Raw genomic sequence first — 501,744 nt, forward strand, 5'->3', positions numbered from 1 at the left:
AGCAGATGCACACAGGACTCAATTACAAATTAATTAATATTAAATGTTCCTTGTTCCTTGTTCTTGATCTATTTCCTTGTGTCTGTCATACTTTTTCTCACATTTAATTTGTTACCTGCTTTAACATTTTTTAACATTATAAAAAATTTCACGTTCATTTTGTGATTGTTTTAATTGAATTATGGCTCTCTAATTGAGAGATGCATAAGCATTTTGGCACTTAACACTACACATAGAGCAACAAGATTAGCCAGTAAAATCTTCACATTTATTAAATGATTATAATTTAACAACGTACAGGTCCAATAATTTTTCTAGTGGCACACTCCTTTCTTCAGACGCTTCATAATGAACTTTGGGACTTGAAGAGTTATTCTCATCCTGACTGAATACGGATTGTTCTAAATAAGAAATAAGAAATAATAATCAGAACAGAACAGCTTTAATGCAAGTAAAGAATAAATAAAATAATTTAAACAATAAATACTCTTATGTACAGTAAGGCAATATGATGCATAGCATCTAACAGAGAAGTTAGGTACAGAGCCATTTTGACCTAAACAGAAATTATGTTGCTACTAATGTTCTGCCTTGTACCACATTCAGCTACTGTATACAGCACAGTCAATATAAACTGTTTTAAAACTGTTTATTTTTGAGTTAGGTACACTTTATTATTTTTGAAGTTATTTTTTTGGGCCTTTAATGACAGGGGGAAAGGGGGAGAGAGAAGGGAACGATATACAGCAAATGGCCACGGGTGGGACTTGAACGCCAGGCCGCTGTGGCAAGGACTCAGCATACATGGGTTGCCTGCTCTACCAGGTGAGGTACCAAGGCTCTCCTGTTAGGTACACTCTTAGTCTCCATTTTTAAAAATATGCTTGTGCAATGTCTTATCCATAGTCAGGTGAGGAGATTGATAGCAAATAGTATCTCTATAGGGTGCTTCTCATTTGCCTTATTTTCATGTCTCACTCCTCTGTCCTCAGGTGACCTGAAATGGATCTGGTCTGTCATCATGAAGGACGTCTCAATTTCCTTATTTCTGTTCGGAAGAGCAAGGAGGCTGCTGGGAGGAGACTTGAGCGACACTAGAAATCACTTAGTGATGGAATGCTGCAGCTGATCAGACTGCTCTGATACTGCATTATTGTAGTTTACCGGGGAAAATAACACATTCAACTCAAGTGTAATCTCGTTACCAAATTTAGTATTTCTTTGTGTTTCTTATATATATATTCTTATTCTTAATAATTGTTGGATCCATACTAACTGTCAGTCTGATTAATAAAGGAAGCATAAAACAACTTTCATCATCAGACATATTTTTCCTTTCATTCATTTCCCATTGTCTCTCAACAGTAAAAACTGTTTAATTTCAATATTGGTTTCTATGAGGCTGAAAATCCCTGCGTCAGGCATAAAGTGTATTTTGATGTGAGATATATAAACATAATTTCCCCATAATTTCCCCTTTCCCTAACACATAAGATACTTATATATTTCTACAATTTACAAGACATCTTCATCATAACATGGATTATTACCTAATGAATTGACAAATAGAATATCAACAAATGCAGACACAAATAATTAATAAATAATTAAAGTGTTGCTGGCTTTCAGTTGACAGAGCTGTTCACATTAATACAGATAACCTGTTTTAAATGTGAAACTCGTCACCCGTCAGTAAGTCTCAGGCTGTCTCTTGTGATTGTATCTTGCCAGCTAAACAGCTTGTTTAAATGTGCTTAGTATTACTCTATAGGCTAATAAAATGAGCTGCTCCTAACCAGTACAACCTTTATTTCCTTTCATAAAAACACAAGTTGGTGTAATTGAAATCCAATGTGAGATTGTGTGCAGGTTTGGCTGGAAGCATTATGCAGATGATCCCCAATAATAAAACTGAGAAACGTTGGAGGGCTTTCAGTGAGTTGAGTAGCGTGGGGAAGAACCAATTGTAGTAATAAAAATATGTGGAGGTGCTTTGTAATCTGTGGAAACACACTCTTCAGAGATACATGCTGCTTATACACCAAGTACAATGCTTCACTGGGATATTTTTAGACTAGTTTTAATGCAGCTGAACACAAAAATCTATGTGTATGAATACAGTCTTAGAGCACTTGCATGTACAAAAAATAAATATTCTACCATATGATAATTGATGATATTGCAAACTTTTCCAATATTTAGTGTCCAATTCTTATTTTTTAGTAAGACATGGAAGGACTAGAAACTGAAACTGCTTTTCATGCTGAGCTATATGTGGTCCACTCAGGTTTCTAAAAGTCTCATTAACATGTGCAGTGCAGAGGGGTGGGACATTGTGATATAGTGTTGCATATATTACTTTTAAATGTAATCACTATGTGTATAACCGGCCCAGTAACAACGTTTGTGTGTGGTGTGCCATGAAACTGATAACTGCACAAAATGTTATTACTGCAGACACTGAAAACTAATGAATACAAATGTAAAACACATAACATAAGAACTTGTTGCATATAATGTAAGAAGTTAATGTATTTTATGATTATTATTACTTTCTAATTTTAGGGGCAAGTTTCTTTCAGTTTATGAATAATGTAATAACATATATTCATTTGTTTCATGGATACATTTTTTGATTAGCATTTCATCTGTGTGTTGAAGCAAATACAAACACTACCACAAAGATGGGTTTGTACACCTGAAACTGGGAAATATTACTGTGGTGCCCCACCACTGCAGGGACCTGCTCAGCAACACAACATGTTGGTGCATGTGAGTCCAGTGAGCGATGATATCCAGTTTTTGCTCACAAAATGCACTTAATCATTTATTTTGGCTTACTATTCAAATATACAGTACTGTATGTTAAGTTCTTACATAAAAGAAATGCTACTGCAATTATAATGTAAAAATATAATGCTATTAGCTACATAATATGCAAAAGGTTACTATGCTCAGCATTTTGTTATATTATCAGTTTGAACCATTAACCATTAATCATACTTTAAGTGTAGTTTAATTGTCATAACCATGATCTCTCCCTAACCTTGGCCATAGTGTGGGTGCCATGCGCAGATGTTATAATAAAAAAACCATTTATTAAATAGTGGCATTAGACACTAAAATATGTTGTCAACGCAATCTGGGGTTTAACTGAATCAACTTTCTAGCAATAACTGTTTTTTTATTCCAATTAAAAACAGTATGGAGTTTATAGTATCTTAATTACAGCCATTATCAATTTATGTTCCATTTCACATTGTGTCAAGTAATGTTAGTGGTGATAAATGCCACAGTCTTAATGGCTTCTTTGCAAATCTACTTCTGAAACTAATCTGTAGTAGTTGGATTAGATGTGACCATATTATATGTAATTTGCTCTATAACAGTGACAAACAAACACTAAAATAAATATATGATATTGATTCTCCACACTTATTTTGTTTTAACTACATGGTTGTGAGTGGTATCATATCACACCTGATCTGAAAATAGTCCATGTGCTGAAAAGCTGTGACTGAGTGATGCCTGGCTCATGACTATATTTGTGATGGCATCCAACAATGGAGTGTTGACAGAGATGTAAACAAGCTGACAGTATGTTATGATCTAATCTGCAATGCTGCATTTAGAAAGCCATTGGGGTCATGTAAAGCTTTATGAATGTCATCCACTAAAATAAACAAAGCAAAATGCTTTTGTATTTCTAAACTTAAACTCTGTGTGTGTGTGTGTGTGTGTGTGTGTGTGTGTGTGTGTGTGTGTGTGTGTGTGTGTGTGTGTGTGTGTGTGTGTGTGTGTGTGTGTGTGTGTGTGACACTGTTAGAGACATTGCAAGATTGGCAACTGTTGCTTTCATAATGACTTTTCCTTGACCAGATAGTGTTATCGAGCTGCCCTGGAAGGAAAGGTAGAGTTGTATCACATGGTGAAAGGAAGTTTTGGTCTTATGAAGACCATTGTATTTACAAAAAAAACAGAACAATTTACAGTATATAAACTTCTAAGTTCTTATTAGCATGTCTTCACATCATAGTATTTGGTCTTTAAACTGGTTAAACTGAGTTTTTGGTGATTTGAGGCTGTGAATGACATTTTGTCTGGATCTTGTTTTAATAGAGGCTTTGCAGTGGTTTTACAACTATCCAGAAATTACATTTTGCTCCATCATTGAGGTTTACTGGATAACCGGCTTTTGGCAAATAATGGACAAGTATTATAGGCTATAAAACAAATAAGACAACTAATTCCACAATACTGTGGATTGGATGTATAATGATGTACAAGTCAGTAATGGACAAGCTAAAAGTGAATGGTCTGATAAAGTAGACTTGTTTTTTTAGACACTGGAATTACTGTGACCTGAAAACATTATTGAGTTTATGGCTTTGTTACACGCTAAGCACAAGAATAAAATGTAAATATTCAATTGTCTTACCATACTTACGTGCAGATTTTTGTAGCTGATGAATTACATTACAAACCATATGTAAATCCCTCAAACATCTTCTACTTAAAAGCCATTTTAATATTAATTTCATTAAATTTAATATAAAGACAACCTTTTTGTTGCTATTATATTTTAAGTTGGGCTGTCATTGGGTTGTTCCATTGCAACACAAAAAAGACAAGATTTGTTTTTTCCAGGCACAAGCGGCAGGTCAAATAAAAGGGACTTACTTTTGCCAAGTGTGATTTCAATTAAATTGAAAATCAATATTGTTGCCTTTAAATTTTCACTATGGAATTCTGCATATATAAAGAGTAATGTTTTGAATGAATAATTAATTAAGTTGAACAAGTTAATATTGTGTTGCCTTGCAAGCTAATGTTGCTGAATTGATACTATTGCCAAAAATGTCTGCATGCAGTTAGCCTCTTGTAACACTATCTTCTACCTGAGTACCAGCTAATGTGTATGCTACATAGCTGGTAAGGTACTATGATTTTCTGCCTAACAGAAAATAGATTACTGGTGAAATCAACAACACTCAGTCAAAAAGAAAAAAAAGTTATAAATTGGCCATTCTGAATTCTAGTGAGTTAGTTAGCTGAGAAATGTGATCAACTACTCAGAGCTGAAGACCTCCAACATGGCCTTCAATAGGCTGAATGAAGGACACAAAATATAGTCCATTATGGACTGGAATAGTACTGACAGTTTCCTCCTCTGTGCTTATACAAGTGGCATTTAAACAAACCTTCCACTGCTCCAAGCTGGGGGCACACATCCAGATAGCCTGCTGGTGCTATTAGTATAGGGAAGGCCATCCTTTTGAGTATCCTATCTGAGGCCCACGCCTCAGACCACATGAACCAGGGTTTAGTCACCCACTATAGAGACCAGGACTCGCAGTATCCTGCTATTTCACTCAAAAAACTTTTCTGAGTTGGAGATAGACATTCTTCTTTGCAGTCAGCTCACACAGCTGCAGTTGGCCGCCGAGAGCCATTTGATTGTCTGCCAGGTAGTCTGTTTGTCCATGAAAGACACAGTCTCATACCGGGTAGGCCGACAGCAGGGGTGACTGCTGACCTTCTTCCCGGAGATGCTCCCATTTTCCATCAGAGCCTTTAGGGCCAGGTCATAGTTCTTGCGGGAGCTATGGCATGTCCCAACACAGTACTTAAAGAGGATTATCTCGTCCGAGTCGTAGCCGAGACCAAAATCCCTCACCCGCATCTCCTTTCTCTCCAAGTGGCAGTCGCGACTGCTCTTGGTCTTCTTGCGGTTCCTCCTTGATATTTTGGGCAAATTTGGGTTACGAGGGGAGCGCCGCCATCTACTCTGCTGGATTTCCTCTTCCTGCATCAGTGGCCACTCTTCTACAAGAAAAAAGGAGACACAGACGGAACACATGGGTTGTCAATTGTTTGATTCCCAACATGCAAATGTGGGAAAAGTACTGTGGTAGTAAAAAATACATTGTGACCAGATTTTCTGAATTTAAGAGCAGTAATATAATTTAGTACACCAATGGGTTTTTCAGTAATGGAGTGATATGCAGTTTGATTTGATAGAGCTGGAAGAAAGGCAGAATTGTACAAAAATGTGTAATGACTTTATTTGTTGCCTTTTTGGTTACAACTTATATCTAGTGCAACATGTGGTCAATACTGAAGTAACAGTTTTCAAGTTCATATAATCATTTCATGGGATATTTTTGGGACAGTTTATACCAAAACTACCCGTGTTTATAAAGCAGTAACATTTGGCCACTTAGGGGCAGTAGGCCTTATGAGGTTGATATGCCAAACCTGGTGGCAAACAGTTGCCTTTTCACACATCCAGCAGACAAAAAACAACATTAGCATTCATTTGAAGTCGGGTTCTGTCCATATTATAGATGCAATTCTTTGGTTTCTACGAACTCCTGAAAACACATCTGTCTCTTCACCAGCTAGTCCCTAACTGTGTTTGCTGCTAACTGTGTTTTGCTGCTGAGCAGGTAGAGTACAGTGGCATCAAGATTCTTGTGTGTATACGTGTGTGTGTGGATGCAACTGTAGAGGCAAAAGGGGGAGAAGTAAAAAAAATAAAATATATATATATACATATATATATATTTATAAAACGGACATGTCAAATCAAGCAATCTGATTGGTTCTTAGCCGTGATATAATGAGCGTATATCACGGGTAGAATTGTAGTTACTTTTCACAACAAGTCAGTATCCCTCCACGTCTGAGAAAAAGCTACACCGTTACAGCTGTTAAATTACGTCCGTTAGTTAATTGATTAAGTACAATTACACACCTAGTACAACCTTACAGACTTGGTACACTGTTCTAAACAAGTCACCACGTAATACAAGTGTTGATTTACATACCGTCTTGCTTCAATCAGCTGTATGTGTATTCGCTCAGAACAAAGGCGCTGTTTCGCGGGCTTCTGGGAGGGCCGTAAGTGAAGTTACCGTAATGAATCGATATATGATGTAAAGCGCAGAGTCTCAGCTTTCAGAAACCGTTGAAATCTTTTCGATTGCGCAAACTATGATATAATTACGGTAATCCAAAGTTTTGCTTGCAATCGTCAACACATTCGGTGTTAAAGGGAAACAAATGTCGTGAGCTATTGCTTAAATATATATATATATATAACCAATTATTATATATATATATATATATATATATATATATATATATATATATATATATATATATATATATATATATATATATATATATATATATATATATATAACCAATTATTAGCTTACAAGAGTTGGGAGGCATTGAGTGGGTTGATGATTGTGATGAGTGTGATGATTATTTTGTTAGCTTTTCCCCAGGCCGTCAGAGTTGAAACGATTAACTGTATTTTTTAAAAGGTTTTTTTATTGATTGGGGTAGAAATATTAGGTCTGTTATTGAGATATATTTGCATTAGAAAAGTCTATCTATGTGTTATCTGTTTGGGTTGTTGAATCCATTTGATTAGGTATTGTAGCTGATTTGCCAGGAAGTAGTGTGGGACATTTGGTGCTTGTAAGCTATGGAGCCAGGCCAAAAGTTTTGATCATTTGAAAAAAACAAAAATTAGTGTCAGAGATGTTTTTTCAGGTTGAATATTATTTTGATTCAGTTCTGTAATTCTTTGGAAGAAATTATTTATTTTTATTTTTCACTTAAGATAAAAAAAAATAAAAAAGATAAAAAATAAGATCTGAATCTGAAAACATAAAATCTGCAAATGACAAAAACAAGAACTCATATATCAATATATATATATATATATATATATATATATATATATATATATATATATATATATATAAATATATCTTATTTTTTATAGTTCCAGATTGTCCTTTTTCACTTTTAGACTTTTGGCCCTGATCTGGCGTGGGGGGCCTGGACTTTAACTGAGAGGTACGTAGAAATGTGTTTTTTTTATTGATTGGGGTAGAAATATTAGGTCTGTTATTGAGATATATTTGCATTAGAAAAAGTCTATCTATGTGTTATCTGTTTGGGTTGTTGAATCCATTTGATTAGGTATTGTAGCTGATTTGCCAGCAAAACAAGGAAGATTGAGCAACTTTCTCAACCATGTTGCCTTCATGAAACGTAGGTTCTGCGAGAAGTATGATGCAACAATTTCTATACACCATATTTTCATGATTGGCAGTAAAAAAAAACTGATGCCAATGACAAAGTAATACGTTTTTTTCAGATTAAAGAAACTGAGGAGGGATCCCTCTCCCAGGATGCACAGACGTGCAATAGAGTATGTGTGTACAGGATAAACAACATAGACAATCCATGTGACAGAAATGATGATGTGATCATATGAAAAACGATGGATCCTTTATCAAAAAAATCCCCCAGAAGTCTAAGCCTATAGCAGCATAACTAGGGGCTGGTCGAAGGCAAGCCTGAGCCAGCCCTAACTGTAAGCTTTATCAAAGAGAAAAGTCTTTAGCCTGCTCTTAAATTTGGAGAGGGTGTCTGGAGGGGGTGCTGTCCGAGGTCCGTGCGACGGGGGGGGGGGGGGGGAGGTTGTCCATGCGACTCCTCTCCTTTCCTCCGCTTTGTCTCTGACTGTAGGTGTGTGCGCACGGGTGTTTGTGTCGGGAGCGAAGCCCCGCCCTTCGCGAAACAGAGCTCAAAATTGTCTGCGTTGTCTAGGTTCCCGACCCCTGGGTTATAAGGTATTATGAGATATTTAAGATAAGATGGTGCCTGACCATTAATGGATTTGTAGGTCAGGAGAAGGATTTCTATTTTGGATTTTACCGGCAGCCAGTGCAGAGCATCTAATACAGGAGTAATATGATCTTGTTTCCTCGTTCTTGTCAATACACATCCTGCAGCATTTTGGATCAACTGAAGAGTCTGAAGGGACCTTTTGGGACAACCTGATAATAATGAGTTGCAGTAATCCAACCTTGAAGGAACAAATGCATGGACTAGTTTTTCTGCATCGTTTTGAGACAGGATGTGTCTTATTTTTGTTACTTAGATGAAAGAAGGCAGTCCTTGAGATTTGTTTTATGTGGGAGTTAAAGGACAAATCCTGATCAAATATAATGCTGACATTCTTTACGGTGGTGCTGGAGGCCAAATTAATGCCATCATGGGGGGTCTAATTGTCACAGTCTTGCACTACTGTTTCCTGTTTTATTTTGAAATGTTCACTCCCCATTGTGTCATGTCTAGCTGTACTTCCTCTCTGTGTGTTTTCCCTCCCTTCCTGATTGTTAATGTGTTCCTCCTGTGTCTATTTACCCTGGCCTTGTGTCTTTGTCTTTCTCCCCAGCTGTGCCTCCTCGTGTCTGCCCCGTGGTTGGTTTGTGTGTTTCAGTTTCATTTGCCACTTTGTATTTTTGATTCAGCTTTGTTTTATTAAAGGCTCGCTTTTTGTTATACTCCTAGTCTGTTTTCTGCATTTGGGTCCTCCCCTGTCCTGAACCGTGACACTAATAGATAATTGAATCGTACTATAATGACAGACGTATGTACAGTGTGTGTGTGTGTCTTTTATTTCCTTCTGTAGAGGCATGATGTCTATTTTTTTGTCAATACTGAAGAGGATACTGACCACGATTTCCGTTGTCCTCAGCAGTCGCGCCGAGACTAAAAAGTGGCTGATGGTATGCCGCTTATGGTTCAACGGCTTATGCCGATCTCTTGAATGGTATGCCGCTGGTGTTCCACCGTCATATACCGGTTCCGCTTGAAAGTGGTATGCCAGTCTGACTAATCGATAACATAAATAGAGCCAACTAACTAAACAATACTTGTATTATGTTGCCATGTTTCAAAGTAGAATACATATAAATGTCAGAGAACATTCATTTGTGTAACATATTTTGTATTATTCACCATACTTTGAATGAGTATGTACCTGTTGCTATCATTGTGGCATTAGCTGTTTTGAACAACAGCATACCACTCCTGCTCCAGCGGCATAATGCGTTTTATACCGGCATTTGACTATTAAACATAATAAAAGTAATACAAGTATTATTAAATTAGTTGGCTCTAAATTTATTTATTATTGATTAGTCAGACTGGCTATGGTGGCTAGGCTAACAACACCCATGTTAGACCAGAGAAACTTATTTACGCTGCTATTTTGCGCAACATTGTCAATATAAACAGAAAAAACATTACGTTACATGTCATTTAGCAGATGCTTTTATCCATACATTTATGGAAAATATATCAGTGGACGGTACTGGTGTGACAGTCTTTCAGTGGTAGCCTATACCACTTTCAAGCCGCACCTGTCGTTAGGAAGCGCTATACTGTATGCCAGTGGAACACCTGCCACTCCAGGGATCGGCATATGCACAGATAGGCACTCCCAGATCGACTGTATCGGTGGATGAGCCTATTCTTTAGTTTATTTGGGTTGTTCAAGCCTTGATGCGTGGTGTCAGATTCCATATTTGCATATCCGTTGAAATAATGATCGATGAAAGCTTAAAGGTCCGTTATTTCTTCCACCATGGTATTGATCTGACCCGCGTTTATGTTAGTAGTTGGTATATATGTGTTTCTGTTGGAAAAATATTCTTAATAACGCCACAAAGTCAGGATCCAAATCAAATAAAGGGTTTCATCAATATTCTTGCAAGGAGCCGAGTTTTGTACATACAAAGGATGATCAAACTCACACACATACAGATTGTAAGACTGTCATGTGTTGCTCAGCGAGGCAACGGTCCCCGCTTCCGTATTTCTACCTCATTCAAAGGACAGGAAGTCATGAAGAGCTTCCAGGTCAGTCTTCATTTGTTCACCGAAGATGGGGGTTTACTGCTGAGTTTATTGCAGAGATCAAAGGTACGAACTTACAGAGATCAAAAGGACTAAACCTATTCAGATCAGGTCGTCCTTGGTTTATTACTTGCCCTTTGCTGTGTTAATCACTTAGTTACTGGATTTTTCCCATCATAACCCTCCTATTTATAAAAAAAGATTACACCAATACATCACATCTAGTAATTAAAATCTAAAATGTTCTTGACACAGACGCTGTCTTTATCCAGCTTCCTTTGTACAGCCCCTTCATCACAATGCCATTTCTTTAGGGTTTTCAACATCGGAATCTTTATGCTTTTACAGTTCAGTGTCTTTGATTTCTTCTTTAAATAAGTCCCCCATACTGTCCTCGTATGGGAGTGAATCGTCTTCTTCCTCATTCTTAGATGATGTCGTGTCTCCTTTTCATATCGTACACTCCAATCTGTATGAAGAGGGGCTGATACTCATGTCTCATTTGTTTTGTTATTGCGGATTCAATCAATTTTGTCATACGGCTTCTAATTCATGTTTTAAAACAATATCTACAAACAGTAAGTATTAATATATCTATTAATGCTGAAGATACCAGTAACATGATGAAAACCTCCATTTCCCGAACCATCTTTCCATAGCATCACCAAAATAATTCTATATTCCTGAATTCTCTGCTAATTCTTTATCTAATGTTGTCAATCCTTGTAAGGCTCTGGTGACTGATGTCTCTGGTGCAGTATTTATATAATATCAGTGTGCACCAGGATGAGCCAAACATGGCACACACACCTCCTTTCTCAGCTAGGAGCCTGTCTAAAGCCATTCTGTTCTGTCCTGTCATTAAGCCTGAAGCTGCTTGTTGTTCAGCTTGTCCCTAAACTGCATCCCTTGTATTAATTAATAAATCTCTGTTAAATACAATAAATGTAATTAATCCAATCCACATTCTTGTTGGTAGTTGCCTACCAGAAAAACAATGATTCAAAACCTGCTCCAATTTGACTTTTGCCTTGAATTCATCTGGCACTCCTCTGGGCTGCTCCTATTTCATCTTTGTATGCTTTGGAGCTGAAGCTCCTCCCAGGTGCTGTGCTCCTCTTCCTACAGAGTTCAAGCTTGCAATACATGGAATCGCAGTTTCGGGCTTCCGGTGGAATCGCAATGCATTCTGGGGTGGCAAGACTAGAAAAGTGAGCACCAACTCCACAAGCGCCTCCATATTGGATTTATTCTCTACTTGTTTACATTTTACTTAGCTTATTCTTCAAGCGTTTTTACATTGTATTTGGCTAGTTTTTAGTGTGTAAGCATCGCTCTTCTAGTTATGGGATTTGGACACCGGAATTGTGTGGTGAAAGGATGTTTGAGCAGTGGGAAAAAGCTAACTAAATGGGCAGAATCTCATTGTGAGCTTCACGATTGCAAAAATTGTGCTGCAAGCTTATTCTTCAAGCGTGTTGTAAACAAACCTACTACTCTACAATGAGTTCTGAACTCCTTTCTTATGATGAGGTTCAGATGTGGAAAGTCGAAGCTTTGAAAGTATTTTGCCGCAAGCGGAATTTAAAGGTTTCAGGAACAAAACTCGAGCTTATTGCCAGGGTGTTTGCTGCATCAGAGATGGGCATTGAGGAGCAACCCACAGCTAACGAAAGACTTTCAATCACAGAAAAAGAAAAGATTAAGCTTTTGGTTATTCTGTGGCGTTTCAGTGCCTGATCCCTTGACATTGCAGGATGGCTGGGTCAATGAAAACAGCATGACTTCTTGGCCGCCGATATACCTCAGCGATATAAAATAATTTTTAATGTCTGACCACCCAGGGAACGATGTCGAGTTTCATAAACGAACTTTGAACGAATACAAAGAAGGCAAAGCATTTAGACTGTTTGACTCTGGCTGGTTGAAACAAATATATTTCAATCCTCTCGCAGATTCTGAGTATTGCTTTTTTAAAGCAAAATGTACTCATTCAATGAAAGTTTCCCATACGCCACATTCGGCATGGATCTGCGCAGTCAAGAAAACTGGCGATATCATAAGTGCTTATTGCAGTTGTGTTGCAGGGTAAGCTATTATAAATATATACCTAACTTGTGTTTGTTAATTATTATACAACTAAGTACATTTGTCAATGTATATAAATCAAGTAGATAGACTACATACCCCAGGTCGAGTTCAGGAACAGGGAATTCATTTGTCATTTCATGCTCACTGCAAATCCGCGAAGATTTCTTGGGCTTCCAAGACTTCCCATTGTAATCCTGTCTCTTTACAGCTTTGGTCCATGCTAGCCTTCTATCATTGTTCTTTAGTGTGGTTGGAAATGGAAATAGTTCGAACGGGGTCTTGCAGTCGCAATTTTTGCAATCGTGAAGCTCACAATGAGATTCTGCCCATTTATTTAGCTTTTTCCCACTGCTCGAACATACTTTCACCACACAATTCCGGTGTCCAAATCCCATAACTAGAAGAGCGATGATTACACACTAAAAACTAGCCAAATACAATGTAAAAACGCATGAAGAATAAGCAGTAAGTAAAATGTAAACACGTAGAGAATAAATCTAATATGGCGGCGCTTGTGGAGTTGATGCTCACTTTTCTAGTCTTGCCACCCCAGAATGCATTGCGATTCCACTGGAAGCCCGAAACTGCGATTCCATGTATAGTTTTAGCTGTTATGGGCAGAGCATAGAAATGCTCGACCAGTGTCACCAATGCACATATTTCTGTCTTGTGCTATGGTTCTGTGAGCTGAATATCTCTTATGGAGATATTTGCAAATTGGACTGGGTGGTTCCGTTACTCTATGCATCATTATTAACAGACATTTAAACTTGGTGCTGTTTCTCCAAATAGAATGGGACTGTGCTTAAAGCAAAGAGGGGCCTGGCTGGTGCACACACAATACAATTCAATATGTTTACTGAGCTGCAACTTCCAGTCAAGCTACATATTCTCCTCTACATATCCTGTCTCCATGCTACTCTATTTCTAACTGTAGAAACTTCTAATTCCTTTCCCTACTGACTCTGCTTTGAGATTGCAGTTTTCTTGTCCTCAACCTTTATCCTAAATGTCCTTGTGGACCTGCTCCTAAAACCTCAGCTGCTAAAACAAACACTCTCTAATCTCTAGGATATGATGAAATGATGGTGAGGAATAATGGATTATAATCATTTGCTTTCTTACATGTCACTCCTCTTACTCCTTTGAGCAAATTGTTCAATTTCTATTCAGTAAACCTGATGTATCTTGTACAGTATTGCCTCATCCGTCTTTGGATGTTGACCATACTGCCTTACTCCAGCTTCCATTCCAGGGGAACTGAGTGTTTTCCTCTCCTCTGATCTGTTTTGCATATTGTTGGAGAGGGACAGGTTATTACGTCACAGAAATCAAATTTAATGTGGTTGTGTAGTCTGTGATGTTCTTTTAGGTTCCTTGTTTTTCACCAGATGAGTGGGAACACCATCGCAACATGATCTGTTTTGATTTTGATGATCTAATGATATTGACTGGTTGTTTCTGAGTCTCAGGTGTACAGGGCTATACTCACCCTCCTGTTGTGACTCTGACCTCCGTTTCACAGTCCCCTTCTAAAACTTTGGGTCGGTTGATTCTTCACTGGGGTTGAGACACGTGACCCTAGGGGTTTCACATTCCTTTGTAGCCAGACTTCACCACGAAGAGGTCCAGTTTCTGCTTTTATGGAGTTAGTATCTTTCACAGATGTGGGTGGAATATTTACCATTCGTCACAGTCTTGATTTTTGCATATCCTGTTTTATTTTGAAGTGTTCACTCCCCCTTATGTCATGTCTAGTACTTCCTGTCTGTGTGTTTTCCCTCTGTGATTGTTGATTGGTTCCTCCTGTGTCCATTTACTCTGCCCTTGTGTTTCTGCCTTTCTCCCCAGCTGTTTCTTGTTCCCTTGTTTGGTGTGTGTGTATTTAGCCCTGTCTGCCCCAGTGTGTTTTGTGGGATTGTCATTGATGTTAGGTGTTTGTTCTGCTTCTGCTGGTGCTCTGCTGGTGCTCTGCTGGTGCTCTGCTGGTGCTCTGCTGGTGCTCTGCTGGTGCTCTGCTCGTGCTCTGCTCTACCCCGGATTGGTTTTTGTTTTGGTTACTTTGTTTTGTTGTATTCTAGATTCGGCTTTGTTTAAATAAAGTTCACTTTTGGTTAAATCCTCGTCCTGCATTCTGCTTTTGGGTAATCACCTTTACCACACCGTGACAATCCCACCAAAGATGGACCCAGCAGTGCTTGACGACGAGGATTATCTAAATCTTATGTTCCCTAGCTGCCCCTCGAGATCCCAGCTGTTCCCCAGCTGCCCCTCGAGGCCCCAGCTGTTCCCCAGCTGCCCCTGGAGGCCCTAGTCCCTGTTCCTGCTGTTGGGCCGCAACAACCCTCCATTCCTGCTGCCAGGTCGCGTCAGCCTCCTGTTCCTGCTGCCGGACCGCAACAGCCCCCTGTTTCCACTGTTGGGCCGCAACAGCCTCTCGTTTCTGCTGTTGGGCCGCGACAACCCTCCGTTCCTGCTGCCAGGTTGCGACAGCCTCCTGTTTCTGCTGCCGGACCGCAACAGCCCCCTGTTTCCGCTGTTGGGCCGCGACAGCCTCCTGTTTCTGCTGCCGGACCGCAACAGCCTCCTGTTTCCGCTGTTGGGTCACGACAGCCTCCTGTTTCTGCTGTTGGGCCGCGACAACCCTCCGTTCCTGCTGCCAGGTCGCGACAGCCCCCTGTTTCCACTGTTGGGCCGCAACAGCCTCCCGTTTCTGCTGTTGGGCCGCGACAACCCTCCGTTCCTGCTGCCAGGTTGCGACAGCCTCCTGTTTCTCCTGCCGGACTGCAACAGCCCCCTGTTTCCGCTGTTGGGCCGCAACAGTCTCCTGTTTCCGCTGCCGGGCCGCAACAGACTTCAGTTCCCGCTGCCGGACCTCCGCAGACTTCAGTTCCCGCTGCCGGACCTCCGCAGACTTCAGTTCCCGCTGCCGGACCTCCGCAGACTTCAGTTCCCGCTGCCGGACCCTGTCTGCCCCCGTGTGTTTTGTGGGATTGTCATTGATGTTAGGTGTTTGTTCTGCTCGTGTTCTGCTCTGCTCGTGTTCTGCTCTACCCCGGATTGGTTTGTGTTTTCGTTACTTTGTTTTGTATTCTAGATTTGGCTTTGTTTTAATAAAGCTCGCTTTTGGTTAAATCCTTGTCCTGCATTCTGCTTTTGGGTCCTCACCTTTACCACACCGTGACACCATTTTACAGTGTGTCAGGTCTATGTCTAATTCTAGATGTGATTGTTTGTCCATAAGTTCTCTCATAGCTGGAATATAATAAGGCATAAAACAACTCAAATGGCGATAAGCCTCTTGAAAAATGTGTATTATTAATATTCCTGGTGCTAAGCACTTTAACTTCCATTATACCATTTCATACTATTATTAATGCTCTTTCACATTCATTTACATCAACACTGGGATTATTGTACCGCAAATGGTCTTATTCTGTCAAATATTTATGTTTTTGCAGTGAAGTACCTTGGGCTGCAATTCTTATATAAAGATTATTATTAATCAAATCAAATTTATTTGTATAGCCCAATATCACAAATTATACATTTGTCTCAGTGTGCTTTACAGACTGTACAGGTTACGACATCCTCTGTCCTTAGACCCTCGCATCGCACAAGGAAAAACTTCCTAAAAGAAACCCCAAAATTAAAGGGGGAAAAATGGAAGAAACCTCAGGGAGAGCAATTATTATTATCCTTTTACTAACATTACCTTATTTTACAGTTAATTTAGCTGTAAACACTTTAGCTACTGTCATAACGTCTACTGCATGTGTTGAAACTACGCCAACCCAATTTATATGTCTATTATTGCTAAACAATATTCTTTCCTTCATATTTATTCAGTTCAATAAAACCATGCATATGTGCTGAAATGGATATTCTTGAGTCGGCATTCGGCCTCTTTGGGGACGAAAGTTGTCCTTTGTACATGTTGAACAATTTTTTTTTTTTATGTAGTTTGTAAAGCCAAATGCTATGAATATACCTTCTATCAATGTAACCTTCCCCCCTGTTGAGGCATGGTTACTTACCATGGCTCAAAAAATACGTACACATTGATATAAACGTCTTGCTCGTACTAATTTCTTCTCTGGTCAAGTACAGTTCCAAATGTCATCTTTGTCCTGTATGCAATTATTCTTAGTCCAAATAGCTTTTCTTTACTTTGTAGCTGCATTCTGCATATATTTCAAAATCTCTCTGTGTATGTGTTCTGTTGCGTCTGTCTTCTCATTTACATATTCTACTTAACTTCACTTCTGTGATTGTGCTGCCTTCTTGGCTTCCTCGTCTGCTTTTCTGTTGCCTACTGAAACTGGATCAGTTCCTGTCATATGTGCGTGCATTTACATACAGAAATAGAAAATGCATAGTTACTACCTGTATAAACTTTGTCAACAAACATTTCTATCTCTGATTCCTCTTAGGGAGTGTCGGTCAAGTCTGGTCTTGGTACAGTCTTCTGGTCCGTCTCTGTCACACAGTCATGTGGTTCTCCGTCTTCAGCTGTTGGCCAAATTTAGCTATATTAACTGCTATATGTCTGTGAAAATATAGTAGGTGCTGTCACAATATTCTTATGGGATTCTTGTGTAACTGTACTTCTTTCCCTCATATTGGAACGCAAACTAAAGTGACTTTCTTTTTTCCACTGGAATGGAAAATAATGCGTTTGCTAAGTCAGTTCATTTCACTAAAAATAATTTGCTCTCTGGAGCCATGTCATTTAAAAATGTGAATGTATCTGGGACTGTGGATGCTCTTGGTACTACAGCCTTATTTACTGCCTGTAAATCTTGTACCATTCTCCATCCTATAGATAGCGCTGTTTTCCCTACTGGAAATAATATTGCAAGGTAAGTCAGGACATTAAATTATTACTCCTGACTCAATTACAGCCTATTGGTCTAATTTCCTCAGACACTTCTTATTTAATCGGATACCGTCTCTAATATGGTCCGATGCTAATGTCTTCTTACAATTTTCTCTAAACTTATTCTCTCGTTTTATTTTACACTCATTATTTTGATTAGTCTATGGTATGTATCTACTCTATTCACTGTTCTACAGGCTCTGGAATCACACAAAAGGTATACATATCTGTCATCCACACACATTGAACCATGGTGTCTCTTCAAATAGGGTACACTCACTACCCTACACTTTTCAGTTCTAACATTGCTGCCTCTTTAAATTGGCTCTAGGATAGTGTGTGTGAATGCAGATATATACGACCTAATTCCGGAGGAGTGGGCCGTCATGATGAGGAGTTCTCGTTCTCGTAGCTCCTCCCTCGACTATGAGTCTCCTCTCCGTCATTCCTCCGACGTCTGGATCTGCAGTCTCTCGTCCAATGTCCTGGTTTACTACAGTTATGACACACTCCCTCTCTGCCTGTTCTGTCCTAAAAACATCCCCCTCTGCTTCTGTCCTTCTACTCTTATCCTGGCTTCTTCTGGGGTTTCGGTAATAAGCTCCACATTCTTCTTTGCTTTCTTCACCAAATGTCTCTGCTGCGGGGTGTTGCCTCCTAGGGGCTCCCTATTTCCTTTTTTTTAAACACTCCTGTAGCATGTATTAAGTGAGCTTTTACATCTTGCAGAGGGGCTGTCTGTCACCCAAGCAAATGTTTTTTAACATGAGTTGACACGGGGAGTGGAACTCCATTTAACAGAGCCATTTTCAACAATTGCATATAAAGGCCTTGTTGATCTTGGACACAGTGGCATCAACTATGCCTCTGTGTCCAAGATCAACAACTGTCAAATATGATCTTGAGTCTGGCAAGAAATCTTACCACAGACTCATCTGTCTCAGGCTGTGCATTCATTTATCTTTATCCAATCTGCTCTAGCCATATGCTGATATTTAATTCTTCCCATAAATCCATCTAGCTGAGCATCAAATGCACCGGTCCCATGTGCCAGGTGTATATTATTGGCATCAAAAGGATTCCAATCACCTCTTACATTACCGAAAGTGTATGCCATTATTCTTCTCACACATGATTCTAATTCTACTGCATTTTGGCGATAACTATTTGCTAAACCTCTTATGCTATTCTCAAACTCCCTCAAATCTTGCTGTGGAGTAGATATGCCTTCAGTAGCAGCCTTAATATGCTGTTGATTCCATGCTCTATAGACATGTATAGTATCTGGCTGTACAACTCCACCGTTCTCCTCCCCCGCTCTAGGATTTGACACTCCTATTAGAGGGAACTGTTGTGCACTACCAGATTGGTACTTAATATCACTACTGATTTCTGATGATTTATAAATTTCTTCTGTGTTCGTCAAACTTGTCCTTAGGCTGTTTATCTTGTATACCCTGATAAAGATCGCTTGATCTCTGTCTGAGAGTCGTAAAACTCTGCATTGGAGGAAGGGGGGTTTCACACCCCATATCTCCTCTTTCATCTATTCTGCCTCTCACATGCTCGTCACCACCTTGATAGGGTGGGGAGGGTAATGTCCTCCGGCAACAACAGCTGCCACTGCCCCCGCTGGGTCTTGTGGTCTTGTCACCTTTAAGACTATGAATTCCTCCTCTTTGTTCCCAAAATGCATCAATTCAAAATTACTTCTGGGCACTGATGGATACAACTTATTTATCTTTACTTCATTATTCTCCTGTTCTACTAATTTTTTCTTCTCTTCTCTTAACTTCTCTATTTCTCTTAAAGGCTTCACTTGCCTTTTCGTAATTTAATTTTTTCTTTCTCTCCTTCTCTCGTCATCCTGTCTTTTCTTAGCCTCTATTCGTTGTCAAATCCCCATAGTGACTGTGTCTGCCCCACGACCACTGAAATTAATCAAATCTATGGTTACAGAAGAGGAGTTATACATGAAAACCTAATTAAAATAAACACCACCGCTGCAAAAGTGCAACTAAATCGAAAAATTAAATGTGGGCTTTTAAACATCAGATCTTTATCAACGAAAGCTGGATTGGTAAATGATTTAATATCAGATAATAAGATTGATTGATTTTGTCTCACTGAAACCTGGCTGGGACATGAAGAATATGTCAGTCTAAATGAATCCACTCTATCTGGTCATATTAATACTCACATTCCTCGATGTACTGGCCGAGGAGGTGGAGTTGCGGCCATATTTGACTCAAACCTCTTGATCAATCCTAAGCCTAAACTAAACTATAACTCTTTTGAAAGCCTTGTTCTTACGCTCTCAAACCCAACATGGAAAACAATGAAGCCAGTTTTATTTGTTACTGTGTACCGCCCTCCTGGTCCGTATTCTGAATTTCTATCTGAATTCTCAGAATTTTTATCAAGTTTAGTCCTTAAAACAGATAAAGTAATTATTGTAGGTGACTTTAATATTCATGTGGATGTTGATAGTGACAGCCTTAATAATGCATTTATCTCAATATTAGATTAAATTGGATTTAGTCAAATTGTACATGAACCAACTCACTGTTTAAACCACACTCTGGACCTTGTTCTGGGATATGGTGTTGAAATTGAAAGTTTATCAGTGTGTCCACATAATCCTCTTTTATCAGACAATTTTTTAATAACTTTTGAAGTCCTGTTACTGGACTACAAGCCAGTAGGCAAAATATCCTTACGCTCGATGTTTATCTGAAAGTGCTGTGACTAAATTTAAGGAAGTGATTCCATCAGCACTTAATTCAATACCAGGACTCAATATCAATATAATGGAGGACTCCAATGCTAACTTTAGTCCCTCCCAAATTAATCATCTTGTTGTTAGTGCTGTAGCCTCACTGCGAATAACACTCGACTCTGTCGCTCCTCTAAAGAAGAAGATCATAAAACAGAAAAAGAAAGCTCCATGGCTTAATTTACAAATCCGCAAACTAAAACAAAAGTCGAGAAATCTTGAAAGTAAATGGCGTTCCACTAAATTGGAAGAATCTCGTTTAGTCTGGTTAGATCATCTTAAAATGTATAAGAAGGCTCTCCGTAATGCCAGAGCAGCTTATTACTCTTCCTTAATAGAAGAAAATAAGAACAACCCCAGGTTTCTTTTCAGCACTGTAGCCAGGCTGATAGAGAGCCACAGCTCTACAGTGCCTTCTATTCCTATATCTCTCAGTAGTGACGACTTCATGAGCTTCTTTAACCATAAAATTATAATTATTAGAGACAAAATTAATCTCCTCCTTACCTCAATTGGTAATGACTTAACTTCAACCTCTGGAATTTTAAAAACATATACATATAAATATATCTAGACTGTATATCAACCTTAACCAACTAACTTCAACAAACTCATCGTCTAAGCCATCAACATGTCTTTTAGACCCGATTCCAACTAAACTGTTTAAAGAAGTTTTACCCTTAATTAACACCTCGTTATTAAATATGATCAACCTGTCTCTATTATTATTATTATTATTATTATTATTATTATTATTATTACGTACCACAATCCTTTAAAGTAGCTGTAATAAAACCACTTCTTAAAAAGCCTTGTCTTGATCCAGAGGTTTTAGCCAACTATAGGCCGATATCTAACCTTCCCTTTCTCGCTAAGATCCTTGAGAAAGCAGTTATTTTTATTTTTTTAGTTATTTTTTACATAATAATAGTTTATTTGAGGTTTTTCAATCTGGATTTAGAGTTCATCATAGTTCATCATAGCACAGACTGGTGAAAGTTACCAATGACCTTCTATTGGCATCAGACAAAGGACTTGTCTCTGTTCTTGTCCTCAGTGCTGCTTTCGACACTGTTGATCATGACATTCTACTACAGAGACTGGAACATTGTGTTGGCATAAAAGGAACCGCACTAAGAAGGGTTAAGGCACTAAGAATATAAAATCCCTGGAAATATCTCGTCTAAAAAAATGAAATTAGAACAACACTTTGAAACATGCACCTGTCAATGAAAGTAACCTATTATTGCACAGCAATGATTTATGATCTGTGACTCAGTGAAAAAACAGTTTACAACGCTTGATGAACTTCTATCTCAGATGTCTGTAGGAAATATTCTTCAAACCAAAAATACTCTACAATGATCCATGTTTTTAAAATGTACATTGTAATTGTATTGAATACTTTTAATTTTCTTACAATGTTTTAGTTTAATTTTTTTTATTCTGATTGAACTAAGTCAAATTATAATTTATTTTAACATAATGTTCAATTTAATCAAATCTCAAATTTAAAGTAATTGAACTAATTTGGACTTTAAATGTTTTAGTATAATTTAATCTAATTTAATATAGTTCATTTTCACACTCCTATGGTCCTCCTGATGAATATTGTATTTCATATTCTCTGGCACCCGTCAATCAATCAATGTAGAAATAGTGAGGAAATTAATTCAGAGACATGATCAGTCACAGTAACAGAGTAATCCTTTCTCTTAGCTCAGTAGTTCTCAATACCTGTACTGTAAAAGTTGCTTTATGCAGCTTTGTAATTAGCTCTTCAGAGGATATGTTTGCAAGGGACCTTTAGCAGCATTCCTCCTGAAGTCTCCAGAAGTCTGCTTTGGCCTTTAGAGACTGAAAGGTGAAAAACTTCACACTTTAGTTTATGTTTTGGATTAGTTTGATGAGCTATCAGAGAAGAGCATTGAAAACAGACATGGGCGTTGAAACTGGGACTCTGATTATCAGCTGAGAGCTGCAAAATGTACTACTGTCACTATGCAGGGTCATTACCAGCAGGGGAGTGGAGCTGCTGGCTGAACTCCAGCAGGAGCTGAAGTTGTTTTCTCAGATGCCAGGAACATTTCAAACAAACTCATCAAACGTTCCTTCTCCGTAGGGCAGCCTGGGTGTTTGACTGATTTCTACTTCCTGACCTGGGGATAGTTTTGCCCGGCACTTTTCCTAAATGTCTCCATGCAGTATTTTCGCCTTTGGGAAAAGTTACTACCACTGTAGAATCCTCAATTACAGCTGCATATAGGTTCTTGTCAGTTCATGCCTTCATGTTTACGAAAAGAAAACTTGTAATCACGAGAAAAAAAAGAACAGAAAAATGCATCGAAATATTCCCCAGGCAAAGAGCACAGGACTTCTCAGGTACATATTTATCCATGCTTAAACATGCCACATGGGTTTGCAATATTTCATGTAATTACACAACTATGTCATGTTTTTCAAGTGAATTGGGCAATGTTCAGGCAATCAAGTTTAACTGTGCTAAACATTACTATTGTATTTAGTGACAGCAAGGCCACAAGAAAATGTGTCAGTGTAATATTTTTCATCACTTTCATGAATATAACTTTAGACGTAGAAACAAAACGGTTTGCACGACAGCACATGTCATAGCACATAATAGACATGTGCAGTAATTGCTTCAATCACCATTCTTTCAGTTCATATAGGCTGGGGGGAGAAGGCATGTCCCATAAGACATATCAGGAGTAAAAATGCTATCCTCCTCAGTAAACATAATACAAATACCCTAAGAAATCTTATTATAAACATGACTAACAAATCTTCTTGTATTTTACATAGTTTTAGATAAACATATTTTGACTGTCTCACCCATGAGTGAACTTTTTTTTTTTACATCCATTATTATTCATTCTTGTCCATTGCTATTTTTGCCATTCAAACCTTTTAATTAATGTATTATTATTATTATTATTATTTATTTTGTTTAAATAATAACAAAGACTAAGATTATTAATGAAAAAACCCACTAGATCAGATTGATGCTTGAAGTATCAATCTACCATACCTTTAACCTGATTCAATAATAATTCAGTTAACGGCATGTCAGTGGGTAGCTTACTTGGAACCGTCTGTCTGCCTGCCTGCCTGCCTGCCTGCCTGCATGCCTGTCTGTCTGTCTGTCTGTCTGTCCACAGCTAATCTCACATAATACTGTACCTGTCAGCCTAATATTTGTTTGTGTTATTAGTTATGCATAAGTTATGCATGTTCAAGGACCTGAAGAGAGCTGCAAAGATTACAATCTGTTGCGTGAGACATGCGAGTGAAAAAGCGCTGCTTTGCATTCATTCAAACATACATGTTTGAATGACATGCTGGTTGTGGACATACCTGGCGGAGATCTGCACTTTATTGAGTGAACCTTTCTAGTTTCAATTTTTTATTTATTATACGCATTATTAGATAGGTATTATTTATCATAAAGAGTTCTGCTGTGGCTACTAACCAAACTGACTTGTAGAATAAACAGACATCTGCTAGCTGTGAAGAAAGGACTATGATGCATGCAGAAACCTGCACATTGAATTGATTATTTTCACCATGTTGGGGTCCTTGCTCAGTTGACCGGGGCTATACTCAGTGTTGAAAACTACCAGGCACATTTCCAGAGGCTACATTAGTCATCTAGGAGTGACACGCTGCTATTTTATGGCCTCCATCTCAGATTTATGAAGTTACAATGTTACAATGAAGGATGGAAATGAAGAGTGCCTTTCCAAACATTATAAAAGCCTCGCAGTGGATACCTGCAGGCAGCCAATGTAATATGGCCCCTACGCAGAAGACTCTTTATGTGTTCCCACTGGGCATGTTTTATAAAGTTTCCCAACATACTAAAAAATACTAATTGTTTCTTACTATTTTTGTAAGGGCTAGTTTATGCATCTCAAGTTCTATGATAATTTTAGAAACAATTCAAATTACATATACATGTATATAAATACATAAAATTACATTTTGAGGCAGTGATAGACAAGGTGAGGTTTCTCTACCAAAGAAGATCACATCTCAGCAACTGACCACTGTCAGGACCACCTTAAGGTACAGTAGCAGAATGAGTAATTGTTAGGTAATCTAGGTAGATAGCATCAGTCGTTTGATCAAATGCCTCAAACAACATATGTTTAGGTCGAGCTGCTGTAACAATGATGGCTCTCGTCTGTCAGAAGAAAAGGCAGAATAATTGCAACAGTTATAGAGCCACAAAACTTCCCGGGGGAAGTTTGGGGTGGATGAGTAGGTCAACAAAGCGTGTGACTTTGACATGAGAGACCAACAGTCAGCCTTGGTTTCTTTTAAACATGACAAAGATTTACTAACCTTAACAACAGCGCTGGAAAGTAACATAGTACACTTACTGTACTACTGTTCATTCTATTTTGAGGGACTTGTACTTAATTTGAGTATTCTATTACATTTATTTGATACCTTTAGTTACTTTGCAGATTCAGATTAATAATACAAAATGTAATCAACAAATAAATGATGACATATTATTATAGATTAAGATAAAACTTGATCCCTGGGAGAAGTTCACAAGCCACCCAGTAGATACTGTAGTAGTAGAAGTATAAAAGTAGTTAAAATTAGCTGTTTCGCTGCCACTTATGTTTGCTCAGCTGGTTTTACTGATAATTTAATATACAGTTGTCTTAAATCAAAAATATATATAGTTAAAATCGACCAAGATTTAAAAAGATTAATACAAAAATGTGGCTTAAAACTGGATAAAAAGTAACACTTAGTCCATTTAAAGCATGGGGGGGGAAAGCATTTTGGTAGCTGAAATTAGTATTTAATTTCATTTATTAGGATCCTCATTAGCTTTAGTCCAACAGCAGCTACTCCTCCAGTCCAGTTTATTGTCAATATGCACTCCCAGGTACTTGTAATCCTCACCGGTACCTTGGCCATCAACAATCAACTCTTAAGTCTTTGTCACTTTGAGCTGTAAATGGTTCTGCTCAAACCATGAGACAAAGCTGCCCACCCCAGCCGTGTACTCAGCCTCCTCACATTACATTACATTACATTACAGGTCATTCAGCAGACGCTCTTATCCAGAGCGACTTACAGTGAACTAACTACAGGGACAGTCTACCTGGAGCAGCTCAGGGTTAAGTACCTTGCTCAGGTGGCAGTCCTGGTATTGAACTCACAACCATCTGGTGTTCTATTTGGAAGCCGAACCACTAGACCAGGTGGATGGATGGATGTGTTGAAGAGGGCAGACAGTCTGGGAACCAGAGTAGGGGAGTGTGTGAGTAGGACCCTCACAGGGGGATGGGGGACTGTAGTGAGGAGAAGAGAGTGAAGTAGGTGATGGTTGGTGTCATAGACGGAATCGGAGTTTCGAGCTTCCGGTGGGATCCCAATGCATGCTTGTGTGGCAAGCCAAGAAAAGTGAGCACCAACTCTACAAGGGCCGCCATATTGGATTTCGTCTCTACGTGTTTACATTGTATTTAGCTTATTCTTCAAGCATGTTTACGTTGTATTTGGCTAGTTTTTAGTGTGTAATCATCGCTCTTCTAGTTATGGGATTTGGACACCGACATTGTGTGGTGAAAGGATGTTCAAACAGTGGGAAAAAGCTAAATAAATGGGCAGAATCTCATTGTGAGCTTCACGATTGCAAATATTGCGACTGCAAGCTCCTGTTCGAACTATTTCCATTTCCAACAGCACAACAATGATAGAAGGCTAGCATGGACCAAAGCTGTAAAGAGACAGGATTACAATGGGAAGTCTTGGGAGCCCAAGAAATCTTGGCGGATTTGCAGTGAGCATGTCATGCAAGGAAAACCAACAAATGAATTCCCTGATGCTGAACTCGACCTGGGGTATGTAGTCTATCTACTATAGATTATATTATTGACAAATGTACTTTCTATATATTGAGTTTTATAATAATTAACAAACACAAGTTAGGTATATATTTATAATAGCTTACCCTGCAACACAACTGCAATAAGCACTTATGATATCGCCAGTTTTCTTGACTGCGCAGATCCATGCCGAATGTGGCGTATGGGAAACTTTCATTGAATGAGTACATTTTGCTTTCAAAAAGCAATACTGAGAATCTGCGAGAGGATTGAAAGATATTTGTTTCAACCAGCCAGAGTCAAACAGTCTAAATGCTTTGCCTTCTTTGTATTCGTTCAAAGTTCGTTTATGAAACTCGACATCGTTCCCTGGGTGGTCAGACATTAAAAATAATGTTATATCGCTGAGGTATATCGGCGGCCAAGAAGTCATGCTGTTGTTTTCATTGACCTAGCCATCCTGCAATGTCAAGGGATCAGGCACTGAAACGCCACTCGGCATAACCAAAAGCTTAGTCTTTTCTTTTTCTGTGATTGAAAGTCTTTTGTTAGCTGTTGGTTCCTCCTCAATGCCCATCTCTGATGCAGCAAACACCCTGGCAATAAGCTCGAGTTTTGTTCCTGAAACCTTTAAATTCTGTTTGCGGCAAAATACTTACCACATCTGAACCTCATCATAAGAAAGGAGTTCAAAACTCATTGTAGAGTAGTAGGTTTGTTTACAACACGCTTGAAGAATAAGCTAAATACAATGTAAACACATAGAGAAGAAATCCAATATGGCGGCCCTTGTAGCGGCCACTTTTCTAGGCTTGTCACACCAGCATGCATTGCGATTCCACCGGAAGCCCGAAACTCCGATTCCGTCTATACAACAGTTGAGTCAAATCACCATTGTGTCAAATCCATTGAAGAACCGAGTAAGTTTGTTTACGCCTCATTCAATTCCTCTGTTGCCAGTCGGCCTGAGAGCAGTGATGGTCTTCATGCCGCTCCATACTTATCTCAGGTTGTTCTGCTGTAGCTTCCTCTCCAGCTTCCTCCTCTTTAGCCTCCCTGATCTTCACTTTCATGTCCCCCTGTATTGTTCTCACCTCCCCCTATTACCATCTCTAAAAGCTCTCTTCTTTGCATTCCGGATGGCCTTGATGTCTTTTGTTACCAATGGTTTGTTATTTGAATAACAATGAACAGTCATTGTCTGGAATGTTCAGTCCACACAGAAGTTCATCTAGTCTGTGATGCACTCCTTAAGTCCATCCATATATTTTCCATGGGGCTCACAGAGTGCATGGCAGTCTGTCACATTAAATCAGCCCTGAAGTGCCTTAAAAGGTCATTAAATAAATGTCGGAGGAGACTGTCGGCAAAAGAAATCACTCTGATTGGCTGTTCAGCTTCAGTGAATCAGTGCACGAGAAGAGAAACGGATGTGAGGAAAATAAACAAATGACTAAAGTGAAGAGGGTGCACACAGAGGCTCTTTTCATGTCTCATCTGATCAATCAAACATTCAGATATTTTCACAACGACACGGCCGTCTGCAATGACGATATGTGGTCAGTGAGAATGATGTGAAAATGGTCTGCAAAGGCTGCTTTGTTTAAATGTGTGCATCATAACAACGGCTTGTAAATCTGCAGTCATAGGTCTTCCAGTTTTAGTTTTTTTACTAATGACAAATGCAGACTACCAGTACCAGCTGTTATTGAGAGCTATTTTATTCTTCTGGCTGTAGTCTTTGCGGTGTGTTCTAGTGTGACTTGTTGCCACTAGTTCTTTGATGTCTGTTTGGTGCGTCAGGGCCTATAGGTAGTGTGCAAACACGTGACAAAACTGTGTGACTTATGCGTGCGACGCCATTTTGGATGAAAAACAAATCAACAATGTTTGGAAGCGAACAACAATACAACTCCGACTTCTTCAAAGTATTTTGACTCTCCGGAGTCCTCTGCAAAGACCAGATTTAGAGAAAAAGTCCAAATTTGCAGACTTGACCCGTACACGCTAAAGTCGTCGGATTATATTGAGGATTTAGATTCATTACCGCCCATTGAATATCCGGATATTGTGAACTACCTTGTGCTACAAACGTCGTGGGCAACCAACGCACAAATGAAGGCATACAAGAGCTTAGATGCTTAGAATTTCTTTGTTTCTGGCTGGGTTGGTAGTCTTCTTACCAAACCACTGAAAGATGACAGGGTGCTCGTCCATGCCCGTGTAAATCACTCTCAAAGATCTCGAGATACACCGCTCAAGCCGTGGTTTGTGAGTGAGAAGAGCGGCGATGTTATCCTCGCACACTGTGATTGTATGGCTGGATTAAGCGAAGCATGTTCTCACATTGGTGCTTTGCTTTTCGCAAGTGAAGTAGGCTCAAGAATAAGCAAAACAAAAACATGCACAGAAGAAAAAAGCAAATGGCTGCCATCACATGTAAAGAAAGTGCCTTATTTACCAGTCAGTGATATGGATTTTACCTCGGCCAAAAAAAGACCGCTTCTCCTGGTGACGAAAAGTAAGGTCTTACAGTGTTCGGGTATATCATAAGCACAAATGTTTAACATAAACATTGAAAACATAGCTTTAGCATGAGCTCTTACCAGATATAAAGTGGACGCCACACACACGGGTGAATTGTGCTTTTTCTTCTGTTAAATCCTTACGATTTATGTTGCTAAACCACAGCTTACGGCGTTCGGTAGACAGCAATTCATCCCTCTTTTGTGGATCGTTGTTTTTGATTATTTTAGAAAATCTAAAGAACCGTTTCTCTGGGTCACGAGTAGCGTTATGACCACAATTATACACTGCGCACACGGTTGGCATTTTCTTTCAATCTTAGACGTTTAAATACAAAGAAAATTACGAAGCGCTGCAGCAACTCACACGTGAACGGACGCCATCTTGGTTGTGTATATCATCCAACATGGTTGACTTACGGGTTGGGAAATAAGCGTGACGTCACATGCAAAAAAAATAAAAAATCAAATGTATTTGTATAGCCCAATATCACAAATTATACATTTGTCTCAGTGTGCTTTACAGACTGTACAGGTTACGACACCCTCTGTCCTTAGACCCTCGTATCGCACAAGGAAAAACTTCCTAAAAGAAACCACATAATTAAAGGGGGAAAATGGAAGAAGACGTCACATGCACACGATCTATAGGTATACTCTGACCATCTCCTCACTGTCCTTGTGGTCGCAGGCTGACTCTTCACCAGAGGCATATAGCAGGGGGTGAGGTGCACCAGGTTGTGATCTGACCTACCCGGGGGGCTGTAACATTAGCATACAGCCAGTCCAGTGTCCTCTCCTCTCTGGTTGGACAGCTCATATATTGGACGGTAGTTTTCGTGGTCACATGGTTGAAGTCACCCGAGATTACAATGAGTGCACTCAGGTGTTGAGTCTGGAGTCCAGCTATGGCGGTATGAATTATATTACACGCCGTAAACAGCCACTGTAATGGCATGTGAAATTTCCTTGGGTGGAGTCCCAATGCAAAAAATGTGTAATGTGCCTAGAGCACCATCTGTTGTTTACTAGAACAGCAAGCCCTGCACCTTTAGGCATACCGCTCTCGGTGCAATCCTTGTTGGCCCGAACAGTCTGAAAGTCATGGATTGAAACGTCTTGGTTGGCTATATCCTGGTTCAGCCATATTAAAGTACATCAACAACTCGATTGTAGTCATGCTTATACCTTGCTGATGAAATAAGAAATAAAATACTTGCCAAGGGCTTTAGGCCAGGGTGTGTGGACCCTGCTAGCCTGTTCCAGATCCTCAGCAGGAGACAGGATGGGGAGCCTGAAGACATGGAGGTCTGACTGAGCCTCTTTATTGTCCTCTTCAGAAAGCACATCTTCTACTAGTGTCAGCAATGATGCCACCACCCACAGCATTACCTGATAATATCAAGGAACACATAGTTACTTTGGTCAGCAGGCTGGCTGGTTGGTAAGGGAAACTTGGAGATTCACTCATTGAGTAAAGAAAAAAAAAAATATATAAGATAATATATATATATATGGATGTATATATCACATGTATATATCACATTGTTGTTGCAGCAAGAAGAGGTTAGGCTAATTTCGACCACTTTTTATACTAGAGGTGAAAATCACAAATCACTTTGCTGAGTCGAATCGCTTCATTCAGTTCAATCCAATAGCTGTCCATTCATGTGCTTTGAAAAAACATCGCTCATGGGAAACAAATAATCTGAATCTGCACAGTAAAGAAAGCTGAGCTAATGCACTTAGTTACTTTCCACCACTGCTCCTCCACTGTTAACAAATACAGACTCAAACATTGGAGAAGCAATGGGATAGTGTTCATTGTGAAATGAACCTTGGAAAGAATATGCTGCAACCGCAACTCAGGCTGAAAAGTCACAAAGTGATGTGATATTGTGAAAGTTGTGAAAGGTTCAACTGTATGCAAATGTTCTCTTACAAAGGAGTGAAAAGCTGGTGACAACCAAAAAAGACTATTGACAGTCTTTCTCATTCCTCATTATGTGGATAAATTCTTAACCGATAATATTCAACCTATTGGTAGTGATAGATGAGATTTCACACGAGTGAGTTGTTTTGTTACCAATGTTTGTATTCACTGTTTCTCACCACAGTCACAGTTTGTCATGTGTTATTTTCTGTACAGTGGAGTGTGCAACACCACAGGGACAAGTGGAGCGAGGGCAGAAAGCTAGCCAAGCTCCCCTTGATTTCAGGAAAAGGTATGAATCCTTGAATTAATTACCTCTGATGAGCCATAAGGCTCAGTGGTAATGAAATAAAACCAATCATTCTAACAGTAATTACCTGTTCAGTGGCAGCATCATTGCGGCTTAATAAAAGTGAAACCTACACGTCCATATTTGCTTGCTAGTAGTCTTCTTTATCCTTGCTTTTGTTGACTTAATGCTACATTTCTTGGCACATTAAATAGGGAAATAGCAACCAGCAGGGCTGTACTTGTGCATGTGCATGATATACTAACAAAATAAGTTGACTCACTCTTAAATGTTTTACTGCATAGTGCTAATAGCAGTCAAAAACTCTACTGTATGTTGTTCTGAATGTTCCTGAAAAATGTTGTGCCAGTCATTGTAGTCGATAGCTGAAAGCTTTAACCTGTTGGCATCAGCTAGCTGAAAAATCAGGCAATCCCCAAAGTAATCCCCTAATGTCTAAAGCAAAGTCCATGGCAATTCATTCAATAGTTATTACAAGATATTTCATTCTGGAGCAAAAAGTGGTGACGACGACCAACTTACCGTACCGAGAGCCATGCCACTTTTTAGTATTTGCATTTCATTTAGTCATATACAGTGTTACATATATTTTAACTACTGAAAGCTGACCCAACCTGTTCCATCAGCCTTTTGACATGGAAATTGTGTCTGGGTTCCCTGTCTGGCTTTTAGCCTATAGAGGCCCTGTCTCTACAGCCTTGTGGGATGCCTGCAGCCAACACCTGCACCTCTTTAATTACTTAATTGACACGTGACACCTTCCCATTGTGCAGGTAAGGTTAATATTTAACATCACTTATGAAATGAGTTTCTCAGCAATTTCTTTCAGGATCATATGGGCAATGTGGAAACTGGCTGATGGTGAAACACATATGCCAACAGTCTGCCAGAAAATCCTACTGGTCTACTTTTCTCTTTGATTCAAATACATTCTTTCATTAATGAGCACAAGACTAAAAACTTCAGAAAGCGTTGAGCAAACAACTTGTATGATCATATTAAAGTCTCTGAAATCCCCTACCACAATCATACTGTACTGTCTGCTGGAAGTAGTAGTGATGGGAACAACATAAGTATTAACAAGAGGAAAACATATAACACATTTTTGCATTATATATAAGCATTCATTTTCAGTTTTAGAAACAGCCACAGAAAGTGAATCAAGCTACAGCCATCTTCTCATTCTCCTGAGGGCATCAGACACACACCACCACAAAGACATTCTTATTTTAATTTACGTAAGTACCTACATAACATACTTAAATTATGTACATAACTTAAATAACGTAACAAAGGTACTTATTTGAACCAAAACATGATCTTTTACTAAACCTAACCAAGTACTGTACTTTTGTTGGCTAAACCTGAACAAGTAGTTTTGTTTCAATTCACAACATTAACCACGTGTTTATGTCATGATCTTGGTTTTCTACTTCCTGTTTTATTTTGAAAAGTTCACTCCCCTTGTGTCGTGTCTTGTTTTACTTGCTGTCCTTGTGTTTTCCCTTCTTCTGTGATTGTTGATTTGATCCTCCTGTGCCCATTCACCCTGCCCTCTTGTCTCTTTGCTTTTCTCCCCAAGCTGTGTCTCGTTCCCTTGATTAGTGTCTGTGTGTGTATATCTCTGTCTTGTCAGTTCGTCTTCCATGTTACATGATGCCTCCCCGGTTTGTGTTTTAAGTTGACCTTTTACCCTGTTTTGTATTTATAAGCTTTTATTAATAAAGCTCTCCTTTTGATTAACCCTCTTGTGTTCTGTAGTGATGGGCAAATGAAGTTTTTGTGAAGCACTGAACCACTTCAGCCAATTGTTTTGGAAATGGGTTCATTACTCGAAGATTCAGGTACAGTGACCTCTACTGGCGAAGTGCAAGGCTACAGTGGATTTAAAGTATCTTTGCCTTGAAAAGCCTTTAATTGATGGAACGCCAGCTCTACGAGCAGTGCCACTGGGGCTGCGCATTTTTATGTGGGATCTACATTATTCTTTCAACAGATTTAGATCTGGTTTCTTTACTTGCACACAAGGAACAGATGATGCTGGCGTGCATAAAAATTGTTTCGCTAGTTGGCTGGCTCCATAATGATCAAATACAAATGCAATACCAACAACTCAACAGCAATAACGCATACTACGACAACAACCCACACATTGTGCATTGTTTAGAGCGTTGAGGCGCTCAAATTCAAAACTGTCTCAACCTGTCAGAATCGAGATGAGGCAGTGGCAGCGTATCACCTGATTGGACCGCGAACCAGTCCGGTGATTCATTCAGGAAATGAAGCAGTTACTGCTTCGGACGTCATATATCACGTGATTTAAAGCAAGCTTCGAAGCAGTGGTTCTATGGAATTGTAGTCCAGAGTTTGAAGCATGTATCGGAGCTTCAGTATCACACTGCCATCACTAGCACTCTGCATTTGGGTCCTCCCTTGTACAACATCATAACAGTACGAACCGACCAAGAATGGACCCAGCTGTTCGTAACAACGATATTTATGAACTTTATATTCCCTTAATCTGTCTTTTTGGGCAATGGGAAGAAGCCTCCTCTTCGAAAGGCACACAGGAAGGTGGCTGAGAAGCTGTGGTTGAAGAGTCTTCTGTCTGAGGAAGTCAGGGATTTCGTCGACCTCGCCGATCAGTCTGCCTTCCTGTCAACTCGCCTGACCCATTCCTGGGTACTCTCCTGGCCCTGGAAGGTCTCAAGGGGACTTCCAGGCCTCAGAGCAAGAGATCCTGATGGCGTATCAGCGCCCAGTCCCCAGCTCCTGCTGCCGGGCCTCTGCAGACCCCCATTACTGCCGCTGGGCAGCTGTAGACCCCCGTTCATGCCGCCCGGCCTCCCGAGACCCCAGTGACTCCTGCCCGGCCTCCAGAGTGGCTTCTCCGGCCGCCTGCCCGGCCTCCTGCCCTGCCTCCTGACCAGCCTCCCCCGTCCAGCTACCCCCTTAGTTCCCTGGCCTTGTTTGTCCCTTAAGTGTCTGTCCCATTGTTCCCATTGGTTTGTCGTCCATGTTACCTGATGTTTCCTCGTGCTCCCTCTTGTAATCCTGTTTTTTGTTTTCAGTTTACTTTTTACCTTTTGTATTTATAAGCTTTTATTAATAAAGCTCTCCTCTTGTTAAACCTGGCATTCTGCATTTGGGTCCTCTCTCGTACCACATCGTAACAGTTTAAAACTGCAGTTTGTCCACAACTGATGTCCATTTAATGGAATAATAACATTCACAACGGGTGCTATATTTGGAGGTCTTAATCATTTCTTAGTGTAGGGGCCACAGTAAGACGCCTAATCTAAAAATGAGCATCATCGGTGTTGAGGCTGGCTGGGGTGACGCAGCAGATCAGACAGCAAGCGGTTAGTGACCTGAGACAGCACTCACCTGTCACTCAAAGTGGCCACACCCCTAATAATGCATAACTTCAAGCCTTCATATAATTAAAATGGAAGAGTTGTATAAAAATGAACCCCCATACAGTAGCTGTAGAGCCAAAAAACGTTTTTAGTCTTTAGCAGGGGCTTCACTGCTCAGAACATGCAGGCTCAGAGGGTACCAATTTGACAACCTCCCAGTTGCTTGGTGCCCTCTGAGCCTGCATGTGTACAGAATGAATGAGTGTATCCAAAGGAATCGTTTCCATATTTTACAATTCTGTACCTCACATTTTAAATCCGTTGCCAAAGTTCAGTGCCAATTAAGGAATAAGTGTCCTTTATGTTGCGAGGTGTAGAGTAACTGTGTGGAGGTTGGGATTGTGGATGGACATGTTTGTGTCCTGTCACACATCTGCATTTAACATGCACCTTTTTTATTCAGAACAATTGGTGGGAAGACATGTTTGTTTAAAGTATAATGAGACCTTAAACTGTACTGGGATGGTAAGGTTATGGATGGATACCTTTTTATTTTATGACTTATGACGGATACACATCTTTTAGGAATATTCTACAGTTAACATACATTGTAGAAAAAATATAATTTACTTAATGAAATGAAACCCCTAGTGTTTATTGGTGGCATTAGTCTTTTTTACTGACAACATCTTCTCTGGCCAGCTGACAGTGAAACATGCTCACCTTCCAGTTCTTCAGGTAAAGCTGGGGAGTCGACACGCCCTGCCTCCACCAGGTTTTTCCATCTGGAAAAAAAGAAAAATGATAATAAAGAAATGCACTCTTCATTCAGAATTCTGGAGATCCGGCGTCCCTTTATTGTAATAACAAGGTGCATGTGCTTTTGTTAAATCTTTATTAATCAAAAGAGTTGCATTGATGATTCATGCATCACCACAGTGCCAAGGGCAAATTCACTCAGACAAGATGACACACTACACTTCCACATAATTTCAGAAAAACCTTTTGTATAAATGCTGTCTGGTGTAGAGACAATTCAATTTAGAAGGAATGTTTTGTCATAAACCACCTGATTAAAAAGAAAAGAAAATTTAATTATGAAAACATAATGTTCTTTTCACGCCTTGTACATTTAAAATAAAAATGGACAACTCCCTACACAAATTTATGTTTGTTCTCCTTACTTGTAGCACTAATGAGTGACTGAACATGGATGGAGGACTGTTCCAGTCCAAATGCAGCCTTCTTCTGCCGGAATCTGACACACCCAATGTATTCTCTGTGATTCTTCACAATCCATCCATGATGTGTTTGGTCTTGTCAACTTGAGAAGCAGGGAATTATCATTGAACCAGGCCACTGATCACGTGCTGAAGGCACAAGCTTGCCTCACTGTGCCACTGCTATTGACAACTGTCTATTAAGAGGTCAGACTTTATGAGTTGATGACCACTCAAAAAGTAGCAGTAGTTTTAAAATAATACAGGTTTAATACAAAACGAGCAAAGCCGGAGATGTTAAGTTAAGAAAGAAATGTAAAGTTTCCGTACTGTGAGTGGAACCTTCGAATAAGACACAAAGATTGTGTCCATAAATCGCTAAAAGCTCCACCAGGATGTAAAAATAGCAACACAAGATGACAAAAGTAAAGTTGTGCTTGTGTTTTTTTTGTTTCCAAAAATAGTTATGCCTCTCTCTGCTTCTGTCAGTAAAGCAGACATGGATGGAGAATAGGATACAAGAGGAGATCTGGATCAGATTACACAACACTGACTGTGTTTGTGTGCGTGTAAACGATAGCCTGCAATGACACACTAATGTCAAGCCTGCATGCACCCACTACCCTTAAGAATAGACAAGATACAGAGGATACAGATGAGAAAGATGAAGTGAAGTGTAGCTTAAACTGACTTTATATCTGTAGTAGAGGTTATTATGTACAGTATATCTCAAAAGTGAGTACACCCTTTAGATTTTTGCAAATATTCTGTTATATCCTTTCAGGGGATAACATTATCCTACTGAAACTTTGATATAACTTAAAGTAGTCAGTGTGCTGCTTGAATAACAGTATAGATTTATTGTCCTTTGAAAATTACTCAGTACACAGCTGTTAATGTCTAAACAGCTGGCAACAAAAGTGAGTACACCCCATAGTGAACATGTCTAAATTGTGCCCAAAGTGTCAATATTTTGTGTGACCACCATTGTTATCTAGCACTGCTTTAACCCTCCTGGGCATGGAATTCACCAGAGCTGCTCAGGTTGCTTCTGGAATCTTCTTCCACTCCTCCACGACGACATCACGGAGCGCACGGATGTTGGACACCTTGCACTCCTCCACCTTCCTCTTGAGGATGCCCCACATGTGCTCAATTGGGTTTAGGTCTGGAGACATACTTGGCCAGTCCATCACCTTAACCTTCAGCTTCTTCAGCAAGGCCGTTGTCATCTTGGAGGTGTGTTTAGGGTCATTATCATGTTGGAAAACTGCCCTACGGCCCAGTTTCCGAAGAGAGGGGATCATGCTCTGCTGCAGGATGTCACAGTATATATTGGAATTCATGTGTCCCTCAATGAAATGCAGCTCCCCAGTGCCGGCAGCACTCATGCAGCCCCAGACCATGATGCTGCCACCACCATGCTTGACTGTAGGCAAAACACATTTGTCTTGGTACTCCTCACCAGGGTGCCGCCACACACGCCGGACACCATCTGACCCAAACAGGTTTATTTTGGTCTCATCAGACCACAGGACATGGTTCCAGTAACTCATGTTCTTGGATTCATTGTCTTCAGCAAACTGTTTGCGGGCTTTCTTATGCATCGGTTTCAGAAGGGGCTTCTGTCTGGGGCGACGGCCATACAAACCGATTTGATGCAGTGTGCGGCGTATATGGTCTGGGCACTGACAGGCTGACATCCCACTTCTGCAACCTCTGCAGCAATGCTGGAAGCACTCGCACGTCTATTTTTGGAAACCAACCTCTGGATATGACGCTGAGCACGTGGACTCAACTTCTTTGGTCGACCCTGGCGAGGCCTGTTCCGAGTGGAACCTGTCCTGGAAAACCGCTGTATGATCTTAGCCACTGTGCTGCAACTCATTTTCATGGTGTTGGCAATCTTCTTATAGCCAAGGCCATCTTTGTGAAGCGCAATAATCCTTTTTTTCAGCCGCTCAGAGAGTTCCTTGCCATGAGGTGCCATGTTGTCCAGCATTCAGAGAGAATTGTGCCCAAAACACCAAATTTAACAGCCCTGCTTATCATTTACACCTGAATCCTTGTAACACTAACGAGTCACATGACACCAGGGCGGGAAAACAACATCATTGGGCACAATTAGGACATGTTCACTATGGGGTGTACTCACTTTTGTTGCCAGCTGTTTAGACATTAACAGCTGTGTACTGAGTAATTTTCAAAGGACAATAAATCTATACTGTTATTCAAGCAGCACACTGACTACTTTAAGTTATATCAAAGTTTCAGTAGGATAATGTTATCCCCTGAAAGGATATAACAGAATATTTGCAAAAATCTAAAGGGTGTACTCACTTTTGAGATATACTGTATGTATTATGTCATTATGGTAATGACAGCAATCTAATTATTGTATAAAGCAAGGAATCTGTGGGTGTGTGTATGTCCCTCCCTCTGTATCTCGAGAACCATTCATTTGATGTACTTCACACTGTATTGCTGTGGAACAAAAATAGTGCAAACTTGCTCAAATTTGTAGCAACATCATCTATCTACAAAAGAAGGAATCTCTGTCTGTCTCTCCGTCCGTCCGTCTGTCCGTCTGTCTGTCTATGTATGTATGTATGACTGTCCTTCGCCTCTCATCCAATCAATGCGGGTGTATTGCTGAAGACCCAAGGAAGTACAGTGTTGAGTGTGAAGTTGATCGAAAGAGCAGCACTTTCAGGGACCAAGCAATTGTCCCGTTCTGAATGGACATGTGTTGCAAACGGCCTTGTCCCAAACGGGCACTGCACTAGTTATTAAAATGCTTCACAGTCCCACTGATATTGAAATGTTCATTATTCGACACAATATGGAAGGGTTGGATGAAGAAAGTTGTCCCCCCTGTATCCTTTGTCAAGACTGGCAGAACCCAACACCAACCCTGGTCCTAACCAGAGACACAACTACAGCCAGGAAACGCGTAAACATTTTAAATGCTTGCCCACAGGACTGAAGTACTTACTTAGATCTTGTATATTCTTTAACACTAAAGTAATGAAAACACCGCCTGCCACACACAGCCATGTTACCTGTTACAGCATAGATGGAACAAAACTTCACCAACTGTGATGCATTTGTTTTGGTTTTCTGCCAATCCTAACCATCCAACAGTCAGTTTGTGAAAATGTCCAAGGCTGCCAAATATTTAATATACATTCATATCCTAACTCACTGATATTTACCAGCAGGGATGGTACTTGATCAGAAAAGCTTCATCCATGTACAAGTTGAAAACCGTCTATATCTAGGAGGATTAAACTTCTTTTACAGATCACACAGGAATGTTTGTACATGATTACATATCTTGGTTACACCTCTCTGACTGCAGCAAACACACACACACACACACACACACACGCACACAACTTGTTAAAGTGTCTGTGAATAAAAACAAATGAAATACTTAGGAAAAGAAGTCAAGCCAGACCTCATGTATTACACACACTTCATTGTTCCCTCAGAAATATGTCTACTGTATACATCTCAGTAACGAAGACAATGTGAAGAATTCAGACAAAAAATATTTAACACATCTAACAAAAAGTAAAAAGATGAGGCAGTATTGAATAGTTCTGAATAAAAGAAAAATCATAAAGCTTTACCGGCAGTGGCTAAAATGTTATAATTGAAAGAAAATGTTCATCGACTTGGAAGTATGATTGTTTCACTATAATATTATATTTGAACAAAGGTCAGTGTGATGAGAAGAATAGTTATAGATCCTCTGCAGAGCATCAAAGTCTTTATTAAATGTCAATGCAATCTGCCCATTAGCTTTAGATATTTCTTGTGTACAAGAAATAATTGTTCCAGGTGAAAGGATGCCCATACACTCGTTTGTCTCTTCATTTCTGTGGACTATATATACTGTATATCCAGGGTGAATTAAAATAATTAATTTTTTGATACCTTGTCACGGATCAAAGTGTTGATCAATGGGGAATTTTAATCTGATTGTGGCAATTCAGGAAACACTTAAAGCCTCAGGGAAAATCCACAAAAGCATGGCACAGCTATTGCAGCACCCAAACCTGCACAAATAAGACAAAACGAAACTGTATAATTCTTGAAGCACCCACAAAGGTTCAAAGACAGCACTAACTGCACTGCCAAACAAATAATGTCTTGGTGCTGCTCTACTATTTGCACATACTAAATAAGGTAATGTGCAGACATTTGGCACAAAATTGTCCCCTTTCTTTGCAAATGAAACTCACTGCAAAAAACAGTGCGATTCACAAAGATCAGCGCTAATATCCACACACAGTTACAGAGAAATAATTAGCGTCTTCACAGAACTGGTGGTAACTAAAGCACATTTATAATGGGGGTCACACCCAGACTTTCTAGTGATCATTGCATATTAAATCTCAAATACAGTTTCTCCATCCATCCATCATCTACAGCTTATCCAGGATCAGGTCGCGGGGGCAGCAGCTCCAGTAAGGAACCCCAATCTTCCCTTCTCCGGGCCACATCCTCCAGCTTCGACTGGGGGATCCTGAGGCGTTCCCAGGCCAGTGAGGAGATATAATCTCTCCACCGAGTCCTGGGTCTTCCCCGGGGTCTCCTCCCAGCTGGACATGCCTGGAACACCTCCCTAGGGAGGCGCCTAGATGGCATCCTTACTAGATGCCCGAACCACCTCAACTGGCTCCTTTCAACGTAAAGGAGCAGTGGCTCTACTCCAAGTCTCTCACGGATGGCTGAGCTTCTCACCCTATCTCTAAGGGAGACGCCAGCCACCCGTCTGAGAAAACCCATTTCGGTCGCTTGTACCCGTGATCTCGTTCTTTCGGTCATGACCCAGCCTTCATGACCATAGGTGAGGATAGGAACGAAGATCGACCGGTAGATTGAGAGCTTTGCCTTCTGGCTCAGCTCTGTTTTCGTCACAACGGTGCGGTAAAGTGACTGTAGTACCGCCCCCACTTCTCCGATTCTCCGGCCAATCTCTCGCTCCATTGTCCCCTCACTCGCGAACAAGACCCCGAGGTACTTGAACTCCTTCACTTGGGGTAAAGGCTCATTCCCTACCCGGAGTAGGCAATCCAGCGGTTTCCTGCTGAGAGCCATGGCCTCAGATTTTGAGGTGCTGATCCTCATCCCAACCGCTTCACACTCGGCTGCAAACCAATCCAGTGACTGTTGAAGGTCACAGACCGATGATGCCATAAGGACCACATCATCTGCAAAGAGCAGCGATGAGATCCTCAGGTCACCGGACTGCAACCCCTCTCCTCCACGACTACGCCTCGATATCCTATCCGTGAAAATCACGAACAGGATGGGTGATAAAGCGCAGCCCTGGCGGAGGCCAACATTCACTGGGAACAAGTCCGACTTACTGCCGAGTATCCGGACACAACTCTCGCTTTGGGCGTACAGGGATTGGATGGCCCTCAGAAGTGACCCCCTTACCCCATACTCCCGCAGCACCTCCCACAGTATCACCCGGGGGACCCGGTCATACGCCTTCTCCAGATCCACAAAACACATGTAGACCGGATCGGCGTACTCCCAGGCCCCCTCCAGGATTGCGAGAGTGAAGAGTTGGTCCGTTGTTCCACGACCAGAACGGAATCTGCATTGTTCCTCTTCAATCAGAGGTTTGACTACCGGCCGAACCCTCCTTTCCAGTACTTTGGAGTAGACTTTACCAGGGAGGCTGAGAAGTGTATGTTCGAACATGGTGTTTGTTATGGCCATTCCATGACTAGCACAGAAGTCCAACAACAAACGACCGTTCGGGTTTAGATCAGGGAGGCCCTTCTTCCCAATCACGCCTCTCCAGGTGTCTCCATCGTTTCCCACCTGTGCGTTGAAGTCTCCCAGCAAGACTACGGAGTCCCCTACTGGAGCCTCCTGCAGGGCTCCATTCAGGGTCTCCAAGAAGGCCGAATACTCCGAACTGCGGTTTGGGGCATAGGCACAAACAACAGTCAGAGTTTCTCCAACGTAGCGGAGCTCAGCTGGGGGCTAGTGAGTATCCCCACCCCGGTCCGACGCCTCACACCTTGGGCAACTCCGGAGAAGAATAGAGTCCAACCCCTATCCAGGAATACGGTTCCAGAGCCAAGACTGTGCGTAGAGGTAAGCCCCACCAGATCCAACTGGTAGCGCTCCACCTCCCGCACTAGTTCCAGCTCCTTCCCCCACAGAGAGGTGACGTTCCACGTCCCCAGAGCCAGCCTCTGCTACCCGGGTCTGGTCCGTCGAGCTCCCTGACCATCACTGCCACCCATGTGACAGCGCACCCGACCCCAGCGGTTTTTCCCATGAGTGGTGGGCCCACAGGATGGATGGATGGGAGGCACCACGTAGCTTCTTCGGGCTGTGCCTGACCGGGCGCTCGCTGTCGGGCTCTCCCTCTGGGCCTGGCTCCAGACAGGGGCCCCGGGATTCCTCCGGGCAGGGTCTCTCCTTTCCTTTCCATTTTTTTCATGAAGTCGTTTTTGAACCATTCTTAGTCTGGCCCCTCGTCTGAGACCAATTTGCCTTGGGAGCACTAGGCTCCAGACAACACAGCTCTCAGGTTCATAGGGACATTCATAGAAATACAGTTTCTGTCATGTTTAAATTCCTTGTCTATTTTGAAGAATGCATCCGTATCTCATTGGTCAGGATCTGTAGTTGTCAGAAAATGTCATTTCTTTCTCTCTGCCATTCTTCAGCCTACTGTGTTCTTGGCACAAGGCAACATTCATACTTTAAGACATGGATAATTGCATTAAGACAACACAAGAGCAAACTGCACTCAGCTGCAAAACTTCATGGAGACATTTGCGTTGTAATAGCATAATATCTTTTGTGAATCAGACATTGAGACGATGGTTGATGCACAATTCATGGAGCTATCAGCAGCCGCAATCTATTCTTTGTGGAATTGTCCGTTAGTGTGCTTCAAACAAAGGCCTCATTTAATGCTGGAGCTATGCTTCTGCAAAGATACACATAAACGTCTCACGGTATTTTTTCAAAGAAGGGCATTATGTGTAATTGTAGAAGTGCAGAAGGTCACAAAGGAGCCAACAAACACACCTCCTAAATCTTAGCGTGCTTTGAGAACCGTCAAACGTGTCAAGAAATCCTACATCTGTAGGAGATGAAAACACATAAATATAATACTTAAAATCCATCCTAGTATACATTAATCACCCTAGGGTGCGAAGTACAGTCCTGAATAACCTGAGCTCCCCTGAAAACACAATTTGTGAAATTGTGGGGGATATCTTGTCTCATGGAGAGATACCTTAGGTCCTTTCTCCCTGCAGCGGTCAGACTGTACAATCACCACGGCCCCTGGTAGACCACCACACCAACAACACACTATTCCAACACTGTGTGCAATTATCACTGCCATGTGCAATATTCACTTTTTATACGTATGTTCTTTTGCTGTAACAAGGTACATTTCCCCGGTGTGGGACTAATAAAGGAATTCTCATTCTGATCTTATATATTAGACAATAAGCTATTTTTGTCATTTTATGCGTTTCTATTTTTCTGTATCTTCATTATCATGGATCATGTGTAAAATTAGGCTATTATTATTATTATTATTTATGATTCATGCATGACGTTGATTCATTACTAATCCATTTTATTAAGATATAGCATACATGCATGCTATTCTTGACATCAACATCCAAGCGTGGCGATGCATTATCAAAAATTGATATTATCAAAAAGATACCTTTGGAATGAAATACTGACATGTACACCTTCATACTCAAGAGTGAAGGATGAAACTAACATCTCTTAACAATTTTACAAGCCCACAGGGATTATTTAAATATGAGAACTGAAGCAAGTCAAAAAGTCCAAGAGGCCATAGTATAATTGTGATCCACAAAGCCTCCAAAGTCAGTTTCATTTCCAACACTGTGCATAAACACTGGCATCCAATCCCATGCTTTGGAACAAAATCCATACTCTCCATGTTCATGTGTCTACAGAGACAGTTGAGCCAGCGTACCCTGTACGAACCTCTTGAAGGATGTCCAGAAGACATTTTTTTTATATACATTGAGCTTATATAAATGAAGTGGGGGCTGTTTGGATCTCCCAGTGTGTGAGCGTGACTGGTGTGTAGCAGATGTTGATGTGAGCTCAGACTGCTTCCACCAACTGGCATGTGGCAGGAGCTTCTTCTTTCCTTGGTGTTCACTACCAAGTCAGCGTAGTTTTTCTGAAAATAAAATAAAACTTTTAAATCTATCTGTGTTTGGTTGTACACTGCTCTGACACTAACCCAGGCTACAGAGACGCTGATTAGGACGTCAGTGTCTCCGGCAGTCTGGGAGAGGCTAGCTCTGTTTACAGAAATGCCTTTAGCCATTATTCACACAACTTGTGTTTGTAGAACTGAACTCCCTATTTCAAGAATATCCCTTGCTTCCATATTAAGCCTTCCACATTATTTAGCATAGACACATAGCACTGAAGCACAGACATCACTACCTGCTTTCACATTCTACCAGAGCTGAAGCCCAACAGACCAATACAGGATGTTAGCATGCAGATACATATCCTGGTTCAGCGTTTAGCTATATTTATATCCAACTCAGAAGTCTCCTACTTTTAGATTTGTACAGGTATTTCACTCATTACAGCTGTCTACAATGGCCAACGTCTCATGCTTAATTTGTGTTATCTGCGTGTATCTGTGCCCCAAAACATATTCTTTTCACACTTCAAGTCTATTTTCCTTCATTTTATGAGCTTAAATGTAAAAGCTGAGAGGTTGGTGGGGCGTTAATATTATTTTCTTAAATACATTTCACAACATAGATACTTACATGTTTCCTTCATAATCAAAAAAGTATTTAACAGGACCAACATGTCCGTTTATGAAAACATAGAATACATCTTTATATTTATTACAAATTGAACATTATTTGTCAAAGCGTCCATCTGTTTTTTTATTGGCAAGTTGCATAATTAGTACTTTTAAATATGAAATGTAAAGTTAGTCTATAATTTCCATGTTCAGAATGACTTGTTTTACTAATCAGTGAAGTTTGAAATATGAATTTTGGACCAGTTTGGAACATTAATAATATGATTTATAAAGATGGAGTGACATAATAACTCATATTGTAATGTTGTACTCCACTAGGAACTGACTTCATTAACAGGCTTTTTATTACACTAAGTTTTATTATTTATTATCACTGAGCCGTCTTTCCATTCCATCCATCCATCCATCCATCATTTACCGCTTATCTGGGATCGGGTCGCGGAATCTTCCCTTCTCCGGGCCACATCCTCCAACTCCGACTGGGGGATCCTGAGGCGTTCCCAGGCCAGTGAGGAGCTATAATCTCTCCACTGAGTCCTGGGTCTTCCCCGGGGTCTCCTCCCAGCTGGACGTGCCTGGAACACCTCCCTAGGCAGGCGCCCAGGTGGCATCCTTACTAGATGACCGAACCGCTTCAACTGGCTCCTTTCAACGTAAAGGAGCAGCGGCTCTACTCCAAGTCTCTCACGGATGGCTGAGCTTCTCATCCTATCTCTAAGGGAGACGCCAGCCACCCGTCTGAGAAAACCCATTTCGGTCGCTTGTACCATTCCAGACAATTATTTAACATTTCAGTAGCTCCAAACACATCACAGCATGTAAGAGAAGAGTGAAGGCAGCCAACACTACACTTCATTTCTGTGAAGTTTGTTGGGCAGAATGCAGCTTTAACACCCAAGTTAGAAGATATTTTCCTGAAATCAAACAAAGAAATTAAGTGAAATACAATACCCATTGCCACAAGCATTTCTTTTTATGTATACATTTACTGTAGTGTGTCATACTTAAATCAAAGCACAATGATATACCTCTTTGTCATTAGTAACTGAATGAATTGTGTTTCATTGTGAAATTAATTTTCCACGCCACATTTAAATCAAAGTGAAGAGGTGTAGTCAGACAGAAGGCAGCATAGACCTGCCAATATTAAACACAAAGCACTGTTCTCTGTTTCCATGAGGAGGTGCAAGAGAGCATTTTCTTTTTTGAGGTAGAAACGTCTTGTTCTTGCAGAGATCAACAGTCCAATCACAGCTTGGAGGACAGAACCCAGGGCAGACCCTATCATCGCTGACACGAGCTGATGGCTACATTTGGGATTCTCAAAGCTACAGGTGCTTACTGTCATGACTGCCATCAGTGACACCGCACCCGGCCCACCCGTTCCCCATGCTGGGATTGGATAAATTATAGTTTTTAATTTCGGAATGGACAACACATTTCCATCTCAAAAAAGAATACGCTCCCTTGGACCTTCTCATACAAACTAATAACACGTCTGTCTGTGGTTTGATTTTACTGTGGCATGGAAAATTCCTGTTACAATGAAAAATAATAATTCAGTTATTAATGAAAAAAAGAAAAATAATTGTCTCAGCTGGAGTAAATCTTTTAAACACATGGTTAATATTGTAAATTGAAACAAAACAAAACCAAAATGCAACAAATAACTTGGTTATGTTTAGTAAAATATCATAAATTAACATTAGCATAATTAGCGCCTTGCTTTTAGCTTTGAAAGGCGCTTTGTAAATACAATTTATTATTATTATTATTATTATTATTATTATAAAATAATTATGTTTGTTACATTATTGAATTTACAGACGTAAACGTTGACTCATGGTTTCACACTGGACAATTTTTTGAGGATTAGGCTAGTTTAACATATGATTTCCATTTACTTATGAAACAGTAATTGCATACATAACATATAACATACATATTCAAATGTATATTGTATTTCACTTTATAATTTGTGTTTGATTTGTTTTCATTTAGACATTTTAAACCTTCCACAGTCCTTTGGTGCAGCAGCTGAGTACGATCTTCTGTTTAAACAGACTTGTCTTTGCTACTGGTGACTTTTGCGTCTGCCCTCTGGTTGTAGGTCTCACTCAAAAAGCAGCCAGATGCATAAATGATCCTAGTCTGATAAATGTTGTGTTAATGGGCCTCTGTGGACACCACAGCAGCTCTGACTCAGACACAAGGGTGAAAGTGCCAAACTTTGCTGATCATTAGCACGTTTTGGCCAATGCTATTCTGCCAGTAGCTACTCACAGCCCATTACTCTTCCTAATGCCACCTTGCAATCACTGCCCGGTGAGGGGAGTTGTAGAAACAAGTGAGAAATTGTATTATTGCTACAGCTAGCTAAACACACACACACACACACACGCACACACACACACACGCACACGCACACGCACACGCACACGCACACGCACACGCACACACACACACGTTGATAGCATTAACTTCCTGTATTCCTCACACTACATGATCCAGAGATGCTGCTCACAATGACCCAGAACAGGCTGCATTCTCTCTTTATACTACAGAATGGCTTCATCTAAATGTTCAACATTTATCAATGGCTTTAAATGTATGTATAGTAGTCTATTTTCAGACACACATTTAAATGAGTTGGAAAACCTAATTAATTTGGGAAACAGTTCAGACTATGGTCAAGATGATTAGCAGCAGTCTCACAGCAGTGATAGGCTGTTGTCAGTTTTAGTGTATTCCAAATTAAGACCACATTTTCCATATACCCTTTTGATATGACCTCGACCCCACATCTTGAAAGTGATTTCTCCATCTGCCTCTGACTTTGTAAACTTGCTGCCACATGTTTTAGCTCTGCCTTCTCTGCTTTGGACTAACAGCGCCCTTTTCTGGTTGCACTGTAAAGCGATTTAGCAGTCTTCCCTGCAAATGTGCCTTGATGATTCGATACCAGTAAAAGCAGATTACTTTGGGGTAACCATTCCATATCAGCTACATGAGTTGTAGCTTGAAACGTTAGTTCATAAAACCTGACAACGGTGGCTCACTGTAGTTTACAGCTGACCAATTTAGCAGGACAACCTATTATTGTGGCAGCGCTATGACAGTTTGGTATTTTCCTGACCTTGAAATTCTCTTTGCCCCTCTGTGTGGTATTTTAGTGCCGAGCAGCGCGTACGGTGCACAGGTGCGAGGAGAGGCACAAACGGGAGGGAAGTTTAATGAAAAGGGGCAGTGCAAAAAGAGTTGATGGTATTTTGGTTGAAAATGTATGTTAGACGTTCAGCTGAGAATAGAAATAGTACGTTTGTCTGGCCACCTCACAATTGTAAGTACAACATTCATGATTTAGTCTCCACCAGCTCCTTAGCTGCTCCACTATGTTAACCAGCTAGTCTCTAAACTGCTGTTTGGTGTGCAGTTGGTGTAGACTACAGTGCATTTATCACAGCTTGTATGCTGAAAACAGTTGAAAAATAATGATAATGAATAAACCGTAACATACATTTTATAAAGCCAAGACAATAGTAACAAAACTAAAAGAGACAAAAACTCAGAGTTGCAAAGTTGGGTGCTTATTTCCTATGAGCCTTTTCACATTACACATCATCTTTAGAATTTGATTCTGCAAACAATAACTACAGAGAGCTGTTAAATTGCCTTAACACATTACAGCGATGTTCCTGGACAGGGAAGCAAGTCAGTGCTGAGCTAAACTCAGTCCAACAAATCATTGCATGTAATGTTTTCTCATCTCATCACAAGCTGCCCTCTCAACACGAGGCAGAGTTCTTATCTATATTCTCTTACAAATGGAAGGATGCAATAATGACAAACAGACAAAGCTTCCGTTGTAGAAATGACTGGGTGAAAAAGAACATTGTTTCCTCATTGTATGGTATGACCACGCTGGAAGATGCAGATGTTAGGATAACAGAAAGAGATTCTTAAAATGTTTTAATACAAACGGCCAAAATAATAATCATAATTTCTAATTACAAAATCTTTCCACACTTTAATTACGTTAATATAGTGATACATTAAAATCAATTTGTTATTTTAAAGCAATACAAACTAACTCATTTCTATCTATGAAACTAGTAGTTGTAGTACCCAAGGACAATAAGGCTGCATTAGGTCTCATAACATTTAGTACATTTGGGTTAGATTGTTGTATTCTTTTCATATTGCATATTGTTCTGGGGAAGTAAAACAAAACTTTAATGTCAATATATGACACAAAATAAAACTCTACAACTATCTACCCTTAACATACAAATATGTATTGAATGAATAAGTTCATGATCTGAAACATGTTATAAGTCTACTTATAGTTGGAGACATCAGAATTGTGAATTGTAAAGCTGCAACTCAACATCAGCTAAATGTCTCAAACCATTCACTGTATTGTTTGTTTAATCATATCTTATCCTATCCAATACAAACATTTTCAAATTAGGCTATACTTTTTGGATATTTTTACAATTTCCTCCATTATCATGTCATGACATGACATATGTAATTTAGCACGGATATCTATACAGTTAGCCGTTTTCAATATTTATTTATATAGAATTTCAACATCACAATTCACAAATTTGCCTTTCAAATGATTATGTCTGCTATTGGTGTTGAAGCATTTCAAAAACTTTGAAACTGACCTCAGGTCAGGGCTGTGACATTGTCACACAGCACATTTGACATCGATAGTCTTACCTTTGCCGAGTTTGCTCGCCCTCCCGATCATGGACGTGAGTGTGAAAAGCAAGCTGCTGGCGTTCTGCTGCTGTAATAATCCACACACACTTGGATATTCTCTGCGGAGCTCTGTGCTGCTTCCTTGGCTATATCCCGTGGCATAGTGGCGCAGTCCTGATTCCGGTACTCCTCATGGCTGGAGACATGTCAGTCAGAGTGACAGCACTGACCACACAGCTGATCCTGCGGGACTGAGCTGACTACACTATTGTCAGTGCTTTTTTCACGTCCAGATGTGTGTGTGTGTGTGTGTGTGTGTGTGTGTGTGTGTGTGTGTGTGTGTGTGTGTGTGTGTGTGTGTGTGTGTGTGTGTGTGTGTGTAGCATGCAGTGTTATATTCCCTTCTCCATAACACGTTTGCGTACTGTGGCATTAAAATCAACTCAACACAAGTTTACAATATAGGAAATCCTCTTGGGCAGTGGACATGAATGAATCACATTAAAATAATGAACTGAGCCACTTCCAGGACCATCAGGCAATGTAAGCATTCTTTATAGTCTACGATTTAGTGCAGCTTTTATTTCCCAGCATCTACTGTAGGAGAGAGCCCAGTGCAACCACTACTCATCATCATACTATAATTAGCGCAGTGCCCGTTCGGGATGTGCTCGTGCCGCTGCTTGTTGGGTTTCGAATTGAGTCTATGCACGTGTTTACGGTATACAAACTACAGTGTGCACATCTTGAGAATTAAAATGCCATGAAAATGTGATGCCCTCACTAAAGTCAAAAGCCCATTAAATGTGTACACCCTAAGTTTGGAAGAAAGTGGAAGTTCGATAGATAGATAGATATTTGTGCTCGGTAAACAGCGCCCTCGCCAGCGCATCAGTAACCCTTCAGGCAGAGAGTGGTACTGCATCACGGGAGACGACGAGAGGCTTAAATAAAAAATGATGATACATTCAGATGAAGTTGATCAGGAAGAAGTGAGGTGAATACCTGCATAGACTTACAATAATACTAACACTTTTTACATTTGGTCTGTAATTACTGCAGCGTTGCTGTAGTCTTGTCATGAGGAGAAAGAAGAGTCATATTAATATTACATGAATCTGTTTTTTGAGTCTTATACTGGTTTGGATCAATACAGAAATATGATGTTCACATGAAACAGACCTGCTTATTTATCTCCATGTAGGCCTTTTGCATAACCTGTAATGGCAATAAACGTACATCCTCATTTATATCACCAGTAACGTAATGGCACGGACAGGCGCGCTATTTTGTAAAAAGCAACAACACACAGAGTCAGAGGACGAGGCCTCACAAAGTACGGCCGGGCGGAGCGGGTTTTTGCAGTTTTCTACAGAAACACTGATCCAAATAACTTCACGCAATCCTTTGGATCCTCAGCAACACACACGGCAAGCGTGAAGTAGAAACTGGAAACTCACATACACACACACACACACACCACTGAGCCGTAAAAGTGCTTAAAAATCAGCCACTATTTAACGTCTCTGTATGTTTTCTTTCATAAACTAGCACACTGGTGATAGTTATGAGGATGTGTGTGTTTGTGTGTCTGTCTGTCTGTCTCATACCTGTCAACACTGGAATTTCAAAACAAGAGAAAGCTTTTGGCAGACTCCATCCATACCTTAACAGTTCGCAGCCACCCAGCCCCCATACAATGTAAATGTAAACACATAAGGGACAGGTATATACATTCAGGAGATACATGTTTATTCAAAGTATGTATTACATGTTTATAAGATTTGTGTATTTTATTTATTAGTTATTATCATCAATTTATTTGATGATTGATGAGTTGTGTGGCTTTTGTTTTCCCTGATGAGGACTTCCTTGCGATGGCAGAGTCGGGAAACATGTCCGCTACACTGCGACTGAAATCAACGCAGAAGCTGAAGGCTACATTATTTTTAGCGCAAAGCATCGACATCTTTCCCTCAGCTTTGGTCACTTGGTCTGCCTCCGAAACAGTTCTTGTCACACATGAAGTCATTGACAGTGAATGTTTTGTTCCTCTTGACGGGCTTGTGCTTGGAAGATGTTTCTTGCTGACGAACATCGCTTATTCCGCCGTGTGTGATGATAACATCGGAATGGAACACTTTACAAAAAGCACGAGTTTGCCCAACTCTGCTTTTTATAAGGGAAGGTCTCCTCTCATTTGGCTAGTTACTTGTATAAAGTTATGTTCTCTCTCCTTCTGTGTTATTGTTCCAGTTTTCTTCTTCTGTGTTTACTGGAAGATAACGTTTTTCAGCTAATGTTAAAAATAATACTGCCAACTGCTCTACGGGAGGTCACCTTACCATGTACACTTTTTAAAATTAGACCTATTTTTATTTTTGAAAAGTTAAAAATACGGGATAATTACGGGAAAATATTTAAACGGGAGGACAGCGGGATAGTGGGAAAAATACGGGATGATCCCGGGAAGAACGTGAGGGTTGACAGGTATGGTCTGTCTGTCTATTAAACACGTTGCACGTTTATCTGTACCGTTGTAGTACAGTGACCTGGATCGGCCAAAAAGGTGCACTGCCCTTTCAATGAGACGTCTGTATGTGTGTCAGCCAATCTTTCCTCTAAAGCGTTCATCAAACCTGAGGCATACATATTTAATGGGGCTTTGACTTTATTGAGGCCATAAAATGTGCATAGCAGCTTTTGAACTCACTGTAGTGTTGATATTGTAAACACGTGCATGGACTCAGTTCAAAACCCAAGAACTGGCACTGCACTAGTGCTTGTTTAAAGCTAGGCTGGGTAATGTATTTTAAAACATTGTGTGTTATATTGTTGTACTCTTTACATCCCGACAGCAATCAATAAATCAAATGTTTTGACAAAAAAAGAAACCTGGCATCTGTGGTTGTTACAAAACTGTAATAAGTCCGTCCAATCATTTATTGGAGCCGAATGAAATTATTGGAGGGCCGACCTGCCTGTCTCCCTACCTGCCTGTCTCCCTACTTGCCTGTCTCCCTACTTGCCTGTCTCCCTACTTGCCTGTCTCCCTATCTGACTGTCTCCTTACCTGCCTGTCTCCCTACCTGCCTGTCTCCCTACGTACACTCTACCCGTGCACTCGTTTCATGTCACTGGAATCCACAAGCTGCTAGCTTGACAGCAGTGAGTAATAACAAAAGCCATGTTCATTGTTTACTTTCATAATGATAATTTAGGGGGCGTGGCTTTAGAGGGAGGCCGGAAGGGGCGGCTGGAAAAAGAGTTGGCAACATTGTGCAGGGTTTTTACTTAATCTTGCTGGCTTCGTCAATGTTACCTACCCAAGCTTTAATTTTATTAGACACAGCTTTATTTAAGAATATAAACCATGTGATCACGATATAAACTAATATAACAAAGCTTTTTTATCTAGTTTTTAGATTTGTAGCGACAGCAAGGCTGGTGTTGTGTTCCTGGACACATTTACTGTAGCAGGAAGTACCACAGAGGAGGTTTGAGTAACCTGACAGGTTTATATTTCTGTCTGCTGTAGATAGATATTGTCACCGCGATAGCATCACCACTGTGCAAGACGCGGTCACAAAACTTTACAGGTGTGTAGTTAACATTAAAATGAAGGCTGAGATTGCCGTTGTCCGAGCAAGGGCGCCAGTAGGGGTAGGAAGTGAGGAAAGGGCCCAGAAAATGCGCACGAAGATGTAACAATGTATTTTGTCTTTGCTTTCTCTATCCTAATATAAGCAGCACATACCTTCTCCTTTTTTCTTTGTTAATGTGAAAATAAAACAACATTTTAAAATGATAAATACAATGACACTTTGTGGGGATTTTTAAAGGAGTGATAATCTCTGAACTCAGTACCTTTATGTCTGAAGGCAATGTTCTGTTAAAGGATAAACTATCTCTGACACAGCAAACTGTTTGCCCAGAGAGCACAGTAAAAGAGCTTACAGGTTTCAGGAACACATTTCCTGCAAGCAAGCACTGGTGGTGTGCAAACCTCAATCCTGTGTGATTTATCAAGATTGGCTGGGACTCAAGTAAAACTCCCCTCCAGCCTTTTAAACCCCTCTCCTGATTGTGTCTCTGCAGTCAGGAACACCCCTCCAGCCCTCCCCCTCTCCTCTACACAGCAATCTACAGCCAAAAACACAAGATTAAAACCCTCTGTAGGCCATAGCTCCTTCTATGGGCCGCGGTGGCTGCTGGAGCCTGAACCCTCCACCCTCCGCCAACCAAGGTCTCCTCTTAGCTTGAAAGGCTGTCTAATGGTTGGGTGTGATGGGATGGTGGTGGAGGCCTGGCGGGGGCAGCGGGGCAGGAGACAGCGGCTCAGAGGGGCACTGAGGAGTGACCTGGAACGCACCTCTCCAAGCACACATTTATTCATGACTAACCTGCTCAGTGAACTGGGTCTGCTCCACAGGAAGGACCACCTGTCATTGCCAAGGAAGCCAAAGATACTTGTAAAAACTTGTGAACAAAGGAGACGAAACTTACCCAAAACATACTGGAGACCTCCTAACTTTTGAACTTCCGCCATGGCGGAATTACCCTCAACCCATCCAGAGCAACAGGGTCACCTCAACCTCAAGTCTTTTCAACAAGTTATCTTCTCTCCACTCCTCCATCTCTGTTCACTCTAAATTCATTCGTTTTACTCAAGCGCATCACTTTTACATGATCTTTAAAGAGAAGAAGAAAAATCTATACAAATTTGTGTCCAGTGTGGAAATTCTAAACAATAATTAAATTCAGAACCAGAATGAGATTTAAGATTCAAGAACGTTATTGTAATCTCTCAATTCTCTCAATCAGTCAGCCTCAAATGGTGCATTGTATTAAAACATTTTGTAGATTAATAGGGCATGAATGACATAAGATAAGAGATAATAAATAAAGACAAAATATGAGCACTATGAGGTATAATAAATAACAATAAAATATAGGTTTGCAAAACATCGACAGCATCAGCAAGAATCCAATAAAGGTGCATGGAAGTGACATGGAGGTAAATAGTGCATATGCTGCAGTGATGGCAGCATGATCAGTCTTGTCATGAGGAGAAAGAAGAGTCATATTAAGTTTACATGAATCTGTTTTTGAGTCTTATCCTGGTTTGGATCAAATCAGAAATATGATGTTCACATGAAACATAGACAGACCTGCTTATTTCTCTCCATGTAGGCCTTTTGCATAACCTGTAATGGCAATAAACTTACATGAGTCTTACATTATCCATGATTTTGATCGTCTTTAATTAGGAAACTAGGTTGTATGCATGGTGTTATGCATGGCTAAGTACATTTAACAACATCACATTTATTTGATTATAATTTATTTTGCTGCACTAATTTAGATTTTTGGATGTTTTCCCTGTTTCCATTCCACTAGGGTTGGAAAATGAACTTTCTGAGAGTTATAACTAGCTTGAAATAGGCCATCCATCACAGTAAACATTATGTCTGCTTGTTTTAAAAATGCTGCACTATTCTGAAAATGTAGTTGTAAGTGTAGAATAATTACCACAAAACAGTGTTTGTGATGGATAACCCAATTCATGTCTGCTCTTTGTATTCAACTGATATGGTGTAATGCCCATTAAATAACCATAACTTTTACAACAAATCACCGTTCAAACCATTCTTATTCCACACAGATAGTGTAGCCATTGGTTTCCATTCATTGAACAACGGAAAGCTGAAACTGCCGCAGTTGTACAGTAAATGCAGATTTAAGACATAACTTTGTGAAATCAATTTATTGTGATGGCCTAACTCAAGTCAGTTTCTGTGAAGAATTGTCATACTGTAGTGAAATAAATGTTAACCAATGACAACACATTCCTCCACTTAAACAATGTAGTATACTTTGGAAAAATGAACGGGCCCCCAGTAGCAGACAGTGGCAGTCAGCCACAGTTGGATCAGGCTGCTGACACTTTTCATATGGGGCTGCAGTCTCTACACGACCTCTGCTCTCCAAGAAACTATGTCTATGGCTGCGGCCCCCAGCAGGGAGTCTCATTCTCAGCCTGCCCATTGTACACAGAGTCCATGCTGCCCAGCCACTAAGAAATCATGGGCCACCTGTTCACACATCCAACACTAACACAATTGTGTAGTCAGGTAGAGGTGCTGCTGTATCATTTCACTATTAACTTTTCAGCCCTAAATGACAATCTGGTCACTCTGTAAGGTGATGTCAGTAAATAGAACAGAACCTGCATTTATGTGAGTCTGTAAGTCAAAACTGACCTGCTTGTGTTTTCTATAATTAGGAAATTAGGAAAAAAGATAAAGTGATTAATAATAGCCAATAATAACAATAGTAATCTGATCAACTACAGCCCAAAATATTTAGCATTTTAAAGGGCTAAAGAATATAAATACCAGGCTCATCTATTCCACCAAACATTGAAGAAACTGAGACTTAATGTTAATGCATGTAAAAGTTATGTTTTTCCTGCTGTTAGAACCTACTGATCACCACAGTTGTAGCGAGAAGGGAAAGTAAAGAGAATGCTGTACCAAAGCAGGTAAAACAACAATGAATCCCTAATCCCCTTAGAGTTTTGGTATTTTTCCATTGTGACTTAAAGACTGTGAGATGCTGAGTTGCTTGAAAGCTCCAGGAAAAGCGTGATTGAGCAGCATTCTGTAGGGTGAAGAAGGTCCAAAGTAAGAGCGATATCTGGGAAAATGCTGACATCCCTGCAACAAAGTCAACCAGGTCATGAAACACAAGCAGTCAGACCATCAGACCATCAGACCAACAGATTCCAGATCATGTAAAACACAGGTCACACTGAAAGTGAGAGCAGTTAGCATGTCAGTAATAATCCCTCATTGCACAGGAAAACGGCATTCACAATATTATGCAAATTCACAAAACAATCTAGTTAGGCGGACCTTTGTGTTTCTTGAGGCTAATTTTCTCAGCACATTGTGACGGATATGTGTGACAAATTTCAAGTCAATCGGACTTACTATGTGAGAGGTGTGGCCTTTCCAAAATCGGGTTTTTGAGTGTAATGTGGCCAATTGTGTTAATATTTCTTGGGAACTCAATGCACTTCATTTTCAGTTATTGGGGCAAGTTTCAGGTTTTTAGCTCTTTCCAGCTCACAGGAATTTGAGCCGCAGCATTAGACAACAAATAAAAATAACAAACCGGCACAAACTCAATCGGGTTCTCACCTTGGTGGTTTGAACCGTATTTATACATTGTTTCAATGGATTGTGTTCAAGCGCACATTGATTTGTAGGTGAAGGCTTCCTAACTGTGGCAGTACTTACAGTAGAATTAACTGTAACTGAGCAAATAGTGTCTCAAAATGGGGATAGGCTGCTTCTCATCATTCTAGCTGACATAATGAGCAGATAATTACATTAAAACATTTCCTCAGGCAGCTTTAAATTCTTGACAACAGTTATTTTCAAGCAACAGATTTATTTCTCCTAAATCCACTCTTGAAGAGTTGTAGCTTCCATCCATGCCGCTTCCATAAATTGACTCAGCTTCCCTGCCCGGCCTCTCTTCTCAATATCCAGCTATATGAGTCTGACCGGCTGAACCTGATTATTTCCCCATAAATCTATACCTAACACAGAGCACACCATCATCAATCCTCCACTCTTCCCCAAGGATATAATTAACTTTTCATTGCAAGCAGTTACCCTTCAGAAAGGAATTGATGGCTGAAATAATTTTAATTTCAATACACATTTAAACTCAGTTTAGCCCCAGCCTGTACGATGGTTATCAGCTGCACAAACAGTGTGTTAGTGCAGGATGAAGAATGTGGAGGAAATGGGATCTTGGAAGAGGTTGCACAAACTTGCGTAACCCCACCTATCCAAGTCAGAATTCTTTGATGTAGTTTTGCTTGTAAGTTGCTACTTACATGCAACTTCAGAACCAAGCTCAACACATATGCCTGTGTTTTATAGAGCAGGGTGGATGAGTGACGGAGAGATGCAAGCCCACTGCCAAACATGACATGCTTCTTCAGTCATGGCCAATTACAACTGGCAGCTGATGTTAGAGAGCGGGCAGGCACAGACAGAAGCTTCCTGACAAGATAACCCTGATTGTCAGCGTGTGCACCAAAAGCTGAACATTACCCTGCAATCAGAACACACCCTGAGGTCAGGGACCGACTCTGCTCATGCTGTGCCTCCCTGGATCTCAATGGGACTCTCGCAGAGCACACTGCTGCTCCTCCTATCAAGGAGGCTCACAATAGCTCTGAAGGACCTGATACTTAAATGTCGCCTTGTTCAAGTCAACCTTTTGTCTCTGATTCCATTTTCCCCCTGGGGTCCAGCCAGAGTGTAAGGGTGAAATCGGGCCACCTGGGTGGTCACGCACCTAACAGTGTCCTGCTGGTGTCAGCATGCAGGCTGTGGTTAAGACGTCTGCCCTGGTTTACATGCCTGTGCTCAGTGTGGATGTTGGACTCATCTACAGAACACTGTGCACTTAAAAGACTGGACTGTGGAACTGGAGTCCAGTATTCACACAACTTCCATGATATCCTGATACCCTTATCCACTGCAGGAGCTTTACAAAACACAATGTAACATGTACAAATGGTCACAGGTTCTATTTTTGTGTCCACTTTGGGGACGAGTTCCTTAACTTAAATTTGGGCACTGCTCAGGTGGTGACGGTAAATCAAGGTACTTTCAGGGTTTATCAGTAGTGCTGAGAGATTGCTCTACTGTGATGTCACATTACAACAAGCAGTACACAAGCTACAGTAAACATAATTTTACTACTGCAATGAGTCCTGGTCGATATACACTAATCAGTTATAACATTATGACCACTGACAGGTGAAGTGAATAACATTGATTATCTTGTTACAAAGGCACCTGTCAGTGGGTGGGATATGTTAGGCAGCAAGTGAACACTTTGTCCTCATACTTGATGTGTTGGAAGCAGGAAAAATAGGCAAGCGTAAGGATGTGAGCGACTTTGAAAAGGGCCAAATTGTGATGGCTACACGACTGGGTCAGAGCATCTCCAAAACTGCAGCTCTTGGGGTGTTCCCGGTCTGCAGTGGTCAGTACCAAAAGTGGTCCAAGGAAGGAAAACCGGTGAACCGGCAACAGGGTCATGGGCGGCCAAGGCTCATTGATGCGCGTGGGGAGCGAAGGCTGGCCTGTGTGGTCCGATCCAACAGAAGAGCTGTAGCTCAAATTGCTGAACAAGGTAATTCTGGTTCTGTTAGAAAGGTGTCAGAACACACAGTGGATCGCAATTTGTTGCGTATGGGGCTGCGTAGCTGCAGACCGGTCAGGGTGCCCATGCCCCTGTCCACCGCCGAAAGCATTAAGAGTATCAGAACTGGACCACGGAGCAATGGAAGAAGGAGGACTGGTCTGATGAATCACGTTTTCTTTTACATCATGTTGATGGCCAGGTGCGTGTGTCCCCAGATCTCAATCTAATCGAGCATCTGTGGGATGTGCTGGATAAACTTATGGGACTTAAAGGATCTGCTGCTAACGTCTTGGTGCCAGATACCACAGCACACCTCCAGAGGACTAGTGGAGTCTATGGCTTGATGGGTCAGGTCTGTTTTGGCTGTAAAAGGGGACCTACACAATATTAGGCAGGTGATCATAATGTTATGGCAGATCAGTATAGATGCATACAGAAAGATGCAGAACACATGGTGGACAAACCTGTTTGGACCTGATGCTTGTTTGGGCCTGTGTGTTCTTGAGATTGAACCAAATGACCATCTCTTTGGACAGGGCAGGAAACAGGAGCACCTGAAGTAAAGCCACAGAGCCACGGGTAAAACGTGCAGACTCCACACAGAAAGGTCTTCACCGACCAGTTAGTTCAAACCCAGAAATAGATGTTGAGTGAAGTGACTGCACCTCCAACTTCCCTAAACTGCAGTATTACTCAATAACAATCCAGTTAGTAGCAAGGGTTACTCTGTTGTTCACCTCAGTGTAATATTGAGTGAAAAAAAAGTCTCTGTGCTGATTTTTAAGATGGGTAAAGACAGATGCATGGATTCCATATGTAGGAGCCGTGGCCTTACCCACTGCAGATGCACAGATGTCAGTGGGAATAAAGGAGAATGCAACCTGAGCCTGAACAGCCCTACTCTGCTGTATAATGCAGCTCAGCCTGCCTCCAACTCCAGGATTAATTAAAACAAAATGATAGTCTGGGACAATTGGCTTGGGTCAGGTTCAACAGATGAAAAGGCAGTGAGTGAGATGAACACTTTGTCTGTAACTGGAGCCAGGCAGCTCATTGTAGCTGGTATGTGAACGCTGTCCCTCTGTGTCCTCACCATTCCCATGTTGTCATACCCAGGCCACCTACATAGTAGTGAGGAGCTTCTGTTTGTGTGTACTCACCCATTGACGCCCCTCCCCAACACACAGCCTGAGAACATGTCCAGGTCAAGAATCCACTTTTAATAGTGGCCACCTGCTCATTCTGTCAATAGCACAGCTGTTTGTGACCTCACACTTTCTAAATCAGTTTTTTATTCACTGCAGTGCTACAGTATAAAAGCTGTAATAACACACTCACATTTTTGAGGAAAAAAGGTAACGCCTGCATACATACTACATTTTGATACAAAGTGGATCTTCTTCAGGTCACACTTCTAACATATTTCAACTCTGACATTATTGTTGTCTGGTAGAAATCCCTTAAACTTGGTGTATGGTGTTACATTCGTGTTTTGTCTACATTTATTGCACATATTGTTGAGCATATCTAGAAAAACAACCATTAAAAAACGCAAAAGTAGGATCAGTGATTCTCCCAGTATTTATTTCTCTGCAGCTTACTGGAGTTTGCAGTTAAAAGATAAAACCATGCAGTTTACCGGAACCTGCAGCTCAAAGACAACACAGAGCAGTTAACCGGGAGCTTGTAGCTCAAAGACAACACAGCGCAGTTTACTGGAACATGCAGCTCAAAGACAACACAGAGCAGTTTACTGGAACATGCAGCTCAAAGACAACACAGCGCAGTTTACTGGAACATGCAGCTCAAAGACAACACAGCACAGTTTACTGGAACATGCAGCTCAAAGACAACACAGCGCAGTTTACTGGAACATGCAGCTCAAAGACAACACAGCGCAGTTTACTGGAACATGCAGCTCAAAGACAACACAACGCAGTTTACTGGAACATGCAGCTCAAAGACAACACAACGCAGTTTACTGGAACATGCAGCTCAAAGACAACACAGCGCAGTTTACTGGAACATGCAGCTCAAAGACAACACAGCGCAGTTTACTGGAACATGCAGCTCAAAGACAACACAACGCAGTTTACTGGAACATGCAGCTCAAAGACAACACAACGCAGTTTACTGGAACATGCAGCTCAAAGACAACACAGCGCAGTTTACTGGAACATGCAGCTCAAAGACAACACAGAGCAGTTTATTGGAACATGCAGCTCAAAGACAACACAGCGCAGTTTACTGGAACATGCAGCTCAAAGACAACACAGCACAGTTTACTGGAACATGCAGCTCAAAGACAACACAACTAAGTTTCCCGGAGCCTGCAGCCGAAAGATCCAACAGTGCATTTTACTGGAACCTGCAGCTAAAACACAACACATCGCAGTTTACCAGAACCAGCAGCTCAAATAAAACACAGCACAGTTTACCAGAGCCTGCAGCTAAAAGCTTGATACCATGTAGCCAATCGTTTTAAATGTAAAGGATAGTTTTCTGGGCATAAAACCAACAATCTGACGAAATGAGACTCGAACAATGACATCGTCAGTGATGGAATAAAAAAAAAAAATCTTATATTATAATAATATAATATAAGATTATATTATAAAGTGATTTCAGTTATCAATTTTGCTATAAACTTACTCTAATTTACTACTCATCTTGGATTTCCTCATCTTAAATAATAATTTTACCTATGGCCAGCTATACTTACTTATTAAAGGAATACTTCACCCCTAAAATTATCATTTATATATCAATTACTCATTCAGTGTTACCTTCTTCGAGAAAACTTTGTTTTTCTTGCTTGGCTCCACATTTATTTTCACAACAATGATCTTTTTACAGACAGGCCATTATTGAGTGTGCGGTTCACTTTTGCAAGATCCACATATACGTTTTTGTCTTAGACAGAACAATAAAAAGAGCTGCAGAGGTGCACTTTAACTAACATCTCAAAGAAAATACTGGCCTATTATTATTATTATTATTATTTTTCAATTTAGCAGTACATCTTCTCTTGGTGGTTGATAAAGGTCCTGTCACACATATCCGTATGACAGAAACATATGCCGGCGCATATGAAAATTCCAAAATCCAAATACGTCCAACTTTTCATTGGAACATTTCAAAGTGAACATATACAGATACGCATGTCTAAGCTATTGATATTGCATCACTTACTAATACAAAATGTATCAGACGAATGCCCAACAAATGCACAAGATATACAAAAATATGCCGTATACAAAATATCGGCAACACGCTGGTGTACGTTGATATAAGGTAAGGTATAAGTAGTATTCGTTAAGAGCTCACTGTGTTACGCTGGGGTGCGTTGTTGAACGCTGATGTTTTGAGCATGTTCAAAATGTATTTATTATTATTATTTATAATTTATTTGATCATTTTACAATAGTAATGAGTTCATAGTGCGCCCGTGGATTAAACATTGTTGAAAGTTCAAAACATATAAAGCATTTTATCAAGACAGAATAAAATGGAAAATGCTTAATTAGCACCGGTAACTGAATTGTTTTGGTGAACTAGTGGTCCCTATGCTAAATCAGATAAGAAAGGAAGAATTAAAGCACTTATCCTTAGCATTTAGAGAATTTGAAACAACTCTTATCATGGCTGACACTTAATACTTCCGAGTCACTTCACTCAGTTAGGAACCTTGCTAAGTAAAAAAGACTATTCGACTGGAACCCTTGAGTCCAAATTTGAAGACAATCCCTCCAGGCGTTCACGAGAGTAGACGGACGGACAACCTACGTACATATAACATATTCAAAACATAATGAAAAAGACAGACACGTTAGAAATACAGCATTCTTATATCTTTATTCTTTAATGCGTTTTTTTGTGCGCAGCCTACAATAAATATATAAATACTTTGGCTTGAGAATCTGACCAGCATCAAGTCCACAAACACCTAAAGTAAGTTGAGCACAAAGTATGCAGGCCAGAGTGTATAAAGCAACACACACATACAGACTTCACAATACAGTTGATCTGCGTTAATAAAGTGAGATAGATTGATAATTGAGAGCAACACTGACGGATGCAGGGGCCTGAGAGAGCAGCCCACGGCAGGACTTGTACGTGATGGATTGTATTCAGGGCAATGAATAGAAAAGAGTAAGAGTAAGTCTTAAAACATCTTAAAAGACGAATAAATAAAATACATGTTAGGCAGCAAATCCTTCAACTCAGAGCTGGACGCTGTTCTTTGACTGTGAACTATCTCAGATTACCCTGTGGAGTCTTTTATAAACAAACAAAAGTTATGTTTGAATTAATTGTTACTCACCAAAACACAATGTGTATCCTTGAGCTCTAATTAACATGCTAAACACATTTCCTTCCTCATAAAACATATATATAAATAACACAGCTTTATTGTATAGCTGATTTTGGCATATGTCAAATATGTAATGTGGAAAAACCCAGAGCCTGTACTGTTTCATTTAAGATTTAGATTTATTGGTCCAGGGGGATATTTGTTTTCACAGCTGGTACAATAATAAAGTAATAATCTGGAATATTTTAATTTAAATAAATGTCTGTTAAGTCACTATCCATCGCCGAATGAGTTAACACAACAGTGATTGAGCCTATGGCCCACTGATGAAAACTGGGCGTCTGTGGGTACAATACCGGGAAACATGACAAATAATACCTTTTGGATCACGCACATGCAGTTCCTGCTTATCGCCATAGGTGCTGTCAAAGAGAAGGTTTTCGAGATTCTAACTTCAAACATCTACTAATTTGTCTGGCCTACACTAGGACATTCACGACATTTTCATTCTGCATTTCATTTTAGTCATCGACTACACCCAAAAATAAGTTGACCAGTCTAATAAAGATATATGATATTTTTTCCTCCCAATAACAATTATCAGTTCTGATTAAAAAGGTCTTAAATACAAGCACTTAATACTCATAATACTCAGGGTGGTGGTGGTCTGGTGGTTTGGCTTCCAAACAGAACACCAGAAGGTTGTGAGTTCAACACCAGAGCTGCCACCATTGTGCCCCTGAGCAAGGCACTTAACCCTGAGCTGCTCCAGAGAGACTGTCCCTGTAGTTAGTTACTGTAAGTCACTCTGGATCACTAACTAGAAACTAAATGACGCTAAATGACCTGTAATGTAATGTAATAATACTCATGCAGGCGGGACCCCCCCAGGTTCTAATAGAGTCCATAGGGTTCGACAAAACCCAGCAGGCTTGGGACTGCGACTGCTTTCTTGCACGGATAGCAGAGGCTTTCCGAGCATGCTAAAACCACCGATAAACGATACATAGTGCTTTAAATAGTCAGCTCTTCTGTGAAACCCCTGGCCTACACAACAGTGATACTACAGTATGACGCAAAATGCATCATTAAACAATGGACTTTAAACTTCTCATGTCCACCCATTGATCTCTGACCAATGTTTTCTTATTTCTGCTCTTCTCCTAGATAAGACAAAATCTTGCGAGTGGTGGTGGTTACCAAGATAACTTTTACAGTCCACAAATTGTTGGCACCATGCAAGGAAACACACGCTTTCAATTTGAGGAACACAAAGAATGCATGAATATCATTGGATGATGATATTGCGTGCATACAGCTTACACTCTGGAAAATCATGTTGACTTTGTTTCACAGTACTTCTATTTCACTAATGCTGAACTTCTTCTTCTTCATCACTCCAATTCTTGAGCCAGTGTTATAGCTATGCTAATAATAAACATCGGCCACACACCTCCACGCTTTTTGGTTTGTTTGCTAGACTTATTATTTTTCTCTTGAAAAATAAATTAAGAGAAAATATGAGAAAAAAAGAGAAATTTAAGAGAATGTTGCTGCTGTAGCTCATTTACAATTGGTGACAGAAACAAACAATACAGCTAGTTTTACTGTTTGTACACAACCGTTCTAAAGTTTAGAAACTCTTGATTTGGTACAGTCAGCTGACCGAGAGGACTGCAGAGGGCCAAAAGGTTCCCAAAATAATAAACCTTTGTTTTTCAATAATGATCCAGGGTCACTTAAAACAAATACAGAATCCATGAACAGTATTCTCCCCTGTCATACAATGCTGTGGGGACATGGAAGTTTGAATCATTCTTTTCTTCTTCTGTTGGGGCCAAAACTACTTCAAATATAAATAATACATGTGGTGTCTGAATGATAATGTTTTTTTCATCTGTCAAAATAGCCATTATTGAAGGAAAGAAGGAGAACATCAATAGAACAGCTGTTTCCACACTTTAGAACAGTAGTGTATGAAGTCAGTAACAAATTAAATGCATTATATTATAAGTATAAGTGCAAGTCAAACGGCAATAAATATAGCCATTTGTATACATTAACAAGTGAATTTCACACTTTAGAGACGGAAGATAAATGCAACTTACATCCAGTGGACATTGGTGGTAAGTCTTTAGAGGTCGGAGTATTATGCTGCCTCGTAAAGAACAAACATCAGGTGACTCTCATCAGCTTCATGCTGCAGCAAAGCTAAATGATTGCCACGTTGCTCTGAAGAGCGGGTTCACCCACAGATGTCAGAGGGTGCAGGACGGCTGAGTCATGTGTTCCACACAGAAACTGGAAGATAAATAAGGGACTATACGTTTGATGCAGATTACATTCAGATGTGCGAGCAGAAGGACACTTGTAGAGGTATTCTTGGCACATGCTCAATGTCTAAACCTAACATCTCTTCATCCTATCCTCCTCTCCCTCACCTGCAGCAGTTTCAGTAGGAGGGAAGTCCTGTCTAGGTGCTGATCCCCAACACTGCGGACGTACCCCTGAGCCAGGGCACCAAATCCATGTAAATATACACTAACCTGCGACTAGGCGAGCTAAATACAGAGGACAATTGCTTGCAATGTTTCAATATGCAACACTAGATCAGTGTGTTCTGGTCTCTCTGCACTGGCCACAGTGTGTGACAGCTGCTGCTCTCTGCTGGGAACATGGCAGCCTTGACTTTCCCTTTTCAGGTGATGGAGCAGGTGGAGGTGAGCACAGAGCTGCATTCACAAGTCTTGAAGCTGAGTGCAGAGCGTCAGCATCCTGCCCCACAGATCCCATTGGTCCGGTCCTGGATAACGCCAGCCTTCACCAGCTTCAGTAGGAACTCCTTCTCTTTAGATATGTTGTGAGTCCAGGACTGCACAGAGGACAAAGACAGGAGGGGGTGCACTCAACAGTAAGGTTTATACATTCCTAGCCTTTTAGATCAACATTTTCACTTTTACCAAACCAAGCACAATAATGGTGTGATATCATAGGCATTGATACTGTCCTCCTTTTTCATTATCCACAGAGGTCTTCTCCTCTCAAAATCAAATGGACACGGAGAGTAAAAACTGTAGCAGCAGTAAATAAAACAGTTTTATGTTAAAAACCAGTGTTTCTCCCACACTGTTTAGCTGCCGCTAACGTTTGCTCAGCTTCCTTTCTGATCCTTTGAGACGTTATCAGACATCCAATGACCTTCATCTGGTTCAAATATAGAGTTAAAAACCACCACGATCTAAAAGTGTATGGTAAGAATGGTAAGACATGCTCAAAGGGGATACGATGCCATTACACAAAACCGCATGAAACACACGGGTTGGGAAATTGTTAGAAATATTTGGGATAATGTACAACTTAACAAAATATATAACATAGGTCTAGTCATTTTTAGACATTAGGCTCTGATATTAAAGGTTTTGTTTTCCTAGTGTTTTCCTTGTGTCAGCATGGCTAATGTCCACCAGTTGCCAACTATGTGGATATGTTATCTGCATAATGACATCGGATCACAGGTCTTTAGATGTACACCAGGTAATAATACTGTAAGAGAACACTTACAGTCTCCTTTATCCTCTCATTGTGATCCCATCTCCGTATGGTGAGGGTCTTGTGACAGCCAGAGACAGCTGAAGGTATCTGTAGGCTACTTTTCAGTAACCTTACTAACTAGGCTAACATACTGTAAGAAGGTAATCAGAGCCAGTAGAGAAGCTTGCTATCACTAGTTTGATCAAATGTCAACATCTGAGTGATTATATTTCAGCCTTGCAAAAGTTCTAAACTCCACTCATTATTATCTTATAAGTATGGAAGCCTATTTCTGCCTGTAAAAATAAAAAAAATCTCAATGGAAAGTCATAATTATGAGATAAGAAGTGCACATGCGCTACAGTGGCGCTGTCTTCAAAAGTCCCTTCATCACCTCGCTGCTCCACCATGCAAACGACATGCAGTGCTAAATAAGGTAACTATTACAGGTGACTTTTGTAAACATTAGATGGTACATATAGCCTAATTGTAACGTTAATCAGCAGTCTTTGCATCTAAACTACAGTTTGTGTAATAATGCAGTTCATGAAGCTCCGAAAATACCTGTTATAAACTATAATATTCCTCTAGTGTTGTGGTTCACATCACTAATGAAAACAGTGTAAGCAGGCCGACTGCTGCAGTGAGTTGCTTCATGTTACTCAGAGGCCGCTGTATCAGCCCCCGCATAGCTCTTAAATTAAGAGTCGGCAAGTGTTATCTCAGCTACAATACACCTCTAATTATTGTAGCCTACGTGTAAGGTAGTGGTTAAAAAGTCATGCGGATATTGTACATGAGCACTGTCATCCTTTGTCGCTTTTCAGTTTGTATTCTATTGAAAGTGCTAATATCAGCGATTATTCTCAGTGACATCACCTCGTAAACCTTGAGGTGGTACAGTTAGCATGGATATCATTCATTGTGCATGGATATCTCGGCAACCATGCGAATCTAGAACTTAGTGAGGCTGTTTAATGCGGGCAGGAGTGTGCAATATACGAGTTATATTAACCCAGTGGTTCCCAAAGTGGGGGCCGCTCTGCTAATATAACATGGACACGCTTGTGACAGGGCTCCCAGGGGGGGGGGCTCGAATATATTCTTATTTACAAAAGGGGGGCCCAGCAGAAAAAGTGTGGGAACCACTGTATTAGGCTATATATAAACATAAAGGCAAACCTGGAATAATAAACTACAGTCACTGCAGGTGTTTTCTCATTCAGTGATGTCATACACCGTGTCACACTAAAATCAAAAGAAGTGAACGTTTCTCCTTAACCACTTTAAAGCATTGGATTTGTCATATCAGAGGGTTATAGAAGATCAATAATATACATGCTGAATAAATATAATAAAAACAAATAAATAAACGATTTTCTAAAAATCAACTGTTTAGATTATAATTATTTAAATTTATATTTAAGCACAAGATGGATGAGCTATGTGACTACATGTGCCTGAGGAAGACATACAGCGAATGAAGCAGGAGAAGGTAGTTTATATAGGAAATGCTTCATTTTCACATTTTACAGATAAACAGATTAAAAAATCGTAAACTTTGGAAGAGCTTTGTAAATAATATCCAGTGCTGTATATGCAGATTTTTCATTGTTGTAATTTTTTCACCTGACCTTAAAATTCTTGAAATATTTCTTAATTTCAGATTGATTCCAGTATCATACATCTCATGACAGATGACCAGCGAGAGAGTATCTGCCATCCTATGGTGATCGACTGGCTGTTTTTGGATACTGCAGACGGAAGGAAAGAGAACCCAGCAGTCGCAAGGCAAAGCTTTTTGAGCGACTTAGAGGAAGGTTCTCAAGAAACAAACATGATCATGTATCTGAAAGAGAGCATCAAACTCCTCCAAAGAATGCTCAGAAGAATCAAAGAAAAATTGAACTTGGATGGATGCATTTCAGAGAAGGGGAATTTGTCCAGGTACGCACCAAAAATGGTGGGGGAACCAGAAAAGAGAGTGTAATGAAGGACAGTAAAAAACAGAACCTAATTGAAAAGGCTGTGCAGTTGTTTTTTCCAGATGGAAAGAATGCAGAGGGGAACCTTACTGATTTTGACATTGATTTCACTGACTTTCAGCAGCATTCATTAGAGGATAATATCACAGTCAGGGAACTGTATGAAAAGAGAAAATTACCTCTCTTACGTTTCTATTTAACAACCAAGAAGAGAGACATTGCCTGTGACATCAATCTGGTGGAAGACAATAGTGATGCAACTGCTCAAGAAGGTGAAAAGACACATGACGGACCAGACATGTATCACTTCTCTGCAGACACATCTGCAACAGACGATGTGGAGATAAATACTTCAGATGTCATTTTTGTTGGAAACAGCACCATTTCTGCAAATGCAAGCAGTGACAGTGTTTCCATTTACACCACAGTCAACTCCACTGATGCGTGTAGTTTGCCAGAACATGAAACATTGCTTCATGTTGGTGCTTTAGAGGATAGTGGCATTGTGACGTTCCACACAGAAAGTATCTCTCAGATGGAGTACTCCAGTCTTGATGACACCTTGCCTCTCTCTCTGGAGCTGTCTTTGGAATCATCCATGCTTCCCTCCATGGATGTGTGGCAGGAACAAGCCAATCAGAGAGAAAGAGTGAAGAAGATTATTGTTCTTCATCGTGGACTGATTCTGAGAGAACTTATTCAAGTTTTTTTAGAAGAAAATATCATGGAGAATGACTTTCACTTCCAAGTTATTCTTCCTGGTGGAAAGCTTGAAAAGGCTCTGGATGATGGAGGTGTTATGAGAATGTCAGAATTTTGGAATGACTTTTATGAACAGTGCACTATGGGAAATGGCTTCAAAGTGCCATACCTACGTCATGATTTTGGTAAACCAGAATGGGAAAGTGTAGGCCGAATAATCACATTTGGCTGCCAAAAAGAGAAGTACCTTCCTGTAAAACTTGCCTCTGTACTTCTGGAGCAAGCTGTTTTGGGCTTTTTTGAGAGTTATCTTGTAGACAGCTTTCTCAAGTATGTGTCAGAGTGTGAGCGAGTGCTCTTTGAATCTTGTCGTTCAGATTTGGAAGGTGTGGACCAAGAAGAATTGCTGGATATCATGGACATCCACAACTGCAGGCGGCTTCCAACAGCAAATAACTTTGAGCATATCTTGAGGGAGCTCACCAAAAACTGATTCAAGAGCCTGCTTTTGTGATTGAACAGTGGAACAACACACTTGCACCTGTTAGATCAGAGCTCAAAGGGCTTGCAGCAGTCTATGAAGAGCTACAACCAACGTCAAGAAAGATCATGAGATCAATAACTTACCCCAGTACACAGAATGACCAGGAGAAACAAATGGTTAAGTATGTTAGTGCAGATCTTAGAGAGTCAGACACCCGGCACCTCTCCTTTTTCCTCAGATTCTGCACAGGATCAGATTTGTTCACAAGAAAGAGCATCACTGTCAGCTTCACACAAGTTCAAGGATTTCAATGAAGAGTTGTTGCTCATACATGTGGCTGTTACTTGGAGTCAGTTACGACAGCTACCCAGATTTTCGACACGAAATGAACAAGGTGTTAGAAAGCAACGTGTGGGTAATGGATATTGTTTAAGACACAAAGATTTCAGCTGACATGAACCTGACTGCAGTCAGAGGTTCACGGCTTGTGAAAGAAGAACTACAGCAACAGTTGTTTGACCTTACGGAGTGTCACAGCATCAACATCTTGTCAATATGTTTTAATGCTTTTAGCCACTTTTGTTTTTTTTAACATTGTTTTCAGTTTAAGAACATGTTATTTTAAGTTTCAATGCAGAGCACTTTCTGTAAATACCTCTAAATTAGTTATTTTCGATGATGCTGTAGCAAGTTCAATTAAAATGAAGTTAAAATGAAAACGGCAGTTTTTTTTATGCTGTGATTGTTTAAATGTTTGAATAAATAATTCAGTTAATACATGTGTGGATTTTGCATTTTTACCCAGTACTTACACATAGTCAATCTAACACATTACTTTGTTTGTGTGTTAATTAATTTTGTTAGACTGGTAAATGAAAATATTTGGTACATATTTGATGCGTCTCAAACAGCCACACATATATTTTCATTCATCACAGGTTAAAGCATATGATGATCTAGATCTAGTTCATTGTTCATTAGCTGTCTGAGTTGGATGTACAGGTTAATGGTTTCAAACACATCATTTGTTAATTTCAGGTTATACTCTGACATTAGGTCCACACAGATATGGAACACATCTTCATCACATGGAAAGTCCTTGAACACACACTCGTCAAGGCAGACGTGAACCTTCTCCAGGTTCTCCCAGAGTCCCTCATCTGTACGGAGGCAGAGAGTGTTTGCACTCTCTGCCTCCGTACAGATGAGGGACTGCATGTAATATGGAGGGACGTCCATGGGGTGATCGTGAGTTATGGACTAGACGGACTCTGTGGTTGTTCCAAGTCAATACAGCCTCATTAAGTTCTTCCTAGGAGGCAAATAATATTCAGTCAGAATGTGTTAAATATTGAGCGTTGGTGATTATTGCCTTAGTCAAGTTGTTTGTTATATTTGAGAGTTTTATCTTTTAGTTGTAATATGGTAGGTTGGCACAATAATATTAATACCTATAATGTTGACGCCGACATGAATGACAGGTTGGGAATCACATGGGTCTGGGTCATTAATGGTTTCGTCATCAGCAAACATTTATATCGTTTTAAACTTAATTTATATCATTGTAAATTGAATAAAACGGAAAAGGCGTTGGTTAGACAAAACAAGACAAATGATAACGTAACCCCTGACCATGTCCACTCTTATTATTTTCTAATTGTGAAAATAATCAGCAGATTAATCGATGATGAACATAATCTTTAGTTGCAGCCTTAAATAACATAATTGTTGATGTCAAGAGTTTTGCTGCATGCAAAAAATTTAGACATGAATCTTAAGGCCCTGTCACACATATCCGTATGACAGAAACGTATGCCGGCGCATACAAAATATCAGCAATAGGTTGATATAAATTAAGGGTAAATTGTGATCGTTTGAATGGCACTGGAAAAGTGCCATCTGGTTCACGTCATGCTGATGCTGGAGAACGGCTAACATGCTGAACGCTAGCTGTACTGTAGAAACACGTTTAATAAGTTACTCTGTCGTCAGGCATAATCTTAACATAGAGTAGGAATAGGTTATCCACTCGTTATCAATAAGTTGGCTGTAGGATTCACCGTCAGCCGACGTAGCCTATATCTAACGTACATCTAACGTAGTCACGTAGGTATTCACGTAGGTATTTACGTACTATATTCAACTAGGTAAATATTCACGTACTGTATTTACGTAGGTAAATATTCACGTACGTATTCCGAATTCACGTATGTCTAACATAACGTAACGTCTGCATATCTTATGAAGCACTCGTTGGGTACGTCCGGTAATTTTGAACATGGTCAAAACATCAGCGTTCAACAACGCACCCCAGCGTAACACAGTGAGCTCTTAACGAACACTACTTGTACCTTACCTTATATCAACGTACACCAGCGTGTTGCCGATATTTTGTATAAGCCATATTTTTGTATACGTTATGCATTTGTTGGGCATTCGTCTGATACATTTTGTATTAGTAAGTGATACTCTATCAATAGGTTAGACATGCGTATCTGTATATGTTCACTTTTCCGATCCGATGAAAAGTTGGACGTATTTGGATTTTGGAATTTTCATATGCGCCGGCATATGTTTCTGTCATACGGATATGTGTGACAGGACCTTTATCAACCACCAAGAGAAGATGTACTGCTAAATTGAAAAATAATAATAATAATAATAGGCACGTATTTGGACTCTGACAAATTTTCATACGGATATGTGTGACAGGGCCTTTAAATCCCAAAATTATATTAAATATAATAATTCATATTATTTGGATAATTATGAATTTCTTCATTGTAGTGTAGTTATTATCAACCCCTATTTATGATTTTAAGAATATTAATAGTTCTATTAATATGAATTACCATTAATATTTGTTAATAACCAGACTTTGTTAGATTTTGATATAAAAACAAATGAATCATTCATTTCTAGTCTGGACTATGTAATCTAGTTTAAAAAAGATAATAAACACGTTTTCTATTTGGTTGGATAATGCCCCTTACCACCAAAAAAGTGTCCATGTTGGCGAATGGAGGACTGTAGAAATTAGCTATTTTCTCTCCTGTCTAAATTATACATGGCAGGGGTCGTGGCCAAGCAGCTCTGTGCCTCTTTGCCACAGACTTGTGTTTCAGTTCAGTCTGTGAAAATAGGATGAAGGGGATTGCATGTCTGTCTCAGTAACCTGGGCTGGACACTGTGAGACTGTGAAGTGGAGTGAATGGGAACTTAGACACTGTATGTATGTAGTGCGCCAAGACTGAGCTGCTCTCAAAAACTAGTACGCAGCAACGTTCCTACACTTGAGATTTCATACATTGCATGCTGGGTAAATCCCTCCTGAGAGGCATTTTAAATGAGAGAACGGTTACAGTAAACCTGGAAGACTAACAACTAAGATGTTGGTCGACAGGTAGGTTAGAATGCTAACACATTTGGGGGTTGTGAATATTGTGTGGGAGTATCGTCTATTTAGAGTAAAATGAGCAGGAAATAGTGGATCACACACCCTTAGATGGAGGGGATGAATCATCAACATAAACTGTAAATTCACCACCCAGAATAAGTAACGTCACTAATGCTTCAGAATTCTACTTACTTTGCACCAAAGGAAATATAAACTAACATTCTTCAGTAGCTGTTTTGCACATTTCAGTTATCCACAAGAGAATAAAATATTTTTCAGACTTCTCTCTGGCGACAGTGTCTAAGCCTCTGAGTGAGCAATTCCCACAATAACGGCTGAGTGACAGCTGAGAGAGCAAGAGTGTTCAACTTCTATGACGCACTACTGACTAGAGAATGTCAAACAATTTTCTCAAAAGTATACATAGGGTTAGCTATCAACTATTAATGATTTCAATCCCTGCCAGGGGACTTACACATCTCTCCTTTCTCCATCTTCCTCTCTATCTCTATGCATTTATGTCCCTCAAATGTATGTTACTAACTCAGCATCCGGGGCATAATCCCCGGAGTTTCTGTATCTCTCATCTGGCAGGTTGCCACTGTTAAAGGTTACGTCTGGATCATGAATCGTGGCTGCGCCTATTGCCCTGGTCCTGCCTGACGCCCAGGCAACGGGAAGCTTTTTTTTTTTTACATCATCCTGGATTCTATTTTTAAGTTCGATCACACCTACATTTCTGTCACATGGATGTTGTATTTGTACTACGTTATTTATCCTGTACACACGACATCTATTACAGTGTGTGCGTCCTGGGAGAGGCATCCCTCCTCAGTCTCTCCCTAAGGTTTCTAACATTTCCCCCTTTAATTGTGGGTTTCTTTTTAGGAAGTTTTTCCTTGTGCGGTGCGAGGGTCAGAGGGTGTCCGTAAAGCCCTCTGAGACAAATGTGTCATTTGTGATATTGGGCTATATAAATATATTTGATTTGATTCCATAACAAACACCATGTTCGAACATAAGGATGCTCATAAGTGCACGTGGTACCAGAGCACCCTAGGCCAAAGGTCAATGATCGATTTCGTAATCGTATCATCTGACCTGAGGCCGCATGTTTTGGACACTCGGGTGAAGAGAGGGGCGGAGCTGTTGACTGATCACCATCTGGTGGTGAGTTGGATCAAGGGGTGGGGGAAGACTCTGGACAGACCTGGTAAACCCAAACGGGTAGTGCGGGTGAACTGGGAACGTCTGGAGGAAGCCCCTGTCCTGGGGATCATTAACTCACACCTCCGGCGGAGCTTTTCAGCCATCCCTGTGGAGGTTGGGGGCATTGAACCTGAGTGGGCGATGTTCAAAACCTCTATTGCTGAAGCTGTGGTGATGAGCTGTGGTCTCAAGGTCTTAGGTGCCTCAAGGGGCGGTAACCCTCGAACACCGTGGTGGACCCCGGTGGTCAGGGAAGCCGTCCGACTGAAGAAGGAGTCCTTCCGGGTTATGTTATCCGGGAGGACTCCGGAAACAATTGCAGGGTATCGAAGGACTAGAAGGGCGGCAGCTTCTGCCGTGTCAGAGGCAAAGCAGCGGGTGTGGGAGAAGTTCGGAGAAGCTATGGAGAAGGACTTTCGGTCGGCACCAAGGTGCTTCTGGAAAACCATCCGGCACCTCAGGAGGGGGAAGCGAGGAACCATCCAAGCTGTGTACAGCAAGGGTGGGACCCTGCTGACTTCAACTGAGAAGGTTATCGGCCGGTGGAAGGAGCACTTTGAGGAACTCCTGAATCCGACTAACACGCCCTCTATGGTTGAGGCAGAGCTGGAAGCTGATGGGGGATCATCGTCAATTTCCCTGATGGAAGTCACTGAGGTAGTCAAACAACTCCACAGTGGCAAAGCCGCAGGGGTTGATGAGATCCGTCCAGAAATGCTGAAGGCTTTGGGTGTTGAGGGGCTGTCTTGGTTGACACGCCTCGTCAACATTGCGTGGAAGTCTGGGACAGTGCCTAGGGGTTGGCAGACCGGGGTGGTGGTTCCCCTATTTAAAAAGGGGGACCAGAGAGTGTGTGCCAACTACAGGGGTATCACACTTCTCAGCCTCCCTGGTAAAGTCTACTCCAAGGTACTGGAAAGGAGGGTTCGGCCGGTAGTCGAACCTCTGATTGAAGAGGAACAATGCGGATTCCGTCCTGGTCGTGGAACAACGGACCAACTCTTCACTCTCGCAAGGATCCTGGAGGGGGCCTGGGAGTACGCCCATCCGGTCTACATGTGTTTTGTGGATCTGGAGAAGGCGTATGACCGGGTCCCCCGGGTGATACTGTGGGAGGTGCTGCGGGAGTATGGGGTGAGGGGGTCACTTTTGAGGGCCATCCAATCCCTGTACGCCCAAAGCGAGAGTTGTGTCCGGATACTCGGCAGTAAGTCGGACTCGTTTCCCGTGAATGTTGGCCTCCGCCAGGGCTGCGCTTTATCACCAATCCTGTTCGTGATTTTCATGGATAGGATATCGAGGCATAGTCGTGGAGGAGAGGGGTTGCAGTTCGGTGACCTGAGGATCTCATCGCTGCTCTTTGCAGATGATGTGGTCCTTATGGCATCATCGGTCTGTGACCTTCAACAGTCACTGGATCGGTTCGCAGCCGAGTGTGAAGCGGTTGGGATGAGGATCAGCACCTCAAAATCTGAGGCCATGGCTCTCAGCAGGAAACCGGTGGATTGCCTACTCCGGGTAGGGAATGAGCCATTCCCCCAAGTGAAGGAGTTCAAGTACCTCGGGGTCTTGTTCGCGAGTGAGGGGACAATGGAGCGAGAGATTGGCCGGAGAATCGGAGCAGCGGGGGCGGTATTACAGTCACTTTACCGCACCGTTGTGACGAAAAGAGAGCTGAGCCAGAAGGCAAAGCTCTCAATCTACCGGTCGATCTTCGTTCCTACCCTCACCTATGGTCATGAAGGCTGGGTCATGACCGAAAGAACGAGATCACGGGTACAAGCGGCCGAAATGGGTTTTCTCAGACTGAGAAGCTCAGCCATCCGTGAGAGACTCGGAGTAGAGCCGCTGCTCCTTTACGTTGAAAGGAGCCAGTTGAGGTGGTTCGGGCATCTAGTAAGGATGCCACCTGGGCGCCTCCCTAGGGAGGTGTTCCAGACACGTCCAGCTGGGAGGAGACCCCGGGGAAGACCCAGGACTCGGTGGAGAGATTATATCTCCTCACTGGCCTGGGAACGCCTCAGGATCCCCCAGTCGGAGCTGGAGGATGTGGCCTGGAGAAGGGAAGATTGGGGTTCCTTACTGGAGCTGCTGCCCCCGCGACCCGATCCCGGATAAGCGGTAGACGATGGATGGATGGATGGATGGATGATTTGATTCCAAAACTACACCCACTTTTGAGAAATACAGTCAACTTGAAAGGATTTAGTTAAACCCCTCTCATAACTATCTCCAGCTCACTTATTCTGTTTCACTCAGTAATGAACACATAGCAGAAGATAAAGACGCAGCTAGTTCACTGTGCCCTTAAGGGAAACACACGGCCAGTGCTGCGTCGCTTCACACTTACAGTATTAAAATACTACAGCCTAAATGTGCTAATCCGGGGAGCAAATGTGTTAAAATTACTGCAGGACGGGGAGGGGGGGGTATGCTGATGCATCAATCGATATCAACCCACAATGATGTGTGCCTTCAATTACATAGAAAACAATGAATGTACGTTCTGATGCACGCCTGCTGGAAGAATGGATCACAGAACAGGTGGGATACATGGCAAAGTGGCTTAATGAACTTTTAGACTGAAGTTTTCAGCTACAGAATGTCTAGCATCACTTTTAGAACTTGTTGTAGTATCTTACCATATCAGGTATTTAGTTACCTCTTTGATGGCTGACATCCTGATCTTCTCATAGTAGTGCAGAGGGGCATAGGGGGTGCTCATGTTGTAGCCAAATCCAGCCACAGCTACTTCATCACAGTTATGAAGGGCCATCGTTATGGCAACTGTCCCCAGGGTTGGGATATTCTGAAAAACAGACATACATAAAGAATGTGTATGAAAGCCAGAACATGTACAGTAGGCAGTGAACATATGAATGTACAGTAGACACACCTTATTTAAACGCTATGGTTATTGTGTTAATATCTTACAGATGTGAAATCTGAAGAATGGATCTATTTATAACAGCCTAATGGCAACACTTTGTTTTCACGCGCTGTGTATATGCTCCGCTCCCTGCGGCATCTGCTGTGTGTTCACAGAGGCCTTCATAATGCAAGCAGACAGACAGTAGAGTCAGCTCGCAGAGCTCCAGTCCTGACCATTAACAGCTCACTGCTCCTTCTCTACCTACAACGGAACACAAATTGACTGCAAGAACATCAACAGGTCTCTCACCCCTCTGCCCATCTGTCCATTGTTGTGAGGTAAGCCAATCAGCTTGAAGGAGGCCTCCTGGATGAAGTAGGGGTTCAGGATTCGCATGTCGCTAGGCTCTCTTGGAACGTACCGGGCCACCGACTTCCAGAACCCATCAGTGCTGCGCTGAGAGAAAAATAAACAGCGTCGTTGTTAGTGCGACCCTCATACTGAACAAAATGTTCACACAATCAAAACCCAAATACACAATCATAAACAAATAGTGTTTTACCACCAACACTGAAAATAATACACTCAAGAGCCATGTGCAAGTCTGGCCGTGTGAATTTGTTCTAGGGCATATTGAAACATCATATTGCTGGGAAAAGTTAGAATTGGTTATCAAAACGAATAATATAAATAGTAGCAGAGCCGTAGAAAGAACACGCTTGTGGGCTTGTCAAGAGACCATCAGATTTCAATAGGTTTTTCTTTATAGAATCATTAAAACACTTGAGGCCAAAAAAGGCCAGATACATAAATTGCACCACATATATAGACTATATAAATTAACAATGTCCCATAAACGTCCATAGACTATCGTTATGTTCAGGAACTCCATATTGAAGCCTGTAACAACATAAGGCCACCGTTTCATAATCAAAGAATACATGTATTATTCAAAGCGCCAAGAACATAGCACTATTAGAGCTAAAATAGGTTTAGGCAAGTAAAATGCAGGAATAAGTCAAATACATGTAAAATATAATAAGAACAAACACAATGTAATATTAATTAATTAAATACTGTACAGTGAATTAAATACCGTATACTGTAATAATATACAAATACATGGATATGTGGAACAAACAGATGTATGTACTTTAAACATAAGTAGTGAACTTCACAGAGCTCAGAATTTCAACAGTCTCCTGTGGGATAAAACTGTCCCTGAGTTTGGTGGTCCGGATGCTGCGGTTTGTTGCCAGGGTGATGGGGGTCTTCAATGATCTTGTAATGATGGAGGTGAGTTGTTAAGGTGGATGTTTTTTGTCTTTTTGGGGACAGGAACGATGATGGACTGTTTTAAACATGTGGGGACTACAGACTGGAGCAGTGCCCTGTTGCAAATATCTGTGAACACATCTGCCAGCTGAACCTTGAGAGCACGGCCAGGGAGGCCATCAGGTCCAGGAGCCTTGTGTGAATTGATCCTTTTGAAGGATGTGCACAGATCTGCTCTAGTTAAAACCAGTGGGCAGGGATCCTGAGTCTTCTGTACTCTCAAAACGTGTTCAGTTCAGAGATGCAGACATCTATCTGTGATGAGCTGTTATCAGCCAATATATTGGCCCGGTCGATTTATCAATCACGGCTCAGGTTTGATAAAACACAAGTTGTTCAATTGTGTTCCAAACATTCTTGTTATTGCAGGAGTTCATTTCATTTGAATAAGGTTTAACATTATTTCAACATAACTTAACTTTGTTTCTTTATACTTATTTGTCTTTACTGCTCTTACAATATACTAAATTCTAAATTCTTAAACACAAGATCATCATTTGGTAGTGGACAGGGTGATGGTGCTTAAGCAGCCCAGTGAAAGCAATAGCCTGAGCTGAGGCCTGGGGGGAGAATTCAACACCATTAAAACACTGATGAAAAGCAAGCGGAGCAAACAAAGCCCGTCAGAGAAGGAAGCCCCTGTATCAGTATACTGAGGGCCATTACACTAATTGCCAGCAGCCTGCCCAGCAGTCCTGATGTCTCTTTATGAACAGTTACTGGGATACCTGCCTCTGAGTTCGCTCAGGTATGTTGGAGTGAGATGTAGGCAGAAACTGAACAGCAATGATATGAGCTATTAGCTTACTAGCATAGCAATGTTACCCTGTTAGACTGTAAGCTCCTACTGACGGATCAGGTGGTAATTCTGTCCGGTCTGAGCAGGAAACCCAACACCTCTGCTTGCAGTCTATGGAAAATCCATCTGCACAAAGCAGGCTCGATCAAATGACATGCAACTCTGACATTGCTTTAATGACAGTATCAGTAAATATGCTTATATACATTTACTCCAGAACTCAACTAACGTTAGCATATATACAATATACAGTCTAGTCACAATGAAACTCTCTTTATTTGAAGCCCTTTTCTACTGCAGGGACTTAAACAAAGTGTAACCTGGAGTTTCCCATAATCTACACCCTTGTGATGCTTAAATTCAAAGTTCTTCCCTCCATTTACACGGTAATTCACAAACTGGGATTTTTTGGATATATATCATGCACAAGATTAAAAGTGTCCAGCCACACCATTTGTTCTGCCAAGCCAAGTCCTTATGGATTGAGCTACTAAATATTACATGCAGGTTCATTGTCATTGTGCACATGTTAGCACACTGATGTTAGCATTTAGCTCAAAGCACTGCTGTACGTAAGAACAGCCTCACAGAGCTGCTAGCATGGCTGTAGAATCTTGTTCTATCATTAAAAAGGCAAAGTTCTACGAGAGCGCCTTCATAGCCATGAGGTTACAGCGCATACCACATTACTGCAACATCCCGGGTCCGGTTCCAGCCTCGTGACCTTTGTTGCATGTCATATCCAGTGGCGGGCTGTGCATTTCCCACCTAGGCCTTCAGTGATGTCCTACACAGGCCTACCTGAATTATTCCACCTCTTAATAACATCATTATGACGCCATGGCTATAGAAACTATATATTTAGACAGAAACGCAGTATAACCGGGCGTTGCATCACCTTAACATAGTCAAGTACAACAGAGTTATATTAATATTTCCGAAGCTTTTATAATCAATAAATCCGCATTTCCCTATTTTTGTTCACCCTTTCGTTGTGGAGCTCAGTTTCTCTGCGCACTTGTCGTTGAGCTGTAGATGCACTCGGGTGTCCCAAAGGTTTTCAAAAGCACCGTTGCTTGTAAGTGCCCAGCCGTGCTTTGGTGTCTCGTTGCTGCCTTGGTTAGACAACTCAAGTTTCCAAACCCAGGATGGCTCCAAACACCAAATTGATCAGTTGTAAATAGCAGGCATTCCCAGCAGTACAATGTGCAGTGCCTCTCGGAGGCTGTGAGCCGGGGGTACCGCTCGTAGTTAGTGATTTGAAAGTGGCGGACAAACCCTGTGATAGTCTCGCTAGCATCGGAGTTGGCTGTTCTCTTCTCACAATGTCTAGCTTTTCTTGAAAAGTTCGTCTTGAAAATGGCATTGTAATTATATCTGCGACCACATCGATCTCTTCTCCTCCTTCAGCCATTGTGGGTTGTAGAAATCTAAATTAGCTTGTTCAAGTTCAGTTTGCTAGCTCTGCATAGCTCTGCCTCTCAATAGTGCGTATCCAATCAAAAGACATGGACGTGCTGACGTTATCGTACGCCTGCTAGCTGGCCCCGGTGTCCCCACCTCGAAATCTGATTGGTTAACGCCACAGTTTTGTCTCCGTTCACTTTAAGCGACAGGCGCCCGCACTGTTGATTCTGAAGGGTTAGGGTTAATAAAAATAAAAATAAAAACCAGACAAGGATTCTGTGTGGGATTTGAGGTTAGATAAGACTTGTGGGGATCTTCTCTTCTAATATAAAATCACATCCATTTGTTGACAGTTGATAGTGATCCTGTAGAAAATACCCTTTGCAAGGATCCAAGTCAGCCATGATAGATGTAATTTGTGTCCTTACATACCGTGCCCTCCAGAATGATTGGCACCCCTTTAGTAAAAATTAGCAAAACAGGTTGTAAAATGTCTTTTATTGTTTATCGTCTTGGCCTTTCACTCAAAATATTCACACAAATCTGACCTTTTCACTGAAGTAAAATTATTGAAAGAATAAACAAAGTTGACTTTAAATAAATATTTTTCTCCAAAACATGTGTGCCACAATTATTGGCACCCCTTCATTTAATATTTTGTGCAGCCTCCTTTTGCCAGGATTACAGCTCTGAGTCTTCTCCTGTGATGCCTCATGAGGTTGGTGAACACATGGCATGGGATCTGAGACCATTCTTCCACACACAATCTCTCCAGATCCTACAGATTACGAGGTTGACTCTTGTGGACTCTCCTCTTCAGCTCATCCCACAAATGTTCTATAGGATTTAGGTCCGGGGACTGTGATGGCCATGGCAAAACCTTTATTCTGTGGTCAGTAAACCATTGTTGTGTAGATTTTGAGGTGTGCTTTGGATCATTGTCCTGCTGGAAGGTCCAACCACGGCCCATTTTAAGCTTCCGGGCCGAGGCTGTTAGGATTTCATTTAATATCTGCTGGTATTTGATATAATCCATGATACCATGTATCCTAACAAGATGTCCAGGGCCTTTGGAAGAAAACAGCCCCACAACATCAAAGATCCACCACCATACTTCACAGTGGGTATGAGGTGCTTTTCTGTATGGCTATCTTTCTGTCTACGCTAAACCCACCTTTGACGTTTGTTGCCAAAAAGCTCTATTTTGGTCATTTTGACCATATAACCCTGTCCCATTAAAAGTCCCAGTAACATTTGGCAAACTGTAGGCGCTTTAGTTTGTTGTTAATTGAAAGCAATGGCTTTTTTCTGGCAACGCTCCCAAACAACTTGTGGTGATGTTGGCGGCGTCTGATGGTTGTTATGGAGACTTTCTGACCCCAAGACTCAACTAACCTCTGCAATTCTCCAGCTGTGATCCTTGGAGATTCTTTTGCCAGTCGAACCATCTTCCTCACGGTGTGTGGCGTCAATGTACACACATGTGCTCTACCAGGCTGATTCTTAAAATCTCCTGTTGCTCTAAAAACGTTGTGCTTTACCTCAAATCAAATTTATTTGTATAGCCCAATATCACAAATTATACATTTGTTTCAGTGTGCTTTACATACTGTACAGCATACGACACCCTCTGTCCTTAGACCCTCGCATCGCACAAGGAAAAACTACCTAAAAGAAACCCCATAAAGGGGGAAAAATGGAAGAAACCTCAGGGAGAGAAACTGAGGAGGGATCCCTCTCCCAGGACGGACAGACGTGCAATAGATGTCGTATGTACAGGATAAACAACATAGTACAAATACAATATTTGACAGAGAATGATGTTGTGTTGAAAAAGAGAAAGTTTGGATGAATCCAGGAAAATGTCAAAAAGGCTTCCTGGTGTCCAGCAGGACCAGGGCATCAGGCGCAGCCACGATTCATGATCCTGATGTAAACTTTATCAGTGGCAACCTGCCACATGAGACACAGAAACTCCGGGGTTGATGATGAGTTAGTAACATACATTTACATAAATGCATACAGATAGAGAGGGAGAAGAGAGGGAGGGGAGGAGAGAGGAAGAGAAGGAAGAGAGCAGGGAGGTGTCCCCCGGCAGTCTAAGCCTATAGCAGCATAACTAGGGGCTGATCCAGGGCAAACCTGAGCCAGCCCTAACTATAAGCTTTATCAAAAAGGAAAGTCTTTAGCCTAAATGTGGAGAGGGTGTCTGCCTCACGAACACAAACTGGAAGCTGGTTCCACTGGAGAGGAGCTTGATAGCTGAAGGCTCTGGCTCCCATTGTACTCTTAGAGACTCTAGGAACTACAAGTAACCCTGCAGTTTGGGAGCACAATGCTCTAGTTGGTTTATAAGGTACTATGAGATCTTTAACTCCAAGACTGACTTTGGCTGTCATGGAGGATTTATCGTTAACACATACAAATTGAGATCGCTCAGATAAATAGGACTTGAACCAGCTTAGTGCGGTTCCTTTTATGCCAACACAATGTTCCAGACTCTGTAGTAGAATGTCATGATCAACGGTGTTGAAAGCAGCACTGAGGTCTAACAAGACAAGAACAGAGACAAGTCCTTTGTCTGATGCCAATAGAAGGTTATTGGTAACTTTCACCAGTGCCGTCTCTGTGCTATGATGAACTCTAAATCCAGATTGAAAAACCTCAAATAAACTATTATTATGTAAAAAAATCACATAACTGTTTTGCAACTGCTTTCTCAAGGATTAAAGCGAGAAAGGGAAGGTTAGATATCGGCCTATAGTTGGCTAAAACCTCTGGATCAAGACTAGGCTTTTTAAGAAGTGGGTTTTATTACAGCTACTTTAAAGGATTGTGGTACGTAGCCAGATAATAGAGACAGGTTGATCATATTTAATGTCTGTCAGCCTGGCTACAGTGCTGAAAAGAAACCTGGGGTTGTTCTTATTTTCTTCTATTAAGGAAGAGTAATAAGCTGCTCTGGCATTACGGAGAGCCTTCTTATACATTTTAAGATGATCTAACCAGACTAAACGAAATTCTTCCAATTTAGTGGAACGCCATTTACTTTCAAGATTTCTCGACTTTTGTTTTAGTTTGCAGATTTGTAAATTAAGCCATGGAGCTTTCTTTTTCTGTTTTATGATCTTCTTCTTTAGAGGAGCGACAGAGTCGAGTGTTATTCGCAGTGAGGCTGCAGCGCTATCAACAAGATGATTAATTTGGGAGGGACTAAAGTTAGCATTGGAGTCCTCCATTATATTGATATTGAGTCCTGGTATTGAATTAAGTGCTGATAGAATCACTTCCTTAAATTTAGTCACAGCACTTTCAGATAGACATCGAGCGTAGGTTATTTTGCCTACTGGCTTGTAGTCCAGTAACAGGACTTCAAAAGTTATTAAAAAATGGTCTGATAAAAGAGGATTATGTGGACACACTGATAAACTTTCAATTTCAACACCATATCCCAGAACAAGGTCCAGAGTGTGGTTTAAACAGTGAGTTGGTTCATGTACATTCTGACTGAACCCAATTGAATCTAATAGTGAGATAAATGCATTATTAAGGCTGTCACTATCAACATCCACATGAATATTAAAGTCACCTACAATAATTACTTTATCTGTTTTAAGGACTAAACTTGATAAAAATTCTGAGAATTCAGATAGAAATTCAGAATACGGACCAGGAGGGCGGTACACAGTAACAAATAAAACTGGCTTTATTGTTTTCCATGTTGGGTTTGAGAGCGTAAGAACAAGGCTTTCAAAAGAGTTATAGTTTAGGTTTAGGATTGATCAAGAGGTTTGAGTCAAATATGGCCGCAACTCCACCTCGTCGGCCAGTACCTCGAGGTCATGTGAGTATTAATATGACCAGGTGGAGTGGATTCATTTAGACTGACATATTATTCATGTCTCAGCCAGGTTTCAGTGAGACAAAATAAATCAATCTTATTATCCGATATTAAATAATTTACCAATCCAGCTTTCGTTGATAAAGATCTTTATCAAATATCTAAAGATCTTTAAAAATAATTTTTCGATTTAGTTGCACTTTTGCAGCGGTGGTGTTTATTCTAATTAGGTTTTCATGTATAACTCCTCTTCTGTTAACCATAGACTTGATTAGTTTCAGTGGTCGTGGGGCAGACACAGTCACTATGGTGATTTGAGTGGGTGACTGCCCGGAAAGAAGCACAGAGAAGTGTGTAAGACTGCAACTCTTTCTCCTGGTCTCAACTCTTTTTGTCATGGATTAGGTCCACTAATAAACTTTGTAATATTATTGGATATGAGATCTGCTCCATCCAAAGTAGGATGGATGCCGTCACTCCTAATCAGATCAGGTCTTCCCCAGAAAGTCCGCCAATTGTCTACAAAGCCCACATCATTATCTGGACACCACCATGAGAGCCAGCGACGGAATGATGACATGACATTCAAAAGATTTAGCAGAGGACCAGAGAAAACTACGGAGTCCGACATTGTTTTGGCAAATGTACACACCGACTCCACATTAACTTCAGTACACTCCGATTGACGCAATCGCGTGTCATTACCGCCGACGTGAATAACAATCTTACTGTATTTACGTTTAGCCTTAGCCAGCAGTTTCAAATGTGCTTCTATGTCGCCCGCTCTGGCCCCAGGAATGCATGTGACTGTCGTCGCTGGTGTCTCAAAATGAACGTATCTCAAAATTGAGCTACCGATAACCAGAGTTGGCTTCTCAGCTGGTGTGTCACTGAGTGGGGAGAATCTGTTAGAAACAGCAAGCGGTTGGTGGTGAACCGTGGGCTTCTGATAACACTTCTTTCGGACAGTCACCCAGTCTCCCGGCTGCTCGGGCCCAGCCAGGGGAGCAGCTAACAGGAGATACCACTAGTAGGCCCGCACCGGCTATAGGGTGCTTGCTAACAGCTACAGTTGCTAACCGCTGACTAACCATGGTGCGGAGCCACTCATCTATCCCTCTAAAACTCGTCTCCAACCCTGCGTATAAACTACATTTAATACACGTACCATTATCACTAAAGGAGGCAGAGCAATAGCTAAACATGAAACACACCGAGCAGGAGAGAGCATAACAGGAAGAGGAAGATTCCATCGCTAGCTGCCGAGCTACAGCAGCTAACGTTAGCAGAGCCGAAAGGAGCGTAAAGAATTGAGGATTTAGCGATCCTAAATCAGATTTGATTGGCTGCGTAGCATCACGTGGGATGGCTTAACTCGCATGTAATTGGTCTGCGAGTTTCCTGAACCGCTAAACCAGTGCCGTAAAAATGAGAAAAGCTGCGCCGGTTAAAATAGAAGCGCCCCGCCAAAATTTTAAATCCCATAATAATTTATTGATTATAGGTCCGGGTCCGGATAGGTCGGCGTCTGGGTCCGGACTCGGACCGCGGTCAGGATCAGGAATCGTGGCTGCGCCTGCTGGTCCCGCTGGACACCGGGAAGCCTTTTTTAAATTTTCCTGGATTCATCCATACTTTCTCTTTTTCAACACAACATCATTTCTGTCACGGTCATTTGTGTCCGTCCTGGGAGACGGATCCCTCCTCAGTAGCTCTCCCTGAGGTTTCTTCCATTTTTCCCCCTTTAATTATGGGGTTTCTTTAAGGAAGTTTTTAAATAAATTTGATTTGATAACAATGTGATAAAGCATGTTGAGAGCCGGTGTGGATGGCAGAAAGGGTTAAAAAAACAATGTTGAAGTCACTTCCACTTTTGACAACAAAAGGTAGGGATGTTGCAACACAGCTGGAATACCGCGCTCAGACTGCCTGTGCTTCCACCTGTCAGTGGAGGTGAAATGTGATCCAGGACAAGGACCACCCTGGTGAGAGCCACATGGAGCCCTGGCTTCATTCTCTGCCTCCAGTGCTGCAGTAGCCTGGCAGCTGCTTTCTGATGTGCATCAGAGCTGAAGTCTCATACTCTCCACTCACTGCCCTCTGGCTGCCAGTTGAATAGGCATGCACACTGCACATCACTACGAAGAATCTAATAAAGGGAAAAACCTTTTTGCTCACTTCTCCAATGGTGCATCATTTAAAACTAAGCAATGGAATAAAATATCTTAGGTATACCTGGAGTATATTTACAAATATGTTTTTAAAAATGTGTTGTTGCTGGTTAAACTAAGGAAAAACAGATAAACAGATGAACATACTCATTATGGAAAGCTAACTGATAAAACAAGCTGTATTGCTGTTAGGTGTCCTTCAAGTGGTTATTCAAGTAGTGTCTTATAGCTTAAATATCACAGGTTACAGTTGTGTTTTTTTTTGCAAATATTCATGTGTCAATGAATCCCAAGATACAGTATCCGAGCTTCCAGTTTAGTAGGTCCCCCTAGCTAAAAGTAATGCAGCTGAACACAACAGCCCAGCAAAACATCCTCCGTCATCAAGGTTAGAATGTAAAGTTTTTGTTCAAACTGTGGTGGTCAACTTTATGGCTATTTTGGTGGTTGCGGTTTGTGTTAATCTTAAATTGTATGACGTATTATTTATTCTACCCTCATTGGTATAAATGGGGTGGACATATACTGTATAATTTCATCAGATCTACCAAATCACAGAAATATACCAGGAATCAGTAAGCTTTGATGCTAACACATCTCAAAACCTTTTATCTCTCCTCACTCTCTTATTAGCAAAGGGCAACCTTCAGATAGCTGCTTTTGCTGTACCTATTGCCAGTGCTAACAGTGCCAGATCTGTCTGTCCATGGAACAGATAGTTTGAGAGGTAAAATAAGCAGCACTCTACGTGTGTATTTGTAGTTCAACAGGACCAACAGAGTGATGGAATGAGCCTTCTACAGAGGAATGAGCAGTATCAGACATTACGTGCTTGTATCCTCATATTTACATCTATTTAGGGGTGTATGAACATTTGACCCCATTTGCTTTCCTGCCAGGGAAGAACGGAGAGGAAGTACAAAGCAGGTATGTTGTGACTTGAGCTGCAGGAATGTGTTATATTCCAACTCAAGCATGTACAACCATAAAGTCTGTACCCACAGCTCGTAGTTGGAACAGACAAAGGCCACGGTGACATTAGAGGAGGCAGCATTGGTATATTGGGTTTTTGTTGAAGATTATAATAACTACTAACTAATAATACATGTGTGGGAAATGATTATGATATGCATATGAATTCTTGAGGTCACATTGACATTGAACTTTAACCAGCAAATCATAATCAGTTCCTCCTTGAGTCCTTGTGGACGTTTGTGCCAGATGTAATGAAATTCCCTCAAAGCTTTCCTGAGATATCGCGTTCACATGACAGACAACCCTAAAACATGAAGTCTCTGGCCTCGGCTGGCGCTGGGCGGAGCCACAAAGATAAAGTTATTTGATATTTGTGAATTATTGGTGTTACCACTGCCTTACCAGCCTCTGGTTGAAGACCATGTGTCGGAGCCACTTGAAGTCCAGAGCCTTGAAGGCGGAGAGGACAAACAGTGACTGAGTTTCGTAACGCTCTGTCTTCTGGATGGCCCCCTCTGGATAGGTGATCCTCATGGTGGTCTTGGAGCCAACGTCTTTCTCAAAGCCTTTTACTGGAGCTTCATTTAACCTGCAACACACAGCTGCAAAATCAATCATAAAATGCCCTGTCCAAAATAATCAAAGCATGTTAACATTTTTGTCAACATACGGAACCTTCTGTCCTTGGATATCGAAGACTAGATGGGTCATGATTTTAATACTAAAATAGACAAACAAATAAATTGACAATTTAATTAATAAATAAGTGAGGACATTATTTACAAAAATGTAATAAATATCAAATGTGGGAAATAAAATGAATTAATAAGCAATTAAATATATATATAAATAAAACTCAATATCCACTAAGTTATATAAATATGTTTATTATTATTTTATTAAAACATTTAAATAAATGTTCTTTGTATGTTGTACTTATATTGGTTTGGCTTACTTGTAGCTAATAGTTGAATTCGTATTCTATTGTTTCTGTATGTTGCACTTGGTTTGGCTTATTTGAAGCTATTGTTCTGCACTTAAAGGATTTCACCTATTTGAAGATAATATGCTTCAGCTAAATGAACTGCAATTATAAAACTCCATTCTAACTATTCTATATGTGTTAATATATTCCAAGTATCAAATAGATATTAGGATGGCTTTTTAAATGTATTTCTCCTGCTAAGACCTTTTATTGATCTAATAGACTGCACTGTATGCAGTTAAGTTCCAGGTCTGATAGGAACATAATGCTGAACCAAGCTTTTAAACTTAGATTGTTAAAATGACTCCTTACAAAGTTTATGTTATTCTTGTTTTATTTATGGCATATCAATGCTGTTTTACAACAGAGTGACTTCAGGTAATAACACTATTAAATCAAAGCACATTGCCCATATATCATAGGGCAAAAATAACAGTAACTTACTTAGGAATAATTTAGAAAATGTAAAAGCTTGGTTTATGTGCCTAGATTACCTTGTACGGGATTCCTCAGCCTCGAGTTACCCCAGGGCCACATATACAGCCGTAGTACCTCGCCATCTTGCTGATGGGTCACCAATGTTCGATCCTCCATCTAAAAGGTTTCCTTGCCTCTCTTAAAAGATCCAAGATACACATAAGGTTGTTTCTTCTTAAGACTGCTCTTTCATTTTCAACTCGGTTTCTGAGTGAGCAGACCAGCTTTAGTCTGTATCTCTGCCGAGCGACAGAGCAACCTGTAATTGTTGATCCCACCCCCAAAGATCATTTGACAAGCAAGTGTTATTCTAAAATAAATATGCCATAAAATACTGTAAACAAGAGCGCTGTACGCAGGAGAAAAAACAAAAATTAAAAAGCCTTCAATATATTAAACCATATAGAAGAGAGTCAGAATGGAGGTTTGTGATAAAAAAAAACACCTGTACACCTGCTCTTAATGCAAACTTCTAATTAGCAAATAGCATGGGAATGGAGGATTTTGAATCCTCTTCTAATAGTCACATGTACACAGCACAGCACACAGTGAAATTTAGACTCTGCATTAAATCCACACTAGTATTAGGAGCAGTGGGCAGCTATTATATAAACAGCGCCCGGGGAGCAGTGTGAGGTCCAATGCCTTGCTCAAGGACACCTCGGCGAACACTCACACTAACTTGAAAACGTTCCAACGGACTGAGCTACTGCTGCCTCAATAAAACATTAAAACCATGCAGACAAGAGGTTCAGTTGTTGTTCAGACCAAACATCAGAATGGCCCGGAAATGTGATCTAAGTGACTCGGGGGCGTTTGCGTATCTGAGAAACTGAAGATCTCCTCTAAAGAGTTTACAGAGAATTTATCCTATGAGACATTTGAGTGAAATTGTCATAATTAGCATAGATGAATTCATGAGTTATGGCCAAAAATGTGTTTTGTTAGGTCACAGTGATCCTGATCAGTTCATCCTCAAGTCCAAATAGACATTTGTGTCAAAATTGAAGACATTTCTTCAAGGCGTTCCTGAGAACGGGACGGACATGAGGTCACAGTGACCTTGCCCTTTGATCTTTGAATACCAAAATCGAATGAGTCATTCAGTTCAAGTTTGTGCCAAATTTGAAGGCATTGTTGAGATATTGCATTTACGAGAATGAGACGTAAACAAAATGCCTCCGGCCATGGCTGTCAGCAGAGAAATAAAAATATCCAGAGAGCAGCAGTTGCAGTAGGAGAAAGGCATGACGGGTTCAAGCTGACAGGAAGAATAAGTCAGGTAATGTAATGTATACTTTTTTAACCCTGCAAAGGGCAAAAATGTCACTCTGTTGCCATATACATATGCACACACACATAGGCCCAGATACACACATATGCATATTATGTAGAGATATCAGAGCGAGGGGGCTGCCTCACCAGATGGTATCCTTGAGCAAGCCACTGGCTTGCTCTTCAGCTACCAGTCTACACTCCCTACTTGTTCCGTGCGGGGACTTGAAACAGCGACCCGCCGGTTCCCAGGCCAAGTTTCCACAGACTGAGCTACGGGAACTCAAATGACTACACATTACAACAGTTATAGCTATGCAGAAGAGCATCTCCTAACACACAACACGTCAAACCTTCACCACACTGGATTCCACTCCTGTTAGCTAAGAACAGGAAACTGAGGGGCATTTCGGAAAATTGTTTCCTGGTCTCACAAATCTCAATTTCTGCTGACAAACGCAGATGCTAGGGTCAGAATTTGACATGAACATGAATCCACGGATCATCCTGCCTTGTGTCAATGGTTCAGGCTGCTGGTGTGCTGTTGGTGGTACATGGTTTAAATGCCACAGCCTACCTGAGTATTGAGGCTGACGATGTCCATCCCTTTATGGCCACAGCCTACTCATCGTACTCAGTCCACAGGATAACACTGTGTTAATGTGTTTATCTATTAATTGATTTGTTCATTAAATTGTTTTTTAATTAACATTATTATGACCAATCTAGTTTTCGATACTTGATGTAAGGAAACGTACTTCTGTGTCACAACGTACCTGACCACCACATCAAACTCATCAATCCTCGATCCCAGAGACTTGTTGGCGAGGATTCCTCCGTTCCCGACAATGATGCAAGTCTTACAGTACGTACTGTAACACAGAAAAGATCCACCATTATGATGTGGTACGACTTTATTCCAATCATTCAACAAATACGTTTGCTTGATTTCTTTTTTGAATAAAAAAATCACTAGACGAAAAACTAATATGACCAGTGGAAGTGGAAGAGAGCTTGAATAAAATGAATTAATCCCTCACTAGCACCCTTCTTCAACACACTCATCTACAGAGGACAGATTAACAGCTGGGCCATTTTATTATAAATAACTAATAGACTGTTCAGACTGATATTTAGTGAAAAGTATGCTTGTATCCTTAGTGCGATTGGAACATTTCAGCAAATCTGACAAATATAATTTTGTAGTTTTTGTCACATCTATATTTAACACACAAGCACTTGATTACACAAAGTTAATTCAATGTATCAAGCAACTTCCAAAAACAACTTTTGTGGGGGGAAAAAATACATTCCTAATTGTGTGAGCTGGCTGATGGAAACTGGGTCAGGTTATCCATAAACATAGGAGATGAAATAGATTTAAGTTAGGTTGCAAAAATGACAGAATTTGTTATTTTGTGTTCAAAAAAAAATGGAGATTCAAACTTTGTACCCATTGATGAGTTCATGTCAAATGTTGTTTTTTGAGAGTATTGTTTAAGTTGTCTGTATTGCTGTACATGCATGATTTGTATTTGTATTTTTCTTGTAACCTCCTGCTTTAAAAGATGATGACAGTGTTTTGTTTTTTTAACCTAAAATGTATCGTGATGTAAAAATGTAACGTATCAGATGACTAATTGGTGGACTGAACAGTATATAAAGAAAGTAGAAACACCCTCGCACACTTCCCTGATGAAAACAAGATAGACAAACTGTCACAATCTGGTTGCATTTAGGTTTCCCGTTTTATTTTGAAATGTTCTCTCCCCCTTGTGTCATGTCTAGATGTACTTCCTATCTGTGTGTTTTCCCTTCCTTCCTGATTGTTAATGTGTTCCTCCTGTGTCTATTTACCCTGGCCTTGTGTCTTTGTCTTTCTCCCCCAGCTGTGTCCTGTTCCCTCGTTTGGTGTCGTGTATATATCCCTGTCTGCCCCAGTGTGCCTTGTCAAATCATCTTTCATATTATGTGCCTGTTATCTGCCGTGCTTCCTGCCGTGCGTCCCCGTGTTTATCCCGTGTCCGGGGTCTACCCCGTGTCTACCTGGTTTGTCTGTTTCACTATTATTTTGGTTACTTTGTATTTTTGTATCGGCTTTGTTTTATTAAAAGCTCGCTTTTTGTTATGCACTTGGTCTGTTTTCTGCATTTGGGTCCTCGCCTGTCCTGAACCGTGACACAAACACCCTTGGTAAATAAGCGTGGTGTACTAGAGAAGATCATTTGAATGGAAGCTTAATGTGTGTGCATTTTCAAAAGCAAGAAACTGTCTCTGTCAACAGTTTACAGATTACTGATGGAATCTTTAAATACAGAGTTGAAAGAAAATTGAAGGGGCTATTGTGATAAGTGCACTGTGTGGATCCGAGTATGACAGAACAACTAGAACAAACTTACCTGTCAAGTTCTTCCCCGAGGCCATAGTTCTGAGTAGCTGACAGAAGAATATCTACGATCTTTTCTGCAGGTATAAGAGAGACGGACGCAGAAAGAGAAAACAAGTGAGATGAAGATGAAAGGGAAATAATTCTTCCCTCCACATTCCACAGAGCTATGATGCTCTCATCTCCAGCACAACTAGACAGACTGTGATAAATGAGTTTGGGCTGGCAGCCAGCGGCTGGGTGTTTCAATTATATAACCATTAAAGATGGAAGGCCAAGCAAAGTAGGAGCCTAAAGACTGTCCACTAACTCTTTTGAGGGAGTGACTAGAGTGAGGCACCGGACAGAGGGGGAGAGGGGGATGATCAAATCTGATCATCTCCTCTATAGGAGGGGGTGTGAGCCTGAATGGCATCTTGTTATTAAGCACACTTGCTCATTCTCACAAGAAGCCTTCACTCACTGGACCATGTTGTTGCTGCTGGTCAAGAAGTTGAGTTACAGAAATATTTCCATTTTTAATTAGAAACTATACTTTTTCTTTCTTTCTGAGAGTGAGATGATATCAATCCCATGTCTTTGTGTTAAGTTCTGAGCTGGCGTCAGGACATGGGAATCATCTAGCCTGGCTCTGTCCAAAGTTCAACAAGACTCAATTGAAACCTAGTACATGGTTGGACCCTGTATGGTATACGATCAAGTTGGAATAAGATAAGCTAAGATAAACCTTAATTAACTGTCATATTCATAGTGGAGCAAATTTTAACAGAATTTCCAGAAAATCGACAAAAGAAATGCAAATCAATGTGTGTTTCCATTCAGTACTCTTGAATGTGAATGTGAATATTACCTCTATGTTTCATTCATCACCCAACTACTTCTGTCACTCTTTGTTTAAACGACAACGTGCAACATCTAAAATGTTTTGAAGAGTTCCAAAGGGTGCTTCGTTATCTCCATTTGTATGATTTATTGTGTCAAGACTACAAAGACACAGAAAAGGCAGAATCCATGGCGGGAGATTAGAACAGTGGTGGGATGCAGCCCGAAGGAAACTGACAGCAGGCTATTTACCCCGCTTTCAAATGTGGCCGTTCAGAACAGGAAAACACTTCTTTAGACATGGTTAGACTGCACATCGTACAAACTAGCTTCTTTAAAGCATACTGGGGCCTTGACAGTGCTCGGGTATTTTCCCAGTTTGTGGTTAGAAAAATCAAGGTTCAACTTGTGAGAAACCCAGTGCAACGTACATTGAGTTTATCCGTATTACCTTGAACTGCAAAGACAAGAATGTGTAATCATACCTTGTGATTTAACACCAAATGGAGGCGAGTAATCACCAATCTTGGAGAATCGTTTGTAATTTGGATCAAGGAACATAGGCGCCAGTTTTGTGAACCTGTTGATATAAAAGAAACATGTTACAACAAGTAAGAATGAATAAGTGATATTTAGTGCAATATCTGTCTTAGACCCGTATGGCCTTGGTGTGTGTAGATGCACTGATTAATGGCAGAATGCTTAAGAGGATTTAGAGCATCGTGTTTCCAGCTAATCCACAGTCTTTCTGAAATCACCTTCACCAAAACAAACTCAGAAAAACATGTGAAGGAGAGGACAGAGCTGCACAGTGAGGCTGGGAGCAGATATCCAGTCTGAGCTGCTGTCGTTGTGCCTTGATTAAGGGCAGTTCAAAGCTTGGTGGTCCGGGGACTGAACTGGCAGCCTTCCACTGTCCCATGAGCTAGCTAACCCATATACAAAGGTAACACTGTTCAAACCGAAAAAGAAAGGCAAACAAGTGATTGCTTTGGTGATTGCTTTACATGAGAATAAAAAAAATATTTTGAAATGGACGTGACTTTATGGCACATTGTTCTTAAACCTAATACCCTAATACAGATTACCGATATGTTTGTGTGTGTGTGTGGCAACCGATTCTTGATGAACTTTGTACAAAGCCAGGCTAAATGCTTCCAGTAGTTTCAGCTTGAATGAAGTGTGTTTTACGATGCTCCTCAGACACATCACCATGTGTCTGAGGAGCATCGTAAAACACACTTCATTCAAGTTTGACAGAAAACCACCAAAACCGTCTTGGTCTTTCCACTGGTCCAACAATCACTAATTCTGGCTAGGTTGAAATAAACACTTAATTCACCGAGTTAGATGTGAAAATATTCTGTATGTAAATGCTGTTCCCTCAGAGGCTGACCATTAAATCAGCAAAATATAATGAAAGACATCCATCCAAAAAAAGAACCAGCAATGTCTTAGTCAATGACTCAATCAAACTATTTGTCCAATCACCTAAACCTAAATGTATTTTTGTGGATTTATTTGTGACCGTATCTTTGCATTTGTTGTGGATGCATTTGTGGATATATTGTCTTTTCTTTTTAACCTTTTTCAAAGCCTCTTTTAGACAGGTGTTGTAAATTAGCTTTTTTCTTCAAACAGGGCTCAGGTGTCCTGGGGACAATGGATAATGTTTGGAACACAGTAAACTCACTATTAACTGGTAATGCTACATTGTCAACAACAAATCAGTGTTGAAATCAGCAAGAGGAGAGTAAGTAATGTTAGCTGTTAGCTGAAGGCAGCAGTCCTGTGTTTGACTAAATAACAGAGCTAACAGCTAATGTAAACAGAGGTTCCATTATTAATAATAAGCTTTATTTGTATAGCACCTTTCATACAAGAATTGCAGCCCAAAGTGCTTCACAGCAAAAACATAAAAATTAGTACAAGATTAGACAGAATAAGAGCATTTACAGTACAATAATCACAGTGTTGATGTAAATGAGTGAAGTAGAAGAATAGTATAAAATAGCAGAATTAAAATAGTATAAAATAGCATTGGAAATCATGCCTAGTTTCTGTATCTGTGCCGTACTTAACGACCCTCCTGCCGAGAAATCACATTCATCACCATTCTTGTAAATGTTTTTAAACCATCAGAGCCATATGTTGAAAGCATGAGATCAACAATGGGCCCCTGTGGCCCTTCAACTGGTTTATTCCCTTTGCTACCCATTCCTGGTAGACTTTGTCAACCTTTTTATTGACTTTTTATTTACGTCTACCGCGTCAACCTCTTTATTGACCTTTTAACGTTTAAAACACAGACGTCTCTGCGAGTCCAGATTCTTTTGGCAAAATCTAGGTTTAAAGCCCGTTTCATAAACAAACCGCAGTTTGTTAAGTTTTATGAAATCTATCGGTTAAAAACAGTTTTTCTCCAATAATATTCTTTAATCTTTCACTTTTCCACTAATTGTGTAAAAAACATGCAAACACATTTATCAGAGAAACTTCCTCTTGTTCCCGTGCTACTGGGATGTTCATATCAAATTAAATAAATGAACTATCTAACTAACTAGTATCTTCAGCTTCTTATCCCAGAGCTCGAGCTGGACAGTACAAGTTTAAAGGGACATTTTCACGGTGATGTTGATGTATAATAGTTGTAGACCATTTATAACAATTCATTGAGCAGATGTTGCAGAAAGGACTCTGCTCTCTGACAGAGCAGCAGCCAGGATTGTGCTGCAGCACTTATCCCCTCTTAACAAACACATGTTATATGAACATACATACAAGGTGAATCAACAATACTAAAAGTTTAGCACATAAGGAGGTTGGGATGGTAAGCATCTTTTTGCATGTGTGCTGAAAAGTTAAGTACACAGTATTAACGTGTGATTTATCTATATATCTATCTATCTGCAACAGATTTAAACTTTAAACCATTATCCTTTATACGGATATATACGCTAGCAGTAATAAGAAGGGTATGAAGATGTATGTAAACAATAAAAAAAAAGGATTATTTTAGGAGCCATGAATAGACTGTCCTGGACGGGAGTGAATTTTGTTGGAATATTAATAAGGTTTGTGATGGTTTATATTTTTTGTATTGGTATTACTTACTGTTTAATACAGTATTATCATTTACTATTGTGTGATTGCGATGTGTTGGTAGAGTTGGGTCACATGGTTAATGGCAGCACTCATAGTTAATATAATCACCTGTTCAGCTGTGTGTGTTGTGTTGAAGGGAGGGTGAGAGGGTCACTGTATTTTTTTGTTAGCTGTGATAATTCCAATAATTTTGTGCACGTTATAATAAATTGTTAATTTTTCATTAAATTTAGATTTGTACAACGTATTTTGGATCTCAGCTAATCTTTTTTGTGTAGCGCATCAGACAAAGTCAACCAGAGACTTTTAGTTCATTTCCTGAAGCCGCTACAATGATTATTTACTCTACATAGTCCAACTGGCAGATTACCACCTACAGTTTATTTTAAAAACGACGCTGTGTTCAACATTGCATGTAAAACAAAAATTAGACAGTTAAGTGTATTCTGTTAGTTTGTTGCTTCACAGCATTAAACATGTTATGCTCCATTTAATCTTCACATCTGTCTCCACTTTGGAGGATTAGGCCTTCATGAATGCCTTCACAGTTGAGCTTCTTGTTTAAGCACAACTAGAGATGTATGTACATGTACATACATGTGTGAATGCATTTTGTCAAGATCCCTGATGAGAGATTACAAAACAAACATGAATTCATGACCAAAGAGAAATATATCATGATGCCATTAAGTGTCCTCAGACTTTCACATCCCATGTAGCAAAGAGTTTATTTACAGTCTAACTGACGGAAAATAAAGCAGCGGAAATCTCAAAATGGTCAGTAACTAATGAGAGGAAATACAAACTTACATTTCATAGAGAGGACATCGTACGAATCGATTACAGAAGCTAAATTGACTTTCCTGGAATACTGTAGGGCAACATGCTCTGAAAGGACATTGAGTTTATGACACTAGAGAAATTGTAAAAAGTCTCCCGTTACTTAAGAATGAATTAGAAAAGAAAACTAATCTGAACACATTATTTATCAAAATCAGATAATAGTTTTTCCTTAGAAAAAAAATACATTGGGCTTTAAATGCTAATATATTATGTGTCCAATTTTGAAAAACGAAACCTACAAAAGACAGAAAGTACATTAAGTACATAAAGCTTTGCTGTGGAAGAACTGACACAGAAGGAAAACTGTTTCTTTAACCGAGTCAACCCCTGTAGCTTTGGCAGCTTGTTTCTTTTATGTGTAATTGAACAGCAAATGAGCTCTGGTTTGATAACACAAAACAGCTGCTAATCAGTCAAAGTTGGAATGTCCACAAAATAATTGAAAGAAACCTGAAAACACTTCAACACAGTTAAGACATCAGCTGCTAATGACGTGACAATTCTCTCTGAACCAATCAGTGGTCTGCAGTGTTTTAACGTTTAGTATCGCCTCAGATCGCTTGGAATACTGGCTGAGGTGGTACTAAAAAACAGGTACCAGGTACTGTCTCTAGTAGAAAACAAAACGAGAGCCAGCCGAGTCGAGAGCCGTACCATGCAGTGCAGTTTATTGATCTCCAGCTGGGAAATTCAGTTGTTGCACAAAGACAGAAATAATTCAGATAAAGAGAAAATAAAAGAAAGAAATAATAATGGGGTATATAAATGTTGTTGATGTATTGTCTAATGGTAGAAGGTTCATTCCCATAAATCAGGAAGGACTGAATTTATTTCCCACTGGAGACCATCTTTCCATGGACTGTATATTAAGAAGGACGACATGACAGCTCCCCAAAAGTGACGCAAAACCTTTCGATTGCACACTAGTGGCTGGCTGCAGTATAGGTCATAAATCCTGCCCCCTACCATGTTAGCAGACATTTTTCCCAAAGATGCTCCTTTTATGTACCGTAATTTTCGGACTATAAGACGCACCTGACTATAAGCCGCAGACGCTAAATTGACTAATTTGTACATATATAAGCCGCACTGGACTATAAGCCGAGTATCAACATAAAAGTATATTTAACAAAATAAGACTCCTCGAAATAAATATACAAAAAGGAGTATTATTACAACAAAATATGAACAAAATATGAACAATATAAACAATATTGTGAAATATAAAACATGTTATCATTTGTACATCGGTTACATGTACATATATAAGACGCACTGGACTATAAGCCGCAGGTTTTTTTTATATTTTATTAACATATGTAAGGGTTCGTGCACAGAGGGGATTCATTAATTCTCATCTTCGTCTTCTTCCTGCGTACTAAAACCACCAAAGTCCTCATCTTCAGTGTCGGAAACGAACAGGCTCAGGGTGGCTTCGTCAGCCACTCTCCTCTCTCTTTCGATGTCGCTCTCAAAACCAACGAACTCCTCTTCGTCACTGTCTGAATCGAACAGCCTTTGAAATGCCTCAGCTGTGGCGGCGTCCTCCTCTTCATCACGCAGCATTCCAGCCTTTCGGAACCCGTTGGTGATCGTGGATGTTTTAATACTCCTCCACGCTGTCAGGATCCACTCGCAAACTTGAGCGAAAGTTGCTTTTCGCATGCGACCAGTTTTGGTGAATGATTTATCGGCACTAGTCATCCACGCCTCCCACTGAGCGCGTAGTGCCACTTTGAACGCACGATTGACACTAATGTCGAGTGGCTGCAGATGCTTCGTTGTGCCCCCAGGAATCACAACTGGAATGGAGTTTGTGCTCTTGATGGCTGCTTTAACTGAATCCGTTATATGGGCCCTCATGCTGTCCAAAACGAGCAAAGCTTTTTCTTTGCGAAAGTATCCTCCAGGGCGCTTGACGTAGCACTCATTCAGCCACTCCTTCATTACGCTTTCCAGCATCCACCCTTACTTGTTAACTTTAAAGGATATGCCGTTTGGGATCTTTTCTTTTGGCATTGTAATCCGCTTAAAAATCACCATTGGCGGAAGCTTTAATCCAGATGCTGTGCAGCCAAGAACACAAGTAAAATTCGTTCTCTCGTGGCCAGTGGTTCTCAACGTGATGGACGACTCACCTTTCTTGTTAACAGTCCTAGTGAGAGGCAGGTCAAACGTCAAAGGCACTTCATATTTATGATCTGGTCCGGTCCGATGGAATATTCCTTTATCTTTCTTTGTGTGAATTCGCCGAAGTTTGTTATTTTTTCCTGGTAGTCAGAGGGAGTTGCTGACACACAGTCGTCCGCGCCCTGATGGACAGTCCCTTTCGCCTCATAAATCTGAAACACCAGGATGGTCCACCTCTAAAATTTTCAATTTTCATTTCGGTGGCGACTGTTTTGGCCTTCATTCGGATCTGCACGGTGGAAACACCTCGGCCGTCTGTTCTCTGTGTGTTCACCCAATCTTCAAGAAAGTCTTCAAGTTCGGGCCATCTGCTTTTGTTACCTCTGAAAGCTTTTTTTGACTTTTTGCATTGAGACAGTTCTTCCCGCTGGCGTCTCCAACGTCTCACCATTGCCTCATCGATGCCAAGGGTACGTGCAGCAGCTCTATTTCCTTCGTTTACTGCCAGATTTACTGCCTTTAACTTAAAAGCTGCATCATATGCATTTCTACGTTTTTTTTCCATAATGAGGGTGTCTCACAAACTGTCTCGATCTCGTAATGTCCGTCTGTCTCTCGTACCACTCGCTACTTTTGCGCGCTCTTTCCCGGCATCCGGTAGACTGTAACCTGTAAAATCCATAGATTTAGGAATTCCCCTAGTGGCCGTTAGCTGTAAAAATCCATAGATAAGCCGCACTGTTATATAAGCCGCAGGGTCGAAAAATGGGGAAAAAGTCGCGTCTTATAGTCCGGAAATTACGGTAGTTGTAATCATGCTGATACATGTTCAAGTGTTCATTTTTCTGATTAGTTTGGTTTTAATTTGTTATTTGATGCTATAAAAAGGAGGTGGGATGTCATGATTGACAGCTGTGATTGGCAGCTGCTCTGAGTCTCGGCAATCGTACAAGAGAGAAGATGTAACTTTAATTTACCATAACGGTCACAACTGTGTGTAAAAGAACATTTGTAAATTTGATCATAAATGTATTTATAGAGATATTATGGTTAGTTGTTGTGTATTTTGGGCAGTAGTACTTTAGCTCAGCTCGTTGAGACTTGACTTGGGAACGGGAGGGTCGTCGGTTCAAGAACTGAACAAGTACAGAGTGTGGACCTGGAGAGGTGCCGGTCCTGTGACCAGGAGGTGTTGTAAAATAAATGTTTTGGTAACCATAACGTTGTAATTCCATGATTCAGATATTATTACAGATATCTGCAGTTTTGCATATTATTAGCTTGCCAATTCAAATGATCTGACGTCATATTATTTGAAATAGCAGAGTAATAATAAGCAAGAAGCTAACGCTAGGTTCATTTCAGTGGAACCAGCTGAACAAAGACAACAGAATAAATGAGTCAAGGATGCCCTGGGCATTTTACCACTCCTTCCTCCCTTGTTATTTTATCATGTTACAGTCTGGACTGTGTGAACACACTTCATCAACGCTGCTGTCGGAAGGCCCTGGTGGGTTTGAGGGTTGCGTGTCTCTGGTGCTCAGAGGTTTTCTCACGCACTGGGACAACAGCAGAGCAGAAGAGGACAAAAATAGATCTGCACAACACATGGGCCCATTTAGACCACTGCATCTTCTGACTCATTTATACATAGTGCTCAAAACATAAGCAGGTGAAGGGCTTTCTAGTGTGGGGACTTTGGTCTTTAATAATACAGAGGCAGAAATGGGATCTTTCCTCTATCACATCACTCTGAGCTCAGAGAGCTTACCATTAGGTAAGGTAAGCAACCGCCTACTAAAAGAGCACTTTATAACTATAGATGTATTGGTATATATTAATAAACAAAAAACATAAGATTATGTTAATATTAAACATCATTAAACAGTAAGATCTGTTGCACCCCCTGACACAGGCCAGACTCATTAACATGTTCCTATCACTTCGAGAGCATCAACCCTCTCTTTCTCTTGACCCTCATGAAAACTGACAAATATAATGATTTACAAGAAACTGCATTCAAGACAGGATGAGCAACATGTAGCCTAGAGAAGAAAACGGTTTTAACTTTTTTTTGAGGCCAGGGAGGGAAGAACCAAGGTCCATGGCAATAATAACAGAGGAAAACATTGTATTTGTGATTCTACTACACGTAGCCAGCTTGTTACTGGCTACTTTGCAGATTCAGATTACACACAAACCAATGATCAACAAAGACAGACCTTTACAGTTTGTCTGCCCTCAAGATGGTAACACACATTACATTCTTTTGAGTTATGTCAAGCATCAAATACTTCTGCTGCTGATTAATCCCTTTGGATAAATGCATCCTAATTCCTATATTTTAGCAATCCTGACTCTAAAGTCTACCCAACAACTTTTTCTATGGGGTTGGAACATGGGGAAAACATGCAAACTCCACACAGAGTAAGCCCTGGTGAGGTTTGAACCCAGGACTTTCTCACTATGAGGTAACAGTGGATCCCACTGAGCCACACAAAGTGTATGTGACACTACTGATCACATACAGTACTATGACCGTCAAGCCGTCACTATGCCACGCTTGTGACCATTGGTCTGGTGTCAGGTCTTCTATGATTTTCTAAGCTTCCACTCACTGCTGCAGTGGGTATTCCACACACAAGGAAACTACTTTCTATAGGGTATTTTTCTGGTCGGACTCACCAGAGTAGGACTCTAGATCACTTGATAATCTATGGTTTCACTGTATTAATGGGTAGAAAATACAAAAGGCATGCACAGAGTGACTCTGGATTAGACAACGTCAGAAGAAATGATAATTTCTTTATAAAATATTACGCTTATTAAGCATCTGAGAAAACAAGTATTGCAACAACGTTATATAGCAAAGGCAAAGTCAATGTATCAGTTTTTTTGTGGAGTTTGTGGAGTACCTACCATCAAATTGTAAAACCATACAACAATAGATGTAATGTATAACTGTGAAGAAAGCATCAATGGTGGCACAGCAGTAATAATCCCAAACCCAGTCTCATTTTGTAACCTTGTTTTACACTGTTTACATTCCCTAACCCTGTTCAGAACAGGGGTGCCCAAGCTTCCCTTGGAGGGCCAAAACTGAAATCTAATGGTAAAAGCAAACACCTGTTGTATTTTATTGTATTGTTAAGATGCAAAATTGTACCATGATCTCAAATTCTCTTGATTAAAATGCCTTTTGTCGGTGTGCCACTCTCTGCTTCCCCATTTTTTTCTTATCTCACTTGTGACAAACTGACTTTCTGCGCAGTGTTACTCTGCCCGCTGCGCTCAGATTACGAAAAATTATTCATAATTAGGGATCCTACATATTTATGGAGAATTTGTAATGCACAATAAAATAAAACAGCATAAAGAACGATATATATTTTAACTCTTAAATTCTTCTTCACTTGACTAGAAACATCTGGAGGGCCAAATCTAACCTCATGACGGGCCCACTTTTGGCAGCCTGACTCTAGAAGAACCTCACCTCCAACAATACCACATGTATAGGTTGGACCAATGATTGCATGAGTTTACAATGGTAACACCAGGGTCACAACATATCGAACAATTATGTTTGATGTCTAAAATGCTACAAGCTCACTTTCATAGCTTGTATGTATACTTACTTTGGATAGATGGCTGTCATCTTGGCAGCTGCAAAACCAGGTTTACAGGCTCCCTCACTGAGGTTGCCGTACTTGTACATCAGCTCCAACGGCCTATAGACATGGAGGAATAACGTAAGGCAATGATTAAAACTTATACACAAATTATATACACAGTACATATTAAATAAATAATGTAAATAACAGTGCAGAACAATCCCTGCACCTTATGCTCTCATTGATACATGCCTGAAAGCAAGCCCCCAAGGCCCCAACAGATTCATCCCTAGACAGTGGGAAGTGAAACTAGTATAAATAGTAAAATGTATACTCACAGACTGCCTATCCAGCTTCAGAAGGAATCCTTGTTTGTCGTATACTAGACAAAGGAAAATGAAATAAAAATGAGATGAATATTACATTACAGTTCATTTAGCTGACGCTTTTGTCCAAAGCGTGCAAAAAAAAAGCGCAAACAATCTTGAGGATTCAACTCCAAACAGCAAGAATCTTGCAAGTACCACAGCTTCAAATAGGTGAAATCCTTTAAGTGCAGAACAATAGTTTCAAATAAGCCAAGAATGAAATAGAATGAAAATAAATGACATGCCTTAACATTTAGAAGTTATTGTATGACATTGACATCAGGAAGAGGAGCATGTTTGTGTACATGACATGTTAGTTATGTTTTAATTGAATTCAATCATATGTGCACATTTTGTGATGCATCACAAACAATGAAAACATTTACATAGAACTGTTAGGTATGGGGAAGAACTTACTGAACTTTGATGACATTTTGCTGTCTTTGAAGAAAACAGGTTTTCTTTGCATCAATGTATACACACATGCAGAGGAAACACTAACCACATCCAACAGTGACTACATACAGCATTGAAATTTGATCCGATTTCTGTGATGACAGATAGTAAAGCAACATGTAAATAGAGGTAGAATTTTCAACCTGTATTTTGTCCATTTTTAAACGATCTGTTCATCCAAATCATCAAATAATTTCCCCCACTTAACCTTTGTTGGATCTAGCCACGCAGATTTACTTAGTGGAAAATATCCCAGGCCTAAAAACAAATAATTTTACAAGCGCTAACTGTCGTGAAAATGTGGCTGTACTAATCCTTTAAAATCAGTTGTTTGTAAAACTGAGGTCTTTTGGCGTGCACTCCTTAAGACCTTCTTTGACATCTGCTATTTTTTATGGAGTGTCTCATAGAGATACCGTAGGTCCTTTCTCCCTGCAGCGGTCAGACTGTACAATCACCACGGCCCCTGGTAGACCACCACACCAAGAACTGACTATTCCACCACTGTTGTGCAATCATCACTGCCATGTGCAATATTCACTTTTACAATTTTGTATCAACCTTTGTACTTATATTATTTTTTATTCTATTTCATTATTGTGTACTCGCCACTTTACTTCATATGTTCTTTTGCTGTAAAACGGTAAATTTCCCCATTGTGGGACTAACAAAGGATTTCTGATAAAACAGAAAGATACATGGATAAAAAAGTTGCTTTTTTGCACAGCATAAAAGAAAAGTGAAATGAATGGGCTGCGTCTTAAAATAAATTTGCAGAGGTTATGAGTTGAATAATAAGTATGACCCTCGAAGGAAGTTGTAAAAAAAGAAAAAAATCCCCCTTGATAGGAAAAAGGTTCCCCACCCCTGCTGTAAATGAATAACATAGACACAACTATTTGCATGTACTATGAACATTAAATCTGTTTTAACACAAAGAGATGTTTCTTCTTATTAAGAGGCAACAGCACATACTTTGCTAAGGCTGTCTTTTATAGTTTTGTGTCCGTAATTCCTTATAGTATACTGAGAACACCCCCTAGTGTCCAACACAATAACATGCATCTCTTTACGGATGGATACAACATCAGTTGAGATTCAATTGGGTTCAGTCAAAATGTACATGAACCAACTCACTGTTTAAACCACACTCTGGACCTTGTTCTGGGATATGGTGTTGAAATTGAAAGTTTATCAGTGTGTCCACATAATCCTCTTTTATCAGACCATTTTTTAATAACTTTTGAAGGCCTGTTACTGGACTACAAGCCAGTAGGCAAAATATCCTACGCTCGATGTCTATCTGAAAGTGCTGTGACTAAATTTAAGGAAGTGATTCCATCAGCACTTAATTCAATACCAGGACTCAAAATCAATATAATGGAGGACTCCAATGCCAACTTTAGTCCCTCCCAAATTAATCATCTTGTTGATAGCGCTGCAGCCTCACTGCGAATAACACTCGACTCTGTCGCTCCTCTAAAGAAGAAGATCATAAAACAGAAAAAGAAAGCTCCATGGCTTAATTTACAAATCCGCAAACTAAAACAAAAGTCGAGAAATCTTGAAAGTAAATGGCGTTCCACTAAATTGGAAGAATCTCGTTTAGTCTGGTTAGATCATCTTAAAACGTATAAGAAGGCTCTCCGTAATGCCAGAGCAGCTTATTACTCTTCCTTAATAGAAGAAAATAAGAACAACCCCAGGTTTCTTTTCAGCACTGTAGCCAGGCTGATAGAGAGTCACAGCTCTAAAGAGCCTTCTATTCCTATATCTCTCAGTAGTGACGACTTCAAGAGCTTCTTTAACCATAAAATTATAATTATTAGAGACAAAATGAATCTCCTCCTGCCCTCAACCGGTAACAACTTTACTTTAACCCCCGGAACCTTAAAAACATCTGTAACTCCTGAAATATATCTAGACCGTTTTACTCCAATCAACCTTAACCAACTAACTTCAACAATCTCGTCGTCTAAGCCATCAACCTGTCTTTTAGACCCGATTCCAACTAAACTGTTTAAAGAAGTTTTACCCTTAATTAACACCTTGTTATTAAATATGATCAACCTGTCTCTATTATCTGGCTACGTACCACAATCCTTTAAAGTAGCTGTAATAAAACCACTTCTTAAAAAGCCTAGTCTTGATCCAGAGGTTTTAGCCAACTATAGGCCGATATCTAACCTTCCCTTTCTCGCTAAAATCCTTGAGAAAGCAGTCGCAGAACAGTTGTGTGATTTTTTACATAATAATAGTTTATTTGAGGTTTTTCAATCTGGATTTAGAGTTCATCATAGCACAGAGACGGCACTGGTGAAAGTTACCAATGACCTTCTATTGGCATCAGACAAAGGACTTGTCTCTGTTCTTGTCTTGTTAGACCTCAGTGCTGCTTTCGACACTGTTGATCATGACATTCTACTACAGAGACTGGAACATTGTGTTGGCATAAAAGGAACCGCACTAAGCTGGTTCAAGTCCTATTTATCTGAGCGATCTCAATTTGTATGTGTTAACGATAAATCCTCCATGACAGCCAAAGTCAGTCTTGGAGTTCCGCAGGGTTCTGTACTTGAACCGATTCTATTCACCTTATATATGCTTCCTTTGGGCAATATTATAAGGAGCCACTCTATAAACTTTCATTGTTATGCGGATGATACCCAATTATATCTATCAATTAAACCAGATGAAACCAATCAATTGGCTAAACATCAAGCATGCCTTAAGGACATAAAAACTTGGATGTCTAGCAACCTTTTGATGTTAAACACAGACAAAACTGAAGTTATTATACTTGGCCCTAAACGCCTCCGAAACGCATTTTCTAATGACATAGAAGCTCTGGATGGCATTAACTTGGCCTCTAGCACCACTGTAAGGAATCTTGGCGTCATCTTTGATCAGGATCTGTCTTTTAACTCCCACATAAAACAAATCTCAAGGACTGCCTTCTTTCATCTACGTAACATTGCAAAAATAAGACACATCCTGTCTCAAAATGATGCAGAAAAACTAGTCCATGCATTTGTTACTTCAAGGCTGGATTACTGCAACTCATTGTCGAGTCAAGCTGCCCTCTGCAGGCTCCTCAGCAGCAGCTGCTGCCTCAGCCTCGGCCTCCTCGTGCTTTTTCAAGCCATACTTATCTGATACCTTGCCTCATGCTTTCCCGCTCAGCCTCAATCTTGGAATATTTTCCCTTCCTCTCCTCCTTCTCTTCCTTCAGTGGTCAGGTTATCGGGGACAGACTTTAGTGCAGGGGTGGCCAACCAGTCAGAGGTTAAGAGCCAAAAATGTTACTGCAAAGAGCCACATCATACACAGTCACAGATGCGCACCCCCCCCCCCCCCCCCCCTTTTGTTCTCAGCCTTTCTCTGTGCTCCCTCACTCTCTTCCTCCCCTCTCTCACAGACAAAATTAAAATCTAAAACCACACACCCCCACACACACAAACAATATTGAGAGAAATTTAATTAAACCTCTCCTACCAGTATTCAGAGGCCAGTTATTATTATCAACAATGAACATTGTGTGCACTCTCACACACAAACTCTCAGCAAAATTTTTTTTAAAGTGTTTTATCTTCCTATGCATGTTGCTTCTTTATAGTGGGACTTCTGACATTCCTTGCCTTGAACAATCCTCCTCAAATCTGGCTTGTATTCCGTTGTGGTCACTCGAAGCAATTCTTTCACATGTGTGTCAGTCAGAACAGATCGATACTTTGATTTCACGTGTTTCAGGGTAGAAAACACAGACTCACAGACGTATGTTGACCCAAACATTAATAGTAGCTTGAGCGCAGCCCGTTGGACATTGGATATTGTTTCCATTGGCAGTTTTCCAGAACTCAAGGGTCCCTTCCCTCAGAACAGGTTTCAGTCGGTCTTCCTCAGAAAGTTCAATCATCTCCAACTGGGCCACTGTCTTGTCCATGACTAGCATATACCTGTCAACCCTCCCGTTTTTCCCGTAATTATCCCGTATTTTTAACCTTTCAGAAAAAAAAATAGGCCTAATTAAAAAAAAAGTGTAAAGTGGCCTCCGATAGAGCAGGAGGCAGTATTATGTTTTACTTTAGCTGAAAAACGTTATCCGTCAGTAAACACACAGAAGAAGAAAACAGGAACAATAACACAGAAGGTGAAGACGAAAACATGTGGATGAGAGTCACAGTGAACGGGCGATAGATGGAGACGCAGTTGTACCTGCCAAAGAAGTTAAAACTTTATGTAAGTACCAAATGAGAGGAGACCTTCCCTTATTTATTAAAAGCAGAGTCGGGCAAACTCGTGCTTTTTGTTCAGATGTTAGCATCACACACGGCGGAATAAGCGATGTTCGCCAGCATGAAACATCGTCCAAGCACAAGCACGAGGCACAAAACATCCACTGTCAATGACTTCATGTGTGACAAGAACTGTTTCGGAGGCAAACCAAGTGACCAAAGCTGAAGGAAAGATGTCGATGCTTTGCGCCAAAAACAATGTAGCCACCTGCTTCTGCGTTGATTTCAGTCGCAGTGTAGCGGACATGTTTCCCGACTCTGCCATCGCAAGGAAGTCCTCATAAGGGAAAACAAAAGCCACACAACTCATCAATCATCAAATAAATTGATGATAATAACTAATAAATAAAATACATAAATCTTATAAACATGTCTGTACAAGTAATACATGTAATACATGTAATACAATAAACATGTATTTCCTGAGTATATATATACCCGTCCCTGATGTGTTGACGTTTACATTGGCGGCTGAGAGCTGTTAGAGAGCCGGGCGGAGTCCGGCAAAAACATTCCCTTATTTTGAAATTCCAATGTTGACAGGTATGGACTAGCGGGGCTTTCAAACAGTCCGTCTCAGCATTAAAAGGGTCGACGAGGAACGTAATCTGTGACCTTTTCAGCTGTAGATCATGGAACCGGGTCGCAAAGTTTTCGTGCAGGGTTTCAACCAATGTTGCATTTCGGCTTCTCCGCTTGCTTTTAGCAGAGAGGGAAAATGCGCTAATTCTCCCTTTTGAAGATGCGTCTTAAACTGTTTCAGTTTGTTGCAAATACACTTTGCACTAGGTCAGGCAGCATTTTTATATGAATATGAACTCTCCCACTCTAATAAAACGTCCTATGTTAGTCTTCATATTTTCGCTTAGCTGTGCATTTGTTCCCTGCAATATTAGGATCGAACTCAGATGGTCAGATAGTGTTTACTCAACGATAGGTTTTTTCCCCCCTCGACGGTGATTGGTTCACTGCATTGTAGGCATTTTTGTGATTGGCTCTTGGGCCACATCAACATTAGAGGCACTGTCATGCTCTCATACTGACACCACACACACACACACACACACACACACACACACACTCACACTCACAAATAAAATTCGATATGAACTGAAGAGCTACATGAAACTGGGCAAAGAGCCGCATGCAGCTCGAGAGCCGCGGGTTGGCCACCCCTGCTTTAGTACATGAAAGTAAATGTGTGGTGTGCAGCACCTCTTGTGACCAAGCTGGTGTTTATCCACAGCCTCAGGAACGACGAAGAAACAGCCTGAAGCACTGTGAATCCGGGTCACGGCACCACTGTAGACGGTCTGTAGCTGACACCACGATCGACTCTGCGCTTGCGTTGCGTTGTGTTGGATTAGGAAATAACGATGAGGAGAACTTCTGTCTTTTTAACCACACAACATTGTCTCAAGGCTCGGAGAGAGGCCTCATCCAGCGCCGAGCAACTCTCTACCCCCATGCCTCCTCACCTCAGCGGAACCCGAAACAGTCTCCCGAAAGTGGCGTGAACCCAGGAAGTGCCAGTTTCAGGAGTATCAAAATAAAAGCATATTTAACTAAATAAGACTCCTCGTAATAAATATACAAAAAAGGAGTATCATTGCAATAAAATATGAACAAATGGATGTTTGTGAAATATAAAACATGTTATCATTTATACATTACACATGACACATGAACTAGTTTTTCTGCATCATTTTGAGACAGGATGCGTCTTATTTTTGCAATGTTACGTAGATAAAAGAAGGCAGTCCTTGAAAATAGTTTTATGTGGGAGTTAAAAGACAGATCCTGATCAAAGATAGCGCTGAGATTCCTTACAGTGGTGCTAGAGGCCAAATTAATGCCATCCAGAGCTTCTATGGCATTAGAAAATGTGTTTCGGAGGGGTTTAGGACCAAGTACAATTACCTCAGTTTTGTCTGTGTTTAACATCAAAAAGTTGGTAGACATCAGAGTTTAACACACAAACAAATGTTGTCTTCACATTGTGTATTGTGTCAGTCATATCAGCTGCAGAGAAATCACCATCATCCTCCTGATGCAAATTTACTACAGAAATGTACTACTGTTTTTGTTCTTTATGTTTTGTTATGCTTTTCTTGCATAGCATAATGGACTAGGCTACAACTGTATTTTGTTGTGCAACCCTGTGTTGCAGAAGCACAATAAATTATTCTTGAATCTTTGAACGTGGCTTAAGGATGAAGGCAATGTAGAGGGAGAGTTATTTAAGAGAGATACATCACCCTGAAAGAACGAGATCACGGGTACAAGCGGCCGAAATGGGTTTTCTCAGACGGGTGGCTGGCGTCTCCCTTAGAGATAGGGTGAGAAGCTCAGCCATTAGAGCCGCTGCTCCTTTATGTTGAAAGGAGCCAGTTGAGGTGGTTCGGGCATCTAGTAAGGATGCCACCTGGGCGCCTCCCTAGGGAGGTGTTCCAGGCACGTCCAGCTGGGAGGAGACCCCGGGGAAGACCCAGGACTCGGTGGAGAGATTATATCTCCTCACTGGCCTGGGAACGCCTCAGGATCCCCCAGTCGGAGCTGGAGGATGTGGCCTGGAGAAGGGAAGATTGGGGTTCCTTACTGGAGCTGCTGCCCCCGCGACCCGATCCCGGATAAGCGGTGGACGATGGATGGATGGATGGATGGATGGACATCACCCTAACTTTTTTGACATGTGTTATTTAACACTTTTGTTCTCAAACTGTGCCAGTCAAGTGATCTCTACTTTAATTTAATTATGGGTGTTATTTAGATTTTTAGCATCTGTGGTCTTCCAGGGTCAATTATGACAGCAAAATGGGGTAATGGGTCACACTATTGTGCTTTTTAGCAGAACACACAGACCCACACACACACAACTTCAAAGCTACAGCTGTGTTAACCTGTTCTTATCACATCTTTGATGAGTCTCTTCCTACATGGAAACAAGACAACAGAAGCTAAAACATCTGAGCATTTTAGCACAATAAAAGAGGCTCTATACTGTTACACAGAGGTTATGCAGGGTTCATTTAGAACCCTTTCAAGAAGGAGAGAGACCAGGAACCTGTAGAAGAAGGAGAAGAAGTTTCAGAAAGAGGACATTGAAAATGATCAGGATCCTGCTTCAACTGATGAGGAGGAAGAATCAACTGAATCGGAAGAGGAACCTCCTGAGTTGAAAGAGTTTCCAGTCAAAGGATGGGAATGTGCTCTTATCCTCCATCCCTTCATTCGATTTGATGATCAGGACACATGAACTGTACACCGTGAAAAAGACAGACTTGCCGCCAGTCCAGACGTATGGGACAAGTAAGTCGCCTGCAGCTGATGTACAACCGGCATTGTTGTGAATGTGGATGAGCACCTGGTCCCCTTCAGAGGTCGCTGTGCCTTCAAACAGCATGACAAGTAAACTAGGGAAATGTATCATAAAAATCTGGATGCTTTGCCAAAACCAGCTGCACATGGAACATGAAAACATACACTGGTAAACCAGCTGATTGACAGAAAGAAAAAAATCAAGGCAAGCGTGTGGTACTTGTGATGGCAGAACGTTCCCAGGGACCAACCATCACATGTGACAACTTCTTTACATCATATGCACTTAATTAGAGAGCTGCTGAAGAGAGGTGGTCATGGTGTGAACAGCAAGGAAAACATATACCTGAGCTTCCTACTGCACTGCTAGTGGCAAGAGACATGGATCCATTCTCAAGTTTGATTTCATTGAGACACATTGTACGTCTGTTATTTCTGTATAGCAGACTGCTGCTATGTATAACGGACCGTTGCTAAGGACGCTCTGATCAAAGACACTGGAGCACCACGTCCAATCATATCAATCCGTAGAAAGAAGTCTGGTAAATTTAACAACGTTAGTTTTACGTTACTACATCTGAAAACGCCATGGAATATTTTTCTAATATTCATTTTAATATATTTGGAAAGGACGAAACTTGCATGGTTAATGGCTGAATGTCCCAAGCAAAGAAAAGAAAAAGAGAACAAGAACAAGAACACAGCGCAGAAAAGTCAAGACTGTACGACAGAGAAATGAATAAAGTTGAAGAAGACAGAAGTATACACTAATTGGAGCACGGCATGGGCTCTGGCAGTGTTTAAATCAGGCTCTGCGGTTGTTTAATGCCTCGGTCCAAAGTTACAACAGTAAAACGTACTCCATTGCTAATAGTATGGCCATTAGGGCTGGGATATGTCCACACTTTTCAAAGTTTGACAACTACGCAACTTCAATGTTGCGCACTTCCCCACGCTGTCCGAAATCAAATGTGCTTTTCAAAAGGCAAACCTTTCTGATAACAAGGAGAAATATGTGTCTGTGATCACGTCTCTCATCTCATGTCACGTCTCATGACAGAATTCAGTCAGCACTTCCAAGATTTTTCTATCGTTGAGAAAGAAATCGAGCTGATTAATGCAGAAGAAGTTTAAGAGAGTCTGCAACTATATCAACTTATATAATAATAATAATAATAATAATAATAATAATAATAATAATAATAATAATAATAATAATATACGATAATTCCCTGAAGAATCAGCATCAGCTTCTCTCCCTCCCGACTTCTACCGGAGCTTGGAAAAGTTTCCTCTGATGAGACGCCACGCACAAAGAATGATGAGTCTGTTCGGCTCATATGTGAGCAAACATATTCTCTGAACAAAAGCAGATTGAGAACCAAAATGAGCGACAGCATCTCTGTGATGTCCTTCGTATCTCAACCACCAAACTTACTCCTGACCTGCAGCATCCTTCAGTCCAAAGTGCAGCATCACTGCTCCCACTGAGTGCAACGCTGTTCCCATTATAGGAGAGTTAACACATATATTACACAGTATTCATGTTAATATGCTACATTTTTCAATAAATTCAGTCAATTAAAGTTGATAACATTTTCTAACTAATGTTAGTTGATGTGTTAACAAGCCCAATAACCTTTAACAAGCTTGAGATATATCCTTTGTTACAAAATAAATGAAACCTCATTAATAGAAAGTTGTGATGGAGGCTGTTTTTTGAATAATATAGCCCAATATCACAAATAAAAAATTTGCCTCAGGGGGCTTTGCAGACACCCTCTGTCCTCAGACCGTTGCACGGATGAGGAATAACTCCTTAAAAGCAGAGGTCCCCAACCTTTTTTACGCCACAGACTGGTTTCATGTAAGACAATATTTTCACGGACCAGCCTTCAAAGTGTTGGGGGGGAAATGTGACGAAATAAAATTATACCGCCGGCATAAAAACAAATCTAAAGTGTATAAAAACTCACCATTACGCTGAATTAGTGGGAGCCCTGAGCTTGTGTCTCTGCAACGAGCCGGTCCAATATAGGGGGATAAATTCTTCACCAATAGTAAAAGGTTTCTTCTCTTAGCGACACGGTTAGTCACTAAGTATGACGCTCTCAGTGCACTCGCATGTGTTGATGTGATGGCCATCAGTAATTGCTTCTGTGCTTCTTGTTCATATTTCTTTCTTTCAAAAAACTCCAAGGGCTTGTCTTTTAATTCCGGGTGCTTGGTCTCCATGTACCGAAGCAGTCTTGAAGGCTTCGTTGCCTAATTATTTTTTTTATTATTAGACTATTGATTTATTTTTTGGCATTTTGTGACAAAAGTGAAATATGCCCATTAAAACCTCTCAGATCCCCAGGTGATGTCTTCAAATGTGCAGTTTTGCCCGAGCATCATTACAACAATCAAAGTTATTCAGAAAATTATATGATTCATTGTTGATTAAAACAGAGAAAAGCAACAAATCTTGTGATAACGTTGCACTATCGGCAGTTGCTCTTTCAAAAATGAATCCGCATGACAGTGTTTCTGGTAACATCACCTCTGCAATCAATTATCTGATCCAGCTGTTTAACAAAGTAACATTAATTACACAAACACTTTAGAGGAGCAATCCAGAACAACAAATTGTTGAAACAAACATGGTTATATTGTAGAATCTATTGAATTAAAGCAGTCCTCAATTATTTGTCTCAAACTAATCTTAACCACGTCATATGATATATCTGTTTTAATAAAAGTGCTTGTGAAATATGACATGCGGCTTTGACTTGAACATTTATCCCACTTCCACATCTTAACAATACAGAGGTCTGATTTTCGGTCCATATCGCCCAGCCCGAGGTAGACTCACATGAATTGTGGCTCCAGCCTCGTATGTTAATCCTCCCAGACGAGTAGTAGAGGAATCCCAGGGCCAGAATGGAGCACAGGCCCAGGAGGAGGTTGCGACTGGGTTTCATTCTCATCTCCACTTAGCATACATGGCACGCCTGTTTGAAGAGGGAATAAACTAGTTAGTCCTGTACTCATACACATCTTGCCATTACTTAATACAATCTAATACAGACACTGAATGGCTGAGATTATGCACCAGTCAGCAGAATGATTAATTCATCGACTGTATTTGTGAAGAAGATGCTTTATTTGTAGTGATCCTCCCTGGGAATTGGGGCGGAGGCTTCGTCTTCACAGGTCCACTCGGTTCCGAGTAACCAAATCCTGACCTGGAACCCGAGTCAGACCTGGTCCAAATCATATTCACACTTATCAGGTCAGGAAGGATGGCATTTAAGGCTGGGTTAGTTCAAGGCTCCCGCATGTGCAGTTAGTTTGCTGTTAGTTCATGAATTATTTGATACCGTATGCACCAGTGAAGCATGCTATAAACTGAAATTAATGTAACACCTCCATTATTAAAAGTGTGCTTAATACATACACAATGCACAGATTGGGAGGAATGGGGCCCCACAGTGCATATTAGCCCCATGCATGTCGGGTTTGGTGTGGTGTTCCTCTGAGACATTTCAGATCTGATCAAACAAAGGAGCATTATACTGACTAGCTAAAGTAACTTGTCAGTAGGGAAGTTGTTTTACCAATCTAGATGATTTCACACAACATGCGTCTTCCCTTTGTTTAGACATGTCAAAACTGTTCAGCTCATTACCACCAGATCATGTGCACTTTACCTTTGGTGATTCATTTCCAATGCATGCAGTTTTAAAACTTTAAATGTATTTTATGCTACTTGTCTTGGTGAATATATTTGGGCTTTGGACTGACCCAAACACTGCAGCATGGTTTGCAACGTGGTTATATGTGATGTAAAGTCAAATTAATTATAGTAAGAGGGCTATAAAGTGAACCAGTGTTATAGTTCTTTAGACTTTGTGGCACTTCACTGAACTTTGCATTAGTATTGGTAAGTCACGGGGTTTCTGTATTTGAATACAATTAACAGTGAATGCAATGTTAGAGAAACAGTGAAAAATAATAACGGGAACAACAAAATGAAGCACAGTGTTGTTATTGCAGCTAGCAGCTAACATAGCTCATCAATTATGTTTCGACGCAGGAAAGATAGCATATTAGCTTCAGTAATAACCACCGCTCCTCCGCAGGCTGGCTGCTGGGAGCATGTAACACGCGCTGCCCTTCAATTAACGACATGAACAGGAATATCAAGACAATTGGATGAATGTAACGGTAATATAACAAGTACCCAGTACGCATGACTAATGTTAGCTGGCTACGCTAGCAAGGAAGCCATTCACAGACTCTTGCCGAATGAATAACGTTACCGTGAACTGTTTTCAAGTTGACCTCAAATCCGCCGGTGCTTCCTGCTGCCGTCTCAGGCACCAAGTTACCGCTATGCATTGGTCAATATTAGCGTTATGCGAAGAAAACATCCTAATAATCAAAACTAGCTCTGCATTTTATCAACACACTTGAGGGGCAGAATCGGTGTCTCAGTCCCGTCCGTGCAGTCCGTGCAGGCTCCAGGCAGGCTGCCAGTGGGGACACCCGATAGGTCCAGCCTCTGTACGGAGAGAACTGCACGCCAAACTTCAATTAAATCTGCCATATAATGACGCTTAGCCAATCGGGAAATGTACACACAGAATGTTTTATAGTATTTTAAGTAGTTTGAATCGCAACCCTTACATACCGTCTATGATTGCACAGGGAAATAACACACACAAGTAGGCCTACAACGTAACAACAATTTTGATAATAATTGTCAATTTATATAACAGTTTCACTCATGTCGCACACATTAAGTAAAGTGTAGGCTGTTTTCCCAGGATGGGAGGATGGCGGAACTGGAGATCGGTCATAATATGTGGGATATTCTTCATTATAATAAACGTTCATCCCTTCAAGGCAGAGTGCAGCACTGTTCAATCAGTTTCATCTTTTAAATCCCTTCTTAAAACACTTTCATAAACAGGCTTTTATGTAAATCATTCCCTATGCACTTCTAAGGTATTGTAAAGTGTTGATCTGTTCTTCATTGCATCTCTGTTTATTTTTTGTGTTTAGCTGTATCCGTTTACTTCATATATTTATTTTATTTTTTATTGTTGACGCCCTTGTGTTTTAGTATATGTCAAGTACCTTGTAATTGTTTTTAAAAAGTGCTTTAGAAATAAAGGTTATTATTATTATTATTATTATTATTATTATTACTATATCCGAGTCACAATAATAATAAAAACACACACAATAATGAAATAAGAAAATAAGAAAGGCGCACAAATAATAATGTATTGACATGGAACACAGGGTAACAACTCATGGAACACATTGTGTCAGAAGGGAGATTAGTAGTACAATATATGTATTTGCTGCCGTTATTGCTTTTCTTAGAAAGGTTAGGGTGTGTGTGTGTGTTGCTCTCTTATGGCCTTTACACACCTGGGGCGTGACGAATAGACAACACGGAAATGTGAAACACTCACCTGAGAATATTTTGCACTGAAACTATACATACCGACAGCTATGCAAATAATATGCCTAAAATAAAGGGAACTTATAATGAGTCAGTGGTTGTGGATAGTAGGCTCCATACAGGGACCTGACTGTGTTTGTGTATTTTTATCAATATTAATATAATATGGTTCTGTAATATTCCTACAGAGAGCTTCAAGTTTATATTAACCATGTTATGCCCATAATAGGCGATCTGTTTGTATAATATATAATAAGTTATAATGTAATATTTATTTATTAATAAATGTATGTATGTACATATCCATTTTCATGCTGACAGAATACTTGAGTATAGCCTACATTTCTCTTACGTTAACTTAAATATGTGGATTGAAGCAGAATATTTTGTTAGATAAAAACGTGATTAATAGATTAATTATCTATATATATATATATATATAGATATATATTATCATATATATATATATATATATATATATATATTAATATATATATATATATAGAGAGAGAGAGAGCGAGAGATATCTCTCTCTCTCTCTCTCTCTCTCTCTCTCTCTCTCTCTCTCTCTCTCTCTCTCTCTTCTCTCTCGCTCCTCGCGCGCGCGCTAGAAGAATAGGAGAGAGAGAGCGAGAGAGATGAGATAAGAGAGAAGGAGAGGAGAGAGAGAGAGATAGGAGAAGGAGAGGGAGAGAGAGAGAGAAGCGCGACGAGAGATAGAGAAGAGAGAGAGAGAGAGATAGAGAAGAGATGAGAGATAGAGAGAATACGATAGATAGGAGAGGGATATCTAAATAGTAAGAGATAGAGAAGAGAGAGCGAGCATAGGGATATATATAGATGATAGATATATATATATATAGATATATAGATATATTATATCTATATATATATATCTATCTATATCTATATCTATATCTATATATATATATAGATAGATATAGATAGAGATTATATATATATATATATATATATATATATATATATAGATCAGGGGTATTTAACTAAAATTCAAAGAGGTCCAGTTAGAAAATTTCCGCAAGCAATGGTCCGGAACATCAGTCTAATGTGCGTTATGAATTAGTGTGAGATATATTGAAGTAGCCTAGTAGCTGTATCAACGTCTGCACATAATCAACAACTGAAATATCTAATAAAGAAAGTAAAATTCAAAAACATTTTGACAATATTTATTGTCACTTAACATTGAACTATACAGATATATATATATACATATATATATACAGATATATATATATATATATATACAGATATATATATATATATATATATATATATATATATATATATATATATATATATATATATTACTGTAGATATGTATAATGTTCTTCTCAGGCTGCATTTAAAAATAAAAGAGAAAATAAATAAAATAGCTTTTTGTGTTGACCCAAAATCCAAGCACCTCTGAGGGAACATTCATGAGCAGGTTGTTGGGCAGTGAATGAATGAGTCAGGATCCTGCTGGATTCATCATATTGGGCTCTGAGATTTTCTGTGACCTCAGTTCAGACTTGAGCTGGTATGTTTGGTCAAAACCGTTGTTGCCATGCGTAGTTATTTTTCTCTCTCAGTCTTCTCTCACTGTCTCCAACTCACTCGTCTCCCCGTCTTCTCTCCCTGTCTCCGGCTCACTCGCCTCTCCGTCTTCTCTCCTTGTCTCCGGCTCACTCGCCTCTCCGTCTTCTCTCCTTGTCTCCGGCTCACTCGCCTCTCCGTCTTCTCTCCCTGTCTCCGGCTCACTCGTCTCTCCGTCTTCTCTCCCTGTCTCCGGCTCACTCGCCTCTCCGTCTTCTCTCCCTGTCTCCGGCTCACTCGTCTCTCCGTCTTCTCTCCCTGTCTCCGGCTCACTCGCCTCTCCGTCTTCTCTCCCTGTCTCCGGCTCACTCGCCTCTCAGTCTTCTCTCCCTGTCTCCGGCTCACTCGCCTCTCCGTCTTCTCTTCCTGTATCGCTAACTCGTCTAATCGCTTTCCGTCTGTCACTCGCCTCTCATCTGTCTGTATTCAGAGTTGAAACGTTTGCCGCCTGGAATGCACATATTTGATTGGCTGACTAGCATCACGTGAAATGGCTTAACTCGCATGTAATTGGTCTGTGAGTTTCCTGAACCGCTAAACCAGTGCCGTAAAAACTAGAAAGGCTGCGCTGGTTAAAACAGAAAACCCCCGTCAAATTGGAAATACCGTAATTTATTGAATATAAGTCCGGGTCGGATATCTGGGTCTGGGTCCGGACTCGGACCGCGGTCCGCCTGTTAGTGACCCCTGATATAGATGATATAGATAGATATAGATGATATCTATCTATAGATATAGATGATATCTATAGATCTATAGAGATCTATAGATATAGATGATATCTATAGATATAGATTCTATCTATAGATATAGATTATATCTATCCATAGATGAGATCTATATACATATATATAACTATATATATATAGATATTATAAGAGTCAAGAGTCAAATATATATATATTATATATATATATATATATATATATATATATATATATATATATATATAGATGATATATATCTACCTATATTGTATCTATCTAGATTCTATCTATCTAGATTCTATCTATCTAGATTCTAACCAAAATCTATATATCTAGATTCTATCTATCTAGAGTCTATCTAGATTCTATCTATCTAGATTCTATCTATCTAGATTCTCTATATCTAGATTATATCTAGATTCTATATATCTAGATTCTATCTAGATTCTATATATCTAGATTCTATCTAGATTCTATCTATCTAGATTCTATATATCTAGATTATCTAGATTCTATATATCTATATTCTATCTATATTCTATCTATCTATCTATCTAGATTCTATATATCTAGATTCTATCTATCTAGATTCTATCTATCTAGATTCTATATATCTAGATTCTATCTATCTATCTAGATTATATCTATCTATCTAGATTCTATTTATGTGTCTAGATTGTATCTAGATTGTATCTATCTAGATTGTATCTATATAGATTGTATCAATCTAGATTGTATCTATCTAGATTCTATATATATATATTCTATCTAGATTCTATATATCTAGATTCTATATATCTAGAGTCTATCTAGATTCTATATATTTAGATTTTATCTATATTCTATATATCTAGATTCTATATATCTAGATTCTATATAGATTCTATAAATCTATATTCTATCTATATTCTATCTATCTATCTAGATTATATATATCTAGATTCTATCTAGATTCTATCTATCTAGATTGTATCTAGATTGTATGTATCTAGATTATATGTATCTAGATTATATCTATCTAGATTCTAACCAAAATCTATATATCTAGATTCTATCTAGATTCTATCAATATAGATTCTTTCTATCTAGATTCTATCTAGATTCTATTTAGATTCTATCTAGATTCTATCTATCTAGATTGCATCTAGATTTTATCTATCTAGATTATATGTATCTAGATTCTATCTATCTAGATTCTAACCAAAATCTATATATCTAGATTCTATCTAGATTCTATCTATATAGATTCTATCTATATAGATTCTATCTATCTAGATTCTATCTATCTAGATTGTATCTAGATTGTATCTATCTAGATTGTATCTATCTAGATTGTATCTATCTAGATTCTAACCAAAATCTATATATCTAGATTCTATCTAGATTCTATCTATATAGATTCTATCTATCTATCTATCTATCTATCTATCTATCTATCGAGATTGTATCTAGATTGTATCTATCTAGATTGTATCTATCTATCTATCTAGATTCTATCTAGATTATATAAATCTAGATTCGATCTAGATTGTATCTATCTATCTATCTAGATTCTATCTATCTATCGAGATTGTATCTAGATTCTATCTATCTAGATTGTATCTATCTATCTATCTAGATTATATTTATCTATCTAGATTCTATTTATCTAGATTCTATCTATCTAGATTGTATCTAGATTCTATTTATATAGATTCTGTCTATCTAGATTCTATCTAGATTCTATCTATCTAAATTGTATCTAGATTCTATCTATCTAGATTCTATCAAGATTCTATCTATCTAGATTATATCTAGATTATATCCATCTAGATTCTATCTATCTATCTAGATTATATATATCTAGATTATATCTAGATTATATCTAGATTGTATCTATCTATCTAGATTCTATCTATCTATCAATCTATCTTTTTATCTAAATTCTATCTATCTATCTAGATTGTATCTATCTAGATTCTATATATCTATATTCTATCTAGATTCTATCTATCTAAATTGTATCTAGATTCTATCTGGATTCTATCTAGATTCTATATATCTAGATTCTATCTATATAGATTCTTTCTTTCTAGATTCTATCTAGATTCTATCTAGATTCTATCTATCTACATTCTATCTACATTCTATCTATCTAAATTGTATCTAGATTCTATCTGGATTCTATCTAAATTCTATATATCTAGATTCTATCTATATAGATTCTTTCTATCTAGATTCTATCTAGATTCTATCTATCTAAATTGTATCTAGATTCTATCTATCTAGATTCTATCTAGATTCTATCTATCTAGATTGTATCTATCTAGATTCTATCTATCTAGATTCTATCTATCTAGATTATATCTAGATTATATCTATCTAAATTGTATTTAGATTCTATCTATCTAGATTGTATCTAGATTGTATCTATCTAGATTCTATCTATCTAGATTCTATCTATCTAGATTGTATCTAGATTGTATCTATCTAGATTGTATCTAGATTCTATATATCTAGATTCTATCTATGTAGATTCTATCTAGATTCTATAAATCTAGATTCGATCTAGATTCTATCTATCTATCTAGATTCTATCTATCTATCGAGATTGTATCTAGATTGTATCTATCTAGATTCTATCTATCTATCTAGATTCTATCTAGATTCTATAAATCTAGATTCGATCTAGATTCTATATATCTATCTAGATTCTATCTATCTATCGAGATTGTATCTAGATTGTATCTATCTAGATTGTATCTATCTATCTATCTAGATTATATTTATCTATCTAGATTATATTTATCTAGATTCTATCTATCTAGATTGTATCTAGATTCTATCTATATAGATTCTGTCTATCTATCTATATAGATTCTGTCTATCTATCTATCTATCTTTTTATCTAGATTCTATCTATCTATCTAGATTGTATCTATCTAGATTGTATCTATCTAGATTCTATATATCTATATTCTATCTAGATTCTATCTATCTAAATTGTATCTAGATTCTATTTGGATTCTATCTAGATTCTATTTATCTAGATTATATCTATATAGATTCTTTCTATCTAGATTCTATCTAGATTATATAAATCTAGATTCGATCTAGATTGTATCTATCTATCTATCTAGATTCTATCTATCTATCGAGATTGTATCTAGATTCTATCTATCTAGATTGTATCTATCTATCTATCTAGATTATATTTATCTATCTAGATTCTATTTATCTAGATTCTATCTATCTAGATTGTATCTAGATTCTATTTATATAGATTCTGTCTATCTAGATTCTATCTAGATTCTATCTATCTAAATTGTATCTAGATTCTATCTATCTAGATTCTATCAAGATTCTATCTATCTAGATTATATCTAGATTATATCCATCTAGATTCTATCTATCTAGATTATATATATCTAGATTATATCTAGATTATATCTAGATTGTATCTATCTATCTAGATTCTATCTATCTATCTATCTATCAATCTATCTTTTTATCTAAATTCTATCTATCTATCTAGATTGTATCTATCTAGATTCTATATATCTATATTCTATCTAGATTCTATCTATCTAAATTGTATCTAGATTCTATCTGGATTCTATCTAGATTCTATATATCTAGATTCTATCTATATAGATTCTTTCTATCTAGATTCTATCTAGATTCTATCTAGATTCTATCTATCTACATTCTATCTACATTCTATCTATCTAAATTGTATCTAGATTCTATCTGGATTCTATCTAAATTCTATATATCTAGATTCTATCTATATAGATTCTTTCTATCTAGATTCTATCTAGATTCTATCTATCTAAATTGTATCTAGATTCTATCTATCTAGATTGTATCTAGATTGTATCTATCTAGATTGTATCTATCTAGATTCTATCTATCTAGATTCTATCTATCTAGATTATATCTAGATTATATCTAGATTATATCTATCTAAATTGTATTTAGATTCTATCTATCTAGATTGTATCTAGATTGTATCTATCTAGATTCTATCTATCTAGATTCTATCTATCTAGATTGTATCTAGATTGTATCTATCTAGATTGTATCTAGATTCTATATATCTAGATTCTATCTATGTAGATTCTATCTAGATTCTATAAATCTAGATTCGATCTAGATTCTATCTATCTATCTAGATTCTATCTATCTATCGAGATTGTATCTAGATTGTATCTATCTAGATTCTATCTATCTATCTAGATTCTATCTAGATTCTATAAATCTAGATTCGATCTAGATTCTATATATCTATCTAGATTCTATCTATCTATCGAGATTGTATCTAGATTGTATCTATCTAGATTGTATCTATCTATCTATCTAGATTATATTTATCTATCTAGATTATATTTATCTAGATTCTATCTATCTAGATTGTATCTAGATTCTATCTATATAGATTCTGTCTATCTATCTATCTATCTTTTTATCTAGATTCTATCTATCTATCTAGATTGTATCTATCTAGATTGTATCTATCTATATTCTATATATCTATATTCTATCTAGATTCTATCTATCTAAATTGTATCTAGATTCTATTTGGATTCTATCTAGATTCTATTTATCTAGATTATATCTATATAGATTCTTTCTATCTAGATTCTATCTAGATTCTATCTATCTAAATTGTATCTAGATTCTATCTATCTAGATTCTATCTAGATTGTATCTATCTAGATTGTATCTATCTAGATTCTATCTATTTAGATTCTATCTATCTAGATTATATCTAGATTGTATCTATCTAGATTGTATCTATCTATCTATCTAGATTATATTTATCTATCTAGATTATATTTATCTAGATTCTATCTATCTAGATTGTATCTAGATTCTATCTATATAGATTCTGTCTATCTATCTATCTATCTTTTTATCTAGATTCTATCTATCTATCTAGATTGTATCTATCTAGATTGTATCTATCTAGATTCTATATATCTATATTCTATCTAGATTCTATCTATCTAAATTGTATCTAGATTCTATTTGGATTCTATCTAGATTCTATTTATCTAGATTATATCTATATAGATTCTTTCTATCTAGATTCTATCTAGATTCTATCTATCTAAATTGTATCTAGATTCTATCTATCTAGATTGTATCTAGATTGTATCTATCTAGATTGTATCTATCTAGATTCTATCTATTTAGATTCTATCTATCTAGATTATATCTAGATTATATCTATCTAGATTATATCTAGATTATATCTATCTAAATTGTATCTAGATTCTATCTATCTAGATTGTATCTAGATTGTATCTATCTAGATTCTATCTATCTAGATTGTATCTATCTAGATTCTATCTAGATTGTATCTAGATTGTATCTAGATTCTATCTATCTAGATTCTATCTATCTAGATTCTATCTAGATTCTATAAATCTAGATTCGATCTAGATTCTATCTATCTATCTAGATTCTATCTATCTATCTATCGAGATTGTATCTAGATTGTATCTATCTAGATTCTATCTATCGAGATTGTATCTAGATTCTATCTATCTAGATTGTATCTATCTATCTATCTAGATTATATTTATCTATCTAGATTCTATTTATCTAGATTGTATCTATCTAGATTGTATCTAGATTCTATCTATATAGATTCTGTCTATCTAAATTCTATCTAGATTCTATCTAGATTCTATCTAGATTCTATCTATCTAAATTGTATCTAGATTCTATCTATCTAGATTATATCAAGATTATATCTATCTAGATTATATCTAGATTCTATCCATCTAGATTCTATCTATCTAGATTCTATCTATCTAGATTATATATATCTAGATTATATCTAGATTATATCTAGATTATATCTAGATTGTATCTATCTATCTATCTATCTATCTTTTTATCTAGATTCTATCTATCTATCTAGATTGTATCTATCTAGATTGTATCTATCTAGATTCTATATATCTATATTCTATCTATATTCTATCTATCTAAATTGTATCTAGATTCTATCTGGATTCTATCTAGATTCTATATATCTAGATTCTATCTAGATTCTATATATTTAGATTATATCTATATTATATCTATCTATCTATCTATCTAGATTCTATATATCTAGATTCTATCTAGATTCTATATATCTAGATTCTATCTAGATTCTATATATTTAGATTCTATCTATATTATATCTATCTATCTATCTATCTATCTAGATTCTATATATCTAGATTCTATCTAGATTCTATATATCTATATTTTATCTATATTCTATATATCTATCAATCTATCTAGATTCTATATATCTAAATTGTATCTAGATTTTATCTATCTAGATTGTATCTAGATTCTATCTATCTAGATTGTATCTAGATTCTATCTATCTAGATTCTATCTATCTAGATTCTAACCAAAATCTATATATCTAGATTCTATCTATATAGATTCTTTCTATCTAGATTCTATCTAGATTCTATCTAGATTCTATCTATATAGATTATTTCTATCTAGATTCTATCTATATAGATTCTTTCTATCTAGATTCTATCTAGATTCTATCTAGATTCTATCTAGATTCTATATAAATTGTATCTAGATTCTATCTTTCTAGATTGTATCTAGATTGTATCTAGATTGTATCTATGTAGATTGTATCTATGTAGATTGTATCTATCTAGATTCTATCTAGATTCTATCTAGATTCTATCTAGATTCTATCTAGATTCTATTTAGATTCTATATATCTAGATTCTATCTATCTTGATTCTATCTTGATTCTATCTAGATTCTATATATCTAGATTCTATCTATATTCTATCTATCTATCTATCTAGATTCTATATATCTAGATTATATCTATCTAGATTCTATATAGATTATATCTATCTAGATTATATCTAGATTATATCCATCTAGATTCTATCTATCTAGATTCTATCTATATAGATTCTATCTATCTAGATTCTATCTATATAGATTCTATCTATCTAGATTCTATCTATCTTCTATCTATCTAAATTGTATCTAGATTCTATCTAGATTGTATCAATCTAGATTCTATCTAGATTCTATCTAGATTGTATCTAGATTTTATCTAGATTGTATCTAGATTGTATCTATCTAGATTCTATCTAGATTGTACCTAGATTCTATATATCTAGATTGTATCTATCTAGATTCTATCTAGATTCTATATATCTAGATTCTATCTAGATTCTATCTAGATTCTATCTATCTATCTATCTATCTAGATTATATCTATCTATCTATCGAGATTGTATCTAGATTCTATCTATCTAGATTGTATCTAGATTCTATCTATCTAGATTCTATCTATCTAGATTCTATCTAGATTCTATATGTCTAGATTCTATCTAGATTCTATATATCTAGATTCTATCTAGATTCTATATATCTAGATTCTATCTAGATTCTATCTATCTTTCTATCTACATTATATCTAGATTGTATCTATCTAGATTGTATCTAGATTGTATCTAGATTGTATCTATCTAGATTGTATCTATCTAGATTGTATCTAGATTGTATCTATCTAGATTGTATCTAGATTGTATCTATCTAGATTGTATATATCTAGATTCTATCTAGATTCTATATATCTACATTCTATCTAGATTCTATATATCTAGATTCTATCTTGATTCTATATATTTAGATTCTATCTATATTCTATCTATCTATCTGTCTATCTATCTAGATTCTATATATCTAGATTGTATCTAGATTGTATCTATCTAGATTGTATCTATCTAGATTGAATCTATCTAGATTCTTACCAAAATCCATATATCTAGATTGTATCTAGATTCTATATATCTAGATTGTATCTAGATTCTATATATCTATATTCTATCTATCTATCTATCTTTCTAGATTATATATATTTAGATTCTATCTATCTATATCTATCTATCTATCTATCTATCTATCTATCTCTTTCTCTCTCTCTCAGGGGCTGGTGCAGGTGGATCACAGAGACACAGTGTACACCTGCTCTCCTCCTTCTCTTCCTCTCTCCTCCCCTCCCTCGCTCTTCTTCTCCCTCTCTATCTGTACGCATTTATGTAAATGTATGTTACTAACACAGCATCCGGGGTATCATCCCCGGAGTTTCTGTCTCTCATGTGGCAGGTTGCCACTGATAAAGTTTACGTCAGGATCAGGAATCGTGGCTGAGCCTGCTGACCTGGTCCTGCTGGACACCGGGAAGCCTTTTTGACATTTTACTGGACTCATCCAAACTTTCTCTTTTTCAACACAACATAATTTCTGTCAAATGTTGTATTTGTACTATGTTGTTTATCCTGTACACACGACATCTATTGCACGTCTGTCCGTCCTGGGAGAGGGATCCCTCCTCAGTTGCTCTCCCTGAGGTTTCTTCCATTGTTTCCCCTTTAATTTTGGGGTTTCTTTTAGGAAGTTTTTCCTTGTGCGATGCGAGGGTCTAAAGACAGAGGGTGTCGTATGCTGTACAGTCTGTAAAGCCCACTGAGACAAATGTATAATTTGTGATATTGGGCTTTACAAATAAATTTGATTTGATTTGATTAGACATGACACAAAGGAAAATGTTATTTTCTATGAATCTCACTATGTTTCAACATTTTAAAGTCAGACATACAATATCACATTTAAAGTTAAAGTTCCCAAACTCCTTTTTGACGTTATTTTTCTGATCATTTCAATATTTTTCAACAGCATTTTCCCACTCTATGAGGTAACACTGGTCAGATGAGCACAGACAGTGGAAGAATAAAGAAGAAACTCAAACAGTCAAACTGTCAAACAGTAACCATAGATTACTGAACACTCACTTTCATCCCACCGCAGTAAACGTATCACCAATCTGCATCAATAACTTGAAACATCACCCAATGATCGTTATTGTTTGGACATCCCTCACTGGATGAGACCAGAACCATCTTCTTCACCTGTGCATGTGTTGATTGGAACATTTGAATCTAATCGACCGTCACAACACGAGTCTGTTCCACCGCTGTCGGGTCTGTGGATGGGAACAAGTCCAACATGCTAACGCACATTCAGCAGGTTGTGCATTAGTCCAACTCCTTATCCCTCCTGCTTTCAAGCGGAATGGGATAAAATAATCACAGAAGTAAATGGCATTTACATCGAGCTATGGTACTACTACTAGGTCGTCCTCAGACGGGTCCTCCATCGGTGCTTCCAGTCATCCCGATCCTCCATGCATCTGGCTAGCTCGCCAGTATTTTCTGCTCCTGCATCTTTCCTGAGTACATCCACGTATGTTATTGCAGGATGCCCTCGTGATTGGTGCCCGTGTGTTGGCTCCTACAGCACAAGTTTGCTGGCTGGCAGCTCTTGGTGTCTCTGGCAGTGACCTGCCAGCCTCATTCTCCTGACCGCTGTTTTCTCGCCCACCCATAGCGCCCCCCCATACAAGTGCGTGTGGGTGACATGCTCATCCTTGTTGATGCCAAGTACCACACGCAGCATTCTCGTGTAGCACCCATCTAGGGATTTCTGCAGGGTGGGCTTCAGGGTCCAGCATTCACTGCTATACAGGAGAACAGACTCCACTGTTGTATGGAAGAAACTGAGTTTCATTTGTCGGGGGAGGTTGGAGTTCCACACACAGGTCATGCCGTTCAGGGCCCTCCATGCAAGCGCCTTCCTCACTTTAAGGTCTTGCTCGAATGAGTTGACCCACGAGCCCAGGCATTTGAAATCATTGACTTCCTTTAGAGCAGTGCCTCCTGTTGTTTTTAGAGGTGGATGGTCCGGGGAGATTATGGTTAAGGTGGCGCTACTTTAATCACTACTAATGCACAAGTTTAATTTATTATTATTGTATTTATTTATTATTTTCAAATTCATAGAATTGTCGATGCTTTTCAGTTGTTTTTTGCTAGGAGAAGAATAGGGCTCAATCACTAGCATCATACTTTTTGAAGGTTAAAAATTTTATTTTATACTTTTCATGCATAAATGGATGCTTCTGCCAGAGATAAAACGCACCCCTGATGAGTTTGCATGCCTGTGTATGTGCTTCACAGCCAGCCTGGGATTTTTGTTGCATGTCATTCCCTTATTTCCTATCTTTCTATTGCCATGATCTAAAAAATAGCATGCCCCCAAAAAATATAGAATTGTGCAGACTGATGAATTATTGTAAAGTAACTTAACGATATACTTAAAATGTATAATTGCAGATGACCCACTAGAAAGAGATTATTCATAGCTGGCAACCCAAAGTTGCCCTTATTAAATTCTTAGTGTTTTAGGCTTGTAAGTTAATTACTGCCCCTCAAGGGTAGCTCAAAAAATAAATACTGGTACCAAGAAATGTAAATAACAAGTGGGTAAATGTGGAATGAAGACAGACAAATAGCCCTGAAAAAATGTCTTTACTGAAACAAACAATGAAATTTACAAATAGTTTGAATAAAAATCTGTAAATTCAGTTATACAAGAAATGCAGATAAATGCTCATCTCCTGTGTCAACGAGTAACTTCTTAAAATAAACTGCATGACATTTACACTTCAAAAGGTTTCTGTGAAAATACACATAGAACATGTTTTACCAAACATTGCAATAAAATAGAAAAGGAGATCCCCTCTATCAACTCGGATAATACTTTTCTTGAAATAAAAAAATTATCCACTTGGACTGATGAAAGCAGGGTCTTTGAATTGGCAACATCTAACTAGGAAACTAACATTCCTCTGTCTGTACTGTAGGCTGACTCCACAACAAGAACAAGTTCACTGGCTTGAGCTTGGCCAAGAGGGAGACATTTTATAAATGTGCAATTAACATTCTAAAACAGATTTTTAACAAATAAGCATTGGCAGCACACAACTATTCAAATGTCTCTGCAAACTGGACTTAAATAAAAGTGCAATGCACAACTTTCAGTAGAAGAGTGAGGAAACAATTTGGTAGACAAACGCATTACAAATCTGAACAGGTTCTTTAAAATTCATGTATATACTGTAGAAAAAAATAGAGCGTACATCATTAACCTCAACCTCCGCAGTACTACTGCAAACTCTGTAACGCAGGTTACTTTCTCAAAGCACCTTAATAAATAGGCTTGTAAAACAAGAGATATTCACTATTCACTAAAGGAATGCAGTTCATAGTTATAGTTAAAAAGGCATTATCAGTGGATTCAATGGCATTTAAAGACTTCATCCATATATTATTATCTCTGTATCAGTTCGTAACAACCATTCCATCTGGAGTGCTCATGTGAGAGCAGTTTCTGAAGTTGTGGGGAGATCCTTTCAAACAACAATTTGAAAAACTTCAGTACAAATGTTGCTGAATTGCAAAAGCCAAGTTTGTAGCATTCCACTTGTGTGCTTAATATGTCCAAAATTGCGTATTAAACCTTCACACTGTACTGTAAAACCTAAAGTCTGTTCAATACTTATTTTGGTTATTTATAACAGAATAATCTAAACTCAAGGGCCACACGTGAGCTTTTAAGAGCTTCAAATTGCAGTTGAAAGCCCAGAGAAGAGCTTGCAAGAGGGACTTATTCTGTCACGACTGAATGCCAGGCTCAACACATACCCATCACAAATGTTTGTTCAAAAATGCAGTATGCTAACGTTTTCTTTTTTAAACTTTCAAATATTGAGATCCACTTCAAAATGCAGACGATACTCAAACCTTTTGGTACAGAACAAAATGTGTCTGAAGCTGCGAGTGAATTTAAATTTGAACCAATTTCAGGCAAAATGAGCTAAATCTAGTTGTTTTTCTGCAACATTTAAGAACTTTGTCTTCTTTGGTTTCCTCGCACAAATCTTTAAAATTAAAAAAATCTTAAACAATTTATCAATGTAGGGTATTGGAAAAAGTATTGATTTGGTATCAGTACACTCTTATTTGTGGTTAAAAAGTATCTACCTGTAAATTCATTGTTCCATGAAACGGCTGCCACTGTCATGAAGGATCGTAGGTACAAACATTCTGTGCATCACTCCAGGCCACCAGAGGCAAGTAGTGAACTGATACAAACATTTGGGTGAAGTATTTCTATAACTATAAGATAATTTCAGTACAATTTTGTTTTCGGATTCATGCCCTTAAAGAGTCTAACCATGTCGATGGATTCCAAAGACGGTGGTCTGACATGATCAACTCATGCTTCAATGATGTGGACTCCAGAGGTTCGTAAAGCTAATGAGGTTTTCAGCCAGTAAATGGAGCTGAGGATTCATTGATGAGCGCAGTGTAGCGCTCGGCTCACTGACACATTTGGAACCTTTTGTGTTGGATACAGGACTTGTTTGCCATTGTGTTGGTTTGGTTGCATCAGCTTAACTTGTTGAGAAATGTCTTGCTCTGACTAAGTAAATAATCTATGTCCATGTGTTTCAAGTAGATACACAATATCCATTGGGAGCAGACACAGCAAAAGAGACAGGGTGTAGATATTATTAGTTATATTATTTTAATTTATATTATGTTCACATGGTGCATATTCTGAAATAAAGTTGTGTTCAATCAAATTAGCATGGCAGAACTCTAGCTGGGCCTTTTCAAAACATGGAGCTGGGCAATATCAGTAACATCTTTAGAGCTGGAACAGTAAGTCCATCAAGCAATCAACAGAACATAACTAACAGGATTTATTTATTGACTGGTTCCAGCTTCTCAAATATGAAACTTATATTACTCTAAACTGAATAATAATGCTCAGCTCAGGGGAATTGTGTTGAGCCTCATTTCTGACACAAGTTGATAAAATAAGTAGCATTATTTGATAATGAAAGTAATTGTTAGTTGCAGCCCAAAACAATTTGAATAATTCTAGCAAACAATTTAGGAAATCATACCTACATACATACATAAATTAATAATTTGGCCAAAAAAATCAGTTATTAGTGCGTGTGTGTGTATGTGTGTGGGCATTAACTAAAGGAATAATTGCAATTAGACTGTTCATTTTAACGAATTCATTCAGCTATTTGAGGACACGACTTAGTCATTTACCTCATCAAAACCTTTACCCATGATACCTTTCAGGCTCCATTTATTATTTATGGCAGCAGAACTGAAATAAAATCACACTGATATTAACCTTTAAACTTAAACTAACTGTAATTGGGCAAAGTCAATTGAAATGTTTGAAATGAATTTAGCATTACTGTAGATTAAAGTTTACCTCCAGCATTGTCTTCTTAAAAGGTGCCTTACTGTCTAAATGCTACTTTAATGAACAAATGCCATTTTTGTATTGCTTTCTACTTCTATGTACTGCCAGCTGCACGTCAGCCTACTGCATTGTGTGTGGAGTCCTATGGAAAAACGGAAATAAAAAATACTGCCCTTTCTTTAATCGCATTCAAACAAAGCAAATATATTTCTTATTGAATGAACGATCAATAAGAAGTAAAAAATGGAGAACAGTCCAAAGTGAGTCCTGAAGGAAGTCATCTGGAGCTACACTCTCAGTGGCTAGCTGCTGAGTTAAGGTATAGTTCAGTCTGTCAGTGGTGCTGGTGTATGCGTGAGCAGACAGGAGCGTTACTCCATGATGGCTCTGTAAATCACAGGCTCTATGTAGTCCCCTCTGTAACGAGAGTTGATCACTCTCTGTCTCTTTGATTCCTTGATGATCTCCTTCTCTTCAAAGATGCCGTCAAATCTCATGTCTGACGCTTTAGACTGCAGAGACAAACACAGGCCTGCATGACAACACTGCAACGTCTTACATTGACTTTAGCTACAACTCATTCTTAGTTAAATGAACACACCAGATGAGACAAACCTGTTGGTGGATTTAAGAGTCTGTGTGTGTGCTTTGCGTTGCACTTACCAGTCTGGATTTGACTCTCTTTGGGAGTTCCTCATCCAGAGCGTAGACATCGTCTCTCTTCGCTGTGAGCTGCGAGCCATCCTCAAATTCAACCTTCATTCCAGAAATGTAGCACACAATGCAGTCAGGACACAAGAGAGCTAAACATGCCCATTTCTATTGAATATCAAAAAGTGTTTCATAGTAAGAATAAAATAAATATATAAGGATAGGCAAGAAAAGAAGACAGCAGCCACCATCACAGAACAACTTAAGAACAATAGTGGAAAGTAACATAATAAGGGTGAGCAGCGTTTGTGTCAATTTAAAAAAGACTGCAGTGCTCTGCTTGGACATGACATTCCAAAGATAGTAGTCAAAGGCCAAGGCCCGAAAGGCTGCTAGATGCTGTGGATTACAGAGTCAAAGGCTACTCCTATACATCCAATATTACAATAAACAGAAAGAGTCCTTTTGGGAATGGCCAATCCCAAAACCAAATATTCTTAAAAAGAGAAATTGATCAAATATTAAAGTGATTAATTAAATGTAGAAACCTGTTCATTCAGTCATTACTTATTTTTACAAGTACTTCAAGTGTACACTTCTAAAACAGACAGAAGATGAAATATGTAAAAGATTCCATGATTAGAAGGAGCAAAAATAGTTTTCTGTATTCTTGTTAGCATATTGTGTTATTAATGACAGCAAGTCAAACTTTGTTATTTGACACAAAACAAAACACAGAAAAATATCTTACCAGGTACATGTGGATGGCATGCGCTGCCACAAATTTGGCCCCATACACCAGGCCGTCTGTCCATCGCACCTGCACCACCTCACCACCGGGGGGGGGGCCAAGCTGAGCACAGTCCCGGCTCTAACACACAAAACACAAACTGAACTAAGTGTTACGTTACACACACACACACACACACACACACACACACAGAGACAGAGACAGAGAGAGAGAGAGAGAGAGAGAGAGAGAGAGAGAGAGAGAGAGAGAGAGAGAGAGAGAGAGAGAAACACACACACACCACGATGTCTTCGGGGAAGAGGTTGTCACTGAAGGAACCATCATCAAAGTTGACTTCGTAAAACGTCTCTTTGGACAGCTGCACCACGTCACACTGGTAGTAGCGGCCATTCTTGTGCTTGCATATCACCTTCTGTCCCACAGTCAGCTCATGCATGGCTGCTTTATTGCGCTGTCAGAGGAGATTCAGGAAATCACATATTTAGAACTTACTAATGTTGACATTTGGTTGCACTTTGATGTAACAGAAGTGGACAAAGCTTTCACTGCTGTGCAGTGTTACAAAGTGCCTCTCTACTTCACAGTAAGTCCTTAAACACACAATATGCAACTGTTCTGCTACTGTCTCTCGATCAAAACAATAACAAATGACGGAGATTGGTGGCGTCGTGAAGCAGCGTGGGATCATGGGAGTGTCAGTCAGTGTCAGCTTCTCCCGTTACGATCCCTGGTGTTCTTTGTTCGGGAGCAGAATTCTCTCAGAGGTCTCCTCCTCTCCTGATTAAAAAAGACTGAATAAAGCAGCTTGACGCTAAAAATCAGTGTTTCTCCGATGCTGCTCGGCAGACAACAGATGTCTGCAAGCTGAGTTGCCACTGATTTTTGCTCAGCTTGTTTCTCTGGGAACTTAAGATCCAGAAGTCCGAGGACTAAAATCCTTCATCTGCTTCAAATATAGAGTTAAAAGCACCAAGATGTAAAAAGTGTCTTAAAACTGTCAAGTCAGTTTAAGAAGCTTCTGGCTACAAACACAACGCTGACACTGCTCAAAGGAGAGCCGACACCATGACAGGAGAGAGAGGAAACGTTACCTTCAGGAACTTTACATTTGGGATAATACACAACTCAACAAAATATATAACACAGGTCTAGTTGTTTTAAGATATTACATATTATACCTTTAAAGAAGAAATTAAGAGATACTCAGAAGCTTCTTACCTCAATCTGAGTTGGGCCTTTGTGTCGACAGCAGGTAACATGGACTACAAAGGGCCATTCATCCGGCTGCATGAGTACTCCAGCAGCCTGGGCACAGGTGGGGTGGTAGGCAGTGGGACAGCGGCCATGAGAGCACTGCACGCAGCAGCCAGACGCCTTCTTCATCCGCTTCTTACAGTAGTAACATTTCTGACAGAGATTAAAACACAGGAGCCAAGGCTCAGGAAACTGCAACTGATTTGAAGTGACTCAACGAAGGTGAAACACAAGGACTGGTAACAGTTTGAGTGCAGCTGAAGCCACTGCATGTCGTAGCTTCACTTCCTGTCTCAACTGGCCATCAGGATTTTACAGCACAGTTAGCTGGATATTCCTCTTCTCATTTTAGTCCTGTGGGCTGCAGGTTGCAGGACTGCAGGACATAGATATACTGTAAATATGTAGAGAACCAGGCCTGCATTTGAAACAAGCTTACATTAGGGACAGGCCTTTATTTCTACTCTCTTGTTTTATAAGTATATAGATTTGATGATTTCTGTATGGTCCTGTCTTCATTTACTCTTGATGCAAGCTCAGTCCTTTGTCCATGTTTAGCTGTCGTCTTGATATAATGTCCAGAGTCACGTCACATTGTTGACTGCAGAACTCCAGAGACGTAGCAATATATCAGGGACAGTCCAGACATGCTTTAATGTACGGACACATCAGCATGCTGCTCTCCGTTACTACACACTACAGTGGGAGCTTTTTGCTCCAATATGCAAATACAAATCTGTGAAATTAAAGTGTGGGAATGTAAAAAATTATTGTATTTGGACACATTGTTACTTGTGATTCTGAGTTCTGACACCTCAATTGGCAAAGAATATTGATTATTGATAATCTCAGATGCGAAGGAAACTTTCTCTTTCTTATTAGCAAAATATGTCCAAAACATTCAGAGAGCAGCTTCTCGTTTCAACAGGTTCAACAATCACTGTAGCTGGAGATAAATTACCGGATGCTAGAACACAATTAAAGTTGTTGGTTTGTGTGTCTGCACTTGGAGAAAGTTCATTTGTCTGTTGCTTTTTGCAGTTATTTTGGATCACTGTTAAAGGACCAGTTCACCTAATAACAACATATTCTTTACAGTACTCCCCTTCCGAGGCTCTCTCTGGTCCCGGAAACAGTATCAGAGCAAACGGACTTCGACGGAGGATGAGCGATGTCACCATTATAAAACAGACAGCATTATCAAGATGGATCTTGTATCCACAAATGGATACAAGATACTTGGATAATGCTGCACAGGGATTTCTGACTTTTCAAGTTTTTCCAAGTCTTTTGTTCGGCCTTCGTCAAAGTTAGTTTGCACTGATATAATTTCATTTTTCAGCGCTCCACTCTCCTTGCCATACAATAGAGAACATTTTCTGGGTCCAAAGAAACCTTGAGAGCAGAGTACTATATGCAATTGATATTGTTTTCTTAAATCTCCAGAGTAAACTACTAGAACAGCTCATTTTACTCCCCCTCGCCTTTCTCTAGCAGTCAGCCTTTATTTCAGTTTCAAGTTTTATTTGTCAAATGTAGGTTAACACAGGGTCAACGGTACATGCTGGCTAATATTAGAGACTCAGCTATTATTTGAACACCAGCTTTCAATGGAGAATGAAACAGTAGCTTATCCATGAACGTGTGACGATTACTAGAACTCACCAGTTTAAATCTCTGCAAAGGGATTCCACTTAAGTCCACAGGACTTCTTTCAGTGATGTTGACAAAGCGGGCCTCCAGCACAGCCACTGCACACAGCACATGTACCCACCTGCAACACACACACACACACACACATTAACAACTGACATATTGTCTTCTTCGAGCAGTAAGCTGCTTATTCCGTTCGTTTTCTAAAGCACACATCTCCTGTACACATAGATTGCATTAGTAGTGTGTGGTGCTTGTACTTGTGTTGTGTGTATTGTGAGTGTGTACTGTGTGTGTTTGCCAGGAGCCTTACTCATCTTTGAACATGATCTGACGGTTGATGGATTGAGAAATTAACAGTTCTCTCAATAGACATCTGTTGAATACAACTAATGGACTAAAACTAAAACTCTATTAAGAATTGTGTATCGAGTGTTGTCGCAATAAAAAACGAAGCCAAGGCTGTGCGTTATCAGAGGAAACTTATATTAGTCTTATTTATCAGCCAATAATATATAGTTGCTGTGTGTCCACAAATATAACGTGCATTCCTAGTTTAAACCAGTTGGATGTTATCCTGCTCAAGGATAAAGGAACATGGTCAAAGTGCAGATGTGTTAAAATAGCTGGATGTACTTTCCCCTTCTTAAGGACGCTGGAACAACTTACTTGTTGTTGTTGGCTTTCTGCAAGGCTCCGCCTCTCAGCGAACACAAACAGCAATTCTGCAAAAAGAACATGTCATCAATCCGTTGGTCATACACACAATAAAGACTTGAACTTTTCATTATTGTAGCTTATAGTAGTCATTATATGTGCAGCAATTACCAAAACCAATGACCATCCCATGTTTATGTGGGTCAAAGTGTTATATAGAAAATGAAGCTTTGAAGCTAATGTATCTGCAAGATTCTTGCTGTTGGGAGTTGTATCCTCATGATTGTTTGCACTTATTGTAAGTCACTTTGGACAAAAGCATCAGCTAAATGAACTGTAATGTAAAGTAATGTATATATGTGATTAATGGCTGTATTGTATGTCTACAAACATCTCCAGAGTCTTCCATCCAAACCTCCAGAGGACAGTAAAAAGTTATTGTCATCAGTCTTCCGAATGCTGTGTTTGACACTGGATTACTGTTAACAGCAACATCATGAGCAGACGCAGCAGTCTCATTAACACCATGTTGAGGATCAAATAATCCTGTTATTATGGCAGGTTCTGCCACCAAGCTGAGCCTGAAAAGTTGTGACTGCAAATAAGGCTCTTAAAGGCCCAGACACACCAAACAGACGAGCCCATACGTTCTGAGAGCAAATAACTAGGCAGACCAGCAGGTGGCGGTCAGTCTGTATTCATCATTCAAAAACTAAAACTGGAAGACCTATGACTGCAGATTTACAAGCCGTTGTTATGATGCACACATTTAAACAAAGCAGTCTTTGCAGACCATTTTCACATCGTTCTCACTGACCACGTATCGTCATTGCAGACGGCCGTGTCGTTGTGAAAATATCCGAGTGTTTGATTGATCAGATGAGATGAAGATGAAAGATGAGCCTCTGTGTGCACCCTCTTCACTTTAGTTGTTTGTTTTCCTCACATCTGTTTCTCTTCTCGTGCACTGATTTACTGACGCTGAACAGCCAATCAGAGTGATTTCTCCTTCTGTGAATCGGAGGCGGAGAGGTTGAAAATTGCCAACCTCAAAATGTAGGCTGACAGACGCTCACCGACGGCTCGACATTGACCTACAAGCGATCGCTGGCTTTGTGAGCTCATGGATCCTCCAATTTCTACTCAGAAAAAGGTTCCCAATGGGGCAGTTAAGTCACTGTTTTATAAAGTGACCTGACTAACCGTACATGTGAGCCTCTGCATTTAGGCAGAACAATCTCAGTTACAAAATGTACACACATGCTCACTGCAGCATCACTGTGCAAATCAAATCAAATCAAATCAAATGTATTTGTATAGCCCAATATCACAAATTATACATTTGTCTCAGTGTGCTTTACAGACTGTACAGGTTACGACACCCTCTGTCCTTAGACCCTCGCATCGCACAAAGAAAAACTTCCTATGTGCACTGATCATTTGACTCATTCACAAACCTTCAATGTGGAAAATGGACAATACAAGACATTACGAATGGTGTTATCATAGTAAAATTCCATTAACACTATACCTACACTAGCTAACAGCTTGAAGAGGGTAAACTAAAGAAAATGTAGATAAATTATAGGTAAATTACCAAGAGGGTTCCATTGAAACAGCACAGCAACATGTATAGTAACCCTACCCTGGAGTGTTCACTGACCTCAGTCATGGCGTTGGCCTTGCAGCGCGCACATTTCCACTCCTTGCTCACACTGGCTGGATCCACACCGTAACAGCCTGGCATATACAAACACAAAGACAGTCTGACACACCAGTGTAGTAGCTGAGAGACTCGCATCACATTATGAAGGTCTGTTAGCATGTGCTGCCATCCACAGACAGTATTTGGTCAATGCAGTTTGAAGTGGTTGTATTATGCCACAGATCTGCAATCAAATGTCTAATTCTATAGTAACATATTTCTGTGCTAATGACATGTGAGGAATTTGGAGGAATGAAATCTCAGCAAAAGAGACATGTGTAAGGTCATCAGGGTTTGTGTAAAATTCTTTGATTATCTGCACACAGGCTGTGTTACATAATGATATCAGTAAGTGTGAGTGTACTGACTGGTGTGAACCCGGATGCTGCACTGAGAGCAGCTGATGAGGAGGCTGGTTCCATCTTCTTCTAGATGTGGTGTGACGGGCGGCTCCTCACACTCAGAGTCCTCCTCTGTGGTGGTGGTGAAACACATCTCTGGGATCAGAGGTTTGGTCCGCATCTGTCCACCAGCCACCAGGACAGGACTGTCCACACTGTTGGCACATTCAGTCTGACAGCAGGCACAGCACACACAAACATGGAGCTTACAACACTGTGCAAACTACTGGTTCACAGGACAGTTATGTTGCTGCTGTAAATTATAGAATGAAAATGTTATGGAATATGTCACAGTAATGTTTAGCCTCAGTCATAAAAATGTGACATTTTGAAACAAACACTTAAATGTATAAAGGAGACCAGCAGGCGCTGTCGACAAAAAAGTCACAAAAGTTGATAAATCATGCTTTCTAATTAATAGTTTATATTAATAGAACATAATATAAAACAATATGTATTATTGAGCTTCACAATTACAATTATTTTATTAATTTGCATGCAGAACTAGGCGTATATTACGCCGTACAATTGCTAAAGTTTCTGGTTTTTCCTGTTAGGTGGCGTGACTAGGACGGTCAGCTAAGAATTCTGTCTTCTCTGAAGAGGTACTATCTGCAGAGGAAGAGAAAAAGAGAGAAAAAGCACCTGGTACAGAAAGTGAATGATGTATTGGCTCTGCTTTCCAGGGGCATTCCAGTCATTTAGTATAACGCTTCCATAAAGTAGTTGAAATAAAGACACAATTAAAAATTGATGCAGAGGTCAGGCTCCACAAACCCTGGATTTGCAAGCAAATCATTTGTTTATTTCACTTATCATCTTAAAACGTATAAGAAGGCTCTCCGTAATGCCAGAGCAGCTTATTACTCTTCCTTAATAGAAGAAAATAAGAACAACCCCAGGTTTCTTTTCAGCATATCTCTCAGTAGTGACGACTTCATGAGTTTCTTTAACGATAAAATTATAATTATTAGAGACAAAATTAATCTCCTCCTGACCTCAATTGGTAATGACTTAACTTCAACTGTTGGAATTTTAAAAACATCTGTAACTCCTAAAATATATCGAGAGTGTTTTACTCCAATCAATCTTAACCAACTAACTTCAACAATCTCATCGTCTAAACCATCAACCTGTCTTTTAGACCCGATTCCAACTAAGCTGTTTAAAGAAGTTTTACCCTTAATTAACACTTTGTTATTAAATATGATCAACCTGTCTCTATTATCTGGCTACGTACCAAAATCCTTTAAAGTAGCTGTAATAAAACCACTTCTTAAAAAGCCTAGCCTTGATCCAGAGGTTTTAGCCGGTATCTAACCTTCCCTTTCTCGCTAAAATCCTTGAGAAAGCAGTCGCAAAACAGTTGTGTGACTTTTTACATAATAATAGTTTATTTGAGGTTTTTCAATCTGGATTTAGAGTTCATCATAGCACAGAGACGGCACTGGTGAAAGTTACCAATGACCTTCTATTGGCATCAGACAAAGGACTTGTCTCTGTTCTTGTCTTGTTAGACCTCAGTGCTGCTTTCGACACTGTTGATCAGGACATTCTACTACAGAGACTGGAACATTGTGTTGGCATAAAAGGAACCGCACTAAGCTGGTTCAAGTCCTATTTATCTGAACGATCTCAATTTGTACTTGTTAACGATAAATCCTCCATGACAGCCAAAGTCAGTCTTGGAGTTCCGCAGGGTTCTGTACTTGGACCGATTCTATTCACCTTATATATGCTTCCTTTGGGCAATATTATAAGGAGCCACTCTATAAACTTTCATTGTTATGCGGATGATACCCAATTATATCTATCAATTAAACCAGATGAAACCAATCAATTGGCTAAACATCAAGCATGCCTTAAGGACATAAAAACTTGGATGTCTAGCAACCTTTTGATGTTAAACACAGACAAAACTGAAGTTATTATACTTGGCCCTAAACGCCTCCGAAACGCATTTTCTAATGACATAGAAGCTCTGGATGGCATTAACTTGGCCTCCAGCACCACTGTAAGGAATCTTGGCGTCATCTTTGATCAAGATCTGTCGTTTAACTCCCACATAAAACAAATCTCAAGGACTGCCTTCTTTCATCTACGTAACATTGCAAAAATAAGACACATCCTGTCTCAAAATGATGCAGAAAAACTAGTCCATGCATTTGTTACTTCAAGGCTGGATTACTGCAACTCATTGTTATCAGGTTGTCCCAAAAAGTCGCTTAAGACTCTTCAGTTGATCCAAAATGCAGCGGCACGTGTATTGACTAGAACAAGGAAACGGGATCATATTACTCCTGTATTAGCTGCACTGCACTGGCTCCCGGTAAAATACAGAATAGAATTCAAAATCCTTCTCCTGACTTACAAATCAATTAATGGTCAGGCTCCAGCATATCTTAAAGATCTCATAGTACCTTATAAACCAACTAGAGCATTACGCTCCCAGACTGCAGGGTTACTTGTGGTTCCTAGAGTCTCTAAGAGTACAATGGGAGCCAGAGCCTTCAGCTATCAAGCTCCTCTCCAGTGGAACCAGCTTCCAGTTTGTGTTCGGGAGGCAGACACACTCTCCACATTTAAGAGTAGGCTAAAGACTTTCCTTTTTGATAAAGCTTATAGTTAGGGCTGGCTCAGGTTTGCCCTGGATCAGCCCCTAGTTATGCTGCTATAGGCTTAGACTGCCGGGGGACACCTCCCTGCTCTCTTCCTTCTCTTCCTCTCTCCTCCCCTCCCTCTCTCTTCTTCTCCCTCTCTATCTGTATGCATTTATGTAAATGTATGTTACTAACTCACCATCCGGGGTATCATCCCCGGAGTGTCTGTCTCTCATGTGGCAGGTTGCCACTGATAAAGTTTACGTCAGGATCATGAATCGTGACAGCGCCTGCTGACCTGGTCCTGCTGGACACCGGGAAGCCTTATTGACATTTTCCTGGATTCATCCATACTTTCTATTTCTTTTTTTTCCAACACAACATAATTTCTGTCAAATGTTGTATTTGTACTATGTTGTTTATCCTGTACACACGACATCTATTGCACGTCTGTCCGTCCTGGGAAAGGGATCCCTCCTCAGTTGCTCTCCCTGAGGTTTCTTCCATTTTTTCCCCTTTAATTTTGGAGTTTCTTTTAGGAAGTTTTTCCTTGTGCGATGCGAGGGTCTAAGGACAGAGGGTGTCGTAACCTGTACAGTCTGTAAAGCACACTGAGACAAATGTATAATTTGTGATATTGGGCTATATAAATAAATTTGATTTGATTTATTGAGTAATCCGTGTGCATGAACTCCATAGTGTATTAGTCTATATTACAATATATAGAGTAATGAGTGGTAAGTGGAGTTTGGTACAGACTACCTGCTGGTATGTGTAGAACAGCGTGCAAATGGAGCAATATGGAGGTTTGGATTCCATGCGCTGGTTGTACTCCTTCTCTTTCTTTAGGTTGGGAGGTCTGCTCTGCCACAGGTGAGCCAGAGGTTTAGCCCAGCTCTCCCCTTCCAGACCCCCCTCCTCCACTGGGGGCGCCTCCTCTGGAGCCTCTGAGGGACAAACAAGCACAACAGCAACGTTAGCATGTACATTCAGATCAACTAACAACTAGCGGTTGGATATTGGCTCAAGACACCTAAAGATAATTAGAGCTAAAATCCATTTCTATAAATTTATAGTCAGCCAATATGAGGTACGATGGTGAGGCATCTCAGTTAGGCTGTTGCAGTTGATGCGACAAACCTTCATCACTCATGCCGTCCTTTATGAGCGGATGGTGGCCTGGCAGCTGTCCCAGATCACTCTCTGACTCTCCATCTCCAGCCACCTCTTCTGCCCCCTGCTGGAGAGACACACTGTTATTATCAGCATCCAGACTGGACACTCTTTTCAAATGACCATACTGGTAGGTTTTCATTTTGGCATGGAACAATGAATGAATGAATAAATGTGTCCGTCTGTATGCCTTACGCATATCTCGAGAACCAATCTTCTTCACACTTGGCGATTGTATTGGTGGAGAGTGCTGGGTTACATTTTTGTGCGATTTGGACATGCGACACGTTTAATATGAATAAACTTTGAATACAAGAGAACAACGCACTGTGTAGCAGCGGGGGCAAAGCTTCAGGGCTCTGCGGACTATGTCGAGCATAGGGCCTTAAAAAACTAATTGACGGCAGTTCATATTTTTTCAGCTGAATGCTGTATATACTAATGTTACAATCAAACCTTTCTTTACTTCCCAGGAGGTCTCATAGTACCTTATAAATCAACTAGAGCACTGCGCACCCAGACTGCAGGGTGGTTCCTAGAGTCTCTAAGAGTACAATGGGAGACAGAGCCTTCAGCTATCAAGCTCCTCTCCAGTGGAACCAGCTCCCAGTTTGTGTGCGGGAGGCAGACACCCTCTCCACATTTAAGAGCAGGCTAAAGACTTTTCTCTTTGATAAAGCTTATAGTTAGGGCTGGCTCAGGCTTGCCTTGGACCAGCCCCTAGTTATGCTGCTATAGGCTTAGACTGCCAGGGGACTTACACCTCTCCCCTCCTCTCCCTCTCTATGCATTCATGTCAGCATCCGGGGCATCATCCCCGGAGTTTCTGTGTCCCTCATTTGGCAGGTTGCCACTATTAAAGGTTACGTCTGGATCATGATTCGTGGCTGCGCATGTTGTCCTGATCCTGCACCGGGAAGCTTTTTTGACATCCTCCTGGATCCATTTTTTTCATATTTGATTACATCATGTTGTATTTGTACTATGTTGTTTATCCTGTACACACAATTGCACATCTGTGCATCCTGGGAGAGGGATCCCTCCTCAGTCTTTCCCTGAGGTTTCTAAAATTTTCCCCCTTTAATTGTGGAGTTTGTTTTATGGAGTTTTTCCCTGGTGTGGTGCGAGGGTATAAGGACAGAGGGGGTCGTATGCTGTACATACGACCTGTAAAGCACACTGAGACAAATGTGTCATTTGTGATATTGAGCTATATAAATGCATTTGATTTGGAGTCAACGAGCAATGTAGCACTTCCGGAGGCCAAGCTGCAATGCCACTAATGGGCAATGCACAAGTACCTAAAACTTGCACCACGCAGTGAATATTCAAGGTCTTTATTTTGTCTTGATTCTGTACCGCCTCAAAGCACCAAGGACTGTTAAACTCTTGTTATGTTCAAAGAGCTAAGAGTTGGCTCGTAAGAGTCACCATTTCAATGCAGCAAACAAATCCATGTCATTGCTTAATTGTCCTTTTTTGCTGATTGCTCATTAGTGCAATGCTTCATACTTGTAGGTTAACTGTATCGGAGCATTATTGAAAGCAACACCAAGCCAAAAACTACAGCGACATGATCAATCCAGTGGATTAAAGTCTAAAATATTTCAAATAGATTCAATGTTTGGAAAAGCTGTTTAACAATAAAGGGAATACAAATTGGTATGTTAAACATATGTATCCACTCACTGCTTTGCTAACATGTCTGTTGTCCTTCTCCATCTCATCGTCACTGTCCTCACTCATCTTCTCCTCCTTGGGCAGGGCTTCTCCCTCTCCGTAGTCTCCTTTGGCATAGCTGTGTACATGCAGGACGTCTGCGGGGCTCAGCGTCCTCTGAAACACTTTGTGTGCCGGGCTGCAGCTGCTCCCCAGCTGAGGCTCCTCCTCAGAGCACAGAGCCGCCACCTGGCTCTCAACATGGTCTGGAGGACAGGCGTCTGCAGAGGACACACCGTTCTTTTCTTTCTTCGACATGCTTTGTCTGTTTGATTTTTTTTTTGCGCTGGCTTTGGACTGAGATTTAGTCTGAGGCTTGGTGTCTTTCTCCTTCTTAGGCTCCGTCTTGACTTTCACTGTGTCTGAAAGAACAACACATCAGAATATACTGCACTTGTTCCAGATGCTTGTTTTTCAAATATAATAAGTTCCTCATTGAATAGTAAGCTGCGAGAATTAGCTGTCTCTTAAGATGCAGTGCTCTGTTTCCTATGATGACTGACGAAACAAACAAAATCAGATTGGTAGGTATGGCCGTCAAATATCGAAACACATTAAAAAGTAGTTACCTGGAGTTTTTAAACTAGCTGACTATGATGCAATACCAAAAACATGTTCCATTTCAAGGATAAATGGCAATAAGGTCAAAAGAAGCCAGAGCTATTTTTACTTAGAAACAAATATTCTCATCTTAAATTGACTTAGGGTTTATAGACTAGTTTCAACTCAAAGGCTGAATTTATTGTTTAACTTAACAATAAACCCACAAGCTGAAATAAGATCTCTACAAACTGTACTGTACCTTTATCTGGCTTGACAGGGACTTTAGTTGAAGACTCCTTGCATGATAGTTTTGCCTTCTTTGGCTCCACCTCCTCAGTCTCCTCCACGGTCAGCTCAGGTTTGATGTCTTCAGAGGCTTCAATAGCTTCCAGCTGACGCTTTGTCCCAGTCTGAGGCTTTATACTGATGAATGGAAGACATTACTGAAGACACGCCCGACACGACTCACTCACAGGGAAACATACAGTAAAGCAACTACGCTAAGGGAAGCAAATGTACAAACAAATCTTTTACACAGATTCAAACTGAAATAACTATAGTGAGTCACCATCGTTACTGACTGTCAGTAGCTTTTAGTGGTGAAGCTTCTCACTGAGGAAGGAGAGCACCGTTATCTGCTCAGGACTCACAGTACGGTACTTCCTCATTAAAAGACATCGAAAACCACAGAAATATACTGTAAAAGTACTCTAAGTACAATTTAGCCATACTTGTACATTACTTTTATGTACAAGTATGGCTAAATCTATATTATTTTTTCTTGGGCATCTCCGTGTTATGCCACTTTATACTTCTACTCCAATACATTTTGGAGGCAAATATTGTACTTTTTACTCCACTACATTTATTTGACAACATTTGTTTCTAGTTACTTTGCAGATGTAGATTATTAATACAAAATATAAATCAATTCATAAATGATGATGCATTATCATAGGTTGAGATCCTCAGGATTATGTCAAGTAATTAGCTCTACCCTTACGAGCTGCAACATTAAAGTATCAATCATTATATTCTGTATAATGTGCGTATATTATTTTGCATAATGAGTAGTTTAAGTATATTTGGATGCTAATACTTTTGTTCATTTACTTAAGTAAGGACTTTTACTTGTAACATAGTTGTGGCAGTGGGGTGTGGTTAGGGCGCTGGCTGCTGGGGACAGACAGGAGTGTCCCAGCTGGAGGCCAGACAGCTGAACGGAATCAGGTAATCAGATCACATAATAAATGCATGGTGATGGCCTGGTTCTGGTCTCTTGCAGTAGGCTGGGTCCAAGCAGCGAGGTCGTTTGAAGCCACAGCCCAGCGGTGACACAGCACCACAGTGCAGGAGAGCCGCAGAGCAACGGAGCCGCGGAGCAGCCGAAGCACCTGTCTGTGACCACCACTTGTGTAAATTATTTATTATGTGTAAATTAAAAGTCTGTTTGGTACACTATTTCGTCTCCGATCATCATTCCCTCTACTGTGGACAGGTGTAGTCCACAAGTGGCGCCTGAACAGGGACCTGACGGAGGAGGGAGCTGCGCAAAGCCCGCCAGGGCTGACCCTCCAGCGGCAATGCACGAGGGCACCGCTGCCCTTCAGCAACAGCAGAGCCAGACGCTTGTAGACCTGGCGGCGCACCAGAAGGCGGACTGGGACCTCCTGCATGGAATGCTCTGGCAATTGGCAGCCCCGGAGGGTGAGTCGGGAAGCAGGCCAGTCAAGCTCCCTCGGGTCGCATTGCAGAAAATGACGGCAGAGGACGACCCGGAGGCCTTCCTGGACATTTTCGTGGGCACGGCAGAGGCATGCGGGTGGCCGCAGGAGGAGTGGGGGCTACGACTGCTCCCCCTGCTTTCCGGGGAAGCCCAGTGGGCCGCCCGAAGCCTGCCCGCGCCTCCAGATACGGCTACGACCAGCTCTGGAGGGCGATCCTGGACCGGCTGGGCAGCACCCTCGAGGGCCATCACCACCGGCTCCGCAGCCTGCCCTTTGAGGACGCTGGCTGACCCTTCGCCTTCGCCCAGCAGCTCCTCGACTTGGCCAGGCGCTGGCTCCAGCCGGGAGTCAACTCCGCCGAGGACATCGTCGGGCAGGTGGCCCTGGAGCAATGCATCGCCGGACTCCCACTCTCCTCTGCGAACTGGGTCCAGTGTCACCGTCCGGCCAGCCTCGAAGCCGCCGTCAGACTCGCGGAGGACCACCTCTCCCTGCCCCGACAGAGCCTGGGGGCCAAAGCCCGGGCCATCTATCCTCCGCAGCTCCAGCCCCGAGAAGGTTCCGGCCTGCCGCGGGAGCCGCTGGCCCTATGCCATCCTCCGGGGGTCCCGCCTACAACCTGGGGCAGCTGCAACCCAGTCGCTCCCTAACCCCCAGTTTGCTTTGTTTTCTCCTCAACAGGACCCAGCCTACGCGTCTGGTCGCCAGGCACCGCAGAGGGCTCCTCAAATGCCAGAGCTGGGGTGCTGGCGGTGCGGCAAGCTCGGCCACACCCGGCGGGACTTTCCAGTCATGGAGGTGGGGCAGTTGGTCCGGACTGTACCGTGTGAGCCGTGACACAGAGACAGGAGAGTTAAATACCCAGTTGTTGGTTCCGAAAAGTCGCCGGGAAACGGTTTTCCAGGCGGCTCATCATAACCCCATGTCCGGTCATCTAGGGTACAACAAATCACTCAACCGGATCATGGCCCGATTTTATTGGCCTGGCATTCGCGCGGTGGTGTGCACCCTGTCGTGAATGTCAGCTGGTTAACCCGCCGGCAACTCCAAGAGCGCCGCTGCGCCCACTGCCATTAATTGAGGTGCCGCTCGACAGAATTGGTATGGACCTCATCAGGCCATTAGACCGGAGCGCACAGGGATATCACTTTGTGTTGGTCCTAGTGGATTACGCACCGCGATATTCGGAAGCAGTGCCGCTGCGTAACATCTCAGCAAAGAGTGTGGCGCAGGCAGAGTTCCATGTTATCTCCCGAGTTGGGATCCCGAAAGAGATCTTAACTGACCAGGGCACGTCCTTTATGTCACGCACTTTACGCAGCTGTACGGTTTACTCGGCGTCCGCTCCATTAGGACTAGTGTGCACCACCCGCAGACATACGGGCTGGTGGAGCGGTTTAACAAAATGCTGAAAAACATGGTTCGTAAGTTCGTTCACGAAGATAGTCGCAATTGGGATAAGTGGTTAGACCCTCTGTTGTTCGCAGTGCGGGAGGTTCCCCAGGCCTCCACGGGATTTTCTCCCTTTGAGCTGTTGTTTGGCAGGAAGCCACGGGGTGTTTTGGACCTGGTTAAAGAAAACTGGGAGGAGGGTCCAAGCACAAGTAAGAATGAAGTTCAGTATGTCCTGGACCTGTGAGCGAAACTCCATTCACTGGGACAGTTATCACGTGAGAATTTACTCCAGGCCAAGGAACGTCAGCAGCGGCTGTATAACGGAGGGTCGAGACTGAGGCAATTTGCACCGGGAGATAAAGTACTTGTATTGCTCCCTACCTCTAGCTCCAAATTACTTGCCAAGTGGCAAGGGCCCTTTGTGGTCACCCGGCAGGTGGGGGACATCGATTACGAGGTGGTGCGGTCGGTCAGGGGGGGCGACACAAATTTACCACCTCAATCTCTTAAAAGAGTGGAGAAAGGTGGCCTCTGTCTCCCTGGCTACTACGGTGATGGAGAAAGATGAGCTGGGGCCGGAGGTATTAAAAACGGTAAAATCAGCCCCGGTCTTTTGTGACAGCCAGCTTTCACCGGGTCAGAGAGCGGACATGGCGTTGCAAAGGCTTTTTGCCAATGTGTTCTCCCCCCTGCCCGGGCTCACCACTCTCACACACCACCACATAAAGACGCCCCCGGGAATGACCGTACGGTCACGGCCCTATCGGCTGCCTGAACACAAGAGGAAAATTGTTCAGGCGGAGCTTCAGGCCATGCTGGAAATGGGAGTAATAGAAGAGTCCAGCAGTGCTTGGTGTTGCCCCGTTGTTCTGGTCCGCAAGTCCGACGGGTCAATTTGGTTCTGTGTGGACTATCGCAGGGTTAATGAGGTGTGTCCTGCGTCCTCACTCTGCGTATGATGCGGCCTACTTGGATGACGTGATTATACACAGCGAGTGTAGTATTCGTTAAGAGCTCACTGTGTTAAACTGGGGTGCGTTGTTGAATGCTGATGTTTTGAGCATGTTCAAAATTACCGGACGCACCCAACGTGTGCTTCATAAGATATGCAGACGTTACGTGACGTTAGACATACGCGAATACTGAATACGTACATGAATACTTACATACGTAAATACGTACGTAAATACTTACCTACGTAAATATAGTATATGAATACAGTATTCACATACTGTTTTACTGTGTTAGAGCAGGGGTGTCAAACATGCGGCCCGGGGGCCAAAACCGCCCCCCAAAGGGTCCAATCCGGCCCGTGGGATGAGTTTGCAAAGTGTAAAAATTAGTTGTTTTGATCATAAAGTAAAATACTGTTCCAGATACCTGTGACAAAATGTTTTGTGCCTTTGTAGATACACTGTAATCTGTAAGTTGTAATGCACATATGTAAATGATAAACTTATACTATTGTTGAAATTGCACCTTCTTTTCTTAAGAAATTTCAGGTTGTTCATAATGTTTAGTAATAAAGATAGTTATTAAATTTGAACATTTTCAGAATGTACGTGTACTTTCTTGTACTAAAATAAAGGGAAACATTTGGAGTTGTCGTTATTTACAGGTTATTATGATATGATTTTACTGGTCCGGCCCACTTGAGAACAAATTTTGCTGTATGTGGCCCCTGAACTAAAATTAGTTGGACACCCCTGCGTTAGAGGTACGTTAGATATAGGCTACGTCGTCTGACGGTGAACCCTACAGCCAATTTATTGATAATGAGTGGATAAACTATTCGTAACCGATGTTAAGCTTATCCCTGACGGAGGAGTAACTTATTAAACGTGTTTCTACAGTACAAGTAGCGTTTTGGGAGCTTTTGGTTTTTGAATATAGTATATAGGGTCCCTGTGAGTAGCTCATCCTCACTTCTTCACAGCACGTCTTGATGAATACATCAACCCATCATCAGAGAGCATGGAGGATGCTGAGAGGCTGCGACAACAGTACATTCTAGCCGTTCTCCAGCATCAGCATGGCGTGAACCAAATGGCACTTTTCCAGCTCAGTTGGCCAGACGTTCTGATACGTTTTGTATAAGTAAGTGATACACTAGCAATAGGTTTGACATACGTATAATAATTTGTTATGTATTCGTTATGTATGCGTCAGCTACAACACCGCTGTGGAAAAGTTGGACGTATTTGGACTCTGACAAATTTTGAGCTACTTTTCATATACGCCGGCATATGTTTCTGCCATACGGAACTGTGTATGTCTGGCGTGTTCGGCGTATCATCTGCGTCCTTCGAACGATCACAACTTACCCTTCATTTATATCAACGTATTGCCGATATTTCGTATGCGCCGGCATACGTTTCTGCCATACGGATATGTGTGACAGGGCCTTCACATGGGCTTCAAAAACATGCAAACAAATAGCTTGAATAAAGCTTTAATTAAGGAAATTCATGTATCTGTATTTCATAAGCATAGTAGAATAACAGTGAATGTTGTAAGAGATGTGTAAATGCAGACCTTTTGTCCTCCTGGACAGGAGTCGTGGGCTCCTCAGATCCAGCTTCACTGAGAGCCTCTTTTGAAAGTTCTCTCTTGTCTTCTTTCAGAAACTCAGCAGCCTCTGGAGTGGGTTTGGAGTGGTCGATGGTAGTATTGTCTTTGCCTGCCTTCCACAGCTTGTAACGGTCAGGCTGAAATTTGCGTACAAACACATCCATGGAGATCTTCACCATGTCCTGACGGCACGAACACTGGGAGGAACAGTCAGAGCAATATCTTAGTCTCGGTTTGAACCATGGTAGCAAACAATGCTCTGAGAAAAGTTGCATTCACTATTGGGTTTGATAGTATTCTTTTGAAATTCAAATATTCTGATGATGGTTCTCAGAGATTGAGTACTTTTTAACCCCATGATCTCAGGCTATGACCCTCAGGAAAAACCTGCATTTTAGCTTTACTACTGGTATGGCTTGAGGGACAGAACTGTAACTTGCATGTTCCATCCAACACTGCCTTACATATCGCATATCGTTTAACAAACACTGCATCTTTGGATTTTTACAGGTTCAGTTTAAACAAAGTCTGCTCCTTCGTTCGGTTCATTCAAGCTGGTGTGAAAGCTGTCAATCAAAATCTGGTGCACTAACACTACTCTAAGGGTCTTAGAGTGCTTCCAGTCAGAGGGTGTGTGCTGTGCTTGTGAAGTGGACAGGCTTTTAGGATGACAGATATGTGATCAAAAGATCACTGTCAATAAATCAGCGCGAACACGGCCCCGTTCGTTGGATGTGGATAGCTGAGTTATTTAGATTAGAATGTTGAAGTCTGGATTGAATGGTTCTTCAAAACTGGTTTAAAATTAATCTGGAACAGTTGTCAGAGCAACAAGTCCTTAAACCCAAACCTGGGCTTAATCTGTTAGATTTATGATGCAAGAGTAAGAGTAACAGTAAGGCATTTCATTTGACACTAAAATGGAAATGTGTCATTCGAACACTAAAACGTTAAATTAAATATTAATTACATTTCAGAACCCACTTTGCTTGTGCAATTAATTATTTTCTTTATAAAGTAAAGTTTCATTTTCATAGCAGGCTTACAATTATATCTTGAAACTATGTTGCACATCCATTGGGAACCCCCACCAATCATCTTCAATCTATTGTCCCAGTGCTATAGACTACTTACTTTTTTGCATTTATTACAAAAATAAGAGCACACTGTTATTCAAGATAACTTCATTAATTTTCTTTTTTGTGATTATTGCTTAGTGCTTGCAAGCTGGCATTTAAACAATATAATGTGACATCATGAACAACAATCCCTACGCATATTTGACACTTTGTAGCAGAACACCACGATACACTACACATAGATGCAGCTGAGGCCTTTGCATGTGATTAATGACTACATTAAGAGTCACAGCTGTTTAAATTATGTTTTTGCGCACCAGTGTCGCCTGTTTGCCGTAATCAATCCATCGCTGGGTGGCAAAGTTGGTGGACTCTGCACAGTTGAAGCCATGGTTGAAACCAGCATGATAACCAAATGGGAATGTCACAATAAACTGCCCAGCCTCCTGAGTGACCTGAATATTAAAAAACAGAGAATTACAAGAGCAGATACACTATTTTCTTTCAATCTTTAACTTTTGTTTTTATCATTATCATATTTTAAATCAAGTTTATTTTCTACCTTTTTGTGAAGCACTTTGCTGTTCTACCGAACATATTGTTAAACAGTCTGTACAGCAGCAGCTACTGTATGTCATGAGGTCAACACAAAGTAAATGAAAGGTCACCTTCTCAAATGGTATGCCATATTTCTTCAGGATTGAGGGTGAAATTAAAGTCATCTTGTGGCGCAGGAAGGCTTCACAGCTCTGAGCATTCCCTGGAAAGAAACCTAAAAATACAGGAAGCCATCCAAAGCATCAGTGCAGATGACCCTCTGTGGTTGTGTAGTATACAGGTGTTTTAGGTTAAACTGTGTAATGGGATACGTAAATAGAATTGTTATGGTCTCCAAGGTACTTTCCATACAGAATACAGGTTCACTAAAAGCAGTTTACACTTCCTCTTGTATGACAAGCTGAAGTGACTTGTGGCATCCAGTGGTTTAAATTGTGAGTAATAAAAGTGTAAATGATACATTTTCATGTGGGATTTAACACACATGTGATGAGTGCCTGTTGTAACAGATTACAATCCATCTATGGAGTTCTGCGAGAACGCATCACATACCCTTGGCAAGTCGTTCCAGTCTTTTTCCATGCTCTGGTGGGACAACATACCTGAAGACCAACAAAACAGCAATATATCAAACGTGATGATGCTAGGAGATTGACGGCAGAGTAAAGATATGCGCTTGTTCATGGAAGTGAAGGATTTAGTAGAATGAAGACTGCAAGTAATAACCACAAAGAAGAACTCCTTTAACAAACGTCATCATTAATTGCAGACATAGTGTACTTTAAAGCTGGGCCAACCAACACATTAATCAGCAATTATTAATAACACTAAGAAATAGATTAGTAAAATAGATTAATCTTTTTGCCTGAATGAATCTGAACACATCAGTTATTGGACTGGAACAACACTTGTTTCTATTTATATTCGGCTTACAAGAAACTCTCAATATAAAGTTTTGTTTTTATTTAAGCGCAGCTTTTGATCCTTGTTAACAGACTACAGGAGTGTACTGGTCTCTCTGGCTATGGTATAGATTGGTATAGGTTGGTATAGATTGGTATAGGTTGGTATATGTTAGTATAGGTTGGTATAGGTTAGTATAGGTTGGTATACATTGGCATATGTTAGTATAGGTTGGTATAGATTGGTATAGATTGGTATAGATTGGTATAGGATGGTATATGTTAGTATAGGTTGGTGTAGATTGGAATAGGTTGGTGTAGATTGGAATAGGTTGGTGTAGATTGGAATAGGTTGGTGTAGGTTGGAATAGGTTGGTATAAATTGGTGTAGCTTGGTATAGGCTGGTATAGGTTGATATCTGAATTTTGAATTTCTCATCAGTAATGTCACAAGACCGGGTTTTGCGCAAGTGCAACTGTTTATCTCCCAGGCAGATAATGAAAAACTAATGTATGCCTTTATTACTAACAGGCTTGATTACTGCAATGCTCTACTTTCTGCTCTTCCTTAGAAAGCTACAGGTCAAGCAGAATGAAGCAGGTGTACTGACCAAGACCAGAAAGAGCACACATCTCATCGGTCTTAAAGTCCATAAATTGGTTGCCCGTCAATTTAGAATAGATTGATCCCATTATTAGTATTCAAATCACTCAATGGACTAGTGCCTGAATACATGTCAGACATGCAATCAATATAGCAAATGAGAAAAAAAAAGAATAATAATCTGATATCTGTGGCTGTCACAGCTGTCAAACTACCCACCTGTCAAACTACCCGCCTGTGTACATTACCTGGCTTCTCCAATCTTACCCACCCTAGCTTTAAGACATATATTTTTACATTAGCAGTTTATTAATCTTAATCCACTAAAATATATTTAAAAAAATTATATACCTTCTTTTACTGTGCCATGTTCATTGTATTCTTGTATTGCAACTTTGCATGAAAGTCACTAAAATAAAGTTTAAGCAGTGAGAAGCTAAAGTGCGGTGTATACGGCAGTGTGTACGGCAAGGGTGTGAGGGTGTAAGGGTGTGTCAGAGACTGTACCAGGACTTTGGCTCTCCAAAGTGCAGGTAGTTGATGCTGTACAGATCCATGTCCTCTGTGTGCCACGCAAAGGCACTTTTCCACATTCCAAAATAGAGGTATGGTGTGTTGACTCCTTTGATCTTGATCCCGCTCTCGTTCTCCACAGTGTCCAGAATGGTGTTGAGGCAGCCGATGTTCCATTCAGTCACATCCTGTAAAGGAGGGATTCAGCAGAGGCTCTTAGTCGCAATGACACTGATACAGTAAAAATGCAATGGCATTATCAGATCCATTACCACTCACTGGATCATACAGTGTTCCGCTGACATCAGCCCCATAAAGGGGTGGGTTGAAGGTCAGGTTCTTCCAAAACTTCCTCTCCAGCTCGTCAAAATCCACATATCGGGGATTGCAGAACCTACAATGAGAAATCCAAGCAGAGAGCTTGATGGGTCACGCGCTGTACCAGGATGTCTGCATTATAATCTTATGGTCAATGTGTGAAAAACATTAATCAATCAACTGTGCTTCATAATTTGACTATGTAAACTGACTTGTCCATGTTGGAAGTCTTGCGGAACTCGTGGACATTCATTGGCTTCTTCTGGATGTTGTACTGTGTGAACAGTCCGGACTGGCCGGTCACTACCTGCTGAATGGGAGCAGGAATCACCAGGTCATCGATATCATCATATGTCCTTCTAGGTTTCCAGCCTTTAGGTGGAATAACCTGCAAGAGAAGAATAAAACACACAGAATGAAAACAGAGAAGAGAAACTAACTCAGAGCAGCAGAATGATGTCTATGACAGGAAATGTACATGTTCCTGTTTCAAGGCAACAGAGATCGAAAATATGGCAAAGATGCGATTGGATTTAGAGGTTATCTACACGACATTCAGTACATTAATATAGCAGCTATAAAACAATATAGTGGAGTAAAGGCGTCCGGAGCAGAGAATGATGTCAGCCGTCTTCGTGTTGAGAGCCATGTGGAGGCAATCCCTCAATCATAGACTGTATGTACATGGACATGAACAACCAGCTCATGACCGGATTATTGGCATATCCCTTTTTTCAGAAACCGGGACAAGCCCTTATCCTGTTTATGAGAAACATGAATAAGCAATATGAATATGACAGTGACAGAACTGCATCGATGTGGAGGTTGATGCGCTCAGAGCAAACAGCTGTTCGCAATCCAAAGAGGTTACTGACCATGAGATAATATTGTATTTTAGCAATTGGAGCAGAGAAGAAATTAGAAGTTAAGTACAGTGTAGTGTTTAATATTTCATGTCAATCTCCTCTCCGCTTTGCCTGCACAAAGAGAATGCAGTAATCAGAGTTACTCGTATTTATCATGTATACAGGGAATATAAATAACCCGATTTCTCTGTGCTCATGTAAACATCATATCCTGAATATGATCATAACCGGGAAAAGCCTAATAAACAGGTTATTCATGTCCATGTAAACGCACTCATAGATATGCTGAATTCCACATAGAGCACATAGATATCTCAATTCCAAAGTTATTACAAACAGTATATTTAAAAGGAGAAATATTTAGTGAGCTTATTCTATTACAATAACCTGACAAAATACAATAGGCCGGACTTACTTTTGCCATTCCAGCTTTGTGCGCTCCTTGTGACTCCATATAGGCAATATACCGGCTGAAGTCCTTGAACTCCTCTTTGGAGGGGGTAAACGTCATTATCCTGGAGCCCACGCTTTGGGCTGGCTTGTCTGTAGTCATCTTGGGTTTGTTCATTTGACCTTAACACTGATTGAACACATGGACATGATTATCATGAAAACATATAAGTTACATGACTAACAGTTACATTTTTGACAGTGTCTGGCTTCCTTTTAATGCAGTTTCTTAAAGTCAACAGACCTACATCAGTTGTGTGCCATGACTTGACAGTACCAGACCATCTGATGCACACTGCTGAAGATGTTCTCCAATTCGGGAGTTATGGGGAAAGTTAAGGGATAATATTTATTGCTCAATTCTCTGTTGTTACACTGCTTAGTTATTGAAACAGTACCATATATCATAGTTACAGCCCCAAAACTGTTAATCCCCATGTCAGATTTGGAAACTTTTATTCTGTTTGTGAAAGTAGAATAAATGCTGATTTCAAAGTTTTTTCCTCCATCCACATTATAACAGGTCCAGAAAAAAACACCACTTAGACCACATTACACTAGGTCTGGATAAAAAGCCACTATACTCTGACTTGTTAAACCTGAACTAGATTAACCAGCAGAGTCCAGAGACACTGTTCTAGAATTGCGAAACCTTTACTCTATTTCTGTTTTTTCCATGCAAGACCACAACAAAACAGAAACCACTATACTTACACTTAGTTAAAGCTTGTCTTAATTAATATAGAGACCCACAATAAAATGTATAACCCAGTTTAATATTTGAAATTTCTTTTATTCTAATTGTGAAAATAAATGGTATCCAAAAGGTATTTACTAAATGTATTTAGTATAGTTTTTTTAATAGTCTTTTTGGATATTTTTATACTTTTTTGTATTTACCCAAGTTCCCCCTTGGTTACTAAAGACATATTTCCAACTTAAACCTCCAACTTGACTACCTTAGTTTTGCAATGTGCATCTTTTCGTGGAGCGTTGACCAAACAAGAAAACGTTCAACTTTGAGATAACAGGCAACGTACTGTAAACTCTGCCATTCCGGACGTTACAAGCAAAGCCCAGAAGACTTGGGGTCCGCCGTGTAACTGTGATTGGATACAACCCTGATGGAGTACGATGCTCAGCCTGTGATTGGATAAATACCCCGTCTGTTCCACACACTGACAGCACTGCTCCTCGGGAAAATATTTAGCTAACGTTCGTTAACGTAACGAGCCAGCAATCTCGCAGTTAGCATACATGCTAACTGTATACATGTTAGCATACATGCTAACTGCGAGATAGCTGGCTCTGCGTCTCAGGAATTAAAAGTGTAGTCAACAAAAACCGAACCAATATCATATTCAAGAGTGAATCGAATAATAAACAATAACATTTACAGACAATGCAAGTTGTCCTGTCAAAAAAGATAACATTTATTGAAAGCAGAAGCAACCGCAAAGTGTATCGCGAACTGAGATATCTGACAGCTGCCTCAGGTCTCAGTTAGCAAACTAGCAAACATGGCTTGTTGCTGACGCTGAAACTTAGAGTTACTCCTGCTTTCCTTCAAACGAACTAATTCTAAAGTGTCAAACATTAACTTACACGCGCTGAAATGTAGACGAATTGTTTTTCCTAAGATCACAGGTAGTAGAGTAGAAATACAGACAGCATCAGTCCGGGTGGAAAAGACCGTCCTCCATTATTCCAGTGACGCATGCTCAGTGTGTGTTTGTTTACATGGAGCTCAGCAGGAGGGGCTTCCGTGGTCGCCCAGCCAATCAGAGCGCCCTCTCTTCCAGCCCATGCCTGAACCAAGTTTTCCCAGTCTGTCAGAGATTTAATAATGTTTTTACTGTTCCTTAGTCCAGTTATTTACTTATAAAGCTATATAATATTTACCCCCAATTATTAAAACTGTCAAACTATTTTCAAAGAATAGACTACATGAAAAAGATGAATCTACTGTGATAATCCTCTTTATGTGAAACACAGAGGATGAAGACACCCATCCAGGTCTGTCGTAAATCAGCTATAAGAAATGTAGGCCTTATATACTATATTCCCTATCAACAGCCATTTGATGTTCAAAGACTTAAATGTCTCATAACTTAGTTTACAGTGATAATGACTTCCCTCAAAAACACCAACCTCGGTTTACAGTGTTATATCTGCCAGCTGTAATATATGAACATACACAGATAGGTGCCAGATTAAAGGAAAAACCTGAATAAAAACCTGGATAAAGTCACGTACAGTTCACGAGGGCTATGTATGAGGTGGGTATGGTGTGATGAGTATGAATACGATTTAAATCATATGCTGTGGCCTTCTTCTGTAAATTATATCTCTTATAACATATATCTAGATGGTCTAGATTCAAGTCAAGTCTATTTTTTATACAACCTCTAAAAACATACATTACCTCATATATGTAATATAACGTATTTTCAATGAGGTCTTCACACGTCCAGGAATATTCTTCTTGAGAAACACTGAATTCCTTTTTTTAAAAGAACTACTACTATTTTTATTTTTTAAATACAAGACTTTTTACTTGTATTATTTTTATCGAGATGTTGCTACATTTATTAAGTAAATGTCATATATATTGTTGTGCAGTATAATAAATAGTCCAGCAGGAATCTTTGTAAAAGTTATTTTCTGACTCAATAAAATGTCCGTCTTGCAAAGCTGACACATGATACTGAACGTTCACTTATGAAACGTTCTCAATAAATGTGAAACAGTGCTAATCTGGAACACTACTTCATAGGCAACAGAAGGAAAGGGAGAAGATTGTGTATGTGTATTATGCAACTCTGCATGACGTTTACCACCTGTCCTGAGAGAGCAGCAAAGAGGGCTGTTCGTCCACGGAGTGTCACTGCACACTAGTTTCTACACAGCTGAGAAAGGAAAGAAATCCAGCCATTTATGTTAATACAAAAAAACAATTATTCAACTTTATTAACATCAAGGTTTTCAAGACATTGTTGGCTGCTTTTTATTAACAAATAGAAAACAGATCATGTATACAGATAGGACCCCGACAGCACGACCCTGTGAAATGAATCCTTTATATGGTTCACTTCATCCAAAGCCACCTCACTTTGTCATCTCATCCAGTGAAAAACACTGAACATTGATACTGCTATACACAGTGATAAAATAGTTGAGCTGTAATATAGCATGAATGGGGTTCCAGTGTATCTGCTCGTGAGTCCTGTCTATGTAAGCTGTATGCAATTAGAAAGGTACAGGTCATGAGATTGTGGATATCACTAAATCACCTCCCTGTATTAGTCATTTTGGGTGCAGTATAGGGGTCCATGTGGGCTATTTTTGTATCAAAACAATGCCCGAAATTTGATGAAATGAGTATGAGTGCACTGGAACCAGATTGTATGTTAGAATAAGCTAGACACATTTTCAGTTAAGCTTAGCTAACGCTGGCTGATAGCAGTCAAAGGGTCAGTGAGATCACATGTTCTGTGATCATTCACAAACTCCAAATGTTTCATTTGTTCTAATAGTAGCCCCGCATTCCTACATTTCTGCTAATATTCAGCTGTGAACTGTGTTGGGTTTATAAAGATCAACAGGTCGGACATTTTTGAATTTAGAACATTTAACACAAAGTTTAACAGAAAGTTCTGAATAAGTCTGGTGATATTGTATAGCGTCTTTTTTCCTCTGCTGTGAAAACCCACAGCAACAATGAACTGATCCTACTAAGTGTTGTATGTGTATTAAAGCCTGATGTATCTTCTGCCTCTGGGTCATAGAGCTCCATTGTTCAAGTATGTTTTCAGTATGAATCATGTGCTCGGAGCTGAGAGCCCCAGACAGAGAAGTAATAAAGTCTTAAGAGACGGACTAACACATTGTTGCTTTTAGTGTTTTCATGGGATTTGTTGACAAAAGGAAAATATGGAATGAAGCCAGCCTTATCCTATGGTTGGGCAACTAAACCAATTTGATTACAATTCAGCATTGTGCCATAATGGACTTCTATTATTTTTTTCATGCACAGAGCATGTTTAGAATGTGACGTCTAATTCCAAAGGTTCAAGAACAAACGGTCTGTGTTCATTCTACCTGAGTGTATGTCCAGAGGGGCTGTGGGAACTATGGCGTAAACAACCTTTCCAACAACTTTATATTTCTTTTTTTGAAAGTCTCCAGATTTCTGATGGCTTTGAGAAAATCAGTAAACAGTTATGGAGAATAGTCAGTATATGTGCATGTTTATAGCCATAGGTTTATTTCATACTGTTGCTTTGACCTGTTTGGCAGATATCATTATCATCATTCTGTTGGATGTCAAAGCCACATTTCCCCCTAAATAAGATCAAGTGAGTAATGATAACATTAGAATATCATATCTATGGTACAAAATAAAATTATTAGCAGCTGTGAGTATTAATGTTGAAAATACATCTCCCTTGTGCTAATAAAAATATAAGCAAATAAAAAAAAGACCCATTAAGACATATACGAGGGTAAGTGATTACAAAATAAATTCTAAATATTTATAACATAGTAATGATAGATATAAATGAAAATAGCAGAACACTTGTTTTGCTATAAGGAGGAGGCAGAAATTGGGGAGTGACGGGAGTATTCAGTCAAGAATCGGAATGAGTCATGGCTACAAGTCTCTCAGGGTTGTGTTTTGGAAGTTTAGGTTTCGGGATGTGGCAGATTCATGGCAGCTCACAGGAGGAGGTCGTTCTGACTATCCCCTCTCCTCTTTCCTCTGATCTCCCCTGTTCCCTGCTGTCACCTCCTCTCCAGGCCTCCTCGTAGCCTCCTCATCAGGCCTCAGGAACTGATGGAGCTCAGTAGACATGGCTAAGAGGAGACACAACTCTTCTGAGTCTTTCTGGGTGGGGTTATGTTGCATAGTGATCAAAGCTTCCCAGGTACTCCAGAGCAGCCCGGTAGCACAGCTGGTACTGGTCCTAGTGACAGAAAACAATGTTTGGGTCAGTTTTAAGTGGACAACATGTGGAAGCCCTGAGAAGCAAGTGATAAAAAACTGTTCTGCTGATCCTCTATCTAAGTTTGATGAGTCTGAAGTTGTTTTCTTTTAAAAATGTAAATTTTCATCTATGAAACAGAAAAAATAAACTTTTCCCAGGATAATTTTACTAAGTTACTTTTTTTCCATTTAATTTAATTTTTTTTGTCAGGATCATTTTGTGTTTGTTGTTGTAATACTCTTCTGGCCCACAAGAGACTGAAGTACACCACTACCCTCTGAATAGGACTAACAGCATTCATGTTTTAATTCATCCACCCAAAAACATGATACATACAGTATATTGTGTGTTAGCAAGTTATGTAAACATCACTTAGAAAATGTGTTTTCTAAGCACAGTAATAAATCTAAAATAGATCGTAGGCTAGTGAGATATTTCAGGTAGGACATTCATTTGTAGTGCTGCAGCAGCTGGTAATGCAAACTGATACAATATCAAAGTGCAGCAGTTGAATATAACTTCAGTACATCTTCTTAAAACTGATTTGTTTAACCACTTGGGAGCAGCAGAAACAACAGAAACACAACACTGATATGTTATTACAATTTAAGTTGATATGGCAAACAAAATGTTCCATATGTTTACCAGCTGGATTCTAACTGTAGGCAGTTAGAACACAGTACACAGTAATACTAATCCTATGATGTAAAATGAATTATATAACACTCCAATATGTTTGGTTTTTAGTACTTTAAGAACATTTTGTTTATGATTCTAAAGTGACTTTTTGCATACAATGTTTGTAAATCGTGGTATTGCTGCTTTCACATAAGTAAATGATCTGAATACTTCTTCCACCGCTGTCCAAGTGTATTCAATAGTCTCTCTGAATGAGTTCAACATGCAACTCCTGAAGTAACTGTCAGATCAAACGTACCATCTTCACACAGTCATAACAATTACAAATACTCTATCAGGGTAATAAAGTCTTTGTATGTACAGTATGTAGGTGATTTGATATTAATCTTCTTTAAAGGGGGTGCTTAGTTGCTCATACTGTACATGCTATCGAAGTGAACAGTGGAGAAGATACTTTTCTAATCAGATGTAAGCTGGTGGCTTGTGATTGTGTTTTTGTATGTACATGTGTTGTCCTACTGGATCCTACGTATCGCCTTGAACCTGACCTGATTACCTCTATCCTGCAACTGTTGTACCAAAATACTAAAACACGACACAAAGTCTTTGTGATTTATTATATATGTAACCGATGTACAAATGATAACATGTTTTATATTTCACAAACATCTAATTGTACATATTTTGTTGTAATAATACTCCTTTTTGTATATTTATTTCGAGGAGTCTTATTTTGTTAAATATGCTTTTATGTTGATACTCCTGAAACCGGCACTTTCTGGGGGTTCGCGCCACTTTTTGGGAGACGGGGAGAAGGATACGCTGAAGAGAGGGGTGCATGTCCAAAAACCCAGACTGTGGAGATACCGTATGATGATGACTTTCTTGTGTTTCTTCTGTTTTAATGGTAATTTATGGACAAGTTAAGGAAAACACCAACGGTCAGAGACAATAAATGCTGATTGAACAGGCAGAAGTTCTCCATCGTTATTTCCTGGTTCTACACAACACAACGCAGAGTCGATCGTGGTGTCAGCTACAGACCGGCTACATATATACATATCTGAATAGCAACCATTTAAAAGCCAACTCTTGACTCGACACGACCTCGCCCCCATCACTATGAGTCAACAGCCACAAATACCCTCTCAACTTGTGAGAACACTGCATTATGATTACTTTCATCTTTTAAATACAAACCCATTCTCATATTTTTCTGGGTATTTCTTGATGCTGTGTTTCCTCAAGTTTCTACGTCTGGGTTTTCAGATTTTTGTAATCACACATTCAGCTCAACATCTTCTATCGAGGAATGATTACCCCACTATGCTCTGTTCTTATTCACATGTCATTTTCTTCCGTCTATCATACCTCTGTCTGCACCATGGCTGGCCTCTGAGTTCGGAGTGTCTTGACAGTCTGGAAGAGGTCGACCACTCCCTCGTATCTCATTCTCTCCAGGACGATGCTCAGGGTGATGAACACACCAGTCCGCCCAACACCAGCACTGGGGGACACACACATTATTAAACTCTCATTTAGCAAGTTCATCGAACAGAAACACATCTGCAGGACAAATCAATTGATGCCAGAAAACATGCACCTAGCAGCCTGTGAGACACCTTTAAGATTCTTATACTCTGTAAAATCAGAACTTCAGAAAATCTTGACATGTCAACTCAACTGGTTGTAAGTGTTTGTCAAACACTCTTCTCACTATTCTATTTGAAAACCCTCTTCCAGAAGAACTACCGTGCTGTTTGAAAGTGATTTTGGTTTATGGGAATTAGTAGATTAGTAGATTAGATGGATGTTGAAACCACCTCTCTGGGAACCATCACCTTATCATGGTGGAGAGGTTTGTGTGTCCCTATGAACCTGAGAGCTGTGTTGTCTGGAGCCTAGTGCTCCTGGTAGGGTCTCCCAAGGCAAATTGGTCTCAGGTGAGGGGCCAGACTAAGAATGGTTAAAAAACGACTTCATGAAAGAAAGGGAAAGGAAAGGAGAGACCCTGCCCGGAGGAAGCCCGGGGCCCCCGTCTGGAGCCAGGCCCAGAGGGAGGGCCCGACAGCGAGCGCCTGGTGGCCGGGTTTGCCACGGAGCCCGGTCGGGCACAGCCCGAAGAAGCTACGTGGTGCCTCCCATCCATCCGTCCTGTGGGCCCACCACTCATGGGAAAAACCGCTGGGGTCGGGTGCGCTGTCACACGGGTGGCAGTGATGGTCAGGGACCTCGACGGACCAGACCCGGGCAGCAGAGGCTGGCTCTGGGGATGTGGAACGTCACCTCTCTGTGGGGGAAGGAGCCGGAACTAGTGCGGGAGGTGGATCGCTACCAGTTGGATCTGGTGGGGCTTACCTCCACGCACAGTCTTGGCTCTGGAACCGTACTCCTGGATAGGGGTTGGACTCTATTCTTCTCCGGAGTTGCCCAAGGTGTGAGGCGTCGGGCCGGGGTGGGGATACTCACTAGCCCCCGGCTGAGCGCCGCTACGTTGGAGTTTATCCCGGTGGACGAGAGGGTCGCCTCCCTACGCCTTCGGGTTATGGGGGGGAAAACTCTGACTATTGTTTGTGCCTATGCCCCAAACCACAGTTCTGAGTATTCGGCCTTCTTGGAGACCCTGAATGGAGCCCTGCAGGGGGCTCCAGTAGGGGACTCCGTAGTCTTGCTGGGAGACTTCAACGCACACGTGGGAAACGATGGAGACACCTGGAGAGGCGTGATTGGGAGGAAGGGCCTCCCTGATCTAAACCCGAACGGTCGTTTGTTGTTGGACTTCTGTGCTAGTCATGGAATGGCCATAACAAACACCATGTTCGAACATAAGGATGCTCATAAGTGCACGTGGTACCAGAGCACCCTAGGCCAAAGGTCAATGATCGATTTCGTAATCGTATCATCTGATCTGAGGCCGCATGTTTTGGACACTCGGGTGAAGAGAGGGGCGGAGCTGTCGACTGATCACCATCTGGTGGTGAGTTGGATCAAGGGGTGGGGGAAGACTCTGGACAGACCTGGTAAACCCAAACGGGTAGTGCGGGTGAACTGGGAACGTCTGGAGGAAGCCCCTGTCCTGGGGATCTTTAACTCACACCTCCGGCGGAGCTTTTCAGCTATCCCTGTGGAGGTTGGGGGCATTGAACCTGAGTGGGCGATGTTCAAAACCTCTATTGCTGAATCTGTGGTGATGAGCTGTGGTCTCAAGGTCTTAGGTGCCTCAAGGGGCGGTAACCCTCGAACACCGTGGTGGACCCCGGTGGTCAGGGAAGCCGTCCGACTGAACAAGGAGTCCTTCCAGGTTATGTTATCAGGGAGGACTCCGGAAACAGTTACAGGGTAAGGACTAGAAGGGCGGCAGCTCTGCCGTGTCAGAGGCAAAGCAGCTGAGGGGATGTCTTGGTTGACACGCCTCGTCAACATTGCGTGGAAGTCTGGGACAGTGCCTAGGGGTTGGCAGACCGGGGTGGTGGTTCCCCTATTTAAAAAGGGGGACCAGAGAGTGTGTGCCAACTACAGGGGTATCACACTTCTCAGCCTCCCTGGTAAAGTCTACTCCAAGGTACTGGAAAGGAGGGTTCGGCCGGTAGTCGAACCTCTGATTGAAGATGAACAATGCGGATTCCGTCCTGGTCGTGGAACAACAGACCAACTCTTTACTCTTGCAAGGATCCTGGAGGGGGCCTGCGAGTACGCCCATCCGGTCTACATGTGTTTTGTGGATCTGGAGAAGGCATATGACCGGGTCCCCCGGGTGATACTGTGGGAGGTGCTGCGGGAGTATGGGGTGAGGGGGTCACTTTTGAGGGCCATCCAATCCCTGTACGCCCAAAGCGAGAGTTGTGTCCGGATACTCGGCAGTAAGTCGGACTCGTTTCTCGTGAATGTTGGCCTCCGACAGGGCTGCGCTTTATCACCAATCCTGTTCGTGATTTTCATGGATAGGATATCGAGGCGTAGTCGTGGAGGAGAGGGGTTGCAGTTCGGTGACCTGAGGATCTCATCGCTGCTCTTTGCAGATGATGTGGTCCTTATGGCCTCATCGGTCTGTGACCTTCAACAGTCACTGGATTGGTTCGCAGCCGAGTGTGCAGCGGTTGGGATGAGGATCAGCACCTCCAAATCTGAGGCCATGGCTCTCAGCAGGAAACCGGTGGATTGCCTACTCCGGGTAGGGAATGAGCCATTACCCCAAGTGAAGGAGTTCAAGTACTTCGGGGTCTTGTTCGCGAGTGAGGGGACAATGGAGCGAGAGATTGGCCGGAGAATCGGAGCAGCGGGGGCGGTATTACAGTCACTTTACCGCACCGTTGTGACGAAAAGAGAGCTGAGCCAGAAGGCAAAGCTCTCAATATACCGGTCGATCTTCGTTCCTACCCTCACCTATGGTCATGAAGGCTGGGTCATGACCGAAAGAACGAGATCACGGGTACAAGCGGCCGAAATGGGTTTTCTCAGACGGGTGGCTGGCGTCTCCCTTAGAGATAGGGTGAGAAGCTCAGCCATCTGTGAGAGACTTGGAGTAGAGCCGCTGCTCCTTTACGTTGAAAGGAGCCAGTTGAGGTGGTTCGGGCATCTAGTAAGGATGCCACCTGGGCGCCTCCCTAGGGAGGTGTTCCAGGCACGTCCAGCTGGGAGGAGACCCCGGGGAAGACCCAGGACTCGGTGGAGAGATTATATCTCCTCACTGGCCTGGGAACGCCTCAGGATCCCCCAGTCGGAGCTGGAGGATGTGGCCCGGAGAAGGGAAGATTGGGGTTCCTTACTGGAGCTGCTGCCCCCGCGACCCGATCCCGGATAAGCGGTAGACGATGGATGGATGGATGGATGTTGAAACCTAATAGCCAGCAGTTCCTCATGAGCCTTGAATTGCGTTATATAATAAATTGTGTTTCTTTTTCTTTTAAATGTATTCATCATCTTTTGAACACTGATTGACACCCAACCCATACACACAACTACACAACAATAACATGAAGATGGAGATTGGTTGGTCAATTAATCACATTAGAAAATACCAAAATTAATAATCTGCATTAACAAATGAACCAGCCGTGTGCATCACTTTTAGGAAACTCCCCAGTCACCCCTGGAAACAGTTCCGTTGTGTTGTGAGCTTCTCTTTTGAGTCATCACATTGATGTTTTTGTGTGTCTGCAAGTTGCTGAAGATGCTTTGTAAATGCTGTGCATCTTTCATCAAGTTGCTGAAGATGTTTCTTCATTTGCTTGTGTTTTTCCTATTTTGCAGTGAGTTGAGCTCTCAGGGCCACTGTACATTTCTGTGTTTACGGTCACAGGTTCATTTATAACAAAGACCACAGACAAGCCTGGCGTCCATCCCTGAAACTAAAGGGACTGGAATTATGAGTTGTTTGACGGTGACTCCCTCCATTAAAATCTTTAAAATGACCTTATGAAGTTTGACCCATAAACAAGCTGGGGTCAAGTGCCCTTTAAATACATGCAACAAAGTCACACACACAGTCACACATAGATGATGTTCGCTCATCCCTGTAGCAAGAGGACGAGTGTTAAGTATGTTTCATCTCTCTCTCTCTCTCTCTCTCTCTCTCTCTCTCTCTCTCTCTCTCTCTCTCTCTCTCTCTCTCTCTCTTACACACACACACACACATACCTGCAGTGCACAGTAATTGGCCCATCTTGTCCAAATTGCTCTTTAGTTTTATGAACTTGGCCGATGAAGTCGATAAAGCCCTCCCCAGTTTTTGGCACTCCTTGCTCTGGCCAGTCAGTGAACTGAAACTGCCTTATAGTCCTTGACTGACCATCCTGACAAACACACAGGAGACAGATACTGTAAGTAACTCACACACAGATCGACAGCAGAGACCTGTGTGTCAAATGTGCATAATACAGACATGAGTTTTCTTTTACTTGTTTTACTTTGTTTTAATATTTCCTTGTTATTAGGAACATAGTCACACACATATACATGGATACATCACATACAATTTCCCATCATTTGCTGTTTTTTCAAGTAAATTTAAGAGAAAAGTAAGAAAGAAAAAGAAACTCAAATACTGAAACTTATTAACTTATGAGTTTATATTAACCAATTCAATGTTGCAATTACTACCTTTAAATTATACATGAAATAACCAAATATTGTATCTTAGGTAGCAAGAAAGGTACGAGTGTATTTTGTGAATATGATTCTGGATTAATACATGACGCTTACTGCCGTTATTTATCGTTATTCTACAATTTAAGGTCAGTGACTGATACAACTTTTAAAATGGTGTTTTAATTGCACTTGGCTCAAGAAGCCGCTATGTAGGAATAGCCCCACACTCGCAATGTCAAGTGCCCCGAGTTTGGGAAAACAATACGCTTGCCAAAGCCTTTGGTAATGACTGGATGACCCACATTTGATTCCAAGTGGGACTGATGACCTGTTGCCCCGCTGCAATTTGATTGATTTGCCATGTGCTGTTGGCGTCATTTGCTCATAGTTGGCAGAAGTTAATTAGGGAGATCTTGTATGTGCCCAGTTGGATTAACACCTGTGTTAAACTGTGTGGGAAATGTGAAACAACACATTATGTAAAATTGTGTACAGCTTTGAGATATTTGCGAGCCCTGGATCTGATCTGACCTTTCGGCACGTACAGTACAACGATCTCCAAGACTTCAGCTTTGACTCTGGTGGGGCTACATTGAAATTTGATCATTTTAAATATTTAATTAGTTCAGAAGTTGTTTGTGCGCACCACAGTGATAGACTTTACAAAGTCTTTAGCTGGCTAAAAGAGACTAAAGGTTATATTCTCATATACCAATGATGAGACTCATGTTGCAAATTGAAGCCCCAAAGCTCATCATAGGTGCACAGAGAATATATTTGGTATAAAATATGGTCAGGGAAGGATAGTGTACATCATCAATAGATGTAGCAGACCTGGTCCCAGTTATGACCAGTCAAATTACCTTTTCTTTTTTCAAGCCTGAACCCTGTGCCCTGTGTGGGGTGTGAGGAGTCTAAATCCTCCTACTTACGTGGAGTGAAATTCACAAAGTGCTAATCTGATACATATGGGAAAAGAAACCTTTGCATGCAATGAAAATGCTACTTTGCCAGCACAAACTTCTGTTACAAAAATAGCACCGTAAGTGGCGCTGATTAGCAATTAAAGGAACTGATCTGAAGCAATCTTCCTGCTGCTGCCTCACACAACAAGGGGAACCTTTCACGGTGGGGAAAAGGTGAGGACTCAAATGCAAGACGGCAGACGAGGAGATTAACAAAAAGAGGACTTTATTTCAAAAAGCTTACAAAATAACAAAAATACAAACGGTAAAAAGTTAGACAATTAGATGACGATCTGACAACGAACACTGGGAAAGACAGGGATATATACACACAGACACTAAACGAGGGGAACGAGACACAGCTGGGGAGAAAAGCTAAAACACAAAGGCAAGGTGAACGGACACAGGAGGAACAAATCAACAATCACAGGGAGAAAACACACAGACAGGAAGTACAACTAGACATGGCATAAGGGGGAGTGACCACTTCAAAATAAAACAGGATATACAAAAATCACGATCATGATAGAACCTACCCTGGCGTCTGTGACTTTGAACTCTCTCAGGATGTACTGAGGCATGTTGTACTCAGCCATGGGGTCCACAACAAAGTATTGGTAGCGTGCAGAGCGCTCAGCAGGCCAGTACTGATGGCACTTCTCCTAAAGAATGGAGAAAGCAGATATATCACTTGTGGGGCATGAAATCAGGATATCTGACTTTTTGTATCGGTAAAGCAAATGAGACAACTATAAAACCACTATAATCATTAAGTAATTAATTATGCAATTATTGACTTAAATAATGTGGCCACCCCCATCTCTCTCCCTCCATGCATTATATATGTACTCTGTAGCTTACAAGTACATTGCACACAGCAAACAACTTTATTATTATTAGAAAATAGTCATTTGACCATATTTTATTTTAAAACGCATGTAGTGAGCTGGTTTATTGGGGGTTCCTGGGGACCCAGAGCAGCTGGTGGAATCCAGCCTTGAGTAAGTGAGACAGATGTATAAGTGATACTTATACATGAGAGGGGTCTATACAAAAATAACAAGGTCTCAATTACAAGGTGAAGTTGTAATCAATTATAAAGGCATGTTACCATGGCAATACACTATCAATACACTCAAAGCATGAGTGAACTAATAGAACTTTTTTTTTATTAAGAGAACTAATACTCCTCTAAACGTGTATTAATAATTGTTTAAAATATATTGGGCAATGTCTGTTTAGTTTACTAAAAACTAAAGAATAACTTAAATATACTTAACTATAATTTAATGTTTATAAGTGGTACTTAATAATAATAATAAGTACAATTTAGCATCATTTTTTACAAGGAAAAAGCATACAACAGAGTATCTGCAGGAATTTCATATCCTCACAAACATCATGGTCAATCGTGTTAAAAAAGAAGTTAACCAAATTCTAATTAGTTCAAATCTTTAATGCATTCCATATTTGTATCTTTTGTGCCTGTTTTTTCCCTGTGAACCATCAACATTTGTATTCTGAATAAGCACATTCACACAAGTTTAGCTTTTTATCAGAAGTGTAGTATATCAAAAACACAACATGACATAAGGTGTGATCGTGATGAGTTACCCGTCCCATCTCGCGGAGTTTGGTGAGCATGACAACAATGGTGGAGTTGTGTTCCCACAACATTCTCCAGAAGTCCTCTGTGGTCTCAGCTAACGGGCCCTGGGTGGCCATGTACGCTTTCTGCTGCCTGCAAAGTGAAACAGAGACACGATTACTCCTCAGGGTTCTATGGGTTCCTTTCATCCTCTTCAACTCCGAAACTATAGTCCTGGTGCAGAAGTATGACGTCAGTTATATTTGTCAACACAAATACTACCTGGTACCGTTGCGGTTGTGCCCATTAGTTAGTGATCATTTAATTAAATGCAAAATTGGTTATACGCACAATTTAAACACAATATCAAGCAAAATAAAAGGTGTTACTTAAAACTAGATTTTTACACAACTGTATTTGCCTCCTTGTATGCATTATACAATATTTTCTGTTTTGACCCAAAATATAAACTAGCAGCAAAGCGACACAGTGATCCTGGGGCTTTGGGCCCTTGGGGTCCAGGTCAATGCGGTAGTTGCACAATGCCCAGTTTTTGTATACGTAAACTGAACATCAAACAAATATCTAAGAAAAACAGCTTCAATTATTGAATGTTATCTTAAAAGAAACAACCTTTTTATAATATACATTTACTTATAATGTACATTAAGAATTACTGTCACACATATTTATAGTATGTGAGATTTCAATAATATTGCAAAAATAAAACTGAAGTCATTCAGATTCAGTCTTCTCGTTCCAGGCAGTGAACTGTTGAAGGAACTCAAGTGTTCAATATTTAATTTACACACCTCCTTAAAGTAAATGTGATGACTCAGATGTTGCTAATGTATGCACTGATATTTAAATGTTTTTCTTGAACACAGACCTTTTTAACAGCTCTGTTAAAATGACAGATGCTTTCCCAGCTGCTCAGCTCTGTGCTGGGCTCTGTGGTTACAGAACCTGCCCACCAGGGGGCAGCGCAGAAGCATGCAGCAGAGGGCTTGGGCTCGTGCCAGTGCAGCACAGACTGAGTATTTCTGTTTTGTTATCTGTATGCATCAGTCCTCTATCATTTGTGTGTGCCAGTGAGGGCTCGAGGCCCTGTTGTTTTTGGTAGTGAGTCCACCTCTGTCATGCTCTCAGGTTTACCTCTGCAACAAGCATTGGGACTATTATTTGAATAATTCATAATACAACAAACACATAAAAACTCAGGAACCATAGCTTCTGTATTTTGTTCAATGCCACTTTACTAACTGGCTATTCTGGCACTTCACTGCTGAATAATTAGAAGAACTCTGAGCAGCAGCAGTTTGTTTAGGGTCAGATGTGGGAGGTTGAATATGAGAATTGCGTCATTACTAACCTCAGTGCATTCAAGAAAACCAACAGTTTGGCTGCTAAAGAGCACCCAGAACGTCTGACGCAGTGGAGTCAATAGGAAAAGTATTTTTGTGAATAGGCTAACAGAGAGCCAGTACACACCAATCCCTTAATACTTTCTATCACAGGATATCTCCCCTCTGCATCAAGTGCAAGAAAGAGGTATGGTCTGACAGACTGAATTTTTCACTGCCCTCTGATATTTAATTTCTGGGGAAAGGTGTCACAAAGAATTAACCCTATTTTTCATAAGGAAATACAAATGAATCGACTGTGGTCTGTTTCTGGTGAATCTCTCAGATTAAGTGTCCAGCAAAAACACCTCAGAACAAGCTTCTGCTATTAGCAGGAAGATTTGTATAGCAGACATAGTACGCACTACGCAGGGGGCATTGTACTGTATTTGACTGTTTACTCCCTGATCCATGTAAAGCAAGCTCTGAGATATCCGTATAATGACAATTCGTCAGCATAAGAAGTCTGATGGGTTTGAAGAGATAATAATAATAATAATAATACATTTTATTTAGAGGGGCCTTTCAGGACACCCAAGGTCGCCTTACAGTGCATTTAAAAGTAGACTGTTTGATGTGTGGAGGCAGAGAATTCCAGAGCCTGGGCGCGGTGCAGCTAAAAGCCCTGGCTCCCATGGTGCTGAGGCGGGAGGTGGGGACAGTCAGGAGTCCGGCTGAGGATGAGCGCAGGGAGCGGGAGGGGGTGTATTCCTGGAGGAGGTTTGAGAGATAGGTGGGGGCGAGGTTGTTGAGGGCTTTGTATGTGAGCAGAAGGTTTTTGTAATCAATCCGGTGCTGAACAGGGAGCCAGTGAAGTTGGATGAGGATGGGGGTGATGTGGTCAGACGATTTGGTGCGGGTAATGATGATGTTTAGGAAATGACATGAGAAAAGCCCCTTCTCCGTCGTTTGGAGAAGCTTCCTGTTTTAATGTTGACCTGCTGTACTTACCGTAGTTCTTTACACAGTTTTCACAGTTAGGGATTATTAGCAAAATTGTTGGGATATTAACATTCAATTTGGCCTTGAAATAATGGTTTGGATAACCGATAACCAACACTAATAAGATATACGTGATGGAGAGATAACGTTTTCCTTTAATATTAGTATCAGTGCCACCAATCCATAACAGAGTGCTATTAAAAGTTAATAAAGCATTCTTGAGTGGGTAACGTTGTTAATTAAGATAAGGATGAACATAGTGGTTTATTTGTGGGGATGGATGCTCGGGCAAACAGTTGATTATTGATGAAGAGTATTGATGGATTAGTATAGAAGAGGGGTAGGACTAAACAAGCATGCTGCTACCTCATACTCCATTTTTCACATAAAATGTTAATTTATGTTGCTTATTGAAAGTCTGTTACCGCTATTTATTGGTTATTTTGTTTATATATACACACACATATATATATATATATATATATATATATATATATATATATATGTATACACATATATATGTGTGTGTGTGTGTGTGTGTGTAAAGAACAACACAACAATAACCATTAAATAACAGTGAACATATACAATCAATACACCTTTTTTATGTTCAAAATAAAGTGTATTCAATTCAATTCAATAAGTGGTTTAAGTAGGGAGTCTATTTTTATTCAAGTATTGTCTCATCTAGTGGACATGATATAGTGGAAAGCTGCTGAAGTGAATGACTCCAGCTGTTGTATTTTGAGGTCACTGGGAATCTCAATTAATCATCATTATCATGTCTATCCCCCTCCCCTCAATCCACCCTAATCCACACTGTGCACTTTAAAGGCTGAACCCAGAGAGTGCTGGAGCTCCCTGTGTCTCACTCCACCATTAATTACTGCAACAGGAATTACAGGACTTCCCCCGTCCTCCCTTGGTGGAGGTGCCCAGGGGACTTCATAAGGTGCTGACACACCCGCCCTCACTGCACGTGAAATGGGAAGTTGTGATTCATTAGCACATGCTTTACTCTGCTGGTGCACTGAAAAGTATTTCCAATTAGTTTTTACATTTTCATAGAAGAAATGCCTCTGTGAGGCCTGTGATTGGCTCTTTATCTGACATACAACAACACCACTGCTGACATCTAATATGTAGGGTTGTGTCAGAATATCAGGCAGACTCTTTATTTAGCTGTCGAACATGTGTGTTGACACGCACACGTTTACGTAGACAGAGGCCTTTTTTAATTGTTCATTTGATTTATAACAGTTCAATCTTGAAGGATTGCTCCACAGAGAGCCAGAGTCTGTCCAGGTTTAGTGCAATTTTAGCAATAGCTAAATCTGTACACAGATGTCACTACTTGTATGTGTACGTGTACTTGTTGTGACAATAATGACATATATTCATAGTATGTTCATGTTGATAGATTTACTGGATAAGTCTGGTCGTACTCCAAAGTATATTTTTCTTCTTCTTCTTCTTCTTCTTCTTCTAATCTAATGACAATGGTCCCCGACAAATGCAGGAGGACTCTGTACACAAAGAGAAAGATATTTGTGGAAGACAACAGCCAGGTGCAGTGAAGCTGCCAAAGACTGAACAGAGACCAAAACTATAAGCTGCTCTGATTCTATCTGGCAACCAGCACTATGGTCTGAGACGCTACACTTGGCGATGGATACATGTGAGTTGTTCCAGCATAACTATTAGAATCTGTTGGAAATGTTGCTTTTCTTCTCTGTCTTCTGATGTGCGTATCACTAGTAGGCAGCACAGTGGTTCTTGAGTAAGTAACTGAGCTAACAGCTAACGTTAATGGAGCGAGGTTCCATGGAGTGACATTATGATGTATTGAAACTGTTGATATGTAATTAAGACCTGTTTGTTTTAAATAGGCTGAGTAACACTTTTGCTTTTTAGTTTTTTTTTGTTTATGAACCATGGGCTTGTTGAAAGGTTGAACCACTAATATGGGTAATTCCACAATGAAAACTATTACTTTTATGTCCGGTGAGTAGGGTTATGCAAAAATCTGTAAATACTAAATTGGTTTGTAATGTAGTTTTCACTCATTAAATTGTAATAGTCATTATTTCACTTTTCGCAAAGGGATACGCGGATGTGTGAGTTCTGAGGCCCACAAGAGAAAAAGTCAGGAGCAGCATTTTGAAATATTGGAGGAATCCGTTTGTTTCTCTTGCATGTCACCTATTTCAAACAGGCTAGAGGGAGAACATCGGAGAGAGTCAATAAGACCAATTTTGTTTTACACTGGACTCCATGTGGACCTTTGTTATTTGCAGAATACCATCCTCTTTCAGTGTCCCTATGTGTCACACACTGCAGTGAAATGGTTTCTATGGACCCACCTGTATCCGTCGATGAAGCTGCCGTTGATGTAGTCAGAGCCCTCCACCCCTCTGATTGGCTGCAGGCAGACACGGGTGGACTCAAAAGGCATGATGTTCACCAGGCGGTTCTTGAATTTGTTGCACGTAAGGTTGGCACTGATGAATCTTGAGGTATGTGCTTTAGAGTTGGCCAGTTTCTGCAGACACAAAAAGGAGGACACGTATGTCTCTGATGCTCCTCAGCCCAGATGTGACTGCACTGCAGCTTCACAACTACACCACCTTCCTCCACTGTGCGCTTTAAAGAGCTTGTAGGAGCCAATTAGCACTCCTGCTATAAGTAGGAACCAATGTTTGTTGACAGTGGTGTTCCGCCGGAAAGCAAACAGTTTTTGACCACATACACATACACACACATACAATTTGGCGAAGGTAGCGTTTGCTGACAGGGCTAGCTATGCTGACAGGCCCTAATGTGATTCCTCTGCACTGCAAGGCCAACTGTCAATTTGAGAAGTGCTTGCAAAAGAAATTTGCAGTGAGTTGAGGATCAAAACCTCATTATGCTCTGTCCGGATTTACAGCCACCCTGCTTACTTGAACAAGCAGCATGATTTGTGTTGTGGTGTAACCTCCTATGTTTGTGGCTGGTTAAATCAGTGTGGAGAGGGCAGAGCAGCAGAGGGTGGTGCAGTGCTGCAGCTCATACAGTGGAAAACCACATAACCGTCAGACCTGCAGTTTGTCCAGGCACTGTGTCTTTCACGCTAACACTCTTTCTCTCTCCTTCGGCCTGTCATCTGAAGCTCAGAAGTTAAACTCTAACAGCTCCTACTCTGAGAAGGAGTTCATCTGTGTTACACACTGCAGATTGAACTCCTTCCTCGTCCTTAGCTCTCACTGTATTATGCAGTTAAAAGGGCACTCCAGCCATTTAGTATTGCACTACCATTAAGTTGGAAGATTTGTGATATATTAACATTTTTGATTTGTGACACATAAAAAAAACCATCCTGAAATGTAATCCCTTAAATTGTTGTTATTGTTAATTCTGACTTTAAGCTCCAAAGCCATGTCCCCAACATAACAAAAACTGCATTTTCTATAAACTAAAGATAAGTACAATAAGAGGCCTTTGCATTAAACATATACATGCATTAGCCCTTTTCATAGGAGACATTTGACTTGTCTAACACAAGTGTAATTGATAACATAAGCATTATCAATTGCCATATTGCATTGTAGTAACTGCTGTAATGGAGCATGATTAATGTTAGTGGTACAGCCGGAGCCTTTCTCGGTATGTAAAGTCAAAATGTATTTTGTGAAAAAGATCTATGAATCAAATTCAAGAGTGCTCTGATGCTATCCAGGCTACGAGTAAGAGGTTAGCAATATGTATTAAGTAAACAAAGTGATGTAAAGTACAAGTTGGACAGAGATGTGACAGGGAGGAAAAGTTCAACAGGTGATGCTCATCAAGCAAACATATTTGGTGTGTAAAAACTCGAAGCAAAGTTTAACTTGCATTCTTCATTTGTATAAAACCCCTCATGTTCTTAATAATGTTATTTCCAGAAAAATGTCACCTCAACTCCTTTAGTTGCTTTCCCCCCGTTACTGGATTATAAAAATGCAATGAATGTAGGCTTCAGGGTGGAGGGAGCATGCCAGAGGTTTGGAACCCAGCGGTTTTAGACTATTGTAACACTCTTTACTATTGTAAAAACAAGAGAGCACATATTTGGTCAAAATCCTACTTTTCTCAGATCTTTGCTTTTCTTTTTGTTCAGAATTGATTATACTTCTGTTTTTATTTTAGAATGCCATTTTTTTCACAACTGTTTCATTTTATAATGTTCATCACAAAGTCAATCAATACAAAGTCACCAGAGCCAGTTATGTGACTGGAGTGCCAATGGACTATCAAGCTCTACAAACTCAACCAATGCACAAAACAATGAAGAAGAAAAGGAACCAACCTTAAACTCCAGCTCCATGGCGGTGACAGTGTCTCCAGGAGGGATCTGGGTGAGCTTTTGGATGTGGGCGTACAGGTTTCGGGCAGGGACTTCTGTGTTGCCACACGTTGCAGCTTCCAGCAGGGCTTCATGCATGAATATGTACTGATCCTCTGTCTGCACCATGTAGTTCCTCTGAGCTCGCATACATGTCACAAGACCGTAAATGTCCACCGACTTCTCATGCTTCATCCTCTCTAGCATGGCTTCAATCACAACAAAGCAGCCTGTACGGCCAACACCGGCACTGACAGAAGACAAAGAAAAATAATGAATTATTCAGATGCCCTGGATACAGGTGTGTTTTTTAAGTAGAAGTTGAACCACCACAGTCTTAAGGCTAGTGGAACAGTGTCGTAAGCTGGTAGGGGAAGAGGAGGTTTAGAAGCTAACATCAGGTTAGACCATGTTTCAAGGGAGAAGAACTGGGATCCAACTTATGAATATTGCAGATAGTAATAATATATAATAATAATGCAGAATATCAGACGTAGCGGTAGATGAGGAATAATATTATGTCTAATCTCATCTATTTTTCTGCAAAACAAAATTAAAAAGCATGAGTAAATGAATAAACCACAGTGAATCCATATTTAAAAGAAGTGGCATCATTGATTAATATAGAGAATGGTCCTAAGCGTCTTCCCTCGGGTACACCGTACTAAAAAGAAGACCTTTTGCATTCTATCAGTCAGGTAGCTTCAGGTAGCAGAAACATTTAAACCATGAGCTGCAAGTTTGCGAGTATATCATGGTCAATTAAATCAAATCAAATCAAGCACCAGTGGTGTAGTGATATAGATGCTAACATACTGGTTGTATGTTAGCATCTATATCACTACATCACTGGTCGGTCACCTGAAGAAAAATGTGAAACCTGATCAAACACCATTTCCATCATCTTACTAAATACAGGAATAATACTAATAATGCAGCTGTTGGCACCTGTAAATGTTTCCCTTTGTTTTTTGTTTAAAGGAATGCTTGGTGAACTTTATGGCCCACTCCCTCCTTTAAACTTTGATTAAAATCATGACAATTTGAAAAGTTCCCCATCCAGGTCATCTAGTCCTGATGGGTTTTTACCAGTTAAGCCTTTCAGAAGTTTCTGTACCAATTCGACATTAACCGGCTCAAGGTCAAATTTACAGCCACTATCTTTCATAAAACAATGCTTCAATTGTTCAGTTAATTATTTCAGTTTAGTTATACAGTGGATTTAAAGTATCTTTGCCTTGAAAATGATTTGACGCACACATCTAAGACTGAATATCATGTTCTATTTAAAAATAAAGATTGTGTGTATGTGTTATTGAGAACAGAGTGCTGGGAAAAAATGTTGGGAATTTATATGCCTTAAGATTGGATAGATAGAAGGGGAATAACATGCAGCAAATTGTCACGGGTCGGATTTGAACCCCGGGCTGCTGCGGGAAGCGTTTGAATGAGGGATGCCTGCTCTACGAGCTGCGCTACTGGGGCAGTGTATAAAAATGTGGGATGTAGATTTAATTTCTTTACTTGCTCACAAGGAACAGATGATGCTGGCGTGCATACAAATTGTTTTGCTAGTTGGCTGGCTCCATAATGATCTAATACAAACGCAATACCAACAACTCACAAATTTGTGGTTATTAAGTGTTGAGGCGCTCAAATTTAAAACTGTCTCAACCTGTCAGAATCGAAATGAGGCAGTGCCAGCGAATCAGCTGATTGGACCACGAACCAGTCCAGTGATTCATTCAGGCAATGAAGCAATTACTGCTTCGGACGTTATATGTCACATGATTTGAAGCAAGCTTCGAAGCAGTGGTTCTATGGAATTGTAGTTCTGGGTTTGAAGCACATATTGAAGCTTCAGTATCACACTGCCATCACTACCTTTACCTATATCACGAGTTGCCGCTGGATTGTGCATGTGTGTCCTACTTCCTATGTTCAGATCATAACGTTACAATACTGTCATTCAGTTTCTGGGCTTTTCAACGTTTTCCACAAAATAATGATTCAAAGGTTTTTGAAATATAATTACCATCTACTTCAAAAGCAAATCCCTTGGTTTGCGTGGAATATAATTTAAAGTTTTCACTCATAATTAATTTGAGTTACTTAGTTTCTAACTGGACAGTATGACTTCCAATCAGCTGCATCACCACTCATAATTGCCACCTTTTTCTTTCTGTCCTTCTGAACCATTAACCCTCCTCCTTCCCTACTGTCTCATCTATACCTCCCCATACTATAATGTACAGTACTTAATTTTACATTCACTTTTATCTTGTTTTATTCTCTATGTATATTTTTTACTTATTCCTGCATTTTATAATTGCACCATTATGTGCTTGCACTATTTTATGCAGCCACCTCCAACAACAATGTAAATAACTGCTCCATTGTACATGCTTTATGCACCTAATACAATCATGCTCACAAAAGGATGTGAAAGATCTCTGATGAACAACTCTCGCTCCCACTTTAAAAACTCTGACTTTCCTGGCAACTGCCACCAAATAGTTGTCGGCGAAACCAACAGAAATGGATCCAGACTTTGAACACAATTGTTTAACATAAGTAAAGATGAGGTCAATAGATGTTGCTGATCTTCGTCCTGCATGGTAGGCATCAGCTGAGATAAATGACAAAGATTCACTCAGCTTTCTTTTCAATGAACAGGTTTGTGATAAAAAAAAGTCTATATTGAAGTCAACAAAAAACAGACTTCCCTGATCAGAAGCCCTTTGCAGTGTTGAACACATCTCCTCTAAATATTGAATATTGGCTGTAGCTGTTCTATAACAATATCCTAAAGGCCCTGTCTCACATATCCGTATGACAGAAACGTATGCATACGAAATATCGGCAATAGGTTGATATAAATTAAGGGTAAGTTGTGATCGTTTGAAGGATGCAGACGTTACGCCAAACACACCAGACATACGGCCCTGTCACATAGTTCTGTATGGCAGAAACGTATGCCGGCGCATACAAAATACCGGCAATACGTTGATATAAATTAAGGGTAAGTTGTGATCGTTTGAAGGACGCAGACAATACGCCGAACACGGCAGACATACGGCCCTGTCACACAGTTCCGTATGGCAGAAACATATGCCGGCGTATATGAAAATTAGCTCAAAATGTGTCAGAGTCCAAATACGTCCAACTTTTCCACAGCGGTGTTATAGCTGACGCATACATAACAAATTATTATACGTATGTCAAACATTGATAGCTTATCACAAACCTATTTAAAACGTATCAGAGCGTCTGGCCAACGGAGCTGGAAAAGTGCCATTTGGTTCACGTCATGCTGATGCTGGAGAATGGCTAGAATGCTGAACGCTAGCTGTACTGTAGAAACATGTTTAATAAGTTACTCCGTCGTCAGGCATAATCTTAACATAGGGTAGGAATAGGGCATCCACTCGTTATCAATAAATTGGCTGTAGGATTCACAGTCAGCCAACGTAGCCGACATCTAACGTTCCTCTAACGTAGTCACGTAGGTACTTACGTACTATATTTACGTAGGTAAGTATTCACGTACTGTATTTACGTAGGTAAATATTAAACTACGTATTCCGTATTCACGTATGTCTCTGGGAACCATCACCTTATCGTGGTGGAGAGGTTTGTGTGTCCCTATGAACCTGAGAGCTGTGTTGTCTGGAGCCTAGTGCTCCTGGTAGGGTCTCCCAAGGCAAATTGGTCTCAGGCGAGGGGCCAGACTAAGAATGGTTCAAAAACGACTTCATGAAAGAAAGGGAAAGGAAAGGAGAGACCCTGCCCGGAGGAAGCCCGGGGCCCCCGTCTGGAGCCAGGCCCAGAGGGAGGGCCCGACAGCGAGCGCCTGGTGGCCGGGTTTGCCACGGAGCCCGGTCGGGCACAGCCCGAAGAAGCTACGTGGTGCCACCCATCCATCCATCCTGTGGGCCCACCACTCATGGGAAAAACCGCTGGCTCTGGGGACGTGGAACGTCACCTGTCTGTGGGGGAAGGAGCCGGAACTAGTACGGGAGGTGGATCGCTACCAGTTGGATCTGGTGGGGCTTACCTCCACACACAGTCTTGGCTCTGGAACCGTACTCCTGGATAGGGGTTGGACTCTATTCTTCTCCGGAGTTGCCCAAGGTGTGAGAGGTCGGGCCGGGGTGGCGATACTCACTAGCCCCTGCCTGAGCGCCGCTACGTTGGAGTTTATCCCTACGCCTTCGGGTTATGGGGGGGAAACTCTGACTGTTGTTTGTGCCTATGCCCCAAACCGCAGTTCTGAGTATTCGGCCTTCTTGGAGACCCTGAATGGAGCCCTGCAGGGGGCTCCAGTAGGGGACTCTGTAGTCTTGCTGGGAGACTTCAACGCACACGTGGGAAACGATGGAGACACCTGGAGGAAGGGCCTCCCTGATCTAAACCCGAACGGTCGTTTGTTGTTGGACTTCTGTGCTAGTCATGGAATGGCCATAACAAACACCATGTTCGAACATAAGGATGCTCATAAGTGTACGTGGTACCAGAGCACCCTAGGCCAAAGGTCAATGATCGATTTCGGAATCGTATCATCTGATCTGAGGCCGCATGTTTTGGACACTCAGGTGAAGAGAGGGGCGGAGCTGTCGACTGATCACCATCTGGTTGTGAGTTGGATCAAAGGGTGGGGGAAGACTCTGGACAGACCTGGTAAACCCAAACGGGTAGTGCGGGTGAACTGGGAACGTCTGGAGGAAGCCCCTGTCCTGGGGATCTTTAACTCACACCTCCGGCGGAGCTTTTCAGCTATCCCTGTGGAGGTTGGGGGCATTGAACCTGAGTGGGCGATGTTCAAAACCTCTATTGCTGAAGCTGCGGTGATGAGCTGTGGTCTCAAGGTCTTAGGTGCCTCAAGGGGCGGTAACCCTCGAACACCGTGGTGGACCCCGGTGGTCAGGGAAGCCGTCCGACTGAAGAAGGAGTCCTTCCGGGTTATGTTATCCGGGAGGACTCCGGAAACAGTTGCAGGGTATCGAAGGACTAGAAGGGCGGCAGCTTCTGCCGTGTCAGAGGCAAAGCAGCGGGTGTGGGAGAAGTTCGGAGAAGCTATGGAGAAGGACTTTCGGTCGGCACCAAGGTGCTTCTGGAAAACCATCCGGCACCTCAGGAGGGGGAAGCGAGGAACCATCCAAGCTGTGTACAGCAAGGGTGGGACCCTGCTGACTTCAACTGAGAAGGTTATCGGCCGGTGGAAGGAGCACTTTGAGGAACTCCTGAATCCGACTAACACGCCCTCTATGGTTGAGGCAGAGCTGGAAGCTGATGGGGGATCATCGTCAATTTCCCTGATGGAAGTCACTGAGGTAGTCAAACAACTCCACAGTGGCAAAGCCGCAGGGGTTGATGAGATCCGTCCAGAAATGCTGAAGGCTTTGGGTGTTGAGGGGCTGTCTTGGTTGACACGCCTCGTCAACATTGCGTGGAAGTCTGGGACAGTGCCTAGGGGTTGGCAGACCTGGGGTGGTGGTTCCCCTATTTAAAAAGGGGGACCAGAGAGTGTGTGCCAACTACAGGGGTATCACACTTCTCAGCCTCCCTGGTAAAGTCTACTCCAAGGTACTGGAAAGGAGGGTTCGGCCGGTAGTCGAACCTCTGATTGAAGATGAACAATGCGGATTCCTGTCCTGGTCGTGGAACAACAGACCAACTCTTTACTCTTGCAAGGATCCTGGAGGGGGCCTGGGAGTACGCCCATCCGGTCTACATGTGTTTTGTGGATCTGGAGAAGGCATATGACCGGGTCCCCCGGGTGATACTGTGGGAGGTGCTGCGGGAGTATGGGGTGAGGGGGTCACTTTTGAGGGCCATCCAATCCCTGTACGCCCAAAGCGAGAGTTGTGTCCGGATACTCGGCAGTAAGTCGGACTCGTTTCCCGTGAATGTTGGCCTCCGACAGGGCTGCGCTTTATCACCAATCCTGTTCGTGATTTTCATGGATAGGATATCGAGGCGTAGTCGTGGAGGAGAGGGGTTGCAGTTCGGTGACCTGAGGATCTCATCGCTGCTCTTTGCTCTTTGATGATGTGGTCCTTATGGCCTCATAGGTCTGTGACCTTCAACAATCACTGGATCGGTTCGCAGCCGAGTGTGAAACGGTTGGGATGAGGATCAGCACCTCCAAATCTGAGGCCATGGCTCTCAGCAGGAAACCGGTGGATTGCCTACTCCGGGTAGGGAATGAGCCATTACCCCAAGTGAAGGAGTTCAAGTACCTCGGGGTCTTGTTCGCGAGTGAGGGGACAATGGAGCGAGAGATTGGCCGGAGAATCGGAGCAGCGGGGGCGGTATTACAGTCACTTTACCGCACCGTTGTGACGAAAAGAGAGCTGAGCCAGAAGGCAAAGCTCTCAATATACCGGTCGATCTTCGTTCCTACCCTCACCTATGGTCATGAAGGCTGGGTCATGACCGAAAGAACGAGATCACGGGTACAAGCGGCCGAAATGGGTTTTCTCAGACGGGTGGCTGGCGTCTCCCTTAGAGATAGGGTGAGAAGCTCAGCCATCCGTGAGAGACTCGGAGTAGAGCCGCTGCTCCTTTACGTTGAAAGGAGCCAGTTGAGGTGGTTCGGGCATCTAGTAAGGATGCCACCTGGGCGCCTCCCTAGGGAGGTGTTCCAGGCACGTCCAGCTGGGAGGAGACCCCGGGGAAGACCTAGGACTCGGTGGAGAGATTACATCTCCTCACTGGCCTGGGAACGCCTCAGGATCCCCCAGTCGGAGCTGGAGGATGTGGCCCGGAGAAGGGAAGATTGGGGTTCCTTACTGGAGCTGCTGCCCCCGCGACCCGATCCCGGATAAGCGGTAGACGATGGATGGATGGATGGAATATTAAACTACGTATTCCGTATTCACGTATGTCTAACGTCACGTAACGTCTGCATATCTTTTGAAGCACACGTCGGGTACGTCCGGTAATTTTGAACATGCCCAAAACATCAGCGTTCAACAACGCACCCCAGTGTAACACAGTGAGCTCTTAACAAATACTACTTATACCTTACCTTATATCAACGTACACTAGCGTGTTGCCATATTTTTGTATATCTTATGCATTTGTTGGGTATTCGTCTGATACATTTTGTATTAGGAAGTGATGCGCTATCAATAGCCCCAAGGTGTAGACAAAGAGGGTGCACAAGTTTGTTTTTTTGAAGTGTGATTTGGAGAGATATTGCAATGTGTAATGTCCAAATAACCCTTCCAAGGTTTTCTGGGTAGTTCTCTCTTTTCTTTTGACACAATATAATTATTTTGACAACATTACTGTCAATGATATTAAATTGTGTTAAGCAAAGTCTTAGTATTTTTACATAATTGTGGATATAGAGGGCGACATTTAAACGATCTCCATCGCATGGTCTAAAGTGCATGGTGCAAGTACATTCAGGGCATGTCCAATGGCACTTTTGTTAGTTAAACAGCGCATAATTGGGCACAAAGGCGGCTGTGGCTCAGGAGGTAGAGTGGTCGTCGGAGGGTCTGTGGGGTCTGTGTTCGATCCCCAGCCCCTGCAGTCAGCATGTCAAAGTGTCTTTGGGCAATATACTGAACCCCACATTGCTCCCGATGGCCAACGGTGTGTGAGTGTGTGTGAATGGTTATCACTACCGACGAGCTGATGTACACCTTGTATGGAGCCTCTGACTCTGTGTGAATGGGTGAATGGGTGAATGCTGACATGTGCTGTAAAGCGCTTTGAGTGATCACAAAGATTGTAAATGTGATATATAAATGTAGTCCATTTACCATTTACCAAAGTAATGAGCAAGGAGCAAAGGGGTTGTATTAAGTCTCTTAATTAATCATAGGTGTAAGATAGGGCCCAGAGTGTTTTTCCTCTGGCACTAAGGCCTCAATATGCTCCAGATGAACTAGGATGTGATGTATTGTCTGCTTTATTGCTGCTTCAAGGATTATTCTCCGTCATTGGAAGAGCTAGACCAGTTCTTGCTGAATAGTTCAAATTGATGAGAGACATTTCCTCCTTTGAAGCTCTATTAGCAAGGACTAATAATAACCAAAGATCTACGGTCTACTTTTGTGGTATATATAAATGAAGGAACCTAACAGGAGGTAAATATTTATACGTACATATATATATCTTTTTTGTTGTTGTTGTTGATACATGGTGCATGGTGCCTGTTCAGGCTGTTAATTAGTGGCACGTAGTGGCAAGTTGAGGTCCTGTACCTTTAAGGTTCTCTCCAAGTAGCTGCATCCTCCATGTTGGCTTTTAGTCTACACAGTGCACAAGCTCAGTGCAGCCCCACAGAGTGTTTTACTTTGATATTTGGAGTAGATCTGTTTGTGTGTATATTTACTTACTTTTGTATTTTAGTTATGTGTTTTACAAATGCTGTTAAAATGATTGTGTTGTTTTCAATTTTATGAGATGCTAACTAGTTGTTGAGCTAACCAACTAAGCTAAAAGCTAGCATAGGCTGCTTTCTTACGCTGCTTTTTAAGTTAACACATTGTTGTTTTGCCATTATGTTTGTATGAATTTAAAAAGGGCATAAAAACATTAATTAAATAAAGGCAAATGATTGACACACTGGAAGGCGGAATGATTTACCTGTCTTTGTAGTCTCAACACAATGAATCATATAAATGGGGATAATGACACACACTTTCAAACCATCTCTGCTAAAAGCCAGTCATGATACTAATTTGATGAAGCACATTTGATCCAATAAGCATATTAGGCTTAATCACAGGTGATTGTGCACTGGTCATTGCAAGTTGCTACAACTTCTGTGTGTTTTAAGTTATTAAAAATGTATCAATTTTTCAAAATGGTCTTCACGAGTTGAGTTATACAAGTTAACTCACTCTGCAATGGCATTGCTTTGTAAGCTATTGTGTGATTGTTTTACTGCTACCTACTGAAGCAAATTAGGTTCAACGGTTGGTTCACAAGATGATGCAAAATGACACAGACATATAAAACCATTCAGTGCACAACAACTTATTGGACTGTTGGACGAAACCAAGAAAAACATCAAAATTCTCTTTGTTGACACTGTCTAATTCTCTATTCATCTTCATTTGACAATATTAGTATTCCCTTGATATGATTTTTCCATGGGTGCTTCGCAGGTGAACTCTCAAGCACCCACTATTTAAGCGACTCAGGTGTTGCACTGACCTACTTTCACTGTTCAACACACCTGGCCAATCACTGCGTAATGTGGACGTGCTGTTTCAGAAAGTTACACAAATAGTTTGACGCAAATGGAAAAGGGATTTCGGACTATGTTAGATGATCCGACACACTATGTTTGATGCATACTGAGGCCTTTGTGTTGATGTACGAGGTAGCTTACCTGCAGTGGACCACCATGGGTCCAGCGTCTGGAGGGTTACAGGCCTTGACTCTGCGTAGAAAGGACAGTGTTGGGGTGGGATACTCAGGCACTCCATGGTCAGGCCAAGCCATGAACTGGAACTGTCGAACCTCTCTCTTCTCACTCGAGCCGTTCTGTCGGATCGCACATACACACGTTAACATACGTCTGACGACGATAAGCCTCTTGGGGCAACAGCCAGTGTTTCAGGGGTTCCGATGTAACCAGGAAAGATCCACGACTAAAGTGAGAATCTCACATGATGAAAATAAATATCACAAATGCATTCTGAGCAGCACTTAAAAGCATGAATGAAACACTTTCCAAAGAGTCCTTTTTGAATGATAACATTATGCAGTACACTGGTAGAGTACTATTAATGGCAAAACATTTATCATCACATCCAGTTAAGTAGATTTTATTCATAATTCTCAGGAAACCAAGACATTATCTTCTTCAAGTCTTCTTCATATTCTTGTTATGGCCTTATGCCTATGTGTGCATGCTGCAGCCTTTACGTTAATCTGACAGCATTCAATACAGACCTGTGTCAGGTAGAAAGTTTTATGGAAATGTTGCAAGTCTGATGTAGTAAGAATGCCATCATGACTTTACATTTACTTAACATGGTATATGTCTGAGAGGGGCTTTAGTGCTCTTTCAGAACAAACCACCTTCAGCTGTCAATGAGTTAGGACTTGCTCTGCTGCCATACATAGTCATACTTTATATACACAGTAAACATATAGGGTTTTTACCTTATAGAGGGTGAAGGTGCGTACGCTGTACGTAGCCAGTTCCACAGTGTCCAGCACGGTCACCTGGATCATCCCATATGTCTCAGTGCCTCGACTGGGCCAGTACTGGTCACATTTCACCTGCACACAGACACACACAAACAGTAGCGTTATTGTTAAAGTTATGAGGACATAAGGAGGAGAAAATAACTAGCTTCCTACAGCTTAGGTCAAGAGAAATGTAAGACTATTCAAGACTTTTAATGCCACTCTAAATTAAACATTTTGATTTTAAGACCCCATGGCCTTTTATTTTGAGTGACCTCTATTATTTACTGTAGATTATCACCATTCGACGGCTCCACTGGTCCAGACTATCCAGCAGGTGGAAAAAGTAACAGTCGATCGAGTGTACTATATTGTCCATAGTGTACTATATTGTCCATAGTGTACTATATTGTTGATAGTGTACTATATTGTTTATAATATACTATATTGTCCATAGTGTGCTATATTGTCCATAGTGTGCTATATTGTCCATAGTGTGCCACACCTTTGGCCGGCCCGCGTGAGGACAATCGTAACATATATGAAAAAGTATATATATATATTTTTAAACAGCACCCTTTTCAAAATAAAAGCAACACCATTGTATTCCGTGCATGGTGTAAATAACTTTCTAACTGTGTTGCTATTATTTTGAAAAGGGTGCTGTTTTTCTTTATTTACGTACGCGCGACGTGCGCGTGAAAGACTACAAGTGATGCTGGCCGGCTAGCCCTCAAAATGTCCGCTCACGCCAAAATAAGAAAGATACAGAATGCCGCGTTTGCCAAGAAGACATGGACTGCTAAGTATTTATTTACAGAATTCAAAGGTAAAGCCGTGTGCTTAGTTTGTGGTGCGCAGCTCGCTGTGTTCAAGGATTACAAGTTCAGTCACCGTTCAAGAACTTGTCTGATGAAGAGCGGGAAAAGGAGTCGGATGCTTTGCTAGCTAAACTGCAAAACCAACAAGGACTGTTTACAAAACATTGCACATCCAGAGATGCAGCTGTCAACACAAGTTATGTCTTATCCCACAAAATCGCTAGACGGAGAGTTTATCATGGAGTGTTTGGTGGATTATGCAGCACTCATATGTCCGGAGAAAAGGGAGGCATTTGAGAATGTGCCCCTGATGCACAGTAACGAGGATGATTGAGGACATCGCGTGAAATCTGGAGCTTCAGCTGCAGAACAGAGCGGTCAATTTAGACTTTTTTTCCTTGGCTTTGGATGAGAGCTGCGATGTACGTGAGTGCCACTGCCCAGCTACTCATCTTCCTACGTGGGATAACTAAGGACTTCACGGAGGAGCTGGCAGCCATGCAGTCAATGAAAGGGACAACAACAGGGAGTGATTTGTTCACGGAGGTAAATGCATGTGTGGACAAGTTGGGACTGAAATGGGACAAGCTGTCAGGCGTGACAACGGATGGTTGTCCAAATCTGACGGGGAACAATGTTGGACTTTTGAAGAGAATGCAGTATAAAGTGACAGAAATTAACCCTGAACAGAATTGGTATTTGTGCATTGTATTATACATCAGGAAGTGTTGTATAAGTCAGTTCTAAAAAATAACCATGTTGTTGATGTTGTAACTAAAATAGTTAACTTCATCAGGGCAAGAGCATTACAATCACAGACAGTTCGTTGCACCTTTGGAGGAAAATGAGACTGAACATCGTGACATAGGCTGCCACGCCGCTGTCAGGTGGCTCAGCCTGGGCAAAGAGTGACCTGAGAGAAGAGAGTCAAGACTTCTGTGTGAAGAAAGGAAAAGACGTCCCACAGCTTTCAGATGCAGACTGGATGGCAGACCTTGGTTTTGCTGTAAATGTGACTGCACTAATGAATGAACTAATGTCAAACTGCAATGCAAGGGCCTTTTTGTGCATGAAATGTACAGTGCAGTGAAGGCTTTCATGAGAAAGTTGCAGCTTCTCTCAAGCCAAATGGAGGACAACATTCTCACCCATTTGCCAACACTGAAGGAAGCCACACCATCAGCTGATCACCTCCACAGGTACTCATCCATGTTAGAAGCACTGCATGGTGAGTTTTGGAGGCAATTTCCAGACTTTAAAACAGTTGAGAATGAAATGCACATGATTTTTCCCCCATTTACATGCAATGTGGATGATGCACCCAGTGATGTTCAGCCTGAACTAATTGACCTGCAGTCTGACACACTTCTGTCAGAGCACTTTAGGTCAGTCTCACTGCCTGAGTTTTACTCTTCCCTGAAAGAGGAGAACTTTCCACACACGAGGAGACATGCTCAGAAGATTCTGATCCTCTTTGGATCTACCTACATATGTGAACAGACATTCTCAGTGATGAAGTTCAACAAATCCAGATACAGATCCTCTATCACTGATGGTCACCTGTCAGCTGTCCTGCGCATATCCACCTCAGACATTCAACCAGAGTTCAGTGCACTTGTTCAAGCTCAAGACAGACTGGATGTTTCTCACTGAACAAGTAAAGTGAACTGAAAAACATCAAAAGGACTTATTGCTTTTTGTATAAAGTTGATTCATTGCTTATCTTTACGTACTGTAAAACACCTTTTCAGTATTGGTTTGTGAAGATTAACATACTAACATAAAATACTGATGTAATGATTGTTTTTACTGTTTATTACTTCTCTAGGAGTATTTTCCTATTTGACCCACTCCACAATTTCATATATTTATTGGAAGAGAATATCCTTATTCTTTTGATTACTAGTCGCAGCTAATCAAAATATATAATGTACTGCTTTTTACAATGGAAGAAAATTAATATTGAGCAGAATTAAGTTAAATTTATTGTTGATTTGGCCCTCCAACAGATCGGGTTTCTTATGTGGCCCCTTGTGAAAATGAATTGCCCACCCCTGGTCCATAGTGTGCTATATTGTCTAACAACTGTGTCAGCAATGTAATAACCAAAAAATCAATTGCAGTGAACTTGAAGATTGTGTTGCCATGATGGTCTGGGGCCCAGAGGCAGTTGCCTCCTTTGCCCAGTTGGGAAAAGAAAAAAAAAGTGTCTTGTAGCAATCTGATATTCTTGCTCCCCAGAGAATGGCCCATTTGATTTTAATGACCCCATTATCCTTTATACTTTTAAGTTGTAGACTTGTTATAAATTAGTCTCTAAGTAATCACATGATTTTTAACATAGCTGTATTGCTTTTGGGGCTTGACAATTGTAATGCATTAGTCCCTCATATCAGCAGAAACAAACAGCAGCAGTCATTACCTTTGCAACAGGTTAGAGAGTATGTAATATTTCTTGCACCTCGTATTGAACCACAGACGGGTGTTATTGGCTCCAGCAGAGGCTGATCTCTGTCACAAATAATAATGGCACACTGCTGTGGCACTCAGTTCTGCCCCTTGGTTGTGGAGTTATTAACAGTGTGAGGGCTGAAATCATTACTCAGACTGTCCCTGACCTGCTCGCTCTCATCTGCCATGTGGCTGCCTATGAATGCTTCATACCTCATGTCCACCAGCGGGGTGATGCTTTGGCAGAGCCAAACTCAGCAGATCAGTCTACTGATGTATGGGACATTCCTTCTTCCCGCCCCTCCTGTCTTGCATATGTGTACCCCTATTTTCATTTCTGACGCCTAGGACTGCATGCACCTCAGCTTCTGTTTTAAAAAGGTGACCTTTGTTTCAATGAAAGATGGTGGATGAAGTGGATGACTTAAGTTTGATCAACACATAATGATGAACTATCTATCAAGTCTACGAAAAACTGAGCTTGCTTTATTTATTTATGTACTTATATGTGCACTTTTGGCCTCTTTTCTGATAAAAACACTAAACCAAGGCCATTGCCATCAGAGTATCATTCTGACTGTTTCCCAGCAAGAGAGGCTCACCCGTGACTTCTCCTCTAGGCGGGTCATCATAATGATGGTGCAGGTCCTCTGCTCCCACACCATCCTCCAGAAGTCACTCAGTGTCTCCGACAGTGGCCCCTGTGTGGCAATGTAAGCATTCTGCTTCCTGTAACCATCAATGTAGTTGCCGTTGATATAGTCGCTACCTGGAACTCCTGCAGTGGGGAACACATTGGTCAAAGTTAGCTAGCAAATTAAAATGGGAGCCAATCAGAAAACAGCAGTGCTTCTTACAAAATATGATGAAATATACTTATAAGACAGGGATAATAAGAAATAAAGGTGTATCTCATATATAAACCTGCATTAAATATGTTTTTGGTTCTCTGCAGTTGAGGTGAATCAAGGCGCCGACCACTATTTGAGAATTACGGTATGTAAAGTCGCCTCTCTGAGTAAGTGTCTCTCACCATCCACAGGTGTGAGGATGACCCTGGAGTGGTCGTAGGCAATCACATTTGCATAGCGGTTCTTTGGCTTGTTGACCTCCAGGTTGGAGTGCTCCCAGGTGAACTGCTGTCCTGGATCAATAGACTGACACACAGGGGAGGGGGAGAGAGGGATATTAAAAGGTGGGAGGAAGAGAGAGCATCTGTTACTATAGGTAGTGTGCAAACACGTGACAAAATTGTGTGACGTATGCGTGCGACTCCATTTTGGATGAATAACAAATCAACAATGGCGTCTAAAGCGAACAACAACAACTCCGACTTCTTCAAAGTATGTTGATTCCCTGGAGTCCTCTGCAAAGGCAAGATTCAGAGAAAAAGTCCAAATTTGCGGCCGTGACCCGTACACGCTAAAGCCGTCGGATTATATTGAGGATTTAGATTCATTACCGCCGATTGAATATCCGGATATTGTGAACTACCTTGTGCTACAAACGTCGTGGGCAACCAACGCACAAATGAAGGCATACAAGAGCTTAGATGCTTATAATTTCTTTGTTTCTGGCTGGGTTGGTAGTCTTACCAAACCAGTGAAAGATGACAGGGTGCTCGTCCATGCCCATGTAAATCACTCTCAAAGAGCTCGAGATACACCGCTCAAGCCGTGGTTTGTGAGTGAGAAGAGCGGCGATGTTATCCTCGCACACTGTGATTGTATGGCTGGATTAAGCGAAGCATGTTCTCACATTGAACATTGAAAACATAGCTTTAGCATGAGCTCTTACCAGATATAAAGTGGACGCCACACACACGGGTGTATTGTGCTTTTTATTCTGTTAAATCCTCACGAGTTATGTTGCTAAACCACAGCTTACGGCGTTCGGTAGACAGCAATTCATCCCTCTTTTGTGGATCGTTGTTTTTGATGATTTTAGGAAATCTAAAGAACCGTTTCTCTGGGTCACGAGTAGCGTTATGACCACAATTATACACTGTGGACACGATTAGCATTTTCTTTCAATCTTAGACGTTTAAATACAAAAAAAAACTCCGAAGCGTTGCAGCAACTCACACATGAACTAGCGTCGTCTTGGTTGTGTATATCATCCAACATGGTTGATTTAGGGGTTGGGAAATAAGCGTGACGTCACATGCACACGATCTATAGCACTTCAATTATTTTCTGTTTTGTAAAGCCTGTCAGAGCTTGGAGCCAAGAGTCCAGACCAATAAATGTGACACTGAAACAAATTAGTCATCCCTTCCTCAGTCTGGGGCTCTATAATATGAAAAGCCCTGGATGATCTTTAAGTCCCCTGGATACAGAATGGAGTGTTTGGATGCTCCAAAAATCCCTTTCAGCCTTTCACCTACCAGCTCAGTGCCTGATATTAACAAAGAACAGATCCAGTGATGAAGGGAAAGCAAAGCAGAAAGGTTTTAGAACAATGGTCTAAGATTAATGTTTCCCCGTAGCATGCATTAAGTTGAATGATGGTGGACTACAAGCATTATATCAAGAGATTTTATTTCCCAATACAGCCAAAAGTGATAACTCAGTTAAGACGGGGTCACTGCATGAAGACATGGAGTAGCACTAGTTGTGAGACACTCATGGAAAGCTGTGGAGAGGCAGAGAGCGTGAAATATGCTTTGATCCGCATGTCTGGGCTGCTGACCTTTCTTCCAGCACCCCCATCAGGTCAACATTTCACTTTGTCCAAGAAAAAAACATTTTATTGTACCGTTATTCCATCAATGACTCCACACTCTTCGTAACCGGCCGGTAGGGCCGCAAGTGAAGATGAAATCTTGTTTCCGCTAGGGATTAGGAATTGTTCCTGTCCAGATTTGCACGCCTAGGTTAACAAGGAGTTCTCCATCAACACTGATTCATATGATTCTGTAATAGGGCAGTGCATAGCAACTGTGTAATTAAGTTGGCGATTAGAGCAGAGGGAAATCTTAGCAAGTTGTCTATTGGCAGTAAATGTACAGTGTAGGTTAGTTTGCCGATGAATAATGAAACACTGCAAAAATAATCCTCAATAACCAAGAAGTTCATGTGTCTAACCAAGAAGTTCATGTGTCTAACCAAGAAGTTCATGTGTCTTGCTTGCCAGCTGCTGGGCAAAAGTGAACGGAGAAACTGTCTAGGTTGCAAAATGTATATAAATATATTTATTCAGTGCCTTTTATTTATCTCGCGTTTACGCACATATTCGCAGACTTGAAGCCTAAAATGATGCAGGTCGCAGTTATGCCCGTGAGAATCACGGAGCTGCTGCACACAGCTACAAAGATTAAAATGAGAGTATATTTTTTGCGTAACATGTGTGAGTGAAAAACACGTCTGATACATCTAGACGAGGCGTTAGACAATCATTACAGCAGTGGTTGTTACAGACACACCTGTCGGAGATCTACACTCACCTGGGTGCACTTTTGTTGTTCATTTTACTTTTATTTGAGTCTCTTCTCAGTTGGTAGTGTTTACAACAGACGCTCGTGTCGTGATATGCTCCCTGTGATTGCTGGCTGTGAATGCAGGCGCAGGTTTAGCTGAATAATGACACACACACACACACACACACACACACACACACACACACACACACACACACACACACACACACACACACACACACACACACACACACACGAAGCTGCGACGTGGACTCTAATATCCTGCTGCTTTCCCTCCTGGACGGCTGCTCAGCCCCCCAGGCTACAACTGATAGTAATGACAATGGATGAAGAGGTTGAATGCAGGTTGAATCTTATTTAACAGCCTGTTAGGTAAGGCTTCCAGCCCGCTGCATTGACAAACCACTCACATTACTGCTAATGTGCTCCACCGACGTGTAGATCAGTAACTGAGTATGTCAGTGTAATCACAGTCACGGAGCTGCAGTTCCACCAGCACAACCAGCAGGTAAACACAGACAGAGGAAAAGCCAGGCCGTGTAGCAAACTGTAATGTAATCATTTCTGCCTGAAAATGTAAAACAAAATGCACTTAACCTGATCAAAAATCTAATAAAATACATTATTATTATTATTATTTTATTTTTATTAATGTAATAAATTGTCCTGGATGATATGATAATAACATTATCACCAAAAATGTAACACCTTTCAGTTGGGTAATCATTTTTTTCAAAATTGACAATGTAGTCATTTTGATGGATATTGTAATATAAAAAAAAAAATGTTAGCCTACTGAAAATATTTTAAATGGATTTCATGTTTGGAAATGTAAACTCTGGCTTTATGTAGAATTTGAAATTCACAACAGATGAACACATTCATGTACAGATGTGGTACATTGTTATCAGGCAAATATGCATTTAGTCTTGCATAGCCATCCCTTTCCCCACAGCACTGTGTCAGCGCTGGAGAAGGTCTGGCTCCACATATTATCATTCTGGTGCAGGGAAAACAGTGCTCTGACTTGTTTGTGTTTCTTTAATAAACCAATCACAATGTTTTTGGGCTGCGCTCGGCACAGGATGCTGCAGCTGTGCTCTTGCAAAGTAGACAACAGAGATAGTGGAAGGGGAGGAGAATGCAGAACGAATGTGATGCGGCCAATGGCAGGCTTATGCCAGCAATGTACAGTGGTAAGTCAGACTGATGCACTAAACTAGAAGCACTATCAATTGAAAATGAACCCCGCCCATACCCCTACTGATTGAATGTTGTGGATCGCCCATTAGATCATTCAGAGTGGATCTTACATTAAACACCATCATTTGAAAAACCTGAGATCAAATAGACTCAGATCAGATCAAATTCCAATGTTATTTTATAGTATTTTAATTCTGCTATTTTATAATATTTTAATTCTGCTATTTTATAATATTTTAATTCTGCTATTTTATAATATTTTAATTCTGCTATTTTTATAATGGTACTTCAGACTCATTTACATCATCACTGTGATTATTGTACTGTAAATGCTCTTATTCTGTCTAATCTTGTACTAATTGTTATGTTTTTGCACTTTGGGCTGCGATTCTTGTATGAAAGGTGCTATACAAATAAAGATTATTATTATTATTATTATTATTATTATTATTATTATTATTATTATGATATTATTATCAGAATATGACAAAAGCTGCACACAACCTTACACAAAACAGTTGATTCAATCTCCACTGTATCTTCACATAGCAAATTGTTGTTTGCTGCTACATTAATGCTCTGCATGTGGAAATTAGAACCTTTAAATTAAGAAGTAAGTAATGTCCACCACACTACTCTCTGAAGCAGAACACTAACTTTCTGAATGAAGTCACGTGACAGGAGCACACAAGCAAATGAGTAAATGACCAGGAACAGCCACTAACTAAACAAAGGATAATATAGACATGTCCCTCCTGTTAATACATTATCATTTCCAAAATGATGAGATGAGTCTGCATGTATGTTTTTGAGTTTATGAGTCCTGAGACTCCTGTGACATGTTGACCTATGGTACAAGGAATTTCTTCCCGCCTGAAACGCATGAACACGCCTCCTAGCCGCAGAACAAAGTCATTATTGTGGCGAGCCTCACTCTGCTGCTGCCTGGTGTGTTTTCAGTGTTAAGAAGTCTTGAGCTCAGTTAACAGCCAAAACAAAGTTTTACTTGTGCAAACCAGCTTTTACTCATTAGACGTAAGAAGAAATAGAAGTAATCATTATTATGTGTTGAAGAGAATGACCATTATAGAGGCTATATGTGGTATATGAAGTGGTCTGCAGTAGTCCACAAACAGAATGACTCATTCATCAGATGTTACAAGCTATAAGATCCTCTGGCAGGTCTCCTTTTAACACAGCCATTATCAGCTTTTCATTTTACGCTCTGCTGCTCTTACTATAGACTAATGGCTGGTAGCTCCAATGCAACAGGACGCAGGATGATATACAAGATGTATGTGTGTGTGTGTGTGTGTGTGTGTGTGTGTGTGTGTGTGTGTGTGTGTGATCAAAGTTTATTGAGTTCTTACCATGCCAGGCGATCTTCTTACACATTAACGACTTTGACTGTTTCATTCTTGATTACTAGCAGAGACGAAGAGCAACAATTCAAAGGGCAGCTACAGTTAACCTACTTCTGAACCAACCTCTTGCTGCCCCTTTTTAATAAGATACAACAATTTATGTATCTTGGCAAAAACATTCTACGACGTGTTTTTTGGATTTGGAGATGCCCAATCACTATGTCCCTCAGGGTGCCTTGTCCCAAACATCCTTGTCCCAGGGTCCCAAACATTTCATGTGTTCAGTTGAATATTCCTATTTAGACATATTTCAAGGCTCACAATAATATTCTAAACTGAATTGAATGTTATCTTGTTTTGCAAACACAACCACCTGTCTCCACAAAGTTCCCTCCAGTGCACCAGAAATAAAACCTTGAAAAAGGTAGAAAAGTTGATTCAGCTGCTGTTTCATAATTTATATGCCCCCTTCCTTCTGTGGTGCATAAACAGTGCACCCATCTGTCCTGGTTTATCCGCATGGAAATTCACCACTTTAAATGCAAATTACCTTCCTTTGTAGGACATCAACGAGCCATAATCCCTCACTGGCTTTTACTGTAGGTAAAAGCAGTAGGATATTATTCTTGGAAAGGAGGCAGAGATTTATGCATACTTAGCAGCATCCTCTTTTTATTTTTTATTTTCAAACCAATGTTGAACTTTGAGAAAATAGAATCTTGATTTTCCATATGGGCTACAAACTACAAACAGGTTCACATAACTTTTTGACTTGGTAATGAACCACAGCTAAAGCTGATACAATGTGAATATGAAGAAATAAAGTTATTGTCATGATCCTTGTGTCCCTGCTTACTGTTTTATTTTGAAGAGTTCACTCCACTTGTGTCATGTCCAGTTTTACTTCCTGTCTTTGTGTTTTCCCTCCCTCTGTGATTGTTGTTTTGATCCTCCTGTGTCCATTCACCCTGCCTTGTGTCTTTACCTGCCTCCTCCAGCTGTGTCCCGTTCTCGTGTTACCTCGTGCGCCCTCATGTCAATCCTGGTTTGTTCTTTCTGTTTTACTTTTTTAGTCTTTTGTGTTTTTAAGCTTTTTTTTGATAAAGCTCTGCTTTTATTAAACACTGTTATCTGTGTGCTGCATTTGGGTTTTCCCCTTTTTCCATAATTGTAACAGTTCTTGACAATAACACTGAAACTGGTGTTGATTCAACTTAACTCTACAAGTTTGTATGCTTTAAAACTTTCAAGTTAACAGTTACTAGTATCAGTAACCAGTTGATACTGACAGAACTAGTAATTGACACAAATAGTTGGCACTGAAGTTGAATCTACTGAAAAAGACTGAGTTTTCTCAATGTCTACATTTTTTTTACAGTGTAGACAACTATCAAACAACAAAGCAGGATGAGTAAAATCTTGTCAATCATGTATTACAGAGGAGAACTTGTCAGTTGTCAAACTAGTATAAACACCACAGACATGAGCCATTTTATTGTTGCCAAAATTAGGGATGTAACAATATATTGAATCTCGAAATAAACATTTTTTATGGTCATGGTTATTATTAATAGCTGCGTTCTATCTCTAGTTTAAACAGCAGAGGGCGCAATCATACTAGTCAAGAAGATGGACTATGGTCAGCCTGCGTGCAAGCCAAGCGCTCCCTACTGCTTTTTTTTTTAACACCCTCTGCATAGCATTTAAGCGCTAGGATTGGCCAGACATCTATGCTTGCGCAAGGCGCCAAGTGTGTTGATTTTGACTGCTCTGCTGCCATCGCAGCAAAATCACCCTCACAGTGTGTACACAGATTTCACAGCGATGTTAGTCCTTTCATTAACAAGTCTCGCAATGCTAGTCTTGGAGATCTCTACACACCGAATGTTTCTAAATGCAAAGGGTCCCCAGGCGAAAGGCAATTCCTGCCAACGTTTTGCACATGCTTGGGGTCATGGCAACTTTTATTTTATTTAGGAGGAAAGCAGAAGCACTTTAAGTTAAAAGGAAAAACACATTTTATACTAATAAAAATGAATAAGAGCAGGAAGTTACCTCGTACTCCTGAGAGAAGCGCAGACCGTCATTGGCCTTGAGTCTCTCCATGTAGTCTACCAGGTCACAGAAAGCAATGGGAGGATGTTCCCTCATCCCTGTAGCAAGAGGACGAGTGTTAAGTATGTTTCATCTCTCTCTCTCTCTCTCTCTCTCTCTCTCTCTCTCACACACACACACACACACACACACACACACACACACACACACACACACACACACACACACACACACACACACACACACACACACACACACGAGTATGTATAACCAGAGTGCAGATGAATGTTGAAGACTCATAGCTAACTGGTCACAGTGATATGGGGTGACAGTGAGAGTGCTGTCTGGTGAGCATAGGGCATTTTAGCCATGCCAGTGGGGGGGCTCTAGGGGTTACAATGTTGGTCACTCTTTGTTGGTCGATTGGTGATTCCACCACCTAAATGCATGGTCACATTATCTTTCCCGTTTAATGAAAATTACTCAACACTCGGCTCCAAAAAATAATGTCATGTTGGATATTATAATACATACACAAAAAGTGCTCATTTAATAGATCAAACTGTTGCTGAAGTTGCAAAAAAGACGTATGAATAACTTCCTGAAATACATCTTCAATAACCTTAATGCACATAGCTTTCCACATATATAAAGAGAGACAGAGACAGGCGTCAGTATGGAGACCAAATACTTTCTTCCTGAAAACTGAACATTATAATATAATATAGAAAAATTAACAAGCATGGAAAGCCCAGTTTTAAAAAAAAGGACATGGGAATGCCGAGACCACCCATGCCGGTTGGCATTTACAGAATCTTAACACTCTCCCTGGTCTTTTTACCATGCCAGATGAATTAGGCTAACATACTTTCAATACCTGAGGCATTTTCCTCCCACAGAGGCAACATCAGTGGGGGATACAGAAGCAGGGGAAGGACATTCACTTGAATTAATCTGATCTGACCTATAAATGACAAAGGAAGACCAAACCTCCGTTCCAAATCCCTTTTGACAATGGTTATAATTGGAGAAATGTTTTACTTCCAGAGATAAGCCACATTTTGGGACACCTTAATTCCTAGATAAATAAAGCCTGATCTAGACCACTTAAATGGAAATTCCTCTACAAAATCAGGTTTGAGTTCACGGATTGGCCACACCTCAGATTTATCAAACTGTATATTATATCCAGGTATGTCACTGAACTGTCCCAACATTGATTAGATAGTGGGGATTTAGGATTCAGGGGATGACAGAAAGAGAGGAATATTGTCAGCATAAGAGCAATTGCATACCTATTGCCCCCTACTGAGACGTTCTAGAAGGCATGGACAAACTAGATATTTTGTTGTTTAATTCAGAGGACCTGTTGCTCTCGTCTTTACAACAGACAGTAATTGTAATGTTACCAAACGGTTGCAGTATTCTTGTTTTCTCAACGATAAATAAGCAAAGCAACAACATTCATTTTCAGCTAATGTTAATTAATTCATAATTCTTCTGACATGATTAGGAAACACTTACTGTTCACCAGCATTGGGGTAAGCATTGGTCAATGATATCTCCTATGTTGAAAGACTGATCTCAGTCACTATATTAGATAATACTGTATCACCACCTGATCTCTGCAGCAGCCAATGAGAGACAAGTTTACTGTGAGATTAACTAAAAATTTGAGTTATTAAAGAGCAATTTAAAAGTCTGTTATAACAAGAAAACACCCCCTTCACATTTAAAACAATTGCTATCAAATTCAGAGCACCCTGTAGTAAGCCCACTATTCTCACTGCAACCGATTACGTGTGTAGTAAAAAAGTAATGTATCTTCCTGTGGGTACCTAAGCAACTATATTTTGCTTATTTTTGTATCAGCTGAATGTTGGTCGCTATTTAATCAATACAGCTTAAATTCTTCTACAGAGTCAAAATTAATAAATATGAGTTTGTAGGCGCTGGGGACACTTGTTTGTGTGTTCATGCCTTGTGTCTGATAGTTGAGTCTCCTCATCTCCATAGGGTCTGAGGAGTGGGCCAGCAGTGAGTCCTTGACCCCTGCCATGTGCTCATCCTTGGCTGGAGATGTTCGTTTCCTGGGGGAATAAAGTGGTGGGATAAGAGAAGTTAGGACAGACCACAGTAACTAAAAGGTATTACTTTATCTCAAACTATACATTTTTAAATGTTATTGTTTATAATGAGAAGAGGTCTAGATAAAAATAAAGTTTGTTTGACCTATTGACATCACTTCCTGGACACATGAGTATCCATCTTTGAGACTTGGCCATCTATCCTTGATGGACATTTTGAATACAAAGAGTAAATTCCACAAGGTGTGTTTAATATCTGTCTGTTTAGATGTTACTGACTTGTGACGTGGTGTTACATTTCTGACAAACTGGAGTGGCGAGGGCGAATGTTATTGCTGAAATTAAGAGAGCATCTGTGCTTATCTAAATAATATATTTTATTTGGTTACAGCCGTACTATAAAGTGGGAAAGAAAATCTGTGTCAGGCAGTTGCAAAGAATTTCACTTGCAACTTAATTCATACAGTAAATACAAACCAGATCAAAAGAAAAAATGGGTAAGAATGACTTTCTTGATCCCGTCTCATTGTGATTAGAGATCAGTCTTTTTTGAAGCATATAAAAAACAAACACATACAAATATTTAATTTTGAAGTAAAAGAAACATTAGAAAAAAAGTAGGTGAGAAATAAAAGGGGTGCAAGAATGGATCCCTGTGGGACACCACTAGTAGTAGCCCTATCATATATTCATCCCATTTACATTTATGAACAGTTTGTGATTATCAATATATTTAAAGAGCCATTTGTAAGTCAACCCATTGAAGCCATGATGTGACAATTGATTATGAAAATATGATGCTGAAAAACTATTAATGGAGTTCATGTAAAAAAGAAAGGTCTTCATCCCCCTGATGGGAAACCTCCCATCTTGAGTGAAATCAGTTATGGAAAGCAATGAATTTCACAGTGTGTTGAACAGGCTCATTTTAAATGTCTAGTGCCTACTACAGTGTTACCACAGCTGGATTTAAAATAGGGGGTTCAGATTTGGGCATTGCTTATTAAAATCTTAATTTGCCCCATATGACTGTGTGAAAACTAGCAACTTGATGAATTGGTGAAGCAGCCAGGCGTCGACAGATTTAGCTAATAGTGGCAGGACAAAATTGAGTGCATGTGGTACTACATGCTACAACAATCTGCTTCAAACATGCAAGCTAAGTTTAATTCTGCCTCACAGTGTACTTGAACTAAGTGCTGATGTGCATACAGCTGTGTTCACTATAATTCTTCAGCTGAATGCTTTATTACAGCATATTACATTTGAATCAAAGCAAGGGGGCTGTAAGTTTGATGGACTTCGAAGGAGACCACATCATCTGGGTCAAACAAGCTTTCTAATGTCCAATGACTGCTTGAAATCCTTTATTGCCCAAACTGTATCTTTTCATGAACTTTGAAAAAAAGAAGAAGCCATAAAGCCATTAAAACATCTAAAAGTAAGAAACGGGCCACATCTCTAAGTGGGGTTTTGAGACTTTACACTATTCTCTACATGATGTCACTGTATAAACTTCTACACACAGCAGGTTTCAAAAGATTCAATTAGTTTTAAACTCTTAGTGTCATGTTATAAGATCTAAATAATGAGTGATTGCGTCAACTTTAATGAAATGAAACAGGTTTTTGGAGAGATCTACACGGCACGCAATCAGCTTTTGCCTATACTCACTAGGCCAGCAGCTGGCTCTGAGCCTGTTATGAATTCAGTCAGGTCTGGAATATATTATTATTAGAGATAATTAACGTTAAACGTTAAGCAACACATCGGTTAGTGTTTGTACAACTGGACCTTTACAGAACACCTTTCCCCTCAATGAACCAATAATTAGTTAAACATTTTGGGAAATGAGCTGATTTTTTCAGACGTTCAGATGGATACTAATCTCATATATTTTTGTTAGAAATGTGTTTGAGTAAAAATTAAAGTTCTAAAATCAGGTAAATCTAGAGTTGGATTGGCTCTCCCATAATTACAAAATATTAGTTGAAGTCAGGTGTCAGTTTAATGTAGATGAAGAATTAAATATTTTTTATTAGGTGAAATATCTTCTGAAATAAAGGACAAATATAGAATGTTGGGAATAAGTGCTTTGAACGTTGATGGAAAACGTGCCCAAGTGTAGACAAATAGAAAGAGCCAGTGAAGCAAGAACACAGTCACTTATGAAATCTAAGGCAATAGAGTTTTTTTAAACAAGTTGGACAAAATGACTGCACAATGTACAATGAAATCATAGCAATGAATGTATACAGGAACCTGTAGATGGGTGGATGTGTATTAACGTGATTATATGTTAATATATACATGCTCACGCAGATTTGTATGCATGAATTTATTTCCTGATGAATTCATATAAATGCTTATTGGGATTCACTGTATTAATAAAACATCCTCATCCATATTTCTTCTTCTTTTAATTCATATATGTTTTAGATTGACTATTGTTATGATTATTATTGTGATTATTATCATTAATATTAATATTTTAATTTTTACCCCACTGCTTTATAATTTTTTAATACTTTTGAAATTAGAGTTCTCACTATTTCACCTATCACATGATGAATTAGTTGCTAGGAACCCAGTATGGACATTGTAAATGAATTAGATTTAGCTTTCAATAAAGTATACAAATTATAATAATAATTTAAGAGAACAAATGAAGTGATTATGAGAAATAAAAGTAAATTAACAAACACATTAGCAATCTGATTAGAGAGAGGAGGGCTAATTAAATATATTCCCCATACACATACATTGAGGGAAAGTTTTACCATAGTTATGTAACTGCAGCTGGTTGTTATGGCAACTAAAGTCACTTTTTACAAGTAGATACACTTCAGGCATCAGCTTTTCTTTTTATAATTGACTGATTGTGTATGTACTCGTGATAAAGACTGTTAATGTGTACTCTGCAGGTCAGGTAGGTAACACAAGCAGAGGAGTGAGAAGGTCGCTGTGGTGTCAGGTGTTGTCTCTAGATGATATCAGGATTGGATTTTTAAGGTATGGAGTTTGTTTTGCAAATAAAGCTGCAGGTGTGTGAGAGGTTTAGAGGTAAACAAAGCACCCAGGGACGATTAGTGGGATTTGAGAACTAAACGACAGCACAAAGAAACAAACTCACACACTCGGACACAAAACACATGCATGCTTGCAAGTGCTGTCAGTTGAAGGTAATATGTCTATGTGTTGGGCGGATCGACTGGTGGTGGTGGGGAAAGTAGGCACTAACAGAGGCACTAACCTTTCTTGTTTGCTGCGTCCACAGAAATCAGGCAGACAGTGAACAAGAGAGCAGAGTAAGAAAAGATTAATTTACAAGTTGTCAGCAGCAGGAATGCCACAACACAGTGTCACAGTGGACAGGAAGTGCACCTGACAGCACATTACACCACCTTTCTTATTATTTCTACTCTTTATCTGATCCACAGTCAGCTGAGCAGCTTCTCCTTCAGCTTCTAAGAATTTCAGTTGACACACATCTTCTTTTATTGCTGTTTAGAGTTATATGGTCAGTAAGACAAATGAGATGTCGATGGTCACCTCTGTCCCTCTTATGAATTCTGCTCTTCCAACCTTACTGATACTAAAATGGGCCCTTTTGACAACACCCTGTTTTTCAACATTGTGCACTGCACATGTTGCCAATTTAAAACCCCTTTTTAGCTTGAACGGGTCCCAGCAACATACCAAAAAATATAATTACTGCCTTGCGGTTTTATGCCTTCGCCAACCGGTCAAGTTGTAGTTTACTAAGTCTTCCTAAAATCCACTTCATCATTTTATCCTATTAAACATTGTGAAATTGTTATAATTAGCATATGAATCATTGAGTTTTGGCCAAAACCATTTTGTGATGTCAGAGTGACCTTTGACCACTAAATTCTAATGGGTTCATCATTGAGTGGACGTTTGTACTAACTTTGAAGAACGGGGCCGAAGGACGTACCGACGGACAACCTGTCATCGTGATAAAGCAAATAAATGAATTCAAATGCAATGGTGTTTATCTCTTCTTTTAAATGTACCAGGATAGGGGAGAAGAGAATAAGCAATCAGTTTTGTAAGAAAAAAATCCCTCCTAGCAGAAACTCCACTGTGAAAGATGGAAACAATATCCTCATTCCTCATTCTGCATTTCTAAATTTCAGCTAAGGTTAGTATAGAGTGTAAACAAATCAAGTGGGTATTTTGCAAAGTTACGGTCTTTTAAGAACTTAATGAAATCCCTTTTTGTGTTTCCACGGACTTCATTGCAGCGGAGGGATACGGTGTCCTCTACACACACACACACACACACACACACACGTTACCCTCTGGACTTTTCTAGAATTTATGTCCACCGCCCACATCTTTGTTTCATTAAATCAACAAGATTTAAATAATTAATGAAGTTACGCTGTGCCTTGTGCATAAATGCGCACAACATCTCCCATATTGGGGAGACACACTTATCATTTCTGCTGCGCTGGGATTGCCGCAGCTATTTAATAAACTGAATAAATGGCTCAAAAAACCTATTAATGTTTTCCTCATTAATGACGTACTATTTTACCCACCCACATATGTGTGGTCTGCGACACAGAGGCGTATAGGGTCATAATGAAAGGAGAGAAGTTAAATGAGACCAAGTCCGACTCGAGCCCGGTCTATAAAAACAAACTGACTCTTACCCCTCACAGCCGACGTATTGGCCGCAAACGCGTTTGTACTTTCCAGATGGATGCAATCAGATGCAAAACGAGTAAAATGATCTCAGCTGCAAAACTTTATGGCCGTCTTTAATATTATCAGCGTAATATCTCTTGTGAATCAGACCTTGAGACCGGCAGATAACGGTGGTAAATGATGTGCAATGCTTGGTGTTATCGCAATCCATTCTTTGTGAATTCTGCCCTGAGTGTGTAATTAGCTGGATGGAGCTTGCAACTATACTGCTAGCTGCATTGGCTCTTTACGTCAAATAAACACAGACTGATTTGCCAGACTCCGACTGCTGAAGACTCATTACCTTAAGTTTAACGTTAGAGTGTAATTTTACCCTAAACTAGGACTGTGGCCCTCATCACTTACACTGAAGATGCATTAGGAAGGCGTTTCAGGTCCATTTTCAGATAAATACTCATCTATAGGTTAAGAAAATTCTCCTTTTTTGTTGCAGATTGAAGCCATTTAAAAACTAAATATATGGTCCTCACCAGAGTTAGTTAATGAAGTACTAATCAGCAGTCTACTCGGTCAACAGTGGACTTAGGATCATGTTTGGAAGTAGTGTAATAAGTATTTAATTAAGAATAATAAAAGATGCAAAACATCCACTTGGTCTTGGAAGAGTAAGTGATTTCAATTGGAGATACTTTCCTCATAGGCTCTACAGCTCATTTTAGTGTACACATTCAGACACATCAAGAGAGAATGAGTAAAAGAAGGAATGAAAAAAGACAAAAAGAGTGTTGCCATTTATCAGAGCAGTAGCCATATGGAAGCCCCATCAGCCCAGTCAGTAGCTCCAGATGTTTGATCCAAGCACAGGAAGCACAAGCCAACTGTTTGCCTGGAAGAGCAGCGCTGCGGGGCAACTCACAGCGTCTTCCTCCCATATGCTGTGGAGCGCCTTTGCCTTCAGGCCGGCTCAGCAAAGATGAATGTCTGTCTCTACTCTAGAAAATACACAACTCTGACCATTTCTTGGTGCCTCACTCTTATTAAATGTTCTTGTCGTCTGCTGCGTTGAAGAAAATGCTCCAGGTCTCTTTCTGGACGGTGCTAAAATGATAGCTAGATAATATGAAGAGGAACATGATGAACATACACTGCCTTCAAGGTATACTGAAACTAGTCCATGACATGAAAATAACATTTGTATTCAACAATTACTATTAAATGGTATTTCCCTTCCAATGAGTGGGAGAGTGAAACATTTTTACAGCTGATAGTTTGTTGTGATATGGATAAGACTTGAATAGCAGATTTTTAAACAGGGTGGATATCAATGTTTTATTAACGACCGATTTGGTTTCAGAAGTAGGCTTCCTGCATTTATTCACATTTACAGCACTAGTGCAGTACCCTTTTTGGATGTGCTCGTGCCACTGCTTCGTTTTGAAGTTATTCAATGCACGCGTTTACAGTAGCAACGCTACAGTGTACACATGATGAGTGCAAAAGCTACAAGCTAGAACATTAAACATTTTAAGACCTCAATAAAGTCAAAGCCCCATTATGTAACAATGCTGTCAGTAACACATAGTGATATGTGTTTCGGGAACTCCTTAGCGCATCAGTAACCGTTCAGGCAGAGAGTAGTACTGCAGCACGAGAGACGACGAGAGGCTTTTAAATTAAAAATGATGATAAATTCAGAGGAAGTTCTGTGAGAAGTTGATGAAGGAAAATATGCTAAAATCAGGAAGACACCACAGTAACTGTAGAAAGCGCTGTGTGGGAATGTGGTGTTAGTGAAAATAATGTCACTCAGTGGACTGATTTTCCCTTCTGTCTATTTCAGAAGAAGAGAGGTGAATACCTGCATAGAATTAAAATAATACTTTAACACTTTCTCTGAGGTGGATTATGTGTTTGCCGAATTATGGGAAATGCTTGGACATATTCAGAAAGAAATGGTGAATTTAATGGCACAGACAGGTGCGCTAAACTCAGACATACAAACACACTCACACTGTATGTATATGAACCAAGCAAATTATTTGGTACTATCTGCTTTTTCTTGTTTCGCTCCCCTCAGTGGATTCCTTTTGTACCTTTAATCCTCCTTTTTTAATGTTTGTAAATTTTATTTATTTTGCCATTGTCTTTGTTAATTTAACCTAGTTTTTGTCACATGTGGGGTATTGCTGGGTGCAAAGTTATTTATATTGTACATTATTAAATATTTGCAACATGTCCAAAATGCTAAAGTGTGTTTTGTTTGCATAGGATACACATTTATTTTGTCCTGGTAAAGATTTTTAGCAGCTTCTGGATACAGTGGAAACGGGAATTAAATCTTTAAAATGTTTATTTGATATGAACAAGTTGTCATTAAATTAAAATAATACTACATTTATAATATTTGGATATCGAAAAATCAATAATCCCGTAGAAATTCTAAAAGTTAAATTTGAAATTGAAAGAGTTTATGAAAATCTTTAAGAGTTGTTATAGAACACAAACTATGCTGAATACCACAAATAAATCATGTAAGTCCATCCATCCATCCATCTTCTACCGCTTATCCAGGGTCAGGTCGCGGGGGCAGCAGCTCCAGTAGGGAACCCCAAACTTCTCTTTTCTGGGCCACATCCGCCAGCTCCGACTGGGGGATCCAGAGGCGTTCTCAAGCCAGTGAGGAGATATAATCTCTCCACAGATCTTCCCCGGGGTCCCCTCCCAGCTCAACGTGCCACATGGAATCTGGAGCAACTTACAGTAAACTAACTACAGGGACAGTCCCCCTGGAGCAGCTCAGGGTTAAGTACCTTGCTCAGGGGTACAATGGTGGCAGCCCTGGTATTGAACTCACAACCATCTGGTGGTCTGTTTGGAAGCCGTAGGCCATTCTTCGGTAAAGCGAATGCAATACTGCCCCCGCTGCTCTGATTTTCCGGCAAATCTCTCGTTCCATCGTCCCCTCACTCGCGAACAAGACCCGGAGGTACTTGCACTCCTTCACTTGGGGTAAGGACTCATTCCCTACCCGGAGTAGGCAATCCACCGGTGTCCTGCTGAGAGCCTCAGAATTCGAGGTGCTGATCCTCATCCCAACCGCTTCACACTCGGCTGCGAACCAATCCAGTGACTGCTGAAGGTCACAGACCGATGGTGCCATCAGTACCACATCATCTGCAAAGAGCAGCGATGAGATCCTCATGCTGAGTATCCGGACATAACTCTCGCTTTGGGTGTACAGGGATTGGATGCCCCTCAGAAGTGACCCTCCCACCCCATTCTCCCGCAGCACCTCCCACAGTATCAACCGGGGGACCTGGTAATACGCCTTCTCCAGATCCACAAAACACATGTAGACCGGATGGGCGTACTCCCTGGCCCCCTCCAGCACCTTGGAGTAGACTTTAACAGGGAGGCTGAGACGTGTGATACCCCTGTAGTTGGCACACACTTTCTGGCCCCCCTTTTTGAAGAGGGGAACCACCACCTAGGCACTGTCCCAGACTCCCACACAATGTTGACGAGGCGTGTCAATCATGTAGGCCAGGGGTATTCAACTAAAATTCTAAGAGGTCCAGTTAGAGAAAATTTCCGCAAGCAAAGGTCCAGAGCATCATAATGTCTAACTTGCTTTATGAATTAGTGTGATATATTGAAGTAGCCTAGTAGCTGTATCAATGTCTGCACGTCATCAACACCTCCCTGCTCTCTTCCTTCTCTCCCTCTCTCCTCTTCTCCCTCTCTTCTTCTCCCTCTCTATCTGTATGCATTTATGTAAATGTATGTTACTAACTCACCATCCGGGGTATCATCCCCGGAGTGTCTGTCTCTCATGTGGCAGGTTGCCACTGATAAAGTTTACGTCAGGATCATGAATCGTGACAGCGCCTGCTGACCTGGTCCTGCTGGACACCGGGAAGCCTTATTGACATTTTCCTGGATTCATCCAAACTTTCTATTTCTTTTTTTTTCCAACACAACATAATTTCTGTCAAATGTTGTATTTGTACTATGTTGTTTATCCTGTACACACGACATCTATTGCACGTCTGTCCGTCCTGGGAGAGGGATCCCTCCTCAGTTGCTCTCCCTGAGGTTTCTTCCATTTTTTCCCCTTTAATTTTGGGGTTTCTTTTAGGAAGTTTTTCCTTGTGCGATGCGAGGGTCTAAGGAAAGAGGATGTTGTAACCTGTACAGTCTGTAAAGCACACTGAGACAAATGTATAATTTGTGATATTGGGCTATACAAATAAATTTGATTTGATTTGATTTGATTTGATCAACAACTGACAAATTTAATAAAGAAAGTACAATTTAAAAACATTTCGACAATATTTATTATCACTTAACATTGAACAATACAGATATATATATATTACTGTAGATATGTATAATGTTCTTCTCGGGGCTGCATTTAAAAATAAAATTGAGAAAATAAATAAAATAGCTTTTGAAAAATTGTGCATCTTAAAATAAAGTGCTTAATTTTAGAAAAATAAAATAAAGTGTAGCAGCAGCTTGAGTTTCCCTTTTTCTTTAACTGTTTCACATCTTGATTTAACTCTCAACCAATGTTAGAATAAATCAGTCTCAACACATCTTAACAATTGAACAGTTTAACCCAGGCTAGCACATCCTGGGTTAAACTGTTCTCTGAGGCTGATGATGCTGACAGGTGGCCTATTTGCTTTATTTTGTCACAAATCAAAATCATATTGGGCTCTGAGTGCTTATTTTCTGTGCCCTCAGTTCAGACTTGAGTGGGTATGTTTGGTCAAAAACGTTGTGCTTTGTCTCAGTGGCGTTTCAAATCATCACTTTTAATGAGCACCACGGTCTCTGAGCATATGAGACACTGGTTTTGTGCTCCCAGTGGGAAGGATGAACGAATGAGTCTGTCCATTCTGGGTTGAAAGCTCTGTTGACTTTTCTCTTCTTGGAGAGCGCCATGAGTAGTTAATGTTCTCTCCCTGTCTGCCGCTCACTCATCTCTTCGTCTGTGTTTCTCTCCCTTTCTCCATCTTCTCTCCCTGTATCGCTAACTCGTCTTTCCGGCTGTCACTCGCCTCTCGCCTCTCATCTGTCTGTATAGACGGAATCGGAGTTTCGGGCTTCCGGTGGAATCGCAATGCATGCTGGTGTGGCAAGCCTAGAAAAGTGAGCGCCAACTCTACAAGGGCCGCCATATTGGATTTCTTCTCTACATGTTTACATTGTATTTAGCTTATTCTTCAAGCGTGTTGTAAACAAACCTACTACTCTACAATAAGTTCTGAACTCCTTTCTTATGATGAGGTTCAGATGTGGAAAGTCGAAGCTTTGAAAGTATTTTGCCGCAAGCGGAATTTAAAGGTTTCAGGAACAAAACTCGAGCTTATTGCCAGGGTGTTTGCTGCATCAGAGATGGGCATTGAGGAGCAACCAACAGCTAACGAAAGACTTTCAATCACAGAAAAAGAAAAGACGAAGCTTTTGGTTATGCCGAGTGGCGTTTCAGTGCCTGATCCCTTGACATTGCAGGATGACTGGATCAATGAAAACAACAGCATGACTTCTTGGCCGCCGATATACCTCAGCGATATAACATTATTTTTAATGTCTGACCACCCAGGGAACGATGTCGTGTTTCATAAACGATCTTTGAACGAATACAAAGAAGGCAAAGCATTTAGACTGATTGACTCTGGCTGGTTGAAACAAATATCTTTCAATCCTCTCGCAGATTCTGAGTATTGCTTTTTGAAAGCAAAATGTACTCATTCAATGAAAATTTCCCATACGCCACATTCGGCATGGATCTGCGCAGTCAAGAAAACTGGTGGAAAAGTGCTTGTTGCAGTTGTGTTGCAGGGTAAGCTATTATAAATATATACCTAACTTGCGTTTGTTAATTATTATAAAACTCAATATATAGAAAGTACATTTGTCAATGTATAAATCAAGTAGATAGACTACATACCCCAGGTCGAGTTCAGCATCAGGGAATTCATTTGTTGGTTTTCTTGCATGACATGCTCACTGCAAATCCGCGAAGATTTCTTGGGCTCCCAAGACTTCCCATTGTAATCCTGTCTCTTTACAGCTTTGGTCCATGCTAGCCTTCTATCTATCTCTTTAGTGCTGTTGGAAATGGAAATAGTTCGAACGGGAGCTTGCAGTCGCAATTTTTGCAATCGTGAAGCTCACAATGAGATTCTGCCCATTTATTTAGCTTTCTCCCACTGTTTGAACATCCTGTCACCACACAATGTCGGTGTCCAAATCCCATAACTAGAAGAGCGATGATTACACACTAAAAACTAGCCAAATACAATGTAAACACGCTTGAAGAATAAGCTAAATAAAATGTAAACACGTAGAGAATAAATCCAATATGGCGGCCCTTGTAGAGTTGGTGCTCACTTTTCTAGACTTGCCACCCCAGCATGCATTGCGATTCCACCGGAAGCCCGAAACTCTGATTCAGTCTATTCAGAGTCGCAATGTTTGCCGGTTGGAATGCACAGATTTGATTGGCTGCGTAGCATCACGTGGGATGGCTTAACTTGCATGTAATTGGTCCGTGAGTTTCCTGAACCGCTAAACCAGTGCCTTAAAAACGAGAAAAGCTGCACCGGTTGAAATAGAAGTGTCGCGTCAAAATTGAAAATCCCTTAGAAATGTATTGATTATAGGTCCGGGTCTGGATAGGTCGGCGTCTGGGCCTGGACTCGGACCGCGGTCCGCCTGTTAGTGACCCCTGATGTAGGCCATTACAATATTTCAAAAAACAAAAGACATCCTGAATCTAAATGACGTGTATTGTACCATTATTCTGTAGTTCCGTACATTACCTACTGGGTAGAGGTTTGGGAAAATACATTCAAAACAATGAGAAACAGAAGATAACTATAAGAGTTGTAAACAGACTATCATCAACTAACCAACATACTATTCATAACTTTAAAACTGCAAAATGTTTGTATAAAGTTCAAATCAAAAGCTTCCACACTGCATCAAGAAGTTGTTCCAAAAGAGAGTGAGTCAGTTTGAACTAAGAGGAATGTGCATGTTGACAAAAACAAAGATGTTGATGAGTTCATTTGTGGAATAGTTTTCAAAAGGAAATTAAAATGTCAAATATATTTTATAAAAAATAAGATTAACAAATATAAAGCTGAGGTACGAACACTTGTGTGTGAATGAATGTTTGCTTTCGACTTTTTGGGAATATTTAATACCCATATATTTTATTTAGTTTCTTTCTTTCATTTTTAGTGAATACATTTTATGAGAGTTTGTTTTGGTTTGTCTCTACTTCAAAAGTAATTACTTATTATTGTTCATTTTGTATTTTTACATGCGTACTTAAGTTGTATAAGTTGAATGAAAAAAATGAAATAAACTAAACTGATTAACTAACTACACTAACCACAAAAATGAAAATCAGCGGCCTGATGTTGCTTCCTCACCTGAGACCTCTCTGGGTCGTATCAGGAGGCTGGTTGTGTATCAGACTCACCTCTTGAAGAGTAGAATAGCAATGACTATGATGATGATGAGAATGACTGCCAGCACTGGACCCATCACCCACAGCATCTCTGGATCCTCACTTTGTCGGGTCATCCCACTGTGCAGCTTCACCATGATGGGCTCAGAGAACAGGCTGGCCGTAAACGTCCGCTGCTGCAAATGACCAGAGGACGATCCAGAGTCAGTTCACAGTCGTTGACTTATACACAACAGAGCAGAGTCATGCTGTGAGCAGAACTGTATTGCACTTCATGAGGTGATGCTTTTGTCATCTGCCTTGCTATACAATCAATATAGCCAAACTGACATAAAATGTGAAAATCACATATTATGCCTTTTGTGAAATGTTTAGGATAGGACAGAGAACCTGAAAACAGCTACAGAAGTACTGTTAATGTTACTATTATTATATTATATGTCTGCACATACACATAGTCATATATAGACCATTACAAAGAACTAAACTGATATAAAAAGGAGTAGTGTGGAAAGCGTAACAAATTATGATTCTTTTAAAATGTGTGTTCTTATTTCAAACCTTACCAATACCTATTCGACATAGTGGTTTTAAATTATGGAATAAAATACTTTAAAATCTTATCCCAACACCCAAAATCTTATCAATATACAGATTATCAGGCAGTGCCTCATGTTGGAGGAAATGTGCTGAAGGTAAAGCTGTTTCTGCCCAGTGGTGAGAACTGGCAGAAACAATAAAACAAACACACAACATTGGCTGGACATTAAACCACCATCTATCAGTACCTCAAAGCTAACAGTAGAAGAGATGAAGGAAATGGAAAGAACCATCTATAAATTGAGAATAAAGAGAAGAGAAATTTCAAAGGAACTGGAGGAAATGTGTCATGGAAGAGATGGCGAGGAACACCTAAGAGAGTACTGTCCTAGAGTACATGAAGAGAGTCTGTATCCTTAAAGTCTTAAAAGGGATTTTCCTTCCTCATAAAACATTTGCAAAGCCTGATCACGTGAGACTCCATAGCACTAGAGGTCAATAACTCCACATGCTGCCTTTTATCTTTTGAAGATACATGAAGAGTAGACTAGACTTCCTCACTTTTTGTCAACAGAAACTATGGATACAAATATTTATTAACAACCTTTTTTCATGACTTAACAAAAATTCACCTTTGAAAACATTAAAATTGAGCCAAAATCTGAAAGATGAACGGACTGATTTATGCATCCACAATGCCACAAATACTGGACAGGAAGCAGCAACAAATTACAAATTACATTTACAAATAGTGACGAGATAGCAAAGCTAATTTTTTAACTGAACCTTAATTTTGATCTCAACTTCATCTGTAAAATGTCATGACTGCATCTTGCACTGTTGCGATGCTTTCGCAGGGACAGAATCTGTCCACAGACAGACAGACAGAAATACAGGCTCAACACCTGTCAGGTTACTCAAACCTCCTCTGTAGTACTTCCTACTACAGTAGGTGTCTCCAGGAGCACATTTTCCCGTGATGACACACACAGACTCACAATAACACTGTCACGGCTGCTAATCAAAAATATGTCTCAAAATGAACTGCCCTCCATCAGGGTATTCACAGTTTTACCATGGACCAATCACATAATATCTGAATGATGACACTGTATCAAACAACAGCCAGTTCTAAATGAAATGGTTTAATCTTCTTGTGTCTTTTTTCCATCTTTTTAAATGTGGACAATAGTGAGTGAGTGTGTTCAGTGAGGCAGGATTCCATATGAGAGTGTGGAGGAGCTTTATGTCCTGCATACACACACTGTGCTGACAGGTGAAGGCAGCTCCTTAATATTGACAGTTGTTAGAAAGCAGCAGAGGTGTGTTTGTGTGCGTGTGTATCTGTGTGTGTGTGTGTGGGGTGGGGGGAGACGGACAGAGGCAAGCTGCTGTGTTGGCTGTGGGAGTGTATGGCTCATTATGTAGAGTCCCCTCTGAGGCCAGGGAGGAATGAAGAAGCACAGTGGAGGATAAATCACCTCCTTTGAGGACAAATCCAATAATGCAAACAGCTTCAGGAGGCCTTCTGGACAGCCATGGTGACCTGAGGCCCTGGCTGTGTCACTGCCATCATTAGACAACACAGCAGCCTTCCCTGACTCGCACTGCTGTGAGCAGGTTGAGCTGTAGCTAATTATTATCCATCATTCTCTGAAATGCCAAGTTCACGTCTATCCTAAACCCATCATTTCACATAGAAGTTTTTATTTTTCAACCAGTTTTTCCAATTAGATAGAACTTTGTATTGTTGTATACCATAGTTCATGATTCCAGTTTATTACAACTCGGGTCTTGTTTTTTGTAGTTTTGTCCATCACCACTATCAGTTATGATAAAATTGGACTTACAAAGTGTATTTCTGAATTACGGGGTTAACGGTGTGAATTGAAACTACTTGGTTAGGTTTAAGCGTTTTGAGGAAAAGCATTACAAAATCTGAATTTGAAATCACGGGGTCATGCTCTCAAATTGAACGACCACACTCTGGAATAAAGAGAGTTTGACATCCCAGTCCAATCCATCCCAGATCCTAACAGTTCACACGTACTCTGGAGCTTTGAATCATCACACATCATCAGCAGATGGAGCTTGCTCAGCTTTTAAGCCAACATTGATGATGAGTCCAAAACATGCTCATCACATTACATTACATTACATTACATTACAGGCCATTTAGCAGACGCATCTGGTGCTCTGTTTGGAAGCCGTACCACTAGACCACTAGGCCATCACCACCTCATAATAATGAAAGTATTGAACATCAACTCCATCTGCTGATCAAGACCATGGTATATGGTCAAAAGGTCTGGAACAAGAGAGTAATCAACCTTGTGTTGAGATTAATAAACTGTAATGATCTTTTACTGACAGTATTATAATGACAGAAAGTACCCTACTACTTCAGCACAGTGCCAGAAACAACATTGCCATTTGAAAACAATAAAGAAGACATTAAAAAAGCCATGCTGTTGCATGCGTCGCAAATGCCCTGACTGTGATGAACATAGTGTAGTTCATGGTTAAACAATTCTGCATTTACAATCTCTGTCTATGTTGGGCAGATGCTGTTGTTTGTCTGCTTGTTTGTTGGAACTTTTGTCACTTTGCTATATTCTGTGTAAATATGTGTCATTATGTTAATTAATGCTGCAGCACCAGCAATTACTGTTTAGCCATCTAACTGAATGATGATACTTCCATTTCATCTTCAGTCATTTAAAGTTATGCAGGCGATTGAAATGTCTTGAATTCTGAGACAAACAACAAACAGCAGCAATGTAGTATAGAAGATAAAGATGGAAAAGTATGACCTCCAGTGAGTAATCAACACCAATAATTAATCATAAATAAGAATAAGATTACATATGTACAGAAATTTGTTCCTGTCAATTATCATGAACATGTTTAATTTACATGAAGAGTAGAACTTTTCCCATAAAATACAAATGTTGCTCCAATCTGATGCTGCTGAAACGAGTACTACAGTAATTACACATTTCACTCGAACCTGAACCAGAGACATCCTGACTTTAAGTTCCCATTAGAATGGCTCAAACTCTAAAACTCTCCCTTAATGTAATAAATATAATCACTCTTTAGAACTCCACACCCCCAGTTTGTAATGCAAACTCTATTATAATATGATTACATCATTAACCTTCAAAGAAAACCATTTCTTGTTCTGTTTAGTGAGGTGCAGTGCAGATTTGTATCTGGCAATTACATTGATCAATTTACAAGGCGTAATACACTTTAACTAACTGTACTGCTTGTCACTTTATGTTCTGTGAGACATGTGCAGTTGGACTGTGTTAATGAATGAGACTATAAATATTCCTGTAAGTCATGCTCCATGCAGCAGCCCTGACCCAGGCTACAGCTGTTCATCAACACAAATCATTTCAAAAGGTTTGAGCAAATGAACAATATTTACATAAAGAAACATGCCGTCATATTTGTGTAAAGCTTTATGGAACTTTATTATTTATATCTATATTTATGAATATGTAGAAATAAAACAGTCTATATACATTTTCAAAGCAAAAAGTAACCCATTAAAAATGAAGTAAAAAGTTAAAGATTGTAATATTTGACAGGGCAGCATAGTTTGTCAGTGTCTTCCCAAACGGTTCTAAGTCTCCCCAATCTTCAAACTGTGTTACGAATAGAAGAAGAAACCCTGAAACCTGAGCAGCTAACGGGTGTGGAGCTTGATAACATATTCAGCTCATCTGTCTCCTCAGCATTCATCCTTCTTATCTCTGTAGTTCTTTATGGCATTTTTAGCAAAGTCTTGCCTTAAGCTCCCAAAACTTCTTTTTTAAATGACGTCACGGAAGCATATTCTAAAGGGTATTTAGAAAATCTCTAGGGGGGAGTCTGGAGGTGTTCAATCTCGGCGTCACTACCTGATGGATAGTAATCCTTCAGGGCTGATAAATGTACTGCTGCTACATCTGCAAGCTGGATAGAGAAGGTGGGCTGTGCAAAGAGGAACATTGGCTTCAACAGCAGTGGGACGATGAACATTTTGTTACACTATTGTTTCCATTGTCCATATCGCCCCAAAAAGAGCACTTGTCTCATAAAATAAGCAGAAACAATGAGTAGTTTTAATTTGTTTTGAAAGTTCTTTTATTTCCACCTCAGTCAGAGCCTTCACTTCTCCTCTATCTGTGGCAAACTGGATGCTATCCAGTCGGCTCAGTGTATTTCCTACAATCCCCAGTCCTCTGCACCGCCATCCTTCTATCTCCTCTCTGTCTTTTCTCCTTAAAGTTCAGCATCCCTCCCACATCAGAAGCCGATTCCAGAATCTGAGCCATTCTGTCTCCTCTGATTGTAGCATTTCTCGCCTTCTTAAGTACGTCTGTGCATTTCTCTCAGGTGCCCCCCCTCCCACATTCTTACCAAATGTATCACCCTATTAAGCTCCCTCTCTATTCTCTCTCCACCTCTCACTCTTCTCCTTACCTCTCTGTCACTCCCACAGGGCCCTGCAATCAGAGGAAGCTGCTCACTGCTCACTACCACCACTCCTTCCTCTGCTGGAAGAGATCACACTGTTGATATGGCCTTTTTCTTTTATACAATTTCACTCGTCCCAGTTTGCTTACTAGCAGTGGGGCCCACAGAAAACTGCAGTGCCCTTTTGCTTCAGTCTTCAGTCTTCCCCCCATTCTTTCTTTCTTCTGCCCTGCCAGCACTTTGCAGCAGCAATAAAAGCTAAGCTTCCTTTACGTTTTCAATGAATGTGATTAGTTTTCTATTTTTGTACAGGGACATTCAGCTGAGTGTCATTTGCTGAATCTGGGCTTTGCTGCTCTGCTCCTAACACAATAAAACAATCATAGTCCAGGGCTACACACTCTTGATAAAAGATAATGAGGGGGTTGTTATGTGTTTGAATGACCCAGGGGAAAAATGACCCTCAGGAAGAACAAGAAACCACTCCATGTCCTATTGATAGTGTTTCTGCTACGGCTGCTTAGTGTGTGAATGAAGCTGTACATAGGTTGGAGCAGCCACAAGGTGTGTGTATGACCAATTAAGTAAGTTCAGTACAGGAAACTCGACCCTGATAGTCGAGTTGAAACACAGAACAGGTTCCTGTGTTCCTACCCCTGCATCATTCTTTTTTTGTGTCTTCATTTTTACCAAAGTTTTACCTCAATATTTCCTACACGTCCCAAACTGACCCACCTTAAAGAAATAAATGAGTTCCCTTTCTTATCCATAGCAGTGTGATCCAGGCGATGTGTGGCCTATCTTAACACACATATTCGCATGGGGGGGGGCACTTATAGCTAGACCAGCTCCGTCCCACATGACAGCCTGTCAAGAGCAACGCATGTCCGATCTTTTATTTATTACTGTAATTGTTTTGTTCTCGGTCAGTTTTCAAAATTAGCTAGCAGCACATAACCACTATAAGTGCTCCTGGTGTTTGGGACACTTTTTACATCAGGGAGCTACGTGAGTGTCTGATGGGGTGGGACGAGCTCCTTTGTATATACACAAGGGAGAAAATGTTCGCCCTGGAGCACCTGATGTAGGTCGGGGGGGTGAAGAACCTTGAGAGCATCACAAACCATCTTAGACCCACAGGGTCAATTTGTAATCGCACCTGGATATCCCTTTCATACTCCAGTGATTTTTGCATATCACTGCAAGAGTATATGCCCCAAACTGAGATAATAATAATATAATAATAATAATAATAATAATAAGCTTTATTTGTATAGCACCTTTCATACAAGATGATGTTGAAATCTTTAAGAAACTAATTTCATTATTACCCAATGTAAATTCACATCTAATTCTTAAAAGTTTGGAACTCTGTTATTTAACCAGCCAAACAATGTCACATCCTAAAACTCCATCAATTTCTCAAATGTCCAAATTCATCAATCAAGCTGGTTGTGTGGACTCTTATTTGGGGTGGTGATGGACTGCCACCATTGTGCCCCTGAGCAAGGCACTTAACCCTGAGCTGCTCCAGGGAGACTGTCCCTGTAGTTAGTTCAATGTGAGTCGCTCTGGATAAGAGTGTCTGATAAATGACTGTAATATAATGTAATGTAATATTTATTTCACTCATTATCACTCATACAGCAGCAGAGATGACTTTCACGTAGATAAAACACTCCTCACAGAGGAGACGTACACGTCCTTTGTGGAATCCGACCATGCACCTCTGATTCTTCATCTTTCCTTTTCTCAAAATGTAGTGCATGAACAACGGTTACTTTGGATGCTAGTATGAAGACGTGATGAAGCAGTTGAAATGCAAATCGACCCCTATGTTCTCTTTGATTCTTGGAATTAACAATAATTTTAAATGCAGATATCAAAATACTCGCTAAGCTTCTCTGTAATTTATTTTACATAGATGTTTTTTTTTCCAGTTTCACTCCCTCTCTGAATAATTTAAACTGAAACAATCAAACCTATTCCGATATGCTGAAAGGTTATTACGAGATATTTGCCCAATAATCGGCAGCTTTAAATAAAGATGCCACGAGGGTAAATGACCGATATGAGGAACAAAAGCAACTGAAATTAGAGAGACAGTCTGAGGCCGCTGAATGACAGCAGGGATCATGGCTTCACTGCCTGACAGATATACCTGCAGATGCATACATGACTCGAGATGTGATTCGCATCACTGCGTCATGCCTGGCACATGTGCACCGCTACCTGAGGGGCTGCTCTTTTGTTCCACAGATAGAAAAACAATGACAAACACTGCTCTGTGTATTCAGTAGTGCAACCCTTAGGAAAATTAATGGGACACACACTGCAGTGGTAAGTACTAGAATGTGACCCACAGAGTAGAAATTAAGTTTTACGATCTAATGATATTAAAAGGCCACAAATGACCCGTAATAGATCTGCATATTAAAAACCCATCCACATTGCCTCAGCAATCTCCTCGTCCTCTGGTGTAGATCTATGATTTATTAAAGGGCGAGAGATGTCAAGCACAGCCTCGGTGAACTTTTCCTGACACTGCACTGCTGCATACAAGGCAGACTGTAACTTAGAGATAAATCCACTCTAATACTCAGCTTTGCTTCTCTCTCACATGGCGATGGCTAGCTGGGGCCAGTGTCACTGCTATAAGAATGTATAAGGAGTACATGACATAAAGCAATTGGTGCTGGGTTGGTCAGGAATCCATTTGTATTATTACCAGATCCAAGGTACCACTGATCAAGGGCGCCAAAACATTACAGCATGGAGAAAATACCAAGAACAGCTTTATATATAATGCAATCCTGAACAACAATAATACAGACTGTGGCCTTAGCACCGTGCTGAGCCATATAATTGCAAGTTTTACAATCTTTAAGTACAAGTTTCACAAAGATTGCACTCATTTCAAGGCGACAGCATTATATCAAACTAGTGTCCCTGTTACTGTGTCGACGTGTATCTCATCCACATGTGGACAAACAGCTTGTTGTGACATCTCACGCTGATGCCCAGACTTCCCTGACTCATTTTAGAATCCGAATTTGCAGTAGGTTGGCTGTTGTTTGACGTTCAGTTTGACGGCGGTCATGAAAGCAGTTTATTCGTCGAACCGATCAAGTTGTCATCTTTCTGCAGTTTGAGCAGCTTGGATTTCCCACATGGCTGCTGTCAAAGATCTGTTGTGCAACTGTCGTGGCATTACTTTAATATTATGGAGTATTTTACATGTTGTGGCTGACTGTGTTGTGATACAAATAAGAAATAAAACTCAAACTCACTGCAAAACAGACAAGGCAGACCAGGTCCCAGACATCTTAAATATTATTCTTTATACGTCAAATTGATCAAATGAATATTAACTTCACATTTTTTGGCCTAATCTTTGAGAACTTTATTTGAGTTTTTAATGACCCAAACTGATAGGGTTCTGTGTGTGCATTGCGTGTGAGCAGCACGTTGTGCTGTATGTGTGATGTGTCTTAGATGCTTTGAAGCTACAGCAGCAGCCAGGCAACATCTTCCACTCAGCTAGAAGTAGGATGCGTATACATAGGCTCACATAATAATATGAAAACAAGCATATTGAAATGAATAGTAAACATGAACAGGGTTCACCTGTCAGTGAAAGACTGTAAATGCATTTGAAGTAGATTAATATAAAATTAGATCATAAAAAAAAGGACAATAATTCACAATGTTCATGTTCCTTACACACTATACACAGGTTGTTTAGTATAAATGCATGAATACTTTCAGTTTAATGTACTTATTTCTTTCTATATGATTTGTACAGTACATGTGGTTGCTCTTGAAGCAATGAATATAATATTCTGCTCTTCCTTTAAGCTGTGAAGAAAGTGCATTGTTGCTGAAATTTCCGCTAATGAAATAGCGTCTACACTACATGCTGTTTTTATTGAAGTTCTTTTAATTGTTTTCTGCCAGTAGTATAGTGAAACATGTCTCTATGTATGTTTGAAATGTAAGCTACACAATTAAATGAATGCATATAAAGTGTGTAGTCTTTGAACTATAAATCCCTATGAACAGATAATGTACCAGAACTGGCTGAAATGTTAAAAATTCAAAAATTTAACAAATCAAAATGTAACGTTGGAATTAAGTACCAACCTCTTCTCCTTTTTGCTACATCCACCTGGTCTGTTTCACACTGGCTTTGACGATTGCCTTGTGATTGCATTACAACTGCCAAAGAGTCTTGTGATTGACCAAAAATGCAACATCCTCTGGATGAGGTAGTCTAAGCAGTGTACATATTCAAACACCATTAGTGAGGAAGGGTTGCTGTGGTTTTTAAACATGCATGAAGGTATTAAGGCCCTGACCTCAACCACTGAAGCTTTACTGAAGGTGCTCTACATGCTCATATCGTTATAAATACATAGAAGTCACTCACAGATTCGTGTTCTGTCAAGTCAGCCAGAACAAAGCAGCGGTACTCCTGCTGGCCGGGGAGGGGTTTGTTGTAGTAGCCATTGTATTTCTTCTCATCACCCAGTGTAAAGATCTCAGGCAAAGTGTCCAGCTTGGCAGCGATGTAGGGCTGCAGGAAGTTCTGGCTCTGTCTCTTCTTTCTCTGCAGACTGCTGTCAGCAGCAGGCTCCAGGAGCTAACAGAGGGGCGACACAACAGGTGGCTTTGGATGGGATCATAACACGACATAACAAAAGTGATCTCTGGAGGAGATGCTTGTTTCTTGTGCCTTCACATGGAAGGACAGTCGCTGGACAGCGAAATGTTCTTCCCACATTATTCCATACTGTTGGTCTAATTTATTTATCTTCTTATTCCTTTCCATGTTGAGTTTCACAGTTATTCAATAAACCGGTACTCAGACCTGATATTGTGTTTGTCCTGCACAAGTGATCCATGAGTGCTCATCTGTTGTGGTGCTGACATCCCTACAACATCTTTTCTTAGCCTTGGTTAAGAATAGGAAAATATGTTTTTATAGCAATTTTCATCTTAAAAGAATACTTCACAAAGTTTTCTAAAAGAATTCAAGGTAACACGGGAGTAATTAATATACAAATGCTCATGTTGTGGAAAGTATTCCTTTAAAGTCCTTTCTGAGAATGAGATGAGAACATCATGTCTGAGCATTAAGTATGAGCTTTGTGTCAGGACATGATTAGCCTAGCTTAGCAAGAAATAGTTTAAGCATATAAGAATCAGAACCAGAAATACTTTATTGATCCCCGGGGATAAATTGTGTTACGTTACGGTTGCTGCATTTTTAAATAAAAAAGTATATAAACTTAGAGAAGTTATAAGACAAGAAATAAGTTTGTCTGCAATGTACTACAATATAACTCTAAACCCTAAAACCACAAAATCGTAATTTCTACTATATGAACAATTACAGTGTGTGAATGGCTGAGCATTAAAGCGGCTGGTGGGTGTATGTTTGAATTGCTAACAGTTTCTCCCTGCTTCTTTAAGCTATAGCTAGGCTAAACATGTCCTGACTCCAGCTCCGTACTTACAACACAGACATGAGATTGATATCAATCTTTCAATCTCCCTCTCAGAAAGAAAGAGAATAAGTATATTCCTCAAACTCTTTAAATCCCCCCAGTGTCTTGACATCTTAAGGTCAGCCATTTTGTAAATAAAAGCAACTCAATTCATCAACCACAGTGGAAAAGCAAAGCAAAGCAGATTTCACAAATCCTTCCAGTTTAGATGAAATTACTGACCTTTTTGGTTTATCATACTGAAGACATGGACGCTGACCACAAAGCAGTACGCCTGAAGTTGAATGAAAACTAAGAATGAATAATATATTGATTTATTTATATTCTTGTATAGCTAGTAGTTCTTGTGTGATAATGACACAACTCTCCCTAATGCTGGGATGACGCTATGTAAGGCTTCACAGATTAAGGTAGTTACTGCATGAATATTTTTTTTCATTACTTTGGAGAACCACGTGGGTTTTTCATTTTCATACAGGAAAAGATTAAAAGTAACATTAAATGTGTTAGTTAAACGGGTCTGATTCAGTTAACACAATACACAAATCAGGGACAAGCTACACAAACATGCAGGCCAGCACAGCAACATAAAGGTGACCTCCCTTCTTGGAGACATTGTTGATGACACTAGGGATGTAACGATATATCAAATCTTGCGATATCGTAACATTGCTTGATGTCGTCGTGAGACTGTGATAATATGTCATATTTATAGATGTTTGCGTTCTACTATCTTTCTTTTCTGCTGCAGCAGAATCACCACAGTGTGTTCATAGGTCCATTAACCAGCTGGAGCAGGGCCAGCGCTTGAACGCTACACAGGGCAGGACTTAATAAGAAAAGCAGTGGAGAACGCGAGGCTGGCACACTAAGGATGTCAGGTGTAGTATGATTGCGCCCTCTGCTGTTTTAACACAAACAAGGAGCGATAGTAGAAAGCAGCTATAAATAACCATGTCATATCGTCATAGTCTCACGACAGCATCAAGACATTTGTCTATTGCGACATCGCAAGATCCAATTTATCGTAACATCCCTAATAAAAACTTCTACTTACTATCTTTCTTTCACTATGAAACAGCATGAAACCTCCATTTTCTTGACATAACACTTTACAACGGGCACAATAGTACTTGTGAGACTACGGTTTATTGCAAACCCAAATCTGAGAAAATTATTTCCTTGTCACTTCCTTAGTGCAACAGGAGAGAGCATTTTAAGAGAAGTATGCTCTTTATCTATAATGGTGGTATAGTTTGAAATGCACAGCCTTACCAGTCTGTCTCAGGTACTGTCTTCAGATATAGTAAGACTCTTTAGAGCTTACACAATAAAGATTCTGCAGAACACAATCCAGTGCAGTTGCTCATTACAGGATGATTATGTAAAATCTGAATGTACACCTGTAGGTTAGGAAGCACTTGAAAGTGAAGCACTAAAACTATGGCTAATGGATTTTCACTGACAGCGGGTAATTACAGTATCCACAATTGCAGGAAAAAGAGAAAGAGCCCATCTTTAGAGGAGCTGCCAATACAAACTTCATGATTTTAGTGACACCTTGCATTCATCAGTAGTTTTAAATTGCAGTAGCAGGAATGACTCACACTTAATCTTCCACCCCTGCAGAGTGAAAACAAACATAATACAAACAGTTATTTTGAGACTGTCTTAATGGCAACTGAACTTGTGTAAGTGGGCAAGAGTGGGTAAGAGTTGTTTTTCACTGGTCGGCTAGTGGATAAACTTTGCCCTTCCCTCAAGTCATGTTTGAGTTATTCTTTCAATAAGAGCACCCACCCAACGTCCTCACTACCACCGACAGTAATCTTACGTTTTACACCAGAGGCCAAGCAAAGGAGGGCAAAGCATCACTCTACCTACAGTACTGGGAATAAACATATTTATAGTATTAAAGATGTATTGGATTATGATATTTGTAAGAAATGTGCAGTTATCAAGAAAGAGTATACAAAGAAAGACATTAAGCAGAGCAGATGATTATCCTTCTTTCATCATGGGCACTTAGCAGACATGTAATTCTTGTTAATTCTTATTTTGTGACAATATACTGTTTAAATAGAAACATTACTTCAATGCTTGCAAATGCCAAAGCTATCAGCATACCACGAGACTATCAGAGCTACATATGATAATAGGGAAACCATATCATGTTATATCTATGATTTTATAAATGTTTAAAATACATATATAGAGGTCTTTAACACAGACAAACACAGGATTAAGGATCATAAGCTTTAATTGTTAAAATGATTGAGTATATTTGTTTGGCTGTCGAAGATGTGTATTGTAGATGTAGTTCCAAAATCAAGGTTGTGTGTACCAGAACAGACTTTTCAGATTTGTAAGAACAAAAGAAGACACACACTTAACTGAACCTTAAAGTTCACCATTGGTGCAATGGTACATCTTCAGTTTCAGGGTGTGGTATTGTGCATGCTGGCTCACTGCTGTGCCTTACTGGGACATTTGGGCAGGGTTCAAAATTGCACCCTAACATACTATTCATTTTCACACTACTCCTACTTTTCATACTATTGATACTATTCCTACCTTTCATACTAGTCATAGTATTCCTACCTTTCATACTAGTCATAGTATTCCTACCTTTCATACTAGTCATAGTATTCATACTTTTCATACTACACCTACTAAGTATAACGTAAAATTTAGTATGTTGCGTGTTCACACTGCATGGTATGTGGATTTTGTGGATGTGATAAAAGGCCTGGATTTAAACTACATTAGCAAGAAATTCTGATAATGGAACACCATCTTACTACTCAACTGCCCCACAATGCACTGCGTCTAGGTACCGCTGAGTCAGTCTTGGGAGATTTTGAGTGTTACCGTGGCTTTAATGTAGACTTTGTTCCCTTTACATGGCGAATACAAGTACACGTCCACTCACCTCCTGTATGTCCATGTCTTCAGGGTTCTCCCATCTTCTCTGAGAAACCGGATTGACGGGGACAACCACTATGTAGTACCACCTGTATTAAACACAGTAACACAACTGCCTTAAACACCCATATGCATTATGTATACATACTTATAAAATACAGCTTCAATGTGAATTACATGCTGTTTCATTTCAGTCATCTATTGCTCATGTTTTGACGGAGTAACTTGAAGGACTTTATCTTCTAAAGTTTATACATTAATTTCTTCTCTTCTCCTAAACGTCGATGGGATAGGTTTGAAAAGGTCTGGGTTGGGCATTCATTAGTTGTGGGAGATTTCTTTAGAGAAACAAACACAATTAAGTCCATTACTGTCTTCTCCTGTCTTCTCCATTGAGCTCAGTAATAATACAAAAGTAACCCACTGAATTGCAGCCTCTGCATTGTGATCTTCTTTTCTAAATAATTGTGGTTTTAAAGCTCACATCTTAAATCAATTGCTTTCTAGTGTCAGAACGGAGCTCAGGAGCGGCACTGGTTATAGGTTATAATCATGGCATTGTTGTGTTGTGGGACTTAATGTTTTCTTTGCTTTTTAAACTACTTTGACCCACAGAAATGCTGCTGCAGCAGATAACTGGCTGGTTATGAACTGGCTAGAACAGGAAAAGAAGTAAATAAACCAGGCTTGTAATGGCTGCAGACAAACTTGTGTCTAAGCTATTGATTTAACACAGACATGTTGTCTGCATCTTTGTGCATCTCAATTAGACTTAGCCTCACTGGGCTGCTGTGAGGTGAAGCTTTATAAGGCCTTTAAACTGCTCACACACTGAATGTAAGCTGGAGAGAATAGCATGGCACACTCTGAGGTCAATTCTCTCATCAATCAGAGGTGCAGTGGTGGAAGAAGTACTCTGATTCTTAACTTAAGTAAATAATTATAATAATAATAATAATAATAATAATAATAATAATAATAATAATAATAATAATAATAATAATAATTAGCAATACCAATATCAAAAATGTGAAAGTACTCCAATTTCCTGGGTAAAGATACAGTTTCAAAAGTAAACATACTCATTATGCAAAATGGCCCCTGTCAGAGTGTTAAATTAGTATATATGTTATATTATTAGTAATTCTTATTGATGCAAATCATATAAAGTGCATTTTAATGTTGCAGCTAGTTAAGATGTGACACATTTGAACTATTGGGTAGTTTAACCTAAAACAAGTTCTTTAAAAGTTCATCATATATTTTATATGTAAAATCTTCATTCGTAAACTAACAGTCTTTACTTTAGCTGTCAAATAAAAGTAGCGGAGTATAAAGTATAATATTGTCATCTGAAATGTAGTGGAGTAGAAGAATAAAATGGGAATACTAAAATAAAAAACAGTTACCTCCAAATTGTGAGTAAAAGTACTTAGTTACTTTCCACTAAAGTGACAGTCCAGGCAATTGGAGATGCAAAGACACTTCTTGCTTTTTAAACATAATAATAGAGCTTTATTAACCAAAATGTGCTTATAACTGAACTAAACAATATTTTTACATTTACAATTAAAAATGTGTAATGTGAAACAATCAGTAATAACTTAAAGCAGTTCCCCTCACACACACGCACACGCACACGCACACGCACACGCACACGCACACGCACACGCAGGTGAACATAGTGCAGCATGCAGCATTTAGCATTTGTCTCTTTAGCTAAGAGACAGACATTTCCCTCAGGAGTTGGTGGAGCTAAAATACATTTTAATATTGCAACTTAATATGCATGATGAATGGTTGAATGACCGTTGAAAATGATTATGAATGATGGCCTGGGGTGCCTACCTGACTGCCTTGTAAATCACATTTTCTAACCCTATAATGTTTTATATAATAAACTTGAATTTGAACTTTTATTGTTTATTTTTGTGATTTATATCTTTGATTTGTTTATTACTTCAATAGTTTAGATGTTATGATGAGAAATGTAACAATAAAAAAAAAGCAGGGAAAAAAGCAGGGCTTTTAATGCCCATTCAATGCGAATGCAAGCTGAAAAAAACATGTTCCACATGCATGCAGAACAATGGCAAAGAAAAAAGATAACACAAATTTCAGAACGCGAGCTACAGGTTCTGACCGATGAAGTGCAGAAGACATTTCAGAGCCATCTATCATGAATGATTATTTTTCAGTAAGGATACCCCTCAGACAAACAAGCAGCACAGACCTGACAGAGACTTCAGGAGGCACCGTGGACAGACTGATGATCACTTTTCCACCCTCTTCCATATCGTGCTGGTATCGAGCTGGTTTCATCTGCAGCATGTCTGGAGCTGTTCGAATGGACACCTGCTGCTGGAGGCCACCGGCACTGTTCCCCCGGCTCATTAGCACGAAGGAATAATCAGTATCTGGCTGTAGCTGTGTGATCAGCTTCCTCTTCAGGTTGCCTTGAACCTCCACACTCTGCTGGTTGTACAGGATCTGAAGCCAGGATGAAGTTGTTGTTTTTTTACTAACAGTGATACATTTCGATTGATTGCATAATGTTTTCTACACTGGTTGTCTAACTGCTTCTAAGAAAAGAACTGTCTTTTCTAAATTGTACTGCCAAAAATTCTATAGTAGGCCAATGAAGTAATATAACATTCAAATATGTGTGTCTTGGAAACCTGTGTTATGCAAGTTGAATATCATCAGCATAACAATATACTTTAATGATTTCACCTTTCTCCTTCTTGCACTATTGATTTTTTCCTTTGATGCATTAGCCTCTAATCTTATAGGAATAGTTCAACATTGTGGAAAATACCCTTATTCCTTTCGTCATCGAGAGTCAGATGATAAGATAGATACCGCTCTCATATCCGTGAGCTAAAATTGAAGCTGGAGTCAGCAGCCATTTAGTTAAACATGGCATAAACGCTGGAAGCAGGGACAGCTGGCTTGGCACTGTGTAGAGCCAAGAAATACCCAACCAACACCTCTAAAGCTCACTGATTAACATGTATCTTGTTTGTTTAATCCGTATACAACTGTACACTAAGACTTTAGGAAGCTGCACACAGTCACTGCTGTTGGATGTTGTTAGCAGAGAAATAGTTCCAGCACCAAAATCCACTTGAAAAGCTTTAGGGGGTTGGTTGGCGTATATGGTCACTCTGCACACTGGCAGGCTAGCTGTTTCCCACTGCTTCCAGTCTTTATGCTAAGCTAAGCTAAACTAACAATGTCCTCACTCCAGCTCCCTATTTAATGAACATGAGATGGACAGTGATCTCACCCTTGGAAAGAATCTTTCAATTTTTTGTTAATCTTTAATTCATATTTATTTGCGCAATAAATTATAAAATTGTAATTTGTAGCTCCAATTCACTAAGTTAAATTGTTGTAGCTGTCTTTAGTGCTGTGCATTTTTGTGACCTTGTCCTGTAGTTCTGCTTTCGATTTTGTGAAACATTCTATGACTCATTGTTTTGTGTCACAAGGTGCTGTATAAATAAAGTATGATTTACTAGTTTACTATTATTTAGTTGCTTATCCATGGTCATAAACCTTGTTTTTTTGCACTTTAGCTTATCATCAGAGCTGTACAGAGCCAACTACTGAGTGACAGGACAGACAGGCCCCTTAACAAATAGCCAGTCATAAAGTTCAGTTACAGGCATAATTTAATATGGTGCAAATTGATTTTCCTGATTTATGGAGCAGCTATTCTCTTGAAGACTACACAAGACAATATTTCAAATGTCCCATATACATGTAAATATTTAATAAAATGATTATAGTCTTTACCTTATATTGTGTTAATGACACCACCTCCTGTCTGCATATACAGCTCCTACAATCCAATAGCATTTATTTTCTACCAATGATACTACAACCATATGTATATAACTATGGTTGTCCGTGGAAGCAGTTTGAAATGGTATATAGTGTAACATTAGAATCAAATTTTCGTTCTTTGGTCTCTATCGCCATATTATTTGATGTTTGCAAACATTGACTTATTTAATAATAATAATAATAATAATAATAATACATTTTATTTAGAGGCGCCTTTCAGGACACCCAAGGTCGCCTTACAGTGCATTTAAAAGTTAAAACAGCTAAAACAAAGACGGAAAACAAATTAGTCAAACCGACATAGATAAAACAGGCAAGACAGAGTGTGGAGTGACGGAGTGAAAGGAGGATCTGTGATAACAAGTTGGTTGTGTTTTAGAGTAAGTAGGCCAGTTTCAACAGGTGGGTTTTGAGGTGGGATTTGAAAGTGGTAATGGAGTCAGACTGTTTGATGTGTGGAGGCAGAGAATTCCAGAGCCTGGGCGCGGTGCAGCTAAAAGCCCTGGCTCCCATGGTGCTAAGGCGGGAGGTGGGGACAGTCAGGAGTCTGGCTGAGGATGAGCGCAGGGAGCGGGATTGGGTGTATTCCTGGAGGAGGTTTGAGAGATAGGTGGGGGCGAGGTTGTTGAGGGCTTTGTATGTGAGCAGAAGGTTTTTGTAATCAATCCGGTGCTGAACAGGGAGCCAGTGAAGTTGGATGAGGATGGGGGTGATGTGGTCAAACGATTTGGTGCAGGTAATGATTTGTTCTAGATGATCAGTAATGGCTGTGATGTATCAGCGCGGCAGCTGCTGTACATGTGACAGAGTTAGCTGATCTTACCTTGAGAGGCACTTGAGATTTGTAGGTTTCTGGCACTTCCCAGGTCAGCAGGACTGAGGTTTTCATCACAGCCTTCACACCAAAGTTCTTGGTAAACACTGAGGGAAGGTCTAGATGATTATTAGGTGGTTAATTTAATTGCGGATATGACTGAGATTATTAATCTCTCTCTCTGATAAGTAGCCTGTGGTTCTCACCTGGCATGGAGGTGGACATGGTTCGACTCTGAATGCTTGGGCTGATGGGTCCTCCCCCCTTCATGGTGAAAGCTTGGACTCTGATGTCGTAGGTTGTGTCTGGCTGCAAATTTTGGATGGTCATCTGTGTTTCTGTGGTACTGTTGGTGCTGTTGCGCTGGCTGTTAATATCTCGATAAACCACCACGTACTTGACAATCTTCCCATTCCTCTCGGCTAGAGGAGGGGGCTCCCAGGCCAGCTTAGTGGAGGTGGCGGTCAGGCCTACCACACTCAGGTTTTGGGGGTAGCTGCTCGGAATGTCCTCAGGGGTGCTGATCTCCTTCACATATTCCTCCCCATTGCCTGCTCGGTTTTTGGCGCACAGTTTGAAGATGTAGGTGGCTCCCTTGTGGAGACCAGTGACTGTGAAATGATCATCTGCCTTTTTGAAGTCTTTGATGGTGAAGGCTTCGTCCTCTCCTCTCTTGTACTGCAGCTGGTATCCCACATGTTCCCCCACCATCTCCTTAGGAGGCTGCCACTGGATCAGGGCAGTGTTCCCTATGGTGGTGCTGATCATCATAGTGGGTTTGCCAGGCACTGGAAGACATTCAAATATCTTAAATACTCTTTAATACTCTGTTAATTTTAACACATTGAAGTCCTATTTGACTATTTCCTGTCTACATTTTTCTATGTAATTGTTGTACATTTCTCAGTTGGGTGGAGAAAATGGGAAGTAATTGTTGAGATCTGAGAACAGTGACATCTTTGAAAATAGGTCAGATGGGGCAACAAGCACGAGCAGTCAGAGATCAGACAGGTAGTAAACAAGCCAAAAGTTTAGCTATCACAGGCATTTTGAGGTAAACTCGAAAGTGAACGCATAACACACAACTTACACTTACACAACTTACACAACATTGTAAGTCTTGTTGGACCTATTTTTTTTAGCTATGCTGCTGTGTTCCAGGAAAACAATTGTCAGCAAAGACATAAACCTAACCTTTAAATTATGGAAAATATTCCCTTACCTTAACAAAGTTTTTGTTTTTAACCCAAACCTTTTTTTGCCTAAACCTAACCTAACCATGTGTGTGATCTGCGGTGGCTATGTCACTTTTACGCTAATATGTATCTTAAGTTTGCTAACATTACTTAACAAATTGATCAAAGTTGTGTTTTACTGCTTATGAATTCATCTTTCATTTAAAGAGGCAGAATGTGGTATTCCTTCTTACAAAATTGACTTCGTTTTGTCACAGCTGAACACTGAATAAGTGATTTTGGTGTATCCAAAAATGTGGAGATGAGCTAAAAAATATTAATTTCAAATGGACGCAACACACATCACACACCTGCCCCTGTGGTCGTGACCACCTTGGCCTTGCTGCGTGCTCCATCGCCCTTGGTGGTATATGCAGCCACAGTCACAGAGTAGGTTGTCTCTGGGAGCAGACCTGTTACTATGGCCTCCTGTGTAGTAGAGACACAAAAAAGAAGAAAGAGCAAAAGAGGGACACATAGAGGAAAGGAGACAGAGGGGAAAAGGGTGGTGATGCCCTAGTGGTTTAGTGGTACGCCTTCCAAACAAAACACTAGAAGGTCGGGAGTTCAATACCAGGCTGCCACCGTTGTACCCCTGCAAGGTACTTAACCCTGAGTTGCTCCAGGGTTGTCCCTGTACTTAGTTCAATGTAAGTCGCTCTGGATAAGAGCATCTGCTGTGTAATGTAATGTAAAAACAAAGGGAAGGACATAATGTTATACAACATAACATTCAGGTTGAGACGATGACCTCAGTTGAATTTGTGTGCTGTTTACTGCACGAGGCACTCACGCATATTAGATGAGTCAAGCGCACATAACATGCATTTGAAAAACTCCCAAGGCATTCAAACTCAAACTGTTCTTTGAGGAAAAAGTCATGATAGGTCATGGCAATGTAAAGCTGGAGTGCATTTAGATGGAATGATGTTCATGGTCCTTGACATTACTGTTAGATAGTGTGTAAGTGATAGTGCAGGAAGTGGGTCTGTAAACTATGCTGGATCATTATCTAATAGACAATATGTCTGATTGCTTGTGTGTGTAGTCCCTTAAGTCGGTACGTAAAAACATGTTGTCTGTACATTTTATAGATCACCTTTTAGAACATTTGGTCATTAATAATTAATGTGTGTTGTCCTCATAAAAGAAATAACTGAAATGAAAAAGCTTCACTTTCACTATGCATTTCTGTCTGCCTCTGGGTCGTGATGTCCCTTTCACAATAAAAGCCCTAGATATATACACTGCATCACTGCCTACTGGAAAACATTTCGCTGAGAGGCAACAAAATAGCAACAATTGCTATCCCCAAGCAGCTGAACAACCGCAGTAAAGTTTTTATTCTATTGTTTCTGTAAGTTGCATTTATTGGTTTGGCTTATTTGAAGCTATTGTTCTGCACTTCAAATTATTTTACCTATTTTAAGCTAATGTACTTACTAGATTCTTGCTGTTCGGAGTTGTATCCTCAAGATTGTTTGCACTTATTGTAAGTCGCTTTGGACAAACGCTAAATGAAATGTAACGTAACTGTGAAAACTTTGTTGACGGAGGTGGCAAAAACGGTGAAGAGGGACAGTGATAAAAACATTCTTTCTTCTAAGCTAGATCAGTTAGTAACAAAACCTTCCTAGTTAATATTAATACAGAGTGTTTTACTCTTCCTTTATTGTAGCAATAAGATCTGGGGTTTCTAGTTCTTTGGGATTCGTATGGTTGTTTTGAACTGTTAGCAACATGGCTACAGCTAGCAGCATGTCTATCTACATATGAACAAGTAGATGAATCTACTTGTTCATATGAAAATCAACGGACAGAAAATATGTTATCACGTCTCTGTGGTGCAGTTTGTTTGTAATAAAGCAATGTGTCCTGTGTTGTTGGTAGCTCTGAGAAAAACAGAAAATGATCTGTATGTCTTTGCTACAGCGGCACCAACAATATACCACTTGGAAACGCTAGGGGGGTAAAAGTTTAAAAGTTAGTAAGTTAGTGTTTCCACCTGCACAGGGTGCATTTGATCTACATTGTAGTGAGAAGAGTATGTAGTGAAAACAGCAGCTGACTGTCTGAACTAGGTCCCAGGCATAGCTTTAATATAATAGTGCACGTATATCTAATATAATGGTAATTTCATGCTACTCATTCCCATCAACATAGTCCTTGAACATAACAAACACATACATGCAATAACAAGAGACAGCAGACTCGTATTAAACTGGATATGTCCCCTTATGAAAATGTCTGCCCACACACACACACACACACACACACACAGTACACATGTTTGTACATGCTCCTTCACTGCTCTAAAAGCCTTGTTAATACAGCAACATGTATATTCTCTCAGCTGCCAGGAGTCCGTTAAAAGGCTTGGAAAAGGCCCACTCCTCTCAAATAGCTGAGGATTACTTTCTAGTGCTGCTCCTGAGTGACGAGTGGAGAGGGGTTGCAGAGATGAAGCAGCTTGTGATGAGAGAAAAATGGCAGCAGCAGGATGGTGGCGGATGTGTGGGTGTGTGCGGAGGAGATGATAGTTCCAGCAGAGAACACCCAGCGGGTTCTGTTTCCCCCATCAGACCGGCGCCTCCGCTTACAGCCTAGGGCTTGTTGTGCCATCCATGGAGATGACAGTGCAAATTAGCAAGGCCCTTCCAAAGCAGCCAGGAGTTCCAGCAACAACCAAAGCTCTAATTATTATTTCATGCCTGGCAATTTTATATCTATTACAGGATATTTTTTGCTCATTTAAGAGCAGACATGTACAGAGCAGTAGCCGGAGCCCAAACAGTTAAGATACGTCCCTCCTTCCTGCAGGGCTAAAAAGGTGAAAGATAAGAGAGAAATGTGACTCATGTGGAGCTTCTGAAGTCCTCTAAACCCTCATTATTTTAATCTGGTGGTATTCTTTTTCACTTTTGTAGCCAGAGACTTTCTTGCATTTGAAAGAGAAGAAAAAAAATCTAATTGGTCTTTCATCTGTCTTTTTTGCACAGCAAGCCGGAGTCTGTGGGGATGAACTCCCAAGAACTGAAAGGATGAAACATTTTTATATTAAGACAGGAGACATCACTCCTGTGAGGGGAATGTCTGGTTCAACAGGAGCCAATCAATCGACAGTGACTTCCTGTGTGTCAAACATCAAGCGTTGCTGTCCTCTCCTCCCTTCCTTTTCAACCATTATCACCAGCTGGGGGGGGGGGGGGGGGGCACTAATGTTACAACTCCACTACAAAAGCTCATTAGCAGTGACCACACTGTTGTGTTTCTTGCCATTATTAGTACAGCTGAAGATAGACAGGAAGGAGGAGAGACAGTCAGTGCCCAGGGAGGGACATTTCTGACAGATAATGGAATGGACCAAGTTACGACTACAGTCACAGTCAGTATGTTAAATTTAAGATTTCATTTCATTTAACATTTTGGTAGCCAGGGAAGCTTGGCTAATAATGTGACTACTAATTAACCATGGATTAGATGTGCATACAGCTACAGCTTTGTTCAAGGGCCTCCAGAACACAGTGTCAACAGAGGGACTTTTCCTGTGAAAACTGTTAACAGTGTGTTATGTGGATTATCCACATTTAACTGGGACACTGTTTCTGGAAAGAAATGATGCTGTTGAATTGTAGAAATAAAACCATCTAGATGGAGACATACCACCAGATGTAAGTGAGAAAGTCTATTGTGTTGTGAATCAGGTGAACTGAGCTTTCTTTATTTCGAAGGCAACCGCAAGCTTTTTTGATTGTTATTTAAAATAACCAATCACAGACATCTTTGCCATGACATGAACGGCAGTAGGCCGTTCTAAAAAGGTTCTCACAGAACAGCATAAAAAACCCTGTAAATAGTTGCAGAGTCTGACCATTCCATTCAGATTATCAAGCATTGACAATGGAATTGAAATCTGGAGGCTTTGAACTTAAAGGACTGCATTTCCTGATGTCCCGGAAATTAAGTTGTTGATTTGACTTTGTTCTAGTTAGACCAGCCATGGCAGATCATTCCATGGTCACTAGCTGTCAGCGTCAGTTTCAGATTTCCATACTCTCTTGTTCCCCCCTAGTGTGATTTTATCACATTTCCAAGCATCCTAGTTCTATCCATCCTTCAAATGGACTACTAAACATTTCTCAAAAATGATGTTAAAAGAAGGATCCTACTTTGAATGAATATCCCCCTGTTTATTTCCTAATTAGCTACTTGCTAGCAAGCTGTTAACTCATCAAAATGATGTAATGTTTTAAAAGGCATTATCAAAGATCCATCCATCTGGGCGCCTCCCTAGGGAGGTGTTCCAGGCACGATGGTCTATCGCTTATCCGGGATCGGGTCGCGGGGGCAGCAGCTCCAGTAAGGAACCCCAATCTTCCCTTCTCCGGGCCACATCCTCCAGCTCCGACTGGGGGATCCTGAGGCGTTCCCAGGCCAGTGAGGAGATATAATCTCTCCACCGAGTCCTGGGTCTTCCCCGGGGTCTCCTCCCAGCTGGACGTGCCTGGAACACCTCCCTAGGGAGGCGTCCAGGTGGCATCCGTACTAGATGCCCGAACCACCTCAACTGGCTCCTTTCAACGTAAAGGAGCTGCGGCTTTACTCCGAGTCTCTCACGGATGGCTGAGCTTCTCACCCTATCTCTAAGGGAGACGCCAGCCACCCGTCTGAGAAAACCGATTTCGGCCACTTGTACCCGTGATCTCGTTCTTTTGGTCATGACCCAGCCTTCATGACCATAGGTGAGGGTAGGAACGAAGATCGACCGGTAGATTGAGAGCTTTGCCTTCTGGCTCAGCTTTCTTTTCATCACAACGGTGCGGTAAAGTGACTGTAATACCGCCCCCGCTGCTCCGATTCTCCGATCAATCTCTCGCTCCATCATCCCCTCACTTGTGAACAAGACCCGAGGTACTTGAACTCCTTCACTTGGGGTAATGGCTCATTCCCTACCCGGAGTAGGCAATCCACTGGTTTCCTGCTGAGAGCCATGGCCTCAGATTTTGAGGTGCTGATCCTCATCCCAACCGCTTCACACTCGGCTGCGAACCGATCCAGTGACTGTTGAAGGTCACAGACCGATGATGCCATAAGGACCACATCATCTGCAAAGAGCAGCGATGAGATCCTCAGGTCACCGAACTGCAACCCCTCTCCTCCACGACTACGCCTCGATATCCTATCCATGAAAATCACGAACAGGATTGGTGATAAAGAGTTGCAGTCTTACACACTTCTCTGTGCTTCTTTCCGGGCAGTCACCCACTCAAATCCCCATAGTGACTGTGTCTGCCCCACGACCACTGAAACTAATCAAGTCTATGGTTAACAGAAGAGGAGTTATACATGAAAACCTAATTAAAATAAACACCACCGCTGCAAAAGTGCAACTAAATCGAAAAATTAAATGTGGGCTCTTAAACATCAGATCTTTATCAACGAAAGCTGGATTGCTAAATGATTTAATATCAGATAATAAGATTGATTTATTTTGTCTCACTGAAACCTGGCTGAGACATGAAGAATATGTCAGTCTAAATGAATCCACTCCATCTGGTCATATTAATACTCACATTCCTCGAGGTACTGGCCGAGGAGGTGGAGTTGCGGCCATATTTGACTCAAACCTCTTGATCAATCCTAAGCCTAAACTAAACTATAACTCTTTTGAAAGCCTTGTTCTTACGCTCTCAAACCCAACATGGAAAACAATAAAGCCAGTTTTATTTGTTACTGTGTACCGCCCTCCTGGTCCGTATTCTGAATTTCTATCTGAATTCTCAGAATTTTTTTGCAAATTTAGTCCTTAAAACAGATAAAGTAATTATTGTAGGTGACTTTAATATTCATGTGGATGTTGATAGTGATAGCCTTAATAATGCATTTATCTCAATATTAGATTCAATTGGGTTCAGTCAAAATGTACATGAACCAACTCACTGTTTAAACCACACTCTGGACCTTGTTCTGGGATATGGTGTTGAAATTGAAAGTTTATTAGTGTGTCCACATAATCCTATTTTATCAGACCATTTTTTAATAACTTTTGAAGTCCTGTTACTGGACTACAAGCCAGTAGGCAAAATATCCTACGCTCAATGTTTATCTGAAAGTGCTGTGACTAAATTTCATCAGCACTTAATTCAATACCAGGACTCAATATCAATATAATGGAGGACTCCAATGCTAACTTTAGTCCCTCACAAATGAATTATCTTGTTGATAGCGCTGCAGCCTCACTGCGAATAACACTTGACTCTGTCACTCCTCTAAAGAAGAAGATTATAAAACAGAAAAAGAAAGCTCCATGGCTTAATTTACAAATCCGCAAACTAAAACAAAAGTCGAGAAATCTTGAAAGTAAATGGCGTTCCACTAAATTGGAAGAATCTCGTTTAGTCTGGTTAGATCATCTTAAAACGTATAAGAAGGCTCTCCGTAATGCCAGAGCAGCTTATTACTCTTCCTTAATAGAAGAAAATAAGAACAACCCCAGGTTTCTTTTCAGCACTGTAGCCAGGCTGATAGAAAGTCACAGCTCTACAGAGCCTTCTGTTCCTATATCTCTCAGTAGTGACGACTTCATGAGCTTCTTTAACCATAAAATTATAATTATTAGAGACAAAATTAATCTCCTCCTGACCTCAATTGGTAATGACTTAACTTCAACTGTTGGAATTTTAAAAACATCTGTAACTCCTGAAATATATCTAGACTGTTTTACTCCAATCAACCTTAACCAACTAACTTCAACAATCTCATCGTCTAAACCATCAACCTGTCTTTTAGACCCGATTCCAACTAAGCTGTTTAAAGAAGTTTTACCCTTAATTAACACTTCGTTATTAAATATGATCAACCTGTCTCTATTATCTGGCTACGTACCACAATCCTTTAAAGTAGCTGTAATAAAACCACTTCTTAAAAAGCCTTGTCTTGATCCAGAGGTTTTAGCCAACTATAGGCCGATATCTAACCTTCCCTTTCTCGCTAAGATCCTTGAGAAAGCAGTCGCAAAACAGTTGTGTGACTTTTTACATAATAATAGTTTATTTGAGGTTTTTCAATCTGGATTTAGAGTTCATCATAGCACAGAGACGGCACTGGTGAAAGTTACCAATGACCTTCTATTGGCATCAGACAAAGGACCTGTCTCTGTTCTTGTCTTGTTAGACCTCAGTGCTGCTTTCGACACTGTTGATCATGACATTCTACTACAGAGTCTGGAACATTGTGTTGGCATAAAAGGAACCGCACTAAGCTGGTTCAAGTCCTATTTATCTGGGCGATCTCAATTTGTACTTGTTAACGATAAATCTTCCATGACAGCCAAAGTCAGTCTTGGAGTTCCGCAGGGTTCTGTACTTGGACCGATTCTATTCACCTTATATATGCTTCCTTTGGGCAATATTATAAGGAACCACTCTATAAACTTTCATTGTTATGCGGATGATACCCAATTATATCTATCAATTAAACCAGATGAAACCAATCAATTGGCTAAACTTCAAGCATGCCTTAAAGACATAAAAACTTGGATGTCTATCAACTTTTTGATGTTAAACACAGACAAAACTGAAGTTATTATACTTGGCCCTAAACGCCTCCGAAATGCATTTTCTAATGACATAGAAGCTCTGGATGGCATTAACTTGGCCTCCAGCACCACTGTAAGGAATCTTGGCGTCATCTTTGATCAAGATCTGTCGTTTAACTCCCACATAAAACAAATCTCAAGGACTGCCTTCTTTCATCTACGTAACATTGCAAAAATAAGACACTTCCTGTCTCAAAATGATGCAGAAAAACTAGTCCATGTATTTGTTACTTCAAGGCTGGATTACTGCAACTCATTGTTATCAGGTTGTCCCAAAAAGTCGCTTAAGACTCTTCAGTTGATCCAAAATACAGCGGCACATGTATTGACAAGAACAAGGAAACAGGATCATATTACTCCTGTATTAGCTGCTCTGCACTGGCTCCCGGTAAAATACAGAATAGAATTCAAAATCCTTCTCCTGACTTACAAATCAATTAATGGTCAGGCTCCAGCATATCTTAAAGATCTCATAGTACCTTATAAACCAACTAGAGCATTACGCTCCCAGACTGCAGGGTTACTTGTGGTTCCTAGAGTCTCTAAGAGTATAATGGGAGCCAGAGCCTTCAGCTATCAAGCTCCTCTCCAGTGGAACCAGCTTCCAGTTTGTGTTCGGGAGGCAGACACACTCTCCACATTTAAGAATAGGCTAAAGACTTTCCTTTTTGATAAAGCTTATAGTTAGGGCTGGCTCAGGTTTGCCCTGGATCAGCCCCTAGTTATGCTGCTATAGGCTTAGACTGCCGGGGGACACCTCCCTGCTCTCTTCCTTCTCTTCCTCTCTCCTCCCCTCCCTCTCTTCTTCTCCCTCTCTATCTGTATGTATTTATGTAAATGTATGTTACTAACTCACCATCCGGGGTATCATCCCCGGAGTGTCTGTCTCTCATGTGGCAGGTTGCCACTGATAAAGTTTACGTCAGGATCATGAATCGTGACAGCGCCTGCTGACCTGGTCCTGCTGAACACCGGGAAGCCTTATTGACATTTTCCTGGATTCATCCATACTTTCTATTTTTTTTTTTCCAACACAACATAATTTCTGTCAAATGTTGTATTTGTACTATGTTGTTTATCCTGTACACACAACATCTATTGCACGTCCGTCCGTCCTGGGAGAGGGATCCCTCCTCAGTTGCTCTCCCTGAGGTTTCTTCCATTTTTCCCCCTTTAATTTTTAACTTTTAATTTTTAACAAAAGTTTCTTTTAGGAAGTTTTTCCTTGTGCGATGCGAGGGTCTAAGGACAGAGGATGTCGTAACCTGTACAGTCTGTAAAGCACACTGAGACAAATGTATAATTTGTGATATTGGGCTATACAAATAATTTTGATTTGATTTGATTTGATAAAGCGTAGCCCTGGCGGAGGCCAACATTCACTGGAAACAAGTCCGACTTACTGCCGAGTATCCGGACACAACTCTCGCTTTGGGTGTACAGGGATTGGATGGCCCTCATAAGTGACCCCCTCACCCCATACTCCCGCAGCACCTCCCACAGTATCACCCAGGGGACCCGGTCATACGCCTTCTCCAGATCCACAAAACACATGTAGACCGGATGGGCGTACTCCCAGGCTCCCTCCAGGATCCTTGCGAGAGTGAAGAGTTGGTCCGTTGTTCCACGACCAGGACGGAATCTGTATTGTTCCTCTTCAATCAGAGGTTCGACTTCCGGCCAAACCCTCCTTTCCAGGCTGAGAAGTGTGATACCCCTGTAGTTGGCACACACTCTCTGGTTCCCCTTTTTAAATCGGGGGAACCACCACCCCGGTCTGCCAACCCCTAGGCACTGTCCCAGACTTCCACGCAATGTTGACGAGGCGTGTCAACCAAGACAGCCCCTCAACACCCAAAGCCTTCAGCATTTCTGGACGGATCTCATCAACCCCTGCGGCTTTGCCACTGTGGAGTTGTTTAACTACATCAGTGACTTCCATCAGGGAAATTGACGATGATCCCCCATCAGCTTCCAGCACTGCCTCTACCATCGAGGGCGTTTTAGTCAGATTCAGGAGTTTCTCAAAGTGCTCCTTCCACCGGCCGATAACCTTTTCAGTCGAAGTCTTCCGCCCTTCTAGTCCTTCGATACCCTGCAATTGTTTCCGGAGTCCTCCCGGATAACATAACCCGGAAGGACTCCTTCTTCAGTCGGACGGCTTCCCTGACCACCGGGGTCCACCACGGTGTTCGAGGGTTACCGCCCCTTGAGGCACCTAAGACCTTGAGACCACAGCTCATCACCGCAGCTTCAGCAATAGAGGTTTTGAACATCGCCCACTCAGGTTCAATGCCCCCAACCTCCACAGGGATGTCTGAAAAGCTCCGCCGGAGGTGTGAGTTAAAGATCCCCAGGACAGGGGCTTCCTCCAGACGTTCCCAGTTCACCCGCACTACCCGTTTGGGTTTACCAGGTCTGTCCAGAGTCTTCCCCCACCCCTTGATCCAACTCACCACCAGATAGTGATCAGTCGACAGCTCCGCCCCTCTCTTCACCCGAGTGTCCAAAACATGCGGCCTCAGCTCAGATGATACGATTACAAAATCGATCATTGACCTTTGTTCTAGGGTGCTTTGGCCTAGGGTCCTAGGGTACCACGTGCACTTATGAGCATCCTTATGTTCGAACATGGTGTTTGTTATGGCCATTCCATGACTAGCACAGAAGTCCAACAACAAACAACCATTCGGGTTTAGATCAGGGAGGCCCTTCCTCCCAATCACGCCTCTCCAGGTGTCTCCATCATTTCTCACGTGTGCGTTGAAGTCTCCCAGCAAGACTACGGAGTCCCCTACTGGAGCCCCCTGCAGGGCTCTATTCAGGGTCTCCAAGAAGGCCGAATACTCCGAACTGCGGTATGGGGCATAGGCACAAACAACAGTCAGAGTTTCCCCCCCATAACCCGAAGGCATAGGGAGGCGACCCTCTCGTCCACCGGGGTAAACGCCAACGTAGTGGCGCTCAGCCGGGGGCTAGTGAGTATCCCCACCCCGGCCCGACGCCTCACACCTTGGGCAACTCTGGAGAAGAATAGAGTCCAACCACTATCCAGGAGTACGGTTCCAGAGCCAAGACTGTGCGTAGAGGTAAGCCCCACCAGATCAAAGATGTGCTTGTGTAAAACTGGAGTTGCAAGAGACAACTACATAGATCCAAGTACTCTGACTCACTGTTCCACAGTCAGTTACAATCAAATAGCAATCCAATAGGTTTTACTTACTGGACATGATGCTGTCATTTAAAAGGTAGTTCAAACAATATACAAAAAAAAAACATCAACTTTGTCCCAGCCTAGTTCTAACGCTCTACGCCCAATATTATACATCACTTAATGTGTGAGAGAAAGTATGTTTATTTTTGTAAATAATCAGACCCTTATAATCTTAATGTAAACAACTTCTCTATGCCTCGGGACATATGAAATGGTATAGGAGAGGTCTGGATCAGAAGAGCCAGGAAGCCAAATAGAACTATAAAGTGTTTTTCTTGCTATGCTATGTCAAACTAAGTAGAAAGGATTTGGAGCTGTTTGTACAAACACAGGACTGTTAAGTGTCTTTGATATATAATGAAGCCAGAAGCTCCTTTTTTTTCTACTGGTGCCATACTGAGGAACTGCCTTCCAATAAATATCAAGTTGTCGAAGATTCAGGTCATAGTTTGCCTGAAGTGACAGGTCATTGATGAACATGTACATGAGTCATTAACTAGTAAGGTGTCTTTAGTTGTAACATATGTCTGTCTATTGTTGTCATTTAACATCCTTAAGGCTCTTCACAGGCACCTCTTCTCCCTAATATCACCGATGCTCCGTAGATTGGTTCCAATGACAGTTTTAATCACCTGCTGCAGAGCCTGTACTGGGCCGTGCACATCCAATGCCAGTTTGTAATGTTTTTCATTCAGGACGCTTTCTATTGCTCCTCAGTAAAAGTTAATAAGAACTTGGTAGGGTATTTTGCCTTTAAGTTTCCTTAAGAAATGCAGCTGTTTTTAAGATTTTTCACCAAGATGGAGATATGTGATGACCATGTCAGGTTGTTGGTGATGCTGATTCCCAATAACTCAAAATAACTGTGCACTTGCTCTACCACAGCTCCATTAAAGTAAACAGGTGTGTGTGTCTTGTCCTCCTTTTTCCTTAAATCATCGATCAGCTCCTTGGTTTTGCGATTGTTGAGAAGTAGATAGTTCTCTCTGCAAGATTGTTGATTTACCCTGCATATGAAGTCTCATCAAAATCTGGCCAATGATTGATGTCATCGCAAACTTCACAACATAGTCATCTTCATGTCGAGGGCTGCAGTCATGGATGTGAAAACTAAAGGGCTGAGCACACAGCTCTGGGGGGCTCCGTTGTTCAGCCATAGAGTGGAGAACTCATGGCTAAACCCAGGGTGCTAATCAGTTTCATGGTGGAGATTGTGTTGAATGCTGAGCTGAAACTAATGAGCAGCATTCTGATGTAGGTGTTGTTATTTTCCAGAGGGTGAGGGCTGAGTGGGGGGCAGTAGAGACGGTATCCTCTGTGGATCTGTTGGTCTGGATGCAAACTGGTGAGGGTCCAGGCTGCTGGGATGGTATGTTTGATGTGCTAGAGAACCAGTTTCTCAAAGCACTACTAATTTAATGAGAATAACTAAATATATACAGGCAATTAACGTTTATTGTACCAATTTAAATTGTTCAACATGTTTCCACAGCGCTCTCTCTCTGTATTACAACAGGATTATGAACCTTTTTTATTTTTCACATCCAAATGCATTTAGTAGTCCTAATTATTCAACTAATTTAATTAGATTATTAATTATTAATTAGCTTAAATATAAACAGATTATCCACTTTCCTGAGTGATATTTTATTTCATGTGCAAATGGGGGCAAAACAATCATAACTCAATGTAAACAAACACTAACTAATATTCATATTTGTATTGTATTTCTACTCTTCCCTCATATCTCATTACATAAAACCATAAACAAAACATAAAACAAGCATGCATTGTTCTGCAAGTCAACTGATCCTCACCCACAGCTGGATCAGTCAGCTATACATCTTAATGAGACACTTGTGGCCTCCTGCTGGTTCACAATACACTGAATGTCAATATCAACATTTGTACATCTGATCTGCATGAGATGGAACAGTGTCTCATCTGTCAGTCTGTTTCTCTCTCTTGAGCTTCATTGTAGAGAAGTTGCTCTAATAACGCGATGCGTGGCGTGGAAATCTTAAGAGTGGTTCTTAAACTGCTGCTGCAGTGTTTCTGTCGGCTTTGTTCTTGGCTAATGTTTTCTCACATTCAGGGGCATTTTTGCGCATCTCTTCACATGAGGAGAAGTGTGCCAAATTAGGACGGTCGGATGAAAATCCTTCTTTAAACAGAACCAGTTTAGTAAAAAATTTGTTCATGTGCGAATATAGATCCGACACGGTTTGCCATCTTCCCAGTATCTGCATATTCAGGTGATTAAGATGCGATGTAATGTCCGCAAGGAAGGCCAGGTCGAGGAGAAAATCTGTATTCCTGAGTTTTGCACAGTACAACATGGGATTTCAGCGTGTAGGGCAAAAAACCTCTCCAAGCATTTCCCACAGCTCTTCCACCTTATCTCTGAGTGCATCTGTAAATCAACGTACGCGGGGTTCACTTCATCCAAAAAGGATACAAACTTCCTATGATTGAGAGACCGGTTCCCTCCTCAAATGAGATTGGTAGCCTTGGTAACTAAATCCATGACATGGCTGAAGTTCATTGCTTTGGTTCAAATTATTTGCTTGTTTACAACTATGAAACCAATAATTGTATAAATTCTTGTAAATTGACTCTCGTGCCGCACAAAGTGCGGCACAAAGTGCCTGGTGCAGAGTATTGTTTCCCCTGGTGGAGGTGTGGACATGCTGCTGGAATTAATGTAAAACAGACCTGAGGTTTGTTTGATTAAACAGTTAGAATAAAAATGCCATCCAGTTGTTTAGTCATATCCATCAAAATGCAAAAACAAAACAATAATAAACATACGATTGATGACTTTTAATGACTATTAATAACCTTGCACCATATAAAAGTACTAACTTTTAGTTAAGTGTGGAACTGTGAGATGTTATGTTGAGATGGCTTATGTAGTTGCAAAACAGATAAGCATTGAAGAGAAGGAATAAAGCAAAAATAAATATATTGTACTTTTCATGCTCAGCAAGGGCGCAAACAAAAGCTGTATGCACTGCTAGTCTCTATGGACTCTATCTAACCCTAACCCTTGCAATACAAACCATCAAGAGCTGGACTCAAGTGGAATAAATAAGCAGTCTCAACCATTATTGGATGGAAAATACCAGAAAACTAATCTCTGCATTACACAGACTCCAGCTTTTATAAAAAATAACAATGTGAACACAGGGATTCAAGTGAAGTGAGAGAGGAGGCAACAGAGACACTGAACGAGAGTCTGAACCGTTGTTTGACAATTACTCCTGTAGAGTCTGAGATACATCTGTCTATATGTGTGTGTTCTGTAATACGATGGCAGATATACAGTTATTCATCCTAGGGACCACATAAACAGACAGTAAAACCCCAACTTTACTTCCAGAATAATATCAGCAGAGCGTTTACAGCTGCAACTCAGAGAGTGGGAGACTGTGATCCGAGGTCGCTGTCAAGACACACATCAATCAATGCAGGACACCATGACACCCCAAACTAACCCACACACACACACACACACACACACACACACACACACACACACACACACACACACACACACACACACACACACACAGAGGGAATAAACGAGCCAGTACACAAACCAACAGGCAATCCAGATTATAAAAAACACTTTGTTTGAAGGTCTAACTGAAAATGAACATCAAAAATGTTGCTAATCATCCCTCACTGCAAAGGAAAACTGCGTTTGCTCAACTACAGGGAGTACATTAGGTGAAGTTGAAACAGGAAGTGGGTCTATAAACTCTGAAGATGTCTTCATTTTAGATTTCAATATCAATTTCTCTTCCATTATATTACAGGTCATTTAGCAGACTCTCTTATCCAGAGCAACTAACTACAGGGACAGTCTCCCTGGAGCAGTTCAGGGTTAAGCACCTTGCTCAGGGGTACAATGGTGGCAGCCCTGGTGTTGAACTCACAATCATCTGGTGTTCTGTTTGGAAGGTGTACCACTAGACCACTAGGCCATCATCACCACCATATTACCTTTCATATTAGTTTAACTAACCAAAGACAGACAAAACCATTCAGATCAATTACAGTGCCTTTTAAAGTCTAATGCCAACGTTTAAAATGTCTTGCTTTCTACAATATATGTGCAAGACAGCTACATTAAAACAAAGTTAGACTTGTTAGTCTACAGGCCTTCTGCTGTATGAGTCTGTCATGTAAGTCTCACCGCACACGTTGTAGTGGTCCCTCAAGAGTATTGAGATCTGATCACAATATATGAAAACCCCCATGATCAGATGTTAATACCCAGATAAAGATCATATTCTAATACCAGGGCCAGGAGGATTGTATCTGTAGTTATAAATAAGACTTGTATGGATATCTGCTGCACACCCACACTGGGTGGAGAAATAAACGTGTTAGTACCCACACAGAGAACACACTTCCCATAACCCCTGTACACCCAACACACACTGTGGCTACTCACATAGTCTGTTGAGTCCTCATCAATCCACTGATGAAAAGAACAGACAGGGGAGAGGAGTCAGGAAAACAGAGTGCACTTTTTCCCCAGAATGTACTTGACATTCTACAAGCTGTTTATTATACAGGACAACTATGTGATAAATGACTGGAGGACAGACAGGGGTTGCTTTAAATTGCGTGTGGTGATTAAGATAATGTGTGAATGTGTTTGTGTATAATTAGAACTCTTCTCCGTAGTGCTACCTGGTGAGACAAGTCTGATCCTATCTGATCAGGGTTTTAAATTCACCATGGGATGGTGCTTCCTTCCAGTGGTTAAGGCCCTGTCACACTGTTACCTACCTCTGAACTGGCCTCACTGCTCTACTGCCTACCAAAGTTTCCGTTGGTCTGTCGGGAGACTGGTTGGAGAGAATGGTCAGCCTATCTTCACTTAATGTAGGCTTTGAACACAGTGTGATTCAGGACCACTGTAGCTGATAAACAATGCATTTTTCTTCTCTGCCAGACAGTGGCAGATTCAGAGGGTCATTAGAATAGCTTCATCTTACACTTCTGATAAAATAAAAATATCACTGTGCCTGCAACGTGCACCCAACAACATTTGCACTCTACACACAGCACTTTCATGACATTCAAGTAGGATTCTTTTGACAATCTGTGGATTATAAATAGTAACCATGATACCGGGTTTGGAGGCAGAATTCTCAGAGAAAAAGCATATCAAAACCCAAACAAATAAAAGCAGGTCTGCATGATTACATACCACTAGTGATATGTGAAAAAATAAAAATCTATTCAAATGTATGTATGTCAAAGACGTCTATGTGTTGTGTTGCAGAGATATCTACTGAAGTTAGCATGCTAACAGCTAGCTGCGCTCAGTCCACTCTAATACCACTTGTTCCTCTAGAGGTGATAGTGAGTCAGTGTAGCTGTAGTCTGCCTCAGTACAGAGGGAGAAGAAGTACAGCTGCTTGACTGGCTTGTAAATATTACAGACTTGTTCCTGTTTTATAATTTGTTTATTGGATTACATTCAAAGTGGCAGAAATAAGAAAACCCCGCTACCCCTCATCAGCAGCATCGGGAAGCGGCGGAGAACTACAAACTTCCTGTTGCTGCTGTTACATAGGTCCACGAGCCCGCTATGTCTCCTGGTTGGGCGGCTGCCGAGTTTAGTTTGTATGGACCCAGCCGTAGAGGTGAAATACTGCCCCATATTTATTCAGGCTTTATTAGGTTATATAGGTGGCTCAGAACTTCATATCGAACCTTTAACTTAACGTGTGAGGTTATTGATATGAAGACTGTCTGACATTACCAATGGTCACAGCAGCATTTACACTGTGTATGTGTGTGTGAGAGCTGTGTGATCCGGGAACGATCCTCTGAGCTTGTCAATGCCTATACAGACTACACCCCCCTACATAACATGAGACAGCCTGTAGTCCTTTGAGGCTGTGGACTGAGCTTAAGCCATTGTCATTCTAAATGTCATCCTGTCTGGTGTTATTTCACTCCACTGTAATCAATTCTTGCTGCAAGATGATATTATCATCAATAAAATACATCAAAGGAAGATGAGGAACAGGAAGCATTGGTGAAGCACATTCGGGAGCTGCATATCAAGGCTAAAATATAACTCTGTCATATCAAAAAACTATACAACAAAAATATGTATAATATTCCTGTGGAAATACAACGGCCTAAAGGGACCAGCTGTGTGTATTGCAGCCTACCAAACTACCACAGGGAGGCATCCCAGGTGCCTGAACCAGCTTTCAATACGAAGTAGCAGCGGTTCAACTCCTAGTTTCTAAACATCTTACCATGTCCCAAAACTGGCAAATGGCTGAAACTCATTTCTCACTCTCTTTTTCAGGTATTACCCAAAGCTCATGGCAGTAAGTGAGGGTAGGAAGTGGTACAGTGCTCGCAATACTTATACAATACACATACCTGTAAATCTCACGCTCCATCTTAAATTAATTAACTAGGACCCAAGATACTTGAACTCTCAACCATCTCTCAACCATCCCTGTGCACACTACAGGTCAAGGGCTGACAAAACCATTAGAACTACATCATCTACAAAAAGCCGATATGCAATCTGTACTGTTCTATTGTGCCTGAAAGACTTTAAATGAGAACAATTTGCATGAAGTGTGGAGTTTCATCCATCGAACGAGAAATAGATCAAGGTGGAACTGGAAAGAACTACTCAATAAAAATATGTTTGCGAGAGCTGTGGAAATGTTTATTATCTTAAATTTAAAAGTGAACATGGATGATGTTTTGAGTGTGCATAACAGAATATGAGCCTTTTTTAAATAAAGGTCAGTATGAGCAAAACATTTGGGTGCTTGGATCAGTAATCTGCACATGCCACCCTTTTTTATATCCACACATAGAACGGCCTTACTTTCTTTGCCTTTTCTTTTTAGCATAATGATCTGAGTCTCTGGTCTGTGTCACAATATTGAAGATAGTCTGCAAGGGTGGTGTCAAATGTGAATTAAATCAGTGCCATTTCCATGTAACTATAGTCAGTCACATTACAGTTTTGGTGGAGCTCACTGTCTGGCTAGATAAATGAAGCAGGAAGAGTCACTGTTGGAAATCCAAAAATGCAGCCATTAGAAGGCAGAATAGTAAGTCATATCCTCTTTGCCAGTTTCCTAAGGGGGTCGTTAAAAATGAACTCTCCTCTTGCCTTTCCTTACCTCACCTTCTGATTTGCACTGAAGACCACCAACAGACCGACAAAAAGACAAGAAAGGGCGAAGAGAACTGATGATTAGTGAGAGGGGATTAGTATGCCATATTCAGGTTCCTAGTGTCAGAGAACCAGGCTGCTTCACCAGGAATAGACCTTGCAGAGGGTCGCTTCTCTTTAAAATACCTCCTTTTTTCCAGTCAACATAATTAGATTTCCCACATAGCCTATGTAGCGTCGATGATGAAGGATGATGCCTTCCAGACTTAAAGTCTTCATGCTTATGTGACACCTACAAATATAACACAGGACACATCTTGGGTCCATTGTAAAAAATGCTGACAAAGTTCCTGTGCATGTTGGTTGAATAAGGAGCAAAGTTTCCAGCAACTCAGTCTTTACCTTCAGAATGATACATGTTACATCAGATAAATTACAGCCGTTGGTCATGACATTGTCTGTCAAACCTGGCCACCTATCAACATGGTCAAATTTTAAACCTGCATCTTGATGGCTCACTAAAGCTCATGTGAACTACTCTGGTGCTACTACTTTTTGTGATTCAAAAGACAGACAATGAAGACATTGTCTCCTGCTACTCCCTGTTCTGTCATTGGCTGGGTATGTTTTTCAAGGCTACAACAAAAAGAGATGGGACACAGAGAAGTTGCCATATCTTATCGGATCAGGTGATGCTCACGCTTCACAGCCATCAGTGCTGTGAGGGATAAGAGGCCCCTTCAAGCATTCTTCAGCCATGCAAAAATACGCCTCACTAAGATCTTAAAACACACAAGCTTGCCAGCAGAATCGAGACTAAAGGAAACAGCGAAGAAGAGCCAAAACTGGGAATGAGCAGCAAATTAAAGCCTTGCTCCCTGCCTGTAAGCTCTAAAAGTTTGGCATGACTATTTATTTTGTCATCAAGGTCTTTGTGACGAAAAAGCAGTAATCTTTACAGACGGTTAGCAAGCCAAACCTTAGTGAGACAAATGAGGGATTTTCAGGCAGCTTTACTGAAAACAACACACAGCTCACAACCCAGCTCAGTGACTTTCAAAAATACTGCTTTTTGGTCCTTGCTTTAGTGATGCCACTCTGAAGCTGTGGAACTGGTTATGGACTCCAGAACGTCATCAGCAGAGCTGGAGGCTGCTGCCCATCACCCTGACAAGGACACATGGGCTGTAAACACAGCAGGACGCAAGCAGCCCGACTACAACTGGTTCTGCTGGCAAAGAAGTCTGAGCCCCCTTCTGAAATGACTCATCAGTACACCAGAGACTGAATCCATTCATCACAGAGAATGTGTTGCTTCTCCACACTGTTAAGGGGCCAGTCAACTTGATCTGAAGTACTTCCCTCTCAAGCTCTATTTCAATTTATTATTGTTATTTGAATATTTCTGTCAGCTTTGAAGTGAACAACCCAGTGCACAACTATGAATGTCACCAAGGAGAAACTTTGCCATATTACCATATTTATGATATCACGTCTCCACTCTTTCTATGCCAGAAGGCTTTTCACTCCACTTTCCAATGCAGGGAGTTCCAGAGCTAAGCGGCCTTTACTGTAAGTTTACTTTAGTTTTGAGCCGGGACTTATGAACAGCCAGCAGAGCTCTGTCTGAGGATATGAAGCAGCACTCCGATTTACAGGGGCGCAGCAATTCAGCAATATAACTGAGCTTAACCATGAAGTACTTTAAAGGTAATTCATAACATATTAAAATAAATTCTAAACTTTACTGGTTACCAGTGAAGGGAGGATAAAACTGCTTGGCTTTTAACCCTTTAACACCTAAGCCAAAAAAGCCTCAACATTTTCGCATGGACTTTTTTGCTTATTTTGACTATAAAAAAGGTTAGGAAATGTCCTGTGAGTAAGTGCTTTTGCCAATTTTCCAACAATACCTGGAACTTTCCATATCTGGCAGTCATTTACAATTTATTGCATGTTATGAGAGTGTAATAACAGTTTAAAATGAAGAGAAACACAAAAGCGGAATTTGAGTTTAGTGGTTTAGTGAACAAAAAACACTGCAATTGTACATGAATAAGAAATTTAACATGTTACATTTGAAGTTTGAAATGTATACAACTATATCCAGTAAAAGTTTTGAGTCTTTTACTCTTACATCTGCAAAAACAGGCCATAAAATGGAAAATATGTCCAGGCGTTTTTCCCCACACAGGGTAATTCTCTCCTCTCTCAGTGTCCCTTCACATGCAGAGGTCTTGGTGGTACTGCCAGTGACTGTTCCTGTTGCTCCTGGTTTCTCTGGGTCACTCATATGAAGATTAGATCAAATGGCCATGAACTGTTCTGTACAGTCTGGGGACATGACAGTGGCAGGGAATGACACATTGAAAATGGTTTGCTTACACCAAAGTTGCTCATCTTTCTACAGGTCCAAAACTGACATGTACAGCAACATGCCTGTGGACTTCTTCATTTCTTCAGGAGTTATTTCAGTCCAGATGAACTTTCTCCCTCTCTCCAGGCTTGTTTGTGTATTGTGTAATGGCATCACCCGGAACTGGAATAATCCATAGGGTGTGGTAAAGGCGGTCAGCTGCTGGGCCTCCGGTGCTAATGCCACCTGCCAGTACCCTTTGCTCAGAGCCAAAGTACTGATGAACTTTGCTCTTTAGACCCTCTCCAGGAACTCGTCAATTCTTGGCATCGGATATGGATCAAATTTCGAGATGCTGTTGAGGTACCTGAAGTCAATGCAGAATCTTAAGGAGCCGTCTTTCTTTGGCACCAACACAACTGGACCATTCACTTTGACACCTCAATGATTCCCATATCCAGCATCAAGTCAATCTCTTTCTTCAAGGCCAGCACTAACTGCTCAGGAATGCGGTAGCTCCTTTTCCGTCTGGGCACTGCCTCTTTGAGGTATATTTGATGCTGGACAAGATTGGTGAAACCTGGCCTCTCTTGAAACAGCTCTGGGTCCATGAGAGCTTTCATCTCCTCCTGCTGTACAGATAGGAGGTGCGTTACATCCACTGGACATGGCCCTGCTATGCTGGTCGGGAAAAACTGCTCGTCCACCTCCTCCACTTCCACTGGTTGGATGAAAAGCTGATGGGAAACAGAAACCTGGAACTCCTTCAGCAGGTTAAGGTAGAATGTCTGATGTTTCTTACCCTGATCTGGCATATGGATGTCATACGTGACCGCTCCGATCCCTTTTGTGATTTCATAAGGGCCCTGCCATTTTGACAGCAGCTTGCTTTCCCTGGAAGGAAGAAGCAACAGCACCTTCTGCCCGGGTTGGAACACTCTCTCGCCTTCTGGTCGTACCATGTTTTCTGTGTCTTTTGAGCGGTGGCCATGTTCTCTTTTGCAAGGGCAGACATCTTCTCCAAACGCTCTCTCATCTTCACCACATATGCCACAATGTTTTCATCTGATGACTTTGGATCCTCCCAGTAGTCTCTCAGAAGATCCAGGGGCCCCCTCACCTGCCGTCCATAAAGCAGTTCAAGAGGTGAGAACCCAGTTGAAGCTTGTGGCACCTCCCGATAGGCAAAGAGAAGGTACGCAACCACGGGTCCCAGTCGGAGCCTGACTGAGACACGAACTTGCGCAGCATGCTCTTTAGAGTTTGATTATAACGCTCTACAAGTCTGTCCATTTGGGGATGATAAGGGGTGGTTTTAATGCCCTTTACTCCTAGTAGCTGATACACCTGTTGCAATAGTTTGGACAGGAAGTTGGAGTTGAAGTTGATCTGCCCACGGAACTGAATGGCCTAGTTCCATAACTGCATTTCTGAGTGTCTGTGGTAACACTAAGGCCTCAATCTCACCCTGACGTCGATATCCCTTTTTAGGAGGCAAGTAGCATCTTCTAAAAACCCTGTATTAGTCCTTTTTACCCCATCAACCTCAGACACCTTCTCAAACCACTGCTGAAGCGTAGGATCCTTTCGCTGCATCTCCGCTACATCCAAGGGAATGGCAATGTCCAGAGGGTGACTGGGTTTGGGAAGCTCAACAATTTCCCTAGGGCCAGCCAAAAAGTTGTCCCTTCACTTCTGGGCATTGGACATTCGTAGCTTCTCTGGACCTGCCTTCAGCTCCGCCTCAAAAAATGATAACTCAGCAAGGGTCTCCTTCGCACTCTGAGTCCTTGTAACCACGTTACACTGCTTTGACTCCGTCCCTGCGTCCTCCACCAACTCAACTTTAAGGGGTTCTAACTCTCTGCGAGTTCCTCCTACACATTGAGGTTCAGGGGGCATCACTGTTGCGAGACAGGACATGGGACTATGTGGCTGTGGGTCTTGCACAAAATCCAATAAGGTGGGGATATCAAGTCCTAAAATGAGAGGGTATAGTAGCTTCGGGACTAGTGCCACTGGGAGAAGAAAAGTCTGCCCACCTACAGTTAAATAGACCTCAGCAGTGGGGTAAGGTTTTTCATCTCCCTAGACACAGCTGATTCTGGCCCACTGATTCCGGAGAACTAGACTGGACCTCACTACGGTCTGACAACTGCCCGTGTCTACTAGTCCTTCCATACACTGACCATTTACGAGCACCGGCACTATACGGGCTTTCCCCTGTTTTACTGGGTTCAGCCTGGCGGGTCTAGGAACCGTACACAGGAGCGATGGCCTACTTGGCCTTTCCCCTGGATAGGTGTACTGAGTATGGCCAAACTCATTGCACTGATAGCACCTCACCCCTGACTGATCTGGCATAGGTGGGTCTACTAATAGTGTGCTGCTGCCTGTGTTTCTACCCTGGGCATGAAGATAGCCCCTCTCACCCCCTTGGGACGTACTCTTACTGCCTGTGTAGCTGTTCTGGCTTGTTGCAAAGCCGCTGCGGCCCTTCCTGGCTGACTGGAAAACCTCAGCAAGACGAGCAGCCTCCTCAGCAGTCTTTGGATCATGCTCCCTAATCCAAACTTCCATCTCTGGATTAACCATTCGTAGGAACTGTTCTAGAATCAGTTTCTCAGAGATTTCTTTGATGGTAGCCATCTCCGTTCTTACCCACTTGCAGAACAGGTCGTTCAGACTGACATACAGCTCACGGGGTGTCTCACCGGGATGGATGTCCAGGGCACGAAATTGTTGCCTACAAGTGTCAGCGGTAATTTCATACTTGGCCAGAATAGCCTGTTTTACCTGGTGATAATCCTCTGCATCTCTTATGTCCATTAGTACATAAGCACTCCGTGCTTTTCCAGTCAATAGGGGAACCAATCTAACAGCCCACTCATCTTGAGCCCAATGGCTGATGTGGGCCATTCTTTCAAAGGTGGTGAGAAATTTGTTCAATGTCGTCTGCAGGAGATAGTGGCAACAGCTTAGAGTCGCGATGTCGAGGTGGGTCCCACTGACGAATGGGTGATCTATGCCCTACGACCTTCTCCTCGTCATCCTCCGTCATCTCAGTGACTTGGGCCTGGATTTGACGAAACTGGCCCTCCATTTCAACTCCTGACGAGTTAATTCTTTCCCCTGCTGCTTGTCTCTAGCTGCCTGGGCTAGCATGAGCGATCTCACCATTTCAGTCAGCTCCTCCAACTTATACCCCCGGGTCACCTGCCGTATATATATATATATATATATATATATATATATATATATATATATATATATATATATATATATATACATATCTCTATATCTATCTAGATATCTATCTAGATACATATCTCTATATCTATTTAGATATCTATCTAGATATCTATATCTATATCTATCTAGATATCTATATATAGATATCTAGATATATATATATATATATCTAGATATCTATCTAGATATCTAGATCTATCTAGATATCTATCTAGATATCTAGATATCTAGATATCTATATCTATATAGTGTCACAAACCAGTGGTCACAATTGACTGCATTCATGCCTGAGGCCATCCTACTCTCCCTCAATTTCCCAAAGAGCAGCCTTATATAGTCTTAACAGTCAGGCTGTACCAAACCCAGGGGTGTTAACTGTTCTGTATTTCCCACAGAACAGTTAGAGGCAAATCGAGAAATAATAAACATGAACTCTAAATATTCAACATAAATTCACTAATATAAACGATAATTATTATGTTAAAATAAAAAAACTACTATGTGGCTACAAAATTTACTACGCATACATTTATCACCCCCCCACTTCATCTGGCGCTGTGAAACCCTCTCGGAACACTAAAAATGTGTTGTTTCCACAGGGACTCTTCTAGCCGCGGACCTTGGGAGTTGGAGACAGGAGAGAACAGGTAAGTTTCTGGCTTAAAAAAAATGAATACATGCGTCTGTGCATAATAAACAACAAGTATATGGTTGTGAGCTACACAAACATAACGGAGACTAAGACCAGACGGCTACTGGGATCACCTTCGTTACACAGTTGCTTAAGGAAAAGTCCCCTCAGTGTGTGTGTTTGTTAAGAGAGAGGAGTTGTAGATATGTTGTGAGACGCCGGTCCTCTACTTTGCACAGATAAGACGGGAATGTTGCTTATGAAAGAAATCAGGTGAGACATTCCTCCTGAAGTTCAAAACAAGCTGAGAGGAAAGGATCTGAACACCACCTCACTGAGTGCTTACAAACATCCACCCTTTGACTTCTCACAAGTGCTCACTTCTGCTGCCACTAACTATGTTGAGAGTGAGTGAGAGTGAGAGTGAGAGAGTGAGAGTGAGAGAGTGAGAGTGAGAGTGAGAGGATACTTTCTCAGCCATGCTGCTTATGGCTGCTCACGTTCATGTTTCTACATGAATCAAACACAGCTAGAAATCATCACTTGCAGCACACATGATCTTCCCCATGGTGCTCAGCTGACAACTTGTGAACTAAGAAAGCAAAACACAAATAAAGCTAAATACTATGGCCTCAGTTTACCAAGTTTGTTTTTGCTGATGTTTTTCAGCAAACAAGCATTCATCAGAGCAACACAAGTGTCCCGCGAACACGTAGTCAAGTAAAAACTGTGCTGCTGTGCCGTTGCTTTCCTATGGGGAGAGCGGTGGTGCTCAGCTAGGTGGAAGCTAACCTTAGCAACGTGCACTGCTTGAAATTTCCACGAAGGCTGCACTCAATCTAATTATTTTTTAACTTTAACCTTGCAAAGCCCAACTAATGAGATAATGTGGTGTAGCCACTTTGAATGACTTGAACCTGTGCTGTGCTTCACCTCTGTAAGGGTCTGCTCCATGCTCAGCTCACTACCTCACGATGAGCAAAGAGCAGATTTGTTAACATATTATTGCAGCTTTATCCTTGTTGTCTGCAATCAAAAGACCCTTTCCTAAAGGAGGAATTTACAAAGGTGGTCTCATTTGGGTGACAACCAATACAATTAATCACAGTCAGTAAGTACCTTAGTGTATAAAACATTTTTATGCAGCTACGATCGGATTGATATCAAACAGATACCTATACATACAAACTGTATTCATGAAATGGCAAAATGTATGGTACAAATGAAAAAAATACCAATTGGCCCATTTAAAACTAGAAAGGACTTAGAGTACATACCTTAGCTTTAGCTATTTTATAAAAAGAAAATGTTTTTATTTGCATCTGGCTTTACATAAAAATAAAAGCTCTGTCTGTCATGGTTTTCAATTTGAGTCTGCTTATTCATCATTCATTCACTCAGTCGGAGAGACCAACGTTTTGATTATTACCCGTCAGTTTAAACAAATCCTAAACTAGTTTTAACCTGCCTGTGTATGTGGGATTGTGACTCAGCTGTACCCCTTTGTACTATTTGACTGCCTGGATTTGTGTATCTTTGTATACATTTACTAAAGACTCTTTACCTTCTACATCTGCTTCCTGAGTTGAATCTTGGAAAAAAAAAAAGTTGAAAATTGAAGTTAAAATGCTCCCCATAATAATGGTGTTAAAGTGTAAATGGTTCTATTATTAATCCAGCAATCCTTCATTGAGACATTTACATTTATTGTGTGAGAGAGTTAAACATGTTATGACAGGAAGGAGGAAGACTGCTTTCTGAATTCCTTCAGGCTGCATCACTGATGGATTTAAAATGTATTTTGCTGTTGAAGCCTTAATTATTGACCATTACTTGCCTTTGTTCTCACAGGGAATCCACAGCTATATTTTCATATCAATTGCATCATTTAATGGTATTAGAGAGCACATTCTGCTGCTTGTTTTCTTTATATCTGACAGTGTACAAACACTAAATGAGTAGGGTTTAATTCATTAACGATCACATGCTGTTTGTAAATCATTTTCATTCACCCTTCATTTATTTGTCCACACAGTTGGCAGTTGAATTCAAATGAAAGTTCTGATTTTTTATTTCATAGTTTGATTATTCATGATTTAATTACATTCTTGCCTGGGAAATAATCTTAACTGTGACTTTTACAAAAGTGACCAGCACTTTTTCAGACATGGTACCAACATGTTCAATTATGATCAGATTAACCTAAAGGGTTGCATGTCTGAAAGGGGCTATTAATGTTACAGATTTCACCAACTGCTTGGATAGTACTGTAGTCTACCACTAAACCAGTTGGAAGCACTGTAAGCAGTAGTTGACCACTGCGGATAATATGTTTTTAGCAAACATCACCAGCATTACAGTAGCTGATTTGTAAAACACCAATATTGGTATGGAGTTTCCACCACATTCAGATGTGGCACCACAATAATTTATTTATCAGTATTTACCAGTAGACTATCACAGCAGATGTAACAGATAAAGCTACTGTTAATACTAACATTTCTTGCATGTGTTTTAATATGAAGGAAACCACAGAAAATGGTGATAATACTCACTCTTGACAGGAGGATGGATAAAACATGTCATTACTACATCTCTGAGAACCGTGAAGGAGGTCAGAAAACTACATGATAGTTAACTTTTTACTGGAACACCAAAAACCTTTTTGGAGAAAGAGATGGATCCATGCAAAGTTAATGCCCTGACGTGGAACAGAAGCATTTTACAGTTTGGGTTCTAATTTAATGTAAAGAGAAAATGCCAAGATGAGGAACCCATCCTGTCCCGTGGATGTGCAGATCGTTCTTGCCACAGGGCTTGGATCACAAGTCAGAGGATGTGGCAGTACTTTTTTCAGCCCTGAGAAGTGTCTACAAATCTTCCTTTCCGGCTGCGTACAGCCCTAACTCCCTACACCAATCTGAGGGTAGGTTGAAAGATCCGGACAAAGATTGCATAAAACAGTCACTTCTGTTCGTAGAAATTAGAGCTGTGCATGCCCGATGAGTGTGTCAACATCTTTAGTCATCCATTGATCCCGCCAACTTAAAAAAAAAAAAACCCTGTTAACATGTCATTGGACTCAATTGTAAGAGTGTGACAGTACCTGGGCTTCAGGGAGGGAAATGTCCACGATGACCGGCTGGCCATGAGGCTCCCCGTTCTCTAGCCTGGAGTAGACCAGCTGGTAGCCTCTGATCTGGCCGTGCTGCTTCACAGACAGGGGAGGCTTCCAGGTCACTCTGAGGGCAGTGGAGTTGAGGGCATCTGCCTCCACCTTCCTGGGTGGAGCTCCAGGCACTGCAGCACAAAACAGCACACAACTTCAACTTTAGAGTCTTTAGGGAATGTTGAATCTTTTTTTGTATCTGCATTTACCTTTTAGTTCAACCTCTCATTCACTTATACAGCCACAGTTAGCTGTCAAATTCCAGCTCAGTAGGTTCTCCTGAACAAAGTGTTTACAATGATGTCCTGGTTGATGTTTTTCCCTGATTCTGATCTTATCAGTATTTAGATAGGTTTGACAGTTGAATAGCTCTGTATTATAGGCAAATAGCTTATATAACCGACTTCATTTAACAGTTTCCTATAATATAATAGCATTTTATATAATAGCCATGGAGAAAGTGTCACGGTGGCGAAAAGGTGAGGACTCAAATGCAAGACGGCAGACGAGGAAGTTATGAATCAACAATCACAGAGGGAAAACACACAGACAGGATGTACAACTAGATATGACATAAGGGGGAGTGAACACTTCAAAATAAAACGGGATATACAAAAATCACGATCATGACAGAAAGACGTTTCAGTGGCATGGCGTTTTGGAGCCTCTCTTTATCTCCAGCATGAACAAACCAGAGAAGTGCTGTGGTCACCTGTCTCACTGATCTGGATATCATTCAATGAAACTCTTTGCTGCTATTTATTTCTTCATGCCTACTTGTCGCTTGTTAGTTAATGGTTCCACAAAGGATAAGAAAAGGCAATGCTAATACCATAAGACTACATGTATACTACAAAGCCTAAGTCTAAGTTACCAGGTTGTTGTAGTAGAGACTTCTGTCCACAGAGAAAGACACAGGACAACATAACAATAGATACATCTCTTCTTATTTGAATCAGAGCCAACATCAGGATTTATATTGACAAAGTCAATATAATGACCAACAGCTGTGCTGTATTATCAGCTATATTTAAAACGTTTGAAGCAACAGAAAGTCCTACTTAACGTTACAGCCACGCAGCCCCTGACCCTCACTGGGCAGGTTTATGTCCTCATTTTGTGCAAGCTCTGTTTTACCTGTTTACACTGAAACATCAAGTTGGATATATAAGATGTCTACACTGCAGAAAGGCTTTGGGAAAGAGCAGTTTTTGGCCGGCTTGATGTGGATGTATTACAAGAGTTCTATTCTAAGATTACACATTATATCAAATCAAACAGCCAACATGTCAGGAGAAGATGTGCTGAACAGCAGCCTGGTCTTCTAATCATTACATTCCCAAACAATGAAACTCCATTGTTTTCACAGATACGTTTCTAATTTGTCTGCAGAAATCCACATCGGCTGAAGGTTGTGCTGGATGGCTGGCTAAACAAGCACTGGACTTTGCCCCAGGAGACTGCTGTTTGTGTCCCATGTGACTTATCTTCATCTAAGTCTGTAACTTTAATAACAGTCATACTTTTTTAGGCCAAACCTTTAATAACCGAGTGGTAATCCTGGGGAAAATATGTTTCACTTGAAATTTAATGTAGAATGCAGTTTAACGTAATTTGTAGGTGACAGAGTTGTGGAGTGTAAGGCTGTTCTCTCATATTCTCCTGACCTGATGAGAGGTATAGCCTTGGAGAAGTTACAAGATAATGTGAAGGTTGCTAGCTATCTTTGCATGTTATGCACATCAAAGCTTGTCACATGGAGCCCCAAGAGGATGCTGGGAACAGGGGTTATTCTACTTTATAGAATATCGAAATGAGCTCATGAAGATTCTTTTAGAATGCTTGGTCAGCTTCAGAGGGATGTGCACATAATTACACATTTGACTTCAATACAAATGAGGAGATGAGGTTGTGCAAATATTGATGGAATTCAAGACAGACAATGAGAGGGAAGGATAAAATACCATGCACTAAGAGATTGAGACATGGACAAAACAGTGTTAAAGCAGCTCAAGTATGACCCAGCACAGCAGGCAGAGTAAAGCTCTGTAACTTGGTGTCAGCACTATGTGCTTTAGACTAATTAGAATCGTTTAACCTCATATAGTATGAGGAAGCTTCCAGAGTCTAGCTCCAGGCTTTGGAGGAAACATTTCATTAAGCTTCTGTTATACAAACACAAACCCACATCCTGTGTAGTGTGGAAGAAGAACAAAAGAGACATGTAACATTTAACAAAAACACTTTGTTAAAGTTAAAGAGACAGATTGTGGCTACAGATAATAAAAACCTAACATACAATAAAGTCCTATAAAAATACATAAAAATCCTTCATCAAAGTCAGACATGCTCCAAGCTCAATAACAACCCTGCACTATGTGAATTGGCACGGACCGTTGGATTTGGATGTAAATCATTATCACTATAGACTAGCACTGACTTTAATTCTGTGCCCTGACGTATGTATCTACCTGCCTGCCTGACTTGCATTTTATAAAAAGTCTTCTTGTCTGCAGGAAACTAAGACTAACATAACTGCACCGTGGGTGTGGACACAACTTTATTAGTTATTTATTCCCACTGTAATGTGGAGACGGATGATGCTGACTGCAGATTTAGTGAGGGTTACACAATCCATGGTGTTTTAAAACTCCTAGGTCCTGAGTGACAGCATGAAGCCAGATCATGAGCAGGTAAGTGCCGGGGATTCTCTATAGCAACCGTTTATTGCTGAGGCACATACACATGTGAAACTCTCTTATATACACATGTGAAACTCTCTCATATACATATGTGAAACTCTCTCATATACACATGTGAAACTATCATATGCACATGTGAAACGCTCTCCTATACACAGGTGAAACTCTCTCATATACACATGTGAAACTCTCTCATATACACATGTGAAACACTCTCATAAACACATGTGAAACACTCTCATATACACATGTGAAACTCTCTCATATACACATGTGAAACACTCTCGTATACACATGTGAAACACTCTCGTATACACATGTGAAACTCTCTCATATACACATGTGAAACGCTCTCATATACACATGTGAAACTCTCTCATATACACATGTGAAATTCTCTCATATACACATGTGAAACTCTCTCATATACACATGTGAAATTCTCTCATATACACATGTGAAACGCTCTCATATACACATGTAAAACTCTCTCATATACACATGTGAAATTCTCTCATATACACATGTGAAACTCTCTCATATACACATGTGAAACTCTCTCATATACACATGTGAAATTCTCTCATATACACATGTGAAACTCTCTCATATACACATGTGAAATTCTCTCATATACACATGTGAAACGCTCTCATATACACATGTAAAACTCTCTCATATACACATGTGAAAGTCTCTCATATACACATGTGAAACACTCTCATATTCACATGTGAAACTCTCTCATATACACATGTGAAACTCTTTCATATACACATGTGAAACACTCTCATATACACATGTGAGACACTCTCATATACACATGTGAAACTCTCTCATATACACATGTGAAACTCTCTCATATACACATATGAAACACTCTCATATTCACATGTGAAACTCTCTCATATACACATGTGAAACTCTTTCATATACACATGTGAGACACTCTCATATACACATGTGCAAATGTGAAACACTCTCATGTACACATGTGAAACACTCTCGTATACACATGTGAAACTCTCTCATATACACATGTGAAATTCTCTCATATACACATGTGAAACTCTCTCATATACACATGTGAAACTCTCTCATATACACATGTGAAACGCTCTCATATACACATGTGAAACTCTCTCATATAGACATGTGAAACACTCTCATATACACATGTGAAACTCTCTCATATACACATGTGAAACGCTCTCATATACATATGTGAAACTCTCTCATATACACATGTGAAACTATCATATGCACATGTGAAACGCTCTCCTATACACAGGTGAAACTCTCTCATATACACATGTGAAACTCTCTCATATACACATGTGAAACACTCTCATATACACATGTGAAACACTCTCATATACACATGTGAAACTCTCTCATATACACATGTGAAACACTCTCATATACACATGTGAAACACTCTCATATACACATGTGAAACTCTCTCATATACACATGTAAAATGTTCTCATATACACATGTGAAACTCTCTCATATACACATGTGAAACTCTCTCATATACACATGTGAAACTCTCTCATATACACATGTGAAACACTCTCATATACACATGTAAAACTCTCTCATATACACATGTGAAACACTCTCATATACACATGTGAAACTCTCTCATATACACATGTGAAACTCTCTCATATACACATGTGAAACGCTCTCATATACACATGTAAACTCTCTCATATACACATGTGAAATCTCTCATATACACATGTGAAACTCTCTCATATACACATGTGAAATCTCTCATATACACATTGAAACGCTCTCATATACACATGTAAAACTCTCTCATATACACATGTGAAATTCTCTCATATACACATGTGAAACTCTCTCATATACACATGTGAAACTCTCTCATATACACATGTGAAATTCTCTCATATACACATGTGAAACTCTCTCATATACACATGTGAAATTCTCTCATATACACATGTGAAACGCTCTCATATACACATGTAAAACTCTCTCATATACACATGTGAAGTCTCTCATATACACATGTGAAACACTCTCATATTCACATGTGAAACTCTCTCATATACACATGTGAAAACTCTTTCAATATACACATGTGAAACACTCTCATATACACATGTGAGACACTCTCATATACACATGTGAAACTCTCTCATATACACATATGAAACACTCTCATATTCACATGTGAAACTCTCTCATATACACATGTGAAACTCTTTCATATACACATGTGAGACACTCTCATATACACATGTGCAAATGTGAAACACTCTCATGTACACATGTGAAACACTCTCGTATACACATGTGAAACTCTCTCATATACACATGTGAAATTCTCTCATATACACATGTGAAACTCTCTCATATACACATGTGAAACTCTCTCATATACACATGTGAAACGCTCTCATATACACATGTGAAACTCTCTCATATAGACATGTGAAACACTCTCATATACACATGTGAAATTCTCTCATATACACATGTGAAACGCTCTCATATACACATGTGAAAGTCTCTCATATACACATGTGAAACTCTCTCATATACACATGTGAAATTCTCTCATATACACATGTGAAACTCTCTCATATACACATGTGAAACTATCTCATATACACATGTGAAACTCTCTCATATACACATGTGAAACACTCTCATATTCACATGTGAAACTCTCTCATATACACATGTGAAACACTCTCATATCACATGGAACTCTCATACACATGTGAAGCACTCTCACATACACATGTGAAACTCTTTCATATACACATGTGAAACACTCTCATATACACATGTGGAACTATCATATGCACATGTGAAATGCTCTCATATACACATGTGAAACTCTCTCATATACACATGTGAAACTCTCTCATATACACATGTGCAACTCTCTCATATACACATGTGCAACTGTGAAACTCTCATATACACATGTGAAACTCTCTCATATACACATGTGAAACACTCTGATATACACATGTAAAACTCTCTCATATACACATGTGAATCTCTCTCATATACACATGTGAAACACTGTCATATTCACAAGTGAAACTCTCTCATATACACCTGTGAAGCACTCTCACATACACATGTGAAACTCTTTCATATACAGATGTGAAACACTCTCATATACACATGTGAAACACTCTCATATACACATGTGAGACACTCTCATATACACATGTGCAAATGTGAAACACTCTCATATACACATGTGAAACACTCTCGTATACACATGTGAAACTCTCTCATATACACATGTGAAATTCTCTCATATACACATGTGAAATGCTCTCATATACACATGTGAAACTCTCTCATATACACATGTGCAACTCTCTCATATACACAGGTGAAACTTTCTCATATACACAGGTGAAACTCTCTCATATACACATGTGCAACTCTCTCATATACACATGTGCAACTGTGAAACTCTCATATACACATGTGAAATTCTCTCATATACACATGTGCAACTGTGAAACTCTCTTATATACACATGTGCAACTGTGAAACTCTCATATACACATGTGAAATTCTCTCATATACACATGTGCAACTGTGAAACTCTCTCATATACACATGTGAAACATTCTCATATACACATGTGAAACTCTCTCACATACACATGTGAAACTCTCTCACATACACATGTGCAACTCTCTCATATACACATGTGAAACTGTGAAACTCTCTCATATACACATGTGCCACTGTGAAACTCTCTCATATACACATTTGAAACTATCATACACACATGTGAAACACTGTCATATTCACAAATGAAACTCTCTCATATACACATGGGAAGCACTCTCACATACACATGTGAAACTCTTTCATATACACATGTGAAACACTCTCATATACACATGTGAAACACTCTCATATACACATGTGAAACTCTCATATACACATGTAAAACACTCTCATATACACATGTGGAACTATCATATGCACATGTGAAACGCTCTCATATACACATGTGAAACTTTCTCATATACACAGGTGAAACTCTCTCATATACACATGTGCAACTATCTCATATACACATGTGCAACTGTGAAACTCTCTCATATACACATGTGCAACTGTGAAACTCTCTCATATACACATGTGAAACTATCATATACACATGTGAAACACTGTCATATTCACAAGTGAAACTCTCTCATATACACATGGGAAGCACTCTCACATACACATGTGAAACTCTTTCATATACAGATGTGAAACACTCTCATATACACATGTGAAACACTCTCATATACACATGTGAAACTCTCATTTACACATGTGGAACTCTCTCATATACACATGTGCAACTCTCTCATATACACATGTGAAACACTCTCATATACACATGTGAAACACTCTCATATACACATGTGAAACACTCTCATATACACATGTGAAACACTCTCATATACACATGTGATTATAAATTAATTTCAGTATAAAAGTGTGTGTTAAACTATTGTCCGTGGGACAGGAGTCTTTTCCCTAGAAACCACTGTTTCTGTCTCTGCTCAGCTCCACCCTGTGTTTGTGTGTGTGTGTGTGTGTGTGCGTGTGTGTGCGTGTGTGTGTGTGTGTGTGTGTGTGTATGTGTGTGTACTCAAAACATATTTCTAGAGGATATTAATGATCATGTGACATTTTAGTGGCAGCGCTTATTCAATGTATATATCCAGTGGAGACTTGAGCTCATCGCTGCTCTTTGCAGATGATGTGGTCCTGATGTGACTTTAAATAGTCACTGGATCGGTTTACAGCACAGTCTTTAAAGCACACTGAGACAAATGTATAATTTGTGATATTGGGCTATACAAATAAATTTGATTTGATTTGATTTGAAAGCTCTCGATCTACCGGTCGATCTTCGCTCCTACCCACACCTATGGTCATGAAGTTTGGGTCATGACCGAAAGAACGAGATCACGAGTACAAGCGGCCAAAATGGGTTTTCTCAGACGGGTGGCTGGCGTCTCCCTTAGAGATAGGGTGAGAAGCTCAGCCATCCGTGAGAGACTCGGAGTAGAGCCGCTGCTCCTTCACGTTGAAAGGAGCCAGTTGAGGTGGTTCGGGCATCTAGTAAGGATGCCATATGGGTGCCTCCCTAGGGAGGTGTTCCAGGCACGTCCAGCTGGGAGGAGACCCCGGGGAAGACCCAGGAGACCCAGTGCGGAGACATTATATCTCCTCACTGGCCTGGGAACGCCTCGGGATCCCCCAGTCGGAGCTGGCGGATGTGGCCCGGAGAAGGGAAGTTTGGAGTTCCTTACTGGAGCTGCTGCCCCGCGACCCGGTCTATTTCTAAAAACACATTAAGAGGTTTTTGACTGACTTGTATGGGGGTTTCAATTTATTTGGTTTTGTCAACACCAATTACAGAAATAGTCATGTAACTTGATTATAATAAAGAAATTTGCCATTCACCCTACTGCATAAGATTCATATTTTTAATCAACATAAGATTAATGACTTTGAGTGCTCCACTGCATGAACTAAACAACTCAACACATGATAGGATGTCGTGCAGGTCTGACATAAATCTGCTCCAAAGAATAACTACTACTCTATTCCCATACTTTCAAAGACCAATAATAGCATTAGAAAAAAAATGTTTAATCTCACTGATTAAAAACAGTTAAGTTTAAGGTTATTAAAATATATAATAATGAACCAGCAGCCTTCAGAGGTGTGCTGTATGATTCTGAAGGTGTCTGACAACAAAATGAGACACGTCATGTCTGATGTGAACTGGAAGGAGAATCTGCGGGCAGAGCACAGAGAAAGCTACAGTTTGTGTGGAGAATGGACAGATGCTGGAGAAATGCAGTCAGTGATCAGAGCTCAAAGTCAAATGAGGTGCAGAGAGATGAAAAGGTGTGTGAGATTAAAATTCAGTGGGTGCACAGAAATAGCGTGTGGTTGGGAGAGGCTGAGAGAGAGGATGGAGATGGAGAAAGAAGGACAGCAGGTGGAGAGGGTTAGTGCTTTGGAGGAAGGAAACAGTGCTCCCAACACTATTCATATTTGTCTCTAAAACCCAATAATTCTGAGGTTAATTCATTAGGCAGTGCTGTCCACCAAAACAAAAGACGTGTTTGGACCCAAGAAAGCTCTTTGTTGAGTTTTGGCGAGAAGCCTAATGTCAGATTAAAGTTAAACCAGGCAACTGAAATGCTGTTGGGATGGTTTAGTGTTAAAATAGAAAAAGAGTAGTTTTAACAAAATAAGGATGAATTTGGGTTATATAAAATATATTTAAGTTTGGGTAAAACAGTTTTACGCTAAGCAACTAAAGTACTAATCTAGGGGCACCAAATTTTCTTCAAATGTGAGTTGGGAAAATTGATATCAATATCATGTCTGTGACATGTCACATGTGTTTATAGCGCTGGAATCAGGACACGGTTAGTCTTACTGAAAATAAAGACTTGAAGCAGGGGGAAACAGCTGGCCTGGCACTGTCCAAAGCAATAAATAAAAATACATCTACCAGAAGCAAAAGCTAATTGATTATTTCTTGTTTGTTTTATCTACAAAAAACAGACATGTGATTTTAGGGTGATTGATTTGCAGCAACTATTTCTTGGTGACCAACAGCTTGGCGCAGTAACTGTGCAGCTTCCTCAAGTCTTGTGATCACAGTGAGGCTGCAGTGTATCATCGTGCCTGTACAGACACCAACACCTGTGCTCATCTCCTGGATGTGACAGTCTGCACTGCAGCAGGAGACAGTGCACAGATGTAATGGGTGCATAGAAACTGTTATGATGAAGAAATAGTTTGAGCAATTAAAGATAACCTGTGGAGATTTCTTGTAAACAAACAGTTATGTTTACATTGACTATTACTCACTAAAACACATTGTGTGTCTTTGAGCTCCAAAGAACACGTTGAATGCATTTCCTTCCACACACAAAGACAATTTGGTGTTTTGAATCCAGCATTGTTTCCATCCATGTTTACATGCTAGCAGCCTTCTTCTCTGAATTTGCTAGCACCACTGAACTCCACAGTGCTTTGGAAAGGGGAAGGAAACACTACTTAAATGTATATTTCTATCTTTTGGGTTTAACTAAAATAAGCACACCACTCAGAAATAAATACAATTAACCATATTAGACAGTTTCAATCATTCTTACAAATCAATAAACAGACACATGCATGCACATCAATCTCTCTGTCCATATTCATCTCATAATTGCCTTTGAGACACAGACAATTTAAACACAATAAGAGCAAGAGGCAATCAAATGAATCCAGACGTTGGTAGACTAATAGGATGAAGAGGACAATGAAAAAGTCAGGAAGACGTCAAAGGCAGAGCTGGAGTTCATTTGTAAGCAGCCAAAGAGGCCTGAGCTCAGAAAAGTGAGCTTTACCACAGGAGAGCTTTCACACTATGCTGCTATACTTTGTACAGCTCCCTGACATTGTCTAGGACTTGGGGTTTCTTTTAGGAAGTTGTTCCTTGTGTGGTGTGAGGGTCTAAGGACAGAGGGTGTCATATGATGTACAGTCTGTAAAGCACACTGAGACAAATGTGTCATTTGTGATATTGGGCTATATAAATACATTTGACTTGATTTGATTTGATTTATCCTGTGATACTTGGATTTCATCTAGTGGCTTCAGAAAAGAGCCCATTACTCTTTACTCTCATTGGTCATGATATGGCCAATTGTACCCTCACAAGAAGGTGAATCCTCTTGTAAACACTTGTTTTAATGGTGTCTGTCTGCAATATTGGGCTTGCTGCTTCTGCTTCAGAATTGTCTCCAGAAATGATAATAATAATGAGTAATAATGAATGTGTGCTACGAATGGCAGAACCTCCCTACGACTGAATCGTTGTTGCCGTTCAGAGCTACTATACCTACATACGATGGAGAAAAAGCATGTCATGTTGCCACTTAGGCAATTCTCCAGACACCTGGAGCAGCAGGCTAATGTGATCATGTGATCATGCTGGGAAAAGACAGACCAACTGGCAGAGAGAGGCAAGCAGAAGACTGTGGCAGCAAGTCTCACAAAGCAGACTCACAACATGTTGTGAAATGAGCACACTGCGTACTGCGAGGAGACAAGATTACAGTATAGCAAGAATACGAAATTGGCATAATATTTGTTTCAGGAAAGGGTAAAGTCATTGTTATATTGTGGCAAGTAAACCAGTGCTTTAAGGGATTATGTGTAGAATGTTATGTGGTTATACAAACCAATCACCAGAGAGAATGTTCATTTTGAACTATTCCACAAAACCCAGAATTAAGTTCAGTGACGTTTTGTTTTTTACATCCCAGGCCATCCAAAAATGGTTCCAACATTTTTTTTGACGGGGTTAATAGTCCAATGTTCAGGTTCTTATTGATTTAGAGTAAGAACCCTAAACCCAGGGCAAGTTGAATCACTAGATGTCTCTGACTAGACAAACATAATCCGCAAAACTCAAACAACTTGTGTTTAGCATTTGTCCAGGCTTTAGCAACCACTGCTTGTTGCTAATACCAATAGTCTTGGGACGGGAGATTCTTGTAATTCTGTTGATTTAAAACAAAATGACAAGAAATTCCCATCCCAAGACTATTTGACTCCTGTTTTGCTTGTTACAGTATCACACGTTTAGTGAGAGCTTGTGAGACTAAACCGCAGGAGAGGAGCAGAGTGAGTATTGGAGGGTTTGTATTTCAACGGAAGGCCCAGGCTACTCTATGACTCTGTCAACATACCATCTTCCTTGGTTCTGATGCAGGCTGCGGAGCTCTCCGGGCCGGGCCCGACGTCAGTGTGAGCCCTCAGCCACACCAAATATTCAGTCCACTTCTGCAGGTCCTCCAGCATGTAGCTGGTGACATCAGCACCAATCCCTGTCACCCGGTGGCGCTTCAAGTCCTCTCCTGTGAGTGCTTGGTAGACAAGGGAGTAACGCACTATCTCCCCGTGGCGGCTGTCTGTGGGTGGTGCCACCCAACTCACCTTGATGCTGGTGGAGCTGAGGCTGAGCAAGCGTACCTCCTGGGGAGGGGCTGAGGGGGCTGATGGGAGGGGAGGAGGAGGGTAATGGTCAAGCAGGGTGGATAATGGAAGACAGAGCAACTGACTGACAACGGACTGCTCTATCTAGAGAAAATGTTCTTATGTTAACATGCTTGCCTGTGTTCCAAACATTTGTTTATATCCTGCTAATTTACTTTATCATTATGTTTTAGAGACAGTAATTGCAGCCTGCCTAATGTTCAATGGTAATATGTTTTGTTTTGCACAGAAGTCATAGGGACATTAGGTGTAGTTTACTGAAACCAGTTTGGTGAAAGATTGTAGTCTTGGTTAAATAATAAAAGACCACAATCTATTACAAGCCTAAAAGGATAATTTCATTATATTTTGAACTTTTGTCTTATTTTTGTAGTTTTGCCCATAATTTTTTTCATTTATGATATGCCAAATGCTGAGATATGGGAATGCAGCGACTTTGCTAAAAAGAAGATTAAGAAATGACGATCACACAGGTTGTAAACAACCCAACAGGTTATCTAGATTATCTAAACCACTTTATTTGGAGAGTGCGCACAGCCCGCACTGCACAGTGAATAGGACACTTTTGAATCAGAAACGTTCCAAAGAAATGTGGCTAAACTAGAAGTTTGTTTCCAACATGTGTGAACGTCTGACTGTTTCTCAGTAAGTAACTTAGTTATCTTAAGCGTTGAACCACTAACTAAACTTATGAAAATAAGATTCAAGTTGTAATAAACCACAATTATCCTTTAACAAATGGTCTAAATATAAATGTATAACATAACAATATTATGTTCATTAAATAATGTAATTCAAGCAGCATAATGTTTTCTACAAACCATATTAGTTGTATGTGAATAAGATATTTACAAGACAGGGTTGAAGCTGTTGTTTTGATTTTCATTGAACAATAAAGGTGATTTATTTTCATGAAATTAACCTAATAATTCACATTTGTGTTCATCCTCTTCTACAAAGCATCTTCACAGTCCAGAGGGCAGACAAGAACAAGGGCGACACTTCACACTCAAGCTACCTTTCTGTGAAACAACACTGGCCTCACATAGACATATAACTAACAGTGTGAAGTGTCCCCAGCTGAACACTAAGACAGGGACATGAAAGATGAATGCATGTATGCACAATGATACACAAGAGCAGAATTCAACAAAATACAGCAGCAAAACCAACAATTGGGATGTGTGTGGAGCAGGTGGGAGAGATAACACAGGGGACTGTTATCATGCTCGCCTGTGGTTTGGCAGCCCCAGCATAGTGTGTGGACCCAGAGAGGTTACTGTTTGAACAGTGTTGGATGCTGGTTTGTTCACCTGCAGCAGAGGCGCTTGTGACAAGTTGAAAGAGACGCACAAGAACAGCCGTCATTCCATCACTCATACAAGAACCTTTGGATACATCCATGCAGGGGTACAATAGATCAGAGAGACAGAGATCCATGAGTGGGAGATGCACTGCAGCCGATTAAAGTTGCAAATGAAACAAGGTTATGAAAAATATCAACACTTGGAGTAGAGGTGGGTGTGAGAGAAAAGGAATTAAGATTTGGAAAGCAAAAGAATGAACCTAACCCACATGGTAAAGGAGCTGTTGTGATTAGGGTAAATGACATGAGGAACATGACTGCATGGAGTGAAGGAATAGATTATACTTTAGATGGAGACTGCCTCTCATGATCCTACAAGAACATTTGTATTCATTTATTTTTAAGTTCGATCACACCATTGTTTCTGTCACATGGATGTTGTATTTGTATTATGTTGTTTATTCTGTACACACGTCATCTACAGATCCCTCCTCAGTCTCTCTCTGAGGTTTAGAACATGTTTCCCCCTTTAATTGTGGGGCTTCTTTTAGGAAGTTGTTCCTTGTGTGGTGTGAGGATCTAAGGGCAGAGGGTGTCATATGCTGTACAGTCTGTAAAGCACACTGAGCCAAATGTGTCATTTGTGATATTGGGCTATATAAATACATTTGATTTGAATTGAATTGAATTAAACCTGAGGGAAACAGAATGCTATCCATATTTGACAGTAGCAGCTCTTTACTTCCTTGCTAAATGAAATGAAAGCTGAAGTGATGCTGTATTTACCTCTAGCCAAGGCTGGGAGGATACGATCTGTAAAAGTGAACTTTTTCTTGTGACATCTTTACTTGCCTTACTTTTAACGTACATCCTCTGATGGCCTGTCAATTTGAAAAATTATAATGTGACAAGCTCCAGATATATACTTTACATTAACGTGCAGTAAGTGACAGCAGTGGCCAGGGTCAAGTTTCCTGACACGATGGGTTTGACTGCCGGTGGAGTGATGGGACACTGAAAATCAAAGCATTTTGAAACTCTTTTGTTTGCAGTGTGGCTTCTGGCGCAGGGATCTCACTACTGACAGGTATAACAAGAGACCGGGCTTAGATTCCTTCTGGAAGCTGTCATAAATACTGCAGGTTCATCTCCCAGCATGCTTTGAGAAAAAGATCCAAAGAATTAAAGGTCTTCAATAGTATCAGTATCAGTGTGGGAACAGTGATCAGACAGCTGGATTCCTGCACATCTGCACATTCATGTTGTTCCACACGACACACTATCCTTTTGAACAGGACAGTCGTGATAAAAGCTGTGTCTCTGTGCAACCGTCTGTTTAGGTTTTGTTAGTCTTATGTCATAATATGCTGCATGTCTCGACCCAGTGCCTTTATCAGACTATTTGTCAGAATGTGCAACGCCTGGTAATTTTTTCTGCTAAGGCAGCAGAAATCAGATAAAAATATATAAATATCAAGCAATACTAGTGTGCCTATGATGGCTTGGGTGAAACAATGAATTTTAAGCCTGACAGAAACATTCTTTAAAATGTAATTTTCTTTTGTTGATGGCTTGGTGCTTGAACTTTGTAATTGAGTTGCATGTTCAGCAAAATCAAGCATGGCTGACACGTGGACAAGTCTTCACATGATTAAAACTATAACGGTAATTACATTTTTGCGAGCTTGAAACTACAACTACACAGCCTGTATTGTGCTGGTTTAGAATAGGAGCTTCTGCATTATTCAGGTGGGAGTCAGTGTTACAAAGCTCTGGATAAAATATTCTCTACTTACATTTGTAAAAAGGATGACAAAGAACAATGACATCAAGAGTCCCAAAACCTCCATCCTTTCTTTCAAATCTGTCTAAATTGAGTAGCTTGGTTCTCCACTAGTAACTATTCTGGTTCCCACTTCAAGTATTTAAATGCATAATACAACATTTGTATAGAACAGAGAGTAGAGTAACAGAGGGTTTCATCATCTTGTGTGCATCTAACGGAACAGATACGTTCAATCCAGCTGTATACACACACTGCACATACTGATAAAAGCAATCAACTTAAATTAAGAGGTAAACATATATTTACATGTCTTAGGATTCAAGAAAGACGACCAATTTGTTTTTAATACTTTTGAAAATGTTGAGATTTTTTACACAAGATTACACAGTATTTGTGCATTAATTCCTTTGTGCGTGGTCGTAGCTTGCGCGCCATCTGTGTTGGATTGATATGATTTGATTGAGTTTTGATTTTATTGTAATTTGATATTTTAGCATTGAAAATGTTGCCACATCAGTAACGGCAGTCCTCAACATGGCCAGTGAACACTGGATCTAACTTTCAGGACCTTTCACTAAAATACTGCTTGACTGTTCATTGTTTACCTCTGCAGTTTGACTTACACACGGTACAATCAGATGCTGTTCCAGCAGGGAGGTAAGCAGGAGAGGGAGAGTGGGTCGCTCACACACACACACACACACACACACACACACACACACACACACACACACACACACACACACATATACACACACACGCACGCACACACTAACACAAGTACTACATTCCAACATTAAACTGTCAGTTGTCTCAACGTGATCCTTCGTGGTGTCCATGTGGCGCTGATGATGCAGGATGACGTCACCAATCACTTACCTGTCAACTTCACGTTTGCTCCTCTTGGTTCATTTATAATTAGTTTAAAATAAAATGTACCAGAACTACAAGTTCTTTTTTCTTTTGGAACCACACGTGTGAAGGTTGTTTAGAAGGTTGTAGAACTTACTGGATTGGGCAGTCCTGGCCTCAATAGGCCGAGTAAAGACACCTAAACCCATCTCAGATTTTGCAGCCAGTGAAAACATGTAGAGTGTGTCTGGCTTTAGACCATCAACTGCATAGGAGCCTGCTGGGGCGAAAGTGGCATGATGCTGTAGAAAAACGAAAAGCATGAGATCCTGAAGCCCACGTTACATACAGACACAAATGACCTCACTGTCAACTATTGGATATATTATATAATAACAGTTCCATAATTCAGTATTGTGTGGTTACACAATGAACAAACTGATAACTTCTTATGTGCTGATAAATCAAATCAAATCAGAAGGAAGTGATGTCAGTGTTGATCTCAGGCTGTGTTTACAGGAGGTAAAGGTACAACTATCTCATACTTGGTTAACTCATTCTGAGGTCAGACATGTAAAATCAGATAAAACTTAAAGGGGAAATGTGCCACCTGTTATGTGGATGTCTAATCAGTGTTGATGCTAAATGTAGTCGATTGAAGCAATACATTGCTCAGTGCGTGCATGCAGCTGCAACATCTGTTGTTCTCCCTGCGTCCAGCGCCGTCATTTCATGTGACGGTAACATAGATGGAGGCAATGAAGAAGTACAGGCTATTTCAGCTTGGATTTCCAGTCTCCACATCTGGATAGCCAGGGAGAGCGCTCACTCTAAATGCCGTGGTCATGGATAAGGATACTACTACGAGCTAGTATACTGCAGGGGAGAGAGGCTGCGGCTGCATTAGCTGAGCAAGAGGATATCGCCAGCAGGGACCTTGGGTGGGAGTAGCTTGCGCACCATGGAAAGAACTACATTTGCCATCAACACTGATAGGACATCTACATAACGGTGGAACAATCTTCCCTTTAAATGATTCACAGGGACACTGGGGAAGCTGCATGAACACACAGCATACACAGAATGGACCAAAAGGGTTGCAGTCAATTACAAACTAATAATTAGTCATTTATAAAATGAAATATATTAACCTAAACATGCAATTTATCTGTCAAACGTATCATATAATACTACTACTACTACTACTACTACTACTACTACTACTACTACTACTACTACTACTACTACTACTACTACTACTACTACTACTACTACTAATAACAATAATGATATTAATAATAATGTTAATAAACAAAGACATATTGTGTTCACATTTTAACCTCTTAAGGGGTGGAACGGGAACGGGAGTAACACATTCTGAAGGTATTTATCTACCTTGTCTGTAGGGTTGCTGTGCTCCCAGTAGAGCAGTTCAAAGCTAATGATGGGGTCCTGGACAGGCCAAAGCCATGTTAGCATGATGCGAGAGTCCAGCTCGGCCTCAGCCTCAAAACCAGTCGGCTGAGAAGGAACTGGAGGCAGGAACAAAGACATGAAGAGACTTAAACACAGGACTGTGACAGAGACAGTGAAGAGTGAATTGAGAGGTGGAAATACAAAGTAAGGGAGTCAGGAGGTGAAGTGGGAGGCAGGGTATACAGAAGTACTTACTCATCAGTATTCAGAACAGCAACAAAACTGAGGAAGTATAAAGGATGTCATCATCTTATATCCTTTAAGGTGATTAAGATTAATTTTACTCACAAGTGTGATTAAGTTAAAAATAAAACATTTCATCTGGTGATCCACTTTCTAAGTCTTCCTAATCGACTTCTCTCCTGTGTTTATGACTTAAAAACAGGTCATTCTCACTTCCTTAATATTTTTCATCTGCGAAAACAGGTGCTAAAGTACAGTGAGGAAGAATTTAGCAGCCAGATATCCTAAAGTGATTTTGATCTTTTGATGGGTCCACGTGTAGTCCAATGGTCACTTTCACAGTTAGATACACAGATGTTACATCAGTTATTATTGAGTTCTGGTATTGGAATCAGTATCATGAGACTAATAAGTGTGACTGTAGAATCCCTTCTTGAAATAGAGGATGGAGCTACAGCTTCATGTTGAGTGAGGATGGGACTTTTAGTGCATGTGTTGTTTTGAAGGCTCCTATGTTAAGTTAAGTTACACATAATAAACCAGTGATTGTGCTGATATGATATAGTAGACGCTACCTAATAGATGGCATGACATGGGAAAATGTTACATTAATTGCAGGGTTGTGCTCATAAAACAATGGATAGAAACACACTACCCTTCTATGTTCCATACGAGTTACTAGACTTTGTAATATGCATTTAAGTCAAAATGATTTATGTCGGCCTAGAAGTGTGCTGAACTCTATTCAAAAATAAATAAAGTGGGTCAGCTGTATTTGGGTAGCTTTATCTGCCTGTCGTGATGTCATGTTTCTTCTAGCCACAGTAAAAACAGGCTCTCTGTTAATGAAATACTATTTGTATTTCTCTACGTGCAGGCAGCCACTTTGTCCTTAAGGATATAGTGTGTGAAAACTCCATATTACACACACACACAACACACACACACACACACACACACACACACACACACACACACACACACACACACACACACACACACACACTACACGTGTAGCTTGATGCAAACAGCTACGCATCAATCTAAAAGACACAACTCTGTATAATTATTATTATTTTTATATTATAATAATAGACTGTGGGTTATGTCATGCTGATGGGTTTGTATTCATGTTTCCAAATACATTTACTATAAACTATTTGTGATACTATACAGTTTTTGCAGTTAGTAACCAACAATCATCAATCCACAAAAAAAGACCTACGCAGATAGCCTTCAATACAAATGAGACTTTGGAATATAAATATATGTAACTGGCAATAAGAAATCACAAAGAGGAATCAAAATGTTGCAATGTAATACTTACCTTTTGGAGCCGTCCTAACATTATCTGTAACATATTATAATTTGTTGAAGCTGTGAGTAGCCCTCAATTTCCTTTAAGCATTGCATGTTGAACAATTGTTTATATCAACAGAACATAAAGCGTGTGCACAACGTGTCTTCAGTATGCAGAATGACTGTTTGGAGTATGTCCCTTTTCTAATGTGAACACACTACTTACTCAAAACTGCTCACAAATAGGCAACTCTTTGCTACCATGTTTGACATAACAAGTTGACAATATGTAGATATGTTCTCAGAGTTTTTCACTGCATCCAAGTGGCCACATTTCTTAAATTAAAACGGCATTATGAATACAGGACTTTTACATGTCAGGGATAATGTTTACATTGTGGAATTGCAAATTTAATTTAGGTAAATGATCTGAATCATTACTTTCTGGCACTCCTTCTGTTGCTACAAATCAATCCAACAGAATTCTGACCCAGTGGCACACTGCTTAAAATACAATGTGACAAGTTTTCTCGTGCCACAGTGAGCATGTTCTCACCTCCCTGCTGGGTCTTGATCTGCAGAACTTCAGAGGGAGGCCCGTCTCCCACAGAGGTAAAGCCCAGCACCCTCAGGCTGTAGGTAATATCTGTGGTGAGGCCTGAGATGGTGGTGAGCTGGCTGTCATCTGTGTTGTGTTTCTGCCAGGCGCTGAGCGGGGTGCCGTGTTCCGAGCTGTAGTAGACCCGGTAGCCCCGGATTTGGCCGTTGGGCTCCTCTGGAGATTCCCACTGGACCAGCATGGTGCTGGAGCTCAGCATGCGCGCCTGGATGTGAAGAGGGGGTGATGAGGGGGCTTGCTCACTTGTACGGGTGTCCACCTTACCGCTGGGAGGCCCCCGGCCGACATTGTTGACGGCCATAACACGAAACTCATATTCCGAAAAGGGGCTGAGGCCGCCGATGCTGTATCGGGTTGTGGCTACTCCGTCTACCTCCTGGAAGCCGTTGTCAGACAGTTTGGCATGGTAATGGATCACATAGTAGGATACTGGTTCTGAGTTGCCAGAGTCCCAGGTGAGGGTGACACTGGTGGCTGTGGTTTCTGTCACAATGAGGGAAGTGGGAGGCTTAGGCAGAGCTGTGTGAGAGAGACAGACAATACAGTTAGACAAACATGTCACCTTCAAAAAGAACAGCTACTGAAGCTCTGAGTGCATGGAGCTCCTCAACACTGCCGGTTTGTCAGTTCATTATCATTCAGGAGCCTCTCCTCATCTACACAGGGCCAGCAGGCTGAGGACAAGTATTATTTTGCCAGGGAGGTTTTTTTATCTGTAGTCTACATAACCAGAGCTGGAGATCATCACAAGTGCATACTGTATATTTAATGCAGCCACACAGCAGAGCCTACTGTCCTAAACAGTTTACAAGAAAGAACACAACTATTTGTCAATTTCCTATGGAGCAAATCTACGTCTAATTCATGCGCAGAAAAAAATTAATTGTGGACATATTTCACTCAATTTGGGCTCTTGAATGACATCATTTGTGCACTCAAATGAACAGAACATAAGGTTAAACAACCGTTGACATGTGATTAAGGGACGTCACAGATAACACAGAGACTTTTAACAGGCATACTCAGAATATATCTAAATCCATGTATCTGTGTCCACAATAAAAACTAAACTCTATTGAATCCAAGTTGCTCATTTAATGAAATAATTCATAGCCTGACAACTGTCTGTTTATTTTCCACTGCTGTAGGCTACACAGTGCCACCAACTGCTCAGCAGTCCTCAGACAACCTCCGATGAAGTATCAACTTATTAGAACAACAACTGTATTAAAAAGAGTGTCAGAGGGACAAGTTCAAATGGCATTAAGATTTAGGTGCTTCGTCAGCAAAACACAGCTGACTGCCTGGAAACACTCCTCACATGACGCAGCACACACAACAACCTGGAGCTGCAGCTCCTTCTGCTCCAGTAACCTGAGTGTTAACATTAATACAATTACAAAATACGTAGATATACTTGTGTTTGACATCCTTGCTCTTGAATTATTTTTTTGAGAGTGATTTTGTTACAATACTTGGTTTGTTTTGATTCATAGCGGCTCTATGGAAAGATGCAATACTTGCATAATAATTCAACATGCATTCTTTCTGTAACCTCTTTCTAATACAAACTGGAAATTCATTTTAAAACAGTCCCAACAGTGCTTAAACTTCCTGTTTTAACTTTAACTCGGTCAAAGGTACATTTTCTTATTCCATTAGTTTGTGCACATGAATTATTGAAGACCATTACACCTGCTGGGCTGCCTGTTTTCTGACACTTTTCCTGTTATAAAAGGGTAAAGATTTTAGTGTTCATTTTCCAATAAGGCCATATTCACCCAGTATACACCACACTGTCCACCCTGCAGTGTCACTGTCTGTGCAGAGCTTTTATATCAACTCAACTTTATGCTAAACAAGATCAAAGATGACTTCCAGTTGAAACAAATTTCAGAAAGTTATTATCATTATACTATAATGACAGAAGTCATTGTATGTGTGTGTGTGTGTCTGAGTTTCAATAATCTCGCCAACCCTCGGACCGATCTACTTCCTGCTTGGCACATGTGTTGCTGAGTACCTGAGGGAGTGAAGTGCCCTGTGTGAAGTCATGTGGATCAAGTGCCTGCAGCGGCCGTGCAGCATCGAGAGACCATCAGGGGGAAAGCGAGAAATATACACACATTTATTAGACTGTAATTTAATCCCATGTTCCACTCCCGTCGAGAGGGTCAATTTAGCCCCCCGAGAATAATAGCTCAGGGAAATGTCCGATCGCCGGCACTTAGCTTAATTTAGCTTTCTGACAACGTGGTCCCCTGAACAATATAGTTGAATGGTGTCGGCCAGTCTTAACCTCGACTTTCTTCCAAACCTGGGGCGTACACATTTAATGGGGCTTTGACTTTATTGAGGCCATAAAATGTGACATTTTCATGGCAGCTTTTGCACTCATGATGTATACACTGTAGTGTTGATACCGTAAACGTGTGCATAGACTCACTTCCAAACCAAAGAAGCATGAGCACATCCTGAACGAGCACTGCACTAGTTCATCCTAATACTCAAAACAGTACAATACATTAATCTTTACTCCACATGATATAGTAAAAACAGTCATATCAGTCAGTTAAATGTAATGAAAGACTTTCTCTATATCTTGCATGCATTGCACATTTAAAAAAGCTCTGACTATACAGAAATAGTGGTGATCTGGACTTGCTGTGGAGTATAGAAGTGTTCACAGGCTGCCATTGGGGATGAACCTCTGCAGCAGAGGCTTTTAGCTCCAGCCTCCTGCTGCTGCTGTCTCCCATCTGCTTATTTATTATGCTGTGTGTCCAACACATCTTCTTCTGCAGGCTGCTGGGGTTCCACATTGCTCTCACTAAACTGTTAGTATAAAGCTACAATTTCTGTGATAAAGTTGTCAATGAAAAAAGAGCTCATTGCCTCAAGAACAGATATAACTTCTTTATGTAGATCTGCTGAGGCCATATTTCAGTGCTTGTTGAACTAGTTTGTGCTCTGTTAGTATATGTTGTTATTAAATTCCTGAGTGACTTTAAAGACTTTCCACATGACAAACGTCACAAGGGGAGCAGAATCCTAAAACAGCACCCAGGCACCAGATTACCTTCACCCTGTCCCTCCTGAGAAACTGCTGGTGAGCCAACATAAGCCAAGCCTAATCAAGCCCCCCACTGAGGAGTGATGCCACTGGGTCCATCCTCCTGCAGGGTTACTCACACCTTTACAAGTAAAAAATAAAATCGGTGTCATGCTTGGGATTACACTACAGATTTACTTTCAAATGCATCGGACAGTGATTTGCGGCGAGTGTGAGGACATTTAAGTTAAGATCATTTTATTCATGGTCAAGAATTAACTTCCAAAATTCAACTTGATACTAGAGGATGGTGAATATTTTTGAGACCTGCCTCTTTAAAACTCCTACTCCTTCAGACATTTATTCAATTAGTTTTCTTCTTCCACCTTCAGAGGTTGCTGACCTTTGACAGTGATCTGGGCCGTGGTCTCGATCATGCCCAGGGAGGATATAGCAACACAGGTGTAGTTGGCAGACTGCTGGATGTTGGTGAGCTCCAGGACGTTGCGGCCAATAGGCATCTCCTCCTCCCGGGTCAGCTCCACCTCGCCGCTAATCCACTTCACATAAGGCATGGGAGCACCAACCGCAACGCAGGTCAGGTTGACGCTGCCGCCGGGCATCACCTCGTGATTGGTGGGGGGGATGGAGAAACGGGGAGGCACACGACGAACTGCAGGGGTAAAGAGAGGGAGTGTAAGAGGACACAGAGGAGGGGGGAAGCCCTGGATCACTGACGTCATGTATGACAGGCCTGGTTTGCACTGTGCACCTGTGTGTGTCAACTGAATAACACTTTTACTGTGTCATCATGCTTTTTAGACTATTTCATGGAGAGTGGATGTTTTTCAGCTACCTTAAACTCTTCATTAAAACTGAGTTGGGTTGGTTTTTGATTTCGTCCTGTGGCTTACATGTTATATTAAAGAATGACATAAATATTTTCTAAAGCCATATCGCACGTGACTAGTATTACAAGGTGATTTAGAAACGACCCCCCACTTCTGGGTTTCATGCGGTGGGTTCGCATGGGATAAGCAGCGTCTGTATTTTATTCAAATGTACTGACATTATCCCCCAGATATGATGTCAAACCTCTCATCCAGTTATAATAAAACAACTATATAATATGTATATTTAATATTATAAATATTATAGACCTATTTAAGTATGTTTTATATAATATTTACAAAGATGCTCTGGTGAGCGTGTGAATGGGTCTCCATGCTGTGTAATGAAAAGAGCCTCCTAAATTTGCACCCAAAATGGTGTCAAAACCTTCATTTGTAATTCTATTCCGTTATGTTCTATTCTATATTGTATTTTACAATATTATATTCTTGATCAGGAGAAAGGCAGACTAAAGCCAGGGAAAAAAATTAATACGACCCAAAATCACTGAGATTCCGATTCACACTGGACTATAATCATCACATGTCCTCTGTGTCAATTGCAGCAGAATTTTTGCTTGACAAATTACGGACATGGCAGATTCGAAAAACATTAAAGATCACAGATGACCTCCGCAATTATAACGTTCATCTTCACCAGCATTTTGTCAGGGCCGGGGGGGCCCACAATCCTGAGCTGTACCATTCTAATTCAGTGCTACTTGGATTGGAGGAATTTAACAAAATGAGGATACACATTAGCCTACATCTTAAAAGTAAGTGATATCTTTATTAATGTCAATCTAAACATGATGACTGGTAATGCTTTGAATTATTATGGGGAGGGCAGCACTAGCGTACATGTATTATAACGTGTCACAGAAACACTATATTATACAAAAAGTATCAAAACTCGAAAGGTTAGAAAGGTTTGATACATTTATGATTTATATATCAACTCAACTCTGGTAATTCAGATATAGATATAATATAACGTATATATAACACTTTTGCCATTAGATTTTTTATATAACCTTTAACCCTGGTGTTATACATCTTGGTTTGACCAGTGAACTCCCTGGTGCAGGAACTCTTTACAGTCTGGAACTAACGGATTAGTTTGGATTACCCTCTCAGAGCCCCATGATATTTATATGGCGCTACCTGGTATTCTTCCAACTCTTCTACAGCTACATGTAAATTAGGGTGCACAATGTTCACTTGAAAATGGGGAAAATTGAGAGCCCGTGCCTAAAGCGTGTAGCTGGATTTCTCTGATGTATCTGGGGTTTCCTGCTGGGCCGGAGGGATTAGAATGCACCTGCTGTCTACTGTGCTGCTTGTCTGGAGCACTTCCATCACATCCTGATGCTAAGGCACCGGGTGTACTGGAGACAATACTGAAGGATTCTTCCCTATTGTCAGCTCTCTTCCATAGAAATCTCCCCTAAGTGCTGGGATTTTATTTCACTGCATCTGGTTTAGTGCAACAGTCCTGTGTGAGCATTAAATATGCACTTGGCTGTGTTGCATAAGTGAAGTCCTTGCTCTCTTGACTTAGCCGAGCACAGAGTCATGAAAATCTGACTCACAAAGTGTAATTTAAGCTGCGGGCTGGAATATGGGTGTGAGGAGCTTTACACTGTGGATTAGAGGCTTTTCTAAAGGTTTGGTCTTGGTTTAACCACAGAGTGGGAAGAGCAAGGTTACAAATGCTATCACCCTGGAGCTCAGGAAAAATCAGATGCAGAAGTGATGATGCTAGATTTGAGAACTGGGAAGAAGAATTTGTAGTATGTACAGCGTGTTCGGCTGAACTATAACTGACATAATTCAGTGACTTTTGGAGTGCATGCGTGGCTTAAATCTTACTGTTGTGGAGGAGATAAAGTTTTTTGGGCACTGCTCACAAAAACATTGTCTGCTGGCATGGGAAGCAGCAGGCTCTGTAACCAGATGGCTGGCAGACAACATTTCTGTGGAGGCTGAAGCGCTGGAGAACATGGTGTGGAAGAGAAGGAGGAGAGGAGGCAAAGAGCTGGGAAAGGAGGACAAGATGGACGAGGAAGAGGAGAAGGAGTGGCAGTTCCCCTCTGGGAACTGCTAGGCCAGTTAGGTGGGGGCTCAGGGGAAATGTGTGGTCCCATGTTTGATGCTGCAGAACCCCAATAGCAAAGATGTTTATTTCAATACCATTATTGATCAATGCAATGACACAATGTTACTTCATGCTGAGAATTCTGACTTTAAAAACTCAATATGGAAGACAAATGGTCACCTCTTTATTAGACGTTTTTGTTTATTCTCTGCTGTAATTAGTTAGCATATGACTTCACACAGTCACAGCTTATATAATAGAGTTTCTATTTATTATGTCATTAATGTCATTACGTGATGAATTTTCATTTACCTTATTTGACATGCTACATGACTGATACAAATGGTTATCCAACAGGTATTACAACATATTAAGACTTGTTCATGTCAGTGGATGAACTGCTCGGTGCCTTTAAAAAAAACATTGAATTGTTTTATGTTAAGAGAGTTCAGGGTGGGTTTAACCCTAACATTTGTCGGGAGAATCGGATCATTAAATGGTAGTATATGGGACAAGATCTACATTTTTATCAGGTGCACAGCAAAAACCAGGCCTTGACGTTTCATATCCCCATTGATCTTCCAACACACACAGATGGCCTCTAATCTTCCCAGCCACCTTTGCTTATAATCATTTCAAAGCAAGTTTGGCTTTGACACCTATAAACAAACTTTTAATTGTAATGTTGATGTACCAGGGAAGGATGCAAATAGAAATCCTTAACATTTGATGGTAACAAAGGAGTGACAAAGCTCTGAGAATGTGTGTGTTGGTAAGTGGAAACACTACAGCCAGTAATACATCAGAGATCTTACTGATAGACATCGTAACATTGAAATTACCTGATGATATCCTTGAACACATCAAAGTGACAATAGGTAGGACAATAAAATAGGACGAGTCAGCCTCAGCTGGCCAGCAGTTACATCAGCACTGTTTTTCAAATGTACTGAATCTGAAGATTAGAATGAAACTAGTTCATCTTTAGCAAACATTTCAGTTTTACACAAGTGCAATATGAATTTTGTCTATCGTAGCTTTTCCATAATCCTCTCAGGAATAAAGGAGAAATGTAAGGACAACCTAGCAGTAATGAGCTATGGGAGGTTATTTAGGCTGTAATATGCTCAATGTATCTTAAATAAGATATAATTATATATATAATATAAGTAATTAAGAATGACTATCATTGTGCAACATTCCACAAGTCTTATTCAGCATAAATCCCTCTGTGGTGATATGTACTAATATTAATGTTTACAACTAATCCTACAATCAAAACACTGTCTGTTATTTCACACTTGAACATGTAAACCTGGATTAAGCTTGAATCTGTTCATGTGTATTAAATCTTAGCCTGAGGTGGACCTGTGCAGCCAGCTGTGGTGCCCTCACTCCCTGATATTCAACTCCTTCACTTGGGGCAGGACCCCCTCCCACACCCAAAGGAGCAATACAAAAACCCAGGGTCATTAATATCTGTAAAAACCCTCTCCCACGCTCAGGTGGCGACTCTCAGAGGGGTATGTACAGTATATATAATCATACATATGTATTTTTCATACATATCGGTGCAACTTATCCATCCATTCTTTTTCTGCTGCGTATCTGTCCTCCAGCTCCTCCTGGGGATCCCAAGGCATTGAGACCTATGCTGATTATCAACTGCAGTGCAATTTCTTATATAGATAATTTAATAATTTGAATTTGCTAGTTCAAGTCAGATAACACTGAGATGCTTGCTTGTTGAGGATTATTACAGCTTTACATTCTGATGCTGGATCAATGTGCTGGCCAGCACTGAGGGAATCACCATGTTCTTATATTAGTATGTTAGAAACCATGAAGTTATCCGAGGACATGGAAGATAGTCAAAATGTCAATAGTTAATTGAGTCAGAAGTTAAAAGTGATTATTATTGTTATTATTGCTTCTGTTGGTCTGGACAATGGCCTGATGGATGACACAGGGTGAGACTGAATTTGTCTCTCAGTCGTCATGATGACATTCAGGAGTAACAGATGCACATTAGGAGCAGCTGATAGTTAGAATGCAGACAAACTCATATCTTTATTGGCATGCCAGAGAAAAGAGACGAGAGAAGGAGAGGGAGGGTAGGATGGACAAGTGAAGAAGATTTGGGAGGCCAAGTCCTAATAAAGAGAAAGCTGGAGTTAAAGGAGAAAATAAAAGGGGTGGGTAAGTAAATATCTATATACATTGTCAAGGAAGTCATGCAGCATCACAGGTGGAGAGGCAGCGGCATGCGTACTGCAGGATTCATAGACAGGGATTAAGCATATTAAATTGATAAATACTGTAAATGGCATCTCAAGTAGAAGCAGCTTTTTTCTTCAACTGGACTAATAACATCTCAACTTCAAGTCTAATGTTCACTGTTTCATTTTCCTTTAATTCCATAGTAACAATTCACATTTTTCCTCTTGGTTCCTCTCTAGGTTGAAATTCCACAAAATCTGTGTGGATGTAAAACAGAAAGATATATTTAATAATACTTTCTTCAAGTACCTTGAACAGTACCTGTTTTTGATAGATTTGGTAAAATCTCAAACATTGAAGCCACAAGGACAGTGCACCTCAAACACAGAACAGTTCTGTGTATCCATTCTGTTCTGCCAACATTCTCAGTTGACTTGTTGCAAGGAGCAGTTAACTTGATGTTTTTCAATACATAATAAGATATATCACAATTTAAGATAATTTCTGCTATTTCTACAACCAGCTGCTGCACTGATCTCATTCAGTCACTTTTTCTCGTGACAATTTTTCTGTGGCCATTTGTCTGCAATGTAGCTGGGTAGTTAGCTAGCAATGCAGGAAGACCAATTCTTAGTCCTGCCTGTAAAGCTCTGATTGGATGATTGTTGCACAGGGGCAAACAGACAACGATCACAACAGCAGACCTAAACAAACATTGATGGAGTTCCTCTTTGACTAATATGATAGCCATAATACCAACACATTTTAGTTTTTGTAATAACAAGCTGGAATTTATAACTTTCTCTAATGGCAACATATTTTTTCTTTATAGATTTGTACGATAGTTGTCCATTTTCTAAAATACTGTTGGACCAAATTTCTTTTTACCTCTTTTAATTAATAATTTGAAAGAGACACAGTAAACATTTAGGCAACATGAATGCATTCAAAGTCAGTGAAGGAGACAAATGGAGCAAGATGATGCAACTTCACTGTAGGCAGTGCAAGTTGCCACGGAGGAGCTAACTTCCTGTTGAACTGTTGAAATTTAAATGAGATATTCACCTGACATAAATAATCTACACAATTTCATCTAAAAGTAAACCTAAACCCTTAATTATAATGGCTAGTTTACCATCATCATACCATCGTATCCATTGTGCTTTACAATGTTCCTCGGTTTCATGAAAAGTAATTAGTATCATGTTGACAAAAATAAAGCAATTCAAAGTTTTTTCAGACTTCCTGATTGACAGAAAGGTGACAATGAAGAGCAAGGAGCTTGTGGCGACAAGAAGCATGAAATGTCCTTTGATTAGCAACTTAATTTGGGAAGCAGAAGTGTGAATAAAATCCTTGCAGATTTTACTGCAGAACATAACATCCACTACATGCTGGCCAAAGCATCAATCAAAATGTAAATGACTAGATGTGATGATAACTACACCATCCACATACAGCATTTAGCCGATGGAGACTTAGATTCAAAGCTCTGTAATGCACCAGGAATTCAACCTGTAACCCTGGACAGGGGTGAGAAAGTCTTCATTGTGTCGAAGCAGTTTGCAACATTTCTGCACTGAGCAACAATTCTTATATTCTTTTTTTTTTCTTATCAGGTAAAAAGACACAAGAGATGTACTGACTCTGAATTAAGTGAAATTAGGACGTGTTAAGAAATAATTTAGTTAAACAATGCTAGTTTACATAAACTTACCCATTCAGCCTGCATGTGATACTCACCAGAGTATCTGAATTTTGATTCATCTCTAGTCGGTTAGTGGAAATGTTACACCTTCAGCTCTTGAAGACACAAGTCATGTCTTAGATAGCAAATGTTTATTGTTTAAAGCTGATTTTGTATATGGTTATACTCCTCCAATTAAATTTTTCCCCATGCTTACTGTGTCCAAAATAACAGATCTAATCTGTGTGATCTAATCAAGGGTGGTGACGGCCTAGTGGCTAGTGGTATTCTTTAATAAATTGTGGTTTGATTGGATTATACATGATTACATTTGTCTTTTCAGGTGAGACTTAACACAGGCTACAAAATACATTGCATTGCAAAATTATGCCTTTTGAAAACTATATTAGAAACCATTTACTTTTCTTTACATGTCCTCTACCATTATCCTTTCATTGTCCTTATTGCAGCTTTCGAATTCAAAGCCACTTTACCTAGTGTTACAAAAAATGGCTAAAATGGCTTGATGAAAACTTGAGCACTTTTTAATAGTGGAAGTTGAAATTACTTATACGATCTCTTGTACTCATGCAGCATCTCGCTATGTATTCTCTGACTTCAGACATTGCCATTGTCAAAACCATGAAGATACAAGAAAAGCAGTTACTGTAAAACATAAGATGACCGACAAGCTGCACTACAACTAGAGCAGCTAGGGCCGCAATGCTCTCCAATAGTATTTCACTCCTCCTCAAATTTTGAGCTCCTCAACATTCTGCTATTAATGATCAAGCAGTAAGAGTCTTTGAAAAATACATATTTGAGGCTATTTTGTTCTCTTAGAGAGTCTAGCTTTCTCTGAGACACAGATAAGAGGAGAGCATGGGAAAAGCAGTGAGCTCAGAGGCTGATGGTCAGACAGCAGATGAGAACTGGGACAAGCCATGCCTTTGTGTTAGCCAAGACAATAACAACATAATCAGCATGCTAGAGAGGACATCATAGCACTGACAACATTTTTGAGTCGCAACATTTTGTGAAGTGAGCACAAACTCAAATTATGTTGTGGGCATAAATTATGTAAGAATTATGTTCCTTCACCAGGAAAGGTATGAGGTTTGTGACAACAGCACATAACAAGACTTTTGTCAATGTTCTGTTAAAGAGTAACCAGACCTAACAAATGGGTACAAGACATTACATGTAATGGTGAAAACAGGATGCTGAACTGCCTAATTTATAATCCCTCGTCTTTCGAATTCCATGCCTCCGCTGTAACTAATTGTTCTATACCGTCCTCCAGGTCCTTTAGGGGAGTTTTTTTGAGGAATTGGACGTCCTCCTATCTAACATCCCTGAAAATGGCCCTCCATTCGTACTTCTCGGTGACTTCAACATACAGTCAGAGAAGTCAACAGACTAATTATTTCTCCTATCTTCTTTTGATCTCTCCCTGTTTCCGTCCCCACCAACTCACAAAGCTGGCAACCACCTCAACCTCATATTCACCAGAAACTGCTCTACCTCAAACCTTTCTGCAACCCCACTTCACATCTCTGATCACTTTTTCATATCCTACTCTCTCCCCCTCTCCCAATCTAAGAAACCTAACTCCCCTAACACTGTACCATTCCGCCGTAACCTTCCCTCCCTCTCTCCCTCCTCTCTTGCCTCAGCTGTCCTCTCGGCCCTCCCTTCATCTGACTCCTTCTCCCTCATGCCAACTCTGCCACAGACAGTCTCCTCTCTACTCTGTCCTCCTCTCTGGACTCTCTCTGTCCTCTCACTTTGCGACAAGTTCGCCAGTCCCCTCCAGCTCCATGATTGGATGTATGCTGACAGAACCATCCTACGGGCAGCTGAAATAAAATGGTTGAAATCAAAACATCCTGACAACAATCTTGCCTTTCAAACTCTTCTCTCCTCTTTCTCTTCCTCTATTTCTGAAGCAAAAGGCACTCCAGTCTAAAATTCTCCAATCCAATAAACTCTTCTCTATCTTCTCCAGCCTCCTCGAACACTCAACAGATTCTGTCTATTCCCCTGTCTGAAACCCAGGTGGAGGCACGGATCTCTGCCTGGCATTCAGACAAGCAGAGATTTGTGTCGCACACGACTCAACCTTTTATCTGGGGTAATTTGGGAGCTGGCTTATGTCAACCTGGAGTATTCAAATATCCCTGCATGTATTTTGCATCACCAAGCGGTGATGAGAATGACATGACCCACACTGAAAAATGACACTGTAACTGTTTCTCCAAAATTATGTTTTTTTTTTTTAGATATTTTCTCTGGAGAGAAATTAACTGTTAAGATTTGGAATTTGTGGAGAACATGTCAACATTTGCTCCAAAGTTTTCAGGGATGTGAGGAATCAGTAGCTGAGCAATACCAGCTGGTCAGCATCTGTGGTTATTCCAGTGAGAACAGGAAGATCACTGAGATTTAATAAAGATTTTAGAAATATATTATCTGTTGCTGCCAAATTATTCTGTCTGAAGGTAAAGTTAAGGTTATATTCTTTATAGGCCGGTGTGAACTTTTGGTTCCTTAGATGTATAGATCAGCATTAACACTGTTGTCCCAACTGAAAATTAAACATTAATTGTCCTGTCCTTTGAGTTTAACATGACAAGTTCTGACTCCTAAAATCATTCATTGTAATCTTGCTGTAGTCTGTATTAATAAAGGTGTAGAAGATGAAGAGGAACCCTCGGCAACTGAAATTACTTCTCTCACTTTGCAATGTTTGGAGTTTGGTCACTTAAAAAAAAAAAGAAAAAGAAGAAATTGCTCCTCACACAGTTACTATCTACCACAGTTTGGCTGCAGTGTCACGTCCTCTGTATAATTCTTTCCTGGTGGGGAAATGTAATTTGTTTGTGCAAAGGCACATTGTTGCCATTTAAGACATGCCCATTTCACAACATTTCAGATGAACAAGCTGCATGGAGCAACATGTGATGTGGTGCAAGGCAGCATATACTCTAGCGTGGGGGTGGGAGGGGGGTGCACTGCAGGGTTAGGGTCCTGAGAGAGAGGCCGGGACGGGCCTGAGGCGCCTAGCAAGATGCTGGCGCAGCACGGCTCCAGTCTGCCAGGCCTTGGCTTTAGGAGGGTAAAGAGTGAAAAAACCAACCTTCCCGTTGATCTGAGTGGTGAGATTTGGATTGTATTTTTTGATGACGGGGTGCAATGATGATGGAGGGATTTAAGATAAAGTGAAAAATAAAAAATAAACAACAAGAGGGGAAAAATAAGGAGTAGGAGGAAGAAGACAAGGAGAAACAGAGAGAGTAAAACAGGCAAATATCTGCTTATCCATTAACGAGAAAATCACAGTAGAGAATGTAGCCTGTGCAGTGAGGTGACGAGCAAACAAACACACACACACACACACACACACACACACACACACACACACACACACACACACACACACACACACACACACACACACACACACACACACACTGTATGGCACGTAACAATGCAGTGAAAATGCAGATCACACACATGCAAAGCAAAGGGCCATGAAGGAGACACCCAGTAAGATCATCATTACTAATCTAACTGACTATAAAAACAGAACTATTGCAGTCAGCACCCACACATATGGACATACAGAAGCAGACACGGACACAATTACACGTTGCCCTCCCTGTCCTTAACTTTGCTGCAGTGTTTAAGCACCAGAGCCTGTGCATTAAGGAGGTTGAGTCTTGCTGACAACCACACTTCATTAAGCACACAAAGCAGACAGTGTGTTACTGCCCACATTTATTCTGCCCATTGACTCTGAGCGAGCTCAGGCACTGAGCCTTGAAATCAATGAGCGCATAAAGATAGCCCTTGATTGCTCAAACACTCACCTTGGAAATTAGTACTTATTTTACCATAATACTGCATTCAAGGAGCCCACTGAGACTGTGCTCGCTGTATATTGGTTGATGGCATACTTAAGTATTACTTACATGTTTGCAGTTTGTGATGTTTCTTCTGGCATATCATAGCATGATTTATCAATGCCTTGTTTCTACCCCCCCCATCATTAATTCAGTCTTAGTCACTCTTTGTTTAAATAACATTTAGTTTTAAAGGTGTTTTCCTTTTAATGTAATTTTCTCTAAATGTAAAAACACAAAGTACTACATACTGTACTAAAACGTTATAATGGAGCCTTTTGTGTTAAAGTGTTGGAGACTTCTATCAGTGTTTAAAAGCGATATCAACATTTTTCTCTCTTAACGATTAAGTTGACCAAGACACTCTCTGTTCTAAGTAAATGGAAAATGGAAAATGGACTGCATTTATATAGAGCTTTACTCACTCAAAGCGCTTTACAACACACATTCATTCAGAGGCAGAGTACCATACTCTTCGGCAGTGATAAACATTCGCACATCAATGGCCAGGCCACCAGTAGCTGGGGTTCAGTATCTTGCCAAGGACACATTGACATATTCACTACAGGGGCTGGGCATGGAACCACCAACCCTCTGACCTGACCCCACTACCTCATGAGCTGCAGCTGTGGCTCAGGATACAGAGTTGACTGACTCTGACTCTGTATGAATGTGTGTGAATGGGTGAATGCTGACATATGTTGTAAAGCGCTTTAAGTAATCGCAAAGATTGGAAAAGTCCACATCCACAAACACATCCTCTCACAAACAACAGAGCAAACTTAAAATACTTTCTCACATGTCCAATAGAAGAGTTATAAACAAAGCAAAGCACATTATACAATGAAAAACCATTGCAGTCATGTCTCGATAGAAGGATAAGCATTTGAGAGATGAACAGAAACATATACAGTCTGTGTATATGACTGACAGGTGAGTGGAACAGGGATCTGGACCAAATGCAAAGAAAGATAAAGACTTGAAAAGCTGAAGAAGAATATGATGAGAAATATAGATAATGAAAAAGAAGCCACACACACTTTGGTAACATATGGCATGTTGCAGTGTTTGCTCAGATGCCAAACTGTGAGATGAAAATGCAGACATAAGCTACCAGCACACCTGGAGGGGTTAAAGGTTAAAGCAACACATACAGCAACCTTGAAAAGAGAAGCACAAATACCAAATCATTTACAAATCCAGTTGTTGGCTACGGCTCTGTATGGTTTAGTGGAGGATGATTCTTGTGAAAAAATATGAAATATATACAACATTTTATTTTAAACAACTGCAATACTTTTCTTTAACAAAATAGCTATGTGGACACAGCGAACAAAATATCTTCAAAATTAAGTATTTCTTTTTTTGGACAGATTCTTGGAAACTGATGCATCTGTACATCTGCTCACACACACACACACACACACACACACACACACACACACACACACACACACACACACACACACTAATGCACACACAAGTCAATCCGGACCTAGCATATCGTATGAAGACAACGTTATGAAGATGAACATTTTCTATTTTGAAATGTTGTTTTTATTGATAAAAGGTTGTTAGGTACGTCAGATATATAGTGTAGCTGCAAATCATTCACAGCAATCCTATTTATTATGACATATTCCCCTATCACTGCCTAGTTTACGCATTAACGTTACACCAGAGAGTTTGCTATGAGCTCCTAAATACTACAGATTGTGTCTCGTTTGGCTACACAATTTGTTCAACTAAATGTAGTTGCAAGCACTAGTCTGAGTAAGAAACTGTCTGAGCTGTGTCGTAGGTTACAGCCGCTGAAGCTTTATGTACTACTGTATGTATGTATGTGTGTGTGTGTGTGTGTGTGTGTGTGTGAGAGTGTGTGTGTGTGTGTGTGTGTGTGTGTGTGTGTGTGTGTGTGTGTGTGTGTGTGTGTGTGTGTGTGTGTGTGTGTGTGTGTGTGTGTGTGTGTGTGTGTGTGTGGATGTGTGGATCTGTGTAGGCAATGAAGGATAAAACGCCTCTTTTACAATCTAAGTATGATATTTCATATGCTTTAGGGCTAAGGGGTTATAATGACACTGGGCCAAAATGACATTGACATTGTGTTTAAGGGAAACTGCATCAAAGAGCATTATCAATAAAAAAAGTCAAATGAACAATGAATAACGCAGTAATGAATCACCCCTATGATTTGAAAATTGCCTTTATGAACCTGATATTGGTTGAGGCTAATTGAGTTGTTTGTTGACAAGACCTGATTATGAGAAGCCCAGAGGCTTGCTTTCACCCTGTTCCACTGGAGCCCACTTCTGGGGGAGTTTCCTGCCTGTCTTCTCTGATAGAGGACACACAATGTTGAATGGTGTCAGCTTCTCTTTGTTGCAAGACTCAACATGTAAGCCTCCACCTCCCTAAAACAAAGACGCAGAACCGCAGCCAACCTCTCTTTCACCCCTGGCGAGTCAAAACACCCCCCCCCCCACCCTCACCGTGAGGTTAGACAGGTCAAGCAAACTAACAGGGCATTGGAGCAAAATACATAAATCACCTCCCAGGAGACAAAGATAAGACAGAAAGGGAGATAGAGAGAGCAGGAAATGACAGTGTGAGTGGACAGGTATCAACAGGCTTGACTTTCACTGCAGTTGAATCCAGGGAGCCAGCTTTCCAGTGAGCAGTCAGGAGGCAGAGTATCAGGCGGAGGAAGTGACGAGAGAGGATCTTACTATTGGAGGCGGATCTTGGAATGGCAGCGGGGAGGGGTTGGTCGGGGTCAAGAGGGATCTTACCTCGGACATAAAGGTTAGCCGGAGCAGAGTAGCGAGTCCCGGCGCTGTTCACTGCCACGCACTCGTACTTTCCCTGGTCCGACTCCTCGCTGTTCTCGATCTGAAGAGCTCCTGGGGAGGAAGTCACAGTTGAGGTCTGCACCACACACATTCAAACAACACACACACACAAGAATGGTGGTGGAGTAATCTGATTCATACGCGCACACACACAAGCACACTAGTCCTTAGCCGTCCATATCCCTGCCTTAATAAACCCAAATGTGATGCTGTGATGTTTTCATTCCACACCTATAACATTATTTTTGTTTATTATTAAAATACACTATATGATCCACAACTTCTGTCCAACTCACTTATGTCTTGTAATAGTGTCTCCCTAACACAGTAATTGAAAATCAGAGCAACAAGGCTGCAGTTCAGAGCCAGGTGAAGCCGCTGCGCTCCACCGACTGCTGAAGCTTAAAGGATAAGGCTGGTATAATTCTTACTCTACTCTAGTGAATGTGTAATAATCTACAGTTGACAATAGTTTTACAGAGACTCTAGCATGGCTGTAGAATGTTAGTCTGGACATTATTTATCTTTTTTGGATGACACTTTATCTGACATTTATGAGCCATTCTTAGAGCCAATGAGCTTGGGGCTGAGAGCCACAGAGCGGGCAGGGAAATGGACAATTACTTAAACACACACTAGCACACTGACACATTATTGGTTTGAGGTCATTTTTTGTTGTTGACAATAAAAATAACCCCAACTTTATCCTTTAATGCAGGATAGGAAATTATCTAAATGCTCATTGGCTCAGATGTTTCAAATAAATCCTAACATTTTATATTTACTGTATGAAACAGTCTGTATGCTGTATGTGACATTGTGATATTACCCCCTGAATCAGAGAAGTCTTTCACTTCAAAGACTACATACTGTAAATGTGTTGATATAATGTTATTCCATAGCGACAGTCTGTGGTTTTTCATTTTAAATGTCAATTAAAAGTGAAAGAAGGCAGTGGTTGAACACAAGAGAAACCTTGTGGAGCAGACTTTGTCTCAAAAGCTTTCAGCAAAGTGTCTTTGGATGCTTCAGATTTCAGATGCTTTTGCAATGTGACAAGGAGATCATGCAGAGAGAAACATGCAATACTTGTCTCAAACATAAGATGCAATGTTGATGTAATTAAAGAGCCATAAATTATGCTATATTTTTGTGTTTCAATTAGAATACCCTTTATCCCCTAACCCCAACGTCCACTGTGGTCTCAAGGCAGAGAATACAATCCTGAAATGCAACATGGGATGGGTTTGTAACACAATGTTCAGAACTAATTTAAGAAATAAAAAGAAAAGAACAATCACAGGTTGAAGTAATGTCGGTGTAGCCACGTCCTAAATATATATACTAAATATATTTATTTTTAAGAAAATAAAAAATAAAACTTACCTGACACCATGATTTAAATCCATTAATTTTATACAATTTCATAGCATTTATAGAACATTTGATATTCAGTTAATTAGAGTTAAGTAGAGAGGTTAGATTGGACATAGAAAACACTTTATGTTTTTTTGCAATCATAGATAATGGCTGTGACTGTGACAAACATCATGCAGTTTGCAGTGGACAATAAGAAATGTGAAAAATGAAAGGTTAGAAATGTACATATTTCAGAATACAATCCTGAAATGCAACATGGGATGGGTTTGTAACACAATGTTCAGAACTAATTTAAGAAAGAAAAAGAAAAGAACAATCACAGGTTGAAGTAATGTCGGTGTAGCCACGTCCCTGATGGATCTGGAGCAGACAGTGAGCCCAGAGATGGAGAAGGAACAACCTTCATCTGCGAAGCATGTCCTCAAAGTATTCTCTCTCACATACACACTATGTAAGTAAGCATTCCTCCTACATATCACATAACATCATGTCAAACTGATAATAAAAGAGCTGTGTATCTTAACAGTCTCCCATTAGGAGTCAGTCCAATCCTCACCCTGTTGAGTTTTGAAGTGTGAAGCAGCCTGTGCAGCGGCAGCTGCATATCTTTCTCTATTTACATATTTCAAACAGTCCACTTTGTGATGATTGTCATTGCACATTCAGCACCTCTGCATCGCCTTTCAGGAGAATTTATTTAATTCTCTTATGAGAATTGCAAACGGATGCTGATTGGAAGTCTGCTCTGACCTCTTGGCATGACAAAGGTAAATCAGTGGTGCCAGAGAAGGTGTGACCTCTTACAGATGAAGCCCTAAACAAAATGTTAGAGGCTTACAAAACTTCCTCTGCCCTTGGGACGTTGAGCCTTCAATAATGGAGCATGAGTTCCCTCTCTGCAGCGTGCAGACAGCGTGCAGACAGAGAGGTTAAACCTTTACACCTTAATGACAAGCACTTTGTAGACTACTAATTATTCAAGGGGGACGTTACACCTTTCACACCTAACCTGATTGGTGAAGTTCGCCCATTTGATTCGGTTTGTTCAGGATGATTGAAAGCTGTCAATCAAAGTCTGGTCCGGACCTAAACACTCGACTAATACCATCTGAAAAGGTTTAATAACAGCTATGTCTGTATGACCTCACTATGTATGCAAATCTCACATAAGATGCTTTCTTCACATTCTAAAGTTGTGTCCTGATAGTATGCACGAAGGGCATGTCACAATATAGCAGCAGTGTCTTTTAAAGCTGTTTACAATGTGGGTTGTTATGCAACATGGGCTTCACACTGTGCTGTCAGTGCTGCTTTCACACTGTGAAGGTACAAGCCTACTCTCCTCTCAGTGTAGCTTTGTAGTGTTTGTAGACCTATAGGGATACTGTATGTTTATGATACGTAATGTTGGATATACTACCCAAGACCACCATGTACTGTAGAGGTGAGCCAGAGACAACCTTTCTGATTTGGATGGCTGAGTTTGATAGATTGAACAAACTGTACCAAACACTTTACAGAAGGCGTGAACACAACCAAACTAAGGTTGGCTTGCTAGTAGACATCATTTATGTTCCCTGGTTTATTAATGTAATCATTTCCCAACAGACATATTTTTTTATCTAAATGTTGTACTTTGATTGTCGGACTTGATTTGTAAATGTTATTTGTAAGCATAGTGCTAACACTTTGTTAGCCCATAGCTGCTTGTAAATCAGTTCTTAAGTTGTCGAAGTAACATTGTCACTACCAAGTGTGTACCTGTCTATTGTTTTCATCTCTTTCAAGACCAGACACGCTTCTGAAGAATATGGTGGAGGCAGAGAAAGTGGACAGAGAGCTGGAAATGGGACATACTTAAGTGACAGGAGGTGAATGCGATGGAGGAGAGGGGGCAGTGATGAGGAGAGGAGGATGAGTAAACGTTTTCTGTACCCAACATTCTTACCTCTGATTGGTGTACCACCTGGTGAGGTAATTTGAATGCAAACAAGATTAGAGATAATCATTAGCATAAAGAGAAGAAAAAAAGTGAAACAGAAAAACAAGAATGGCAGGAGAGCAAAGAGAGGAAATACAGCAGAGATGCTATTCTCACCCTGTTTAAGGAAAAACTTGCCCATAAATATGTAAGGTATTATTTAATGTTTAATAAGTCAAAGTGTTAGCCTAGAGTGAGAAATTCAAAATCAATTCCTTAAATGACAACTGTGCAACATGTATTCTTGGTGAAAACCATTGTCTTCTATACAAATGTGTGTTATATTCCTCACAAGCTCTTGATAAGCATAACATTGTTTCAATAATGTATGAATTCATTCCCCTAGCTACATCTGCCAGTCTGTCATTTGGGCTTCACATGGTGATTTTTTGCGTAACACAATTCAAAGAAACCTGCACTCGTGTCCTGGAATACACTGTGATGCTGCTGCCTCAACGGTGGATCATTGTACTATCACGCTCCAAAATTTGCATAATATAAATGTATTTTTACAGTTGTCATATAATTTGGAACATCTAATCTTCTGCAAGCATGTTCCCTGTGCACTATTTAGGGCTGAACGATTTCAGGTAAATATGTAATTGCAACCAATATTCCAATGGCAGTTTTAATCTCTACTATTTTCTATGAATTAAGCATAAAGCAGTTTAGTTAGAGTTACAATGGTACGGTACCATGCACACACTAATCTTGTTTCCATGTGTAATTAGAAACTATAAGTAAAGAGTTATTCTGTGTCTAATGAATTGTAAAACTGACTTGTTTTCTATAGAAGAATTTACCAATGAAGTTTGAAATGAAGCTTTACAACTTTACAACTCCCGAACTACCCAGTGGTGACTTGTCTGTTGTGAAGTCGGTTGAGCTATTTCGGTTCCCCCTTGGATTCCATCTTAGATGGGCAAGAAACTCTTCTGGTTAAATCATCTGTTCAAAAGATGAACAACTGCAGCATCTGTTTTGTTTGATAAAAAGCCCAAGGTACCATCTGGTGTAGATAAAAAGTCTGGGGAAGAAGGTAACTACAACTCAAATGTGCATTGCATCCTATTGTGCGCACATTGCAAATCATTTCATTTCTCAAAAACAAAGTTGAAATAATTAATACTTCCAGAACAACTCTATTGATGTCGATTATCCAGATCATTTGATGAAAGAAAGTCCCAGAACTTTGGTGTTTTTGCACTAAAAAAGTCTACTTTTGGCTTTCTCACAGAATTAACTTGAATCAGCTACAGTTGAGTTACTTGCTGGCAGCAGTTGCCATTATAGTTGCAGAAAATTCTGGGTCATCAATTAAACCTTTCACCTCCTACAGCTTGTTAAGACACTATTAATTACATATAATTATAATATATATAATTAAAATCTCTTGGGATTTGACAAGCACTCTCAAATTTAAATTTTATAATGCTTAATCGTTCAGCCCTAGTACTATTCATGCTATTGACACAGGAGTAGTGCTCCTTTAACCTAGCATATCCCTGGTGTAGAGGACCTTTAGTAAGTGGCACCATTTGAGCATATCCGATCATATGCAGAAAACAGTAGAGAGATGGATGGTTACTATGCAGATGCCACCGATCTGAATAATAAACCAAGCCACTCTTCAGGTGATAAGAAGACAAAGAACTGTCAGATAGGTGGTGAGAGATAGCAGAAGGGGGGCCCTGGAAGCTGTGTGGCCCCTGGGGTCTGATGAAGGAGGCATCAGCAGCTTTCAGAGGGCCAGGCTGGGCAATACTGAGACCTGCCATGACTTCCCTCCTCAGCGTTCTCACAACTGGAAGAATCCAGATCATGACAGGTTTTGGGGTTTCATTGAGAAAAATAATATGATTTATTATATTTTCACAATGTCTGGATTGTTTTTTTTCTTTCTGTACTAGTGTAATGGATTGGCCGTCCTCATATTCAATTTGGAACATCAGAGCAACATCAAAGTATCAGACTGACGAACTGGTGCGTGGTGTGAAATGCAACAGATGCATCCAGCATTTGTCCATTTTGCCTTTTCCAAGCAGAACTAGGGATCAGCGTCACATGGAGGGGCTCTGCAGGTAGAGAAGGTTGTCACCACTAATCACATGGTTGGCGGTTCACAGGCTCCTTCTCTCTACATGTCGAAGTGTCCTCGAGCAAGACACTGAACATTGCATGGTAGCCTGCTGCCATCTATGTGAGTGTGTGTGAATGGGTGAATAAGAGGCAAAATATAAATGCAGTCCATTTACCATGGGAATGTGATTGGCTGTTAAAGCAAACCTCCATTGATTTTATACAGCAGGGGACGCTTTCGTGAAAGAGCAGTAAAACAGATGTCAAGATCTGTGATAGACACATTTAGGTGATACTGTTGCAAATGGTTTAGCGTGTTTGACTGCTTAAATATTCAGAGACACACACAGTTTCCATCCTTTTCATCACTCCCAAACAACAAATCTAAATAACATCAGACACTCCTCCAGCTCTGGTTTCTCATTTATGTTTACCATACTGATGACACTCACTATGAGACACACATCCAGGGGCTAATCCCACTAACATGGTATAGCCAACAGACAGAAATGGTCCCCCTCTCAAAGCCATGAGAGTGCAACTCTCACTTCAGAATTCATCACCACACTTTCTGAGACCTAATAACATCAAATTAGCATAATGTGACATAAATGATCAGCTAAATAATTCCTATCAAAAAGAAGATAATCACTTACTGAGGTAAACATCCTTTTTTGAACGATTCAGAATAAATGGCAATCTAACACTCCTTTATATAATGAATTCTATTGAAACAAATAAATGGAATAATTGTGGAGTACTGACTTTGCACACGGCTATATATTTCCCTTTCCTTGTGGGGCACAGGATAACTCAGAATTTTTATTAAAGAAAGTCAGCCATCTGTGCTTGGCTACTGTGGGACTGCATGTGGCGACAGTGCCTATGAAACAAATTGAAACAAATTGCCATTGTATTTGGTTAATAATACATGGCATGTTTGTCCTTACCTAAGGCTCAGGCTGTGACTTGGGGAAATCCTCAGAGTGGACTTCAAAGCCATTGATATCCTGGAGCCTGTCTCTTAACCTTTCCTCTCTGCCTGTCTTGAGATGAGAGCAGCCACAGGAGGGGCCCTGGGCCCTCAATGATGGCAGATGTGCTTCTTACTCCCAGTGCAAGGGCTGGCAAAGAAAGTTTGGCCCTGGACAGCAGTTCCTATGTTGTGTAGGTGCTTGCATATTTTGGCAAGAAGTAAACATTTCTATTTTCTCACAGAAAGTGAGAGAAAGGGCAGCTGACGGGGTGTATGGAGCTTGGTTGTTCTTCTGCAAGCTGCTGGGGCTGGTTTTGAGAAGAAAGATGCCCTATCTGCTCCTCTGGATCCTGGCCACCTCCTCACAAAGCTGCTTCACATGGCTGCCTCAGCTTTAACATTCATCACTGTCTGTTAAGTGTTAAGCACTGTTGGCACGCCACTGTTCCCACACAGGTGGTGCTCAAGCAATTACTGCAATCTTTGATATCCTGCTCAAAGTCTAGCCATTTATTTCCATCATAAGCTTATCATGTGTTTTTTACGGTCTGACAATTAAAAGCAAGATCAACCTTTAGAACTTTCACCACTCATCTAATCATTGTTATTTTTGATGTAACTGATACAATTTATTTGTTGTGCATTGATACCTCTCAACCTGAACTGTAAAGCATACAAACATGATCATTCAGCTGAGGGTTTCATATGGCCGTGATTTTCTAAATGTTCTCTGCTTTGTTTGCCTTTTTCCAAGAGATGCATACATATAGGTCAGCAGCTAAGTGCACCGGTTGCTGAACAGAGACTTGTGTGTGAACAAGATGTTTGCTTTACCTGAACGCAGCTGTTTGATGCGCCCGTTGCTGCTGCTGATGTCCACTGGTAGGAAGTCTTTGAACCAGTAGATCTCTGGGTCAGGGTTGCCGCTGGCTGCACACAGCATCGTAGCAGTACGTGTTCTCTCCACCACCTTCAGCTGGGGCCCCATGTCTATGGTGGGGAAACCATGAGGGATCTGGTCTTCTGTGACAAACACAGAGGCAAAGAAACATTGGCACTGTGAAAGCTGTGATAAGTGGATGATGTCAGTTAAGCCTTCAGTCAATCATCATGTGTTCTTCAGCCAAGACCCTGTGGTGTGAGATGTCTCTGCTCATCCCACAACCTTGAGCTTGTGAAATTCTAACATAGTGAAATCTAGCTCTAATGTAAATATTGCTGGGCCACTGCATGACTAATCCTTCTATGGAATTTCTCATCATGGATCTGTGTGAGCGAGAGCAATGCAATTTCACCCTGAGTTGTATGTTTTCTGAAAGAGAAAGACCCCAACCATGTATACATAATCTGAAACGCTTAGTGCGGTCAAATTCTAGTCCTGCCAATTTATGTATGAAACATAATAAAATCATGGTCGGAAAATCCCATTCCACACCTGTGTCCATGTTGCTGAGGACGGACACAGCAACAGTCAGAGCTTCACCCAGCTCATCACATAATCATCAGATTCACACTTTTTTTTAGCATCAAAAAGAATCCTGTGGAGGTTGTCTGTGCTAACAGTACGAACAGGTACTGCTTATTGTTCATTCAACATGGCTTTTTCCCACCACACATTCTAACCTAGGTGTAAGATTTGACCCTCATCTGACCTTTGACACCCACATCAAACATCTGTGCAAGACCTCCTTCTACCACCTCAGGAACATTGCAAAACTCCACCCCTCACTCTCCCTGTCAGATGCTGAACAACTCGTCCACGCCTTTGTCTCCTCAAGGTTGGACTACTGCAACGCTCTCCTCATCGGGATTCCAAGCGGGAGCCTTCAAAAGCTCGTCTCAAAGCCCTTGAGATTGCTTTTAGCTTTGAAAGGCGCTTTATAAATACAATTTATTATTATTATTATTATTATTATTATTATTATTATTATTATTATTATTATTATTATTATTATTATTATTATTATTATTATTATTCCTTGTGGCTCCTTTGCTATGTTTATGGTCTTTAGAGAATACAGAATTTTACATAATCAACCTCTGTTTACATGTCTCTCCCTAGTATTTGAACAATCCTTCCTAAAATGCAACTGCTACAAGGAGAGATGGGCACCTTGCAAACACTTGCACAAACTGCCACTTCAGCCTCGTGCAACTGTTACAGCACGTGTTTGGGACACTTCTGTGACTGCGAACCAAACTCAATTCATACCTGTATATTTTTGTTTCAGCATGGTGATTTAAAAAATGAATCTTACTGTCAGTGTTGAGGAGCTGTGATCCTCAGTAGCTCTGCACAACAGCAGGCTGCTGCCAGATGTGACATAATGACAACTGAGGGATTTTATGATCGACACTCGAGACTCGCATTCCTGACTCTTTACTAGAAAGACTGCAATCATTAGAAATGATGGTAATGGTTATATGGCTGCAAGGACATCAATTAGTCTCTGCTACAACCATACAACCAATTTCTCATTCTGAATTTTTTTTTATTCACTGGCAATTGATAGTTAAATTGCGGAAGCAAACGCTCACATTCAAAGCTTGAACACAGTGAAAATGAAACTAAAATTGATGTCTAATGACTGAGAATTTCCAATATAATCAAAAGGGTCATAATAGATTACATGGAAAAGCCCGGTAAGAAAAACTATAGATATATACTCTTCACATTCATTATTTAATTGAGGAGGCGTAATCTGAATGGTAGTGTGTGGGGCTGAAGGTTGTTGGGCATAGAGGCATCTTGTAGATACCAGGGGGACAAAGAGCTCCATAACCAGCCCAGAGTGATAAATGACCAGTGCCATCCATATTGGTTAAGCAACAACACACCCAGCAACAGCTTTCTTATTAATAATGTCTAACATGATGTCCAGACCCTACAAATGATCTATGTCATTACAGATCTACCCTTATTCTTTTCCATATTGAGCTTTTCCATCTTGGTCATTTTCATTTAAGCTCTACAATTTCAGTTTTTTCAATTTGACTTTATATTTTCAGTGTGCTTATTTATTTATATATATATATATATATATATATATATATATAATATATAATATATTTGATGATAACTGTTACTTTCTCCTTGTAGAGTGGTACATTTCAGTATGCAGTGTGACAAGCTCCCTATGCCACACTGGCAGCCTCTAATAAAGAGCTTAGAATGGGCTGCGGGGAGAGGAGGGAAGAATCTGTGGTGACAGATAAAAAAAGAAACTCCTGGTAACAAAGAAGAGGTGACAGCGAGGTTGCCTGGAAGCTGGTGGAAAAATAGCCTCTTCTGGCGTTTAATGAGTCTCAAAAGTCACACATAAAAACAGTTGCGTGCACGTGATACGAGAGCAAAGAACATTTTCAATAAATGTAATTTATATAGCGCTTTTCGAGACCTCAAAGCCGCTTTACAATAGTAGGGGAAGTGGGGGGAGGGGTTTGGACGAGGGAAGAAAGGGAAAGAGAAAAGGAAAAATAAAAATAATAATAATAATAATACACTTAACAATCTTTTCCTGTGATGTCAGTATAAGGCTACTTGCATATTGTGCTGGTCCTCGGGCCTGCTTGTCTCTTGCAGGTTCATGTAAATGGTGGGCGTCACCTTAAAAGAGACCATCCATGCACTTTGTTTAGTTCCTTTATAATAAATGTTTCACTATTCACTCAGACAACTGACCTTACTGACTTCCACACTCATCTCGAAATGGAATTTATTTTATGTATTGTAAAACAAGCTACTTAATTTAGAAAATAAGTTACTTTAAGTGCAGTGTTGGTGTTTATTCCTTTATCTGCCATTGTCCAGGTCTCGACAATATAGATGCCAGGAGCTGCATTCATTTAACATCTTGAAGGTAATATTATCTCCCAAAGGGATGATTTAGGAGAAATGCTTGATAATCCTTTCCACTGCAGGAACTTAACCCATACCCAGGGAAATACCATAACCTGAACGTTTAAGAACTTGTAAGGCTATTGGTTCTTCATTGTGTTTCCAATATATGTCCTGCTTTATCTTCTATTTTACTCTAAATGGGATCATCATTTACAAAATGAACATCATGCTGTACAGTATTAGCGATGTACTAACGATTAGGGTTTACTGAGGTACAAGTCAAGCGAGGAGTAGGGTCATTTTCTCATAGACTTCTATCAACTACACTTCTTCTTGCAAACACTGGGTTGCCCACAAATGTATATTAGAGATCATGTAAGTTCAAGGCACTTCTGAATTGGCTTCACTTTACAGACTTTACAGGTTACCCTGAGTAAAACAAGCACCTGACCCGGCAATGTTCGGGCGATGACACAAGTAGAATACAGCCGCCGCCAGTGTTCGTCTGCGTTGAAGCGTCCAGCAAAGACTGCTGTCAATTATTACAAGAAAGAATGGACATGATCGCCAAGGATAATTGTGAAACGATAAAATATGGACAAGACAAGTACGTCGATGAAACCGATGATTTGTGGGCAGCACTTTGAGAGATCGTGTTTCGAACAAACTATGCTCGCCAAGGATATGAGATTCAAAAATAATTTAAAACTGAACGCAGATGCTGTGCCTACAATACTGCCGAGACCCCAGCCAGCACAAGCCAGCACAAGCCAGCACAAGCCAGCACAAGCCTTTTAAAGATTCAGTGGCTTTTTAAGAATGCATCTTTTGATGAAAATAGACTCCACCAACTAAGAGACACAACTAAGCAGGGACAAGTGGGGATCCCTAGAGAGCTTCTCTCACCTTATCCACCCACAACCTTTGTTGAGAGTTTTTGACATCCGTCACTCACCTGACTCACGCTTCCATTTTATTAAAAGTATCATTCCACACTGGCTCAGAATAACTCATGCCACTTTGCAGATACGATGCAGTCTGGGAATCAGAAGTGGCTTAGCATTTGTTTGAACAGATTAATACGACTGAAAGTATCATCCTGAAACCCTATAACCTTTATCTTGTCTCAGATGACATGGTCCCAACTAATAACTACAGAGAAGTGAATCTTTGACATGCTCCATGACAATAGAGCAAAGCTGGATATGCATATAAGATTTTGTACCCCAACCATGACTCCTGATATTCATGCATGACCTCTATAAGCAAAGTAATTGAAAAGAAAAAATGTAGCTGTTCTAAGCAAAACACTTGAAATGGGAGGAATTAAACATGCTTTTTAAATGAGATTCTACAACTAAATCCACTGTGATTAAGCTTGTGAGCCAGGATGCTGAAACACAAGGAGAGTTGTGATTTGTTTGGCATCGAATTGGCTGTTAGTCAAAGAGTGTTTACATGCTGATAAACTGACATCACTGTCCACTTCTCATCTTTGCATCAGCTCTCTGAGAGACTGTAACCCAAGCCTCCGCATAAAAAACAACATTATAGAACTGCCTGCTTTGGAACTCACTCTAAACTCAATACTTTCTTCAAAAAGGAATTAGATTTCTCCAGAACAGAAAAACATCTGGGCATTGATATTAATATCCTCCAATCTGCCTAATGGGGTTATAAACTAATTCTGGCAGGTAACTTTTTCAAGTTGCAAGCCAATTTAGCAGATTGTGAAATAAATATTGAGGTAAAACAAATAAAGATTGCTAAACTCTTGTGAACATAACCAATCAATTTAAATTGCTTCCTTGTTGTATCTTTACCAAAATTCTATCTATCCATCTTAGTTTCCTGGTTGTGGTATTAAACACTTGCAGTGTTTTATCACTCGGGAAAACAGGTCCATACATGGAACACTGCTCTCACCTGGGCAGTTTTTTCCAATCTTCCTGCAGCTTTCCAAAAATCTCAAACCCAGCAAACTTAGCTCCTATACACCAAAGATATGCTATGATGTTCATTACCAACAGCTATGGGGATTACTATGGTACACAATTTAGTTTTTACTTTCTAGTTTGCACTGCTTGCCAGGACTGACCCCTTACCGGATCCCCTGTCCTAAATCTGCAGTGTGGAGACTATTATCATCATGACCGATAGCCATCATAAAAAAAAATAAGACAATAAAATGCAGGTTGACAAATGTCTGAATTTCCCTTTAAGAAAACATTCCACATACAAAAAAACATACATGGAAAAAATAAGAAGTAAACATGTCTACAGCAATAATAAAAGTAAAGGAAAATCCATTTATCAATCAAAAGTAAAAACAAGGATCATCCAACGTCCATCCCTGCCGCTAGGTGGCTGACGCTAACAAGCTAACAAAGTTTGTGTGCTACAGAGAAGATTATTTTATGAATTAACATATGGTAGTGATGTAGGTTCCTAATCATTACTCCAGGAATGCATGGTGAGAGGACTTGATATTCAATTTACACAGACACATAATCTGCCTTTTGCTGCATATTTATGGTGCTTTATTATTGTGCTTCACCATTCTACACAAACCAGGCCACGGTGATATTTGCCTAAGCAGTGTGCACTCTTTCTAGTTAATGAGACATTTTCCACTTGCTGTGGACTTAGTGAGTAATATAACTATGAGCTGCGGGGATTAGATATGCATGTATTGTGCTTATACCTATATACGTACATATGTGGCTTTGCTCTGGTCATCACGAATCTCAAAAATATTGTTCTTATAAACAGCATAAAACTGATCTGTATAGCATTAGTAAATGATCTATTAACCCCTTAGAAAGCCACAGATTATTGTAATAAACCTATACAGAGAAGGTAGGGAAATTAGAAAGTGTTAATAATTATAAAATGACCTCTCAGCATATATAGAGGCTAACATATTTATAGCACTTGCCTCTAACTTTCTAGTACAGGTTCCCGTCCTATGCTGGCTGTAATTGGCTAAAAGTCACATGTTGTAAAGTGATTTAGCTGATGAGAGCCAATAGACTTGTGCACAGTGAGCTCATTGTTGTGCTTTGAGCGCAGAGGGAAATTGGATCAGTTCTGATGGTGACAGGAGGGGGGTCAGGGCAGGGTGGCGTTAGAGTTGTAAGCAATAAGTCTTCATACAGGCAGGTTGGAGTTACAGGCCTTAGGGCAGTCTGGGAGCTGCGTTTACAAACACACAAGGACAACCTCAACATAACAAATCTGAAACCCACAGGAGATGCTTTTTTTCATTCTGTGTATGGACTTACAGTAGAAAGTAAAAACTTTGTCACAAACTAAACAAGCGCATATTGGTTGATAAATATGTTTTACCACCGGGTTTCAAAAGCGAGTATAAGGGTTCTTGCAAAATAAAACAGGAAGTACAAGCAACAATAAATATTTAACGGACAGTTAAATGTTTATTGTTGTTTGTTCTCCCCTGGTATCAGCGCACAGCCCTGCGCGATGACTGACCTTCACTTGTTTTCATCAAGATTAAATAGTAACAATAGTTTATTGTTATATATATATTTACTTATCACATCAGCACATCTGCATTATTACCAATCAAATGTTTGCATTTTTAATTGTGTGAATTAATACCTAGTGTAAACGCAACAGCCTGTGATCAGATGTTATTATCCAGTTAACATATCCAAATATAGGTCCGAGATGCTGAGTGGAAAAAAATACAATCGTCATTATTTTGGGTTTTATTGTTTTACCTTGATCTTTGGTACAACTTCATATTTAATCCACGTAACTCAACATAATTAAAACATACAATGACCACCAGACTCATGACAAATGAATCAATTAAATTTAGTGAGTTTGGAAGACTTAACCCTAACCCTAAGTATGACTTAAGCAATTTCTGGTCACAGCAAATATGTTTTACAATGTAGATTATGTTTTTAAATCCAAGATTTTTTCTAAATCAAAACGGGTAATTGTTATTCACAACTAAATGTTTGTAAATATGAGTTACTGCTATGAATCTGTTCAGAACATGCTGATTTTTGGAAAACTAAGGGATCGTATTTTCAGAATGAATGGCATTCATTACTATGTCTATTTTCAAGGTTTATTATTTAATACACAATACACAATTTTCATAAAGGTGCATTCTAAAAAGGAGTAGGAACAACCCTCATTCAGAATATGTCATTACTTGCAATAACCTGAGGCAATCATGATATAATGATGGAATAATGTGTTATAAAATATCTAGAGGCCTGGACCATATAAAAAAAGTCCCTTGTACAGCTCCAACCCTCTTCAGTCCCTGTTATAGATTTGCTTTGATGTAATGGTCGATGCAGAAATCTAAAGGATAACATATTAAAGTGAGAACATTATTTCCAAGAAATTGCAGAAATGGGTGCTTCATAATTATTCCCAGATACTGTAACACCAACCAGCACTCCAATCATATCCTAACTGGATTTATGAATATGAGGTATGTGAGCACAATGATAAAATGATTAAGTCTTTGACAAGGTGCCCCCTCTAGAAGACAAGACCAACCTTAGTTGACATTGTAGTTTAGAGGTGAAAATTCCCTGAAAGGTTTAATGTTTATTGTTACATTACCAAAAACTATAGAAAGTGAACCTGTGACCCAGTTTCTATATTTGGCAATCCAGCCTTAGTTTTTTTTTTATTCTCCTCTGTGCAATTGTCGCACTCAAAGAAACTATAATATCTATTACATGTGTGCTATAAATATCCAGGGGTTAAATCATCCACTGAGCTTTAAATCTCTTCCTACACTGTAGAAATCTATTGTAACCACCAGAGTATAACTCAGCCTTGTCTGCTGAAATGGCATTGTTTCCCATGGGGGTCATTAGTCATTTAGTCTTGTGATGCCACTGCAGGTTACATCCTGGCAGATGGCCTTCACAGCACGACAAGAAAGTTAAAGAAAGTCTCCAAAAGTCAGCATTACTAAATACAGACAAGAGCGTGTTTCAAATCCTCTGTAGATAAATAAAGTAATTCTCAATGTCACCATTGTGTAAGGCAGATATCTCGGCAGACGGGGAGGGCCAATAAGTAAATAAACAGCTATTTTTACACAAGACTGAAATCTGATGGCTATAATTGCTTCTTTATCAGCCTGCAACACCCATGCGTTATATTTCTTGCATGGGTGTGTATTTGTCTGTGCGTGTGTGTGTCTGTCATTGTACCTCCCTGTGCTTCTGTGTACTGTAGGGTATATTCACCAGTATGAGCTTGTGAGCTGGAAGCTTAGTGTTGGGGCCTGTTGTGGGGAGATAAACCGCGGAGAAAGATGGCAGATAGTTGAGTCTGAAATCTCTTTGCTGCAGAAGCCACTACAGCAGCATTGACCCTCTACTAAATATACCCTTTTACAAGAACATACACTTGATTGGGAAAGGAGAAGCAATCCCTACAACATTTTGATCTGTGCCTATTTGGGTCTGAGGACTGAAGTAAGCATGCATTAGATCTAAAAGTAAGCTTCAGATAGTGAAATTAATGCACGCATAAGAGTTCACCGTTTTCAACAGTGTTGACACTTTCTGGTGATAAAAAGTTTGAACCACTCTCCAAGGCAGCCTTCTCCTCTGCAGACCATTGCTCACTCACAGGTAGTTTGTTTCCCTTGAGAAATACCTGTGTGTGTGTGTGTGTGTGTGTGTGTGTGTGTGTGTGTGTGTGTGTGTGTGTGTGTGTGTGTGTGTGTGTGTTTGTGCATTGGTGTGAGATTGGGTTTGCTAAAGGCATGAATATGTGAGGTAAACCTCCAATCTGAATATGTTCAGTCGGGGTTTTAGTGCTGTAATTGGCAATGCTGCTATTACATGAAGGAGGATTTTTCCTCTTTAGAGAGCATTATGTGCCCGATGGAGCTTCTATCTATTATTCTGATGGTGCTTTTGACAGATAGAACAGGATATCTTTTTGTATTCAAACTCAGAGAGGCTCAGGACAGCAGGCCTGTGCGCACAGTCCCACTGCCTGCTGCACAACCACAGAAGATAATTACAATCTTGACAGAAGATTAAATGGTATGTTCATATGACTTGTTTGGTAGATTAGGCAGGTACATCAGCATATATCTTTTCCCCAACCAGCTCAATTAATTGCTACAAAAATGAGTCACTTAAGGCATAGTCATGCTGACCAATAGAATTAGAAATTGGTCAGCAAAGGCCATGAAGTAGGACTGGAAAAACGGTGGCTAAGGTTTTAATTGACAACAACCCACATCAGTGTTTTCTCATTTGACGCACCGATCAGCAAGAAAATATTGTTTATCTTTCAAATTTGTTACAAATCCCTTTTACAACCGACACAAAAACCTTTTAGGTTAGAGAGTGATGGTGGTATGTGTCAAAGTCACACACTTCGTTGACTCATCCATTCCTCCCTTATCTGTCTGGCACACTACTTCCGCATTTGATTCTGAAGGTCAAATTTTACTTTTTGCATCAGAGTAGCCTGAGGGTCCTTGAAGCAATTTTTTGAGTAATCGGGAGAGCGATGGAGATTGGTGCGGCCAGGGGAAGTTGTAATATATGGTCAGCACCTTATTAACACCTAGACCACCAGGACGTCCCAGTAACATGTTATTCCCATCAACTGTATCTGTCGTATGCCATATTTAACAGAATCTGGAGCGCATCCACTGTCCATGTCTGCAAAGGTTTTTAAATATATACTGCCCTTCTGAGTTAAGAAAAAGTCAATGGTGAGTGAAAAGATCTCTCCTGATGCTGCTGAAAAGATGCAAACGTACCCTGAATGTGTAAATCCCCAACGCTATACAGTTGTAATTCCTTTCATTGATTAAAGCCTTCATCAATAGTTGAAGGATTAAATGACAGATTTGCCGATATCGGCAGTGCTAAGGATTACTTAAATGATTTTGTTACTTGTATCCAGATTTAAATAGTACTATGAATAATAAGGTTGTAATATATATGTTGGTCTAGTTTACCTTATATCTTGAGGAAAAATTAAATAATTCTATTGTCTCCAGTAAAATAGGAACATAATTCTGTGGCCTTGTTATGTTTATCAAATATTGTCCGTATATAGAGATATTTAGTTTGAAGAATATTCAGTAATGTAACCATGAATCTCCGTGCATTGTTTCGGCAAGAGGCTCCACTGCAAGTGCAAAAAGTAAGGGACTAAGAGCACATCCCTGCCTAGAGTTCCTGTACAGGTTAAAGTTTACTGAAACTATCCGATTAACAAGGATGCTAAAATGAGGGTCGGTGTATAGCAGGGGTGGGGAACCTTTTTCCTATCAAGGGACCATTTTTTTTACAACATCCTTCGAGGGCCATACTAATTATTGAATTCATAACCTCTGCAAAAAATCTTAGAAGGTGGGTGAATTTATCCGAAAATACCTACAAACGACATACCCAATGTAAATTGAAAGCTACTCTTCAACCATTTGCACCAGCTGCATGATTTTTGGCTCATTCAAAAGATAAGTTCTCTTAATCTTCTTGCAAAACAGTGAATAATCACTGGCATAATTCTGGCACTGAGTAATAGTGGTCTGAATATACTGAATTTGAAGAAAATACACTCTGCCAGAATTTCTTTGTTGAAAAAGATACCTGAAGATGGGTATAGCTGGTAGTCCCGAGCTGAAATACACAATAGAAACATAGAACCAAGTGTTATCAAGTTCACCACCAAATTTCAGATAAAAAGGGATAAAAACTTAATTTATTAGACAGGTTTGTCTAAGAGTAACACCAGGCGTACACCAACTGTGCAATACATGTACATGTACATATTATAATATTTATTAATAAATATTATTTTTATTTTTATTTAACTATTATATACCCATATTCCCTGTTAGTAGTATAAAGTATAAAGACATTATTTTCTAATATTTACTTATGTTTTTTTGTATTTTTTTCTGTACAATAAATAATAAACATTATTTTGGAAATAAATTTTATTTTGAAAAAACAAACCAAGGGAAGTGACGCATCTAACGAAAGAGGCTCTCATTTGCTATATGATGCGCGCGCCACCAGGACGCTGAGCTTTGTCTGTAACAAAAGAAGAGGGTGGGCACTTTCTTATCAAGTTAACACTCATTGGCTCATGAAGGTTGTAAAAAACCCATCGAAGCTCCGATTGGCTCAAATTAAGTGTCAATCTAATGCTGAGAGCCCGCGCTAAAACCAGGATGTGTCTGAACCGTGATGAGCGCACGAGATATTCGTTATGACTGTTTATGATCACACAATGTAAAAATCGATCAGCTCATTTCACAGATTGCAACACCTGTACATGGACTTTTATCGATGTGACGATGTTCACAGTGGTTATCTTTTTACCGGAAACAAACGTGTGGACCTCTGGCAATGCCTTAGATGCGTCTTTTTCAAAATATTGCTGAAAAGAGGATATTCATGAGGCTTTATGGGTAAGTGGGCTCAAAGTTATGATTTTGATTTTGAGTGTACTTGCTAGTTTGAGGAGCTGATTGTGATTTTCATCGCCATATTAAAATAGACGAGATTCTAAGCTTTCCAAAAATATAATTTTTTTTTTTTTTTTTTTTTTTTTCAAAAATGTCCATGTACAGGCGCAATAAAACACCTGCTGGGTTTTGTCACAGCAAAAGAACATATGAAATAAAAAGGCAGTAAACAATAATTAAATAGAATAAAAAATAAGTACCAAGTGGTTGATCGCGTTGTGTTCAAGGACCCTGACCTTGGCCAGGAAACACAATCAGTCCCCCATTAAAAATATTGCCGTCTAGCTTTTTTTTGCTAGTGGATTTTGCGTGCGTTTTACGAATTACCTCGAGGGCTGGATCAAATGGAGGCCGGAGGTTCCCCACCCCTGGTGTATAGTAACTTAACCCATGCGATAAATCCTGCTCCAAATTCAAATTTTACTAGCCCCACATATAGATAGGACCATTCCACACAATCAAAGGCCTTGGATCTAAACTCAAGTTAAACATTTCCTCTTTAGTGGGAAGTACATAATATAGAGAAGGCGTCTGACATTATGAAACGTTTAGGATGTCTGTTTGGGATGAACAGGTTGTATCAATTTAGCCATATGAGGACTGAGTCTTCTTGCTCAGGACTTGGTCAGTATTCAGTGACACTGGACTATATGAACCTACCGCTCTTTGACCAGGAACTGAAGAAAACAGTGCTCTCCATTTTTCGTGCTCTGAACATTTTTGGGAGTTTAAGAAATGCCGATAGCCGCATAAAACAGCATCTCAGAGAGAGAGTTTCAGCTCAAGACGAGCTGCATCGTAGGTGTTAAGGACCGCTGGAACGCTTCAGTACGCCAGGTCCAACTTCTCCATAGCCTCTGCCACACTCTGCACCGCTGCCACCTGGCCTTCGATCGAGTGGTTCAAACTTTGCGTTTCTGTACTCTGGGTTTAGTGCTCCATCAGATATTGATTATAGTTAGATTATATCTATTAGATATAATTATATTATAGTTAGAAGTAGGGTCTCCCAACATTCTGATGTGGAGTGTAATTCATTCCACTGGTCGATTTCAGGACTTTGCCAAATACCTCCTTTACTTAGGTTATACTTTATATGCTTAGTCAGTAGTCTGTATATCTTTAGTAGTCAATAAATACTTCATTTATAAACAACCCGATTATGTGTTTTTGTGTGGTTGAAGTATTTACACCTCTGTACACCACAAAGTGAAATCCACACTGAAGCAGGGAAAATGTGGTCTCTCTCTAACATCATCCCAGTGCCTAAGTCCGGAGATCTCTCGAAGCCAGACAACTACCGTGGCATAAGTCTGACTTGTGTCATTGCAAAAATGTACAACCGCATGATACTGAACTGGATACGGAGTGCCATCGACCCCCACCTGAGAGAGAACCAAAACGGTTTCCGAGAGAAGAGGACCACTGTGACCCAGATCTTGGCCTTGAGGAGAATTATCGAGGAGGTTAAGAAGAACAACCTGACAGCGGTACTGTGCTTCATCGATTTCAAAATGCATTTGACTCGATACACAGAGGCGTGATGATGAAGATACTCAAGGCCTACGGTGTCCCTTCCAATTTACTCCGGGCCATAGGGACCATGTATAAGGGTACAAGAGGAAAGGTGGTAACCCCAGATAGCAACAGTGATGAGTTTGACATCCTGGCTGGGGTGTTGCAAGGTGACACCCTTGCCTCCTTCCTCTTCATCATAGTCCTAGACTATGCGTTCAGGAAGGCCATCAGTGGACGGGAGCTAGAACTCGGCCTCACAATAAAACCTAGGAGGTTGAGACGACACCCCGCTCTAGTCCTAACGGACCTGGACTATGCGGATGACATCAGTCTGCTCTCTGACCGCGTAGAGCAAGCACAGGAACTCCTGGGCAGAGTGGAGACAGAGTGTGTCAAGGTTGGCCTTCAGCTAAATGCCAAGAAAACTGAGTTCATAACATATAACATATCCCCGGACCATCCACCTCTAAAAACAACAGGAGGCACTGCTCTAAAGGAAGTCAATGATTTCAAATACCTGGGCTCGTGGGTCAACTCGTCAGAGCCAGACCTTAAAGTGAGGAAGGCGCTTGCATGGAGGGCCCTGAATGGCATGACCTGTGTGTGAAACTCTAACCTCCCCAGACAAATGAAACTCAGATTCTTCCATGCAACAGTGGAGTCTGTTTTCCTGTATGGCAGTGAATGCTGGACCCTGAAGCCCACCCTGTAGAAATCCCTAGATGGGTGCTACACGAGAATGGTGCGTGTGGTACTGGTACTGTGGCATCAACAAGGATGAGCATGTCACCAACACGCACTTCTTTGGGGGGGCGCTAAGGGTGGGCGAGAAAACAGCGGTCAGGAGAATGAGGCTGGCAGGTCACTGCCAGAGACACCAAGAGCTGCCAGCCAGCAAACTTGTGCAGTGGGAGCCAACACACGGGCACCGATCACAAGGGCGTCCCGCAATAACATACGTGGACGTACTCAGGAAAGATGCGATAGCAGAGAATACTGGCAAGCTAGCCAGATACATGGAGGATCGGGATGACTGGAAGCACCGATGGAGGGCCCGTCTGAGGACGACCTAGTAGTACACCGAGTGAACTCTTTGACCATTTCAGATTTCGAGACTGTATTAATTCATTTTACTATTAATTGTCTTTCTTTATTAGAAAGTGTGCCCCGGTATTAAGTCATTGTATGTTAAAGCCTTTTATTTAAAGTAAACTTTCAGTTTCGATTGTCTAAATGGAGTGTTTGTATTTTGTCAAATTATATAAATAATTCTTAATTAAAAATTAAATCTGCTACAAGCAATTCACCCTACATTATATATCTCAGAGGCTCATCTGGATGGTTGGAGTGTTTTCTTCATCTAGTTTTTGTATAAAGAGCAGATGATCTGTCTAAATAAGTATCCAGGACTAAATAACATTTACCATCGGAGATATTCGTGATCAAGCTACCGATGTTTGCAAAGAATTTGCGATAATCCAAGTTTGGCCCAAAGATGTTCAGCACAGTGTGTACTGTATCTCACCTGTAACCAGATATATATCCCGTCTTTATCTGCGATCATACCCTGGTGTAAGAATGGAACGTATTTGCAAATTATTATAGCCAACCCCAGAGCCTTTACCAAAAACTTGGAATAGCAGACTTGACTTATCCATTTGGCTGTAATTTTACAATGTGTTTGATTCTTCAAATGTGTATCTTTAAAGAAGATCACATCAGCCTGCAGCTCTTTCCAATCGGACAATACCTTGCCCCCTTTTTCACTGGTTTGTTAATTCCATTCACATTTCTTGTACAAAAAGTTCGATTTCGTTCCGCTCCTATGTCAGCTCTTACTTTATCTGTCAATGCAGCCATAAGAACAGATCATTCTCGTGCAAAGTATTGTAGCATCCCACCCCCTTACCTCCCTACCCCAAAATGAAACAACGAAAAAACAATAACATTCATCTTCTCCTCACCACACCTTCCCAGATGTCCAAATTCTCCAACTACCGAGAAACTATTTCTTAATCAGATCCAAATCCATACCATCCTTTATAACCCAAAACCAAATATTTTGGTGTTTAAATTATTAAATAATTTAAGGGGATAAGTCTTGCTTATGTACAAAAACGTAAATAAGTACTTTTAGAGACAAACTATTTAAATGTAATCTCTCCCTAAGTGTATCTGTCTTTGTTATCTATCACTCATCAATTTGGCCACTTCCCATCCCTCTCAGAGTGAATATTTATGTTCTTATCCAATAACACACAATAAGGAATTCAGGTAAAAAAAGTAGCAATTGTAAAACTGTTATCCGCTAAATGCAACGCCAACAACTATATAAATCGTTTCAGTAGCAGAATTACATCAGTAAACTTAAACTCAAGCCCTTGAACATAATAGGCCATAACACTTGTGATGAATACCAATCGAGAATAATGTGCAATTCAACCAATTTAAACAATAACATTTGGAAAGAGCTGTATGGTCACCTGCATGAGGCTCCAGTTAGAGCTCTCATGTTCAGTCACACTCTTAAAGTCCGAAGTTTAAAGTCCTCATTATTTGGGGGTACGGCATTAAAAGTCCTCATTTTCAGTCTTTAGGTCTAAAATTGTGCCCCGCATACCAACAAGCATCCTCTGGATCCGTAAAGAACATCACTGACCCGTTGTGTGACACTCATAGCTTGACTGGGTCCAAAAGTCCAAATCTGACTCTGGGTTTGTCGCATTACATCCTCCTGGCCAGGGCTAAAGCAGCTTGGCATTTAGCCATTTAAACCACAATTGTCTTCAAGTTTGGAAGAACGTGTTAAGACTGCTGAAGTGTTGAAGGATTTCCGGAACACACTGGAACACTGTTGGTTGATAAAGTCTTCCATCTTACAGATAAATATGGTAGGAGGGGTTTCAATAAAGGATGGCGTCTCAGACTCATCAGACAAAGTAGTAACGGAAAGCCCCCAGGCCCAGAGCCCAGGGGTAAAACAAGCTCCCCATGCAGCCATAAGATTGAGATGCATTATAGGCTAGAAGTGTCAACCAAGTTGTTAGTGAATGGTAATGAGATATATGGCTGGTGACATATCACTCCATAGAGACCAATGTACAGTTGACACCCTCAAGATCAAATAATAATGACAGGGTTTCCCCCAGAAAAGCTGTTAGGCCCAGCATCCCTGCGCAGTGTTATTATTTAGTTTAATAAACATCTTAAAAAAACATTTAAAAAAGATGCTCAGGCCCGGCAGGCTGCCAGGCTTGCAGAACCCTGGGGGAAACTCAGTTTTTTTAAAAGCACTTTTCAAGCTTACACACCAAGTGCTTTCCAGATAAAAAGATTAACAGAACAATGAATATAAATCTGAACCCCACGTAAGCCCCCCCTAAGACATGAAAGCACATATATCAAGCAGCACTGAGTCCGTACATAAATAATACCAATAAAACAACAAACTCTTGGATTCAAAACATATAATAACAATGATACTAAAACAAGCACAATATACATTTGTAAAAATAAAACATTGTTAAGTGTAGGCCATCTTGTAAAAGTACGTTTTTAAGAAGCACTTTAAAGCTGCAGTAGAGACTGCTGATCTCACACTGAGGGGGGGGGGGCTGTTCCAGAGCCGAGAGGCCGTAACCGAAAACACACGGTCAGACTTTGTTTTCAGTGTAGAACAGCTGAAAGGCTTTGATCCGATAATCTTTGGGATGGGATGTAGGGAGTTAAACAATAATGTTTAATGTAATCTGGAGCCAGATCATAGGTTATTAATAAAGTTTTAAAATGTATCCTAAATTTAATTAGCAGTCAGTACAGTGAGGCTAAAGTAGGAGTTATATGACAGCCTATATAATCTTGCCGCTGAGTTCTGGATAAATTGCAATTGTGACACAGAGTCGGTGTCTAAACTGGTAAAAAATAGAGTTACAGTAGTCAAGGCATGATGATGTACAGTAAAAGTATCTTTGATTTATTCTGTGCAATTCAAATTGGGCAATTGTCTTATCTTGGAGGTGTTTTGTAATTGATAAAAAAAAAACTGCTTTGGTGACATTTATGGTATGCTGCTCAATAGATAAGTACTTATCAAATCTTTCCTCAAGTATCTTTGTCAAAGATTTAACATTGGCATTAAGTGAAAAGGACTGTATCTGTAGTTTATGATGTTCTGGATTAAAGATTAAAACCTCTGTTTTATTGCTATTGAAATGTAGGAAGTTAGCTGCAACCTTGACATTTGATGAACATGAATGCAGTAGGGTTAGATTGTTCCGTTCATGTGGTTTAAATGAGATGTATAACTGTGTATCATCATCATAACAGTGAAATTAGATGATGTGTTGCAAAAAGATATGTACAGTTAGAATATAATTGGTCCCAGAATAGATCCACAGTGACGCTAGCTGTTGATGATTTATAATCCTGGATGGAGACAAAAATAATGTTGCACTAGGACAGAGTCCAGAGTTTGCAGACATTTGTCATAAGTCATTTGTCACACCAAGGAGAGCTGTTTACGTTCTGTGGAGTTTTTGAAAACCACTCTTTAATTTTTCAAACATGCTATTGTTCCTTAGTGTCTCCAAATGTTCCGTCAAAACTACTTCCTCTAGTTTAAAAAAAAAATAATGGCTAACCTAAAAATTGACCGAAAGAAAATAACACAGCTGTAAAATGGGGTAGCTGATTCAAAACCTTCCAGGTTTTTATTAGAAGAGTCACAGGAGGGAATCTCATGCTGCTTGGGGAACAGCTGCATACTAGAGGGTCAGTCACCTCTAATCCATCAAAATCCTGAAATAATCCACAACATGCTAAAGGTGGTGACACACTTTCAAAAATGTTTTTGCATATTGCTCTTTTGGGAGCTGCTTTTAGTGCCTGTTTCAACTGGCACTCAAATGCTATATGTTGACAAACATTAACTGAAACCTTAAGCCCTTTCAATACGTTTACTTCAACAGATAATTCAGCTGCTTTTAGTGTTTGTACTTGAACTTAACTGCTTACAGTTTAAATGACAAACAATTCTAATAACTGAAAGATGTCAGGTGAACTGACATTCTTTTAGGACATACACATCAACTCATAGTTCAAGTTCTTTTCTACACAAATCTCTACTAAATCCTCAGCTGCTTTCAGAACTTTCCCTGCAACTGACATTTCAACTTTACTCAGCACTTACACTTATTCTGAGACATCAACAACTTTCCTTGTAGCTGCCACTTCAACTTCTTTCAGAAAATCAGTTTAAACTGCCACTTCAATATATGTCAGTGCTTACTGTAACATTTCAGTGTCTACATTGAATTAACAAACATACAGTACAAGCAAACATTTTTAAATAATAATCTGGAGATCACTACAAGTACTACCATACGTCATGGAGTGCCATAATGTAAACTACTATAAGAGACTTGGGGGAGTTAAGATATTTCCGTCTGTCATGTGACATTGGGGGTTTGGCTTGTTTGACTCGGCATTGAAGTAACATGATGGTACCATACTGACAATGGGTGTTCAAATTGTAGTATTCAGCACAACACAAACTGCTGGTTTCTCCCAGTGTTGCCGTCACATTTACAGTGTGTGCTAGAGAGACAGGAATGCTATGTTTGCAGCTCAGTAAGAGTGTCTGAGGGAAACCAGGCTCTGTGGAGCCTGTATGGGTGACGGATGAGAATAATTATGTGCAACATCCACTTGCATGGCATGTGCAGTGAGGTTGGGTGCAGGGGTGGCAGGAGTTCATCTAATTTAATAACAGTGAAGCATGCCTGGTTATTCCTTGCCCCAGTCCACTCCATCACCCAAAAACTAAACTGAGCTAATGCTAATGCTTCAGAAGCGCCAAGCAAGTGGAGCTTTTGATGAGTATTCTTTTTCTAATTGCTAAGGTCAAGAGTGAACCGTCAAGTTCAACTATTTACTTACTTTAATTGCTTAGACTATTTTTATCCCACGAGTTTTACAAAGAATAGGTTAAAAATGTTTCTGATCTAAAGGAATACTTTTGTATTTGTATTTAATTTTTTGATATTTGTTATTTGGTTTGAAAACTTGACTTTTCAAGACCTCATTAAGATCAAGTGAACTATACAGTATATCTCAAAAGTGAGTACACCCTTTAGATTTTTGCAAATATTCTGTTATATCCTTTCAGGGGATAACATTATCCTACTGAAACTTTGATATAACTTAAAGTAGTCAGTGTGCTGCTTGAATAACAGTATAGATTTATTGTCCTTTGAAAATTACTCAGTACACAGCTGTTAATGTCTAAACAGCTGGCAACAAAAGTGAGTACACCCCATAGTGAACATGTCCTAATTGTGCCCAATGATGTTGTTTTCCCGCCCTGGTGTCATGTGACTCGTTAGCGTTACAAGGATTCAGGTGTAAATGATAAGCAGGGCTGTTAAATTTGGTGTTTTGGGCACAATTCTCTCTGAATGCTGGACAACATGGCACCTCATGGCAAGGAACTCTCTGAGCGGCTGAAAAAAAGGATTATTGCGCTTCACAAAGATGGCCTTGGCTATAAGAAGATTGCCAACACCATGAAAATGAGTTGCAGCACAGTGGCTAAGATCATACAGCGGTTTTCCAGGACAGGTTCCACTCGGAACAGGCCTCGCCAGGGTCGACCAAAGAAGTTGAGTCCACGTGCTCAGCGTCATATCCAGAGGTTGGTTTCCAAAAATAGACGTGCGAGTGCTTCCAGCATTGCTGCAGAGGTTGCAGAAGTAGGATGTCAGCCTGTCAGTGCCCAGACCATACGCCGCACACTGCATCAAATCGGTTTGTATGGCGGTCGCCCCAGACAGAAGCCCCTTCTGAAACCGATGCATAAGAAAGCCCGCAAACAGTTTGCTGAAGACAATGAATCCAAGAACATGAGTTACTGGAACCATGTCCTGTGGTCTGATGAGACCAAAATAAACCTGTTTGGGTCAGATGGTGTCCGGCGTGTGTGGCGGCACCCTGGTGAGGAGTACCAAGACAAATGTGTTTTGCCTACAGTCAAGCATGGTGGTGGCAGCATCATGGTCTGGGGCTGCATGAGTGCTGCCGGCACTGGGGAGCTGCATTTCATTGAGGGACACATGAATTCCAATATATACTGTGACATCCTGCAGCAGAGCATGATCCCCTCTCTTCGGAAACTGGGCCGTAGGGCAGTTTTCCAACATGATAATGACCCTAAACACACCTCCAAGATGACAACGGCCTTGCTGAAGAAGCTGAAGGTTAAGGTGATGGACTGGCCAAGTATGTCTCCAGACCTAAACCCAATTGAGCACATGTGGGGCATCCTCAAGAGGAAGGTGGAGGAGTGCAAGGTGTCCAACATCCGTGCGCTCCGTGATGTCGTCGTGGAGGAATGGAAGAAGATTCCAGAAGCAACCTGTGCAGCTCTGGTGAATTCCATGCCCAGGAGGGTTAAAGCAGTGCTAGATAACAATGGTGGTCACACAAAATATTGACACTTTGGGCACAATTTAGACATGTTCACTATGGGGTGTACTCACTTTTGTTGCCAGCTGTTTAGACATTAACAGCTGTGTACTGAGTAATTTTCAAAGGACAATAAATCTATACTGTTATTCAAGCAGCACACTGACTACTTTAAGTTATATCAAAGTTTCAGTAGGATAATGTTATCCCCTGAAAGGATATAACAGAATATTTGCAAAAATCTAAAGGGTGTACTCACTTTTGAGATATACTGTATATATAGAGTCATCTCATTCCTTTTCAGTTGGTTGCAGAGTATAAAAGATTACTTCTAGTCGAAAAGAAGGCAAGATATTTGCAACATGTACCTAATTACAGTTTATGAGTTAGTTTTTAGAAAGTAATGAAAGCCATGGCATCAAAACTGATGCCAGACAAGAAAAATAAAAAAGAACAAATAAAATGTGTTTCATGTAGTGTTTCTGGGCTATACGTTTCATTATCTGTCCATTTGTCTTTGCAGAGAGTTTCTTGACAAGATGTTGATGGCATCCATTTCAGATATTTTATGAACAGCATTAATAGATAAACTATAAACTTGGGAACACTTGAGACATTTATAGTCCGTCTCTTTTTTAGCTGTGACCAGCAGCTTTATAGCTCGCTCTGTCGGTCCACAAACAATTCCCCACCCTTTGGCAGCCATAGTGTTTTTGCCCAGCAAGGCTGAAATGTTGGAATGGAAGTCAAATGTTTGTGAGGGTGTGTGTGTGTGAATTAAAAATTATAGTTATAAAAAGCATCTTCTTCCTTAAAGGATGATCCAAAAGTTTTATTTTGCCTACTTATTTGATGTCTAGCCTCCATATAGTTTCTCAAGGATACACTCTGTCTCTTCACATATTTGTTGGAATGAACTGATACAGAAAAAGCTCTGCTACACCTGCAAATTGCCTAATTTACAGAAGTCTCACAATTCTAGACAATTGGGAAAATCTCCACCTAACAAAGTCTGGAGATTTCTAAATGCAAAGTTGTTGCTAGAACAGTGGCAAGAACGCCTGTAAGTAAACCTAAAGTCACTTTACATGGCCTGTATTCGGACAAGCCAATCACAACTATCTATCTACATGCATGGAGACGTACAGGGGTGCCACGTGGTCTGAATTGTGAGTCTACATTTACAGTGTTTACATTTTTAAAGGGTTTATAAGACCGGTAGAGCCTGCTCTCTGTAATATAACACAGAATATAACAGTATGTAATACTCTGCGAGAGGTGCTGGACATTATCCATGCACCAATAAGAAAGCTAAAGCTGTAATTTGTCCCACCCTGGCAGGTGCAACAATTTGTTTTTATACTCCCACGCACTCCTCTAAACAAAAGCTCTAAACATGCAAAATAGTTGAAAACACCTGTGTGGTTGGACCATGGAGGACCTTTAAGGGTCACCAAAAATGTTTGTCTATGTTTTAGTAAAACAATAACAATTGTTAAGGTATCAGTTGGATACACATAATGTTTCTGTTTTGAAATCTGAAAGATATTTCGGTCTGGTCTGTAAGTTTGATGAATCTAATCAATTTTATTTTCACAAAAACAAAGACTTATTTTAAGCCACACTGTCACAGTTCTGTTCCTTTAAGTCTTGCTTACCCACTAGTGTGCCACTCACCTGATAGCCACGCCCCCTCTGCAGCTCACCTGACTCTCCCTGCTGCAAACAATTAGGCCTAGTTAGTATTTAAGTATCCTCTGGCCTCTACTTCACTGCCAGATTGTACTCTGTACCATTCAAGTCTTTCCAGTGCTCTTCCATAAACGGAGCTCTCGTTACCGACCCTGCCTGCCCCTGACCTGCCCCTGACCTGCCTGCCTGTTTCCTGTCCAATCCTGTTTTGGACCTGTCTGCCTTGCCTGTTTTCCGAACCTCTGCCTGGCCCCGACTTATGTTTTGCCTGCTTCCTGTTGGTTTGTCCGGTATGATTATTATCATCCCGCTGTGGATCTGTTTACCCTGCTATAACCTGCTCCTGACTACTAATAAAAGTCATTACCGATTTTATCCTTGGTTTCCTGTGTGCTGCATTTGGGTCCATCATCAACTTGTTGTGACGCCACACTACCCCCAGGCTACCTCTGAATGAGGAGCTATGGTAACAATCAGCTCATTATCTGTGGTATGCTAACAATATTGTGGAGTGAGTAATGAGAAACCTAAGCATTCTTAGAGATCGCAGTAACCTGTTGTAAACATACAGCAGTGAGGACATCGCCACAGACTATCTTGAGCCTCACTGATGAGTCCAAAGTACTGAGTCCTGCAAAATTAGGCACAGCACATTTACTCTGCTGCAGATCTGCACTGCGCTGACATTTTATACTATCAGAAGTTTTTTGTTCTGTTCCATTCTTCCCTAAATTGTCCAGCCATGTTTCGAAGAAAGTCCTTAAATTCCCTGTATTCATGGCAAATATGTCTTAAAATAGTCAATAACTCAACAGCTTTGAGCAACAGATGAATTAGACATTAATCTGAAGTCTTAACTTTTAGTTAGACCTAAGCCATAGTCAAATTCCATCTTTGTGAAACCAACTCCAGGATTCTCCGCACTAATGGGACATCTTATCGAAAGCCAAGACGCCCCTGTTCCACTAGTCTCTGTAAATCATTGCAGTCTCCCATTCAGCATTTTTTCACCTGAAGATGTGAAGTGTGTTCCTGAGGTTTACTTTCCGTATTTATGACTATTTGCCTCTGCATCAGCAGTTGCTATAAGAAATTGAAAAAATTGTGATTTTAACAAAGTCAAACAACTATTACTTTGAGCATCGGAACAACTACAGCTCCAATGAAAAGACTACAAGCATCTTGTGCTGTGATGTTTGGTTGCCTTGTATTTTGGGGGCAGTGTCCCAGGGTACATCATAGATCTTTCAGTTTTGGGGGGAACTGAAATATGGAATCTCTTGATTGGTTACTCTCTTAAAAAATCCTAAAAAAATAATAACAGACAGATATACAGTATACTAAGAGGTAGTCTTGCTGAGTGACACCTTAACTATGTTGGTTGTGGCTATTGTGTCTTGTTCTCCTTTTGTAACACTGGTGGACCTGTGTTGTCAAGCTCTGCCATTAAATACTGATGTCATTGCTCCTACACCTCCACCTCCCTGGCCTCTCCAGAAGCAGTCTGCTGCACGCTGTCTTGCAGTTATGCATCTAGTATGCTTACAGCAGATATATCCCTGCCAGGCTTCTCCATGTCTCCTTTCTTACAGAACCCTCACTAATTAGAGCTGGTGACCTTTGTGTCAAGGTGTCTTGATACAGGTTGTACCAGGGAACTCATAAGACTCTGTCATGTGTTTCTCTACAACGTCGTCAGAGATTCATATTTTCTACCCCAACCTAATGCTTGAGATTGATTAGTTAGGGTCAGGTTGTGTTCTCTGATTACCACTTCTGTCGCATCATTATATCTCCCAATGTTATCTTTGTAGATTTGACCTTCATTGCAATCATTTCTAAACATACCATAACATTGTACTCAACAAATTAATAGAGTTTGGGCAACAAAGTGACATCATTACATCGAAGTCTGAGGAAGCAGAGACACAAGCTCAGGGCTCCCACTAATTCAGTGTAATGGTGAGTTTTTTATGCACTTTATATTTGTTTTTATGCCGGTCGTATCATTTTATTTTGTGATATTTATCCCCCCCCACACACACACACTTTGAAGGCCGGTCCGTGAAAATATTGTCCTACATGAAACCGGTCCGTTGCGCAAAAAAGGTTGGGGACCGCTGGCTTAAAGGGCCATTTTGGCTGGCTAGTGCCTGTATGGACCCAGCTAGCTAGCATAAAACTGATGCGTAGGTTAGTTGCCACATAGCCTTGCAAGTAGTTAGTGAGTCATCAGGTCATCATCTTGTAACACCTGTGTAGAAAGGGTAGAATAATTACTGGTCTGACTGGGAACTTTGTTTTTTATCACAGATAAGAAGGATGACTATTAAGAACTCTGATCTTTGGGAAAAAATGTCCTATCAGAAAATTGTCAGTTTAAGGCTTATAAAGAGAATTCCCGTGAGCATGGATATATGTATTCCATGGTTAGTGTCTCACTGGGCTGATCATTGTCTCCTCCCTTATATGACATTGAGAAACACAGAGGTAACTCCCTTTAATGACCTGTGTGTACATTCACCTACAGAGGTGAATGTACACACAGGGCCTGGGTCGTGAGAGAACCTCAGATTTCAAGAGGGATTTGAGGGCTGCACTGTCTAAAGTTTCATAATATATTGTCAGTGTGTGAACATGAGGCCCTGGTGTATTATGCTTACCATTTATGTAATCCCTTCTGTAACATAATAGCCTGTCCTTAGGTGGGAAAACAAAAGCACAAGGCAGGGAAAGCTAAAAAAGTCTGTCGCTGTCTGCTGCCTGTCTGAAAGGTATTCCACATAGAGAGGGGAGAGCCAACATAAGAGTGCTAACTACATGTAACTACTGAAATCTAATCATGAACAAGTCACGTAATATGATGATGGGATTAAAGATGGAGGATATTTTTGACAAAAACACATCACACAACGTGACCAGCTCATAAACAGACATTAACACATGCACCCTGCGCACCTAATATACAGGCTTTAATAAATGGAACCCAGTTAGAACCTCAAACTTAACTTGCATTGAATAGGGAAGTTAGTTGGTGGAACATCTGTTTAAATGAGAACACAGGGAGTAGACCATTAGAAAAGCAATGGCAATTTGTTCACATGCTTAACATATGCAGTGTATATATGTCATGTGGTCATGTGAATTGACTGTTCTCCCTTTAAAAGCAAAAGAAAGTGGTGTGTGGATATTATAGCTCCTAAAAGCTGCTTTTAGGGACTATGTGATGCTGGAAACCACCGTCAGCATCATGGCTCCTACCAATACAAAATGTTGTTGTGCTGTTTTCACTATAACTATATATTTGTGGACCATATCGGCTTCGCTCCGAGGACTTGTTTCTTTTAACTGTCCCAAAAGTCCGTATAGAACTTGGGAAAAGGGCTTTTAGTTACACTGCTCCGGCTGCCTGGAACCAGCTGCAGAATGAGCTGAAACTCAGAGAGCTGGTCTCTCTGAACAGACTTAAAGCAACTCTTAAAGACATTGAAGCAGACCGCTGTGTCTGTAAATGTTTTAATTAATGTTGTGATTGTTGTTTTTTGTCTGTAACTGTGCTGCTGCCTATCTTGGCCAGGACACTCTTGAAAAATAGATTTTTAATCTCAATGAGGCCATATCCTGGTTAAATAAAGGTTATAAATAAATAACCACCATCTCTACTGAAGCTCAGCAAGAACTCCAGCTGGCAGTTTCAAAAACATTTATATCAATCTTTTTTGTTATATTGGCTAACTGTGACAATTTTGGAAGGCAATGATAAATAACCTTTTTTGTCATTTCAGAGGACTGAGTAGAGTAAGTAATAGTAGGTCAGTCCCTCCAGGAAGTTCAAACCATGCAATTGTAATATTTAAGACTTGTGCAAATTTAGCCTACCACTTTAGCCTATTTAGCCTATCTGATGCCCCTGAAATTTATATTGACAAAATACCTCATAAATCAAAAATAAATTATGTTGCTTGCTCTGTTGTACAGTATGTTTTAATATTAATATATATTTATGTACAGTACCTGATAATATATTATCTTTACTGATATTAAAATTACTTTTTTATTATTGCCCTGAATGCTTATATGATATCTTAATAATCGATTTTAGATTTGTGACTATTTAACATCTTTCTGGGAACTATAGGTAACTAACTGGCATATTTACAGTTACTAAACCTTTTAAATAAAGCTAATATATAAAACCGTTTCATCTTGGCTATTTTGTGCAGCAAGTGAGTTTGTCCTTTTCTCACAGAGTCACCTCACTGAAACATTTGCCTCAGCACATGCTTAGGGACAAAAGGTTGCAGTGCGTGAAAGCATGCACAGGAGAGTCTGACTGGAAGTGAAAGTGGCAGTTATGGCCGTTAGGTCACGTCCTCCTCTGGAAACAACTGTGTAAAGCCAACACATGTCTAGAACACTCCAAGGGCCCCTTAGCCAGGGTCAGGTCAGGGGCCCTAACTCTACTGGCTTCCTTCTTAGTCCCAGCACTGAAGGGCCACAGGTCACTTCCATAGCTCTGTGCTGTCATTGTTGTACTGTTGTTACAGTGAGTGCCACCTCCACACAGCCTGAGAGACCAGAGACCTTTTACACTGTTTTGCTCTACTGCAGATTAATTCCTACACAAAAATGTCCCTCTCTCATTTTACACCATTTTAACTTGCCTTAATGAGTGATTCCCCATTAATGGTTAACTGCTATGTCAAAAAATGTTTTTATGCATGGGTGATAAGATCCACCGCTAAGGATGTTAAGCAGTCTCATGTTGTTAGTGCACACTGCATGGATGTGGTGAGGACGCACCATGGACTGCACATGTCAAATGTTCATCTGTTTCTCCTTCTGACTTTTTGTGATTTTTATCACAGCAGCATAGAGGCAAATTGAGACAAGGAAACACATTGTATTATCAGATTTAGTTTGAAAACTCCTTGATTGTTGTTTTCCATCAGCATCATCCTTCTTGAAATCCAGAAGGCAGCATATGAGATGGAGATCCCTCTGCATGTGCACTCAATATACAGCTGCAGATGCTTTGGTCAGACAAGGACATTAGAGGAGAGGAGAGATCAGAGAGTTGAGAGCAGAGGAGGTCACTGCAGCCATGCTGGAGCTTTCATCGTACTCAGCCAGACAACACAGTTGCATCACCATTTTGAACTTCTTAGTCACGCTGCAGCTCAATGAAGGACGACCCAGTTACCTGATTGCTGGACCGTCACTCAACACTGCAGCAAGAGAGAGACTTGCAGATCTCCATATGAGCATTACGATGGTCGCTTGCCAGTGAAACCAAGTTGTTTTGTATGTCTAGATTACATACAGTTGTCTAACCATTTTAAATGACTATTTTCGAGGTTGCAGTTAGCACCTGCTGCACAGTTTTAGGGTTAGGGCAAACTCAAAGCAGCAAAGGCCAGGATATCATGACTTTTAGTCTATAGTTCGGGTCAACATCCAAAAATGTTGAATCTTACAATTCCGATATTGCTCGAGTATAGTTTCTCCAAAATAGGACGTACGTGCAAAAGGAGACATATTTATTGAAGCTCTTTAAGGCCCTGTCACATAGTGGCGTATGGCAGAAACGTATGCTGGCGCATATGAAAATTAGCATATACAACGTATATGAACGTATACAGAGCCTATTGATAGCGTATCACGTACTTATACAAAACGAATGGCCAACGTATTCGACGAATGCCCAACAGATGCACACCATCTTTTTTTTTTTTGCATAACTTTTTTTGAGCATGTTCAAAAACGTTTCACGGCCTCAGTGTTCAACAACGTACACCAGCGTATTGCCGATATTCCGTATACACCGGCATACCGTTTCCGCCATACAGCGAAGGAATACGCTAGGAATGCGTCATGCATCTGTTGGGCATTTGTCGAATACGTTGGCCATTCGCTCTGATACGTTTTGTATAAGTACATGATACGCTATCAATAGGCTCTGTCTAAGTTGTATGGCACTGTGTAACAGGGCCTTTACTTTGAGAACATCATCAGGAGCACTTAGAGATGTAAGGAAACAACAGCTAATAAATACCAGGTGATTGGTTAATTGCATTAATTAGTGTCTTGAAAACTCTCGCTGCTTCTGGTCATGGTTTTAAAGTCAAACTCCCCAAATATTAGTTGATCTTCTGGTTCCCATGGTGGAATTCAATATATTATTTTCATTATCATAACAAAATAACATGATTATATCCAAAACAACAAAACTAAAAAGTCCAGTAGATCTAATTGTGAATGATAACATATACATGTGTGGAATTAAATGGAAATGTTATTACAATCATCATTTAGAATAAGGGCTTCCAATATACCTGCTCACTGTATAGTACCAATCAATTTAACAAAAATATTACTCAATATGCATCATATCCATCATCTAAGACAGTGGTTCCCAAATGGTGTGCCCTGAGACAAATCCCGGTGTGCTGTGGGATTTTGAAACAATTAGGCCTATTGCATTTAACTGTACACAAGGTTATGAATGATTTTTTATTTACTTCAGTGTTTCCCCTAAGTTTACTGCTCTGTGGGGTGCTGCCTGGGCTGGATGAGGTCCGTGGGTGGCGCAGATCTTTTAAGTTCTCTTAAAGAGGAAAACGCAGTGTATGACTTTGGTTCTGCGTTGTATATAACTGCTGCAAAAAGGCATTAAAATATTTTATATCTTAAGAAAGACATTTTGCTTTCTCGCTTAGAAGTTTAATTGGCAGTGACATTTCAATGGTTAATTGGTGTCAGACATCACACATATTGCATAGTTTTCTGTTACTATACAGCGGTTAAACCTGCAATGACTTTTCGCCACTTGAGGGAAGTTTAAATTTATAAACATACCTTATAAACCATATAAAGTTGCAAACAGTAGCTTATTTACACATGCAGTAGACAGAGTACTATTAGCATTAATTTGTAGTGGTGTATGTGTCCACCTGATGAATGTGAACCCAATATTCACTCTCATTTAGCTCTGTTTTGGTCTCCACCAACTCCTGAGTGAAAGGTATGTGTCTTTATCTGCTGTATGACTTACTATGTGGACCAGCGAGTCTCTAACTGTGTCTGTCTGCTGTTAGGTTGTGTACAGTGGGATTATCAGAGCTTTTTAACTGACAACAGTTGCTGAAACAATGCTGTGGAGCAGTGAGACTGAACAAAAACAGTAAAGTTGCTGCTGTAAAAGCAAAACAGCTGCAACACACCATGTAGCACCATTACCAGTACGAGCAACACCTATCACATACAAGTAGTAATATGATCTATTGAAAAAATTGATTGCAGCTTGTTAAAGTATTTTCATTTGTTTATATACTGTTGAATCAGTATACTATGCAGATCAGTATGAAGTACCCCGTTTTGAATCAGGCAAGTTTGGGGCAAGTTCTGCCCACCTAAATAAAGAGTACAAATATATGAAACCGCTAAAATGAAACATGTTGATGTACTTTTTTTTTACAAGAAACGCACAGCGACAGTTTTGATGAGATAGACTGGCAGAGAGAGTGGAAGGGTAAGTCATTTTAAGCCACAACACTTCTCTCAGTGGAGGAGTGGGCTTCCTCTTCTCCAAGTCATTTACTCTAGTCTCACTGGAGGTCTTGTTTATTTCTGGAGTGTTTTTAGACAGAGGAAGGGTGATTTTAGCAGTCTTAGGTAGTGGTGGGACCATGGTCAAGACTGAAATAAAAATGCTTTGCCAACTGCACACCCTCAATGTCACACAAGACATCACCAGATCTATGAAAGACCTGGAGGGTGATATAGTGGAACTAGAAACAATCAGTGAGTCCACACTGGTCCGGTCCCGGATTGAAAACTCCACCGAGATGGATGCTCCCTCTAGCTTCTTCAGTCTGGAGAAAAAGAACGGAACTCAGTTCTCTCAGACACAGAGCAGGAAACAATGGAACCAAGCCAGGTAAGAAGGTGAGCTGTGAGTTTTTATTCATCCCTCTACTCCAGTGAGTATGAGGGAGATGAAACACTCCTCGGACGGTTCTGTGGTGGATTACCTCAGGTCTCCGAGGAGACCAACTCACAGCTCAAGGGGCCGTTGACTGTGCGGGAGCTGCAGGCGGCAGCGACGGCCTCACAGTCGAGTTTTTTAAAGCTTTCTGGGACATTTTAGCTAATTATATTTTATATGTTTTTAATGAAAGCCTGGCCTCTGGTTCCATGTTGATGTCATGCCGCAGAGCAGTGATAACACTTCTGCCTAAGACGGGAAACCTGCATGACATTGGTAATTGGTGCCCTGTGTCTTTGCTGTGTGTGGATTACAAGCTTCTATTCAAGGCCGTGGCCACCAGGCTGGGGGGGTTATGGAGCAGGTCATTTACCGGGACCAGACGTACTGTGTGCCCGGCAGGTCCATGGTAGACAATGTTTACCTAATTCGGGATGTTTTGGAGGTCGCCAGCTCATTGGGCATTAATACTGGTCTGATTTCTCTAGATCAGGAAAAGGCTTTTGACCGGGTTGAACATCACTTCCTCTGGAAAGTGATGGAGAAGTTTGGGTTCAGCCCTGGATTCATAGCTAAGATCAAGGTGTTGTACAGCAAAGTTGAGTGTGCTGAAGTTCAATGGTAGTCTGTATGCTCATTTTAGAGTGTGTAGAGGGGTCCGGCAGGTCTGTGCTCTGTCGGGAATGCTCTATGTGCTCTCCCTTGAACCTCTCCTCAGGAAAATACGCTCCAACCTACAAGGTCTGTTTTACCTGTTTTTAGTAGCAGCATTGTTTTATCAGATTATGCATCATTGTTGTCATTGGAAGCCAGAAGGAAGCAGATATTTTAACTAATATCGTAAAAGATTTTAGCACGGCATCGGCAGCAAGGGTGAATTGGAAGGAAAGTGAAGCCCTCGCTGTTGGGGAGTGGCGTGGCGGTCTCCCAGTTCTTCCACAGAGCCTCACCTGGAGAAAAGATGGAACAAAATATCTAGGTGTGTTTTTAGGAAAAGAGAATATAGTCCAGAAGAACTGGGAGAACATCACTGAGGAGATTGCTGCTCCCTCAGATGTCTTTTAAAGGTAGGGTTTTGGTTTTAAACAACCTTGTGGCATCCCAACTGTGGCACCGTCTGACCTGTGTAGACGTAGAAAGAAATTGTAGATATCTTTTAGGATGGTCTACACTGGGTGCCACAAGGGGTGCTGTTTTTATCCAGAGAGGAGGGGAGACAGGCCCTAGTCCACCTGGCCAGCTGAACAGTCACTTTTCAGTTTTTACAGAAATATCTTACCGGTCCGGCTGATTTGGTGTGGAGAGACGTGGCCAGTTGTATTCTCAGACTTCGTGAGTAACCTGGGGCTGGATGCTGCTCTGTTTTTATCTGATTAAAATGTTTTAAAGGTAAGTGGGCTGCCTCCGTTTTATCAGGGTGTTTTTAAGTCTTGGGCCCTTTTTAATCATAAAAGGTGCCCAAAGTCTGACTCTCTGCACTGGTTGTTAAATGAGCCTCTAATTCACAGAGCCATGCTGGGCATCAGCAGCAGCATTACACCTGGCCTGATGGTGGCGCTGTGCAGGTCCAGGACCCTATGCTTACAACAGCTGGTGGATGCAGTGGGACCAACCCTGGGCTCTCTGCTGGGTCTGGCTCAGAGGATCCTGCAGCCCTGGAGCCAGAGACTCTCTGGAGAGGAGAGGATCCTCCTCATCAAATACAGTCAGGGAAAGACTGATCCAGACCCAGCAGAACCATTTCCAGAAGTCTACCTGAGCCCAGGGCTGGGAGAACTGACCAGCCCCCTGCTCAAGGTCACTAACCCGGCAAAACTGTCACTGCACAGAGCGAACAAAACAACTTTCTATGCGAACTGTGTAAAAAGCATCAACAGAAAAGGCCTGTGCAGCAGACCCTACAATGTGTGGAGCAATAGACTAGGTGGAGAAAGCGGACAGGGCCCACAGTGGAGGATTTTATATGGTGCTATCGCCTCAAATGCTTTTATCTTTGTTATTAATCCTGCTGTTTTCAACAATTCTCCGTTTTGTAATGTACATGAGTCTGTCTTCCATGTTTTCACTGAGTGTAAGAGACTCAGAAGTTTCTTCTCTCTTTTAACATTGGTCTTTAGTCTTTTTAATGTAGTTTTTACTGAGAGTGTTTTTATCATGGGAGCTGCCTACAAAAAAGATAAGAAATAAAAGTGGCAGCTCCTAAACTTCCTCTCAGGAGAAGCCAAAATGGCGATTTACATAAGCAGAAAGAACAGAGTGGAAAACGGAGAAGGGCAGGAGGCGAAAGCAGTGTGGCTGTGCAACATTAGAGCAAGGCTCTGGCTCGAGTTCAGGTTTTATAAACATATAGGAGATATAGACACTTTTAAACAAAGTTGGTGTTTTAAAAATATTATCTGTTCTGTCAGTGATGATGAATTACACTTTGCACAAGTTTTTACTGGATTGTTTTTTTTAAATTATTTTCTTTTAACTCTTTGATACACAAGCTATGCAATATTTTTCATTTTTTGGCATACATGTGTCATTTTTGGCCTGTGTATGTGGGCCTAATGTGGTGATGCAGGAACTGTTTTGGTTCATGGATTAAGGCGGTTGATGATTTGTGGTAATTGAGAATTGGATAGTTGATAAATAATTGGAATATTGATTGATTGAATAAATAGATTTACGGGGGTGTGGCAGGGAGGCACTCACACGAGGTGGCTTTGTGGGTTGATGCGGGTCATTTTTAACCCATGTGGTGCCTTAGTAGTAGTGATAAAAAAAATATTTTTTTATTCAAAACATAGCAAAGAAAAAATTCAAATAGGAATTTGTGATAATCAAGGGTTAAATATATAGATTTTTATTTGTTTAAGCACTTTATTTTAAAGCAATTGTACAAATGAAAATTATGTAAATAAAGTGTTTTTTGAAAAATCTCTCTCTCCCTCTTATTTAAATGTATGTTGGTCCCAACATGGGGTTTGGGACCTCCCCAAAGACTCTCAAGATAAATGTGAAAGAGGGAGAAAAAGATCGACCAAAATGTAGTCTCTAATCTGTAATCTAAAAATGCATAAATTTAATGTAACATCCAAACAGCAGATGAGTGCGTAGGCTACCCTTGCTGTGATGTATCACACCTCTCCATGTGTATGCGAGTTCCCTGACATATGTGTTGGGTATACTTGACAACAATAACAACACATACTCATTAATAATACAATCTGAGATTAATTACACTATCAAAGGGAGGGACAGCTGGATCATTTGATGACTGTTGTTCACGAGTACTTTACAGTCTGTAAACACAAAGATCTGTGACAGCTTTTGTTTCATTTGTTGAGTCATCCACCTGTTATCAGTTATGTAACCCATGTGTGGCAAAACCAGAAAGTCAGTTCAGTCCCCACTGAAGTCCAGAATTTTCTGAAAGCATGAACCCTGTTTGAGTAATTTTCCTGGCGCTAGGGATTGGAAGTGGAGAAATAACTACAGCTCATGGCTTTATTTGACAACACTGCAGCACTGAGACACTCAGAGGATCCTCCCAGTGTAGGTGCTGATTCCCTCTGAGCAGGGAAGTTTCAGCACTCTTTAACAGGAGCCTGATCTTAAATCTGATATATAATCAGTCAAAGCCAGACAAACGCAGAACCTGTTAATGTGCACAGTAATCACAGTCCAGCTCCACATATGTGTTTGTGCTGCAGGATCTAAACCAGGCTGAAATATATTGAGACTTTTTGGAGCTCGGCTGTACATTTACCAGGGAACAGAATACCTTTATTTTGTACCATAACCCTTTTAAAAATAAAAGGCTTTTAATAAATAATTTAATTGTTAGACTGCCAGACCACTTTAAATGTAGGATAACCCCATTTGATGTTTCAACTCTGCTGTGCTTCGTACCTGAATTATTTTTTATGACAGATCGTTCTTTTTGAAAATGACCAGAATTACAAAAAAAGACAAAAATCTAATCTGGCAGTAGATGTATGTTGTGTTTGTGTTTATGTAACCAGTAATCTCAGAATGGTTCCAGGGTTCTAGGGACGGAGCACTAGGTGGTAGGTTAACATCCCCCATTCATATTAAGGTGGAGTAAAATATTCATCAAATAAATGTAAGAACATTTTGAGGCTTGTTTGATATGTTAATTACAAATATTTCCTAATTAACATATCCAAATATTTCCTAATTCCTAAAACAATTAGGTCTGTGTTACCATTATTTCAAAACATTTGTTGCAAATAAGTGGTACACTGCATAAACATAATTCATAGGAGACCTTGTTATGGTGTTAATAATAATTATATAACCTTTCAAATGTGTCTACAGAAGGGATACTTCATTCATAAAGATGATGTGGAAAAACTGTTCTAAAAAGCTGTGACTTCACAGGGCTAAAGAGTTTGTATAAGCACTATTATTGTCAGTGTTGTCCCCATCATGCACACTAATATGTATTCTGGCAGAGCACATAGCAAGCTCTAGCGTGCTTATATCTACACTGCCCACCTTCACTGCCAATGTGCCCTTAGGCAGGGCATCCCAAAGGAAAATATACAAAAAAACAAACTTAAGTCACCACACAGAGATTGGTTACTGCTGACGCAAAGCGAGCAGCAGAGGACAGGAAAACAGTGGGAAAGAAATCTAACCCTTTAAAAGACACTGATGTTAATTCAGTGCCCATCAGTGCAACCGGCTGTACCAATCGGGGCCATAACAAGTCCAGGAGGCTTGCTTGGAGTGATGTGCCTTAGCTCCTCTTGAGTGTCACAACCAACCAAAAGAGAAAAGTATATGATGTTTTCTGCAGAAAGGCAAACTACTCTCATGTGTGAGAAGTATCTCTCATCTCTGTCTGCATTGTACTGGCTACAGCTCCTGCTGTCTTCACCATCTCCCTCCCTTCATCCCCTTAAGCGCTCTCTGTCGGTTCACTTCATGACTAATACTGCACTCTCATTACCCAGAGTTCTGCTGCCGTCTTCATCCTCATTGTCTCTCCCTCAATCTCACATTTCTGCCCACTCTCTGTCATTGCTTTTGCCGTTTTGAATTTTTATTCTCTCTTTAGTTCACAATATCTCTGCAGCTGACACACTCGCAGACAGAGAACCTGAGTGGCGCATCACAAAGGACTTTTGTTTTTTTTTAAAAAGAAGCTTCTTCAGCTTTTACTAGTTGGAGGATTTTGCTATCTGCAATTGAAAAAGATTGAGATGGGAATACAGCGCTGTGGAGCACATTGAGCACCATTTACAAAGATTCAACCAGCACATCTCTTGTAGGCTCGTCTGAAATTTGACAACTGAAATATATTTGTATTGTACTTTCTCGAAAATAATAATTTATATGTAGGTGGTAAAGCCTGAAACAGCCTTTAAACTATCATGCAAAACAAACTCTTCATCAAAATAAAGACTAATGGAATTATTTTACTCTTGAACAAAGAGACACACCCATAACCTCCTCATATTCAGTGGTAGGGTGGCTGTGTTGTAAAAGCACTTTCCATTTACCATTAAAACTTTTAAAATAAATGTAATAAAATGTAATAAAATGTAATTTACACACAAGCCTTTAGATGTTAAAAGGACAGTCTTACTGACAGTCAGAGAAGAAAACTGTCAAGTTCAGTACAGAGGGTTCCAGTATGTACTTTCCAGCAACTCCTAGAGGGGAGCGGAGGTCATTTTAATATTGCATGCACGGGTCAGTGACCCTTGACCTGTCGGGGGCCCATATTTATAAAGCGTCTCAGAATCACTCCTAATCCTGCAGAAAGTTCAAATTTGAATAATACACTCCTGGTTAGGACTGATCAATACTTATGAAGCCTGCAATACTGACTTTGAGCAATAAGAATGATTGCTGCTGGGAAACAGTGTGACTTGTCTGTTTACTACAAAGTAAAAAATATGAAGATGTGTTGTCATTTTCAGTTGCAGACAGTTATGGTTCGATATTAAATTTAAAATGCAAAATGATCTGTAGGTCTATGTGTATGAGTAAATAATTGTGGTAACTTGCCAGGGTTATATATGCAAAAATATATACAGTATATAAATATATATATACAAATATGCAATTCACATAGTAGACTGTAAGGAAACATTGGCAAGCCACTCGTGGATTTATAAATAAATGTAGGTTATGTAAATTCATGTAGGCTAATTTGACTCAGCTATTGAAATTATTAGCCCACTCCAGCCACATTGTTACAGTATGATGCCTGTAATACTGCTGTATCCTGCACACAGGGACACGTTTCACTAGCAGCATTGATGTTGATAACCAAATGGTTGTAGCGCACATCTTCCACTCTAGTAGTTCCCCGTTTTGTTACTATTTAATAAGTGGAAATCTGTAATAAAACCTGTCTCGCCCTCCTTAATGCATTGCTACCTACCTGGGTTTCTGTGAAATGTCTTGTCGGTCACTGTCTGTCATTCCTGTTTTATTTTGTACCTACCTCTTGTCCCTCATCCCAGATCCCTTTACTGCCTGTCTTTGTGTGGTTTCCCGCCATCGTCAGCGTCTGCCCCGATTGTTTCCACCTGTGCCCACTCACCTCATGTATAAATAGTCCTGTCTCCCCTTGTCTTGTGCCAGTTTGTCTTGTTATGTCTCAGTGTATTGAACCAGTGTGTCAGCAGTATTTTTTTGTATATCCTCCTTGTGAGTGTTTTGAGTTTATGCTACCTGTTTGCAAGTAAAGTATTTTATTTTACACTTTACATCTGTTTCTGGTGTCGTGCATTTGAGTCTACCTTCCCTGTGTCCGAGGTCACTACAGAAAACCTTCATTGATGATCTAACCCAAACCAGTTAGCCAGTTGGTATGTACACATGGGGTATAGCTGTGTTGTATATCTTTGTGCATTAAATATTAATCTGTTAACAGTGATTATCAGTCGGGCCCGTCACTCGCTTTTAACAAGACCGAGTGGTTTCAGAGAGAAAAGGTCTGTTTGTTTGGCTCTGCAGCCTCAGGCTGTATTTACTGCTGACAATATCTACATGGCAGAATAAGTATAATGGGTTCCTGAGTGATTTGGAAAAGGCTGCCAGAGAGACAGCCCTTTTTTGTGTTGGGTTGTTTGTCTATCAATTAGAGTGTCGATTAAGTAAATGTGTCTGGGCTCCATCTTGCTGCTGGCAAAGAACAGAGCTGTCTAGAGACACACCTACAGGAGGTTCCCAGCCAAAATCGCTTTCAACACATTCCTGCTCAATACTGGGCTCTATTTGGGACTCAGACATCTAACAGCCAAACCACATACTCGCATTCTGTTTCATCAAATAGGGAGCTTAGCTCAAAGCCATGTCTGCTGTAGTGCAGTCAGTGTTGCAGAAATGTGTCTTTGGAAGAGATACAATCTGAGGCGAAACACTGAATGAACTGTTTAATGAAATGTATAGCAAGGAGCACAGACAATGTATTATAAGAACTCATACTACTTTAGAATACAAACATACAGTATATGTCCCCATGTTCCCCAGCTCAATATCTTACATCAAGGAGATCGAACAGTTTTAGGTTCTCATCAATGTTTTTCCATAGGTCAAATGTTTAATGTATGTTTCCCTCCTGATGTCATCCTGAGTGACGGTCCACTCCTCACTCCCTAATACATCATCAAATCTGCAGGCAAGACAGTTTTCTTGACTTTTGACATTTACATCTCTACAGTGGCCAAATGGATATTTACTATTCAAACTGGATTTTAAATCCATCTCCCTTCATTCTTATGCTATTTTAAATGTGAAGATACTTACAATTTGTATTTATATCAAGAGACACACAGACCCTGGGAACAAAGAGATGATCCCAACTGAACTATGACCCGCACGCACACTTTATATTTTTTACTTGTGAGGAAATCTGGTATTGTATTAATACATAAGTCTTATGGTAAGATAAAGCAGGAAGCAGGTACATGTCAAATTAAAGTAGCCTAAACAAAAAGTGTGCCTAACCAAACATTAACCATAGCTATGGCAGATCATAACCTTTTATCAACATCATCATCATCATCATCATCATCATCATCAATAATTTTCCTTTCAAACTCTTCTCTCCTCTTTCTCTATTTCTAAAACAAAAAGCGCTTTCTTCCAACCCCAAAAAACTCCTCTCTATCTTCTCCACCCTCCTCTATCCCCCCAGACCCCACTTCCTTCTTCTCTCCTACCGTCCCACTTTGTCAACTACTTTGTAAAATGTTTCCGACTTACCGACTAACATCAACTGTTCACCATCCACATCACTTCCCCCCACTCTAATTTATTTCTCACCCCTCTCTTCAAATGAAGTTCTATCTCTCGTTACCTCTGCCAGCCCTACTACCTGCCCTCTGGACCCTATCCCCTCTCACCTTCTCCAGTCTATTGCTCCTGACCTCCTTCCTTTTCTCACCCATCTCATCAAAACTTCCTTAACAACTGTTTGCTTTCCTAACAATCATAAGGAGGCAAGAGGGAATGCTCTCTTAAATAAACACTCACTCGACCCCTCTGAAGTGAACAACTACAGAACTGTCTCTCTTCTGCAGAATCTCCACTGGCTCCCAGTCCCCCAACGCATCCATTTTAAAATCCTCCTCCTCACCCACAAAGCCCTCCACAACCAGGCCCCCTCCTACCTCACCGACCTGCTCCATCACCACACTCCCACTCGCACCCTCCGTTCCTCCGACGCAAACCTTCTGTCCTTGCCACAAAGGACCAAGCGCCGGACCTGGGGTGACAGAGCCTTCTCCATTGCCGCCCCCTCCCTCTGGAACTCACTCCCCAAACACATCCGTGACTGTACCGATCTTACCATGTTCAAATCCCAAATCAAAACCCACCTCTTCAGATCTGCTTTTAATGTGTAATTACTTCTATGTATTTTTAATGTTGATGTCCTGTCCCTTAATGTCATTTTTAATGTTATATGAACATGTAAAGCATCTGTGAGTACCTTTTTAAAAGCGCTCTATAAATAAAATTATTATTATTATTATTATTATTATTATTATTATTATTATTATTATTATTATTATTAATATTATTACTTTCATTTCTTTCCAGTCTTTAATCAACTCTCGTCTTACCTTCACCAGAACAACATTCTCGATCCGCACCAATGTGGTTTCAAGGCGGGCCACTCAACTGAGAGTGCCCTCCTCGCTGTCACTGAGGAACTTCACAATGCTAGATCAGCCTCCCTCTCCTCTGTTGTCATCCTTCTGGACCTTTCTGCTGCGTTTGACACAGTGAACCACCAGATCCTCCTCTACACCCTCCAAGAACTGGGAGTCTCAGGCTGTGCTCTCTCCCTGCTCGAATCCTACCTAAAGGATCGCACCTACAGGGTACCTTGAATAGGGGCTCTGTCAGACCCTTGTCAACTCACCACCGGGGTACCTCAGGGCTCTGTCCTGGGTCCCCTCCTCTTTTTTCTGTACACCAACTCAATTGGCTCTGTCATTCACTCTCGTGGCTTCTCCTACCATAGCTACGCAGATGACACTCAACTGATTCTGTCTTTTCCCAGATCTGAAACCCAGGTGGAGGCACAGATCGCTGTTTGTCTGGCTGATATCTCTCGGTGGATGGCTGCACATCACTTACAACTCAACCTTGAGAAGACTGAGCTCTTTTTCCTTCCGGGGAAGGACTCTCCCATCCAATACCTTACAATCGGAACCTCGGTTGTTTCCCCAACTCAGACTACATTACATTGGTTTTGCTTATCGGTATCTAATTGTTGAATTCATATTCTATTGTTTCTGTATGTTGCACTTTTGTTTGGCTTAGTGAAGCTATTGTTCTGCACTTAAAGGATTGTACCAATTTGAAGATAATGTACATGCAATATTCTTGCTGAGTTGTATCCCCATGATTGGTTGCACTTTTTGTAAGTCGCTTTGGACAAAAGTGTCAGCTAAATGTACTGTAATGTAATGTAATCATCATCATCATCATTATACCCAGCACTGACAAACAATGTTGCAAAGCATGCAACTTTGCAACAGGAGACCTCAGTTTGTTTCCCATTTTCAACCAAAATGTTGGTTTCACCTGTAACCATGAGGATGAAGGTTTGTTTTTTAGTAACAGTTTAGACGGTGGAAACGGTGTTAGTGAAAGGTGTGCACATTTAGGAAATGTTAATGTGGTAGACCTATAAGGAGACACAAGGGAAGAAATTACAGTCTTTCAGAAAACTGCTTCTGCAGACCTGTACTAACTACAATATTCCCCTTTTCTGACAGTGATGCTGTCTCTTATTGAGCTACCTGTCTCAAGACAGCAGAGTATGGACATGGAATATGGTAATAATGTTTCCTTTCATTTTGAAATGATGCATTCCAAATAGCATTACAATAGTACTAATAAATCAAAATGACAGAACTATATAATGATCAAACAAAACAAGACCAAAGCTACGTGTACCCCTTGATATAATAATTATTGGGTTGAATATGGTTGGTCATCACTAGGCTCTGTACCCAAACAGCAGCTATCTCTAGAAAGGTGCACATCTCTTTTCTCACTAGGACTCTCCTGCACTAGTTAACTAATCACATGATTCATGTCCCATGACTTAGTGCAATACTCCGACATTGACATGTCCTATGTGATTTAAATCAACCTCAAACAGGCCTGTGGGTATACGTGTAGCGGAGTCCTTAATTTGTTGTCTGTACACATAGGGACCGGATCTATTGTTAGAGCAAAACAAGTTCCAGTTCAAGGATCCATGGAGCTACAGGAACTGGACTAAACTGGACTAAACTAGAAAGCAAACATCTCTTTTGTGCATTCCTGCTTGCGCTGCCACTGCAACTGAAGAACTGCAATCCGAAGATTAAATAGACCAACCACTCTAAAAACCTTTGAGATACAGTTTTAACACAAAAGGAAACAGAAAATAGAGCCATCATGTTACATTTTGAATGTACTGTGGCACAACTGCATTGGAGGAATCCATGCAGAGGAGACATGCGGAGCTAGCAGATCAGACTGAAAACAGCGGAGCACCTGTCTCCAAAGTAACGCCAATGGAAGGAACTTTTGAATTCTGCGTTAGTTTTGGATCATTTCAACTATAGCATTTGGTGGTGTTTCTTTTTCCATGCACACGCGCTAGTTTCACAAGGTTGTCTGCCCACAACCTTTCTCTTTACCTGACTAGTCAGGAAGCAAACTAATCAAATGTGTTTGTTATGTCAATACAATTACAAGTACTAACTGTTCCTGCTCCGAATATTGGGACTATACTTGTGGTTCCTGGGCCCGTCAACAGGTTCCTGTACTTGGAAAAAGCTACAGCTCTCACTAGAACTCACCCAAACCCGTTTTTAAATCATGTGCCTTTAAGGTACCATGACTCTGTTCCACTCTAACTGAATTGAGTTGACCTAAATGGTTAAAACTGCAGATAAACAAGCTGAGTCAATAAGAGTGATTAATGTATTGTGTACAAATGAGGAGCAGTTCTAAGGGTAACACAGGGTCAGATGAACATGAAGACCCCTTCAGTTGTCAGAGTCAGTGAGGAAAACCTGAGCGGAGGCATGAGTAGGAACAGCTAGGACACATGACATGTGTGGAACATTAGTGAGACATGGAGAAAGGCAGATAGGTAGTCAGGTCTTACCCTCTAAGACAGTGAGCTTGGCGCTGGTGTTGATCTCTCCCACACTGTTGGTGGATGTGCATTCATAGATGGCTTCATCACGATGGGTCCTCAAAGGCTGGATACGCAGCACTGACCCCGAGCCGTCATCAAACTCAATCACCTGGAAAAATGAAAGCAGAGCAGGATTAAAGAAACCCCCTGTGATATTTCCATCCAAGTGCATGTCTGTTTTCTCCTCCCTGTTGCAGGCCCATATGACATAATGGTGTTTAACTTACAAAAATGAACAGTGGTTAGCCTAGCTTAGCATAAAGACTGAAAGCAGGGGAAAACAACTAGCCTGACTCAATCAACATTGGAAAATATATCTAACAACACATTTAAAGTTTCTGTAAATGCTACGATGAATTGAACTCAGCTAGCTCCTGTTTCACTAGCTTTTGTAACTTTACATTACATTACATTACAGTTCATTTAGCTGACGCTTTTGTCCAAAGTGATTTACAATAAGTGCAAACAATCATGAGGATACGACTCCAAACAGCGGGAATCTCGCAAGTACATTAGCTTCAAATAGGTGAAATCATTTAAGTGCAGAACTATACATGTAGCTTTGAAATAAGCCAAACAACTATAAGTGCAACATACAAATAACATAATTATTATTATTAATTAATTTTTTCTTCATTGACCAAGGTGCAGTCGAAACAGGTGAGTTTTCAGTTGGCGACGGAAGGTGTGAAGACTGTCTGCTGACCTGACCTAACACAATACAATCACTCCTTGAGCATTTCTTTCATTCAAAAGTCAACTGTTTACTTGGGGCTTATTATTCATGTTCTATGATAAATAGGAATCTTCCACGGCTCTTGCCTTTAAAAGTATCCCCTCCATCTTAACAAAGTTAACCAACAATTAATTTGTTAGCATATGAAGATAGATAGATCTGGAATAGAATAGGATCTCTTTTTTATCTAGACATTTAAAAAATTTTTTATCTAGTTCTTATTTTTCCCACTAGTCTATTGGTGCAGTCTTAATGAGTATGGCACACTGCATTTCACTGAACATATTGCTTGTGATAGATATAGCCTTTGAACTCTTGAATCCATGAACTATTCTGTTGAGCTGGTGAACTTAAACCTGCGATGGTTCAGGGAAAATGGGAAATTACAACATTAAATTGTTCAAGAAATGTACTACTCTTATCTAGATATATAGAGTGAGCCACAGGTTATGTTCCTAGGATATTTATTTTCCATTTGCATTATTAATTTAAGAAAAGGGAGTTACAACATGTTAACCAGTGACCGTTAGAGGTGTTGGTAGGTAACCCTTTGGACAGAGCCAGGCTAGCTGTTTCTAGTCTTTACGTTAAGCTAAGCAATCCCTTTCCTGACAAAAGCTCTACTTGTACTCTTGGAAAGAAAGCAAACTCGAGGTCATTTTACAATAGAATCACACCAGGAGGATGTATACAGTGATGAGCTTGAGTGGACAATAGGTATGTGAGGAGCTTTAGAAATGTTCGGAGTGGGGGGTAAGATTTGGAGGTCAGGGCACTGGGCCTTACACTTCCGCCCCACCGCAATGTGTGTGACCCAACAAGCCAACTGACAGGAATCACATTCTTGCTCTAATGAAGGAGGTGCAGAGCTGCAATCTCTTCCTGCCTTAGTAGGAGGTCAACCTACCTCACACACAGGAAAGCCATCAGTTTCTGTCAAAGCACAGAATAATGATAACGGTTATTTTAGATACCCGTAAAGGCTTTTGCACACCATCCTGTGCTAAAGAAGCTAAAGATCCTTTAGCTGCCTAGTGCACAATCACTACAGTCAAGTAGAAGAGATATGGAAACATGGTGCAGGTTGCAAATTGAAAAGGGAAAATCACAAAACAGGAGAAGGATAACAAAATAGATTAAAGACATCATGGAAATAGTGTTTAAATTATCCAGGGGACAGTTTTCATTATTGTAGAATTGTGTGTTATTGATGTCTCTTATTTATTCTTATTATAAATACCTTTTTAAGGGATGAGAGAGCATCGACAACTGTACTTTGTCAACTGCCAACTGTCTGACAACTGTACTTTGTACTGTCCGTCCATGTCTGTCTGGTGCACATTGTGGCAGTCCCCTCATTACATCCCCGAATCACTTCCCTTAAGCAAGGAAGCAGCGTGTCCGTTCAACCTAATTTGCATATTGAGATTTCAATCACAACTTTTAGATATTGAGAATGCTTATTAAAACCTGGTTTGAAAACAAAGATCCATCATCAGATGTCATTATCTGGATCACATGTTAATACTAGTTGGAAATGAGTTCTAAGATTTACCTTAACTCTGTAGACTAGTGTGTCTGTGTCTAAATTCTAAAAGTAAAAATAGATAACTGGCGACGTTATGTAATTTGATGTTAGGTCACTGAGTCACATGACGTTACATCGGCCGCTTATTTTAACCCAAACTATGATCTTTGTTCTAAACCTAAACCTTGATGTTTGACGTTATGTCACGTGTTACAACATTAACCCCATTAGGCTGCCCCTGTCGTCATCATAGGGGCATTGTGCCCAATCGGCAAAATATGACGAGTAGGGATGAGAATACGTTGCTAAAATCAGAAATGTACTTTGGGGTATTTAAAGGTTATCTTGTGTTCCAAGGGGATGGTAGGTCGTGTTTTTTGATTGACAAGGATGGTTTAAATGGTTTGCTTTAAGTCTCTTATGTCGTTGATTCAGGATTATCTTTCTATTGTAATCATCAATCAAAAATCTTGATTCTACTGAAGAAGATAGAATAACAGGGTAGTTAAAGGAGAGGTGGAGAGCTACACCGTCTCCCTGCATTGTGAAAGGGTCTGTCCACCCCACACACAGGGTAGCCGTCAGTTTGAGTAATGCTGAGCAATGCTGAGCAGAAAGGTGGAAGATAATTCCTATTACTCACAACGACATGAACCAAGTGTCTCCGTCTATGCAGGAATCATGTTGAGTCACTTCACTTGAAGTCGTTTGGGTTGGCTGGCAGCTAATGAGCCTTCCTGCTTCTGCAGAGTCCTGCAGGAAGGATCATACAGTCCTGCTTATCAAGCAGTTGCTGTGTTTGTTAATGGAGCTGCATGCATACAATGTGTCATACACCTGATGTGTGACAAAATAATCTCAAATCCTACATCCACTTTCTTTTTGGAGCTTTCAACCACATAGACTACACAGTGTATGTTTAGAATATCACAAAGACATTAGTGCCTCTGGTAAATGAGAGAAGACTCTTCTCATCGGAGAGACGAGCATGAACATTAATTTACGTCACATTTCACAGTAACCATTATTTTGATAAAAAGTTTAAGTTTAGTTTATTTTCCGTTTATTTCGGTCAACTTAAATACGCATATAAAAATACAAAATTACCAATAATAAGTAATTACTTTTGAAGTAGTGACAAACCAAAGCAAGTTGTTACTGATCCAAAACCCTTTTGCATTAATTATTTTGAACAACTCTTATAAAATGTATTCACTAAAAATGAAAGAAAGAAACTAAATAAAATATATGGGTATTACATATTCTCAAAAAGTCGAAAGCAAACATTCATTCACACACAAGTGTTCGTACCTCAGCTTTATATTTGCTAATCATCTTATAGTTATCTTCTGTTTCTCATTGTTTTGAATGTATTTTCCCAAACCTCTACCCAGTAGGTAATGTACGGAACTACAGAATAATGGTACAATACACGTCATTTAGATTCAGGATGTCTTTTGTTTTTTGAAATATTGTAATGGCCTACATGATTTATTTGTGGTATTCACCATAGTTTGTGTTCTATAACAACTCTTAAAACTTTATTTTCATAAACTCTTTCTATTTCAAAATTATCTTTCATGATTTTTATGGGATTATTGATTTTTATTGATTTTTCTAAATAATTCACCCAAATATTCACACAACATGAGATTTGACCAAAAAAACATGTAGGTGTCATCTTGAACTTAAAATGGACAATCATTTATACAATCATATATAGACTGAATGATCAATCGGTCACTTTAAAAACAAATCAATTAATCAACAATTTAGTTGCAGCCCTGTTCCATCTGCACATTCATCCCTGGGCCTTTTCACAACAGTCCCTGCCTTAAGACTATAGAGGACTGAAACTCTTTTCAAGTAAAACTTGCTTAAGATTTAATTATATTTTGTCCTGTGGCTAATTTTGCAAATGTATTAATTTAACGCATGAGTCAATATATATCACATTTTATTATATCAATGATACCTGGTCTGAGGTAAGAGGTGTCATGGTTCTTACACACTGCATAACGTTGACTGTCATCATGTGGTGGCCTCTGGCTCAGCAGCAGTGGGTTATCACAGTTCTGCTCTCTCATCGTGCCACTATATAACCTGCAGACACTGAACTATTTACTCACTGTGATGCTGGGCCTCAGGTATTGTCATTAGAATAGTGTAACGCAATTGATTTGCATTTAGTGAACTTTAAACAGATCCTAAATGCAGAAAAGCTGCAGTATAGGTTTCTGTGCATGGTGGTAATCAGTAAATACAGACGCAGCCTACAACTCAGCCTCGCTGCTAAACACACCTGAGAAGGTTTGTTAATACATTGTAACTGCAAGTATAAAATGAACACAACCTATCCTGCTCTGTCTGTCTTTGTCCACGCACTAAACACAGAGAGCTAATGAGCAGTGAGGGTGAACATGGAAGTGCTGCACATTCAAACACATCACAGGGAGCTTTGAGGCTTGCTCCCGGGTCACACCTCAAAGCGCTGAGAGCTGACTTTCTTCCCCTTCTTCATCCAGGTGATGCGAGGTTTGGGCTCACCCACTGCCTGACATACGAACGATGCCACTCCTCCCGAAATCCCCGTCTGATCGTCAGGGGACTTGATGAAGCTGGGCATGCCTAAGGGAGAGACACAGTGAGACAAAGGCGAGGGAAGAAAAAGAGGGAGGGAAGAGAAGATAGTATCAGATAGAGGCATGACAGAGAAACAGCTCCAGGCAGGCTACAGGCTTTTTACATCTGCTTATCTGCTGTAGGTCTTGCAATAACAATATGCCCTTTAAAAAGTTGTCTCTTGCCTGTAGCCACAACTAGTCAAATGCAAATCCAGTAAAAACAGCATCCTTCCCTTGGTAATAAGCAGCACACACATTCACTGAAGGTGTCAACTGGAAACATAATACACCAAGATTAAAGTTGGAAATAAGTGTTCATGTGCTTCATGTATTAGTCATGCATATATTAAAGGCTGCTAATGTTTAGACGAGCAGGTCAACATTTTTTTCTATCTGGTGCTCTGCCAGCCACCGCACAGGGACGCACACACAGGCTAACAAGCACACAGATGACGCAATACACATTCCTGCAAACTGTAAAGCTTGGCCTTAATTATACACTATTTTACTGATCAATGTGCTAGTCTAATTGGAGAAAGCGACTTTTTGCCAATGTAAACATAATTATTAAATAAGTTTAAAGGGGATTAAATAGGTAGTCCATGGACTTAGTATTGCTTTTCCAAAATGTTGGCGAGAGACAAAAGTAGAAGAAATGGTCACTCTACATGTTTGTAAACCTCAAAGCTAACAACAAAGTGCTTTGGTGTTAAACTAAAATGTCAGCATAAAAACTTCATTTTCTTTACCTTCAAAGGATCATTCCTGTTGATCAACACTTGGTTCTTATTCCATTAGTTTTGGACTTCATTTTTTAAATAAGTTTTATTAACCTTGTACTCACCAAGTTAATGACTGAGATTTGGTAAAATAGTGACATCACTAAAAAAAAGAAGTCTCACGGGTCAAGAAAATGACAGAAAATCAGTCAGGTTGTAAACAAAAGTTACATGTAAGTATGTTTCTAAGAACTCTGGATGACTGTCAGACACAGTACTGTAATACCTGTAATACCTGCATCAATTTGCATGCGCATAAGGTTAACAGCACCTTGACCATATGTATAAAGCCATTACCAAAACCCATTTTCTCCAGCACAGACCACAGAAAGGACCATTCTAGTCCGTCAAAGGCTTTCATTGCATCAAGAGACAGCACTTTAGCATCTCACCATGTATGCCAGTAGTCTTGAAACTGACTGGTTGAAGCTACGTTTTGAAACTCCAGAGGCTACATAGCTCATGTAAATCTCTAGTGTTGCGGGGATGACACACAACATTAAGCTACTAAAGCACTGGGCCTATTCGGGGGAGGAACCACATTTTTCATGTGTTGTGTACAGTCCACCATGCTGGATGTGGTACCCATGCCATACCTCATTAGAAAGCTTAGAATCTCGTCTATTTAGATTTTGAGATCACAATCACAACAGCAGGTACAATCAGCTCCTCAAACTAGCACGCAAACTCAAAATGAAAATCAGAACTTTGAGCCAACTCACCTATGAAGCCTCATAATACTCCTGTAATCAGTAATACTAATGAAAAACACTTCTGTGTCATTGCCAAATGTCCAATACATCGATTCCAGTAAAACAAATATTGATCGTCAACATCATCACATCGATAAAAGCCCATAAACAGCTGTTGCAATCTTTGAAATCAGCTGATCGATGTGTGTGTTTTTCCGTTTATACTCGGTAAAAACATTATTTGCCGTGTCTGCAGCGCTGAGCGTCTGAATCCAAAATGTAGAGCAGACTCTAAGTGTTCGAGTGACACCTAATTTTAGCCAATCGGAGCTTCCATGCGTTATCTACAGCCTTCAATAGCCAATGAGTGTCAATTTGATAAGGAAGTGCCAGCCCCTCTTCTTTTGTTTACAGACCGAGCCAATAGCAACCGAGTCTACCGATGACTGGAGTATCGTGTAGCCCAGGGGTCGGGAACCTATGGCTCTTTCGATGACGTGATATGGCTTGCAGACAATTTTGAGCTGACATTTTTTAACATGATTAACAAGTAATAAACAATTATACTGTGTCATTTTAAAGTAAAACATTTAGCAGCGGATTTGTTTTTAGTTCTCCCCTCTCCTTTCCTCCGCTCTGTCTCTGACTGCACAGCGCACACACTTACACGTGTGTGTGTGTGTTTTTGTGTAGGGGGCGGAGCCCTGCCCTTCGCGAAACAGCAGAGGAGAAACTGCGCAAAGCAAGCAGTAGACCGGGGGGGTCAAACTCAATCACAGTGAGGACCAACATTAAAAACTGGGACTACATCGAGGGCCAAACACGGTCCACATGTATTGAACAGGATACACATATTGGATAAAGTGCAAAAATATATGGAACATATTTAAGTCAACTGCAAACGGATTGCTGAGCAGTTCAATTTAAATTTGTGAGCAGCAAAGTCGGCAAATGCGCTCATTTCTTCAGCAGAATGCTGTCGGGAACACAGCGGTGGAGATGTTTGTCAGTGTTTTGAAACGCGCAGTGACCAAAGTTTCCTTCTGCATCCGAGTCTCCCACATGCAGCTCGGCATCATACATGTCTGTGATCACACGGCCCTGAAGCTGCAGGTTTAACAGTGAGATGTTTCGTTATGTCGCACAAACAGTCCAGCTCACATCGTCACTTTCGTCCCAGAGATCTGTGGTGTGTTTCCCTTTGCTTTCCAAAAACTTTCATTTCATTCACACATTTAGATACTTCCTCAAATGTCTTTTCCCGTGGTTGTGCCATGCATTGATTTAATTACCAAAACCGGCGGGCCAGTTATGACAGACATGATAATAATAATAATAATAATAATAATAATAATAATAATAATAATAATAATAATAATAATAATAATAATAATAATAATAAATTGTATTTGTAAAGCGCCTTTCAAAGCTAAAAGCAATCTCAAGGCGCTAAAATGCAGGACAACAACAAAAACAACACCAACAACAACAGACATAAGAGGTTAAATAGGTCATAATTGCCTTGAGTTTGACACCCGTGCAGTAAACACTGAAACGTGCACATAAATTAGATAAATAACGTAAGCGTTTAGTTTATTTAATAAAAGAGCACCTGTTCAATGAAACACTGATACCGCTATTAGTACTCGGAGATGTGTTATTCTTAAAAATGCACGCATAAAGTTTCAAATTTATTAAATATGTGGCTCTCAAGGAAATGCATAAAAAAATATTTGGCTTTTATGGCTCTCCCAGCCAAAAAGGTTCGACCCCTGATTTAGCCAATGAAATCCTGAACATTGTTTTTTTTTTTTACAATTTATTATAAAAAAATACAAACAAAATACAAAAATGTGTGTTTATACTTCACTTACTCTGTGTCATTACTACTAACAGGGAATATGGGTATATAATAGTTATGAGCAATACAAATAATATTGTATTAATAAATATAATATCTCCAAATTACTCAGATTGTTTACTCAGCTTGTAAATGCCTGGTGTTACTCTTAGAAAAACCTGTCTTAATATATTGTGTTTTGGTGCCTTTGTTCTGAAATTTGAACCTGAACTTGGTAATACTTGATGTTATGTTCCTATTGTGTTTTCCAGCTCACCACTACCAGCTATACCCATCTTCAGGCAACTTTTTAATTCAGACAGAGTTTATTTTCTTCAAATTCAGTATATTCAGACCACTATTACTCAGTGCCAGAAACACTTGGAGTAATTCTGACTTTTCTTTTGAATGAGAACATGCATCTGGTGCAAATGGTTGAAGAGCAAATTTTAATTTACTTTGGGTATGTCGTTTGTAGGTATTTTCGGGTAAATTCCCCCACCTCTAAACCGCTACACCACTTTCTTTAGAGTTAAAACTGAAAGTGAGCAAACCAGTTGTCCCTAATCCGTCAACGAATCCCTCAGCATCAAACTAGTGCAAGAATAATTGGTAGAATTTAAGAAAGTACATTAGTCTGTAAACTGCAACGCATGTTTACAACAGACAGCTTCTGTATTAATTAATCTATTTGTTTAGTTTTGTCTTCCAAATAAGGGGGTTTGTTTGAATCCTGTCAGATTGGCTTTCTGGTTTTGTTTCTTGGCCCACCAGACATGCTCATGTTTCCAGACATCACTTTAATGATGGTACCTGGTGAGTACTCCAGTATGATAATGATGACAAAGCTGCAAAAATACACATACAATACAATATACCCTTTTTGTGCACAAGCCCAAAAATTACATCCTTTTAGCTACATGATCTTTGGTGCAGGGCAGTTTGAAACTAAACTTTACCAACCAAAGTTTGCAGGGGATTTAATCATTTCAAGTCAAACTGATTAATCTTAGTCCAATTGTATTACAATATTAATTCCTGGAAATACTCATAACACTGATGATAAATTGTATTTCTTGTAAGTCAAATTAAATGATGACACTAATTACGGCTCCAAAAGATAAATGGTCTGATGGAACAAGCAAGTCATCTGTGGTGTTATTAATACTGCTAGTGTTGTTCTGTCAATGCAACAGAGCTTGTTTCTCTGCTGTTGAGAAGCAGCAGAACACAAAGATCAGTCTTCTCACAAGCTTTTGCCTGCCTTCTACTTGTGTGGTTTGTGGTGCATGGCTCCTTAACAATTACATCATAATTTGATTCATGGAGCGATTCAAACACTGAAATCCATACATGTTGAGTTAGAGAGGTCTGAGGCTTCTGGCTGAAAGGTTGCTGTTTTCAACAACTCTCCCCTCCCTCTTGAACACCACTGAGGTGCCCTTGATCATGACACTTACAATCATATACAACACACCAGATCTACATTTTTATCAACACAAAGAGTAGACATTGCTATTATATGATCTTGATAAAAAGCTCTGCACAACTGATTATGACAGGTTCGTCGGTTGAAGGGGCAATCATGAAAACAGTAAGAAGAAAACCTTCACACTGAAATAAGTATTTGATTTCAACGTTTTGGTCTGTCCGACCATCATTAGGTATATAGGCAGCATCACAACAGTCATTTCAAGGTGAACATCTGTCAAACCGATCTCTGCAGTCCCCTGATTGGATGATTGATGTCCTTTATATAGCCTAATAACGCAAATTACAAATTTGTCTTTGTGGGCTTTACAGACTGTATAGCATACGGCACCCTCTGTCCTTAGAAACCCTATGTGTTTGTATATGGAAGTGATGTGTTATTGCCCATACCTGATGAAAGTCGGACAGACCAAAACGTAATCAAATACAAATTTCAGCAGTAAGGGAGAGAGTGTGATGGAGTTCTTCTGAATGTTTTCAATATTGAACGTATCTGGAAACTGTTCACTGCCAACACAAAATGTATCTGCAGAACGTTCATACAAGGGGTAAGTCCTATTTCCCCAGCATGGAGCCATGAAGACCATTTCGTAGGGAAGGCAAGACATTTTTACAGCAACTTTTGGCAACTGATAAGTGTGCTCTTTAAAGTTCAATGTGATTCAAAACCCATTCGTGCAGTCAGAGCCAAGAGCTGATCCCCAGGTACATGTCCATGGAAATCCAGTCATACAAGCAGTGCAACAGGTTACTGTAGGGTCCTGAGGATACTCAGGATGTACAGCAGGGAAATATTGCGCCATGCACAGATAAGTTTGCATGTGAGTCAAGCCAGTACAGAGGGTTTTATCAGTGGTTTCAAGGAGGCATAGGAGGTGGGTGGAAAAAAAGTGGCGAGTGGATCATACCATTATTAAGCTATTTATTTCCCATGGCTACTGTTGGCTGATCCTGAGGCTTGACACTCTAAATGTAAAACACGCTGGGTCTCTCGCCTCACTTCACTGGCAGCTGTGAGTTGTCTCTCACTTGTAGTCTTCTCTGACCCTGTGCTTGCTGCTCTCTTGGGAGTGTTTCCTTAGAAATATGTCCTTTTGATCAACTCAGTGAAACCTTTTCATTAAATCAATTCATCATGACATGAAAATAGGAATTGTAGCATTTTTTTTAGTACAACGTGATGCAATTAAAACTAAGCGGAAGATCAGTCTTCATAAAAGAGAGTGCAGGTCAGAGCACCTGTGGTCATAGACTCAAAAAGTCTTGGAATCCGGTATCTTTTCCACATCTTCCATCTTTGTTGAAAAGTTGTCTTTACTAAATCTGGTGGAGGACTTGCTGAACAATGTTTTGACCTCAAAAATTCAGTTCAATATCAGTTCTGACTCAAAACACACTCAAACACTGTCGGCTTTGACGACTCGCAAATATACCAACTAAATACAGCAAAAAAGTTTTGAGGTGTAGAGATTACCTGGATGGTGAGAAGATTAGAGAGATCTGTAACACCACACATCTAATGGAGCTCCCGCTAGCTGCGTGACCGACGGCTAATGCCTAACCCTTCTGGATGAGTTCATTACACTTACAGAGGATACAGCTACATTGACCTTCGATCTTTTCAAAATGTGTGCTAAAGCACTTTATGTAATGGCTGTACTAAGCCAAGGTATTTCAGAACCACTTTAAGGAGAAACATTTGTCCTTTTCTCTCTTTCATGTCGAGGTCCATGCTTGTTTAGTGTTGGTCTCTTCTTGTTGCTTTGTGTGGGCTTTAAGACGTCATAATCCCACAGTTATAATTGAACATAACTGTTTTGGGTAGAAGATTATGACCATCCCTCACACTCATCACAACCTCACAATGGCTTCTTGAGACATTTAAACATATAAATATGTTATACATTCTACTTACATCAAGTTCTAAATGATGTGGCCGGGGTTTGGGGGCATTGGGAGTTGCCTCGCAAGTAAAGCTGTTCATAAGCGGGATAGCTAATATGTCTTCGGTATAAATTGATATAACTTAAAGAATAACTGGAGATATGAGGATGGAGCTCTATGATGTTGATGGAAAGATTGTATTGCCAGGCTATATAGACTAGCCAAAAACATGTAAACAAAACTGGCCTTTACTAATTTGTGTTGTCAATCCAGGCTTGAAGAAAAATTCCATAAGCAGAAAATTATTTATTTATATCTGTAAGGGAGACTGTTTTCCCAAGAATAAGTATATACAGTTAGTTCTAAAGTAAACCAAAGCTGCATACTTTTAGATTATGAAATGATATAGTTATTCTACTGAAATCTAAAGTGTTCTTTTTATAATTTATCAAAGAAATAAGAGTAAACCAGCTGAAATAAGAGTTGTTGCTACAAATGGATACAAATGAGGTGATGGAAATTAATAATTCACAAATCATGACTGGAATGCTCATTTGAAAAAGAAACCTTCAAATGGTCAAGTTATTTAGTAAATCATATCAACATTTCTCTTTTTGGTGTCCACTTTCACTGCTGACTCATTATGCTAATGCAAAGTACAGGAAGGTTTTACAATCCAATGAGGGATGGGATGGCATGTCAAATTAAAATTATTTATATATTTATATTTTATTATTATATTAATGTATAGAGAAGATCAATCAAAAAGGAGGTAGCTGCCCAAAATGTAACGCAGCTAGATGATATGTTTGCTTTCATGATAAGGTTTGTAGCTTTGAATATAGACACGTGACATCCGAGATAGTTAGTAGTTCAAAACCTTTAACTGAACACAACAGGGATACATTCAGGGGAAAGACATTTTGCAATGGTTTGCATCAATGTTTCCTGCCAGCAGCACAACATGGCTTGTATCACCCACTGATATCTTCATCCATTTGGTGTGTGTGTGTGCTGGTGAAGAACATCAATACATCCATGATGAAAACCTTAAGTTACACAGCAGCGATGTCGACTAGAAACACTACGATGCTCCAGACGATTTGAAATGTAACTACTCCATTTGGCTGCAATCCAAGCGTGGAGTTCTCAGTTTTAGAAAATGCTGGTTTCCAAAACAACAAAAATAAATTGTCAAATATCTTTCAAAGGAAACGTATTTTTTCCCATATTTTTGATATTTTTGACAAATCACAAATATATTTCTAATCAGTCAGAGACAGCGTTATTTAAATATATTTAACAACTCACAAAACCCTCTCTGGGAACCATCACCTTATCGTGGTGGAGAGGTTTGTGTGTCCCTATGAACCTGAGAGCTGTGTTGTCTGGAGCCTAGTGCTCCTGGTAGGGTCTCCCAAGGCAAATTGGTCTCAGGTGAGGGGCCAGACTAAGAATGGTTCAAAAACGACTTCATGAAAGAAAGGGAAAGGAAAGGAGAGACCCTGCCCGGAGGAAGCCCGGGGCCCCCGTCTGGAGCCAGGCCCAGAGGGAGGGCCTGACAGCGAGCGCCTGGTGGCCGGGTTTGCCACGGAGCCCGGTCGGGCACAGCCCGAAGAAGCTACGTGGTGCCTCCCATCCATCCGTCCTGTGGGCCCACCACTCATGGGAAAAACCGCTGGGGTCGGGTGCGCTGTCACACGGGTGGCAGTGATGGTCAGGGACCTCGACGGACCAGACCCGGGCAGCAGAGGCTGGCTCTGGGGACGTGGAACGTCACCTCTCTGTGGGGGAAGGAGCCGGAACTAGTGCGGGAGGTGGATCGCTACCAGTTGGATCTGGTGGGGCTTACCTCCACGCACAGTCTTGGCTCTGGAACCGTACTCCTGGATAGGGGTTGGACTCTATTCTTCTCCGGAGTTGCCCAAGGTGTGAGGTGTCGGGCCGGGGTGGGGATACTCACTAGCCCCGGCTAACCGCCGCTACGTTGGAGTTTATCCCGGTGGACGAGAGGGTCGCCTCCCTACGCCTTCGGGTTATGGGGGGGAAAACTCTGACTGTTGTTTGTGCCTATGCCCCAAACCGCAGTTCTGAGTATTCGGCCTTCTTGGAGACCCTGAATGGAGCCCTGCAGGGGGCTCCAGTAGGGGACTCCGTAGTCTTGCTGGGAGACTTCAACGCACACGTGGGAAACGATGGAGACACCTGGAGAGGCGTGATTGGGAGGAAGGGCCTCCCTGATCTAAACCCGAACGGTCGTTTGTTGTTGGACTTCTGTGCTAGTCATGGAATGGCCATAACAAACACCATGTTCGAACATAAGGATGCTCATAAGGGTTACGTGGTACCAGAGCACCCTAGGCCTAAGGTCAATGATCGATTTCGTAATCGTATCATCTGATCTGAGGCCGCATGTTTTGGACACTCAGGTGAAGAGAGGGGCGGAGCTGTCGACTGATCACCATCTGGTCAAGGATCAAGGGGTGGGGGAAGACTCTGGACAGACCTGGTAAACCCAAACGGGTAGTGCGGGTGAACTGGGAACGTCTGGAGGAAGCCCCTGTCCTGGGGATCTTTAACTCACACCTCCGGCGGAGCTTTTCAGCTATCCCTGTGGAGGTTGGGGGCATTGAACCTGAGTGGGTGATGTTCAAAACCTCTATTGCTGAAGCTGCGGTGATGAGCTGTGGTCTCAAGGTCTTAGGTGCCTCAAGGGGCGGTAACCCTCGAACACCGTGGTGGACCCCGGTGGTCAGGGAAGCCGTCCGACTGAAGAAGGAGTCCTTCCGGGTTATGTTATCCGGGAGGACTCCGGAAACAGTTGCAGGGTACCGAAGGACTAGAAGGGCGGCAGCTTCAGCCGTGTCAGAGGCAAAGCAGCGGGTGTGGGAGAAGTTCGGAGAAGCTATGGAGAAGGACTTTCGGTCGGCACCAAGGTGCTTCTGGAAAACCATCCGGCACCTCAGGAGGGGGAAGCGAGGAACCATCCAAGCTGTGTACAGCAAGGGTGGGACCCTGCTGACTTCAACTGAGAAGGTTATCGGCCGGTGGAAGGAGCACTTTGAGGAACTCCTGAATCCGACTAACACGCCCTCTATGGTTGAGGCAGAGCTGGAAGCTGATGGGGGATCATTGTCAATTTCCCTGATGGAAGTCACTGAGGTAGTCAAACAACTCCTCAGTGGCAAAGCCGCAGGGGTTGATGAGATTCGTCCAGAAATGCTGAAGGCTTTGGGTGTTGAGGGGCTGTCTTGGTTGACACGCCTCGTCAACATTGCGTGGAAGTCTGGGACAGTGCCTAGGGGTTGGCAGACCGGGGTGGTTGGTCCCCTATTTAAAAAGGGGGACCAGAGAGTGTGTGCCAACTACAGGAGTATCACACTTCTCAGCCTCCCTGGTAAAGTCTACTCCAAGGTACTGGAAAGGAGGGTTCGGCCGGTAGTCGAACCTCTGATTGAAGAGGAACAATGCGGATTCCGTCCTGGTCGTGGAACAACAGACCAACTCTTTACTCTTGCAAGGATCCTGGAGGGGACCTGGGAGTACGCCCATCCGGTCTACATGTGTTTTGTGGATCTGGAAAAGGCTTATGACCGGGTCCCCTGGGTGATACTGTGGGAGGTGCTGCGGGAGTATGGGGTGAGGGGGTCACTTTTGAGGGCCATCCAATCCCTGTACGCCCAAAGCGAGAGTTGTGTCCGTATACTCGGCAGTAAGTCGGACTCGTTTCCCGTGAATGTTGGCCTCCGCCAGGGCTGCGCTTTATCACCAATCCTGTTCGTGATTTTCATGGATAGGATATCGAGGCGTAGTCGTGGAGGAGAGGGGTTGCAGTTCGGTGACCTGAGGATCTCATCGCTGCTCTTTGCAGATGATGTGGTCCTTATGGCATCATCGGTCTGTGACCTTCAACAGTCACTGGATCGGTTCGCAGCCGAGTGTGCAGCGGTTGGGATGAGGATCAGCACCTCCAAATCTGAGGCCATGGCTCTCAGCAGGAAACCGGTGGATTGCATACTCCGGGTAGGGAATGAGCCATTACCCCAAGTGAAGGAGTTCAAGTACCTCGGGGTCTTGTTCGCGAATGAGGGGACAATGGAGCGAGAGATTGGCCGGAGAATCGGAGCAGCGGGGGCGGTATTACAGTCACTTTACCGCACCGTTGTGACGAAAAGAGAGCTGAGCCAGAAGGCAAAGCTCTCAATATACCGGTAGATCTTCGTTCCTACCCTCACCTATGGTCATGAAGGCTGGGTCATGACCGAAAGAACGAGATCACGGGTACAAGCGGCCGAAATGGGTTTTCTCAGACGGGTGGCTGGCGTCTCCCTTAGAGATAGGGTGAGAAGCTCAGCCATCCGTGAGAGACTCGGAGTAGAGCCGCTGCTCCTTTACGTTGAAAGGAGCCAGTTGAGGTGGTTCGGGCATCTAGTAAGGATGCCACCTGGGCGCCTCCCTAGGGAGGTGTTCCAGGCACGTCCAGCTGGGAGGAGACCCCGGGGAAGACCCAGGACTCGGTGGAGGGATTATATCTCCTCACTGTCCTGGGAACGCCTCAGGATCCCCCAGTCGGAGCTGGAGGATGTGGCCCGGAGAAGGGAAGATTGGGGTTCCTTACTGGAGCTGCTGCCCCCGCGACCCGATCCCGGATAAGCGGTAGACGATGGATGGATGGATGGATGGAACTCACAAAACGATTTTAAATTCTCATCTGCGACAAAAATAATGAAATTGTGGTCACCGTTTACTGTATTATTTGTTTAATTTGACATGTTAACATTGTATTTAAAAAAAAAAAGTGAATGCTTAAAAAAAACGTATTACTTATTACTGCATGCAGTAATAATCAGTAACCAGGATTATACTATTTATCATGTATATGGGATATGAATAACTCAATTTATTTTTTGCTACATTTACTATCATATCCTGAATATGGAGAAAACCGGGATAAGCCTCATAACTATAGTCTCCCTTCCTCCTTGTGGATATGAGGTTTTTTGTGTTGCTGGAGTATAAAGCAGTTTGTGCGTCATTGGGTGAATAGGAGGTGCTCTATAAAGTTCATTCTTTCATTCATTCATAACCGGGATACTCCAAATAAACACATGATTTAAACAACATGCAGGTTACGTGGTTTCAGTGATAGCACTGTCAATAACCATAGCAACAATAGCATCTCAAAACACGTTTTAATGCCGAACTTAAAATATTGCGCTGAAGCATGAAATCATCATCTTATCATTTTGGATGTGAGTGAGTGTGGCTCCGACAAAAAACATGCAGGCTGTGATTGGGTATATACTGGTCTGTTCATTAGCAGTACAGTGTGCTTTTTGAAGCTCTTGATGGGCCATCAGCCATCTATGCCTATCTATATAAATACACCAAATAAACGTTTTCATTAAGGAGAATGGCCCATTTCAGAAAAATATATATATTAGGGAATTATAATTATTGATTAATTTGTAGTTAGATGTGTCATCACTTTATTGTTGCAGCTGGCAAAGCTGGAGCTCATTTGAATTACTTTATATACTGCTGGATGGCTTAATCTATAATAACATATTAAGTCTATATATTGATACAAAATATAAATAAATGAAGTATCTATAGTCCAGTGATTCTCTCTGGCAGGGGGTCCATGAAATAACGTGTTATAAAATCGTGCTGTATCATTATAAAGAGCATATCTACAGATATATGCAGGAACATTTGCACCAATAAAAGAAGAATACTATGCATTACTCACACCCATGTTAGCTTTGGGACAATAGAAACTGATATGATTGTGACACACAGTAATACGTTCATTATTTTAAAGTTGATGTACTTAAAGTCAGCTTTAGACTGGTGAGTTTAAATGTCTGGATTTATTAGCTGTCAGTCTTGCTGGTGTTCATATTCTGAAAGCTTGGACGGGATCAATAACTTGAAAAGTATAAATTCTGTCAAGTTGAGTTCAAATGCAATTAGAATAAAATGACATCATTCAAAGTGTAATGTTTGTCTGTTTCACTCTATGAAACAGGTCTGAAGTATTTTGTTTTAAAAGTTTGAGAATACAAATAGTTACAATGGCATCCAAGAGAACAAATGGTACTGAAGCTTCTGTGTTATGAGTACAGTACTTGAGTAAATGTACTTAGTTACATTCCACCACTAAAAATCAGGGTTTATGCTGTTCAAAGTATTTGACAACTGAGGGGCAGCAAACATATTGAAGTTCTATCAACAACTGTATGTCTGGGAAACATAGTATGTAAACCATGGCCTAAACAAATGGCTCTTCAGTGTACTTCAGCTGGTTTATGTGTTTTTATGAAGGAAGCGCTATCTCATGGTGAAACCCTGCAATTGAATGAATGGGCGTGTTTACAGTAGAATCTAGACACGCTGTGTCACTGTCAGTAAACAAGAGGAGTAAGGCAGACTCCCAGGGACTGGGATTTGGAAGGCAGTCAGCTGTCATCCGGCTGGCCTTTCGGCTTGGAGGAGAAATTATAGATGGCTACATATGTAGATCTCAACTATTCTTCAACAAAACCCTTCCTCAACTCATGAGTTTAAAGCCTATTGTTCCACATCTTACTGTCACCCACTGCAGCACACTTGTCTTACACGCCTGTTTCTCATTTGGGCTCAATAAATTAATGGTGTCTAGACATGCAGCCAGGCAGTCAAATGTTGTGTGAGGCAGAATAAAGCTGCGTTTCAGAGGCAATTCACAATGACAAGTGACAACAGTTTCCCACAAAGTGTCTTCTACTCACAGAGACTCATTAGGCTGTGGAGTTGAGAGGGAGAAGCCATGCAAATCAACCTCTTATCAGTCAGAGTGACATATAAACAATCTGGCTCCCTACTTTTGGACACCCAAGGTAGAAACACTGCATTGCTTTTCACAGTTCTCATACTAGCCTTCTTCTGAGTGGAGAGCTCCTTAGTCTCTCCCTGAGATTTAGAACATGTCTCCCCCTTTAATTGTAAGGTTTCTTTTAGGGAATTTTTCCTTGTGTGGTGCGAGGGTCTAAGGACAGAGGGTGTCGTATCCTGTACAGTCTGTAAAGCACACTGAGACAAATGTGTCATTTGTGATATTGGGCTGTATAAATAAATTTGATTTGAATTGATTTGAGGCTGGCTTCCTGCAGTTACTGTCCGGACTTTGCAAACCTGGCTGACTCTGTTCAGTGCAAGTCATCAGAGTAAGGTAGTGACCAGAAATGTATTGAATTGTATTGTGCCATCAGGGTTGATGCAGTATAGCAAGGTACGCCAACATATATTGTATATTTAAAGTATATTCAGTACATATATAAATACATATATTTAGCATTTTTTAATACTGGTAGATCATTTTGACCTGCTCATTTTAAAAGTATCTCACAAGCCGAAACAGTGTGGGCACCCCTGGTCTATGAAGTGAACACACTGCAGAGGATGGAGGAAAGAGCTAATGTTTGCTCTTTGAGTTTTCCAGTACAACTCTCCTGCCCTATAGTACAGAAAATCCTGCCAAATCCCCAGTGCTGCTCTCTGATGGGCCTGTCAACATAACCTGTCAGCAGTGCACCAACGGTAACTTCTCGCTTCCATGGTGTAACAGACAGAGTAGGCAGAAGTCTGATACTCGGCTGCACAGAGGTAAGACATAAATCGTCTCTGAAGGGCTAGCTCACTGCTTTCCCAGCTCAGACATTCTGTGTGGCTGAACTACACGATGTGCCAAAACTATTTACAGGGGCACCTTGACATTTCAGACTTTTAGTTTTTGTCAGTGGGAATACTTTCTGTATTTGTTCTTCAATAAACTCAAAAGTTGGTTGTCAGCCCTATTGTCAATGGCTTTTCATTCAAACCAACAGTCACTCTGTTAGGCCAAAACAAATGGTTTGTCCATACCAGACAACTCCTCAGAAACATTCACAATATGATTGACTGCATAATATTTAAAATGATGAAAATGATGATACTAGCCAAGACAGAGTTCAGCAAACAGCTAATGATCTTGCTTGGTTGTTAAAGTAACTAAATGTGTTAAAGGAGGAGGCATCATCTGCTTGGAGAGTGGTTGAACACGTGTCCTTATGCAGTGCATCAATTGTCCCGAACGCGGTTAATGCAGGACTTCCCATTCATACATCGAGCTAATGAATTGTTTGCTCCACCTCTAGTTTAAAGAAAGATCTGAGAGATTTGTGTCAGTCAGTGTAGTTTAAGGATAGCTGAGTCACAGGATCTTTGTCCAGTTCCAAGACTAGATTCCCTGTAGGAATGTATGAGCCACTCAGTGGGCTCCTTCAAAGGTGCCTGTAAAAAAGGTGTGCTAGGACATTAGCGAGGAAGCAGTGCAGATAAGATAATCAAGTGTGTAAAGTAGGCCTACACTCACTAGCCACTTTATTAGGTACACCTGTACAATCTGATTCAATCCAATACAGCTGCTCTGCCATGAATTCCAGTTTTACAAGGCGTATACATTCTTAGTTTTTGTTGACAAGGTGATGCTTTATGTTTATTATTGATTCCATAGAGGGTTGTGGTATTTAACTGTAGTCCATTGTTTTCTAATGTTTTGCCCCCCTCCTTTACACTGCACATTGCATTGCATGCATTTTCATCACGTGCTCTTAAGTGCTTTCTTCATGTTCAAACAATGCTTTTCATTTCGAAAACCTTTAAGTTTTTATTGAAAGTCTGAAATTCTACTATTGCACATCAAAAAAAGCCGAAAGCCCTTTTTGAAAATTCCATAAATTACTGAGATTATATCACAGGGATCTTGTAATCTTTTTCCAATGAACAAACTAATGAACTGTGTGTTTAAAGACTCAAAAATACATTTTCCCAAAGAGAAAAACAAACCATTCATCAATTCCACCTCATGATGCAATAATCCATTTGTCAAACCTCTGCCAAGAACAGCTCATCTTAATCAAGATGGACCTTTACATTCTCATGGACCAATCAATTTAAGCCCTTGTCAATAGCAGTCTGACACTACACACACGGCAAATCCAATACAATCAACTGAGCCTAAGTGTCGGGCTAAATGGAGCAGCAGAATAGTCAATGACAACAACTCAAACTGAGTGATTGATCATACATAACGATGTGAAAGTCTCTATGGGGTTTTACTTTAAGGTGCAGCCTTTAGTTTGTGTGATATTCAGTTACAGTGGACTTTCCTCAGAACAGCTTGGTTTACATATACATCTCCACTCACTAAGCATGCTTGGTGATAAACATACAGCAGTAGGTAGGAGAAGTCAGAATTTAGCATAATTAAGAAATGCATTCCATAGAGCCATGTGGAGTATTCAAAACAGGCAATTTTACCTTCCTGTTTTCCTTCATAATCTAATACCTACAAACAGTCATTCTGCCCGGCAGAGATTCAGTAATCTTAACTTCCATTTGGAGAGCTGGATGCAGAGACACTGCTGCCACTTGTGTTTGTTCTTATAAATAATACATTGTTCTCTCCTGCTCCTTGTTCATGATCCACAAAATTGCCTCCCACACAAGTGCGGTAGTAGTCCCACATGCTGCATACAATCTGGAAGGAGGAAGGCAAAAAAAAAAAAACTGATTCTATTTTGCAAATTATTATGTGTATGCAACCATGGGGACTTGCAAATCCAAAGACAAGCTGCGTAGGGGAAAAGGAAGGTTACAGCACACTAGCAAGTGAGCCCTGGCTGGATGAGAACATTGTGAGTGCTTGAATAAAACATTTTGTATCCTGAGATTATACCATTGACTCTCAGGAGCTGCAGTAAATAAAAAAAAGGTATTTAGTTCAACTCAGAAGGTGTTTACTTCATCTTGTTGTTAGTTATGGTGATTGGTAAAACTCAGAAATCAACTAAATGAATTTCACTTCAGATACAGATGGCAAACAAGACAGCAAATGCATCAGTCAATCCCATGAGGAGTAAATACTATCAACTAATGCATTCACCCTTTGATTGTAATTTATTTTATTACCTTCATGGAGAAGCCCTCATTCAAAATTATCATAGTCACGTACACTGAGTATTTGAATCAGCTGTGCAATTCTAGATTTTTTTATTTATTTACAGGTAACAAAAAACATTTTAATTTACAGATTACATTTTCTATGTTTTCTTTCGTTAACCCCCCGCCAAAAGTATGCATACATGTATACCTTTTTTGAAACGCGACTGAATGTGTTTCATTGTATTTTAATATAGATATTTATAGGTCTAGCATCTTAAACATCTTTAAAAGAACAGATTTTGCTGAGAAGATGTGATACCAAATATTGCCCTGCAATATTTCAGCAGAGCAGAGGGATACTAAGGCCGTCTTACTTATAGTAGTAAGTCCTTTGACCTTAATCAAACTCCACAATATCAACAGTGGTGAAACCCGACTGACGTGGAGGGTCATGAATGAAACTGCGCGCACTGTGCGACAGTTTTCTCTCACGTGGAGTGTCACATACAGAAGACGCTAACATCAAAGAGACTAGCCTGTCCACATTGTTTTACCTTCTGTCGTCTACAACGTGTTCAGTGGCATTGACCCAAAGGAGCACAGAGGATTGAAAAACTGTAAACTTTTCCAAATAAGAGAGGAATGATGTTGGTGCGGCCTATTGGAACAGTGACGTCAGTCTCTGGCGCCACACTATTCCCCTCAGTATATCAGACAGGTCAAAAAAGAGGACAAGCTCTGATGGAACACATGTTGACTGACATGTCTCTCAGCTAAATCACAGCACACATTTAAGATTTTAATGGACTAATCTGGAACCATGACCAGTGACTGACATAAGAGGTGGTGAATTCTAACCACCAGAAGAATGCCTATACGTGACTGCAGCAGCATGGTGGCTGTTGTTGGAATCATTCATATTGCAGCCAAGACAAGTCAATTTTATTCATACAGCCCATTATCACAAATCCCAAATGTGCCTCAAGGGGCTTGGTATGGGCTTGGTATGTGTTTTTAGAGTACAATCAAGCCAAGCAATTGCATAAGCTGCTAAAGTAGGGTGCGACCGGAGTGCTTCTGGCTAAAAAACAACCATTGTATGATTTAATTGCAGGATTTTCTTATCATTTGTATCTTTTACAGTAGCCTATGTGGTTTGGTAGGCACTTAAAGTGAATAAAAGCAAGCATTTGAAAAAAGGTTTGTTGAAACCCTTGCTCTTGGTTGTTGTCAGCTAGAAATAATATTTACATCCACTGTGCTCAGCTTGTCTGTTTATATATTATCAGTCATTACATAGACCAATGTTTCTAAAGTATCAGAAAAGGGGTTATGTTTTAAGTTTGTTTTCTTTTTCTACCATGCATGAACTCAAAAGAGTGTGAGCTGTGCTCTGTGTTTGATCTAGTAAAAATGCTTCTCTCGAGCATTATAAGGTGAGAATGAGCTACAGAGAGGTGGCGACTGTAAAGCACTCTGACAGGGAACAACCTCTCTGTGGAGAGCTGGCATTTAACATGCAACCAGCTCACATAGACTTAATGTCCCTTTGTTGTTGCTTTTTAAACTGAAAAAGGTCATTTCCATAAGTACTTGTGGAGAACAGTTCAGTGTTTGATGAATGCTGCGTGATTAATTTAATTCAAATCACAGTTTATCATTCATTCATCTCATTTAGCTCACATATCTGTGTTTGCACAGCAGTGAGAACCAATGCATCACATCCAGTGCTATTACTTCCTCTTTAAACTGAACCAACAAATAACATGACTGTAAAACTCTATGCAGTGAACCGTGCACAGGCACATACAATATGACAAAGCTTTTGCGTCCATGAAAACTACAAGAAACTGCCTACTGGCTATCATAACTATCATAACATCATCCTAACTAAAAAGCTCATTTAGGCACAAGGAGGCCGTAAGCTTTTTAACCCTTGGATTAATAGGGTTTTTGCCTCACTTGCTTTTTTTGTCACTACATGTGTTGGATAATATATTGTTATTTTAGGTTGGGCTACTCCATCCATGGGCATACCAGAAGTACTATACGTATTTGGGGACACGTTTTGACAAAAGACAAGTTTAATATAATTTGACAATGTTTGAGTTATTTGCCTGTATGACTACTGCATGACACAGTGTATAAATGGGTAGAGGTGTGTGTCAGTGTTCCTGTGATATAAGAAACACATTGAGGCTTACTACTGTCAAAAAACTTTGTACAGTAGGTAATGTAGACTGGAAATAGGCTCTTTTTCATGGATTTTGAAACGGCTATTGTTTTATTTTTATTTTTTGTTTTATTGTGCTATTGTTTTTAAGCCAACTGGTCCGGACCAGGTGAGGACTGCATGGTTGCCATGGCAATCTAGCCAGGTTAAAGAGAGCCACCTTCGTAACACGCAAAACTCTGGTTTCAGGCTCATCAATGGGTTCCCATGATGCGTGTAAGTGAGGTTTTTTTTGCTTAGTTTGATGAGATATTCTTAACTCGAGTTTAAACCCCTTCTCACAGAAATGCAGTTGAAAGCTCCTCAAGCTGTTAGTAAGTGGACCTTGAGTTAAGATCATTGTGACAGTACTATTTCCTAGGTGAAGAATGAACTTTGCTCAAATATATTTCTTTACATTTTGGCAAATCAGCACTATGAATTAACAGACAACCACCACTGGATTACTTTTTATGCTAACGAACATCTTAAATCATAGGGATTACAACTCTTACTCTTATTACATGGTTGATATGGGCTTTCATCCTTAGTCAAAATGTGGAGATACTAATATCAGTGGAGAAAAAAACAGCTCTGCTTACAGCAGCATGTGTGTATAGAGCACTCTTCCAATCTTTGTGATCACTCAAAGCACTTTACAACACATGTCAGCCATCAACCATTCAAAGCCATTCATACACGTCAGTGTCTATCATACAAGGTGCACATCAGCTCGTCAGTAGGGATAACCATTCACACACACTCACACACCATTGGCCATCAGGGCCAATTTGGGGTTCAGTATCTTGCCCAAAGACACTTCACCATGCTGACTGCAGGGGCCGGGGATCGATCGACCGACCCTCCAAACACCGGATGACCACTCTACCTCCTGAGTCACAGCGGCCAATGTCTGTGTCTTCTAATTTTCTGAGCTATCATTTTGAGAAAAAAGGGTAACATTTTTGGTCAAGTTCAAAGGGTTTGCTTTCTAAAAGAATCTCAGAAAAGCTATTGATGAGAAATTAATGATTCTCATTTTCTCCAGAGTTCAGAGAGCACACAAAGGTAATTGCTGACACAGCCCCTCTGATGAATTCCTCTCTGCTAAATTATAAACGAAAATAACACAGTGTGCTCATTGCAGCTATCAGCTATGAAGCAACTAGTCCTGATAATGAACCTGTTGATCAGAAATATTTCCCTCCACCTCGGAGGCTTAGAGGCATCATGCCTGGCCTACATACTGAGAACTGCTCCCAACATGAATCAGCACAGTGTTCTCAAGTCATGTGCACCTGCTATTTGTTTTTACTACAACACACGATAAACACACACACACACATACATAGACATGGAAAAAAGGGACTTGTGAAAGCATAATCATATTTAGTTTGTCAGGACAATAAGCTATGCAAAATAAAAAGATTGCATAATACAGTGATTGTGCTTTAAATGATTGGCGGACAGTTAATTTCAGAAGGACAGATGCCAATACATAAACATAGTGCAAGCCTCTACTTCCTGCATTTTATTACATGTTCTGTGAGCTAAAGGTACATGTGGGAGTTAGGTTACTTCACTCAGGGGCATATAGGATTGTCACGGTTTAGGACAGGGGAGGACCCAAATGCAGAAAACAGACAAAGGTAGTAACGAAAAGCGAGCCTTTAATAAAACAAAGCTGAAAAATAGAAAATAGAAAGTAACAAAACCAACCACAAACCACAAACCAGACATGGGGCAGACACGGCAGGTAACAAACACATAACATGAACAACGATCCGACAAGGCACACTGGGGCAGACAGGGATATATACACAGACACCAAACGAGGGAACAAGACACAGCTGGGGGAGAAAGGCAAAGACACAAGGTAAATGGACACAGGAGATACAAATCAACAATCAGAAAAGAAGGGAAAACACACAGACAGGAAGTACAAGGCATGACACAAGGCAGAGTGAACATTTCAAAATAAAACAGGAAACCAAAGTGCAACCAGACCGTGACAAGGATATCCTTCATCAGCAAATAACAGCTACATACTACATACATGCAAGATTAAAGATTTGCCAATTTATACAGCTGGTGAAGGATTGACATATCCATTTCCTGATCTGCTTCTTGTCTTACATTGTTCAGGTTATTCTACTTTTTAATAAAACAAATGTAGCTTATTTTTATACTATACTTTATTGTGTAGCATCCTGACTACTGCATGTTGTTACTATGCAATACAAACCACTCCATCTTGTTGTATTTTCTTGCTGCTTGAGTGCCCAACAATCTATGTTTTATTAAAAGTGAGTGAGCAGCGAATCAAAGTTGCAGAATTGGTTGCTCAGATACATATCCTTCAGGCGGGGGAGAGGTGATAACTGTCTTGTTGGTGCTTTTTCTTTGAGGTTGGCTTTGTTTGACAGGGACCTTATAGCCAGGATATCAAAGTTGATTAACACATTCACGCTCCCAAGGGGAAGAATGCTTACGTAAGCACATGTCATATTTTGTTTTACAGGAATATTTTTTGGGGGGGATTTTGATATAAAAATATGATTTATTATTTGTTGGTATATATTGTGATCTAATGTATATGGGGACGTGATCTAAAAGGGTTAAACAAAACTTAACTTTAAAGCTCTAATAAGTACAAAATAAATAATTGATTTTTTTGTTCTGACAATTAACAACAATTAGTTATGTCAAAGACGTCTATTTATTGTGTTGCAGAGATATCTAGTGAAATTAGCATGCTAACTTAGTTCCGCTCCGTCCAGTCTGTAATACCACTTGTTCCTCTAGAGGTGATAGTGAGTTACTGTAGCTGCAGTCTGCCTCAGTACAGAAAGGAGAAGAAGTACAGCTGCCTGACTCTTGTAAATATTACAGCCATGTTCCGTGTCTGTTTTATAGTTTATTTATTAGATTACATTCAAAGTGGCAGAAAGGAGAAAACCCCTCGCACCACCTGTCTTTGTCCTCACAGCTGCCAGGAGGCTGTTTCTCTGAGTGTATATCTGTCTGCAGCCCCGGGAAACAGCGTAGCTTCAGTTAGCAGTTAGCTGGAGTTCAGCCACAGCACCGGAGAACTGCAGACTCCCTGTTGCTGCCGTTACACAGGTCCAGCAGCCGCTGTGACTGCAGGTCTGGAGCTGGTTCTGCTGAGCTCAAGTCTCTCAGGCCACTGACTGACGTAACGTTACACGGACTACAGCCCCGGTTAACATCAGTGCTCCAGTAAACACAGATGATCAGCTCCATGTGAAGATTATAAAACAGCAGAGTTTTCTGACCGGAGATCAGAGTTTCAGCAGTTTGGTCGAATTTTGGTATTCTTGCCCTGCTGTCTAACTGACAGACATTACACAGGAGTAAATGCAATACACAATACAAAATAATAAATAAAAATACAATAAATATGCTACTACAACTAACATATAAACATTAGAGCATAGGTCTTCAAACTAGTTTGGTCTTTAGCCTGAGTTTAGTTGTAGATTGGCCTTTAGCCTGAGTTTTATGATTAGTGATGTTGGTATTGGGCATAAGTAAGTATTTTTTTAGAAGCTCTTTTGCATCTCCTTCCCAAGTGTGCGTTTACTTGCCTTTTGATGAATTATATTTAATAGATTTTTTTCAGTTGACCATGATTATGCATAATTAGGTTAACAGAGATCAAATGTATTATTTAAAGGGCCTACGAAATGATAAACATGAATTTCTACTGATGCTAATAATTGCTATTTGTGATGTAAAATGATGTGTTATTTATGACACAATGATCGCAGTATTTAATAAATCATGATTTAGTATGTCGACCACCGATGTTTACATTGTCGCTACTGGAAACACCCGACGCCGTGTTCTGACGTCACAAGTAGAATACAGTCCACCAGTTGAATACACAGACAGCACGGCAGAAGCGGCAGAAGCAGCAGACGTGCCGATGTCGGACTCTGGCTCGGATATTTCGACAGAATCGAGTGACAGTGAGTCGTCAATAGACTCGTTGCACCTTCAAGAAGAGGAGTTTATTGAAGAGGATGCCGGTGTCGTGGATTTAGATCATGCGGGCGAGTTTAACGTGGTGGAAACAGAGCAGCTCGAGACACAGTAAACAAGATGGAGACACAGACAGGAGTGAACAGGCGGATGAACGTGACAGTGATCCTGGATTTGGCAGAGATCCTGTGCAGCAACAGAACACAGACAGGTATATACATTTGACTATAGTTCATAGAACTTCTCAATATATAGTAAATACATCATAATAAAACGTAACATTATCCTCGATCGTAAATAGATCGCAAGCTATCCTATATCGAGTCGATAGCTTGGTTTCCTTGAATTGTTATGAACCCGATTAGGAGGACTCTGCACCGGCGGACGTGTTTGAATCAGCGTGCTGGCTGGGGTCTCGGCAGTATTGTAGGCACAGCATCTGTGTTCATTTAAAAAAAAAAATTGAATCTCATTTCCTTGGTGAGCATAGTTTTTTCAAAACACGATCTCTCAAAGTGCTGCCCACAAATGATCGGTTTCATCGACGCACTTGTCTTGTCCACATACGCAACATTTTATCATCTTTTGGCCACAGAAACCTAGATTTGGAGACGGCCCCTTATCCCCATACAACACATTGCTTCACAATTATCCTTGGCGATCGATTGTTGTCCATTCTTTCTCGTAATATTTGACAGCAGTCTTTGCTGGACGCTTCAACGCACTTCAACGAACACTGGCGGCGGCTGTATTCTACTTGTGACGTCATCACCCGAACATTGCCGAAGTGGATGCTCTCGGCGCAGCGATCGATTGTTGTTAGCGGAAGTCATTTTTATGCTGTTATGATCGTGATTTATTACGAATACATCAATATTAAAAATATATATATGGCACATTTCACAACTGATATGCAACCTCTATCATATACCAAGGCCAATAACACTGACAAAATATCATTTCGTAGGCCCTTTAAGAAATGTTTGTGAGTTTAAAAAAAATATTATTTCTTAAAATGTTGGAATAAATAAAAACAAATTGTTTGGTTGTGGGTCCTACTGTATGTCAGTATGTGTAGCCACAGTGACTGTGTAGTTAGTCTACACAGCTATACCTTGCATCCGGTAACTGTAAGAGGAGAATCATGAAAAAAAGGTCAACACCTGCAGCTCAGAAAGGGGGATCATCGCTGGTTTGGAGACTAAACAATGATCTGTATACATTGACCAGACCCTGACTAATACAATGATGCTACTTTGGTTCTTCCATGAAAATCCTATTGAACTAAGTCAGCTATGTATAATGAGCACAACATCAAATTTGCAAATTGGGAATAGGATTGAGTAGCAACATTAAGAAAATGGAATTTCCTTCTTAGTCTATTCAGAAAAGGAAATGTGTTTAACATTATATACAGCTGACAGGACCTGACAGGTGATGCCTGGCAGCTTAAAGGTTCAATGTGTAATTCTGAGCCACCTGCGGCCATATGGCGGAAATTTCTTTTAGTTCACCCCTCTCCTTTCCTTCTCTCTGTCTCTGACTGTAGGTGTGTGTCGCAAAGTAAAGAAGAGGAGGGAATGTGAATGGCAAAGCAAAACATTTTTTTTGTAATATTTATTTTTATTTGTTTATTACATTTATCGCGAACAAACTACAACTAAACTCAGGCTAAAGGCCAAACTATAACTAAACTCAGGAATTAAACATTTTTTTTATTTTTATTTTTTATTCACAACTCACTTTTCCCATTGACAGGTGCTCTTTTATTAAATAAACTAAACGCTTATGCTATTGGTCTAATTTATGTGCACGTTTCAGTGTGCACTGTCTACTTTGCGCATTCACATTCTCTCCTTCGCTCCGTTTTGCGAAGGGCGGGGCTTCGCAGCTGATACACAAACACGTGCGCACACACTTACAGAGCGGAAGAAAGGAGAGGGGAGAACTAAATAGAAACCGCACCATGCACGCGCACGCAGGGATAAGCCCAAACCAAGCTAGACAAGGTAATACAGCAGCAATCTAGTGTATTGGTTGTCTGTAACTTTCCACAATCAGTGAAGCAGAAGGGAATATCATGACACACAGGACACCTGGAAACATAACAGGAAGGATGCTAACACCAGCAGATGAGGAAGAGTGAAGCTCTGAGAGTTATTAATCATTGTCATGTGATGAGGAAAAGGGGATCAATGGTTAGAATACACAGACAGGCTAAGGGGCGTACCCTTTTAACCAGCCGCTAACACAAAAAAGAGGTAATTGAGCAAACAGGTATGTGCCCAGATGAATTATCACCTGTGTTAAACTGTGTATAAAATGTGAAATATGTGATATTGTAAAGTTGTGTAATTGTCTGCTTTTGCATCTATCCAAAGTAATTTTTGTCCAACCATTTTTTTCCACAACGAAAGTCAGCACTTTCTCTGGGTTGCCCATGTGTGCTGCTCTATTTCTCCCTATGTGTCTTTCATTATCTGTCTCTTATTCCCTCTTTTTTCCTCTTTTTACGGTAAATCAGTCAAAGCTGTCGTATCATTAAATTAATTTCCATTCATGGTAGTAATGGCATTTCACCAAAGACTGTTGCCTCATCCAAGTCTGGTCTGAAGGAGGTTCGGCTAACACACATTGACCCATTTAAATGTACAGGTGTGCTAGAGGACTGGGGTTCCAACTAAATATACTTCTGGCAACACCTATTAGTGATGCCGGATGTAATCAAAAGTGAAACACACCTGAAATCTTTCACTGCTTTTAGTCTGGTGTTAGGTTGCTCTTTAAAAAAATGTCTAACGCTGTGCTCTCTGTCAATTGTTATACTGAATCTTGCCTTTCAACTGGTGACATTTAACCCACAACAGTCTTGTAAGGAATGGTGTTTGTTAGGCCGCAAATCTTTTTTAACATTTAATAAACATTGACATTATATTGTTTTTCAGCAATGTACTATACCTGTCTAGACAAATGGAGTGAACTTCATTACATACTCCTGAGTAATATTATGTTGTGCGGCTGGATTTTATGTTGTTTGTGTTATTGTGAATGTTAATGTCATTTTGAATGAGGTTTTCTAACTCCTGGAACAAAACCCAGACATTCTGGTTTCCCTTTGACTCTTTATCTGGTGCTCACAGTGCTTAAAATAGCTGATACATTGTTTTTTTATTTACATGATAAAATACTGTACAGTAGGGACTGTGTCAGGAGTGTCAACACTGCTGGAGGATGTACTTATCCTAGTTGAAAAATGTAAAGTCAATTAAACTCCCACTAATAAATGTGAGTGTTTACTCCAATATGTAACATTCTTTAGCACTTTACTCATGTGCTTACACCAACTTCAATACTGTGAGTGTGAATGTGCAATGTTTTGTGCTTTGTTCATCCATCCATCGTCTACCACTTATCCGGGGTCGGGTTTTGTGCTTTGTGTGACAGTAAAATGCAAAGATTGGGTGACAATGCAATAAGACAACAGTGTGATGAGGAGCTTTTCTCTGTCAATTTGATCAACAATCCAAACCAATGAGAAGCGCAGGAATGCTCTGCATACATTTCAGATAAAATGTGTAATTGTGGCTCAACATAAACCTCTGTAAAACATGGATTTGGATCTTACCTGTCTGTAAAACTGCTGACATATGGGCAGAGCTCTGAGATGTGAGGATAATGTGAGTACTCACTCTCTGTGTGAGAAGGCAGCACCAGACTGGCCAGCAGCAGAAGATGAAGAGCTCCCCTGCTGAGAGGCGACAGCCGTCTGAATCTAAGGTCCATGGTCTGGCTGTTGGTACTCTCTCCTCTGGTCCGGACGCTGCTCCTGATTGGCTACGATCTCACACAATCATAGAGTGACACCTGTAAAGAGACAAGAGAATTGATGTTAAGGATAGAGGTTATGTGAAGCTCAGGGTGTGTAGTCTTGTGAAGCCTGTACATCTGCATTTCAACACAGTTCAGTGAAACTTTCCCAAATGTTGTTGTTTTTCCATTTTCAGGGTTGTTAAGTTGATCTGTGTATTGATATCCATGTTTTTGATACTGTCAGTGTTCACAAAAAATAGCCTAAAAGGCCTTCAGTATTCTCCCCCACCCAGAGGCAACCGCATGAGTCATCCATACTTACTGTGGTTAAGTTTCACAGAATGGTAAACACTATAACATGATTGTAATTATATATTGATTATAGAATCTCAAAATCACGCTTTCATATGAAAGGTGAGCAGTGTCAGACCCATGTTGAACCAAGGTCAGCAGCAGGGTCACAGAGCCGGTCACATGGCAAATACTTGTCTATGCTGTGTCATTTTAATACAAGTACAAAAATGTCATTCATTTGTAAAGTGTCCTAATATGTCAGGGATGGGACAGTGTAACAACTGCCATGGAGAACACAAGATTCTGATTAGGTGGAGGGTGTGCAATATTTTCACATAGTGTTATGATTTTATGGACCATGAACTTTACTGGTTCAGTCTCACTGCAATCAAGATCACCAAGCAGTAGTCAGACATAGTTAGAGACAGACCATCTTGTGAACATAGTGAAGCATTTAGCAGCTAGACTAGTTAGATGTCATTAAGCACTATGAAAGCCCCTCTGAGGATGGAGGTGTTCCCCTCCCCAACTCATCACTGCAGATATATCTCTTGGAGATAAGTGTGGGGGAGTCACATCATCCCAACCTCATGAAGATAGAAGCTGTTGTTGACTTTGGTTTTACTATGCTGCTGCTGGAGCAGGTGTCAGCAGTAGTTGTTCGGAGAGAGAGAGAGAGGGTGAACATGTTTCTGCTGTTTCTGCTGTTGCGGCGGTTGTTAGAAATTTTGTGGTTGGTATTCCATCTTGCTGTGTGCTTGTCATGTTACAACTGCAGGAACCACACCAAGTTCTTTAAAACCTAAATGGTTTTATCATATGTAGCTATTAAGCAGAGGCAGTGGAGCAGTGTAGTATATTTAAAATTGTCTATTGACACTTTGATGCTAAGTACTTTTGCAGCATTCGTTATAGATTGGACTACAGGTTTATAATGTGAAGAAAGAATTTCGGTTTACCTGTTGTCTTTGGCTGTGTTGTGCTGTTTTTATCCAATCCGTCATCATACATTATGTCTCCAATTCTACTCAGACCATGCTGAGCTGACACCAGAGAACATACATAAACACAGTGCAGTCACCATCCCAGGATGGAAGTCACCAAAAATAAAACTCTGGATGTGTTTTTAATAAATCAGTGTGAACATGAAATCAACCAGAACTCAAAGGCAGCAATGTATTTTCTTCCCCCTAAAATTATTTATTCCATCAAATGGCTCTTTATCTGTCCCAGGAAGCCTCATGCACAGTACCAGAGCCATGAGACTGGAGCTAAGGAATGTCTACACCTGCCAAAGTAATGGCTGATCAGCAATCTTATCAGTTATGGTCATTTTGTGCTACAGTATGAGGCAGTAAAAATCATGTTCATAAGTGATGCAAAGAAGGAAAATGACAGTGTCAAATGTTCATGCTGAGATTATTGTGGCCAAAAGGCAGGGAGTTTCCTCTCTGTCAGGCATGTACAATGCATGCTTTCTCTCTCAGCACTCAGCACCCATAGTTTCATTTCAGAAGATGGCCAGCTAATGTTATCACACCAAATCATGGCCAGAGTAACTAAAGCGAGATGCATGATGAGCCTGGTTCTCTGGTTTGGCCGTGGTTGTTCTCTCTTTGTATGACCAGTAGAAAGGCTTATCAAAATCAAACTGCTAATGAAGACAGGAGCGCTCTGCTGTGTTCATGATGCCCTGATAATAATGATGATCACAGTAATGATGGTCCCAGGTTGGTGGTGTTATTATCGTTAATGCAATGTACCATGACAGTTGAACCATTCTAGTTACCTAAACTAACAATTGTGTTTGATGTTGTAGTTCAACTAAGTTTTGAAAAGATTAAATTAAAATTAAATAAAGTGTCAATTTTCTTTTTCTTTTTTAGTTTGGGACAAGTCCTATTACATATACACTAAAACACTGCAGTGCAGCAAAGTAAAAAGTAACACAGCCTGAATATAACTTGAATCACCCTGACTGATTGATGAGTTGAAAGGTTTGAGCTGTAGAATGGATGTGCTGGGATTTGTGAGAGTGAGCGCTCAAATGTTGTTGTAGCTGTCTCTCCAGTGATGTTGGCAGACATTAGTAATGGTATGGAGAAATGCAGTTGATCCAGGAACACTGTAGAAATCCAGCACTTAGTCTCCTCTCTGCCTTCCTGTCACAGCACACCTAACGACATGTCAAAGATGTTGGAAATTGACCCCAAACTTTCTCTCAACCTTTTCTGTGAGACTTTCTGTAATTGTTGCTGGGTGGGTTTTCAGTAACTGTGTGGAAACATTCCAAGCTTTCATGAGTGAGTGTGTGTGTGTGTGTGTGTGTGTGTGTGTGTGTTTTCCTTTCTTTAAAATGTATTCCTCAAAAAAAAGTTTGTAGCTTTCAAGTAGATTTAACATGCAGTATACTGAAAGGCAGATAAACTGAATGTGTCGGCTGTGTGCATCTGCATGTATGGTGACGTTGATGGGATTCCTGTTCTGGATTTTATTTAAGAAAGGAGGAACATCAGGGGAAAGTAAAACCCTACCGCTGCTTTCTGTAAATTGCCTGTGTGCTGAGGCAGAAGGGAGTGGTTGTAATGCTCTGTTCTCTGGATTTACAGCGTACGATCTTGCCTTGATGTGGAATCGGTGAAGATGTAAAGACTGGGCTGGACTTGTGTTCCAGGTGCATTCCAACAACATGTGAAAACTACAAGAAACATGTTCAGGATCATCCACAACAAGCTGCTGCTTATCCTGTGGCTACTTGTGGTGTGCTATTTTTAATAAACGCAGGGTGAATAAATCATTGTATACCTGCTTTTCTACTATTCTTTTGTAATTTTTTGTTGAATTCTCTTGAGGCCAATGGCCAAGTACTGTAAAATGCTAATCATGTCAATGTCCCCGGTTTGATTTTGGCTGGGGATCTTTGAGCATTTTTCGTGTCTTCATCTAGTCTCAAATGTCAAGTAAAGGCAAAATGTCCAAAAAAATATTAAAACTGTTAATATTAGCAGTTGTAGCTCAGGTGATGGAGTGGGTTGACCATCTATTGAGTTCTTGGGGGTTCTATCCCCTGCTCCATGTGTCAAAGTGCTCTTGATAGGGACACATATCAACATGGCTTCACATGCATGTGTCTGGACAAAAAAGAACAACTTTTCATATCTAAAGAACAACAGCAGTTTGTTAGACAGCTGGTCATCAGCATGTAATAGCACTTTTTATGGGCCAATTGGTGACGGCTGAACAAGATGTAAACACAGCATTAAATATTGTCATAATCAGTCGATGGCTAAGGTGTTAGCAAACAGATTCAGCAGATACAAAGCAACATTACCATTCATTCGACGCTGTGTTTCAAACAAGTGTCTCCTTTAAGATCTAGTTTGGTCTCCACCAACCCCATAGAAAATAATATTTGTCTCTCTAGCTCAGGGGTCGGGAACCTATGGCTCTTTCGATAACGCAATATGGCGCGCAGACAATTTTGAGCTGACATTTTTTAACATGATTAACAAGTAATAAATAATTATACTGTGTCATTTTAAAGTAAAACATTTAGCAGCGGATTTGTTTTTAGTTCTCCCCTCTCCTTTCCTCCGCTCTCTCTCTGGCTGTAGGTTAAGGTGTGTTCACACGTGCATGCGTAGGGGGCAGAGCCCCGCCCTTCGCGAAACTGAGCAGAGGAGAAACTGCGCAAAGCAAGCAGTAGACCGGGGAGGTCAAACTCAACCACAGAGAGGGCCAATATTAAAAACTGGGACTACGTCGAGGGCGAAACACGGTCCACATTTATTGAACAGGATACACATATTAGATAAGTGAAAAATATATGGAACCTATTTAAGTCAACTGCAAACGGATTGCTGAGCAGTTCAAATTTAAATTTAAATTTCTGAGCTGTCGGCAAATGCGCTCAGTTTATCAGCAGAATGCTGTCAGGAACACAGCGGTGGAGATGGTTTGTCAGTGTTTGGAAACACGTAGTGACCAAAGTTTCCTTGCTGCATCCGAGTCTCCCACAGGCAGCTTGGCTTGGAACGTTCTCACTGCATCACACATGTCTGTGATCACACGACCCTGAAGCTGGAGGTTTAAGATGCTTTGTTATGCCGCACAAAAAGGCCAGCTCACATCACCACTTTCGTCCCAGAGATCTGTGGTGTGTTTCCCTTTGCTTTCCAAAAACTTTCATTCCATTCACACATTTAGTTACTTCCTCAAATGTATTTTCCCGTGGTTGTGTCATGCATTGATTTAATTACCAAAACCGGCGGGCCAGATATAATTGCCTTGAGTTTGACACCCGTACAGTAAACACTGAAACGTACACATAAATGAGATAAATAACGTAAGAGTTTACTTTATTTAATAAAAGAGCACCTGTTCAATGAAACACTGATACCTCTATTAGTACTCGGAGACGTGTTATTCTTAAAAAATCCACGCATAAAGTTGCATTCAAATTTATTAAATATATGGCTCTCAAGGAAATACATCAAAAAATATTTGGTTCCCGACTGTGACGATTAAACTGTGACGCGATAATTCGACAGCCCTAATTTAAAAGTGATATGCTGTCTGTTAACACTTATTTCTGCACCCAAGTATCCAAAAAGTCAGTGACTGTAGGTTCCTAGAATAGTATACTCAGTGGCGGGCCGTGCATTTCCCACCTAGGCCTTCAGTGATGTCCTACACAGTCCTACCTGAATTATTCCACCTCTTAATAACATCATTATGACACCATGGCTCTAGAAACTATACATTTAGACAGAAACGCAGTATAACCGGGCGTTGCATCACCTTAACATAGTCAAGTACAACAGAGTTATATTAATATTTCCGAAGCTTTTATAATCAATAAATCCGCATTTCCCTATTTTTGTTCACCCTTTCGTTTTGGAGCTCCGTTTCCCTGCGCACTTGTTCGTTGAGCTGTAGATCCACTCGGTTGTCCCAAAAGTTTTCAAAAGCACCGTTGCTTGTAAGTGCCCAGCCGTGATTTGGTGTCTCGTTGCTGCCTTGGTTAGACAACTCAAGTTTCCAAACCCAGGATGGCTCCAAACACCAAAATCGATCAGTTGTAAATAGCAGGCATTCCCAGCAGTACAATGTGCAGTGCCTCTCGGAGGCTGTGAGCCGGGGGTACCGCTCGTAGTTAGTGATTTGAAAGTGGCGGACAAACCCTGTGATAGGCTCGGTAGCGTCGGGGTTGGCTGTTCTCTTCTCACAATGTCTAGCTTTTCTTGAAAAGTTCGTCTTGAAAATGGCGTTGTAATTATATCTGCGACCACATCGATCTCTTCTCCTCCTTCAGCCATTGTGGGTTGAAATCTAAATTAGCTCGTTCAAGTTCAGTTTGCTAGCTCTGCATAGCTGTGCCTCTCAATAGTGCGTATCCAATCAAAAGACGTAAACGCGCTGACGTTATCGTACGCCTGCTAGCTGGCCCTGGCATCGCCAACTCGAAATCTGATTGGTTAATGCCACAGTTTTGTTTCCGTTCACTTTAAGCTACAGGCGCCCGAACGGTATCATTTTATTCCGTCATATTTATCCCCCCACAAACACACACACACACACACACACACTTTGAAGGCCGGTCCGTGAAGATATTTTATTACATGAAACCGGTCCGTGCGCAAAAAATGTTGGGGACCGCTGCTCTAGCAGACTCTCTTATCCAGAGCGACTTACAATGAACTAACTACACTCTCTCTGGAGTAACTCAGGGTTAAGTACCTTGCTCAGGGCACAATGGTAGCAGCTCTGGTGTTGAACTCATACCCATCTGGTTGGAAGGCGTACCACCAGCGTCTAGGCATCACCACCACAATACGCCAGTACTGTATATAATTGCTCATTCTTATCCTGTATCTACTTGCCTCTCTGTATTTTGTGCCGCTGTAAAACTTAATTTCCCTTTGGTGATTAATAAAGTAATATCTTATCTTGTCTTTAGTTTCATATATATATATATATATATATATATATATATATATATATATATATATATATATATATATATATATATATATATATATATATATATATATATAAATATTTCATATTTCATATTTATTTTTATAGGTATATACAAAATATTATTTTCTAAGCTTAATGTCATAATTCTATGACAATCTTACAAACTTACAAACACAGATCATTGCCACATACCACAGAATGTATATCCTGGATGGTCTTTAATACAAATAAACAAAACTTAGCAGGAGTAGGCATACAACGCAATGAACAGAAAGACTGTACAGCCCAGTCATGATCCATTTGGAGTTCTGTGGATTTCCACACACTGATGTCCTGGACAGATAATCGTGGAGTCTGTCCAAAGGGCACTTCACTGAGCATCTTGGGTGCATGGTTATTTAGGCATCCATGGAAATGCTCATTTCAGTTTTAAAAGCAAGTTTTGTAAACAAATTATATTTCATCAAATTATATTTTTAAATCATGAAACACAATTTGATATACAAATCCAGGTTTACAGAATTAAAATTCAATACCTGCCAGTGTAAATATATGTCCATACCCTGCTGTCACTTATCATTTCCCTCTGCATCAGCCATCAGCATACTAATGCATCTATAGACTGTCAGGCTGGCTGAGAGGAGGCCCTTCAGCTCCGTCTGATGATAAATACCCCCTTTATGTATGAATGATGACACAAATGTCCAACCTCGTTGCCAGATGATTTTGCAAAACCCTGGATTACAAAAAGATTTTGCATTGCTTCAACATCTTTATTCATTCTTACTTTCTACATTAACTGTGCATGGCTACTGCTAGAAGCAATAGCTAGTAATTAGTGTTTTATTGAAAAAAAAATATGCATAAAAATCCGAGTTGACTGACATAATGCTAAAAATGACAAGTTTGCAAGTGTTCCTCTCTTGGAAAGAGGCTGAAGTCTACTATGAATCAGATAGACTTTACAAAACCCTGAACAATCCCTTTAAGAGTTCTCTTTGCAGCTGCTGAATCAGAGAGGCCCCGTGATGAGCCGTAGACTCTGAGAAGACACTGTAGGGAGCTGAACTGGCCTCTGCATAGAACAGGGGGTGTCAAACATGGGGCCCGGGGGCCAAAACCGGTCCACCAGAGGGTCCAATCTGGCCCGTGGGATGACTTTGCAAAGTGTAAAAATTAGTTGTTTTGACCATAAAGTAAAATACTGTTCCAGATATCCGTGACGAAATGTGTTGTGCCTTTGTAGATGCACTGTGATCTGTAAGTTGTAATGCACATGTGTAAATGATAAACTGAGGCATAATATTGTTGAAATTGCACTTTTTTTTCTTAAGAAATTTCAGGTTGTTCATAATGTAAATTGTAAATTGTAAATTGTAAAATTTACGTGTACTTTTTTGCACTAAAACGAAAGGAGCATTTGGAGTTTTCATTATTTATAGGTTATTATGCTCGGATTTTACTGGTCCGGCCCATTTGAGATCAAATTGTGCTGTATGTGGCCCCTGAACTAAAATGAGTTTGACACCCTTGGCATAAAGGATTCCTTCAGGCTGATAAAATAAAAGGAATATTTACATCTCCTATTTATCTATTTATGAACAGCTAAACATCGCTTTGTGTAGCTAACAGATCACTCACAACGTTATCTAGAAATGAACATGAGTTCATTGTGAGAATATAAGGACAAGGCAGAGTAAATAAAACAACAACAAAAAACTAATTCAGTTCAAAATGTTGCAACGCCCACAAAGAGCGAGACGTGACAGGGATTAAGTTCCACACAGACCCCAGTTATGATTGAAGCAAGAAAATAAAATGATAATAAATTCCATCTATTATGCTTCTGAAGCTTGTGGACGGGGAATGGACTGTGAATGCCTACATCAGAGGGAAGGAGAACAGTTGAAGGGTCATTTCACAAGGCAACCAAATGACCAGTTTTAATGGCAACTTCAGCTGGATCTCCATCCAGAATGTGTGTGTAAGCATATGCTTTCCATGTGTACGTCTTTAGAAGTGGTCTTGTGTCTGAGAAAACACAACAGCTCCCTGAGCTTCTAGTGGAGTATTCATTAGGAAGACAAGAGCACACAGAGCCTCAATGCTAATCAATTAATACATGCGACCTCACACAATGTCCTGGCGAAGAAGCTCAAATCTGGAGCGCAAACTACACAAAGGCGGCATTAGCTCCATTAGTGCAGGAATCTCAGAGGCAATTAACCTGCGCTGAGCAAAGCCCTTTCTTAGATTCCATTATGTGGTGCCGAGCGGCAGAGCAGGAGGAGCACGGGAGGCTGAGTGACGGAGGAGGAGGGGGGGTGTACTTCTGGAAAGCTCTCAATACTGGTGTCAAAAGCATGTGATCAGTATAGAAAGCAACATGAGGTGATGACCTCTTCCAACAACTAACACTGGCCCACATAAAGCTAGTGAGAGAGGGGAGTTTACTGTGCAGCCTCCTTCACTGCTGCACACCCATGCTTTCTCTTCGCTTAAAACACTATCACTGAGGCCATGCCCATACTACATAATGACTGCTCATCACACAAGCATTGCATTCAACACTGAACCAAAACAATAGGATCGGAAAGATGCATCAGCACCACTAATGGCAAGTACAGCTTCATTCCGTCATCAATCAAACAAGATATAGTGGTTGTGAAGGGTGAAGGAGTCCTGAAGGGAGCTAATGGCTCTAGTCTTAGTATCCCATCACACAGTAGAAGTGTTGTCATTCATGTATTTTGTTAGACTGCAACAATGTGGAGAAGTAATTTGATTCAGGGCCATAAATATGTGTTAATGTGTTAACTTGCTGGTTTACTGACTAACTGACATAAATAGTACCTACCTCCCTGGAGGTCTAGTGGAATCTATTTTACAAGGATGTGGAATTTAATTACACTGTGGCGATATCTCCTATGACTGGGTGCAAAGGGTGGTTTCATTTTGAAGTTGAGTCATTAATCCTCAGGTTAAATGCAATTTCCGCTGAAGTTGAAACATTTTCAAATCTCAGTGTCGCCTCAATTTGAGCAATATCTGCTGGAGTCTTAACACAGGTTAAGACTAATGTTATAAAGTTTTCTGCTGAAATCACTTTTCCTGGGTTTATTATGGATAGAAATTCAAAATGTAAGAAGATAATGTGTTTTAAATGTGTCCCTATTAGAATATGCATATACTCCAAATGTTACTTTCACATTACTTTGGTAATATTACAACAACAGCTTAGATAAATGCATGAAGTCATAATCAAGTCAGCACACCTGGATTTCTGTTTAATGTTAGGATTTACTTTACACAAGTCTTTAAACAAAACATCATCATGTAGTTCTTCAGAGGGTTATCTATGTTTATCACAACATCAAACCATGTGATCATTACAACACAAAGTGTAGTGTAATAAAGCCCATGGGAGAAAATAAAAGTAACCTTAACCTTAAATTCAGCGACCAGTATTTTGAAAGGACACATGGTGCAATGAGTTGTAGTAGTTACACTAACAGTTGAGCTGGGAGACAGGCAGGTAGGGAGACAGTCAGATAGGGAGGGAGACAGTCAGGTAGGGAGGGAGACAGTCAGGTAGGTAGGGAGACAGGCAGGTAGGGAGACAGGCAGGTAGGGAGACAGTCAGGTAGGGAGACAGGCAGGTAAGGAGACAGGCAAGTACGGAGATAGGCAGGTAGGGAGACAGGTAGGTAAGGAGACAGGCAGGTAAGGAGACAGGCAAGTACGGAGATAGGCAGGTAGGGAGACAGGCAAGTAGGGAGACAGGCAGGTAGGGAGACAGGCAGGTCGGCCCTCCAATAATTTCATTCGGCCCCAATAAATGATTGGACGGACTTATTACAACCACAGATACCAGGTTTTTTTTCTTTTTTTGTCAAAACATTTGATTTATTGATTGCTGTCGGGATGTAAAAAGTATTTCAACAAATAAACACAAATAAATAAGTAAATCACCCACCCTAGCTTTAAGTCATTATCAAGCATGTGAGGGTTTCAGTTGTGTTTTATTTCACAGTAATCTGAAGATCTTTGTTCAGATAAAACAAGACTTTAATGAAGTCCACTTGGACTGAAGTCTGATGGATATGTTTTACTGTTCTCTGACATATTACAGGCTAAATGGTTGATCAGTTAAACAACACTGGCAGACTGTATTAACCTGCCAGAAATGTGAAGGTTTTGTTATATTCAGTTCAAGTTATACAAACTTGTTTAACTTGTAGTACTTTAACTCTGTTTAGAAAAAATACTTCATATCATAACTATTAGCGCAAGGCTTCATTAATAAGAATCTGCTTTTGAACTCTTACAGTGGAGGCTGGGTGAAAAGGCTGGGTGAAATGTAAAAGTCTTTGTTTCTGCACTGAAACACACTGGACTCAAAGTTTCAGTGGTGCAAGTGAAGGGAAGTCTTCAGCCTACTCTGTCTTGTTTGTTCATTCTTCTTTGTCTCCCTAGCTTGCTATTTATGTGTGTAAGTGCACAGACCCTCATCTGTAGCGGATCATCAGGGTCTTTTGTTGTTAAGTGCAATCCATGATTCCTACAATTAAACCTGTGATAGGATGATATTCAGAGATGTCTTAAATACATACTTGAGATCCACTATCAAAGAGTTATGATGAAAGAAAAGTCTCAGCACACAAATGAGCAAGTGGTCACGTTCAACATGAAAACTTCACAAGTTGCTGAAAGACAAGTGCTTACCTGTGTCAAGCTCCATGGAGAAAACAAGAGTATCCTGAGGAGAATTGGTGCTGGCAGACTTTAGCGTTGTTCCTCAGATGTAACAATTTCCCTACAAATCCCATAAAACTATCTCCCTCCAAGCCGATGGAGCGCTGAGCCTGGGGGAGGAGTGCTCGCTGAGGTCAGCCACAGGTAGAGGCTTCAGAGCTCTGCTGCAGCGTGATTGATCAGCTCCTTGTGGCTGGTAGTGCAGGTCAGAGCCGTGGATCTCTCCTGGGAGTGAGGAGCACTTAACAGCCTGCAGCTCGGTGAGCAGAGCCGACCAGCTAGCAGCCAATGTGTATGATGTCACAGGTGTTGGGTTTCAGCTGGAGGCTGAAAGGCGGGCTCTGCTCCGGTGGGAAGCTATGCTGAGGGTTGACCCAGCGCAGGTAAGACAGACTCCTCCTCGTGCTTTTTCTGGCAAGTGTTACATGGGTCAAACTCGCCTTTTAGAACCATTAGCACAAAAAGTATTTGGCAACAAGGTTGTTGGCAGGACACACAACAAAGCCGCTTCATAGAGGGGAGGTCCACAAATCAGGAAAATAATCGGACTTTGAGAATATCACATTTAACAGCTACTCAATCAATGAATCTAACAATTAGGATTTAAATGCTCCAGGAATAAGATCTCAAAATCTTAAATGTATGAACTTCATAGTTAGAAATAGTATTCATGAATACATTAAATTGTAACAGAAAATATATTTTGAAAGAAACCACTTTTTGAAGAGTTTTTAATAATCTAAATACAAATGATTTTGAATGAACGCAGCTAAAAATGTGGAAATTGTTTATACTCAATTTATCTGCAAAACCTTTACTGTCAACGTATTTAATTTGTTTTCCTTTCTTCTTCTTTTTTTGGCAACTCAGTAGAGCAAAGTGGGAGGAGCAGTTAACGGAGCATCAAAAGACGTAGATATATGGTAACACGATTGTATGCTGATGATTCAGTCGGGAGTATTTCATGTCCATTCAAGACATGAGGAGGTCCGAACTCACAACCTATAAAAGTCCAAATGTTCTCCAATCTAAACCTGACACAAGATGTTGCACATCCATAAAGTCCATCAACCCTGACCATCTGCCTAACATTTCTGTACTAAACAAGGAACATTATAATTCATGGACTGGAAAAATGTTGCCAGCAAACAGAATAGAGCCAGCCATACAAATATACACACAATATACACATAATGCTTGAGTGTTATGTAAACATCATGTCTGGGAAACAGGGACGGACAACAAATATACCATTGCCGTGTTGAATCAACAACAGAAAACAAAGAATTGGTCCTTTCTCTCCAGCTGCGATGAAGGAGATTTTACTGAAAAGTCCCTGACTCCTGTATCTCCAGTCCCTCCTCTCACCTGTCTCCTCTTCAGGAGACAATGAAGCTTCTCTGTTTGTACGTCGGATGGTAACAGGAAGGTTTAATGAGCGCGGTCGCTTTCATGAGAAACTATGACCACAATATTGGTCTGCACCAAACAGCAATAGACCATATTTCCTCATACATAAGGAGTATACATATTATTACAATGCAACCTGTTCAAAGAAAAAGTCAATCAAATAAAGAATTAAACTCCAGAGAAGTCAAAGCAAAATCTACAAATTCAAGATCTTGTTCCAAATCCAGATCACTGCACATTTCTGTCTGACATTTGGAGGATTATTAGCTAATACTAGTTTAATTTATGAACTCCCCAAAGAATGTTTTTCAGTTTACAACGAGGGTTTTAATGGCGTTTACAAACTTTGTCAAATCCCGAAGGAAAAAGAAAAATCCACTGAGTCTGGAGTCATGGGGGCTTTCTCATAAGAACATAGCTCAAGAGCAAAGAACAAAAGGGGCACAGTATGGGCACATTTTTCCTGACAATTAAATGTCCAGACCTTAAAAAATAAATGAGCTATAATTACTTCCATTAACTTGGAATGCGAGAGGCGGAGAACAAGATAGGAACACAACTACAATTATTTCTTACCTCCTACCTTCCTAACCACAAACGCAAGATGAAATCTGAACAAAGGGCAGAATAGAAAAGATAAACATGAAAACTATATGCCCAATTGTTCACCAGTAATCTGAAATATACTTGTGAATACATGTTCAGACTGACAATTAATATGTATGTGGACTGAAGCAATGATCAAAGAAATCTCAATTTTCATTGGAGAGCACTTTTTGTTTTTGTATGAGCTTTTGCTCTACAAATCAATGTGAATGAACTTGGACTTTATATCCCACCTCAATTAGAAGAAAAACTTATGTTCAGTTACACCCATAACTTCTGATTAAATCGCCAACATGAAGAGAGAGAACAAATTCAAGTTCCTGCTCAATTGAAGCACTAAAAGAAATGAATAGTAAACACAAAGACACTCACTGAACAAGAGGTTGGCAGGAATTCTCACAACAATAGTAGAAGCTGTCATATTGACTTGGTCCATAAGAGCCACTATACTGTACAGGTATCTTGATGAACACATTCACTGGTGACACATTGTGGCCAGCAACCTCACACCTCGCATACCTTCTACCCACAGACTACGTGCTTAACCTTTTGGAAAGAGTTCACTTTAGTAATGTCAAAAGGGACCTGAGTACAACTTCAATAATAAAAAAACAGTTATTTATTTACAAGCTATGAATTAGCTTGAACCTTCCGTTTACAAAAGAGGGACTCTACCACAGCATGACATCCGACATCAATACATAAAAGTTAGTCAGCTGCAATAATTCCATCTGCAACAAAGAACATCTGTCTTTACCTCTGCTGTGGCGGCTCTGACAGGGGTATCCATTTCAACTTAACATCACAAAGCACATTTTCAGAAGCCTGCCAGATCATGTTTCTCATAAAGATTCATCATTTCAGCAAAAATGAACTCCTGCAATTTCACAGGGTCAAAAGACACATCAAACAAGCTGTAGTTCCCCCTGAAAGTGAGCGGCCACCTGGTAGGGGAAACGGGCTGTAATTTCTTTCCCTTCATTCAGTGACAAAGAGCCGCCTGGCGTCTGTGATTAGTGATGTGAGCTGGCTGTTAATAACCTTGTGAAATATAGATTGAAAAACAAAATGTGTCAGAACAAAATGCAATAATACTGGAAGTGAACTGATCCCTGAACTTCAAAAAATTGGTTAGAGCGTGTTGCTCCTGTGCCGCTGGGTGCAATGCATCACTGTTTTCCTCCACGAAAGAGCTCTAACACCCCCTTTAGGGGCGAGCTGCTCATAGGAAGTTGTGACTGAATGTGAAGAACACACACTCTCTAAAACATTCATGCTCTCTGAAATCAACACATGGTTCATTTAATAAAACTGCTTTTCTGCAGCACTGCTCCACATGACACTCTGGCAGAAGTACATTTGTGAGTGCAAAGTTATTTATGTAAATGATACACAATAGATACTGTATTTGTGTTTTTAAGGTTTACTTCACTTTACTAATTATATTAAACTATTGTTTGTATGACTGCTGCTGTTTAAATGTTTTAAATTGAATATTAAAAAAACAATAATTCAAAGTGTCTTTCATTCTGCTGATTATGTGTTTAACCCTTTGAGACATTGCTTTTGCTTTGTTTTCACTTCCTGTATTTTAGTGCTGTCGGGATATACCGATTGACCTTTAAAAAAATGCGTTTTGATATCATTTATATACATATGATAATATAATGTAAATAATCCAGCACATCTTAAATCATTGTATGTATAAAGTTATGGTTACAGACTCTTTCTCCACCTACACTTGTATTTTGAGTAGAATTAATTTCCTAAAAAGAGACGCACAATAAACAAAGTTAAAGATGGATTTGACTAATATGCATGTCAGTGGTACAATAGGTCTCAGGAGTGCCTGAAACATATGAATATATAAAAGTAAATCAGTTTATCATTCAGAACAATCACCTCATTACCACATGGAGATGGAACCAACTGTCAAACACCAGCTGATGGGTCAGCCAGGCCAAAATGACCTTAGTGCAGATAAATCGAGATCAGTTTATGTTTGCCTTACAGAGTTTGTCCAGAGTATATTTTAACATTGTAAAATGTTCTGCTTAGAAAGCGTCTTGCTAATTAAAATGAAAAAACAACAACAAAAAACAGGAAGTCTAAAGGATCTAAATCAAGATTGTCTCTGTTTAAAACAATTACTCTCGGCCTATACATATTTTAAATACATAGACAACAGAGACTGTCTATATAACATACACACACACACACACACACACACACACACACACACACACACACACACACACACACACACATGCTTGAGTTGCTTCATGGTAAATCTGCACCATAGAAAGCTAGCTGTTCAATTTTGCAGTGCAACCATGGAGATATAGACAACAATCATTGGATTCATTTTGATACTGAAAAATGTCATAATTATGAGGCAAGATCCAGATTTCTGTTTCCAGGGAGAAGTATGTATCTGAAATACTGCTGTCACTGTAAAGAGTAAGTTCTACTGCTTCCAGCAGTATGTGTAAGTGCTCAATACGTTATATTAAAAAAAATGATAGACTTAATGTTTGCTGTGATGGATTACCCAACAAGCAAGTTTGGAGTCTGCTATTTTATTTAATGAACAGAAATAATATGAAACTAATGGCTGCATAAATAAATCTGGTTTATTCCAACATGAAACACATGTTCATTGGAAATACGCCTAAACTTGCTGATTTTTATCTAGCTTTCCCTGTCTCTTTGTGCTGTATTTGATCCACTGGAGACAGAAAAGGAGATAACGAGACTTGTTGTAGTCCCACTTTCAGGTGTTATGGTAAGAAAGTGGTCTAATGTCTAATCCAGGTACAGAACATTGCCGATGGGCTCCAAGCCTACACGGTCAGCAGCGTGGTCGGTCAGTGCACTTTGCAAAGTGCATCGGAAACGTACTAAAGACATTTTGTAATAACTTTGGCACGGGGTGGGATCAGAAAGAACGCATTGTTATATGTGGGTGCATCATCATGGCTAATCACGTTCACTTCTTTAATGACAGAGCTCTCCCAGTCCTGTCACACTGAAAGTGTGGGACTCGTGAGGAGTTTATAATTAAACATGTGGCGCTCCAGACAACATGTTAGCTATCCTATTTTCAAATAAGATGATGCACACAGCTGTTTCCCTTGATAGCTGATGTCTACGATGGAGGAACAGACGGTCCCCAGGGAATTATAAGCGGAGCGAGAAGTTTTAAGTGACCCCCCATGTTTAACACAAATCGACCCCTAACATTTGAACCCTTTCACCATTCAGCAGTTTATACCATGTCGCTAAATACCAGAATGAGACTTGGCAACAGCTTGAATGACCAGACCGAACCATAGATACCACTCAGGGGCGTGATCCTAAGCATTATGTGCTCAGCACTTTTGAATGTTGTTTTTGTGATTGAGCATGAGTCAGTGTAGTTGTAAGGACAGAAGAGGACGAGCGTCAGTTCCACTCTGCACAACCCATAGATTACGACTGTTCTTAGAAATGAGATCACTTGCAACTTTACCTTCTAATGTTCTCATATCAAGCCTTTCAAACTTCCATCAAAGAGGTATAATCTATTTGTCTCACAGTTTCATTCAGCTCTGCTGCTCTCTATTTTTAGCTTGAGTGTTCTCATTGTGACATGGCAGTGCTTAATATACCCTGTTGTATGAAGACTACAGCACATTATCACTATTGAGACGCAATAGTATCCACTGTCTTTAGGCCTCAGAAAAAATGTAAATACACTGTTTAATTACATTTCTTTTACAAATCAATATCCACTCAGAAAATTCTGATACAGACAACAGGCAGGCTTCGACCGAGCCCTTCACAGGCTCTCACTATAAAAGAATTTGATTCAAGCATTTTTATTTCACTAAATTACAGTCCATGAAACAGAATACATGATTTTAATTTATCATTTTGTAAATAAATAATCATAAAATGTTTATTCTTGAGACCTTTACACAGAAATGGTGAGGTTTGATATACTCATGTCAGTGTTCAGCGTCAGTGTGTGACCTGCCACTTTCCTGCAAGCTCACCTCACTTCATGCAATCCCCTTCCGTAAAAGAAAGAAATGTCAAACACTGCCAGAAATCTGCATACTTGCTGCATGTATTGCAGTTTGCTTAACAAGCAACTGTAAAACCAAGTTAGGGGAAAGATTTACATCCTACCAAATGTGCTGCATGTTCAGCTAAAAGGTGGTTCCATAGCAGCATTCCAACTTTAAATGGCCATAAATTGTTGGAAGTCTTCATGTCTCTGAAAAGAGTCATTCCGCTGTAGTCATGGCAAGCATCAGCTAGTCAGCATCAAGCATCAATGTGATGTCATCGTTCTGTGCCAGTGCTACAATAGTTGCTTTTTTAATTGCATTCAACCAAAGCCCGCCCAACGTGATTGATCAATAAAATATTCCTCTAAATTCTGAACACACAACTTGCATATGAAATCACTTTGCTGCTTTTAGTGATTTTTCTGAGCGGTCGATAAATGTTTACATGACACTCTGGACAGCAGCCAAGTAAAAACAACTAAAGAGGAGATGATGGTGACACTTTGAAGCCTTGTGCTGTTGTTACTGACAATAACTGTGACAATGTAAGCTAGCTTTATAATAATAATAATAATAATATTAATACATTTAATTTATATCAACGAGACGTACCAGGAAAACAAACTGCAAGCTCTTCCCTCTTTGGTCTTTAAGCCATGTTCAGTCAGACATTAACACGGTGTGAAATGTAATGAAGTCACTGCAGCAGCAGAGTGCCATCACAGAGTGCTCCGGTAAAAACAAAATGCAAAAAGTATGAAATAATTAATGTCAATCAACTGGCAAAAAAACCATTGGTCCAGGAATGGAAAGGTAAGGCAACAAAAACTTAGGGAAGAAACTGTGGTAATAACAATTATTGCAGGTTTGAGAGGTCTGACACAAACCTCGATCTCCTGCATCAAACTCAGAAGGTTGGCACGCCCATCCACCACCCTGAGCTGTCCAGCCTTACTTACAGCCTTATATGAACAAGCTACTTCCTGCATTAGAGCTGGACTTTGTCAATGGATGTGATTGAAAGGTGGGTAAGACAGTTAACATATAGTCAACCAGCTTAAGCTAGAGGATGTATCAGCATAAACAGAAAAAAGCATGGCTGCCAACACATGCTGTAAGGTCCTCATCACCAGCTGCACCAGCTTCACGAGTTAAGTGTAAAATTATTCTTGAAGCTTATGCTGGTGGTGTGAGCATTAATATTGTTTTTGATTACCTTGGGATATGTTGATAACAGCAACGACAGTGATCTCATTTATTAATCAGCATCAGACATTTTATGTCCAGATAAACCCATCCAGCCTGCAGAACAACAGCCAGGTCTCACTGATCCAGCATGGATTTCTTTTTTTCACTGACTTCCTAATGCAAGGTAATTATTCCCTAATGTGCATGAGACAATCTGATATTCAGCATATTAGTGCTCAATGTATGTGAGTTGTATGTTTTAGTATTTAGAAAATCGACATGTCAGCACATGTGAGGGATGATGGGAACCACAGAATGAAATGGCCATAAGCCTAATGAGAGTCTTGATGGGTAGGGAGGAAGCTGCAGCCCGGCAATGTGCTTCACCACTAATGCTCACAATCTAAGTCCATAACCTGCCAAATGACTAACCCAGCAGGCTCCCGTATAATTCTTCTCACACAGTTAAAAGCACTCCTAATATCCACAGGAATGTGAATGTGTTCATCAGTGGCAATCAGTGGCCCCGATGATCAAATCAAATCAAATTTATTTGTATAGCCCAATATCACAAATTATACATTTGTCTCAGTGTGCTTTACAGACTGTACAGCATACGACATCCTCTGTCCTTAGACCCTCGCATCGCACAAGGAAAAACCTCCTAAAAGAAACCCCAAAATTAAAGGTGGAAAAATGGAAGAAACCTCAGGGAGAGCAACTGAGGAGGGATCCCTCTCCCAGGACGGACAGACGTGCAGTAGATGTCGTGTGTACAGGATAAACAACATAGTACAAATACAACATTTGACAGAAATTATGTTGTTATTATGATGATCTGTGTTGATCATGTTTTATAGTGCTTCATAACTCTCACATGGTCCATGGACATGCCCTCCCGGGGCGCCACAATAATGAGGTGATAACAACCCACATGTTTGTAAGAGCTGATGCTGCAGGTAGGCAAAGTCACAGTGAGCTCCACAGCTACACACACCTGCCTTGGCGATCTGCCCAACTATGAGAGGAGCTGTGTTTATTCAGCAGCAAAATTAGATCTAATGACAAGAGCAGCTGCAGCAGTAATGCTTGTTCCAGACGATGTTTCTGTACTGATGATTGCTGAATAATAACACTGTGGTCAGCTGCTCATCATTCACAGCTGTAATAAATGTGAAAACAAATCATACATGTCATGTTTTCATGTTAGTGTGAGACTGATGAGGATTGTTGATATTCAACAGGCTCATTTTAAAGAAAACAGACCCCCCCCACACACACACACACACATATATATGTGCACATTAATAAGTTATAAATTATATATTTGTTGACAATAACAAAAATATAGAATACAACCAGTCTCATATAGCCAAGTGACCTTAATACTGGTTTGTAGTGTTTCTACAGCACACAACTCTCATACTGCTCATCTTATTACAATATTGTGAGACTCGTCCATCAGGAGCAAAGGACAAAGTGAGGACACGCTTATCTAGTCCCACAAGGTCCAACAAAAATATGTTTGACATTAACATGGGAAGCCGCTGTTTGTGTCCAATTTACTGTTCCATAATCCTAAAAATATGTTTATTATAGTTTAGCGCTGTTAGAAAGTGTGTGAGCCTTTCAGAATTTTCTGTATTTCTGCAAAAATGTGACCTAAAATGTGATCAAAGTTTTATTTAAGTCCTAAACCTAGATAAAGAGGACCAAGTTAAAGAATTAAATGTCTTGAAAAAATAATGAAGGGAAGCTCTGGAATTATCAGTTCATTCAAAAATGGTCAAGATTTTGGCTATCGGCTGAAGACAAGACAAAACTCTCATGTCTTGTATACATTAACTACGCACGGGTCAATAAACCAAGATTAGCACAAAGACTGGAAGCAGAGAAAAAGCTAACCTAAATAAACCTACACCTCTAAAAAGCTGGTTCAAGTCCTATTTATCTGAGCGATCTCAATTTGTATGTGTTAACGATAAATCCTCCATGACAGCCAAAGTCAGTCTTGGAGTTTCGCAGGGTTATGTACTTGGACCGATTCTATTCACCTTATATATGCTTCCTTTGGGCAATATTATAAGGAACCACTCTATAAACTTTCACTGTTATGCGGATGATACCCAATTATATCTATCAATTAAACCAGACGAAACCAATCAATTGGCTAAACATCAAGCATGCCTTAAGGACATAAAAACTTGGATGTCTAGCAACCTTTTGATGTGAAACACAGACAAAACTGAAGTTATTATACTTGGCCCTAAACGCCTCCGAAACGCATTTTCTAATGACATAGAAGCTCTGGATGGCATTAATTTGGGCTCCAGCACCACCGTAAGGAATCTTGGCGTCATCTTTGATCAGGATCTGTCTTTTAACTCCCACATAAAACAAATCTCAAGGACTGCCTTCTTTCATCTAAGTAACATTGCAAAAATAAGACACATCCTGTCTCAAAATGATGCAGAAAAACTAGTCCATACATTTGTTACGTCAAGGCTGGATTACTGCAACTCATTGTTATCAGGTTATCCCAAAAAGTCGCTTAAGACTCTTCAGTTGATCCAAAATGCAGCGGCACGTGTATTGACAAGAACAAGGAAACGGGATCATATTACTCCTGTATTAGCTGCTCTGCGCTGGTTCCCGGTAAAATACAGAATAGAATTCAAAATCCTTCTCCTGACTTACAAAGCAATTAATGGTCAGGCTCCAGCATATCTTAAAGATCTCATAGTACCTTATAAACCAACTAGAGCATTGCACTCCCAGACTGCAGGGTTACTTGTAGTTCCTAGAGTCTCTAGGAGTACAATGGGAGCCAGAGCCTTCAGCTATCAAGCTCCTCTCAAGTGGAACCAGCTTCCAGTTTGTGTTTGGGAGGCAGACACCCACTCCACATTTAGGCAGACTCTCTACCACTGTGCTACCCAGGGGTGATAAGCTCAGATGTAGAGACAGGCTTGGAGTGGGTCAGAAAAGGAGTCTTTACTTTTAGAGCAAACAGGTGGCAGGACAAAACTCAAAATACCTCCAGACAACTAACAGGTAAAGTCTGAGCAAAAAAACAGGATCAACAGAGGATATCTGAAAAGGCAGGCAGCAAAAGGATCTCAAGAGCTAAAGAGTAAAAAGGCAGTTAACTATGGAACTCGAGACAAGGGCTCAAAAACGGACACTTCAAGAGACGGCTCAAAACTCACAAACTTAGCCTCCGGCAACAAATCAAGACTCAGCACTGAACAGAAGAAAACAGGCATCTTATAAAGGCTAGCAAACAAGGAACAGGTGCAAACAATGAAACAATAGAGACAAGCACATGACACACAGAAATGAACGGTGGCGACCCCACATGGTCAAAAGAGGAACTGCAGTCCAAAAACCCTGACAGATTGTCCAACAAAAATCACTCTAAGCGCAAGGTGTGTAATTCTCAAAGGAGGTGATAAATAACCTCTGAGTAACATCTTAGGATCTACAGGTCTCTCTTGCATTGGCTAATGTTCATGAGCCCACCGTCAGATAAACACTGAACAAGAATGGTGTGGATGGCAGGCAAGCAAGAAAAACTCTACAAGTAAAGTCCCTACAGTTTAGTAGAAAGCCACATGGATGAACCAGAAAGCTATTGGAAGAATGTTCTGTGGACAAATGAATCCAAAACAGAACCTTTTGGTTTAAATGAGAAGCGTTATGTTTGGCGAAAACCGATCACTGCCTTCCAGGATAAAAACCTCATCCCAGCTGTGAAGCACGATGGAGGCAGTGTCATAGTTTGGGACTGCTTTGACACCTCCGGACTACAATCATGGGCGGAACTAATTCTGGATTGTACCAACACATTCCACAGGACAATGAAAGGGTATCCATTCTTAACCTAAGTGCTCAACAAAAAGTGTGTCATGCAACAATACAATGACCTTAAACACACAAGTCAGACTACCTAAGAATGGTTAAAGCAGAAAATAAAATTACATTTTGGAATGGCAGAGTCAAAGTCTAGACCTTAATCCAATAAACATGTTGTGGAAAGATCTGAAGAGAGCATGCAAATCCATTCAAGAAAGCCCAACATCATCAGTGTTGAAGCAGTTATGAGAGGAGGATTGGCCAAAAATGTGTGGGACTGAAGCATTGGAACTATTCTTTTCCAAAACCTGACAAAGTCATTTTTGTGCCTAAACCTCACATTAACCATAGTGCTGTTGCAGTGACTACGGACAGTTTTGGAAGGCACTGAGAAATCGTCATGACGTCAGATCAGAAAACTTCTCTATGTGTCGCTCTACAGGTATGTAGCAAGGTATTAATAATCAGTCATTTGTAGGATTTTTATTGAAGATTAGTCTGTGTATGACGTTCAAACGGCACAGACTGAAATTATGGCAAAGCGACGTAACAGGTAGTTTAGTTTAAATATGTACAGTATCAGTTAGCTGTTAATTGTGCTAAAGACTCCCTCTCTTTGAAGATACTTCCTTATGTATATAGCATGTAGCGCAGTAAGGTATACCTTGTGCAGCACCATGTGATTGAACGTGATTGGGAAGAACTGATTCTAAAATCCAAGCTCAGATCCAGTATTAACATTCTGTACTGTATATAAGCAGTAAAGACAGCTTGTGTTTGCTGTTGATTGGTTACAAACTAACCAATTGGACCTGAAATCTTCCCTTCATGTCTAACCCAGACAGGGTCATTGTCCTGGTGTTGGTCATGTCACCTTCTGTGATCCGTCATCGGCGTTTCTAACAAGGCAGCTGGCTGAGAGCAGGTATAAGGACAGAGTAGCGTGGCCAGGAGGCAGACACTTGTCAAATGAATGTCCTCTGCTACGAGCCGCTCAATAAACTCTCGCAACAGCACCTGAAGAGAGATGTGTTCCTGCTGCCTTCATTGATCCCCAGCCCCGATAAAAAACACATGTTATTGCTGCAATGTGACACTGCTCAGCCCTCCCTTTAGCATGCTTAACTAGTCACAAATATTTTCTATTTTCACATTTCATATTTTGTATTTAATGGTATTTTTATATTAACTTCAATTAGTTCCTTTATTGTATTTGTTAAAAAAATTTTTATGTCAGTCCTATCTTTATCTTTCACAAGTTTTTGGGCAGCAGGAATATGGAATAACTGTTGTTTCATGAAACTTGGTGGAAGGGTGTAGCATGGGCCATGGGTGTATATAATCACGGGACAGATACGCAAACTATGTTTCTCTTCAGTTAGCATCGCAAGATACAGCATTTGTGCTGCATTTATGTGGTGTCAGAGTAATCGGAAACATTTGATCCTGACTAGGAAAATTCACGTGAACACCCCCACAAGTTGAAACAACAACTCGGCAACTCAGCTATCAACGTGGTGCAATAAAACAGATCTTTGTAGCATCCATGGTTGTTTCCACATTACGACTTGCTCGTAGGATGGACGTCTTCCCAACTCAGGAAATGGGACACGCAATTCTAGTACAGTTTTGTTATATGCAATGCTTTGCCAAATTTAGCATTATTTGTGTGTCCATGTGTGGACATGATATGTTCTGTTCCTCGTTAGTGCTTGTCACCAGGCCTGTGGTAAGATCCAGCACCATGTTGAGTGTGTATGTGTGTGTATGTGTGTGTGTGTGTGTGTGTGTGTGTGTGTGCGTGTGCGTGTGCGTGTGTGTGTGTGTGCGTGTGTGCGTGATTGCGTGTGTGTAAAGATGCTGTCCCTAGGTGCTGTCATGGAAGTGCAAAGTCAGCTTTAATAGTCAACCATATCACTCCTCACAGCGACTCACCCCCCCCCCCCCCCCCCGGGATAAAAGCTGTCATATTCTCTCTTTATCTGCATACATTATAAGCCACCCAAAAGAAGTGCACTGCTTTATTGCTTGACTGTTTCTTTATTCTGATGCTCCTCACATCATGTCACATGTCATTTCCCATTGTCAGCAACAAATTATATTTAACTCCTAACCATTTTATTGACACCATACTTTTCCTCTTGTGCCATCGTCAGCTGAATTATATGTCTACTTGTCTTTTCAATTTGGCAGTTAGCATATATTTTCTGTTTGCTACTAGTTGGTAAATCATACAAACTAAATATGTATGTCTTCTTAAAACCTGAACCGTTGGTTTGTAAATTATCATCGGTGATATATAGTTTATGTTCAATAGTATGTGTCAAGGTGTCAACATACAGTAAATGCTCTTCACAGGTTTCCCTTTGTTACGTCCACCAAGGAGGTTGTGCTTTTATCTCGGTTTGACAGTCTGTTTGTCTGTCTGTCAGCAGAAATACAGACAAAACACTGGCATGATTTTCAGAAAACTTCAAATGGCCAGATTCACAAATTCTATTTCACTTCCGTTAACATTGTGAGGCATTTGTGCTCCATTCAGGTGGTTTCGGAATAATCGGAAAACTGAGTTCACAACTGAGATTATTCACTTAAAGCCCCCTCAAATCGGAAAAACTACTGGGAAACAGATATCAAAGTGTTGTTTCCACATTACGACTTAAAGTTCATGAACAGGCCAAAGTCAGAAAAATGAGGAAATGTGATTGAGGAAATGAGGAAATGTGATTATCCAATTAATCCGATAAATTCTTAAACAATAGTAACAAGAGTAACAAGACAACAGGTAAACTGGGCGTGGTAAAAGCCTGAGCCTGGAGTCCTGTTGGCAGGAGTCCGTTCTTACATATTCAGTGGCTTCCAGTGGATAATTCAGATAATCTACCTCCTTTAATGAAGTCAAATCCTTCTTCCTTCAAGGAAAAAGCTAAACAGTATCTGCTAGTATATCCCTTGACAATGTGGATATCTATTGATATATACATTTACATCTTAACCTCGTTTTAATCGCTTTCTTTGATATCATTTCTTTTAGGGTGTTGTTTCTTTTCTTTCTTTCTTTCTTTTTTGGGTTCATCTGATTTAGTTTTCAAATTCTTTATTTGTTATTTCCTAATATCCTATATTCCTATATATGGTATTATCCTATAATATAATTTATTCCCTATATTATTATAATAATAATAATAATAATAATAATAATAATAATAATAATAATAATAATAATAATAATAATAATAATAATAACTTGAATCACTGAATGTCGTTCTTAGTCTTGATTGGTGATCAAGGATAATGATGGATAAAAGTCCATGACTTTATCTTTATCTATCACTGACAGAGTCTGAAATTAAATATAGAAAAGGTGATAAAATAAGCCAAGACCAAAAACCAAACTTGTAGGAAGTGTTGAACTAACACAAGCATGAAAGGCAGATCAGAACACAGGGATACACTTATAAAGCTCGGGAGCCTTAATTACTGTATTAGGAATGAAGGCCGGACTCTAATATAGGTTTATTATTTTGGCAGTGGTTATTGTTATTTTAGAAAGCTAAGAATAATTACAAAAAAGAAATATTCATATCTCTTGATCGATCAAATTGCTATGATATGTTCCTATATTCATGATACTCAAACTGTTTAGATCTCAAAACGTTAGCAAAGGAAACCATATCATGTTCATGGCTAAACCCTCACGGCTAAATTGGTGAACTGTCCTTTTACTTAAAAAGAGATTCTGAGTATTTATTTTGAGTACACCATTTCCTCGATGCCATCCAGCGAGCCTGTCACTATTAGCCAGCACTTAGCATTTGCTTCTATGCATGTCTTCAGGTGTTTAAGTGTTATTATAGCGGGAACACATTGATATTCATGAATGCAGCTTTGCTAATACAGAGAGGTCCTCTGGGTGCACGGCAGAGGAGGCTCTCCTGATGTGATGCACCGCTCACACAGCAGACCAGCAGCATCTCTCAAAACCTGCCAATGCAAAGGTTGTTTGCCCACATGCCATTACCAGCACACTTCAACCAGCAACACTATCTGTCAAGAGCTCCTCTCAATTCCCTCTCAATGGCAAATTGTGTCTATTTTAATCGTGCTAAGCTAGCAGAAAAGAAAACATATTGTTTCAGCTCTGATACATGTTCCTGTATACAGGAAGAGAAGACAAATAACCATTAAACTCTCTATTGATGCCTGCATTTGGACCTTTCTGTTCGTAGGACATCAGACATATTTGAATTAAAGAACAATTCAGAGATGTAGGCCATGATTGGGTCTAGAACCAGACTACTCTGATTTATCAAAATACCTGATCCAAAATGTTCTTATTTTCAGAGATGTGAGGACCCATTACTGGTTGAAAGGTCCATAAACATGACGGCTTTACAGTTGTTGTTGTTATTACACATAATCACCTGAGTCCAGCTGAAAGCTGAGCACACTGCGTCTATACTGCTGCAATTCTTACGAAAAGCCTCAGATTACAGACTGCAGAGGTATGGAACAGCATTGCAGGTGAGTCCCTGTAACCAGTGGGACAGGAAGGCTGGTATCTGAAAATCTCTGACTGTTAACCTGAATTGTCCTTGAAATGTTTGTTTGTTGGTGAACATGGAGCCTGGAGGTGAACTGGAGGGTCATTGATTCAAATCTCCACATCCGCTCCACTGCCGCTTCGTGTCCACTGTAGTAAACTGTGGCTGCAGTGAGCAGCCAACAGGGAACATATCTATTCTTCAGTCAGACAGATGGTAAACAGGCCTATCTTGGCGGTGGTTCACAAAAGATAAAAAGAATAAGACAGTGTTTTTGTTTCTTTATATTTCCAACTCCAAAGAAGCATCACAGAGATTAACAGTGATGACAAAGGTACTGAACTCTGGACTGCTATCATCAGCCCTGAGTAATGGGCTGAACATCTGGCCCCATTTACTACAACTGAAACAACACCATGAACAATATCAGGGAGGGGAGAGGCGGGGAAATAGCATCGAGGAAGAACAATGCTTTGCGTCAACCTGATTTAAAGTGCTTAATAAACAGCTAGAATGAGCCAGACACATAAAACAAGATTAAAACTATAGGATGCGCCAAACAAAAAGGTAATTGCATTATTAAGAAGTTATGTTAAAATGATACACATTTTAAACAACTGCTGATAGAATCTATTGATTTTGTTTCATTAATTGATTAATCATTTAGTCAATCAAATGTAACAAATAATGACTCCCATCACATGCTATCAAAGCCCAAAGCAACAACCAACAGTCACCAACAAAGTCTTTTCAGCTTGAGCACAGAAAAGCAAGGAAATCATTGCATGAAAGAAGCTGTAAATCATTGTTTTTTTTATTAGGAGTTGGATCAGAATAGGCACAAAGTAATTTTCTTTCCATCAACAAAATCCTAAAAGCCAGACTGCAACAGATAAAACAGGCCGAGGGTTCATCCCAAAACCTTAATTTGCCTCCTCGTTTCCCTCCCGTCTCAGCTCCAGCCTTGTAAGACGCGAGCGAGAGATGTGAGGATGAGATGTGAGGACAGAAGAATCCTCAGTTATGAAATGGGATATCCTCGTTTACTCGAGCGTCACTTTTAAACAACGTGATTTACTTATGACATGTGCACAGCTGGATCACCTGTCACTGGGCTTCACTCAAAATAAATCCTTTAGACCCTGTACAATTGACTTTTTACATGTTTACTGAAATGATTTCATCCATCTCTTTTTATTCATTCAATGCAATATTTTAGGTCCTGTGTTGGTTTCCATGCATGCAATGTACATTTGAATAGAAATAAAAATATATAATAATAATAATTGGTGGCTTAATGGATCTATCTTTAGATAGTCCTTAGACCCTCACACCACACAAGAAAAAACTCCCTAAGTGATCGAGGATCGAGAGAGGACAGAGGAGTCGAGGAGGGACATTGGCTCATTGACTCATGAATGAACCAACTTGGAAGACACGTTATTGCTTTAAAGTTTAAACCAATAAACAACAAGTGTAAAATAAAATAAAAATAATTTAACAGCTTGGCCCTAAAACCACCATGTGACAATAAAGCTGCTGTTTAGATGTTACATTAAAAAAGCATGTGTTTGTTATGTGTATGGCCCTTTCCTACCAGATCCATTGTTCAAACAACAACAATTAGACTGATCTTTATTGTGTTACAGCTCACTCAAAAATGTGATTTCAGCTTTGTGTTTGCCTATATGAGAGTAGTGCAACATGATTCCTTTTGACAGCACAAAGAGCAAAACAAAGAGAGATGCAAGAGTTTCAATGGCAACATACCCACAGGAAAGAATTTCCAGGTTAAAACCTTCAAATCCAACCAATTCTCCCCCTGCTGAATACATTTAGAGGAGAAACCTGAAATCCTATAGGGATTGAAAGTGGCTAACACCCACACACCTGTACACAAACCAGGCAGACACAGCCTGCTTCTGTTTGTTTCACTGCTCTAATGCTGCATTTTAAAAGCTGCTTTAACATCTTCTTCCAGTCTTATTCAGACTGCTTCTCTTTCAACTGATCAAATCAGAGGATTTTAAGGGCAGCAGGATGTGTGTTTCTCCTGTTTAACAGGGTTAATGTGGATTCACCAAAGTCACACAATAGCACAGACTAACTAACCTATTAAGTTATCATTAGACCAGCAACTTGTATTTTTGTTTTGTTTTTTGTCTGTTTAGTCTGGTGGCTTAGAGTATAGAACAGCTGTGGTTTCCCATTGGAAAGGAATGCAAGGTAAAGCAGTGCAAATATTCTGAATGTAATGTACACTAAAACTGATCTTTTTTAGGTGGGCCCTTCTTTAGGTGGCTAAAATACGTTTTACAGTCAGACCAATCCACAGCAATACATTGCTTAGCTTTCGTGCTGGTATTTCTAAAAAATGCCATCAAGTAGATAATAGACTGACTTTGGATAAGTACATCATACAAAACCACTTCAGAACTATATATATATATATATACAGTATGTCTCATTTATTTTCTATTTTAACTTGCACAAGGATATATCTGCCCCCATAACACATGAACAACAACATCCCAGCAGCCTGGACCAGTTTGCATACAGACCAACAGATCCAAAGAGGATACCGTCTCTTTAAATTGTGTTTCATATTCATTCTCATTATTATCTACACAAGATCTTCCTCTCTGTCAGTGTTTTGGTTCATTTTGTAAAGAGAAATTCTAAAAAGTTTAAATGAAGCACCGAAGTATGGTTTACATGTTGTACTACCTTGTCATTTGCAAGTGCATTTACAGAGCTCATTGTAAAAATAAATGTTATTTTCAACGTCCATCTGTCCCTGCTTAAGTTGAGTTTTTTTGTCGTTTGTTGTGTTAATTTATTTTCCTTTGTCATAGATTTAAGCTTTTGAGAGAGCAATCGTGGATCAACCCATAAACACAGAGCCCCTAGTCTCAACAAAAAGTAAATACTGTATGTCAGGTAATATTGATTGCAAGACAATTGCATTGCATTACATCGTGCTGGTGTTGCCAAAACACTTACAAGAGTACAACATCTCCAACCCATGTGCAGCTGGCTAATCCATAGGCCATAAAAGTAACCTGCGTCAGCTGAGACCCACAGGAGAGCCTCTTTAAAACCCACATCGCACTAAAAGGACAGAGAGACACAGAGAGAGAGGTGCAGGAGACTCAAAGTATCATGCAACTAATTAAAGTAGCATTAGGACTAAAGGGGAAACAGAGAGGACAATGACTGGCTCATTATTTACAACTCTTTATCTCAATTTTAATGGGAAAACCAGTTCGCTAATTGCAACAAATTAGGCAACAAAGGTTCATAGGGCTGCACTTTAAATTATTAGCAGGTTTAACCCTGTCTGTCTCTCTGCTGTTTGTACACCGCATCACACAAATGTTTACCATACCCAGCTGCTCCAGGGAGACTGTCCCTGTAGTTAGTTCACTGTAAGTCGCTCTGGATAAGAGCGTCTGCTAAATGACCTGTAATGTAATGTAATGTAATTACCCTCACATCTCACATACAGCTGATGGTTTCTAGCAGCTAAAGTTGTATATAGATAATTTTGTTAGCATGCAGACGCTTGTTGACAATTTAATTCAACTTGAATTAATATCACCAATGTGATTGTTATTGTTGTTATTTATCTTTTAGAGATTATGATTTGCTGTTATACCATTAATAATATCCTCATGATTTATCTTTTTCAATTGACCTTTCTGAATAACGTGCCTGACATGTTTTCCCTGGAAACATGTCGATCTAATTCACACCTCAGGTAATTTGGCAGCTTGCAATTCTCTTCTAAATTGATGAAACACATATAAGACATAATAAAGGACACTTTCCTTCTGTTTGTACAGTACAGTCAACGTTCTGTGCCTTCACTGCACTGTGGCCACTTCTTCCTACATGAGCCAGTGTTTTGCCATATTTGGTCGCTAGCAAGTGCCTTACAGCTACTACTCAATATATATCTATATATCTATATATAGATATATAGATATATATCTTGAAACACACTGATGAAGGCCAAATGGGCAAAGAAGTTCTAAAATAAAAGTTTGTTAAAACAAGATCCTTCAGTGTTTTTTCATTAGTTTCATAGCAGTCACAAACCAGACGCTCAAAGTCAAAGCTATTATCAATAATCATCCAGAAAATCTCATATGATCAGCAATGTGTAATATATCAGATACCATAAATACTAAAATGAACAAGTTACCTCCTTATAGAAAACAAATGAAAGAAAGGTTCAATGTTTAGTTCTGATCCACCTGCTCCACACACAGGGACACAGGGCGTCAGTATTTCAGCTCTACTACTGGATCCATATGATCTTAACCAGGGGTTCTCAACAGGGGCGGTACCGGTACCATATATGTATATATACATTATATTTTATTTGTAGTAGTTTGTAATATTTATTGTAAGTTTAAATCCTGGCATATCTTACACATTGAATCTTTAAAGAAATATATTTAAAGATCAGTAACAGTGGGCAGATCACCTGTAAATCGAATGCATGGTATGCTATAAAAAGTTAGATTCAAGAATTATACCTTCACTGTCACGGGTCACTTCACTGTTCACAAAAAAATTATTGCTCTTTCATTTTGTGAACTTGTATTTGTGAAGTGTTTAAAAGCAGTTATTGTGGTGTTAATCACAGTACAATTGCAGCTGAACTGTACTGTTAGTTTGGTTCTCCGGCTGCAAAGACGCTGGCAGAGCAGATACTGAAGACCAGAAACATTGACTAATCAGAGCAGAGTTTTGGGAGGGGGGCCTTAAGGAGACACACGCTAAAACGAACCACTTCAGACAGAGGGTAGCTTAAGGTGCTGCAGCAATGAACAGTATGACCCCTACTATAATGTAAATACACATTTAAACAGAAAATGAAAATGAGCATACTATGGGATCTTTAATGTACTGCTTTGTTTATCTGTTTTTTTTTCCTTGGCATGATATTCCCTTGATGCTGTGACATACAAGGCGTTGCTCTGCAGCCCTGCCCAGCAGTATCCAGGGGAGCAGCATATTGCCGGGGCCCAGGGCTCTGCCAGGCTCAGTAGGTCACATCCCCTCAGAGCCTGGGCCAGTCTGCCGTCAAGCCAGAAGCCAAACCTCCTGCCACCGGGGACGTCACGCTCCCAGAGAAACAGGGCCAGCACCCTGCCAGTCCTCTCCTTATTCAGCTCACAGCTGACTGTACAGGCACATCATGTACTGGACATATGGGCATGATTCATACCGGCCAAAGGAATCGCTCGTGTGACAAAATAAGCTGTAAAACCTCAAACTAAAGAAAAGTAGGGACAAGACAATGGTGACCGACAAGAATAGGCTCTGCAAGACAATGTGGGAGATCACAACAGCTCCAGTCTGAGGCATGAACATGCAAAACAGTGGTCATGCACATCCTCACGGTAAAAAAGCTGTGCTGTCATATGTGCTCAAACTTTCTCCGTTTTTGATTAATGACACTGAAAGCTCAGAGTCATTTTGGATGTTGTCTTAGTACACCAGCCCATTAGTTAATGGCCATGAACTAGAATGTTGTTGAATGGAAAAACAGTGAGCTCACTGCTGAAGACTAAACCTGTGTTTAGACATTCATTTATATACTGTGCTCTGATTGGGCAGTTATTTCAATTAATTTCCACTACACCAGGGCAGAACTAAGTAATTCATTTCCTGGGCAGCCCCAGACTCTCTGGTTACATCCAAAGTCCCTTTACCAACGTCACCTTGCACCTTGATCACTGCATGACCTGCTAATTAATGCAGGTTGGCCGTCATTAAGACCACATTACCAGGAGACAAATGGCAGAAACAACACAGGTGTAACACAGTTTAATTTTGGCCCGAGGTTGGCACTGGAGTAAAGTTCAGGGACCGTTTATCATGTAAAAGGGTTTTCTCTGGGGGCCATGAATGTACTCAGTCAATTTCATGGCAGTCTGTGCATTACATATTGATATTTGTTGTGCACTGGTAGATATTTAAACCTGACCTCTGGGGACCATCAATATTCATACCAAATGTCATCACACGGCACAATTGTACACAAAGTGTACACATTGATTGCCATTTTGTCATGTTAAGGCGTACTGATAGAATGTTTTAAAACCTCTTAAGGGATGGGGGACTTTACTCGAAAATATGTAAAATACCTACAAACGAAATACCCAAAGTAAATTGAAAGCTGATCTTCAACCATTTGCACCAGATGCATGATTTTGGTCTCATTCAAAAGATAGCTCTCTTATTGTTCTTTCAAAACATTGATTAATCACTCCAAGTGCTTCTGGCACTGAGTAATAGTGGTCTGAATATACAGAAGAAAATACACTCCGCCTGAAGTTTGTTGTTGAAAAGGATGCCTGAAGATGGGTATAGCTGGTAGGTATGGACTGGAAAACACAATAAAAACATAGCTCCAAGTGTTATGAAGTAAAACTTCCAATTTCAGATAAAAGGGATAAAAACTGAATTTATTAGACATATTTTTCTAAGAGTAACACCAGGCGTACACAAACTGTGCATGTGTACATATTATAATATGTATTAATAAAATATTATTTGTATTGCTCATAAATAACTATTATATACCCAATTATACCTGCCAGTAGTAATGACACAAAGTAAGGGAAGTACAAATACATTTCTTGTAATATTTTTGTGTTTTTTTTGTATTTTGTAATTAATAAATACAATTATGAAAAAGATTACAACATTTGGAAAAATAAAAACATGAGTATCAGATGTCTAAAGATCGAGCAGTTCATTGGCTACACAATTAAAGCGTCACCAGGATGCTGAGCTGCTCCAGCTCAGTCTATCAGCAGAAGAAGAGGGCTGGCACTTCCTTATCAGGTGGACACTGATTGGCCTTGATGGCTTTAGATATCGAAACGAAGCACCGATTGGCTCAGATCAAGTGTCAATCTAACAGCTGATGCCCGCTCTCCACACAGATATCAGCTGTTCGGCGGCGCAAGCAGAAGGACTAACATCTGCTCTGTGTGAAGAAAAACATCTCACAAATGATTAGCTGATTTCAAAGATTGCAATTGTTCATGGGCTTTTATCAATGTGACTATGTTCAAGATGGAAATGTTTTGTAGTGGAAACGATGTGTGGACATCGACAATGAACCCGGAAGTGTTTTTTTTTTTTAAATCATTACCGCCAAAGGGACAATAATGAGACCTAATAGGTAGTGTGCAAACACATGACAAAACTGTGTGACGTATGCGTGCGACTCCATGTTGGTTGGATAACAAATCAACAATGGCGTCTAAAGCGAACAACAAGAGCAATTCAACTCCGACTTCTTCAAAGTATGTTGACTCCCTGGAGTCCTCTGCAAAGGCAAGATTCAGAGAAAAAGTCCAAATTTGCGGCCTTGACCCGTACACGCTAAAGCCGTCGGATTATATTGAGGATTTAGCTTCATTACCGCCGATTGAATATCTGGATATTGTGAACTACCTTGTGCTACAAACGTCGTGGGCAACCAACGCACAAATGAAGGCATACAAGAGCTTAGATGCTTATCATTTCTTTGTTTCTGGATGGGTTGGTAGTCTTCTTACCAAACCACTGAAAGATGACAGGGTGCTCGTCCATGCCCGTGTAAATCACTCTCAAAGAGCTCGAGATACACTACTCAAGCCGTGGTTTGTGAGTGAGGTGAGGTCTTACAGTGTTCGGGTATATCATAAGCACAAATGTTTAACGTAAACATTGAAAACATAGCTTTAGCATGAGCTCTTACCAGATATAAAGTGGACGCCACACACATGGGTGAATTGTGCTTTTTCTTCTGTTAAGTCCTTATGATTTATGTTGCTAAACCACAGCTTACGGCGTTCGGTAGACAGCAATTCATCCCTCTTTTGTGGATCGTTGTTTTTGATGATTTTAGGAAATCTAAAGAACCGTTTCTCTGGGTCACGAGTAGCGTTATGACCACAATTATACACTGTGGACACGATTGGCATTTTCTTTCAATCTTAGACATTTAAATACAAAGAAAATTATGAAGCGTTGCAGCAACTCACACGTGAACGGGCGCAGTCTTGGTTGTGTAATCCAACCAACATGGCTGATTTACGGGTTGGCGTCACATGCACACGATCTATAGGTAAGTTATGGGTTTGACTGTGAGTGTGCTTGCTTATGTGATATGCCTACTGTACTTTCTGTTGTGATTTTGATCTCAAAACAGTTTATCTCACTAAATAGATGAGATTCGGAGCTTTCTAAAAATATGCGACATTGTGCAATAACTCCAACTACAGCTGACTGGGCACATCTGTAGTACGTGTGGACAGCTCACAATAAATACAAAACCATGGATACTAATATGTAACAAATATATAGTGTGTATCGGTCAGCCTGCTTTATCACTGTTACAAGTGAAAGAAAAGACAGTGGGGAGGAACACATTGTCAAAGCCACATAAGATGTCATTGTCATACCTTGTCAAGCATATCCTCACTTTGCAAAAGCTGCAGATTTGCTTGTGGCATAATTTCCTGCTACCCATAAATGAGCAATATCCAAGTTTTAAATAGAAGTTTAAAAAATACAAATCCTGAATAGCTTGGAGACAATACCACTAACATACAGGGAGAAGCTGTGGCCATGAAAGCTAATATGGCCAAGAGAAAAGCCTTCATTCAAGTGATTTATGTCAGAATTTGAGAACGGTGACCTTTTAAGCCTATTATATATACAAACCTTCTACCAATACTAGGGCAGATGAGGTACAGTAATGGTTGAATTCAAATGTGGAAGTGGCTGACAATATCTTAGCCTGAGCTACAATGGCTCACTCAGCAGCTTGACTTCCTTGGCCAGATTCAGATTTGAGCTCGGGCCAAATCTAGGGGAGCAAAGACAAGGGTAAGACAAGGGTAAAACAAGAGGGCGAGAGGAGGAGGTCAACACTGTGAGCCAAGAAAGGAGCATCCAAGCTGACATGTCACTAATTTAAGCATGACAGGACGGACAGTGGATTCTGTTGGATTTATATGCTTGAAGGGATTTGTTGAAGGTGCTCTTTGGTTTGGGGTAGTTGATAAATGAGAGATGAAAAGAAAGAAAGAAGTAAGTAAGAATAATTGAATTTACTGTTTTGTGAGGTGATATTAAAGGTTCTTGTTCACGTTTTACCAATTTTACAACAAATCTTTTCTTTACCACTCTCTATTTTACCAAGCATATCTGAAGGTTTTAGATTGTTTAATGTTTTCATATATTTTCAGCCAATATGGTTATTTTGCTTCTATGGTCTATACAGTTTTACTTATTAAGATATGATATGCACATAAGTTAAACTGGATGATTTCCACTGACGTGACGCAATCAGCTAGATCTATTATAGTTCAGAGTCATCACTGTTCTTATTGAACTACAAAAACACACGGTCCACGTACAGTCCTAGAGTTACGTTGAAAGTGATGAATGAACATTTGGCCAAACAGCTGCAAGCAGAGGTCACAACAAGACGACAAACAAAAGCTCAAGCGCTAAAGTGTTCCCAGCCATGGTCCAGGACAAAAATTATACAAATATTATATTATGAAATACTACACTACACACAAAGGCAAATATAATAATAAACCAGATTGTAGTGCATTTCATTCTGTTTTATAATTTAAATATAATACTAAAACATACTGTATAATAGACACATGATGCATTATTTCAGCTTTAAATAATGTGCACCTCCAACAGTAAATGTAATAAGTTATCTGTTATATAAATAAAGCTAACACCAAAGTAACGCTAATTAACTGGCTGTCAATAGCACTATTTTATTGGCATAAAAGGAATCGCACTAAATCCTATTTATCTGAGCGATCTCAGTTTGTACGTGTTAACGATGAATCCTCCATGACAGCCAAAGTCAGTCATGGAGTCCTGCAAGGTTCTGTACTTGGACCTATTCTATTCACCTTATATATGCTTCCTTTAGGGAATATTATAAGGAACCATTGCATAAACTTTCATTATTATGGGGATGATACCACTTTTATCTATCAATCAAGCCAGATGAAACCAATCAATTAACTAAACTTCAAGCATGCCTTAAGGACATAAAAACATGGATATCTAGCAACCTTTTGATGTTAAACACAGTTAGTTTTGTGAAGTTATTATACTTGACCCAAAACGCCTCCGAAATGCATTTTCTAATGACATAGATGCTCTGGATGGCATTAATTTGTCCTCCAGCACCACCGTAAGGAATCTTGGCGTCATCTTTGATCAGGATATGTCCTTTAACTCCCACATAAAACAAATCTCAAGGACTACCTTCTTTCATCTACGTAACATTGCAAAAATAATCACATCCTGTCTCAAAATGATGCAGAAAAACTAGTCCATGCATTTGTTACTTCAAGGCTGGAATACTGCAACTCATTATTATCAGGTTGTCCCAAAAAGTCCCTTAAGACTCTTCAGTTGATCCAAAATGCTGCAGCACGTGTATTGACAAGAACAAGGAAACAGGATCATATTACTCCTGTATTAGCTGCTCTGCATTGGCTCCTGGTAAAATACAGAAACCCAACTACAGCATTGCGCTCCCAGACTGCAGGGTTACTTGTGGTTCCTAGAGTCTCTAAAAGTACAATGGGAGACAGAGCCTTCAGCTATCAAGCTCCTCTCCAGTGGAACCAGCTCCCAGTATGTGTTCGGGAGGCAGACACCCTCTCCACATTTAAGAGCAGGTTAAAGACTTTCCTCTTTGATAAAGCTTATAGTTAGGGCTGGCTCAGGCTTGCCTTGGACCAGCCCCTAGTTATGGCATCATCCTGCACCTGCTGCCCTGGACCTACTTGATGCCCACGTTAATATATATATATATATTTTTGGAGGCACTGGGAAGCTTTTTGACATCATCCTTGATCCATCTTTTTCATATACGATCACATCATAATTTCTGTCACATGGATTGTCTGCTGTATTTGTACTATGTTGTTTATCCTGTACACACGTCATCTATTGCACGTCTGTGCGTCCTGGGAGAAGGATCCCTCCTCAGTCTCTCCCTGAGGTTTAGAACATTTTCCCCCTTTAATTGTAGGGTTTCTATTAGGAAGTTGTTCCTTGTAAGGTGCGAGGGTCTAAGGACAGAAGGTGTCGTATCCTGTACAGTCTGTAAAGCACACTGAGACAAATGTATCATTTGTGATATTGACAGAATACAATACATCAAAAATCCTTGGTGTGTTTGTCTTTAAATGTTGTACCAAAAGTATCATATTCCCATTGTACTGTATCTCTTTTGATCCAGCACCATCATGAGGTTTACCTTTTTAGTCGGAAGTTAAATGTCTTAACTAACATTTAATTTGAAATAGCTTTTCAAGGTCCCCAGAGGACGGATCCACTCATCAGTTTCTGCACTTGATATGTTCAGCCACAATACTGCTATGAACTCATCAGCGTTTTAAAGTGTTACTGTTCCATCAGAAGAGCTTGAGGGGAATGACCTAAAAAGTGGTGTAAAAGCATCACATGCTCCATTTTCTCTGAAGATTTGTGACATGTGCTGTCTCAGCGATATTGCTACAGCTTGGTAATGATTTAGCAATAAATAGAAGAATCTGTATTTATTTATTTTTATAGTATAAAACCTATATTTACAACTACTAGCTCTGCCTGGCTCACAGCTGATAAAAACAGAAACATTACATTAGCATAATCTCCCTCTAAACCTTGAATTTACATTAATCTCACATCAAGGCTGTGGCATTCATTTTGTTTCACTACACATATTAAAATCCCATTCCTCTTCCCATCACTAACACATTGATAGTGACATTACCTCTTCCTTTAATATTTACATCCTTTAAAATGAACTCGGATGTTGAGTTTACGCAGGTTTATTGACTCACCTTCCTCAGAATGTTTCTATGAAGCAATCTGACAACAGTTTGTTTAGTTTATTATCAGTAACACCAACTCTGTCCACATGTGATGCATTCATGGATCTCTGTCTAGGTTGCATTTCAACTGTTTCTGGATGACTTATATGGATCAGGAAAATACATGTTAATGCTGATGTCAATACACACATTGCAATCAGAATAGATTAGCCAGAGTACTGAATCACTGAATCACTGAAGTGATCTTCAAACCAGGTGTGAATGCAAAAGCCTTGGATTAGAGGCCTTTATCCAGATTACATGTTTCCTGGTTTGACATCACTTACAATTTAATGCATCTTAAAGCTGCACCAGAACATTTGTATATAGATATGCACTTGTATAATTACAACAAACCACATAATAGAGCCACAGAAGAGTCTCATCACTAAGATATACAAATACAAAATGATATGTATTTGTATCCAGATAAAAATAGACCGTAAATGTGTGTTTTACACCAAGAAATTGCATTAAATCGGGAAAAGTTGTATTTTCTAACCTTATATTAATTGGAAATGCAATGTGTGTGCCTTCAAAGCATCACATTGATTTCATATTGATAAATAATTAATTATGAAATATATTTCTCCATCCTCATACTTTTCTTTTGTATCTCTATTATTCACCCTGCAACAAACAGAAGCACATTATGATGACTGGGTGGGGATGACTGCAGAATATAGCGATCACTGCTGAATAATGTGGAGTAAAGGAAAAGACTTTCCACTGTTTTTTTAAATGGGAGAAATGAACACATACGGCTTAAAACTACAGGTTCTAAGCCTTTTTTGTTGAGGTGGTTTGAAAGAAATCCAGCTGGAGGTAAGTGCTGACTTGGTGGGGGGGCTGGGTGCAACTAAAGAATATAGCAATCACTTTTAATAACATGTAGTAAATGAAACGACTAGTTAGTGAAATCAAAGTCCTATGTTGCAAACATAATGGGCATTTTTATCTATTGGCCATCCAAAATAACTCATCATGTAAAAGAAACATCTCCATAACTGTTAGATTATAACCGTTCATTATTTATTACTTAGAAAAAAAAGAATTGCTGGATTTTCACAAAATCTGGCCTTGTACTCCTGTGATCTACAGGAGGAAGCAGTTGAGTGTGGCAGGTAATAAAGTGGAATCTTAATCCACACCTTGATATGCAGTAAGACAGGGGATGACTCTGCAGATGCATTTGACTTGGAGACACACCAACCTCAGTGTCCTCTTAGGGAGCCTTAAATATGCACATGAATGTCATTGTCTGCGAGCCATGTCACTTCATTTTAGGAATATCACAATCCACCATCACTGCTTTAAACACAGCCTTGCGTAACACTCACATACAGCAGCTTGTTAAACAACACAGCACCAGCTCTCTGACTTTAGAGACAAGACAGAAATGCTATTTAGAATATAAAATGACAAACGTTTGTCTCAAATCTACAGCAAAGTGTTGTTTGCCTGCTCCTCTCCCCCATTTGAATGCTGATGAAAAGAGTTGCAGTTACTTTCAATGAAAACATACAGTACTGTGCAAACTATTTCAACACAGGGGAAATAAATCTATGGGGTGTTATTAGGGAGCCTCTTATTCATACATTAATTAACAACAAATCCGGACAGAAAGCAACTGAGATTCATCAGTATTCAACAACACACCCGCTCACATGTTGTTCAACCCTTAAAGATAAAGATCCTGCTGCTGCTGTCAGAAGCTCTCAAACCATGAACATCTGAAAAGCTACAGGTTTATATGAAAATAAATGTTTGTATCCAATGTCTTTGTTTAGTGCTGATGTTTAAGGTGTCTTAAAGGTTCAATGTGTAAGATATGACAGAATTTAAACTTAAAACATTAAAACAATGAACTAACATTGTCAACAGAATGTGAAGCGGTAACAGTGATGACATTATGCCAAAGAATGTGTTGTGTTGCAGAGATATCTCCTGAAGTTAGCATGCTAATTGACAGTTCCGGCCGGTAATGTGTATGAGGAATAATGAGTCACTGTAGCACCAGTCTGCCCTAGTACAGAGAGAGAACAAGTACAGCTGGCAGAAACAGAAACAAGAAAAGAACTCGCAGCATCACCTCGTCCCCACCGCTGCTAGGAGTCTTCACCAGGAGTAGAGTGTTAGCAATCAGCAGACAGCACTGATTCAGCCGATTCTTTTCCGTTGCTGCCGTTACTCAGGTTAGACCCAGAACTCCATCAGACAGACAGACAGGAGTGAGCAGGTGGCTCGGAATTACATATTGCACCTTTAATGTCACACACTGAATATGTCATGACAGCCACGTCTTGTTTCCTCTCTTTGTTTTCCATCATTCTTTGTCTCTCATTTCTCTCTCACATGTTAACTGACAGAGATGCTACTGTTAAAAAATGCAATTACTGAAATGCCTTTGTCTTTGTGTCCTGATGTTTTTCGAGTTTGTCACACAGGTGAATTTAATACATTTTCTATAGAGCATGCATTTTTTAATATTTTCATATTACCAATGGATCATAGTACCTTATAAACCAACTAGAGCATTGTGCTCCCAAACTGCAGGGTTACTTGTAGTTCCTAGAGTCTCTAAGAGTACAATGGGAGCCAGAGCCTTCAGCTATCAAGCTCCTCTCCAGTGGAACCAGCTTCCAGTTTGTGTTCGGGAGGCAGACACACTCTCCACATTTAAGAGTAGGCTAAAGACTTTCCTTTTTGATAAAGCTTATAGTTAGGGCTGGCTCAGGTTTGCCTTGGATCAGCCCCTAGTTATGCTGCTATAGGCTTAGACTGCCGGGGGACACCTCCCTGCTCTCTTCCTTCTCTTCCTCTCTCCTCCCCTCCCTCTCTTCTTCTCCCTCTCTATCTGTATGCATTTATGTAAATGTATGTTACTAACTCATCATCCGGGGCACCATCCCCGGAGTTTCTGTGTTTCATGTGGCAGGTTGCCACTGATAAAGTTTACATCAGGATCAGGAATCGTGGCTGCGCCTGCTGCCCTGGTCCTGCTGGACACCGGGAAGCCTTTTTGACATTTTCCTGGATTCATCCAAACTTTCTCTTTTTCAACACAACATCATTTTCTGTCAAAAAAAAATTCTGTCCGTCCTGGGAGAGGGATCCCTCCTCAGTTGCTCTCCCTGAGGTTTCTTCCATTTTTCCAGGTTTCTTTTAGGAAGTTTTTCCTTGTGCGATGCGAGGGTCTAAGGACAGAGGGTGCCGTATCCTGTACAGTCTGTAAAGCACACTGAGACAAATGTATAATTTGTGATATTGGGCTATATAAATAAATTTGATTCGATTTGATTTGATGAAATGTATGGGAATTGTGTCATTAGCAATAACAAACACAGAGAATTATCACAAACCTTTTTTAATCATCTTTCAGCTCACTGTTTTGGTTTTAATGCCCACAACGTTTCTGTTTTTGTTTACTCTCACAGCTCTCATCAACCTCATTTTTAATTGTTGTCGGTGAAATGCCAAGTGTGCACCACCTGGTCAGCAGTACGCAGCAGACAGACACAGGATGAGACTAGCTGGTGGACATAGTGGAGCATTTAGCATCTAAAGAAACACATACTTATCTCAGGAGTTGGTGACCAAACCAGAGCTAAAAGTAATAAATATTGAAGTCAGAATCACCAGGTGGACACCAACATGACTGCATGTCTGTTACATGTCCACAATGTCAACTTTACACATATGTCAGCCATGTTTTGAAAGTTGAGACGAGTAGCTCCGTCAGTCAGGTGCAGAAGAAGGAGAACGATTCTCACAGCTTCACTGCAGGCCAGACACTAAAATAAAGTTTAAGTACCAAAACTGCAAAGTGACAGTTAATGATGTCTGGTCAGATTTATAATTGTGTTTACTTATACTTTGATCAGATTAGTCCTGATTTAAAGACACTCTGCAAGATACAAGGACGAATGGTAAATGGACTGCATTTATATAGTGCTTTTACAACACAAGTTAGCATTCCCCCATTCAGACACACATTCACACACAAGCTGCCACCTGCTCATCAGGAATGAGCAACATGTTGACCGGAGGGGCCGGGATCGAATCGCCAACCTTCCAATTGGTGCACGACTTTGTTGAATTGGTAAATATTTTTTAAAGAAAGAAATGCATTTATTAGACCTTTAGGGTGTTCTCAAACACTGTTCGTAGCTATACCTACGAACAGTAATACGCTGTAATTTGTGTATATTGTATGTGAATGCTTGTAACGAGCGGAAATTGAAACCTGTTGCTGGACATTCGTAAGAGAACGCACTAAAAAATAGGGAATAACTTTCTGTAAGATATCATACAAACCATTATAAGAAGATACAGGTTATACACAATGTGCTGTGGTGAGAAACACTGAATGGAAACAAAACTTGTTAAAAAATTTGCCAACTGTAGTTTTTGTATGGCTGATTGTGTTCGGACAAATTCATGTTTGTCTAAATCATAGACTGTATAAAATATGGACGTAGTCTCTGTGACGTCACCCATAGGTTTCTGAAGAGCCACTGTGAAGCCCAAAGTGGGCTGAAGCAGCAGAGCAGACAGCAAGCGGTTAGCTACCTGAGACTCCACCCACCTGTCACTCAAAGCGGCCACGGCCCTAATAATGCGTACTTTTAACACCCCACAATTGACATTAATGGGGATATTAGCTATAGAGACGTTGGGCCATTTTAACATGGGAGTCTATGGAGATCATCCTCAAGTGGCCATTCAAGAAACTGCAGTTTGTGTAACTTCTGCATGGGCTTCATTGCTCAGGGTTAGGGTAGAGTTAGCCACTTGGTCTAAATACATAATACATGTTTTTTTCGTATTGCTTTAGTGTTGCTATAGTGCAGTTTCTTCACATTGACAATGCAAACTGAATCTGATCCAATCTGCTCTTGGCTGAAACAGTTGGCTGCTCAATGCTTTGCTTAAAGATCACAAATCCTCTTTTGTTATTTGCTGGCTACCAGCAGCCCACCTGAGTCAGCACTAACAACCTGACCGTAGCTCTCTTCATGTAGTGTAATACAAACTGTAAACATGTCAGAGGTTTGAATCTTTGTGATACCATAGTTTATGACATGATAATTAAGTGAATGTAATATTTTGGTTTATCAGATAATTAAATAGTAAAAGCAGATTATGTCTCACATGGCTCTGTAATGTTCCATAATGTACACTTCAGGTAAACAGGTACCAACAGTGGTACAGTGAGCTGCTAACATACGTACATGTGTAAGAACACACAGTGTCTCCTTGTAGTTGTAGAAGTCTGTAGCTTTCAATATTCAACTAAAATTATTTAGACACAATAAAATGTCAGTTTTATGATTTAGGTCACAATTAAAACATTTAAATCCAAATGTCTTCATCATGTTAGAAAAGCATCATTATGATAATGACAACAACAATTATTTTGAAAGCTGGACCTTGGCATTTGAATACTTTCCTGGTTTCTAATGAATGATCATTCCATAATGGTCAATTTCACAATGGTTGACTTAGACAGCTTTCACAAAAGAGGCCTTAGAGAATGCTTCTTCATTTTAAACAAGACGTTATGTTGTGCACACATCCCCTTAGGGGCTCAAACTAAATTATAGCCTAAAAAATATTTCAGCATCATGACCTGCTTCTTTTATCAAAGACAGAATCACAGAAAACATCAAAACTAAAACTTCCTTGTGTTGTGTTAATCACTCTATATTTCTTAAATATACTGTGAGGTTATATGCAACAGATAATAGCCTTTTAGAACTATGAATGAATGTTGTCTGATGCACTCAGTTGTTTCTATATCGTAAATAGACATGGTGACATTTGAATGAATATATACTGTATGTGTTGCATTGTGAGACCATTTAGATTTCACTTTGTGAAAAAATTATATGCATAATGCCTACAGTGTCCATTTTACACATGATATATGATTCCTTTTGAAAGACAAACTTAAGTCTGAGAGTTGTCTTTTAATATTTAAACTTGGCTGAAGATAAAAATATGGTTGATGCTTTTATGGGACAGCTTTTGGCTCCTTATATTTACAGATCTGCCACACTCCAATAAATATGAATACATATATATATATTTTAGTGTGTACAGCATCCAGCCGTGCCTCGTCCAGGCTGTGCTCCGGCTCAGTCATGGCTTTAATGCTGTAACAATGTCTTCTAAAAACGTTTCAGACAATTTTCCCACACAGTTTAAACTTGTTTTGTCAACATTGTGTTTCACGAGCATTAATTAATCAAACACATTAGCAGCTCATTTAGATATATTGCCGGATGCTTTATAGCTGTATTCAATGTTTTTTTATTTCCTCTAACTTTCCCTGTCATCTCTCATTTGAAAATTTCAATCCAGTCGACCTCACAACACAGCTGCTGTAATTCATCTGTATTTTATTTTATTTTGTCAGACGATGTGGTGATCATAGCATAATGAGCAGCTTGGTAATGACTGCTGGTCAACATTAAGAGCCACAATCACATTTCATACTTGTTCAGTACAGAAGAATATATCAATGAGAACAACTATATTGGTTATTTGACTGCACTAAAACAAAGCAGGAAGAGACTGAATGGAGGTTTAACATTCTGCCTTCCTCCCTGCCTTGTTTTGCCTTATTATCACCCTGACAACAATACAATTCTGTTGGAACATTCAACTAGGGAGTATACTCGCACCTAAATCCATCTGGGTATACACAAAATGAACAAAATACTTCATATGATATGACTCTATAGTGAGGACAGAGGTCGCAGTGTGGACACTGGGATGTGTTCATGCCTAACATACAGCACATTGGACCAGACTGGCAGCATGCTTCTCAGAGGAGATCCAGGTGACTGCATCTACTCCACAATAGAATGAGCGAGGTGAAATCAAACCATTTATTTTCATGTCTATTGTGGAGTAAACGCATCACCTTGTCCAGTTGACCACACCACAGGGATACTGGAAATGTGAAGCTGTCCAGCAGAAAGAGCAGCGGCCAATAAATAACAATAAACTGATCTGTGGCCCTAAATGAGTGATAAAGGAGAGAGCAGGGGGAGCTGAATTCAGACCCTGACAGTCCCTTTAACCAGCCTACTGTTTCAGATTCACACTGAGGTTAATCACTTTCATTGATCGACTGCTTCTCCACAGGGAAGGTCCAAAGCACACCAGAAGTCCCAACACACAAAGTCCCCTCATCAGCACACACTGAGTTGTGCAACAGGTGAAGTATTCAGCTGCTGATCATATAAACTGTGGAGTTATTAGTGAGATTGTCGTGTTATACAGGTCTCTCCCTAAACATAGTTTTTCAGAAAAATGCCCTGAGTATTCCCCAATTAAGTGAATTTTCTTTGAAGAATGTATTAATACAATTGGTTTGTTTAACTATCATGACCCAAGCAGACATGCACAGATTTCATCCATATAAGTCAGTACAGTCAATGGACTGTAGACAATTACCCAGTTTAGAAGTCATAGAAAAAAGTGATTATTTTTAACTTCAGATCTGGAATTTGATCACATTTCTCTTCAGTATCAGATCCAGTATTTATTGTCTGTATATCCATGGTTACACTTCAAACAGTTAATGCAGCGTGACTTTCAATGGTTCACATTAACCAAAACTAGTGCAGTACCCTTTCGGTATGTGCTCGTGCCACTGCTTCCTGGGTTTTGTCTTCGCCAGGTGGGAGGAGGTGAACAGCGGGGGCCGGGGACCGCACATCCTGATTACCATAAATAATAGGGAAACAAAGGGGCATGCATTCACAGATTACCCCCGAATATTAATGAGGCAGATGGCATTGGCCGTGGCCGTAACAGAGGCGTCCCATAGTCACTGTTAGCAGACGTGGCCGCGTTATTGTGGAGATTTTGAAGGCATTTTAATGCACTAACCAAAGTCCGGCCGGGCGGACTAGGATGGTGCAGTTTTCTACAGAACCGCGGATCCATATAACTTCACACGGGGCACTGCAGTCCCTCAGGTCCTCAGTAACACATTCGGCAAGTGTGAAGTATAACGGTCTGAGAGTTTGCAAGATAATTGAAACTCAGACACACACACACACACACACACACACACACACACACACACACACACACACACACACACACACACACACACACACACACATTATAGTATGATTATGTGAACAATTTTAGTTCAAGAAATAGCCCACTGTAACTGACTGCATGGCAACACTGAATATCTTTGTTAATATAATCCGAAGCACGATGGGAAGTGGAGTGTCAAAACGCAAAATGAAAATCTGTACAAAAATGGTAATATCAACAAGTCAGTATGTTACAGCTTCAACACTGAGTGGACACACATAATCTCAGTAGTGTTTAATGATGCTGGTAGAGTTTCATGTGTCTGGATACTGAAATGTATAATGGCCTCAAACGGGCTGGTAGGAGGCAGATGAGTAAATGGATGGATGAAAAAATATATCAGAGAATAACTTTCTCTCACACTTGCGTTTTTAACATGCTTTCGTTTTGATATCAGCTTTAAAAACTTATGTTGGGAAACTTTAAATGTAGATGTGAGAATACCTTCATTCTTTAAACACAAAGATATTTTACTTTTTGTTGTATTGTAGGCTAAGAATATTTATTTTGATGCTGTGCTGGACAAAAAGCATAAGAGATAAGAGAGCAGGAGGACGTTCCTCCTTGTCTACAGGGTATTAAAACAGCTTCCTCCTGGCAGCCCACAAACAACATCCCTTGTAATAAATTCACTTGATCTTTTTGTTCCATATCTCTCAGAATTTATAGCTGAAATAAACTTGAACTGTGGACATAAAAGGGCTTATATCCGTGCCGGTAACATGGCTAACTGTTTGTTGCATCACCAGCCATAAATCAGGCAGCGGTGAGCCTGTCTTGGCCAAAGCCTTTTCAGTTCCATTTACCACTGATAATGCCTGCTGTTCCAGCTGGCCTCCAGGGTCCACAGTCAGACCCTCAATGAATAAGAAGCTCTGTCCTCCAGCTGACGCCATCACCTGGGTACTGTGCACCACAAGATTAGCAAAGTGCTGAGATGAAGATGAGGGAGAAAGCATGTTCTTTCCACATGATATTAAGAGAGCTTGACACAAATAAAAGTTGTGATCTTGCTCATGAACACATTAGCTGCAGTGCAGTGGGCTAGAGGCCTACTTTCAGCAGCCTCCTTTCATGAGAGCTGTGTCTTTATTATAGAGGGTGCGGTGTGGCTGGACCCTTTTCTGCCGGTTTGTAATCTAGCCTGGAACAACAGTGTTTTTTAGATATACAATTTACAAATACAATTATGGATGTTTTGATCCAAAAGAATGTCTTTGATTGTTTGTTAAGTACAGTGACGTGAGTGGGGCTTCTTTGTAGCCAATATTGAGGCAATATTTTATTAAACACAGTCATTCACTTTGGTTCCAATCTAGTGGTCATGTCAAGGCCTGATAGATTATTCTGTCCTCTCTCTCCTTTATAACCGGCCACTCCAACACCTATCTGTGTCCTGTTAGAGCGAGGCAGGCACCATAAAAGCCCTATAAAAGACACTCCATACACTTGCCTTTACAGCTTTCATATTGCTACCCCTGGCTCTGTACTGCACTGTCATACATATAAATCCTTATTACATAACAAGTCATTTAAGATGGATTGTGTCCCTTTGTGTGACTGGGTTATGCTTTACTTGAAATACTGCTCATAAGGCAAAATGAAGAATGTAATGAAGCTCAGCTTAAGTTCAATCAGGAAAACTACCTTTATGATTCATTCATTCTCCTCTCTCTCACTCCTGCAGCTGCTTCTAATCAGCTCATTATGGGCGTCCATTTTTTTAGTTAACCAATCATGGTGCAGCTGTCAGAATTTAAATGTGTCCTCCTCTCTGCTGCCGTCAGCTGTCATTTCAGGCCACATCGCTGCGGCCCTCCGCCAGCCCGGTCACCTCCACTCTTCATCTCCTGTACCCAGGTGGAGCTCATCAGAAGTCCCCTAATCAAATCCAGATCTTCAGCATTCTCTTCATCTCATCACCACCACCAACAGTGTCTAGACCCAATGGGGGGGTATCCTACTTCTTACAGCTTCACATGTGATCACGATGGGGTCTAATCGCCAAAGACTTTTACATTTCTCATTATCTTGTGCACATGTCAATATACAGTCATAAAAAAAATTCTACTGAATGAAATGCAGCTTATGAGATCATTGCTCAAGCAGTAGTCATTAGAGCCCAGCATGATATCCTATATGTTGCATTACACTGGGTTTCATGTTTTCTGAGACAGCTGTAGAGCTCATAGGAGTCGCTTAATAAAGTCCTGCTAAAGTCAAACTGTCAACACAATCATAGTCAAATAGGGTGCAGTTACATAAATCAGACAGATTTGAAAAAATTGTCAAAATCAAAGCAGCAGAAGCCGAGATATCCTGACGTTTGGTCCCTTGTCTGGGTCAAGCTCCAAAAACACTGGATCACACACTTCCTATTATGCAACTCAATAGTGGAGTGTGTTGAAATAAATTCCCTTCCTGCTTTTAAATGCAGGCTTCACCAAACTCTTTTGGAATTAAAAACGGAGGCTAACTGCCATTGCAAACATCCCACTGATATCCGTTCTCGCCAGAGAGAGTTGCTCAAACAGCACATTCTAGAGGTTGATCATGTCAGGCAGGTTTTCCACAGGTCCGTTTAGGATCCAGTCAAAGAACTGTCACACCTGATCTGAATGAACCCGGGGAGAATTAGAGAATGAAGTCAACCTGAATAAATCCAGAGAGAGAGAACATGATACTCTACCACTTAGATGTTTACATGCATCTTTACTTTTGCCAACGCAACTCTGCCATAACCACAATATAATGTGCCCATATTGTGCTAATGTGCAGATCTTAAGACGGTGACTGACTTCGCAGCTGCGACTGAGTTTTTCTCACACGTTTCATTCGTTCTCTGTGTCCTTGCCACAGCATTAACACCTGGCTGAGCCCGATCAAAGAGGACACAATTGATTAACAGACCATGGTAAGTTCAAGGACTGCTCTAAACGTGGGATATTTTCCTTTCATCACAAAACAATGTAAAAGTAAAAGTGTAATGTAAATAATAATGTAAATAGTATTAGAGCAGGGTATTACATGTAACTTATAGAATGTAATGGTCGTTAAAACCCTTACATTTTCCTGAAACAATACTGAGGACATGGTTTTGGTGGCCAGATGGTAATACCAGTCCTAATCTGTAGTTCAACTTTGGTCATACAGTAAAAATGTTCACTTTTAGCTGTACCTCCAAAAAAAAGTAGTTCTGGAAGAACTGTTGGCTTGTTTACACAATGACTGTGTGTCCTGCCCTAAAACTACAATGTAAATTCCAGACAGATACCAGTTATGACCGTTATTTTTAGCACGAAAAGACTTACATTCAAACTAAATATTGGCAGATAACATCGATATCAGCTCTGGAAAGCCCATGTCAGACAAACCCTAATAATTTAAGCCTTAAATTATTAGGTGAAATATTATCTATTTTATAAATCGGGAGATACCTCAATCGGTGCAGAAATATGTATGAGATACAGCAAATAAGAAACATGAAACATTTTTAAAAACATTTTGTGTAATTAGGCTCAACAGTATTTCTCCAAAAATAGGAACCTTTTAAATAATTCATGCCATGCTCCATTTATATAAATGTTCCTCTGTTTGTGTTCATCAGGGGAGAGCTGTGATTCTCTCATAGCTGCTGTTGGCCGTGTTTGCTCATCAGAAGCATTTGTTTTCCTGCAGAATGCGAGCACACAGCTACAGCAGCAGGTCTGTTTGTGGTTGGATGTCATCCCTGATTTGGAACTCGAGGAAGCAGCCACATGGCCAAGTGCAATTAACAGGCAGGTTGTTGTGAACGATATTCAATCATTTAAATACAATGTCTGTTATAGGACAAGCCCCAGCAAAATATTAAGGTAAGGTAAACTCGGTTTCTTGTACGGAAAAAAAGCATTCCAACACCAAATCATGGTCCACTAACTCGCTTCTTCCATCGTGATGACAATCAAGCAAACTCTGATCAAGACTGTGTGACTGTGGAAAGCTCCAGAAAAAGGGACTTGATTTGGTTTTGTTCTGTCAAATTGCTATTTTCAAAGTCAAGGCTTGTCCGTCCAATACCTCAGTGTCTGAGGGCTGCTAGATTTCAAGTGTTGTTATATTTGAATATGTGTATGAATTTAACACACAGGAGATAAAACCCCCGGAGACGTTTAATGAGGGAAGTCACTAAGCAAAGTAAATGAATATCAGGTGAAACTAGGCAGAAAATAGCTTTTTGTAAAAGCAGCGTGACTTCCTGTCACTTTATGATTAACAACTTCATTGTAACTTCTTATTCTTGACCTTGGGAACAAGTATGTGTGACAAGCAAAGCTTAATGTTTGTCTAAGACCATAAGATGAATTGAATCTAATTTTGATTTTACATATGTTGTGGAATTTGTTTGTTTGATTTTGTTTTCTTAAAGCTTGGGTAGGCAACAAACCAGCAAGAGCAAGTTACATTTTAAAATTGATCCACCCAAAAAACCCAGCCCAGTGTTGCAAACTCTTTTCCAACGAAAGTAGCTAGCAGCGCTAGCTCCAAAACTCACTAAATCTATTGAAGAAGTCGCCCAGTTGGCAACACTGACAGCCCGTCCCTTGAGGCCTCCCTCTAAAACTCCCCCAGAATTATCATAATGAACATACAAACAAAGAAATGCATTCTCACATTGACCAGAAAGCAACTGTGGTGGAAGCACCGAGTGTGAATATTGTTTTTTCTTTCTTTTATCTAATAAACATATGTACAACTATCAACTTTAAAGACTGCATAGCCCTTATACAGTGACAGCCTTGAACTAATGATGAGGGAAGGTTTTACATTCAGGGAGCATCCAGGAGCACGTCCAAGTCACAGTTCCAACACTGGAAGCTATTCATCCATAACATCCAGCAGTTAGGAGCCGGGTGGAAGGGAGGCTTCACAGAGGAGGGTGTGGGAGATTGGGTCTGTAATCACTGCATTTCTATGTATGCTCTAAACTTTACACCTCATTTATTTCATTGATTTCACATATTAGTACCACACTTTGGTTTTAATCAACTGCAAAGTATATATGGCATCAGTCCACAGCTCAGCTATCAGCCTTCTGCTCATTAGTCTTATTAATTGATGCATTGCATAAAATAGCATGCTTGTAATTCTGACACTGAAGCACGCAATAGAGCAGTGTGGAGCTGTGTGCCGGAGGAACAGCTGACTGAGAGAACGGACACAGGCCCTTGAAATACCGTTCAGTCTTGTGCACAAGAGGAGGACAAAGGAATATCAACAGCATCCCAGCCCAGCCTCCCTACTGCTGATCAAAACAAATTGAAACGATTTGAAATGAAAATCTCATACAAAAGCAATCACTACTGATACTTTACTCTTTGCTTGCTGACAGTGTGATCATCAAAGTGCAAAGACTGCACAAACTACTGTTTTTAAGACATGCAAAATGGCCAATAAGATTTTCTGACATGTATTTCCTCACTGATGATACAACTCCCATTCTTATTTCTATTATTCATTTACATCAAGTAAAATATTCAAATGTGTACTCCAAGCAGGTAATCCATACATATACTGTATGATTACATGTAAATGGACTTTTTTAAGCTCATTCTGCCCCAGGGACTCAGGTTATGCCTGGGGCCATGCCTGTCACATTAGTTTACCTATCTAGAATTAGTTTGTATGACCAAGTCGTACACCAGCATATGGTATAGCAGCATGTTCTGGTAAAATGCCTCTCTGCTACTTAACAGTCCCACAGCAGGTTGAATCCCACACAAATATCCTGTTTCAACCTCAAATACCTTACAGTATGCAAGCAGGAGACTATCAAAACCTGCACAGGCCAAATATCAATAGGAGAGATCATTTTTGACAGCAGCGAACATCCTGTGTCACAGTGGTGCTGATAGGATCTTACCCTTGTGAGGGGAGAAGAAACAACAAAACAGCCAGCCACACTTTGGCTGAACAGCAAACAATAGAGAGTCTGAGTGAAAACCTGAGTCATTGTGGCAAAGAAAGAAGGCAAGCCGGACTGTTCTGTAGATAGATCGATCAGGCCAGGAATAATACCACCACACGCACGGACAAACTGAACACTCCCATCAAAGCTTGTCCACAGGAAACAGTACAGAGCCTGTTGCTGTTTACACAAAAACTGCATCATTACTGATTCATAGAAATACAATGGAATACCCTATTAATATTACCTTGAGATGTACAGTACTTGCGTATGCATTTGTATTGACAATATAACCAGTAAACCTATTATATAACCTTTTAACCTTTATTTGTTCAGGAAATTATAACTGAGAGCAAAGCTCTCTTTTTCTGGAATATACTTAGACAGAACCCACCCATTAATAACACTAGTGTGTACTACAGACAGATGAGATGGGATCATAGAAGGGAGCTGTTGTCTGAGTTGTAACAAAACTTGATTAAGAAAAATGCTTTTCTTTGAAGATGCAGCAGCAGGAAACACAACCTGTTGTAATCTGATCTCATTGTGAAAACAACCGCGGCACATCTAAATAAATAATTGGTGGCTCGCATGGTAGTGGGCTAAATAAAGGGGTGATGGATATGATTATGGAGTCAATACAGATATTTCATAAAAACAAGCAGGGCTATTACATATAACCCATTAAAACACTGAATGTGTCTGCTCTATTATCCTACAAATATATAATAATACTTGATAAAAGATGCAAATATAGACTAGAAACAAGATATTTAAACTTGCTCGGCCGGAATACTGACTCACTGCAGAGTTGCCAGTTGTGGCGGTCTATCAGCACTACAATGGTGAATGTGCTCTTGGAGGGCTAGTATAGAAATAAATAAAGTTAAGCTCATTACAAATATGTTAACTTAAGCATGCTTATGAATATGGACATTTGCTAAAAAATAATTTATATCGCTAAATTGGAGCATTAAAATTGGAGGATACTACGACCAACCTGGCACTTCATACTCGCGTTAGATCGTTTCACCATTTCATGCTAGTTAGCACGTGTTGCTACAGACGTGAAATGGATCGATTTCTTATTAAAGAGTTGCACCTCAGGTGGACAGAAACAAAGCGTGACAAACGAGGAAAATTAAGATTTGTCTTTGGAGCATCAAACCCCAGCGGAATCGAGAGGAAGATGTTGGAGATGTGGTTTGTGGACAGACAACAGCTGCTCCCGTTAAAAAAGAAAAGAAAGGTACGAGCCGTACAAAACGAGCATAGGAAATTTGAAAGAAAAGTGAACAGAGGAATTTGTATTTGTCGAGTCGAGTCGAACCCTTTGTGCTTAATGTGCAAACAGACCCGCTCTGGTTTCAAGCGAAGTCATTTGGAGCCGCATTTCCAAACGACGCACCCAAAATTCAACGAAGCTTAGAGAGAGTTACCAGCTCTGTGCAGATGTGTCAGCAGCACCATGTTTCAACATCGCGGTGGATGAAAGCACCGATGTGACAGATGTTCCCAAACGAAAACTCTTTCCGAGAAGAAAAGCACTTCTGCCTTTTTTGGATAAAACAGGTGTGTGCGCGCCCATAACATGCGAGAAAACAGAAGGGGCTTGTTGGGCTCATGAAAAAAAGAAAATAAATGCCCAACTTGATCAGTTTCCACTGCATCATACATCAGGAGTCACTGGTATCAAAACTCAGAAATAATACATTCCAAAACGTGATGTCGTGTGGTAAATGTTATCGTCTCCAGAGCGCTGAAACACAGACAGTTCCGACAGTTCATTGAGGACTATGACGCCGAGTATGGTGATTTAGTGATGCACAATGAGGTGAGATGGTTGTCCTGCGGAAAAGAGCTGAGGGGGGAATTTGAATCCAGACGTGAATGAGCACAAGGAGATTTTCAACTTTATTGAAAACCCCTTTCATGTGGATGTGTCATCTCTTACTCAATCTATCACTCTGCTCTGCCCTACTAGTCGTGATGCTGTAGAAAGTGAAATGGTAGAATTGCAGACAAAAGACATTCTCAAAGTTGAACTCAGAGCAGGTGTTGGTCACTTCTGGAGTTTGGTGTTTGAGGAAGATTTTCCCATTTTGAAGCCAGTTGTACCAAAAGTGATGTCCTTCTTTGTGAGCACATACACTTGTGAGTCAACATTTTCAACCATGAACTCTATGAAGAGGAAACAAAGAAACCGCCTTACCAATGAACATCTTCAACACCTCACGAGGATTGCAACAACAAACTACAAATATGACATGAAGAAAGTCAAGGAGATGCATGCATGCTTCAACTCATCCCACTATTAAAGTAATCCTCCAGATTAATAAGCAGACAGGCTTTTTATGACTGGATGTAGCTTTTCCTACTTTGTGGTAAAAGTGGCTCTCCTATTGACTTTGTCCTGTCAATGTGGCTCTCACATAAAGAATAGTGAAGACCACTGCTTTAGAAGATCAGGCTCCCCTGAAGTATGATTCTGAATCTGCAAGGCCTTGTAATGGTTCGATGTTTTAACACCTGTGATGAAATTATACATATTTATTTTGTATGTTGATCAATAGAATGATCAAAAGAGAGGAATGTAATGGAACATTTCATATGTCTATGTTAAATTATTATTGTTTAATACTTTAATAGTTAAATTAACTTCTGTCTTTTCCAGCATATCTCTGTAACTTTATTTCTTCCCACGATATTCCTCTTGTGTTTATCCCAAATGGGTGAATCTTTTTCACCTCCCCTCCCTCCCCTCTACTCATTGTTTTAATTTGTTTATCTAGCACCTGCAACTGTGGGAACTCTCCACAGCTCCTTCCTGTACTCCCTTTCTTTTCGGGCCAACTATGGCAATCTTCCTCCCTCCTTCTCCTGACTGTCTTTAAAATAAATGAACACACTTTTATCGGGGTTCTTCCTCACGCAGACTGCTTGCACTCTGTATGACTGATGATCCTTACAAAGAATAAATACTCCAAAGACAAGTTAACTTCTCAAGAATCGTCATTTCAGTATTATAGACTTCACTGGTAATGTTTCTTTCCACGATAGCCTTTATTTTAAGTTTCATTCAGAAACTGTTTTTGATTAGCAGTTCAGGAGATTTGCAGAACAGCCATCATGTTTATTATCCGAAAAAATATTATTACTATTAGGTTTAATCATGTTGATACCTAAGTGAAATAAAGAAGTGTCAATGTATGTCATGCTATGGGAGACTGCAAAGAGCCAAATGACAATGTCAGTGTGTTAAAGGGATACTCAACCAGCTCTATGTCAAAGCAGTGTGGGCAGTGTATGCAAGTGAACAGCCCCCCCCTGTTATGAACGGCTGGAGCTTCCCGCTCATTTGCCGACGAAACGCGTGACACTGGTGGACTTTTGCTGACAGTAAGGCTGCCCACACTGCTGTGACACAGAGCTCGTTGAGATTACACAAAATAACCCTTTAATTACAGAGTTGGAGTCAGGACATTGTTAGCTTAGTTTAGCATACAACCTGGAGCCAGGGGAAGAGAGAAGTTTAATCTGCAGATTCATTTTTTAAGTATAGATTAGATTAATTTATTTATGAAAAACCTTCAATTCTCAAAAAAAACCTGGCTGTGGGGATCAGTATTTTTCCAAAGCGAGCCCTTTTACATTTTAGAGTTCTGTACCTGCACCCGGATGGTAGTGGGGCGAGGTACTTATTGAGTGGGTGTGTAATGTCCTGTTCTATTGTGGTTGCCATGCGTGAGATGGCCCTGTTGTTTAGCACTGTGAGGTTGGGTGTAGGGAGTCCAATTTGAGGCCAGTCCAGTCTTTGAGGCTGAAGGCTATATGTTCTCCCTTCAGACACTGTTTTATTTGGGGAGTGATCCAGGGTTTAGAGTTAGGATGTGTTGTTATTACCTTAACTGGAATTGGTATTGGTATTGTGTAGTCTTTAAGTGTCAAACAATTATAAATCATGTCCATCCCAGTTTGCCAGAGCCCAAGGTTAAGTTTTCAATTGTCATCCAACTTTTCATCGGATCGGATCAGAAAAAGTGAACATATACAGATACGCATGTCTAACCTATTGATAGAGTATCACTTACTAATACAAAATGTATCAGACAAATGCCCAACAAATGCATAAGATATACAAAAATATGCCGTATACAAAATATTGGCAATACGCTGGTTTACATTGATATAAGGTAAGGTATAAGTAGTATTCGTTAAGAGCAGGCGGTGTTACGCTGGGGTGCGTTGTTGAACGCTGATGTTTTGAACATGTTCAAAATTACCGGACGTACCCAACGAGTGCTTCATAAGATATGCAGACGTTACGTTATGTTAGACATACGTGAATACGGAATACGTAGGTGAATATTTACCTACGTAAATACAGTACGTGAATTCTTACCTATGTAAATATAGTACGTAAATACCTACGTGAATACCTACGTGACTACGTTAGAGGAACGTTAGATATAGGCTACGTCGACTGACGGTGAATCCTACAGCCAATTTATTGATAACGAGTGGATAACCTATTCCTACCCTATGTTAACATTATGCCTGACGACGGAGTAACTTATTAAACATGTTTCTACAGTACAGCTAGCGTTCAGCATGTTAGCCGTTCTCCAGCATCAGCATGACGTGAACCAGATGGCACTTTTCCAGCTCTGTTGGCCAGACGCTCTGATACGTTTTGTATAAGTAAGTGATACGCTATCAATGTTTGACATACGTATAATAATTTGTTATATATTCGTTATGTATACGTCAGCTATAACACCGCTGTGGAAAAGCTCATTTTCATATACGCCGGCATATGTTTCTGCCATACGGAACTGTGTGACAGGGCCGTATGTCTGGCGTGTTCGCAGTGTGGTCTGCGTCCTTCGAACGATCACAACTTACCCTTAATTTATATCAACCTATTGCCGATATTTCATATGCGCTAGCATACATTTCTGTCATACAGATATGTGTGACAGGGCCTTTAGATGGAACTGTGATCCACATAAAGAAGCACAAGTTTTCAGTCAGATTCTGTCAAATTCTGAGGTGAAAAGGTATGAAGCAAAAGTGAAATGAAAATACACAATCATCCATACTACTATTTGCACATTTCATGAGTTACTGTTAAAGTTAAATAATAAATGTGCAAACATGTGATAAATGTGTCAGTGCATTATAATGTAATAAGGCCTGTAATAGGCCTGTGGGATAAATCTGGCCCATTGCAAATTTTTACTTATATCAAATGTTTTACTTATATCAATGTAGGTTCTTAATACATTTGTGGCCCGCATAGGTGTAGCTGAAGAAGAATTGAGTAACTTGCATCATCATGTGTGTGTGTGTGTGTGTGTGTGTGTGTGTGTGTGTGTGTGTGTAGCAGCGGTGCATTCGGGTCTGAGTTTCATGCAGCCTTTATTAGGATGAGGAGAGCAACACACACACGCTCTGCCTTCCAAATGATGCATTTATCAAGGTGGATGAACAGCACGCAGAGCAGAACAGTACACACTGCTCTCTGTCTGCATCTTGTTTCCGCGACTCCACCTCCTCTCCAGCCTCCATGCCCTCACTCCTCTTCCCTCCATCTGTTGCACTCATTCACTGCGCCTCCCTCACTCCTTCTCTATTCTCCATGCAATAATTAGGGCTCTGTCAAATCCAAATGAACTTCACTCTCTTTCTCTTTCTCTGCCTTATTTAGTCCAATAGCATTTGAATTTTCGTATATGGAGCATTTCATTATTCTTGCTTTAGAAAACTGCCATAAGAATGAAGAGTGCTTAATCATGTAAAATAACTGGATACTAATAAGCATGCAAACACATGGGCTGACAAACAGACAGTACAACAGAGCTGAGACTAAACCTCAGTCCAGAGTAGATTATTTACAATACAACGCTTGTGCAGCAACAAGACTGCACCTACATGTTTCATGACAGCAACCCATATCACCCATGTACACAAGTAATGCATTCTTATGTACGTGCCATTGGCTTAGCGTGTTGCATTTTGAAAGCACGAATGCATTGAGTAGTCTGCAGGTTGCACATGCATTTAAACTTTAATAAACAAATGCAAGACACATTTTTGAAAAAATCCCTTTTCTCACTAATGAACAGTGTATTATAATGTAAATAGCATAGCATGGTCACACTGACAGCAGAGAGTCTGAACAGAGAGCTGAGACAAGTGAATAAACTAATATATGATGCAAACAATGCATGTAATGATGTGTGTGTGTTCTTTAATTTATAAAGATTTTCAATGTACAGCACGAGTGTGTCATTATTTTTTGTATGATGTTCTTACCACTCTGCCTAACAAATCTTTTGTAATCATAAAGGCACTGAATAAAAAATATGTGACGGTTTCTGACTCATTATGACACAACATCGACTTGTAATTCATGAAAAACAGCATACATTTGAATAAAACCTGTAGCCTACAGCTCAATATTCAACTGTAAGGAAATCCTTTGTTAACAAAATTCGCTAATAAAAGTTGACTTTTTAATGGAAAAACATAGGCCTATAATGATTTGGGATTATATGGCAAACTGCAGATACAAGCTAAAATAGTATTCCCTGTGACACAGAACATGTATATATATATATATATATATATATATATATATATATATATATATATATATATATATATATATATATATATATATATATATAGGTTTGGGTATCATGTTCTGTCAGTGATAGGCTGCAATGTGAGTGTTGACAGACTTGTGTGAATATGTCATTCAGTGTTCATTGTGCAGGACGCTCCTCTGACTGCACAGATGTCACAGCTGCATTCATCACACTTTACACAGCACAGCAGTTACAAAAGGATGCCATCACTCACCATTTTCTATGGCTTCCTGGACGTTTGCATTTTGGAAAAGATACTGAAGACCAGAAGAGCAGGGAGGTCCCCAGATTAGAAACAGTTTAGAAAAGAGTCTACTAATTCCTACAGTACTGCAACACTTTCTCTAATCCCCCGAGGTGAAATGGAAAAAAGGGTCCGTAAAAGCTCCGTGAGAAGTGGCAGTCAGGTAAATCCCGCTCCGCTGCCAGGGACTCTCAGTGTCGGTCAGTGTCCCGGAAACACAGCAGTATCCGTCTGCTCCCAGTCCGTCCGCGGCAGCTCCTCTCTGACAGAGCAGCATCCCCAGCATTTCCTCCACATACACCCTCGGGAGGTGTCGGTCACATTCGGCTGTTTCCGGATGTTTATAGCGTGGTAAGGCTGGCAATGACGTCCAAGCTATTGTAGCAAATGTACGAGCTTCTGTTTGGATCGTAAATGGACTGCAATGTTTTTTTAAACATCCACGAACAATTATGTATAATGAAGTAAAATATTGCATATTGTAAAATATTGCAAATATTATTTAAGATTAAGGATGTAATTCCCACACTGAGCACTAACACTACAAATAGCCCACTGGTGTTATTTTATGCTTTATAGCTAACACACAACAAAGTTTTTATGTTTATGTTTAAATAACGTTTCAACAAATAAAGGGGATTCTGATTGGACAGCAGTTTGTTTAAGATAAAACAGACCAGAATACAGAAAGTACTGTATGTGCTCTTGAGCATAATAGTTGCATTACCTTGGGGAGAAAAGAAATGAACATAAAACATACTGCCTGATCATGAGATTCATATTTAGTGTTGGGTACAGTACGATTTTATAGCACATCAACACTTGGGGCTACAGAGTTGAAGATGATACTGTCCCGATTGAAATGTTTCAAAACTGTTCTGTAATGGCTCAAACAAGCTTGAACCCAGAGGTATGACTCAAAGACAGACAGGTTAAGATAACAGTTCATGTTTACTGTAGTCTACAGGCAACAACTGACACATTCATCAGAGAAGAGGATAGGCAGAGAATCATCAATCCAACAGTCAGGCAGTAGATGAGGTAGGCAGAACAAAGCCTGGAAAGCTAGGCCGTAGGCAAATTTGATAATCTGGCAGGGATTGAGTGGAAATGGGACAGAATATAGGCTACAGTATAGTGCAAGACTAATGAGGGAAATTGGAAGCAGGTGAGCAGGTGGGAGAAGATGGTCAGGTGATGGAAACAGTGGGAAAGGGCTTACTACACAGCAGGAGAGAGTGGTGACAAGATAGTCAGTATGTGGCAGGAAAAACAGAGCTCAACAAAACAGTTAATCTAACTAATGCAACCAAAACAATTGATTCACATCTCAGTATCAACTCTTTTACCAGAACACTGACAGCATCTGTCTCCCAACAGTTACACTTTGCTACTTATTACACAGCAACTTAAAAAAACAACAACACTAACAATAGGAATAAGTGTCTTTTATTTACTGTTTTTATTTAGCTTAAACCAATGTAAATCCATATTCAATGAAGGGCCCTTCTTTATTACATGGATTTTGTCACCTCACAGTATAAATGAATCAGAAATGCTGCAATATGCTTCAATATGCCTGATTTCTTTTTCCATTAGCACACAATGATACTAAAGTAGTTCCAGTAATACAGTACATAACTATACATATTCACTTTACGTATTTGTTTAGAATAGGTACAGATATAAGAATAAAACTGCTAGTCAACATGTCTTCTGCATTTAGCTCATCCACTTCACACCCTATGTCCTCTTGCAATACACAGGAAAATAATCTTTTTGAATGCCTGATCCATCTGTGGCAATCTCCTGCAGATATGTCCTGACATCCAGCATTCATTGTGTCCAAGAGGGACACCTGATCATGTGGCAGCTGGTCATAAACTTTCCTCTGTGGGGTTGAGGAATGGAGAGTAAGGTGGAAATTAAAATTGTAATAAAAAAATTTAAAAGTCCCATACAATGACATAATGCCCCTGTTCCTCACCTGTCACAAGTCATTCATAGAGGTCATCTAGGAATGAAAATAGGCACTCAGTGTCCCAATGAAGAGTTTATTCATTTTTATGTTTATGTTTCTTTGTAAATGTAGTAGAATGTAGTAAATTGCAGTCTAATTCACTGTTTGTTGTTTATGTTAGATACAGTTTTATAAAAAACGTAAATGGAGTGTAACCTTTCGTGGAGGTTGAGTTTGAGTGAGAAAACGGTTTGTTCATTTGGAAAGATGTGGTCAATGAATTCATTTTGTGTCAAAGCGATGAAAGGTGATCCACAGTTTAGTCCAGCAAGGACTACTGCTGAACAGTCAACTTGTAAAACTGGCACTAACAGATCAAGTAATTTCTTCCTATGCAGCTTTTCCGCATAATACAGTCCTAATGCGCATCCTCAACATCATTTACAACTTATCTAGGGCTTAGGACTGGTTTAGGACAGCATGTGTCCTAAACCAAACCTTAACCATCAGAAGATCAGAAAACAATTTTTTCAGCATCCAGTAACAATTTTGGAAGGCACAGTCAAATTACATTACAGTTCATTTAGCTGACACTTTTGTCCAAAGCGTAAACAATCATGAGGATACAACTCCGAACAGCAAGAATATTGCAAGTACATTCAAATAAGTACAATCCTTTAAGTGCAGAACAATAGCTTCAAATAAGCCAAACCAAATGATGTTGCTCTGCCATTCCCGATGTCAGGTCAGAAAATAGTTATATGAGTTGTTCTGGAGGGCATAGACAAATTACATATATAAGACTTCTGGTATGATAAAGGTCACAGAATGATTCATTTGGATGGACGATGGATGCTTCAGTAATTAGTGTACTTAAACCATTCAGAACCCTCAATCAAATTATTACCTTACTTTGTAAAATGACTGTGTAATAATCACTCAAAAGTCATGTTCCAGTCCATTGTCCAACTTGTGTTTTTCTGTCTTTAGTTGTCTTCCTGTTTTATTTTGGAAAATTGTCCCTTGTCTCTTGTTCAGATATTTCACTTCCTGCCCTTGTGTGTTTCCCACCGGTGTGATTACCTGCCCTGCCCTGATCAGTTTCACCTGTTTCTAATCACCTTCCTCTACTTGTGTATGTAGTCTCTGCTTTCCCTTTTGTCTGTGGCAGAATAAAAATGCATCTGATGTCACCAGGAATTGAAAATTGGAATTGTCTCTATCACAAATAAACATGTTATGATATGATATACAGTATATGCATCTTCAGAGTACTTCGAGACATCAAGTCCGTTTAGTGGTTTAAAGAGATCAAATTTGGAGAAGATTATTTTATAACAAATTGGCGATGTGTCTGTGTATCTTTCACCCAGGAAATGTACATTGAGCTCAAGCTGTCAGAGTATTGGGTAAAGTATGGGATGGTGTCCTCTTTTTAACCGATAATTCAACTCTACCTTCCATCTATTGCCAGAGGGTAAGTTTAATGCTCAGGATGGAAGAGTTCTATGCCTCAGTCAGGACACAATGGGAATATCAAACACTAAGTCTAATTTGCTTCACAGAGGTTTTGTGAAAAGGGTGATACTAGACAATGTCATCATGCCAGCGTCATGTCTTCAGTTGGTGCCAGTGGACAAAGCATGAACTAGAAAGGGATAAATGTATCCATTACATTACATTACACTACATTTAGCTGATGCTTTTGTCCAAAGCGACTTAAAAAAAGTGCAAACAATCATGAGGATACAACTCCGAACAGCAAGAATCTTGTAAGTATATTTGTTTCAAATAGGTACAATCATTTAAGTGCAGAACATTAGCTTCAAATAAGCCAAACCAAGTGCAAAATACAGAAACAATAGAATACAAATTCAACTATTGGCTACAAATACGCCAAACCAATACAAGTGCAACATACAAAGAACAGTTTTTATTAATTTTTTCGAAATAGGTGAGTTTTCAGTCTGCAGAAGGTGTGAAGACTGTCTGCTGACCTGACATCAATGGGGAGGTCGTTCCACCATTTTGGAGCCAGGATAGTAAACAGGCCGTTTTGTTTGAGGGGAATCTGAGTCCCACTTGCAGTGAGGGAGTGGTGAGCCGATTGGCCGATGCAGAATATGCCGATGCATCCATACGAATAACATTTTTATTTGAGATTATTCTGCAGCTGGCTATTTATTTCCGACACTAATGTTCAGTGCACATTTAGTGCCAATGCAGGAAGTCGTGTGAGGGTTGGGAGGGTCGATGTAGTGTGTGCGATGTGGTTAGTGTGTTTGACTTTAATGGAACAGACACTGTTTCAGTGTAATTTTTATTTGAAAATGTAACTACAATATTCCCCTAACTTTAACCAAATGTTTTCAGCTGTCATCAGAAGCATGTTGAACATGTACAAAATGGACCTTTTATCCTCTTAAGGCAGGGATCGGCAACCTTTACTATCAAAAGAGCCATTTTGCCACCTCTTCCACCTAATAAAATGTGTCTGGAGCCGCAACACATATTTCATAACACAGCTTAAGTATATATAATTATACTATATTTGTTGCATTTATGAAATTACAGAAAGACAAAGGAAACTGTTGAGATTGTATTGTTATTTTTAATTGTTATTAGGACAACACCAAACTCTTTTAGCGGTATCAGCTCAATTATTTCTTCCTGCACCACATCAGAGTTCCCATACCTGCATAACAGCGCTGTCTGTTCAATATCATTTTCATCACTTGACTCATCACAGGCGATTGAATATGCTTCAGCTGTTTGGTGATGTTTGTTGCCATTTTAATGGCCCTGTCCTTGACGGTCTTTGCAGAGAGAGACATATCTCTAATGTTCTGAACAATTTCATCTTTGTTTTTGAAGTCCGAAAATAGATGCTCTGATATTTTTAAGAATGCTTTTTTCATGTATTCTCCATCTGTGAACGGCTTTCCACTCCGTACTATCTCATGAGCGGCCATAAAACTAGCAGCAGTAGATGAGTTTGAAGATTTCATCCATTTCTTGAAAGAATATTTGCTCTGCTCCGCTTTCAGCAGAAGTTCAGAAATATTTTTCGTGCATCTCCAGCTCGGTACTTTTCAGCAAATGCTGTGTGTCTGTTCTTGAAATGTCTTTCGACGTTCAATTTTTTGTTGTTAGCTAATTTCTCGCCACATATCAAGCAGACAGGTAAAGCAGCATCGTTGGCAGTAAAAGCAAATGCATCTGTCCACGCAGAATTAAACTCTCTTGTTTCCTCCGAGACTTTTCTTTTTTTAGTTGTATCCATTGTTAGTTTACCGAGTTAGCCGGGGGTCGGAAACTCAAGATTGGCCACCTGCAGGAAAAGGCGCCGCGCCCGTAGACGCAGGAGAATGCGACGCATATATTACTGGACGAAATGTAAAAATTTAATTAAACGTATTTCAGTGTCACAATATCACCTCGAACTTCAAGATAAGAGGTGTTCCGTTTGAAAGATTGTCCACTGTGCAACAAAAAAATACATAAAAATAATGTTATTTATTTCCATGTTTTTCTTTGTCAAAGCTTTAGGGAGCCACTGCAGAGGGGTTAAAGAGCCGTAGGTTGCGACCCCTATCTTAAGGGGTGGGGGACTTTACTCGAAAATACGAAAAATACCTACCAACGAAATACCCAAAGTAAATTGAAAGCTGATCTTCAACCATTTGCACCAGATGCATGATTTTGGTCTCATTCAAAAGATAGCTCTCTTATTATTACTATACTATACTATTACTATATAACTATTATATACCCAATTATCCCTGCCAGTAGTAATGACGGTATGTAAGGGAAGTACAAATACATTTCTTGTAATATTTTTGTGTTTTCTTTGTATTTTGTAATTAATAAATACAATTATGAAAAAGATTACAACATTTGAAAAAAAAATAAATTATTTTATCATTACTGCCAACGGAACAATAATGAGACCTAATAGGTAAGTTATGGGTTTGACTGTGAGTGTGCTTACTTATGTGATATGCCTACTGTACTTGCTGTTGTAATTTTGTTCTCAAAACAGTTTATCCCACTAAATAGATGAGATTTGAAGCTTTCTAAAAATATGCAACATTGCGCAATAACTCCAACTACAGCTGACTAGCACATCTGTAGTGCCTCTTAACAGGTGTTAAGAGTTATGGTAAAGCATCTTAGCTATAGGGTCAAGCTAAAGAGTGATACATTTTTAAATTACCAAGTGCATAAATGTAATAATTGCATCTGAATGATCATTCTGCCAAGTGCTGCCTCTGACTGTCTTCAGTTCACTAATGAAATCAGAGTAAATTCATGTTGTTACTGCTTTGAAAATAATTTAATTATGTTTGTTTCTGTGGTGTTCAGTTGGTCAAAAATCTTTACATGTAACACACCTGAGCTGTGAATGTATGGACCTTGTTTTCTATCTTTATTCAAGAGTGTGTTTTTTGATTTGAGAGTGACTCCTTGATCTCATGTTTTCATTGTGTAATGCTTTCCCTATGCTTGCACTCAGATATATTGTTGCTTGCACTCAGATATATTGTTGCTTGCACTCAGATATATTGTTGCTTGCACAAATTTCCTGCGCTGCAGTCCTTTTCCTCACACTCTGCTGCTTCTGTGCGCCCGTAGACTGACTGCCCTATGATTTCTCCTCTGCTCTGTCAAAATTCCCCAAACAATAGAATGCCAGGTGTAGTGTTGACCAATGAAAAGACCCACCACAAATGTTTTATTAAAACTTAATCTGAAGATCAAAATAGATAATCTCAGAGAATGGCTGGCCAATTTACTGAGATGTTTTTGGAGTTTATTATTATTATTATTATTATTATTATTATTATTATTATTATTATTATAATAATAATAATAATAATAATAATAATAATAATAATAAGCATATTTCGGAACAGCAACTTTCAGTTCAGTAGATGTTAGAAAATGTCCTCATTCCTTACTCGGCTGCCTCAGGGTCTTCATGCAGGTAGTTGTCAAGAATCATCCTCTTTTGCACCTGAATGTAACATCCCCCTGACTCCTATTGGTCATGGACTGCTTTGCTTGAGCAGAGAGGTGTGGTTACGCTGCTGGCTGCTGGGGTCTTAGAAAAACTGGACGGAATCCGGTAATCATTCAAACAATATAAGCGTGGTTTTAACCTGGTTCTGGTCTCTTGCAGTAGGCTGGGACCTGGAGGAGGGACGTGTTCAGGAGAGGACTTTGGGAGAGACCGTATTGGAGCGTCCAGGGACAGGCAGTGTAAGCACCCTTCACATTAGCATACAGGAGGTCTAATGTCCTGTTCTAGTGTTACATGATTGAAGTCTCCTGAGATGGCAATGAAAGCTTCTGGGTGTTGGGTTTGCAGTCTAGCGATGGTACAGTGAATGACCATTAAAACTGTTGTTATTTACCAAACCTCCTTCTCCTAACGTAATTGTATCAGGGTGAGAGGAGGACTGTCACTAGACACAATCTAACTTCATAGATAGATATGTTATTCATCTCAAGGGAAATTTATGCATCCAGTAGCTTAAAGACATTATTTACATTATATAATTATTTAACATTACACATCTCCCCCACCTCCCTCCATTAAAAAGTAAGTAAAAATAAGCGATAAAGGCTATACATTATAAATACAAAAGTAAAAATACAGACTGTTATAAAGAATTACAAAAGTAATTTTACAACACTGCAACTTTGACCACTGTTTTTGTTTGAAAGTTTGGATTGTTTGAAATGTTTGGAATGTTGGAATCCCCATGCCATCACTGAGAGGAGTTGTACAGTCTTATGGCCAGGGGGACAAAAGAGTTCTTGAGCCTGTCTGTGGAGCAGGACAGGGACAGCAGTCTGCCGCTGAACACATTCCTCTGCCTGGTGAATGTGCTGTGCAGAGGGTGCTGGGCGTTGTTTATCTAAGGGCCTTCTCTCTGCTACTGTCACCAGGGAGTCCAGCTCTGTACCCACTACAGAGCCAGCCCTCCTCACCAGTCTGTCCAGCCGCCCTGCGTCCCTCTTCTTCCCAACACACCACAGCATAGAAGAGAGCACTGGCCACCACAGACTGGTAGAACATCAACAGCAGTTGTGGCACTTGCAGGACGCTCCAGTCAGTAGACTCAAAACAGTCTCTCAGAGCCTCCTCTGCCTCTGGAGACCACTTCCTAAAGCAGGGGTCGGGAACCTTTTTGGCTGGGAGAGCCATAAAAGCCAAATATTTAATAAAATTGAGTTTTAAGTATATCACGTCTCCGAGTACTAAAAGCCCCCTCCCCCCTCTGATTTTTATTTATTTAATATTCACAACTCACTTTTCACATTGAACAGGTGCTCTTTTATTAAACAAACTAAACGTTTATGTTATTTATCTAATTTATGTGCACGTTTCTATGTCTACTGCAATGGTGTCAAACTCAAGGCCCAAATTATATCCGGCCCGCGAGAAAATATAATTTCTCTATAATAACTGGCCCGCCAGTTTTAGTAATTAAATCAATGCATGGCACAACCACGGGATAATACATATTTGAGGAAGTATCTAAATGTGTGAATGAAATGAAACTGCCCCGGGACAAACTGACGGGACTGATGACGAAGCGCCTACGATGTGATGAAAAGAGCGGATTAGTGCAGGATGCGGGAGAAGATGCAGTGGGAGAACTGTGCAGGTGAGCTGACGGTGTATCACCGCATCACACACCAGGAAGCGCTGTGTTGTAAAGCTCTGGAGATGGAACATGTAATAAGCACCGTAACACAGACAGGAAACTTTATAAGAGTCAATGTAAGTCTTTTCCTGAGGAGATACATTCTGAACATGGCGGTGCGATGGCTGAGTTGAGGGAAAGTGCTGAATAGATTTTTAGAGTTGCGTGAGGAAATCTGGCCGTTTTTGGAAGCAAAGGGAAACACATCACAGATCTCTGGGACGAAAAGTGGTGATGTGAGCTGGCCTGTTTGTGCGACATAACAAAGCATCTCACAGTTAAACCTCCAGCTTCAGGGCCGTATGATCACAGACATGTATGATGCAGTGAGAGCATTCCAAGCCGAGCTGCCTGTGTGAGACTCGGATGCATTAAGGAAACTTTGGTCACTACGTGTTTCCAAACACTGACAAACCATCTCCACCGCTGTGTTTCCGACTGCGCATGAACTGCTCAGCAATCCGTTTGCAGTTGAAAAGGGAGACACGGCTTCTTGACCCCACCAAACTCTCAAGTAGCAAAGCCATTCTGCAGGAGTTAAAAAGACTGTATGGACGTGCAACCCCAGTAGCCCAGCTTCGGGCACAGTGTTTCAAATGCTACCAACAGGAAGAGGAAACTGTTGCTTCTTTACTTCTTCGGCTCCGTGAAATATTCTACAAATGGAAAGAAGGTGAACCAGTTGGCTCAGCCCATGACGAGATGACTATCCGAGACCAGCTTGTCCTTGGTTTGAGGCCCGATATGGTACAACAGGAACTTCAACGACAGGTGCGTAGAAGTCCTACAATGTCCTTCCGTGAGGTGTCTAGTGAAGTCAGAGCTTTAGAAACTGAACTAAAGATGGAGTCTGCCTGTGCATCACGTGTTCCAGTGCCACAGCCACGACTGGCCATGGCATCACTTAGCCTGGAAGAATGGAGAGACACAGTGAGAACTGAGCTCAGGAAAGAAATTAAAGACCAACTGTCTATTCTTAAAGAAATTCTTACAGAAGAGATCAAACGCCAACTCTCCCCACAAAATGCCCCAGTTGGGCACAGAGACTCCACCCCACCCCCTACCAGACAGGTATGGACGGTAAGATTGTCGGGACGACAACTGTTAAAGGGGGGAGGAGTGTCATAAAGCCATCTTTTAAGACAGTGTGATGTATGGTTAACCCTTCTTATGACTGTTGCTTGTTATATATATATTGTTGTGATTTTAATGTAGTTGTGCGCTATCATGGTGATGAACTCTTGTTGTGTATAAATATTTGCATGCTTCCTTTAACCTTTTCCACAAACTGTCATAACAAAGACACAGATGCGTTGCTAATTGACACACCTGAACCCAGCATTGCTAATTGACACACCTGAATCCAGCTAAAATCAGCCTTCTCATTCGCCAGTTGCCGACTCCACTCCTCTATAAATACACTAGATTACCTGCTGAACCAGACCTGAAAGGATGTAGACTCTTACAGGATGTTTCCCTCGCCACGCACTGATCCTCCTCAGTTCCTTGGACCAGACCTTGGAGGATGTTTCCCTCGACAGTTGCTGCCTTGCCTCCCCGCAGATCGGACAGGATTGGATCCCTCTTGCTCCTCGCCGCACACTGATCCTCCTCAGCTCCTCCTCGTCTGGTGAACCAGACCTTCCTCCTCTCGCCTTGGTGAAACGGCCTCCGACCCTCGCTGTTTTAACGCACTCTATTGACAGTCCCACTAAAGCACGCCCTTTCCCTGGCGCAAGGGAAAACGTGGAGTGGTTGTTTCATATTAACTGGACTAGACTTTTGGTTTTTAAATTTTTAAACCTAAACTATTGCTTGACATAGTTAACATTATTTTAACTAGAGGGGAGAACTAAAACAAAATCCGCTGCTAAATGTTTTACTTTAAAATGACACAGTATAATTATTTATTACTTGTTAAAAAGCTCAAAATTCAGCTCAAAATTGTCTGCAAGACATAACGCGTCATCGAAAGAGCCATATATGGCTCGTGAGCCATAGGTTCCCGACCCCTGTCCTAAAGGAACGTGTGTGGTTGTAGGTTGTGTCTGGATCCTTGGTTTGTATTGTGGTTTCAGCAGCACTAGGTTGTGATCAGACTTCCCCAGTGGGGGAAGGGGGGTGGCAGTGTAAGCACCCTTCACATTAGCATACAGGAGGTCTAATGTCCTGTTCTTCCTGGTGGGGCAGCTTACAAACTGATGAAAGTCTGGTAGTGTGGAGTCTACTGTTACATGATTGAAGTCTCCTGAGATGGCAATGAAAGTTTCTCAATGTTGGGTTTGCAGTCTACCGATGGTATAGTGAATGACATCACACGCGGTCTTTGCGTGTGCATGTGGAGGGATGTAATAATAATAACGAGCTTTATTTGTATAGCACCTTTCATACAAGAATTGCAGCTCAAAGTGCTTCATAGCAAAAACATAATTAGTACTAAATTAGACAGAGCATTTACAGTACAATAAGCACAGTGTTGATGTAAATGAGTGTGAAGTAGCATTAAAAATAGTTTCCCGTTTTATGAAATCTATCGGTTAAAACCAGTTTTTGTAAACACAAACATCTTTAGCCATTAGCTGTTAGCCATGTTTCAGAGGGGCACAGTAAACTGCTCTCCCTGTATGTCCTGTCTTTCACAAGGGCAGACAGCTTGTCAGTCTTGTTGGTTAACCACTTAACGCAAAGATATTTCAATTGTTTTTGTTTATATTTCACTTACTTTGTCATTACTACTGATGAGGAATATTGGGTATAATAGTTATTTATAGTAAAGGCCAATAGTTATTTATGGCCTTTTTATCAATAAATATGATAATATCTCCAAATGCACAGCTTGTGAACGCCTGGTGTTACTCTTAGAAAAACCTGTCTGATAAAGTTTTTATCCCTTTTATCTAAAATTTTAACCTGCATTTAAATTTTGCAGCTCATACCTGCCAGCTATACCCATCTTCCCAATAAATCTGGACTGTTGTGTTTTTCAGCACTGAACAATATATCCATTCCTTTTAGCTATTTATACACATAGTAACCGAAATACAGACACTGTACAAAGTAATTAACCTTAAAACTTGGTGACCTGCCTGTAAGACTATACTCGGGTAAAAAGAAACCCAATCGACGGCCCGCCTGGCGGCATCTGAACATGCCAACAGTGGCGGCGTATCAAAGAGTTTCTACAGTTCGACAAACTGCTTAAACGATATCAAAATATCTTTATAACACTCGTCCAAATAAAGCTCAACTTAAAGAAGTTAACATTAATCATTTTCACCAACAACTAACCTGTAAAATACAGAGTGCAGCAGCAATGAAGACACGGAGCATTCAGTTCGTCATCCAGATTGCATCTGAGGAGGGGACGGAGATTCCCCCCCTAAAACAACCTGGTGCGCAGCTGCTTCCTCTGTCAAAAGTTCCACCTGGGTGCTGGTTACATTCAACATCTCTCCACAATACATATGGAAAAGTAAAATGACGTGATTGTCACCTACATTAATAGGGATAATATTAGGCCTGGAAAATCCAGGAAATTGTGTGAAGTAAATAAACTCCTGATTGTATTGATTTACACTTGGTGATTATCACGTATTATGTATTATTGCACTACATGTATTTCTGCACAAGAATGTATAATGAACACAATATTGAATGTGAAACACTTTAGGTACACTTCTCCTTTAAGAGAGTTTCAGGTCTACCTCCATCTCGTCACAATGCAGCCCTCCAAGGGCCGTAACCGCGCCAACGTAGACCAATGAGAGAAGACTATGCCCTTCTGAGGAGAATATAGCAAAATGTTCATGATGTTTCTGTACCACTTTCACTTTTACCAACAGACAGCTAACTTGACCTTTATTGATTCGGACTGTGGACTTGGTGTGTTGAAAGTGGACGGTTGGTGAGGTAGTCCAGAATCCAGCTGGTGAGGTGCTGATCCACGCCTGAGCGCTCCAGCTTGTCCCCCAGCAGCCTGGGTTGAGGGTGAGAGAGGGATCTCTGCATCAGGTAGATGACAGCGTCATCCATCCTGATGCCAGGTTGGTAGGCAAACTGAAGTGGGTCCATTGATGGTCTCACAAGTGACTAGATAGCTAGGCTCTGGCTTCCATTGTACTTTTGGAGACTCTAGGAACCACAAGTAACCCTGCATTCTGCGAGCACAGGACTCTAGTTGGTTTATAAGGTACTATGAGATCTTTAAGTTATGCTGGAGCCTGACCATTAATTGCTTTGTAAGTCAGGAGAAGGATTTTGAATTCTATTCTGTATTTTACCGGGAGCCAGCGCAGAGCAGCTAATACAGGAGTAATATGATCCTGTATCCTTGTTCTTGTCAATACACGTGCTGCTGCATTTTGGATCAACTGAAGAGTCTTAAAGGATCTTTTGGGACAACCTGATAACAATGAGTTGCAGTAATCCAGCCTTGAAGTAACAAATGCATGGACTAGTTTTTCTGCATCATTTTGAGACAGGATGTGTCTTATTTTTGCAATGTTACGTAGATGAAAGAAGGCAGTCCTTGAAAATAGTTGCATGTGGGAGTTAAAAGACAGTTCCTGATCAAAGATAAAGCTGAGATTTCTTACAGTGGTGCTGGAGGCCAAATTAATGCCATCCAGAGTTTCTATGTCATTAGAACATTTGGAGGTGTTTGGGGCCAAGTACAATTACCTCAGTTTTGTCTGTGTTTAAGATCAAAAGGTTCATGGTACTCAAGCTGTTGGGATATTTCCACCTGGACAAAAGTGGTGGACTGACATTTCTACTGATATTTATTTTAGCCACACTTGTGGCGTGACTTGAGCGATGGCAGTTTTTAAATTCCAGGTTAACGTTTTTTTTGTACAGTGGGCAGAATAATGACAACCTTTGGCTGTCCAAACTCCCAGCAAGAAGAGTGAGTCAAAAAGGAGTCAAAAGTGTGTTTCACAATAAAAGTGACTTTCCTCTAACATGAGTTGACACTGATCCTTCCATCGATCAATGAGTAAGCAGGCTGAGAAAAACAAAAAGGCATCATGCCCTAAAAGGGGGACAAAAGTCAGCCAATGCTCAGTGGTGATGTGAGCCCTCATCCCATGGTGACTTTAAGGTGCTAATTTGAATTTGAGATCAGAGATTGGATAAATAAGGACTGACAATGCTGGAGACTGCCTGCTGCACTGTAAAGAAAGCAGCTGCTTTTTCCCCAGACGGTTATCATTCTGGCAGTGATCTTAGCTTGTCATTCCCTTTTTAGCTGTTTAGCCCTCTTCTAGATTTCTAATAATCATCTGTCAACTTTTTTCTTTCCATGTAAGTGCACAAAAATAACCTCTCCAACCTTCCCTTTTTCTACAGCATCACAAAATAAAACAGTGACCTGGTTAATTTTTAATTACGCTGTGGTCTGTTGGGGGGTATCCTAATAGTTTGGATAAGATTTCCCCTTGCAGATTATGGAAGAGCGATGAGGATGAGCTGCTCTCCAGTGGGTACAGTATCACCAGACTCCATTTCACTGCAAAGCAAGCTTTTTGGTGGCAACTGTCCTCTATTGACTGCCTCTTAGTTCATGAAAATGCTTACCAGGTTGTTCAGAGAATGTGCTCCTTACTATTCACCCTTAAATGTTCAATGTTCAATGTGTAAGATCTGCCATAATTAAAATTTAAAACAAATGATCTAACATGATCAACAAAATGTGAAGAGGTAACAGTGTTGACGTTATGAAACGAGAAAACGACTCACGGCCGCGCCTCGTTCTTAACGTCGACGGGAGAGTGCTTCTCCGGGAGTAGCGCGTCCGGCAGCTGGTAGACAGACAGATCTTATGTCAGCAGACAGTAACAGAACATCTTGTTACACGGAGCGTACAGACCCCAGTGCCACAGGAAACCCACAGATATCTGAGCAGTGATATTTAAACCTACTCTGAGTCTCAGTCTGTTCTAATGAACTGACAGACAGACAGTATATCAACACTAGAGAGAGATATATCGCTGTAGAATACAGTACACAATATAAAGAATAGATTAGAATACTAAAACAATATGACAAACTACTACAACTAAAATATAAACAGGTTAACATACTATAGTTGTTTTTTAATAACTGGTTTTGATGAATTTAGATTGTATAGACCCAGTTTACAGGTGAAATACTGTGCCCTATTTCTTTGGAGCAGGAGGCTCAGAACTACATATTGTCACAGTGGGGAAAAGGTGAGGACCCAAATACAGTACACTAGACGAGGTTTTAACAAAATAAGAGAGCTTTATTTTATAAAAGCTAGTAAAAATACAAATTAACAAATAAAACTTAAACACAAACCAGGATGACACGAGGAGCACGAGGAGACATCAACAACAGAGGTGACACTTCGATGACGAACAGACAAGTAGTGATGTGTCCTTCCGTGTCGAGGCTTCGAAGAGTGCGTTGAGTAATCGCGGAGGATTTTTGTGAAGTGGGTATCGATGCTTGTGTTGACGTATGTGATGACGTTTGAAGCCTCACGAACCTGCCGTACCACGTGACTGATTCAGCAACTGGTTCGCGGGTTTGGTGTGCAATTCGAAATATAAGGGGGAGCGAACCGCAATTGAGCCCCCTCATAATCAACACTTTATATAACCGCAAATTTGTGCATTGTTGCTGTTGTATTGGATCATTATGGAGCCAGCCAACTAGCGAAACAATTGTTATGCACGCCAGCATCATCTTCCCTGTGAGCAAGTAAAGAAACCAAATCTAAATCTGTTAAAAGAATAATGTACATCCTACATACTAAAGACCAACCCCGGTGGCGCAGCTCGTAGAACAGGCGACCCACTTTCAAAGGCATGCCGCAGCGGCCCGGGGTTCGAATCAGACCAGTGACCAGTTTGCTGCATGTCATTCCCCGTCATCCAATCTTAAACTGTACTATAATTTAAGGAGTTAAAAGCCAACATTTTCTTTCCCAGCACTCTTCTCAATAACACGTACACACAATCATCAATCTTTATTTTTAAATAGAACATGATATTCATACATTATATGTGTGCGTCAAAGAATTTTCAGGGCAAAGATACTTTAAATCCACTGCAGCCTTGCACTTCGAGTAATGAACCCATTTTCGAAACAATTGGCTGAAGTGGTTCAGCGCTTCACACACCTAAGCCATGCCATTATAATCACTCTGCCGGTTTGACATTTATTGTCCACTTGATGGCACAGTAGAGCAAATAAAGCACCATGAAGCTTCGGCCCATGAGTGAACCAATTGGCTGGAAAGCTTCATATAGCCATCACTACAGACAAGGAACACTGGGACAGACAGGGATATATACACACAAACACTAAACGAGGGAACGAGACACACCTGGGGAGAAGGCAAAAACACAAGGGCAGGAAGTAATACAAGGCATGACACAAGGGAAAGGGAACGTTTTGAAATAAAACAGGATATAGAAAATCTCGATCATAACACATTAAACCTTTAACATGGGGATGTACTTGAAGAGAGGTTTTTTAAGGGAAAACTGTGATTTTCTGTCATAAATGAAGTTGGATTTTAAATTTGATTTAGCAGCTGAAAATATTGTTTCTTACATGCCCCTGTGGCTTAACTTCTCACCTGCTGCAGTTATGTAAAAGTGTGCTCCAGGGTGTGTCAGTACACCATCACATTACAGTTGGGAGTGTTTGTAATTTGTAAAATGTAATTTCTACTAATTTTCATTAATATAAGATTTTGTGGCCGTTTAAAATGCCCCAGTTTTGGATAATTGAATAAAAATATGTTAAAGCTCAGATGTCTGAGTGCACGTGAATGCAGTAACATATGATGCTCACTTCCTCTAGCTGTCGCTAGCCATTCCTGCAGCAAGGAGCCCTGTTTTCCCAGGTCGCTCAACATTTTCCTGCTAAAATGCGTGTAGGGCTGCCAAATTCCAGTAGTAGAACACTAGAACAGCTGCAGATGGATCGTGGAGAGTAGTTTTGTTTGTCGTTTGTTGTGAAAGTAACTTGTGTGGGGGACCAGGCTAAACACGGATATTCACCGAAACAAGTTTATCCTTTGCCTGCAGCTACCAACATCTCTGAAACTGTTCATTCCGCTGACAAACATGTTCAAATTTAAGATTAGTTGTGCAAAATACAAAAGCACTACAAAGCTAAGTTTGAAATGCAATAAAAGTCCTTGCTCCAAGCTGCAAACAAAAAGCCATATATTTCAGCAATTCAGTGACAGTTCACACAAAGCTTAGTACCTGAGAGAGTGAAATGGAATGCTTTAATTTAGATTTTAAAAAATAAACATTTTAAAAAGATGAATTAACGTATATGTATCAATAAAACATTATATTGCTTTCTTTTTTTTGTGATCAAATTTTTATTGATGTTAACAAACAACATGTACAACCAAGAGAATAACATTTTTTTTTTTTGAACACCAGAGCTGAGGGATTAGAGTACAGCACTTTGACCATATGTATAAAGCCATTACCAAAACCCATTTTCTCCAGCACAGACCACAGAAAGGACCATTCTAGTCTGTCAAAGGCTTGCATTGCATCAAGAGACAGCACTGTTGTCTGGTCTTTTTTGTCTACTGAAGCATCTATTATATGGAGAAGATGTCTAACATTATCAGCAGCTAGCCTTGACTTTATGAACCTTGTCTGATCAGTTAATCAATGTTGGCATATAATCCTGAATGCGGCTGGCAAGCACCTTTGCAAAAAATTTAAGATCTGAATTTAATAAACTTAGTGGCCTATAACTAGCACAATCTGTCAGGTCCTTATCCTTCTTTAAGAGTAAAGGAAATCAGGGCTATGTTCACATCCCTCGAAAAACTGCCCTTATCTATCGAATACATCATCATGTCCAAAAGTAGTGGACCCACTTTATCCCAAAATGCCACATAAAACTCTGGAGGTATCCCATCTAAACCTGGTGATTCGTTTCGTTGCATACTGCATCTTTTAATTCCTCTAAGGAAATTGTATCATCAAGATTGATAGAGTCAGTGACTGTACGCTGTGGTATGTCTAGCTGACCAAGAAAGGCATCACATCTATTCTTGTCCAACTGAACCTCTGACTTATATAAATTGGAATAAAAGGTGCAAAAAGTCTCTTATTTGCTTTGGCTCAGTTGTGACATTACCATTCAAAGATTTAAAGGAGGGAATATCTGCGAAGTGCTCACTACACCTGATTTTTTAAGCCAAGAGGTGACTGGGCCTAGACCTGTGGAAGTAATAACGCTGCCTAACCCTATGTATTAGAAATTCTGATCTTTGCTTCAAAATATCATTTATTTCTTTTTTTAAAAGTTCACGTTTAGATGCCGTTTGTTTAGAGTAATTATTTTGAAAAATAGAGTCTAGATTAGCAAACTCTGTAATCTGACGGATCTATCCTTACATACATTTAAAGAGAACAATATTGTGTTGCTCCTTATAAAGCCTTTGACTGCATCCCCGTATTCTAGGGTCCTATATTTGCGTCAAGAAATTCTTCCAATTGCGTCAGGAATTGTTCTTAATATTTTTCATTTCCTAGTAAAAGTGGAGTTGAGGCACCATCTAGTGGCGCGCTTGGATAAATTGCCCAGAGTGGCACAGCAGAATACTCCTGTGGCCTGAGAGCGCAATATGAAGCAACACTACACTATCAATTTTCTGGAAAAGTTGTGGCGAGGTAAAAAGATAATCTATCCTAGAAAAATATTTATGTCTGGCTGAAAAAAAAAAGTCTAATTTTTTACCCGTGGGTTAAAAGCTCGCCATATGTCCACTAGTCCCAAACTCCCAGTCCAAGATTGCAGCGCGGCAGTAGCCGACTCCTGATCTCTAGAGGCTGTTAGACTTGACCGTTCATTTGATACTATACTCGGTTAATTCTAGCATTTTTTGTGTTAAGGTATCATAAAAATCCGTATCAAACGTATTTGGGGCATAAGCAGAGATAAGAGCCACCTTTCTCCCACACATTTCCACCCTGGCTATAGTTATCCTCCCTGCAGTGTCTGGACATATGTCCAGCACCTTAACGCTCAAATTACATCTAGATACAATGGCTCCTTTGGCTTTGGAGTTAGCTGAAGAAGACGCAATAGTGTGATAGAGTTTATTGGCAATACGCCCGGAATCTTTACTCAGCAGGTGAATCTCTTGTAGGAAAGCCAGATTAATTTTACGGCGATGTAACAGTCAAAACACTAGTTCGCTTGTGAGGCGCAGTCAACCCATCGCAGTTCCACACAACAGATAAATCACCCATCGGGCTGCACTGTTCTGGAAGCTGTCAATAAACTGAGTGGAATATCAGATGGCAAACAACCATATTCACTGAACTTGTAAACAAGATCAAAATAAAATGAAGTCTCTCCCCAAATAAACAATCCGAGACCATGTGAGCGTTTCCCATAACGTGACAAAGACGAAAACACTTAAAATAACTAAACAGTAAATTAAATGGATATTCGTATATTGATCCGTGACCTGTTTGGATATGGGGCTGCAAAAGGTTTGAATTTACACCTCAACCCAGTACTTACTAAACCGTTGTTAACAGACTAAATGAGGCAAAGCCAAAGGCAAAAATGAACTTGATCATTAGAGATGAGAAACAAAAGCGTAGATAGGTTAACATTATAGCATACACTGTTTGGATAACCAATTCACATCTTACCGGCCATTGTCCATTCACATCCGACATGCACAGCGGATCCGCCGTGATATAGATCAAAAACAAATAGCTAACAAATAGCAAACAAACCGGCTGTGTTAGTTTAAAGTCCAAAGTATATTACGTGGTATGGGATCCACAAATCAGGCAGTAGGCTCGCAAGTTAGTCTGACCAGCCAAACAAAGATGAAGACAAATCCGTCTCCAGACGAGTCTAGCGTCAGACAAAAAAAACGCTTAACAGTGTAGCTGCTGTAGTAAGGAGAGAAGGGAATCCTCCGTCCATCAATCGTGAGCGGAGCTTTTGGGCGGCACGGAGGATGTCTTGGCGGGAGGTGTAACGGAGAACGCTGAAAATCAAAGTGCGGGTGCCGCCCTCCTGCTTCTTCCTGTTGTCGCTGTAGATAGATGAACTCGCATTAGCTCGCCCTGTAGATTACCTAAGGAGGGGAGCCACTTCGGAAGAGAGTGCGTCAGACCCTTCCAGACTTTCTGCCAGCCCAGTTATCCGAACGTTGCAACTTCTGCTCCGTTCCTCCATGTCCGCTAGCTTAAATTGCACCAAGTTCAGCGCAGCCTCGTGGGTGGCTAGCATTTTCGAAATGTTCCCAACATCACCCCGTATCTTGCACATCTCCGCCTTTACGGTGCCGATGCTTTTAGTTACTGTCAGGTAAATTAATCCTGATCTTCATTAATCCACACTGGAAAGACTATCACATGTATTTGTCCTACCTCAATCAATATGTATTACGACACTACGAATATGTTTCTGCACTATTATGTATTTTCTGCACAATTATGTATTTTCTGCACAACTATGTATTACAAACATAATAGGGGCACTTCCCCTTTAAGAGTAACAGGTCAACAAACCATCACTTCCGGACTGCTGACGGAGGAGCGTGTAGGCGCCAAACTGGGACCAATGAGGAGAAGGTCAACGCCTACTCCATGTATTAGATGCGAATTTTCAAATGTTTGGGCACACCTGGAGCGGAGCCGTGAGACCGTAACGATGGGGCTTTTTGAGCCATGCGGTCTATGGAAACGGCGACGCGAAATGTGTCCTCAGCTGAGAATATTTTCTTTGTTTGACTTATTGCGTTAAATAAATATATAGATTACATCAGGAGATTGCTGTTTTGATTCGACATTTAAGCTCCGAGTTCTTCAGCTTTTTCCTACCCTTTAATTGGCGTCCCTGGGTGGGCATCCCGAAAGGAGAAGTGAAGAACGATCGCCGAGTATCGTTGACTGGTATTCATTGCACATGCAAAAGATCAGGTGAGGGTGAACACCGGTTAAAAACAAATATTCACTGCAGGTAGACTAGGAAAACTTATTAATGAATGCCAGCAACAATGTTCGACGGTCATAGCTAATACAACTGCTGTTAAACGATAAAAAGCAATCCTGAATGTTGAAATACAAGTGATAAGAGCAAGCATCGAAGATATTAATGATGTTAACGATATGTATGAAAAGCTTTTGGAGAGCTCCAGCATTGTCTGGTTAGAGTTCTAGGAGAACTTATATTTATTCAACCAAATCCCTGGGGGTGTCCGGGCTGGTACCGGATAAAGCTTATGGTAAGCTTGCATTGAATGTAGTTTAATACGAAAACACCTTTGGAAGGTAGCTAAGAAAGCTTAGTTAGTTTAATGTTAAAAAAGTCCTTTGGAAGGCAGATAGGTATAGTTTAATTGAAAGACTTCTGGGAAGCCTAGCATTAGAGGCTAGTGTTGTTTACCAAAGGAGGATAGTGATTATAATCCTGAATTACGTGAGAACCGATGACGATCGCCTCATAGTCTCAGATGTTGTATATCATCTTCTTTGCGGCAAGCATAGTGTAAAACATGTAAAGATTTGTGTATTGTTGTATTGTTGTGAGTAAAGTGTGACTAAAGCAGGCCTAAAGCGAGGCTAAGCTAGCGTTGATATTTAGCTAATGCATTGGAGTTTGTAGAACGGGTGAAAACTGTTCTAACTGACTGGGGGACGGTTGTGAAATCAAACAGAACCGTGGAGTGTATGTGAAGTAGTTTTAAGTTGGAAAACTGTGAAAGAAGGAGACGTTTTTGCGAAAGGCCTCAGAGATTAGGACCAGCTAACGGTGGCCACGTGATGCTGGGTCGCTAATTCCGCCTATGATGTGATGTTACGAGGCATGTGAGAGTAAATTGTGATAAACCAAACCTTGAGTCTTATGCTGGAGCAGTTTTGGGTGGAAATAAAATGCATAAGTGATGTAGTGACCGAGTGATTAAAACCAAAAATGCGAGTTTTCTCCAAACTGGAAGGAGAGAAAATTTAGAACAAAGAAACCTCCATTTTCTCTTCATCCGGTTGATAGCTAAATGCCTCTGGTGGACAAAATTGAGACTACAACTAAAAGTTTATAGAAACTTTACAAAATTTAAACACCTCCACCTATAGGACGGCAATTAAAGCGCACCTAAATTTAAAACCGTGCACCAGCAGACAAATTGGTAAATTACAATTAAAATCCAATTGAATTGAGGAAAGCTAAAGAGAAGAAAAAGGTGAAACCAGAACCCCAGACTGTAGACCGGACGTGAGAAAAAGGACTGACGTGAGAAAAAGGACTGACAAGAGAACATGACTCCCCAGCAACGGGGATCCACACTTCCGGAACCAGGTTGTATATCTGCATTCACACACACTATCATAGTCAATTAAAGGAGGCTGAATTGTAAAGTGTAGAAAACTGTCTCTTATATGTTTTTGAGAAAACATGTTTAATAAGTATGTGGATGACAGATATGTAGACTTTTTGTGTAATTCTGGAGCAGACAGAAATGATTAGAACAGAACAGAGCCGCAAAATACCAGCTAATGATAGATTACGTTCAGAATAATAAATAATAATAAAAGACTTTAGTCAAGAAGTGTCAGCATAACTCATTTAACACACACGGTCACGGCTTCTTTGTATCCCTCTGTAAAAGGCCGGCGTGATTTCCTCTTGGATGGCTGTCCGTTCCCACCTCTCCCAAAAATATTCAAACCTCATGACATTTTGTGAAAGACTATAATCGTCGACAGACGAATAGTAGGGAGATAGAATCTTCTGAGAGTTTAGTCTAAACAGTGTAGGGAGCTAGAAGCTCCTGAGGGTCCGATCGTAAATGTCATGAGGAAGAAATATGGTGAAGAGAGTTTGTAAGATAATAGGGAATGAAACAGCTGACAAATTATTTAAGAAAATAAAGTTTTGGTAAACTCATCTGCTTTAGAAATACTGGACTATAAGAAGCCTTTTATTTAAACAGCAGACTTCATGACATTAGTATTAACACAGAACCATGGAGATAAGAGTAGACCAGTGATTCACTACTCGTCACAACTAGACCCAGTAGATAAGGCGATGCCTGACTGCACATGAGCAGTAACTGCAGCTTCAATGGCAGGTCAGGCCTCTGCATCAAGTGTTATTCAGGCCATTGACTTTAACAGTGACACATGCAGTGTCAGTTTTGTTTTCACAACCGCATCTGACTATAGAATAATGTACAACTTTGATCCATCTACATTATTTCCAACAGCTGAGGACGGAGAATCACATGACTGAACGACAGAGACGGACAAGGAACTTCACCAAGACCAGACTTGACTGACGTTCCCTAAGAGGAACCAGAGATAGAAATGTTTGTTAACGGATCATGTAAAGTAACCTAGAGGATCCGAATGTGACAAGATCTCTGTAGTGACACAGACCGACGTATTAAAAGCAGAAGCTCTACCCAATCATCTGTCAGCAGAGCAGCAGAACTGATAGCATTGACAGAGACATGCAGATAAAAGAAAGACAAAGTTGTAAATATCTACACAGACAGTAACTATGCATGTTCAACATGTGTTTGCTCAACAAGTACAGCATAAAGGTATGGTAACATTGACTAACAAACATATTACTCACTCTAATAGAAGACTTATTGAAGGCAGTACAGCTACCAAAGTATATTGCTTTATATAAAAGGCACAACACGTATGATAAGAACTGATCCAGTTTCAGTAGACAACAATATGTAAATGAGAAGACAAACACACCAGAACACAAGACAGATATTGAAAGAGATGCAGAATGCAGCTACAAAGTAAGAACAAGCCGTTTGGACTAAGAATAATTACATACAAGACAGAGACGACTGACGAAAGAACACTTGACCAGAGAAGAACTCAGTACTACCGAGAATGATATAAATGTGTATTGAGACACGGTATTTGACCATGTCTCAAAAGGGGGAGTATTATATTGAGTATTATATTAATAGAGTATATTCATAGCATTTGATTCAAAGGCCGAATGCCGAGAAACGGATATTCTGAACTAAATAAATATGAAGGAAATAAATGTAGTTTAACGATTATAGACGTGTATATAAAATGAGCTGAAGTATTTCCAACACATACAGTAGACGCTATGACAGTAGCTAAAGTGTTTACAGCTAAATGAACTGTAAAATAAGGTAATGTGGGTAAAGGAGAATAATAATAATAATAATAATAATGATGATAATAATAAGCTTTATGTAAGAATTGCAGGTCAAAGTACTTGCACTGCAAAAACATAAAACATTAGACAGAATAAGAACATTTACGGTACAATAATCAGTGTTGATGTAAATAAGTGTGAAAGACTAATGGTATAAAAGAACACTGGAAATCATGCCAAGTTTCCCTATCTGTGCCGGGAAAACTATCAGAGCCATATTTAGAAATATACCACCATTTGGAAAGGAAGAAGAGGGAGAGAAAAATATATCCTGGTGACACATAAATATATCACCACTCCTGTGAGAGACACTGACTCCATAAAGCAGAAACTGGACCTCTTCGTGGTGAAGTCTGACTACACAGGGAGGTGGTACCCATAGGGGCGCTTGTCTCACCATCAGTGAAGATTCAACAACCCGAAGTTTTAGAAGGGGACTGTGACATGGGGGTCAGAGTCATCACAGGAGGGTGAGTATAGCCCTGTACACCTGAGACTGCACAACCACATCAAATTTGATTTCTGTGACGTAATAACCTGTCCCTCTTCCCTAACAATATGCAGAACAGATCAGGTGGGCAGAGGAGCACAGCTGCCACGGAGAGGAGTGACATGTAAGAAAATAAATGATTGTGATCCATTATTCCTCACCATCGTTTCATCGCATCCCAGAGATTAGAGACTGTTTGTTTTAGGCAGCAGAGGTTTTAGGAGCAGGTCCACAAGGACACTTTAGGATAAAGGTAGAAAACAAGAAGACTGCAATCTCCAAGCAGTCAGTAGGAAAGGATATCAAGTTACTACAGTAAGAAATAGAATAGCAGGGAGACAGGATATGTGGAGAAGAATATGTGGCTTGACTGCAAACTGTATACCACTAGCTCAGTAAATATATTGTGTGTGTGTGTGTACCAGTCAGGCCCAGTCCCAGTAATACTCGGACCAATAACAGAGTAAACCTGTCTGTTAACAATGATGCACAGTGTAACAGAACCACTCAGCCCAATTTGCAAAAATCTCATTAAGAGATTTCCAACTCACAGAACCAATAGCACAAGACTGAAATATGTGCATTGATGACACTGGTCGAGTGTTTCTATGTTTGGCCCACAACAGGTCAAACTCTTGTGAGCTTGAACTCGGCTGAAGAGAAACACAGCACCTGGGGAGAGCTTCAGCTCCACAGCATACAAGAGATGCAGTAGGAGTCCCCCGGGGAGTGCCAGAGATCAAATTGGAGCAGGTTTTGACTCATTGTTTTTATGATGGGCAACTACTAATAAGAATGTGGACTAATTACATTCATTGCATCTAACAGAGGTTTATTAATTATTACAAGGGATGCCGTTAAGGGACAAGCTGAACAACAAGCAGCTTCCAGCTTATTGACATGATAGAATGTTTTTAGACATGCTCCGAGCAGAGAAAGGAGGTGTGTGTGCCATGTTGGATCATCCTGTTGCACAATTATATCAAATAATACTGTTTCAGAGAGATCAGTTACTAGAGCCTTACAAAGATTGACAACATTATATAAAGAATTAGCAGAGAATTCAGGGGTAGAGAATTAGTCTGGTGATGCTATGGAAAGACGGTCCGGGAGATGGAGAGTTCTCATGTCACTGGTATCTTCAGCATTAATAGCTATATCAATATTAATTTGTACATTATCTCCACCGATTTATATTTTGTAAATATTTATGCATTTTTTATATTCATGTGCCAGCTAACCCAGAGCAAATTCTTTGTAGGTGAAAACCTACATGACAAGAAAGATTATTCTGATTCTAAATACTTACTGTATGTGGATGTTGTTATATACCATAAATTAGAAGCCGCATGACGAGATTGATTGATTCCACAATAACAAAACAAATGTACACGAGTATCAGCCCCTCTCCATAGATTTATGCAATTTGATAGAACTAGCCTGATTACAGAACGGAATTGCATTAGACATGGTGCTAGCTGAAAAAGGGGGTGTCTGCAAATTGTTTGGCTCTGTGTTGTACTTTCATCCCAAATAACACAGCCCCTGATGGATCCTTTACCAGAGCTTTGAAAGGACTTGACCGACTCAGCAAAGAGCCAGCATCAAACAGTGGGGTACTCATAGACTATGATATAGAGCAGGAACACGACAGCCAGGAAGATGATTTCGTGTGAATAACTCTACAAAGTGTTCTTTGCTGCCATACCGAAGCCACTGACTTTATTGTAGTTACAGTCTCTCAGTCGTATACAGATATTACAATCTTATACAGACATTAAAAGTTTACTAATATTTACTGTCTTTTACTGGAAGTGTTTTTTATTATACTGAAGCTAATTGTCTTTATGCTGGAATAACAAATGAAGTTCTTTGGTTTTATACAGAAGGTATTTTTATGACTGGAATAAAAACAAGTGCACTATGAATGTATTCTTGTATACCATATGATGAATTTGTACACCACTCGGTGCCTTATATTTACTGGAGATTATACACACCATAAATGGTGTGTAAAGGGGGAATTGTCAGGTAAATTAATCCTGATCTTCATTAATCCACACTGGAAAGACTATCACATGTATTTGTCCTACCTCAATCAATATGTATTACGACACTACGAATATGTTTCTGCACTATTATGTATTTTCTGCACAATTATGTATTTTCTGCACAACTATGTATTACAAACATAATAGGGGCACTTCCCCTTTAAGAGTAACAGGTCAACAAACCATCACTTCCGGACTGCTGACGGAGGAGCGTGTAGGCGCCAAACTGGGACCAATGAGGAGAAGGTCAACGCCTACTCCATGTATTAGATGCGAATTTTCAAATGTTTGGGCACACCTGGAGCGGAGCCGTGAGACCGTAACGATGGGGCTTTTTGAGCCATGCGGTCTATGGAAACGGCGACGCGAAATGTGTCCTCAGCTGAGAATATTTTCTTTGTTTGACTTATTGCGTTAAATAAATATATAGATTACATCAGGAGATTGCTGTTTTGATTCGACATTTAAGCTCCGAGTTCTTCAGCTTTTTCCTACCCTTTATTACTGCCACCAAGTCCTTCCACATCTGTTGAAGTGGTCGAAGCGCAAGCGCGAGTCCGAGTCCAAGTAGCTTCGTTGCTTCTCCAGCACCACACACAAACACAAGACAATCTGGCAGGAAACAAGTGGGAGAGAACTGGTATATATCCTCTGAGAGAACTAATGAGGGAATGAGAAGCAGGTGAGGAGATGGGCTGTGGAAACCAGGTGAGAGGAATAAGTTCATTGCAGGCAGTGAGGATGAAACAGGATCTGAAACGATAAGAGAATTACTGACAAGGTAAAACCAAATGAAAACAAACTAATAGTGGGTGAAACGTGTGACAATGCTGCCATCTTTAGAGTGCTGACATAAGGTTATTATTGCTGCAGTGGTATAGAACAAAAATGATGCATGTCATGCAGCTGTCATGTTTCAGTTGTTTGAGGCTGTTAGATGTTTAGATGTTAGGACCATCTTTTGCACTTCTATCTGGTGAATGCTGCTCTGCACTGAGGCCTGCTCAATTGATTAAAGGGTAAGGCAGATTTAGCAAACGTAAGGAGGCAATAGTACATGTGTTTCACTAGGATGGTGTATATTGGATTGAATTAAAATAAACTACAGTGTGAGAGCTCATGGTAATTAAAGAAAATGTCACCCAAATGCAACAGTGTATTTAATAGTTTTTGGACAACCATGGAGCTCGATGGCACAGAGTAAGAACATGCATCAGGCTTTGATACACACAACACTTGTTAGTAGAATCAATTCATTGTTGGTTTGGTTCTGCACATGGGATTTGATGACAATAACAAAAAAATATAATATAATCACAGACACCAGACTGGTGTGGTGTTCTCTGACAGTGGCAATAGAAGGAGTTAGAGGCCACTGAAAAAACTCATATTTCTCTTCAGTAAATCTAAGTGTAGATGGGAAGAGTAGAGAGACGGACATGTGGTCTTGATTTTAAGAAACACTCATTGTCTCAATGATAACAGTGATTATGATTGTTAAATGTAAACTTAAGGGGTCCAACATTTATCATTTATACACACCTGCCACCTAGAGCAGAACAATCATGACAGTGAGTAAATGAAGCAGCTGTTGACACATGATACTGTCTGTGACTTCAAAACTTTGATGCATTTTAAGCCAACTAAAAGTTGAGAAATACAGCATGAAAACAAGAAGCAGCAATTAAAAGTCGTATTCTGCTTCTACGTGAATTAACCAGTTTGCCCTGCACGAAGCATTGCTGTATTAAAAAACCCGCATGGCTGTGCTGCAGGCAGCACAGGCTGCTCTGGGACTACTTTAAATTCCTACAGATGGTGCACCCACATGCTAATTCTGTCCCACTGGAACATGCATTGTAGGGGTAAAGGCAATGTATGGATATAAACATTTACAAAGATACATCAAGAACAGAGTGCAGCAGCAAAGTGGCGTTTGCAGAGGCAGAGTAAACCCTGTTAACTCTGTATGAGTATATTCAACATACCTGTCAACCCTCCCGTTTTTCCCGGGATTATCCCGTATTTTTACTTCTGTCACGTTTTTCTCCCGTTTAAATATTTTCCCGTAATTATGCCGTATTTTTAACCTTTCAAAAAAAAGAATAGGTCTAATTAAAAAAAGTGTAAAGTGGCCTCCGGTAAAGCAGTTGGCAGTATTATGTTTAACATTAGCTGAAAAACGTTATCCACCAGTAAACGCACTGAAGAAGAAAACAGGCACAATAACACAGAAGAAGACGAAAACATGTGGATGAGAGTCACAGTGAACGGGAGATAGATGGAGACGCAATTATACCTGCCAAACAAGTTAAAACTTTATGCAAGTACCAAATGAGAGGAGACCTTCCATTATTTATTAAAAGCAGAGTCGGGCAAACTCGTGCTTTTTGTAAAGTGTTCCATTCAGATGTTAGCATTGCACACAGCGGAATAAGCGATGTTCGCCAGCATGAAACATCTTCCAAGCACAAGCCCGTCAAGAGGAACAAAACATACACTGTCAATGACTTCATGTGTGACAAGAACTGTTTCGGAGGCAGACCAAGTGACCAAAGCTGAGGGAAAGATGTCGATGCTTTGCGTTAAAAATAATGTAGCCTTCAGCTTCTGCGTTGATTTCAGTCGCAGTGTAGCGGACATGTTTCCCAACTCTGCCATCGAAAGGAAGTCCTCATCAGGGAAAACAAAAGCCACACAACTCATCAATCATCAAATAAATTGATGATAATAACTCATCAAATAAAATACATAAATCTTATAAATATGTCTGTACAAGTAATACATACTTTAAATAAACATGTATTTCCTGAATGTATATACCCGTCCCTTATGTGTTTACGTTTACATTGGTGGCTGTTAAAATATGGGTGGAGTCTGGCTAAAAATGTCCCTTATTTTTAAATTCCAATGTTGACAGGTATGATATTCAATCTTAATTAGAAACTGAAATGTCAATTAATCTATGTATAGATGAGTCAATTTCACCTTGTAGGTTCTACAAAAACTGTCACCCACGTCTTGGTTTGGTACCTGTCAGGACTGTTTCCTGACCTAGTGTTCGTGTAAACAGGAAGGTTAGGGAACGTTAACTCGGTATGTCACCATCCATCCATCCATCCATCCATCGTCTACCGCTTATCCGGGATCGAGTCGCGGGGGCAGCAGCTCCAGTAAGGAGTATGTCACCGTTGCTCTTTATTTTCAGAAAATTTTAAAAAACGGAAGTCGTAACCTGACTTCCTCCTTTGTTCCCGTAATAATTCCTACAGCCGCTAAATGGTGCTGTCACTTGATAGTAAACAGATGTTTTGGCGTATTTGCTGAAACTACTGATGCTGTTTTTCTTCATGGAGAACAGTCTCATATGGACAGTGACACATTCAGTTGTGTGTCAGAAGGGTCAGATCTGACATTACAGCAACACAAGAAACACACTAGAAAGGTAGGCAAAAGGCAGAAACAAGTTACAGATTGGAAAAATAAATATACAACTAACAAATGAGTTCATAAAGCTATAAACAGAACGTTACCCCGAAGCCATGTGCATACATGAAAATGTGAAATTTTAGCTACATAGTAGATATACTGCACAATATATGTAAATTAGATGTAAACATGCAAATTCTACCCAAAGCAGACCATATGCCAGAACAAATGGCACCAGATGCACTGAGTTATTATCTGCAGTTTATCATTATGTTTACATAATTTACTGATGTTAAATATGAAAGGTTTTTAGCATTTAAATGAATGCTTTATTTAGTGCTCTTAGCAGCAGAGCTAACGTCTGCATCACTGCTGCTGATGATTCAGGCTGTGTGCGTTTAAAAAACGTGGATATTTTCGCCTCAGTTTCTGAACGTTGAGGTCGACATCTCTCCATTTATAATTAATGTGTTGGATTTTTTACTTTTTTGCACATTGTAGTTCTCTCCTCACCTTTCCTCCGCTCTGTCTCTGAGTGTGTGTGTGTGTGTGTGTGTGTGTGTGTGTGTGTGTGTGTGTGTGTGTGTGTGTGTGTGTGTGTGTGTGTGTGTGTGTGTGTGTGTGTGTGTGTGTGTGTGTGTGTGTGTGTGTGTGTGTGTGTGTGTGTGTGTGTGTGTGTGTGTGTGTGTGTGTGTGAAAAAAGTGAATTGTGATTTGGCGCTTTATATTTAAAAAAAGAAAACTAAATAAAACACCCTGAATTTCAGGGGGGTATGGAGTTGGGGGTGCAGCGCCTCAGACTTGTTCCTTTGTGCTTGTTTTCCGTTGGAACATTTAAGATTGCCAATTGTTTCACATTTCTGAGCCCGCTGTGTTTAACACAAATTAAAGTTTGAATGTCTGACCCGTTTCTGGTTGGCTGCAGTTTATAAGCCCATTAAAGTTTGAATCTCAAACTTCTTACCGTTGCATTTGTTTAACACTCCTTAATAAAATGTCTTTGTTTGCTTCATGGGTACATGGTGTATTAGGGCAATTGAAGGTAAAAACAACAAAAACATATTTTAATAATATATTTACTATTATTTAGAAATGTTATTATGTAACTTCAATCTCAGAGAATTTGACTTTTTATCATAACATAATATAGCAGCCTAATGATAAGAAACATATAAGAATTTAAATACAAAATGAATATAATAAATATGTAATATAAATAATAAATACTAAGAATAATAATCAGAATAATATAAACAGAATAATAATAAACATTAAAATACAATTAGTCTACATTCTATTTGATGGGGGCGGTAAGGGACCTGGATAATGGAAAAGGTTGAGAACCATTGGCATAGACTGTATATAAGAAGTGGACGTTGTCATCGTTATAACCATTTTGAAGCTTCAAGTTTGGCATTTTGGAATAATTTGGAAACAGAATAATAATCAACAAAATTCAGGGGAGACAGGGGGGCGGTAAGGGACCTGAATAATGGATAGGGGGGCGCTGGCCCAAAAAAATGTTGAGAACCACAGGTTCCTTTTTTTTAAATTATTTTTGAAAACTAATAAGATGAAAAAAACATCAACTTTTTTACTCTATTCCTAAATGCAGGATATTCCATCTGGTTACAGTACAATAGTTGCACCTGTGACAATTGAGTACAAATTGGGATGTATTAATTTTATTAAATGCTGAGTGTAAAAATAAATCCAAATGCAGGAATATATGTATCTAGGTTTTCCGCTTTGCAGACAAAAACAAAATATTCTTGAATTTCTCTCCAAGCTCAGTAAGAATAGGATTGTTAGTAGATAATAAAAAAAAAATAGGAATTCATATATGTAGAAACAATATATTATTGAATATTTGTTTCCACTGTATGAACGGTATAGATGCATAGTGTTGCATCCCCCCTCCTGTTGTACAAATCCTAAAACAAGCCACCAGATGGTCTCCCCCAGGAAACAGCCACTGAGGGGATGTACGCTGGGAAGAGCAGCTAATATTAGACATTTCAGAGCATTTCTCAGGGTACTTCCACTGACAGATGGCATGAAAGCATCTTTGACTCACAGCACAATGTAGATGAAATATAACCACACAGAGCCATATGAACAGCATTGGAAAACTGTAGCACTCAAATGAGTGTTAAAAATAAAATTACTAGACCCTCTGAAAATGATTTTATTGTGTGGGCAAAGAATTTAAGATTGATTGTGCTCTCAAGTAAGACATTTTGACAACTACTGGCCAGACAAAACAGATTTTCTTTTTCTAGTACCACCATTAGACTAAAATATCCCAATGTAAAAAATAAATATTAAAATCTACTGGGCAGAATACCAAATGCACTGAAGTCATTCATGCTTTTCAGAGAACGACCCCTTTTTTACAGTGGAGCACTGTACTCCATCAGTTTTCCTCTCTAGTTCAAATAGTCAACTTGTTATACTAGAGAACTGCAATAGTATACTACACTGACTAAAAACACTCTCTCAAATATTGGGGGGGGGTTCAGAAAACGAGCCAGTATCTGGTGTGACCACCATTTGCCTCACGCAGTGCAACACACCTCTTTCACATAGAGTTGATCAGGTTGTTGGTTGTGGCCTGTGGAATGTTGGTCCACTCCTCTTCAATGGCTGTGAAGTTGCTGGATATTGACAGGAACTGGAACACGCTGTCGTATACGCCGATCCAGAGCACCCCAAACATCCTCAATGGTGACATGTCCGGTGAGTGTGCAGGCAACGGAAGAGCTGGGATGTTTTCAGCTTCCAGGAATTGTGTACAGATCTTTGCAACATGGGGCCGTGCATCATCATGCTGCAACATGAGGTGATGGTGGTGTATGAATGGCACAACAATGGGCCTCAGGAACTCGTCACGGTATCTCTGTGCATTCAAAATGCCATCAATAAAATGCACCTGTGTTCATTGTCCATAACATATGCCTGCCCATTCCATAACCCCACCGCCACCATGGGCCACTCGATTCACAACATTTGCAAACCGCTCACCTACATGACGCCATGTCTGCCATCTGACCTGTACAGTGAAAACAGGGATTCATCTGTGAAGAGAACACCTCTCGAAAGTGCCAGACGCCATCGAAGGTGAGCATTTGCCGACTTAAGTCGGTTACGACAACGAACTGCAGTCAGGTCAAGACACCGGTGAGGACGACGAGCATGCAGATGAGCTTCCCTGAGACGGTTTCTGATAGTTTGTGCAGAACTTCTTAGCTTATGCGGAAATTCTTTGGTTATGCAAACCGATTGTTGCATCAGCTGTCCGGGTGGCTGGTCTCAGACGATCCTGGGCTAGTGTGGTTACACGTGGTGTGCGGTTGTGAGGCCGGTTGGATGTACTGCCTCAGTCAGTCAGTCAGTCAGTCAGTCAATAAGATAGTGCCGATATGCCTGAGCCAGAAGTGATTTCTCCCGAATGTATGTATACGTGCTAGAGAGAAAGACTGTGCAACTTGCTTTGAGTACTACTGTTTTGTTTACTGTTGTCCTGTGCAGACCACACAGACTGAACAGTATCTGTATCTGTTCACACCTGCTCACTGGAGCATGGGGAACAAATCTCTGTGGAAATGCAGCTGTTAGCGGCATGTGGCACATATCTCACTACTACAGTGTCATATTACTCTCTGTGAGGTCACCAGCAGCAGGAATGCTTAATTCACTTAAACTGTGGAATGCTTGCTTTGCATAGTAATGTGTGTTTCTGTAGAACAGAGATTCAGGGTGGTAGTTAATTATACTGTGCATGTCCTGGGCTGGGACACTGCTGTCCCTGGAGCTATTAGAACAGGAAGCGAAAGGATTATACAAGAATTAATAAGCAACATTGCAGATACTGTATGCAACTAATTTGTTGTATAAAGAAATGTAAATCGATTAAGGTTGTGCTTTAAAAGTAAAATTGTACACCTTTGTTTATGAAAAACAAATTTTATAAATAGTATACATAATATATATATATATTATATGATATATATTTTATATAATATATATATATATATATATTATATGATATATATTTTATATATATACACATTTTTTATCAGGGTTGAGCTCTGATGTTGTAAATTTTAAGACATTTGAGAGGAAAAGTTTCAGAAATGACTGTCAGGTTGAACAAAAAGGAGCTTCAGTGTTTTGTTTCAGTAAATTTGGGGTTGCATCAGGCTCAGATCTCAGGTTGGGCTCGAGCTTCCTGGTATATTGAAAAACTTAGTGTCAGCCTCACAAAGAAATACTGTATCCTACACTTACGAATCTGCTCATGACTAATATGTTTTAAAGGAAACTCTCAGACTTGAATTACATATTTTATGACCCAAAAAAGATTTGTATTAAATGTGTCTGTAAATTGTTCATTCAATTATGTTCAAGCACTTTTTTCTTTCATTTTGTTCATTTAAATCAGTGTTACTCATTGCGCGGCTCGCGAGCCTCCTGCGGCTCGTCAAGCTTTAATTGGTCGCTCGCGTGGCAGTGGGCTAAATAAAGGGGTGATAGATATGATTATGGAGTCAATACAGATATTTCAGAAAAACACTAAAACCAAGCAGGGTTATTACATACAACCCATTAAAACACTGAAAGTGTCTGCTCTATTAGCTTACTTGGTAATAATAATTGATAAAAGATGCAAATATAGACTAGAAACAAGATATTTAAACTTGCTCGGCCGGAACACTGACTCACTGCAGAATTGCCAGTTGTGGCGGTCTATCAGCACTACAATGGTGAATGTGCTCTTGGACGGGTAGATACATGGTGGGCTAGTATAGAAATAAATAAACTTAAGCTCATTACAAATATGTTAACTTAAGCTTGCTTATGAATATGGACATTTGCTAAAAAATAATTTATATCGCTAAATTTGAACATTTAAATTGGAGGATACTACGACCAACCTGGCACTTCATACTCGCGTTAGATCGTTTCACCATTTCATGCTAGTTAGCACGTGTTGCTACAGACGTGAAATGGATCGATTTCTTATTAAAGAGTTTCACCTCAGGTGGACAGAAACAAAGCGTGACAAACGAGGAACATTAAGATTTGTCTTTGGAGCATCAAACCCCAGCGGAATCGAGAGGAAGATGCTGGAGATGTGGTTTGTGGACAGACAACAGCTGCTCCCGTTAAAAAAGAAAGATACGAGCCGTACAAGACGAGCATAGGAAAATTCAAGACAAGTGGACAGAGGAATTTGTATTTGTCCTCCACGAGTCGAACCCTTTGTGCTTAATGTGCAAACAAACCCGCTCTGGTTTCAAGCAAAGTCATTTGAAGCGGCATTTCCAAACGACGCATCCAAAATTCAACGAAACTTACGCACCTGGAAGAGAAATTAGTAAAAAAAATAGAGCAGCTTTCTTCTGTTTCTGGAAAACAAAGACTCAAACACAGGACAACTAATACAGCTGAACGATTAACTCAGGCATCTTTTGAGATCGCATGCATTTTGGCTCGGGCGGAAAAACCTTCTCAGACTCATAAATTGTGAAATATTGTTTGCAGAGTTTGACAACATCATCCCAGTAGTATCCCAGTGGCAGTATTTCACCTCTAAACTGGCTCCATACATTCTCTAATGTTTATATTTTAGTTTATTAGCATATTTATTGTATTTTTATATATTCTTTATATTGTGTATTACATTTACTCCTGTGTAATACCAGTCAGTCAGCAGGGCAACAATACCAACCGTCGACCAAACTGCTGAAACTCTGACCTCCGGTCAAAAAGCTTTCTCGTGTTCATCTGTGTTTACTGGACACTGGTGTTAACTGGGGCTGTAGTCCGTGTAACGTTACGTTAGTTTGTTTATTGAACTGAATCCAAAGTGACAGAAACTAGAAAATGACCCATATTTGTCTCGTCTTCCCGGTGGTGGCGCAGCCAGGAGAGCAGCCCGCTGGGGAGGAGAGAGGTCGGCAGATACGGCACTCTGCAGCCGCCTCCGTCTGACGGTCTGACAGTCAGCGGCCGGAGAGACTTGAGCTCAGCTAGCACAAACCAGGGAGTGTGCAGTTCCCCAGTGCTGTGGCTGAACTCTGGCTAACCGTTAACTGAAGCTACGCTGTTTCCCAGGGCTGCCGACAGCTCTACGCTCAGTGAAACAAGGTGGTGCGGGTTGTTTTTTTGTTTCTGCCACTCTGAATGTAATCTAATAAACAAACTATGAAACAGACACAGAACATGGCTATAGATCGTGTGCATGTGACGTCACGCTTATTTCCCAACCCAGAATTCAGCCATGTTGGTTGGATTACACAACCAAGACTGCGGCCGTTCCCGTGTGAGTTGCTGCAACGCTTCGTCATTTTCTTTGTATTTAAACGTCTAAGATTGAAAGAAAATGCTAATCTTGTGCTCAGTGTATAATTGTGGTAATAACGCTACTCGTGACCCAGAGAAACGGTTCTTTAGATTTCCTAAAATCATCAAAAACAACGATCCACAAAAGAGGGATGAATTGCTGTCTACCGAACGCCGTAAACTGTGGTTTAGCAACATAAATCGTGAGGATTTGACAGAAGAAAAAGCACAATACACCCGTGTGTGTGGCGTTCACTTTATATCTGGTAAGAGCTCATGCTAAAGCTATGTTTTCAATGTTTACGTTAAACATTTGTGCTTATGATATACCCGAACACTGTAAGACCTTACTTCTCCATATCGCTGACTGGTAAATAAGGCACTTTCTTTAGATGTGATGGCAGCCATTTGCTCTTTTCTCCTGTGCATGTTGTTGTTTTGCTTATTCTTGAGACTACTTCACTTGCGAAAAGCAAAGCACCAATGTGAGAACATGCTTCGCTTAATCCAGCCATACAATCACAGTGTGCGAGGATAACATCGCCGCTCTTCTCACTCACAAACCACAGCTTGAGCGGTGTATCTCGAGATATCCCGAATATCCGGATATTCAATCGGCGGTAATGACTGCAAATCCTCAATATAATCCGACGGCTTTAGCGTGTACGGGTCACGGCTGCAAATTTGGACTTTTTCTCTGAATCTTGCCTTTGCAGAGGACTCCAGGGAGTCAACATACTTTGAAGAAGTCGGAGTTGTATTGCTGTTGTTGTTCACTTTAGACGCCATTGTTGATTTGTTATCCAACCAACATGGAGTCGCACGCATACATCACACAATTTTGTCACGTGTTTGTACACTACCTATATCTACAAGAGAATCAGGCAGCTGTACTTCTTCTCTCTCTGTACTGAGGCAGACTGCAGCTACAGTGACTCACTATCACCTCTAGCGGAACAAGTGGTATTAGAGGCTGGACGGAGCTCAGCTAGCTATTGGCACGCTAACTTCAGTAGATATCTCTGCAACACAACACATAGACGTCTTTGACATAATGTCAACACTGTTACATCTTCACACCCTGTTCATAATGTTAGTTCATTGTTTTGATGTTTTAAGTTTAAATTCTGGCATATTTTACACGTTGGACCTTCAAACAATGAACAACACAACACACAGAACAGTGCACAATAATCACCACCCCAGACAGCTAGCTAGAATTAAACTTAAATAGACATCAAATAAGTATATTAATTAATCATAGGATATTAGGTTAAATAATGTTTCCACTTCACTATATGTTTATGTGAGAGTAGGGTAACCAGTCATGAAAAGTAGTATCATATTGTGTGTCCCAATATTGGGGTTATGACAGGGGTCTTCAAAAGGGCTTACCCCTTCAGGTCTTCAGGTGAATAATCTGGAAAAGTGACCAAATCTTCAAATTCAGATCAGCTATTCCTTTTCAAACAGCCTGTAATCTTTAATGGTGGAGGGTGTTAATAATCTCTCTGTACCAGAGGGTAACGCTTGGCGGAAAGTCTTTAATCCAATCCGCATTTGAGGGCAATTAAGAGGAGTTTATCAAGAAGGTTGTAAAGTGATGAAGGTAGGTGCAAATCCTGGAGGGAAGGCCCAAGAGGAAAACACCTGGGTCTTTTTAATTAATTATTTTTTATATTCCACTAATTACCTTGGAAATACAGGCCAAGAATCTGGAATTCAATGTACACTCCTAGAAGCAATGGAAATATGTCCCCCTATCAGAACACAAATGAAGCCTCGACACGGAAGGACACATCACTACTGCTACCCACTTCACCCTCTGCCTCCACGAGTCGGATGTTCTCCATCCTCTGTCCCCTTTCCCTGGAAACCCCTTCAATAAACCTCCCACCTATTGCTCCAAGTTTGTGTCCTGCGTTTGGGTCCTTCCCTTGTTGCACTCGTGACAATAATGGACTGAGCTACAACTGCATTTTGTTGTGTACCCCTCTGTTGCATAATGAAATAATAAGAATAAATGACCCTTTAACCCTAGAAGCCCTCCCTTCATTGAGATAGGCCAGGTTTTACATACTTGAATTGAAAATAATATAAAACCGCAATGCTGATTTTCTCACAGTTAACAATATACTGCAATGATGATGCAACTTAGACATATTGCATGTGGCCTCAGGGTTGATGAAACAACAAAACAGCAGATGCTGCCTGCAGCCAACTGGGTGTCTGGAGAGGTTACAGTTATCAACATGAAAGTTAGTACAGCAGCAAACTTTGGGTCCCAGGAGAGGGCATCACATTAAACAAACTGGGTTCACACAGTCAGAGAAGCTCAGTGCTCAGCAGGCAGGGTCAACAAGTCCATTCATCCACATACAGTAGTGAACCTTGAAACATCACCTTTTTGTTTTGCTGATCTGATAACTACTAATAATAGTACATAATTAGTTTTTAATAACAATTCAGTCAGTTACAAATGATCTGGCATTGTCCTAGATTAGAACAAGAGGAATGGCTATTGTCTTTTATCTAACAGAATCTCCAATACACATCTTATTAAAATCATGTTGGCAAGTGAATAGAAAACTGGGAGTTTTGCTGCTTCAATCTGCAGAGCTGTAGAGTGGAAGCCAACCACATTAATTTCTCCCTCTTTTTTTACAGAGAAGTATTAGTGAAATTGCTAAGCAATAGTAGAACTATTTTTTAAATATCTCATCTTTAAAAATGTCCATCTATTGATTCATCCTGGTATTAAAGATGTACTGCCGTCTTCTAAGCTTCTTGATGGGAACATAAATCCTTTTACAAGACTGCGGTAGTGAGCCGCAGAGTGCAAAACTGTGTTAACACTGCTATCTTTCAGGTCCTCTGCCTCGCTCAGAGCCCATCCTTACCATAACACTACTTTAAGAGCAACAGAATTCAGGCAGCGGATGGCGACACAGCAGTATTTACAAGTGTGTTGGAGAAGCACTGTGCACTTTAGGATAATGTAAAAATGCAAAAGGCCATCTTCAGAGCCAGAGTTTGGTTTGTCCGTTCTGAGCTACTGTAGAAACATGGCGGTGCAACATAATGGACTCTGTGAAGAGGACCTGCTCCCTATGTAGATATAAGGTAATGATTCCTATTTTCAATTGATTATAAATTAATGAAAACATAGTTATGAATATTATATTCCCAAATGGAATACACAAACTACACAATGGCCCTTAAAGGTGAGGGAATGATTGGGTTTCAAATCATTGATTTTCATTCATATTTCTCAGTATTGAACCAAGACGACAATTGTTGCCTAAACATAACCATAAAAATGTTAATCAATTAATTGCCAAGAGCAGATATTATAGGAAAACAAATTAAATACTTTGTCAGTGAACATTTCGCAGATTGAATGTGTTAATAAAAATGTAATCCACATGCCGTTAAAACAATTTCAAACTTGTATTTGCTTTTGTAAACCATAAAGCGTTGTATCCTAGACTGGTAATCTACATTCCTCACCGGCATCCCAGGTGTATTCAAGCTCTTACTCTATCCCATGTTGTGTATGAAAACATTAGGTTTTGAAAAATAATAATAACAATAATAATAAGTCGTCCTTATCTTGGTTTTCAGAAACTGAATATTCTAACTGAGTTACTCCAAATGTACTACTTAAAAATGGCAGACAAGGCATTTATCAACTAAACAAATGACTATATTATAATCATCTACTCACTGTAGTAGAAAGGTGAAACAAAGCCTGTGAGAGAATGAGAGTGAAGAATATGTTGACTAGTGTATGTTACTTATATCTTGCTGTAATAGTATTCAGAACTATAAGCCATATCCAGCAGACAGAGGCAGCCAGAAGCCAGACTGGATTCTTCTTCAACTGTCAAATGACAGAGACTGGCAATGATTCAGAGATCTGCCTGTCGAAAAACTTGGGGATACTAAATACTGTCCTGTATAGACGGACATGAGTAACTGGGTTACTGTTCCACCAGCATGATCCATGTTTTTACTTATCCTGTTAAATAGCTACTGGTGGCATCGGAACAACATTTTGTGACATTCCTGTTGCCCACACGATGAAGGGGATGATGAGGGTAGAAAAGCTGGAAAGGAAACACTCACTGGCAACCATGTACCTGTAATGGAAGGCCAAGGTTGCTGGAACAATGGGGACAGTCGAATGTGTAACTTGCAACCCGATACTAGTAACAGAGACAACATAAGGTAAGAATATCCAATTGAGTAACTGGCAACCCAGTGTCGGTAATAAAAACATAATTATTTAAAAAGCTCAACAGCTTTTCTACAAAAGGTAGCACAACAAATGTGATCAGTTTCAGTTTTAAAGGCAAACTGAACACCAGAGATTTATTCAAAGTGATTTTTCAGTCATTTGTAGCCCAATTTATATTCTGAAGAGGCCTTGAATATGTCTGGTATGTGTTGTTTTGTGTTGTCATTTCAGGATGTTGGAGGAACACAATTTAAATAAGTCATAACACTTAATTGTGAATAAATCCTTAAGGGTGTCACTATTTCTGTAGAGTTATCATGTATTTGTAAAAATCTAATTAATTCACTTTCTGTGTCGTAGTCACCTGATGGTGGGAGCTGGTCCACCTGCTGGGAGCTGCAGCTGAACCATAAAGCCACGGACAGTGACACCTTGTTCTGTTTGAGGACTCGGTGACACATGTAATTCACAGCTGTGCACAGCAGCCAACAACTACGGCTGTGTTCATTTTTGCTTCAGTGACCATGGCAGCCTGCCCCTGCTGTCCCCGGGCAGTGCTGCACAGAGTCAACAGACTGTCAAGCCATCAGCTGGATGCCCAATCTCATTTCACATGCAAAGAGAAGGAGACAGTCTGTTCAAAAGTGAATGTCCTCCACGTGCCCATAAGCAGGCCTGTTGTGAGAGTAATCAGCTGAATGTTTAATGAAGACACTCTGACATAATTGCCTTCCAGTGATGTGTGGATGTTAGTGCAATGTAAAGTGAGCAGCTCTGTAGCGTCAGAATGAACATGCACTTATTTACTTCTTCTTGAGAAGCGATGTGGCGGTGCCAGTAGATGACATGCCTAATGCGGTTCACTGGCATGAGATCATTCTGTCAACAGGGCCCTGAAGCATCCTCGAGGGTCAAGCTGAAATGTTCTTCCACACAAACCCGTTCCTCCTTTCTCATTTATCAGCTATGTTTCAAAAGACCAAACAAAATTAAACTACTGACGACCTGTGCCTTCTTTCCTGTGTCAGGGGCGGTGTGGTAGAGATTATGATTTTCTAATAATCCTAACATATTTAATTACAAGTAATTTGTTTCTACAATATATATGCACATGGTTAGAGAATTAAAACAATTTCAAAGCATTAATAAGTGTTGTGTTGTTTGAAGCTGTCAGGTTGACATGCTGTTGGATTCACAAAACTATGGGAGCAAATAAGAAACAAAAGCAGTTGAATTTTAACAACCACTTAACCACTACTTAAAGATTCTCAATTCGATTTTCAGAGCATTAATGTAGCAGCAAACAACTATTTGCTATGTGAAGATACAGTGGAGTAATGTCTATATGAGCAGAGAACGCTCTGGGTGTGTTGTAAAACGAGCTTCTCTGTGCTTTCTCAACAAAGCCGGTCAACCGCACGTGCACATTAGTATGTCCCACTGGCTGTATGTATAACTCTGCACTGCGCTCATACGCTGTTACAGCTGGTAACGCCGTCTAGGGACACGGAAGCGTAACGGCCACCCTCCGGTTCCCCCCTAGTTAGCTCTGTCAACACTGTTGCTGTTGTTTGCACTGTTTTCGCTGTTAGCATTGTTAGCAGTTAGCACCGTTAGCAGCTTTAGCTGAGAGCCATGTTGAGACAATCCCTCTGCTCTGACTTAAGAATTGAAAACCTTTAATATTGAATTTTTTTAAACAACGTTAATTTTATAGCATTGAAAGCATTTATTTGTTCTGAATTCACCTATTTGAAATGGAAATAGGACATTTATTGATTTGCAATTTCAAAAGCTGAATTTGAACATATCTTTTTCAATGTTCACAAATTCAGATCCAAAAATGTATAATATCAAAAAATAAAAAGATTGAGGTTGGTCAGATTTGATTGCTCAAATTCAGATCCAAAAATCAAGTTGAAAAATATCACATAGCAACATCCGGGCTACCAGGACAGGACAGGCGATCCCAATTTAATTAAATCAAACAGACTCCTGGACATCAGAGCAGTGTGTGCTGTTTATCTGTTTGTTTGTACATACTGTACATTCAGAGCCTCATTGTTCTCCCTGGTAATCATCTTTGTGTTTCAATTTTGGAGCCGCTTTCTTTGATCACTGACAGACCGTGCTCTGATAGGCCAGAAGTTGTCTTCAGAAAAGACAACAAAAAAATAAAAGAAACCTCAGGAAGAGCAACAGAGGAGGGATCCCTCTACCAGGACATACACATACATCACACAAAGCATAATATTTCAAATAAAGAAATTTAGTATGATTTTGTTGGAAAAATATTCTTAATAACACCACGACGTCAGGATCAATCAATAAGAGTTTTAATCTATGTTCTTGCAAGAAGGAGCTGAATTGTATACATACAAAGGATGATCAAACTCACACACATAGGTTGTAAATTATGTCGTGTTGCTCAGAGAGGCAACTTTCCCCGCCTCCGTATTTAAGAGCTTCCAGGTCAGTCTTCCTTTGTTCATCAAAGATGGGGGTTTACTGCTGAGTTTATTGCAGAGATCAAAGGTACAAACTTACAGAGATCAAAAGAACCTATTCAGATCAGGTTGTCCTTGGTTTATTACTTGTTTACAGTAAATAACAGCTGATCAATCAACTGCTTTGATTGATCTACAGTTCATCAGCAGTTTGTCTCCTGTCCCCTGTTGTGTTTAGCACTCAGTTTCACCTCTTGCCTTTTGCTGTGTTAATCACTTAGTTACTGGATTTTTCCCATCAGATTTAGTGTCACATCTTAATGTTTGTTTAGCAAGTATATTTATTGTTTATAACATAGTAAAAGCCCAGTATGGACAGTCAGTACGACGCAATTAAAGACTGTAGAGATATATCAAGAATGGATGCAGGGGAACGTTGAACAACGTTAGGTGTTGCCAAAAAGACACATGACCTCCTCTCCAGCATTGACTAAACAAACACAAAACAGCCAAGTTCAAGCACAGCATTCAAACAGGTATAAGAAAAGACAACACAGAGGGAGAAGAGAGGGAGAGAAGAGGAAAGGCTGAATCTTCTAGAGGAAAACCAAGTGTGAAAAAAAACAATTAATGATGGCAGCTTCAGTTTCAGGGTCCTGGTATTTGTCATGCTGGATTACTGTCACACTCCTATGAGGCACTTGAATAGAACAGAAGCCAAAATGTCTGCTGTGATGAAGGCTTATTGTGAATTGGAGATTGCATCCCCTGTCTCTGGTCAGAGATGGTCTTTGGCATCCACTGACACATGGCTGATGACTCTGGAATGGAAAAGCTTTAGAGTATATATCCAGTGTGAAGTAAATAAACTCCTGATTGTATTGTGTCACATTTAATGATTATCACATGTACTCGTCCACCTCAATCTAAATGTATTATTGCACAACATGTATTTCTGCACAAATGTATAATGAGCACTATGTTAGTTATGAATGTGAAGCACTGTAGGTTCTCTTCAAAGAGTTTCAGGTCTACCTCCATCTCGCCACCTACAAGACGGCCCACCAAGGGGCATCACCGCGCCAACATGGACCAATGAGGGACGACGACACCCTTCTGTAGAGTGTCCTGCCTTTGATTTACCTTTGATTATACTTATATTTCAGATTTACACTTTATGGTTTTGATTTACATGTTTTCTTTTTATTTCTGATTCCAGATTTAAACTTAGGAGATTTACACTTCCAATTTTTATTTTCTATTTCAGATTTAAACAAACATTTTATTTCATTTTTATTTTAGATTTAAAACGTAAACAATTTTATTTCATTTTTATTTTAGATTTAAAACGTAAAAAAATTGTAATTTCATTTTTATTTTAGATTTAAAACGTAAACATTTTTTGCTTTTAATTTTATTTCTCGCTCAATTAATTTTTGAACTTTAAACATTTTTTATTTCTAATTTTTATTTTGCGCTCAATTTATTTGAATTTTGAGTATCTCCACTGACTGAACAACATTTGAGGAATTTCAAATTTTCAACATGATGGATCCATCTGAAAGCTCAAAGCAAGTCAAGGTTGTGTCCACAGCACAGTACAAAGAACAAATGTACCAACGATTGGATGCCTGCACCAAACCGAGTGAAAGAAAGAAGGTTCGAGCAAAGACAGAAAAGCTACTACTCGCATGGCAAGAAAGAGGATTGTTTCCAACTGATGATCAACCAGGTCCAAGTGAGGACCAAAGAAGGGCAGTTTACGAATTAGAAAATGGCGAATATCAACAAAAGATGGCAGCATGGGAGAAGACAGGAGAAAAACAAAGATTTGGAGCTGTAAAGACAGCCACATTGAAAGCTGCAAACAGAAAATCCAGAGCTATGCATCTCCTTCTACTCTTCAAGAACATACCTCAGACCGCACCTGAGACAATTTGTGTAATCAGGGAAGCAAAAGAAGAAGAAAAAGGCACCAAACATGAAGAAACTACACCTATCCAGCCTACACCTCAACTCTACCCAGATTTGACACAAGTCTCCGCCCCTCCAGCATATGCACCCAGTCACAATCCTGTTAATCCCACTCCAATACAGGCACCCATGATGGGCATAGCAAGTTATAGTTTTTCACACTGAGATTACCAAACCAACAGATAATAGCACATGTACAGAGTGAACCCAAGCGCAGAACATAGACACAGGGAATATGATGAGGTTTACGAAGATTGCAATGAAGACTGGGAGGTGAGCAGTGCAGGTGAGGTGTGCGTAAGCAGGCAGGCTGAAGGCTGGTTCTGAGCACAAAGAGGCAAAAGTTAGAACTGGCAAAACAGAACTACATAGATTGTGTTAGCGCGGTCTGACGTCAACTACCACTTGGAGTGGAAACAACAATCTGACGATGAGTGAAGGAGAAACCAGAGGAGATATACTGCTGAGTAGATTATTTGATAGGAGGCAGGTGGGCTGATGGCAACAAGGAACAGGTGCAGGTGGAGCTGGAGAGGGAGGCAGACACACCCATGCCACAGACACAAACAGATAAACCAGCAGAGGGCACAGAAGGTGAAGGAACACACCAAAACACATACTGGGGTATGGCTCTGGCCGTAACATCCACCAGTTACACCAGAACTAACATATTGCATTTGTGCACGCAGCAAAAGCCGTAAAAGGGCAAGATGACAGCATTAAAATAAGACTGAGTCACAAAAGAAAGGAGAAGCTAGGAAAGTGAAGGAGGAGGCCCCATAAGACTCAAGAGAATAAAGAGCGGCTCGGAATTTGAGATCTGCAGATCAACTGCACATGTGAACAGAGCAGGTAGACATCACTGTGAGCCGGAGTCACAGAGATCACATGAGGAGGCAGCGAGTGGCTTGAGGGGAGAGCTTGAGGTAAGCTCAGAGAAGAATGCTGGATGTCTTCAGCTTTCTTCACACCAACAGGTCACAAAATCCCCTGCAAAAGGATGAGGCGAAGTATATATGCAGGTTTCTGAGATGAGAGAAGAAGATAGAGAGAAAACTCTTCTGGTCTGATACAGATGATTATTTTTTAACTTAAAAGTTTATGTGGCAATGAATACTTAAATTTCAAGTTCAGTTTATTCATAGAGCACATTTGAAAACCAGACCAAAGTGCTGTACAGTGGTGAAATAACAAAATAATGAGAAGGGGACGGGGAATAGATCGAAGCAGACAGTAAAGAACATTGTGTTTTTGCCTTAAATGATAATTCAGGTCTTTTACAAAATATTTACTCTTTTTATTTATGGATAGGTAATGTTTCATTAAAAGAGATACAAAGAAAAACCTAAGAAAGAATAAGGAAGAATAAAAAGATTACAAAACAAAGTAGCCACAGCTGCCAGCTGTTTCACGGGGCACTCAGATCTTTCCTGTAAAACATTTCCTCTCAAAGCAAAAAGAAAATAACAGGAATAACAACCAATGAATGGAGATCAATTGAGATATGTCACATGAAGATTTGAAACTACAAGCCAATTCATTTACTCTAGAACAGAATTTGCCTGACAATTTAACATTCACTCCACGATTCAAGTCAATGTCAAGTCGCTTTATGCAGGGAATAGTATGTGAAATACTACAGTGGTTTGTTGTTATTACTTTTAGTATTATTACATTTCTTATAATTATAAGGTTTTAAATTGATGATGTAACTGAAAAGAAAAACATGCTGTGTTTGCCACAGGGCCAAGCTAACCTTAAAAATTCAGTAGGAAACTGTTTATTGAAATTTATTGATATGAAATGTATTATTTATTACTCTTAGATATTTGTATTAACCACGCATTCAGCTGTAAGGAGAGTTTTTTTTCTCTAATTTCTAATTTCTGAAGTAAAGATACTGTAAAGCAGGGGTTCTCAAAGTGAGGGGGCGCTAGAAGCAATATTTTAGAAAGGGGGGGCGTTCACGTCTTTGGATTTGAGTTTTTATAATAACATAATATAGCAGCCTAATAATAAGAGAAATATAAGAATTTAAATACTAAATTAATATAATAAATATGTAATATAAATAATAAATACTAAGAATAATAATCAGAATAAAACAAACAGAAAAATCAACATTAAAATTCAGGGGAGACAATTAGCCTACATTTTATTTGATGGTAAGGGACCTGGATAATGGATAGGGGGGCGCTGGCCCAAAAAAGGTTGAGAATCACTGCTGTAAAGCCTAAACTATATGCTAAAAGGAAATGTTTTGCTGAAGAAGTGCCACTGTGCCATTGTATTTTCACTGTCATTTTCTGTATTTTTACTTACACATTTTAATTTAACTTGATTTAATTAGAATTTAGTTTTGAGAGCTTTAGTATGGAGTACTTTATTTAATGTTTGTCTTCTTAAAAGATTGCAGAAAGTATTGGCTTAGGTTTGAGGGGATTGCAGGGGATGCGTCCCTTCAAGATTTAGAACACATGCACTTGTTCCCCTCCCTCCCCTGAATAAAAACATGCTATATTCAAGATATTACAGTTTCAATTCAGCTTGACCCTGTGATCTTATTTGTACTGTAACTACGTACATCTTCTTCATATATACTTCTCAGCTGCCATCCCATAAATGAGTGTGTCTGCCTTGTCACAATCCTATCACCAGTCACCAAGGCTGATGTTTGATGATTCTGCAAAACAAACTGAATGCATTCACTTACAATTGCTTTTACCATAAAAGTTGGACAGGCTACATCGAGCTAACTACAACCCAATGCCGAACAATACATTTTTAGGATAAAGAATATTCATGAAAGGGTTAAAGTTCTAAAACAAAAACACGCAAAACAGTGCAGAGAAGATGTTAAATAATGTCTCACAGCAAACTCATTGTTTCACAGTTTATATCAGCTGACTGTTTTGTGATTTGGTCAACAGTAATACTGAAGCACATGCAGGCTGTGACGCAGTGGTCTACTGGTATCTTCAATCTTTAATGCAGTGTACTTCAGCTGGTTTATGTGTATTTATGAAGAAAGCACCATCTCTGGTGAAACCCTGCAATTGAATGAATGGGTGTGTTTAGATTCCACTGTAAACACGACCATTAATTAAATTGCAGGGTTTCACCGTGAGATGGCACTTTCCTATACATCAGGGGTTCTCAGCGTCAGCGCTAGAAGCAATATTTTAGAAAGGGGGGCGTTCACGTGTCTTTGGGGGGTATTTATGTGTATGTGTGTATACACATCTGTGTATACACGTCTGTGTGTGTGTGTGTGTGTGTGTGTGTGTGTGTGTGTGTGTGTGTGTGTGTGTGTGTGTGTCGGGAGCAGACCCCCGCCCTTCGCGAAACAGAGCAGAGGAGAGAATGTGAATGCGCAAAGCAGCAACACTGAAACGTGCACATAAATTAGATAAATAACATAAGCGTTTAGTTTATTTAATAAAAGAGCACCTATTCTATCTGAAAAGTGACTTGTGATTTGGTGCTATATATTTATATATATAAAACATTTCAGGAGGAATCGTTGGGGGGCAGCGCCTCAGACTTGTTCCTGTGTTGGCTGGTCGTTTTCCGTTGGAACACTTGGAAATAGTTTCACATTTCTGAGGCTGCTGTGTTTAACACCGGTTACAGTTTGAATGTCTGACCCGTTTCTGATTGGCTGCAGTCTATGACACCGATTAAAGTTTGAATCTCAAACTTCTTACCGTTGCATTTGTTTAACACTCCTTAATAAAATGTCTTTGTTTGCTCCATGGGTACATGGTGTATTAGGGCAATTGAAGGTAAAAACAACAACAACAAAACATTATTTTAATAATATATTTATTATTATTTAGAAATGTTATTATGTAACTTCAATCTCAGAGAATTTGAGTTTTTATAATAACATAATATAGCAGCCTAATGATAAGAAAAATATTATAAGAATTGAAATACTAAATTAATATAATCAATATATAAATAATAAATACCAAGAATAATAATCAGAACAATAATCAACACTACAATTCAGGGGAGACAATTAGCCTACATTTTATTTGATGGGGGGGGCGGTAAGGGTGCTGGCCAAAAAAAGGTTAAGAACCGCTAGTTAGATTCAGGAGTTCCTCGAAGTGCTCCTTCCACCGCCTGATAACCTTCTCAGTCAAAGTCAGCAGGGTCCCATCCTTGCTGTACAAAGTTTGGATGTTTGGATTCCCGAAAAGTGAGTTGAAGATCTCCCGGACAGGGGCTTCCTCCAGAAGTTCCCAGTTCACCCGCACTACCCGATGGTGATCAGTTGACAGCTCCGCCCCTCTCTTCACCCGAGTGTCCAAAACATGTGACCTCAGATCAGATGATACGATCACAAAATTGATGATTGACCTTTGGCCTAGGGTGCTCTGGTACCACGTACACTTATGAGCATCCTTATGTTCGAACATGGTGTTTGTTATGACCATTTCAAGACTAGCACAGAAGTCCAACAACAAACGACCGTTCAGGTTTAGATCAGGGAGGCCGTTCCTCCCAATCACGCCTCTCCAGGTGTCTCCATCATTACCCACGTGCACGTTGAAGTCCCCCAGCAGAACTACGGAGTCCCCTACTGGAGCCCTTTGTAGGACTCCATTCAGGGTCTCAAAGAAGGCCCGAATACTCCGACCTCACACCTTGGGCAGCTCCAGAGAAGAATAGAGTCCAACCCCTATCCAGGAGTACGTTCCCGAACCGAGACTGTGCGTAGAGGTAAGCCCCACCAGATCCACCTCTCGCACAAGTTCCGGCTCCATCCCCCACAGAGAGGTGACGTTCCACCTCCCCAGAGCCAAACTCTGCTGCCTGGGCCTGGCTCCAGACGGGGGCGCCGGGCTTCCTCCGGGCAGGGTCTCTCCCTCTCCCTTTGAACCATTCTTAGTCTGGCCCCTCGCCTGAGACCAATTTGCCTTGGGAGACTCTACCAGGAGCACCAGGCTCCAGACAACACAGCCCTCAGGTTCATTGGGACACACAAACCTCTCCATCAGGTGTCACTAGTAAAAATTAATAAAGTCCTTTACAAGAGTAGGGCTTGTCTGCACAGGCTTGCTTTTGTATCAAATGAAAGATCCATCTGTCATACAAGCACACATTCTAGATGTAGAACTATGTAACCAAACATTGCAAACAAAACTATAAAACAATGTTGAATTTAAATAAACACTTGATGTAAGTAGACTATATGGTTGGAAGTTTGAAAAGCAGTAAGAACATTTTTGTAACAGGTTTTACTTGCAGATATTTAGCAGAGGTGAGAACGAGTGTGCTGTAATTTATCCATACAATGTTCACGTACTGCCTGTACAACACTGTTAAAACATGTTCCGTCTGATAGCTGTCACAGCGGACTGGAATCACAGAAGATACATTTTAGTGAGCAGCCAAACATAATAAACTTTATCATCTATGGCTACGCTATCATCATCCCTCTCTTACCATTTCCCAGCCAATGTACGACATCTAAGAAAACAAAAGGCATATTTATCTATCCTTTTCAGAATCAGAAATCCTTTATTAGTCCCACAACAGGGACATTTACCTTGTTACAGCAAAAAACATATGAAGTAAAGTGGCGAGTACACAATAATTAAATAGAACAAAAATAATATAAGTACAAAGTGGTTGATACAAAATTGTAAAAGTGAATATTGCACATGGCAGTGATAATTGCACAACAGTGGTGGAATAGTCTGTTCTTGGTGTGGTGTTCTACCAGGGGCCGTGGTGACCGCTGCAGGGAGAAAGGACCTACGGTATCTCTCCGTGAGACACCGCGGGTGAAGCAGCCTGTCGCTGAAGGAGCTGCACAGTGCAGACAAAGTGTCCTGGAGGGGGGGGACATGTTGTCCAATAGAGAGGACAGCTTGGCTGTCATTCTCCTTTCTCCCACCACCTCCACAGTGTCCAGAGGGATCCCCAGGACATAGCTGGCCTTCTTAACCAGTCTGTTCAGTCTCTTCCTGTCAGCAGCAGAGATGCTGCTGCCCCAGCAGACCACACCATAGAAAATGGCTGATGCCACCACAGAGTCAAAGAAGGTCTTAAGGAGTGCCCCCTGCACTCCAAAAGACCTCAGTCTCCTCAGCAGATAAAGCCTGCTCTGTCCCTTCTTAAACAGAGCAGCAGAGTTATCTGACCAGTCCAGTTTACTGTTCAGATGAACACCCAGGTACTACAATCTCAATGTCCATTCCCAGGACATTCACTGGTGTTGGGGGAGAATGATGGTGCCTCCTGAAGTCCACCACCAGCTCCCTGGTCTTCCCTGCGTTGAGCAGGAGGTGGTTCTGTGATATAATAAACTTCTGAATGTATTGACATGTATTTGTTTACCTCAATTAAGTAATAGTCACCTACTTTATGTGCGCCACTGAAAAGTATTATATTAGTATTATGCGCTTGTAGCTAGTTGTTTACTTTGCACCAAAGAGTGTTAAGCACTGAATGTATTTATTAGTCAGGAAGCCCTAGAGTGAATATGTTATAGGAATGCCCCCCTCTAGGGGGTGTCTGAAGAACCCAAGGATGACGTCAGCGCTATGAGGTGTGGACACACCTATGCGCCAAAAAGGGGCCAATAGGACCTGGCCCCCAGCCAACCAATGAGAGAGGACAACGCCCTAGGGACAGGAAATAAAATACATTGAGAAATGTTAGAATGGCACTATTTTGTGGAGTCAGGAGACAGATAACTACTTAAATGTGGACTGATGAAACTGATATGTCCACGGCTGTGTGTATTTTCTATGCTGCCATATCACTTTAATAAATACTTTGAGATAATTAAGAGGTTTGCTGGTCCCCATCAGAGATGAGGCTGACGACAGCAGAGTCATCAGAGAACTTCTGCAGGTGACACTTTGCTGTGTTGTGAGTGAAGTCTGCAGTGTAGAGGGTGAAGAGAAACAGTGCCACAACCATTCGCTGGGGGGCCCCCATGCTGCAGACAATCGTTAGCTAGCTAGCGGTTCAAGATAACTTTTAGAGAGGGCTTGGATGCTTCACCACAGTGAAGCATCCAAGCCCTCTCTAAAAGTTATCTTGAACCGATCACTGTACGCACTGGTAAAATAGTGTAAACTTTACTGAATGGGAAATAAATTAGGTACCTAGAAAGCAGCCCTACAAGTAGAAAGCAGTGCATAATATCGTAGATGTCAGTGAATTATCTACCGTTAGACCGCTGGGTCGGAACTCGTTGTTTACCAATTTGCGATACTAAGCACTGATTAAACGATTTTAATCACATTAATTGAGTGCTAAATAGCTGGGTAGTTAGCAAATAAGTACAAGACTGTCGCTTATATACAATATAAATGTTTATTTTCTATACACTGTTATTCCATAACATGCAGATGTTTCAATGTAGCCCATCTGCTGTACGCTCCGCTGTCATCGTCATCAGTTTATTGGCCCCAAGCAGTGGACAATAAATCAGTAACATGACAATAGTAGTTGGTAATATACTCTGATATTATGTTTTGAACACACCATGTAACAAAGCAGCCCTTACTGTGGGATCAGGGCTTGATCATCAGCTGGTTTAGGTGTGGAGAGGGGGAAATGGGCACAAGAGGTGCCTGGAGTTGGGAACCAAGGATTCTAGGCTATAGGTTATTACTTTTTGGAAGTAATATTAATGGTTCAAAATTATGTGAAATTTTCTTTAAAATACATAAAAAACCCCAGGTGTACTTTTGTAAACAGATAATTGTAAACCCCATCCACTTGTAGAACAGCTGTCAACTGAAATTCAACAACAGCCTGAATGTTCCTGGATCCATCAGGATCTAACTGATTTATAATTTCTTAGAATAAAAGGCAGATTGTTATCAGAGGTTTCAGCTACACTCAGATATCCGAACGCATGACTATGGTTTCTCGTATCAGTGGAACAAACCTTATTATAAGGGTGAACATTCTTGTCAGAATCAGATCATATTTATGGCTGGTCAAAGAGGAGCTGTTTCTCATACAGACGTTTCTGTGCTGCATGGGGAATCAAATGTGATTTCTCCCTCTTGCTAAACTCAGTTTGTGACAGAGTTTGTGGTGTGTTGGCAGAATGCTAATCCTCTTGTGTCATGTGCTGCTGAGCCCCTGGAGGCGCTTACAGTTTCACTGTACAGTGTAACCTGCTTGATGCTGCAGAATATTTAGATGTCAGTTTGGCTTTAATTGATGAAGATAGTTAACTTCCTCTAACCAGTGTTTGCCAAGGATGTGCTGGTAAAAGAGGGATGGGTGAAGTTGGATGCAAATTAAGAGAACATTTTCCAAAAGATATTTCAAGATTATATTTTCTTTATCAAGACCATATACAGCTGTTTGAGGACCAGATAAACCTCTTACCCCCCTTTTGCTTACACAATTAGGTTCTGAAACACTTTGACCGTGTCCGCTGAAAGCGCTCTGTCATCTCACTGTTGCACACTACTTGAGTGAGAGGGCAACAGAGATTTACGCAGGTTACTTCTGGTTTAGCCCAATGCTAACTTGAATAGGATAAAAGTATTTCAATCATTCAATTTAAGAATTTCCAAATTTTAATCGTATACAATTGATCGAATTTGGATATTAAATTACTCATTTTGCAGGGGTTATGAAGCTCAAAACTATTTATCCACCGTTTACACCCGCAACAGTAACTACCGTAGGGACGGAGCTGGCTACAGCGGAGCATATGTCGTAAGCACAAGTGAGCCCAGCACGCTCTCATGTACACAGCTGGTAGAGAGGCAGACAGGGCCGAGCTGCCGGTAAAAACTTTATGGACTGTTTGACACTCCAAGCGCCCAACTGGGATTTGTCCCAATATGCCAGATGTACAGTATGTCAGTACACTACCGGCTGTAGTACGTGAGTGTTGTGACTCTTTATATAGGGTAAGGGGAGTGGTTATGTTAAGGATGACTCCATTGGTAATCAAGCCATGATTTCAGGCCTACATAAAACATTGTCAAAAAACATTGTCACTCCAAAATTCAGTACTATATACTGTAGATCAGAGTCTTTTCACATGTTTTCCGGATCTATTTTCTTACATGTATAATGTGTTTAGAAACAAATCTCTTTCATTTGACTTTGCCTCTCAGTAAGCCCCAACTTATTTTAGTTTTTTACAGTATTATTTCTGCCTTGCAGTGCAGTGCATTTATGGGGTTCTCCCACAGCCAGAGGATGCCTGTGTAAATGACACAACAGCAGCTAAACTGCCATTATCAGCTGTTGTCAGGGGTCCAACCATGTTAGCATTTGCATATATTAGACTAAGTCAGCAGGGCTGTTTGCTCAGAGATAATGAAGCCAGCAGTGACTCTGGACACCTGTAAAGGCAAGTGGCAGCCTAAAACAGCTCACCTATCTGGCAGTTCAGCACCACATTTCAAATGAAAATCCGCCTGTGATGACACTTTCAGCTGTAGGCCAAATATTGCCACACAAAATATTTGGATGACTTGCAAGAAATATTAGCTGTAAATGCAAAATCCCTGTGTGTATGCTGTAGATACAACAAGTCATCCAAATTTAAAACAAAATACAGTTGTTTGGCTAAGAACTATAGGACGACACAGAAACGTTTCCTGATGTGATGCCACTGTCATCAGGAGGACGTCATCTGATAAATAAGACAGATTGTAAATCCTGCTTTATCTGCCCACCGACTCAGAGTTTTAGGGTCTATGTCTAAATTTCCCTCACAATGTCAGCTTCCTTTACCCCCACAGGGTTATGCAGTTGCTCACCCAGTTAGAACAGGTTCAGTTGGACAGGTGACTTTTAATGGCCCAGTTTCAGAGGTTGTTGATTATGACTTCAGCGGCGGTGGTCTTCTCAGGGCTTGCCCACTGTAGAAGTGGCTAAATGCCTTCAATCTCTATCCAAAACAAGACAGGCGTGTGAAGCTCCAGGACACACACTCAAGTTTTTGGGTACTACATCCTTGAAAAAAGCAAGTCCCTTTTTTTAAATGGAAACATTCCATCACAGAGAAACGGAATGAATGATGCCTCTCTGACAGGCACGAGGAGCAGAAGGATAGTGAGGGGTGGGTGGAAGCCCCCTCGGAAGGGAAAGCGATGGTGGCACTTCTTCCCTTCAGTCTGGGCACATGTCCATGGTGTCTCAGTTCATTAAGGGCACATACCGATTGCGACCAGAGAGAGCATTGAGAGCTCCATCATGGAATCTCCCCTTAGTACTATGATTGCTGCCTCAACCACCTTATAAGCCTGAAAGCATCTCATAAGACGGGGTTCCCCTTGGTTATAGGCTCAGGCCAGATATAATTAAAGTTACACTTTGTAAGCGAGGAGTGTTTGAAGTGGAAGGCTGATAACGCTGGTGTTTACTTACTTGACACAATCTCAGTCTCTGAGACGCTCACACTATTTTTATGTTATGGTGGAACAAAATTGGGGCTTTCTAAACAACATCTGGCACACTGGGTAGTCGACACCAAATCTTAAGCCTACTTCGAGGAAAAACCTTCCTATTCTTCCAGCTGCTTTGTTCCCCGCAACTCTGATGGTACCATATGCATCTATGAGACCAAACGATGACCGTCACCATGTCATGTGGCTTAGAACAGGGACTTTCCTGGCTACAGGAGGAGGCACGCTCACCCGGATGTTCTTATAGACCAGGGGTCGGGAACCTATGGCTCTTTTGATGACGCCATATGGCTCGCAGACAATTTTGAGCTGACATTTTTTAACATGAGTAACAATTACTAAATTATTTTATTTTAAAGCAAAACGTTTAGCAGAAATTAGTTTTGAAAATAAAATTCCAAATATGAAATAGTCGATACCAAACATTCTAATTGGATAATGCGGAACGATTCATTGAACGGGTCGTTGAGAGGTCGAGAAATGAACTCTCCTTTTCATCAGGTAGCCAGCTAGTTTATCTGCTTCCAACCCTTAATACAGAAAAGATGTCGAAAAGAAAAAAAGATGAGGATTATCGTCTGTTCCAGGCCGTGTGGACAAAGGAATTTGCATTTGTGGAGAGAGCAGGATCTGTTTGATATGCAACGATAAAATTACATCCATGAAACGGACAAATGTAAAGCGACACTTTGATAGACACCATGCTTCATTTGCGTCAAAATATCCAGCTGGGGACAGCAGGAAAAAGGCCTGCGAAGAGCTACAGCGGAGAGTGCTAACCAGTCAGCAGCATCTCCTTGGATGGACCAAGCAAGGTGACAGGACTGTGTGTACTGATGGTGCACCTTGTATGTTGGGGAAAAACAAAGGATTTGTCGTGCTTCTCTGTGAACATGAAAAAAGACCCATCCTATCCTTCATTGCATTCTGCACCAGGAGGCGCTTTGTGCTCAAACGTGCGGCGAGCAGCTTGGTGAGGTGATGTCGCTGGTCATTCGAGTGGTCAACTTTATTGTTGCCCGAGCTTTAAATCATCGCCAGTTTAAAGCACTGTCAGATAAAGTCAGTTTACACAACAATGTGCGTTAGTTGTCAAGGGGGAAAGTGCTCAGCCGTTTTGCAGCTTGCCTGAGTGATATCTAGACTTTTCTTGAAATGAAAAGCGTCGAGCATCCGGAGCTAGCTAACACTGAGTGGCTCCTGCAGTTTCACTATCTGGTGGACATAGCTGGCCATCTGAACCAGCTCAATGTGAAAATGCAAGGAAATACAATCTTATCCCTTCAACAAGCAGTGTTTGCATTTGAAAGCAAACTGGAACTCTTCATCAGGGACATTGAAACAGGTCGTCTTCTGCACTTTGAAACACTGCAACAATTTAGAGATGCGTGCTTATCAAGTGAGCCCACTCAACATGTTGATCTCCAGCAGATAACTGACTTTACGTCAAATCTCCTGCAGTCATTCAAAACACGTTTTAGAGAATTTCGTGAGCGCACTGATCTTTTTAAATGAATCACTCAAAGTCGACCTGAGATGCATCCCTGGAGTCTCCATCATAGACTTTGAGCTGGAAGTTGCTGACCTGAAGGCGTCAGACATGTGGGTGAGTAAGTTCAAGTCCCTTAATGGAGAGTTGGAAGGACTTGCGCGACAGCAAGCAGAGCTGGTGAGTGAACACAACACAACACAAGAAATGAAAAAACTTCAACCTGAAGACCAGCTGATTCTCAAAACTTGGAACGAGCTTCCGGTCACATACCGCACAATGCAGCGTGTGAGTATTGCCATATTGACCATGTTTGGCTCTACATATGCATGTGAACAGTCTTTCTCGCATCTGAGAAACATTAAGACCAACTGATGGAAGCCTCAACGCCTGCATGAAGCTGAACCTCACCACTTATGAACCAGACTACAAGGCCATCAGCAAAACCATACAGCACCAGAAGTCGTATTAATGGTAAGACGTAGTTAATTTATTATTGGTTAGCTACAGTATATCAACAAGAGTATCAAAAAGAATAAATATATTTATTATATATAGCGCTTTTAGTACTCGGAGAAGTGTTATACTTTAAAACTGTATGTCTTACATAAGAAATGTGTCACGGTGTAGTGTAGGAGAGGACCCAAAAGCAGTTCAGCAGACGATATTATAACAAAAAAAGCGAGTTTTAATAAAACAAAGCTGAAACACTTATACAAAGTAACAAAATAATAGTGAACAGACAAACCAGATAGACACGGTGTAGACAAGGTGTAGACACGGGGTAGGTAGTGATGGCAGTGTGATACTGAAGCTTCGATACGTGCTTCAAACTCTGGACTACAATTCCATCGAACCTCTGCTTCGAAGCTTGCTTCAAATCACGTGACATATGACGTATGAAGCAATAACTGCTTAATTTCCTGAATGAATCACCGAACTGGTTTGCTGTCCAATCAGGTGATTCAGGTGATTATAACCGCTCTAAACAATGAACAATTTGTGGGTTGTTGTCGTAGTAGTATACGTTATTGCTGTTGAGTTGTTGGTATTGCAATTGTATTGGATTATTATGGAGCCAGCCAGGAAGAGAGGTCGTTCTGACATGTGGGAACACTTCAATCTGATCGCTCCTGATAAGGTATGTATGCTGGCTATTTAATATGTGACGTAGTAATATAATGTATATGATTAATGTAGCCATTAGGCTATAGCTTTATAGATTGAAATTGCCTTTTTACAAATGCCGTTCTCTACCGGGATCATGGGAATACTTCCTCCATGATTAAGCACTTCACTGCCAAGCATGGAGCTGCTGCTGTTAACCAGGGAAACAGAAGTGGGTATATGTATTATATTATTATTATTATTATTATTATTATTATTATTATTATTATTATTATTATTATTATTATTATTATTATTATTATTATTATTAACTATACACACTAATACAATATGATATAACTGTATTCCATGACTCATAGCCTGCTTCATTTAAATGCAATTTCACATAAAAGCTTATTTTTCTTTTATTCGTTTTCTTTCTTTGTCTTCATTTATTCGTCTTAGTGGACCAGAAGCGAGAGCTGGATGAGGCGCTTGTGAATATGGTGGTGAAAGCCTCACAGCCATTTTCCATTGTCGATGACTGTGGCTTTAAGGAGTTTGTGGCATTGCTTGATCTCACATACACTCTTCCATCCAGACGGGCTCTGAAGAACATGGTGGTCCAGAAATATGAGGAGGAGAAGGCCAAGACCAAGGATGTCATGCAGAGGGTCGAGGCTGTGAGCCTGACTGCTGATGTGTGGACCTCCATTAATATGGACGCATAATGGCAGTGACCTGCCATTATGTGGATGACTCTGCAAAGCTGGCCACAGTGCTTTTGGGAGTGCTGCCTTTCCCTGAAGCTCATACAGCTGCTAACATCACTGCTGCAATGAGGTCTCTCATGGAGGAATGGGGCACTGAAGGCAAAGTGACCCCGATTGTGACAGATGCAGGAGCTAATATGGTTGCCTCTGTCAGAAGTTTAAATCCAAGACATGCACTTTGCTTTGCTCATTCACTAAATTTAGTGGTGAAGAAATCTATTGATGCAACTCCTGGCCTACAAGACCTACGCACGGAAAGTAGTCACATTCTTCAAAACCAGCACAACAGCAAAAGAGAAGCGCAGAGAAGTGCAGGAGCAGATGAATCGTCCAGTCATGAAGCTTATTCAGGAGGTGGACACACGCTGGAACAGCACCTTCCTCATGCTACAACGCCTTTTCAAAGAGAGACAGTCAGTGGGGGCAGCTCTTGCAACGCTGAGAACAGACGTGAGACCTCTGACCTCTGACGACTATGAAACAGCCGCTGCATGCCTGCAATTGCTTGGCCCCTTTTACCAGGCAACAGTACAACTGTCCGAAGAGAAGAGAGTGTCAGGGTCTAAGGTTATCCCAATGACAAAAATGTTAATGTTATACTTGTATGACACAATGGGAAAAATAATCCACAACACAGCTAAACTCCTGGGACAGAACTTAGTGTCAGTGATGCAAAACAAGTTTGACACTACGGAGAACCAAACAGCATTGACCCTTTCAACACTGCTGGATCCTTGATTCAAAACAATTGGATTCTACAATCAAGTACAGGCACAGGCGTCAGTAAAACGATTGACAGGACAATGCTCACAATTGATAAGATACACACCTACAGAAGAACAGCCCTCCACATCAGCTCCACCAGCACCAGCAAATGGTGAAAATCCATCATCCACAGTTAATGTTATAAATAGGTAATTGATCAAATGCAGGACAATATCAGTTCAAGTAAAAAAGGATACAAATTAAAACCGTTTAGTACTGATGATTACAGTCATGTTTGTCTTTCAGGTATTAACCTGACAGAGATAATTATGAAGCAAGGAGGGCAAGGAATGCCACAGCGGATGCTACAGTGGAGGTGCAGCGGTACATGACTGATCCACCGCTGGCAAGATCAGAAGATCCACTGGCTTACTGGCTGAACCATCAAAATGTGTACCCTCATCTGTTTCAACTAGCGAAACAATATTTATGCACCCCAGCATCATCTGTTCCTTGTGAGCGAGTATTTTCCAAATGTGGGGAAGTTGTTAGCAAAAAAAGAAACCGGGTCAATCCAAAAACTGTTGAAAGAATAATGTTCCTCAATAAAAATCTTTGAGTGTTCCCCATCCCACATAATCACCCCCTACCAGAGCTACACAAGCACACCCAACCTATGCCATATTTTCCCAGCACTCTCCTCAATAACACAATACCATTCATCTTTATTTGTAAATAGAACATGATATTCAGTCTTAGTGTGAGTGTGTGTGTGTGTGTGTGTGTGTGTGCATCAAAGAATTTTCAAGATTAAATCAAATCCACGGCAGCCTTGCACTTCGCCAGTAGAGGTCACTGTAACTGAAGCTTCCAGTAATGAACCCATTTCCGAAGCAATTGGCTGAAAAGCTTCAGTGCTTCATAAACACTTCATTTGCCCATCACTAGGGGTAGCTACGAGCAGAACACGGATGGGCCGATAACAGACACGTAACATGAACAACGAACCCACAAAAAACACTGAGACAGACAGGGATATGTACACAGACACTAAATGAGGGAACGAGACGCAGCTGGGAGAGAAAGGCAAACACACAGGAAGAAACTAATGAATCTAACGAGACACACCTGGGGGAGAAAGGCAAAAACACAAGGGCAGGAAGTAGAAACAACAGAGAACAGGTAATTAACAAAATAAAACAGGAAGTACAAACACAACACAAAACATCTAACGAACAGGCAGATTGTTACAAAATGCATGCATAAAGCTGCACTCAATATTTATTAAATAGGCTATATGGCTCTCATGGAAATGCATTTGGAAAATATTTGGCTTTTATGGCTCTCCCAGCCAAAAAGGTTCCCGGCCCCTGTTATAGACGGTGAGTGAAGCCTCCTAAGGTTAGTCACATAGGAGGATGGTATCATTCAAGGTGAGCACCGTAGTGACAAGACTTCCTTTTCTGTGCACTGCTCATAGTTTACAGTCTGATTAGCAAATTAAGACGTGAGAATGGAGTTTGAGTTGAGAGATGATATCTATGTCTGGAAGTCACCAGTTTGATTTAAAAAATGAAGCGTTTATGACATAAAGGTGATGAGATAAATGGTGTGTTTTATCCTTAAAGCATTTAAACATGTTTTAGTAGAATTCCTAAATTAAATTAGGATCATGAAAATTAGCATACTATGTCTCCTTAAAATCAAGTCAAGGCACAAAGCAACAACAATCTATTTATCTGTAAACAAGACATTCTACAGCCATGTTAGCTCTGTTATGCTGTACTTAGACAGTGGTGCTTTGAACTAAATGCTAATGTCAGCATACTAACATTTGCTTATTAACACTAGACACAAAGTATCTTACAGCTAAGGCTCATAGGATTGATGTTCTGGGTGGCAGCATCTTCTGGTTTGGTGTTCAAACACTCAACCGTTCTGAAGAATAAAAACTTGAAGATGGCAGACGACTTGTCTGCAGAAGACAGAGAAAAGAGGAATAGGCTGTGGCCCGCCATGGAACAGGCATGGAAGAAAAACAAGCTGGCTTTTTTTTTTGTTGGTGGCTGTCCTTTTGAGAATGGAGCTGAAATATTCCCACTTTAGAGACATGGTGTGTGGTGGTGTTGGTGTGTAAGATTTAGCACGAGGTACAATCAGTACAGTTTACAATCTTACTTTAGTTTGACTTTTCTTTCTCTTCTCTCTCTTACACTAATGCCAGAGGTCATTATTTTTTTAAACAAACATTTACTCCACTTACAGAGAGGAGAGGACGCTGACGTTGTTCGCCGCTTCTCGGTCTGAATTACTACTTTTTTTTTTGCACAACTTTTTTTGCACCCCAGCAAGCTCCAAGTCAAGTGTTCATTTCATCTGTCTTTCATTCCAACTGTTAAACTTTTTTCTGCGGTGACTACCTCCACGGCTGGGATTTACTGGCTGCCCTCACTCAGCCAACGAGTGGCTGGTGGCTAACGCTAGCTGCTGCATCGCTCATTATGCTCACATTTTTAACTTCACAGCTTCTGCAACTTAGCAACTACGCCATTCCATCCTGCATCTCTGTTATACAACAACTTGGACTCTTACGCCGACGTCTGGTCAATCAACAATAAAGGTTTCTTCCATTTTTCCCCGTTTAATTGTGGGGTTTCTTTTAGGAAGTTTTTCCTTGTGCGATGCGAGGGTCTAAGGACAGAGGGTGTCGTATGCTGTACAGTCTGTAAAGCACACTGAGACAAATGTGTCATTTGTGATATTGGGCTATATAAATACATTTGATTTGATTTGATCATGCACAAACTCATCCTTGACAAAACCCTGGATTTTCTTCTGCTCACTGAAACCTGACAACAACCCAATGACTTCTTCCCCCTCAATCAAACATCCCCCCCTAGTTTTAACTACACCACTAAACCCCGCCTCTCCCGTCGTGGTGGTGGCGTTGCTGTTATCTACAATCAGAACTTCAGGATCACAGAACTCACCCTCCCCCCAGTACCATCCTTTGAGTTCCTCGCCTTCAAAGCCCTCTCCTCAATGACAGTTATTCTCATTTACCAGCCTCCTAAACCTCATCCCTCCTTCCTTTCTGATTTTACTGAACTCCTCACACTAGCCTCTTCCATCTCCCCATGCCTGTTACTGCTCGGTGATCTTAACATCCACATGGATTCCCCCACCTGCAAACTCTCAGCTGAATTCTTCACTCTACTGGACAATTTTTCGATCACCCAACATGTCACCTTCCCCACCCACGACAAAGGACACATCATCGACCTTGTCTGCTCAACAAACCTCCCAGTACTCGACCCTCTACCCATGCCCCTTTCCCCTCTCAGAGTACAATCTCATACAATTTACCAACAGCTTCACTACATCTACTCCTGCTTTATGCAACTCATTCCTCCAGGTGTTCACAGACAAAATCAACAACATTAAAAGCTCACTATCCTCTGTACCCCACCCAGAAGCCCCTACCCCAGCTTCCACCACTGTGCCTCTTCACCCAATGTCCCTGGACCTCCTGATCCCCCCTCCCCACTGCCGCCTCTGCCAGTTCAACCTGGTTACCCCTCAACAAACAACACACTTTTTATTTATATATTTGTGCGATTTTAGTTTTTTTAACCAAAAATAAGTCAATATAAAAAAAAAAATTTGATCATGATTTTTGGAAAGCATTCTAGGCAATCAAGTCCAGCTAAAAATCATCAGCTCACAGAGTCTCTGACAGCGGGAGCGGTTCAGATCAGGTAATCACTACAATATTTACACAGCTAAGAAAAGTGATTTAGCATTACGAAAGGTATTTAGGTAGGTTGCACATTAACATTAGTTGACGTTAGTTTAATAATGGTAATGTGCTGTGTTGCCAGATCTCACAAGAGTGTGTTACTGCGACAGAACAAACAAAGTGAATTTTCTCCTGATTAGATCATAGAATCGGTCCTAATGTTCACGTTCACTTCTCTTAGCGGAGTTAATAGACTGAGGACCTGCCTCGAGTCTCCAAAAGAGGCGTGGCAGTGGCGAAACCCATGTGATACGTATACAGGAATTTCCTTTCCTTTACGTTACAGGAGCCTCCTTTCTTAACCTTCTTTGATAAAAGCAAAATGTCATGACTCTGGATTTGGATTTTATTTTGTAGAGTTCACCTCCCTTGTGTCATGTTTTGTGTTTACTTCCTGTCATTGTGTGGTTTCGCGCCATCGTCAGCGTTCCAGCGTTCCAAGTACCAGTGTGTTTTTTTAGAGAACTTTGTTTATCCTCCTAGTGAGCGCTTTGAGTTAAGATTTTGTTTAATTGAAGTAAAGTTTTTTTCTTTACACTTTACATTTGTGTCTGGAGTCGTGCAATTGAGTCTTGCTTCCCTGTGTCCGAGTCGTAACAGAACGAACTGGCCCTTCGTACTTTAATGTCAAGAGTTCCAGCGTTAGTCCCGTCTTTCTGTTTCCTGTTTCCCATGTGTCTGATTCCCCGGCTTCCTTGACCCCGTTTCCGTGACCTGATACCGTCTCTGCCTGATCCTTGTCTGCTGTGCTGCTACACTGAAGATCTACCTGTGTACCGAACCTGTTTCCGTGACCCGACTCTGCCCCTGGATTATCCCTGCATGCTTTCTACGTTTGACTGCATACATGTGTACCACCGCCACTGCAAAGCTTCAGTAAAAACAGTTTATTCATTTACATTGTTCTGCCTCTGAGTCGTGCTATTGAGTCCCACCCTGCTTCTGTCTTCATCATACCGTTACACAAAATGGAAAACAGATTTAGTCGATAAATGATGACATGTGATTTAAATGTCCACTGAAGCTTGTGCTCAGCTGAAATGAAAAATATTCTCATCACTACACAGATCTGATGTAACCGTTTGCCACTCTTTTAATTAGCTCATCTTGTTGTGCCCTCTTCTTCTGCAATGTTTTCCGACTGGACAAATGGCGCCAGCTACTGCTTACCTCGATGAAAACCTCCTAATAATCTCATAATGTCAGTGGATGGAAACAAGCATTCATTCACTTTTTTAATTTGCCAAAGTTTTCAAAATTTGGTTAAAATGTATAATACATTTCCATGGAAACCTGGCTAGTGTTCGTAAGTAATCAGCAGTGTTATGTTTCCAGGAGTAATCCCATCAAACATGACTTTGTAATAATGAACTATTATGGGAATTTGATATTTCCTAAAAAATCTGAGTATTTAGTCAAATATTATTTTTGAAAGAAAAAGAGTTGTTGTTGTAGATAATGTACTTATTGTTCTAAATGTAATATCTAAATGATGAGAAGTTATCTTTAAACTAGAGCCAAGCCAAATGCATCTGCTTATGAAAGTTTGACAATTTTATTGGTATTTTAAATATATACTTTATATTGCACAATAATAGAAACTCCAGGCCAACTTCGGAAAACACATCATTTGGTATAAAATTCCATGATGATGGGTTATTAATTAACTATCCAGGTCAATACTTTTTTTTATTGTTTAGAGTTGTGAAGTCCAGAAAATTCCAATCCCCACATCATTATTACTGATTTTATGTTAGTGAATTTAGTTTTTTAACGACATATTTTTGATTAATTTGAATAATACCATTGTTTAAAATATAGGTTTTTGAAGAGCCGTTGTGAAACTCAGGCTCACCATTTTGGAAGTGACGCCATGTCTAACTCGGCTAATCTCAGAAAAGGGGCATTGTCGGTGAAATTGAGGCAGGCCTGGGTCACGCATCAAGCGGCGCGCGACCGGAGAATAAAAATTCACTCCACGTACAGTTGTCATGAATAGAGAAATTACAAATGTTTATTTCTGCTGTAAATTATAAGAACTGCAGTTTTTGGCACTTCTGCATAGCTTTCTCTTGGCCCTGCAGTGTTTCCGCTGAATATATTAACTCCAATGGTAGAAGTGAATGTGAACACAGATTATGACGCATTCTTTTGCCTTATAGGCACCAAAGTAAATATTTGATGTTTACTTCCGAACATTGTGACTCCTAAATAGCATTTTTCAGACAGAAAAAGAAGGAGAAAATGAACTTTGTTA

General features: G+C 40.3%; 4 protein-coding genes and 1 long non-coding RNA gene across 12 annotated transcripts; 1 reads left to right on the forward strand and 4 right to left on the reverse strand.

The window, feature by feature from the left end:
• Positions 1-300: 300 nt before the first annotated feature.
• artn (artemin) lies at positions 301-49,405 on the reverse strand. The gene is made up of 8 exons (XM_029429539.1): positions 49,352-49,405; positions 35,838-35,847; positions 35,201-35,262; positions 31,717-31,783; positions 30,629-30,648; positions 30,096-30,267; positions 5,202-5,826; positions 301-401 (listed from the first exon to the last, which is right to left on the reverse strand). Exons 1-7 carry the CDS (start codon positions 49,403-49,405, stop codon positions 5,417-5,419), a joined length of 795 nt encoding a protein of 264 aa, XP_029285399.1. The 3' UTR covers positions 301-401; positions 5,202-5,416.
• Positions 49,406-62,318: 12,913 nt separating this feature from the next.
• On the reverse strand, positions 62,319-116,158 carry st3gal3a (ST3 beta-galactoside alpha-2,3-sialyltransferase 3a). Of its 4 annotated transcripts, none has more exons than XM_029429763.1 (11): positions 116,029-116,158; positions 114,429-114,567; positions 103,476-103,519; positions 103,162-103,254; positions 93,934-94,028; positions 92,640-92,703; positions 91,017-91,112; positions 87,906-88,092; positions 77,285-77,431; positions 76,766-76,912; positions 62,319-65,667 (listed from the first exon to the last, which is right to left on the reverse strand). In XM_029429763.1, the coding sequence occupies exons 4-11, from the start codon at positions 103,239-103,241 to the stop codon at positions 65,563-65,565; spliced, it is 921 nt and encodes a 306-aa protein (XP_029285623.1). In that variant the 5' UTR covers positions 103,242-103,254; positions 103,476-103,519; positions 114,429-114,567; positions 116,029-116,158; the 3' UTR covers positions 62,319-65,562. The 4 variants fall into 4 exon arrangements, with proteins under 4 accessions (XP_029285623.1, XP_029285624.1, XP_029285625.1 ...); XM_029429764.1 differs by having other exon boundaries at positions 76,746-76,912; positions 115,879-116,103; XM_029429765.1 differs by having other exon boundaries at positions 103,480-103,519; positions 115,879-116,102.
• Positions 116,159-129,723: 13,565 nt separating this feature from the next.
• On the reverse strand, positions 129,724-158,330 carry kdm4aa (lysine (K)-specific demethylase 4A, genome duplicate a). 5 transcript variants are annotated; one of them, XM_029429241.1, is made up of 22 exons: positions 158,201-158,330; positions 156,561-156,725; positions 155,492-155,667; positions 155,241-155,355; positions 154,956-155,149; positions 153,495-153,544; positions 153,053-153,156; positions 152,702-152,839; positions 151,270-151,502; positions 145,872-146,035; positions 145,040-145,431; positions 143,318-143,414; positions 142,940-143,124; positions 139,545-139,749; positions 139,135-139,211; positions 137,484-137,539; positions 136,827-136,935; positions 135,126-135,314; positions 134,188-134,358; positions 133,908-134,027; positions 133,169-133,261; positions 129,724-133,017 (listed from the first exon to the last, which is right to left on the reverse strand). In XM_029429241.1, exons 2-22 carry the CDS (start codon positions 156,711-156,713, stop codon positions 132,877-132,879), a joined length of 3,162 nt encoding a protein of 1,053 aa, XP_029285101.1. In that variant the 5' UTR covers positions 156,714-156,725; positions 158,201-158,330; the 3' UTR covers positions 129,724-132,876. The 5 variants fall into 5 exon arrangements, 4 of the variants coding, with proteins under 4 accessions (XP_029285101.1, XP_029285100.1, XP_029285099.1 ...); XM_029429240.1 differs by having other exon boundaries at positions 142,937-143,124; XM_029429239.1 differs by having other exon boundaries at positions 143,318-143,417.
• Positions 158,331-159,535: 1,205 nt separating this feature from the next.
• ptprfa (protein tyrosine phosphatase receptor type Fa) lies at positions 159,536-398,282 on the reverse strand. Its single transcript, XM_029429417.1, has 32 exons — positions 398,256-398,282; positions 376,636-376,810; positions 349,936-350,081; positions 345,157-345,298; positions 303,333-303,521; positions 296,023-296,133; positions 282,837-283,106; positions 279,319-279,900; positions 277,200-277,336; positions 275,962-276,106; positions 260,003-260,196; positions 232,978-233,095; positions 231,638-232,219; positions 231,441-231,538; positions 228,999-229,255; positions 226,773-226,854; positions 222,760-222,972; positions 213,333-213,496; positions 204,408-204,419; positions 201,030-201,157; positions 199,068-199,165; positions 192,040-192,163; positions 191,609-191,784; positions 187,708-187,827; positions 186,929-187,083; positions 177,535-177,820; positions 175,571-175,749; positions 170,889-171,015; positions 169,811-169,936; positions 167,860-168,014; positions 163,594-163,729; positions 159,536-161,562 (listed from the first exon to the last, which is right to left on the reverse strand). The coding sequence occupies exons 2-32, from the start codon at positions 376,727-376,729 to the stop codon at positions 161,494-161,496; spliced, it is 5,415 nt and encodes a 1,804-aa protein (XP_029285277.1). The 5' UTR covers positions 376,730-376,810; positions 398,256-398,282; the 3' UTR covers positions 159,536-161,493.
• Positions 398,283-463,482: 65,200 nt separating this feature from the next.
• On the forward strand, positions 463,483-478,588 carry LOC115007317 (uncharacterized). Its single transcript, XR_003832172.1, has 2 exons — positions 463,483-463,542; positions 477,139-478,588. It is a non-coding gene; the product is annotated as an uncharacterized LOC115007317 (long non-coding RNA).
• The last annotated feature ends 23,156 nt before the right edge of the window (positions 478,589-501,744 follow it).

This window comes from Cottoperca gobio, chromosome 4 (genome assembly GCF_900634415.1).
Source record: "Cottoperca gobio chromosome 4, fCotGob3.1, whole genome shotgun sequence".
In the NCBI taxonomy this organism is placed as follows: domain Eukaryota; kingdom Metazoa; phylum Chordata; class Actinopteri; order Perciformes; family Bovichtidae; genus Cottoperca; species Cottoperca gobio.

What these genes read in the sequence shown, in the direction of transcription:
- artn (XM_029429539.1), bottom strand. Translation starts at nt 49,405, where the DNA reads ATGCCACGGGATATAGCCAAGGAAGCAGCACAGAGCTCCGCAGAGAAT. An exon ending in ACAGGTTGGGTCAGCTTTCA is followed by an intron (nt 30,649 to 31,716) that starts GTAGTTAAAATA and finishes ATTTGTTAACAG; the next exon opens with TGGAGGAGCAGTGGTGGAAA. An exon ending in ACCCTGGCCTAAAGCCCTTG is followed by an intron (nt 5,827 to 30,095) that starts GCAAGTATTTTA and finishes TTTTTCTTGTAG; the next exon opens with AAGAGTGGCCACTGATGCAG.
- st3gal3a (XM_029429765.1), bottom strand. Translation starts at nt 114,543, where the DNA reads ATGAGAATGAAACCCAGTCGCAACCTCCTCCTGGGCCTGTGCTCCATT. An exon ending in AGGCTGGAGCCACAATTCAT is followed by an intron (nt 103,520 to 114,428) that starts GTGAGTCTACCT and finishes TCCTTTGTCTAG; the next exon opens with TATACGACAAACAAGGATTC. An exon ending in GAGTTTGATGTGGTGGTCAG is followed by an intron (nt 88,093 to 91,016) that starts GTACGTTGTGAC and finishes TGTGTGTTGCAG; the next exon opens with GTTAAATGAAGCTCCAGTAA.
- kdm4aa (XM_029429238.1), bottom strand. Translation starts at nt 156,713, where the DNA reads ATGAACAAACCCAAGATGACTACAGACAAGCCAGCCCAAAGCGTGGGC. An exon ending in TTTGGAGAGCCAAAGTCCTG is followed by an intron (nt 153,545 to 154,955) that starts GTACAGTCTCTG and finishes GTTGGTCTTCAG; the next exon opens with GTATGTTGTCCCACCAGAGC. An exon ending in CAGCATCCGGGTTCACACCA is followed by an intron (nt 139,212 to 139,544) that starts GTCAGTACACTC and finishes TGTATATGCCAG; the next exon opens with GCTGTTACGGTGTGGATCCA.
- ptprfa (XM_029429417.1), bottom strand. Translation starts at nt 376,729, where the DNA reads ATGGACCTTAGATTCAGACGGCTGTCGCCTCTCAGCAGGGGAGCTCTT. An exon ending in GGTCACGACCACAGGGGCAG is followed by an intron (nt 232,220 to 232,977) that starts GTGTGTGATGTG and finishes AATGTCTTCCAG; the next exon opens with TGCCTGGCAAACCCACTATG. An exon ending in GCCTAGAGGAGAAGTCACGG is followed by an intron (nt 187,828 to 191,608) that starts GTGAGCCTCTCT and finishes GTCTGTGTGCAG; the next exon opens with GTGAAATGTGACCAGTACTG.